The sequence below is a fragment of the Panthera onca genome, chromosome A3 (genome assembly GCF_046562875.1).
Source record: "Panthera onca isolate mPanOnc1 chromosome A3, mPanOnc1 haplotype 2, whole genome shotgun sequence".
Taxonomy (NCBI): domain Eukaryota; kingdom Metazoa; phylum Chordata; class Mammalia; order Carnivora; family Felidae; genus Panthera; species Panthera onca.
The window spans coordinates 53,923,697-54,445,000 of NC_138341.1; the positions used below are offsets into that span (position 1 = coordinate 53,923,697).

At 42.4% G+C, this 521,304-nt stretch overlaps 5 protein-coding genes and 1 long non-coding RNA gene across 17 annotated transcripts; 3 read left to right on the top strand and 3 right to left on the bottom strand.

Annotated features, from left to right (window-relative positions):
* The first annotated feature begins 12,722 nt into the window (after positions 1–12,722).
* LOC144615934 (uncharacterized) lies at positions 12,723–264,797 on the top strand. Of its 3 annotated transcripts, none has more exons than XR_014137416.1 (3): positions 12,723–13,174; positions 25,728–25,806; positions 221,196–221,458. It is a non-coding gene; the product is annotated as an uncharacterized LOC144615934 (long non-coding RNA). The 3 variants fall into 3 exon arrangements; XR_014137415.1 differs by lacking the exons at positions 12,723–13,174; positions 25,728–25,806 and adding exons at positions 100,902–101,957; positions 264,338–264,797 and having other exon boundaries at positions 221,196–221,300; XR_013554671.2 differs by lacking the exons at positions 12,723–13,174; positions 25,728–25,806 and adding an exon at positions 100,902–101,957.
* Positions 55,089–274,029, bottom strand: ANTXR1 (ANTXR cell adhesion molecule 1). 4 transcript variants are annotated; one of them, XM_060659422.3, is made up of 18 exons: positions 273,481–274,028; positions 248,125–248,196; positions 243,373–243,444; positions 220,845–220,926; positions 220,229–220,262; positions 218,932–219,011; positions 215,977–216,045; positions 214,125–214,205; positions 200,290–200,350; positions 189,754–189,852; positions 171,303–171,372; positions 169,741–169,819; positions 141,968–142,063; positions 125,105–125,146; positions 117,231–117,326; positions 116,546–116,713; positions 105,659–105,739; positions 55,089–59,149 (listed from the first exon to the last, which is right to left on the bottom strand). In XM_060659422.3, exons 1-18 carry the CDS (start codon positions 273,630–273,632, stop codon positions 58,889–58,891), a joined length of 1,695 nt encoding a protein of 564 aa, XP_060515405.1. In that variant the 5' UTR covers positions 273,633–274,028; the 3' UTR covers positions 55,089–58,888. The 4 variants fall into 4 exon arrangements, with proteins under 4 accessions (XP_060515405.1, XP_060515420.1, XP_060515419.1 ...); XM_060659437.3 differs by lacking the exon at positions 55,089–59,149 and adding an exon at positions 69,050–69,257; XM_060659436.3 differs by lacking the exon at positions 55,089–59,149 and adding an exon at positions 75,880–76,026 and having other exon boundaries at positions 273,481–274,029.
* GKN2 (gastrokine 2) lies at positions 268,923–333,504 on the top strand. 3 transcript variants are annotated; one of them, XM_060659443.2, is made up of 7 exons: positions 268,923–270,101; positions 285,804–285,911; positions 328,388–328,438; positions 328,868–329,005; positions 331,013–331,123; positions 331,999–332,155; positions 333,285–333,504. In XM_060659443.2, exons 1-7 carry the CDS (start codon positions 269,943–269,945, stop codon positions 333,365–333,367), a joined length of 807 nt encoding a protein of 268 aa, XP_060515426.1. In that variant the 5' UTR covers positions 268,923–269,942; the 3' UTR covers positions 333,368–333,504. The 3 variants fall into 3 exon arrangements, with proteins under 3 accessions (XP_060515426.1, XP_060515434.1, XP_060515464.1); XM_060659451.2 differs by lacking the exon at positions 285,804–285,911; XM_060659481.2 differs by lacking the exons at positions 268,923–270,101; positions 285,804–285,911 and adding an exon at positions 326,408–326,449.
* GKN1 (gastrokine 1) lies at positions 304,212–309,796 on the bottom strand. The gene is made up of 6 exons (XM_060659497.3): positions 309,693–309,796; positions 307,701–307,754; positions 307,234–307,371; positions 306,158–306,268; positions 305,102–305,249; positions 304,212–304,459 (listed from the first exon to the last, which is right to left on the bottom strand). Exons 1-6 carry the CDS (start codon positions 309,702–309,704, stop codon positions 304,368–304,370), a joined length of 555 nt encoding a protein of 184 aa, XP_060515480.2. The 5' UTR covers positions 309,705–309,796; the 3' UTR covers positions 304,212–304,367.
* Positions 333,505–383,879: 50,375 nt separating the features above from the next.
* On the top strand, positions 383,880–392,204 carry BMP10 (bone morphogenetic protein 10). The gene is made up of 2 exons (XM_060659520.3): positions 383,880–384,326; positions 388,904–392,204. The coding sequence occupies exons 1-2, from the start codon at positions 383,993–383,995 to the stop codon at positions 389,842–389,844; spliced, it is 1,275 nt and encodes a 424-aa protein (XP_060515503.1). The 5' UTR covers positions 383,880–383,992; the 3' UTR covers positions 389,845–392,204.
* A 21,894-nt stretch (positions 392,205–414,098) lies between these two features.
* Positions 414,099–512,890, bottom strand: ARHGAP25 (Rho GTPase activating protein 25). 5 transcript variants are annotated; one of them, XM_060659545.3, is made up of 12 exons: positions 512,433–512,889; positions 493,206–493,393; positions 470,997–471,196; positions 461,499–461,586; positions 456,153–456,269; positions 442,956–443,163; positions 438,085–438,217; positions 433,394–433,467; positions 431,279–431,400; positions 430,257–430,453; positions 427,174–427,706; positions 414,099–424,384 (listed from the first exon to the last, which is right to left on the bottom strand). In XM_060659545.3, the coding sequence occupies exons 2-12, from the start codon at positions 493,228–493,230 to the stop codon at positions 424,177–424,179; spliced, it is 1,905 nt and encodes a 634-aa protein (XP_060515528.1). In that variant the 5' UTR covers positions 493,231–493,393; positions 512,433–512,889; the 3' UTR covers positions 414,099–424,176. The 5 variants fall into 5 exon arrangements, with proteins under 5 accessions (XP_060515528.1, XP_060515519.1, XP_060515537.1 ...); XM_060659536.3 differs by lacking the exon at positions 493,206–493,393; XM_060659554.3 differs by lacking the exons at positions 456,153–456,269; positions 493,206–493,393 and having other exon boundaries at positions 512,433–512,890.
* Between the last annotated feature and the right edge of the window lie 8,414 nt (positions 512,891–521,304).

Genomic DNA, 521,304 nt, shown 5'->3' on the forward strand with positions numbered 1-521,304 from the left:
GGGTGATACCCATTAGTTTTGGGTTGTCCTATAACATCCTGGTTGCAAAGGTCTGGATGTATCAGGGTCACTACAGTTTGTTTCTGCCAACAAGCCCTTTCAGGTGACACTCCTGTCTTCATGTTGTCCTCACTGATGCCAGTGTGGCAGCATCAGTCATGGATGTTCTACTATGGCAAGTGCAGTGTGGGATGGACTCATTGGAAAGCTTGGTCTTCAAACAGTGCCCCTAATGAGATGGAAAATACCTGAGCCAAGGCTTTTAGTTCCTGGCCAAGGGAAATAGCAGTGAATTCAAGTTCCTGTTAGCCTTGAATGTAGTTAACCAGTTTGGTTCATGGGGGCTTTTTGCCCCCATACTTTGTATGTAGAATTATTTTGAAATGTTGAGCACATTTGCCTTGAATTCTATCTCTTGCTTCCTAATTTTGTATTTATCCTTTGAATAAAAGGTAAACCCAAAACTGAATTTACTTTTGCTGCTGTGTAGAAACCTAGGAACTGTGGGAAATCCTTATAAGATTTTTATCTTATGTTCTTGGTTCTTAACTTGGACCCATGTATTGTTACTGAAGTTCAAAGTGTTTCTTTGAAAGAAACAAATTAATTTAAAACTTCTTCATATGTACCGTTTTTGCATGTATGTATGTGTGTGTGGGTTTTTGTTTTTCTTTCTTTTTTTTTGATGTTTTCAGTGAAGTGGAAAACTACTCTGGCTTCTTAATGCAGAATTGATTTTACTGATACAACATTAATAACTTAAGTACTTTGAGTTATTTTCTCAGCAGAGACCTATTTGTGTAAATTTGCGTGCGAATGCCTGGTTCCAGGAGTAAAGCACGGAGTCTGGAGTTCCCCAGAACAGACAAAAGCTAGTTGACTTGTAGACATTATTGGTCTCCTCAACTTGGCCTTCCCAAAAGGTGATGTTGCTATGTTATTGGTCCTCACTCAGTTCCTTTGGGCTGAACATTGCTGAAACTAAGGAAGGGCAGCTCGGAGAATGTTGATATCCTATCAGAAGACAAGGCTGATTTTTAAGTTATTTTTATTTTATTTTTTTTTAATTTATTTTTGAGACAGAGAGAGACAGAGCATGAGCAGGGGAGGGACAGAGAGAGAGGGAGACACAGAATCCAAAGCAGGCTCCAGGCTCTGAGCTGTCAGCACAGAGCCCGACACGGGGCTCAAACTCACGGACTGTGAGATCATGACCTGAGCGGAAGTTGGATGCTTAACTGACTGAGCAACCCAGGCTCCCCTAAGTTATTTTTTAAATTAAAGAATCTGTTACGGCTTGACTTAGGCCCAAACAGGATGCTTCAAAACTTGGATCATTATTTAAATGGATAACCCTTCACAAAAACTAACAGCCAGCTCTTGCTTTTCCATTCTTACCTTGAGCTGCCTAGCATCCTGGTGGGTCTCCTAGGCACACACACCATATGAGAAGGTCCTGTGGACACATGGGCTCTGCTTACACGATATTTGTGTTTCTCATTGCCTAAGCACAATGACTTTGCCATAGCAGTTGCTTAATAAACCACTTGCTGACCTTAAGTTACACTCTAAATAGCATTTTAATTTATTTTCTTTCAGTGCTTTTATTTGCTGAGTTAGAGTTTGGTCAAGAAGTCATAAATCACTACTGACTGGCATTTCCAGTGGGAAAGGATTTAATATGGGGAAGTGGGGCTTACACAGCCATGAGGAGGCCTCGGGAAGGGGGAATGAGGCCCCTGTGCAATCTGCCCGTGTAGGAATTGCAAGGAGCCACAACTGTTGGAAGGTCTTGTGGCACCAGGGTGGGTGACTGCCAGAAAGATGCGTGGGAGCTGTTGGCAGATCCCACATTAGCTGTCTGATGCCCATTAACCTGTTTGCCGTTTACCGCTGGAGAATACTTATTTCTACTTTCCTGTTCCAGATTGTGTGCAAGTGGCTCTCATTGGTGAAATCTAATTGGATCTCTGTGGATAGGTATACAGTAGAAAGGAGAACTTAGAAGGGTGGGCTGGCGCAAGATACTCAACAGACATTGTCTAGCGCAGTTCACCCTTGGGATTACCCAGCATCTGTACTCACCCTTGTGTCCATATTTAAATTTCCAAGGAGGATCAAAAAGGATATGATTCTGGTTGATATGTTGCAAGAGTCCCTGTTGAAATAAAGACACATCCTCTTCCCAAGAAGAGGAGATAAATTTCACAAATTTCTCTCTATGTGTTGTCCGTTTCTCTCCCTTAGTCACAATCCCCCTTAGTATAAAAGTCTTATAGTCTTAAGTGGAATACTTAGAAGGGGGAGGGGCCAAGTTGATTAATTATATAAATGTATACATATCAGGGAAAGAACGTGCACTGCTACTTAAACCCTCATTTGTACAACTAGTCAAGAGTCCATAGTTTACTTAAATACATACGTGTACACACACATACCAATACATTTTCTCTTCCATTACCCATTTTGTGTTTCCTTTGGCCTCCACGAGCACCCAGGTAGTGGTGCCTCTCTGCCAGAACTTTTTGCTTCTCTCTCTTGTAGCTAAGGTTGGGACCCTACCTTCTCTATTCTTGTATATAAACTGCAGGTGCATATATGTAGAGAGGTGGCAGCAGGAATTTCTGGCAATATTGAGACTAGATAACAGGAAATTCCTGGGATAGAGAAGTTAATGTTGGATGGGAATGCAGAAGAAAACAATCTCTTATCAAGAAAAAAGTTCTCAGAAGCAAAAAGTAAGAAAGCACTAGGAAGAGAAGTGACAAGTATGGAAGCTGATGGCAATTCTGGGGGGTGGGGGCATCTGTTCCTCTCCTGGAGGCTAGATCTTTTCAATTCCAGTGGGCTGCCCATGGCGGGCAGGAGACAAAGCCACAGTCTAGAGAAAGGTGGGAAGTCAGCAGAATGGAAAACATTCTTGGCAAAAGAGTAACCCAGGAAATATGTCAGAGAGGGTTAGGACAAGGGAAAGGGCAGGCCTCAGCCTCGGTTGTGGTGGATCGGGGACAAATCTCCCACGGGAATTCCTTTCCACAGCTAGAATCATGCAGGTTTTGTGCAGACATTTGCCCTACCTGTTTGTCCTAAAAAAGCCTCAACCTGAGAGGTTATTTTACAGTGATCCTGAGTTGATGGAGCCTCCAGGCACCTGGCAGAAGCCAACCCAAATCTTTTTCTGGAGCAGGGAACTTTCAATATAAGCCTCAAAGCACTTTCCAAAAAAACAAGCTCAGAATCCCAAATCACAGACATGCTATCATAAGTGAGAGAAAAAAAAAAAGGCAAATGACAGAATCAAATTTGTAAAGACGTTTTAAGTGGGAGGAAGAATTGATGCAGAAAATGTGAGGCATTTTGACTGCAGGGGCAGTGACTGTAACAATGCAGCCACCAGCCACTGAAGGGGCGAGAAATGGATGCTCTGGGGTCTCCAGAGGGCATGTGGCCCTACCAACACCTTGAATTCAACTCAGTGATGCTGAGTTTGCACTTCCGGTCTCCAGAACTGTTAAGACAGTAGATCTCTGTTATTTTAAATCTTCACATTTGTGGTAACTTGTTACAGTAGCCACAAGCAAGTGGATTCAGAGAACTTGCATTCTCTTTTGTTGTATTTATTCCGAGTAATTTTTGTTGTCCTTGTAAATGGTATTTAAAAATATTTTTACAAAGACATAAATTTACATTTTCTAACAATTCGTTGCTGGTATAGAGAATACAATGGGGGTGCCTGGGTGGCTCAAAGGGTTGAGCATCTGACTTTGGCTCAGGTCATGATCTCACAGCTTACGAGTTTGAGCCTGGCCTCGGGCTCTGTGCTGACAGCTCAGAGCCTGGAGCCTGCTTCCAATTCTTTTTTTTTTTTTTTAATGTTTATTTTTGAGAGAGAGAGAGAGAGAGAGAGCGAGCGAGCGCATGAGTAGGGGAAGGGCCGAGAGAGAGGGAGACACAGAATCTGAAATAGGCCCCAGGCTCTGAGCTGTCAGCACAGAGCCCTATGCGGGGCTCGAACTCACGGACAGTGAGATCATGACCTGAGCTGAAGTCGGAGGTTCAACTGACTGAGCCACCCAGGTGCCCCCCCCCCCCCACCACCACCTGCTTCCAATTCTGTGTCTCCCTCTTTTTCTGCCCCTCCCCCGCTCATACTCTGTCTCTCTCTCCTTCAAAAATAAACATTAAAAAAAAAAGTAAATACAATGAACTTCTCTATGTTGACTTTTGTTCACTGCAACTTTGCTAAATTGATTTATTAACTCTAGTGGATATTTTCTATGTGCACTATTCTCTTACCCATGAATAATACCAGGTTTGTTTCTTCCCAACTAATCCTTACACATTAAAAAAAAAAAAAAAAAATTGCCTTAACTCTGCTGCCTGGGGCATCCAGTACAATTTGAATAAAAATGGTAATGGAAACTTCCTTCAAAATAACTCTGCCTATCTCCCTAGAAGGGTCCTTGGTGCCTGATTATAGTTAATCCACTGACTTTAAAATTTCAACTATATGCTTAGAAATTCTTTTTGTTATTTCTCAACTTTGGTCACTATTTTCTCTCCCTTGAAGCTATTTTGAACCTTGTCTTTTACTTCTTTAAATATGATATGCAGACTTATCTTTTTAAGTCTATACCTGATATTTCCTGTATCTGGATTGCCCGTTGTTTCTGCTGATGTTCACTCCTGGTGCCTTGTTTCTTTGTGTGCTTTTTCGTTTTAGCCGTGAGTTCCTCGGAGAATTACTTTTGGGAATTCTTTGAGGCCTAGGTTGAAGGTGGCTTCTTTCTTCAGAGAAGGTCTGCATTTATTTCTGTGAGGTGCCTAGGAATTAACCAGTCCAGGATTGCTTTCTACATTCATGGTTTGAGATTTTGTGCCATTAGGTGATGTGAACTTGGGGCTTAAAGCCGTACAACTCTAACTCCTAAAGGACCTGATTGGTATCCTGGTCATCACTGTTTCCCAGGAGAGCACAATTTTGCAAAAAGAGACTATCGCGTCTCCCTTAGACACAATGTCTCCTGTTCGGCCTTGGAAAAGTAGCTCTCAAATTTTAACATGTCCGAAGAGCCCATTAAAAGATGCAGTTTCTTAGGTCAATACCTGAGATTATGATTCAGCGGGTGGAGTTGTGGCCCAGGAATATGCATTTTTAACAATCATCAAAGATGATCTGTGTGTAGGTGGCAAAAGTCCACACACTGTAAGAAACAGTCTTTAGTCTTTAGATCTCGTAGCTTCATTGGGTCCATTGTGGTGAGATGGCAAAAGGCAAGCTGAGGACAAAGCACAAGCTAATACACCACACCACCACTTGGGTGGGATATGTGTGACATTCCTCAGGCACTCCTGACTCCCCAAGAACAAAGGGAAAAACAAATGGTTAACTGATAGAGATCACAGTTTTGCAGGACATGAATCTCCATCAACTTGGAACTATCTTAACGATTTACAAGAAAAAAGCAACCTCCAGCAATCTATAGACTCAATTTCCTGGGACCCTAACGTCACTCTCTCCTCCTCTCCTCCGTAGGTTAGAAGATCATATATAATCAGTCACTCCTCACAATCCCAGTGCAGCTCTTTCTGCCCATGGGTCCTGTCCCCGTGCTGTAATAAAAACACCCTTTTTGCACTGAAGATGTCTCAAGAAATCTCTTGGCCATTGGCTCCTGAGCCCCACTTCAAACCACATCAATTGTACAACCTCGTGGCTCTCTGTCTCCCTGGAGGGGAAAACATTCATTACATCAGTTCAATAGCTTCTTATCTCTTTATATGCATGGACCCACCTACTTAAGTCTATTGTTTGGACCATGGTATAGGAAGGAGCACTAACCATGTGCCCTGCAGATATGACTCTGAGTGAAATAATAAGAGCAAAAATACCTTGCATACTGTGGTGCTGTGATTTATAATAAATACATGTTTGGTTGTCCAGTTTCTTGCACAGAGTTCCTAAAATTCCAGAAATTTCCTAAGTGAGAAATGTCCTAAAGTTTATCTTTTGTTAAATGTCCTTTGTTATGTTATTGAGGTGATGTGGAAAGCCCCTGGGTCACCTAAGGATGGGGGCTTGTTGCCAGGGGAAACAATCATGTGATTAGATGACTGGAACTTTCAGTTCCACCCCTTGATTTACAGAGAGGAGAGAGGGGCTGGAGGCAGAATCAGTCAAAATGGCTAGTGAATTACTCATGCCTATGCAATGAAGCCTCCATAAGACACAAAAGGATGTGGTTTGGAGATCTTCGAGGTTGGCGAACACACAGAGGTACAGCAAGAGCAGTGTGTCCGGACAGGGCAGGGAAGCTGTGTGCCCCTCCCTACATACCTTGCCCTATGTACAGGTATCACATCATCTGGCTATTGATTCATATCCTTTAATATCCTTTCTAATAAACCAGTTATCTAGCGAGTATATGGGTTTCCTGAGTTCTGTGAGCTGCTGTAGCAAATCAATTAAACCCAAGGAAGGGGTCGTGGGAACCTCTGATTTATAGCCAGTCTTGTTGGAATTGTGGATGACAGCCTGGGCATGCAATTGGCACCTGGAGTGAGGTTAGTCCCTGTGGAATCTGATGCTATCTCTGGGTAGACAGCGTCAGAACTGAGTTAGTTGCTTGGTGGTGATGTGGAAATGTTGGGAGTTTGGGGCCGACAGCCGAGAAAGAATTCTTGCTGAGAAGGCCATGCTTGCACGTTGGCTTGCTTTGCTGAGAAGGCTGTGTAAGAATCCACCGTTTTTAACCCATGGAAAACACTGGAAAAGTTTTACAAGGTGAAATTACCCAATTTGTCATTTAAGTAGTCAGTAGAGGACATTGACAGGAAACAGTAAAGATAGAAATCCATCATGGTCTAGGCAATATTCCCACACATGTCGTCTTTACAACCAACTTCCTAGGAAATGGTCCTGGTTGGGAATTGGTCAGCTCTGAGTGGAGGCCCCTGGGACCAGAAGCGGCTAGACCAGAGATGTGGAGGGGATCACATTAGACCAATGAGGAGGAAAACTTTTTTTTTTTTTTTTTAACATTTATTTATTTTTGAGAGAGAGAGAGAGAGACAGAGCACGAGCGGGGAGGGGCAGAGAGAGAGGGAGACACAGAATCCGAAGCAGGCTCCAGGCTCTGAGCTGTCAGCACAGAGCCCGACGCGGGGCTCAAATTCACGAACCACAAGATCATGACCTGAGCTGAAGTCGGACGCTCAACCGACTGAGCCACCCAGGCAACCCTCATACGGGAGTCTTAAGATTGGCAGCCATCCTTGTGACTTTGGTGGCTGTCCTGTGACCGAGACTGACCACTTTTTGTATAAGGACAGAAACAAAGAGAGGCATCAAGTTTCTGGGTCTTATTACCATTCCGGCCAGGGTACTAATTTCCAGCCAAAAAGCAGGCTTTCTCCTCCCCACAGAGTACCCATGGGTTAGAGGACTGCAGCCTGAGCAAACGACGTGAAAGTGTTCCAAAAAGACCATACTCCCTGAAAACCCCCTGAAATGGAAGTAAAGAGAGAGGAGAGGAAATACTCACCAAATTTGCACCAAGGCTCAAAGTCCAGACAAGAAGACTCAAAGCCCCACATAAGACACCGAAATGACGAGGTTTGAAGTGTTGGGATTTGGAACCAATGCCCAAGAAAGACTTGAAACATCTTCGGTACAAAAAGGGTGGTTTTATTGAAGCACAGGGACAGGACCCATGGGCAGAAAGAGCTGCCCTGGGATTGTGAGGAGTGACTGATTACATACTTGGGAACTGGGGGAAGTAAAGATAAGGGGAAGTTCCCGAAAGGATATACTAAAGAAGACTCAGAACCCTGGAGGCCTAGCAATTGTCAAGCTCAGGTTGTTTTTCCCTGTAGCAAAGCATTAACATCAAGACAGTTGGGAGTTCCTGGAAGAAGGTCATATTCTGCCCGCCTCAAGTATCTGTCAATGGGCTGCAAGTTATAAGGAAATTTAATTTTATCTACATTTCCTATTGCCTTTGTTCCCCCCAGCAGTGGTGTGGGAATTGGTATCGATATTTACACTTTGAAGAAAGTAATGATGGAAAAGGCCTGATTGATGCAGAAATTTGTGTACTTTCTCTTCCTGCTCCTTGGTTGGGGCTAGAACTAAGCAGAGGCATCATTTTCTCGGTGTGAAGCTTGGACTGAAACACACCAGGGGAAGCCAATTTGCCCTTCTCTAAAAGTCATTTTTGGCTCCCACCTACCCTGGGTTGAGTTGGAAATGTGTGAATTGAAGCCTGAGTTGAGAATGAACTGGGGCCTTCAAGCTCTTAAACACTTATTACTCGAGAGAATGTGTAAGAAAGGACTTTTAATCCTGTACTATGTGTAACATATGTAATACATGTAGCATATGGAAGGTAAAACTTACCAGAAATGTGAATGGGAAGTAGGTAATCGATAGAGGAGAAACTATGTATTCTCTATCAAATTCAGAACTCTAAAAATTAAGCAAAAACTATAGCAAGCCAAGAAAAAAAAAACCCAGAATTTGACCAAACTTAATAAATGACTTTAACTCGATTTATTGCAACATCACTGTGTCCGTGCAGGTCTGGTTTCCCTGGTATCTTGAGGAGAACATTTTGGGTAAAAGCCATACCCGATGCTCAGCCATAAATCTCATGCTTGAAAATGATAAAGTTCTTGATTCCAGTTAATTTTTTTTCTTTCTCTTATATTATTCATGCTCCTGTCCTTTTGGAAATTGGAATGTAGAATGCAATGTGGCAAATGTGAAGAAGTGGGAGAAGCTGTTGGAAAATGATCTGATGTCAATTTATTGTTCTCTTCGGAGTAGAGCAATCCTTTCCCCAGTGCTTGAGCCTGGATCTTCTGCCTCAGGCGGTGGACGAGAAGGCGGCTGTCACTGCTGCATTCCTAATGGTCTCTCTTGTTAGGTGGATCAGGGATCCCCACTCGGGTATACATGGGTCAGATGTGTTTGGACGTGGAGAATGGGTGGGCTGGGTCCCCCAGAAGCCTATTCATGTGAGGCCCTGTGGATCAGACAGGATGACTTTGAGCTGAGCTGCCGGAGAAGAGCCAGGTGCCCCCACGTGGGCCAGCCCTTGGATGTGTGGCTGGGTTCTTTGGAAGGCAGGGGCATCTTCTGCTAAAAATGTCAACAAGACGATAAGACAGCCTGGTTTGGGGTGCGTTAATTGAGAAGAACACAATGGAAAATAAGGGATTCTCCCCAGATTCACCACACATCACCAAGTGGCCTGATTTTCAGGCAGAGTATAGACGTGTTGGGGGAGCTCTGTGGGTGGACGCCACCACAGAGAGAGGTTGCGCCGCATAGTCTAGCAGTGGCTTTGTTCAAGGGCCTCATGGAAGTACACCTCTTACTCAGGAACAGTACCTTGGAGGCCAAAGCCCTCTGTGAGCAGGTGGGAGAAAAACCCAGAGCAAATGTGGGTTACTGCTGGCCGTATGTTAAGGTTATTTCATTGGCCCAGCAGGCCTGTGGGGCCCAAGGAAACTTGGGTTGCATAAAAAAGGAAAAGCATACTGTAGTTGGCAAACAAAATGTGTCTTTGTGTGTGAGAGTGTGTGTGTGTGAGAAATGAGCTTTCATTTAGAAGCTTTGGCAGTGGTTTCAGCCAGTTCCCCAGCACTTTTAAAATGATATTTTCTGAGCCTGGAAACCAAGCAGGCAGATCATGGAATTTTGGCTGGAGATGTTTTTAAAAAATGTAGGCTAGCAGTGAAAAAGGAGGCGGGATTTTGGTGGGGAGGCCTTTATGGGCTGCAGAGCAAACCAAGCAGGGTTACCATGGTGGTGCTTCTACTGTTTATATAAACAAAGGTTTTTCCTGACAAACATACTTCATGTTTAATAATCCTCAATCCACAGGGGCCTCTGCTCTTTGTGTGTAGCTAGTTCATGCCATTTGGACTTGGGTAGAATTTCATTATTGTGTGTGTGTGTGTGTGTGTGTGTGTGTGTGTGTGTGTGTGTTTTTCCAGGCACCCAATACACTTCAAAATTAAGTGTGGAGTTCCGATATCTGAAGTGCAAGGGTGGGAGGGGTTTAGTGATTGCAAGAGAGACTAACCTGCCAGATGAAAGCGTAAAACAGACCTTTTGTGATCTAAAGTCTATTGGATCAGCCTACACCGACAATTCAGAAGCACAGACTTGTAGTCCAACTACCTAATTTTTCTGTCGCTCTTAAGAGCACTGGGGTCCTCCCAAACAATCACGCTTCATATTGCCATTGCCTGAGATGTCGCCCTCTTGTTGGCCCATATCCAATCATTTGTGAAGTCTCTGCAAGCTCTTATATTGCAAGAGGACTCATTTGGTTATGAGTAAAGAAAAATCCTACTCTCTTGCACTGAAGCACAAAAGTGGATTTACTGGCGCATGTCACTGGAAAGGCAGGATGGATCTAGTGGGCTTCAGGAACTGCTGGATCCAGCTTGCATGCTCCTATCTGGAGAGGGTCCCAGATTCTGGCACATCTGATATTGTTTGCTCCCCACAGTCTCCAGGAAGACAGTCCTAGAAACTTAAGGCCTGAGAAAGGAAACTTATAGAGTGCTTTCAGCCCTCCTTTTTCCAAGGAACATGGAGTGATCAGGAATCTCCACAAGCTTGGGTAAAGCTGTTTGCATTTTTCTCCCTCCTGAATATCTGGACACATCTCTAGACCTGTGTAGAGGCTCAGCAGCCTGTGGGGGGCTCTTCAGTTGTTGCCTCATCACTGCCTTCTGGGGTCTCCAAGACCAGCAGGGAGCACTGAGGGGCCATGTCCAACTATGGGCACCAGACTTCCCTACTGATGCCCTTCCAGCATTTCCCTGATGAATAAACTGGTTCTATTCCAAGGGTGGCAAAGTGCACGATGTATATATGCATGGCACCAGGATTCCAGTGATCAAGATGAAACCTGACTGTGTCCCCTGGGTATCCTCAGGAGCAGCTAATCTGGGGTCCATCCATTAGCTTTATTTCTTCAACTTCAGGGTCCCTTACAACTATAGGACCTCAGTGTCTACCACCCCCCCAAATGACACAGGCATTTCTGAAAGTTCTCTGGAGTTTTACTCATGTGTTTGGGGACAAATCCATCCATGTCTTCCGCCAGGTCTGGGTTGGATGTCTGCCATATTGTGCCCTCTCCTCAGGGCCACGCCTGGCTTCATGAGCACCTCCCTGGTCACCCCACCATTCCAGATCCTCGATGTACTACAGGGCTCAGTGTCTGGGGTGGGTGGGGCTGAAACAACACCATGATGTCCACTCCGTCGTCCTTCGCTCTACCGTCTCCTTTTCAAGTTCCTTCTCCAGGTATCTCCATTTCCCTCTCCCCATATGAACACCACAGGCTCTACTATTCCCGGCTTCTGTCCTCATTACCTGCCATTTTAACAGGTGACCAGCCAGGCACAGAAAGACCTCCAGAATCACAAAGTTGCTTGGTGACCACTAGGGCTGGTATCCAGATGTCCTCATTCTCTGCTTTTCCCCTCTATAACCAATTAGCACTTTCTCAGTAAAAAATAGTATTCGAGAGCACTGTTGGTTTAAAATATTAAAATTCAAAAAAAGGTACCTTTTTAAAACTAAAGGGTTTTAGTTTTGGTATTCTAACTTGAGACCCATGGGAGGCAGTGGAATAATACTGACTGGCTAATTGCATGAGGGTCCTAAGGGAAGTCACTTAAGCTGAGAGGGAAAGGACAACTTTTGAGTAAGGCTGAGTTCAGGGGGCACAGAGCACCAGAGCTTTATCCCTGAGGGCCTCCGCCAGAGGCCATGTTGAAGGTCAGAGCTGAGTATTGGCGATAGAGGGAGACCAATGGACAGAGAAAAGGTCAGCTTATGTCACAAGGTGGCCCAGACTCCCTGGGGTATGTTGAACTAATTGTTGGAAGCTGTCAGGGTCTACAGTATCCACAATTCTGCAGGTGGGGTTGAACCAGAAAAAAGCTATTTTGTGTTGTTATTGTGCCCCTCTTGTACCCCCGCGCCCCAGGAAGGTGTGACTGGCTGGAAGCACAGGCTTGCTCAGGAGGACAAAATAAACCTGGGGGAAACCCGAGTGGTGCCCAGGAAGAAGACAGTCGCCATGACGGCCAGGGGCCACCAGGGGGCACTGCCTCCCCAAGCCTGTCTCAGCGCAAGCGGGCAAAGTACCGCGGAGTCGGGACGAAGGAGACAAACGCGGTCAACAGGCAAGGCCCTTTCTCCGTCTTCTTGTCCTTTTCTTCCCTGCGGGGCGCACCGCGCCGGCCGTAAGGGGGCGCGGAACCTCAGGGCCGCCTTGGGGAGCCGCGCGCGCTGCGGGCCTGGCCGGGGCGCCCTCCGAGACCTCGCGCCCCCTGCCTCCCCCAGCTCCCTGCGCTCACGCACCGCGGCCTCCCTGCGATCCTCCCGGGAAGCTGGGGAGCGACCGCCAGGCGTCAGGCACTTCTTAGGCCCCGCGGGCGCCGGCCGTCCCGGATTTCGGTTCTGGAGGGGAGGGGCAGAGGTCGTCCCGCGACTCCTCCCGCGCTGCCGCCGCCTCCACCTGTGTCTGGAGCCCCGGACGCACCCGGTCGACTGGATGGTGCTTCAGTCAGCCCAGACTTGCCTCTGGGAGGAAGGCTGACCGGGCCTCCCGCCGGGCCACATCTGTCTCCGGCACCCCCGGGTGTGGCCGGGATAACGGGGACTGTGACCCGAGCGACAGAAGCTGCAGGGGCGCGCAGTGACCACAAGGGGGCGTGTGGAGACTCCAAAAGGGCAATGGTCGCTGGTAGCAGAGTGGTTCTTTGAGGCCCCAGTCGGCCACAGTGACCGGGCAAGCACGGTATCGCTTTGGACCAGCTCCTTCCCCGCTGCTCGCTCGGAAAATCCCCAAGAGTGCTCTGAACACAAGAGATAAATATTCCCCTGTAAAATGAGGCCATCCTGTCTCCCGCCCAGGGTCAGGGCAGGGGTAAACGAGCTGGTGTCAGGGCACCGACCCCTAGACTGAAACTTTCTCTCTGCCCTTTTAGATTTCTGTGGTTTCTTGCTGCCCCCTTGACTGGATGCAGCAAATGGCTGTTGCCTGGGACAGCTGGGCCTGGAGTCCTGGCTTCCTGCCAAAAAGGGAGCAGCGGAGAATTGGGCTCTGGCTTCTGGCTGGGCTGGTGGATGACCACTCAGGTGCGTGCCTTAAATTAGGTGCTGCCTTTACACACAAAAGGCCCCCTACGGTTGTGCCAAGCCCCAGGCCCTCTCTCTTTCCTACTTGTTGGTGGCTAAAGCCCATGTCGTACCCACCATTTTAGATCCTCAGGAAGCTGACATCCCCCAACCATAAGTATGAGCGTTTGCCATTGATTGCAAATTGCAGTTTTCTGGTGGTTTATAGCTCAGGTTTTGAAAGCAAGAAAGTGAATCTGCCTGTAAATAGCTTGCTCAAAATTGTTCTCTCCTGCCTGTTTTCTCTTTGGCTCCTACTCCTTTGGCACAAGGAACACAGCAAGGCTGGGCTGATTTTTCAGTCCACAGCTACAGGGGGGACAAGAAAAGAATGTTGGTGTCCCCAAGGTCAGTGTGTTGTCTGTCTCAGGTCCTGGGCTGTGGTGTGACCAGAGCACCTTTGTCTTGTCAACTGAAAGGAAAAAAAAAAAAAAGGCAAAACTGAAAAAGAACAAAAGCCTTTATTTTGGGTCTCAGAATTGCAGTTTGGGGAGCAGAGAGTCTGGAGTAACCAGAAAAGCGCTCATGGGGGGAAAGCAAGGATTTTTTTTTTTTAAGAGAAAGAAGGAAGGAGTAATGACATGATTTCGGTAAAGAAGAGAAGAAAAAACCCCTTCTAATTTGGTGCTGACTGATTAAGCCACTTCTCATTACTGTTATTGATTATTTTATTATCGGTGCTACCAAATGAAACTGTCCCTGGTATTAATTAACATTACCTACCTCACATGATCCAAATGCCAGTTGCTCTGTTGAAAAATTTTTTTAATGTTTATTTATCTTGAGAGAGAGAGAGCGCGCGAGCAGGGGAGGGGCAGAGAGAGAGAGGGAGACAGAGAATCTGAAGGAAGCTCCAGGCCCTGAGTTGTCAGCACAGAGCCCGATGCGGGGCTCAAACTCATGAGTAGTGAGATCATGACCTGAACCGAAATCGAGAGTCGGATGCTTAACTGACACCCAGGCGTCTGACTGTGTTGAAATGTTATGAGCAACTGCTTGTAAAAGCTATTGCCACTTCTGGCCCGGTTCAAGAGTTCATTAGTTGGAAAAGAAAACAGAGCTTCAAAATGGAGTCTCCTATGCCCAGAAATTTTATACAATTCCACAGTCTCTGGCTGTACCTAAAACGAGGGCCCAAAGTGAATCTGCCTTGGTTTAGAAATTGGATCTGGTTATTCAAAACAATTCTGAATTACTAGATGTGGAGGTAGCCTTGGGACCTTAGGTCGTACTTAACGCCTGCTTCTTCCTTGGTGAGCAACGGTCCTGGTGGAGAGAAGGGCAGATGTGCAGCCTCTGAGGCGGCCAGCTCCTACGCTCATCTTTATGGTTGGCTTGGAGGAGTTGGCTTGGCCAAGGTCCGGCTGAGAGGTGATGTGAAAGGGCCTGGGCTAGAAGATGTGGGCAGGGAGTGCCGGCCACACCCAACAGTAGATACAAATGGGTCGACCATGCCTTGGTCTTGACCAAAGTGCCCGACCGGCTTGCCACTGTTTGACCGGTACGTGTGACTCATAGCAGTTTCCCCGCTAGTGTAAAACCACGGTTCAGTCAACTTCACCGCCCACTGTCCATGCAGGGCCCTCGCCTCCATCCCCGCAGCATGGCTGGCCTCTCCTGAGCTTCACTCAGCTTGCTGTCGTGTAAGAGTGGTCCTGGTGGTCCTGGCTCTGCCTCCACACCTTGTTAGTATGAGGCTGCCCTGGCCTGGGAAATGGGACACTGCTCTCTTTCCTGCTATTCCCTGCAGGTGGGAAGCTTTTCTGTTCATGCCCAGCAATGCGGCTGAGATCAGGCTGACATATTGAATAGGGCTGTACTGGAGGCCCGGACAAGTAGAGGGCAGTGAGATGCAGAGTGTCCTGTGTATCCCTCCACGAGAAATGGTGGCTCTTTAGGGCCACCAGACTCTCCTTGGGAGCATGGGCCTCCATGCAGAGTTGTGACAGTCGTCCTCTTTCTTCCAAAGAGAGGGCCCTCTCTGCCTTTGCTGCACCCAGGCCTTGAAGCAGGAGAGAGAGTGGAGACTTGAATTCACCTTTGGGACAGACCTTACTCTATCCCCAGGCCCAGTGAGGAAAGGAAATGCCATTTTACTGCAGCTTGGGACTCAGATCCTCTCATTTCCTGTGCGTGGATCTGCTTTCCCAGGACATCTGACAGAGAGGTTGCTCATCCAGTTCTGGAGAGGGCCGGCAGCCCCCGGGCAGAGTGGCCCTGCAGGATGGGCACCGCAGGGCCATAGCTCACCGAGCCGCGTGGCCGTATCTGTGTATGGAGGACGTCAAGAGCACAGCCCCTCACCATCAGGTGAAGCTCACGTTTGCCCAGAACATCCACATTCAGGTTCCTGGTGGCTGCCCACTTCCCCTTGGGATCACGTATGGGCCTTGGCCGCACACAAGGTGGTTTTTTCAGAAGAAGGCAAATCGGCCTCGGGGGTGGATTTCAGTACCGACTTCTCCTTTGGACACAAACTGCCTGGAGCCTTGGGGTGTAGCTTATCCGGAGCTTAAAGCTTCCAGGCTCAGATCCCGGCTGGAGCACCCCGTGTGGTGCTGTGCTCATGTCTGTCCCCGCTTCTCCACACCAGCTATTTGAAAGCTCTGCATTCCCTTCAACCCTCTACTGTATCACCTGCTCTCTATTCTTGGCCGCTGCCCTAATTTTGGGAGAAAATAGAACCACCCCCCTCAGCTTCCATTCACATAACTACACAGGTTCAGGAGTAGTTGCTCCCAGCCTCTGCCCCCTTTCTCCTGTCATCCTGGAGGAGGTCTGCTGCGCCAACAAACCTGGCTCCCCCATATTCAGACTGATGGCTGTGGAAGGCAGCCTTTAAAAAGTCTCTGGTTCTGTCTTGCCCTCTCTTGGTCCTTCACTTGCTTGCTATCCTAGAAGCTGGCTGCCATGTTGTGAGCTGCCCAATGGAGAGGCTCACAAAGCAAGAACAGATTTCCTCAGTCCAACAGCCTGAGAGGAACTGAGTCCTGCCACGAGCCATGTGAGTCAGCCTGGAAGTGAACCCTCCCTCAGTCAAGCCTTCGGATGAGACTACAGTCCCAGCAGATACCTTGATTGAAATACTCTGAGCCAGAGGGCCCAGTGAAGCCCATCCAGATTCCCAGCTCACAGGAATTATCAAATAATAAGTGTCTATTACTATAAACTGCTAAATTTTGGAGTAATTTATATATAACTATAGATAATGCACAGGCTTGTCAGATTTTCAGACCTGAACATTTTGAAAAAAATCTGGGATGCACATAAGGTTGCCACTTTTTATTTTTCAAAATATGCCTTGAAAAATGACAACAAAGTTTTACTTTTCTTAATATTTTTTATTAAAAAAGGAGCACTTTTTCATTTTAATTATTTTTTTTTATCACAGTGTTATTTACATACAATTCATCCACTTAAAAAATTAACCGACTAAGCCACCAGGCACCCCAGTTTTTTTTAAAATAAATATAATACAGTACTGTAAATGAAGTTTCTCATGATTTTCTTAACATTTTTCTCCAGCTTTATGATAAGAATACAGTATATAATACATACACAAAATATGTGTTACTTGATTGTTTATATTATCAGTAAGGCTTCTGGACATCAGTAGGCTATTAGTAGTTAAGTTTTCACGGAGTAAACATTATATGTAGATTTTTTGTGTGTGCAGGGGGTCGGCACCCCATTCCCCAGTGTTGTTCAAGGGTCAGCTATATATGTACAAAATAATAGTAATACATCTTTTTAAAAAAATATTTATTTTGAGAGAGAGAGTGTGTTCACAAGCAGGGGAGGGGCAGAGAGGGAGGGAGAAAAAGAATCTCAAGTGGGGCTCAATCCCACGAACCACAAGATCATGACCAGAGCCAAAATCAAGAGTCAGATGCTCAACCAACTGAGTCACCCAGGCGCCCCAGAATAAATCTTGAAAAGGAATGAAATTCTGATCATGCTACAACATGAATGAACCTTAAGACGTTATGTTAAGTGAAATTAAGACACAAAGGATAAATATTACATGAGTCCACTTATATGAAGATCCTAGAATAGGCAAACTCGTACAGACAGAAGGTAGAATAGGACTGAGTAGTTATTAAGGGCAAGGGAGAGGGAGGGGTGGTGAGTTATTATTTCATGGGCACAGAGCTTCAGTTTTGCAAGCTGAAAAGAGTTCTGCAGATGGATGTGGTGATGATTGCAAAACAGTGTGGATATGCTTAATGCTATTGAATTGTCCTCTTAAAAATGGTTAAAATGGTAAATTTCATGTTGTGTATATATTACCACAATAAAAAAAGTCCTTTTCTCCAGTTTTGAGCTCCCATGACTTCAAGACCCATTTCTTCAGGTGCTGGGTGTTTTAACTTGGAGATCTCACCTCCAAAATCTGCTCAGAACTGAACTCCTGAGGTCCCATGCTGGGCTCTAAGTTTTAGCCCTGTGGGAACACACTCATAAGTTTAGTCACTAACCTGCAAAACCAGGACAGAAGGGACTGGAGCTCCCTGCCTCCTCTATGACCCTTGGCTCCTTCAGGCCAGCCCAGATGACTTCCCCTCCAACAGACAGACATTCAAACAAGCACACAAACAGCAGCTTCCTCTTTACTTTCTGGTGAGTTCCTCTTTGGTGCCCTTGGTGTCTCTCCCCAATTTGATCTTCAGAGACGACCATCCTGTCCATGTCGCCAGGTTTGGGACAAGCCAGCTGGGCTCTCCTTTGGCGCTCAGCACTCCCTTTTTCCAGAATGCTGCCTGTCACAGAATGTCAGAGAGGGGGAAAGCCTTGTCAAGCCTCCAAGAGTTCTGGCACACCCTGTCCTCAGGACCAGGGGCTTACCTGGGATGTGATGGATCAGCTGGCACCTGTCTTGGTCAGCTCTCATGCCCACACCTGCTGTTAGACGTATTGAATATACCCCACCTGAGTCTGCGGGTACCTGTTCTCTGGAAACAGGTGGTTCTCTGCCTCCTATGAGAAGGAAGATTTTCTCCAAAGGGATGTGGAGCGTCTGCCTAGATGTGAAAGAGTCAGCATACGTCAGCATAATGTAAAGCTCCCAGCTTCCCCCATCCTTTTCTACACACATAAGTTAATTCCCAAGTTGGACAATCTGAAAACTGTGCACTAACTTTACTGGGAGACATGCTAATTAACAGTGAGTTTGGGGGAAAAGATTTAGCTTCAGGGGACATTTCTAGTTGTATGTGGTTGTATCAGCTCAGGCACACATATGATCTCGTTAATAACCACCGAAGACCTGATTGGAGAGTGGATTTGTTATTTGTTGCTGTGTAACAACTGACCCCCAAATTTAGTGGCGAAAAACAAGACCCACAGTTTTTGTGGGTCAAGAATGGCTCGAATGGGTCCTCAGGCTCAGGGCCCCACAAGCTTCAGTCAAGGTCTCAGCTGGGGCCAGAGGCACCTCTGGGCTCAGTTGGGCAGGATCTTCTTCCAAGTGCACTCAGTGTGGTTGGCAGGATGCAGCTCATTGATCAGCCAGAGGCCACCAGAAGGTCCTTGCCATGTGGGTCTCTCTGAGGGGCAGCGCATAATGTAGCAGCTGGCTTCGTCAGGGCGAGCAAGCTAGAGGAGCCAGAGAAAGTGTGAGTAAGACAAAATACAATCTCAGAAGTGACATCTCATCACTTTCCCACTATTTTCTCCTAATTAGAAGTATGAGGGGTGCCTGGATGGCTCAGTTGGTTAAACGTCTGACTTCAACTCAGGTCATGATCTCGTGGTTCATGGGTTCGAGCCCCGCATCGGGCCTGACATTGACAGTGCTGAGCCTGCTTGGGATTCTCTCTCTCTGCCCCTCCCCCACTCGTGCTTTCTCTCTCAAAATAACTAAACACAAACTTTAAAACGAAACAAAACAAACAACAAAAAAGAAGTATGAAAATGTGGTCCAGCCTACGTTTGAGGGGAGGGGCTACAGCAGAGCACCAATTCCAGGTGGTGGGGGTCATGGGGAGCCATTTTAGAAGCTGCCCACCACAGAGCTCAGGGTATTTCATCTTGCAGGGAACTTCGATGGATCAGTGAAGCCAATGAAAGACTAGGCGGATAAATAAGCTGACAAATCTTTGAGTAGCTCTCCCCGGTTCTCTGCAGCTATCTCTCCCACTAGCGTCAATTTCAGTGTTTTTAAGCACAGATGGTGTCGTTGCATACAAGTTGGAAGGACAAGGTTTCCTCTTTGGACTTTTAAGAGGTAGAGCACGCTTGTTCCCAAGCTGACTTTCCTCTCCTTGTCTGACTCGCTCCCCGTGGTTTGGCTATGCTCTGTGGTTTGTTTGCATGGCTGGGCAGGAAGATGGCTCAACCCGCCTAGGCTTCTAGGCAGCATAGAGCCCTGGCAGGGCTGATTTCAAAGTGAATCATCAGTCAAAATAAGCCATAGCCAATGTAATGAGCAGAAACCCATGTCTTTGCTACAGATGCACCATGACAGACCGTTCTCTGTGCCTTTGCATGAGCTGTTCCCCATCTGAAATGTCCTTTCCACCTTGTCCATCCATTCTTCTAGGTGTTCCTTCATGAATCTTCCTGATATTCCCTGTCCACATAGCTTCTCCCATCTCTTCTCAGACTTCTAGAGCAGCTCACGTCCATGCCCCCAGTTTAGCTCCTGGTTACATCCTGCCTTGTGATGTTCTTTATTTTCTGTGTGGGCCTCGTGCCCTGCCTCCAATGAGATGTCAGCTTCCCCAGGGCAAGAACTGCTGTCCGATTCCTTCAGACCCGCACTGGTACCCCACCCAGGGTGGAGCTCAGGGACATTTGAGGGCAGAGGTCCTGTCAGGTCTCATATGCTGAACCTCCCCAAGCTCCTTGCACTGCACCTGTCCGCCGCAGGCGTTCCCTGAACTAATGTAAATTTGATGTGTCTGTGACATCTGCAGGGATGGCACCTGTTACAGAGGAGGGTGAGGGACAGGACTGTTTTCTCCCTCAGGCAGCAGTGCTGTGGACAGAACTCGTTTCCATTCCACACTGCTCCTTTCACACATCCTTGACCACAGGGTCCCTGTGATGCGGGCACTTGTGGGGCATCTCGGTCAGACTTGCTGTCCTGAGGGCCTGGGGGTGCGCTGCCCTCGTGGCGATGCCCAGTCTGGAGAAATCTCTCCGACTGGGAAAGGAAATCTGGATCTTTATTTCTGGGCAAGCAAATCCTGCCTCCCCCAACATTCCTGCCTTTTGGAAAGGGTGGTTGTTTTTCTGCTTTGAAGGAAGCAGAGGGAAATGTGTGTAAGAGCTGCAGGGAGGTGGGGCCTAGGGGTTGGGCCAAGGCAGTCTGGGTGCAGTGGTGCAGACATAAGAGTTGGCCTCTTGCAAGTTTCATTCCGTGGATTCTGTCCCCAGCTCTGCACTGCCAACTCAAGGGATAAGACCTAATGTGTCCTAGTGTCTAGTCCTGTTCCCTAGTCACCGGGACAGGAGGCTGTGTGCTCCTTCTGGTGGAACCCTGGTCTCCTGGGACTGTGATTGGTTGTGGGGGGTGGGCTGGGCTGGGGAGCAGTGTTCCTCAAGTTCTCCCGGGACCAGCACTTAATAACCAGCATTTACTGGGCACCCACTGTGCTCCCTGCTTTGGGATGGTGGACACTGGAAACACGCAGTCAGAGATGGTGGGTCCTTGCTCTGGCGGTGTTATGCCCAGAATTCGTGATCCCCCAAAACCGCCAGGGAGCCGAGTCCGATGTAAAAGCAAAAAAGCCTTTATTCGAGCTAGCTCGAGCTCAATCCCCTACCTGCACCTACGCAGCGGTGAGATGGGGGGTGGGGGAGCGAGTTTCAAAAGGACAAAGGTTTTATTGGGGCCTAGGGGCAGTTGGTGAGGTAATGGCTGTGGCCTCAGCCGATTGGCTGGGGAAGGGTCCGAGTCCTGTTAGGCAGGTGAGTGGGAGGTTACTCAGGGGAGGAGGCGTGGTCAAGGTAAAGGGCACAGAACAAGATGGAGTCGGCCGGCGTAGGCCCGTCCTTTCAGCAGAAGCCTCACAGTCTAAGGATAGAAGGACAGTGTGACATCAAGAGTGTCGCATCTCTTGCTACGGGTGCTCAGGGCCTCGAGGGGCCACTCTGGTGGGAGGCAGCAGGGAAAGCCAGAGGAGGCCATGCTTAAGTTGAGTCTTGACAAGTAGGAGTTAGCTCCCTGGAGCCAAAGATTTTCAATAGAGAAAACGTAATGTGTGTGAAAGCCCAGAGGCCTGACTCCTCACAGCACATTTGGGAATGTAGAGTGGGTTTGGCCTGGCTCTAGTGTAAGGACTTCAAGCAGGAATGAAAATTCAGTCTTGTATTCTGGAATGATCACTGTGTCCGCTGTGGAAGGAGGGCTGGAGGGTTGGGATAGCAGTGGGTAGGCCAGTAGATGCTCTGTAATGGACCCTGTGAGTGAATCTGGAGAGCAGGAGGCTATGGGGGAGACATCAGGGGAAAGGGGCCAGAGTTCCTGTGGCTGTTTTGTGTGTACACACATGTACACGTGCATGTATGAGCGCGAGTACACGTGTGTGAGTGCATGTGCCTGCACACACGTGTGCACATGCATGTGGGTTGTGCATGCCTGAAGTGCATGCTTGTGCATGTATGTGAGCGTGTGTGGGAACTGTGGGAGGGTATGATAGCGGGGCTGGGGAGCCTACCTTTAGTCACCCTCGTATTCTTCCTTTTACATTTGAGTAAACTGAGGCTTTGATATCTTTTCTTTTAAAGATATGTTTAATACTTTTTTTAAGTTTATGTATTTATTTTGAGAGAGACAGAGACAGTGCAAGTGGAGGGGCAGAGAGAGAGGGAGACAGAGAATCCTAAGCAGGCTATGCACCATCAGCTTTGAGCCTGATGTGGGGCTCGAATTCACAAAACCATGAGATCATGACCTGAGCCTTAACTGCTGAGCCACCCAGGCGCCCCAGAGGCTTTGATATGTTAAATAACTTCCTTTCTTCATTCAGTGAATATTTGATCACCTTCCATGTGGAGGGCATATTTTACACGTTCAGCCACTTTTATAAGTGGAAACATTATAAAGGAGCTACTATAATCTCCTCATAGATGAGGAAACTGAGGCTCAGAGATAAAAATCCTGATAAAATTGAGTAGAGTGTCCTGTATTCTACAGGGTGTCCCGTGACAAACGTCAGCCGGGGCCTTTTCAGACAGATGGGCTTCTCATTTTGGAAATCCCAAATCGTCTCTCTCTCTTTTCATTTTCTTTCTTCTTTCTTTCTTCCTTCCTTCCTTTCTTCCTTTCTTTCTTTTCTTTCTTTCTTTCTTTCTTTCTTTCTTTCTTTCTTTCTTTCTTTCTTTCTTTCTTTCACAAAAGGGTAATCTGGGTGCCTTTCAGAGTGCTCCAAGGATATAGGCAGGAAGGACTGAGGGGACAGGGAAGATTTTTAAAAACAATAGGAAGTCTGTCAGCACACCATCCTCCAGCCCAGGGTGGTGCATGGGTAGAGGGGTTCCTGCGAGTTGCAGAATTGTCTGAATGCCATGCCTCTGAGTTGAAATATTCATCCCAGTGTTACGTGGAAGGAGGAATGGCTGCAGCACATGCTGTAAGCTAGCACATCTAAATCATACCGTGAATATCGGCCACCTTGGTCTCTTGAAGTGCATGTTCTGAGTCAGTCAGCTGGCTGGGGCCTGAGATTTCGCGTTTCTAACGAGTTCCCAGAGGACATCTGTTCCACAGCGCGTTTCTAACGAGTTCCCAGAGGACATCTGTTCCACAGGGTTTGGACCACTCGTGGAGTAGCAAAAGTTTGTAAAGGCAAAGAAGTCAAGGTGCCTGTGGTTAATGAAGGGGGAACATGGACAAGAGTCTGAGGGAGAAGAGAATGAATTTTGTTTGGGATGTGTAGTGCTAAGGGCACTCACATTGTTCCTGTGCGAAATTATATGATGACTAGTGGGGTTAGCATTCAATGAGAGGTCAGCGAGAGGTCAGCGAGAAGTCAGTGAGAAGTCAGTGAGAGGTCAGTGAGAGGTCAGCGAGAGGTCAGCAAAAAGTCAACAGTGAAGATGCAGTTCTGGGTCAGCACCACCTTGGAGGTTATGGCGGGTGTCTTGTGGGAAATGAAATTGCTTAGAGGTGGCGGGAGAGAGAGAGAGAGAGAGAGAGCGAGCGCGGGAGAGGGAGCGGGAGAGGGAGAGGGAGTTTATGAAGAGAAGAAAGAACAGCCACAGGATCTGAGACAGGACATTTAAGATGGTGGAAGAAAAGTGATGAGTGAAGACTGGCCAGGAGTGGTTAGAATATTAGGAGAACAGCCAGGTCGGAGGACGGAAACCAAGTGAGAAGTCGAGAAGTTGGGAGGAGTGCCTGCCACACGGCAGCAAGGGAACCTTGGGGAAGGCAGGTAGGAGGCTGGTGGGAAGGAGGAGACTTTGGAGAGTGTATTTGCCGGGCTCTCCCCCTCCATCACAGGCCTCTGCTCCTGCCAGTAACCCCCTCCACAGCTGCTCACTCTGGTAGGTCTCTGTAACTGGTCCCAGTATACTGCACCATTCCTTGTGACTGAAGGGATTACTGGTGGAGGAGTGCACTGGTTTGAGAAAAGCAACCAAGCTTGTGTATCCTCCATGTCCCTTTTGGACCATAACCAATATAGAGGGGAGGGTCCGCAGGGTCAGATGTTGCAAGAGGAAGTGGAGAGCTCTCCTGGTTTCCCCAGAGCCATTTCCCAAATACGACGGGCATAGTGAGTTGAGGGTTGAATGAGACTTGGGGAAACATAGACTAACTACTCCTTCAGAAAGTTCAGCTCTGAGGAGACTGAGGGAAACTGTGCAGTCAGCAGAAGGAATCCTGGAGTTGAGGAAGGGGAGTGTAGAGTTGGAGACCCCGGAGCACGCTTACAGGCAGACAGGAAGGTGCTGTCAGAGAGGGAGAGATGGAAGATGGATGGAGGGTCCCAGGGGTCCAAGACCTCAGGATCAATGCACAGTGTGGAAGATTCAGACTTGTAAAGGAGGAGGCGTGTTTCTTCAGATAAGGAGGAAAGGATGGATGAGTGAGGAAACAGGGACTTTGTGCAGGGGCAAGGAGCATGGATGCACCTCTTCTTGGGTGCTTTGAGTTTTTAATGACAAGGAAGCAGATCTCCACCTTAAAGTGATGCGATAGGGGTGGGGAAGAAGTGTAGTAAAAGCTGTTGGGGGGAAACCAGAAACGTTTGAAGGAAAATGAACCGAGAGGTAGCAGCCAGGGGGACTTTTCTGTGTTCTGTGATCCCTCCCTGATCTCTTCGCCATGTAGGCACCCTTTATGCATTTGCCCATTCTCTCTCCTCTCATGGAGAGAACGCTTCTGCCACAGCGTTCCGCAGTGGATGCACTGTCCTTGTGAGGGCTCTTGCCTTTGTGGGATAATGACTTGTCTTTCAGATTTCTCCTCCTTTCCCCCTCAGTTCCAACATGGTGGAGCACATGAGTCCCCCAGCAGTTTGCTTGCTGGCTGACCTTAGGCTGCAGCTCCCCTTCTCAGATTTGTGGGCATCTGTCTGCATCTTGCATTTGGCTTAGCTCACCATGGCAGAACTCTGGCGGGTCTGGAATTCCAGATCCAGTGGCTGCCTTCATCTTAGTTGTGGGCTTCTCTTTTATTATTATTTTTTTTAATTTTATTTTTTAAAATTTACATCCAAATTAGCATATAGTGAAGCAGTGATTTCAGGAGAAGATTCCTTAGTGGCCCTTACCCATTTAGCCCATTCCCCCTCCCACAACCCCTCCAGTAACCCTCTGTTTGTTCTCCATATTTAAGAGTCTCTTATGTTTTGTCCCCCTCCCTGTTTTTATATTATTTTTGTTTCCCTTCCCTTATGTTCATCTATTTTGTCTCTTAAAGTCCTCATATGAGTGAAGTCATATGATACTTGTCTTTCTCTGACTAATTTTGCTTAGCGTAATACCCTCCAGTTCCATCCATGTAGTTGCAAACAGCAAGACTTCATTCTTTTTGATTGTGTGCGCCTCTCTTTTAGAAGCCACCACTGGGTGGCTCAGTCGGTTAAGCGTCCGACTTCAGCTCAGGTCACGATCTCGCGGTCCGCGAATTCGAGCCCCGCGTCGGGCTCTGGGCTGATGGCTCAGAGCCTGGAGCCTACTTCTGATTCTGTGTCTCCCTCTCTCTCTGCCCCTCCCCCATTCATGCTCTGTCTCTCTCTGTCTCACAAATAAATAAACGTTAAAAAAAATTAAAAAAAAAATAAATAAAAGGAAGAATCTGGTTGGCTCAGCCGAGCCAGTGGGTTGGTTTCTCCTGAGCCAGGTGTCCACTCATGTTTCAGTCAGCTCTGGCCCACCTGTCAAGTGTTATAAACATGGGCCCACAGACTCGCCCTTCAGCAGAAATTGTGGATGGTGTATGAGCAAGTTTATATAAGAGGCTCCTAAGGAGATTAACACCCTCAAAAGAGTTCAGTGCATGAGGCTTTGGATTGCTGTGAATATAATTGTTTCAGGAAATTTCCTTTGGTTATTTTTCTAGGATGCTGAAATCTCCCTCAGCAATTAGCTGATGGCTCCCTGAAGATACTTCACCATGAAGTGGAACTCACTAAGAAAAAGTAAGTGAGTTTTCTCATCATTCCTATTTTCTCTGTGACTCCAGCAGATAGATCTGACTGGTGGAGAAGTTGGTAGAAATTAAGCCTGTGAATGTTCACCACCAATGTCTGCCCAGAGCTGCAGTTCCCTGAGGCAGAGAAAGCTCATGATTACAGGCCTGTCTGAGCCTCATAGTTCAGAGAAGAGATTCCAACCTACTTTTTCTGGCATAGTGGTGAGGTTTGGAAAGAGGTTGGGATTTGGAGTTGGAGTGTCTCATCTGATTCATCATACTACACCATATAATTTCAGGAGAATTTTTATCTCACTGAGATGATAATTTTCAAGAGACAGCATCTCTAGAAGGATAATACATTGGGTTAAATTCCCACTAAGGTGTGGATGACTGATTACTCAAACTTTCCCTTGGAGCCAGCTCTGACTCTAAGGAGGGTATTGAGCTTTGAAGAACAGGACTGGAGGAAATACCATGAGAGGAAGACGTCAGTAAGGCTAAAGGCCAGAAGTTCTATTAAGGAGATTTCTTCACATTTAGTCTCCAGCTGATTACTCTCAAGCCTGGGTGCATAGGTGTGGTGCTCACTGGGCTTTAAAAATTCATGTCCCTTGGAAGCAAGCCATCACTGGGAATGTTGGTAAGGGAGTTGTCTCCATAATGGACTTTAAAAGCTGGACTCTGTTTTTCATGACTCTCCTTTCCTGAGATACTTGCTGACTTTCATCTTGACTTCCACAACAATCCTGTTTGAAAGAGATCATTTTGAACACTGTCAGAGTACTTTGCTGTGACCCGTTAGCCTGTTGACCCATAAACATATGTGTTCCCTCCATGAAGAGCCAAGCTCCCTGGTTTATTGCTATGTTTGTTTACAAGATAAAAACAAAAGGGCACCTGGGTGGCTTAGTCAGTTAAGCATTCCACTCTTGGTTTTGACTCAGGTCATGATTTCACGGTTTGTGGGTTCAAGCCCTGCATTGGGCTCTGTGCTTTCAGTGTAGAGCCTGCTTGGGATTCTCTGTCTCCCTCTCTCTCTGCCCCTCCCCTACTCGCATGCACACACACACTCTCTCTCAAAAATAAATAAACTTAAAAAAAAAAAGAAACAACTTGGGGAGCCTCCTTCCCAAAGCAACAATAATGACAACAACAAAGAGACCCATTGGGTCTGTTTCTCAAGATGACAGTCCTTCCTCAAGTCTCAGATGCTACATGCATTTCTTCTGTAAAGGATTCCTGACTTTATATCTCTCCAAGGACTTTGTAAGGATGATCTCACCCTCTGAAATTGGCAGAGAAGAAGCATTCCGATTTCATTCCAGCACAAGAACAGAAAGGTGGCTGTTAAGCAGAAATTGTCCAGTCAGTAATCAGACAAGCCCTGATCCTTCTTCCCAAAAAGATTCTGGTCAAATTCCGGAGACACTCTTACAGGTAGGATTTACCCGAGACCCCAGAGGCATCTGCTTCTGGTCTAAGAGGTTTTGAGGTCTGGTTGGTTTCTGGGCCTCTGTGAAGGAAAGGGGGACTCAGGAGAGGGCTAACGTGGACTCCTTCCTACTATGTAGAAAAATGGGATAAAACAAAAACCAAATTAGTTCAGCTGCTGGAAGTGAAGAAGGAATAGAAAAACATAGCCGGAAGTGGTGAGTGGTGCTACAGCAAGCCAGGGATGTGAGTGTGTCTGCCTCTGCTCTTATTAGGCTGGGGTAGGGCCCATGCAGAGATGAGAGTTCAGGCCTTGGGCCAGTGCCATTTGGAGGCCTGAACAAGAAAGCAAAAAGGTGGGGCAGTTGCAGGGCTGAACTCTCCATGAAAGGAGGACTAGAAAAAAAAATCTAGCCTATGAATCAGGAAGAAGCCAGGAAAGTTTGCCTCTGGTTGGGTTCTGAGTAGAAAAAAATAAAAGCCTTTTGAGAAAAAAAATGAAATCCTGTGATTGTGCTTTGAGAGGTTCTGGAGACTGAGTGTATACTGTTCATGAGTTGTAGACATCCTAAATCAAGAGATGCACATAAAAATTGGTCCCGGTTATGTTACTGCTAGGTCACATGCAGAAGCAGATAGAAAATCATGCGTCATAGGAAATTTCCATTGAAAAATCAAGCTCAGTTGAAGATGAGCTTTCAGTAAAAAATTACAAAACAGCTGTTGGAAGATCCACTACAAGAACTTGCCGGCACAACGAGCCGGAGGATCAGCAACTCCAAACTTGAAATCATAGAATCTGAAAGGGACCATGGATACAGGGTTGTTTCAGTAGTTATACAGATAAAAGGGAAAAATAGAAGCCACAGTGGAAATATTAACACTAATGGGAAAGATCGGAAGTAACACTGATAATAAAACATATTAACGTTCATGTTCAGATTTGAAAATAAGTAGACTTAAGCTGAGGAAAACAGGTTGCCACTAACCAACAAAACAATAAAACACAAAAGGTTCAGCATCCTCTGAACTGTGTCCCTCTCCCCCCCACAAAAAAACAAAACCAAAAAGTACCAAAAAAGTCCAAAAGCCAGAACTTGGAAAGAGAAAATGGGAGGCATACATTCTTGTCCTGGCATATTTCAACCCACTGGGGCTTAGTATGGTCTATATACTCTTGGAAAATATGCTAGCTAGCGTTAGGATTATCATGAGGATAAGAATGTAGACACTAAGCTTGGTTGCCTAGGACACCAAAATAATCTTTCTATTATAAAGACATGATACTGGAAAGATCTGGAAATGCTGGGCCAATAGGGTTCCTATGAGCAGCCCCAAAAGAGCATAGAGTAGGAGAGAATGAATGGGGAATCTGAGTGGAGTCATGAGATGGAAAAAAAGTTATTTATTGATTGATTGATTGATTTTCATTTATATATATATTTTTAGTGTGTTGTTTTTAAAAATTGTATAATTGTTCAATTCAAGCTTACATGGTAGAGAATGTGGGTACATGCCTGATAATCAGCCACCATCAGTGTAATGAATCAGTGTTAGCTTTACCTCCCCTACCAGCTCATGTTCCACTATAGTATTGCTAGATTTAGAGTCCACTCTTGTTAGTACCCTGAGCTTGGTTGGGATTATTTTGGCTGTAGAACACAGAAGAAAGTGGGAAAGCAGAAAAAACGATTATTATTTGAGATTATATGATGGCCAACATGGAACATCCATGAGAACTTATAGGCAAAATGTTAGAAACAATGAGAGCTGAAAAAGATCACTGGGAACAAGATTGATACAAAATCATTGGTAACAAAATTTAGAAAATTTAATTAAAAATACTATTTATAATAACAGCAGCAACAACAAAAAAAACTATGAGCTCTTAGAAATAAATATAATAAAAGAGTGTAAAACTGTTATGGAAAAATCAAAACTATTTATTGAAAGATTATAAAATAAGACCTAAGGAGTTAGAGACAAAATTCCATATTCATGGACAGAAAGACTTGGTAGCATAAAAGATGTCAATTTTTTTTGTCCAAATTAAATAAGTTAATTTAGTTCCAAACAAATTCCCAGGAGAGTTTGTCACAGAGCTTGACAAAATAGATCCAAAAATTCAAACAAAAGAAGGAAGGCCAAAAATATCCAAAAAATCTTAAGTCGTGATGATGATAAGAGACTTATTCTACCGAATTAAAAAAAATTATATGAAGCTATATGGTGATTTAAACAGTGGGATATTGGCATAAGGATAGAGAAATCTACCAATGGAACAGAATGGAGAGTGTTAGGAACAGACTCATGTATATCAGGGATTTGGCTTATGTGAGGTAACATTACAAAGCAGCAGGTAAAGAATGGACTATTTAATAAATTGTCTTGGACAATAAACTATAAAAAAGATGAAATAGGATTCCTACCTCACCATACATACACTCCTCCTCCTCCTCCTCTTCTTCTTCTTCTTCTTCTTCTTCTTCTTCTTCTTCTTCTTTAAATGTAATTTATTGTCGCACTGGCTAACATAACAGGGTATAAAGTGTGCTCTTGGTTTTTGGGGTAGATTCCCATGGTTCGTCGCTTACAGCACCCAGTGTTCCTCCCAACAAGTGCCCTCCTCAATGCCCATCACCCATTTTCCCCTCCCCCCATCAACCCTGTTTGTTCTCTGTATTTAAGAGTCTCTTTTGGTTTGCTTCCCTCCCTCTCTGTTTGTAACTACTTTTTCCCCTTCCCTTTTCCCATGGTCTTCTGTTAAGCTTCTCAAGATCCACATATGAGTGAAAACATTTGATATTTGTCCTTCTCTGACTGATTATTTCACTCAGCATAATACCTTCCAGTTCCATCCATGTTGCTGCAAATGGCATGATTTCATTCTTTCTCATTACCAAGTAGTATTCTATTTTATATATAAACCACATCTTCTTTATCCATTCATCAGTTGATGGACATTTAGGCTCTTTCCATAATTTGGCTATTGTTGAAAGCGCTGCTATAAACATTGGGGTCCATGTGCCTCTATGCATCAGCACTCCTGTATCCCTTGGGTAAATTCCTAGTAGTGCTACTGCTGGGTTATAGGGTAGTTCTATTTTTAATTTTTTGAGGAACCTCCACATTGTTTTCCAGAGGTGCTGCACCAGTTTGCATTCCCACCAACAGTGCAGGAGGGTTCCCATTTCTCCACATCTTCACCAGCACCTGGTTTCCTGAGTTTTTCATTTTAGCCACTCTGACCGGTGTGAGGCGGTATCTCAGTGTGGTTTAGATTTGTATTTCCCTGATGATGAGTGACGTTGAGCATCTTTTCGGACACATACACACTTCTAGCTGGATTAAAATATAAATGTAGGATGTAAAACTTAAGATTTTAATAAGAAAATATAGAAAAATATCTTTATAACTTCAGGGTATGCAAAATGCAAAATTAAACAAGACAAAATAGGCAAAAAAGTTAAAGAGAAAATTTTGATAAACTTTCATGAAAATGAGAGAAGTTTGCAATATCTACAGCTAATAAATAGTGTGCAGAAATACAAAAAGTCTTGAAAATTAGTAATAAGGAAACAGGCAACAAAATTGGAAATTTATAGAAAGGAAAATTAGATGCTGATGATAAGAGAAGAATCTTACTTTGTCAGTTAATGAGGTGATTGCAAAATAAAATAATTTCACAATATCATCAGATTGACAAAAATGCAAAGTCTGATAACACTAAGTGGTGGTTAGGATGGGGAGAAATAGAAACTCTTTCGTAGTGGCAATATAAATTCATACACCAATTTCTAGGAAAATTTTACAGTATCTATTATAAAGAGATGCAAGCCTTTGACTTAAGCATTTTCATCCCCACTTATGTATTCTAGACAAACATTGGTGTTTATGTGTAAGAGAGTTCACCACAGGACATTTTGGAATAGAGAAAATAGAGAATCAATCTAATCATCCATAAATAGAATAAAGTTTTGAGAAGTGCCTTTTTGGCTCGGTTGGTAGGGCACAGGACTCTCACTCTTGGGTTGTGAGTTCAAGCCCCAGTGTTGGGCATAGAGCTTACTTAGATAAAAATGAATGAACTAGATCTCCTATGTCAAGATAGTTTTAACTCTCAAAGAATATTAGAAGTGAGAAAATAACCTGTAAGATGATATTATAGTTACATCCTATTATTTTTTCAAACTGTTGATTATGACTCATCCATAAATTGTGAAATCAGTTTAGTGGGTCACTGCCAGCATTACAAAATAAAGTTAGAATAGAAAGAAAATATCTGGGGGCGCCTGGGTGGCGCAGTCGGTTAAGCGTCCGACTTCAGCCAGGTCACGATCTCGCGGTCTGTGAGTTCGAGCCCCGCGTCAGGCTCTGGGCTGATGGCTCGGAGCCTGGAGCCTGTTTCCAATTCTGTGTGTCTCCCTCTCTCTCTGCCCCTCCCCCGTTCATGCTCTGTCTCTCTCTGTCCCAAAAAAAAAAAAAAAAAAAAAAAAAACGTTGAAAGAAAATATCTGAATGTGTTAGAAGTAGTTAAACAGTAAGTATTTCAATGACAGTGTTGTTTTATATTACATCCACATGCACACATACAGGTATATATGGATACATATACATGTGTGTACATGTGTGTGTTTACCAAAATGCAAAATGCATTTCTTACAATGAATATGGTAGAGAAGTCCAAAAGCCACCGTTTTTTATACATTAAAAGTGTGAGAAGGCACCTGAGTGGCTCAGTCCATTAAGCATCCTACTCTTGATTTTGGCTCAGGTCATAATCTCATGGTTCATGAGATTGAGCCCCATGTTGGGTTCTGTGCTGACATTGCAGAGCCTGCTTGGGATTCTCTCTCTCTCTCTCTCTGTCTCTGTCTCTCTCTCTCTCCCCATCCCCCTCTCATACATGCATTCTCTCTCTCTCAAAAAAAGTGTGAAACAATATTATAAGTTTACAGATTCCACAATATTCATGGGAGTGATAAATACCAGTGTTGAGATAGTGGTTATCACTGGAGTGAGAGGGAAGAAGAAGCCATGGGGTCTGGGTGTGAAGATTTTGCTCCATCTGTGTTGTTGCAAATGGCAAGATTTCCTTCTTTCTTATTTTTTACTGAATAATATTCCATGGATATATGTACCACATCTTTTTTTTATCCATTTGTTTGTAGATGGGCACTTAGGTTGTTTCCATGTTTTGGCTATTGTGAATAATGCTGCAGTGAACATGGAGTGGAGATATTTCTTTGATATTATGACTTCATTTTTTTTTTAGATATATACCCAGCATTAGGATTGCTGGACCATATGGTAGTCCTATTTTTAATTCTTTGAGGAACCTCCATATTGTTTTCCATTGTGGCTCTACCAATTTATATTGCCACCAATAGTGCACAAGAGTTCTCTTTACTCCACATCCTGGACAACATATGTTGCCTCTGCCTTTTTGATGATAGCCATTCTAACAGGTGTGAGGTGCTATCTCATTGTGGTTTTGGTTTGCATTTCCCTCATGATTAGTGATGTTGAGTATCTTTTCATGTACCTCTTGGTCATTTGGATGTCTTCTTTGAAAACAATGTCTATTCATTTCCTCTGTCCATTTTTGAATTGAATTGTTAGTTTGCTAGGAGTTGTATGAATTCCTTATGTATTTTGGATGTTAGCTCCTTATCAGATATATAATTTTCAATTTGCAGTATAGTTTTCTTCCATTCTGTATGTTGCTTTTTCATTTTGTTGATTGTGTCTTTTGCTGTGCAGGTGTGTTTTATAATGTAGGTCCATTTATTTATTTTTGCTTTTGTTGCTTGTGCTTTTGATGTCATAGCCAAAAGAGTGTTGCTAAGACCAATGTCCAGGAGATTTTCCCTATGTTTTCTTCTAGAAGTTTTATGATTTCAGGTATTATGTTGAAGTCTTTAATCCATTTGAGTTAATTTTTTGTGAGTGGTACAAGATAAGAGTCTAATCTCATTTTTCTGCATATGATTATTCAGTTTTTCCAGCACCATTCATTGAAGAGACTATTCTTTCGCCATTGAGTATTGTTGACTCCCCTGTCAAATATTAGCTGACTGTATATGTTAGGGTTTATTTCTAGGGTTGCAATTCTGTTCCATTGGTCTGTGTGTCTATTTTTAGGCCAAAACCTTACTCTTTTGATTCCTATAGCTTTGCAATATAGTTTTGAAATCAGGCCATGTGATGCCTCCAGCTTTGTTATTCTTTCTCAAGGTTGCTTTTGCTTTTCATGGTCTTTTGTGGCTCCATTTGAATTTTAGGATTGTTTTTTCTCTTTCTGTGAAAGATGCCATTGGAATTTTGATAGGGATTGCATTGAATCTACAGATGGCTTTGGGTAGTATAGACATTTTAACAATATTAATTCTTCTGATCCATGAACATAGAATACCTTTTTATGCATTGGTGTCTTCTTTGATTTCTTTTATTAAAGTTTTAGAGTTTTCATTCTATAGATCTCTCACCTCCTTGGTTATATTTACTCCTCAGCGTTTCATTTTCGTTGGTGCTATTGTGAATGGGATTGTTTTCTTTATTTCTTTTTCAGATATTTCATTGTTAGTGTATAGAAATGCAATTGACTTCTGTATGTTGGTTTTGTATCCCTCAACTTTACTGAATTTGTTGATTCATTCTAACAGTTTTTTTGTGGATTTGTTAGGATTTTCTAAATATAAGATCATATCATTTGCAGAGACAATTTCACTTCCATTCTAATGTGGATGACTTTTATTTCTCACTCTTGCTTAATTATTCTGGCTAGGACTTGCAGTACTATGTTGAATATGAGTGGTGTGAGTGGGCACCCTTGTGTTGTTTCTGATCTTAGAGGAAAAGCTTTCAACCTCTCATTGTTGAGTATGATGTAGGCTGTGTGCTTGTCATGTATGGCCTTTATTATGTTGAGATATGTTCCTTCAGTACCCAATTTGTTGGGAGTTTTTATCATGAAAGTATGCTTTTTTTTGACCAATGTTTTTTTTTGCATGTATTGAGATGATCATATGTTTTTTATCCTTCATTCTTTTATTCTTATTTTTATTAAAGTTTATTTATTTATTGAGAGAGAGAGAGAGAATGAGAGAGAATGAGTGGGGGAGGGGCTGAGGGAGAGGGGGACAGAAGATCTGAAGCAGGCTCTGTGCTGACAGCAGAGAGCCCAGTGCAGGGCTCCAACTCACAAACCATGAGATCAGACCTGAGCTGAAGTCAGATGCTTAACAGACTGAGCTACCCAGGTGCCCCGTATCCTTCATTCTTTTAATATGATGTATCACATTTATTGATTTATGTATGTTGAAACAACCTTGCATCCCAGGGATAAATCCCACTTCTTCATGGTGTTTAATCCTTTTGTTGCATATTCACATTGCATATAAATTTCTTATTTTCAAGAACCATACTTAAGATAAAATGGCTGTCACTAATTAAAATGAAATAAAGGAAAAATAATGTATAAATTAGTACATCATTTTACTTTTCTCTTATTTTCCCTATCACATGTTTATTGTATTGTATCACTCATGCTCCATTTTCCTCCTTGCTATTTGCTCCACTGAGTATTGCCCAAAGCTGGAACCCATATCTCATCAGGGCTGGCCACCTAATAAGGTCTCCTACCCACTGTTTTTCTTTTTTCCCCAGTAAAAACTTATCTGTTCTATGTCCCATTCTTATAACAGGGTTTTCACCCAGGTATCCTGGTTAAAAAAAAATTTATGAGATGAACTTTCCTGGGGCATATAGTGTTATAGCCCTAGTGGGTTCCCAAATGCTGCACTGCTGACAGCCTGGGAACAGGAGTGGTGGGGTTTACACTTAGGAACAAGTGAGAAGCGGTCGTGACTGGGCAGGCTTGGTCACGATTTGGAGGTTATGAGCAGTTTACCACCTCTAACTTCAAGTCTCAAATTCCTTGTCATTTCTGATGCGGCTCATCCTATCTCTCCATCCAGGCTCTGCCTGCAGAGGGGTCCTCACCCGAGAGATTCACTCCTTTAGTCCTATCTGGGAAGCCTTCCCCTTACATGGCAGCATCTTGGGGTCCAGGAAGAGAGATCTTGCTGTAAATTCAGATGCCATCAGGCACTGAGAAATTATGACTGTTTTTTCTTTTTTCCAGTGTGGTTCGTTGGGTAGCTAATTCTCATTGGTTATGCTGAGGTGAGGATTCTTTGGGATTTTGGAAGAAAATATCCTCACATTTTCCATTCCTTTCTTCCCAGAGACAGTTTGCTGGCAAGTAATGGCTACCTCTCTCTGCAGCCAGATGAGAAACAGAACTTAAGGCAGAGGAGAGAACAATGCCCATGTGGCCAGTGACATTCTTTGGTCTTTTTTTTTTTTTTTTTTTTTTTTTAAAGTGTAGGAAAATGCAAAACTTAAAAAGGGCCTAATCTCCAGAGGAGTGAAAACTGCCTCCGGGGAGAGAAGACTGTGGCTGGGATGTCAGATGCTACATTTCTCTTTCCTCCTGGGAGGAGGATCTTCGGTTCCCACATCACAGTCCCTGGCCTGGGTGTCTGATGATGGAGGCTGCACATTTGAGTGCTCTGGGGCTCGGTCCTCTGCCTCATCCTCTCCAAAGACAGACTCACCCAGACTCCGGCCCCAGGGAACTCTGAGAAGCGCACCTTTGTTGTGGTGACTTCTGCTCAAGTCAGCCAGAGGGACAATTCTCACCTCACAAGGCTTCTGAAAGGCCTCACATGCTGCCTCAATTGTAATCGCTTTCCATTGTGCTTAGGGAATTGCTATAACTTTGGAAGAAAATGATAAAATAAAAACAGTACATGTATGCTCTTAAAATAAAAAAGCAGACAATGTTACAGAAAGCCAACAATGGAAAGCTCTTGTCTCTCAGGCCATGGCCACCCACCCTGAGCCCTGCTTCCCAGAGGAAACCGCTCTTAATTGTTGCTTTGTTTCTTTTTTAAATTTAGTTTTTATTTTATTTTATTTTATCAAGGTTTAACGGGTGAACTAGTTCTACAAGGCTTGTTATTAAAATAGCGGTACAAGTTTCTTTTTGAGATGATGAAAATAATCTAAAATTAGAATGTGGCGATGGTTGCATAACTCTGTAAATACCCTAAAACCCATTGAATTGTGCACTTTAAATGGAAGGACTTTACGGCATGTTAATTATATCTCAATAAAGCTGTTAAGAAAAGGGAGGACAATAAATACTTCCAAGAAAAGCAGTCTCCTGACCACCTCCCCCACACCAACCACTTTCCCACTTCATGGAAGCAACCGCTTTCAATTAGTGTGATATTTTCCTCCACGTTTCTAAACTGATTTGCTTGCAATGCTATTTCTTGATTATTCGGTTTTAGTCATTTACTATTTAAACAAATTTTTTTTCATGTTTATTTTTGAGAGAGAGAGAGAGAGATGGAGTGTGAGCAGGGGAGGGGCAGAGAGAGGGAGACACAGAATCCCAAGCAGGCTCCAGGCTCTGAGCTGTCAGCACAGAGCCCGATGCAGGTCTCAAACTCATGAGCCGTGAGATCATGACCTGAGTCAAAGCGAGAGGCTTCACTGGCTGAACCACCCAGGCACCCTTAGTCATTTACTATTGACTTAAAAAAAGATGAGGTTTTAACCTTCTTTCATATTACTTACCCTGGCCCCTACCATTCTACTCGCACACTTCTCATCCTCCATCTTTCTAATACAGTGTTATTAATATTTTGGTTAGCTCAGTTTTCTGTGTTTACATCAGTATTAGGACAAAAACTCCATGGGTAGCAGCTCAGTTGTGTGGCATGAAGGAAGGTTTCTTAGTTGGTCAGCCTCCTATTTTTTTCCCTCTCTCACTCCCACTTCCAGTATCAGGCATGGCTGATTTCTAGATCTTTGAGGCATCAAGAGTAGTGTAATGTGTTTTGAGGCTGTCTCCACTGTGGTCTTGGAATACAGTTTTTTTTTTTTTTTTAAGGTGACCCTTGGGTTATTTCTCACTCATCCATCTGCTAATTTCTGAAAATTTGTCACTATTTTCTCATCATCCATTCTTTTGTTTTAAAATAAAATTTATTAAAATATAATTAATATTCCATACAATTCAACCACTTAAAGTGTACAATTCAGTGGGGGGCGCCTGGGTGGCTCAGCTGGTTAAGCAACTGACTCTTGATTTTGGCTCAAGTCATGATGTCACAGGTGGTCATGAGATCGAGCCCCAAGGTGGGCTCCGTTGTGCATGGAGCCTGCTTAATATCATATCCTTCCCTCTTCCTGTGCCCCTCCCCTGCTTGGTACACACACTCTCTCTCAAAAAAAGTGTACAATTTGGTGGATTTAATATATTCACAGAGGGGCCTCCATCACCTCAATCAATTTTAGAATGTTATGATTGATTTTTCTTGGTGTGTTTGTGCCTTAAAACGTCTTTTACTGCATCTGTAGTGGGATTTTGGAAGCTAGTGGAGGCTAACACATGTATTCTATCTGTCATATATCATCAGAGCATCTACTTCATATCTACATATCACTTTCTGATTTAGTAAATTAGACATTATTTAATGTCTTCTTGCAATAATAGATGAAAATTGAACGCAGTTACATAGTTATAGCACTATTTTTAGTTCATTAATTATCTTTGTAACTTTAAAGATTTTGGTCACCTTTTTATTTCTTTTTCTATCAATTATAGATGGCATCTCTTAACAGTGTGTGTGTGTGTGTGTGTGTGTGTGTGTGTGTGTGTGTGTGTATATATATATATGATTTGCTTCTTTTCTTTTTCATTTACCTCTCTTTCACTTAAGTCTTTCAGCTTGTCGTCTATAATTTTCCCTTTGCATTTTTTCCCTTTGTATTTTTTTTTAGGTTTTTTATGTTTATTTTTGAGAGAGAAAGAGAGATAGGGCATGAGTGGGGGAGGGTCAGAGAGAAGGGGAGACATAGAATCTGAAGCAGGCTCCAGGCTCTGAGCTGTCAGCATAGAGCCTGACGCGGGGCTCGGAGTCACAAACTGTGAGATCATGACCTGAGCAGAAGTCGAATGCTTAACCGACTGAGCCACCCAGGTGCCCCTTTCCCTTTGTGTTTAAAAAAAAAATTTTTTTTTAACGTTTATTTATTAAAAAAATTTTTTTAAATGTTTATTTATTTTTGAGGCAATGCGAGTGACAGAATGCAAGCAGTGGAGGGGCAGACAGCAGGAGACACAGAATCTGAAGTGGGCTCCAGGCTCTGAGCTGTCAGCCCAGAGCCTGATGCAGGGCTCAGACTCACAAACTGAGATCATGACTTGAGCTGAAGTTGAACACTTAACTGACTGAGCCACCCCATAATGTTTATTTATTTTTGAGAGACACAGAGAGACAGAGCATGAATGGGGGGAGGGCAGAGAGAGAGGGAGACACAGAATTGAAGCAGGATCCATGCTGGGAGCTGTCAGCACAGAGCCCCACATGGGGCTCGAACTCAAGAACCGTGACATCATGACCTGAGCCAAAGTCGGATGCTCAACCTACTGAGCCACCCAGGCGCCCCTCCTTTTGTATTTTTAATATATTCATATATTTGTAATATATTCATAACTATAACCATCATTAATTTTTATGCTTTGCCTATATGTTGATCCAAAAGTTAAAAACAATAATAAAAATTGTTTATATTATAAATATGTACATATTTTCATTGCATATTCAACTAGAGCATTCTGATTATATTTTATATATATTTTTGTTCAATTTTAATTTTTTCTGGAATTTTCAATGAACTTTCTTTTCTTCTTGCATTGTCTTTCTGAATTACAAGCTTAAGTTCTTCTAAGTAATCAAGAATAGTATCATATGTATAGAATCCACCCTTTTCCTTGGTTTTCATTCTCTGGGTCCTCTGCTATCTTGCTTGAATCTGGAATTATTTCTTTCTCACTGTGCTAAATAGTTTTTATCTTGGATCCTTAACCTCCTGGGTTGAATCTCTTGTTTCTAGGATCCTGTGTCATCTTCTTTCTCATTTTACTCTTCTTTTTTTTTTTTTTTTTTTTTGCTGGAGCTCATCTTCAAGTATATTAATAGAAAGGTAGTAAAATTTTCTTTCCTTGAAGGTCTCAAAATATCTTTGTCTTAATTTTATATTTTCAATGATAGTTTGACAGGGTATATAATTCTATGTTGAAACTAAATTTTTCTCAGAAATTTTAAGGCTTTGTTCCAGTGTTTTCTAGAAACCCTTATCTCTGATGTAATCTCTGATACCAGTCTGGTTCCTGCTCCCCTGTAGACAATTTTATTTTTCCTTTCTAGAGGCTTTTAGGATTATTCTTTTTATCCTTGGGGGTCTTGAAATTTCACCTCTGTCTATTTTGCTCTCTTTTTCATTTTTGGCACTGCATTTGGTTGACCTTTCAATCTGAAGGCTTGTATCCTTCAAATCTGGGTGAGTGGGGTACTATTTTAAAAATAATTCTACTCCCTTTCTGTTTCCTATACTCCCTCTCTTTTTCACTGGGACTTCTATGGGTCAGATGGATTGATCTTCTATGAATTTTGTTTTTTTTTTAAGTTTATTTATGTATTTTGAAAGAGAGAGCAAGCGGGTTAGGGGCGGAGAGAGAGGAAGAGAGAGAGAATCCCATGCAGGCTCCACACTGTCAGCATGGAGCCCAATGTGGGGCTTGAACTCAAACCGTGAGATCAGACCTGAGCCGAAACCAAGAGTCAAACGCCTAATCGACAGAGCTACCCAGGTGCCCCTTTTTTCTTTTATATAATATTTCCCTTTACTTTTATTTTCTTTGCTAGGGGGTTTTCTTTATTTTCCAATCATTCTGATGATTTTTAAATTTCTTTTTGAATTGTTTCCTTTATTCATAGTATCTTGTTATTATTTTATGTGATGTCACAAATCTTACTGAGGATACTAGTTAGAGACCTTCTTGTCTCTGAGTTACCCATATCTTAATGTTTATGTTGGTCTTTCTCACAGTCTAGGCTTCTCTCAAAAGTCTAGTGAGGTTTTAGTTATATTCAAGGATGAAGCAATAGAAAAAAGTGATTGGGAAGTCTGTGTGTGAGGGAGGAGCTTTTCAACTGGTAGGCTTTGTTTAAAGAAGGAGAGTGGGCAGGAAGTTGGATCTTACCAAGGAGACTCCAAATGCCCTACTCTGGCCACCCTAGCTTTTCCCAGCTTGTCTACTCTTTAAAGGGAAGAACCCTCTGTTATGTTTGTTTGGAGTAAAGAGGGTATGATTAGAGAATACAAGTCTGCTAGTTCTGCACAAGTTGGGGACAACTCTTTTGTATACAGACTTTCCATTAATCTCCTTGTTTTCAGCCCTTCATCTTACTCCCATTCTCTAACACCTGGCATTTGTGAGTTGAGACCCTCTCTGGGGCTATTCAGGGCAGGGGTCTCAATCTTCAGCTCCATCCCCTCCATGGGTCCTGTAGACCATAGCATCCTCCATCTTGTTTCATCCTTTGCCAGCTCCTCATGTATTTGTCTTCTGTCCTTCAGAAATGTATTGCAATCCATTGTCCACTGATGGATACTCCCACTCTCTTTATTGTGATGAACTTTTAAATCTTTTTACTGTCATTTTAATGAGGTCTTTCAAGGGAATGAAAGGTAGTAGTATGCTATCTTGATTGGAAACCCTGTTAGTTTTGATAGATCTTGGGTTTATTGACAGATCTGGGTTGCAGTTACATAGCTCAGTGCATTTTTATGCTACTTCATCCCTTCTCGCTGCAACATTGCTATTATGTGGAAGACTGGAGAAGCACTGAGAAGAGTGAGCTAAACGATTCATTTTTCTGGGGCCCAGGTTCCTCACTTTTAAGTCATTCTTGCAATTAATGAACCTCTGGTACATATGTGGTTTTGCGTTAAGTGCTGGAGAAACAAAGATGAATTAGTCACAGTCCTTTCCTATCAGCTAGTTGGGGTAAGAGTTGAGCAGAGACAAAATAATTAGATTTTATGGTGAGTGCTATGATAGAGATATGTAACAGATAATAGAGGAAGATGAGGAAGATGAAATCATGGAAGGTTTCACAGAGGAGGTAATATGTAAGCTTAAATAAGAGTTCTCTAGATTGACAAGGGAGAGGGAAGGCATTCCAGGAAGAGGGATAAGATGTACCAGGAATCATGACAGAGCTTGGTGCTATCAGGGAACATGTAATAATTCCATGTAACTGGATGGAGCATAGGTGCTAGTGCAGGAGGGATGAGAAGTGAGACTAGAAAGTTAACAATGGCAGCTAACATGTCTTATATGTACAATTATCATACACATTTACAGATGAGGAAACTGACCTTAAGGTCCCTCAATTTGTAAGTGGGGTAGCTGGGGTTAGATCCCTGACAGTCTGGTTCTAGAGCTCATTCTTTTTGTTTAGGGGTTAGATGATCAAGGGTTTTGTTAAGGAGTTTGGGCTTATTTTTACAAACAGGCCCTAGGGTCGGGGTGAGACAAGATCAACGTTGTGTTTTAGAGACATAACTCTGGAGCCCCTATTTGGAAGGCCAAAGTGAGAGAACCAGAGAGCAAAGTAGGGGATGGTTGCTTCATGTATCAGGGAATGGATGATGAATCCTGAATTTAGAAGGGACATGGGGCTGCAGTGGAAGAGGTTATTATTTATTCCTGAAGCAAAATCAACAGAACTTGGTCACTAACTAGATGTGAGAGTTAGGAGGAGATGGGGTCAAAATTAGGTGACTGAGACAATGGTGTTTAAGATAAGCACTCTTTGGAGATGGGAGAGGAAGAGGATGTGCCATTGAGGTGACTGTATCATATTCAGGTAGTCATGTCCAGACGTGTTTGGAAGGATGGATCTGGAATGTTGGGGAGACATCTGCATTGGCGCTACAGATTTAGGATTCACTAACCCATAAGGAAAATTGAAATCATGGGAATGGATATGAAGAGAGTATGTGGTACGAAGAAAGCCAAGGTCAGAGTCCTGTGAAGCATCAGAATTTATGAAGACCATGGCCAAAAAGCTGGTTGATGACATACTTAAGAAGAGGTGTAGGGGTTTGGGTAGTGGGAGAAGTTAGGAAGATTCCAGAACTGCCTCTGGGCAGCTTTGGTGTGTGGGGCCAGGCTGTAAGGGAGGCAGCCTCAGGGGAGAGCCAGGTCTCTGAAGGACAGGGGGAAGGGGCAGGGGTGAAGCATGGATGGAGAGAGGTTTTCCCAGAAATGAGGACTCCAGGGGGAAAAGAAGAAAGGGAGGATAGCGTTCAGAAGTGTTGGGGTGGAAAGAGGTCACTTGACTGAGAGTTCAGTGACCGAGGGCACCATGGAGGGTGGCTGAGGGAGGGTTGGGAACCATTCCAAACTGGCCCCTCTTCTCTCAGCTATTTCCAGCCTCTAGTTACTCAGGTGGCTGCCTGTCGCTGCATTTATAGATCCGTGGCGTTGAATCTGGGTCCCTGAAGTGCTGATGTGTACGTTTACATCCACATATTTGGCTTCCCCGGACCCCAGGACAGATGTGGAAACAGTAAGCGCAGGCAGCCAAAATAAGCAGAGAGGCTTACAAATCCAAACCTCCTTTCTGTTTAAACTGGAACGTCAAGACCCAGCTTCATTCCTCCAATCTGTTCCAGTCCAAAGGAAAATGGGCCATCTCTGGTCTCACATTTTGGAGCAGAGCATGACGACTCCATGCCACATGCCCGGTTGGTTGGTCTGGACCACCACACAGCCTGGTGCCCGGCCACTCCCGAGGCCTCCTGCCAGACTCCACACAGGTGTCTTGATTGGTTTCTGAGTGTCTCCTGAACCCGTCCCAACAGCCCATCTAGTAGATATTATATTGGTCTCATTTGCAGCTAGAAAAAAAGGAAACTCAGGATCACACAAATACTAAGCAGGAGAAGTAGAATTTATTTTATTAAACTTTTCTTTTGTTATGAAATATTTCAAACACAGAGGAACATTCCAAGAATACCATATGATAGCTCTATAAGACTTTAACCTTAAGCTACCCCTGCATCAGATTTTTAAAAGAAAATATTAACAAATCCAGTTAAAGCTCTCCGTATGTCCCTTTCTGATGTTTTTTTCTCCTCCTTCTCTTTAGAAATAACTACTATTTGAAGTTGATGTTTATTATTACTATGCAAGTGTTTATATTTTTGTGCATTGAGCAATCAGCCATTGTTGGGTCATGTTTCACAATTCCCTTCCAGTCCTGTTAAATCCAGATTCTAACTTCTTAGCTTCCTAATTTGGATGTTTAAGTCAATTTCCTTACTTCCTTCGATAATATTACAGGCTTTATTATGGGTAGTTTGTCTTGCTCAAGCCTTTCTTGCCAAACCATTCTGTGTAGTGAATGAACCATGAACAATATTTTCCACAGAGCAGAGGTGGGTGTGGAAGGTGGGTGGAAATGTGGATCAACCAAGAAGTCAGAGGACATAGGAGCACCAGAATCTTCTGGACAATGCTTGCAACAGTCTCAAGGTTCTTCCCACTTCTTCTCGATGAGTTTCTCCCATCTGGCAGAAAGAACTCTCCTAATATTAAATCCTACAGGAAGTGGAATGTTTAAAGGTTTTTGAGGGTTTTTTTTATTGAAGATTTTTTTCTCATGTTTTTCCTGGTATTTTCCATGAGTCAAAGACAATGAAATAAAAAAAAAAAATCACAGCCATCTTCATCAGTGATGAGTTCTTCAGCTTCTAGAACAGTGAGGTACCATGTTTTCTGCAGAATTCCAGGATGTCCAGAATTTTCTGCAATGATGGAAATGTTCTGTAGCTATGCTGCCCAGAACAGTAGCTCTTAGTCAGTAGTCACATGTGACCATTGAGTACTTGAAAAGTGGCTGGTGTGACTGATGAACTGAATTTTAAATTTTCTTTAATTCTTAAAAATAATTTAAGTTAGAATATCCCCATGGGACTAATGATTACTGTATTTAGACCAATATGTGTTGGGAGAGTTTCAACAAGTCTTAATAAATCAAATGAGATCATATTAAATTGCAACTGATTTATTTGCTTTTTTTCCCCCTGAAATCTGAAGGTAATATAAGAAACTGGATAGTTTGGAAACGATTGTACAGACTATTGTTTCTCCGAGAGCTTCTGTTAATCTGCTGTTTGTAGTCAGCATATCCTTGTGATTCTCTTGCTGTTAATAAGTACCAGGTATTGGTGGCACGTCCGCCTGCACCCCTCATTGTCCCTCGCCTCATAGCTCACTCAGTCTCATCATTCTCCAGCTTCACTGATTCTGACTTTGTAAAATTCAGGTTGTCCTTAGTCTTCCTCCACTTTGGCACAGTCTTGCCCTGGGAGATGAGCAAGACTGGAGACCAAGGCCAGACCTGATTCCAATCCTGGTTTTGGACTGTCCAAATCAGCTTTCATGTCTTTAACTTTTATTCTGAAATAATTTTAGATTTACAAAAATGTTCCAAATAGCATAATGGTACAAAGAATCCTGGAGTATGTTCTTCACCAGATTCCCATGTGTTTATGTGGTTAATATTTTACCACCTTTGCTTTAGTCTCTCCTCCCTTTCTGTATACCAATATCTACATCTATATCTGTATTTATATCTATTATCCATCTCTGTGTGTGTATATGTGTGTGTGTGTGTATACACTCTCTGTATGTGTATATATATACACACACATATACATATATACTGGTGTGTGTATACATACATATACACATATACATACATATGTATATGTATGTATACCTTCCCTAAAAACAGGGACATTCTTTTATGTAACTATAGTATAGTTATCAAATTCATAAAATTAACATGAATAAAATACTATTATCCAATATATAGACCTCATTCAATTTTTTTCTAGTTGTTTCAATAATGTCCTTTATAATAATAACAACAAAAAGCTCTGATCTAGTATCCAACCCAGGATCACAGGCTGCATCTCTTTTCTTATCTCAATACTCTCCTTTAATCTACAACAGTTCTACAGTCTTTCTTTGCATTTCCTTGGTCTTGGACATTTCTGAAGAGCACCAGTCAGCTGTTTTCTAGAATTTCCCTCAATTCATGTCTGTCTGATATTTCCTCATGATTGGATTTAGCTTATACATTTTTGGCAAGAGTATCACGGAAGCGATGTTGTGTCCTCAGTGCGTCATATACAGAAGCACATGATACCAACTTTTCATCTGTGATTACTTGCTGAAGGTATCTGTCAAGTTTCTCCATGATAAAGTTACTATGAATTTGTAATTACTAAGAATATCTGGTGATATATTTTGTCACTAAATATCCTGTTTCCCAATCATACTCTTGCTCATTAGTTTAAATATCTATTTATCATTCTTGTTTGAAACAATTGTTACTATTGTGGTTGCCAAAATGCCAACTGTCTAATTATATCATTCTTTCTGTAGTTGGCATTTATTTGTGGACATTCTATTTTAAGGAATATTTTTTTTCTTTTATGGGGGGAAGATCTTTTATCTATCCATCTATCTATCTATCTATCTATCTATCTTCATCATTTACTTATCTGTATTGCACATCTATGTTCCAGGCTCATCTTGCACTTTTTTGTGTACCAACTCTGGAATAAGTCATTTCTTCAAGGACCAGCTTTCATTTTGATGATCGATGTTGGTTGAGTGCATAGGAGACAAGAGCCAACGTAACAGGCTGGAGCCCTATAAGGCAACTTAGTGTATGAATGAACTAGAAATATACTCTGCCTTACTCTACTATTCCTCCTAGTAATAGCAAGGAATAGCTTGCTTGCCAGCGTTGGGTTGAGGGAGAAAATTTTCTCTTGAGAATTCTTAACCACAGGCTGGCATTAACTCAAATTTGTAACCCAAATTTACACTACCTGCATGATTCTAAATACCTTTAGGTTAGAATTTGTTTTTAAACAGTTCTGGATTGGTAATGATTCCAGATATTTGGAAGAAGCAAACATAAATTTTCTTTGGTGAAATGCAGTCACAACACAAACCTCAGAGTTTTCCATGAATAAAGTTCTGAGGAATGTAGGCTCAGAGTCAAAGTCAAAAAGCATTTAAGGAGACAAGGCACTATACGCAAAAGTCAGCAGGAACAACAAACCACAGAATCAGGCCAGCAAAGCTTTTAGATATGGGAATTATTGGATATAAAATGCAAATTAAACATGTTTAATATATTTAAAGAAAGAAAACTGGTAAGGTACAGCGATTATGAAAGATAAACAGGCATACTTGAAAACCAACAAAAAATAACTTTTAATAAAAGACAAATGTAAAAACTGAAATTAAAAAACCTCAAATGAGGATTTAAAGAGAAAATTAGATGTAGGTGAAATGCTGATGAACAGGAACAGAGATCTGAAGAAATTATCTAGAATGCCTAACAGAGAGACAAAGAGGTAGAAAATATGAAATACAGGTTAAGAGATATGGAGGACGGGCTGGGAAGGTGTAACATAGGTCTAAGTCCAGAAGGAAAGGAGAGAGAAAGGAAGAAAGGCAATTTTTGAAGGCATAATGGCTGAAAACTATTCATATTGATGAATACACAGATACATACTTTTAGTTTCAGGAAGCCCAATAAATTTATAGCAATAGGAACAAAAATTGTCCTTAGACAAATAGCAGTGAGACTGGGGAATACAAAATACTATGGACAGCAGCTGATATTCCCAGCAACCAGGGGTGGGTATGCCATTTGTCAGCCTTGAAGAGGGGATCTGGGCAGAGTATCCTACTGTCCACTACACATTTTCATAATGTTAAGAAACACAAGGTTAAAAATGTATTTATAATATTATTTCAATATTTTACTTTTTATTATTTTTTAAAGTAGGCTCCATACCCAGTATAGGATTCAAACTCATGACACTGAGATTGAGAGCCGCCATGCTCTACCGACTGAGCCAGCCAGTTGCCCCTGATTTCAATATTTTAAAATGGGCATATGTATAAAAAAAAAAGGACTGAGAGGGGTTAAAGTAAGATGTTTAAGAGGCTTTGTGTTGGTGTTGAAATAACGGATAACTTTCATTTTCTCCCAGCCTGTATCTTTTAAACACACACACACACACACACACACACACACACACACACACACACATCTTAGGTAGTTTATGGACTACATAAAGCCACACCACTGATTCCTCTCTATGAGCTGTTCAAGTCAGTCAGAAAGTGAATGTCAGTGTCCTTCAGTAGGTGAATGGATAAACATCCAGACAGTGGAATATTACTCAGCAGTGAAAAGATGAGCTATCAAGCATTGAAAAGACATAGAAGAAGCTTAAATGCATATTGCTAAGGGAAAGAAACCAATCTGAAAAGTCTACACACTGTATGATTCCAGCTATATGGTATTCTGGAAAATAGGAACAAAAGACTATGGAAAAGGCAAGACTATGGAGACAGTATAACTATCAGAGGTTTTCAGGGATTCAAAGGGAGAGAGGAGGCAGGATGAAGAGGTGAAGCACAGGGGATTTGTATGGTGATGGAACTATTCAGCATGATACTGTGTGATGCATGGTGGATACATGTGCATTTGTAACACAAAGAGTAACTCAAATGTAAACTATGGACTCTTAATATTGACTTATCAATTATAACAAATGTACCACACTAATGCAAGATGTTAATAATAGGGAGAACTAGGTACAGGGAAGAGGGGATATGTGGGAATTCTCCACATTATCTGGTCAGTTTTCCTGTAAACCTAAAACTCTTCTAAAAAACCAAAATCTTTTGATTAAAAAAAAAGAAAAAAGAAAGTGAGTATCAGTTTCTGTTCTAGAGGCAACAACATTAGCAGTAGTTGGGACTGAATTTAATAGATGGTGTGCTCAGCAAGCCAAGGTGAGGAGATCTCCTTACCATGGGCTCAACAAAGCCCCTTTCAGGTAGTTGTGAAGTATCAGAAGATAAATCTACAAATAAACAGCTGCTTTATTGATGGATGCATTAATGAAGATCACAACATCTTGACTGCTGATTCTGGATCCTTGCTGTTTCCTCAATGAGCCATTGCACAACTGTTGGGTCTTGCTCTATGCATTTGTAGAATGGCAGGGAATCTGGTCCTGAGACAGGACATCTGATAAACAAACGAGGCAAATTGGAGTGGATTGTTTTGGTGACTGCCAGGGCTGGCGCCTTTTTTTTTTTTCCTTCTGGCACCTACCCTAACTTCCTGGCATCTATTCTTATTTTTCCTCCCAGACCAACTGCAAAAAAGGACTTGACCTCAACTGACATAGCATGTGGAAGAATGTGTATGCATTGAAAAGCAATCCAGTAAGCTGACGAAGTTAATGAATTTTTATAGGAATTCATTCAATACCACCCAGTGAGAGTCCATGCTTTGAATATTTGCTCAAAGGCAATGGGGAAATGAGAACTTGCTTATTACCTCTGGTTCTTGAAAGAAAACGTTGTCTCAGATACAGCTTCCATTCCTATTGTTGATTTTCATAAACATTTGGACATGTTGAGATTCTTCATTTATATGTTTGTTCATTTAACTAACATTGGTTAACTACCATGTGACAGGCACCAATTGTGTAGAATTGTTACTGGAGAGGCTACACCAATATATGTTCTAGTGTAGTGCCTGAGTGTGGGGGTGAGAGATCCCTTTTTCTTTTCCTCCTTACTCTCACCTTGACAACTCCTGCCCTTCCATTTTCCTCTCTACCCTTTTTTTTTTTTTTGCTTTTTCCTAGGAGTTGAGACCTGTCTAATTGGTAAGATTAAATGAAGCTTCAAGTCAGAGGATAGTGCTTCTAAGGGCACAGTCACTATTAATTAGAAGTACTTCTCTTGTATTCTCTTTTAAATCTATTTTCCTATGCAGTAGAGATAGAAATTTCATCTTCTCACCCCAGTTAGATAGCTCTTTATTAAAGAATTAGTCCTTGGATATTCTACCATTATCATAAACTAAACTTCCATATATTTACAGGTCTGTTTCTGAAAATTGTTCTGTTGTATTACCATATACTGGCTATATTGTACATTTACTTTTCTAATTAAAACTTAAAATTTTTTTAATGTTTATTTATTTTTGAGAGAGAGACACACACACACATACACACACACACACAGAGCACAAGCCAGGGGAGGAGCAGAGAGAGAGGGAGAGACAAAGTAGGCTCCAAGGCTCTGAGCTGTCAGTACAGTGCCTCATGTGGGGCTCAAACTCACGGACTGTGAGATCATGACCTGAGCCGAAGTCAGATATTTAACCAACTGAGCCACCCAGGCACCCCTCTAATTAAAACTTAGAATCTGCATTTGAAATTACTTCAAAATCTTGCTAGGTGATTTATTGGCCTTCATTTAGATTTGTAGATTATTTGTGGGAGAACTTAATGTCATTTCAGTGTTAAGTTTTCCAATTCAGGAATGCAGTACCACTCTCCATCTAGTAAGGAGAGTTCATAAAATTTTATAGTTGTCTTCCTATAGGTTTTGTACATTTTTTGGTAGGTTTGTTTCTAATTAATTTATATATTTATATAATTTACATATAGAATATAACTATATAATATAATTATATAGAATTTACATATAATTTAATAATATAAACATGTAAGATTGATGTATTTTTTCTATTCTGAATGGATAGTTTTCTAACTGGTCACAGTCAGTGATGGTGCTGATCATTTACCTGGCCAGCTTACTGGCCTCTTTTATTAGTTGTAATAAGTTTTAAGTTGGTTCCCATGGAATTTTCAGGTAGTCAGTTATGTTGTCCAAAAATAATGACAGTTTTTTACTTCCTGATATTTATAATTGCTTTTTAATTTTGTTTTTGTTACTGCATTGGCTAGAACCAAAGGTGAACAATAATGGTGATGGTTAGAATCTTTTCTTGTTTTTTTATTGTGGAGGGAATACTCCTAGCATTCGACAGTAAGTATAATGTTTGGAGGATACCTTTTTATCAGGTTAAGGAAGCTTTTTTTTTCTTCCCCTATTCCTAACTTGCTAAGGAAATTAAAGTCATTTTTAAAAATCAATTACCATTTCCTATTAATTAAAAGCAAGAAAATATATCCGGCACATAGTGCTGGACAGGATCTCTTCTTGTTTTTACTAATGGTTCAAAATTAAATAAAGATAATTATCTTATAGGAACCTCCTAAAAACAAATATTGAAAAGCCTATAAAAACAGAGTTAATGGGAATGTAAGCTGGTGCAGCCACTCTGGAAAACAGTGTGGAGGTTCCTCAAAAAACCAAAAATAGAACTACCCTACGACCTAGCAATTGCACTACTAGGTATTTATCCACAGGATACAGGTGTGCTGTTTTGAAGGGACACATGCACCCCCATGTTTATAGCAGCACTATCAACAATAGCCAAAGTATGGAAAGAGTCCAAATGTCCATCGATGGATGAATGGCTAAAGAAAATGTGGTATACACACACACACACACACACACACACACACACACACACACACACACACACACAATGGAGTATTACTCGGCAATCAAAAAGAATGAAATCTTGCCATTTGCAACTACGTGGATGGAACTGGAGGGAATTATGCCAAGTGAAATTAGTCAGGGAAAGACAAAAATCATATGACTTCACTCATATGAGGGCTTTAAGAGACAAAACAGGGGAACATAAGGGAAGGGAAACAAAAATAATATAAAAACATGGAGGGGACAAAACATAAGAGACTCATAAATATGGAGAACAAACTGAGGGTTACTAGAGGGGTTGTGGGGGGGGGATGGGGTAAATGGGTAAGGGCCATTAAGGAATCTACTCCTGAAATCATTGTTTCACTATATGCTAACTAATTTGGATGTAAATTTAAAAAAATAAAAAAAATTAAAAAAAAAAGTTAAACATCAAAATGCTATAAGAAACAACAGTCTCAGCAAGTAACATAGGGAGTGGGAGGGGCCTATTCAGAGTGAGCATTCACTTTGGTAGCTTTGGGGGCTCTTGGAAATGTCTGACAAGGGTCAGGTTGGAATCAAATTCTCCTGGAGCTCTGCAGGTCATATTCCTTATAGCAGTGATTACATCATTGGAGGAGATACAAATGTAAATGGGTCTGAAAGTCTGTATAGCCTTAATGAAACACAGGAAGCAAAAGCACAGAAATGGAACATGTGTTACACAGACACTGACCATGTGTCCGTGTGAGCACCTAGAGGTGATCACCACACCCAGGTCTGCACAGAGAGGGGAGAAGGCAGTCAACAGAGGCATTAGAAGGGAGTATTTGTAGCAAAAACTTACATGCTTGTTTGAAGCAGGAAAGAAAATTATCTTCCTAAAGAGATGACTTGAACTCACACTACTCCCCTTAAGGTTGGATTTATTCACCTGAGGTTTTATAGGACCATTTGAAAGGAAAGGAATTGAACAGGGTCTGTCTGCACTTTCACTTTGCTCAAGGTCATCAGATGTCAGTATTGTTCTCAGCCGGGGCGTACTCAACAGTATGGCTATTGCTGCCAGAAAAATAGTCCCTTGGTTCTTTGTTTATTTGTTTGTTTGTTTTAAGTTTTACTTGAGAGAGACAGAGGCTGCATGAGGGGGGAGGAGCAGAGAGAGAGAGAGGGAGAGAGAGAATCGCAAGTAGGCTCCATGTTGTCCGCACAGAGCCTGTGGAGGGGCTTGAACTAAAGAAATGTGAGATCATGACCTGAGCCAAAAACCAAGAGTCAGGACACTTAACTGACTGAGCCACCCAGGTGCCCTGGTTTTTTGTTATATGCTAGTGACTATATTACCATGCCTGCTGTTTTTAGCCAGCAGGACATGTAGCTGAGCTAACCTCCCAAGCCCTAGTTTATCTGCACCCTACTTAATTCCAGTTGTTGGATTGCCAGAAATTATGCAGCCTCATTCACTACTTCCTCCTTCTTGCCTCTCTTGCCTGGATTGGCTCCTCTCACCTTCCTAGCTCCTGCTGTCTTTCCTTCCACCCTTTGGAGCCTGACCTTTGAATACCGCTGTGGGCCACCCGCGGCAGAGACAGGTTGCTTCCCTTTTGGAATCCACCCCAGCTGGGGAGAAGCCCTTTCCTCCAAGTTCAGATGAATGTCAGTGCTTCTGCATCACCGTATCTATGAAACACTCTTTCCATTCATGTGGAATATTTATCTGTTTCTATAAGATCTTGGTTGAAAATGAAGATTATCATTAATTTTGAGCCAGTCTCTTAGAGAATCTATAGGTGTCCTGTAATACTTTCAAGAGTAAAACTAAGCAAAAAGACAGGTGGTCTGTATCCTGCAAAGTTAGGGTGTGCCTCAGAGGGAGGGGGAAGTTAAAATGTTTGTATTTTTTTTTTAATTTTTTTTTAACGTTTATTTATTTTTGAGACAGAGAGAGACAGAGCATGAACGGGGGAGGGGCAGAGAGAGAGGGAGACACAGAATCGGAAGCAGGCTCCAGGCTCTGAGCCATCAGCCCAGAGCCCGATGCGGGGCTCGAACTCACGGACCGCGAGATCGTGACCTGAGCTGAAGTTGGATGCTTAACCGACTGAGCCACCCAGGTGCCCCAAAATGTTTGTATTTTTTAAAAAATGTGATAGAGGGCTGTAATTCTTCCATGGCTCTTGAGGGTGCATTTTTGAAAGGGACTAGTGATGGGTGGCTGAGAGATGGCCTGTCTTATGACTTCTCTTTCAGAAGAAAATTAATGTTAATTAATGTTTTCTGGACTCTTAGCACTCATACCCCACATTTCTTGTACTTTAAAAAAGTTTTGTAGGGCACCTAGGTGGCTCAGTCAGTTAAGCATCTGACTCTTGATTTCGGCTCAGGTCATGATCTCACAGTTCATGGGTTCAAGCCCCGCATCCTCCTCTCTGCTGTCAGCACAGAGCCCCCTTCAGATCCTTTGGACCCCCAGCCCCTCCCCCACTGGTTCTCTCTCTCTCTCTCTCTCTCTCTCTCACTCTCACTCTCTCTCTCTCTCTCAAAAATAATAAATAAACTTTAAAATGTTTTGCAAGAATGCAAACCACTTCACTACACAAAGGAAAATGTCTTTTACGAGTTGTATTTATTTTAATGTTTATAAGCAACTAGCAACTAAAGATGCCAGCTAAGGTACACAGAACTTTGTTTTGAGCTCTCAAGTGACTTAGGCAGAGCTTTGTTAGCTGTTGCCTTGTAAGTACATTGTGAGATGATATTTAAAACTAAATAAAGGAGATGTTGCACAGTTTCGAACCCCAACAATTAAAATGATCCCATTTTTAGTAGAGATGGGAGAATCTATATAACTGACTATTTGAATGTTACATAAAAAGGGGAGGAATCAGAGATTACTTCTAATTTGTTTAGGTATAAATTTGATGAGGATGTGGTGGTTCAAGCCAACATAATACAGTTGTAATCAGAATAAAATAAAACAATTGTAATCAGAGTAAACTCATCTGTTTTGCGGATACCAACTCCATAGCTTTATACCCAGTGCTTGGTAATTGTAAGCACTTAGACCTTGTTTGTAATGTATTTAGAGGGACAAAGTGTTGTATTGGTTGTTCTATACCTAAATGAGACTCCAGAGAAACATACATTTATCTGAGGGCAGAACATTGGATTTAGTGATGGAAAATTGTAGATCTGCTCAAGTTCACGGTACCTGATCAATGACCTTATTTCTGTTGTTTATTCAACTTAATGCATTGGAGCATTACTCAGGGTAGTTGAAGCGATTTCATGAGAAGGTTGGTTGGTAATATGCAGGATTTAAGAATTCTTCATATGATCCAGTAAATATTTTTTCCACTTCTAGTACTTTCTTCATTTTATTTGTTACACTTAAATTAAATACAGCTGAAGTTAATTTTGGTGTAAGGAGTGAAGTAGAGCTCCAAGTTTTCTTTTTCCTTCCAAATTGCTAGCCGGTTATCTCAAAACCATTTAATGATTAAGAATGTAATTTAAAAATGTGCATGTGCCCAAAAAGCTATTAAAAAGTAAATACTATTGCAGTCTTGGGAAAAAATGTGGCATGGGTTTCTGTTTGCAGATGGTTTTATTCCAATTAAGATGAATTCAGGGATGAAGGAAGACTTGTAAAAGAAACAAATTCAGGAACTAGTAAGAGACACTCTTACCTACACAAAAATTTCAGTGAAGGAGCTGGATTGAAGATGCTAGGAATCAAGTGGTTTGTATCAGAATTGCAGATATAATAAAAATATTTTGAGATGTATACGGAAGGAAAGGTACTTACTGCAGCACTGGCTGTAATGCTGCCTGGTTTCTTGAGCAGCTGCAAACCTCTGGAGTCCTTGCTGTGAGAATCAAATCAGTCATGGCCCCAAATCTTGTTACAGGCAGCCAGAAACAATCCTGACTGGTCCACTACGTTTTTTTTTTTTCCGTGTGTTTCTCCGTCTCGACTTTTTACTTTATATTTTCATTTAGCTTGGATTCCATTTAAAATTTTAAAACTGTTACTAGAAATAAAGAATATTTTAGGGGTGCCTGGGTGGCTCAGTCAGTTAAATGTCCGACTTCAGGTCATGATCTCACAGTTTGTGAGTTTGAGCCCCATGCTGGGCTCTCTGCTGTCAGGACAGAGCCCTTTTTGGATCCTCTGTTCTCCTCTCTCTCTGCCCCTCCCCTCTCGGCCTCTCTCCCTCTCTCTTAAAAATAAGTAAACATTAAAAAAAAAAAAAGAAATAAAGAATATTTTGAATGTTGGACAGCTAAGGAAAAAAATGACAATAATCAAGAGAGTAAAGAACTTACTGGAAATATAATAATGATTTCAGAAATATAATTTGCATAACAACAGTTGTTTTATTATCATCAAGATGTTAAGTAGTTGAACAGTCTACACTTTATTTTTATAACAAAGAGACAAATAACCGTAAAAGAGATGATTTTAGTATTTTATTGTTATTATTATTTTTTTTTAAAGCAACTTCCAGAGTTTGTCATTGTGCAGGGTTAGCCCAGTCTCTTATAGCATAGTACAGTGATAACTCATTTTTTATAACAATGACTCACTGGAGATCCATAACTGTGTTCTGAATTATCACAGAAAGGAGAAAGAATTAGAGGAAGAGTTTAATGTTAAGTGTATTTAAAAAAATCATATTCTAATTGTTTTAAATTGGTTATCCAAGTATGATAATATAGTAGAGCTCAGATAACTAGAAAAGGCAATTGACTAGAACACCTCATTCCCATCTTGTGTGCATTAACAGGTGTTTCACTGCATATATCTTTATATAGTTTGCAAGCTAATTCAACCCATTTTACACAGCATTAATTGTTTTTATTGAGTTGGCATTGGGCTGAAACTTGCTCACTATCTCATAATAATTATTATTTTTTTCCTAGTTCTTTGATAGGTTTTTTTCTCATCTGACAGTGTCTGGACTCTAGTGTTTATGAGACATTAAAATAATCTCTGCCCATTTTAGTGATATTTACAATGAAGTTACCCATGGCCAGATATCCAAGACTATTAATTAATTTGTCCACCAGCTCTGTTCTTGATCTTGGTAAAACAGAGAACTTTTCCAGTCTCACTGGAATACGTGCAAAGCTCCAGGCCAGAAACTGCTTGTGAGCTGGTCTTCAAAAGAGGGGACCACGAAACTCAAGGTCCTTATTAATGCTGTGCAAACAAGGGTCTCGTCATTTCGGTAACTATTTGTACATTTCAAAAAGCAATACAGTCATGGGAAAAACCAACAAGCACAGCTTGGTAGAATAACCTGCCATGAAATATCATTGGCTTTATAATAATTTACTACAACTGTTCTTTTTTATTCACACTGGATAGGAAATGCTTCCATCTAACACATGGAATACGAATATATACAACAAAAAGTTGGCTTTTATTAAAAAAAAAACTTCACAAGGACAATAACATGGGGGTTGAAACAATAGTTTTGTGCAGTTTCCTGATCACAATCATATGTCTGCTGCCTTTGACAGGGAATGATACAAGTACTGATAGATTTTATAAACCAGTTAAAGAATTTTCTTGTCTGATCACAATCATATGTCTGCTGCCTTTGACAGGGAATGACACAAATACTGATAGATTTTATAAACCAGTTAAAGAATTTTCTTGTCTGTACTAGCCTACTATTGCCTTGTTCATACAGTCTAGAAGTTTCACCTTCTTAACTGTAATTCTAAATGAGTAGGGATGACATGATGAGTCAGTTTGAAGGACAAACCCTGCTAATCCTCTTCAAAATCATCATATATTTGCAGTTCCCTATTCATCAAAAAGTTCACCAAAACATTGTGGAAACTGCACAGGGCTTCTGACTGATGTGCTGTTGAGATCCTGAATGATGCCCGCCATCTTGTTGTATGACGTCAGCATCTTGGCTTGAACTTTCTTATGGCCGCAGTGAGTCATGGGGCTAGTGGTGGGGGGTGGACCGTTTTGTACTGCCAGCAGTCAAAACAGTTGCCATGGGCTCAACGTCTCTACGCTGTGAGCCTGGGGAACCCATTCTCCTATGGAATGGTTTTCTGGAGTCCAGCAATGTCACTGCAAGTGGCTGAGACATTCTGGCCCCTGCTTCATGAGGGACTATACTAAAGAAGAAGCCTAGTGTTCTAAAAATAGATAATATAGGCCAGGTTGAGGGGGTGCCAAAGGGAGGTTGCTTTCATAAGTCCTGGAAACCATATCTGATTTTCGCTCTAGACGATGGCTGGGAGATTCTTCGGAAGTGGCAGGTCAGGAGAAGGGCTGGTCTGAAGTACACTTGGAGAAGTGTCAGTTTGGCATTGGCACTGCAGATTTAGTGCGTATGGCCCCCCAATAAGGCACTCTGCCTAGATCTATTTTCCCCCAACTGTACCTTTGCTGCCCAAGAGTTCCCCATTTCTCCATGCAATTCCTGTTTGTTTCTGATTTCTAAAGCAGGGATGGAAAATAGGGCTCATCTCTCTCTCAATTCTGACTGATGAATGGAGGCTCTTTGTAGTTGTGATCTGAGGACTGTTGAAGAAATTGTTGGGCTTCATGGATAGTGCTGTGATTGATAAGTAATGTCTGCCATATCTACAATGTCTACAAGAACTGGTGTTTATGGAATGCCTACCAGGTCCTTATGTCTCTAAGTACGGTCCAAGAATCAGGCTGGCTTGATGGGTTCTTAAAGGATCTTTGGAGACCATAACCCAAAGTGCTAGGTTCATATTTATTTTATATTCTGCTTTGTTCCAGAAAAGATTTAAGTCTTTGAGCACTTTGGGAGAGGAATTTTAAGACCTGTGGGAAGCTGGAGGGGAAGATAATTTTGAATAGGATTGTATAGGAGGTGCTCAACAATGGCCCTCTGTTTTTACCCTGGTTGATGAAGCCCAATGTTTACAAAGTGATTATAGGATTTACTTATGACAACAGATTCAGAAAGACTTGGAGGAATGGGGTGGATCCCAGGCCTGGTGGGAATTTCAGGCAGAACATCTAGTGTATTCCTCCTGGGTTGATAGCTGATATTTATGAGAATGTTGAAAAGCCAAGGAGAAATATATTTACATCTACACATACATGACTTTTTTGGTGGTTAATTAAAGCATGTGGGGATAGTTTCCATATTATGTTAGGACCCTTGTCTCTCAGCTGGAATAGAAGTCTCTGGTACACAACTTTACCAAAAAAGAAAGAAAAAAAAAAACCCAGCAAAATTGTATGGTAGGCGCTAGTGACACCATTTTGGGAAGATCAACTCATGTTTGTCTCTAAAAAATGGGATCAGTCACTTCTTCGTATCTTAAGTGATTTAAACTGAAGCCAAATCTTGGTTTTTAAGATGAATAATTAACAGGTTGCTCTTCAACAATGCCATGTCTGTTGATTTAGCGGACCATGTCGGGCCAAAGCCAGCCACCTCTAGCTGCTGATGGCCTGTGGGTTTTAGAAACTGTCTGATGCTCTCATCAGTACTCTCCTGTCAATGCACACACCTGATTTCACTTACACAGCAACGTGGCAACATACCTTTTTCCATCTGTAAACACCTGCTCTCTCCCTCACTTGGAAACTGGGAGAATTTGAAAGTAAAATAAGGCATATGTTTTTATTCCTCTGCAAATCCCAGGCGAACATGCTTTTGTTCAGATACCTGTCAGATACCTGTCTGATGTTGAGTTTCTTGCCACAATGGAGAACCCAAGCTTTTCCCAAAGTTGTAGGCAAAGGGTTTTCACTTTCTTGGGCGAGGGTTCCTTGGTTCCTAGGCCAAGGGTCCAGGGTCAAGTGATGGAGGTGGAGTGGAGGAGGGAAGGCAGCATTTAGAAACCCAGCAGTGTTATTTCTCATCCATCCGACTCTGCATTTCACCCTCAGAGAAATGATTTTCTTATTGGTCTCCATGAGACACAATCCCATTTAGAGCATCTCAGCAGTTTCACTGTCTCTGGAACCTTCTAGAGGTGATGGCTGGCTGGCTATAATTGTGACTGTAGTTGCCTCATCATTTGTTTAGAGGCATTTCAAAATTTCTCTTTCTTTCTGCTGATCACAATTGTCGATGTATTGGCATTACAAACCAATTTTTAAGGTGTGTGAAGATCAGTGGGCTTTATCACCACTCATTTCCAAAGCAGAAGCCTCCCCTAACTGGAAAGACTTATTCTAACACCACAGAGGAGCCTCCTCCCCAAAGTTTCTAAGACCCCAGAGCATGAACTTTGGGTTCTAGACAGAAGGCCTGGGAGGAGGTCGGGAGGGGGGTGGCGCCCTGTTGGGAGGTGGAGCTTGAGGAGGAGGGGGAAGGGTAGAAGGTGGGGATGGAATTGGAGGGGTGGGAGCACTGGGGGGTGGGGGAGGGCAGTGGGGAGCAGGGGGTGGGGGCGTGTAAATGGGGGCAGGAGGCGGCGAGGTGGTGTGGTAGGCGTTGTTGAGGGGGTACTTGGCGGGCTGATTGTTCTTGACTCTGGTGAAGTTGATACAGCGCCCCTGTAAGAGAATCAGAGAGAAGGATGTGAGCTGATGCTTGCTGTTTGGAGCAGGGCAGCTGGGAAGCACGGTGGGCAGCTTGAAAGAAATATGTAGAAAGCAGACGCGATGTTTATGGCAGTGCTCTTCTGGCATACCATAGAGCTTGACAACAAATTTCTTCTTTCTGTGTAAAATTGTTTGTCAAAATTCATTTTCTTGGAGTCTCTCTCTCAAAGAGGAAGAAGAGAAGGGGACTGACCTTAACTAGGTTGGATGCATGGGGTCAAGCTATGTACAGAGGTTATCAAATTTAATCTCTTCAATAGCCTTGCCAGCCAGGTACCTTTATCATATGTTCCATTTCATAGATGGGGAAACTGAGGCTCAAAAAGATGAAATCATTTTCCCGAGGCCACACAACCAGGAAGAGGTGGGGTTGGTGACTGGAATCCCTGATAGGCTCCAGAACCTCTCTTCTTCCTGCCACACTTTAATGTCTTCTAAGGAGGGTTCCCTAATTTTTTTTAAATGAAAGGAACTTGTTTCAACTGATTTCAGTTACACTTCTGGAGGCAGTAGAAGGCTAACAACACGAGCTTCTCCTATACTATACTTCAAGGGTGCTGAATCAATCTGTGATCTGCATTGTCACCAATATGGCAAACTGGGGTGATTCTCAGGGGCGCTCATGCATTTGTCTCTCCTCATCAACATCTGCTCCCTTCAACCATTCGTGCTGGGTAGTAAATTAAGGAGGCAGCTCTCCCTACTGATGTGAATAGGACCCCAGTCGATACAGCTTCTCCCTCCATGCCCCTGCCTTCTCCAAAGCTCTGTAATGAACAATTTATCCTCCCCTTGCTCTGGTTGAGGCAGTCCCTCTTCTTCCAGATGCTGCTGCACCTGCTCAGGCACCCTTAGGTTCTGGGGACATTTTATTGCAAAGCACACATCTACCTTGAATTCTACTTTTCTCCCCATCCTTCCTGGGCACCTGACTGGACAATGCAGAGAAGATACCCAGAGCCCCTACAGCAGCCTTTAGAGAGTCCAGAATCTGCAGCCAGTCCTATGTAATTCTCCTCTGTGATGTCACCTCTTGGCGCTTCAAAGTTAGTCCTGCACTCCCTGCACCCCCAACAGATGACGTTCTCCTTCTGGTGCCTGTGCGCCCTTCACTTTTCCCATCAGAACCTCCTGGACTGCCTGGACAGGCTGTGGACCACCCTTTGGGGTCCTAGCCTCCCTTCAAACTTCCTGTGCCTACAGGGCATTTTATTGTCCCCTCAACTGTGTCTCCCGGATGCCTACAGAATCTTGCCACACGGAAGCTGAGGCAGGGGGGCACATGCCTTTGAGGCTGCCCTGTCCCTTTCTCCCTCTCCTGCTCACCCTAACCCCATACAGCTCTACACTGGGGCTGTGGCTGGCGTGTGGGTTTTTCCCCCGGCTTCACCCTCCAGGATGGATGCCCATCCTGTGGCATCTGCCCCATAGGATATGTCCAGAGAGGCTGGAGTTTCCCTTTTCAGGCCTTTAGAAGAAGGTTCGAGGGGGAATGAAGAGGGTGAGTCTGGAATTTAAGGCTCAGTCACCTGTAGGAGACACAAGTGTGTGATTTGAGACCTGGCTCAGACTGAGAGTCACAGCAGGGACGTGATGCATGTTTGTCGGAGGTGTGGGGCTGAGCAAACCTTGCCTTACATGTGCACACCCCACTCATCCAAGTCCTAAGTCAGTCCCTTCCCCCACCGCCCCATCTTTTCTTGATGACTCCAGCCTCCATGTGTCCTTTGCTTCCCTCCCTGCATTCTCTAGTTACAGTCTATGCCACATGCAGAAGCCTACAAACTCTAGTTGTTTGGTTGGTAAATGCCTTACCTTCCTGACTAGATGAGAAACTTCTGGAAGGCAGCATCCTTGTTCTGCACACTGTTGCTCCACTATTGGTTTAGGAATTATAATGCCATATTTAGATGCTGGCACCCATTTTCTGTGAGCTTCCATTTCATGAGCTTAAACCAGGACCTAACCTTGTTAGGTTCTGATTGGGAGCCCACTAACTGCAGAAAATAAGTTCCCATCTTCTCTTGGCATTACCCAGAACTCCCAGATCAATGCCAAGCTTTCACAAGTTAGGTTGACTTTGTAACCCAGGCTGTAAAGTCCTAGTTGTCCAAGCAACCCTCTCTAACAGCTGTTAAAAAAAAAAAAGAGAGAGAGAAACAACAGGCTCCAAATGGAGTCACTTGTGCTAAGCCCCATGTCCACAAACTAAGACTCAATATCTAGGCTAATTGCAGTTTCAAACTTTCCTAGAAATGTAATCTTAAACCAGTCAATCTGGGATTTCCTGGTTAGCATTAATGAGGTAATATGCCTGATAGACCCCTTTGTCCCCCAAAGAAATATGAAGTAACCCACTCTTTCCCTGTCCCTATCCCTGCCTGCTTCTGCCTATAAAAGTCTCCCATTTAGTACAGCTTCTCGGAGCTCCTTTCTGTTTGCTACATGTGATGCAGCCTGATTCATGAATTGTTAAATAAAGCCAATGAGATATTTAAATTTTATTCACTTGAATTTTATTTTTTTTAGCACAGCTTTATAAATCTAAGCCTTGGGAATAGTTTATTTATAATTCTGGATAAAGCTCTTTCCTTCAAGAATGTTAAAGTCCTAATGATTACCATCTGTGATAAATTCCTGTAATGGACAACTCAGAGTTGGGATTTACTGTACTACATATTCTGCCCTTTGTTCCTAGACATGCTAAGTCAGATAAAGAGACTCGAGAGATTCATTTCCTCTAAAGACGAAGGAAACTTCTGGTCCTGAAGATGGTGCTGCTGGTGCCTGGGGTCAAGTCCCCATAAGGCTTCAGTTTTCCCTAAGGGCTGGCCATCCCACAACTCCCTTCCTCCATTTAGGGGTCAGTGATGGGGGAGGGGCTGTGGTAGATCAAGGAAGCATGTTAATTCAGAGGCCTATTTACTTATTTCACACACTGTAATACATTTACCAGAGGCTATTTTGTCCAAAGACAAAATCAGGAGCTCCCTGCCTTCTTCTACCAATACTTCTGTTCATAACCCAGATTAGGATCCCCAGATGTCTTCAAAAAGGTGGGAAAGGATCCACAGAATAAAAGATGGCCCCTCACATCTATCTGTGGGCTGTAGGGGTGAGGGTTGGAGTGAAATGGGAGAAAGACCTCCCTAGGTCAGCCCCATCAGCTGCCGCCATGGCCTCTTGGCCATAGCAACAGCAGGATGGGGTGGGATGAGGAGGGAGAGAGGCAAGAAGCCCCTTTCCTGTGGTCAGTACCAGTCCAGGGGTGCACCCATGGGTCTCCTGCTCCAGAGCACTAGGCTGTGGTTCATTAGAGACCCCAGTCCATTAGGGCTGAGCACAGAAGCCCAGAGGTCTTAGCGAGCAGCTGGAGCAGGGCGGGGGGCAAGCTCACAATCTCTGCCATGCCCCTGCTGTGTGACATTGGGTGGGAATAATAATACTGCTTGCCAGTTAGAGTCATTATGAGGATTAACTTAATCAATGTTGATGAAGGCCTTGGAACAGTGCCTGCCACGTTGAGTTTGTAAATGAAGTTGAGTCTAGATGGAGAAACAGATGCTCAGACACAACAATGACCTTGTCTAGGGTAGGAAGGCCAGGTGGGAGGTAGTATCAGTTTTCTGACTCTTAGTTTAGTGCCTTCTAAGTGAGCTGCAGACTAGAGCCTCAGTACTCCACACCTGGCTTCCATAACAAAACTGGTATACAGGGGAAAAAATGTAGCTTTGGATATATGACCAGAGCAGTCCCCAGAGCCTCCTCTCTTAGGCACTGTCTCTACTTTCCCATTGCACAAAACTCCTGTAACTGATTCTTATAGGACCTCCCACCACGCTTTGCACGCACAGTTGACTGATGATGCATTTACACATACTTATCGTCCTGAAGGAAGGTGCAGACTTGGCATAAACAAATCCTTGGGGTCAGTTACAGTAAGATGCAATTAGGACTTCAGGGAGGGGTGTGGCTACAAATTAAGTTCTTAAAACCTGGAGCCAGAAGAGCCAACACAAACACTGTAACACTTAGACCATATAATTGGTCTAAAGATCAGTTTACACGACATCATTTTTTGCTTGTGAGAAGATAATAGAAAGACCAGATGTTCTCGGTGTCATATATGCCAGCAAATCTGCACCAGTGTTTGCTTCAAAAGGTTGCTAGGACGACCGAAGCTCTCAGTCTGCACACTGGTCTTTGTAACCCTGTTAAATTCTCTGCAGTATTGCTTTTGGGTGGTTTGATTCAGATCCAACATTTGGCTTTGACCTCAGTTTACCTCAGTTTGCTCATTTACAAAGTTATGAGTGCCAATTATTGTCACACGTTAGCAACAAAATACTCTGGTTAAATTCAAAGGAGAAAATGCAGCAATATCTCCTGCTCAGTGGTGGCTTAGCAGGATGCTAGGTGGCTTTTCTCCTAGGCTGGAAAGTTCCATTTTGATACGACTGAATGTAATGGTGTTGAAAGCATTATTAGAATTGTCCAGGCACGTCATTTTTATTCATTATTTTTGCTGTACAGACATGAGACCGAGGGCTCAGGCTTATTTAAATATTGCACCCAAGATGATATGGTGGTAAATGGTTAAAGTGGGATTAAAACCAGCTCTGCTTGCCTTAGGCACTTATCCTCTCTTCACTCCATTATCCTGAATATAGACTAAAAACGCAAATATTTTCTTTCTTTCCTTTTTTTTTTTTGCAAATATTTTCTTGATCACTTGTAGACGGTATCACACAACGTACAGCTCTTGGCCAGAAGCCATCAGCTCTTGACATAGCTGTCATTTTAAGGTGCCAGTTTATATATAGGTCCCAACGTGTGGATGAGTGTCTCTGAGGCAGCCTCTGGGTCTTCTCCTCTTGAAATATTTATAGGTTCAAGTTTAAGTTGGTGCTCAACAACTACTGCTTATATCTCTGAGGGTTTCTGAGGTGGAGCAAGCCTTCTTAAAAAGCTCAGATTTTTCCCTGCAGGTTTAGGTTCTCAAGGAATCAAAGCCCCATGAGCTTGCAATTGTTTATTTAGGTCTCCTTAGTCACCCCCTTGTGGTCTCTTTGGGGATCTTTTAGGCTTTTGGGGAAGGGGTGGCAAGAGTCCTATGTGGTCTCCTTGATTTCCACACTAGAAATGTTAACATGCTTTATAACTCCATCAAAATTTGAGTTGCTTTTGAACCTTTTACCCAGATACTTGAATCTGAATTCTTTTGGGGCAGTTTGCGAGTCTTTTTATACTCCTGAATTTGGCTAACTCTTTGTATTGCATAGTTTTTGGTTCATCATTAGATTTCTAAAATATTTATAAGTTGAAAATTCAAAATTGGGATCTCCATCTTCTGCTCTTTGGTTACTGTGGTAAGGACTCAAGCTTGCCTGTGAGCCCTGAATTTAGTTTGTGGTATGAAAGGGGAGATTGAGAAGAGCTGTGGGCTGATTGTGTGCAAAAGACTTGCCAGTGGTGAGCTCATGTGTGCTGAGTGTTATAAAACATCTGTTTGGGTATCAGGCATGCTCATTGGAGACGGAGCTGGCCTTTGGAGATGGTTAAAAATATGCCATGGCTCCCAGAGATTAAACCAAATAGTTTCCTATGAACAGAGGTCACTTAAGGAAATTGGATTCCACAGGAAGAATACTGAAAGAATCAGATGGAAAAAGTGTAACATGTATGCCAAGTTTCTTCTGACAGATACCTTTTCTCTCCAGCTTAGTTCTTCCATTGATTGTCTTGTATGGAGGTATTTTTTAAGTTACAAATGGATTGGGTTTCCACAGTTTGTTTTAAGTCAGTTGTTTAGAATTAGGAGCATAGTTTCTCACTTAAGTCACTCTTGCAAATGGGGGTTGGTCCTTAGACTAGACCACAAAAGCTCACTGGTGTATTGAAGGCAATTGACGTAATCCTGCTGAAGTTGGTGCTCCAGTGATAAAGGAGACACATGAGTAATGAATGGATGGAGGGCTGGATTGGATGACTTAATAGTGCCTTCTATCCCATCTATGTTTCTCTCCATTTGTTATTTGTACATTCATCCTTTTGACAAATACAAATGGTTTCCGAGTGCCGGTTACATCCCGGGTACCTAATAAGGTGCTGAATTCAGTGATAAGGAACCAAAAATAGTCCCTGCCCTATTGAAGAATGTAGTCCACAGGTGGAGAGAGATATCAGTCTGTTAATCCCACAAACAAATGGACCCTAGCAACCATGTTTGCATTCTGTGACACTGGCCTTGGCCGTAGTCGATTGGACAAGAGGTGGGCACCTAATCTGAGTTAGGCCAATCAGATTCTCTCTTATGAGTTTGGAATTACAACTGAGTTACCAGCTGAGGCAGTCGGTTAGGTTTGATCTGTTGAATAGAGGGGATGAAAGTAGGAACTGGGGTGGCTGTCTTCTGCAAAGTCAGGGAGAAGCAGAGTTCTGATTCTATATTGAAAAGATCCTTCATCTATTCCTGAAACCAATATTATACTATATGTTAACTAACTAGAATTTAAATCAAAATTTTAAATAGAAGGAAAAAAAAAAGATCCTTTATATCCATTCACTTCTCCCAACCTGGGCCAGTCTTCTATAACTTGGGCTACTACATAAACTGGCCTTCCTGTTTTCAGCCTTTCTCTTTTCCAGTTATATTTTGGTTTCCATATAAAATGTATCCACATACACACATAAATAAGAATGTGTATGTACATACATATATACATGTTTGCACATGTATGTAAGATGTACATATGCCTATATATGTAAACATTTATACATACATAGATGCACATTCAAAGTTGCCTTCCTGCATAAACTCTTCAATGCCTCCCCACTTTCTGTAGGAAAATCACCAAGGTCCTCAGCACGCACAGGTCCCTGCTCCCTTTGCATTTTTTTCAGCCATCCTATTTCTTCCTCTTTCTTTGAACCCTACATTCAGCTTTCGTCCATCATTTGAAATGAAGCCACCATACTCTGGCTTTTTGTTTGACAACATTCATTCCCGGGCCCATGACAGGGACAAAATGCCACAGAGACACCTGTCTTGCTTCTTTCCCCTTCCCCAAAGCTGGAGCCGGGGCCAAAGGGAAGGGTGTGTTGTGAGTGGTGATGCCAGAGTCCTTTTTGACTGCTTTCCTCCACCTCAAACTTGCCCTGTCTATAAATCTCATACAGCAGCCTGCCTTTTATGTGCTGTTCATGCAAAAGGATCCAAGGTCAATTCTTTCAGTTGTTTGATTCATTTTGCTGACACACATACTGGCATGCTTTCCACAGTAACCTCTTTGGATGCCAAAACTGAGGGGAAGATGAAAGCAGAAAGGAAATATTTGGTAACAAGAGGAAACTAGAAAAACGAAGGGGCAGAAATAAAATGGCTCATCTTTAGTGGGACGTGCAAACATAGGACTTGTTAAGGATTACTACTGAGATAAGACTTATTTAAGAATAAAATTCCCTGTTTTTCATCTGATTACAAAGTAACACATTTTCTTTGTGGAAAATCTGGAAAATGTACAAAAGAAGGAAGAAGGAAGAGGAGGAGAGAAGAATTTTAAGTTTTAACACTCAGAGAGTTACCATTTGTGCTCTTCCTTTCAGGCCACACACACACACACACACACACACACACACGTGCATGTATTTACAAAAATGGGATCATTCTGAACCAGTTTTAAAATACTATGCTGTGACCATTTCTCCCCTGCCATTTTCAATATGATTTGCAATGGTTGCATAATCTTCTATCATATGAAAGCACAAATGCAGTTATCAAATTCTTTAGTGGGCATTAAGAGTCCACCTAATTTCTAATTTTCCCCTAACACATCTATAATAAATTCTGGTAAGCTCTAGAATCAACAGTTAACCTTTGACGTGGGATTTTTGTATCCAATTTCATATATGAGATTGGCCATTATTCTTTTGTTGTGTGCTATTTTTGTCATCAAGATTATGTTAACTTTACAAAAGAAATGGGGAGGATTTTCATTTTCTAATATATTCTATATTTCTGAAATAGTGTAAGAATTCTTTGTTCATTAAAAGCATGAGAAAATTCTCTCAAAATCGTTCTGGATGTCCTGTTTTTCTTTTTCTTTTTTTAATGTTTATTATTTATTTTTGAGAGAGAGAGAGAGAAAGTGTGAGCAGGGGAGGGAGTAGAGAGAGAGGGAGATACAGAATCAGAAGCAGGCTCCAGGCTCTGAGCTGTCAGCACAGAGCCTGACGCTGGGCTTGAACCCACAAACTGTGAGATCATGACCGGACCAGAGGTTGGACGCTCACCCGACTGAACCACCCAGGTGCTCCTGGACATGCTGTTTTTCTAGAGTGCAGTTCTTTGATGACTTTAAAAGTTTTTGCCACAGGTATTGACCTACTCAGGTTTTGTACCCTTTCTGAGTCCATTTCCATAATTTATCCTTTCTTAGAAAACCATTCATTTTATCAAGGTTGTTTTTTTTTGTTTGTTTTTTTTTTTTTTTTAGATAGAGACAGCGAGCATGCAAATGGGGGAGAGGGGCAGAGAGAAAGAGAGAGAGAGAGACAGAGACAGAGAGACAGAGAGAATATCTTAAGCAGGCTCCACACTCATCTTGGAGCCTGAAGTAGTGCTTGAGACCACAACCCTGGGATTTATACCTGAGTTGAAATCAAGAGTTGGGCACTCAACTGACTGAGCCACCCAGTTGCCCCATTTTATCAAGACTTTTGAAGCATTTGCATAGGTTTGTGCTTTGCACAAAGGAAATTTCTCACAGTTAAATCTATTTGTGGTGTTACCTCTTTTGTAATCACTAATATACATATTTGCATGTTCTTTTTTTTTGGCTTTCAAGAATTTGCCAATGATATTGGCATTTCCAAAAAAATTTTAAGACTTATTTCTCAGTTCTACAGATTTTGCTTTATTTTCATTAATTGTTCTTATATTCATAGATTCCTTATTTCTGCTTTCTGTAGATTTGTTCCATATTATTTTCTAAGTTTTAACTGAATACTTAGCTCATTTATTTTCATTTTTCTTGTTTAATAATGAAATAATTCAAGACTATGATTTTTTCAAATTCCAGAAGTTTTTAATTGTGGTGTTCCAACTGTCATTATTTTCTAGAATCCCAGTAACTATAGTTTTGATTTCCTCTTAGACTTAGTAATTTTTATAAATTTAAGAAATAATGTGAGTTCTTAATTTGATGGCTGCACTATTAAATAAATATTCATTAATCATTGTTTATTAGAGTAAAGCCTTTATATTGTTTGTTTACTTAATCTGCTTGATCTAGTAAAGTCTAAGGGTTTATTAAGTACTCCCTGTTGATATTTTAAACAATTATATTTGCTCAAATTTTACTTTGCTGTTTAGTCACCGGGCCACTCAAGAGCAGCAGGGAGTGGGCCTCCCTCAGAGCAGTTGAGGCAGAGAATTTCTTATGTTCTAAAAATTTCTCTCTTCCTGTTTGGTGGTAGCTTGTCTGAAAAGATGGCTGCCATTAATTCTTTCTCTCCTGCGTGAGAAGGAGTCTATTTCTCCACTCCCTTGACTCTGGGTTGATTTGTAAGAGTTTTGAATAATGGAATGTGATGGAAGTGATATGCTAGCTTTGTGCCTGACCCGGAATTTTCAACAAATGGGGTGACTGGGTGGCTCAGTCAGTTAAGTGTCCGACTTTGGCTCAGGTCATGATCTCATGGTTCATGAATTCAAGCCCTGCATCAGGCTCTTTGCTGTCAGCACAGACTCTGCTTCGGGTCCTCGGTCTCCCTCTCTCTCTGCCCTTCCCCCCACACCCTCAAAAATAAATAAACATTAAAAAAAAAAATGAAAAGAGGCCTGGAATTTTCTGCTTCCTGGATTTGGTGCCCTGAGGCTACTCTATTCTCCTCTTCTCCGTGTGGAGGAGCACTGACGACAGAGAAGTGAGGGAAGCAACTTCTTGAACGTCCAGCCCAATCAACCTTCTGATGACTCCAGCCCTAGCCACTCTCTGACTACAACTTCATCAGAGATGCCAAATGAGATTATACAGCTGATTCTGGTCAACCCACAGAACTGTAAGAGAAAACAGCAAATTGTTGTTTTAAGCCAGTGTGCTTTGCAGTGTTTTGTTACAGAGTAATACAGAAACAAGCAGCAACTCCTGTCTTTGTCTAGGAGGGTCATTCCTGGTTTGTGGAGCTGAAAATAGGAGGTGTTGTAGGTTTCCCCCCTTTTTTTGGACTCTTAACTTGGCACCTTTTCCAAAGTTGCTGGGAAGGAGCCAGATCTGTGCGCTCTCCTTATTGCCTCCTTAGCTAGAAAATCACATCGCTAGAATCCAAGGGCCGCCTGGAGAGAGATAAGATCACTGGATGAGAGAAAGATAGTACCTCAAAGGCAACTATCACACATTTCCCCTTCTGTTTCTTGATATTACCCCGTGCTATTAATTATGAAACATAGGCTGTTATGATGATGAGTAAAGGCTGAACTGGGGGAGGACTGGGAAAGGTGTTGCAATAATGAGAAGACTTTGCCTGTGTCCACACTTGCAAGTGCATTCATATGAGCTGGGCCGGAGACACCCTATCTGCCAGTGGGTAGCTCCAGGTTGGAAAGTCTGCCCTGATTCTGCAGTCAAGTGAAACACGTATGTTCAAATTGCCCTTCAGGGCCGACAGTCTTTAAAGTTCAGTAAACCACTGCAGCTGACAAAGACAGAAACACACATGGTACCATAAGGAATTGTTTTTTTTTTTTTATAAATGAATCTTCACACTCTGATGCTTAAATACTCTCTCTTTCAAGTCTCATCATCCTATAAAACCATGGCACATTCGTCTGCATCTGTCTGGTTCTGACAAATTAAAAAAAGAAGACAAAATAGAATTGGAGACAGGAGATCCAGGAAAAGTGATCAGGTGGCCAAAGTGTCGTTAGTGGGATTGGCTCTAAAATTCAGCCCTTTCAGGAGAGCAAGACAGAGATGTGTGCGGAGATACCATGGAGAGTATGCTTGAGAGGTGGAATTCGTTGAAAACGTTTGTTGGCTCAAGAGGAAGTAGGTCTGAAAGGTCTGAGCCAGTGTAGTATACTCTAAATACTGTTTCTTCATTTTGCTTTTTAAAAACCAGCCATTGCTCTTGACCATCCTCTCTTCCTCGGTCGCATGGAGTCCACCGTATGCCCCATGGGTCCTGCTAAGCAGTGCAGCAGTGACTTCTCCAAAGAGCCTGGTTTTAATTGACATTTTGGATGAGTCTGAGAAATAATGTTGTTTTAATGTACTTTTCTAAGATTTAAAAAAACACTGCGGCATGGTCATGCTGAGTGAGTGGAAGACTGACCCAGGACTAACTAATTTTTTTCAGAGTCTTCTCTCCCAGCTAATAATCCTGAGAATTTGTTTTACTGCCCTGTCCCCCAGTTAAACGGCTCTGACTACTTAGAACTGTCATTAATACAATCATTATTTCATTTGTGTTGATGTATTTGCCTTAAAAAATTGGTGTGAGGGGCGCCTGGGTGGCTCAGCTGGTTAAGCCTCTGACTTCGACTCAGGTCATGATCTCACAGTTTGTGAGTTCAAGCCCCAGGTCAGGATCTGTGCTGACAGCTCAGAGACTGGAGCCTGGAGCCTGCTTTAGATTCTGTACCTCCCTCTCTCTCTCTGCCTCTCCCTGACTCGTGCACTGTCTGTCTGTCTATCTCTCTCTCTCAAAAAATAAATAAATATTAAAAAAATTAAATTAAAAAAAATTGGTGCCAGAAGATGAGCTGACAGAGATGGCTTGGCCAACAGCGTTATTTAGCTTGGCTGTCAAAATGTAAAATTATGAAATTACTTATTCATCTGCTGTATAGCCCCAACCTCATCCTGCTCCATTTATATAAGATCATGGATGAAGGCTGTTTTCTTCTTTTGTATAATGTGAGGCATGAATTCTTCCCTTATGCCTGTTGCTGCCAAAGTGCTTTCCCCAGAGTGGAGGGAATATTAATTTAAAAAGATAACAATTTTACTTCTATGATGACTATATTGTGCCAGTGAGTGGCATCCTAAATGGGTATGTGTTCTTTAGATTTTCGGTACCTCACACACATGCCATTTTCCTATCCACAGCCCTGTCTGCAAAGCTAAGCCCCCTATCTGAGAGACTGGTGCTGGTTATGAAGCAAAAAGTTTCATGCTAACCACATCTACCTTTCGCTGAGTGCTTCTACTGTGCCATGCTGGGCACTAGTTGTTTTATATACATCATCTCATTTTGCCCTCTTAATAGAAAGAGTGGTTAGTACTACTACCCCAATTTAAAAATGTAGAAACAGGCTTGGAACACAAAGGAATTTGCCCAGGGTCTCTCTGCAAGTCAATGATAGAGTAGAGATTTGAATCCAGGTCCGTTTGACTCTCTTTCTTTTGAGCAACATGTGCTTTTAGATTGGAATGCATGTAGGGCAAAATGCATCAAGAAGTACGGCTACTTAAAAGAGTTGGCCACCAGTAATAATATACATTGGAGAGTTTGTTTTGGGTCCCAGTACTTCCCCGCTGCCATCATTCTCTTCCAGCTTTTTCCACGTCTCTGGTTGTTCCTTCTTCAGAATTTCAGTGCCCTTCAGCTGTATTTCCTGGAAAAGGGCCCCAGAGTCTTACTCTTCCTTTCAATCAAAGGTTGCTTGTCCTGTGTGCCTGTCCCTTTCACTCCTTCTCTTTACTTTCTATGTGACATATCTCTAATCTGATCCGTGAGCTGGATCCACTATGAAGGTTTATTCCTCAAAGGTGCTTTCTTTCCATGTAAGAGAGATGGCCAGTTATCTTCCATATCCATTTTCACATTCTTCCTTCAGTAGTAGAACCCTCGAATTTCATTGGGCACATGACCATCTAGCATTGATTACATTTCCCAGCCTCCCTTGCACAGATCAGTTCAAGAGGCAATGAATGATGCTCAAAGGTCTGACCTACTGTGGTGCATGAATTTGCAGATGGGGGTGGCCTCCTCTGCACTGACGTGTGGCTATGTAACCTATGTTCTCATCAGTTGGATATGAGCAGAAGTGATGTGTATAAATTCCAGGTTGTGCCTTAAATCGAAGGGGTATACCTTCCCCTTTTCTTTTTCTTTTCCTTTTTCTTTTTTGGCTGTGTAGATGAGAGTCACACTGTAGGGATGAAGAAACATGAGAAGAAGCCTAGGTGCCCAATAGCATGGAGCCATCATACCGACCCTGGACAGCTTCTCCCCAGAGGGTTATGTGTGTGAGAAAAAAAGTTTTATCCTGTTCAAACCTTATATTATTTTGAGATTTTGCTAGATCAGCCGGACCTCTAACCTAAATAATACTATTCCTAAAAGGAACCTCCTGAACACAGTGTGGTATTCTAAAGGAGTTTCCCCAGTATTGGGCATTTGGAGTGCTGTGGCAGGCTAGCCTGTTGATCTTCTGGGAGCTAGCTGGGCCTTTGCATGCCCCTTCAGTTTTGACCATGTAGTTGGGTACCTAGTCCAAATTTACATAGGCTGATCTCTACCCAGCTGGCCTGGAGAAGCCTTCTCAATTTTCCTGGACTCATCTTCTCTTCAGGTAAGGGCTAGTATGATCCTGCCAGAGTGCCTCTCAAATCTAAACTAAAGGAAGACAGTAGTCAGAACCCTGAAATATCATGGCTGCTGTTTGAGACTTGCCAGACACACAAATGGAAAATTTATAGCACTCAAAATCTGGGTTTCATTTAGGAGTAAAAAGTATTAATTTAAGTTATCCAACCTCAAAATTGGTTTCAGGCCTCCACTGGGACCCAATATTCTCCCTAATTACGAGATCATGTAGAGTTGGATCTGAAGTGAGACCATGACCCAGTATCAAAGTGCCTCCTTTCCATTTTGGAAACATCTCACGAATTCAGGCTGCGCTAATGAAATATTTGTGATAATTCTCCCCAGGCTGACCTGAGCTTATGTTCTGTAGGGTCTGGAAGAAATGGCCTGTTACAGTAATAATTTAGTGACAATGTAGGAAGAATCTTTAAGAGGAAGAAATAGTACACCTTGAATCCTTTGGAAAGAGGCAGACTATCAAATATAGCAAAGCTTTTGGGGATCTCAGCACCTTAACTGTAAATCAAAGATGTTGTCAATAACCAGTTAATCTTATTTGTTCAGAAAAAGTGGACTCAACAGAGGCCTCCACTTGGAGAGACCGTGAGTTGCATCCCCCGCTTCACTTCCGTCTATTTAAATGCTCCCTCCTGGTCAGGATAGCAAAAGTCACCCCAGGGGCCTGTGTGGGCCTAACTTCAGAATTCTTCCCAGTCTCCTCCCAACTAGTTATGTTGCTGCTTCTGACTGGTAACACTTCACACTTCTTGAACACTGCTCTGGCTCCCAGGTTCTGCCCTTCCTGCGTGTCGGTGAGACCCTGGGAACCAGCTTGAGCTTTGCCTCCCCTTGCTTCATGACCTGCTCTGTGTCTTCCCAGTCAACCAGCCTTTCACCAGGCCCTGCTCTATGGGAGGGTGGCTGTGGACTGGGCTAGAGCAGGGGCTTTTTTTTCACCTGCCGGGAATGAGGCTGCTTCGGAGACACACAGACAAACCAGACTTTTGGTTAATGTGCCTTGTGCCCCCTCGGCTCTTACTTCAATTTAAATCTAACTCAGGAAGGCTAGACTGTATAAACGCATCCATCTGCTGGTGTGGCGAGGGCAGTTTGGGAATGTAAGTTGCCACGCGGAAAGAAGCCATCTTCCTGCTCACCTGATTTGGAAGGATTGAGAGCTGGGGATGGGGAGGCTGCATGGACCACAGGAGACAGAGCCTTCACCTCCTGACTCAGTAAGAGGTGTGAACGCGAAGGTCTCCAAGACGCTGTCTTTACCTCTGAAGAGGTAAAGACCAAGTTCTTCACCTCTGAGGAGCATGAGAAAGGCATGTTTTCCAAGGGGCTCTGGTCCACACTGGATGTGAGCATAAGGTAAAGACCCTGTTCCTCCAGCTGGTCCATCTGCCATCATCTCCTGCCTCCTGGCTAGCCTGTCTGAGGCCTTGCTGGTCTCCTGTCCCAGTCCATCCTACTGCTGAGATCCCAAATGCCAACATGGCTGACAAAGTGCTGAATGATCAGCCTTACCCCCTGCCATGCTCCCTCCTTCTCCTCACCTGCCAGCCCTGTGGCTTCCTTTCAAATTCATGGACATGTGTGCTTCATGACCTTTGTGTATACACTTCCTGGAACATGCTACCTCCAAACTTTGCTTGGCTAAATTCTACTCATAACTCATGTCTCAGGTTAGTCACTTCTTCACAGAGGTTTTGCCTGCCCACATCCTATCTCATTCAGGCCCACCTGGTAATCTCTCTCATGGTTTCCTGCCCCTTTCCTCTTCAACCTTTGTCATAATTTATTTGTCTATTTGTCTTGCTCTTTGCCATGATACTGCGAGCCCTTTTTGGACCATTGAATTCCCCTCACCACCCAGGACCTGGCACACCGAGGGCTGCCAAAGCATTTGGAAAATATAGCAATGAAGGAGCAGGTCTTGCTTCCAGGAACGTGGGGCAACATTTGTCAAATACTGCATTAAGCCCTGTGAATGTTACGATCCTATTTGTATCTTGTGAACAAGCTTAAAAACTTATCTTTTTGGGGGCGCCTGAGTGGCTCAGTCAGTCAGTTAGGCGTCTGACTTCGGCTCAGGTCATGATCTCACAGTTGGTGAGTTCGAGTCCCTCATTGGGCTCTGTGCTGTCAGCTCAGAGCCTGGAGCCTGCTTGGGATTCTGTGTCTCCCTCTCTCTCTGCCCCTCCCCCACTCATGCTCTGTCTCTCTCTCTCTCTCTCTCTCTCAAAAATAAATAAAAATGTTTAAAAAAAAGCTTATCTTTTTTTAAGTGTTTATTTATTTATTTTGAGAGAGAGAGAGACAGAACACAAGTGGGGAAGGGGCAGAGAGAGAGGGAGAGAGAATGTCAAGCAGGCTCCGCATGGTCAGTGTGGAGCCTGATGTGGGGCTCAGTCTCACGAACCGTGAGATCATGACCTGAGCCAAAACCAAGAGTTGGACACTCAACCTACTGAGCCACCCAGGTGCCTCTTAAAAGCCTATCTAATGGGCACAGGGTGGTCACTGTTATAACTATAATAGCCATGATTTATCTAATCCCTATCTATGTTATCCTAAAACCTCACCACAACCTTGTAAGGTAGGAATTACTATCCCCATTTCAAAGACAAAGAAATGGAGGCTCTCAAAGGCTAGGACCAGGGCCACACAAATAGTAAATGACAGGGATAGGTTTCAACCTAGGTCGGTCTGACTCTGGGGCTTCTGTGCTTTCCCCTTAATGCTGCTGCTTCTGAACTGTGTCCCTTCGTACTTTCCCAGCCTCCTGGTTACAGACTGTGTGTGTGTGTGTGTGTGTGTGCGCGCGTGCGTGCGCGTGTGTGTTTGTGTATGTGTGTCTACCTGGAGGGGAGCCTCCTAGCTGGGTCCCGGGCCTGTTCACAGTGATCAGCTCCAGAGTGAATTCAGGCAGAGAACCCAAATAAACCCTGTGAATCCAGACAGTCCAGAGAAAAGAAAGGTGACCTCATGCTGAGTAAGAGCCATCTTTGTTCTGTCTCCAAAGACCCTGCAATGTGCAGGGGGTATAGTGGTTTGGCCCACTCCCCCTTCTGCTGCCATGCTCACCACCTCCTCCCAGTTCAGAGAGAAAGAGGATTCTTGAGGCTGAGAGATGTGGCTGGGACTGAGGCAGAAGAATGCAATGCAAACTGAGGCAGTTTGGAGACACGCCACAGTTCTCCACAGCTTATCTGCTTTTCTGGGAGCTTCAGCTGTGAAGTGGTAAAATAAGGAATCAGCACAAAGCCCAGTAGCAATTGCAATAATCCTTATCCCCTTTTTGGCCATCGTGATTTCTACCTGGTCCCTCCATGTTTTCCAGCTTTCTTTCTTTGAGTACAGAGACTTTGTCATATTATTTGGTCTGAAAGAAGCTTCTGGAATAGCATCAGACACTTGCTAGGGGTTCAAGAAATAAGCTGTCTGACAGGGGTTACAGACCACATTGCAAAGAGGCCTGTGTTGTTGGCTTCTCCCAACTCATTGTTCTTTCTCAGCTCAGCTCTCTCCCCCAGCCTCTCCCCTTTGCCTTCCCCATGTAGGATGTGGATGCCTCTGGGAGTCGGCTGAATAGAACTCCAGCTTGTTTGCCTTGAGACATCCTCTTCCTACCCTCCACCCCAGACAAGTCCAGCCTGTCACTGGGTCTGCTGTTTTCAATATTAGGGGTCCTCTGTGGGCATCTCATGGAGATCCCTCTTAAAATGCCAAAATGTTACCTGGGGGGAAAACCCCTTCAATGCTGACACCCAGCACAACGAGCCATCCTTTTGAGGCCAAGGAAAGGTCACTCAGGATCGTTAAATCTGGGGGTGGTGGTGAAAGTGACCCAGTGGATGGGAATGGAGGGGAGGCAAAGGATGAACGTGTGCCACAGAGCACTTAAAGAGGAGTGAGCACATGCGGGAGGTGAGCATTTGAAGGAAGTTAGCACATGAGCTCATCCACCTCGGCTGGGAGAGTCCTAGACAAAGGGGGACAAAGAGATTCCATGCATCTTTCGATCTAGTGCTTACCTTCCCAAATTTGTTCAAAGACCCAAGAGAGACTGGTTTAATCTCCAAGGAGATTTTTGTTCCTATGTTAGTCACACAGTATAATGTGGACTAGTCACAAAGTTGTTAATATTTTAGGAATATTTTCATCAAAGGGATTGGGGTTGAACTCCTCCACCCCTTGTGTCATTTTTCAGAGGAAAATGACGTTTTCAAAGCTGTCACATCTACATGTTTCCAGAAGGGAAGAACAGGACATGAACGAAGAGATGTATGCATCTGAGGATTGCTATGCAGGGTTGTGGCAGGACATCTGACAATCCTTATGTTCTTGTGGAGAGAGTGCCCAAGTTAATGGTGGGGGGTTGTAGGCACTTTCTAGAAGAATGGAATGCAAGCCCATTTTCTGAAACTTTGAAGTAGGGCATTTACTGGTCTACGTAGGCACCTTTTCACTCTTCATCCTCTTCCTCACCATTAAGTGATTTCAGGGTGATTCCCTACTCCCTTCCAGTCTGCTATTATTCTGACTGATATTAGAATAGCCCACTAAATAGCCTCTGGGGGAAAGGAGAATTTTCTTGGGTTGTTTGTTCATTACTAGAGTTCATTGCTACTGTTATAGACAATGACTAACTATCATTTTGCAATGGGGGCAGATGGGGACAATGATGGTTCTGTGACTCTGGAATTCACATCTGGGAAAACATCACTGTCCACTCAAGACCATTGAAAGAATACTGGACACTGGCTTTTTAAGCTCTCAATATTTTTCACTTTTAATGGTTCAGATCTTGGGCCAGCACACCAGAAAATATTACCTCATCATACTCTGTCCCTGGGTAAAGAAAAAAAAAATTATGAACTGAATGAAGATTGAATTTCATCCCACAGCTCTGAGTGGGGCTCTCATGGAGACCACTAGACAAATAGAGTGACAAGAAGACCAGAGGATAAGTTTTAATGACAGTGACCTTGCAATTGAGAGTCCTAGGAGACCTGGGCCATGGGAGCAAAGGTGGTGCTGGAGGCTGGATGTGCTGTAAGCAGAGGGGACCATGGCTGAGAACCACTGTGTCCTGGCATGACCAACCACTCACACCTCCTCCTTCTGATGTAATTAGCCAGAACATTTTTCTACCCACTGGGGAGCCTAGCTCAGACATCATAGGCCCAGTTCTACAATCATGCCTTAAAGCTCACATCTGCTTCTTTCTCCCTCTTTTCTTTTTTTTTTTTTTTTTCAACTTTTTTTTTTTTTTATTTTTTTTTATTTTTTATTTTTTTTTTTTTTTATTTATTTTTGGGACAGAGAGAGACACAGCATGAGCGGGGGAGGGGCAGAGAGAGAGGGAGACACAGAATTGGAAACAGGCTCCAGGCTCCGAGCCATCAGCCCAGAGCCTGACGCGGGGCTCGAACTCACGGACTCACGGACCGCAAGATCGTGACCTGGCTGAAGTCGGACGCTTAACCGACTGCGCCACCCAGGCGCCCCTCTCCCTCTTTTCTTAAATTACCATCACTCTCATTAGATAAAAGCAATTAAGGGCATTAACATTTTTTGGAGAAAAAGAAAAGAAAACCCCAGGCTCACTATTCTAACATGACAACTATTAATATTTGGGGACTATCTGTTTGTTTGTTTATTTCCACATCTCACCATTTTCACATTTCAGTGGATCCACTGATTTTGGGTGATGCAAGGGAAACAAGGATCCACCTCCTCTTCTCCTTCTTTTTTTTTTTTTTTTTTTTATTTCTAGATGGGAAACTGAGTCCAGGCAAAATTTAATTGACTAACTGACAGTGTCTCTTGGATAAGCTGTCCTGGGATTAGGACTGAGACCCCACTGAATGCGTTCTACTTTATATATAGGTCCCCTTTTTTACTCTCATTCACATTAAAAGTTGAATTATGAGGGGTGCCTGGGTGGCTCAGTCGGTTAAGTGTCTGACTCTTGGTTTTGGCTCAGGTCATGATCTCATGGTTTGTGGGTTCAAGCCCTGCATCAGACTCTGTGCTGGCAGTGTGGAGTCTGCTTGGGATGCTCTCTCTCCCTTTCTCTCTGCCCCTCTCCTGCTTGCTCTGTCTCTCTCAAAATAAATACATAAAATTTAAAAAATTTAAAAGTTGAATTATGATATGGGAACAAGATGGGGCTTTATCTAGAGAATTTAAAAGAAATAATCTTTCATTTGGGTACAGCGACTAATAAAACCTCCAGACTCTGATATCTCCTAATGTGAGATTTTAGTGTACTTTAGATGCATGAAATTGTATGGAAACTTTTGGAAGGTTACTTAAGTAGGTCTCAGTGGGTGATGACTGTTTTGTGGGAGAGTGTCCACTGGCTTTTGGTCCTCTGTAATTGAGGGTGGGTTTCTTTATAGCGCTTGGTCAACAAGCAGCTGTTATAAATGTGTGGTGTTATTTAAAAGCCCCACACCGTGTTTTCCCAGGTGTTTCCACTTCTCAGTGTATAAGTGAATAAATATTGTTTAAGTCTCCTGTGGCATTCCATCCATCTCCTATATTGCTTGAATGATGTTTTATTTAATAGATTTAATCAGTCATCATTTTGTTATCATGGTTCATATAAGCTGTATTCCCAGAACATATCAAATGAAATCACCCTTTGTATTTGAGGTAATGATGATCTCTTTAAGAGATTTGATACAGAGGAGAGGAATCATTGGAGCGTAGGGACCTCCAGGGGTCCCCTGCTCCATCTTTCAGTTTTATAGTTAGCTAGGATCGGCCCCTTACAGTCTCTGCTCAGAGAGAACACAGTGGACACTGGCCTCACCTTCCATCAGAGGAGAGTCACATGCTTGCTACATAAATTCATTCTAAGCAGTACATTCAATGGAAGCTAAGGAATGTTGAAAAGTTGTTTTAAAAAAATAAAGAACAATATACACAGACTTGCTTTGAGAGCAATTATTATAATTTATAAATGTTATATAATTCAAAGAGGCCTTTTCTGTTATAGACACAAGCTGTAATTTTCCTAGTGTCTCAGACCTAGAGATTTCAGACCCAATGACTTGTTGCTCCATCAACAACATGTGGGAAAATTCTCCTTCAATTGCCTGATTACCTACTTTGAGGCATTTCTCATCGTTCCAGACACCAGTGGTAACACTTGGTGGATGAAGAAACCCAGTTTCGGGGAACCACACTACAACAGCAACTGTTGAATTTTTGCCCCAGAAATTCAAAGTCCAGCACGGCCTTGCATATGGCTACCTCAGGAGTTCCTCATGAGGAGAAGGTGACAGGAATCATCGCTCCCTTACGTGGCTGGAAAAACTGAGCCACAAAGAGGTAGGTAGGGCACGGGTCCAAGGTTTCTTCGCAGCCATGAGACTGTCTTGGCTCCCTCCGTAGACATTTCTTTGCCTTTTCAATAGGTGGGACCATCAACAACATAAACGTTAACCAAAACAGACTTCAAGTGAGTTGGCCTCTCGTTTCCTTAAATCATGGCACTAATGCTGAGAATTTAATAAGATCAAAAAAGGCAGTATGTACAGTTTGGGATAGTTTGTCTCCATTAAAAATTTCCTTGCAGAGTACTACTTTGGTTTTTAATAGCTAAAAGCCTGTTCAAAAAATACACAGGAAGGATAGCTTTTGGACAGGTTCCTGATGGTGGAGGCGGCTGTGGCCAAGTTCAGCTCCTGCTTCAGATGGACAACAGGGTACATGGGCATTTTCTACCACATGTACTGACGACTCCTGGCGGTGAGAGGAGCCTCATGCAGGGGAGAATGGAGTAAGGATGCTGCAGAGAACTGGACAAGCTGGAGCGAGAGGTTGTGAGACCACTCTTTATTTAGGATTACTAGCCAGGTCTACCACTTAGGTAAAGAAAATCGATACTGTTATGGGCGACTCCCAGCCCAGTCCCAGCCTAGGAGAAGAAGATCTGGGGGCTTCAGGCTGTCTGTTCAACATGAGGCTGTTGTGTGACTGCCCAAGGGAAGCCAATGGATTTTCAGACCACACTGGGAGGTAGGCGCTCCTCCTTCAGCTGACCAGCCTTCTTTATTTTGCTCTGCAGTGATGAGATCACACCTGCTGGGAAACTGGGGGCACCTCAGTCAAGAAGGCAAGGTGGACAAACTGAGAAGCCTCCCAGGAGAGCTACGTGATCATAAGCATCACCTGGCTTCCTTGTTAAAAACGCAGATGCCCAAACCCAAGCCTGGATCTACAGCATCAGGATCACCAAGGGGATCTGTCACTTCGGTATACTCTGAAAGTATTTATAATCAGAAAGTTTTGTGACACATGAAGATCATGAAATTTTTTAAGCAGATAGCATAGTGCTTGGCTCATTGTAAAGGATCCAATTATTAGCTACATAAAAAATGGTGAATGAATAAAAGAACAAGATTTACTCTGCTAGTTGGTTAAGGGAGACTAACTGATACCCTAATTTTCCTCAGTGGGGGGTGTGTGTGTGTGTGTGTGTGTGTGTGTGTGTGTGTGTGTGTGTTTCTCCTGCTGGTGGACACTGGGATGTTAGCTAGGCTCAAGTCCTTAAGTCAAAAAGATGAACCCTTCTTTTGGAGAATTTCTGGTAATTAGTTTGAGGAGATACATATGTACAGAGAAGTTTTCTGATCACAGCAGGGGCCCACAGCCTGTTGGGCTCATGCAGGCTCTGACCACACCTCAAATCTTAAAGTAGGGCTACCACAACCCTGAGAAGGAACAGGAGGACTTCTCAGTAAGAGGCAGGCTCTGGGAAAAGTAGCCCATCCATGGTGGACCAGGAAGCTGTGGTCTTGGGCCTTACTGGTTTAATTCTTTTAAGCATTAATTAAGTCCATGAAATAAAAACATAAACTTTGTACATTTTCAGCCACTAGCAAAACTAAGAATGGGTTTCTGATATCAAAATAGGGCAGCTGTTAAGGCTCCAGGCTTGTTTTCATTGGACCTGGGCCTTTTAGACCAAGCTCTCTAGATTTTGGGACCATTTATATCCCTTCTGCCCTGAGAGCCCCCTTCTCAGTTAGGTGGTGAGTCTAGGTGGGGCAGGGCCCTGCTTTTCTGCTAGCCTTTCACTACAGCTGTAAGTCACTGCAGCCAGCTGCTCCTGGCTGGACCTGGCTGCTCCTGGCTCCCTGTTGGTGCTGGGCTCCTGGCTGTTGTGGTTTTGTTCCCGTTGTGATTTCTGGCTCCTGATAAAGTTGGTCGAAGTCAAGTCTGGAGGTACCACCCCTCCTAGCAGAGCTCCAGGCTCCTCCAGGTGTTCTGGAATAGGAGGAGCTTTATGAAAAAGGGACCTGGCAGGGACTCTTGCCCTTCAGAGGATCTTCCCCGCAGCTGCTGCTCTTACCCTCCGCATGTCACTTTCATGGCGACTGGTGAGGAGTGCTGCTTCTCCTGGGTTTTCTAAGCAGCTTGAATCCGTGACTATGCACACTGAATTGATGGTTTTTTAGACTGACAAACACAACGAAATTTCCCTTATGACTTATCCTCAGTATGAAAATATAAATAGAAACCCAACCCTCTTATTTTTTTTCGGAACTGAAAATGAAATTTAAAATTCCCAGCTGTCATCTATTACTATAGCCTTTAGTTCAAGTACTTTTAAGATAAATGACCTTTAGAAACAGACCCAGACCTTCTAAAATCCACTGTAGCTGAGTACTGCCAACTTAACTGTAATCAATGAAGGCACAGAACATGTCTCTTCTGCAGTTTTCCCATGAAGACTGGGAGCATGGCCTGTGATAGCTTTTGCCTCTTGGGTTGACATTCTTTTGAGAGGCCTCTACCCTGTTCCTCTGTGTCTCCTTAGGAGTGCTCAAAGGCACTGAATCCCTTGTACTGAGCTCTCTGGGTATTTAGGAGCCACCTGAAGAACTTGCCCTTGAAATAACCCATGTGCCCGTCTGAACAGCAGTTCCAGGAACCAGCCTGGGGCAGTCTTTGAGGACTTCAGTCTGACCTGAAGACAGTAAATTCACAACCATGTGACTAAAAGGGGGCAGACATCTTTCATCATTTGTTCTCTATGAGACTCCAGGCTTCATAGGGAAGAGGGTCTTTTCTGTAGATTTACTAACGTGTAGAAAAATACGTAAATTGCATACCTGTGAATATGCCCCTCCCACATACACCCTCCTTCTGGGCCTGTGCCTTGCCTGGTCTCCATCCCTGACCTGTAATAGGTGATTTTCTTATAGTGACAATGACATGTGCCAACTCCTGTGCTAAGCACTTCATGTACAATATTGCATTCAATCCTTCAACCTTCTCATGCGCTCATTTTGTGGAGTCAGAGAGGGAGGGTAATTAGCTAAAACTGCACAATGCGTGACAGAGCTGGATTTCAAAGCTAGTGTGCTTCCTGGTGAAGTCTGTTCTTATGCTGAGCGATCCTGAGCTGATACAGAAATAATCACACTAAACTGAACTCTCCACGCTTCACATTGCAGTCTTGTTACATGAAGAGGGACAAGGGAGCCATTTCTGTGACCTGGACATGGGCCAGTGGAGGGATGGGAGGCCCTGAGGCCCTGAGCATTTCTGGTGGGAACTGCTGACTGGTGAGAGGGACGTCAGAACTTGGCAGGAAACTAGAGCAGATTATTACACAGATGGCTTCTACGTTCCAAAGACAGGAAACGGTGGTCATCCCTGTGAGCAAAGGTTTGCAGAGAGAGAATCGTGCCAAACCTCATTTAGTTTTGCAAGTCCTACTAGATTTGTAGATGGGGGCTGACAGATGGAGTTTATCTGTGTTTCAGCAAATCGTTTTACACGATGTCTCACAGCACATTTAGAGAAAAGATGGATAGATGTGGGTTGGATGTTGCAGTTGCAGTTGAGATGGTTCCGAGAAGGTTCAGAGCGCTGATTAATGTAGCAGTGGGCATTTGTTCTGAGGGCCAAACACAGGGTCAAGGGTGTAGCAAGCATTTAGTAAATATTTGTTGGTCATATTAAACTCCCGGGGAGGTCTTTAGTGGCCCCGTGAAAGGGCTCTTTCTTTGATTTAGCAAACATTACAGAATAGATGAGTTTGGGAGGTGGAGGAATAGCAGGTCTGATTCTTGACAAAGGGAAAGAGAAGTTGGGTCTAGTACTGTCTTTTTTTTTTTTTTTGGCCTCTGGTGCCCAGCCTCGCAGTCATGGTGATGATCCAGGCAGGACGAGCACAGGTCTCGTACCATGTGAGGACACACTGTGTTTCATGAGCACTTAGGCATTCTAAGGGGGAGGCACCAAGACCTACTGTGGGAAGATTGCATGTGTGTGTTTTGGTTTCCTGCCCATTGCCCATCTAGAACCAGATCATCTGTCTTATCTGTTTTTCATACTGGGGTTCTGGTAAGATTTCATTTAAAGAAGGAGTTCTTTTTTTGGCTAAAAATGCCTGAAAACTGCAGACTCTGAGGATATCTAAGATTCCTGTTAGCTCTAAAAATTAAGTGGTTTTATTAAAAAAGTTTTTTTAACGTTTATGTTTTTTGAGAGAGAAACAGGGACAGAGCATGAGTAGGGGAGGGATAGAGAGAGAAGGAGACACAGAATCTGAAGCAGGCTCCAGGCTCCGAGCTATCAGCACAGAGCCTGTCACAGAGCTCGAACCCATGGACCACGAGATCATGACCTGAAGTTGGACGCTTAACCGACTGAGCCACCTAGGCGCCCCCCAAATTAAGTGCTTTTTATTTTTATTTTATTTTTTTTAAATTTTTTAACGTTTATTTTTGAGACAGAGACAGAGCATGAACAGGGGAGGGTCAGAGAGAGAGGGAGACACAGAATCCGAAACAGGCTCCAGGCTCTGAGCTGTCAGCACAGAGCCCGACGCGGGGCTCAAACTCACGGACCGCGAGATCATGACCTGAGCTGAAGTCAGACGCTTAGCTGACTGAGCCACCCAGGTGCTCCTTAAGTGCTTTTTAAAAATTGTACTGGAGGAGGAGAGAATGCTAAAGGCAGTCTCCAAAGAAATATTGGCTTTATTTCTCATTTGCCTTTCACCTCCTGGTCCTCGGCCTCTCTGGCGAATCTCTAAAGGTGTCCCCACCTCTAGGCCGGCATCTCCTCTCTTGGTAGTGCTCCCTCCTAGCAGGTCCCCAGCAGCTAGGTTCCTGGAAGCTCCTTGTAGCAAATGGCCTTCTTAAGTGTCAGCGACTGATGGCTTCCCTTTAGCCGCTATGTTGTTAAAGAAGACTCAGATGGCAGAGAGGATCTCTGACTGATAGAGTTTTAAGCCATGTGGCCATGTGAAGAATTTGAGGAAGGGAGGGAGGGATGCTTTGGGCCAGCCAGTGGAGCCTGCATGAATCTTGCTTAGAGAAATATGGGCTTTCACCAGGTTTGTTAGTTCATTCAAGATTATTTTTTAAATTATCTGCTATTGGCCAGCACGCTACTAAACACTGGGGATAAAAATTGAGTAAAAATAATTGCAGTCGCTATGCTCACAAAGCTTATAGTCTGGGGGAAGGTGGCCAACTTTGCTTAAAACTTAACTTATTAATTCAACAATTATTCATCGAGTGCCTATTCTATAGCAGTGAATCAACCAGATGAAGTTCATGCCCCCATGGGGCTTATATTTAAATGAGCACATAATTAAAAATCTGACATAAGTGTCCAATGAATGTTAAAATGGAAGTTTTGACTAGGCTCCAAGGTGCAGACAATTCTGATGAGGAGCCTAATCACCCAAAGCAGATTCCAAGGCAACGTCTGTAAACTGGCCCCATGAAGCTTGGACCCCTCAGCCAGGTGAAAGATATTAAAAGGGGTCAGGGTGGGGAGGATTGGCAGAGGTACTTCTTGGAGAGAGCTGCTCCTGTGCTGTGAGTCCCCAGTGGCTCTGCCACCAGGTAGAGGGGCTTAGGGAGGGCAGGCTTCCATGGGCTTCCCCTCAAGCCCAGGGAGGTGAATGAGACTGATCCCAGAGTGAACACAGAGGTCTCATGTCTGAGAAAGCAGGAACAGCCTGTGGGAACTGGATAGAGACAGCTGTGACAGGGTTAGCCTGGCCACGTGTGGTGTGTGTGTCTCCTGTGAAGCAGAGGTGGCCGTGTGGAAGGAGGTCAATGTGGGGTCTTCTTGGATCCTGTCCAAAGCCACTGACTAGGATAGAAGGACTTTAGCAGCAAGAAGATAGAGGTGACCACCAGATCCAGAGATTGAGGAAGCAGCCACAAGCAAACATTGGGTATAAAGAGACATCTGTCCATGTCAAAAAGAGACATCTGTCCACTGCAGGAGAGAGGATCCAGAAGGAAGCTCCAAAGAACACCCCACAGGAGAAACAAGTCAACATTAAACCCGTGCTGGGCCCACAGAGCACAAAGCCAGCTTGACGGTCCCAGTTCAAGGAGGAGCTTACTTCCTCCCTACCTCTGCTCACCTGTCCCAGACAAGGAGATGTAAGCAAGTGGCCAAGAAGCTGGGACAGGGGCTGGGAGGAGAAAAGCAAAGTGGAGAAACAGAGAGACACCCATCGGCCTCCTTTACAATGGGAGTCCAGCCCAGCTGGGGGAGGAGGGAAGATTTAATGCTAAGTCAGGTTTGAGGTCTTGATTGATCTCAGATTGGACTTTCTAACTACTGAATTTAGAGTGTGGTTTTGATTGCGGACCTGCCTGAAACCTAAGTGGGCTGAACAGTTATGGTGCCTGCCAAGTTTGTATATGATGGCTGGAGAAAAATCTCTCAGCGAATAAAGCATACAAGCAAATACAAAGGAAAGTTTTATTTTGATCATGTTACAAGTCTTCTTGTTCCATATACCAGGGTAGCAGGGCTCAGAAGGAGAGAACCACAGTTATGTGGTACTGGTAACAAGGAACTAATCTAACCCACAGGGTGGGGGATGGCTTGCTTTCCTTGAACCTGAAGACTCCAGTGTCCTTTTTCCTTCTTCCTCCTCACAGCACAGAAATGCTCTCTGGGACTAGGCTCTCACAGACACTCAGTTCCTCACACACATTCAACTCTTTTTCTCCTCCATGGCTGGCTGTCACTTAGTGTGGAGACTGCTCTCGCTCTGGCCTCAATCCTGCCCTAGTGGAGCCCTGCCTGACTGCGAGTCCTCTGGGGACCGGTGGAGGGACCAGAGGAGCTGGGCCGACCGCTCTCCCACGCCCCGCACTGGCCCACTATGTTTGGGGTTCAGTGCCCCCACCCACGTCCCATGGCTGCTGGCACTTGGGCCATGGTCATCTGCTCACAACTTGTAAAAGTCAGAGGAAATGTTGACTGGAACCCAGGCCTTTTGGCATTCAGGCTCTTTCCACAAACCACATTTGGGAGACTGATTTAGGTGTTGCCTTGACACTCTGAAATGGAATTTTTGCACAAGCATAAAAGAAATACATCTGGGCATTTAACAGAGTGTTGGAGACGGGGTCTAGTAAACCCGCCAAGCTATGCTTCCATAGGATGAGCTTTTCCAGGGTGGAACCCTGGCAAGGCCCCTGGCCTTTGCAGAAGGTAACTAAGTCAATGGAAGTGGATGGACAACTTACAAAGGATGGGCTCTTTTGGAAGATGCGCTTTTAATCTTATTTACAACATACGCCATTGTGTTTGGCATTTTCGAAATGTACAGGGGTAAAGAAGAGAATGTCTGGTTTAGGAAAGCAGGTTTGTTAAACTAGTGGCCACTTTTGTGTGAATTAGAAGCGTGAAGCAGACATGGGTATGTTTCTTGTGTCTCTGTCTCTGGCAGGTGGCCATTTGACCAAGAGAGAGGTCACAGACTCTTCAGCCATGGGAAGCAGAGTTTCAAACAGTCTAGGTAGTGAGTGTGCTGGTCTACAAATTCAAGGATTAAGCCCCAGTTCAAGCTGCTCTGTGAGTTTTAGGCTCTCCTGTGTAAAAGGCAGGCACTGGCTTTAGCAGAAACAATAGCTTCAGGATTATGTAATTTTTACTTTGAAGGTTATTTATTTGGTTGACTAGTACTGAACGTGTATTGTATACTATCTTATGTTGTTTTCAAAAACAAAAAGAGATACATAGACTTTTCTTAATAGTGCATTTATATACAGTGTTATTATTATTACTATTATTATTATTATTAAACACAGGTTAAGGGACCATAGTGGGTGCCATTCTCAGATACAGCACCTCTGGTTAGAGCTGATGCCCTACAAGTGGGGCCTGGGGCCAGATCCATGTCCCTGGGTCACAGAAGAGAACTTTATGGATCTTCTTTTCCAGAAGTAGTCCCTTCCACCTGCACTCACTGGAAGTGCCACGTCCAAGATCCTATGGAATTCTCTTTCACTTTGTCACCTGTGCTCTTCTCTGCTCTTCCTCTACCTCTTTCTTGTCCTCCTCCTCCTCCCTGACCTCTTTCCCTGTGCTTCTCCACTTCCTTTAGCTCCTTCCTGCTTCTACTCTTCTTTAATACCTACCATGTGCAAGGTACTAGAGACAGAAAGGGGTAGAAACCAGCTATGCAATGCTAAATCTATGGGACATGAAGCAATTGATGGGGTTCACAGGCAGGAGGCATCTCCAAGTCCTGGAAGGGGCCAGTGAAGCTTTCTAGAGAAGATAGGACTTGAGTTGAGTTACAAGGAGAGGGGAGGAAGGGCCAGGATAATTTGGGCCAGCACACGGCATTGGTGAAGCTCTTGAGGTGGGGATACATAAGGTATGTTAGCTGAAACAGTGCCTCAGAGGGCAGTTTTCTTTGTCAGGACTTGTGGAGAAGCAGGCAGGGTCTGCCTGACCGTGGAGGGTGATGGACGAAATGCCGATTAGCCCAGTATTTCCCAGAGTGCCTTCTGAAGGGCATTAGTCCCGAGTGATGTACTATAAAAACAGATCGGTCATTCATAAGCTTGGGAAATCCTGCATGATAATACCGTACACTGGCTTATTAAATGCCCGACAGAGGAAAGGAAAAACCCTGTTTAACACTGTTAAGTGTGGCATTTTCCAAATTGATTTGATCCTATGACCAGTTGTGGAATAAGCACTCAGCAAAAACACACCTTGTGTGGGCAAGCGGTGGGAGCCAGTGAAGGTTTCAGAGGGAGCGAAGTTCATTGCTGTGAAGGAATAAAAACTCCCTCTCATCTGAGAGGTGGGTGTGGAGTGTATTCAGATGAGTCAGACACCTGCTACCACAGCGGTCGATCGCCCTCTGTTTTCCTGGGAAGAGACTGCGTTGTGTAGGTGAAGAAGGGCGAGTTTTCCTTCTTTACCACTGAGAGCATCTATTGCCCTGGGGTATTAATGAAAACTCAATGCACAAGCCAAGAAAATGTTTTCACTGGCCCGAGGAGTTGCGTATACATACGCATGCACATGTAAACTTGCTGACTGACAACTTTTTTGGATCTCATATCCTTCCTGCTTTTCCTTGTTTAGCCAAAGCCTGAGCATCCTTTAAGGAAAAGCTGAAGTCATCTCTCTTCTCTGCAGTCTTTGCGGACTGATCCTGGCCTCTGGCTTGCCCTTTCCACCCACAGTCTCGCTCTTCTTCATCTTACTATCAGCAGCCCACGAATAATCACTTTATGATACACCACCTGGTTCTTAAATACAATTTCCCTTCCCCTTCCTCTCTGTTCCCAGTTCAGCAGTGCCTACCCTGTGCTGTGCCCCCAGGGGTCTAGTACCTTTACTGCTGAGGGCAAGTGAATGTGAGAGGGATCCACTCTCCTGCTAGCCCCAAATGAGACAGAAAGAATGGAATCACTTCGCTTTATTTCCATTGAAGTGATTCTGGAATATAGCAAGTCCTCGTTCATCATGGATATGTTTCTGAAGGTCAGTATGAACCATGAAGAGGCTAACAGCTAGGCAGGACAATGAATTAACACAGCAAAAAAAAAAAAAACGGGGTGATAGACAACACGATCTGCTGGAGTTTCATTCTGCTTTCAGGCATTATTGCGAGGCCACTACTGGGGGAACGGGGATTAGATTTCCCAGAGCAGAGCCTGTCAGGAAGAGAGCCGCAGGAGGTTGGGCAGTGCAGGAGCACCGGATGGACCATCAGGTCAAAAGAAAGATAAAGTATCCATCAACCAGTCTTATCAGCTGTATCTCCACAAAACTTCCAGAATCCATCCACTCCTGGTCGCTTCCACTCCATCTCTGCTAGGGCACCATCACTGCCTCTCACCCAGGACAGTTGTAAGACCTCCTCTCCTGGCTTCCATTCTGGTCTCCCTACAACTGATTCTTCCCACAGCATCAAGGGCAGTCTTTGTAGAATATGAATTAGATCATGACCCTCCTGTGCCAATCCTCCACACCTTCATGATACAACCAGAGTAAAATCCAAATGTCTTTCCTGGGTTTACAAGCCCTGCCTGCCATGGCCCCTGCCTTCCTCTTTGGCCTTCCTGCCCATTTGTCTCCCACTACACTTGACTAGTACTAGCCTCTGACTTTCTCCAACGTGCCACGCTCTCTCTAACCTTGCAGGTTTTGCACTAGTTGTTTGTCCTGTGATCTTGACGTGGCCAGTTCCTTCTGGTCATTCTGATCTCACCTTCAACGTCAAACTCTCCAAAGACATGGCTTTTCTCACCATGCAGGCAAGATACCCATTCTCCTTCTCTCCTGTCATCCTCCAGTAGTGCCCCCTTTTCTGTGATTTCGCTTTCCACAGTTTTGGTCCCCTCCCCCCTGCACCCCCTCCACCAATCACTGCTCCAAGAACAGACCTTTTGATGTATTGTCAGAAGGTTGGTAGTAGCTTAACACTTTGTCACAGTGCCTGTGTCATTCACTTCCCTTCAGCTCATCACGTAGGCATTTTATCCTCTTATGTCATCACAAGAAGGGTAAGTACAGTATGATAGGGTATTTTGAGAGAGAGAAAGAGACCAGTCACATAACTTTATTACAATATAGTATTATAATTGTTTTATTTTATTATTGTTATTTATCTTTCACTGTGCTTAATTTAGAAATGAAACTTTATCATAGGTATGTATGTTTGGGAAAAAGCAATAGAGAGTACGTTTCATGGTTTTAGGCATCTATTGGGGGTCTTGGGACATATCCCCTGGGGTTAGGGTGGGGAGACAACTGTAATTTAGTTCTTAATAGAAGACTGGGGTGCTGGGAATCTCAGAGTATAGATGCCATGAAAGGACCATAGCTCCCCTGGTTCACCAGGGCTTAGAATGACAAATAAATCCCATGTGGAATGAATAAATGCTAGTTGTAAAGCCTACGCTCTTGAATCCTCTGTAAGGAGAATTTCCTCATCTGTAAAATGGGAATGAGAACACCTACATCAAAAGGTTATCAGAGAAAATACATTAAAGAATAATTGCAAATTATAAGGCTCTTGGCAAGTCCTAGTTAACATTATTGCTCAAGTCGAGTCAGTTTCATTTTTGGTAAAATGGGGATAATATTTGCTTTCTAGGAATTTTTCAAAGATAGAAAAGATAGTCCCATAGACATACACATACTTAGAAGAGAGTTTTAAATGTTGCAAGCCCTTTCTTCCCTGTGATGATAGTGGAGAAAAGAGGCAGTAGAGAGACCTCCTTAAATGCTTGTTTGCATCAAACAAAACCCTAACATGCCGGTTTGGAGCATACAAGACTTCTGGCTAAGAAAATGAAGTTTGGGACAGGAACTGGCCCAGAAAGGCAAAGTCACAGCTGACCTAGTAGAAAACCAGGAAAGGCAGGCAGATGCCCATAATTTCTGAAAATTTCATTGTGTCCACAAAATACCAGTGGTTGGAGGACTTAAGGCCTGTATGAAGTCATGTCACCCCCACTCTTTATAAGTATTTTCCAGGTCAGTCCTCTAGTCCAGAAGAAACAGTGTGAACCACATGGGTAATTTTCAGGGCTCTCATAGCCACATTTGTGAAGAGTGAAAAGAAACAGGTGAAGTTAATTTTAATAATATAGCTTATTTAACTCAATATGTCTAGAAGGCTATCATTTCAACATGTAATCGATATAAAAATTACTGAAAAGATATTTTGTACTCTTCTGATCTCCAGGGACTTTTAAAGGCATGTGAAACTATATTTGAAATTGCATCTGTCTGTCTATCATCTATGTATGTATCTATCTTCTGGAAGTGACAGTTGGGAAGACTACTCATTTAAAATCAAATTGTGTTTCTCTCCTCTAACTCTGGTGTTTCTGGGGAAGATTTATGAGAAGCTGTGTTTCTTCAGGGAGGGACAGTTTGTTCCATGGTTTACAAAGTTAGAGAATTTCACTAATCAAATTGTTGCTATTAAAAAAGAGTCAACTTGGAAATGGATTAGAACTAAACATGTCATCAACAGAATGGGCTGGAGAGAGCAGGAAAATTATTATAGAATAAAATTATCCAGAGATTATTGTTCACCTTTGACACAAAAGTCTCTTATTAATTGTCTTGGACCGTTTAGATATGGATTGGGTGAGTTTTATAAAGGACAGGCATCACAGCCTGGCCATGGATGATCCTCTGAGGGACCGAAGACTCATTCCAGCGTTAGAGTCTACAGCAAGCTGAAAGCACAGCTGCCCTGCTGGATGAGCCTGGAATTTTCACGTGGGCACGTTAACCTTTTCGGAAGCCTCTATTCACGTTGCTTATGAGTGGCCTGGTGTGGATGGCAGACATGTGGGTTGTTTGCTTGATGCTAATTACCCGGAAGGCCCAGTTTTGCCAAGAGATTCTGCTTTGATCCATTAGCAAACACACCTGCAACACTAGGCCACCAACAGAGGATCTAGTGTAGTGCTGCTGATGGGCTGCAGTGGGGACCATGGCCTCTGGGGAGTTCTCATGGACTTAGTCCTCATTTAGAGGGATGCTTACTGTTTACAAGCATGGAAGGTGGCCTCAGTTCTGCAGGTGCCTTGGCCATCTCTGGAGAACCACATAGCACCCCTCGGTCTATAGGCGTGGTGGGGGCATTGAGGCAATGGCTTCATAGATTCTGGTAAGCTTGCCTCCACTACCAAAGGGCAAGACACTCAGTCTCCTGTCTATTTCTGTCTACTTCCATGTTTAAGAAACTCCACCTTTCTTAATCAGAACTGCTTTCCTTGCTAGAAAGAGAAGGGGTACACTACCTTGTGTAGCAACAGGGATGATCCCACAGTGGAATTTCCAGTGGTCTCACTTTTGTTAATTGTACCACTAAGGCAAATGGATGTCTGTTATGATGTCCAATTTTCCAGACTCTGTGACATTTAAGAGTTTGCCATTACAAATCACCTTTAGTGAGCAGCAGAGAATATGGAAAAGCTTACTCAAGATTCACTCCCATTTAGGGCTTGTATTCAAGTCAGAGTCCTTGAAAAGTGGATATGCCAGTGCCTAGGTGTCAGCCTCTAAGGCCACGCTCTTCAATGAGGCATCCCAGTCCAGATGTTGGGAGGAAACACAAGAAGGCACAGAGGTGCCGAACGCTAGAGGAGTAAGCATCCCTGGACCTAACTCTGCTAGCATCGTGGACTCTGAACATGACTGCTTTCAGTGGTATTAGCCAAAAAGAAAAAATGGAAAAACACTGAAACGTTAAGCAAATATCATAAGAATGAATCTGTAAAGTGAGACTAGTAAAGTCAGAGAGTTGTTTTTCTGCTAAACTTCTTAAGAAGTCAACGTTATTAACAAATGGCAGTGACAAAAAATATGACTAGCAATTGTAATGAAAGTTTAATGTTTTAATAACCCTTATTAAGCTTCGTTTTACTGGAAGATGCCCCCTAGAAAGCTTAACCCTAGAAGACAGTGTGAACCTTCTTTTTCTTTAAAAGGCAGAGGATTTGGCTTATTGAAACATCTTTGCCTACTATGAAAATACAAATGCGGTTGCCTACAAAGGGAACATCAAAAAAGTTGACAATCAGCTGTGACCACCTGGGGGTTGCAGAGAGTCACAATCCCTGGGACAAGAAGGCAAAGTGAGACATCCTCACTGCCATGAGAGAAAGTGGGGAAAACAAGCCCTGGTCTCTTTCCTCTAATCGCAGCGTGTCCAGGAAAGAAAGTCAGTATTGACTTTAAACTAAAATGGCGCTGAACTTTGTAGCAGTAGCTGTGAATGCCGAGAAAGGAGGGGCCAGATGGGGATGAGGGGGGAATCTTTGAGGAAGTGGGGCTGCAGCTGAGTGCTGAGCACCCGAAACATGTGAGGAGACAAAAGGGTGGAGAAGCCAGAGCCAGGAGGTGGGTGGAACTGCTTTCCCCTTCCTCTCTCCAAGGTCAGCCTGGGCCTCCTCTTTCTGTTCCTTTCCTACCTGGGGCTTCACACAGGCTATTCCTCCCAACCAGAAAGTCCTTTTCCTTTCTTCACTGGGAAAGCTCATTCTTCAGGTCACAGTCAAATGATCTCTGCTTTTGTAAGTCTTCCCTGATCCCCTAGTCTGGGTTACCTCTCCTTGCTCTATGCTCCCATGGAATCCCCAACTCTCCCCTTCCACACCACTTATCACATTGAGTATAACTTAGTCCTTTCCTGACTACTCTGTAGTAGTCGGGACTCCACCTCATTCATGCGAAATCCCTGCTGTGGAGCTTGGTGCTTGCTATGTAGTAGGAGTTCAAGATCTAATTGTTGAACGAGTGGGTGCACTCTGTCCTAGTCATGGTGTTGGTGGTTAAGGGGAGACAGGGAGAGGTGGAATCAGGAAGTGCAAAGAACATGAGGTAATTTGTGAGCACAGCACACTGTGCAGGAAAGCAGACCAGTGTGGAAGGAACACCAGTGATTATGTCATCTTAGGCAGGATGCAGATGGAAAGGTGTTGGGAGGTGGGACAGGGAGAAGGACAGAAAAGGAGGTGGTTGGTTAGCTGGCATGGATTCACCCTGCCTTCCAAAATTGGATCTTGTCCTACCTTCTCTTCGAGAGATCAAGACCACTCACGATCCCTACCCTCCTCTCCTGGCCTGGGGTGAGGACACAGGACAGCCAGGCAGCATAGGGCTGGTGGGGTCTAGTCTTGCCACTTCCACTAATTCCCTTTGTGACCCTGAACAGAGCAAGGACCTTATTATCCAAGCCTCATCTTCCCAATATGTAAAAAGGAGATAAGGTAAGGTGGTGGTAGGGAGAAACTAAGAAATGTACTTGGGAGTGCTGGATGTTCCACAGGAGGCTGGCTCCTCTCCACACTGTGAATTCTGGAAGGCTATCTCTTGGGTCAGCTTTTGTCATCTATGATTCAACCCACACTTCTAGCCAGAACAGAACTCCTCATCAGCTGGGGTTAGGATGATTCTCAACCGAAGCCTATTGCAGAGTTGCAGGCTGTCCCTAGAGATGATCTTTCCCAATGCCCTCAGCTGGAGGGACAGGCTCGTGGCAGCCGAGTGGCTAGACATAAACATCGTGTTTGAGGAAAGTAGCAAACTTCCTGAAATGTTACGTACTTGGGTGCAATTCTGACTCTAGAACCAAGCCCTGCTCAATCCTGATTCTGTTTGGAAGGAAACAGTGAGGTCAGATAATTTGAACAGGGATGTCTTTATCACCCAGCCCTGTCTTGTTCAGCTTCTAGTATTTACTTCTCCTCTGTTTGCTATTTGCAACTTGAAACCAAGACATGAGCTGCTGTTGCTGCGGCTGTTTGGGAGATGAGGCAATTCAAACATGAAAGTCCTAAGAGGAGCTATAATATGATGATGATGATGATGATGATGATGATGATGATGATGATGGGTGTGTGTGTGTCTGTGTGTGTGCGCGCGCATGTGGAAAAAGGGAGGTTAAGTTGTGGGGGACTGGAAGAGAGAGGTAGAGGGAGCAGAGGGAGGTGGGAGAGTCTTCAACCACATCAGCTGCCTCCCCATCTATTTATTTGGAAAGACCTCCTACTGTAGGGAAGGAAGTTGGTGCAAAAAAAAAAAAACCCTCAAGATGTATATTTGATGGTGTATTTTGCAGCATCAACTTTGGGTTTGACTTTTCTGAAAAAAGCTAACTGCAGCTTTTGGGTGCAGTTTGGTTTTTGCTGTGGACATAGGGTGTCTTGAACTTTTTCTCTTTTAAATTCAGGAAAGTGAGCCAAGAATTCCAAGTACTCATGTCCCTCTCCAATGAGACAGTGAAGGAAAGATTTCCAAGGGTGAGAACTGGATAAATACTACTGAGAATTCAAATATTCAGGGAAGGTGCTCTGCCAAAATAAATCACACCCTCTAGGAACATTTCCTATAATTTGCTTTTCTTTCCTTTTTCTTAAATGATCTACTCTTACAAAAGTTAAAAAAAATTTTTTTAACGTTTATTTATTCTTGAGGGAGAGAGGGAGAGAGAGAGAGAGAGAGAGAGAGAGAGTGAGAGAGAGAGCATGTGAGCAGGGGAAGGGCAGAGAGAGAGGGAGACACAGAATCCAAAGCAGGCTCCAGGCTCTGAGCTGTCAGCACAGAGCCCGACGCGGGGCTCACACTCACAGACTGTGAGATCATGATCTGAGCCGAAGTCAGATGCTCAACTGACTGAGCTACCCAGGTGACCCCCGATACTAAAATTTTTTTATCTCTTTCTCCATGCAATGTTGCAGCCGGTTTCAGACATTGCCATCTGTCTTTTCATTCCCTGTGTCACCATTTAAATTCAAGCCTCATGATCCATGCTTGGCTCATCACAATAGCCTATTAACTGGTTCCCAACATTATTAGACCCACTGTTCCTGAGTTGTAGAACAATTTTCATCTGGCTGTTCTATAAGACAAGACATCTGTGGCCAAATTTTATATATAAGTTACAAACACTATTAATACCTAGTTAAACTTGTATTAGATAAAATGTCTTAAAATACAATATACTTTGGCACCGTAATATTTATCCCAGATGAAGATTAGCTCGCAATGGTAATAGAATTAGGTCCACACTTTTTAGTCTGACCTTCAAGGTGGTGAAATCTCATTCATGTGCACCCTGCAGCCTTAGGGGGACCATGTACTCCCTCCACTCCAGCCTGAGATGTGTCCTCACTGTCGGCCATGTGCACTTATGGGCTGTATCCTGGTTCTGGAGACCTGTGACCTCAGCCCTTCTATATCCTGTCTGCTTGACTAAGTCCCAACTTGCCTCCAACACCAGGGCAAGTCCTTCCAGTCCCCAGGGAGGCCTCCTGTCCCCTTAGGCTGCCAGTGATTGCCCTTTTTCTGTTGCTCTCCTTTCCTTCAGCTCTCTCTTGGTCTGCCCAGGGAGTGACCTTGACCGCCATCTGTTCTATATCCTGAACCAATCTTTGGTGTCACGACCACATCTCATGCTTGTCTGCGTTTTCCACAGAGCCCTTCCTGGCACCTCAGCAGCCATTTGCTGATAATGATCATACTTAGCCAACTGAGTAAATATTTCCAGCTTTTGGATTTGCCCTGTTCGTTTTTTTTTTTTTTTTTAAGTTTTTATTTATTTATTTTAAGAGAGAGAAAGAGAGTGAGAGAGAGTGAGCAAGCATGAGTGGGGGAGAGGCAGAGAGAGAGAATTCTAAGCAGGCTCTGCACCATCAGCACAGAGCCCAATTGGGGCTCAAACTCATAAACAGTGAGATCATGACCTGAGCTGAAACCAAGAGCTGGATGCTCAACAGACTGAGCCACCCTCCATTTTATTTTCAACAATCAGTGTTGTCAGAATAGAGTTTATTAGAGATGCAATGAAGCAAATTCAGAGGAAAACTAAAGGTAGGAGTTTCAGATGCAAAAGGTTTCTCTGTGAAAGGGAAATGAGACAAGAATTGCAGGTTTGGGGTGCCTGGTTGGCTCAGTCAGAGATTATTTAAAAATAAAATCTTTTTTTTCTTTTTTAAGATTTTTTTAATGTTTATTTATTTTTGAGGGGGGGGGTGCAGAGAGAGAGAGGGAGACACAGAATCCGAAGCAGGCTCCAGGCTCTGAGCTGTCAGCACAGAGCCTGATGCAGGGCTCGAACTCACAAACCGTGAGATCATGACCTGAGCCTTACCCAACTGAGCCACCCAGGTGCCCCTTAAAAATAAAATCTTAAAAAAAAAAAAAAAAAAGAACTGTAGGATCTAGGTGAACTTCTTAGAGTATGTCAACCAACCTTTTTATTCTGGATGCCCACATTATCAATTTTCACCAGCTTGTTTGGGTGTGTGTTAGAAATTTGATGTGCCCGCACATAAGCCAATTGGATCTGTGGTTTCACCAACAAGCAACTCAAACGGGAATGTTTATTTCTTGACCCAGACATGCATCTGCTTTAAAATTGCCAATATTCAGGAAGGGACGTCTTATCAGCACACATAAAAGTTTTAAATTATTTTAATTGCTTAGGAAACAAAGTGATTTAAAAAATTATTTCCCCCTTATGCCTATAGGATAAAATGAAAGAATGTAATACTAACTCATCTGCAGTATGATCACAACTGAAGAAAGAAAAAAGATAAGATAGGGCAAAAACTCTATTAACTAAGCAAACACTTTTTTGGTTAGCACAAGAAATAGTGAAAAAAATGGTGCCGGGGATGATCATATTGGGAGAACCCACTGGACTGAGCAATATCTTCCAATGTTTATCTAAAGCAATGCTTGGGAGGAAATTAATTGCTTTCTGTGTTCAGATGGTGGGGGCCACCGCTAACCCACACAGTACCTTTGAATGAATCAGGAAAAGGCCTTCCTGTCTGAGGCGGAATGTGTGCCCGTACCGGGGAGCTTGTATGTGTAGCCGTGCACAGGCTGGCCCTCCGACATGGGCACAGCCTGCATTACTAGGCACCCGTGTGCCCTGCAAACAACTCCTCGGAAAAATGGAAGTGATCTTAAAAAGGAAAGTGAGCTGAAAAGGTCACCCAGCTGGTACATGGCAAAGCAATGGAGTGATTCCAGAATCGCTGCTTTAAGCTAATCCTGATCAAGAATAGTTATTGATGCCTCTTCTGTGGGACACGGTGCTACGTCACAGTATTTATATACGACAAGGATCCCATTCTTTAAAAATTTTTTTTTTCAACGTTTATTTATTTTTGGGACAGAGAGAGACAGAGCATGAACGGGGGAGGGACAGAGAGAGAGGGAGACACAGAATCGGAAACAGGCTCCAGGCTCTGAGCCATCAGCCCAGAGCCTGACGCGGGGCTCGAACTCACGGACCGTGAGATCGTGACCTGGCTGAAGTCGGACGCTTAACCGACTGCGCCACCCAGGCGCCCCAAGGATCCCATTCTTTAGTAATTTATACCGTAGCTGATTATAAACCGGTATGAAACTAGTTTGTTAGTAGTTGTCAGGTATTACGGTTTTAACTTCTTAGACAGGGGGAGACCTCCGGTGCCAAAACGAAACAAAAAGCCCCAAAGCAGTTAGCACTGCTCTTTAAGTGTTGTGGGTAAACTAGGTCATTATTTCCATTCTGCGTGTGAGAAATAAAACCTACAGCAATATATTCAAGGGACCAGAAAGGGGGTTCGCTTGGGGGTGGAGTTTTGAAGTGAATTGCTTGTAACACTGCATCCGGAATTACTCATGTTTCTTGCATGCGGTGGAGACGTCCACCCTGGAACTAAAGAAGGCGCTGACCCACAAGAGCGACAGGATTCCAAAGGTATGGCTGGTTCTCCTCATCTGACCTTCTCAGGAACTCTGCCCTCACTCACCCCTCTCCTCTAGCATCATCGTGGGAGAGACAGAAGTCATCAAATGGGTGCTGTGGCTTCCTGCCCTCTCACCCACACCTGAGAGCCCACCTGGGCTCTGCTACCTAATTCACATGGAAGAGTGGCACTTCCTGGGCTCCAGGTCCTCTAAGCCCTGCTTTTAAGGGCTCCAGCCCATCAGCGAGCTCTTCTCCTCAACCTCTCCCTCTCTGGGCCTGTCACGAGCACTTAATCAAGCTCTAGTGCCCCATCTTAATAAAACGAAGACACATTTCAACTCCAGCGCTATCCCAGCTACTGCTTTGGCTCTCCCCTCCCATTTTCCACAAAGCTTCCTTCCTGCCCCTTTCATTCCACCGAACCTAAGTCACCTAGGTCACCAAGGTCACCAAGGTCACCATAACCTTGTGTAATTAAAGAACCGGTGCCAGCTTGTGTGTAAATTTTATAGCACTTGACACTGACCTCCTCAGTGATGTATCTTCTCTCCGTTTCCATGATCCCAGACCCTCCTGTTGCACCTTTTCATTCTCTGGCTGGTCTCTTAGTTTTCTTCTTGTTCCCTTTTTCTTTCCCCACCCTGACTTAAAGGACATGGCCCTGGGGTTCACTGGTTAACCGATTTCTCTTCTCTGTCTACGCACACTCCCTACTTCCCCATCTACTCACACTGGTCACAACTGCCATGCTGACGACTCCCAAATTTTTGCCTCCAGCTCTGAACTCTTACTGAGCAGAACTGCCTCCAACACAGGCGGGGACTAGCCTGAGGCCGGTGGGGCGTCTAGGGCACAGACCCGAAGGAGGTGCTCCTTCCCGGGTCTCAGCAGGTGCCGGCCCTGAGAATGAGTGCCTCCTGGCCCCATGCCTGGCCATCTCTGCCTGGAGATGCTCCCACAGTGCCTCAAACCTGCTAAGTTATGAGGCTAATTCTTCGTCTTCAGCCCCAAAGCTCTTGTCTTCCCGCCCTCATCCTGGTGGCATCACTGTTGGCTCAGACACACTCTGGGGGTCCTTCTTGACACTTCCTCCTCTCTCATCCTCCACAGCCAGCCGGTTACCAAATCCAGTCATTCTGGATGGAATCCAGACTCTCCTCGTTGTTCGCCACTGCTTCTGTTCACCATCCCTCACTGCCACCGTCTCCACACTGCAGCCAGTGGGACTTTTCTAAAACACAAATCTGATCACTTCACTGCTTAAAACACTTGTGTAATTCTCCACTGTCCTCAGAGTGGGCCCCCACGACCAGCACCCCACGTGGCCTGCTGTCACTGCCTCACACTCTGTCTTCCAACATACCCCGCTCTTGGTGTCTCCCAGAAGGACCCCTTAGGGTCCTTGTTTAAGCTTCCTTCTCACTAGGATAACTGTCCCTTTTTAACTCTCCCACTCTCAGCTTAAATGTCACTTCTAGAAGTCGGTTTTGATTCCAGTCTGGTGAAATGCCCTTCCTAGGTGTATCCCTCACACCCACATGAGGTGTATCCTTCATACCTCACATGCTCATCTCCATCACACAGCCTTTCACATGGGCGATGTTTGGAGACTTGACTGTTGTCCCTGACCTTCAAGGGTGAGGACACTGCAAGTGAGCAGTCAGCACAACCACAGTGCTAGTCGCATAGAAAGTGCTCAACAAGGATCTGTCGAATGCATAAAGGACTTTAGGAATCCCTAGTCTCTGACAGTCCTGAATTCAAGCCCCTCATCTGCCCCTTACTAGCAGTGTGCCCTCCAGAAAGTTAATAACGTACCCTAAGCCCCAGTTTCTGCTCTGTAAACAGAGATCGACATCCTTCCCCAAGTTGCTCTGAATGGGTTTGTGCTTCTATAAGCATCTGCAGTTGAGACAATGCTTGACCCTTTCTTCTCTTCCAAGTCCTACATTCAACTCCAGGAAGCCAGAATTCAGTCCCGTTCTAATTGGTATCCCTAGTACCGGCCCTATGATGGGTTCCTAGTGGGAACATAATAGCTGTTTGATCAAAGAATGTTTGAGGGAAGGCAGCCAAGTTAAAGAGGGAAGAAGAAAGAGGCAACACAGGGAATGTGAAAAATGGAGAAAAGAGACAGAGAGAAACAGAATGCAGACACTTTTCTCTGACTTGCTTATGTTACGGGAGGCTCATCTGCTTTCGAAGGACTGGGCTGAGCACGAGATAACCTGCCCAGCTCACTCCGGCCTCAGCGACAGCAGGGAGACATGGTGCCCATGTGACTGGCCTAGCTCCCTTACTGGAAGCAGCTGCACAGACAGCAGCCTGAGGCTGGAGCTCCAGGAGAGGATTTCACAACCTCTGGGGCTGAGCTTCAAATAAGTTTCAAACGTTGTTTATGTACATTTATGTGTGTACTTTTCCTGGGTCTCTTCTGATTGCAAGGAGGCCCAGCCTTGCAAAACAAGCTCAGAATGTGCCTGAGTTTTTTGTTCTTGCTGATAGTCATGGAATGTACCGGCCTCCTGATGTCAGATCTGGGAGAAACCGAGGAGCTGAAAACAAAGAAGACATCCAACTCCAGTGGGTCCCTCCCAGAGCACGTGAAGTGGGATGGCTCAAACTGAGGTAAAAACAACTGGAGAGGGTTTAGACTGGTCCATATATTGATTGAATTCCATCCGGGAAAAAAAACCCAAACATGTGAGGCAGAGTTATATTTCCTTTTCCCCATCCTTTTCCCCCTAAGCAGTAACAACAAGATAGTAGCCTGAATCTGTGTTAATCATCTTCCTAGAAGGAAAGGGACTGGTGGAAGCCCATGAAGATGGTAATCATCCATTTCCCTTATGCCTGTCTCTGGAGCAGTGTGGACAGTTGCCTTCAAATTGGTGGAGAAGGAAAGAGAAGATGCAGTCTTGGATGAAAAATAGGGAATTGGACCAGATCACTGATTCTCCATCCCAGTTGCCATTAGAACCACCTGGGGAGCTTCTAAAATCCCAAATGTCCAGACCTCATCCCAGACAAGTGAAATAGAACCTTTGAGGTGGGATCCCAGTATCAGCGTTTGAATGCTCTTCAGGTTATCACAACGTGCAACCAGGTTGAAAACCACTAGATTCCACGAACCCTGATTTCTGAAGCTCCCTTACATCTCTGTTTAAAATTAGGTGAGCCTTTCTAAATCAAGCAATTTCGGGGGGCTTTTTCCTGGTCTTTGCAAGTCTGAAGCCTTGGAATGTCATGTTCACATATGTGTTTTAGAAAGAGCATGGCATAGCTATATACTGGAAGCAGAGGGATGGTTTCAGCAAATGCTTAGCGAACTCTTTACATTGTAGGATCAGATGTGTTGCTGGCCTGCTATTTAAGTGGTTTCTTCTGGCACTTGATGTTGGATGTTGGCTCAGGGATTTCCTGGTAGGTACCAAGGAACAATAGGACTGTGAGCCCACCCCGGAAAGAAGGAAGACAGGGTGATGGCAGACTGAAGGCTCATGTCTCCTGCTGTGGCCCCATTCGTGTTTTCCCTGACTTGGGGCTTGGACGGCTCTGAGGAGGTGGGCGCCAGTCCCAGGGAAGGGTGTGGCTCTGGGCTTAGGCACCCCCAGCCCTCAACTCTGTGGTAGAGGCTGGAGGCACTCAGCCCTTTCGGCAGGCAGCCTCAAAGGCTCTGTTGGTGGGCCCCTGTCTGCATCTGTAGGGCTGGGGTGGGTTAACTGTGGGGAGGATGGGGCACACAGGAACAGAGGAGGAAGCATTGCCAGGTTTCTGTGAGGTCAACATGTGTTTGAAACCATTCAGAATGTAACTGAGAATGTAATTAGGTGATTTTTGTTTTTGTTTTTGTTTTAAAGGAAAAATTCAGAACCTGTGACTCTTGTTCACGAGCACATGCCTAGATGTAGTCATTTTGAGTTTATGGAAAATGTGGTCAGCCCCATAAATCAGTGCTGAGGAATTCTTACAGAGTCATTGCCATGCAAGTAATGGAGATCTGTAGGGAGTCTCCTACAGTTATGCAGGACAAAAAAGAATACACATGTAGACACAGCTATGACATAGTCCTCCCTCACCTGGAACTCTTTCCTGAGTTGCCACAAGGCAGCTTTGAATGCCCATTCCTTCCTAACCTGTGACCTTTGTTGTACAACTCCGTGTACATCAAGATGTCTGTGGCCATCGTTGTGTCGTGACCTACAAAGACACAGTTCTCTGCATCTGTTCCTCCCACGTGTCTTAACATTTTATCAGGATTTCTATAAAGCAAGCCCATTTAAAAGTAGGCTGGACAATCATAACTTGTGACAACGCTGAGCATATGGTTAAAGGTATCCTAATTCATAGACCTTCTGTACTTCAAGTCTATTATTTTGTGTGATTGGAGAATGAAAATTCAAGGTGGTATTGTGTTTCTCAAAAGTGTAGAGAACATCTTCAAGTGTTAATACAAACGTTTGGTCAAAATTAGTAAGCAAGAGATTCAGTTTAGGCGTGATTCATTGGAGGACATTCCATCGGTTTGCATTCCATTGTTGGATTTATCCATTTAGCCTTTTCATGCCAAACAGTGTTGGTTCTGTATCTTATCCGTGATAACATCCCCTACTCCTTCTCAGGTTGACTCAGCTTATGAATTTGTTTCTGCCAATCTGGTCAGTGGAGAATGGAACGTTAACAAATTTTAGTGGAGATGTTTTTCAGGTGCTCTGAAAAAAATGTTCTTGTACGCTTGACCAGCATAATCTGCCACAGAAAAATAGTATGGCTGAACCTGAGTTTAGGGTATCTTATTGTTTTTTTCTTGATCTGTTAGATGAGTCTCATGCATGCTAAAACAATTCCTTAATTTCCCACAGAAACCAGATGTATAACTTATAAGGCCAAATACCACCCTGAGTACAAAGTTTATGGCCTGGGCTCATTTTTGTTAACTGGAGAGTTTGTACTTTAACATTTGCCATTGCAGTGTGTTCTTGTTGACTTTGACAGACAAAATACAAATTCCTTATGCCATGAGGGCCAAGTCAGCCCCGCATTTATATGACCTGGTTTCTTTTTGCCACAACCTGGGGGCAGGAAAGCTAATTGCACAAGCTATGAAACTTTAGACCAAATCCCCTCAGCCACAAACCACCCGTTGTCATCAGTGCAAAGGAAGAGGGGCCTGCCTAACAGGCTGTGCTCTTGTGTTTTACGAGCTGTGCCTCGTTGAACAGTGGGCAGGGTAAGTAAAGCTGTGGGCTTACCTGATACACGTCAGTTGCAATATGCTTTGAATTTTTGTATCAGCCCTTCACAGGCAGTAGAAAAGCGTGATGTAAATAATCATCATAATCACCATTGAGCATTCCTAGGTGTTCAACATTGGGCCAGATTCGTTACAAGTATCTTCTCCAAACAGCCACAGCATCATTTACTTTATAAAGATGGAGCTCAGAGAGGTTAAGTAACTTGCCTGGAATTTTCCCGCCAAGAAGGAAGTTCTCTACCTGATTTGAAAGGAATTTCAAATCGGACACCTTTATTTTGCTTTTGGGTTATGTGCCTGACATCCAGAGAAGTGGATGGAAGATGTGGTTTGCTGGTAGTTGAGGGAGGATTTCGTCCCAAGTTTGTTTTGTAAAATTTAGGGAGAAGACAGAGCAACAGTGTGATTTCAGCAGAACAGGATTTGTTTCCAGCACTGTTACTTTGGGAACAGAACAAGTTATTCAGCTTCTCCTGTCCTTCATTTTCTCATTCACAAAATGGAGATGGACTAGATGGTTCCTAGCGGTCTCTGCTGACTCCTCCTTTTCTGCCTCCTTGTATTTGGAGACACTCTAAGCTTGGCCCTGACAGTTTTGGGGCAAATCCTTACCAGGGTAAAAGGACCTCCTGAGGTCTTAGACCATTTGGGTCTGACACCTGCTGGAAGAGGGTGGATGTTTTCTGTGGCCTCCATTCCCTTGCCCCACCTTGTGGCTCTGGCATCTTGTGCATCTTGTTGGTCACCACCGGCCACCGCTGCTGGGGAGCAGCAGGCCTCTCTCCTGGCACAGCCTAGGGAAGGGCCACTCCTGCCTCTTTCACTCGCTGTACCTATAACATAAGAAGCTCAAGTCCTAGGAAGTTTAACTCAACCTATTTCTGTCAAGATCCTTTCCAGAAAAGCAAGTCAACACTTAAGGTCTTGTAAAGAACCCAGAATTTTGAAAATTAGTATCTGATTTGTCACAACAGGAAATAACAGCTAGATTGATATATCTGGAGTTATTCTAGCTCACCAAATTCAGAGTGAGAGAGAAAAACAAAGTATGTATGACACCATTAATGAATCCTACCGTGTCTCCTGGCTGTGGACGCATCACAGACACACGATCATATCCTTTCCTTAGTAGGACCCACAAGGCATCCAGTTTTCCCTGAAAACACAAAACAAAACAAAACACCAAATGCATCAAGATTACAAGTGAAACCAGAGCAGTGGCCAACATAGACATGTGGAACTTTCCATGCTTCTTCAGCCATGGGAACAACGTACCCCTGGCAATGTGGTCGTAATGGGATAAGTGACTCTCCAGGCCCTAAGTTCAAAATGGGGGCTGCAGGAGAGACATGTAACAAGACCCTGATGTGCATGCAGGATACATGCATGAGACTTCGGTACTGTCCCAAATTTGCTAACGCAGAGAAGTGCATTCAGGCTCTCAGCTTTTGCTGTCATTGTGTTTCTGGGCATATCCTCACACCAAAGTCAATCTTTTCAACTTCCACTGAAGTTTTTTTCTTCCCACTTAATGCCCAGAGTTCACAAATGAAACAATGATGACAAATTCAGGAAAACTACTAAACAGAACTATTGATGGGGCCAGACCAATTGAAGGCCCCTGGGATGCAGATCCCTGGGCTCACTCGGCACCTATGACTTGCTCAGGAATCCCAGGCTCAAGGGACAGATTATGAAAAATCTCAGAATACCCAAAATCACAACCCCTTTGGAGTTGTAGGTAATTGGCTGAATGTGAGAAGGGTGAGTCTGTCAGTGAAGTTTTCACAGCATATGATGAAGGGAGCCTAATGCCTTTGGCCATTCTTGTCCCCTAGACATGCTGAATGGAGGCTCATTTCCCCTGTCTCAAATACTAAAATGCAACAATGACATTTATTGAATTTTGCTCTTAGTATTAACCCTTAATATGTTACCTGCCATGGCAAAAGTCTTTGCAGATGTGATTAAATACAGGATCTTGAGATGGGAAGATTATCCTGGGTTATGCAGGTGGACCCTAAGCATGTGGGTCCTTGATAGAGGGAGGCAGCGGGATCAGAGTCAGAGAAGTTGTGCCGACAGACACAGAGTCAGAGGGATTCCACGTGAGTGAGATTCAACCCACGGTTGTTGGCTTTGGGGAAGGGAGGGGGCCATAAACCAGTGAGTGTGGGCGGCTTCTAGTCTCTGGAAAAGACAAAGAGTCAGATTCTCTCCTAAAGCCTCCAAAAGAGATGCAACCCTGGCCTTGCCTTGATTTGAGCCCAGTGAGACCTATTTTGGGCTTCTGACCTCCCGAACTGTAAAATAATAAAATTGTGTTGTTTGAAGTCACTAAGTTAGTGGTAGTTTTTTACAGCAGCAATAGGAAACAAATACAGGCTTTATTGATCCCTGACGTACTCTATGTTTATTTGCCTATTGTCTGTCTCTGCCACCTGGAATGTCAATTCCATGAAAGCGGAGGTGTCACTGGGTTGTTAGTTGCTGTACCCCCAGCCCTAGTGCTCAGTAAATTTTGGTTGGATGAATGCATGCATTCAGTGCTACTGAATAAGTGCTGGGCTAGGTGCTTTCACATGCGTCTTCTCCCAAACTCCCAAAGGATTATGGAGAGGAAATGGAAGGTCAGACTAACAACTAACTTGCCTAAAGCACACAGCTGGTAAATTGGGAGGTGTGATTGGACCCTATGGCTGTGTAATTCCAGAGCTCATATACTTTCTATTATATTCCTTGTGCAGATCTTCTGGCTGGAGTACTTGGACTTAGATCCTTTAGAATAGGGTTTCTAAATGGTAGGTTGCAACTCTTCAATCCCTCATGAGGCAGTTTTGTGTATTAGGACCAGAATTCTTAAGAAACAAAATAGAATAGGAAAGAGAATATTTGAGTCACTTGCACACGACGAAGATAACTATTATTGTGCGACAAATTTGTATCAGTTAAATGTGTATGGGTGTGTGTATATTGGTGAGTGTTTTAGCGCACGTTCAACGCACACATACTTATGTACTGAGCCAAACTGTATTTCCTACTGGGTCTCAGTGAGGCATGTTTGAAGATACTGATCTGGAAGAGGACCCTGAAGGATGGTGCTGAGAGGCTGGGGAAGTCCAGAGACTTCAAGTTCCTTGATACAAAGCTTTTGTAGAGGAAGCATCAATTTAAGAATGTCATCTTGAAGACTTCATGTTCTGGCATTCTCTTCTGGTGGGTTAGATTCAAATAAAATGTGCTCTTGAACTTCTATCAACTGTTGCTCAAGTTCTGTGGGTTAAACTTTGTCTTGCTAAGTGTTATGTTTTTCATCTCTTTTGGCAAAGTATTTACAAAAGCCTCTAAAAATATTTTGAAATGACTTTAGAAAGCTGGAGGGGACTGCTGCTGGGTTCAGCACGGTTTTCTGCATTAAGCCATTTCAATCATCAGTTAAGTGTTTTCCTTGAAGGTTCCTTGGGGTAAGCATTTATATTTCAGGATGAAACCAGGTGGATTTCCTGGATGAATGCCTCTTTTTCTTTCCCTATTTTGGGGGGACTCCCAGTATTCATCCTTGTAAATCAGCCCACCCACAGCGTTCTGTGTGCTAATCACTCAACTGCTTGACAAATGAGGAGCAGTAAGATGGGGATGGGAAGAATATTTGCAGAAACTTAAATCTGAAGCTATGGGCAGAGCAAAAGAGCAGAGACCACCTGGATGCATAACACCATGAGAATCAGTAGTAGGTTAGGTTTTCTTGTGGCAACAGGTCATAGTGTGACGTTTAAGCCAAAAGTGACAATTCACACTGCCTGAGTTGGTATTTGGGGTCTGGCCCTCCCAGTTCTGCAGCTGTGGATGAGCTGTTTCATCTCCCTAAGCCTCACTTTTCTCATCTTTAAAATGGACACAATGGTACTATCTACCCTATCAGGTAACTACCCAGTTAGATATTGAAGTTAGATACTTAGCTCAAAGAAAGTATTCGTTAAATGTTACCTATGATCATGGCAAAGTCATGAAAATGATCACTTGGGAGCCTCTGAAGAAAGATGGAAAAGAATGCAATATAGAGTGTAAGAAATCAATAAGGTGAACTTGACAAGCGTGTATCCATCCATCCTCCATTCTGTGCTCGGCCAACCCCTGCCCACTTCCTTCAGGCCACACTTCTCACTCCCCTCCAGCATGCTGTGGGCTGGCCTCTCTTGCAGCGTTTGGCCACAGTGCTTCACCAAGCTGCACTTGCTAAGGCCACCAATGGATCCCAACTGCCAAGTGCCTTGGCCACCGTTGGGTCTCATTTTTCTTTTTTAATTTTTTTTTTACATTTATTTATTTTTGAGAAACAGAGTGAGACAAAATGTGAGTGGGGGAGGGGCAGAGAGAGAAGGAGACACAGAATCTGAAGCAGGGTCCAGGCTCTGAGCAAGCGGCAGCACAGAGCCTGGTGCGGGGCTCGAACCCACAAACTATGAGACCATCACCTGAGCCGACGTCGGAGGCTCAACCGACTGAGCCACCCAGGTGCCCCAGCATTTTACTTGATTCTTCGATCTGATGCACTGGGCTTGTCCTTTCTTTACACTTTCCCTTGGCCTCAGTGCCATCAGCCTCTGCCTGCTCCTTCCTTCCTCCCCGGATAGGCCTCTTCAGCTTCTACCTGGTCCTCCCTTCAGCCCTCTTCAAGCCTCTCCCTCAGGCTGAGTGATCCACCTGGAAGGCTCTCACCTAGTCTCTGGGGTTAACTTCCATCTCTCTGCTGATGGCTCACAAATTCTACCTTCAGCTTAGTCCTCTCCTGAGCTCCCAATCCAGTCACCTACCAAATCTTAGTTGTCATGCAGAAGTTATCACAGGTATTAAAAACGGAACTAGCTATCTTTCCCCAACCCGTTCCTTCTTTTGCATACCCTGCTTGGTTCCTGGCACTGCCGACATCCACACGGGCAAGCTGGACACCAGAGACTCACTGTCACCTCCTTGCCCTCTGCCACCTCCTCATATTCAACTCCAACCATGTCTTGTGGACTTTCTCCCTGTCACAGCTCTCCTGTCACTGCTTCCTGTCCATCCTGCCCCACTGTCTCCATGGCTACTGCCTGGCCCAGACCCTCATCATCTGTCACTCATCCTGCCAACGGTTTCCTGATTGGTCCTTTACCTCCGGGCACCCCCCACCCCCACCCCCCCCAGTCCTCTCTCCTGTTTGATTAATGATGGATTTCATCGCTAGCTCTAATGGATGCTTTGCAGTTAATAAAATAAACCAGGAAACATCTTACTAGCAGTATGAATTTAGGCAAGTCACCTAACCTCTCTGTGCCTTAATTTTTCCATTTGTAAATGGGAGTAGTAGTAGTTTCTACTTTTGAGGGTTGTTGTAAAATAAAGGAGCGAGAGTGTGGTGTGTGGGAAGCCTCTGGAATTGTGCCCGGCCTGCAGTATGCATTTCACCCAGGTGAGCTGCCGTCCTTGGGTTCCTCTGGCCAAGGTGAGACCAGTTAGTTAGTTCCAGTTGTATTCTCAGTGTTCTGAGTTCTGGCGGTGCCACCAGTGAGCCCAAAGTCCCACCTCTGTGGCATAGGACACCATCTGGGTAATCCACACACCCAACCTCTCCTTCTGCTCCCTCGTCAGCTTTTTATAGCTTTTTATGCAAGAGCTGAAGGAAGTTTTAGAAAAGTGGGTTTCTAACCAAGAAGAGGATACAAAATTACCCCCTAAGGTCAAAGAGAAGTGCATAACAAAAGCTGCTGGTGCCTTTATTTTTCTGAATGGAGGCAGAAAGCTGTCATTTCAAGACAGCAGCTAATGAGGTTTTTAATAATATCCCTTTGGGGTGTGAAGAGCCTCAGGGGATTTTTCCAACCGGTTCCTGGGATTTACCCGAAGTCTGGGGGTGGAGGGAAGGAGCCTTTGAGTTGACTCCCTATTTATCTCAGATTTGAGTGACCATCATGCACAGGCCTCTACATAGGACCCAATTCAAGACATGGTCCCTCCCCAGGAGAAATGCCCAACTGCTTCTGTGAAGCTGGAAATAAAGATTTCCCTATTAACCTTGGGACCCTCTGTCAGAATATATTAGCTGGAATTTAAATATAGCTTTCTTTCATAGGAAATTGATACATTTTCACTATAAAATGAGAAATTTACCAATTTCAGGCTTCCACACTGTACCTCATGCTCAGACTACCTTCCAATCCACAAAGGCAGGCAAACTGGGAGTTCTAGGTCAACTCTCCATTTTGTTTCTTCCTAAACAATAAGGCAGGGTGGGGAATGTTTACGCAGCCGTCATTCAAAGCATCGTGGTGCCTGGGGTTTGTGGCTGAGCTTCTTTTTCTCTCCTTTTTAAAAAATTTGGCCAAGCAGCAGCTGTGTCTTCTCTTCTGGGTTGTCTGCCTGAGCTGCTTGTAAGTTAGTCAGAGGTGGAGAATTTTGAGGATAGGTCAACGATAGAGCTGTTAGAGACTAACATCTGAATTTTTACACTTTAAAATCTATGGTAAATATTGCAGCCCATGCTTCTCCTCAGATGAAATGAATTAATGCATAACGTTGGAAACACACACACACACACTAGCACACACTCACACAGGGTGATTTTTGTTTTGTTCTTTTTTAGTTTTGGTCTTTGTTTAAAAAAAGTTTGGAGCCATTATAAAAAGTAGCCAGAAAGGGATAAAAAAACGTCTGTTTAACATCAACAGCCCATCTGACAATACTTAAGGCTTTGGTATGTCTTACTGGGCTACATAGGGCTCCATCCAGTATGGTTTCATGACTGAATGCTGCTTGATTATAAGGTCAAGGTGCTGTAGGCCAGGGATGAAGGTTGGCCTGACAGAAAATGAAGAGAACAGAAGACCACCACCACCCCCACCCCCTCCCAGGCCTCACAATGAGTATGACCTAACCCTGCCCCTTCATGGTCTGGCTCTCGTGCAAAGAACAGCCAGTCTTCCTGGCCATCCAGGGTCTGGCTTTTGTCCTTCAGCTGTCACTTCTGCCATTTTCAGTCCTGTGGAGGAGCTACTGGAAAGGGAGAAAATGGTTTCTCTAAAGGCTGCAAGCCTTCCAGCAAACCTGAAAACAGTCCTGGTTTTAATCTATCTGGAGGCCATATATCTGGGCATTACTTCACTTGTCTGAAATGGTCAGTCCCAATTTAATGAGAAGCATGGGGTACTGTAAATCCAGGGGGTGAAAACGGAGCAAAGGAAAATTAAGGCCGAATATCGGAAAATTTCCTGGTCATGAGCCTGGAATGAGGAAAGGGTGAAGTGTGGTTGCTGTGGTCAGTGCCCTAAATCAGACTGGGGAATGGGGGAGAGAAGCCCGATGTGGACTTCGTCTCTTGATGAGTTCCTCCTGGGTTTGCTTAGCAGATGCGCTCACCTGCCTCTCTGCTTCTCATACCGATTTTATAACATGCATGAAAAAAGTGAGTCGAATGCAATACATTTAAAGATGTGTATGATTCTGACCACTTTCCCTGGGGAGCTAAGTCTTTCCAGTGTCTCTTGAAAGTTTTACATTGGGTGGGAGTGTTCTCCCTATTTATAGTGGGGGCAGAGAATGGACTGGTCATTCTGCATGAGCTGCATGCCCCCATCCACTCTCTGCCTTTCTCTGTCCTCCTAGCTCTATGCCCCAGAGGCCTGACCTCTACAGAAAACACCACCTGGTTGCCCTTTGGTTTGGCCGATAGGTGTACCAGAAGGAGATGAGGGCAAGATGAAGGAGAGGTCAGGGCTTTTATTCCTTCTGTTCCCTCCCTGACCCCCTGCCTTCCTCAGTGGCTGCATTCTTTTAGGAGAGGGATCTGTAAACATTTTCTGTAAAGGGCATAGAGTAAATATTTTAAGCTTTGTAGCTTGAGGCAAACTCTAGGGTATTATATAGGAACTTACAAAACCATTTAAAAATAATAAAAACCACTCTTAGTTTGTGGGTCATATAAAAAACAGGCGGTAGGGCAGATTTAGATTGCTGACTCCCTTGCTATGGCCACAGCTCCCACTGGGTGGCCTCTTCTGGTCACTGGCTCAAATGATACCACCTCCCGTCCTTATCCTTCAGGCCTAGGGAGGTAACAGCTCTCACTGGTTGCCAGTCCCTGAATCCCTGGCCATCTCTGTGGGTTCTCTTAACCCTGCCCTCACCAAAAGTTCAACCCTCTTGAGTGTGCTTCTATTTCCTGCCCAGACTGTGACAAATCCAGCGAGAGGGTTCATGAAAAGGAAGCAGAGTTTACAGCACTATGTGAGGCTAAATGTTTCTCCAAGGCCCAGTGACATCCGCAGGCACCATGGCTAAGATGGGGCTCATCATGGAGCATGAAACTTGTTAAACAATATGAATGCTGACGTTCTGGGAGCAAGTCTGCCCTTCTTCTCGAGAGACAGTATACAATTTTACTTTTGAATTCCTTTCTGTGCTTCTATTCTGAAACCTCCTTGTTCTCACCCTTCTCTCAACACATAAGGTGACCTCTTTTTCTCTCCTCCCCTCAAAGGGATGGCAAGAAAAATGTCACCTTCCTTGAACTGATGGTACCAAAGCGATCTGTGCACGTCACAGGAGATAGTCTCACCAGCAGGACACTCTGGGAGTGGTTTTGTAATTAAACTTATGTGTCAGCTCTGTAACAAGAGATGGCAGAGTCCCTGTGCTATGCCAGGTACAGTGCTGTTTCCTGCAGGTTCAAAGATGAGTTAAGCAGAAGTGGTGCCCCCAGGGGGTCAAATCTGGTGGAGAGAAGACTCACACATGAGCAATCACACTAGCAGACTATTGTATAGAGGGAGCCGAGCAGGCCTTGGCTTGAGCTGCTCCACCAGCAGGAAGGCAAAGTGACCGTTCCCATGTCAGAGTATGACAGCACTGCTGAGGGGCTGTGCCCGTCCACCGACATCACACGTCTTTCCCATCTGGCTGTCCGGGGCTTCCTTGACACTCAGATTCTCAACCATTTAACATTAATCCCGCAGTTGCGTCTGTGGTAGAAATAGGCTATGCAATCTAACGTGGGCCTCCTTGCAGAGACTTCTGACAAATTACTGAGGTATGGTCATGATCTTTTGGTCAGGTGCCAAGGTTCCTGCCCTCAGGGAACCTTCTATACGGCAGTGTGGCTGGAACCTTAGGTGACAATTTTTTTTTTTAATTTTTTTTACATTTATTTATTTTTGAGAGACAGAATGAGACAAAGTGAGAGTGGGGGAGAGGGCAGCGAGAGAGGGAGACACAGGATTGGAAGCAGGCTGCAGGCTCTGAGCTGTTAGCACAGAGCCCGATGCGGGGCTCGAACCCACATCTCTCGAACCGTGAGATCATGCCCTGAGCCGAAGTCGGACGCTCAACTGACTGAGCCACCCAGGCGCCCCTTCGGTGACAATTTCTTAAGTGGGCTTGTTCAATCCCAGATGGCTGGGCCCCACCCCTGAAGTTGTTGATTCAGTACATCTGGGTTGGGCCTGAGAATGTGCATTTCCAACAAGTTCCTGGGGGATGTTGATGTTGGTGGTCCAGGGACCACACTGTGAGAACCAGCAGTGGGACACAATGACTAAGGAGGAGGCTCATGAGCAGAGGCTGTGGAGGTAACGATAATTGGGGGCCACAGAGGGGTGTGGCTTAGGGAGTTTTGATGTTAGAAAGGGAGGCACTGGGGGGAAAAGGAGTTTCACCGAGAAAAAGCAAAGCAAGTTGTGACAGACAGCCTGTGTGCCTATGAAAGCCTTTTGTGAGAGTAAGTCATTAGGCCTGGGAATCTGTATTTTTAAAGCTCTCAGGGTGATTCTGATACTCAGCCAGGGTTGAGAACCTCTGTATACTTAGTATCTGGCAGTACCCAGCACATACTAGGTACACAACAAACGCTCGTTGATGCTAACTCCAAGTGGGTGTTGGGAATGTTTTTAGACGTATGCATCTAGTTGTTTATATCCCTATTTACTTCATAAAACTCAGTCCTAAACCACTGGTGATGGAGGAATAACATTCTCTCAAGCAGAAATTGGATTCTTCAAACAGAATTAATGTTCTTTCAAAGTCCAGGATTACAGAAATGAAAACCTGGCGATAACCAAATATGTCATGTTAGTCACAAGGTACAGATGCCTAAAAACGACCTAATAGAAAATTCCCTTTCTTCTTCATCTCTGAGGTTCTATTTGGCTCCTTCCTGTCTGCACATGCATGCACGCCATTGCATGTTCTGCATTAGAAAATAATTAGAAGCAACCAGCTGTTAGTTAAGCAAGCTACGTCTCGCCCACATCTTTCCAGAGTTCAAGCCATTGGCTGGGGTGGGGTGAGGTGGGGTGGGGTGGGAGGGGGCGGGTGCACTTATCTTAAAAAAGAATCTCCTTGCTTTAAACACAGCAAACCAAAACGAAAATACACTGCAATTAGTGTGAGCATGAGCCAGCTTGGCTGAGAAGAGACAATTACCAATGAAATGTCACTCCATTGTTTAAAATGGTTATTTCTTTTGCGGGCGCCTGCGTGGCTCAGGCAGTTAAGCGTCCAACTTTGGCTCAGGTCATGATCTTGCGGTTTGTCAGTTCGACCCTGCGTCGGGCTCTGTGCTGACAGCTCAGAGCCTGGAGCCTGCTTCAGATTCTGTGTCTCCCTCTCTCTCTGCCTCTCCCCTGCTCATACTGTCTCTTTCTCTCTCTCTCAAAAATAAATAAGCAATAAAGAAAATTTAAAAAAATGTATTTCTTTTGATTTCATAGAAGTGCTGCTCTAAAATTAGCAAATAACTGGGGTGCCTGGGTGGCTCAGTCTGTTGAGCATCTGACTTTGCCTCAGGTCATGATCTCACTTCTCGGCTCGTGAGTTCGAGCCCCATGTCGGGCTCTGTGTTGACAGCTCAGAGCCTGAAGTCTGCTTCGGATTCTGTGTCCCTCTCTCTCTCTGCCCCTCCCTCACACATGCTCTGTCTCTCTTCCTCTCAAGAATAAATAAAACATTAAAAATTTTTTTTTTTTAATTAGCAAATAACTCAGTGAATGATGATGAATGGTATTTTTGCTCTTACTGGAAGAAGGGTAAGACTGTGTGGGTGCATGTGTATATGTGCGTGATGCGAGCTGGCTCTTAAACTGGGTCTTTCTGACTTGAGGCCTTGGAATTGGCCCAGTTTCTGTTTGCAGTATAGAAATAGAGGAAGAACAAGAGGAAGAGAAAAGAAGTCTTCAGGAAGCACTAGCTATCTTCTATAGCTGAAATTCCCTAATAAGCCAAAGAGATTTAAGCTCTGGAGATATACAGGGGAAGAGAGATAGTGGAGAAAAGAAAAGGGGGGGGTGGTTTTGCTCACAGACAGGACGAGTGAGTCCTAAATCCATGGCCAACACATGACGCACTGGCGGGAAGCTTGGAGAAAGGGGAATTGGCTTGTGTTATGGCAAGAGGAAGAGAGATAAGGCATCAAGAGGAATGCTGCCATTTTTGTTAGATAGTGGAACTGTCTACCAATGAAGCTGAGAGATGTTACAGGAATTTATGTGATCTTCTGGGGTTACTACTCCGGTCTCTTGACTCATAGTCCACTTGGATTCTGCTAGTTTGCCATGGTGATTTTTAAAAAATGTTTATTTATTTTGAGAGAGAGAGAGAGAGTGAGCATGAGAGTGCTGTCGGTGCAAAGCCTGATACCGGACTCGATCCCACCAACCGTGAGATCGTGACCTGAGCCCAAACTCAGAGTCAGACGCTTAACTGAACCATGAGGCACCCCAGCTGTGGTGATTTTAAAAAGCCTAGTTTCAACTTTGATAATGTGGAAATAGAGAAAATAAGTACGTGTACTTTTAAGTCCATGATTTTAGAAATTTGTTCCTTTGTGATACCTGGGATTTGGTTTGATATTTTATCATGTCAAAAGAATCTGAGTCTTACTATGTGAGCGTTTTATCAGGAGAGATGATGGGTTTCTGAGTAGAAAGGGACACACCTTGATTGGCGAGTACCACTTCCGGGGGGAAGAGGGCCGACGCATGTTGTTGTTGAGATTTCGAGGTTCGGGGAATTCGTACTCCTGCTCTGGCATCTTGACTCTCGCATTCTTTGCTTTTTCCAACTTAGCACCTTCTTCTGTGGAACCCTTTTCTCCCCAGCGAACCTACAATAAATAACATATAATAAAACAAAATGACAAAATACAGTAAAATGCCTCTGGAGATGGGCATCATACATACATGTGTGATGTGCAATGTGAGTGCTACCCACTCCCCAGTTCCTTTGGGTTTTTAGGGCCAGGGAAGAGGAGGGTGTGGAAAAAGGGAAAGAGAGAGGTTTGAAGGGGCAGGGAGAGCAAATCACACAGATGGATGTTTAGGGGAGGAATTGTCCAGGCTGGGGACAGCATGTGCAAAGGCCCTGCAAGCCCAGGAAAGAACTTTGGACTGTATTCCAGTGGGAGAGGAAACCACTGAGGTGTTTGAGCAGATAAATTACTGTAAGTGGTGGGCAAGATATGGGGGTGCACAGTTAAAGGGGTGTACCTGCCATCTCTCCATCTGACACCTTATAATCCAAATTCCCACCAGACCTCAAGTATGAGCTTTCACCAGTTTTATCTGGTTTTCCATCACGGAGTAGTCGGCACAGAGATGTGAGTACTTGAAGCTGTATCTTACCTCCATCCTTTTAATGCCTCCAACGCCTCGCCCACCATAGTAAGAGGCATCTACAGTAGGCCACTTTTTTTTGGGCAGACCATCGTCATCTTCTTCCTGCAGAGAGATTGTCATATATGAAGGAAGCAAAGCACCACTGCTGTATGTACGTGTCCACTTTGGCAAAGTGGATGGGAATCGACTGCCTGGGTTAAACCTCAGAGCTTCCTAGGTCGTCCGTGGGGCAAGTCACTTAAGCTATCTGAGTTTATCTTCCTTATCAGTAAAGCGGGGGTAAAAGCACTCCTGCCTCCTTAGGTTGTAGCACAATCCAGGAACCCATTCTCTGCTGCATCTCTTCTCTTTCATAGGGCGGTTCACCTAATCCCATCTACATGCTGATGACTTGTGTTTCTATCTTTATCCCCGATTCCTCTGAACCCAACTGCTGACTCGACATTGACATCTCCCTTCAGGGGACTAATAGCCATCTCAGTAGTACCACGTCAAAGAGGAGTCTCCCCATCATCTCCTCATCTTAAACTTGCTCGTCCTGCAGTATTCCCCACTGCCTGGAGTCACCCTTGAATCCACCCCCCCCCCCCATCTCAATTTGCCAGCAGATTCTGTTGACCTTACTTCTAAAAGACCCCACAGCTATGACTTCTCCACCTCCACCTCCATCCCCACCCCACCACACTGGTCCCAAGCCCTCTCTGCTTTCTGTAGGATACTGCAGTAGCCACTGACTGGCTTCCCTGCTGTGCTCCTCGCCTACAATCCGTTCTCCACAAAGCAGCAGAGGAAAATCCAAACCCAGCTCTGCCCTGTGAGCTCTGGCCTTGGCTCACCTCTCCAGCCTTCTTCCTTACCACACTCCACCTCCCTGTACTCCAGCCTGCTTGCCCTCCCTCTGTCCCTCAAAGAGCACATTCCTGTCTCGAGGCCTGTGCACAAGCTGTCCCCTGACCCAAGAATGCTCTTGCCCTGCTCTTCTCATGGCCGGATCCTTCCTATCACTCTTTGAGAGGACTTCCCTGGACATCGTCTAAAGCAGCCCCAGTCTCCTCATCCCATCAGTCTGTTTCAGTTTCAGTTACGGACCCTTTCATGCCTTCATATTTATTTACTATTGGCTGGAGTGTAAGTTCCATGGAAGCCTCTGTTTACTCGTCATGTTTACCATTCCATTTTCAGCTTTTAGAATGGCACCTAGAATGTGGGAGGTGCCCAAGAGTTATCTGTTGAATTTACAAACAAATTAAATGAAGTGATTCAAATAAAGCAGTTAACTCAGTGTCTGCCACTTAGTTCAGTGACAGGAAGCTAGCGCTTATTGTATTTTTTAAGATGAAGGGAGAAAACAAGAGGAACTTGTAACTTTATGGATGGAAAAGAGAAGGATAATTAGCAAAACTGCTCCTTATCTTGGCACCGTAATTATTCCTGTTGAGGGGAGAAAAATCTCCACCGTCTACAGTCACAGGTGGGTGACAGAGGAGTAGCATGATTTCCCTCCTGGGTAAAGAAAGGAAGCTGCAAAAAAGGAGTCTGCAAAACAGAAGAATAAGCCAAAGAGGCTGAAAATCCTCAGAACAAGCCTGCTTCCCACAGCCTGTGTTGGTGGTACTGGAGAGTCAAGGACTCAGACTGGAGTCCTAGGTAGGGCCAATTCTATCAGTGGGTGGAAAGGGGATCCCATGCAGGAGGCAAGGAACAAAGCAAGGACAAGTGGTCAGCAATACAGAGACCCAGAGATGACAAAACACAACAGTAACACATGGAGACTCTCTGGGTGACTTACTGTGCTTGGGGCGGGCAGGCTTCTTTTTAGAAAATCAAAAAAATTTATATATCTTAAAAGACACGATCACAGCAGACCAGAGGATTTGCAACATCTTGGCAGCTGATACTGGGCTGGTCTTTCTGTCTCTTTAAAACAGATCTGTCTTTCTTCACCAGGGACTGTGGGTCCTGAACACAGAGTGTATTTTGTTGACCCTTGTATTCTAGGTCTTGTATGGAGCTGGTTCACAGGAGGTGATCAATAACCAGATACCGAATTCATGATAACAAGTTGAATTTAGGAAATCTTTACCATGTATGTGCCAGTCACTCTTCCAAGTGCTTGACATTAACCTTTTAATCTCACAGCAGGCGGCATGGTAGGTGGTGCTATTATGTTCATTTTAGAGAGGAGGAATAGAGAGGTTAAGGGTCTCAGGTCGCCCAGTTTATAGGTGACAGAACTGCTTTCGAGTCCAGGTAGCCTCACTCCCGTTTGTTTCTCAGTGTTGGCAAAGTTCTGGGTTTTGTCCTTTGGTTTTGCTTTTCCAGTCATTTGGTGGTACCAAATAAATGCTACTTTTCTACTTCTTCCCCCTTGTACCTGCTAATCTTGAAGATTTATGACTGTAGCACATGATAAAATAGTAAAATAACACCAAAGGGCCCCAAATAACACGTTCACACTATTTTACTTTATGATAGAATCTCAGAAGGCTTAGGATGTTAAACCAAGACCCTTACGTATCTTACACACACGGTTCAAGTATCCCTGGAGGTGGGTGTATGTGTCTGTGTGTCATATAGGAAATGTGGCTTCACTCCTGGTCTAGTGCAGTTTCTTTCCCAAAGGAGATAAATGAAATGATATCACCCAAAACTGAACATAACAGCACCAAGCATGTAAGAAACTCCAAGAATAAAGCTGACTTATTCAGCAGGGAACTGAAATGGTCTCATGAGTCTCCTAATTTTTTTAAAGAACAGGAGTACAAACATTGGAGACCATTTACTAGGGCCTTTTCGTTGCACAGGAGAGGACAGTCAGATCCAGAGAAATGAAGGGACCAGTGGAGTTGAAGTTCTGGTCCTGTTCCCTGATGCCTGGATCTCCCCCCTATTTGCACCCAGAGCTGCTCTTCCTTACATCCTCCCTCCCACCACGGACTTGCTGCAGCCTCTGGTCTGCACTCTCCTGAGCATGTGCAGCAGGGGCTGGCCTTCCCACAACAGGAAATGCCAGGACTTCAATCTGCTCCACCAAGCCTGCCGTGTAATCCCCTGACCCGAGCTCGCCTGCCAAACTCAAACAACAACAGCAAAGACAACACAAAGGCCCAGGGTTTGACCAACGGGAGAGTCAGAATTTCCCTGCAGTTACCATGGCTCTGTTTACACATTCTAGAGACGGGAGGGTTTTGCAATCTTCAGAAGAGAAGGGAATCTTTGATGTGTCTTTTCATTTGGCCAAAAACTGATGGAGTAAAATCACAGTCCCCAGCAATGCCACAAAGAAAATCGGCAGCACCTGAAGTGAATCTCTACCTTGAATGAAGTATAAAGTCTCTCTTGCAGAGGCCCTCTCACACTGCCCTTCAAGAACATTAGCAGGGTGAGATAGAACTTCTGGTACACAAATCCTCTGTGATTACTGGAGGACAGACAGGCTAAGCCACATTGCTTTGCGTGAGCAAAGTAGTAGGGATGGAGGGTTTGCGGGCAGCCAGCAGAAATGGGCACAAGAGAGTGGAGCTGAGATGCCAGGAAACTGCCAGGATCCACCTGAGAAGAGGGCCCCAAGAGCCTCCTGGTGAACTGTGTTGCAACTCACCCTTGTACTTTTTTTAAAGCCCTTCTGCAGACGGTCTTGTGCCAGGGATGCCTTGGGGGGAGTGTGGGAATCAGGTTTGCAAGATGGTGTTTGGCAAATGAAGAAGATGAGATAAGGCCTAAGCAAGAGGTAGGAGTCAGTGGTGCCGGAAGAAACCGCAGAGATTAGGGAAGGATGCTGGTTTCCCATCAGGGGAAGTTGTGTATAAATCTTAACGGATGTGGTGGCCCCAGACATGTAGTTGGCTGCTGTTTGGGTAAAAGTGGCTGCACCATTACTCAGATGGTAGAGGCCCCTTCTGAACTGCTTGTCCTCAGGCAGCCCTGCTCCCAGAAGAAATAGCTCTAGAACATGGAATCTGACACAGGCATTTGGTTAGCCCGTAATTGGATTTGTCCTGTGCTGCCCTTGGACACTGAATTTTGCCATCTTTCTAGTCATACCAGGCTTAGGTACAAGCACATGCTTCAGCATTCATGGCTCCATATGCTCAGAACATCCTTCCTCTACGTCTACTTATCACTTAGAATATCGCTGGCATGTAACCTATTCTGTGAAGAAGTCTTTGATTCAGTGCTCTATCATGGGCCAAACAGACTCTCAACCCTCAATTCACTGCACTGCACGTACCAGTGGGAATGATCTATGGAAAGGAGAATGGACCTGAAACAGAATTGAGCCCAAGGAAATGGTTTCATTTAACATTTCATTGACCTGTAACACATTTTAAACCCTTATGATAAGCCCTATATGGCCACCGACAACGGCCCCTTATTTGTCTATTCCTTCATTTACTCACTCAAGCAACTGGAGTTGAGCCCCCACTGCTTGCCAGCACAGTGCTATATTTTGAGAAAAATAAAGACAACGGAAGGAATACAACTGTCAACAAGATTGTCCACGTTTATAGAGGAACATGTTTGGTGAGGGTGATGACATGAGCAAAGGACCAAGGCCACTGAAACTCCCAGGCCCACGAGGCTCTGGGGGGGCAGAACCCGAGGTAGAACTAACTATCCTGTCTCATCTGAAGTCTTTGGGGAGAAGCCAGAGAAGTCACCCTCAATGGCAGTCTTGGAGATAAATTCCTAGGAGTGAATTGGCAAGTCAGAAAAATCCAACAACACTTCTCTATGTAAATACAAAAAATCCCAACTGACTTGAGATTTCCCCCTTCTGAGTTGCATTTAACATGTCATGACCCCACATCCTATCTCTTCAAATACACGCAATGATTAAGGACAGCACTGTGATTGTCCTGTATTCTTCAGTGAAGGATAGTGTATTTACTTTTTTAATAATGATGTTCCTTTTTCAAACTATTGACATACAGAATATTGAATTCTGGGACTGTTCTAGGACTTCTGCTTGGGGCGTACGTGTGTGTGTGTGTGTGTGTGTGCGCATGAGAGTGTGTACTTGATGACCACTGGAAAGAAGATGCCTGGCAGTAGCTTGGCCTTCCGCCTTTCAGAGTGGGGGTCTACTCTGGCTGTCTGTGTAGACATAGCTGTGAAGGGGTTCAACTTGTCTGTTCCTAGACAAGTTGTATAATTTTTCCATAGTTCGGTTTTCACATCTAAAACATTCTTGCCACAGAGAAATTGTTAGGATGAGTGAGCATGATAATGAACCTAAAAATAAGTTCATTATTCAAGGCCAGGTGCTTATGGTTAATTGCATGCCCACCGTCAATGCCTTCAATATGCATCCCTCTCCCTCCCCAACAGAAAAACCATTGAAGGTGATTTAGAACTGAATCATCAGATGAAGTACTCCACTATTGGGTTCCCCCTTAAGCTGCCAGTATTTTGGAGTAGCTAGAGGCTTCATGAGGAATCCTCACTCTGCTGCCAATTAGAGAGGATTCTCAACCCAAGAAATACGCATCTTAGTTGTTAAAATTGAGCCTTCTTGCTTTTGTTGAGGTCTCAAAATTTTTCTTTGTCCTCTCTTTATATAGAAGTATCACTGTTGGTTGCGTGGAATCTTGAAGAGTCACGCTTTTTTATATTATGCATTTTGATAATTCCTTATTAAAGAGGACCACTGAGAGCTCGTTATAAAGTTGTGTTCATTCTAAGTTTAGCTATTTAAATAGTACATGTGTCTCCCTTAGGATATGAAGCTTATAGAACTGATAAAAGCTTGGATAAATAATACTGAACTTGTTCACATATATGGCAGAGCGTTTGACTTCAGAGAGCTATTGAGTGTTAGACACTGTGTTAAGCTCTTCGGGGATAAATCCATGATTAATGAGATATAGATCCTGACCTTCAAGTAGCTAATGAACTTAACCTTTGATGCAGAAGAAAAGATCAATAAAATACCCTGGGAATGCAGAGAAGGGGGAAATGAGAAATTAGTCCTGATGGAAGGAATTATAGAGCGTTTTGTGGAGATAATAGCACATGAGCTGTACCTGAAGGATTGACAGGATTTAAATGCAGGGAGCTGGAATGGAGAGGGTTCTAGAAGTCTAGATTCAGACTATGATTTTCAGGGCACTGTGTAAGATACTATGTAGGTATAGATTATGTTATCTGTTCCTGTGGGATTTCTTTCTTTCTTTCTTTCTTTCTGCTGAAACATATTAGGAAGGAGATTAGGGCTGCTTAACTCACAAGGCCAAGGAACTTTCAAGGCCAACACACATGTTGAGTGATCAGCACAGCCTGCAGCCTGCCCCAGCCAGCCCAGAAGCTCCTTGAGGTCTAACACAACCCTTTAGATCTCAAGCATCCTAGGGTTGTCCTTCTGTTTCAGAAGCCAGGTCTGCCTTCTTCAGGTAAAAGTAGGACTTCTATAGAAATATTAGATGAAACTAGGTGGTTTTGGGTAAACCACACCCCACGGTCTTGTACCTAAGTCTCCTGGTGTGTTTCGACCACAGTGGCTGCTTCCAAAGGCAAATGCAGAGTCAGCACCAGAAAAAAGGGCAACAGCTCCTTTAACTGAACATAATAAGGGGAGGGAACATTCTTCACCTCGGGGCAAACAGAGCAACTTCATCAAGCAAAAGCCTCTTGCCCTATTTTCCTTTGGGAATATAAGAGACAGCTGCACATAACAGAAACACAGCCAAATTGGAACCCGTGGAACTAGCCACGGTGCTTTCTCTTGAAGGATTAAGAAAGGCTTTTGTGGATGTAAAGAGGGTTTTATCCTCCCTCTTTGCACAGCAATGTAATTTCCTCCCTTGATTTCTGGGCAAAAAGTTAGCATTCCAACAATATGTGCTTTAATTGAGTGCAGCTATTAAATCCCTTGGCTTACATGCATATGGTTCGGGATATAACAGACTCGTGGAATGTTAAATTCAATCATTATTCTTTCTGTATGCAGGAAACTTGATGAAAGCATTGGTTAGAGGAATGGCCAGGGGGCAGTGCTCAGTTTGCATACAATAGACCTTAGGGATTGAGGACTGTGAACTTGAATCGTCACCCCTATGTCTTTTGATCCCACTGTTTTCAGACCTGTACCCTGGTTTCTAAATTGGTGAGTGATGCATCCAAAGGAGGCCTGTTGCTCTGAGAGTGATCAGAGGATCAGAAAAGCCACCAGCTGGGTACTCCTGCCCAGGGATTCTCCTTCTCACCATTAGCCTTTAATGCCTCTACCATATTCTGCCCTAGGCCACGCTTGCACCAGAACTGCTTACTGGCCCATTTATGGTGGAGTCTAAGATGTTTTTCCCCCCTCAAATGATGAAGATTTGGGAGCAAGGCCAGGATATTAGCATATCTTCTCCCACCACAACCTCCCCCGCCCTCCCTTACATTATTATTACTGGCTGGCTAATCTTTAGGCATCGTGTTAAAGAAAAATGGAATACTTCAGCATCAGGCTGCTCCTAGAATCACTAATTGTTTGGAGAATGTTTCAAATTTGCCCTGATCTACATACATGAAGCATAGTCTCTGCAGGGAAAAGAGAAACCTAAAATGTCCGTTTTAAAGGGAAAAATTGTATTGATAAAAATATTTATATTTGCATCTCAGATTTTATCTTTGCAGGTGGAAAACGCTCCCAAACTATTCTGTCCATGGCTGCAGTTCAGTTCAGTTTCTGTTCAACCTTGGTCAGTTCAGTTTGTTCAACCTTGGTTCGGAAAGGGCCAAAAACTTCCCTCCCTGCTACGTCAGATACAATGGGAGCCTGGGCCTGACTCAGCTCTGTGTTGCAGGGGCCTGAGTCCTGGGCCAGCCCAGCCCACTCTCTGCTCCACTTTACCACTCTGTCCATCCCGCTGCACCCTGCTCTGGTCACTTACCTCACTCTCCTCAGCAGGGGGTGGAGGGACCTCCTTGATAATCTGAAAAGGGGGAAAAAAAAAGAGAACAAGTCAGTGGAAATATTTGGCCACCTGCTCTCCAACAGGCCTGTCCTCAAGAAATGCCTTGGTAGTATGGCCATAATTACCACCACAATGGGCCCAAGCAAGAAAGGCTTAATCAATGCCATGATGTGTCTTTCTGGGCAGAATAGCTCAGTTAGTTAGAGCATGATCCAGACTGAGGGTTCCATTTTCAATTGTGTCTGTTTTATACAGAGAAAAAATATTCCACAAGTAAGTTTCATCTCTTATCCCAGGGTTGCTATCTTGCATATGTATTCACTCACTTATGCATCCAGTCATTCATGCATCAAATCCTCTATCTACCCATCCAAACTGCTACACATTTAACAAAGAGCTACACCCAATATAAGTTAAGATGATGCTGAAGAAATGGGTCAGGTATGGACCACACTCAAACTACTGGCAGTCTTGTTAACTGTCGCCGGCCCCAAATGGTACCTGCCCCAGGAGGGAGAGTGTGATGGTCAGATCTATTCCCGACAGAGGGCAGCAAAGGAGGGATAACCAGGGATTTCTCTCAGGACCCTGACATTTAAGGGGTACAAAGATTTACGTTACAATGCTATAAGATTGTATGCTGCAACTTCCCCATCATCAGGGCTGAAGAGAGATATGTGGACAGTCTGGGCAGGGAAAGCGATCTGGAACCCCTTCTAATCAATGAGAGGATGATCGACACATGGGAGGAGGATGGTTTGTGACAGTGAGCAGCTTCTCCTCTTGCTTGTCCCCAGTTTGCTCACCCCATGCATAAAAGGAAAGCCCCTGTAGTTAATTATATTAGAGTCTTTTACATAGCGACTTGGCCATGTCCCCTGGGGGCTCCCTCCTCTCCCCCCATGCTTATTAGAATTTTGAGTCCCCTACGTGTAGTCTTTTCCTTAGGCAATTCTGGTAAATACAGACTTATTATATATCTCTTGATGTCCTAGTGTCAGGGCTGTTTGTGCCCGGATGCTCAGGCACTGCCCACAGGACGAACCAGATCCTTAATCTTCTAGTTGGAGAGCTCTCCCGGTTGCTGACCTGGCTGCCTATTGGGCATCAAGGTCTTCCTCACCTTTCCCTCACGAGCACATGTCTCCTTTGATTTGATGATTATTTGGGGCCTCATTTGGGCTCTGATCCCCACTGCTCTCACCCACACTACCATTATCTGTAATGTCATCTCTGTATGTTGAGACAGGCTACTGACTTGACGTTGTATTAACACCAGTCAGGGAACAAAGACTCCAGCCATCTAAAAGGATGGTATTCAATTAATTAAGAGGCAGAGATTAAGGGCTCCAGGGGTTTCAAGCTGCCATTTCATCTGCCCCCACTTCCTGGCCACTGTGGGAAGCCTTCTGAAGGTCTTTGGAAAGCACGAAGCCATGATTTTGCTCACCCACTCAACACTGGCTCTGAATTCCTTAAGGGAAATCTATGAGGAGGGCCATTACTGATTTTAAAACAGGAAATGTGATGATTTTAAAACAGGAAATGTCCAGAAATTGGAGGGAGGAGTGAGGAGCTGGGGATGGCAATCTGGAATGCATCTCTTCTCTTAGGGCAGGGTTGGGAGGGGAGTGAGAGGGAGAGCAGGATATTTGGGAAACCCAGACAGATGTTGACAAGAGTGCTGTGGGCAGTGTGCATGGCAAGTATGCTGGGCATACAGAGAGGTTCCATGCAGAACAGCTGGGCTTCTGTCTTCACAGTGCTACCAGCTTCCTCCCTCACTGCATGGAAGTACAGCATCGTTGTCCAATGTGAACCCCAGACCTGCCTTTTTCTGATTGTGAAGATTCGACAAATCCTTGAATCTCCCCGAGCTCTACTCTCCTAATCTGTTAGATGGGAATAATGTGACCTTGTAGGGTCATGATGAACAATAATGTTTGTAAAACATCTGGTATAGAGTGGGTGTTCAGTAAATGGTGTGTGCATTATTATTCTCCTTTTCCTTTCTTTCCTTTCTCCTTTCTCTGTCTCTCCTTTATTACCCCTTTAAGGAAGGTTTCACTTGACTCCCTGCGTATACTAAATGACTATGTGTGGTGGTTTCCAAGCCAGAGCTTCATAAAATGAGTAACACAGGAGGCTGGTGTTCAGAAAGTGGTCAGGGGGCTTGAGAGTGACCAGGGACTTCAGGGTGGTGAGCATCAGTATGTTTCACCACATATGTGTAGGCACATGACATTAGCCAGGAAGTGCAGCACCACGTGGCCTATCACTCAGACCAACCCAACTGCGGTTGCCATTCAGTGTCACTTACTGAGTATTTATTGAATTCTACATCTACATCCACTATTGAATGTCCGAAGGGGGACCTACAAGACAATGCCAAGATACAAAATTTATTAAGTATTAATCTGTAATCCAGATTCCATGCTTACGCACTGTGAATGGGCACCTGAGCTTCTGGAAAAATGCCACCATGTTCAGGTAAACAGGATTAGGCACCTCCAATCTGGCCTTACCGGTTGGGTGTCTGGCTGCATTGAGCAGGAATGAGAAAGAAGTCTTCCTGGTGCTTCAAGCTCCACCACCACCCAGCCTCCTCCCCTGGGACAGGGAGCAGCTTGCCATAGGACAGCAGGAGAGCGTTTCAAAGCTTGGTCCAGACAGGCAAAGTTGAAGTCATGACATGATTATTCCAAGCTGTGAAGCTGGACGGGCTGTCTGTGAATGAGCCAAAGCCCCGTGCCAAGACCGGCACATGGGCCCCCCAAAGGAGTGCTCTGCACAATGGCCCTCTCCACCTCACCCCTGCGGAAGACCAGAGCTCATGCCTAGAAGAGCAGCCGGGCAACATACCGTGTCGCTCTTGAGCCTGCGGTACCACCACAGCCTTGCTGCACAGTGGCCCAGGGCCCACCGGATAAAACTCAAACTGCATCTCCACAAGGCCTGTGTGATGTGGCCCCACCTCTCCACTTCACCCCTCTTCACTCTTCCCTTCACTTTTTGAGCTTCAGTGTCTTGGTCACCTTTCTGCTTCTTCCATGCACCCCATTGCTTCTCACTTGTAGCCTAAATGCTTGCTATCCCTCAAGCTCTCCTCTATGGGATCTCACATAGCCCAGTGTCTTTTGTAGCACTTTTAATTAACAGATTAATTCAACACTTCTTTGCTTCCAACTAGTGTGACTAGAAAGTGTTTATTTCTAACTAGAACGCAAGTTAGAACCAGCGCTAAGCACTGCCAAGAGAAGGCTTGATTTGGCCCACTGCCCTTCTTAGAAGGTTCTGGGAGATTCCTCTTGGTTGTGAGTGGGCTCGTCAGATCCTTCCCCATTAGGGGGACACATAGAAGATGGTAGGTTGAAGAGCTCCTTAATTAAAGTTTCAAAGGAGAACATTCAATAAACATATTTATGGAATAACATGGCAGAACTGAATGGGGGGTAAATCTGGGGACATGCTTTTCCTCCAGAGGCCGGCAGCACTTCTCCACCTACTACCGTCTTTAGCTTGGGTATTTTGAATGGGCAGAAGGTGACCATTTGCTTCCTTGGGAGAACTGCCCTGGAAATCCTTCTGCGTTGATGTAAATTCTGTCTTGAGGTAAAGGGGATAAGAAAAATGAGATGGAATATGGACTTCTGAATTCTATTAGTGTTTCTTTGCTATCTGAGAATTTCTTGAAACTATGTCTGCTGTGACTTGGGAGAAATTCCCCCTCTCCCCTCTTATCACTTTTAGCCATGTTTGCGTAGGTAGACACGAGATAGGGTTGGATTTGACAGAGGCTGTTGTATGGATAAAGGAAAGAAAAGACCAGGTAGAAACTTACTAAACTGAAATCTTACTGACGACTTCTCATTGAGTCAAAACAAATGAAAGTTTTGCGTACACCCCTGAGTCTGGCTACTGGAAATGGTAATGATGAAGGTGTGGAGGTAGAGCTGGCATGATATGAACACAGTAGGAAGATCATATATACCCAGGTCCTGTTTGATACCTAGGAACCTTACTCCGGTCTTATGAGTCAAGTTCAACCGTTTAGGTCTCTGTAATGCTCTCTTTGAAAATTAATTTTATACAATGTTAAGGCGAAATATAGCACCTGGTGAGTTTATTTTGCTTATTTTTTTTTTCCTCTAGCAGTATTCAAGTTTTGCTCCTAATTTGTATATTTTGATCATTGCCACTTTGTTTGCTCTTGCTAACTTTACTGCTACCGTCCTGTGTAGTGGAATGCAGAATGTAATCTACGCAGTTTTTCACACAGGCACCTCTCTTCTACCCGATGAGAACCACACTGGCTCACCAGACATTCCATTTAAAGCCGTGAGTCAGGTCAACATGCTCATGAGAAGCAGGAGGATGCCAGGCCGGGCTATTCCCATGTGGTCCCCTGCTATGTCCCCACCACCATTTCACATTTCTCCCCTTTATCTTTTCTGACTCCTCTCTGTGGCAGCAGTTGGCTGTAGGCTAAGCTGTATGAGCTCATTTTAGACAGATGTTCATCTTATGGCTTGAGAAGTGGGACAAAACAGAGGACTTCTTTTTGGGTTCCCTTTCTCCATAAACTGTATTTAGGGGTTCAGTATCCTTACACAACCTGGATGAGAAGCATCTCCCGCAACCCCCTCTACACTGAAGGTGTGGTTCTCTTGTTGCAAAGGAGACACTTCCTTGATGCACAACCAGTTGTGTTGTCCAGACCAAGTTCAAGAGAACCGCTTAAAAAATACTACTCTGTTAACAAAATTAGGAACATGTCCTCTAATTTGGACTCAATTTTAAACTTCACTGAGTGTCAGAGGTACCTGGAGGGCTTCTTAAAACACAGATTTCTGGGCTGCATTCTGTAGTTTCTCATTAGTTGGTCTGGAGCGAGGTCCTTGTATTTCTAACGAATTCTCAAATGACGCTTATGTTCCTGGTCCATGGACCACACTTTGAGAATTATGAATTAGCTTATTTCTAACAATGCTAGCTTCAGTTAGGTATTCAGGGGTATGTTGTTGCTTCAGGTCAGACATTCCTGTTGAGAGTTGCTTATGGCTGATTAAAAACACTGGTTTCGAAAATGTTTCAGTCTAACAATTATGGTGTCCCTGTTCTATTGTCAGGAACTGTGGGATCTCGATTGCCCGTTTGTCAGCGCATTGGGGAAGACATGGAACTGTTTCTGGAGGAATCTCTCAGCTCTGCCTGCAGGCACTCTCTTGCTTCCTCTAGTGAGCATTTGTGCTCATCTGCCTGCAGAGCTGGCAGGGCCTGGATTCTTGGACCTGGCCCTGGAGCAATCCTAGCCAGATAGTTCCCTGGGAGTTAGGACACAGATCTTAGCTTTCACAGTCTGCACTGTCAGCAGTGAACTCACTGAACTGTTCATGTTTGCATCTTTGCATCTTTCTTCTGCACTGGACTCTCAGCCCCTAGAAGACATGTGTGTTCTTGGCCATCTTTTATCTCCTGGCATGGGGCTCAATGCTTGTTACTCAGTCACTATTTCTGGGAAGAATGGGTTTGCATTCCCACGGAGGAAAAGGTAAATAAAGAAAGCATTCCTTATTATTCTAAACTTCCTTGCCTCTCAGATAAGCACTTGAATGATTCAAGATTCAGGACTGGTCTCTCAACTGTCCATATAAATGCTTCTTTAGCAGTTAATATGCTAACAGTGCCAACTGCTGAGAGTCGGTTGTGACACTTAGATGCATCACGAGGATCTCATTAGGGTCATAGGTTGGATTTATATTAATTATAGTACTTCATTGGATACATCTATACCCCATTCTATTCCCTAGCCCCAGCCTCCAAGTAAGCTCACTTGCCTGTAGTTCAAGAATCCACTTTCCAAGCATAGTGTCCCAAACTAAATTTCTATTAAGGCTTCCTGAAAATTTGAAGGTGACAATTGCAGTCTCTTTTATTACAATACAGGTATGTAATATGTGAATCTGTTCATATGTGGTAGGTAAACTTGGCATAAAATCAGTAAACTATGAGATCAGTGTACCTCAAAATTTGATTTTTCATGAGGCAAAAGAGAATGTTTTATATATATATATATATATATATATATATATATATATATATATTAGTTTTTATAGTTTTATTAGTTTTATAGTTTTATTATATATAATATATATATTAGCTTTTTAAATGTTTATTTATTTTTGAGAGATAGAACACAAGCAGGGGAGGGGAGAGAGAGGGAGATACAGAATCCGAAGCAGGCTCCAGGCTCTGAGCTGTCAGCACAGAGCCTGATGTGGGGCTTGAACCCACAAACCATGAGATAATGACCTGAGTCAAAGTTGGACGCCCAACTGACTGAGCCACCCAGGCCCCCCTATATTAGTTTTTTTGTGTGGTAAAAATCTCATAACATAACATTAAACATATTAAAGTGTGAGGGAATTCTATTTGGTGCCACTGAATAGCATCGGGTGAATGTGAAGGTGCTGTCCAGCTGCCAGCAGTGGCCTGGGAGGGACACACAAACCCCCACACACCGTGGCTGCTTTCTCACTTCCGTTTACCCTTGTTCAATGCAAGTTATATTTGCTCCTGAGCTTATGTGCTTTTCCTCATGAAAGCATTGAATATACATCCTCAAAACCAGTGTGTGTCCTGCTCATAAGAATCCAGGGATTGAATGAAGGAGGAGAGGCTTAAGCATGTGGAGGAGAAGCTTGTAACATGAGAGAAGATGGGGCATCCTGTGACCAACACGAGTAAAAGTGCCCACACTGAGCTTCGTCAGAGGCCACACTGAAGAACCAAAAGAAAGGAGAATGGAACTCAATGGGAGCCATCAGAACCAAAAGAAAGGAGAATGGAACTCAATGGGAGCCATCAGAACCAAAAGAAAGGAGAATGGAACTCAATGGGAGCCATCATTGGCCTTAAAGAGGATTGAGGCACGTGCCATGGATTGAAGAAAAGGTTATCGCACCGTGAGCAGCAGAACAGCACTTTCGTGGCATGAGGTCTGACTGGAAACCACAGAAATTGTCTTTTTTTGTTATGAAAAGAAGAACCTGGCAAAACAACAAAAGCTGGACTCCTATTTTAAGCTGGCGCAGAAGGAATAACAAGACAGTGAGTCACAGCCGTCCACCTCTGGTGTCGTGACACTTCGTCCTAAGAATGTCCTTCCTTCCGTTCTGCCTCCGTAACTCAAAGCCACAGTGCTACATCATACTCACATGCCCCGGGAAACTTCAGGAGTTTATTTTTACAAATCAAGGCAAAGTGGTATATTTACTGTAGCATAATTTAAATTAAGAATCTAAGATGCTTAAAATGGCGGAGTTTTATTGGGTTTATTATTCATTTTTTTGAAGTGTATTGTTTTATTAGACTACACAGGTTTGAATGCTCTCCTCTGAACTCATTTCCCCCATTAGTCCTGTTATTTTCATGCAGCCCAAATTCCATAATGCAGTGGTATTTTTAGGGACACATGTTATAGGAGAGATGATGGTATTTAGAGAACTTTTGATGTACCTGCTACTTAACCATTGTTAACTCTGGAGAGGACAAAGGAACCACTCCCTGGGCCTGACTTCCTTATCTAAAGTCTGGTCCTTGTGCTTTCCATGTGTATTATAAAACCTCAAGGAATCTGAGTAATAATATTCCTTGGGTATTTGGTAATTTGGGATTGTGAGCTCCTGGGTAATTTGCATTTACCTATGGGAATCCTATGAGGATTGCATTGAGGGATCAACATGCCACAGAGGATTCGAATTTCCTTCTGCAGATTCCTAAGTACTTCCAAACTGACAACTTTTCTTGGCTTGCAATTTACAGAACCACAGGTAAGACACATTTGAACTCTAAAACTGAGAGATTATGGTTTTGAGTTCTTAGGGACATACATGTACACATGCACCAAGCCCATGGCCTAGCCTTATATGCAAGTTCCCAGTTTTAGGCAGAAGACTCCATTCCAACTCCCAAACTTTTATGTACACTATTAAACCAAATGTCTAGGTTATTGAGATCAGAAAATCTTCCCCCTCTAGGACTGCCACTGCTATAGGGTCAGCAAACCATCTGATTTCCAGATCCTTCTTTATTTTGGCCCTGGAAATGTCTTCTGTTTTCTGATGAGCCTGGATATATATTTGAAACAACTTTTATTATATTTTTTTGTAGGAATTTTTTTCTTTGTTTTGCTATGTAGTCCTCACTATATCACCACTGAGAGTAATTTATTTTTCACAAATGATTACTTCTTGCATGCTTAGAGGGGTTAGCTCAAATAAATATTGTATGTAGATGGCTAAAGATTTTTGGGTCCTTAGATCTAAAACACTGCTTATCTTGAGACTTCTGGCTTGATCTCTTAGCACTAACTCTTCTGCTGTCTCATGGCCTCATAGGTTCTGTGTGAGGAGAAGCTATCAGAACAGAGCTGTGTAAACAAGAAATGCCAGTCGAGCTCTGAAAGCCATCTAACAAGGGCTTCAATTTCACAGGTAGAAGGGGATGCTTGTTCTCATGCTTTAAATTCTAGACTTCCATTCTGATACCCAAACTTTATAATAACTATTCTTCTAATTAAAACTAAAAAAAACAAGGGAAAATGAGCAACTTGATGTGGAAAACATCGAGGAAGTAGGATATTCCAGCTAATGGCAGAGAAGTCAATCTTTCTACTATACGAACAACCTAAATGTAATAGAAACCTCACAGCTGACTGGAGTGAGTTAGTGCTGTCCAAGTACTGCCTGGACCTAGTAATTTTACCCTGTTGTTTAGCAAAGGCTAATGCCAAGGGTGTTGATCTAGAATGTAGTACAAGAAATTTTCAAAGAAATGAGGTCAACTTTTTTCTTTTTTTGCATTTGGAACTCAAACTTCAAATGTTTTTGGCCTCCCAACTCATCTGTCTTAAAAAATTTTTTTTTCTTAATGTTTATTTATTTTTGAGAGAGAGAGAGAGAGAGAGCAAGCAGGGGAGGGGCAGAGACAGAGAGAAAGGGAGATACAGAATCCGAAGCAGGCTCTGGGCTCTGAGCTGTCAGCACAGAGTCCCATGCGGGGCTTGAACTCACCAGCCATGAGATCATGACCTGAGATGAAGTCAGATGCTTAACCAATTGAGCCACCCAGGCACCCCCAACTCATCTCTCTTAAGACTCATCTGGTCTTATTTGCCTAATTTGCCTTAAAAGGGCAAATGTCTCGATAATTAAAATGAGAGTAGTGAGTGGCAGGCATTTTACATTGTCAATCAGGCCTATGTGGCTTACATGGTAACTTAAAAGAATAACTGTGTATATTCCCCATTAGATAATATGTCCCCATCACCACAAAACTCTATTAAGTGAAACAGTTCAAAGAAATCCATGAATTCAGATTCCCTGAGGCTTGGAGAAGGAGTGTCTGGTCTGCCTGGGTTATGTGCAAGGTGATTCCAGCCATGAGTAGTGCCTATAGGATCTGAGCAGGGCACATAGGGAACAGGAAGGCATAATGATGTTCGTAGCATGTCAAGCTTGTTGGCTTCGATGCAGCCTCTGAGCAGGCCAGGAAGGAGGCAGCCCCTCAGAACTCAGGAAGCTGTTCTTTCCACTGTTTGAGCATTCTCTGGGACTATGTTACCCAAACAGTGTTTGGTAGAATACTAGTGCCCTTCTAGGTGTCTGTATGTTAATAGGTATTTGGAAGGGTGGGGGGATAGGGATAGGCTAAGGAAGGGTTCCAGCATCAAAATAAGTTTGGGGATTCACAGCTCAAATTATCTTATGAAACATTCTGAGAAGTCCTGCAGTGAAGTCAGTTATTCAATTTAGTTTAATAGTGTCTTTCAAACTCATTGTCTAAATACTCCTGTTCTGAAGCATACCTGTTCACATCTTGTAGGTACTATTGTTCCATGGACATTTGGACATGCTGTCCCTGATTACTTACATCATATGATCCTCTGGTCATTTTGATGTGTACCCAGTTTTGAGAACCACAGGCCAGGGAATCTTGAAAGGGAGGAATAGATTTACTTATAGGAGGTAAGAATATAAAGAAGCAACTTTAGAGATGATATGGTTCCAGTTTTTAAATTTTCCAAGTGGGGAAGTTAAGGTGGAAGGATTTGCCCAATCCTGTGAGTGAAGAGGCAGATATCTACTGGAACCCAGTTGTCTTTAATGACAGCTCACCTCTTTTCATTTCACCCAGCAAGCATGAGGATGGCAGTGGCTGGGTTATAAGGCAAGTCACAAGGCCAGCCTGGCAGGGATGAGGGAAGCCACAAAGCAAGGTAGAGATGGGAACAGACTGGGTGTATGCGGTGTGTGGTGTAGAGCTGCAGGGGTGAGGACAGGCCATGGCAGAGTTCTGTATGCTAGTGAGAAATAATCTTGTAAGCTGCAGAGTGAGGAGTGTCCAGATGGAAATGGGTGGAGGCTGGAAAGGGACCTAAAGAGCAGGATGAGTCTAGGCTCAAGATGCTTGGCTAAGGAGCTGTTTGCACCAGTCAGGTTTCTATTAAACAGACTATCAGTAAATCCCTTTGCTGATGTTAAGCTTGGCTGCCTGGCCCTACAAATTAAATATTATACTTTAAGGTGTGGAAAGCATTATTTGAAGACTTTATTTCAATAAGGCATATCAAGTTCTTGATTAATTTTTGTCCCTTGCAAGTTGTCATTGGGGATGTTGAAGGGACTTAATTTGTTAAACTGTTCTTGAAATTTAATAAAGTGAATGAGACATGATCTTTTTTACGGTGCTTTAAAAACTGTTCATAAGATACCTACAAAGCCATTACAAACAAAACAAAACAGAGCAGAATTTTGCTTATATAGGGAAAAACTCTGGATGCATGCACACTATCCTATCTCAACAAACTGAATAAAAATATTTGCCTTTATATGAACAGAAATATAATGATTTGATTTCACCTAAAGAGCATCATTTAAATAGTTGGATTTCAGAAGATCAGAAGAACTGTAACTTTATAGCAGGGTCTCTTTTTTTTTTTCTTTCTAATTGTGATAAAAAACACATAACCTAAAACTTATCATCTTAACCATTTTTTTCTTTTTTTTTTTTAAATTTTTAACGTTTATTTATTTTTGAGACAGAGAGAGACAGAGCATGAACGGGGGAGGGTCAGAGAGAGGGAGACACAGAATCTGAAACAGGCTCCGGGCTCTGAGCTGTCAGCACAGAGCCCGACGCGGGACTTGAACTCACGGACCGCGAGATCATGACCTGAGCCGAAGTCGGCCTCTTAACCGACTGAGCCACCCAGGCGCCCCTTTTAACCATTTTTAAGTGTACAGTCCAGTAGTGTTAAGTATATTCACATTGTTATGCAACCAATCTCCAGAATTTTTTAAAAAGATTTTATTATTTTTTTAAAGTTTATTTATTTTGAGAGAGAGAGAGAACGTGCATAAATGGGGGGAGGGCAGAGAGAGAGAGGGAGAGAATCCCAAGCAGGCCCTGCACTGTCAGTGCGGAGCCTGAAGTGAGGCTTGATCTCACGAACGGCAAGATCATGACCGGAGTCAAAATCAAGAGTTGGATGCTCAACCGACTAGCCACTCAGGCACCCCTAAGATTTTATTTTTTTATTTTATTTTTTTAAAAATGTCTATTATTTATTTTGAGAGAGAGTGTGTGAGAGTGAGCACGAGTGGGGGAGGGCAGAGAGAGAGAGAGAGAGAGAGGGAGAGAGAGAATCCCAAGCAGGCTCCACGCTGTCAGCACAGAGCCTGACAAGGGGCCCGATTCCATGAACTGTGAGATCATGACCTGAGCTGAAATCAAAAGTCAGATGCTCAACCGACTGAGCCACCTAGGTGCCCCTTTAAGATTTTTATTTTTAAGTAATGTCTACACCCAACAGGAGGCTCAGACTAACAACCCTGAGATCAAGAGTCACATCCTCTACCGACTGAATCAGCCAGCTGCCTCACCAGAATTTTTTATCTGGCAAAATACAGCAAGATCTTTTTACTTGGGATTCCTGATATACCATTAACCTCCCAAGAAAGTGGGCACATTTCTACGATTTTATTTAAGAAACTGCCATAAATGTCTTTTGTTATGTAATTTGATACATATAAAACATTACATTGCAACATCCATGTAATTTATGAAATGCAGGACTGCCTGCATTTTCTAGAATAGTAGTGCTCTCATATCACTGATTCATTGTTGACCTTTTTTCTCTACACATTCAAGTCATTCAAAACATTTACTTTTCTAATACATTTCAGCTCTTTTTTTCATGATTCTCTTCTCATTTAGGTTTCTTAATCTTCTTCTTTTTAAAGTTCAACTTAGAGATTTCAGTAATATTGGATCAAACTTATGAGTAGATGGAGTGGCCACCACATGATTTAAAGGGGCATTCTGCAATGCCCCTTGTGGAACTGAGGCAGAGCTTTATTTCTTTCTGGTAAAGTATTGACCCTTGAATTCCCTTTTTGAAAATGCAAATAAGTCCAGGGTGATATAGTCCAATACCTCTTTCCCTTTCAGTGTGGGTGTTTTTGTGCCAGTGAATCAATGTAGAAATCTTAGAAGCCAAAGGTTTACCTGGGGATCCTGAGGGCCGATTCGGGAAACACTAAAAAGTTTTGATTCAGGATCTATCTAGCCAATTACCTGTCTCTTCCCATCAGTTGTGATGGATAGACAATACTATGCTATGTGGGCAGTAAGTCACCCCAGGTTCCATTCAGCTGGAGGGTAAGAGCCCAGAGGGAATGGGGTCCTTTAAGAAAGACAAAATGCAATAGGCAGCACAGGTCACCCTCCGATTTCTTCTGCCAGACAAGGCCAGCAAGAAGCAAGGATGCTGAGGCAGAGGGCAGGACTGATAGTAACCACTGTGTCTGGTCTGCTCATACTGGTCATTACATTTTAAAATGCTCCTTATGATCAGTAAATAGCAATCTGAATGCCTGCCCTTCTACCCCCAGCGACCCTCCAGGATTTTGTGGACTGCCCCCCACCCCTGCCCCATATCCAGCCACTAAAGGGTTGATATTTGGCTCAGTTGGGGTGGAGAGTCTTGCAGGTTGTTAAATGTTTTGCATATCACTCCTGGAGAAAACTTTGCAACAGAGACAAACCTCTTGTACCCCACATTTCGCAAGACCCTTCTGCTCCCTGGCTGTTCCCCATCATCATGATGCTGCTTTAGTACCTGGTCAGGGGGCATTTCCTGCATTTCCTTGGGACAAGGCAGGGAGAATGACAGAGGAAGCTTTCAGGACTGTCATTTACAAGGATGCTCTCTGCTAGTCCCAGAGCTGTGGCTAGAGGTGTTATCCTTCAAGGGAGAGAAACTTCCTGCATCTTCTGAACCAGGATCCTGGAATGGGGTGGGAGGTGATGTTTGCCCTCTTCCTGTGTACTCCCTTTAGAAAACACATGACTTTATCTTGTCGCCTCGTATCTCATCACTCTTCAAGAAAGCCACTGGTCAACAAGTAGTTTCTGGGGGCACACCAAGCATCAGAGCCCTGGCCAGCTTTCAGAAATACGGGTGAGGGCAGTTTTTATACACATCATAAACAGGAAAATTAATCTCCAAGATCTTCCCTTGTAAAGAGATCCTTTGGGACTTACAAAAGCAGATCACATTAAGACATTTTGGCTGCTTTCCAAAGCAACATGGACTTTACCAGATAAATTCATTGAAAAATATTTTGAATATTGCAAAACATCTGGCCTTGGGTGACACTGCTTCCAGTAATAAAAGACATTATTTCAGAGACATTTCCCTGGAAATTAAAGCCACAATGAGATATTACCTCACAACAATTAGAATGGTCAGCTGTCATCAAAAAGACAAAAGATAACAAACACTGGTGAGGATGTGGAGAAAAGGGAACCCTTGTGCACTGCTGGTGAGAATGTAAATTGGATATGGAGGTTCCTTAAAAAATAAAAAATAGAACTACCATATGATCTAGCAATCCCGCTTCTGGGTATATCTCCAAAGGAAATAAAATCATTATCCTGAAGAAGTATCTTCTTCTTGAACCCCCATGTTCACTGCAGCATTATTTGCAATAGCCAAGACATGGAAACAACCCAAGTGTCCATCGATAGATGAATGGGTAAAGAAAATGTAGTACACACATATAATGGAATATTATTCAGCCATAAAAAGGAAGGAACTCCTGCTATTTGCCATAACCTGGACATAACTTGAGGGCATTATGCTAAGTGAAGTAAGTCAAATGAAGAAAGACAAATACTGTGTGATGTCACTTATATGTGGACTCTAAAAAAAACCCCAACTCATAGAAACAGATCAGATTTGTGGTTGCCAGAGGTGGGGTTGGAGGGGTGGGTGGTGGGGGAATTGGGAGAAGGGGGTCAAAAGGTACAAACCTCCACGTTTAAGATAAATAAAATCTGGGGATGTAAGGTACAGTATGGTGACCGTAGTTAACAATACTGTATGGTATATTTGACAGCTGCTAAGAACTGCTAAGGGAGTAAATCTTAAAGTTCTCATCACAAGGAAAAAACTTTGTGACACTGTGAGGTGATGGATGTTGATCAGACTTATTATAGTAAACATTTTGCAATATATGCATGTATCAAATCATTATGTTGGATACCTTAAACTTATGCAATGTTATTTTTTTTTTTTAACGTTTATTTATTTTTGAGACAGAGAGAGACAGAGCATGAACAGGGGAGGGTCAGAGAGAGAGGGAGACTCAGAATCCGAAACAGGCTCCAGGCTCTGAGCTGTCAGCACACAGCCCGACGTGGGGCTCGAACTCACGGACCGTGAGATCATGACCTGAGCCAAAGTCGGACGCTCAACCGACCAAGCCACCCAGGCGCCCCAAACTTATGCAATGTTATATGTCAGAAAGAGACATTTTGCACCAATATGAATGGAATGCCATGACGTACAGTAGTATATTCCTATTATAGTAAATATTTTTTAATAGTGATAATAATACACAGCATTTACTATGTGCAAAGGTACTGTTCTAAGCAGTGTATATATGACTCCTTTAATCTTCACCATCTCCTTATGAGGAGGAGATGCTCTTATCCTCTTCATTATACAATGAGGAAACAAGTTCAGAGAGGTTAGGTAACTTGCCCCAGATCACACAGCTAATACGTGATGGAGGACTGCTAGCTGTTCTGTTGTTCCCAGCTATCCCCACCCAGGACTAACTGTTTTTAAGAATGCAAGGGACTGGGTGAACAGGGTGATGCCTCCAGTAGAAGGTCTGGTGCTCACTGCCGGCCACCATCACTACCACTGACCCTGGCCACCCTCTTCTTTAAGAACCCCACTGAGGGGGGTTTTCCCTCCTTAGAACTTCAGACTTGAAAATTGTTTTTGAATCACCATAGATAGCACCCTGGCTGACTCATGGCGTTTTGTTTTGTTTTGTTTTGTTTTGTTTTGTTTTGTTTTTATCCTCAAAATAAAACAGTTGTGTAGCCTTAAGTATTGAAAACACCATTTCACTTTTGGGGCTGCTGCTGGAAGAATGTGTGCACAGTCGCGGTGAGTCAGTCCAGTCAGTCCGGTCTGGCTTGCACCGGCTGACCAGAGACTTGAGTCTGTCCTGGGTCCCGCCTGCACACACGTTCCGATCTACTGAAAGTCATCTCTTTCCCTCAACACCCAGGGCCTCTGCTGGTGCAAGAGCCTCTTTCTTTCCAGAAGTCCCTGCCACATGTATCCACATCCCGGTCAAGCTTCTCATCTCCTTCTTTCACCACCTCTTTCCAATGTCATTCGAAGCCCTCTCCCTGCCTTTTTGAGCCCAGCGCTCTGTGAGTTTGGGGCCCTTGCTGAGCTCAGTTCCACACGCAGATGTGAGTTTCCTCGCGCTGTGGACTGAATGCTCAGAGAGAAAATGAGGACAAGTTCTTGCCTGGAGAGGCTCACTGCCTCCCCTGAGGGACCCTCTGGGGAAGAACTGAGAGACAGGGAATGGCAGATGGCGGGCAGTCCAGCAGCGCTCACTTCAAACCCGCCTGGGCTTACAGTGCACCCTCTGAGTCTACATAAAGGCCGAGTGTGGGCTGGGAGTAGGCATGTGAAAGCAAACGGTGTTTTCCTTCATTTGGATATGATTTTGTTTGGGCTTCTCCTAGTCTAGGGGCCAGGGAATAAAAATTGATAAACCGGCACATTTCCTCCTTTGGGTGCAGCAGGTGATGGCAGGTTATGCCAGGCCTGAAGCTATTTGGGGAGACACTAGCCAGGGCCATGTGGTGGCTCCTGACGAGCATGATGGGGAGGGGACAGATTTTTATCCATCTCGTAGCCTAAGTGGTTAGACTAGTCTGGGCACGGGGTAGATGTGTCCTATAAATGTTAGCTAGAAGTAATGAAATGAAGGCAGGTGCCACTCATTGTTATTAAAAATAAAGAGGTCAACGACACTCCCGCAGATGGGCAGACTGGCTGCTAAGGCCAGCGTCGTCTTGAAAGAGTATTAGCGGGTGCAACTCAACGTGTGTGTGCATGCGTGCATGCGCGTGTGTGTGAGATTCATGTCAAATAACACTCGCCATTTACAACATTCTGGGGGTCCTTCCTGAGCACTAGAAGCAGAGCGGCCACCTGGGCGGCCCTACCTAAAGGCTGGCAGTCTCACTCCCTACCCGTACTGATTCCCAATGACTTGCGGCTCCGTCAAGCAATGTTAGTTTGTGCCAACTTTGTACAAATTACATAAACAATGCAAAATTTGTCCTTAATCTTTACGTAGTTTTTTGTCACCGTCTCCTACTGATGGTCCTCTTAACCTTGTGTCACCTTCTGCTTGAGGCCTGAGGTGAGGAAGAGGAGCTTGGGGCACTTACCACGGTGCAGCAGAGGGGCCAGAACCACCAGAGGAGAGCCAGGGCCAGGAGCAGGAACAGGATCAGCAGGGCAATTGCCAGGATGGAGCCATCCGACTGTGGGACCAAGAAAGAGGGTGGTCAGCAGCGGGTCGGCCATGTGGGCAGCCAGAGACACCTGTAGCCTCTCCCTCCCCGCATTCCCATCACTGATATGCAGACTTAAGGCCCAGAGAAGAGCACAGTTTGCCAAAAAAAACCCAAAAAACCAAAAACAAAAAACACAGAAGGTTGAAACTCTGCTGAACATTCTGAACAACACACTCCACATAGCCAATTCTCTCGAGAAATGGCCCTTCATTTGTCTTTTCAGAAGGCCCTGCTCATCTCTGAACACACACATATATATATATTATATATATGTTTGTTTATTTTGATATATCTATATCCAGGTGCCCCCTCTAGGAACAGCATTCTGAAGGACCAATCCTGCAAAAGCCAGGGTGGGCGGTTGCCCACATAACCAGGCATTGAGGTGGCCGACGACTGCCTTTGCCTCTGGCCCATCACCCTCTGCCTGGTGACATCCTCCTACTCCCTGGGTCTGCTGTTCCTGCTACCACCTGCCTTGCGCTGTGGACAGTTCTGCTCAGGATTCAGCCTGCTCCCCCCATCCCGTTCCCAGGGATGCCCAGAACTGATCCAGGAGGCAAAGTCTAGAGCCAGCTGATAGGATGAAATAAAGGGCAGATGGATTCCAGGCACGGGGCGTGGCGCGGCTGATAGAGAACCCGGGAGGCAAGGGGAGTGGTGGCTGAGTCAAGGCTGCTGTCAGATCAAGTGGCTGTCAAGTTCCGGCCAGGGGGCAAGGCAGGCACCAAAGACAAATTTTACCCACTTCAAAACGTGCCTAGGCCGGTCCTGCAAATAGACACGGTTGTTACTGCCACGGTTGTTACTGCAAATAGACACGGTTGTGTCTGAGATGGTTGTTACCTTTTAGCAGAGATCCCACTCGGTGTCAGTATTCTAGGGCTGCTGGTTCAAGGAAGCAGATTTAAGCCCCCTCCACCCGCCCTCACCTCCAGCTGGCGGGAGTGAAAAGGGGCACAACTTTTGAGGGTGAGGGTGGGGGAGGGCAATTTGAGGAGCAAATTGTCATAGGTATTAGTTGTCATGGTACCCTTTCTGAGTAAAGCTGGAAATTCCACTTTTAGTTCCCCAAAATAATCAGGTATGTTTGCACAGATGATGACAACTGATCATAAGCATCGCCATGGAAAACCACCTAAATGTTGTTTTGAATTAGGGAATGACTAACAATACATTACAGAACTCCCATGCAACCAATTACTGTATAGACATTGTTTTCTGTTTTCAAATAATAGTTAAATGACATGTGAAACCATTTCTGACATAAGTGGATTTATGTATAAATTAGTGAGAGAGAAAGACTGAGGGATATTATTAATAGTAGTTTTGCAGGCAGTGGGTTTATGATAATTTTCTTTTTTTGTAAATCGTTTTCTTTTTTAAAAAGAATTTTTTTTCATGTTTATTACTTTTGAGGGGGATGGAAGGGCAGAGAGAGAGAGGGAAACACAGAATCTGAAGCCGGTTCCAGGCTCTGAGTCATCAGCAGAGCCTGACTTGGAGCTTGAACTCCCGAACTGTGAGATCATGACCTGAGCTGAAGTCGGATGCTTAACTGACTGAGCCTTCCAGGTGTCCCAATCGTTTTCTTTTTCTTTTTTTTTTTAATTTTTTTTTAACATTTATTTATTTTTGAGACAGAGAGAGACAGAGCATGAATGGGGGGGGAGGGTCAGAGAGAGAGGGAGACACAGAATCCGAAACAGGCTCCAGGCTCTGAGCGGTCAGCACAGAGTCCGACGCGGGGCTTGATCTCACGGACCACGAGATCATGACCTGAGCTGAAGTCGGATGCTTAACCGACTGAGCCACCCAGGCGCCCCTCTTTTTCTTTTTTTTTAAACAACTTGTAGTAAGAAGATAAACTCCTGAAGTTGTTCTTTAAAAATCTGTACTTGAGGCTCCAGGTGGATGCTTTGGTGCCCAAGCTCACTGGCCCAGAGGTTCTTACCCAGGGCCACTGGACCTATGGGGTACACAGAGGGGCTCAAGGGGATGGAAGCTTGTGACCCTCTCGAAATTACACTCATGATCTCCAGGGCCTGTGTTTTCAGGGGGAGACTGCACACAGCATGACCAGATTCTCCAAGCTGCCCCCCACCCCCTAGCCCATTTATGAGGAGTGAGGTTGGGTGGCCTATTCAGGGCAGCACAGCAGGTTAATGGCAGAGTTGGGACTTGACTCACTCCCACTCTGAGCGCTTGGCGGGGGCTACTGGAAGCCGTTTAAAGGTAGCTCTTACTCCCTGGAATGTCTTTGACCAAAAAGCCAGGGAACTAAACACCCTGGCCCCTCCCAGCCAAGGCTTGGGAATGCCGGATGGCCCCTGAGGGAGGTGCACCCTCGCAGGTGCAGGTGCAGGGCTGGGCAGTGGGTGGGGAGAGAGCACAGGGGCCGGAGGAGGGACATGGCCATGGTACGGAGGATGCTGCTGGACCCACAACACTTATGCATGAGCAAGAGGGATGCTCTCGGCGAGACACATGTGTGTTTCCCAAACTTACTGTTAGTCAAGAACACTCTCTTAACCTCTCAGTCTCTATGTTCCACACCCATAAATGGAGATACTAACCCTCAGCTGCCCCACTGCACTGACAGGAAGACAGATGAGCTACCTCAGGGGCCGGTAGACACAGCCGCACAGCTGGCATGAAGGCTATCATGTCAAACACTGCACTGTACCTCGCCCTCCCTCCAGTTCCTCAGAACAGCAAACATCGTGGGCGTTTCAGATCATAAATCTGCTTGCACTTAGAATAATAAATAGTTTTGGTTACTGAAAGTCTCATAAAACAGCAGTCTTTTGGTATTGAGTTATAATTTAGCAAAGACTGCATTTATTCACATTATACTCAATCTCTCCACCCTCCTGATTTTCTTTTCACTTTACATAGAAGAACCGAAGCAGAAAAGCTCAGATACTGTGGGGAAATGTTTATACTTCCTTCTGGAAGAAGGAGAAGGTTTCCTGTGAAGCAGGGAGGGAGAAAGACCCGGCCCACCAGGAAAGAGAGGAGGCTTCCATACTGGGGGAAGACTTCCTGGATTGAGACCAGGAAGCCACCTATGTTTGGCTTCCCTCCAGCCAGGCTTGGTCTGCCCCTTACCAGGCACAGCTCTCCCCAGCTGTGGAGGAGCACAGCTGTGGGGCTCAGGAGGGGGCAAGGTGCAGGGGGGGTAGTGAGCATGCACAGGGCCAGGAGCTCCTGGAGGCACTTTGTCCTGCTCTGGAGACAGGCCCAGAAGCAGCCCCCAAATGCACTGCCTGCTTTTCAAGATCTTCCCGCAACCATTACATATATACCGAGTGCAAAAGGGTCACTGTCAAACTTAGGGTATGAATTTTTGATAAACCTAGACCTGGAGCCAATGTTTTCCTGGGATATAGCATGCACATGTAACCTCAGAGTTCCTTCGCATCCTCATTCAGCAAGCGTTTATTGAGGATCTGTTCTGTGCCCACTGAGCAGACCTCAGAGATGCAGGATTGATTAGACAGAACCAAGGCGCTCATAGTCTGCTGAGGGAGTTGTAGAAACAGTGAACCACATGCCGGGGGCTGGGTGTTATTCAATAGCTGTACACTGAGCACCTTTCATGTGTCAGGCAGTGAACGATATAGACAGTCTCTATTCTTATAGAATTTACATTTTGGGGACACCTGGGTGGCTCAGTTGATTAAGCATCCAACTCTTGATTTTGGCTCAGGTCATGATCTTACGGTTCATCTGCTCTGTGCCCATAGTGTGGAGCCTGCTTGGGATTCTCTTTCTCCCTTTCTATGACCCTCCCTTGCTCTCTCTCTCTCTCCCTCAAAATAAATAAATAACCATTAAAAAAAAAGAATTTACATTCTTGTGGAATGATGATGATGATGATAATTACTATAAGCGCAGGTAATATTAACTGAGGACTTACTATGTGTCAGGGACTAACTGTATGCACTAACAGGCTTTCTGTATGTTACCTCACTTAATTCTCATTAACAACCAAATGAATTTAATAATATTATTTCTCACATCTTATAGATAGAAATACTAAGGCGAGGACAGGTAAAGAAACTTCGCTACGTCACAGGAAGAAAGCGGAATTGAACCTGGGATGTTTGGTTCCACACTTCACAGGTGTAACCAGCAGTCTATTGCTTTCAGCAAGTGCTAAGAACCGAGTGCTTGGGAGGTACTACTTCCGAGGGGAGGTGGCACTGAGCTCTGGGCCTGCAGGGTGGAGGAGAAGCTGGCATTCTTGCAGAGAAAGGCATTGGGTAGGAGTGGAAGGGAAGTGGGGACGTCACTGTGAGAGGCTGTGCAAGCTGAGCAGAGGAGCATGGCTTCTATTCGGAGCCAAGGGGACTCCGGTGCACTGTTATTGGATTTGTTTCTTGGGAAGGAAGTGCTTTCGACATTCTAGAGTATGGCCTCAAGGAGGGAGAGATTGGGGGTCAAAGGCCCAGGTGGAGGCCTGCCGCAATGCTGTCCGGTTCTTTCAGGATGACACTTTACAGGGTCACCCTTCGGAAACGTTTACATTTTCATGGACAAGTTCGGCCCTGATTTTACTAACAATGGCTGACCATTATTGTGTGCTGCCTGTGTTGCTGGTGCTATGTAAAGCGGATGTATGTATTATCTCATTTAATTAAATGCGCCTTGTGAGAGCAGTCTTGTAGGAATTGTTACTCCCTTTTTGCAGGTGAGGAAAATGGAAACTCAGTGAAGACCTTAGCCGGGACCTCCCACATACAAACCACTTACAGACATTTATATGCCCACAATTTTAATGTTGCAAAACTGGAATGGACCACAGCAGGGCCCGCCTTCCCTTTATAGTCTTGACTTGCAGTTTCACTCCGTTACCTTGTTGAGGAGGGACTGACAACATACGTGAGGATGGCCCTACAGAACCTGTTGAATATGTATCAGTATATAGTATACAAACACGTACACATTTGCACTGTTTAGTAAATGGTATTTGCTTCATTCACGAAATTAGCCACTTATTCTAAACCAGTTCTTTTGCATCTTTACCAAGTGCCAAAATGAAGAACCCTCTTGGGTGCTAAGGAGCAGGCTCTGCCATTGGCTGGAAGGCATGTGGAATGTTTCAGAGCCCCCACAATGGAGCCCGGCTCCATTCTTTTGCTCTGGTACCAATTGCCTTGACTCCTTGGGCTCTAGCCACTGGCCTGCCCTCCTGTGTCCCAGCTCACGGTCTGCTGGCATGCCCTGTGGGCCTGCTCCCCAAAGCTTATTGCTGGATGATTCCAGGAGGGTCGTGGGCTGTCTGTTCTCTCATCCTGACTTAGGACAGGTGTGTGGGCTTAGCCTCTGCTCTCCCCCTTCACCAGGGCAAAGATGGTCAAGACTGAAGAGACCCCCTCACCCCCAGGCCCACACGGTCGCACCACAGGACTGAGTGGGGCCATTTAGGTCAGTGGCCCTGTTATGGAATTGTGTCTGTACGGGCCCTGTTGTGGATGGCTAGCTGACAGAAAGCAAAGTGGCTTCTGAGACCTCGTAATTTCAACAGGTACCAGCCTCCAGGGTGACGTAGACACATACTCCAAGCTCTCTGAGAGCCCTCACTGGGGAGGGGAAGGGACCTGATTTTATGACACAAAGAGAGCAGGAGCTGACTTGCTTAGCAAACTCTTAGACTCTGATGCCTGCCCTTGCTGGGCAGCTCTTGTGTGTAATTTTCCGGAAACCTTCAAAAGATTTCAGAGAAAAAAAAAGAAGTAGATAAATAGCAAAGATTGATTCCTACCACTGTGATTTTTCTGACAGCCTAAATCTCAACACAAGTTAAATTCTTGTTTTATTTAAAAAATGAAAAGTTGTAAAACACCAACAGGGCCCTTTAATTAAACAATAATTACAGGTGTGGGGGGGGGGTTCTGGGGTATGTGAATAGAGCTGAAAGGCAGGTGGGAACGCAGGCAGCCTATGGTGGTGCCTCTTCCAGTTCGGGGGGAGAGTAATCATCCATTTCCTTCGGTGAATAATTTCATGCCTTCTTAAATATGAAGGCGCGGTGCTCAGCCCTGCTCCTTCCCTCCAGCCAGGTCCTCATTGTTAGGGTAACCATCCCGGAGGGCTGCCTGGCTTGAAAGTCCAAATCCCTGCATCATAGATTTCTTTAGTTCCTTCTGTTGCCAGCTCACCAAATGAGGGCATCTCTTTTAAGACAAGGAAGCACTGTCTTCAAGGATATAGATTTGGAAACCTGAATAATGGAAGCATCTCTTACTTGGTAGGTTGTAGGTAATTTTGGATTTCTGATGCAGGGCATGAGTGTGAGGGATCTGGCCTGGGCCTGTTTGTGCTGTGATGAGAGAGAAGCAGGCCTCTGGACAACAGAGCACCAAGCATTGCTGCTCCTTTCGGTTTTGTTTTGTGGGTTGCCATGGTAAAGAGAGGAGGATAACATTGAGAAGAATCATTGGGAGACTGGGGGAGACTCAAATTAAAGAAACTTTGTGCTATTCCCCATCTCACAGTTGGGTTTGGACTGGGATCCTGCCTGCTGCCCGGCATGGGTTATTATGTGGCCAGTGAGGTGTCTTAGGTAAGGAGGGAACATTCTTCCTCACTGCTGTGCGTCTTTCCATGTTGAGGGCTCCCTCTGTGTGCAGACCTTCTCTTCCACTTTACTCATTAGGTAAAGAAGGCCAGAGTAAACCAAGCACGATGTGATCTGTTCCCCCTGTCACTCCTAGAACATGCTGCCCCCAGGGAGCAGCCCCCAGGGAGGCTGGCTCCCATTGAACTTGTGAGCTAGCCATCTGAGACAGGGCCTTCTCTCCTCTTCTGCAATATCAAGCTGGTTTTGCCAGGAGGTCTGATGCTTATACAATTTTTTTGAGGGGGGTGCCTCTTTAAGAGAAAGAACATAAAAGTATAATTGCACAATTATGAGGGCCCCTCCCAGAGCTGTAGGAGAACTAGGAGGGACCCGTTCAAATAAGCAACCTTGCAGCTCAAACCTCGGCGGTCCAGTAACTCTGCTGCTGGCTTGAAGTCTTCCCTGGACAGGCCCCCTGCCCATGATGAGGCTGGTAAACCTATTTAATCCTGGGCTTCAGTTTCCAGCCCATTTGCTGCCACACTCAGTCAGTCTTTAGCCTACCATAGTAAAGGCAATACTGAAGTTCACATACCATTTTGGGGGGGGGGGGTGCCTCATTTCTGTTTGTTCACATGCTCTATTGCCCCCACTACAATGTCCCCTCTAATATCTTATTTTAACTTCTCCCAGGATGGGCCCTGGCAATGGTAACTATTATGTTTGACAACAGCTCACATGGATTATTAACCAAGTGGTTATGAGAGCCTCAGTGACGGTGGTGGGTTTGCAGTCGCTCTAAATGATCTATGCCAGGTCTAACAGATCCTGCGTATTAACACTGAATTACTGAAGATATCAGATCCTTCCACGTGGTTAGACTAGGCTATCTTTTAAACATTTAACACGAAAGAATGAATTAGCAGGTTTATTCTGCCACATTGAAGGGCTCTCAGCCAAACCCTGCCAAAAATATGACAAGAAAATAGCTGATGATCCATTCAAGCTTCTTAAAAGCTGGCAATGCTATTTCCCTGGATTCAGTTGGTAACCGATGATGCCACAGGGCAGTCCAGGACGCGGGAGGTGGGTTTGCTACTGCATGAGGCTACCCAGTGGCCCCTCTTCATCTTCTCCCCCCGCCCCCGCCCCAGCCCCCGACCCTCTTTCTCTGGTACTGAGTGAGGGTGAGTTTGAAGCACTGTTGGAAAGCCCTCAGGGGAAAATGACCCTTTCTCCAGGGGCAGTTCTGGTCTATGACCTTGTGATCTCATGGCAACCTGCTTGTTCTAAATACCTAAGAGGCCATCGTGGCGAAAGGGAAATGTGCAGAGTCAAAGAGACTTGTCCTCTCCAGATGAGAGACCCCACGGAGGCTGTGGGGGGTGGGGGGTGGGGTCCTACATTCCCTGTTGCAGCCCCCTTGGCTCCAGGCTCCTTTCCTCCCTCCCAGGGCACAGGCTGGCGCTTGGGAGGTGTCACATTCCAGTGCTCTGAAGTGGAATATAGAACCATTCTCAGCAGCTGCTCTGAGCTCTGTTTCCTGCCCAGACAAAACTGGCGGAGCACGGGCAGGTTTTATTTTGTAAGATGAAATTTAAGTCATTTTATTGCTGCTGAGACCGTCCGGATAGGCAAACCCCAGAGACCAAGATTCTCTCTCTCATAGCTTATATATTCTGACTGTTATTTCTGGAAGCAACCTTAGCGATTATCTAACATCTCCACCCAAACCGCCCTGCATTTTTATTGGAGTCCTATTCCTCTGGCATCTGTGACAGTTACTGGACTGTCCTGAACTTCATTCCTCCTATCTGACTATCCCTTACCCACCTTCCTCACGGGCTCCTCCTTGTACGCAGTCCCTTAAATATTTGCATGCACTATGGATCCATTTTTTGTTTTTAGAAAGGTATATACTTTTTATTTTGCTTGAAGTGTGTCTGCTTTTTAAATTCGCTTTGAAAAATTATGGTAAAAAATATACACGTAAAATTTGCCGTTTTAACCGTTTCCAAGTGTACAATTCAGGAGCGTTCAGTACATCTACAGTGTTGTGCAACCCATGGATGCACTCTTGATCTGTGCTGGTTTTTTTGTGTGTGACACTTTCCACGGGCTGTCTCATTTCCCTTCAGAGTTTAAACTCTCATCTCAATACTGAGGACTTGCATCTTTATCTCTAGCCTAGATCTCTCTTTATGCTTCAGTGTTACAATGGGGGTCATTCAAGTATCTGGCAGGTCTTACTGATGCCTCAGAGTCAACAAACAGAGCTCGTTGTTCTCCCCTTCAAGCCTGCTTGTTCTCCTCTCCTCATTCAATGGCACTACTTATCAACCTAACCTCTTCTTGGATCTGCCTCTGTCTACTCCCCCTCAACACTACGGGTCAGGGTTAGACCCTTATTATTTCTTTCCTGGACAGTGGCAGCTCTCCACTGGTTTCTCTACCACCATCTTGCTATCCCAAATTCCATCCTCTACAGCTGCATCTAGAGTCATCTGTCTAGAATGTTGTTCTGATAGCCCTAACAGCTCCTCATTGTCTGCACAGGTTTGTATCCTTTGAGAATTTGATGAAAGTGATACACCCCTTTGCTCAGAAAAGTACACATTCACGTTTACGCACAAGCTCACAAATTTTGATGACAGTTTCAGGGCGTCCATCAAATCCCCAGAATTCATTATGGGCCCTTACCTGAAGGCCCTACACCACCTGGCCTCTCTTATTCCTCCAACCTCCTCTCCTCTTCACTTCCCTCCTTATACTTTGTGCTTTGACAAAAGTAAACCTAGGCACACCTTACTGTACTGTTCTCTCATGTTCTTCTCCCTGAAACACCCTTTATTCCTTGTATTGTTTGGGTAGCTGTTTCTCATCTTTCGAGTCTTAGCTCAGGCAACACTCCTTTAATTCCTCCCTTGCCTACCTACTAAACATCTACTGTGTGAGGCCCTCTACAGGCACTGGCATAAAAGATGGACATGGTCTTTGCAATCGCAGACCTTGTAGTTGAGTGGGGAACACAGACAAGTAAATACTACCAATGAACTCTGAGTCTGTGCTCTCATTTTATATGTCTACTTTAGCATCTACTGTATATTATAGAAACGATATCATTACGTATTTGTCTCTCTCACTGAGCCCCTAGATGACTCAAGTCTGACTTGACTCATCTTTGTAATTTTGAGACATAGCATAGTGTTTCAAACATTAAAGGGCTAGTCACTCAAGTATTTATTCGATGGAGGAAAATTAGAATTTAGCAGGCTAACACCTTCCATAGCTAGTGGGTGGCAGAAGTGGCACTGGAGCCGATGTCGCCCGAGGCTGCTCACCTCTCCCACCATGGCCCTGTCCCTGGAAACTAACTTCACTGCAAAGAGCTTGGGTTTTGGAATCAGGAAAAGATTATTTATTTATTTATTTATTTGATTGATTTATTTATTTTTTAAAGAGAGAGAGCATAAGTGGGAAAGAGGGGCAGAGGGAAGGAGGGAAGGAGGGAGACAGAGAGAGAGAGAGAGAGAGAGAGAGAGAGAGAGAGAGAATCCCAAGCAGGCTCCACGCTGAGCGTGGAGCTTGACGCAGGGCTTGATCCCATGACCCTGGGATCATGACCTGAGCTGAAATCAGAAGTTACATGCTCAACTGACTGAGCTGCCCAGGTAACCCAGTAAAAGATCATTTAAATCCTCATTCTTCCACTTATTAATATGTAGACTTTAGATAAGTTACTTAACTTCTCTTAAACTTCCTTTTCCCTATGTATATGAAGTTGAGATAATTCCTACTTCCCAGGATTGATTTGATCCTTAATGAGGTAAGAGATGTAAAGCTCCTGACACATGGCCATCCTTCAATAGATCTGATTTCCCTTTCTGTTCACCCCTTGCTTCACCCCTTGCTTCATACAACACCACGTCATGTTCCTGGTGATGTGCCCGGGCTTGGCCTAGGCAAATGAATTTGATTCCTGTAAACAATCTCTTGCTAACTGTGGCTGGAGCTATGGTGTCACTAGGTGGCTGCAGGTTAGGTATTTGGGAAACCACATGCCCTTAGGTATCCATACCAGTGTCAAGGAAAGGGAAGCCCAAGTGGGTTTCCCGATGGTAAATTTAATAGCTCTCATTAAAGGTGATCAAATATTAATGTTGGTAAAACATAAGCAAACATTATGCTTCATTCCTGCCACCTGAGAGGTAATCTACCTGGGCTAGAAATGGCAATCAAATTGATAGGCATCGAAGACATTGGATTCCTTAACCCACCGAGTAAGCAGTATAGAGAAAATATGAGGTGAGAATTACCTAAACCCTAGTGGAACTCTTCTTAAAAAGTATGGCTATAAAGTAATGAGGTTGTTCTTATAGTGCCGTAGCAAACCCCCCACATCCAAGTGAATCTAATTCCCTCTAAACTAGTGGCTTTGGATGCTGGAGACTCTCCAGTGACACAGCCATTGCTCAAAGCCATTCTGAAACACCTCCCTTGGAACTGTTTCTGAAACCAATTTGTAGGCCACGAAAAGAAAATCTTATACCTTCTTAGTCATGCTTTTCTTTTCACCAAGGAGGTTCCCAGCTTGATAAACTACCATTCACTAGACCCAGTTCCCACAACTATTAGAGGTGGTTTTCATATCAGATGATGATGTTTCCCTATTCCCCTATTGAGGATATTCAAAGTTATGTGACTTTGAAGTTATGGTCATTTCAGAGCAGGAGTGCAGAACATAGTTGGCATTGTGACAGCGTTGTTGGACAAAGTATACGGCTTTCCAAGGTAAATATTTTGAAGGAGCAGCAATCATTTGGATGTGCAAATCCTAGTTTGCTATAAATCTTATGGCTTTATGCCTTATATGAATAATACCAGAAGCACTAGATAAGCCATCGTCAGTATGCAATTAAGGGAAAAATTGATGCTATATTCCTTCAAACTCAAGCTCTGAGGTCCTTTGTCATGGAAGGACCCTCCATATCAAGGTTTTCCAGTATCATCTTGGTCTTCTTGTCACCCCGACCTAGTAGAGACACTTCATCTCACTTATGATGGGAAGGGTGATAATAAGTATATCTTGGATTCATTCAGCACTTTCTTTTCTCTCCCTAAAATGCATATAGCTCGTTAATCAAAACCAGTTTTTAGAGAATAATGCAGACAAGATGTGGCTCGTTAGTACTCAAAATGCCTTAGTTCCTGTGAGTGGGCTGTTGAAATAGGATTAGAGAGAAAGTTACTTGGTAATATTCAAATATGATGACACTGGAAAAGAAAGGCTAATTTCTTGTTTTCATTTTTTGTTCCATTACAGGGACTGGTCTACTTGCCTTTAATGTAGCTCTTTATTTAATGTATGTGCTCAACTGGCCTTCTTGGCCATCCCTCCCATATTAGTATCATTATTACCTATTATCAGCAAGTAAGCATACCTACTATATACTGTTAGCCTTAGATTATAAACTTGGAAAGGTAGAAGCCAGGCCTATGATTTGGATGGTGCCTCACAGAGATAGATGCTTACCATTGGTGACCATGATGATTGATTCCTCAAAACTATGTCTCTAAACTGAATTACAGAGTATCTGGAAACCAACTAATCATTTTCTGTTGAGTTTCTAACACATGGTCGGCAGCAGGAGACACAGAAAGATGAACACAGTCAGTCTCCGCTCTTGGAAGATGTCATCAGTGTCCAGTTAGTTATTCAGGACTGATTCACAGGGCTCGCTCAAGGAGCAGTATGGGTTATGTGTGCTTAAACTTGAAATGATGCTACAAACCACAATGCTTGAGCTCAGAGCAGAGAGCGTTCAGGAGGCTTGCCAAGGTCAGTGAGGCATCCTGGGGCAGGTCCAGGCAGTACTTGGCAGGCCTTGAAGCCACAGTGAAATGTGGGTAGGTGGAGAAAAGGAGAGGGCATTCCAGAAGGAAAGTGAAATGTGATCAAAGGCACCGAAGGAGGGACAGACATCACTTTACTTAGAGTGAGGAAGTATGGAATATAAGTTTTTGATCATCCTCAAACATCTTTATTAGGAGTCAGTGCATTGACAAATTTTAAGCCTAGCAGGTAAAGGCCACCTAAGGTTGCCAGATTGGACTCTATCAGCCACATTTGTTATATATTCATTTAGGTTGAGTTTGTACCTTTTATACACAAGCTCAAAACCTTGAGCTTTTAGATATCTTTTTCCAATTCTATGAATTTGGGCAATGAAGGTAAAATAAATTGCCTTAGCAATTTAATAAATTTAGAATAAGTTACCTTTCATACTTCCTTGGCCTGCAAATGAAGTAGTTCTCCTGACACTGGGTTGTGTGTAAAAGAAACCCAGGAATATTTTAGTTGTCACTTATTCAAATACTTTTTAATTTTTTTTTTTTTTAAAGAAACAAAACATTAAGCCCACTGCTTTGGGCACTACACTAACATCTGTTCTAGCAACCACAGTAATGGCAAAGGAATGCTAGTTATGTATTGCCTGTGGCACAGACTGACTCTTGTTTTGGGGAAATATAAATTAAATCACTGACCTTTGAATTTCCTACTGAATAGGTGAGAGCTGGTTGCTTTGCAAAAGGAAAGGTGTTTATATACTCTTGTGAGACTTTATCATTCTGTAGGAAGCAGGAGGAAGAGCTTGCAAACGATGTAAGTCACATCAGTCCCAAACAATGTCCAGATCCGAAGACATGTGAGGACCGTGGCGCAGCTTGTGATTTGGTGCAATGTGACCATAAATTGCCAACCAGGATGATACGGTTTGGGTTTGGCTGCTGTCTCCTCCTGTTCTGTGATAGCCTAGTCCATGGATTTTGCCAATTTTGGACCATTTAAGGAACTGGCAATTACTTCAGTGTTGGCAGAAAGGAGATCCTTTCAGGCTCTCTCTTCTTTTTGGCCCATTTCCCAAACTGGTAATCAGTCCTTCCTTTGCTCCTCCTTTCCACTCCTCCTCCTCCACCTCTTCCTTCCTCCTCCACCTCTTCCTGCCTCCTCCTTCCTCTCCGCCTCCTTTTTCCTCCTCCTCTTCCTCCACTTCCTTCCTTCTCCTTACAACACCTCTATTCTCTTCCTCCTCCTCCACCACCTCCTTCTTCTCTCTCTTTCTCTCTCCCACTCCCTGTCATTCCCCCTCTCCTTCTCCTCCTTTCCACTCATACACACTTTTTGGATCCTCTTTAAATTGTGCACTTCTTCCTACAATTGTGTCTGTCACAACTGGATTCGTTAATCTAGAACACTCAACCCAAAAGACTCAAGCATTCGTAATAGCCTTAATAACCCAGGAGCAGGGCATGAATGGACACACTGATCATACACTAAAGGTTGTATACTTAGGGCATACGCTTTGTCTCAAGTTCTTTCTTAGTCAGAGACTAGGACTTCTCACTTTATATACAAATTATAGAAACTTGTCTGATATCTGATATCTTAAACTGTCAAATTAGAAAGAGGACATCTAGAATAGAAGACACATGTATAATACTGAGAGATGAGAGGCTGGAAAAAGCAGAACCATAAACTTCAAAAACCGTAGTGATTGGAAGGGCAAACAGCCTCAGAAATCGGGGGTTTTGTAGTAACCTGGCAAATTATAGCTCATGATAAGAATGGTGGAGAGTAACATGTAAACACTGTACAGTATTTTATAACATCCATTTTGTGTACAAAGGCTTCCATAGACCCAGACATAGGTGAAAGATAAACTCAATCAGCATGTGTTTTCTTGGTTCCCTTGGTTAATGATCTCCCTCCAGCACTGATCCAACTTGTAACAGCAGTGAGTGTGACCTGTCCTCCATCCAGAACTGACCAGTGTGTTATCAGACACACTGTCTATTTTTCTTTTTTATCTACCTTGCCCCCAACTAATAGTTTCCTATTACATACATATAATAAATAATATTTCCTATTACTTCTCTATGTACTACTCTATGTACTTCTCTATGTATCTTTTAAAAAAAAAAAGATTTTATTTTTAAGCAATCTCTACACCCAGTGTGGGGCTCGAACTCACAACCCTGAAATCAAGAGTCACACGCACCACTGACTGTGTCCAGCCAGGTGCCCCCTTCTCCATTTATCTTGTTTTCTAATCTGTTCTTACTTTCATACTTTTATCTATTTTTTAGAGGGGTTACTCTGTTGTTATCTAATGTCTTGAGTTCAGTGCTTGGCTAATTGACTTACAACTTCCTTCCTTTCTAATATAAACATTTAAGACTATAGATTTTCCTCGAAGAACCACTTTAGCTGCATGCACAAGGTTTGTGATGTGGCATCTTCATAACTGACTAATTTTAAGTATTTCCTAATTTCCATTATGACTTTGGTTTGACTTATAAAAAAGTTAGATGTCTGTTTGGTATTTCAAAAAATGTGAGCTTTTCCTAAGTATGGTAAGCCCTGCAATAGTGCTAACTGGCTATCTCATGAAGTTGGCTGTAATGTGGTAGGTGATCAGCTCCTGCCCTCTGTCTATCTCTCACTCTCCAAAATAGAGTGGCTAGAGTTCTCTTTTCCCATGGTGGATGGGGTGGATGGTGGAGAAGAGGTGACTGATCAGTTTTGTTCAGCGTTTGTTCAAGTTTTCTTTTACTTTTGGCACAGTATAGACCGATGGGAAATATTTCATTGAATTTAAAATGCATCCTTGTGGGATAACCGATTATTAGCCATTAGGGAAAAACACGGCCAATTAAATCATGATACATTATTGATTATCTGAAACATCCTAATTTTAGAGATGTTAAAATGTGCAAAAAGTGGGTCTCAGAATGTATAAAATAAGGTTTTTTTTTCCCATTAATCTTGTAATTGCATAGGCCCTATTTTATGCAACCAAAAAATTTTGGACCCTTCTTAGAACATTTTACTGTAGCCTCATTGTGTGCCTACTAGATCATGTTTAACTGCAATTCAAACATTTATATTTTATTAAATTTCTTTGGATTGCTTAATTTATAAATTACTGAGTTGTGTTTAAATCTCTTGTGGTGGCAGATTTATCAATTTCTCTTTGTAGTTCTGTCAATATTTGTTTTATATATGCTGAGGATATAGCATTAAGCTCAGATCAGAATTATACCCTCTAAGTTAAGTGTTCCTTTTAATATTACGTAATGGTTCTCTTTATACCAATAACTTTTTTTTTTTTACTATAAAGTTTGTTTGTTTTATCTCATATTAACATAGCCACACTAGCTTTCCATTGGTATTTTCCTGATATAAATTTTCTAATATTTTTATTTTCAACCTTTCTGTGCCCTTATATTTTATTGAATGTATTTTTTTATTGTAAACAGTGTACAGTGGCATATTTTTTAAACACAACTTTTCAATCTTTTTTTTTTTTTAATTTTTTTTTAACGTTTTATTTATTTTTGAGACAGGGAGAGACAGAGCATGAACAGGGGAGGGTCAGAGAGAGGGAGACACAGAATCTGAAACAGGCTCCGGGCTCTGAGCAGTCAGCACAGAGCCCAACGCGGGGCTCGAACTCACGGACCGTGAGATCATGACCTGAGCCGAAGTCGGCGGCTTAACCGACTGAGCCACCCAGGAGCCCCTCAATCTGTGTTTTTTAACTGTTGAGTTTGGTCCTTTATATTTATGTTGGTTATGGATTATTTGGATTTAACTCTTATTTCTAAAAATAAATTTTACTATCTTATATGTGCTTATCTCAGAGTTTCTTAAGAGCATAGATTCAGAAAATTTTTTCCCCTCATTTATTCTCAACACAAGGAAATTTCAAACTTAGGGAAAACATATTCTTTAAAATACTTTGAGATAAAAATATTGAAAGTCAATTGCTCAAACATCCAAGAAAAACAAATCGGCTCGGATCCTCCAAAACATATTTGAAAAGATATTTTTTATGCATACAAGGGTTATCAAAATAAAGATGTTGGCAAACTATTTTTATTTCAGTTCATAAACAACATTCGATATCTGAGTTCTGCCTTCTGATACTCCTGTGGTCTTTTGCCCTTTCTAATGACAGTACAAGAAACCACAGGTCATTTTGTTAAAAAAATAATAATCAAAAATACTAGATATTGTGAAAAAGACCTTGAATTAAGTATGGCTTTACTGAGACTAATAAAGAGATGAGAATGATTTATGACTAGGATATCAATGTTTGTAAATTAGAAAGTGTGTTTTGAGGTTATTTGAAAACAAGATGTTCTCAGAAGGAGCTCAGAAGGACCACACTTTGGTCTGAAGTATAATCTCTTTTTGTATTAGGTGGAGGTTGGCCAATTTGAATTGCACTAAGACCCACTGTCTCTAGCATTGCCAACAAAAGGATCTCATATTTATTTTCAGAATACAAAAACCAAACTCAGTTGTTATACTATATAGGACTGATAATGTTCACCTTATTCCTTCACCAGCTGATTTTTAGGTTTAAAATTATAGACTCTCAGTGTTGGAAGGAGTCTGAGAGCTTTTCCTGTCCAATTGCCTGTCTGATACATGAATGGTGTTTACATAATTCTGCCAGCTTGTCAACTCACCTGTGCTTGACTACAGCTGTAACGGGGAGCTCACTCCCCCCTGAAGCAGCTAGTTATAAAGACCGTTTTAAAAACTGAGCCACAAACTGTCTATCAGCCTATTCTAGTCCTTGGATCTATACAATAAAAGCAGACACTCCTGTCTCAGGACAGCCCTGCAAATGCTAAAAATAGCCAAAGTCTTTCCTTGTCTTGAGATCAAAGAGTCCCAATTCCATAGAATATTCTTTATTATTATTATTATTTTTTTTTCCATAGAATATTCTACACAACCTACCATACTTGGTAATACTTTTCACATATTCAGTTTCTCTAGGATCTCCCTTGAAGCGTCTTGGTATTTCATACAATACGCAAATGAGATTTTACCTCTACCAAGTTGAGAGGTTCTGTCACTTTCTTAGTCATGGATGTGATACTTCTGTTAATTCAGAAGCCAGAGCCTCTTTGGAAACCACATCACTGTGTTGATTCTCACAGAGCTTACAACATCAGGGTAAGGAAGCTAACTCTGGGTATCTATTGTGTACCAGGCCAGCTGTTTAAGGGCCAGGATTTCAGCCACCACATTGATCTGATCCCAAGTTTGTTCCCACTTTACTTCTCCAACTAGTCTGTTTCCTACATTTTGTTAAGCCACATCTTTCAAAGGACATATTACCTATAATTACAACAACAATAAAGTAAAGGCCATCCTTTTTCAGGGCTGAGTATGAAACGTTAATGAGTCACCTGTAGCCCTGGGGCTGTGGGTTGGCCATTTTTGGTACAAAGTTCCCTTCAGATAATGTAAAAGTAAACTAGAGCCTATTCCCTTTCCAAATGAACACATTTATAAATCAATTAATCCAAATTAATGCTATTTTGTTAATATACTTGGAACATACAAATTAGGGACTGATCTTCCTAAAATATTGCTTTTTGCTTCTTTTGAATGACTTCCCGTTGTCCAAACTCCACCTTCTGTTTGTCATTCAAACCCTCTTCAAGGTCAGTCTCCTATTTTCCCTCCAATCCAGTCTCCCCTTACCCTTCCAGGCCGTGTGAATAGGCAGCAGCTCAATGAACAAGGAGAGAGGTGGGTGTGGGAGTGAGTTGCACAGGAACCAGAATAATGTTAGGATGAAGAAACCTATAGGGGAAAGTCAGAGTGTGGGCCCTAGTCCTGTCCTCCTTGATTGGGTGTTTGGAAAGGACTTGTCTTCTCCAGGGGCCATTTCCTAGAATTGGGAAACAGTTTGGGGAGGGTCTTACTGGGGAAAGGACACTCATGGGGTAAAGGTTTTGGGCTGAGTAAATCATGAGCTTCTTACTTGTTCTCCCTGAATTTCTGGAATCATTTGTCCAGCTCTCTCTTGCAAGAATGGGGGGAGCACATTCTTGGGTAACTGTGATGTAATGCACTAGGTCCAGTAAGTAGACACTCCTCAAAGTGGTAGTGCGTGTATCAAGTGAGTTTTCCAAAGGCCTGTGAGGAGCCTCCTGAGTCTTTGGAACAGATGGAGGAATTTCTGATTCCTGTGTGATATTTGCCTTTTGTACCCCAAAGTGCAAAATATTTACCTCTTGGAGTGTATATCTTGCCTTGGCACCTATGTTGTAGGGTTCTGGAGGGTATTGACTGGCTATTCTTCTTTGAGTCCTTAACATTTTGCCTATAGTACTGTTTTAATACCCATTGATCCTGATCATTGACCCCATTTGCCACCAGCAACCTCCTTCCTTCCCATCCTTCCTTACTAAAGAGACCTACATAGCTATTGGTATGAAGTATCTATCCCAAAGATAGCTACCTGTTTTGATTGATGGACTGTTTTGCTGACCTTGGAAAAGAAATAGAAGAAAAAAGTCTTCTATGATTTCTACTTTTTTCTGAGGAGTATGCAATAATATTTTATTATGTTGGAAGGCTAGATTGCCACTCAGCACAGGCTGCTGGACTCATTCCCTAACAGGCTGGTGAAATTCAAGAAATTTTGGCAAGGACAGCCATGCCAACTGTTGTTTACCTAGATAGCCATATGACTACAAAACCAGGCTGGATTTGTATTTTCCCAAGTTATTTCAAAGCAATTGGTAACAGAATTGAACTGATTTACAAAGTGAACCTGGGAAGGTGCCTAGGACAGAACTCTTAAGACAGTTCTGGGGAATGGTCCTTACCCCCTCTCTGCAGCCTGTCTTAGGTAAAGCCACTGCAGCCTCTACCTGTGAGCTCCAGCACACCCCCTTCAGGGCCAGCCCCGACCAGGGCAATCTGCACCCCTCAGCTATTGCCGGCAGCATCCAGACTGGGTAAACTGCCATAGCCTAAGTTTCTGGTATTCCATTGTGAGCTTGGGCTATGCCAATGCTCTCCAAGTCACAGCTTTTCTGCAGTTATTTAGATTTTTTTTTTTTCTGAAGATAAGAGGTTTTTATTTCTTGAATTAGGAAAGACTGGAAGTTAACATGAAAACTGCATCACATATAATGTTTAAATTAAATATTAAAGAAACTCCAAACTATGGCAGATAAGGAAGGCCTTTCCAACTGGGCCCAGTTGTTTCATCTCTGACCTGTTCTTCTAATACCCCATCCCAACCAATCACAGCCATGGTGGCCCAAAGCATGCCTTTGCCCATGCCTCCTGACTGAGGAGTTCTCTCCTGACTGAGTTCACTTATTATCTCTTCTGTTTGTGGATTTCCTAGACACTCTACTTCATTGCTAAATTGTCTATTAGAGAACTTATCACATTAAATTGCAATTCCTTCCAGACTTGTCTATTTCCCATGTCTCATATCTTTGTGCTCCTTGGACTTAACAAATGTAGTTACCTATACTGGGACCTCATCAAAATAAAAAGCTTCTGCACAGTGAAGGAAACAATCAGCAAAACTAAAAGGCAATCGACGGAATGGGAGAAGATATTTGCAAATGACATATCAGATAAAGGGTTAGTATCCAAAATCTATAAAGAACTTATCAAACTCAACACCCAAAAAACAAATAATCCAGTGAAGAAATGGGCAAAAGACATGAATAGACACTTCTCCAAGGAAGACATCCAGATGGCCAACCAACACATGAAAAAATGCTCAACTTCACTCATCATCAGGGAAATAAAATCAAAACCACAATGAGATACCACCTTACACCTGTCAGAATGGCTAACATTAACAACTCAGGCAACAACAGATGTTGGCGAGGCTGCAGAGAAAGAGGATCTCTTTTGCATTGTTGGTGGGAATGCAAGCTGGTGCAGCCATTCTGGAAGACAGTATGGATGTTCCTCAAAAAACTAAAAATAGAACTACCCTATGACCCAGCAATTGCACTACTAGGCATTTATCCACAGGATACAGGTGTGCTGTTTCGAAGGGACACATGCACCCCCATGTCTATAGCAGCACTATCAACAATAGCCAAAGTATGGAAAGAGCCCAAATGTCCATCGATGGATGAATGGATAAAGAAGATGTGGTATATATATACAATGGAGTATTACTGGGCAATCAAAAAGGATGAAATCTTGCCATCTGCAACTACATGGATGGAACTGGAGGGTATTATGCTAAGTGAAATCAGTCAGTCAGAGAAAGACAAAAATCATATGACTTCACTCATATGAGGACTTTAAGAGACAAAACAGAGGAACATAAGGGAAGGGAAACAAAAATAATAGAAAAACAAGGAGGTGGACAAACAGAAGAGACTCATAAATATGGAGAACAAACATTTGGTTACTGGAGGGGTTGTGGGAGGGGGGATGGGCTAAATGGGTAAGGGACATTAAGGAATCTAGTTCTGAAATCATTGTTTCACTATATGCTAACTAATTTGGATGTAAATTTTAAAAAATAAAAAATAAAATAATAATTTAAAAAATGTAGCTACCTAGATTCTGTATCAGTCTCTATGTTTCTGCCTTGCTTCCAACCTGGTACTATACACCTTCATGCATTGGAGGCCTGCCTGAATCTTGATCCAGTTGAAAAGGCTACTTCTAGACCCCTTCTCCAGGTCTGTACCCCCTGACAAGAGTCTGCTCCTAGTGGAGCTGGTGCTGTTCTGAGGAGGTCTTTGACTATTGCCCTGTCTGGAATCACTGGTTGTAGTTTCTCAGCTGATAGATTTGTCCCTCTTAAATCATGCTCAAGCTCCCCATGCTCCTTGGATGTGCATCTTGCACCATGCTCCTTGGCTGGCCATCCTCTTTGTTGAACTATGTTTCAACCAACTCAGTGCTCCCTGTTCTAATCCTGCTGTGTTCTGGCTCCCTTTCTCTTCTACCATCAGGTACCATCATGATCTCAGTATGACCCTTGATTGAGTCCATTCATTCATTCAACCATCAACTATCTGCTGAATACTATGTGCAGGCATTCTGCCAGGTGCTGGGTTGCAATGGCGAACAAGACACAATCTTTGCTTTTTTTCCTCAAGAAGCACATGTGCTATGCTGTGCATGGGAGACAATTATTCTTTCCAATGTCTGTGAGTTTTTTGTTTGTTTTGTTTGTTTTACTTCAAGTCTTCACTTGTTTCCAAACTTATAATCTATCTCTGTTTGGCAGTTGGAGGCCCACTTTCTCGTGAGACATTGGGAGCCATTCAGTGTTAAAAACAATACTGAGGCTAACTGGGTTCTCTCTTCCTGAAACAAGAAGCCAAGTCTGTGGCTCCCTAAGCCTTAGTGTGAGAGGTGGAAACAAAGGGAAGACTTGGAACATGGGAAAGGGGCATTTGGAGACAAAGTTTTACAGTCTGTGCCTGGCAACCCAAAAGGGAGAAGATCCTAGAGTGGTCACATTGAGCTAAAATTATCCTTTTCAGCAAATTCCTATTTTTATACCAGAAAATATTGTCCAAAAGAAGCAACATAAAACAGAGGGTCTGATTTTAAAATCTTGGGATTCTTAAATGAATGGGATTGGGAGTGAATCAAGAGAATAAATCATTTTTCTTAAATAGATTTTAATGATTTTTTTTTAAACTTTGGAGGACAATTAGTGTCAGGTAAGTATAATGTAAGAGTCCTGTGTGTTCAAGATTTACCTGGCAAACTTATTAGAATGCAGAATCCTGGAGGCACCTGGGTGGCTCAGTTGCTTAAGTGTTTGACTCTTGATTTTGGCTTAGGTCATGATCTCACAGTTTGTGAGATCAAGCCCTGCGTTGGGCTCTGCGTTAGCAGTGCAGGGCCTGCTTGGAATCCTCTCTCCCTCTCTCTCTGTCCCTCCCCTGCTCATGCTCTCTCTTCCTCCCTCTCTCACAAAATAAATAAATAAACTTAAAAAAAAAAAAAAAAAAGAATGCAGAATCCTGGGCTCCCTCCAAGAAATTCTGATTCTTTAGATTGACATTTTGGACAAGATAATTTTTTGTCATGGGTGGGGGCCCTCCTGTGCATTGTTGATGTCTCTCTCTTTCAAACAAATATAAGTGGAAAAATACTACTAGCTTCAGAAAGAACAGTGTGAATTCATGAAAATATGAAGGATAAAATGGTTCAAAAAATCCTTGGGAAATAAGTTAATATCCTGTTCATCCTCATAGAAACCAAACCATACTCCCAAACCATGGTGAGTTGGGGCTATTTCGGGGAACACTGGAAGATTCAGTCTGTTGTGAAATGCCTCCTGAAGCTGTGTTTCTCTTCTGCATGAAATGTTACCTCCTCTGATAAAATGCCTCCCAACATGCTCGGCGTGATAGAACATTTTAAATGATAATAGTTTTTACTTGGTAATAATGCATAAACCTTAGTAAATAGTTGTTTCAATTCATTCTTTGAAATGGTCTAAATATTCCCCTTATGTTACTATTTACATGATTCATTTACTGAGAAAATCTTTTTTCAAAAATGGTGAAGAGACTGCAACCTAATCCTATTTGACTTACCACCAGATCTAATTTACTGGTGTTTCCCCTAGTTAGCCTGCAGGCAACATCTTCAAAGTTTTCCCTAGCCTCTTCCTAGATTACAGGCTTATCATAGACCCAAAAGGAATCATAACTTTTCATCAGGGAAACATTGCCTGTTTATATTCTGCAGGGCATGAGCAGCAAATCTTTTAATGAGACAGGCCATTAGACTTTTACTTGGCAAGGAAAGACAATCTTAATAAACTAGTAAACGACTGTCATTCTTTGACTTATTACCAGGTACCTTAAGCCCCTTATACACTTTGCCTTTAATCTTTGCAACAACCATGCCAGACAGGCTCAGAGACAAGCTCAGGCAAATGTGCCCAAGATCACCCTACAAGGTGGAGGGGCTGGGATTCGAAATTAGGACTTTGACTCAATATCCTGTATTCTTTATTCCTCCATTGTGCTACAATTACAAAGCAGTTGTTCTGGTTGTGATCTCTCAAGGCTGAGTAGGTGGCATTTTAATTTTCATTCGAAAAGAATTTCTCTGAACAGTGACTTGACATGGGTCCTCTCAAATTTGCTCAACCTTGCTGCCCCTTGAAGCCAGGCTGTTTTCCATATAAGTTAGTGGGGAAAAGGCAGAGTTCTCGGCTGATTTAGTGTTGATTTTAGAACTTTATGTTCTGTCTCTTTCCTTTCTTCAAAGATGGTGATGCTCTAATACACTGGAAACCAACACAAATCAAAGCCTGATCATAGTTAATAGGGAGGAGCATCAGCTGAGCCTCATTGTACATACTGTGTGAACTAGGGCATCCCAGGAAAATGGTTGCCAACCTGAGAAATGGTCCCAAATCAGAAGGCACCAGAAACTGATACAAAATGAGAGAAAAAGAGTTAATGGTCCCTAGGAGGGACCACAAACAAACTGTGCTCATAGACATATCTAGTCCTTGCTCAGATTGGATTCTGTTTAGTGGATGGCCTCTTCCCACCTTCACGAACTGAAATTAGCATTTTCAAGTCCCCACTTGGGTTGTCTCCTCTGTGAAGCCCTTGTGTCTCTTCCTGAATTCACTCCTTGTTCCCTGCACTGAAATTCTATTGCATTTACACCTGGTTCACACAATTTTGTTCTTTATTCACATATTCTTTTACGTGTTTGTTGGGCTCCTTTCTCCAACTGGATTTTAAGCTCCTTAAGGGTAGCAATGTTGTAAAAGTAAATGGAACACTGATGACACAGTAGGAAGTCAAGAAATACTTGTTGAATGATTCTGATTTTTATACACTTTGGTTGGGAAATCATCAAATTTGAAGGCATTTATCTAAATGAGGACAATCTTTCATGAACACTTCTTTAAGGGGCTAACATTTGCTTGCTCTGCTCTAAAAAGGACAAACTTCTTTTAACCATTTCCCCTAAAGCAGCACCATAGTAGTGATCCTCCCCTCCCAACTTTTAGAGGTTGGGGAAGAAAGGGGATGTATTTACATATGCTGGTGAAAGAGGACTTTGGATGTTAAACCATTTTCTAGAGTCCTGGAGCTCAGTAAAGTTTACCATTTGTATAGGAATCTTTTAGCTCTTGGATGGAAAAAACTCTTTCCTGTAAAACTTCATGGAATTTCTGCTCCTGGCAGGGGCGACAGTTATTCATTGTGGATCTTGAAAACTGTGGCATGGTTATCCAAATGGGCACCAAATAAAGCGAGAAAAGAAAAGACTCAACTACATATTTTAGAATTATTTTTGGTTCCAGGTGATGGGCTGGGCAGGCTGTGACTGGCACAGACAGGACTAACCCTTTACTCAGACTCAGGGGATCACTTCTAATCTAAAAACCTTGTCCTCCAAACCAGCTGCTGAAGAAACAAACGTCAAGTCCAAGACCTTACTTCATATTCTGGATGACCACACGTTCCACCTGCATCTCTGTTTTGCCCAGAGGTGGCTTCAGTCTTTTTAATTGGAGCTTCTGTGTAGGGTCCTGCTGGGGATGGGGGTTTTATGTTTGAATATAGGTCCATTTCTTTCTCTGGATGATTTTGACCATCTCGCCTACCTCCTTTCAATCACCTGGACTTGGCTGAGTAACAAACATATACCCCTAGGGATCCATCTTATCTAAGAAGAGTTCCTTTATTATTATGGGACTCTGAAGTGGGAGCCAACTCTCTGGAGAGAATTTCCAAAGAGTTCAATAATTTTAACTCAGCTTCCACTAGAACAGCAGCTAACATTTATTAAGCACTTACTACGAGCCAGGCCTTCTGCCAAGAACTTTTTCATTTCATTTAATATTCATGATGCTGCTAAGAGTGATAAAGTAGTATTATTACAATTTTACAGATTAGGAAATTGATGCACAAAGGGGCTAAATCACTTGGTCAAGGCCACACAACCAACTGACAGTGAAAGTCAACTTAGATACCCAGGACAGTGCCTGGCATGTTATACATGATCAATGAATATTTGTTGAATAAATGAATGAATGGTCCTGGATCTCAAATCTTAGGGTGTTCATAATTTTGTTGTAGACATATAGCATTTTCAGGTGAAAAGGGCAATAGCACATAAGATGTGATGGGGTGGTGTTTATCAAGGGTCAACTGAGCAGAAAACTGAGTGATGAGCACTCAGGTAAGGGAGATATAAGATGTAAATGAAGGCTGGAGTGGGATGGGAAGGTAGAGGGGACTTGGCTCTGAGCTCTTTTCATTTTTCAGCACCTTAGAGGACACCCTTCCTTCTTGGCTTACAGGCCCAGGACTTAAGCCATCAGTCATAGTCCTATATCTGCCATACCACAAGTTTGGTCCTGAGATGTTTCCCTTCCGCCTCCTCATGCCCTTGTGGCCTTAAGGGCATGGCTGTTTCTCTGTGGTATGGTCAGACATAATGAGAAATGCAGGCCCAAACTGCTGGATCACTCCAAAGCAGGGAGGAATCTGGAATGGAGTTGTTAGGTTTGGGGTATTTTAATCATTTCCTGCAGGTTGGCAAGTTCCAGAAGGGTCAATTTTTAAAAGAAGCAGGCGGGTACACTTGAAATTTCACTGCTTCTCCAGAAAGTTTTCATATTTGGTTTCCAGATTTGATGTTCCACTGAGGGGTGTCTGAGACTCAGACATTTCTCAGTGGTGACACTTTTCTGTGACAACCCTAATTTCTTACTTTGGTCCAGTAAAACTTTTCCATTGGGGCACCTGGGTGGCTCAGCTGGTTGAGTGTTTGACTTCAGCTCAGGTCATGGTCTCATAGTTCATGAGTTTAAGCCCCACATCAGGCTTGCTGCTGTCAGCACAGAACCCACTTCAGATCCTCTGCCCCTCTCTCTCTGTCCCTCCCTCACTTGTGTTCTCTCAAAAGTAAATAAAACATTAAAAACAAAAGTAAAACTTCCATTTTCCATACCCATTGCACTGGCTTACCCTGCTTTTAAGAAAACTGGTTTGCTCCTAACACAGGATGGAAATGTGTTGTGTTGTGGGAGGTGGGCAGAGGGGCAAGTTGGGAGGGAAGACTGTCCATCCTGAGGCCGGATCTCCTGCTCATTTATGAGATGACTCATTTTTATTTTGTCTGGCTTCAGTGCATGCCTGCTAGTTCTTGTCCACCTGTGACAGTATGAGGGATACAAGCCCCAATTAGTGGGGGGCTCTAATGACATGTCCTCCAGTGCCCAGGCAGAATGTGACCATAGTGTCTGCCCATGCTGACCATCAGGTCAAACACATTAGCCTTTAGAATGATTCAGTGGAAGAAATGCACTTGGTGACAACAACTGAATATTCAGACAAAGGTTATTTTGGAACTACTCATGCTAGGGGCTGAGGACTGTATAAAAGCTAACTTAGCCCTGACAGTCCTCTGATGGGCTGAGCTCTGACATACTGACAGCGGGAGGGAGCAGCTGCACTGACGCAAGGGTTCCCACCCATGGTCACACGCAAGAACCTTCCCAGGAGGCCTTGCAACCACCAAAGCTAGGGCCCACTCCAGACTTGGCTTCAATTGTTCTGGGACGAGTCTGGGGGCATCATAATTTTTTTTTTAAGTCTTCCAGGTGATTTTATATGTAGCCAGAAAAAAACCACCTGCCATTAAGGATCCAGAGAAGGAGTGTCTGAAGAGTTGGTAGAATACAATCCCACTCCTGCCTCACAATCCCCTTGGCATAGCCCCCACCCTGCTTCATCAGTTTTCCATTTTCTCCAGGATTATTTCCACCATCATATTAACAAGCTGCAATTTCTCCCATTCTAAACAAGACTCTCCTTATACTCCACATTGCCCTTTAGTTACTGCCCTATTGCCCTGCTTCCTTTTAGAGAAAAACTCCCTAAGATGTGCTTTCTGTGTGTGCCATCCAATTTCTTTCTGCACAATTCCTCCTAGACACAGTCTACCCAGATATCTCCCGTCACTACTGCACAGACAATGGCCCTATCTTACCATCCAGACATGCAGGTGTGTTCAGCTCTCACCCTTGCTCAGAGATGAGGAACCTGGAGAAGCCCAGCACAGGCATTCCCGATACCCTCTGGGGTCCAGCCTACAGCTGGCCCTGTGGAGCTGGGATCAAAGCTCAGTGAACAGAATGCAGAACTGGAAACTTCCCAGGGAAATGAGAATGACAATAAAGCCTTCAGGAAAGGGAAAGTGACTTACACAGCGTGTGGTGGTGATGATGACAGAACTGGAGATGAAAGAGAGACCATCGTTCATGCTGACCTGAAGCGCTGCTTTCCTGCAATGACAAAGGAGCCAGAGATGCTCAGCAAGGTGTACAAAGAGCAGGGGCCCATGAGCTGACACTGAGGTCCCCTGTAAGCCCTGCTCCTCACTACCCAGGGGAAAGACTGTGGTCTCTTCCCCTGGGGCCTGTAAAATGTAGAGGAGGTCTCTAGGGCCCATCGACTGTAACCTTCTAGAGACGTCAGGATACCCTTGGCTAGTGTATCAAGGCATTGCATTCGGCCCTTCTTACATTGCAGCAAATTGCATTGAATGGGAAAAGCCTGCTGCCATTTAATTTACCTGTCACATTGTCATAGGAAGAAGTGTTCCCCAAACATGGCTCGAGTCTATGGGGATAAACTTGTCACGCTGTAAACTTAATGTTCTGTTGTTATTATTGGGGCTATCAGTAACTGATTCTGATGAGGGGGTTTGTGACCATCCTGGCAAACTCACGGAGGTACAGCAGTGGGTGAGTTACCTTCCACCCACCTTCCATCTCTGTGAGACTCACTGAAACCTGAGCTTGCATTTTGCTTGTACTTGGCCGTATGGATACAGGGTTAGTTGGTGGAATCAGTGGACTTGGAGACCAGTGTTAGGCAACCAGAGTTGGAGGCTTTACCATTAGAACAAATGATCGAAAGCAGAATTTAGATGAAAATGTTTAGTATTGTTTCCTCAAGACCACCATTCTATCTTCAGCCTGCTGTAGACATGTTTACAGAGAAATGAGTTTGTGTTCTCTGACAAACACAGCTTCTCTGCTTCCCCACATAGTTCTTTTCTTGCTTAGGGTACTAATTGTCTTCCTTCTGTTGAATATTTTCATCACACTTCACCACCACCTATTATAATAGCACTGCCATGGAATTTCCCCCCATAAATTAGTTCACAGAACCTTGTGCAGTCTGGGTGAACACCTGCAGAGGCTCAGAGGAAGGAGCACTGAGCTTGGCCTCAGAAGGTCTGAACCTGGGGTCTTCAACCAGCTCTGGACCCACTTAGCCCCTTTGAGCTTCCTTTCTGAGCTTCCATATCTCTAAGGAGGAGATAATCATCTAGCAGGGAAATTACGATGACGGGGCAAGGTAAAGTTTGTGAGAGGGAAGTGTGAGAGCTTTCTAGAAATGTAGTTGTGTGAGACACACCTTTATTCAAATCTAGACAGTTCCACTACTGCAGTGTGACCTTGGGCAAACTACTTAAATTCTACTTAAATTCTCTCAGCCATAGATTCCACATCTGTAAAACTGGGATGACGTGAGTATCTGGTTCTTTGGGAACTTGGGAGGATAAAGTGAGATCCCCTTTGTGAAACATTTGTCCTGGTGCCCTGCTCACTGTAAACATGGGCACCATCATCATTACCTGGAAAGGTCTAGACAAAGACTGCATTATGACAATAAAGAGAGACGTTTTCTTCTCCCTCTGTCCCCTCTACCTTCTCTCTCCTCCCTGGCTGTGAGGTTCAGTTGCTGGTGGAAACTTACATGCCAACTTCTTTTAAGATAGGTGCTGGACACAGCAAATAAGTATCTTCCACAGTGAAGGGCTTCTCATCTGTAAAAAGGAAGTCACTGGATTAAGAGGAGTGAAGTGACTTTATAATTTCATATTCAGTGACTCCTAGAGACCGACTCCTGGGAGACACTAGAAAAGCAGTAACTATTTGAAATAGAAACTAGCCTTGAGCCATAAAATCCACTAAAGTGAACGCACTTACAGTCTCCTGCCAGAACACTAGTCTCTGACTTCATACATCCAGATGAGTCAATCAGGGAACAAATAGAAACTGAGCTCTTACCATAGACCAAGCATAATGAAGGGGAAACCAGAAGATACAAGACTGGTCCCCAGGGGAGCTTCAGGTCTGAGTCTAGTTTGAGAGAGAAGTCATATTCATGGAGAAGGTTTGCTGATGCAGCATTGTTTACAATAGCCAAGACATGGAAGCAAACAACTTAACTGTCCATCCATGGATGAATGGCTAAAGAAAATGTGGCATATATATTATATATATATTATATATATATATATATATGTATATATATATATATGGTATATATATATAGTGTGTGTGTATATATATATATATAGTGTATATATATATATCGTTGTGTATATATATATATATATACACAATGATATATCGTGTGTGTGTGTGTGCGCGCACACACACACAACATATATCATTCAGTCATAAATAAAGTAAATCTTGCCATTTGTAACAACATGGATGGACCTGGAGGGCATTATGCTAAGTGAAATACATCAGATGAGGAAAGACAAATATCATATGATCTCACTTTTTTTGTTGAATCTAAAAAAGAAAAAAAATGAACTCATAGATTCAGAGAACAGATTGGTTGTTGCCAGGGTGGGGGTGGGGGTGGGGGATGGGCGAAATGGGAGAAGGTGGTCAGAAGGTACAAACTTCTAGTTATCAAATAAATCATGAGGATGTAATATACAGCATGGTGACTATAGTTAACAATACTGTACTGCATATTTGAACGTTGCTAAGATAGCAAATCTTAAAAGTTCTCATCACAAGAAAAAACTTGTAGCTATGTATGGGGATGGATGTTAACTAGATTTATTGTGGTGATCATTTCGCCTTCTACACAAATATTGAATCACTATGTTGTATATCTGAAACTAACATAAACCTATTTATCAATTGTATCTCAATTTTTTAAAAAAGAAAAAATTTGCTGACATATTAGAAGTGGCTAAGCCAAAATATCATTTGACTTCAGGAGACAGAGAGCTCCCTTTAGGTGGGTGATGTGGTGAGGCGACAGGAAACACAAAACCTGAGATGTACTTTGGTGAAGAGAATGGCAAGAGGAATTGCATGAGTAAAGGCAGAGCACAAAGAAGACATATGCCAGGGTAGGAGGGAAATAGGATTTGAAAAGATCAGTATAGGAAGAAGTTTGAGTGAGACTGAGGCATTTGGACATAAGTCTATTAGCCATGAAGAGATCTTTGGAGACTTTGGGAGAAAAACTTGAAGTGATGATTTCGGAAGTTTCAGCAGATGCAGCTGTGAAAGATGGATGAAAGTGGGGGGACACTAGAGGTGGGAAGTTCTTGCTCTTATTCTATGGGTTGACTGGGGAAATCTTAAGCAGGTTTCATCTTGAGCTCCTTAAAAATGTCATTGTGTCCCAGGTTCTGGGGCCAGAAGCAGGGCTGAGAAGTTACTGACTATAGTCAGTATATAGCACTTGTTCCTTCATGATGCAACATTTAAGGGTGCATGCTCTGTGCCAAGAATTGCGGTAGGACCTGTGGGTGAGATGGAGATGAATAAAACGAGTCCCTTTAATCAGCTGTGAATATGAATGCCTGCACTAGAAGACAGAAAGGAATACATGTATAATTGAAGGACAGTATTCTGCTATTGGCATGTTATGAAACTGATGTGTCTAATGACATTGGACTGTGGCAGACACGAAATGCTTGCCTGAGTGGGGATTAGGAAGCCTCGTGCCCTCCATGCCTGGGTTGAAGGAGCAGAGCCACTGGGGGTGGGAGTTAGAGGACACGTCTGAGTGCTAAGCACTGTATCTCCATAGAAGCAGGAAGAAGAGGATGGTCCGTTACAGTCTCCTCTGATGTCTAAGCAAATTCTCAAGTGGTGAAAAGTTAGGTTATTCCAAACCATTCATTAATTTGTTCATTCATTCATTCATTCATTCATTCTTTTGTTCATTCATTCAACAAATATTTATTAAAGACCTACTTTGAGCTAGAGACATAGGCTTCGAGAAGAGAAACATGGTCTCTGATTTAATGGATTTTATAGGAGCTGCGGGGGGGGATAGTTACTGAGTACTTTCATTTTTATTGAAAAATATATTCTTTTGAATGTCTTCCACATGTCAGGGCCTTGCAATGAACAAAACAGATGAAAGCACCTCGCTTAAGGAGCTGACATGCTAGTAACTACACAAGTTACTATTTCATTATAATTGTGGTGAGCGCAAAGAAAGAGAAAGAAGGTCAGGAAATGCTTCCCAGAGGAGAAGCCATATAAGCTAACACCCATTGTCAGGTGAAGAGGACATGGAGTGAGGCAGGAAGCCCTGCAAATGTCCTGGGGCAGGAAGGAGCCTTTTAGCTTTGAATGCTAAAAGGAGGTCAACAAGGCTGCTGAAGTTGAGTGAGACAGTGATTCAAAATGAGGCTAGAAAAGGCAGCAGGGCCAGATGATCAAGGCCTTGTGGGCCATGGTGGGGCGACGGGAAGGTACTGGAGGTCCCTCCTCATATTTAGAACTAGCATTCACAGATTACGGAATGTTGCTGGGGCAGTGGAGGCATGTTGAATGGAATTATGAAGCTTTATGGTGACAGTGGTGGATCATACAATCCTGAACTGAACATTTTTATTTTCAAGGTGTTTCCCAGTCTCTGGTGACAATAATGGCAGTGAGACTCTCCCAGGGCATCCTGTGTGTCGGTGCTCTCCATGCACTTTGAGCGTACTACATAATCGAACTTATAACCTGCTAGCTGTGCTCCCAGGAAAGAATATTCTTCCCTTTATTTATTTATTTATTTTATTGATTTTTTTAATTAAAAAATGTTTATTTTTGAGACAGAGAGAGAGAGAGAGAGAGAGAGAGTAAGTGGGGTAGGACAGAGAGAGAGAGGGAGACACAGGCTCTGAGCTGTCTGAACAGAGCCTCACGCAGGGCTCGAACCCACAACCTGTGAGATCATGACCTCAGCCGAAGTCGGACACTCAACCGACTAAGCCACTCAGGCGCCCCACTTCCCTTCATTTTAAAGGTGAGGAGCAGACGTAGAGAGGTGAAGAAACTTGCCCAACATTACCCAGGGGAGCTTGGATCCACACCTAGGTGGTCTGGCTGCCACCTCTTGATAAGAGCCATGCGTTATCACCTTCTACACGATCTTGTGAACTGAGGCAAGGCAAGGGCATTGGGCGCATTTCCCAGATGCAAAATGGAGGCTCAGAGAGGCAACAGTGACCCATGGTTGCACAGCAAGTCAGAGGCAAAGCCGGGACTAGATGTGAATTCTCCATTATTCTTCCCTTGCCAAGAGCCTCTCTATTCCAGGAAAGGCTTATATTAGACAATAAACCAAACTCAGGACAGGCATGGCTGACTAGAAACTGTATTTATTTTCTCTTGGCCATGGCTTATCCTGCTTCACATGCGCTAGTAATACCTGGGAGTGCAGATCCCTGCCCATGGAGCCACGGGGTAGCCACAGAGTGGCCACAGGAGGCCTCGTGACTCTTGGCTGCATTCTGTGGGAAGAGCTGGTCACACAGAATGGGCATCCAAGTCAGAGACACAAGGGAGGCTCCGGGCCCAGTATGCCTATGTGGCTATTAGTGCCCAAGCCACTTCTAGAGCTTTCTCTGAACAGCTCCTTCTCTGCCCTCCATCCCACTGGAAGGGGGTGAGAGGACAAGACTGGCCTAGGTCAATCAGTTGGTTCTTTTCCCCTCCCTTCATTTTCCTTTCCTGCTTAGGAGACCAAATATTTCTGGAGCGAAGCAGAAGAAAACCTCACTGGGAGGACTGAGGACACTTTGCTGAGGCTGTGGTGCAGCCTTAACACTGCCTTCTGTCAGTTTATCAGCTCTGTGCCTGTGGGCCTGCTCTGGGGAGCTGGCATCTTCTGCTCTGAGAGGGATTGTTTGATTTGGAGCCTGTTTTCACTTTACCACAAAAATGAGTGACTTTTTTTTCTCTCTTTCTCTCTCTCTTTCTAAACAAAGAAGGGCCATTTGGTTTCCATAACGCAGATCATCTGACTTCTTCCTGGAACGTCCTCTTGGGAAGCAGGGCACAAAGCCTTCCCCCTCGGCTGAGCCACGTTTGGCTCAGGGACCCTGCCAACCTTGCCGCCACTTCTTCCAAATCCAGTGGTGTTTATGGGGCCATAAGCCACCCCAAGGACGACTGAGTCCCAGCTCCTCTGTCCAGTGGGCAGCCATTTCACTGTCCGTTAGCATTGAGTGGGCAGGGGAGTGGAGACCAGGACCTAGGAGACCAGCGCTTGGCTTGTTGGCAACAGGGGGAGAGAATTAGGGAGGGGTGGGAGTTTGAAACCAGAAGTTAAGGGAATTTTTAGATGATCTGTAAATATAAATTTCCTTGCCTTTTACCAAAGATATTTCAGAATTCAGTGCATACACTCGACATAGGTTAATCTAAAACACTTGCTTGTAAGAGTCTAATAATAGAACAGAAGCTTGATTTAAACCCAGGTTTGGGGGATCAATGAGTATCATTATACCAAATTGCCAAACACCCAAGGCTTGAGAGCTGGGCATCCCTGAAGATGAGTACAGAGGGCACAGAGGGGGGCAGAGTACACACACACACACACACACACACACACACACATCTATATTCCCACAAATGTGTATATCCACTACATCTAAATCCATATCTATATATTTATTCTGATTCTGTCTGACACGATACTCATGGCCTCATTTGACATTATTATTATTCATTATTTACAATTTGGGAAACTGGCTCAGAGAGGTTAGTTAATTGAATCAGTGTTGCACCACTAGTACATGTGAGGGCTGAAAGTCAAACCCAGGTTTTGTTGAAATGATTTACCCAAGGTCAACCCAGCTAGTTTTTTTACAGATGTAATTTAAACTAGTTAGCCATCTTACATTGTCATAATGTCACAGCTAATTTTGTGATATAGCTAGCCTGAAGTATACTAGGAGCTAAGTCTTTTTATACCTGACCACTTTGGAGGCAAATGGTCAAGATGCTCCATGGGTGAGGCTGGATAATCGTAGGAGGCATGTCTTCTAAGAGAGGGGAACAGGAATTGAAAAGCTCTGTGGTAAGGTTCAGGTACCTTTTGAGAGACAGTGATCTACTGTAATGAACCCATGTTCCAGAATCATACACTCAAATATGTACACTCCCAGGTTTTGACCTTGGATCAATGTAATTCTTTTCAGACGATTGAAGGAATTCCCAGAATTCTTCCCTGCCATTGGTGACTATCTAATAGATTTGAGATAAAACCAGGATTAAAATTCATTAGTTAATTCAAACACCAATCACAGTGAATCCTTTTATAGGCTGATTAAATAATTCAAATGCTTTTCAAGCCTTGGCAATCTTTTCTTGATATAAATATTTATTTCTGGCCAACAGCACAAGAAAAACCTTTAGCCTTATCAGGGAGAGCTTGTTGAAACCCTCCAAAAGCTGATGTAAGTTCCAAAGTAGAGTTTACATTCCTACTGTTACAAAATAATGAAAGTTAGGGGACTAAATGAGCTCACTCTGCTCTTTCTCCCAATCTCCACTGGGTCTAGAGAGCATTTCATGGCATCCTCGAGCCAAGCATAACTGTTCAGCACCAAATTATCAGCTGGTTTGGGAATGTGTCTGAATGGAGAATAGACAGGCTGGAGTTACGCTGGATGTTTCTACCTTCTCACTGAATTCTCAAGTAACCGGCTTTTTAAAAAGTTAAGTTTTTAAAATACTGTGCAAAAACCTGAAATAAACTGATATTCAGCAGGACTCCAAGTTGGTGCAATTCAAAGCATCTGGGTTGAGCTTTCTGGAGCCCCAGCCAGAAAGGAGGTGGTTGATTGCCCTCTTGGGGCTCCTGCGATGATAATTCACAAACACGGGGATCTTACTGCCAAGCTTAATGGAACCCACTGCTTAGAGTGGAAGGAGATTAATATTTTTTGGGCATGTCCTACGTGTCAGGCCCTGGGTGGGGAGGTTTTTATAAACGGGTGAGATAACAAGCCTATGGATTTTTTGATGAAAGACATTAAACAGTAAACTACATCAGGGGCCAGAGCAGAGATTTTGAAAGTGGAAGAGTGGCTTCTACTTGGAGAGGCTGACCAGGGGTTCTGAGGTCAGAGCAATGAGAAACAAGAGTCAAAACAGAATGGGAAGAGATGGTAGTGAAGCGCAGGTGGGTGGGACTAAGTTGGGAATAATCCTCAGAACATAGTGCATCCACTGGCATGTCCTCTCATGCCCGGCTGAAGCCAGAGGAGTACCTTGAATGTTGCAGAACTGAGTTGGCCACCATCTTTTGCCTCAGGCATGACCCACATCTACCCACCCCTTCCCTAGCCTGGAATTGTTGCAAGGTTTCCTTGGAGGCCCTCAGTGGCTACTACTATGAGCTCAGGCAAAGAGCTTGGCCCACAGGTCCCGGATAAGTCCCGTGCACCTACGTGTAACTATTTTACCAGTTCCTGTAGGTTATGGGTATCCAGGATATGTCTTTTAGTTTCCCTCCCTGTTCTCTGGGGCAGGTTGCACTAGGATGGAGAAATAATGAGCACATGAAGAGCCAAGGCTCAGTTCCATCACCGCTTTGCCACCCACTGCCTAGGTCACCCTATCTGCAACCCAGAGTTCTCGCCTATCAGATGGGAATCATACTCATTTCATAAGCTGTTGTAAATTTGAATGAAATGATATGATTAAATGCTCAACACTTAATAAGCATTTGCATGTCAACTATTATTACTAAAGTGAGGTACCACTAGGCTCCTTCTCTGAGGCACCTGTACAACACGAGATGTGAATGCGTGCGCAAACTATGTCTTATAACTTATCTACAAGCTTGTGTCAGGGCTATATGGTAAAGGCGTGACGAGAGGCAAGTCATCTATCCAAATAGGATGTGTGGACATGTATATAATGCAGTGGTTCTCTGATGGCAGCTCAGGAGACAACTGGCAATGTCTGAGACAGTTCTGGTTGCCAAACTGGGGGAGAAGTGATATTGGCATTTAGTGAGTAGAGACCAGAGATGGTGCTAAATATCCTGTACTACACAGGGCATCCTTCTTTCCCTCCACAAAGAATTATCTGGCCCCATAGTACCAAGGTCAGAAATCCTGGTATAATGTCTATCATGGCTTTATATATCTATTTTGCCCATTGTAGAGGGTCCTTTAGGTATTACTGGATGGTTCACAGCCCCCAGGGTACTGTTAGAATGTCCAGACAAGTTCAGAGGTGTCATAAAGTGATGGACAGAGGAGGGAGTAACAGCTTGAGTGCTATTGCAAGACACTTGGTTGGGGTAAGGACGAGTGCCTCCATGCAGGCTTTCATAGGTCCAGATTTTCCTGGTGGTAGGTAGGTGGGATAGCACCTGAGCCACTCTGCTTGGTGGGGCTTTATAATTGAAATGGGGGCACTCCAGAAGCGGGGCTTAGATTGCTGCCCAAGGTTCTAAGCTGCTGTGAGTGGGAAGGCTGTAGAGTCAGAACACCTTATCTATAAATAGTAATATAGGACTCAGAGCTGAGTGCAGTCTTAGAAGAAAATAAAGTGTCATCCTGGTCACTGTGTACATGAGGATCAAGATTACATCACGGCCCCAGAAAGAGAGGAAGTAAATAGCAAGGGACCATGAGTCCATTCCCAGAGGAGTGCAGGGATGGGATCCAGCAGCCTTGCTGGCCTCCAGATTGCCTTTTTTGGGCTTATACATTCCCCAGTCCCACACATGCTTATGACCTCTGTGGTCCTAGGCTCATCAGCTTTTGGAACTGGTCGTTGGCACAATTAGTTTGATTTCTTGGGATGTAAATTATTTCCTGCTCATATTTTTCTGTTTTTTTTATTAATTATAAAAGTAATACATGTTTAGTGATAGAAGACTCAGAAGAAGAGTGAGAGAAGTGAGAAGTGAGAAGTCTGAGATATACAGAGAAGTTTACAAAAAAGAAATGAAAACCTTTGGTAATCCTAACTTCCAGTGACAAACACTGTCAATGCTTTGGGATATACTATTCCAGAATTGTTTTCTATGTGTATCATTTCTTGCATAATTGGGATCATAGTACCCATAATGTGGTATCTGGCACTCATCTTCATCTGAAGTTAAAAGGGGCGGTCTGGGTTATTGCAAGAAAACTAAATGAAGGTAACAGGGCCCAGGACTCTTGCAAAATATTTTGTCCTCTCAATAAATCTACACCAAAAAAATTCTTGACTGGTTGGCGTTTATAAAATTTACAAATTATCTTCTAAGCGAAGCACCAACCTTTAAAAATTGAGGTCAGAGCAAGTGGTGCACTCAGGACAGCTATAATTTACTAAGAGTAAATGTATTTTTGAAAGCTTTGTTTTCCCTTGGTTGGAGACAGTTCAGGCTTCATGCACAAGGTATGTGTCTCCAGACACACAAACTCTTGCAGCTGTGCCCAATTAGGTTCGGGAGGGTTTTACCTTTGGAATTGGTATTGAGGGGCAAGTCTACCAAAATGGCTAGAGCCCTCCATGCAGTCATGACTATTAATTATGGCAAATGTGGACTGCTTTTAAAGAACACAAACCTATATAGAAACTCAAAGAAGAGGTGGGAAGGAGACCCCAGGCACACATATGAGTAATAGTGGGTGCCAGCAAGCTGCTGCAGTGTGCATGCTGGGGCAAGAGCTGAATGGCATGGGGAAGAGGTCCACAGAGAACATTCTTTTTCTTCCTTTCCCTTAGCTGCCCCCAACTTTTCCTCTAGATGGGTGTTGGGCAAATATTTAAAGAATGTCATTTGGAAGGTGGCATGGATTGTTAGCCTGCCTGGGGTTCTCACAAGTCTGGCCCAGCTCTGTGTTTGCCACCTTCTCTTCCCCCGTTGTGTTGAAGTGTCAAAGGAGCAGTGTTCTGTGAGAACAAGCAGCGTTCATGAAAGTCCAGCCATCTGGTGCAGATGTCGAGGGTGCCAACTTTCCCCAGCAGGATAGGCAGGGCTGGGGCAATGACTGTCTCAGGAAGTTCACGAGCAATTCTCTCCTCTAGGCATGCCTCAAAAGAAGTGCACTGCACGCTAAGTCCATGTGTAGCTTACAATTTTCGCTCGGAGGCAACTGCACACGTGGTAGAGCAGGGGCACTGTCAAGGGTGAGTCTATCAGGCGCTGCTGTAGCTAACTTTGGGCTGTGTCAACTCACCCCTGCAAGAAGGTCTTTTGCCCCAGAATGAAAATCTTTACCACCTAGTTACCCTCCGGTAGCAACTCCTCCTTTATTTCTACTCCATCCGAGATTACCGGGGCTTTTGTCTGACCAAGCAAAACTCCAGTAAATTTCCACTTATCTACATTTTTGTTTGGACCTTAAAGATGGGAACACCCACTAATACAGTCTTGGCAGGAGCCACTTCAAAATGACTGGCAAAGCCAGTCATTCTGAAAGTGGGAGCAAGAGGGAAACACTGCCAGATAACACAAAACTCCCGACGTTCAAGAAAGAGAGGCCAGTCAGGGAATCGGAAGACGTGCTTTACCTGTGAACATACAGTCAGCTGCACACACTGACATGCTGAAGCCTGGGGTCTTCCTTCCCCGGTCCAGGGCTTTTTTTCTTGAACCTGGGTTCTAGTCTTGGCTCCCTACTAATGTGCTCTGTGACCTTGGTCAAGTAGCTAAATCTCTCTGAGCTGAGGTTTCTTGTCTACAAAGTGTGGGGGAGTCATGGGAATCAGCACCTCCCAATCAGGTATACATCAGAGTTATGTGGGCATTTGGGATCAGGGGACCCAAGGATCTGTGGGGATCCTCGTTTTGGAAGCAAAGTCAAGAAGTAGCCAAAAGCCTCTGGATCACCCAAGGGTCCAAACTGCTTCTACCTCTGGCCATCTGGTTGACCTTGGGCACTTCTGAGTTTTCATGTCCTACTTAGCAAAAAGCAATACACATAACTCATCCCTCACTGGGGGGCTGTGAGGACAGAATGAGATAGTACAGTGAATGCACAGGGCCCAGCAATCAATTGCTGCTGTCACTTAGATGAAGGTCTCTGGAGAGTCTGATGTGCAGCCTGATTTGGCACCACGAGAGGAGATCCTCCTTTATGTTACACAAAGTGACATTCCACCATCTTCATATGACATCAACCCCCCAGGGACGCATCCACATTGCACTAAGTACCTTTGACCAACAGATGCAATACTCTAACCAGTGAGAAGGGAAACTTTGGGAACTTAATATTCTCTTTCCCTCTGTCTTCCCTCCCCATCTGCCACCGTAGGTGCACATCAATGATCTCCTTAGGGTGCCCACTGCAGCCCCACGGCCCAGATGTTTTCTAAGATGAAGTATAGCTTCTAGATAATTGGACAGATTTTAAAAAACAAACGCACTGGAACTTCTGCATTTGAGTGAGTGTTGTCTCTCGTCCCCTTGGGAAGCTGAGCCCCTCTTTGGAACTCTTAGAACTGCCTCCATGACCAATGTTCAGTTTGAAAAAAATATCTTCAAAGGAGGAAAGTTTTATCCTTTGAGTGTGAACAAAAGGTAAATCAGAGCCATGCGTAGTGAATAAGATTGGAGATCAAGCTGGGAAATAATATTTTGTATCAAAAAGTAAGTGTGCCTACAAAACAAGGAAACTGATTTCTCACATGGCCTAGAAGTTGAATTTTAGTGAGTTTGTTAAAAATCAGTCTCTTTGTTTATAGTCCTACTTCCTACCTCACCACACAGCACCGGGATGGTCTAGGTTGTTTTTCATTATTGCATCAATAAAAACCCCATTTTTAATTTACTGTTTATTAAAGTGGATCATTTCTCAGCTCATATCCCAGTGTCTCCTTTTTAGCATTCTGATCTCTCTGCAAATGTATGTCCAGTTGAAAGTGGATCTTTTCTTGGCACAATATGCTGAATCCTGGAGTAGGAAAAAGTGCAGCCAGAATAAATAAAGTTTGTGTGAAGATTTCCAAGATATTTTCTTGGACAGGAGTGAGTTCAGCCTGGTGATTGGAGAGCTAAAGATGTGTGCTAGGCCTAAATAATTAAGAAGAATTTTAAAATTAAATTTTAAACAACTGTTGCGGATTTTTTTCTTGTTACATAAGAGACACATTGTAGAAAACTTAGAAAACAGAAAAAATTAACAGTGTTCTCATTCAGAGGTAATTACTGTTAACATTTTGATGTGTTTTCAAGTCTCTTTCTGTATATAAATGTATGTGCGTAAAACAGAAATAACATGGAGGTATTGTTTTGTAACTTTTGTAACTATATTATTAACATTTTCCCAGGTCAGCCTTCCTTCCAGTTCTTCCTTTCTCCCTCCCTCCCTTCCTTCCTTCCCTCCCTCCTTTTTTTCTTCTCTCCCTCCTCCTCTTCCTCTTTCTTCTTATCCTTCTCCGCTGCCTCCGCCTTCTTCTCTCTCTCTCTCTTTTTCTCTTTTTCCTTTTGCTATCATAAGTAGTATCAGGACGAACATCTTGTACCCAAGTCCTTGTAAACATTCCCAATCATTTCTTCTTGATGAAGTTGAAAGGGAAATCCTGGGTCAAAAATGTATAAAAGGAGTTGCTTCATTTTAAGAGTTGCCTTCTAAAAGATTTAGTGGTGTCTCACCAATGATGAATGAAAACACCTGTTCCTCTATATTTTTGCTAATACCAGGCATTGTATTTTTGTTAATCTTTGCCAGGTTGATAGATTATTTCAATTTGGTTATTTCTTTTGGTTATGGTAAGCGTTTTCCATATGCTTCCTGACCGCTATGGTTCTTGTAAATTTCCTTTTCATATCTTTTACCCAGAGGTGTGCTTACTTTTTTGTTTTTTGTTTGTTTTTTTATTGATTTTAAGAGCAGTCTATATATTAAGGTTATTGACTCTTTGTGTGTTATATGCCCTACAGAGACTTTGGTAGTTTTCTTTTTTCCTTTAGATTTTGAGGGGGAGGGAACAGAAACATAAAAAAAAGATATATACTCAAACTATTAAAATTTCCCTTTATTCTATCTCCCCTCCAAGGCTTAAAAAGCCTCTCCCTACTAGAAAATCATGTAAATATTTATTTTCGTTTCCTTCTAAAACTTTTATAGTTTCATGTTCACATTAAAATTTTCATCTGGAATTTGTTTAGATGTAAGGTGTGAGATAAAAATCTAACTGAATTGTTTTTCCAAGTGGTTAGCCAGTTGTGTCAACACCATTTTGGGGGAATAATCCATTCCTTTCCTGCCGATTGTAAAGGTCACTTTATTTTATACGAAATTCACATAAGTGTTTGGCTCTGTTTATGGACTTTGTTTCCTGCTCCAATGCTCAGTTTGCCTTTTGTGGCACCAGTTTATACATCATTTCAATTACGGCGGTTCTTTTATACATCTTAAAATCAGCAAGGGCAGGTTTCCACATTTTTCTTGGCCATTCTTGAATGTTTATTCTTCCATATAAACTTTAGAATTATTTTGTTAACTTAAAAAGTCCCATTGGAATTTTCATTGAGATTGTTTTAAAAGTAAATATTAATTTGAAGACAATCGATGTCTTCACAATACTCATTTGCTGCCCTATTTAATAATTAAATAATTTAATAATAAAAGTGATAATCATAATTATTAATTAATACCAGCAGCCAACATTGACTGACTGCTTTCTGTGTGCAAGGCCCTGTTCTAAGCCCTGTTTCCCACATTTAAACCTCAAAGCAATCCATGAGAGAGGTGCGGTTGCTGCTATCCTCATTTTACAGAGAGAGAGACTGAGGCATGGAGATGTTAAATACCTCGCCATGGTCACATTGGCTTAGGCCAGGATTCTTTTCCTGGGTGGTTTGGTTCCAGTGCCTGTGCATGAATCTGTACTGTTTCTCCGTTTATTTACACTTTCTTCCTACCCCTCACCAACTTTTGTGATTTTCTTCCTCTATATCTTCACAAGTTTGGTTATATTAGTTCTTACTAAATTTTTTATGTTGTGGCTCTATTTCTCCTGGGATGCCTTCTAACTGATTATTACTGAACTCTGGAAAAGCTATTGATTACTATAAGGGAGGTATTTATTTTGAAATCATCCAGTTGTTAAACTAGTCTAGTGGTTTATTGATTTTCTTTAGTTTTTCAGAAGAATACAACCATCATTTTAAAGTAAGGATGTTTGGACCTCTTTCCTGTACTGACACCTGTCACTAGTTTTCTTGTGTTCTTGTGATACCTATGGCATTGCCCAGTGACTACTGGTTAGTGATAATAGTGACTAGCCACGTGACTACTGACACAAGTTTAAATTTCACTGAAGTTAAATGAAATTAAAACTTGAGTTCCTCCATCGCATTAGCCACATTTCAAGTCCCCAGTAGCCACATGTGGCTTGTGGCGACCATTTAGCTACCATTTTAGAACATTTCCATCATCACAGAAAGTTCTACTGGACAGCTGCTAGAACTTTCACATCCACATTATATAATAATGGTGAAACGGGTTGTCCTGCTTTTTTCTTCCCAACTATAAATACCTCTACATAGTGATTTACTATGAAATGATGTTGAGTTTTGAATTCAAATATCTAGATATATTTTTTATTATGCTGAAGAAGTTTGACCCTATTCCTAGTTTTGTAAAACCACATATTTTTAAATTTTGGAATGGATAATGAATTTTCATATCTTCTTGGCATGAAAAAGTTTTTCTCTGTGAGAGACAAATTCCCACTCATCCTTCAAAATTGTCTTACCGATTCTGGTTCTTTTTAGATACATCATTGGATTTTGTCAGTATTTTATTAGATGTTTGTCATAATGAGCTTGATCCTCAAATATTCTCTACCTCTAGTGTGTTTGTCCAATTAAAAAATGAAGATTATATAATTATTATAAAATGAATTAAGATGCTTTTTCTCTATTTTTTGTATGTTTTAGATATGGGTCTTCTGTCCCTTAAAGTCTTGTAGAACTTGGGTAAAACAAATCTGGCTTCAGCGCTTTAGCTGGATTTTCTTGTCTCTCTCTTCCAGTTCATGCATTTCATCTTCACCTGTGTCTAATCACACTGCTAAATTCATACATTAAGTTGTATTACAGTGAATACATTTTTTCAGCTCTAGAATTTATACTAGGTTCTTTGTAGTTCTGCCTTTGTTGAACATTCTTCCCCTTTGGTCTAAGCAATCGCTTTACATACTTCAAATGTGTTTATTTATATTCTCTTTCAAATTGTTCTCCAGTCCCTTTTTCTTGCCTGTTCTCTTGTTTCTTCCATCCAACTTCATATGTTTGCATTTGGTGCTGTGAGCCCTACCTCAGAGGGGGTTGTTGGCTGCAGGAGTGCTGGAGGTTGGACTAGCTGTGCATTGCCACAGCCAGGGACACAGGGATCAGAATGATCATGGACACATTTTGGGGTTTGTGCCCTGACTTGGTGTTTCCGTATCATGTGAGTAATATAATATCTTATCTTTATTCCTCTGCTTATTTGAGTCACTGAGAAACTTTTCCAGTCTTAGTTAATGTACAGTACAGCCCCTTAGAGCTGGATTTCTGCAGGGGTGCTCTGCTCTTGCCCACTGCCTTGCACAGGCTGATGTTCTATGTCTGCATCAGCATTGGGATCACAGCCTTCAGACCACTAGGACTGGACCTTCCATGGCTTTGCTTTCTGCTTAGATTTTGCATTCCCTTCTTTTTGTTTCCTATACCTGAGGGTTTCCTTCTTTTGAGCAGGGCCATACATTACGATTTTTAAAATCATATTTCATCCAGAATTTCTGGATCTATTATATTAAAAAATTTTTTATGTTCATTTATTTTTGAGACAGAGAGAAACAGAGCATGAGTGGGGAGGGGCAGAGAGAGAGGGAGACACAGAATCTGAAGCAGGCTCCAGGCTCTGAGCTATCAGCACAGAACCTGACATGGGGCTCGAACCCATGAACCGCGAGATCATAACCTGAGCTGAAGTTGGAAGCTTAACCGACTGAGCCACCCAGGCGCCCCTGGATCTATTATATTGAATGCAAGTCCAGAAATTGTTTTAGATTTCTAAGTGGTTGATTTGTTTATTTTATTTTTAAGCGAAAGCAAGGAAAGTGGGAGAGAAGTAGGTATTAACCTATGATTTTTATTTTCTGGTTATGTTTATCATCAAAGACCATATTTAAATAACTTCTACTTTTTGGCATTACTATGTTGGCATTTTATTTGTGTCAGTGCCATAAATGTTTAAGGATATTCATAGCCATTTAAAAACATATCTATATATCTGCTCTCTATCTTTAATTTTTTATTATTCATTCAAAGACTTGGAAAGTCATGTTAGCATCTCCCACTATAAATATAATTTTTCAGTTTGTTCTTTTCTGTTTAACAGTTTGGCTTCATATAATCTGCTCTTGTGTTATTTGTGGAGGACTCCAGGGCCTAAATCATGTTTGAATTGGCTGGAGTCACAACATCCCTAGCTTCATTACTGAGCCATCAATTAATCTTTTTCTGATCAATAATGGCATTGTGTTCTCTTTCTGTTACAAAAGGTAATGCAGCATTTAGGAAAAAATCTTGAAAGAGGAAATGCATACTGTAAAAATGAAAATGGATAACATTTTAAAACTTGGGATATAGAGATAGGAAAGGAGAATGGGAAAAGTGAAGGGGTCTAAATTTGTTTTATTTCACAGAGGTGACTCAATAGAGACTGTTACGTTCATAAGGTTGAGAGAAGAATGTAGATTTGACTATGTTGTATTTTAAAATTTATTTATCTTTTCTGTCCACCGTAGTTTCTTGTTCATATTCTTTACTGAATGGACATGAGCAGGTGAATTAATATATGAAGGACAATTTTTTTTTTCAAATTCCAACATTTTCCCCTTGGAATGCTTTTTAAAAATTTTTTTATGTTTATTTATTTTTGAGAGAGAGAAAGAGAGACAGAGACAGAACATGAGTGGGGAAGGGGCAGAGAGAGAGGGAGACACAGAATCTGAAACAGGCTCCAGGCTCTGAGCTGTCAGCATAGAGCCTGATGCGGGGCTTCAACCCACAAGCTGTGAGATCATGACCTGAGCGGAAGTCAGACGCTCAACTGACTGAACCATCCAGGCGCCCCCTCCCCCTTGGAATGTTTCTAATAATCATATGTTTGAGTTTGGGAATGTTGCTTGCGGGATGAAATATGGTTGAGTCACTGCCCTCCTCTGCTCCAAACTGGTAGCATTGTGCAGCAAGCACAGTTAGGCTTGTGGCCTCAGCCAAATCCCTACTGCTATGGCCTTTATTTGTTTTGAATATGAATGAGATGGAAAGCCTGTGCAGGTGTTTACAAGGATATATTAGAAAAGGAAGGGAAGAAGGGGAAAGAGAATGAGCTGGGTTTCCCAAGAAAGAAAATGTGTGTGAAACCTTCTTTGAAGGCTTGATGTCTTGGAGGTTAACCCTCAAGAGTTTCTGATCTTAGTTAGATTTGAGATTTGGGCTAAGAAGAGAGGGAATGTGTACTTGAGCAACATCACAGTTGAAAGGGGAGAAAAAGGAAGAACTCGGTAGAGAGCACACATTTAACTTTCACACTATGGCTATTCAGGGACTTTTCAAAATGTTTTCAAATAGCATGTACTTTTTAGATATGTGAGAGCATTTCAAGGCAAGTATCAAGAAAACTAACTGAATGTTTCAAATGTTTGGAACTATTCCAAGGCCAGGAATTCCAGATGTTTGTAAGGAAGCCATTGCCTATCTCTGTTTAAATATTTAAGTGGGTTTTAAGATGTTAAGGAGGAAAAAAAACATACCCCTCAATTCTTCCTTTTTATTTTGATTATTATTATTTTTTATTTTAGAGAGAGAGCATGACCAGGGGAGAAGGGCAAAGTGGGGGAGGAGAGAGAGAGAGAGAGAGAGAGAGAGAGAATCTTTTTTTTTTAACATTTATTTATTTTTGAGACAGAGAGAGACAGAGCATGAATGAGGGAGAGTCAGAGAGAGGGAGATACAGAATCTGAAACAGGCTCCAGGCTCTGAGCTGTCAGCACAGAGCCTGACGTGGGGCTCGAACTCATGGACTGCGAGATCATGACCTGAGCCGAAGTTGGCCGCTTAACCAACTGAGCCACCCAGGCGCCCCGAGAGAGAGAGAATCTTAAGCAGGCTCCAGGCTCACTGTGGAACCTGACGTGGGGCTTGATCTCACCACCCTGGGATCATGACCTGAGCCAAAATCAAGAGGTGGATGCTCAAGGTCAAGCCAAAATCAAGAGGTGGACTGAGCCATCCAGGCACCCCCAATTCTTCCTTTTTAAAAGCAGAATAGCACCTGTGCTATAAGGCTATCAGGTCGACACTAGAGCCACTGCTGAGTCAGTAAACATGTGTCTGTCCATACTCCTTGATCTTTCTACCTCTTAGTGCTATTGTGGCAAAAAGATGTGAAGCATTTAAAAGGACATAGCATTATACAAAATGCAGTGTATTATTACCATTTATCACTGTAGATACTGAATCAATAATTATCTGTGTGATGGATGCCAGATGTGAATAATAACCAGGCTCCTGGCCATCTGTCCCCTCCATAACCAGACTTCCCCACCTCTCCTGGACAGCTACATGAATCACACATGTCTTTAAATTAAGAACTTGCCTGCTACAAATGTCTTGTAACAGTGCCAGTGTTATAATAATTCATTGTTCGCATGAAATGCCCTTAGTTTTACTTCCGTATTCCTGTATTTCATGTCAGGTATTCACCATGATGAGAGTTTCTTGGCTTCTCCAGGCAAGAATCATCCAGATTGGAAAGACTTCCAGAATCTACACATGCAAGCCTAACAGTTTGGCTTTTTGGTTTATTCAGAATTAATGAATTTAGACCATCTATTTTTCACTTTTGACAGTACCTAGTACTTTGTTCAGGAACATCAAGCTTCCCAAGCTCTAACCAAGCAGCACCGGCATGGCCACCAAAGAGGGAGTAGCTTAGCATAGACGTCAGTGGACTGAGAAACAAGTGCCCTGCTGCCTTTCCTGATGGGACACCTTAGGGGCTACCTGTGCCTTTGCGGGACGCCTCTCTGGCGGGGAAGGCCCTTCTCTGTGCGGTCCCCTGTGGGAGGCCATGCTGGCAGATGGAGAGCTGGGAAACCCTTCCCTGAAGCTGGCTGAAGAAACCCACAAGTCTGCAAGAACTTACTGAGCGTGACTGACTCGTTGATCTTGAAGCTGCAGAGGACCCTGTCCACGTTTCGGGCATGCCTGAAGCCGTTTCCTCTCACGACCACTTGGAATGATTCTGAAAGGAGGAAGGACAAGCCATGTCATCTGACTGCAGACCGTTAACCTTAAGTTTGCCATCTGCCCTGATGCAGGGCATTTGTTAACTATTTCACCAGGCTTAAAATATTAGGAAGTTGGTTCAGGTTGGAAACCTAAAGCAGCCACGAGGGTGCCTTTTACCACTTGCTTACCACATCTGTCTCACCAGATGCACATGGGGAAGGTGTATGATTTCTTGCTTTAAATTCCTGCCTTCTTGCCTTTGCCTTCTCCCTCCTACTGGAATGCCCTCCTCCCCGCTTCTCTGTCCCTTCAAATCTTACCTATCTCTCAAGTCCTGGCAGCTTAAGAAACCGTGATCTCTGCAGCTGGGGTGGGGGCACAGAGGAGGGGGCTCTCCACCTCTCCTCCAATCAACTCAGCATTTCTTGTGTCTGTTTTACATACTGGGTTCCCTTGAAAGGCTTTCTTTAGAGCCCAAGGTGCCTCAAATTTTTTGAAAATCACTGCCTTATGGCATTCACGGTCCGTCCTCAACGATGTGGCAGGTGATTATGTAACTGTCAGGTGGTGTCTTTTCTTCCACAACTAGCAAAATGGTACATTAGGTCAGGAATTATTTGATACTGCTTCAGGTCCTCCTGTCTCTACTGGGCACACCTAGGATTATGTAGGAATAGTTGTACTTAGTGACAAATTAGAATCTTGCTTATCTAGTGGTCATTGTCCAGCCTTATCTGCTTGAACTGACTTTGGCCCTTCAATGTAGTGCTTGCTTTTCTCTATATAGAAAGAATATATTTTGCAGGTCTCTGGCCCTGCCTATCAATTTCACATTGGCATAATGCATGTAGAACTCATGTAGGTTGAGAAAATTCTTATGAAGTAAAAATCATGATCCTTTATGATAGTCTTACAAAAAGAAAAAAACAGCTAATTTGTTAACTAAATATTTAGAAATATTTGCATAAGTTTGATAGTAACTAATAGTCCATGCTCTTCTTTCTTTCTTTCTTTCTTTCTTTCTTTCTTTCTTTCTTCCTCCTTCCTTCCTTCCTTCTTTCCTTCCTTCCTTCCTTCCTTCCTTCCTTCCTTTCTTTCTTTCTTTCCTTGTCATTCTTTTGTGTATAAAAATTGGGGCTTAGGGGGTGCCTGGGTGGCTCAGTCAGTTAAGCATACGACTCTTGGTTTCGGCTCAGGTCACGATCTCACAGGTTTGTGGGTTCAAGCCCCACATTGGGCTCTGAGCTGACAGCACAGAGCCTCCTTGGGATTCTCTCTCTGCCCCTCCCCTGCTCACTTCCTGTCTGTCTCTCAAAATAAATAAACTTTAAAAATGTGTGATATATGAAAAAGAAATAGACTAAAAGAGGAAAATGCAATATTTGTGAAAGTGGATCTTGAATGGTAAATTGCTATACGAAATGGACATTTTTGTTGGAGGAAGAAGGGGGTTAGAGAACTAGCATAGGGATCACTCCCAGACTTAATAAATGTCATGAGTGAAAGTCCCCTTCATTCCCAGGAAGCGAATTTAAAGATCGTGTTTGCCAAGATAATAATACTGGATGCTAATTGCACCCTCACTGTGTGCCAAGCCCTGTGATAAGCCTTGTATATGTCCAATGTCATTTCAGCCTCACTACAGTCCAGAGAGGTACAAATGAGAAAACTGATCTTAGTGAGGTTAAGTAGTTGGTCCCGCATCACAGGCTAGCAGCTGTCAGAGGTGAGCCGGAATCCTGGTCTGTCAGGCAGGCATCAAATGCCATCCCCCGCAGCCTCAGCCATTATTAGGCTGAAAAGGATCTTCATTGTTTTGTGACCTGTGATCAGCTTCGAGACTGAAGTTGTGATTTTTAAAAAGTTTCTTTTATTTTCGTTTTAGATGGGTTTGCTGTTTTGCAGAAAAGTGGGGCTGGCCTGGATAGGGAGGCAAGAAATTAAAACCCAAGCAAGAGAACCCAGAGGCACCACATGGCCACAAAGAGTACAAGTTAGAACAGAATGCTTTGTAGAAGTAAAAAGGACCTTAATGATAAGAAAATTGAGATTCTGACATTTTAAATGACTTGCCCAAGGTCATGTGATTTGTAGGCAGCAAAACTGGAACTCTATCCAAGTGTTCACTGCTTTAGTATTGAACTATGGTAATTAAGGTCATGGGCAAATGGTTTTTCAGGACCACAAGTCCTATGAATACTAAGAATTTACATATGCATCTTTATGCAATTGCTAAGTTTAGAAGGATGGACTTGATTTTCTCTAGATGTCTGCCGGGCATGTGACTGATGACGCAGTTACTTCAACAAGCATTCTATTAAGTGTCAAACATTGTGGAAGAATCTTATTGTATCTCCTTTACTCATTTAAGCCTATAGAAACCTATTCCTGTTTTTTATTTTGAACGTTAGACATCCAGAAATCCTCAGTTGGACACTTTTGCTGATGCAAAATGTTTTCGGCCTCACTGCTGTGCTACTTCTCTTGTTTCCTCAAACATCAGTGGGAGACAAGACTCTGGAAATGCAGGCCACGTGCCAAGCTCTCTTCTCTAACACCATGTTCTAGCATTACCAGTTCAGCTGCTGAGTCCTCTATAAAAAAGGCTGCCCACATGTCTGCTTGGCCTGACCTCAGGGTGTTTAGAAAGAAAGGCAGCCGCGATCCATGACGTGGCGATGGTGGAAAGCGAACAACTTAACCCCCTCGGCCCCGGGGAGAAGATGGAGGAAATGACGCTCTGGGAACCACACCAGAGCAGAGGCATGCTCCCACCCTGCCGGGTATGGTTTCTGTGTTCGTGCGCACATTTGGTTTCCAGAAGGGCCCAAACATCTGCCCCTGCAGCCCGACTGGAATGTCAGCTCTTCACACATGCAAGTTATGTAACAAAACTCTGTCTCGCGAATCTGCCAGTAAGTGAGAACCGGGACAGATGATTTAAGTGCATTTATCCAGAGAGCCCCGAACCCACCTTTCACAATATGTACAGCCAAGTGTTTTTAGGCGATTTGCCTGTTGGGTAACTGCTCCTATAAGAAGTGCCTAGGGATTGTAGGGCTTTAGGGAGGAATTTCTACTTGGAAATGATCTTTAATCTCATCTTTTAAGATATATATTCTTTAAGATATATGTTTATTATGATTCTTTCTTCACTTCATTCTCAATTATAATTTAAACTTCCTGAGAGTAGAGGCCATCGTTCCTAGTTCTTTAAAATTTTTGACTGTGCCTAATCCAGGGCTGAGCCAGTCTCAGTATTGAAAGAATAAATAAATGACACATCTTGGTACAGGAAGGGAATAAATAGGAGGGAAAAGATGGTCATTTATTCATGTACAGTCAGGTCTAATCCTGTTTGTTTTCTGAGGCTTAATAAGGTCAATGAATGAAGAGATGCTTGACACTATTAGTCATTAGGGAAATGCAGATCAAGGTCACAATGAGATATCACTCCATACTCACTACAATGGCTGTGATAAGAAGGATGGACAAAAACAAGCATTGGTGAGTGAATTAGAACGCTTCTACCTTGCTGTTGGGAATGCGAAATGGGGCACCTGCTCTGTGAAATAGTGTGGTGGCTCCTCAAAAAGGTAAACATAGAATTCTCTTATGACCTAGAAATTTCGCTCCTAGGTATGTACTCAAGAGAACTGAAAGTGCATGTCTACACAAAAACTTGTACATGTATGTGCATAATGGCATTATTCATAATAGCAAAAAAGCAGAAACAATTCAAATGTTCATCAACTATGCAGATGGTATTCATACAATGGAATATTATTCACCCATAAAAGGAATGAAGTTCTGACACATGCCATGACATGGATGAATCTTGAAAACATTATGCCAAATGAAAGAAGCCAGACGTGAAAGTCCACATAATGCATGATTCCATTCCATTTCATTTCCATACGAAAAGTTCAGCAAATCCATAGAGACAGAAACTCAACTGGCAGATGCCAGGGCTGGAGGGAAGGGAAATGGGGAGTGACTGCTTAATGGGTATAGGGTTTCTTTTTGGGGTGATGAAAATATTCTGGAATTAGATGGTGGTTATGGTTGTACAACTTCGTGTATGTAACAAAAACCACTGGATTGCACTTTTTGAAAGGGTGAATTTTATAGTATGTGAATTATAGCTCAATTAAAAAATAAAAAATAAAGTCCATGAATAGTTGGATAAACTTAATTTATTCTGTTCCCTCCCTTTGTTTTTCTTTTCTTTTCTTTTCTTTTCCTTTCCTTTCCTTTCCTTTCCTTTCCTTTCCTTTCCTTTCCTTTCCTTTCCTTTCTTTTCTTTCTTTTTGAAATGTGGAACACATAGTTTTGCGATGATCTCAGTAAAGATCACTTATTATTCACTGTATTGAAAATGAGACATCTTTACATTCTCCATTTGCTCTGGTTGCCTAAGACTTGTGCAAAATTATTGTTACTGATATTTCACCTTGTGAGTTAGTCTGAATTTTCTTTCCTATTAGATGCTTAATGTGACATGAAACATAAATATAATAGAGACTGGTGTGTATGAAGTACCTTCTGATGTCTTAATTATTCTAGAACTTTCTGATTTTATAGCTATTTAATTATAAAAGCTTTAGTGTGGTATAATTGACATAAGTAACTTGCATATAAAGCATATTACTTGACAAATTTTGACATATGTATATAATCATGGGACGATACAACAATCAAGACACTGAACACATCCATCACTCTCAAAAGTTTTCAAGTGCTTCTTCGTAAGATCTCCCTCCTGCCCCTCCCCATGACCATGCAACCACTGATCCCCTCTCTGTTGTTGTAGATTAGCTTGCAATTTCTAGAATTTTATGTAAATGGCATCATACAGTAAATACATTTTTTGTCTGGCTTCTCTTACCCAGCATAATTATTTAAAAATTCACCCATAATTATTTTGAGATTTATGCATAGTCTATTCCTTTTTATTGCTGAGTATCATTCACTATATGGATAAACCGCAATTTGTTTGTCCATTGCCTGTTGATGAACATTTGAGTTCTTCACAGTTCTTGACTATTAAAAATGAAGCAGTTATTAACATCTGTGTCCAAGTCTCCGTCTGGACACAGACTGCCTTTTCTCTTGGATAAATACCTGGGAGTAGAACAGCCAGGTCGTATGATAGGTGTATGTTTCATTTTTAAAGAAAACGGTCAGAACTACTTTCCAAAGTGATTGTGTCATTTTACATTTCCACTAATAGTGTGTGAGAATCCCTCCTCCAAACAGAAACATCTTTAAATGAGAAGGAAAGGCCAAGCCGAGAATTAAGTAAGCCATTCCCAAGAGGTGCCTAAGGGCCAGGCACGAGCTCTTTGAAAAACAATGAAACGTCAAAGAAATGAAACCACTGTTTGATGTTGCTTAAATGTGTCTCTTTTAAGCATCCAATTCCAAATGATAAACATGAAGCCTAAAACTACCTTCTTTCTGTGGGAACCCATGCAGTTTTACTACCAACGGTGGGAAACAGCACAGTAGGAATGGTGAGGACAATGTGAGGAGTTAAATATGATCTTCTGTTTCTGGAGTACAACAACATCAAATGTAGAACAGTTGGCAGTTTGCACACTTGATTCCAATTAGTTCCTTCCTGGAGAACTTGCTTATATCGAACACTGTGAGCTATTCAAGTTTGAGGCCAACTGAGTGGGACCAGAGGAAAATTGTACTTAGGCAAAAGCATGCATTTCCTGAGGAGGAGCTAAATTAGGCAGGGCCACTCTAACAAGGGGTCAACTCTCCTAATTACAGAGGCTAATCTGTAAAAATATTGATTAGGAACTTTTTAAAAGAGTCTATGTTGGAAGGGAAACAGAATTATTTAAATGCAGGTAATGTCAAAGGTGCTTGAGCAGATGAATTCCTACATGTTTTAGAACACGAACTATAAATACAGTGACATATGCACCATGCTAAATATTAACCATATGCTTGGCCCGTGTCTCGGGGTGACAGTGGGGAATGGTGGGGAGTATGGTGAACTGGAAAGAATACATGCTTCTTTTAAAGGGAAGTTATTCAGTCTCCGATAATCTTTATCTTGCAATAAATACAAGCCCAGTGTTACTAGATATGATTTTTCAAGACATGATAGAAATCTGAATTTTTAGGCAAAATCATATTCTTAAATGTTGGTAATAAAGTTAAGTTATGATTTTTTTTTTTTAAATGTAGTGTGGATCAAAAAGAACCTGTGTGGAGACCAGAGAGGGCTTATAGGCTGCCCATTTATAACCTCTGGGAAGGTTCTCTCTCCAAGTAGTTAAACCCATGACATTGAAGGAAATTCTTTTTTTTCTTTAAGTTTATTTATTTATCTTGAGAAAGAGACAGAGAGAGTGAGTGGGGGAGGGGAAGAGAGAGAGAGGGAAACAGAATCTTAAGCAGGCTCCGTGCTGTCAGTGCAGAGCCCTATTCAGCGCTTGAACTCATGAATGTGAGATCACGACCCGAGCCAAAATTGAGAGTCGGACCCTTAACAAACTGAGCCACCCAGGTGCCCCTGAATGAAATTCTTTCTGATCAGAGCAGATTAATATTCTTCTCACTCCCTTTCCCCATTAGGACTTTGTGTTAAAATGCAAAATAGTTCCAGGTATACTGGATTCTTGGCCATTAAAAAAAATCAGCCATTAGCTGAAATTATGCCTTAGCTGAAATTGAATTAAGACTTTAGAAACTTAAAATTATAAAGGACACCCAAAGGGGGATAGTATCTAGTTACAGATGGCCACTGCTCACATAATTCTAAGGGTGGAAAATTCAGACCATCCATTCCATTGCTAGAAAGCTTTAGTTGTAAATGTTCCCTTGTAAATGTTAAACCCAAATTCGCCTCCCTGATTTCCTCCCCAGCTTCTCCATGGTGGTCTCCAGAAGCTACACATAGTAAGCATAATAATTCCTTTCCACATGGGGATTCTGTAAGTTTCTGAAGATGCTCTTGCAAGGGTCTCAATCCTGTGTGTGAATCTCCATGGTTACTTCAGACCTTCCTCAGTCCACCAGCATCTCATTATTGTTCCACTGCTCTTTGAGCAGATCTCCACGGCAGAGCTTCATGTGTGGTTTTCTACTGTATCTGAACATAAGACTATCTTCCAGAGTAGACTGTGAATTTCGTGGGTGGTTGGGAGCAAGCTCTATGCATTTGTGTGCTCATGTCTTTTCATGTTGTTTGGTACATGGTAGACACTAAGAATCAATGGAAAGAAAGAGGAAAGAAAGCTAGGAAGAAAAGAAGAAGGAAAGGAAAGAAATAAAGGAAAAGAAAAGCAAGCAAGGAAAAGAAAGAGGGAGGGAGGGAGGAAAGAAGGATGAGGAAAAAAGGAAGGGAGGGAGGGAGGAAGGAAGGAAAGAATCTGTGAATGAATTTTTAGTATTGTTTCCAGATCCACCACCACCTTTTCTATGGGCATGCCTTTGTCAATGCCATTTTTAAAATGTGTGACTTGGGCCATGGTCTAAATATGGACAGTGTTATGTTAAGTGAAATAAGTCATACAGAGAAAGACAGATACCATATGTTTTCAGTCTTATGTGGATCCTGAGAAACTTAACAGAAGTCTATGGGGGAGGGGAAAAAAAAAAAGAGGTTAGAGTGGGAGAGAGAGCCAAAGCATAAGAGAGTCTTAAAAACTGAGAACAAACTGAGGGTTGATGGGGGGTGGGAGGGAGGCGAAGGTGGGTGATGGGTATCGAGGAGGGCACCTTTTGGGATGAGCACTGGGTGTTGTATGGAAACCAATTTGACAATAAATTTCATATTAAAAAAAAAAACATGGAATTGTAAGACATGAAATTAGCTCTCTTACCCTGGACACTTACCCAAAGATCTTGTCAGCTTTTTTTTTTTTTTTTTTTTCCCTCAGAGGTATTCTTTTTGGCTATGAAGATAGCTATCTGTCCTTGTTTTTTCTTTTTCCTTGCATGAACTGCTACTAAGTCAGGTTTCCCTAAATTGGCATTTGAACCCAAGTTCCACACTTTGTATCTGCCCCATTAAATTTCACCCTGTTATTTGCAGCCTGACATATAGAGATCTTGCTGGATCTCAGTTTTGTTGTCTGCCCAGTGCATTATCTCTCTGCCTCTCTCAGAGCTCAGTTTGCTGTCAGAACTATGGCTGTTGCTGAGTTGTTGGTGAGAGCCAGCTGAGATCATTGTCTTGGGGGAACAGGACTGTCAGCATAGAGTGCCTTGACCAGGACAGGCCTGGGTGGAGCTCCGAAGCAGGGGCTGCTCTGGGGACCAGGGAAGGGACGCAATTCATAGAGAGGGGAGGGGGCTGAGAAGAAAGATTTCTGGTGAAAGTGAATTTTACTTTTTTTCACAAATTTTTCTAGGGCTCAGTCCCACCATTCTACTTTAGAAATGTGAGCAATCAGTTACTTCTTGTTTCTTTTTACCTCCCACACATATTGGGTTCATCCTTTTGCAGGTACTCTGAGCTTTATTGATGTTCTCCCCAATTTTCTTTCAGTAAAGAAAGAAATAAAGTAAAGAAAAAATACGGGCATGTTTTTCTCATCTAAGTATGTTATCAACATCATGATTCTTGCATTGACCTTCAATCCTCATTACAATGATGTTGATGATAATGTCACCTTGCTCTGTACAACAGTTTATGTTTTTCAAAGCACTTTGATGTAAATCCCTGGGTCTTTGCAGTAGCCTAATGAAAATTACACAGTGGGTCTGCTCAGGTCTACCTGACAGGTGCTCACTGCCGTGGACAATAAAAAGGGTGCCAGTCCTTCAGGAAAGCCCAACCTACTCTAGAGAATGATCAGCAGTAGCCCTTCAGGAAAATCCATGGAAGAACTTTTGGTGTAAGGATATCTTTCTTTCAGAAGTTTCCTCTTCTCCTTAGTAACGTTATTCTCTAATTAGCATGTTTCAATCCTTATGGTTCTCATTTAAGAGAGATGGGAGCTTGCCTTTTTCAACAGCAAGGGCTAGCTTCCATTATTGTGTCTTATCTTTTTTTCTTTATAAAAAATAAAAGAAAACCGAATTGGGTAGTTTACTCTAATACAGGAAATTACTGTTTGTTTATAAAATATGCAGTATTGCAGATATGCCAAAGATTTAAAAAATGTCGAAAGAAAGCTCCCTTGGATTGGATTGACCAGAGATTTGTCTATTTTATGGGTTCTACCAAAGAAATAGCTCTTGCAATGATTTGCAGTTGAATTGGTCTCATCTGTTTAAATTTATTAATGCATTTTAATTTTTTTCCTTGTAGTTCCTTAGTTTAAAAAAAATCTTTTACTTCATTCTTAATTACTTATTTTTCTTTTCCATTTTATAAGAAACATTGAAATATGTGAATTTGCTAGGATCAGACTCTGATATTTCTGTGCCATTTTCATCAAGTTTATATATGTGGTATTTTCATTGTCTCAAATCTCAGTGATATATAAAGGAGAGGTTGGTTGACTACTCTGTGATTCAAGAATTATTATCTGTTGCCCAAGTAGTTGGGATTTTTGTTGTTTGCTTGCTTTGGCCTTGTTCTCTCTTTGACTATTAGTTTCTGATTTTGCTTCATTTTTAATTAGTTCAAAGGTACTAGGTTAATTTCTTGTGGTTAAGTGAAAGGAGTTAGTAAGGGTCAAATAGGCAAAAATCAGTGCATTGTTTGTTGGAGAAATAATGAATCAAGATACTCAGCCAACATTAAGTGACTGACCATCTATTAAGTGCCAGGTACTCTGTTAGGCAGATAAGATTCTTTCTCTGTCTGCAAGAACCCTAAAGAAGGGGAATTGATTATGTTATGAATTAACAGGAATTGTTTTAATTGTCTTTAGACTTTCTGATTCACTAAAAGGTTGCCACACACCTAGTTTGCACATTGCTAAACTCCAAGTCTGGGTTTTCTTCATGAATGTGGTAATTGCGTAATTAAGGAACCTCCCTATTTTCTAATTATTTTAAAATGAAGGACGTATAAAAATTGGGAAGGTGGATTTACCTTGAGCTAATGACCCGACCCCTAATTGAGCTCCTCACTGCACAGACCTCTTAGAAGGCCCTGGCACTGGGTACATGTAGTCATATGCTTTTGTCAAATTTGAGAAGGTAGGATTTTTCAATTCTTTTTCTTAACAGGTTCTTCTGGATCAGTTCCACTTCTAGTCAGAGCAGGATGTTGGTGGTGATGTGTGGGAATGCAGTATTTCTGCGATACTCTCGTAATTAGTTCCCGTGAAAGAAGAGAATTTGGACAGACTTTGTCAAACAACTGTCATGTTGCTTCTTTCTTTTCTTTTTTCCCTAGGAGCAAATTTATTTAGCAATTTCTATTCCTCTTTCCACCCTCCCCTTCTCCCCACCAATGAAATAAACATGTGATTTGAACTCAAAATACCATCATTTGTATGAGACCAATTAACACTTAATTTCAATTTACCTCCAGCACATATGGTGGATGGTTCAGCTGCTAAAATTTCGATGCAGGACTTCTTCAAAATCTAGAAAGAGAGGAAATCAAAAAGTCAAAGCACAGCTTATTTTATTAGAAGCAGAGTTTTGCTTTTAGTTACCATGATAGGAAGGTTCAAGGACATTATGTTGTAGTGGGTGGGTGAGTGGTAACATCTTTACTAATATTAACATCAAACATTTAATGAGCCAACATCAAACATTTAATGAGCCAACATTATGATAGATGCCTCTGGGTGTCCCAAATGCCATGAGAATTATTCATTCATTTGTTCTTTCAGCAGATACTTAGGGAGTCTAAGATATGCCAGTCTTGGTTATGAAAGGTTTAACATCTAGTTGGGGAAATGGGACTTACACTTGAAAAGATAAATAACAATGCCTTGTCATTGTGGTAGGTGCAGGGTGAAAGGGCAGATACTAGGAGCTGTGGAGTTCATGGGGGAAAATCACCAAGGGAGGGCTAGTAACACTAGGAGGGCAAGACACTCCCTCCAAAAGAGTGTCTTGTAGGGTTGAGAGAAGAGTGTCAAGGAACCAACCCCATCACCACACAGGGAGTTAATCAAAGCTGATTCTGGTCAAAGCAGTTTATCTGACTGGTAGGGCATAAGCTTCTCTCCACCATTAATGAATCTTGTGTCTGGTTGAATATTGATTCTCAAATTTCATCCAAGCATTTTAAACAAGTATAGGACACTGAGTTAATTTACCAAGTAAATGAAATCTCCTTATTTGAGCCTTACTTAATTTGGAAATTGAGATGGTTCGGAGGGCTGAAGGAAACTATGTCTCTATTTATGAAAGGGGCATTTGTTGAAGGAATTAATAGTGAAATTATAACATTTAAAGTCTGTAAAAGGAAAAAAGCTTCTTTTGGCTTTAGGAAACACCCATTTGTTTGCATTGATGTATTTATATATGCTTCTTTGTCCCAGCTTAAGTGATACAGACACCATAAGACACAATAAATTACAAAAGGGGAGAAAATGGGTTAAAGAAAAAAAAATAAGGGGAAGATGAAGTAAAGAATGAGAAGAGCATAAAAAATATATACTGTGAAGAACTTATGTCCTTGCTAGGAATGGCTCATGGATTTAGTTCTAAGCTTTCCAGTAGCAAATGAGAAGGACAGGCAATTTTTATGAGATTCTCAATCGCTGGAATAAAAAACAAATCAGTTTCTCAGAAGAGATAATATTTACCCATTCCAGAGAGAAATCTGGGCATCCTCATAGAGAAGCATTGTGAAAGGAAATGAATAAAATGAAGACCATACTTCAGAAAATCTTTATCTCATGTGCAGATGACAACACACTAAAATTTAGTCATTGAAACAGGCTTTCTCACAATCATGTGTTTTAAGTAATTCTATAGACCCAAAAGTCCTAAGAAGTAATATCTCTTTTTTTTTTTTGACAATTCTAGAATTCAGATTTCCAGCTACTTTTATTCCTTCCCGCTCTTGTACAATTTAAAGGCATTGTCGTACATTGATTTCTCTATTTGTTTTCAGCTTCTACAGGATACCACAGTAGGAAGCAATTTGTTCCTTTTTGTCAGCATTTGCCTTGTTTCTCTGGCTTCTGCTTTACCCAGCCATTCCTGCCCACCTCAAACACAGGTAGAGCCTCAGATCCCCACCAGTGCCGGGGACTGTTCTGACAGCAGAACGAAATTCCCACGTCTGTGTCCATCTTGGGTAGGGTGAGTGGTCCTCACATACCTGGCTCTGGGTACCTGGTATCACCACTGAACTCCTGAGTCCCCTTCATTGTCACTTTGACTTGAGATCAGGGTGTATGTGTGGCATCTGTATTTCCCTTCCGGCTTCTCCACCTTTCCCATTCCATGGTTTATCCAGACCTTTAGGTCTCTTACGTAGGTAGCAAAATCCTAGGGCTGGGGCTTGCTAGAATACTGGTGTGCAGGGACTCATATCCCAGAAGACAATTGTCCTACTTGAATCATGATGACTGTCCACTCCCAACCACATTTGCTGCCACTGGGCTCTTCCTGCTTTCAGCTGGTGGATGCCTTGACTGAGGGAGGTAGCCACCCCTTTCCACATGTCCCGAGGCACAAACCTCCAAACAGGCCACATTGGAAGAAACAGAATTAACCCATATGGAGAAACTTAGTAAACAGTGGCATCAGAACAACACAAAGCTATTTTTTTTTTATGTTTTAAATCAAATTCCTCAGGCACATGGCATCTCTTAATAAATCGTTTTATCATCCACAACTAAAGATTTCAAAATAGCCCAAGAATAAAAATTGAGCTATTGGATCTATCCTGTCCCCATTCCCAATCTCCATCAAAACACACAAATGAAATTTTCACCCATGTACGTTCCTGACTTGGAACCAACATTTTTGAACCAACTTCAATACTGAATCAGGGGTCGGTAGAGGAAACACCCGTGAATCTCTGACCACAAAGACACACTAGCAGGTTTTGTCATAATAAACACATGCTGTATTATTCTCTCAAAGCGTCTGCAATTAGTTGATAAATCTAAGGAGTGTATGAAGGGCCAAAAAATGTCAGCCAAGCTCTATGATTCAATCCAGTAAAAACACAGCTTTCCCAATCTTAATTTAAAACATCTGGAAGGGATACACTGCAGCCAATAGAGCAAAATTTATCAGTGAGGGGGATGGGCAGGATTTGTCTGGGACTGCGGCTTATGTTAGTTTGAAATGTCTGGTTTCAAAAGGTAGGAAGTCACAATGGCAGTAGGTGGATTTGGGGGGTTCCCTTGGTTATTAGCAGCCCAGACTATAATCAGTCTGTCGGAGCTGCAGTAGACAATAGATTAGCTTAGGGTCTGGAGACTGGATAGGAGTGGTAGGGGCAGGGGATCTGTCCCCACCTTGAACAGTGGTAGCCATGGAGGATTCGCATAGAACATTGGGAAATTGCTTGAGGGAGTGGAATGGACTCATACAGGGTCAGGGTGATGTTAGAGGCGACAGTATAACTGGCTTCTTATGGAGACTGGGCTAAGACCACTATATGTCTCAAGTATAATCCAACGTGAGGAGTGGGTCTTGGCCCTGATTGTAAGCCCTGAACTATCGTCATACAAATCCTTTCACTTCTCTGAATCCCAATTTGGGAGAGCAGTTTAACATACTGAGGATAGCTTGGAATCTGGAATCAAATGGCTTGGGTTAACTCCCTCATGAGCAGTGTGACCTTGGGCAAGTTCCATAACCTCTCTGAGTCTCTGTTTCCTCATTTATAAACAGTACCTACTGCATAAGGTTGTTGAGTTGGGAAGGTTAAATGAGAATACCAGCAGTGCCCATAGCACAGTACCTGGAATCCCAAAAGTTCTCAACTAATGGTAACTATTACTCTGAAGAACTTGGGCCCTGGAGACAGATGAGATAGATTTGAGCTCTGAAAAGATTTATGTTCAAATCTGAGCTACCACTTACTGGCCGTGTGGACTTAGGCAAGTTATTAAAGCTCAGTTTCCTTTTCCGTAAAAGGGGGATTAAGAAATACACTGACCTCAAAGGGCTGTATGATGGTAAAATGAATGACTGACATAAATGCAGAGACTTTTAGTTTGTAAACTCAACTGGACTTTGGTGGTCAAATTCCTATCAGATTGGAGAGTCAGGAAGGGAGTGAGTTCAAGGAAAACTGGCAAGGGTTTTGGTCTTACAGACAGATCTAGACAGATGTAAAGGGTCAGTAGATAGTCATTTAATGACTCTTGGGCCACCAGCCAACAAGTGTCCTTCATGAAAATAAGGTACCAAGAAATGTGATCAGAACAATCTTAATAGTAAAGCACTTAGGAGAATGTCTGACATATATACCATCAAACAATGGTAGCTGTTATTATTACTTTTGTTAATACTATTATTTCTACTTCTCTTGGGCAAAGACAGTAGCTCATTCTATGCTTCTATTCCATCACCCATCCCTGGCTCCTGCTTAATCATATCTGCTGAAAAAGAAACCCAAAAGATGGCTAATAGTATTTTCCTGCCACCTTTTGGACCGATTTCAAAAAGAAGAGATGGGGAGGCACGTTTGAAATCCACAAAGAACTATATAAATGCAATGTGGTATGGTTACTTTTGCTCACTTCATTAGATTGTTGGGGGAGTAAGAGGAACAACAGATATAAAAGAACTTTGCCAAGTAATAAGAGCTATTTAATATATTTAAAGTGAAATCTATTGTGGACCAGTCCAGGTTGTATATAAAGGTTTATTATTTTTTTTGGTTCCTAAAACTGTAGTGTCCTTTTTTTTATAAAGTTTGCAGTTTCTGCAGGGATTTCTGAAGAATCCTTAAATAATTGTGGATATTCACATAGAGTTATCAGGAACCCCTCCCTTACCATACACACACCTAATTTTTTCCCCCTAATTACTCTGCCTCCTTCCCCAACAAACAACCGGTTTTTATCTACTTGGTAATTTCCTGTTGAAATATTTTTTTGTTGGGGCACCTGGGTGGCTCAGTCAGTTAGGTGTCTGACTTCAGCTCAGGTTTGTCAGTTTGAGCCCTGCGCTGAGCTCTCAACTGTCAGCACAGAGCCTGCTTTGGATCCTCTGTTCCCTTCTCTCTCTGCCTGTCCCCTGCTTATTCTCTCTCTCTCTCTCTCTCTCAAAAATAAATAAACATTTTTTAAAAAAGATTTTTTTGTGTCTGTAATAAAGACCAGCCTCTTTCACCCATTCATAGTATAGGGCCTTTTGCTTCCATGCATCTGTCAGAAAGTCTTTCAGAGCACGTTCCTTGGTGCCTTAATTGTCATGAAAGGCACATTCTGGTTTTAAGGTGTCTGGAGCGTGAAGTAGGCTGGTCTAAGTGTGGTTCAACCACCTCTTGACTGATGACGTCTATGTGGTTCTCCAAGAAAAAACTTAGCAGCTGTCCTTAACCTCACCGTCACCCTTCAAACCGAATATAGATTTTGCCACCCCGCCTATGCCCTGGTGATTTTACCAATAAAATATTTTTGCATCCATCCACATTTTCGTATAGACTGCCATCCTTCAGAGGACTTATTGTAGTTTATAATTATATATTTATTTTTTTTGATTGTTTGGTCATTGTCTATCTTTCTCCTTAGACTATGAACTCTAGAGGTGAGGACTGCATTTGTTTTAGCCATTACTACAATCACAATGCCTACCTGGAACATAGGAGGCACTAAATAAATATTCATTTATTTATTTATTTATTAAAAAAAAATTTTTTTTTAACGTTTATTTATTTTTGAGACAGAGAGAGACAGAGCATGAACAGGGGAGGGGCAGAGAGAGAGGGAGACACAGAATTAGAAGCAGGCTCCAGGCTCTGAGCCATCAGCCCAGAGCCCGACGCGGGGCTCGAACTCACAGACTGCGAGATCGTGACCTGGGCTGAAGTCGGACGTCTAACCGACTGAGCCACCCAGGCGCCCCACTAAATAAATATTTATTGAATAAATGAATAAATGCTGTATCTACATGGCTTCATAAACTGGCATTCTAGCATATTAGGTATTGGTTTTCCTTTTTCTCTATAAATGCAATTTTAGGGTCTTTTAAATAACAGGGCCATATACTATACTTGTAACACCTCCCTCTTCTTTTATTTTTAATCTTTAAAATATGCTTATTTAGAGAGAGAGAGAGAGACAGAGAGAGAGAGAGAGAGAGAGAGAGAGAGAGAGAATGAGCTAGGGAGGGGCAAAGAGAGAAGGAGAGAGAAAATTCCAAGCAGGCTCTGCACTGTCAGTACAGAGCCTGATGCAGGGCTTGATCTCACAAACCGTGAGATCGTGACCTGAGCTTGAAATCAAGAGTTGATTACTTAACTGACTGAGCCACCCAGGCCCCCCACACATCGCTTTTCTTATGAAGCACCACCACTGTTGGGCACTGCTTTCCCAGATGACCTATTTCAATAACTCTATTTTTTTTTAATGGCTTATCTTCTCAAACAGTAATGCTATAGGTCTATCATGTCCCCATGTCTAAGATCTAAACTGGCCCATTTTGTAAAAGGCCTTGACCCCTTTGCTTGAGAAAAATGGAGAGCTCTGGGCTTGGGAGATGAGACTCAGGCTCTCACAGAGGGCCACATACACTATTATAGCTGATGGTGGAATGCACATTGGCTAAGCCTGGGGACCACTGCTTTTAGAAAACGCTTAGGACATACAACTGTGTCATTCATGCCTTCAGGATTTGCAATGTTTCCTCCATGAATTTTCACTTTATTTGATCTCTAACAAAGTGTTTTTTATTTTTATTTATTTTTTAATTTTATTTTTTAACGTTTATTTATTTTTGAGACAGAGAGAGACAGAGCATGAACGGGGGAGGGTCAGAGAGAGAGGGAGACACAGAATCTGAAACAGGCTCCAGGCTCTGAGCAGTCAGCACAGAGCCCAACGCGGGGCTCGAACTCACATACCGCGAGATCGTGACCTGAGCCGAAGTCGGACGCTTAACCGACTGAGCCACCCAGGGCCCCTCTAACAAAGTGTTTTTTAAAAAAGATAGTCACCTTTCCTAATTAAATTCCACTCCACACTTTAAACCAATAATCAGAGCTATTGTTAACTATGGATATTATCCTAGATCCTTGTCTGTTGTATAAAATCTGCATTTAAAATAAAAACCTACTATTATACCCTCATCCTTCTGGGATTCACATATGATTTTACATATACTCAGACATTATGCCGAATAGATACTCTAAGACACAAGAAACACAATTTAAATGGATTACTGGATTTTAGACAGTAAGGCTTATCCTCAAAATATGCACAAGTTTTTGTCTGAGGGGAGAGGACCCAGCCCACTTAAATAAATACGACTCTTCTCTCCATTAGCTTCACATTCAGTGAGGGTCTGGTGTGAAGGAGCATAGCACAAACAAGATTATGAAACTGAGGAAATTCATTTTTCCCCCCCACTAAACTACTTTCCTCTCCTGTTTGCAGGAGGAAAGCTCAGATAGCTGTGAACTCCAAAATGTGGTTTATTTAGGAAGATGAGCTTGCTGACCTCCTGAATATTGGGGAAGTCAGTGGCCCTCCTTGAGAGCTGAACCCTGCAGCATTTCACCGGTTTTTGTTCTGAATTCTGGTGTTGCTTTTACAATGGGTCTTAACAGATTCCTAGATATGAGGAGGAATCGCTGGAGGAGTGGGGGTGACCTGAGGAGTAACCGAACATCCCCTCTGCAACCTTGGGAGCTGCGTCAAGCTATGGGAATTTTTATTACATTTGGACCCTTCAATAAGCCAAATAGAAATAATAGCTTAGTTGAAATGGCCTGAATGTCTGCAATGCCTGAGTCTAATTAGTAACTGCTGAGGCAAATGTTTTTTAGAAAGATTTTCTGCTCACTACAGAAACTACAGTTGATTCTTAATTTATGTTTTGTATCCAGGCCTGCTAATGTGAACGGAGCCCCAAATGCCATCGTTTTATAGATGCAGTCTTGGAAGAGAGGGTGGGGGGAGGACCGAGAGGATTTTGCAAGAAACAGCCACAAAGCTGCCCACTTGTCATGAAGTGTAGGTCACAAATGCCATGCAGCCCTCTGGGCTGCTTTCTAATGAATAAATATGCAAAGCATAGCTTTGGACACCATGAAAAATATAACAAATGGGGCAGTCTCTGTGATTGCACTGTTTAGCATCTGACCAGGATGAACGGCAGATAGCATGAAAAAGGTCCAAGTGCCAAGCCAATGATGCCAACAGTTAGTGCCACTGGGGTTCAAGGCAGGGAGGGTTCAAAGTAGAGGAGAGCCCAGGGCAGGCTCCTTGGAGAAGACAGGACTCAGTAGGGCCTTGAGGTCCAGACAGGCTTTGGGACAGGATTCAGATGGGGCAAAGGAAAAGAAGGGGATTTCCTCTGATCACAAACAAGCCTGACTTAAGAGGACGGCTGCTGTTGCTGAATTGGGCCTCGCCCTCTGCTAGCTCTAGAAAAAGGGTTTGTTCAGTAAAGTCAGGTACTTTCCAGGACTGTGGGAATCCGATGTAGATTTTGATTGGAGGAAAACCCTTAGCAATTCCTGAAAAGGTCTTGGAAGATGGGCTTTGCCTTTTGTCATAGCTTTGTTAGGACCTGGGCCAGACTAGGGGGTACAGGTCTTCTAGTTCCCATGAGTGAAAGGGAGAAATCAGCACAGAATCTGGTTTTCATAAATAAAATTATTTCATATGCATCATGGAATAGATTTATTCTTCAGTTTCACTGATCTTACAGCTTCCTTGATAACTGGAATGTTTGTGCCAAAACTTGTGAGAAATCCTTGCAAATATAGTTGTGTTTGCTCAATACTTGTTTACTGTTGATCAAACATGCAGAATGTTCTATGCACTGATTTACCCTCGCTTAATAGGAAGCCCAAGACAGGCTGAAATATTTATTCCAGGGAAATACTCCTAGATGGGCATGGCTTGGTGCCGGCCATTGGGTTCTCCTTCTCATAGACTGCACACAAAGTGGGCACAGCTTGGGGGAGGAGCTGGCATCATGGTAACCAGGCCAAGTGTTGGGATTCAAAGTTGAAGACCTATTTCAGTGGTGTCTGAACCCAGCTTTCATGCAGGTTCCCGTTTCACTGCCTGCAGCACTTTTGAAAGGCAAACAAAGACCCAGGAGACTTGCTGGACCTTTGCTTCATATTTTTGCTTGAGGGCTGGCGCTACACTTACCAGTTGTGGTCAGTGGAAATTCCCCGAAGAAGCCACAATAAGGGAAGGCAAAGGAATAGTTTCTTCCTTTACAGTTTTACTGGCTTTAAAGGCTACAATCTTTCAACCACCCAAAGTTTGTCTTAAAATTTATCAACCGTATTCTGCAAAAGCAAGTAGAAATTCTGTCCTCAGAGGTAGAGTCCTGAGCATGTGTGGAAGGAAAGACGTTCTTTTCAGCCTGTGTTGAGCTGCCAGCTTCTCATGGTGGTAGAACTTCATCTATTGAGTAGAAATCGATATTTTCCAAAGTGCTCCCCCATCTAATAGTAAAAGGTGAGGAGCTCCCCTGCCCACCCACTATGCACTCTGGTCAGACCACGTGGGGTTTGGCCTTGCCTCTGCTGTGCCTATGTGCACTGCATCACATCATTTCACATTTTTGGTCCTCAGTGTCCCCTTCTCTGAAATGGAGCTACTTCCTGGCCTACCCACACTATTGAGTAGAGCCCTTTGGCCATTCACATTGTGGGCATTAGAGATGGAGGTGAGTGTATTCTGGATCACTGCTCACTGCCATGTGGCCTTGGATAAGCTAGCTAATCTCTGTCCTTATGGCATCTACTTTCGTAGAAGAGATAATGGTATCCACGCTAAATGGTGGTCGTGGGAATCTGATGAGATGCCTATGTAAAATGATCTCCACAGTGTCTAGAACCTCAGAACTCACTGTCATTTTTACTCTCCTAAGGCAATAGAGGCAGGACGAACCCAGACCCCTAACAGCTATGTGTTCTTGGGAAAGTTATCCGAGGTTCAGTTTCTTCATCTGTGGAATAGGAATAAGAACATTTTCTTCACAGTGTTGTTATGATGCTAAAATGGGATCATATGAAATGGGATAAATGAACAACGTCTGGTCCCAAATACGTTATCTGCAGCTGTCGATTTCTCTCTGCCTTTTCCCTATGTCCTAATGAAGAAAGACTAAAACGGGAAACAAGTGAGAACGTGAAAATAACACATTATACAAATCTAATAGGTAAGTACATCTCCCTTAGAGTAGAAAGGACTGGGGAACGGTGAGAGACCAAAACATAGGAACCAGTTTGTGGAAGCAGAGAATCCTGGGATTTGCTGAATCCAGGCCCTGGATAATCAGCTCTTGGTAATCCAGTGGTAATTTTCCACTTCCTGACATTCACGGCTAAGTATTATGGAAAGAGCAGGATCTCTGGAACCAGGCCGGGGTTCAAATTCCCCCTCTCAACCATTATAGGCAGGCAGACTTGGGGCAATTTCTCCGACCTTCCTGCACCTCAGATTCCTCGCCTGTACAACTGGGATAAAACCTTCTTCAGAGAGTGGCTGTGGAAGCGTGTAGCAGAAATGCTGGTGGACAGAAGATGCTCTATAAGGCGTTGTGATTTTCCTTTCTTCACAGGCTAACGTCACTATTGATACTGAGTGTGTGTTTATTCATTATTTAGAGGAGATACGGATAAACTGCCATGATTCTAGATTCCCTGAGAGTCTTCACTTCAGGCATCACTGTTCTATTGTCAGACTTTGTATTGGCTACAGGCTACAGGTTCCCACCGTCCTTAGAGTAAAATAGCATGGCCGTCTAGGCTGTGTGGGATCGAGCCTTTGCCTTCTCACTTCCGGTCCTGCCATTCTCCGCTTCAGCACTGCTCTCCTTTGATTCTGCTATGCTCCGTCATAGGGCTGTGCTCGGCCAGGAATGAACATGCCCATGCTCCTCCGGGGGATGGTGCTACCGCTTTTTTCAGGTCATCTCTTCAAAGGGGCCTGGGCTCTTTGGCAACCCCTTTACTCTCCATCTTGGTAGTTTGTTACTACTTTTATGCCTTTTATCACAATGTTAACTGTACATATTTGTTTAGTTACTTGTTTCTATGCATCCCTCCCACTAGCTGGTACGCTCCACCAGGCCAGGGGCTCCATCTACTTTACTTGTAGCTGAATGGCAAGAGTGTACTCTAGAAGGTTTTCAGTGAGTACTGGATAAAAGAGTAAATATTAGCCTCTGCATCTTGATTTGGGATTTAAACACAAGGTCATTACGGGCTGGAAACCGTATGAACCATCTGAGCTTGCTGAGAGCTGCTCCGTACTCCTGTTTTGGATAATTAAGCCCAGTCCTATTTTATTATGAGAAAATAACCAGCCACAAAACAACATCCATGGGAACAATCTGGAGTGGATGCTTCCGATTGGGGGGTGGGAGAAAACAAGAGCTTTCTTTTTAGTATCCAGAGGAGAAATGAACCCACGTCTTAAAAATAGCCAACTGTAGGCCTTAATTATTTCTGTCTGGCTTGAGAAAGATGAGCCCTGCCATACTTGTCCCCTTTTCTCTGTCCAAGCAAATGAATTAACAACTGCCATAAACATGGGTTTCAAGTGTTGGAAGGAAGGAAACCACAAGCATAACTCCCAGATAAAAGCTCATAAGAATGTTATCATTCAGCTCAAGTTTGGAGACTGGAGTCTCAAATTATTATTTTCCCCCCTGTTTTTGGGAGACCATTTTGTGGAAATTCCTTAAACAACTTTGGAGTTATTTCCTTTTGGGGGTGGGAAGAGCTTTCTAAACATCCGGGCTCACATTGAGCTTGGGTGAGTTGCTTAGCTTGAAATATTCAATTCAAGGACAACATCAATTTGTGCAGATAGAAACAATTCTAATCCTTTGGGTAGGAACTGACTCTTGAATGATGTGGGCACATGGTTCATAGGAACCTTTGAAGAGGTAAGAGTTGTCCCTGTTCAGAATCCGGCCATCTGAAGGCAGGACTGTGCAGTAGCTGCAGGGGGCTCTTACCTCTAGATGTCCCCCCCCCCACCCCCTCCCATTCTTCTTCCTATACACATGGACACCACCATCAGATTCTCTTCTTAAATATCACTTGTTAGATGTTCCAAATGTTTCAGTGATCACACCTACTAAGTTGGAATCAAAACTCCTTCAAAGCTTTTATCAGTCTGGTTCCAAACCAATGTCTAGGCTTATTTCTTATTACTCCTGATCCTTTACCCAAACTCTACCCCCAGACACACAGGTATTATTATTATTATTATTATTATTATTATCCTCAGAGTATACCTTTCCTTTTCCCAGACTTTGGGCTGAGGTCATGTCATCTCTTCCCTGGTGCTACCCATCATTCCTCCTTGGTCTTTTATGGATTCAGGTCTGCCCCACCTTCCCATGATGGCTCAAGCCCACAATAATCCACTTCTAAGCTTCATGATCAGCCCCGAACCTGCTATTAATCATGTTTTGCACCATGTGGGTATTGTTTTATATGTTTATTGCAGTTCTTGTTGCTTACATTACCAAGTATGCCACACTGATCCCAGAAATTATTCGGAGCAAGGTTCCCTCACCTGGGGATCCATTATTGGGACTGATAATTCTCTATCTCTCAATAATTGCCACTTTCTGGTGAAAGTAGTTCGAGTTGATTTCTGTTCCTTATAAATAAACACACCTTGAATAAGATGACTGTCATCTGTACATATTTAAGGTAGGAGTTCCCAACCTGAGATGAGATTATTTTTCACAATTCTGAAAACTTAAGGTCACATGTATCAATGTTCTGAAAGTGCACCTGGGGGATTTATTAACAAAAAACATTAAAAAAATGCAGATTCCTGAGCACCATCTCATACTGTCTGCAATAGAATCTTTTGGGGTAGGGCCTGAAAATTGGTATTGTGAACAAGGTTCCCAGGTGATTTTTATGTATGTTCAAGAAAATCTAGAGGTTTGGGGGAAGTTGACATTAACGTCCATTTTATGATGGGGAAGGGAAGTGGAAGAGGAAATGATTCATATGTCTTGAGTACCTATTATGTGCCTGGAAAAATATTAGGCAATTTTACCAGTGTTATCCCTTTTAATCCTCAAACAGGACTTACCACCAATCCCTTTTTTTAAAATAAGGAAACAAGTGAGATAACCCATCCAAGGATCTACAAATGGTTAAGCCATTGGGCCAGTATTTAAACTCAGATGATCAGCTCCAAAGGTTTTATTTCTCACCCTGCAGGAGTTCTTTGCAAACCTTGGAGGGAGAGAGAGGGGGCCTGATGGTACAGCCACGTCGGAGGTTTCCTAGGTCAGTCTGGGGGAGCTGGACAGATCCTGGTACTGTCTAGTAACCTCTGGATTAAGATCCCCTTGACATCTGAAGGAGATAGTGATCCTCTGAGCTCTGAATTTGCGTTCTGGACCCTGAGTCTAGAGTCTGGTGGGCTTCCACTAGAGAAACTGCTGGCCATCTGCCCAATCACAAAACCTAAAAGTGGAGGAAACAGTGCTTCTAGACTTCATTACAGGTCCAGCACACAAACAGGCCTTCTGGCTGTGGCTTTCAAGACCAGCATCATTCAACAGTCCAGCTGAACCAAGGGCCTGGCTTACATATGGCAGTAGGAAAGAGAGACCATGGAAGCCAGTGTCTAGTTCACTGACAGGAAAGGGGTGCTAAAAAACCACTTTTGTGTGTGAGGGATTGTTCCATCCAACCTAGGTTGGGGTGGAAAGAAGGAATGGTGACTGTGAAACCTGGAGAACAATGAAGCCCTCATACGTGGGGACGATAGGTCTAAAGCTGTGGTTCCAGGAACATCACCTGAGAAGATCTTAAAAATCCTGCTCCAGATGACCTCAGTAGGCAGCCAAGGTAAAGAACCACTGGTCAAAACTACCTCCAGTGATCAAAAGATATAGATTGAGCCTGCAAATGCTCTGAAGGCAGTTTGCATTCAGTCATGGTTGGGAAAGCTGAGGTCAAGTGCACACCATCAACCAATGTTTCTAGTATGAGAACTGGAGGCACCTGAAGTTTGGCTTGCCACAGCACAGTTTCCTTCAATTTTTAATTTACCTTGTAGGGTAGAATTGGCATAGGAAAATGAGAAGAGAGACATGCGTGAAAGGCAGGAGGGAGAAGTGAGACATAACAGGTAACAAAGATGTTCAGAGGAGTGCTGTCTCAAACAGAGAACACCAGGGAGGAGATTGGGGGATTTTCAGTGGATCAAGGGTCAGAATGTGTCCAATGTCCAGTTTTAGAGGAAGTGCTCTACTCACCGAGTGGATGATGCCTTGCAGAGCCTGAAAGCCGTCATTTACAGGAAACACATGGTCCTTACTGTCCGCAATCCGGGCCAGCTGAGAACACAGCAAACGTACAAACACACATGGAGATATGTCAGGCTTGGCCACAGAGAATTTAGTCTAGGGGGCTCCATCTACTTTTAGAACCCAGAGGAACTTGAGGCCTTGGGCCTCACTGAAAAGCCCTTAGTAGTAATGAGATTACCAGCAGCCTCTCTGGAGCAGGACTAGAGGATTGGCTCCAGCTTTTACATTTGTTTTAATACTTTTCTCCTTGGGACAAGAGGTAAGATTGCTCAGCTAGATGAACATTTGGCCTGGGTTGATGTATTTATGGATTTGGGGACAGGCCATTGGCTCATTTTTCTCCCATTCACTCAAATTTCTGTTGGCAACTGTGCTTGAATCAAATAGACTCAAATTTCCTTTCAGAGCAACTTTAAAAATAAATTCAAGCTTTGGTGTTGGGTGAGGTCAATGAATGGAGACCCTTACCTTTTGCCCAAATTGCTCATTGAGGAAAGGACCCTTGCAGTTGGTTTGGCTCTCCTGCTTTATGGAGCAGAGGACAGGAGAAAGGAAAATCTGATCTGTGGACTTTTCTACTCCAAATCTCTATAGTTCTGTCACTGCTAAGTCATAGTCAGTTCCAGGACTTTCACTGATTGCAAAAGTAACACATAATCAATGGGAAGTTTCAGAAAACCCAGGAGTGTTATAAAGGAAAAAAGTTTCTATCTATCTATCTATCTATCTATCTATCTATCTATCTACCTACCTACCTATCTATCTGTCATCTGTCTATCTAACATCCATCCATCATTTTTCTATTACTGTTAATTTGATACACTATGTAGTCTTTCATACTTCCCCTACCCAAAGGTACACATTTATTTTAAAAGTGTACTCATACTGTTCCCACTATTTTGTAACCCTATTTTATTGACCTAATAACTTACTATAAGCATTCTTCCATGTCATTAAAGCAAAAAGAAATGATGAACTACATCGAGGAACATTTATAAGTTGTTAGCAAAATTTCACATTTTGCATATATATACTAGTACATACTTTTTGTCCACTTACCAATTACAACTGACCCTTGAACAATGGGTTTGAACTGAGTGGGTCCACTTAACATGTGATTTTTTAAAAATCGATACAGCACAATACTACAAATGCATTTTCCTTATGGTTTTCTCAACAACATTTTCTTTTGTCTAGCTTCTGTGTTATGAGAATACAGTATATAATGCATATAACATACAGAATATGCACTAATCAACTGTTTATATATTATTTCCAGTCAATAGTAGGCTGTTAGTAGTTCAGTTTTGGGAGAGTCAAAAGCTGTCCATGGATTTTTGACTTGCCAGGGGGTTGGTACCCCAACCCCTGCATTGTTCAAGACCCAACCATATGTTTATTTTCTTGTATTGAAAATGCACTGAATTTCTAATGGGAGAAAAGAGATGTTTGACATTTAAACAAAATTAGATTCATTAAATTAAATGAAAAAAAAACCCCAACCAACAAGTTTTCTAATTGTATTCAGCTCTGTTTTGACACCTTGGCAATTTAATATCTACCAAGAAAGTCAACCAAGGAAGATGCTGCCTGGATAGTCTGTGTGCAAAGGCTCCAAGTGCATTGGCGTGGCTTCATGTTCCTTACACATCCAATAATTCTCACCTACTCAACATTTGTGGAAAAATAACCTATCTAAGGAATGTTTATGCTGCTGATATACCCTCTGCACGAATACATGTTCTCTATCTTCACAAGCTTAGTATACTCCCCAACCTGAGGAAATCCATGCACATACCTGTGTTTCATTGAAATCCTTCACACCGACACAGTAAACAATTGCACCAAGATCTCGGGATCTGTTAGCCTGGGTCAATGAAGAAAAGCCATTAGAAAGAGAAGTGGCAAACATACTCTTTTTGGGTTAACCAGACTAACTTCCATGATCAGGTATTTATTTATTTATTTAAAAAAACTTTTTTTAATGTTTACTTATTTTGGAGACAGAGAGATAGAGCACGAGTGGAGGAGGGACAGAGTACCTGAAGCAGGCTCCAGGCTCCGTGCTGTCAGCACAAAGCCCAATGCGGGGCTTGAACTCATGAACTGTGAGATTGTGACCTGAGCTGAAGTCAGACGCTCAACTGACTGAGCCACCCAGGTGCCCCAATGATCAGCTTTTATTAAGCACTCCCCGTGTGCCAGATACCATCGTGGGGAGGGCAATCCCTGTTCCCAGGGAGCTCATTCTCCAGTAAACATCACAACCTAATGTAATGTGTGATGGACATGAGGGGAGTGATTAGTCTAACAGGAAGCACTAGGAAAGAGCCATAGAAGTAGAGTCTTGATGAAAAGATTTGAAAGACTGGGGGGTGGGGGGGGGGGAGGGGGAGGGTAGGAAAAGGGACTGTAGGCTAAGGTAAGTCTTACAAAATATTCTGGGGAAATTATTATTCTTTTCCTCTGAAGAATTTTTATTGACATATTTTTCTTCCTTTGTAATAGCAGCATGGTATTAATAGAAAGGATGTGATCTTTGGAACCCGATATACCTAGGTTTGGCTTTGCTCTGCAAAGTGTTTGAAGATTCAACAAGATAACATATGCAGAACTCCCTATACAAGTCCTAGAACAACACAGATACTTATAAATGTCAGCACCCTTTGTGAATAAGGCCTTTTTTGTTCTCATAAAATACACTGGCTTAATGGTATGGGAATTACAGTCTATATTTGAATAGGTGAACCCATGACCTTATTTACAATTAAGTATTGTGAGGACAACATAATGAATTAACATCCATATTTTGGCTTGATTTTAATATTTGCTTTAGTAAAGGCTCTGATATCTTATTTCCAGGTTCTTCTATGTTTCAGAATAGAAAATAAAAATTGGAAATCATTGGAATACATAGTAGGTGCTTAATAAATCATTGGTAGTAAACATGTAGTAGGTGCTCAATGTATGCATACTGATTTGAATTGTGCTCCTCTCCCATCCCTCACTTTAGTATTCAGACCTACTTGGTATTCAGATATATATATATATATATATATATATATATATATATATATATATATATCTTTTTTCCTTCATGTTCCAAATATGCCTTGTTGCTTTAAGGATAAAACAAACGTTTAGACACAGTCTAGCTTCAGACTTATCTGTAATAACTTCTGTGACTTTTCCCCTCTAGTTGGATTTTATATAGGATTATCAAAAATGGGATGATTTATTTCTTTATATATCTTGGGCTTTATCTTTCTTTTTCAGAAAGCCTCCTTTTCTTGGCACTGGCACTCCAAATATTTTTCCAAATTTGTATGCGCCATACCTAAAATTCTTTTCTACTAACCCCTATTTTAAGCCTCTGACATCCATCATTTATTTTATATTCAGTTACTTCCTTATTAGGGTTTTTACTTTATTTTGATGATTGTTTAGCACCCAAAATAAGCATTCTGCATTCCCATTGTATAGTTAGTTTCAACTTCAGAATATAGAAATATATTACTTTCCAAATGCTCAGGCAGGGTCTGTCACATTTACTTGTGTGTTTCCCCATTGTGAAAGATCTTTTGTACTAGTTATGGGTAGGGGGGAAGGAACGCGTTTACCTACCGCATTTCCTCATGCCCTTTCCTAGAAGAGGCTTCCAAAAGCCAAACATCATTACATGGTAAGTAATGGGCAGCAACTTCACCTATTTCCCTAGTATCAGGCAAAGTGCCCAACACATGCTGAGCTCTCAGTTAACACTGAATGAATGAATGAACGAACAAACGAATGAATGAATGTATACTTATTTGCCAGGAGAGCTGAATTTAAATCAAACAATGGTCAAGAACTTGAGGTAAGTGTAATGCTCTAATTAACTGCTCCCTCAGAGGCCAGCACGTCCTTCCTCACTGCCTTTTTCCTTATTGTATTTCTTTCTAACTTGGTCCGAATGAACCTTTGTCACCTTGTCGGTAATGGTGAACTAGCTTCTTGGGCCAATTGTACATGTAGTTCAAATCTAAGACTAAAAAGGAAAGGGTTTCCTAAATATAAGCATTACTTTTCAATTCCTGAATAAATACATAAATATAAAAGAGTTTCCTGAAACTCTTTATACAAACCGAAGGCTTCATGTAGAATCTTTCACTTGCTTTAAACAGTACTTTTTTCTTTCACTTGCTTTGAAGAGTACTTTTTGAGAACACAAAGAAAAGGAAGAAGAAACACTGCAGGAGCAATTACAATTTCCTTTGTACCAATTAATGTTCGACTTTGCTTCTCAGAGTGAGAATCTCCATGATTAATATGTTCTAACAAGACTGGCTCTTACATATGTCAAGTACTTCTTTTCCCTCCTCCTGTTTTTAGTAGAAATGGAGAGAAAATGGTACCAATGTTTTTGTTTAAAGGTGATATATAGTATTTCAAAACTGCCGGATAAATATAATGCTTTCAATAAAGTCATGGTAGACAACTTTTATCCCTCCAAACACAGAGTAATAGGCAAATATTTTGAAAGGGGAAAAATATCTATCATGTGTAAGATACAAGGGTTCACTTTTTAAAAATGAATTATTACTACTATTATCATTATTATTATTTTTTTTTTTACAAATGACACACTATTTTTACCCAGGGATTTTACAAAGACACCGATCATGTTGTCTGAGTAGAAAGATTGCAGCCCATTTGAGGAGGAAGAAGCCTTGTTTCCATGTCTGTGTTAGATACAGGCCAGGCCATTGCTTACCTCCCTCTCTGAATAGAAAAAGAGGTCTTCATGGAGTTCCCCATCGGTCAAAGCAATGATGACGCTGGCCGTCCTGTATCCTGCTCAACACAACACAGACCCACTCAGTCCATCCCGCCGCACGCAGGGAAACCCCCTCAGCCCTGGGGTTGATCTCTTATAAGCTCAATCACCTGAGGTCAATATCGTGAGAACCAGCAACTTTTTTTTCAGGACTAGAAGCAAGTTCAGCATGGAGAAGCATGCATCTTCATGTGGGGACGACTCTTGGGGGAGTAGGTTTTGTTTGTGGATCTCTCAGTCTTATCCCAAAAAATGGCCAAACCTGCTGGAATGGTCCCTGGACTGATATCTGGGAGTAGCTTCAGTGAATCAAATTTCTATTATTTTCTATTAACAGCACATGTGACTGAGGTCAAGGCCTGGGAGGAAACTCTACCACCTGGGCTGTTCAGGAGTCTTTCTCACATGCTGTAGTTGACCTTATACATCACCCCTTGAAGAAGTGGGCAAGGAGTTATAGCCATCATGATTTACAAGCTGAATGGAAGTTATCATAGCAGTTGGCAAAACCTACTAGAATTCTTTCAGTGATTTTTAGACTTCTAGTAACATTGCTGATGATTGGTTTATACTAACAAGTGTTTGTGTCGATACCGGGTCTGTTCTATTTGTTGTAGTTGAGAGGGAAATAGGAAGTAGATACCTCTACAGGCTTGGGAGAAAAGTCCCCACTGTAATATTGGATCTCTTTCAAAAGATTTGCCTCAGATAAAGCAATACTATCCATGAAGGACACTGCAGTAATAGTAATAACAGCTAAAATTATAACAAGTATTTTTTCTATATGTTAAATACTCTGTTAAGTACATTGTATGCATTTTTTTTCATGTAAATCACACTGGTATCTTCATCTTAATATCATAGCCAATCACAGTAGTGAAGAGGCTTGGAGCTTGGGAATGGACAAAAAAAATTAAATTTGACATAAGAATCCAAGACTTTACTAACCTTTCCAAGTATTTATTAGTTTAATGAATTCAACATGCAAGCTGTTCATGGGCATTATAGACTGTGGCCCATAATTTTTTCATTATTTTTATATAATTTTTTTGGCATCAACAAGACAGAATTTGACCTGGTGTGCGTCACCTTGCTATACATTTCCTTCTATGTGATGATCTGTGTAGGGTTATGGGCAATGTCACATAAACCTGTTGTAACATGAAATTACTGAGACACTTTATCAGAAGCAAACACAGAAAAAAAAGTTGGATAATTCATATTATTGTCTCACCTTGACTGTTTTCATAATAAATCTGCTCACTGGCCTGAAAAACACACGGAAGAGACGTTAGACACACAGCCTCTGTTTGCCATTCCGAGCGCCATAGTGGGCAGCGGGCTCTGATGCTCGATATATAGGCTGGCTCGGTCTTGATTCTTTATGCGATGCACCCAGGCTTCGCTCCAATATCAATCGACGGCATTCATCTGAAGTTACCCTGACATTTAACCCGTATACCTGTGAACGTGGATCCATGTCTTACTTGTCACAGACTTGGACCTGTCTTCCTTAAGACTGAAGTCATTGACATTCTGTCTCAACCACTGATGCACCATATAGAAAAGTTTACCCCGGGAATGCCGGGGACTTGTGTGTGGCATGATTCGTAAGTGTCAGCCAAGCATTAGCTAACAAGTCCTTTACCAGGATCAGGGAAGAATCAAGGAAACTCACTTCTTTTGGATAGGGTTAACAGTGTACAAGCTTGCGGGAAAAATTTGTTTACCTTCTTGCCATTGCCATTGGGTGTTGTTCTGGTACATGTGTCTTATCTCATCAGCCAACCTTATGTTAATGTTTCCCTGTCACACTTTATATTTAGAGTGGAAAATGGTTTTAAAATTACCCTTTCAAATCCTTCATGCATGTAAGTGTCTCCTCCCGGCAGGACCTTCTGGAGTTCTTCTAGGCCCTGACGGATCTGTTCCCTGAAATCCAAAGACACCCTGTTAGTCTTCTTAGAGCCTCTTATGCTTTCCTGTGGATAGACAGATGCATTAACCTTTATCTTATCTCTGTGGGTACTGCCATATTATCCCAACGGTCCCCCAAAAGCCTATCGGAGAAAAAGTCTTTATAGTACGTTATCCATTCAGGGTCAGCCATAGTGCGGGGTAAGTGAAATCTCAAGGATTGAGAGAAAGGAGCCTTTTGCAGGAATATCCACCTGCTCAGAAGAGTTTTCTGTCCTTAACAGGACAAAGTTTTCATTCTACATTGGAGATGAATCCTAAAATGCAACTGCTCCTGAGGGGACACATGACAACTCAGGCAACTTTATATCAAGATGCAAATGGCTCATGTGAGTTGGAAAGAGGGGAACACCAAGAGCTCAGGGCAAGGCTGCCACAGGGACCGCGGGTGGGAGTGGCAGGCGTCCGGAGCAAACTCTGCCACCCGCACGGATGTGCCAAAGGAAACCATGTAGTCAGCTTTGAAAATAAAAGTCCAGGCAATCTACGCTTTCCAGGACAACCAAGAGTGTTTTCTGTGGGCTGGTGCCTGTGTTTTCTTACTCTGGTTGCTCAAGGTGGTGGGGGAGGGTAGAAAGGGGAAGTGGTTATGGCACTGGGAAAACGTCCAACTGGTAGTGGGAAATGTGGATGGTCTGGGGACCAAAATGAATCTTTGTGGACCATTCTCTCTGGGATTTAAGATTCTATATCCATGTTCCTGTCTTTTAAATAGCTCCATACCATGCTCAAAGGGCAAGAAAGTGTAATTTATTCCTTCCTTCCTTCCTTCCTTCCTTCCTTCCTCCCTCCCTCCCTCCTTCCTTTTTTTTTTTTTTTTTTTTTTTTTTTTTTTGTGGAGAGAGAGAGCATGAGCAGGGGAGAGGGGCAGAGGGAGAGAGAAAACCCAAGTGGGGCAGGCTCCAAGTTGTCAGCAGGGAGCCCAAGGTGGGGCTCCATCTCACCACCATGAGATCATGACCTGAGCTCAAATCAAGAGTCGGATGCTTAACTGGCTGAGCCACCCAGGTGCTCCTGTCTACTTTTCTTATCAGTGCCCAGATATCAGACCACATGCCCAGTTGCCCAAGTCAGAAACCAGAAGCCTTCCTGGATCGTCCACCTTCGCTCTCCTCTCTCCTTCCTCTCCCCTACATAATCTGTCATCAAGTCCATCAGTGCTATTCTAGACTACTTCTCTACTTCCCTATCTCTTCTGCCAATGCCATGGTCTGAGCCATCAGCATCTCTTTCCTAGACCATTAAGACACTTGCTATCTTTTGACTGCCCTCTTGCCCTTCTTCCATTCATTCTCCACATAGCTGTCATAATATTCTTAAAATACAGATCAAAACATGCCATTCACTCTCCTCCTCAAAATCCTTCAATAGCACTTGATTACACTTGGTATAAAATCTGAAATCCTTGCCATGGCTTCCAGGGTCTATATGGGATGACTTCTCTGCATCCCTGTTCAGCCTTATCTGTATGACTTTGCCCCCAGTCTCCTCACTTGAGCCCCGTGCCCCCCACCCAAGTCTTCCCAAGCAACTTTCTTCAACAGGCCCTTGACGCCTGCAATCACTGCTGCCTGTGGACCGAAGATACCATTTGTCTAGCTCTTCACTGGGCTAATTGTTACCCAGACTTCAGTCCCAACCTAAATATCAGTTGCTCAAAGTAGCTTTCTTTATTTGACTTCCCCTATTCAGATTTACTCCCTCAATTAGGCTTTCTCATGGCACCCAACAATTTTCGTTTCATAGCACTTAGGGCATTTTATAACCAATAACATTTGATTATGTCATGATTTGTTTAGCTACCACCCTCCCCTTACCAGTTCTAAACTCGAATTCAACGCTGTTATTTGGTGATAGGAAAGGGCATATATCTGCGCATTAAAAGGGGAGATAAAGATGAAAGCCGTGTCCCTCACTGCTGCCACCATTGGGTGGGAAGAGGGTGGCATTATCAGTCACCCGGCAGGAAGCAGTATTGCCCTGCCAGTCAGCAGTTTCGTGAGGGTAATGACAATGGCAGTGTGGCAAGAGGGTGAGACTGGGATATGAAGGTGAGGTTGGGATAGGAAAATGGGGGTTTGTTCCCGAGCACACAGAGGTGGCACATGTAGCCCCTCAGAATAGTTGGGAGCACTAAGGAGGAGGGGCTAATCTGATAATTAGGTGAGAAAGATTGGGAATTAAAAGTAAATGTGAAAAAGAAAAGCAAATGTGGTCTTATCTTTGTGAAGTTTGGGACATTTTGGCAACACTAAAATTGGAATATTACGTTAAGGCTGAAGCTTAAAAAAAGAGGGTTAAAAAAGGCATCCTGGGGGTGTGGAAAAGGTTCCTTGGCTTCATTGTATTTTTTCTTTGCCAAATAAAGTCTGGGAACCGGGGTGTTTTCTCTAAGCCTATTTCCTTTACTTTACAAGTATTTTCTTGAGCTTTCCATTTTTTTGGTACCAGAACAAGCGAAAGCTGTTTTGGAAAATGTCCTTCTCCTTGACACTTGGTGCCTGGCAAGATAGGAGCTCACGAGGCCCAGGCAGTGATCACAATCTCTCCATAAAATACCCTTCCTCGTTAGAAGATCAAATGACTTACGGCCCCCACCTCCCTACTCCCTTCGTCTTCTCTAAAAGCACCTACAACATCTAAGCAAACAAAACAGACGGTTTCATGGGAATGGTGGGTTGGTTTTAATTGTGGGACAATAGAACTATTAATAAGGGCCTATTTTTTTAAATGCTCTCTTAGAAACGGAAGCAAACTGGGAGAAAGATCTTTGAAAGGGGTTGATAAGAACCTCTCTGAGGATTTGGTTATTACCAAATGAAATGTTATCTTCCTGGGAAATGAGAGAGGCAGGGAATCCTACAGAGAGGCTGCTATTAAAGAGTCTCCTGTTTTCCTTAGCGGTTTCATGTCTGCCAGTGTTCCTACATATAAGTGAAGGGTTTTCAGGCCACATGTCTTGTGTTTCTTGTACAATCCCTGCAACACTTAATGATGGGCACAGAGTAGATGATCTGTTGTCGAATGAATGGTTCCAGCTTAGATGCATCCATGCATCCATTCTTTCATTTCCCCAACTATTTGCTGAGCATGCACCATGCACCCGTCACCACACTGGTTGGTAGGGGTAGGAGGTGGGAGGAACAGTCACAGTGTCTGCTGTACTTTCTGTTGCCTTGGGAACAGTGAATTTTCCCATACTTAATGAAGATTACTTTCCGAGATTCTGGTTGTGATGTGACATTTAGATATTATTTTCCGACGAAAACATTAAAGGATCAACACACTTAAGCACGTCAAGAAGCATTTCATTCAACAAGCTTTTCTCCTAAGTGTCCTGGTGATGTTCCTACTGCAAAATCCTCCTTGGGCTTATGCAATGTCTACCACATTTTCAGTCTATAAAACAATCTCCACTGCCACCCCAAAATAACCCAACATCAGTTCTGCATTGTCGACTTCTTGCCTCTTAGTAAAAGAGCTTCTGTGGAATTGGACTTTTCTCAACTGTCCGGCAGTTATTGGCTTCGGAGCCTCAACTTATATTGTAAGCACACATCGCTATTTATTACCACTAATGCTGCCTTTACAACATTTCCAGATGGACTTATGCCTCCAGTTGCTGAGTGAGCAGAACAGAGTGAACAGAACAAGAGATCATAGATTAATTAAAGACATTTTCTTGCTACTTCTGGAGTCATAATGTTTTACAGTCAACTCTAATCATTTGTTTATAATGTATATAAATCATAGCCTCTTTGGGACTTTTACCTAAGGAGAGGCCAACATGATTAATAATTTCATGATGCATGCTGAACCAAAGATCCCTTTCTGTCTCTGTATATATATTTTTAGTGAGCTATAATTTATATACAGTAATCCATACAGATATTTATTCATTTCCTTTATAATTGCTGGATTTCTTTCTATAAAGTTGTCATAATATTCCTTCAATACCTTTTAACATCTGTAGGATCTGTAGTAACATCTTCTCTGTAGCATGCTCTATGGATTGCAATTTCCATCCTTACTTTATATAACAGGCTACCATAAGTTAATATTATGCCACTTCTCATATAATTAAAGAACCCTCTAATATTCTTCCATATATCACCTCTCACCCCTTATGCTACTATTGTCATATATTCTACTTTTGTATATGAAATAAGCTCAAAAATACAGTCATTATATCTATCTTAAACAATCATCATTTTATGAAACTAAGAAAATGTTTATCATTTCTGTTATTCCTCCTTCCTTTTTTTGTAGATCTAGTTTACATCTGGTATCATTTTCCTTTAGCCTGAAGAATTCCTTTAGTAGTCTTTTTTTTTTTTTTTTTTTTTGGTGCAGGTTTGCTGGTGATGACTTTTTCAGGCTTTTTTTCCTTTTAATGTCTTAATTTTTGTCTGTAATTTTAAGGTTATTTTCACTAGATATAGAATTCTAAGTTGTCTTTATTTCATTTCATCTTTTTAAAGAGATCAATTTGTTGTCTTCTGGGTTGCATGTCTTTTTTTTTTTTCTGATGAAAAGTAAGTGATTTTCATTGTTGCTTCTCTCTTTGTAATATATCTTTTCCCTTCTCCCTATGTTGTAAGATTATCTCTTTGTTCTGGTTTTCAGAAATTCAACTATTTTGACTTAGGTGATGGTATTTATTTATTTGTTTGTTTTTATTTTTTGTACTTGTCCTGCTTGGGGTTCTTTGAGATTTTTGAATCTTTGTGCAGAATACCATGTAAAGTACTCCAATTACACATATATTAGACCACTTGATATTATCCCACAAATCATAGGAGCTGGTTCATCTCCCCACTCTGCCTCTTGATCATTTTTCTGTCTCTTTCAGTTAAAAAATTTTTTTAAGTGTATTTATTTTGAGAGAGAGAGAGAGCACGAGTGGGGGAGAGGGGCAGAGAGAAAGAGAGACAGAATCCCAAATAGGCTTCACAACATCAGCACAGAGCCTGATGTGGGGCTTGAACTCACTGTGAGATCATGACCTGAGCTGAGATCAAGAGTCAGACACTTAACTGACTGCCATCAAGGTGTTCCATGTCTCTTTCAGTTTCGATAATTTCTATTAACCTGTTTTTAAGTTTATCAATCACTTTTCTGCAGATGTTGTATTTTTCAATTCCATAGTTTTCACTTGGTTCTTCAGAATTTTCTTTTTTTTTTTCTTTCTGATATCCTGTGTCTCCATTATATTCACCTTTTCCTGTAAATTCTTTAACATGTTTATAATAGTTGCTTTAAATCCCTGTCTGATAATTCCAACCATTGAATGATCTGTGGTTTGCTTCCATTACTGTGTTTTTTCTTGATTATGGGTCACATTTTCCTGCTCTTTTCCCATGCCTCATAATCTTTTAATTTGTGTTTCAAACATTGTGAATAAAAAAAAAAAAAAAACAAAACAGAACAGTGGAAACTTAGGTACAACATTGATTTGTTTTGTTCACTCACTGCAGACTATTTTATCTTTGTGAGCTAGGGTGGTGGGGGCTGGGAGAGTTGATTATTTAGATTCCTCCTTGAGTTAAGTTGAGCTTGGGTTGGGTCACAGCTTTAATTAGAGTATGTTCCCTGTTATTAGCCTAATTCTCAGACTTCTGCCCTGCCCTGCCTTTGTGGTCTTTTCAGTATTTGAGTTGGGAGTGAGCTGGGTACAGCTTCAGTTATTTTTTTGCTTGGCTTTTGGATTCAACCCTGATAGAACTCCAGAATTCAAGCACTGCAAGGATCCATAGGATCATGCAATTTCTCTTTCCTTTTCAGCAAAAAAGTAAAAAAGCAGTTCCACTGCTACTTTCTTGGAAAAAATGCAGAGGTGCAGGTGAGCTGGAGAATTGTCAGATTTTTTTTTTTTCATTTGGGGCTCCTTCAGATAATCCATCCCTCTGGCACACATTGTTGATTAACAATGTCAGTTCAGCTGACTTTTCCTCATTTCTGAGAAGTCTCTGTCCATGGCTAAACTACTTTTCCAATTGCCTATACCCAGACCTCATCCATCACCAAGTATGGAAGCTTCTGTAGATTTCTGCTCAGCTATAAAGGGCTTGTTCATCAGTGCTTCCTGTGTGTCTGCTAGCCCCATAGAAACATATGAATTTTATTTCATCAGGACTTCTCTGGTTGACCATGGAAATGAAGGTTCTTCACATTACTCTACATCCTAACCAGAAGCAGAAATACTGTGAAGCCTTTTTCTAAATATTTGTGACTACACATTTGTTTCAAGTCAGGAAGAAAAAAACTAGAGGCTGACTACCAGCATATAAATATACTCTAGTATCTCTCATCTTAAAAAAAAAAAATCATCTGTGACCCCACATCTCCTTCTAGCTATTGACCAATTTGTTTGCATTTCTCTTCACAGCACAACTTCCTGAAATAGTACTTGCTTCCCCACTTCCCTGTCTTTCTTGGTGCAGACTTTCTTCAAATGTAGAGTGATCCAGAGATTACTGTTGTTCTGTCTGTTCATAGCACATGAGCAAGACAGGAAAACTTGCTGAAAGCTTTGCGTGCATGGTGGGGCATGCCAACTGGTGGATGGCCAGCTTTTCTCAACAGGCTTCTTGGTTGGGGACCCTCAAACATCAGTGTATGTAAATTCCTCTGCCCCCCAACCCCCCACCCCGAGATGTTTATTTCTACATAAAAGTAGTTTTCAAACTCTTTCCTTACTTGTTAGTCTGGAATTGGCAAGGGGGAGGGCTGGAAGCAATCACATTTGTTATACAGATGTCTTCATAACTTTCCCTGGCCTGGTGTCTGATGGTGAAACCATCCTTGTCTAATTTTGCCAGAGAATAAACCTCTCTTCTCTGGTGCAGCTAGAGAAGAGGTAATTTTCACAGGTAGTGGAGGTGGTGGTTCTGAAGGTTGAACAGCTCCTAAGATAAACTCTGAAACAATAGTCCAGTTTTCACCTTGTTAGCCCTTCCTTGCTTTCTGCAGTATCTGACAGTTCCAGGTTTTGATCTTTCTAGGGTTCTGCTAGGCTTCAGACTTGTTTCTCTTTAGCATCTCATTCTGCAGGATTATATTTGACTTTTCTCCACACTGCTTGCTTCATTTGTCACTCCTCTGTCCTCTTTCTGCCCTCATATGTATAGTGTTCTTATGGCTTACATATTTCTTAGAGTCCTCAAAGATGGGCTTTGTGGTTTTGTTTCACATTCTCCTGAATGTGAAAGGGTAAAAATGTCTTTATCCCCATTCGAAAATGGAAAACCTTCCCTTCTAACCCATTCTTCTCTGACTTTTATCTCCACGTCTCTGCTGGTCTCCAACCATCTCCACGTTGCCAACCCAATAGTCACCTCCCTGGCTTCTTCTTACTCAACCTCTTATAACATCAGACACAGTTATCCTCTCCTTCAAGCTAAAATGCTTTCTTTTCTTGATTTCCATTATGGTGTGCACTCTTTATCTCCCTCATCAGTTGTTCTTTCTCATATTTCACTTGTAGGGTTTCCTTCTCCTCTAGAACTCTGAAGATTGAGTGACCCAGAACTCCCCTCAGACTTCCCCCATTCCCAACACCTACACTGTTTTACAAGGTAGTTAATTTCATTCTTCCCAAGACTTTGGTGCTTATCAAGGGAGCATGGCCTGCGGAAGAAGATAGACTTGAGATTCAAACTTACTTCTGCCACTTCCTAGGGATGTCAACTTTAGATTTCTCAAATGTAAAAATGAAGGTGTGGAACTGTAAGATCTAGTGGCTCCCTTCCAGCTCAGAATACTGTATCTGATTTTATGCAGGGACTAAAGAGCCTGGGCATCTGCTGGGAACCGGAAAGGCTATACTCGGCAGATAGGAGTAGTCCACGGGGTGGCACAGGGTCAAGTGGAAACCCGTAACTGAAGTTCACTAAGAGGAGTCCATCAGGGAATTTCCAAAGGTTTAAGCCTAAGCCGGCATAAAGAATAGGAGTGATGGTTTAATCACAGGGCAACATGATGAATTTGTCCAAACAAACTCCTCTTTACACAACTCTGTTTTGGTTGGTTATTCATTCATGCAGTGGTTTTCACCATGCAGGTCCCTATGGTACCACTTCACTTTCAAAATGAATCTGTAACTTTCCCATCACTAAATCCCTTTTCCCCTATTGAGCCAAATTCTGCAGGTGGGAGTGGTGGAAAGTGGGTTCTGTATTCAGGGTTTCACAAATATATAGCTTTCTCCTGTGAGAACCTTCTGTTCCATGTTCCTCTTAGTTCAATAGAGACTAGGTCTCTTTGGGTGCTGGTAGTAACTAAAATGGTCAGGTTGAGGTACTTGAGCCCAGGACCACTGACCACAACAAGTGTTTGCAGAGGCATAAGATGGAATGGCACTCTGCCAAGTCCTGTGCAACAGAGACTGTGGAGCCCAGAATCATCTTCTTGGATGGAAGCTGAGAGTGCTCCAGGGAAGATGATCGGCAAGCATCTTGTTTTGGTCAGACCACATTTCTTTAAGTATAGGCTGGTGGAAGTTACAGTTTCTTCCAAAGATAGGACTTCCCTGTCACACTTTGGAGCAATGTTGGGCTGGTGGCAGGAGGAGGTAGAAGTTATGTTCACACCAGATAACCCAACCCACAAGTCATAGGTGGGAACAATCTGTTTGAAAAGAAGAGTTGGAGGATGAAATAAATGTCGAGAGGCAAAGAGAACTCTTATAAATCACTAATGAGAATGAAAACTGGTGCAGCCCCTTTGGAGAACAATGAAATCATGCCTAGTGAAGCTATACATTCACATACCACAAGACCTAGCAATTCAATCCCTAGTTGTATATCAGAGAGAAATTCTTGCTTTTGACCCCCAAGGGGACAGGTATAAGAATGTTGATTGCAAGTTTGTTTATGACAACAAAGAGTTAGAAATAAACTAACTGTCCATGAAGAAGAGAACAGATAAGTACCTGATGGTACCTCATAGCCATACAGTATGATGCAAGAGAAAAGTATACATTAGTTAAGATGAACCAAGCACAGCTATGTGTATCTTCACAGAAAAAGTCTTAAAAACATGATGTTACGTGTAAAAGCATGTTCAAGAAAAATACATACAATATGACCATTTATTATAGTTTCATCTGAAAAATATAATGTATTGCTCACAGGTATACAAAAATATTCAGCATCCGTTAGAATGATAAGCCCCAAATTCAGGATGGTGATTATCTCTGGTGAGGAAAAAGAAAGGGGAATGTACACAGAGGTGTCAACCCCTGTAATATTTTGTTTCATAAGCTTGGTGGTGGATAATGGGTCTACTATGCTTTTTTGGTATACTTTTGTTACATTTGACATATTTAATAATTTAAAAAAGTTGTGGAGGGTGAGTAGCAGTGGCTGAGCCCGCAGTTCATGAGGAGGCAGTCAGAGCTGCTCAAGGGCAGCAGGACGTCTTAGGCTTAGCCCTAGAGGCCAAGGGCTATGAGGTGATGGGCAGGCGGTGCTGTGGCGCTAGCCTATGTCGGCCGATAGTGGTTTGCCGTTGCCAGGCCACCGAGAACCAGTTGGTTTTGGCTGTCTTGCTTCATTCAGATCTGAGCACCCTGCCGTTCTCTGGTTCCACTGCCCACTTGGGTCGTCTGTCCTGCTGGCTTCATCCTGACAAGAATGTTTCTGCAAGCTGCTCTGTCAGATTTTATTATTTCTGTGTGCCTGCCACACGCGGGACAGCAGGTGAGGAAGGGAGGTGATATTTCCTGAGCATCTGGGCTGTGCCAGGGTCTCTGCCGGGCACTTTCCATACAGTAATTTACAAAAGCCTCACAGCAACACCACAAGGTGGGCGTCATTATCTTCATCGTACGTTTGAGAAAAGAGATTCAGGGAAGTTCAGTAACATGCTGTGCTGGGGGAGCCCAGACTGGAACCCAAACTGATCTGGGTACAAAGTCTGTATTGTCTCTACTGCATCTGGGGTGTCCATACTTGGACTAGGACAGTTTACTGTACACAAAGACACAGGATACACACACACACACACACACACACACACACACACTATGTATATGTATTTTTTTCAGAGTGTAAGTTGTACTCTATAATTTGGGAAAGACCTCAACATGATTTTTATATAAAATCTAAACATTGGTATATTATTAAATAGGATACAAATGTACATGCATTTTAAAGATGAAAGGGTATTGAAGAAAAAGTTTGCTTTTGATAAGCCAATTCAAACTATATGCTAGGGCCCCAGGGGTATACTTTACTTTCTTCTCCTAATAGGGGTACCCCCAGAGGAAGAGTGTGAGAAGTACAGGACCTCACTACTCTCACAAATCAGTCTGCTCCCAGAACAGCTGAATTGTTTCAAGGTGGGTTCTTTTTACCATCACTGAGATTCAGTATAAGGAGGCCTGAGACAAACTTCCTCTAGAGATATTGCCTGTGAGCTCCTGTCTGGAAGAAGTCTCGCTAGCACCATTACACAAAGGAAAAAAAAAAACCTTTTCTCTAGCCTCATGCTGAAGCAGTATTTTCTACCTATATCCCGCTATATTGGGATAGACTGGCCAAATGTTAGAAACTTCGGAGAAGGATGTGAGCCACGGAGAACTGGGAGCTTGCTCTCTGGATTGCTGTTGGGTTTACTATGATGATTTGAGTAGGGTGTGTCCAGGAGGATTTGGGGTGATTCCTTAGCTGTTTGTCAAAACCCGAACCACAACAGTAACAATACTTATTGTGTGCCTGGCACTGTTAATCCTTCCAACAGTTCTATGCAGTAGAGACTATCATTCTATTCATTTTATAGACGAAGAAACAGGCACAGAGAGGTAAGGAACTTTCCCATGGACCCAGCTCCTGGGATATTCTCTCTCAGTCAACAGGACAAGAGAATAAACACATGCTTCCCTCCATTTCTCTTAATTTTGCCATCCAAACTTCTTGTACCTAAATAAAGAGTACCTAAAAATGGAGCAAATCCAGGTTCTTTCAAGTGCAAAGTATCTGGAGATTCTTTTTCTCTCTTGTTATTTTTAAATTTAGAAAAGGCTTTTAGAACTATGTCTCTTGGTAATGACAGCCTGTAATCATTCTGCTCCAGGAATCAAGCGATGTGTTCAGAGTATGTCATTTTCCCCTGTGACACTAATGGCAAAACCACACTCTCAACCAAACCAAAGGATGACTGAGAGGGATGGAGAAGTGTGGTCTCTTGGTTTCCACTCAGCAGTTTGAGCCAGGAGTTCTTGGCTTTCACTCCAACTCCTTAAGCAATAGGCAAAATGCTTAACCTCTTAACCCCATCTGTGAAATGCTGATGCTACCTCTTTACCTCTTTGTGAGGAGTATTTCCAAGCTCAAGTTGTTACAAAATCCTGAAGATAAAATGTGGGGAGGGCATGTGTTTTCAGAGACGTGTTTTCTGGAAGAGGTCTGAGGGTTTGGGTGGTGAATTGTCTATGCTAGGAATTGTTTTTAACTTAAAACTGTATGTAATTGTAAAACTGTGGGAAACTCTATAGTATAGTGATTAAGAATGTGGACATTGGGGACAGCATGCCTGGATTCAAATCCAACTTCCTACACTTTTACAGCAGAGTGGTCTTGTGCATTCATTGACTTAGTCTCCATCTACATAATACATGTAATAAATGATTCTCATAACAACCTAACAAGGTAGGTATTACCAATTTTCTCTTACTATAGTTGAGAAAAGTATTCTAGGTTATTGGTACATTATAATTCATTAATAAAAGATTGTATATAGACACAAAAGTAAGTTTACTCATGCATTTGCACATATACATAGTGGCTGGTTCTGTTTAACTATTTCACAGACAAGAAACCAAAGATAGCAGCACAGTGAATTGGGTGGATTATATAATAATGTAGTAGAAAAAATCACTAGATTAAAAATTTTTAATTTTGTTGGTTAAAAAAAAATCCTACCACTACTGACGACTTGTATGAATTTGGGCAAATAATTCAATCTCTCTGAGAATAATTTTCCTGAGCAGTGAAATGAGGCCAGTGAGAGAGTTGGATAAGATGTAATAATTCTTTGACTCATGGTTGTTTGCTTATGCTTTGTTTTTTAATCTTGCAAAGTTTAGAAGGAAGGTGAAATTTCCAGGTAAAAACAGTGGCTCTGGGTCTACACATTTAACTTCCCCCCTTTTTCCCTCCAAAAGGCTATAGAAACAGCTAAACTAGTTTAATACAGGGAAATGTTTTTTTTCCGTGGTGGAAAATAGGTAAGAGTGCCACACACATGCCAGGTACCTGGGATAATTCCTACAAGAAGTAGAGTTGCTGAGATCAGGTTGAGGAAGGGCCTAGCAGCCTGGAATTCTAGGACATGAAAAGCCCGCGGTTGGCGATGGGTTCATTTCTTACCACAGTGATCCAAAACCTACACCTGACATTCTTCTTTTGGCTCCAGCTTCCCTCTTACCTTGGACACACTACTGGGTCTCTACTCTTTCCAAGCAAAAATTATACCACATCTAAGTTAGCCCACTGTCTTTCGCCTGGGATCTTCACATTTTCAACAAAGATTTTTTCATGACCCCTGACAGAACTCACCCCAAATGCCAGTGCTGAAAAACCTGGTTGCTCCTGTTTTGAGTCACTATGCTAAGGAAAGTCTCAGGAGTTGGGAAGAAGAGGACCAATTTGAGGAATTTAAGAAAATTTCCCCTTTGAAAGAAACTCATTTGAAAAACAGGGGAGCACACAAAGCAATTCTAATTCATATTCATGATGAAGATATTCCATTTCCAACACAATAGCAGGGTGCCACACACATACACAAAAGGAAAAATTTAGGATCAGAAAAACATTCATAGGGTTGATTCATAGATATTCATAGAGATTATTTGTCAGGTAAAAATGCAATGGCACTGAAAACAGTAAATGAAAGATGAAAGAAATTAAAGCAAGCATAAATAAATAAGTAGACAGCCTGTGTTCATGGTACAGAAGACTTAAAATTGTTAAGGTGATAATACTACCCGAAGTGATATACAGATTCAGTTCAATCCCTATCAAAATTCTAATGACATCTTTCTTCAGAAATAGAAAAACTTATCCTAATATTTATATGGAATCTCAAGGGACCCCAAAAAGCCAAAAAATTGTCTAAGAAGGACAAAAGTTGGAAGACTCACACTTTCTGATTTCAAACTTACTACAAAGCCACAGTAATCAAAATAGTGTGGTACTGGAATAAGGACAGATGTATAGAGGGCCCAAAAAGAAAACTTTGGATATATAGTCAAGTAGCTTTCAAGAAGGGTGCTAACCAGTCAATGGGGATAAGACAATCTTTTCAACAGATGGTCTGGGAAAACTGGATGTCCATTTGCAATAAAATGAAGTTGGACACTATTTAAAGCATATACAAAAATTAATTCCAAGTGGATCAGGGACCTAAATGTAAGAGTTGAAACTAGAAAACCCTTAGAAAAATCATTGGGAAAAAGCTTCATGATGTTGGATTTGGCAGTTTCTTGGGAGATGACACCAAAAGCATGGGCAACAAGTAACGAACTGGCGAAACTAGACTCATCAAAATTAAAACTTTTGTGTGTCAAAGGGCACCATTAACAGAGTGAAAAAGTAACCCACAGAATGGGAGAAAAATATTTTCATACCATATATCTACTAAGGGATTAATATCCAGAATATATAAAGAACTCTTAGAAGTTAACAACAATAAAAAACTCAAATAAAATATGGACAGAGGACTTCAACAGACATTTCTCTAAAGATACACAAATATGCCAATGAGCACATGAAAAGATGCTCAATATCACTAAACATTAGGGAAATATAAATTGAAACCACAATGAAATACCATTTCACATCCATTAGAATGACTGTTATTTAAAAAACAAAAACAAGAAACATAGTAACAAGTGTCAGCAAGGATGTGGAGAAATTGGAATCTTTGTACATTACTGGTAACAATGTAAATCAGTGCAGCCACTGTGGAAAACAGTCTGGTAGGTCCTCAAAAACTTAAATATAGAATTACCCTATAATCTAGCAATTCTACCTCTAGGTACATGCCCAAAAGAATTGAAAGCAGAGACTTCAACAGACATTTACATGCCAATGTCCATAGCAGCATTATGCCCATCAGACAAAAGATGGAAATAAGCCAAATGTCCATTGACAGATGAATGGATAAACAAAATGTGGAACATACACACAATGGAATATTATTCTGCCTCAAAAAGGAATGAGATTCTGAAATATGCTACAACATAGATGGACCTTAAAAACATGCTAAGTGAAATAAGCCAGATTGAAAAGAAAAAATATTATATGAATCCACTTATAAGAGGTAACTAGAGTAAACAAATCCATAGAGACAGAAAGTAGAATGGAGGTTACCAGGAGCTGGGAACAGTTTCAGTTTGGGATAATGAAGAAGTTTTGGAGATGGATAGTAGTGTGATGGTGGCACAACGTAAAGCCACTGAATTGTATTCTTAAAATGGTTAAAATAGTAAGTTTTATGACATGTATATTTTACTATGATAAAAAAATTTCAGTGGAAGCTGCAAACAATAAGTTGAATACAAACAAAGTTAAAAATTGGTGAATTACAGGACAAGAGTGAAAAATTCTCCAAGAACTCAAAGAAAAATGATAAAGATTAAAAAATTATGCCTAGAACACAAAAAAGTTTAGAATACATTTAAAAATCCTAAGGATGAAAGAAAAGTAATAATAAAAAATTGTAGAAAAATATTTCTGAAGTTCAAGATATTTGTTATATCCTGATGAAAAGGTTCAAATCCTATACAAAGTATTATCCAAAATTAATGAAAGAACATACACCTAGATATTTTTTCTTGATTTTTTTTTTAATTCCAAGGTTAAGGAAGTATATTTTTACAAGCATCCACCCAGAAGCAGAAAAAGACTATTCACAAAGGAGAAATGTACTAAATTGGCATTTTTCTGTATGCAATGTAGAATAGGATATACGCAAGTTGGCATAGTGTCATTGTCAGTAAATTTAGGAGAAAAGATAGAGTATAAGAACTTCATATTCAATTAAAATGTTTATATGGAGGTGAATAGCAATAATTCTCAAATAAGTTGGGACTTGGACAGCTTAATATTCACATACCTTTCAGGAAGATTTTACCTGAAAAAAGACTTAGCCAACTAAAAAATTAAAAAATAAATCAGGTAAAAATTTCAAGTACTGTGTGCATGTGTATGTATTTATGAGACATAATGCAAATAGTTCTTAAGAAATTCAGCAAGGAGGGGTGCCTGGGTGGCTCAATTGGTTAATCCTCTGACTATTGGTTTTGGCTCAGGTCATGATCTCATGGTTCTTGGGATTGAGCCCCATGTCGGGTTCCATGCTGACAGCGCTGAGCCTGCTTAGGATTCTCTCTCTCCCTCTCTCTCTGCCCCTTCCCTGCTTGCATGCACGTGCTCTCTGTCTCTCTCTCTCTCTCAAAATAAATAAATAAACTTAAAAAAAAAAGAAATTCAGCGAGGAGAATAAATGAGATTACTTAATTGTTGCCATTGTAAAGACAAGCAAAATTCATTGGGAACTGTTGCTAGAATAAAAATGAAATTATACTTCTTCAAATTCTACTTTTCAAATTTCTGGTGCAAAATTAAAATATCAAAGAAGGGTAAAAGATAAATGAGTGGACACAGATATAGCAGAAAAATGTTTTTAAAAATTTAAGTTTATAAAAATTTTTTTGACAAAGGACTTAAAAAGCATGAAAGGTAACAGAAAGGTATTCTATGTTGATTAGACATATAGTCCATAATGAAAACCCATGTGAACTAAACAATATGGCATAAATTATAAAGCAATATGTTGGAGATTCAAATAAAAGTTATGGTGGAAAGTTTAAAAATACCTCTCTGTCCTCACAGATCAAGTAAACAAAAATATAAGGTATTTGACAAATTTAATCAATACATTTCTTATATAAAATTTTTTATCCATCAGGTATACATATGGTCTAACATCCATGGATGATAAGTAAAATTTAATCACTTACTAATCAACCAACAAAAATTAATAAATTTTAAAAGTAGAAATTACATAAACCAGTATTTTAGAAAAGAAAACAAACAAAAAAGAAACTCATTCACAATGGAAGGAAAACTTAAAAATGCCTTTGGAAAACACTTAATAACACTGTATGAGACGGATTTGAATAAAAAACAATAAAACCTTAGTAAGAGACATAAGTGAAGGGATATATCTTTAAATAAGAAAATATATACAATAAAATTGCAATGCCATTTTGCTAAGGTGATTCTGTACTTTCTATACAATTCAAGTGAAAACCCCAAGAATATTTTGGTACATTAAGCAAATTATGTAAATTCCCATGGTAAAACAAGCAAACAAAAAAACAAACTACAAAAGACCAGGGAGATTTTCACTCATGATTAGAAATGAAGAATGGGGCGCCTGGGTGGCGCAGTCGGTTAGGCGTCCGACTTCAGCCAGGTCACGATCTCGCGGTCCGTGAGTTCGAGCCCCGCGTCGGGCTCTGGGCTGATGGCTCAGAGCCTGGAGCCTGTTTCCGATTCTGTGTCTCCCTCTCTCTCTGTCCCTCCCCCGTTCATGCTCTGTCTCTCTCTGTCCCAAAAATAAATAAACGTTGAAAAAAAAAAAAAAAAAAAAAAAAAAAAGAAATGAAGAAGGACCAGGGGCGCCTGGGTGGCTCAGTCGGTTGAGCGTCCGACTTCGGCTCAGGTCATGATCTCGCGGTCCGTGAGTTTGAGCCCCGCGTCAGGCTCTGGGCTGATGGCTCAGAGCCTGGAGCCTGTTTCCGATTCTGTGTCTCCCTCTCTCTCTACCCCTCCCCCGTTCATGCTCTGTCTCTCTCTGTCTCAAAAATAAATAAACGTTAAAAAAAAAAAAAAAAAGAAATGAAGAAGGACTGGTCTTCCAGATGCTAAAACTAATAAAAATGGTGTGGCCCTAGCTAGGAACAGAAATGCAGTGTATCAGAATAGAAAACACAGCAGTAGATCCATGTCTACCAAAGAGTTTAATTTTTCAAATTGGTAGTAAATGATTATTCAGCAAATGATGTTGGAAAAACTGGCTAAGCACTCAGAGAAAATGGATGGATCTTGGCCTTATACCTTACATCAGATGAATTTCTAGAAGTAATGCTCTACATGTAAAAAAAAAGTATAAAAAATACTGTAAGTAAAAGTAGTCATAAAAGGACAATAGCAGCCCAATCACAATTATGAACACTGATGTTAAATTTCTAAATAAAATGCAGAAGACAGAGTTCGACTCTACATTAAAATAATAATCTATGACAACCAAGTGTAACCAGAAATGCAAGAATGATCCAATATTAAAAAAAATATTTTAAATGCATTTCACTGTGTTAGTAGGTCAAAGAAAAAAAAAAGGATCATCTTAATATATGCCAAAAATGCATTTGATTAAATTGAATATCTATTCCTGATTTCTTTTAAAGGAAGAGTTGGACTTCCTTGACATGATCTCATTCCAAATGATGAGACATCTAAAATATTTAAATCAAGATCAGGAAAAAGACTGTCCAGGGAGTACATAGGGAATCATGTGCAGTAGTTAACATTAAAATAATGTATTCCAATAGTACTTAAATTAACATTAGATCCTTTATGATGCTGTTGAAGAAACCTGAAAAATGTGTTGCAGTTTATCAATCATTTTGCAAACTGATGAAGCTATGAAATCTTGGAAGAGCAACATGATATAATGCAAAACATATGAGTCGGACTGATTCCAGAATCCAGAATCATACTACTAATTCTGCCATTTTTGTTATTTGGCCATAGCAAGTTATCTAACATCAGATTCTCGGTGCCCCTTATCTACAAAATTGAAGCAATAGCAGGCAAGATGGAGTAAACTTGCTACTGGCTATCTCATCTCTCCTGGCAATTATTGCCAAAACCTCTGGACAAAATAAAAATGCAAACAAATAAGGACTATGAAAAGTAAACAAAGCAGATGGATTGGGAAGAGTAGTTAAAACCTGGACAAATAACCCAGACAAGTACGAATTCCACATTCCCCCTGCTCTTTTCTTTCATAGCTTTAACCTGAGGGTGGGTCTCAGTCACATGGTAGTGGCCTGGGAGGTCACCATATATCAGGCCCCTGGGGAAGGGACCCCCTGTGGCTCAAAGAATGTGGAGAGAATCCCAACTTTCATTTCTCTTTGATTACTTCTGCCTTTGCCCCATGGGTGACCTCAGTAGAGAACTACACGAGACAATGTGGAGGCCAAACTCCAAGATAAACCCCACTTTTCTTACTAGAGGACTTGGAAAGGGCGGCCTCAGTGGGAAACAGTGTGTGGGGAATCCTGCAGAAGAGAGAGCTGGAGAAGGGGGTCCCAATAATTCTGTGTATGAAGCTGTATAAGTCCTGGGCTTATCTCTGAGCTGCACATGTGTAGGACAGGCTTGAAGCTGCTTAGCAAAGGCTTTGAAAACTGAACTGAAAAAAAAAACCACCAACCACAGAAGAAGAGAGAGAACATGTTGTCTGAACCTCGTGCAAACAGAGAAAACAAATTAATATTCTCCAGAGGATTTGAAAATGACTCAAGAGTCTGAACAACCTAATATTAAAAGTTTCTAGGATATAATCTAAAATTACTCGACATACAAAGCACCTAGAAAATGCACCAATTCTCAGGAAAGAAACAATTAAGATGCCAATCTTGAGCTTATGAAATTGTCAGACAGAGAATTTAAAGCATATAAGGTTTATATGTTTACTTTATAGTTTTTATATATTATATTTAATTATATTACATATGGTTGATCTCATAAATATTTACCTCATATGTAATCTCATTGTATATCTAAATATATATGATATATTTCATTATATGTTATATCTTATTATATGTTTTTATATATTATATATTTAAGTATTTATATATTTATTTTATAATTATGCTCCCATGAGGTAAAGGTAAATACATGTGAGATAAATGGAAAGATAGATGATCTCAGCAGAGGAATAAAATTTTTAAAAGGAACAAAATAGATATTTTGGGACTGAAAAATCACAATGTCTATGACAAACAATTCAATAGATGAGCTCAGCAGCAGGATGGAGATGACAGAGGAAGGAGTCTGTGAACATGAAGACACATCAGTAGGAATGATCTAATCTGAAAAATAGCAAGAAGAAAGATTGGAAAAGAATTGAACTGACCTTCAGGCACATGTGGAATCATATCAAATGGTCTAACATCTCTGTCGCTGGTGTCCCAGAAGGAGAGGAGAAAGTGGTGCAGAAAAAATAGTTGAAAAATAGGGTCGCAAATTTCTCAAATTTGGTGAAAGACAAATTATACATTCAAGAACCTCAGCAAATCCAAAATAGGAAAAACTCCAAGAAAACCATGCCTAGATAGATCACATCAACCTGCTGAGGAGAGCTAAAGAAAAAAATGCTGAAAGCAGTTAGTGATAAATAGTATATTCCATATAAAATAAGGAGACCCCATTAGAGATTGAATGGTTATATGAGGTTAAGTGAGAAATGATATGTAAAATGTTCAGCAGATAAAAGACACAAATGGTAAGTATTGTTATTCAAATTGTAATTCCTTTACTACCTCTCAACACACCATATTTATTTTCTATTATATTTCTTCAGCCTTCCTGTGGTTTCCTTTATATGGATTTGATCCCAAGAAGTGGATGCAAATATGTCTTTGATATTATTTCTTGTGGTTTACCCACAATCTCTTGCTCTTGTGGAAATGAGAGTCTCTGAATTCACGTCCTGTTTTTGAGCAAGTTTTTTTTAACTTACACGGTTCCTCAGTCATTACATCGGTACAATAATGCATCTATTACTGTCTTATAGGGATATTTTGAAAATCTGATGATATATAGAGAAAAACGTAAACATTCCTGTGGCCAACTAAAACACTGGAAGTCATATCTTTCAGAAACAGTACCAGTTTGGAAGCTCCGAAAGCCTAGTTCTTTTAGCCAATCTCATGAAAAAGTATTCTGGAGAGAGAAGGCTTGTCCACATTTCTCCCTAGGCTGATAATGTTGGGGATGTGTCAGTAATCCATTCATGCTTTGCCAGCTGACCCATAGGTTAGGCCAAGCAGTCACCACATGAAACCAAAACATCCTTTTTAGCAAGGCATTTTTTGGCTGTTTGATGCATATGCAGCCCTTAAATATTAAATGCTGTTTCTAGCAAAGTGGAGATCATAACCTCTGTCTTCTCCGTGGTACAGGAAACTAGGAGTAGTGAAGTTAAGGCATAAAACATTAGATTCAAGTGAAAAACATTGGATTCAGGTGACTAATTTGAGCTAGCATAACCAAAACGAGTCTGAAAGCCTAAGCATTTTAACAACGTTTAAAAATCTGTAACCCCCTCGGCTGCCCTCCCCACTTCCCAGAGGCTGTGAGCAGTAGCACACAAAATACCCACAAGAGGTGTGAGATCTAGGTCTCTGGGCCAAACTCAATAATGGAGTGAGTGGGGTCAATGCGAAGCAGCACCGGGCGGCCTGGGTTGTAGGAGGATGTGAAGAATGGGTGAGAGGGGAGTCTTCTCTGAACAAAGCCATCTCTGCATAATGGATGTCATCATGTAAAGACTGAGAGAAAGTAGGAGTCTTTCATAGGCTAGAGACACTTTCTCAGAGCTTCTTAAAATCCTTGGCCAATAGTGATGGAAAAATCTCTCAAGTTTCTTGGGCTTTAGGATTCTCTGTTTAACAGAAGGCAGCAAGGGAGAGTGGAAGGAATGTGGAGCCTGCATCTAGTGTGCATTCTACTTGGTATCCTTAGGAATACGATATGGCCTCAGTTTCTTCTTCTGTTAATAGGAAATAAGAAACCCCTGTTTTAAAAATGGGGTTTCAAATGGCATGCATGAATAATAGATACTGCTGAAGGACAAATAGGACTTGAGGGGCGCCTGGGTGGCTCAGTTGGTTAGGCGACTGACTTCGGCTCAGGTCATGATCTCATAGTTCGTGAGTTCGAGCCCCACATTGGGCTCTGTGCTGACAGCTCAGAGCCTGGAGCCTACTTCAGATTCTGTGTCTCCCCCTCTCTACCCCTGGAGTGAGTGAGAGTGAGGGGAGTGTCTACCCCTCCCCTGCTTATGCTCTGTATCTCTCTGTCTCTCAATAATAAATGAATGTTAAAAAAAATTTAAAAAAAAGAAATAGGACTTGAAAACTTTTACATGGTACAGAGAATTCTTTTTGTTACACATGGGAAACAAAGACATGGAGAAAAATGAGGACTAACTCAGATTTGCTGTGTTAGTGCAAAATCCAGAAAACCTTACTCCATCCTGTTAGTCCTAGTCTGATTTCTGGAAGAAGAATGTTATAAAGTCTCCCTGTCCTCTGTGCTTGCCCTTCCTCCTTTCCTTTTCCCTACATGTCCATACACAGTCTGTCAGTAGTCCCACATGTGTCTCCCCCACCCCATGATGTTTCTCTCATGTCACTATTGCATTTTTTAAAAAGTGGACAAAAGTGTTATTAACTCAAGAAAACTGTTATCTCCACTTCCAACATACCATCCTAATTATGAACAAATGGTATGTCTCTATTTTTGCTAGTTTTCATGGGTAAGTGGTAAAACCCCAAATAATATCTTTGTTAAGCTACGTCTAAGTAATCCTTGTATGTCAACAACATTTTGCCACACCTGATTCAAAATTTCCTTTTTTCCATGGTACCATAAACCCTCCCTTTCTATTCCCTGCCTTGGCAATTATGTTTAATAATATTTCACGTTCTTACTTCTCTCACAGTATGCTTATTATATCTCTGAAACCTTAACCCACAAAATAAATCTAATTTAAATAAAAGAAACTATAATCCTCCAAGGATTTGGCTTGCTAACATTCTGCTTGAAGTTAGCAGACTGAGTTGCCAATCAAATGTAAGATTTACCTTAATGCGATTTAGTCATTTACAGAATTTCACCAACATCAGGAAATTCTATCAGTCATCACAGAGTAAACTAGCAGATGGGTCAATGTACAAAGTTCAAGGCTTCAGTGGAAAGAAAGAACTATATGATTAAAATGACTGATGAGGCGCCTGGGTGGCTCAATCAGTTAAGCATCTGACTTCGGCTAAGGTCATGATCTCTCAGTTCTTGAGTTCGAGCTATCGGTGCTGATAACTCAGAGCCTGGAGTCTGCTCGGATTCTGTGTCTCCCTCTTTCTCTCTGCCCCTCCCCTGCTTGTGCTCTCTCTCTCTCAAAAAGAAATAAACATTTAAAAAATTTTAAATTTAAAATGACTGACAGTCAAGGCTGGCACTAGGGCACATATACCAGAACTACTCAGGAAAAGGTGGGCTTTTTAGCAACAGGGAAGGGAAGCATCCTTACCTGTCTTCTGTTAGCTTCATTAGGGTTGTTCCTCGAGTAGAGAAGACAATAAAAGACATTCTTAGCTGTGGGCTGGAAAGGAAAAGAAATTCTATTAGGGCAGATAGAATGCCATTTCCTTCCAGTCATCTTCCCTGTTTTTCCTCTCCTATCTGGCTGCCAGAGCTGAGGACCTACAACCCTAAGAGAGACCCCGCAGCTGGTGTCGCAAGTATTTAGCCAGTAGCCGACTTGAAACTGTGGACCAGTGGGAAGACCTGCAGTGTCTTCCGGGGGCGCTGCTTCGAATTTGACACCACCGCTCAGTGACAGCGGGTGACAAATAGGAAAGCTAACATTCATCACTGCCCCATGCTCTGTCTGAAGAAGTGTAACTCTAGAAGACGACTGGTCTGCATGGTGTTTATAAAAAGGGGACCCTGATTGGTGAAATTTGATAGTGTCTCCAGGGCAGTCCAGTGTATCCTCTAACGAGGGGAGTGGCTAAACCTGTTGCAGCTTGGTGCCATCAGCCGCTAAGATCATACTATAAACACCCTTTGCTCTGAAAGCAGGATCACCATCAACTTTTAATTTCTGCTCGATTTCCCAAGCAGGTGATCCCAGAAGGAGAGAAGGTGCTGATGGGCCACAAGAATATCTATTCCACTTGGTAGTTTTATACTTCTCATTATTAATGAACATGGTGGCATGGCTTGTTTATGGCAGTGCTCAGGAGCTTTATCCTGGATAAAATCCACACTCTTAGAGGCAGAACAACTCTCAGTTGAGGACCAAACGTGTTTCTCTGTCTGCAAGATGGACTGTCCAGAAATAACAAAAGCAAAACAGACATTTAAAAAAAAAAGAAAAGAAAAGACGGGGCACTTGGGGAGCTCAGTTGCTTAAGCGTCCGACTTTGGTTCAGGTCATAATCTCATGGTTCATGAGTTCGAGCCCCGCATCGGGCTCACTGCTGTCAGTGTAGAGCCCACTTCAGGTACTCTGTCCCCCTCCCCTGCTTATGCTTTCTCTTTCTCTATCAAAAATAAACATTAAAAAAAAAAGAAAAGAAAAAGAAAAGAAAAGATGGACTATCAGACTGTAGTGGATTCACCAATAGAGTGCTGTCTGTCAGGCACTGTCTCTGGGTGGCCAACTGGTTCATCTGTCACAATGTCAACCTGTTTCTTCACCATGCACTACCCTCCCACCCCTGATTTGGCCCCCATATCTTATAGTTCCCACCTCCTCCAACATTTCCTAAACCCTCCCTCCTTTTCCATTTCTTAGCTTAGGACTTTGCCCTCAACTATGTGACCACTGCAATTATTTCCTGGCCGGTGACCTTGCCTGTCAACAGTCTTTGTTCCAATTCATTCTCCACACTGCTTCCCGAGCTATTTTCCTAAAATATAAGTCAGACCTGTCATCCATCTGCTATAAAAATCTCCAATGGCTCCTACTGCCTCTAGGATAAAGTCTACATTCAATACCATACATCTGATGCATCTTTGGAAACCCTTATCATGGTGTTTAATACTTGGTAGGAGCCTAAGGAGTATGAATTGAATGCCGGTATCTTGAAACAGACCTCGGTTCTCTGTCCATGACACAATTCTTCCTATTACCACCTCACTGCAGCTAATCAGCAAAACACCATAATTATCATAATACTATAATAACAGTCAACCTTATCAAGTGCTCACTATGTATCAGGCACTATCATTAAGTGATGCGCACATATTAGCTCATTAAACCAGTAACAACTTTATGAGATCAGTACTATTATTGTTCCTGTTTTCCAGAAAATGAAATTGAGACTCTAAAGGACAAAGTAATGTTCCCAAGGTCACACAGTGGGAAAGTAGTGGACCCAGGACTTAAAACCAAGCTCCTGGTTCTAGAACTTGGGCTCCTAAACAATTATACAGAGTTCAGCTCTAGAAAAAATTGAATTTGAAATGTGGGTAATGTACAGCTCCAAGAGGCAACTAGTATATTTGATATATGAGTCTTGGCTAGAGACATAATTTGGGAGTTTTCAGCATACTAATGTGAGTGGAATTGTTCGAAGACAGTGTCAGCAGTGAGAAGGGAAGTGACCCAAATCTAGAACCAACACTAACATTTAAAGGCCCAGCTCTAGTCAGTGAGATGAAAGGAGAACCAGAAGATGGAGGAAAGAATTTCGAAGAGAGGGAGCTCTCAATCAAACGAAGCTCCTGTATCCAGCAGAATAAGCACTGCAAGACACTCTCTGTCTTTGTCCTCTTAGGGCATTAGTTAGGGACTTTGGTGAGAGCAAGCAGGTGGAGGGGGGGATGGAAGCCAGATGGCAGTGGGTTAAGGAATGAATAGGAAGTAAGGATATGGTGATACTGAGTCTTTAAAGATATTTGAGTGAGAAACCAGCAAAGAAATAGGTATCTATAGTGTCTACAGAGGAACATAATCTGGAGATTTGTTTTTTTCTGTGTTTTTTTTTCAGATGTGGGGCAGGTGAGATTTGTTTACGTCTATTGATGTAGAAATGGTAGAGAAAAATACAAGAGAAAAACAAAGACCTGGAGAAGATTGGAGACAATGGGACAAAATGGACTAAAATGGAGGGGTCGCCTTCAAAGGGGGAATACTTGAATCTCAGAGATAAGGGGAAGGACATGCATGCATCTTTTAAGAGTAGGACTGGAACTTTAGGAAATCACTTTTCTGTTATTCACAGGGCTCTTGGTGAAACCGGGAGGTGAAGTTCTTTGCTGAGAGTGATGGGTGAGAGGTGTGGGTTAAGGTCTTGAAGGAAACAGAGAAAAGTGAATAAACAAAAATCATTCATTCCTTTTCAAAATCTATCCATTTATTCAAAAATATTGATTGAGCATGTACTATGTGTCAGATACTATTACAGGCACTTGGGCTGCAGCAGTCAAAATACAGTACCTGAATCTTGGAATTTTCATGACAGTGACAGTGATATCTTGGTGCTACACTCTGAGGGGGTCCATAGACAAGAAAGGCCAGAGGAGACAACCAGAGGAAAGTGTCTTGTGGTCTGGATTAAGCCATGTCGACTTTTCTCCTCCTCAGTTTCTTTATCAATAAAATGAAAGGATTGGGTTAAGTGGTTTCTTAGTTCCTCCACCCCTACCTCTCAGTGTCTTTGATTCTAAGACAGTGAGGCATCTGGAATTGCTGAAGGAACAGCGAGAGAGAAGTGCTGAGTGGCCACTCTAAGCCAGGTGCTGGGCTACTTGGTTTGCACATGTTTTCTCTTCTAATTTTCACATGCAAACCAGGGTTCAACCAAGGTAAGTCAATTGCTATGGTTGCACAATGGAGCTTGGATTCAAGTCCACATCTGCCTAACTTCAAATCCTTTTCCAGTAGACTCCTCTGCTTCAGAAAGAACAGAAGACCAGAAGGGCAAATAGAAATAGAGCAGATACTGTCAAGTGTCTAGAGGCAGATTTGTTTTATATCACTTCAAAGGATATAATGGATATAATGGACGGGAGTATAGGAAGAACATGTTGGCTCAACGACAAAAAGACTTTTCTGGAAACTGGAATTGTCCAACTATTGAGCTGTTTTCCTCCAAAGGTAGCAGTTTCTCACCAACGCTATTCAAGTTAAGGGTAGCGAATGTCTCTTAGGATAGTTTGGGAAGTCGTTGTTTTCAATTGTAGGCTTCTACAATTCTCCCAAATACTTTGATTTTAATACCACTCATGTATTTGCTTCTTTCCTCTCCCTCTCTCTCCTCTTGGCATCTGCTTTTTCCAACAATCTGGGTTTAGATGCTGCCTGCTGCAGCTTCTAATTTTTGACATCACAGAGAGGATACCTCCTAACCCTTCCCCTCCAATCAGGCAAGCAGGTAAGAGGTCAACTGAATTTGGAGGGAATGTGTTTGTCATTATATTGGTCTCAGGAGTCTTCTGAGATAAAGAATCTTATTCAAAGAAGAAGTTTATGGTTACTCACATGGGCTGGAAGACTTTACCGATGCCATGACACAGGAGTGGGGCTGCTTTAGAGTTCACGATGATCAGAACAATTTTACCAAAGACCTTGACAACTGGCTTCAAGCACATCCATGAAAACTATCACAGTTGTGTCTTCCCTTGGAGACTGTACCCAAGGAGGGTAAAATGACCTCCTTTTCTCTACCAGTGGACATTGATACTTACTGGAAAGTAGGACCTCCCAGGCTCTGCAACGTTTATAGTGCAGTTCAAAACTGCATTGTCCTCCCTTGGAAAGTGGTATAAAGAATGCTCGGAGAATTCTACCTGTTAGGACACACAGCCAGGCTGACCAACATGGTGGTTTCCTTGGGACTGAAGAGATCTCAAAATGTGAGATTTTCAGCGCTGTCATAGGGAAAGTTCTGGGCACACTGGAATGAATTGGTCACCTTTCACCCTACACCTTTTACACCTGAGTCCAGCTAGAATAAGCCAAATGGCCCAGTGTGGTGCACTGTGGAAGAAAATGTTAATGATCCTTCTGAAAGAATATATTGTTCAATAAGAGAGACAGCGGTAAAATTTTGGTCTTATAACCAAATCAGGGTCCTTCTGAAAACACAAAGCCAAAAGTTATTCTAACACGGCAAAGATTAAAACAAAGTCAAGTCTCTGGTCAAAGATCTGAGGGTCTACCTTTGTCAAAAAGCATGCCCAAAGTAGTTGGTAGTTAGCAGAATAGCAAACGTAGGCTAGTTTTACTCATGGCAGAGCACTATATATATATATACATTGTGTTTCTCACCTGATGAATTTATGAGCCAACTGTTCCACAAAGTAATAGATTTCATTCCAGTGGTGCAGCACACTTCCTGATCTGGGAAAACAAAAGCAGATGGCACTTAATCAAGTGTTCATTCATCCTTACCTTGTATCATTTCTCTTTATGTTCTATTATCTTACATTAATTGGGCTCATTATCAGAAGCTTCTGTAACTTTGGCAATCATTTGGAAAGGTGTTTAGACTCAATGTTAGCGTTCTTGAAAGTTTTGTTAAAGAATCTCCCTTCCCTCCCCCTTCCATCCCTTCCACCCCCACTCCACACACTAATGTACTAAAACAATACCTGGACCTACCCAGATTCACAGGTCGGTTTCAAATCTTTAAGAAACCATTGTTTCTGTGCAATTTAAATTATTCATTGATTAGGGAAGAAAAACAATTCCAGTTTATTTAAAGAAATTAGCACAAACTAGATGCCCAAAGACACAAAGACAAACAAATCCCCCTCCTCAAAGAGTCAGGTTTCATTTGCAAATACAGATGCAAAATCTCTAAATAAGATGATAGCAAAACAAATCCAGCAGGAATCCAAAAGAATAATAATTAATTAACCGGTGGAGTTTATTTCAGGAATGCATGGATGGTTCAACGTTTAAGAACATTTAATGTAACTATTCATACTAATAAAAAACGAAGAAAAACTATACAGCCTTTCATTATATTCAAAAGGAATCTTCTTCCTAAAGCAGAGGGAAACTTTCTCTAGGACATATGGAATTACAGAATTTTAGATTTGGAAGGGGTCTTCTTTACTTCCCAAGATTGACTTCTGTTTTAATGATATCATTTATTAACTGCTTCAGTTCAGCTTGTATTTTCCACAATGCCAATACTCTCAATCTGTTGCAGTGACTTTATAGTAGGTTTTTCTGTTCTAACTCATTCTTTGTGTAGCTACGATGCCACTTCCTTTCACTTGAGGATATGTTTCAGCTGAGCACTGCATTTCTGCCTGTCATTCTAATAATTGTTGAGGTTAAGAGTTTATTCATTCTACCCTGACATTTTGTACAAAGAGTTTCCACTTGTTTCAGATTACTTTATTCACTCATTTACCTTAATTTTAACTTCTAAAGGGTTATTCGTTGCTATTTTTCCTTTGTTTCAGACTATTTTATAAATTTTTTAATGTTTTTATTTTATTTTTTTTTTAGAGAGAGGATGCACACAGGGGAGGTGCAAAGGGAGAGGGAGGGAGGGAGGGAGGGAGAGAGAGAGAGAGAGAGAGAGAGGGAAAGAGTGAGTGAGAGAGAGAGAGAGAGAGAGAGAGAGACTCATGCAACTCCACGCTCAATGCAAAGCCCATTGTGGGGCTCCATTCCACGACTGAGATCATGACCTGAGCTGAAATCAAGAGTCAGACGTTCAACTGACTGAACTACCTAGGCATCCCTAGCCTATGGAAATTTAAGATGGATCTGTGCAATAGATTTTGTGCTTTCATTTTCATGGCACAACAACCCAAGAATTCTCTTCTGATTGAGTATATTCCATCTCTATAAGGAGAATTTATTTGTCTCTGCCCCACATCCAAAAATGATGTGTTTATCTGACCTGAAGAAAGGGGCACAATATGTTATGGTCATACAGTGAAAGACTCCGTATCATAAGGCTATCTCATTTTTCCCAACTTAATCTGTAACTTCAATTCTAGGAAATATTCTGAAAGGATGTTTTGTAAAACTCAAAAACTGACTTTAAAAATGAAATGAAGATTAAATGTCTAAAAATAATTAAAGAAATTGTGAAAAATAATAATAAAGCTGGAAAGCTTGCCCTATCCGATATAATGACTCCATATGCATGACACGTGAAATAACTGTAGAGCCAATGGAGTAGAAGAGAGAACCCAAACCTCAACTTACATGAAGTTTTGCTATATAGTGAAAAAGTGACTCAGACTGAGGACAGAGAACTCACCCCCTAATAAATGATGTTTTGACAGTGGATTTCTGATTGGGGAAAAAACCCAGTTAGATCACTGTCTCATACCAAATGTAACCCTAGATGTATTAAAACCTAATGGGAAAAACAAAACTTTAAACCATTGAGTGAATTATAGAAGGAGACTTTTATGTCCTCAGGGTAGTGAAGGGTTTCTCCAGCCAGGTACAGAAAGTAGGAATTATTTTTTATGAAAAGGATAATTTTGACTACCTGAACCATCTACAATTCTGAATGAAAAATTGGTACCATAAACAGGTTCAAAGAAAAGAAAAGAATGATGTCTGCAGCAAATAAAAAAGACAAAATTTGTGTCCAGGATGTGTAAATAATTGGTACAAGTAAATATTAAAAAGGCAAACAATAGAAAAATAGACAAAGGATCAGAACACACAATCCCCTAAAGGATAGTAAATCAGCATTTGAACAACATTTAACTCTTCTAGGTAATACAGAAATACATATTTAAACAATTGTTTGGGGAAAAACAAGAAATTTCCTCTGGTGGCAGCATAGAGCCCTGCAGAGTTGGGGGTGAGGAGATGGACAGATGGCGAAAGGAATCTGGCAAGGAGAGGGGTGGGGACCCCTCCTCTCAAAAATAAACCTTTTCCATTCTGGCCTCTTAGCCTTTATACATATTCCAGCTGCTTGGGACACTCCAGGTCCACACTGGTAAACTCCTACTGATTCTTTAAGACTCAACTCAGTCTCTGCCTCTTGCCTTTGACTGACATAGATGGGGCTCATCGCCCCTGCTCCATGCTCTCGGGGCACCATGTACATCTCTCAGTCATTACTATCTGCTCTCTCTGTGAGGGATTTAGGGATATTTGCCTCTCCAGCATCAACCTGTTTGTACAGCGGAAGAAAGAAGAGCATGAAAAGAAGAAGCCTTGATTGCTCAAGGAAGCCTCTTGATCTTTTGCCAGCTGGACACCAGCTCTTCAGCCCTCATTTAGATAAACACTCTGAATTTGGTACTCAGACAGCTCCAGCCAATTCCTGTGACCCTGTGTGAACCCGAGAAGCCTTCCCACATGGGCAAGTGACTCTAGAGCACAGCTCCTTGGTCAATGGACCTACCTAATCATCAACAGAAGAACCTACTGGCAGCTGGAAGTCTCCCAAGAGCTCACCAGAACTGCATATCCTAGCCCTGGGCTTTTAAAACTTTGGAAATCCTCTTTCATCAGAATCCAGGACATCATCCTGGACAGGATTCAATTGTATACTTCAAATCTCAAAGACTGGTCCTAGCTGCTTTCCTTCAGCCATGGGGTAAATGGTCTGGTTCTGGGGTTAATGCTATATAAGTGCCTCAGAAGAGGCAACACATGACTGATGATAAGCCATAGTCCGATCTAGAAATCTACAAATCCTTTTCACTGGAACCGGGAGATTTCCTTGAACACTGGTCATCTGTGACCTCTTCTGAAATGTAGTGTTGTATGTTGGTCCAGATGACCAGGACAAGGTCTATCTGAGGGATAGTGGAAGATGCCTAGTGATTAGAGAGGAATCCCCTACTTTCTTCATCCCAAGTTTGATTTTCTCATTAGTAGAGAAGTCCTACAGCATGGGAATTCTATAGGAGGGAGAGGAGGAGGCAAAGTGTTGGTGAAATAGGGACTTGAATCAGAATTGAGGCACTATTCTTGGTTGTTTGCCTAAGGAGGAGAGGTTTGGAGTAAATTCTCAGGTTACCATTTCTTTGTTCTCAAGGATGGTCTTTATTTAACAGCTACAAATCTATTTGCATCCCTTTACTTAAATAGGTCATTCAATAATAACTCACACTTTCACACTGTCTTAAAACATTCCTTTTTCATGATTCTTCTATCTGACTGGCATGTAAAATGTATGCAATTTGGTATTCATGTGATTTGTTGATGCCACAAATAGGGCAAGATCTGAGAAATCACCTCGGGTGTTAAAGAAAAGTCTGTATCTATCTGAAAACCTTCTTGCTAATGGGCAGGGACTGTATTTTCTCAAGAAGAAAATAAAATGAGACCCCTAAGACAAAACTGGAGGCAAGGAGATATTTGATAGGCTTGCTTCTCCTATCCCAACTCTGCTAATAATTGCCCTGAGACTGTTGAAGTTTGTTGTTTCATACTTAAACATCATCATTCTTTATGCAATTATATAAGCCTTGACCAAAATATACCGTTTTGGGGACACACTTGAAATGTACCTAGTCTGTTACCTCAAGTGTGGGTAAATATAACCTTCTCATATTCTGGGAACCAAACTGGTTTTGTCTTCTCTGGGTTACCATGGGACCCCAAGGGGTCTAACCTACTCAAGGAGCAGAGGAATATAGGGTTATCTATATCACTGCCTTGGAATCCATCTAGTCCTTATTACTGAGTCTTCTTAACTGGCAAAATCACACTCTGTCTCACCCCAAGGTTATATTACCCCCTGGGAAGGGAAAGAACCCCATGTCAGTTGCTTGTGGTTTTAGCCATGGAGGTGAGCTTGTTGGGGGTACTGCTTGTATTTCTTTAACCCACATCTGCAGGAGCAAAAGGCTTACCTGCCTGGTGCCATAGTCCTGCTCCCTGCCTCATCACCACCCAGTGGTCATAGCTAGACTTCCTAACCCTGAACTCTAAATACATCATTCATGGGGCCTCTGGAAACCATCCACTGTGACCTCATCCAGACTTCTGTCGTTCTGCCACATGGATAGATATGTTAGGATAGATATAGGTCTTTGACTGAATTTGGACTTTGTGTTAAAAGATGCATGTGTCACTTGTACTTTGCCTTATGAATTGGTTTTCTGGCTTGGAATATGCCCTGGTAGGTACTCCCAGTACCTAGTTGTACCTAGTAGGTACAACCCAGGGTGGTGTGTCCATATTTGGATCATGGGCTTCCTCTCAACCCTGAGGACTTAAGTGGATTCCTCCTGGTCATAGCCAGAAATAGGGTGTTAGATGGGGAAATGGTAGAGAGTGGATTCAATTCCAGCTTCTATCCACCCTACAATGTATAAAACATACCATTAATCATATCAACCTATTTAATAGTTAATGATCTTAAAATCCCAGCTATGGAGTCCTGATGTTCTCTTCAGGCAGTAATGGCTCACCCAGCCATTGTTACCAAAGCTCCAAGGTAGAAATAAAAACTGCTTCTTAGCCCAGATTATGTAGGAACTTGCAAATGTTTCACTGGACTCTGTCATGGGTTTAAAAAAACTGCTTTTAAGACAAAGTCGGTGGCAAACTATAGTCATGGAGAGCTGAAATGTCCATGTTGTAGAAAATCAGCAGATGTGGAATGTCCCTGATATTTGACTTAATTAAATCTTAATTCAAATACAATTCTAGTCCCTGAAGATTTCCATAATTCAGCTGGGTATCAGGACAATGTGGAGGATTCAGGCTCCTTATTGGGATTTTGTGCCTTGGTTCAGTATAAGTCTCAGCAGAATTTGGAATTCAAGGGGCCTCCAGGAATTCTGCTTGAATACAGTCCTACAGAGTTCCGTGCTTGAAGATCCATTCGATATACATGGGTCCACTAAAAATCAGAGTCAATGCCTTTTTCACACCACTTTTTTGACTTGACTTTGAGAAGGGTTTCCCAGATTATGGGATGGCAAAGCCACCAGTTCTTACTGCTAGCTCCACAAGAAGTGCGTGCTGGGGGCAGCTCCAAAGTTTCTTACTTATTTTTGTTTTTCTATGCCCTCTCCAATGTTTGGAACATAGTAAGAAATCAACAAACTTTTGTGTCATTGCATTCATTATGAGTTCCCAGCAAGGGATTTCACATGTAACCTGGCATTACCCTCAGATTACTGCTCAATTACTTCCAAAGGTCTAATATGCAAAGAGTAGGAGCAAAATAAGAACTCTAAATCTCATTCTGATTTGTTTTCTGAAATACATTCTTTTGTGCTTATGTGAGTTTCCAAACCTCCCTGTGGTTAAGCTCCTTAGAAAACACAGGCTCTTTCCATTAGCCACACACACAACCAGAGTCAGAAAGAATCAAGTGGGCCAAACTGAGTTTAAATTGTCTCCCCTTCTTTTGCGCATGGGTTAGAATAAGACGAAAGGGAAAACAGAGCTTATTTTTGAAGCCATCACCCACAAGTCTTTTAATCCTGGAAGAGAGAGTTGCTCTAACGATGGAAATTATAAAACTGTCAGTCCCACTCTTCCTTAGCCCCACCCAACTGAAGTCACTGATGTCCTAAGTGACCCACCCAGGTCCCCAGCTAATCCTGGAAGGGTGCGCAGGCTCAGGCGCCATTAAGTGGGACAAGCAATTAGTTAGTCCGTCAAAGGCCCAGCATTCATTGGCCCCCTCCCTCTGCTCCCCAGCTTCTTCCGTGGCCTCCCTCATTCCTCCTAACCTCACAGTGCACTCAAATTGGCTGGAGCCCGAAACCCAGCCCACGCCTTATCCTCCTATTACTGACAGGGTTCATGGCCAAGCCTTCCTCATGCTTAAAAAGCTTGACCTTGACTCTTGCCTCTATTCCAACTTCTTCAGATACCAGTCCAGACCCAAACCAAACCATTGAGCACTCCACTTTGAGTTTGGGGGCTCCTCTCTATGTTGTGGAGACCCCAGCCCAGGACACCCAGCCCCACCCTGCTGACTTGTGAGGAATTTTTCCTTTAGTCAATCTGACTGATGGCTGTAAAAACAATGACTTTCAAGCTGCAGAATGCAACCTATTAGTGATTTGGGAAATCATTTTGGTAGGATATTGCCAACATTAAAAACAAAATGAAGCAGAATGGAACAGAAATATTAGGATCTATTGCATGCTATAACAGAAAGTAATTCTGTGTGGAACTTTTTGTCAATTATATGTAAGTAATATGATAGATAGATAGATAGATGTAAACTGTTATTTTCTTTTGCAAATCAGAGCAAAAGGATATTATAGCAAAATAAGTACTCCTTTCATCTCTATTAATTTGACTTTTCCAGCACACACACACACACACACACACACACACACACACACACCAGGAAAAACCTAAAATATTATCTGATACCAACCAGTCGTACGTTTGGTGCAAATTTAACACAAAACTATAGTTGTTTGGAAAACAGAAATTGGTTAGTTGTCCAAAAGGTATTTCCCCTCATTAAAATGAACACTAAGATGTGATAGGTGAGACACCCCCCCCTCCCCAGGTTACCAGCCAAAGCCACCAACATGATGTGTGGATGACCACTAGGTGACCATGACCAGACAAGGACAGTAACGTGGCTGCCAGGGAAGTCAGAGGCCCCCTTCACATGCATGCCAGGAGGACACAATAAGCCATGTGAGTGAGAGAAGTGGAGGGCGGGGAGGGACAAAACCTCAAATTTGATATACTGACTGTTTAAATTCTTGCACTGGGCTAAGATTTCCAGTTTGGAAAAAAGTGGTCTCTTCTGCTCACCCCACCTGCACCCAGCAGGAAGGTCTTTCTTGGATTAAAAAAGCAGCTTTAAACTATTTTCTATATATCCAAGTATGGTAAAAATGGGGTTTTTTTCTACCCTGGGATACATATATTTGTAATTACTGCATTTCTTTATACAGGAATTTACTCTTGAGGCTGTTCAGACCAGCAGTTATGAACACTGACTTGGTGAATGCCCATGTGAGTTTAAACTCCTGATGTGAGTTCAGACTCCTTCCTGTTCTTCCACTTACTAGTATGGTATTTGAACAAGATGTTTTCCTTTCTTACACTTCAGCTTCCTCCTTTATACAATGGGGATAATAGTATCTATCTCATAAGGATTGTTTTAAGGATTAAATCTAATGATCCCAAGGTGCCAAGTATCCTGCCTGAAACACAGTGAGCACACAGGACAGTGGCCGCTCTACCTCCCTTCCCACCATCATGATTATTAAAGTCCCAGGGGTAAGATCTGAAGTGCTCATTTCTTATCCATCACTGACACCTGGGATTACCTCTTTCTGAAATATCTCTAAGTTTTATAGATGAAAATGGATCTTCACTGCAATTTTTATTTGGATGGACTTAATTATAAGCCACAGATTTTTTTCATATTTATTGTGCACTTTCTGTTTTAAAAACACTGAGTATCAATAAGCATTCTTTTCTTTTTTTAATGTTTATTTTTGAGAGAGAGAGAGAAACAGAGTGTGAGCGGGGGAGGGGCACAGAGACAGAGAGATACAGAATCCGAAGCAGGCTCCAGGCTCTGAGCTGTCAGCACAGAGCCTGACATGGGGCTTGAACCAACAAGCTGTGAGATCATGACCTCAGCATGACCTCAGCCGAAGTCCGACACTTAACTTAACCGACTGAGCCACCCAGGTGTCCCTTGAATATCAATTAGTACCAACGATATAATTTGCAGAAATCAGTGCAAAATGAAAAGGAAAGCCTCTTGTTCAAAAATTACTAAAAATTTCAAGATGGTGACAGCAGAGCATTAAACCAAGTGCCCGACCTTTGTAAGTGCGGGCTCCTGGGTGACTGCACAGGTCCCATGTGCCCGTGAGGCTGACCCTGCCATCAATATCCTTTGCCCATTTTCTACTGGGGTGCAAATGTTTTCTTAGCCCGGGGGTCAGCAAACTCTCTGTAGAGGGCCAGACAGTAAATACTTCAGGTTTGCAGAGTATGGTCCCCATGGCAACTGCTCAAATCTGCTGTTGTAGCACAAAAGCAACCATTGAAAGCAGCCACTGATAATACATAAATTTAAAAAGTGTGGTGATGCTACAATTGTATTTACAAAAACAGTCTGCAGGCCATAGTTTGCCAACCTCTGTCCTAGACAGTGACTTTCTTTCAGTTTTTCTCATCACAAAAATCTATGTATTTTTCCTGGTAGCTAAAGTTTGAGTGTAGCTAAACTTTAGTGTATTTTTCCTGGTAGCTAAACTTTTGCTACTTATTTCCTGTTATTTATTGCTGAGAATGTGCACTAGAAAAATTGTGCCTTGGGATATATACGGAGGCATTCTTTGCAACTTAATAAATATTTCATGGATATTTGAAAAGAAAGTTTATTCTCTGTGGGGTATATGGTTCAAAATATATGTATTAAAACAGCCTCATTATTCATACCCTCTATGTCCTTTGAACACTTAAGTATTCAGAGAGATGTCTTTTCAGATTCCACTAAGAAAATGATTTGTTTTTCATCTTCGGCAGTCAAGAATAGATGAGAGTTATCTTAATACATTCCCTAAATATTGAAGCACCCTTGCATTTCTAGGATAAACTTTACTTGGTCTTGGTATATTCTTCTTCTACTACACTGTTAGTATTATTTTGATGATATTTGATTTTGGATTTAAAGTTTTTATTCAGTTTGGTCAGAAGGTTTGCATATGAACATGTTATCTTTAGTAGATATTGGTATCAGATATATACAAGCTTCCTAAAATAAACTGGGAGACTCCATCTTTTTCTGTTTTCTGGAAAAGTGTGATACTGAAATTTTCTGTTCCTTGAAGATGAACTTTTCTAGAACTTTCCATGAAACCCCACTGGTCCAAAACCAAAGGACCTACTCACAAAGGCAAACTAGTCCCTCTCAAATGTCCACATTCTACTGGGAGGGGGTGGAGGAGGCAAAGTTGGAAAGATCAAGCATTTTGCCTAACTGAATTTTCTAAAATCTCAACATTGGACTCTTATTATCACTTTGGTTCAAAATTTAGGGATTTCCATAACTCTTACTACTTAGTAGGTGGACCTGGGAGGAAGAAGAGGGTTTGGGGAGCTAAAAGTAAACTACATTTTGGTTTGTTGTTGTTGTTGTTGTTTTGTTTTGTTTGTATATGAATGTAGTGGAAGTAATTTTTTTTATATCCTGAGTAAAAAATTTCTATTTTTCACTTCCTCTTTTGAGAATCTATCCATTAAGTTTTACGTGTCTGTATAACCTCATATTAACTTCTCCGGGGCCAATTACCTCTGTTTCTTTTATGCTACATCTTTTTCTTGCTCTTTATTTCCAATATACTCTACATTTTGATGTCAATATTTTCTAGCAATTTTTCTCAGTAAGGGTATGTGGATGGCATACATTTTGAATTTTGAAAGTCTAGTTATGAAATTTAAATATCACATTTCACTCAGAACTCTATAATTACTGAGGGTTTTTTTTTTTTTTTGAGCATTTAATGTTGTAGGCCAAAAAGAAAAAAATCTAATATCAGTCTGAGTCTTGCTTTTTTTGTGTGTGTGGGGGGGAAATCTAATTTTTTTCTTTTTTGGAGGAATGTAGACATTTCTATTTAATCTTATATTTTAAGAATTTATCTATAAGGTTGTGTATGTTGTGGATCCTTTTAAAAATTAATTAGTTTGAGTATTTGGTAGGTCCTCTAAATGTTCTCTTTTCTCTTCCTAGAATTTTTATAGTAAATATATTGTGTATAGTTTATATAGATATATTTTTTATTGTGTATATATATGTGTGTGTGTGTGTGTGTGTGTGTGTGTGTGTGTGTGTGTGTTTATATATCCTGTTCCTAGCACCTATCTCCTGTCTCATCATTTTCAACTCTATATTCTTTCTGCTTGAGTTCTGGGAATAACTTCTTAAACTGTCTTCTGATGAACTGAATTTACTTTCTGCAATATGGTGGTCATTGTTTCCAATGGATTTGAATAGTCAGAAATAAACTTTCCAAAATCTTCTTATTTTCAGCATGTTCCTTTTTCCTGACAGGCTGCTCTTGTTTGTTGATGTATTATTATCTAAAATTTACTGATGATACTAACTGGACATATATTTGCTTAAATGGCTTCAATGGTCAGTGCCACTTCTTTTATATAATAACTATTATATTTAAAGTTTTCTTTAATCTTGATTCACTTTTTGGTAATTTCCTGAAAATTATCCCTACTCCCTTTTTTTTTTTTAGAAGAATCCATATGTATTTGAAAATGTTTTCCTATTTTCTTCACATGTGACATCTTTGCTGAATATAACATTGTAGGTCATAAATTTATCCATCAAAATTCTCCACCATTTAATGTGTCAGAACCTTTGTAGGTAACCCGTGTCTTTACCACTTGTAAAATTCTTCGTCTTTGAAATTAAAAAGGATCACAAGGACATACCTACGTACTCATCTTTTAATTAACTAACTTTTATTGCTTCTTGATAAGCCTATTCAATCTTCATTTTCAGGTTTTTCTTAAATCAGGAAAGTTCTATTCAATCTTTGAGTGTTTATTCTAGACTATTCTTTAGCAACTGAAATTATCCAGTATGTTGGATAATTGGATATCTATTTTCATCATTCAATATTTCTTACCTTCTCTCTTATCACTTTATCTAACCCATTTTTCTATTCAAATTTGGAGAATTTCTCAAACAAGGCTTCATCAATTCATTTCATTTTCTCCATTGTTGGTTTGGCTCTTTACTGCTTCTAAGGTGAGTTTACATTTTTCCCTATTATTTCATATTTTGTTAACTGCTCTAGGTTCCTTGTCTCCTTGTTTCATATTTTATCTATTTCACAGATTTCTTATTTTATTTAACATCATTTAATTTACAAAACATATGGTGCCAAAACTGTCCTCTTTTGCTTTGAAAATTCTTTGTGTATAAACATGTTCTTCTTTCACCTTGGGAATTTTGTTTAATCCCCTTTTAAAGTTGCTGAAATTTTATAGGCCCTATTGTCATCCTTGAATGTGGGAAGGTGTTGCTGGATCTGGTATTTGCTTCCGACATAGTTTCTTGTGGTGTTTTGTTTTTGTTTTTGTTTTGCCTCATTTCACACTCATAAACTTCTCTAAGAACTTAATCCGGAAGAAGGGAGTTGCTTTTGATGGCTAAAATAAGCTTAGGTTATTGTTCCATCACTTAGAGAAGAATAGGGAATGGAATAGACTCTTATCATTTGCCACAGATGAATTTCATCCTCACAAGGTTTGCATGTTTTTATTTGGACATGGTTACATCCATTCCAGCTTGTCATTGGTAGGGGTTTTTGGCCTGGTATTCACTTCAGGTTCATATTTTGTTGTACCAGACATCTTTCCTGGCCCTTACTGTATCCACAGAATCAAAGACAGAACTCTGCCATTTCCCTGGAGGTCCAGGATCTATGAAGGTCCAGGATCTATGGGGAGGACTCAGTGAAGCTGGACAGAACCAGCGTCATGAAGATGACTGGGGCTCATGGGATCTCTCTTTTGTGGCTTAATTGCCCCTTCCTTATCCAGTGTAGTGGCTTCTGTACAATGCAGAAGGGCTCCAAGGAGATGGTTCTCATCACTCTTATGTCCCACTCTTTACTTCAAACTCACTTCTAGATTTGGGATTGTTTTTGTACCTTCTCCCAAATCTTACTCTCCCTGTTTTCTACAACTTGGCAACAGAGTTGAAAGCAGAGCCTGGCTAACATCCTTCAAACTCAGTCCATCTGTTTTGTTTCTAGTGGAATTTCTTACAAGTGTGCTGCATGTCAATGTCACTATCTTTAGTCTTTGGACCTGATGCAGGCCGCCCCCAGATGCCTCCTTAAGACTTTCTCTATTAGGGGATTGGGGCAGTTGTAGATGATAGTGGGGGAGGTGGTGAAGGAGAAGTTGTGTATGTTCATCTTTCTTTTCAGAAATCCTAAACAAACTTTCTTATCTCCTACTAAGACCATCAGCTCATTAAATTTTAGTTCCAGCATTTATGATACCCTGAAAGTGCACTTCCAAAAGTCGCCAATGCTTTATTTCTGCTAGAATATATGGCCTTTCTCAGTTCTCATCTTGCTGGATGTATTTATAATATGCATAAATACAACACACTCTATTTATTGTTTCAACAAATGGATTTTTGAATGCTACTAGGTCCTTTCGAACCTATAAAGATTAATAATTCCAACGCTTGATATTTATTAAGTACTTACTAAGCAGCAGGTATTGTGGTGAGCACTTTACCCACATTACCACTTAGTAATAGTAGCTAACACTTCATGAGAACTTTCTACATGCTCATAGGGTTCTGTTCTAGGCACAACCACCCCATGTGATAATATTATCTCCCTTTTTACAAATGAGGAAACAGAGTTCACAAAGAGGTTAAGTAGCTTGCTCAAGGACACACAACTAGTTAAATGGTAGAGTTGGAATCTGAACTCAGGTGGTCTGGCTCTAGAGTCCACACTCTTAGTCTAAACACTGTTCAGTCTCCTTTCTGGTGTTTAAACCTGGGCTTTTAACACCTATGCAACACTGCCTCCCCATGGAGGGGTCAGGAAATGCACAATTACAATTTATAATGCTAGTTATTAATAGTGAGAAGTGCTAGAAAATCTCCACAAATTCTTATGGGAATGTGGGAGTGGGTATCCCAGGAAAATTGGGGCTTAAAATTGGGGCACTTGGGGAGAACCAGGAGTGCTGTATTGGTTGACCATTTTAATGGAGTAAAGCATACAAGGAGCTTCACCAGTTTGGCCTTTAATCATCTCCCCTTTTGTTTCTTTGATATTGTCTTTTATGACAATTAACAATCAGGATGGCCATATACGTTAAAATCCAAACAGACATTTTCAAAAGTAAAATAAGAAACCATTAATAATTGTGCTGGGACAAGAAGCATAAGCCAGTAATGTCCTGGGCCGTGATTTATTGATTAGTGGTTAGATTATGGCTGTCCAATGGCATCTTGAATTTCCTTTTATTATTTTGACTGGTGTATAGGTACAGTTAGGATACTTCACTTTTTAAATTTGCTATGTGATTTCCATAAATTTGGTATTTGCATTACCTTGTATGTGAGAAATGATGTCAGAATGACTATGATTCTGATCATAATCCTTTGCCACCAAGATCTTGGGAAAGCTCTATTACAGGTGGTTCCTACAGGTATTTATTAACTGGAGCTGTACATGGTTGAGCATAAGGATTTGAGGCAAAGAAGATAAGGCCACTGAATGAGACCCCAGAGGACGAACACTAAGGGTTATTCCTTTCCATCTCTTGATAATCAACCATCCTGCTGCTTATCATGCAATGTGAGTTGTTATGGAGTTGAGACATTCTGAATAAGGAAGGGATTTTGAATGAAGATGTGATGTAGAGAGGTGATTGTTCTTTTTTTTTTTTTTTTTGTACTACAGGGAGCCCACAACTAGTGATAGGAGGGGGCCAAGTACTAATGATCATCTCATAAGGGTGAGAGGGCATCACCTATGTAAAGATGGGAGTGGTGATAAAGGGCATTAGCTAAAGGCAAGAAAGTGCATGAGTTAGTTCGGGGAACCACATGGTACAGTTTTGTTGGAAATTACAAGGGTGTAGGTTGTGGTAAGAGATGAAACTAGGGAAATAGTGGCCTGAGCAATAAGGCTCTTGAATACCTTGCTAAAGAGTTCACATTTTACTCTAAAAGAGTTCTGGGTAAGTGTTTAAAGGTCAAAGGATGGGTCAGATGATGTCAAGATTAGATGTGTGTTCTAAAAAGATTAATTTGGTGCCACTGTCAAGAATACGTGGGGTGGGGGAAGGGCGAAGAAAGCAGGTAAGGAGACCAATTTAGAGACTATTTCAGCGAACTGGTTGAGAAAAGGGAAAGGCCTGAGCTAAGGCACCGAGGAGGCAGAGAATGGGGTCATGTGGGATGATCACAGGACAGATGTCAGGGCAGGTGTTGTCCAGCCTTGCAGTATGAGAAAGATACTCCCAGATCTTTGGTGTAAGTGGCCGGGGTTTGTGGTGATGTCATTCACCAAGACTAGAAATAGAGGAAAAGATGATATAAAGGGGTAAACAGTGGATTATTCTTCCACTGGAATTCTCTCTCTCCTTGCCTCGGTGGTACAATTCTTCTCTGGTTCTCTTCTGACTGTTCTGGAAACTTCTTCTCAGTTAGTGGAGTTTCTTCTTTGGCACAGATATTCCTGTTGGCAACTCCTCTAAGGTTGGACCCTGGCCATCTCTGTCAATAAACTCCACCTCTTCTTGACATTTTAAAAATCCTGAGATTATCTTGGTATCATCTCGGTATTATTTATTATTCATATCCACATTTTCGACTACTACCCTTGGGCTAACAACACTCAAATCTTTATTCTCAGTCTCAGGGTATAAATCCAACTGCCTGCTCAGCATCTCCACCCAAATGCCCTACGTGTTCAGACTCAACACATCCACACCAAGCCTTCTTTCCTTCTGAAACCTCCTCCTTACTCTCTCAAGACTCTTTCCTCTTCCACATCCCATGTTCATCAGGTCCTGTTGCTACAAAAGAGCTCTCAATTTCATCTATTCTCTTCCTCATTCCTACTACAAGAATAGGTGGGATATAGATAGAAGCTTGCCACTTTTGTCTCTAGAAAACTTTAATCCCATAACCTATTGCTGACATTAAAAAATCCACTCTTCCTAGATTCTTTCCCTGTCACTCTCCCTGTCATGTTTACACCACAAGGGAGGTGGGTCACTTTGCTATCCTGTATGTTACCCCTTTGCGAGCAATGTCTTCTTCTTTACTTGGTTACCTGGCAAAATCCCGCTCAATGTTCAAGTTCCAGCTCCAAAGTTGCCTCCTCTATGAAGCCTCCTAGGCCTCTCACATCTCACCCAAAATTATTTTACCAACTCTGTTTCCCTAGCCCTTTGTCTCTTCTACCAAAATGTGAAATCTTTGAGAACCAGAGACCTCCAGAAGTTTAGCACGGTTTGAAAATTCTGCATTAAATTGGTGTATCCCTTCTCCTAGCCAGGTAGTCCTGCTTGGAATCTAGGGAGGTGTATTTTGTTAGAGACCCACATCCTCTTTTTCCAGGGGGTAATTACCACCAGCAGCAGCATCACCATCACCATTACCATCTGTCATTTGGGTACTCACATACCAAATGCTTCATTACAGGTTTTAATCTAATGTTATTCTATAACACTTCTGTGAGGCAGAAATTTAAGGCCTATTTTATTGATAAGAAGACTGAGGTTCAGAGAGGCTAAGTAATTTTCAACAAGGTCACAAAGCTTGGTGAAAAGGCTGAGCTGGTGTTTAAAGCCAGAGATGTCTGATTCCAAAGTTGGCTTTCTTAACGCTTATGCCTGAGCCTTGGTTCATTCTCCTGAGGCACTGGAGCCACATTTCATGTGTGACATCTCAATAGAAAGGGAACAAAGGACTGTACTGGCAAATACACGGCTTAGATATATATGCACACATGGTAGGGCCTGGTAACACTAAAGGGCAGTGCATAGTCTGATCTCTGCTCTTCCTTCTCCTCATCAGGTTGGACTTTTCTACCACTGCCTAAAATAAGAACTCTGCTTGGTGTCCAGTTCTGAGGTGCCTGCTCCCTCAGCGACATCTCACCATAGAGGAGAAAGGACATCATTATGGGGCAGCTTTCCTTGTCTTCCTGTTCACTCTTACCACTTATTATGGGAGGGAGACCCACATCAGAATCACCTGGGAATTTTTTCCAAAATATACATGCTTGCCTTGGCCTTCTCAGGTTCTGATCTGGCCCTTGGTTAAGAACTACTGGTTGAGGGGCCCCTGGGTGGCTCAGTCGGTTAAGCGTCTGACTTCAGCTCAGGTCATGATCTCACAGTTTGTGAGTTCGAGCCCCGTGTCAGGTTCTGTGCTGACACCTTGCTCAGAGCCTGGAGCCCGCTTCAGACTGTCTCCCTTTCTCTCTGCCCCTCCCCGCTCACACTCTGTCTCTCTCAAAAATAAATAAACATTAGGGGCGCCTGGGTGGCGCAGTCGGTTAAGCGTCCGACTTCAGCCAGGTCACGATCTCGCGGTCCGTGAGTTCGAGCCCCGCGTCAGGCTCTGGGCTGATGGCTCGGAGCCTGGAGCCTGTTTCCGATTCTGTGTCTCCCTCTCTCTCTGCCCCTCCCCCGTTCATGCTCTGTCTCTCTCTGTCCCAAAAATAAATAAAAACATTGGAAAAAAAAATTAAAAAAAAAATAAACATTAAAAAAAAAAAAGAACTACTGGTTGAACACATTCATTTCCAAGGTCTACAATTTCCACTTGTCCTTATCAATGAAACCTTCCCATTTCTTCCAGACAAAATGCTCGTCCTGCTCAGCTGCAGTCCAGGGATGCTAGGAATCAACATCATTGCCATGCCTTGCTCTACCTGACCGTCTTTCAGTCAGGGGTTCTCGACCTGGGCAGTACTATCTCATAAGAAGACATTCAGAAATAAATGTAGGAGCATTTATTTATTGGTTATCACAATGATCAATATGGCTACTGGCATTTACAAAGCAAGGATCAGTAATGTTAAGCATCCTACAGATCCCCACATTGAAAAAATGTCCTACTAACATTGTCAACAGCACCCTCACTGAGAAACACATTTGGTGTTTGATTTAAGCTTTGGATAAGTTTATTCAATACATAGGCATCCTGTGGGCTCAGCTGATGCAGTGTCCGGGGGCTGCTCTCCCTTGCCAGCCTCCCAAGTTCCCTCATATCCTATAAACTATGGAAAAAGAGATTCTTAGTTTTCAGATGTTCATGTAATACAAAGGTGGCAGGAAAGCTTGTCTAATCTCCATTTCTGCTTTCCATTTAATCTAATTTAACTCCTTACCCACTAAGATGTGGGAAATGGGGAAGGGGGGAAAAGAGCAGGAGCCATCACTGCCTCATGGGCAGATTGAACTATCATGTCTGACAGGAATCCCAGGTTGATGAATAAATACAAGATCTAGCTCAAAACCAACCGTTTCCCATCTGTCTTATGTATCTCTGCCCTCTCTCAGTGACTACTCCTTTCTTGCTTACTCAGGCCAAACCCGTGTATAATTATAGGTTTGCAGTAGAGGCTTTTAATGCCCACCCATATCTGGCTTTCCTCTCCTTTTAGACATGGGAAGATGACCTTTTTCACCCTCTTTCCATAGGCTGAGGCCAAGTAGCTAGTTCTGACCAATGTGTTGTGAGTGGAAGGATGTGTATCAGTTTCTGCTGGAGCATTTCATTGCCAGTGAGAGAGGGCTGGGCTGCACTTTCTTCTCTTGTAGCTCCAGCACTTTCTTCTCTTGTAGCTGTGATGGTGGAAGCTGGTGTTAAGATGACGTCTCCACCAGCTTGGCTCCCAGAACAACTACCCTGAGCAGAGAGCCCTTGCTGACTCTCATCCAACATGTGGAGTAGGCAGAGATTATAAACAAAAGTTTATACCTTTGTTGCTTTCAGTCACTGAGATTTTGGGAACTGTTTGTTATTACAGCATAACTTAACCTATCCTGATTGATTCAAGTTCATTTGCATGTTTAGATTTTTTTCAGCTTTGTGCGTAGATCGTGAGTCAGAGTGGCTTGGGTATGAGGCTGAGTTTCACCACTTAGAGTGACCTTGGCTAACCTTTCTAAACCTCAATTTTCTCATGTGTCAAATGGTGATCATGACTGTACTAACCTTACGTGGTTGTAAAAACTAAATGGAGTAATACAAGAAAAGCACTTACCACAGTGTCTGGCAGGTAGCAAGGGCTCAGTAAATGTTACTTACTATTTTTTTTATTGTTGATCTAAAATTGACTTTACTTGCCCCCTGCCCCAAATCCTCAGGAGCCTTTAGCTTTGGCTGCCTAGAATCCTTCTAATATCCTTCTGCCTAAAAAGCAAATAGTCTGGAACTGCTTCCTGCTTCTTTTCCATTCCTTGCAGCTCCCAGAACGGGACATGCTTGCAATAGACACTGTGTTACCTATATCTTTAATTGAGTACACACTTGTGATTGGAACTGAGAAAGTATTTATGCCAAATGAATGAAAGAATCAGCCAAAATGAAGAAACCTGATTACTTTTTTCAGTATGAAACTGGCATGTCTGGGAAACATGTCAGGAGATGTCCAAATACTTATTTTGTCTTTTGTTGCTGAGTGATCGCTGGGAAAGGCAAAATCCAGTCTCTTGGCCACAAATCAAAAATAGACATACATTCCAAATTAGCAGAGAGAAAATCCCATTTGCATTTATGTGACAGCCAAACCTTGCTAAGGGATGCCAGAGTTTGTCTCTGGACCTCTGGGAGTCCTTTAGCACTTGAAGATAATTACAGGTTATCTTAGGACAGGCGCCTTCCTCCAACACTCTTGGATTCTATTCTCAACTTGACACTGGGTTTTACCAGATCTCCATAGCTAAGGAAGCTAGAAGCAATTACTTGGCTAATCCATACAGAAATACAAAACAAAACACCTATGCCTTATTTATTTTTATTTTTGACCCATATGCCAATCTCCAATTTGTAGGCAGTTCTACCAACTATTAACTAGTCTAATACATCCTTTTCAAACCTGGAGCCTAACTGGAGAAACATTTAAAACCAACCATAAAGTCCATTTCAATACAAAAAGGAAAGAAAGAAAGAAAGAAAGAAAGAAAGAAAGAAAGAAAGAAACTAAGAAAGAAAGAGTTGGGAAGGAAGGGAGGGAGGGAGGGAGGGAGGAGGAAGGAGGGAAAAAAGGAGAAAAAGGAAGGGAAGAAAGAGAAGAGAAAGGGAGAGATTGATTGATTCCTGGCCCCTGAGGAAATTTTGTTTTTCTTTAAATGAGGCCTCTCATAACTATTATTGTAGCATTTTCAAGATATCTTATAATGGACTTTTTGTTTTCCTTATTCAGAGCTAATTTTGCATTTTTATTACTCAAAGCCCTCTTTCAAGGTATTCCTGAAAACAAGCTACATCTGAAAACATTCAACACGTCTACAAGAGTTGAATTTCCTTTTTCCATCAGATTCAATCTGAACAAATTAACAATTTATTGGACCGTTAACTGCATCCTAATCAGATATCCTGAATGCACCTTAGAGTCCTATCCATCAGCTCTCATCTCTGTGGGCTGCAGGGGGCTGGAGTCCTTGAAACTTTCAATCAACTATAGCTGATTTAGCAAAGCAGTAGTTCCTCAATTAAGTAATGTTGGTTGCCTTATGTACCATCATTTACTGAAACTCTGATGCAGGGATTTTTCATTCCTGGAACCCACCCAGTTCCTCTAGTTGGACTGCCATGTGCTTCTCATTATAACCCAAGTACACAGGGCAGCGATGAGTGGAGAAAGCGGGGCTCGGAGTCAGGATCAGACATCAGCCCAGCTCTGTCATGAGCTAATCCTAGGTCCTCGGGCAGGTCACTTAATCCAGTGGGTTGAACAAAGGTTTAACGGTTTGCTCATCAGTAAACTAAGGACACTAGTGCTTGCCTTAGCTACCAAGAAAAGTTGTCTTTGGGGCACTTCTGAGAATGTGTAAGTATCAGGAGACTTCAGTTTTGACTCTAAAGATTTCTTTTGTAAGTTGGTAGTTGGGAACCCAGAAGTATTTTCTCAGGAAAACAATACCATACCCGGTGGTGAAGTTCCCAGTCTAATGCTACAAGAATCTATTTAACGGCCAAGTCCCTGGAGTATAACACATGGTAATGGTCCTACAGATCATCACCACTATGGGATCATCCAATTGTGGTGCTGAGGGTAGAACTCTGGGTGAGTGGCAATGGGGTCTCCTTGTATGGGGGAGAAGAGAAAGAGAAAATTCCTTCCTACCAAACAGGAAGGAAATAGCAGAGGGCTCTAGTGGTAAAAGAAGACATGCTGAGCCTGTGGAGAGCCTTTACAAATGTAAGGATATATTATTGGCTGTGGTTTTGGAAAGTCCTATCAATAAAGTTATTTGGTGCTTACTGTCCCCTCCAGCCCCCTGTCTCCTCCACGCCTCCTGCTATTGACATCATCCTATATTTGAAGTCCTTTTTTTTATTTAAAAAAATGTGGTTTTTTTTTTTTTTTTTTGAGAGACAGTGAGAGAGAGAGAGAGAGAGAGAGAGAGAGAGTGCATGTGTGGGGGGAGGGGCAGAGAGAGAGAGACATAGAATCAGAAGCAGGATCCAGGCTCTGAGCTGACAGCACAGAGCCCGACATGGGGGTCAAACTCATGAACTGTGAGATCGTGACCTGAGCTGGTAAGATGTTTAACAGATTGAGCCACCCAGTTGCCCCTATTTGAAGTCTTTAGGGCACTCATGAATATAGCCAGCACTTTCCCAAGACTCATGATGGAAAATCCACTTTTTCCATTTAAGTAACTAACCATTCCCTATAAAACTGACCAATGTATGATACATAAATGTATAGTATCATAGCAGGGGAGCCCTGGGAGAGAGGAGAGGCACATTTATGTCCATGGACCACTCAACAGGATGCATGAATCTTAGAGGACCCCTGGAAAAGTGAAAGGAAGCTAGCTTCTCCTTGTTTTTCTCTGCATAAAGCCTTCCAAATCTGACTCCTCAAATCCCTGATTGAATTCCCAGCAATCTACTTTTCCTGACTGTAACCAGAAAAGCATGTTTAAATGAAGATGAAATTCCATCAGTATAAAGCCTTGTGAAGCCCAGTCCACCAGCCCCATCGCCAAAGCCGCTAATAATGCCCTATTGTGTTACTGTGGTAGTCTAGGTTATCATTATGAAGTCTTGCTCCTGGTTGGGAAAACACGACGTTCCATTAAATGTATAATCTGGGTTCTCTCCAGGCCAGAGATGCATCCTGCTTAAAGGTGGAATGGGCTGAGTTTTAATGTCATGGAAAAAAAGAGGACCATTCACCAGGGAAAAGGGAGTCGAGGGGTGGGGAGAAGAAAGGTGAATTCAGTGCCCTGGGATTCCTTAGTTTCAGCCTGTAGACAGTGTCTAGCCAGCCAAAGTATCTCAGATGCCCAAGGAAAAAGTGAGTCAGCATTCTTTTCCCTTCCGCTCTGCTGTGGTTGGGTGCTGGACAGCACTGTTCTTTCTAGGACAGAAGACCATGTCTTAGAGACCACCAGGGGCCTCTTGCAATCACTGCCTTTGGGCTCATCCCCCACCTATGTTCAACAATCGGATCAATTGGCCTGGGTCAAGAGCACAAGCTGAAGTGTGCACACCATCAAGTGCTAGCAATTTTTTCATTCAGCACAAAAATACCCTCTCTTTTCAAGCCACTGGACAACTAAAAGAAGTCAGAGGAGTCCACCTCAATATAAAGGTAGGTGCCTCCAAAGGGGCCCCCATCATTTCTTTCATAGAGCATTTCTGGGTCCCCAATGCACTGCAGAGCATCCTATGATGCATTTAGAAATTTTCCCCAGGTTTAAATACAAAAGAAGCAGCAGCCTCTATAATTATCATACGCTTGGGGCTCAGCACGCTGGTTAGAGACCTCCTCACACTTGAAATATTTTTTTTAAGTCAAAGTAACTTATTTTTGTTGGATATAGAAGTAACATATGCCCATTGTAGAAAATTTTGAGAGTTCAGAAAAACACAAGAAAAGAATTCAAAAATCTTATCCTCCAGACAGGAATACTCTTACATATTAGGTAAATCAAGAAATACACATGTGTGTGTTTACCTTTTTTTTTTTTTTTACAAAGATAGAATCTTAATGTACATAATATTGGTACATTAATACACCTAAGAGTACATAATAATATAATATTCACCTAAGAGTACATCATGAGCATTAGATACTTCTCCTAAAATATCTTACAAGCATGCACAGTCTGCATATTCAATGCTTTGCTAATATCATGCCTAACTTAATAAATCCACTGTTGTTAGACATTTAGGTAATTTTCAGCTTTATTATTATAAACAGCACTGCCATGAACATACATCTAGTCACTTGCTTGAGAGTATATTTGACTTTTCCTTTAGGACACAGAATTGTTAGATGGAAAAGTAGAACCCCATTTTTTTAAAAAGCATTTGATACATGTTGCCATATTACCTCTTTGCCTGCACTATCCAATACAGTGGCCACATGCTATTTAAACTTAAATTGATTAAAAATAAATAAAATAAGAAGTTCACTTCCTTGTTCACACTAGCCACATTTCAAGGGCTCAACAGCTACTTATGGCTAGTAGACACCATACTGGCCAGAGCAGGTATAGAACACTTCCATCATCACAGAGAGTTCTATTGGACATCACCAGCCTAGAAAGACCATGCAAATTTGTATTTTCCTTAGTAAGATATGACAGTGCTTTCCTCCCACAAGTTGGCTGATATTGAATATTGTAATTTAAAAAAAATCTCCACTAACAATAAAAATTACATCTTGTTTGCTTTTTTCACTTCTTTGATTACTAGTGACGTTGAAATTTTTTGTTTATTTACTGATTTTCATATGTTTTTTGGTGAATTATTTATGTACGAAGCCTATTTTCTCCTGGAATCATCTTTTTAAAACTGCTTTTTATATTTTAAGGTCAATCTTTAAGCAATAATTTATGCTGTCAAAGTTTTTGTAGCTTCTTATTATCTTTTATTTCTGACATATTTTCGCTTATAGAAAGGGAAAATTTGAACATATTTAAATATTTTCATAGTTTTCTTTGTTGTTTCTGTCTTCCTGTTTTAAAAGCTCTAAACCTAAGGTTACAGTAATATTTGTTTAAATTTTCTTCCGGTTGTTTCATCCTTTCATTGCAAACATTTAAATTTTCAGTCCTTCTGGAATTTACTTTGGTTTGTGGTGTAAAACAAAAATGTCACCTCCCCCCCCCCCCCATATTACCAACCATTTGTCCAAGAATCATTTTTTAAAGTAACAAATTAATTCCCCACTGACTTGAACTTCCACTAAATGCTCACATGTTCTTGGATTTCCTTCTAGATTTTCTATTCTGTCTACCTATTCTTTGGCCTTTACCGTCCTGTTTGTAATCATTTGCCTTGTAATACATTTTAATATTTGGAGGTATAAGTACTTCTTCATTATCTTTCTCTAAAAATGTTTTACTCTTTTTCACCAGTTTTTTTGTTCTCTAAGATAAACTCGGAGTCATTTTATTAAATTCCTCTCACCACCAAAATAAATTCCTACAGAACTTTGATTTAAATGTTTAATTCACTTCAAATTAATTTGGGGGAGAACTGATTATCTGTCCCGTGTGGAGTCAATCCATTCAGGGGCATGGTGGTTCTGTCCATTTTTTCAAGTCTTCCTGTTTGTCCTTCTGAACTGCCTTTTTGGGGTGGGGGGGAAGAACCATGATGGGCACCTCTGACTGCTTTCAGACAGTCTCTGAATTTGTGAGCTTCTGCCCCCAGCCACTAGAAGTAACAAAAGAAATTCCATTTCTTAGTATTAGAGTATATTCTCAGTATCCACCTTCTCATAAATCTCTAAGAAAGAGATTTCATTTTTCATCCAAAGAATCTGGAGTTCAAAACAGCCCTTACGGAAAAATCAAACTCCAGGGGCAACTGCAAAGCACATTTGGTGTCTAGCTGGCCAGCTTATTTTGCGGGACTCTTTTTCCAACTCCCAAATACTTTCCAGTCTGTGAAATTCATCTCCCCACCACTGTTAACAGCAAGCGCCTCTCCTGGCACCGGAGAGCTCACATAGTTTTAATGAGCATGGATCTTCTCTGAGGGGCTTTTTATTGTTGAAGCTGGATTTTAGTAGATAGCATAAAGCTTCCTGGAGTGACTGTGGGCTTGGCAAATCTAAGGGGATTTGGGAAATGTTTAATTGGTGAGAGTTCAGCTCTCCCTTGAGCAGACCTGAAGTCTAACTCTCATCCTTTTTGTTAAGGAAACCAGGGCTCCTGCACCTCCCAGGTAGCCCACCAGTGGAATTACCAAGAACTTGACTCAGTCTGTATCCGAGGTCCCAAGCCAAGGCAGGGCAGGTGGGAATTTACCCACAGGGGACTTTTGGCAATGTTTGGCAACAATTTTGGTTGTTACCAATGCGGGACAGGGGGAAAGGGGGCAGAAGAGAGGGAGCATGGAGCGGGGAAGTACTGGGTTACTGGGAGAGGCCAAGGGTGCCCAACAAAGAATTCCCCAGCCTAAAACCCAATAGTGTCTAAGTTGAGAAATCCGCCTTATATTTTCACTAATTGCCCAGTCAGCGTGCACTGTATTATTAGGAACAAAGGCAATGCATTATGCAGGACAGAATGTGGGTTTTTTTTTGTTGTCGTTTGTTTGTTTTCAAAGACAGGACTGACTTTCAAAAGCCCACTCCAGCCTTGCCTGGAAGTTCTGCCTCTCCAAAGCACGCCCTTCTCACCAGGTTTCTAAAGCAAAGGGAAAGGATTCACAGAAACGTATTAGGTCAACACATCCTCACACTCCTTTGCAGGCTCCTCATTCACAGAAAGCTAGGCGGAAAGTAGGTTTTCCCCTCGAACCAGCAGCGACGCCCCTGCGGGCTCCCGCTGCAGCGAAGAAGGATGGGGAGGCGCGCTCCCCGACAGAGGCGCAGCGCGGGGCCTCGGCCACCCCCGCGGTCCCTCTGGGTCCCTGGAGACGCGTGCCTGTCTCAAAGCCTCGCTGCCAACAAGCCCAGCCCGGCAGCGAGCATCATCAGCCGAGCCCAGGGTGCAACAACTCATGGCACTTACTTGTCCAAAATGAAGTACAGGTCAAATCCCCCGTAGCAGGCTGGACCCCCTTCCTCCCTGCGTCCCCCTTGCCCGGCGCAGATGAGCACAAAAGTGGCCAAGGAGAGACACTTGAAGCCAATGCCGAGGGCTTTCTGCTCCACGGTGGCCATGACCTGCAGCCCAGGGAGAGGGTAGGGACCTCTGCTTCCCACGCGCCTCGAATTCGTCTGGACCCTCAGGGACGCGCCATCCGAGGGGCCCTGCTCGCGGGCCCTTTATTCCCCCTCGCGCTCCTGGAACTCCCCGGAAGCAATTGTCTGGAGGAGTTCAAGGCTTTCCTTCTGGTTTCCGCTTCGATTCTGTTTCTAGGTTTCAGTTTTCAAAAATCCCAATACTGTACTCCGCTTTTTTAAAGGGGCTGCTCCAGACTCTGGCGGCGGACCGCTCGGGAGGCTGCGCTGACGTTTTGCAATGGAAGCAGCTTCGTCCTGACGCTTCTTTGTCCCAGCTTTTAAATATTATGGGGTGGGTTTTCAGATTGTTCTTGGTTGGGAGACTGCCTTGCCTTTTCTCCCTCCTCTTGCCCCCCTCTCTCCTCCCTTTCTCCTTTTTTGGGGGGCGGAAAGAAAGTTCAAAGGGTGCCACCTTGTGGCCGAAGATGGCGAAAGCGCCCTTTGGCATTCGCGTGAGTGTGGTTGTGCGTGTTTTCTCATTCTTTCCTTCTTCTCATGCACCTTCCCTTTCATTCTCCGTTATTTCTTCCCCACTCCTACTTCTTGCTCACTCTCTAGCCTTTTTATCCCTGTCCTCTGCTTTCCTATGCTGCGTCTGTTGATAACGTCACTGTAAACATTTGATGAGAAATTACTTCCTCCAAGCACCTTGGCTCCGACCCTGGGGCTGGGACCTTTGCAAAGGAGCCATTGTGCAAATGAAGTAGAGATGAACGGTGCCTTTGTGATCTGATTCATTCCAGTGACCTTACTGCACTATTAGTGCAGATCATAAAAGAGACTGTTGGGGTCCAGTGACGTGGCTGGGAATAGCATAAACAGTCCCAAAGAAAAGGCTGCTCCCGGCGTGGAACAGCCAGGCATTCTAGATTGTCTCCATCTCCAGATTTTAGAGAGTCTGTGAGAAGTTCTTCTTTTCAGCCTGTGAACTTTGACTTTTTCACCCTATTAGGGCAGAGAGAGTAAACAGCTCACAAGAGTATAGACCTTCCGAATCGTTTGGGACTGGCAGGGAAGAGACGATCAAGGCAGGAACTCAGTTTTAGCTTCATAGATGCCCCCTGGAGAGTCCTCAGTGCACACTTACACTCCATTTTCCAGCATGATTTCTCCCCTCCATTTGTGATCCTCTAAGACACTTACCATCCATGGTGGTTTCCCCCCACCAGTGTACCATGGAATCCTAGTGTCTCGGAATGCTTCATTAAACAATAATTTTGTTGTCAGATAAGTTTCGGGGATTCATAAAGCATTGCACTACCCTGCCTCCGAAATGATCCTCAATGTCCTTCCTTCCCTGGTATTCAAACACACCCTCCCCTCCTCGCACTGAATAAGACTGACTTGTGTGTAGTTGATAAGGTATTGCAGAAATGACGTGTGACTTCTGAGGCTACGTCATAGAAGATATTGTGGTTTCCTTCTAGCTCTCTTGGATAACTTGCTCTGAGGAGCCCGTGGCCATGTCAAAAGGTCACTCAAGCAGCTGTATGGAGGCATCCATGTGGCAAGAAGCTGAGATGCCCTGCTGATAGCCAGCAACAATTTGCCAACCATGTGAGTGACTCATCTTGAAAGTGGACCCTCCAGCCCTAGTCAGGCTGAGAGATGACCGCAGCCCTGGTCAGCATCTTGACTGCAGTCTTATGACAGACCCCAAGTCACAACCACCCAACTAAGCCAATCTCAGAGCCCTGACCCACAGAAATTTTGAGATAATTATGGTTTATTGGTGTTTTAAGCCTCTAATTTGGGGGTTAATTTGTTATGCAATAATAGATAGCTAGTAAATACCTATACATTAAAGCTTTGATAGTTTTTTTTTTTTTAACTTTAACTGTATTTCCTAGACTTGCTCAATCCTGAAACTGTTCTTTTCAAATAACACCTATTGACACCTACACTTTGGGAATCACTGCTCTCAGGAAAAAATAATTGGCAGAAGATTAAAATACTCTAAACTGCACAACTCTTGCTCCTCCATATCTTTAAAGTAGAATACAGATATCCAGAGTCAATAACAGGGGTGAATGAAGCTCCTGGTATACTAGCAATATGATGGCTCAACAAGTCTGCAGGGGGAGACATCAGCTTCTTTGAACTGGCAACATTTTCCTTTGGTTGTTGGGGTATAGCAAGCAGCCTTATAATTAAAGCATGTCGAGAAATGGGGTGGAAGAGGACGTAGGAAGGAGAATCTTCTTTGGCTTCCTGCTAGCATTTCCCAGATTAGTGTCACAGCTAAGAGACATCCAAGTATCAAATGCCCTAATGCAAATGTTATCATTTGCTTGAGGGGACTCTCAATGCTATGATTGGACTGAGGGGGTCTGTGTTACTAATCTCTTGCAAAGATCCCAGTGTTCTGGGAGGAGTGTTCTGAGGAGATTGACTGACTTTCCCAAGGTCCACAGAGATAGATAGATAAGGTTTAAATTTTTTTTAACGTTTATTTATTATTGAGAGACAGACACAGAGCATGAGCAGGGGAGGGGCAGAGAGAGGGGGAGACACAGAATCTGAAGTAGGCTCCAGGCTCTGAGCTGTCAGCACAGACCCTGATGTGGGGCTCGAACTCACAAACTGTGAGATCGTGACCTGAGCTGAAGTTGGTTGCTCAACCAACTGAGCCACCTAGGTGCCCCCCCACTTTTTAAATTTTTTTTAACGTTTATTTATTATTGAGAGACAGAGAAACACAGAGCATGAGCAGGGGAGGGGTAGAGAGAGGGGGAGACATGGAATCTGAAGTAGTAAATAAGGTTTAGAAGTAACTCCTCTGCCCCTCAAAGTCAAGTCAGTGGAAGAATGATATAGACTGTGATGTTGAGGCTATGGAGAAAAGTTTCTGGAGTTGGAGAAGTGCAAGGGCAAACTAATCATGTACATGAAAACATTTGAATGGTAACCTGGAAACTAAGGCAAGGGAAAGTTTCCTGGAGGAAGAAGCAGTCAAGAGTGTCTCATGTTGTGTAAGTCAAGGGCATAAGCCCCAAGAAAAACCCAATGATGTGAAACGTGTCATTGTGTCACCAAGGAGATTCCAATGATGTAGTGCTCTTGGATGTTGGACTGCACTGGGTTATTAGGAAGGGGAACTTCTCTTTCAAGTATAGAGTGGGATAAGGTGGTAACTTGTGAATGTTTGAATGTTTAAATGCTATAAGGAAGGATCCCAGGATACTTAAGGATACCAGGAATTTCAAGTTCCCTGCCTTCCAAAAGATTGGAGAGTTTTTGCCTTACAAGACTGATCATCTTAAGGGTTTGGTCGTGCACTACTGTTGTAATTGACTATTCCAGGTTCCCTTCTTTGAGGTAGAAATTAAGAATGACCTGCCTGTTTACAGGCCTCCAGCAACTTGCTGTCCCATACTTGCCCCCCACCTCCAATATGTGACTGAGCCCCTTTTGCCAAGCTGTCAAAAAGCAAATTTTGTTGTTTTGATAACATTGCCGTTTAACCTTCAAGAGTCTCGGGGCGCCTGGGTGGCTCAGTCGGTTGGGTGTCCGACTTCAGCTCAGGTTATGATCTCATAGCTCGTGGGTTCGAGCCCTGCGTCAGGCTCTGTGCTGACAGCCTGGAGCCTGCTTCGGATTCTGTGTCTCCTCTCTCTCTGCCCCTCCCCTGCTCATGCTCTGTGTGTGTGTGTCTCTCTCTCTAAAAAATAAATAAACATTAAAAAAAAATTAAAAAAAAACCTTCAAGAGTCTCAGGGACACTAAATCGTTTGTCTGTGTTCTTGACACAAGTTCTGGAAAATGCTCCAGATAACACACACTACCCAAGAAAAGTTGGGAATTTTTTCCTTAGAAATATTTGTCCACAATAAGAACAGAATATGTACATATGTGACACCCTGTACCATATTTTGGGTCAACCAAGTAGGTCCAATGTTTGCCAAGTTCTTGCAGGTCCCACTGGTCTTTGGGTTTTGGTGGCACCCCAAAACTTCCTAAGGCAAAACATCAGTTAGTAAAAATAGTCTTTCATTGTCATGATATTTCCTTCATGCTTGTCCTCCATAGGACTTCTGTTTGCAAAAAGCCAAGGCAGCCTTCCTAGAAGGGATTTATCATTCAGAACAACAAAGTTTCTAAAGAATCTAAATTAGCTAAATAATTCCTTTTGGTCAAAGGAAAAGCAAAGGTGCTAGTAATGACTCTAAGCCCAAGGGCAAAATCGTAACCTAGAGCAAATACCTTGATGGCATCGCATAGGCCAGGTTATTCACAACCTCAGCTCAGAAACAAAGCCTCATTGAATCCAGTATTCCATTAATAACCCTACCCAAAGCCCAGCCCAGTCTAACTTGAAAATCAATTTAATCCAGTACCTCCCATGATTCAATTTAGTGCAGTTCCATACACATCCTGAAATCCTGTTAACAGCCACCCAAATGCATAAGTAGAACTTATTAAACACAGCCTCAACCCAACTCTGATCAATTCAGAGTAAAAAAAAAAATGAGCTAATTTCATATATTATTCAATGTCAGCCCAGAGACAGATCCTGTTTAATCTGGTTTACAACACAGCTCACTTAAACCTATAGACCATCACAATCCATCCTAAGTCACATCTAAGCCCAGCATGAAGTTTAATCACCAACTCACTCTTAGCCCAATCTAGCTAGAGTCTGGCCAAAGTTCAAAGCTTAACACAGCAAACACAGCTTGCTTGTAGGAAGGTACATTCCTACAAGGTCTCAACCAAGAGAATAATCCATAACTCATGCCAACATATCCTAAAAATCCATTGCAGATCCTCATAAGGACTCAAAACCTCGCTGAATAAAATGTTCATTTCATCTAGATCAGAGACAAGGCCAATCCAACCTAGAACCCAGAGGAGGGATAAAATGGACCAGTATAGTCTAGGGTCTTGACAAGCCCAGAGTTTACAAATGAGCAATGAAAGACTATATCAGACAACTCAAGGCTAGCAAAAACCTAAACACAAGACCAATATAAGCCTTTTTTTTTTTTTTGGCCTAGTTCTGCTCAACCCTGGCATATTTAAGCATATTTAAGACCAAAGTCTTATTCAGAGACTTCAGACCACTTTACTGTGGAAGATATCAGAAGAAATCTACCTCAGCCTGTCAAGCCCATAACTCCTTTGACACTTTTGCTAATGTGTCCAAGGCCCAAGCCAGAGAATCCAGTGGTTCTCACCATGTGTGAATATGTGTATGGATAAGAATATTTGGAAGGGGTACGGGGAAGATGGAGACAAAGAAGTTTACTCACTCTGTAATAACCAATGGAAGCTTTTTCAAGATTCATGTATCTGTACAATATCAGAAATAGATATGGGGGTTTCAGGGACACACACAATCTTAAAGTGACCAATTTCTTTTCCCTCTTGCCTCACACACACAGCTCTGATTAGATTTATTGTAGAATTAATGGTAATTCCCATAAATTGTGTACTGGTCAGGAAAGCATACTAATTAACATCGTAATTGCACACCAGCCTATTTGGGGCAAATTACTAACAGGGTGACATTACTAACAAGTTACATGACTTGTCCATAACATAGCTTCCCATCTGCAAAATGAGGTTAAAAATACTACCTACCTTATTGGGTTGTTACGTGGTTTCAGTGAGATCATGCATGTCATGTGTGGCCCTCAGGAAACACACAATAAATGTTGGCTTTTATTGTTATTGTGAGATTCTGGGAAATAGCATGTGAATTTCTTCTAGAGTTGGGAAGAATAATTTAGAAGAAACACTTTCAGGGTGTTTGAGTTTCCTACCACCCATGAAACAAAGCTGTTTCTGTACCATGGACATTCATATTATCAACTCTGAGAAATGCAAAGGTGAAGATTTGGGCTCATCTAGGAACTATTGGGAATTGAAGATTTCCTAGGATACATGCAGAAAACAAACAGAAAAAATACTTTGGAACTATCAAAAATCTATTGGCAGCAATGCTGTTTCTGCTAGCCAAGAATGCTACATAGCTAAACTCTAAAGAAATGTCTGAGAAAATGGTTATAATCAGTGGTGCTTTTTTTTTGATGCTGGTTTTTGAGATCTAATGTTATAATAATTGACACTTTTTCTGATGCTGGTTTTTTTTTTGAGATCTAACAATCCATAGAAAAGAATCTTTATTCCATCTCTTTATTAACTCATTCATTCATTAAAAAAATTGTTTTTGGATACCTATTCTAGGGCAGGCCCTATGCCTACATGAAGATACAACGATAAATAAAACTTGGACTTTGCATAATTTACTTGGGATATACAAATGCATAAGAAGGTATTGGTACAACAGTGTGTTTAATCTCTCTTCTAGAGGAAACTCAACATGTCCCTTCTGCCCTACCATGCCAATTCCAAGGATAACTAGGTCTGACATAATGGAATCTTCAGAGATGCACTGTTGAACCATAACTCTTTGGATTGTCTCAGGATGTGAATGAGTTAAGACATGACAAATGTTTTTTCCTACTGGTAATGAGATACTCCTTCCTTAAGTAGATCCAAAAGTGATCAGGAAGAGCCCATGGCAAAGAGAGCAAGGCCTGGGCTACTTAAGGAATCCCCAGGATACTTGTCCCTATTCATAATCCATCACAGCTCACCAGGGTACAGAAGGGCTTGGGGGTACAGCTGTAACTAGTAACAAGGTATGCATTCACCTCATGAGTTTGCCTCTGAGCATTGACTCCTTAGGGAACTGCTTGGCAGGTAGTCAGACCTAGGTTAGTTTTCTGGCATAGGTTTTCAGGCTCGATTAAATGTGTGTCCAAGGTAGATGTCTAAGAAGCAGGCTCATCCTGGAACCTCAAATATGAAAGCATTTGCCCTTACTGTGGCCAAAGTAACAGTGGGGAAGTCCTGTGTCGTTCATTGTGAGAGGGCCTCTACACCTGCTAGGATAGGACTGATCCCCGAAGCTAGAAACGTCTCCTTTCAAAATAGGTAGAGCTCAAGACATGGATGGTGCTACTACCCAGGTTTGTTTTCTTTTCAATCATATTTGTCATCAAGGTTTGAGGACTGATCTACTGTGAAGTCTTAATCATGGTCATAAATTTAGGCACTTAAAGTGTGAGTTTAAGCTAAAGAACATAGCAAAGTCAGTCAATAAACACATAAAATGACTAAAAGCCCCTAAAGCACAGAAGAATTATCTTGAGTTGAAATGGAGGAAAAATCCAATGTCATTGTTACAAATCTAAGAGCTAACAAGGAAGAAATAAAACCCATTCCCAGAATACTGTCCTCTACAAATCAGATTTGCCCAGAGGCAGGCGGAAATCAAGTGGTAGAAAAGAAAAGTTTATGATTTGGTGTCTCAAAAACAGAAACTATAAACTTGAAGTATGGAGGGAGTTCATCACAAATTTAGTAATAAGATCAGCTTAAAATGCTGTTCTTAATCACGTGGTCAATTCCAAGACTGTGGGAAAGAGGGGGAAAAAAAGAGGAAGAAAAACATCCAAATCTGGCAAACTCTATGCATATATAGTAGCGTTTTTGGAATACTTTTTCCACATTTTGATAGTTTCCCCTAAACCAGGTTCTCCTAACATAAAATGCAAGCAGCAATAGCTATATTTTTTAGTCTTCATCACTGCGATAGTTCAGTTATATACTGATGGTCCTACTATGTATCTTTAGTTGGGTTACTTCCTTCCTCTCTGAGAAAGTTTTCTCAAACTCTCAAAGTTTTCAATATTCCCTCCTTCACTCTTAATTGATAGTCATTCATATTTAATTGGAAAATTAGAATCCGAAAGACACTTATATATGTGATTCTTACACACAGGGACGATGCTTAGGCTGAAGCCATGAGTGTATAAGTAAGTGGAAGCTTGCATATTACCCTGGGCTAGTGAAGACAATGATAAGAAATGAGAGTCAAGGATAGAGCCCAGGGGAATATACTAGCAGTCTTACAGAGCTCCACAGAGAGGAAACAAGAAGGGAAATAAGACATTTCTAGAAGGGAATAGTCATGAGTCTCAGTTGGGGTAGAGAGTATGAGAATATAAAAACTGAAAACTATTCATTAGATTTAACAGCCAGGAGGGGCACCTGGTGGCTCAGTTGGTTAAGCATCCAACTTGGGATTTCAGGTCATGATCTCACAGTTCGTGGGATCGAGCCCCACATCAGGCTCTGCGTTGACAGCACAGAGCATGCTTGGGATTCTCTCTCTCCCTCTGTCTCTTCCTGTCTCCCACTTGTGCTTTCTCTTTCTCAAAAATAAATAAACTTTAAAAAATATTTAACAACGAGGAGTTCTTTGGTGACCTTCATGAAAAGAGCTAGGTAGAAATGATGCCAGGAAAAAAGGAGCATTCAGAGAGAGAGAGAGAGAGAGAGAGAGAGAGAGAGAGAGAAAACTCTTACTAATTAAAGCACAATTGTAAAATCGAAGAAAAAAATCAACAGAAAAAATGGAAAATAGTCTTGAAGACAGAGCAAAACAAACAAATACAATAAAAAAATAAAAACAAATAAAACCCCCAAAACTGTAAACCAAAAAACAATGAACAAACAAACAAAAAGCAACGAGATGACGATGACAAGAGAACATAAGCTAAGTAAGTAACAGACAAGGGCAGGAGTTCCAGCATCTGAATAACAGAATTATAAAATGCGAGAAAAGAAGAAATCATCACAAAGAAAATTTCTTGGATGAAGGACATGAGTTTGGAGTTTGGAAAGGACCCTCTGAGTCTCTGGAACGAGGGCTAAAAATAGATCTACTTCAAGCTCATTATTAAATTTATGGAAATTTAGGACAGATACAAAGTTTCATAGGACTCTCAAGGGAAAAATGAGGTCACACACAGAGGAATAGGAATCAGAACAGCCTTGGACTCCTCAACAGTAACATCTGAATCCATTAGTTAATCGAGCCTTTGAACTTCTGAAGAAAATGATTTACAGCCCAGAATTCTACATACAGCCAACTATCAATAAAATATCAGTATAGAATAAGACATGTTCAAACACAGAAGATATCAAGAAATTTTCCTGCCACATATTTATATACTTTCTCAAGATGGTACTGGAGGAGCTCCAACAACGTAAAGGAGTAAACCAAAGAGGGAAGATGTAATACCAAGGAAACACAGAGCCCAACTGTGACGGATAATTCTATCTGTCAACTTGGCCAAGCTATGGTGCCCAGTTGTTTGGTCAAACATCAATCTAGATGTTGCTGTGAAGGTATTTTTTAGTTGTAATTAACATTTAAACCAATAGACTTTGAATAAAGCAGATTACATTTCATATTGTGGATAGGTCTTATCCAATCATTTAAAGATCTTGAGAGACAAGATTGAAGTTCCCTGAAAAAGAAGAAATTCTGCCTCTACACTATCCTGGGACTCCAGCCTGCTGGCCTACTCTGCGTATTTCAGATTTTCTAGCCCCCACAATTGCATGAGACAATTCCTTAAAAGAAATCTCACCAAAATAGATTCTCTCTCTATATATATTTTGTTGGTTTTACTTCTCTGGAGAACACTGACTAATGTACCAACTCAAGACAAAGGCAAAGATCGCTTCTCGGCCTTTTGGCTAAGATCAAGTGAAGACAAAGGCAAAGAATTCTTAGAATGACAGCAAAGGGACATCCCAGGATGCTGATGGTGCCAATCCATATAGGAGAACAAAGATCTAAAAGTACACTGCCACAGAGGAAAAAGAAACCCATAGTTACCTTGATGTGATTGACACAGGTGAGCTAAATCTTACCTCTAAAATAGAAAGTCAGTGGAGAATGTTTGAGATTTATGAATCAAAATAGATCAGTGTGTACATATCATTTGGAAACATGGCAATGTGTAAATGCCAGAATTAGCTAAATTGTGGAAAGGGGATGGGGCCTGGGAGCCATGGAGTTCATGGGACAAAAAACAGCAACACTGTTATAGTACTTTTAGACAGTTTGGTTTTTAAACTATGTGCTTTTATTATTTTGAGTAAAAACTTAAAATATTTTTTAAAATGGGATATTTCAGATTTTGCTAAAGATTCTGCTAAGTTTGCTTCATTCTATATAGTTATTAGCACAATGGAATGCCATGTTGTCTTTAAAAGTAACAATCCTATGGATCAGATATCAATACACAGAGATATTTATAAAATATGGTTTAAAAAATGGAAAAGTTGAAAAATGGAGCACAGAGTAATTTATAAACATTAAAGCAATAAAAACCATATCTATACACATACACACATATATATCATATGTATATGTTAAAGGAAACATACAACCTTAAAAAGCAACATAAAAACAATCTATCTATATATATATCATAGGTATACATAGTATATATGACTCTATACATGATTTTTAGTGTTGCCTTTAATATTTATAAGTTACTGTTTTTATGTATGTAAATATATGTAAATAAATAAGTAAACACACACAAAACCACACCCAATTATAATTAAAATATAAAGTAATTCCTAACATTAGGAGAATGATTTCAAAAGTTAAAAAGTTTTGGATCATGGGGCACCTGGGTGGCTCAGTTGGTTGGGCATCCAATTCTTGATTTTGGCTCAGGTCATGATCCCAGGGTAGTGGGATTGAACCCTATGTTTGGCTTCTCACTGATCGTGGAGCCTGCTTGAGATTCTCTCTCCCTCTCTCAAATAAAAAAAAATAATATGATAAAAATAAATAAAAAGTTTTGGATCATTAACAAAATGGTATATTACTCAGCTATTAAAAATAAAACACATGAAGACTAAAACATGAGGAAGTGTTCATGGTGCATTATTACATGAAACATTTAGAATATATGTAGGTTATGATGGCAAGTAGGAAAAATATTCATGTAGATAAGAGCACAAAAGTAAGTTTTACAAATCAAATAGTTTGGGAAACAAAAAGAGTAAATTGAAGGAGAGACCGTGGATGTAGTTAGTCACAGATTAACTGTAGCTGTAAAGGGGTAACGGCTGGGGTAACGGAGGTGGAGGGGGAAAGAAACGCTCCTGCAAGGTTGAAGGAGATTTTGTGTTTGCTCATTTATGTGATTTTTTGTTAAGTTGGAGATTGCTTTAGTTGCTATTCAGGACTGGAGAAGGAAGGAAGGGAATGTATAAGCTGAGGGTTAGAGGGAGAGAGAGAGGGAGAGGGAGGGAGAGAGAAAGAGGGAGAGAGAGGGAAGGGGAGGAAAGAAGGGAAAAAGAGGGAGGGAGAGGGTAGGAGGGAGAAAAATGAAGGGAAGGAGAGAGGGAGGCGGGAGAATGAGGAAGAGAGGAAGAGAGGGAAGGAGGGAAAGGGAGGGTGGGGGAGAGAGGGAGAGGAAGAGAGAGGAAAAGAGGGAAGGGAGGAGAGAGAGGAAAAGAGGAAGAGAGGAAAGGAGAGAGAAAGAGGGAGAGAGAGGGAGGGGGAGGGAAAGAGGAAGGGAGAGGGAGAGAGGAAGGGAGAGAGAGAGGTAGAAGAAGGAGGAGAAAAAAGAGTACCAGGGAGAGAGATGGGGAGAGAGGCAGTGCTGGCATGAAGAGGAAGGTGACCTTCAGAGCACAGAAGGAGAGGTTAGCATGGGCCAAGGAAATGAACTGGTATATGTCAGGAATTCTACTAGGAGGTCACTGATGTTGTATTTCATGTCACACTCATAACAACTATGACTTCGACATTACGATCCTCATTTCATGAGTGAAAACCTGACGCTCAGAGAGGTCAAATAACTTTCTCTAAACATCTATGCAGCCCATAGGCAATAGAGCTGGGATGCAGGCCTGTGCTTTTTCATCTATGCTCTTTCCACCGTGTGACCCTTTGAGATGGTATGCAGGATGCAGACAAATCTGTAAGAGGGAAGATGAGGAACAGAAGACGTTTTGAAAGATTAAGTTTAAACCTGATAATCTTTTTTGTGCAATTTTCATCCACTACTTGAGTTCCTGGGAACTTGCTTTCTGGATTCCATTTATAGCACAGTGCTTTGGCATAACAGAGTGTTTACTTTAACATTTCTTTATTCTACTGCCAGGACATTGGTTTTGTCTCGTCATTGTACAGTCTACCTAAATGTTTTCAATCATTTAAATGACTGTATTGCATTTAGGTAAGTGGATGAAGAAGCTTCTTCTTTTGGCTTATCTCAGGGCCAAACATCCTTGAATTCAAACATGGGGTTGCTGCTTTCTTTACTGCAAAATCATCTCTGCAGAGCAGATCTACAGAGCAAGCAAACAGGGAAGAACCCCTTGAAGGTAAGCGTTCTAATTGCATCAGGTTCCAAGAATGTCAATGGGTTCCTGTGGACACCCCCGCCCCTGCCCCCGGTCTGACGGGTGAGGCCTCATGGAGTCTGAGAGGCAGCCAGATCCACCAGGGCCTTGTTGGTGCTGTCACACACTCCGTGGAGCCCAGTATGGCTGCGCATAAGTCAGCCTGTGTTTCTCAGAGCTCATATCAAACAGGAAAGGTCAATGTAGAATTCTGGAGAATCAGCTTCTCAGAGTGCCTCTTGAATATGGCAGTAAGTATGTTTGGGGTCAAAGGCAAAGACTGTCTACGAGTCAAAAGCCTTAAGGGTCAGTTCAGTCCATCTGAGGCTGAGTCTTCCTGTAGGAGGAGTGACGGGGAAATGTACATGCTTACAGAACTCTCAACAGCCATCCCCTTTCAGCTCCTGGGAGGACTGAACCTGTGTGTGTCCACTTGTCCCTGAGTTCTGCCAAACAAATCGTGTTTACTTCGCATGTTGTGGACACTGTCACTATCTTTGAAGTAAAATGGCTGGGGAAGGAGCTGAGCTAGTGCTAAAACGTTGGCAGTCCTGTAAAAAGGAGGCAGGACCAGAACGAGGAGTGAACTGTGGTGCGTCAGAGATGAAAGGGAAGATTATCAAGTGTCAGGTTCTCTGTCCACCATGGTCTTACCTGACTTCAGTGGCCAGTGGAGATATTAGCATTGGCCAGCGTTCTGGTCACCTACTGCTACAAAATGTAATGACTTTAATGGAAATTGATTATCATTGCTCACAGCAATGTGGGTTGACTTGGGCTCAGCTGGGCACCTCTAATTTGGGGTCTCCTATGTGGTCACAGCAAGGTATCAGCTGGGCTGCAGCCATTGAAAGGATCAACTGGGCTGGATGTCCAAATGGCCCCTTCATAAGACTAGCAAATGATGACGGCTGCCGGCTGGGAGCTCAGGTGTACATGTGTCCTCCACAGGTGGCATGGGCTTCTTGGTGACTGGGTTCTCTGAGAAAGTGGCTCAAGAGTGAGCATTCCAAGGGACTCAGGCAAAGGTGGGAAGTCTTCTTATATGTGACCTTCAGAATTCTCAGAGCATTACTTCTGATTCTCTCTGTTGGTTAAGGGAAGTCATTAAGGTCACCTTAGATCTGAAAAGTGAGAATTAAGCTCTACTTTTTGAGGCAAGGAAAAACATGCCCAAATAGTGACGTCAGGAACTGATGGAGGCCAGATTTCAGGCATCTACTGCAGCCTGAATAAACTTCAGTCAGAGAGTAACAGCATATGTATGGAATGGAATGAAACAAATGGTCATTAAATGCTCAGGATGCAACAACATCTTTGCATACATTATTACACTTGACATTTTCAACAGCCCTAAAAAATAGTGTGGCAGATTGATTTTTTTCAGCTCCAATTCTTCACTGGGCCCTGGATCCAAGCTCTTTGCAATGTAACCTTTCAGTGCTTCTCACATGAGAAATGCACAAGGGGATTATCTCCCTGTACAAAAGCACAGGGCTTGTACGTCCCTGTACTTCCTTGACTTTTGGCTTGGTCATATGGCTTACTTTGGCCCATGGAAAGATAGGAGATGTCATGCAAACAGGGGTTTGAAATATGCTTGCATTGTTTCTGAGAGTATGGTTGGCTATGCTCTCTGGTGCTTTTGTCCTTACCATGAGAATTCCTCCCAGGGAGGTGGTGCCTCTTCCAGCTGGAGCAGACAGGTGGAACAGACTGGAGAGCCAGCTGGACTCATAACTCGAAGCAGAGATGTTCAGCCCAGCCCAGCCCAGGTCAGCCAATTCCCAGCTAGCTGACCATAGATGGGTGAAAATAAATGCTTATTATTGAATGCTACCCAGATTCTGTGGTTGTTTGTCATTGTTGAGTAATAGAGTAGGCATTATTAGCTCCTTTTTTTCCCCCTGAGGCCCCGATCAGTTTTTAAATCCAGCTAGGCTTAATCTAGCAGCCCATACTGTCTGCTACACTGATACTCCGGGAAATGGGCTAAGGTAGTGTGACCAAGCTCCTACCCAGCCCTGGAGGGCATGTAGCGGGAAGCTGGAGGAGATCTGAGTGGGAAGGCTCCTCTCTGTATTGCTTCCCTAGAAAGTTCTTAAAGATTGCTGAGCACTTTTATCTTGGGGTGTGTGTGGTTTTGGGGGGATGCTGCACTGAGTTTTGTTGTTTCCTGAGGAATTTCCACTGAAGAGATGAACAGCTGAGGAGGGAGGGCCCGTCTACAGAGCTCAAGCATGAAAGACAGCATTGTTGATTTGACTGCCTTGTGTGGTTAACTAAAAGACTCAGAACGCCCTGGGAAGGCGTTGGTCTCATAAAGAATAACTCTGTGTGTGTGTGATTGGGAATTTATAGCTCTAACATTGATACTCTACACAATGAGAATAAACAGAGGAGCTGGCTTTCATCTAAGATGTGGCTTTTAACATGTATGCAGATTAAAGTTCTCTTTTCCACATCTCATGCTTGCTTTCTCAGTGAATGATGTTATGTGATGAAGTGTGTGAGAGAAATCCCTTTACCTGGTTCTGAATGGATCCTTTAACCTCATGGGGGCTCAGTTTCCACTCAAGCATCATGATGCTTGCCTTAACTACCCAACACCACGAAGGGCAAACGACACCGTGGATGGAGAAATAAAACCTTCATCAAACTGCCAGTGGGTGAGTGAATCTGTATATTTCTGGAAAAAAAGTATTAATGGATATCAAGAACCCAGAAGGATGATTTTTAATTATCTTATTTTACATTAAAACATTTTTTTAAATGCATTTGGGGCTTACCTCTATTGTTATCTGGCCTCAGTCTGTTCAGGCCAATGCTAATATGGTCACTGTCCACTGAAGCCAGGTAAGACCTGTAGACAGAGACATCAGCAGCTCCAACAATTGTCCCTCCCATCTCTCAGCTCCAGAGTCACCACAGGTTGTCCTAGGTTCTGGGCCCATTGGCCATTTGCCATCCTCAAAGCCCCTTGGCAAGGCCTTGGTGGGATCTGACATTGGCTCAGGTTCCTCTTCAGCTCTTGGTCCAAGGTGGCATTTAAAGCCTATATATTGGCTCCTGTCTCTTCCAGATTCCCTTTGAACTGACCAAATAATCCAAAAAATTGAGTTTCAGAGACAGAGGAGTTACTTCTAAACCTTATCTATCTATCTCTATGGACATTGGGAAAGCCAATCAATCTCCTCCAGACCACTGGGGTCCTTGGAAGGGATTAGGAACCCAGACCCCCTCAATCTAATCATAGCATTGAGAGTCCCCTCAAGAAAATGATAACATTTACATTAGAGGATTTGATACTTGAATGTCTCCTTAGCTGTGACATTAATCCGAGAAATGCTTGCAGGAACCCCATGAAGGCTCTCCTTCCCAAGTCCTCCTCCAAACTCTAGTGTTGGTTTTAGCAGTAGAAAAGACGGAAGGATGTTGTTACCTGTAGTATGATAAAGGATCAGACTGAGAGAAGTACCCACCAATTCATGATTCCAGCAAAGAAAAGAAAACATTGCCTAAACAGTGCACTTATGGGACATAAAGAAATATCCAAATCCAGGAGGCTGGAAGTGACGGTGTAATGAGGAGCATATTTCGATGTAGTCAAATCTCTAATATAAAAATGATTCAGGAATGGGTCCATGCTGGCCCAAGAACATCTGACTACAGTAACAAACCTAGTTTCCATTTCACTCAGATGGCTTGCAAGACATTTCAACCACAGAGTTGTAATGAAAACTGCCATTCCAGGCAGGGAAGAGCCCAGTGCCCAAGCTAACTTCAGCACTACCACTAAAGCCTAGTAAAGAAAACATCTGGTGGAGTGTGGACATTTCTAGAACCAAGGCTGCCTCTGGCCAGATCTCTATCCCAATGCAAAAGCTGCCATTTTCAGAATGGCGGAGGATGGAGCTGAGAGCAGGTGCTTTGGGGCAAAGCATGGTTCTGCCAGCTATTTCAGAGTTCTCAAGAGTAAAAGACATACAGAGTGCGATGGAGTTTGACACTCAGGTCAACCAGGTAAAGTATGATAAGAAAACAAGTATGTCGATTGCTTCAATGATCCCCTAACTAGAGAATCCTATTAATTAGAAGACCCAGTTAACTTCAAGCAGTAAGACATAAAAAGAAAACCTTGTGCCCAACTGAAATATCCCAACCATGCTAAGGCTGTGTTTTGGAGCTTCCTCCTTACTACTCACAGGTAACACATATGAAGAAAGTTAAGGGGAAAAAAAAAAAGAAGAAAAGAAAATTGTAGGGGAATTTTATTTGTCAAAATTAAATTGGGGGAAACTCATACTAAAGTCATTTGGAGGGATGCTCTGCGAACTCTGTTTAGTTCATTTTTTTCTTTTTTTAAAATTTTCATTAAAAACATTTTTTTTAATGTTTGTTTTTGAGAGAGAGAGACAGAGCACAAGAAAGGGACGGGGAGAGAGAGAGGGAGACACAGAATCTGAAGCAGGCTCCAGGCTCTGAGCTTGTCAGCACAGAGCCCAATGCAGGGCTGAAACTCACAAACTGAGAGATCATGACCTGAGCCAAAGTCAGACACTTAACCAACTGAGTCACTCAGGCGCCCCCATTCAGTTGTTCTTAATAGCACATGCCGAGAAGACTTGTCCAATGTGATTGTTTATGGTTTTCTGAGTCTGGATACTTACTTGTTTTAAACATAAAGATACTTTGTAATCACTTAGTTGGCACTGTAACTTGCAGGAAGGGGTGTAAATTGAAGGAAGACAGTACTTTCTTAGTTTAGAATTCTATCAGGAAATGTTTGCCACTTGAGGATAATCATGTCACCAATGCTCATATTATTCCCACTATTGGTTGCAGATATTTATATGAGTCTGCATTTCATGGTGATTCCATGTCCAGGTGAAAACACCTAAATATTAAAGTTTTTCGTATTTTCTTTTTGGGTATTTGATCTGTCAAAAATGATAGGTATGATAAGGTCTCCCCTCTTTTGTAGTTTTGCTGACTTCTATTAGCATTTCCAACAGGGTTTTTTGTTTGTTTTATATACTTTGAATCTACATAATTTGGTGTATAATAAATGTTACGATTGGTAGGTCTTCAATGTGAATTGCATATTTTAGCATCATAAATGACTTCCTGTTATTTTATTTACTGATTTTGCCCTAAATTGTACTTTTTTGACAATAATATTAACCCCCTAACTTTATTATTTAAAATGTACTTTTATATTGTTGCCATTTTTTTTCATGTATCAGTATTTCTTTTAGTTTCTTCTTGTCTAATACCTGGATTTTTTTTTTTACGTTTTTATTTATTTTTGAGACAGAGAGAGACAGAGCATGAATGGGGGAGGGTCAGAGAGAGAGGGAGACACAGAATCTGAAACAGGCTCCAGGCTCTGAGCTGTCAGCCCAGAGCCTGACGCGGGGCTCGGACTCACAGACCGCGAGATTGTGACCTGAGCTGAAGTCGGATGCTTAACCTACTGAGCCACCCAGGCGCCCCACTACCTGGATTTTTAAACAAAATCTGAGTCTTTATCTTTTAATAAAATAGTCTAATATTATCACTTAAAAATTTTTATTTCCAAATACTTTTAGATTTTTAGAGGAGTGTGATGATAGTACAGAGAGTTCCTATATACCCTTCACTTAGCTTCCTCTGATATAAATGAACATCTTTCAGAGATCATGATGATCTTTCAGAGCATCTTTCTGAACATCTTTCAGAGAACATGATGATCAGAAGCATGAAATTGATGTTTAGGCAATATTAAAAAGATGACATTAAATAATTTAAGAAACTAACATTGCCATAATATTATTAATTAACCAGCAGAGTTTATTTAGCTTTCACCAGTTTTTCCATTAATGTCCCTTTTCTGTCCCCAGATCCAATCCAGGATCCCACATTGCGTTGACTCATCTATCTCCTTAGTCTCCTGCAATCTGTCACAGTTTCTCCTACTCCTTGGAGTAGAGTGAATTGGGTCTTCCAAAAAGATATGGCCACTCTCTAACCCTTGATGCCTGTGAATATGATCTTATTTGGAAAAAGAGTCTTTACAGATGTAATTAAAGATCTTAGGATAAGATCATTTGGGATTTAGGGTGGACCTGAAGTCCAATGACTGCTGTCCCGATAAGAGAAAGGAAAGGAAGATTTGAGACATAGGAACAGAAGGAAGAAAGCCACCTGAAGACAGAGGCTGGGATTGGAGTGATGCAGACACAAGCCAAGCAATACCAGGAGCACCAGATGCTGGAAGAAGCCAGGAGGGATTCTTCCTACGGCCTTTGGAAGGAGGTGACCCTGCTGACACTTTGATTTCAGACTTTGGGCTTCCAAAATTATAAAAGATTGAATACGTGCTATTTTAAGCCACGTTTGTTGTGGCAGCTCTGAAAAACGAATACAAAGACCTTGACAACTTTGAAGAGTGCGACCAGATGCTTTGCAAAACGTCCATTAGTTTGGGTTTGTCTGATGTTTTCTTATGATTGTCCTGGGGTTATGGATTTGGGGGAGGAATACCAGACTGGTGAAAGACACATCATATCAGAGGGTGCATGATATCAACATGACTGGTGATGTCGACCACGATCACTTAGTTAATTAAGGTGGTGTCTGTAAAGTTACTCTTTTTCTTTTTCCATGCTCTGTTTATTAAAAGCAAGTCACTGAGTCAAACCATGTTCAAGGGATCCACCTTGTATAACTCTGCATTCTACTCTGAATCTTGGAGCTGACACACATTCTTTTTCAAGGGGGTGCCTGAGCCTGGGTGGCTCAGTCAGTTGAGCGTCTGACTCTTGATTGTGGCTCAGGTTATGATCTCAGTGTTATGGGTTTGAGCCCCATGTCAGGCTCCCTGCTGAGTGTGGAGCCTGCTTAAGATTCTCTCTCTCCCTCTCCCTCTGCCCCTGTACCCCACTTGCACATGTGCCTGCACATGTACTTTCTGTCTCTAAAATAAAATAAAAAACAAAGAAAAAAAGAAACATTCCTGGAAAGTTTTCAAAAGTTGTTAATAGCCTAGGCTTAAAAAAAAAACTCTTTTAATTCCAGTTAGTAGAAATTTCACAGGGTACATTCATTTACCACAATGAAATAAAACTATAAATTAATAATTAAAGAACAAATAACATATAAAAAACTGAGAATTCAAGATACTGTCTTTTTGTCAATGAGGAAATAAAAATGCAATTATTGGTTATTTAAATAAATAACTATAATGTCAAGAATATATATCAAACATTAAGGAAGGAGGTCAAATTACAGATAGGAAGAAATTAATAATGGTAAATTTTTGTATTCTTTAACCAAGAAAAGAAGGCAAAAATAAATTCAGTAGCCAACTCAACAATTTAGGAAAGCAACAAAATAAACTTAAGGGGAGTAAGAATTACCAAATAATATTTTGAAAAGCACAATTTGATAAATTATAAAACTGAAGCGAAGAACTAATAAAGAAACCCTAGAGCTAATTCTTTGGTTTGGAGCAGAGCCCAATGTTTAGATGACACATACTTGGTTGTAGAAGTCATCTGGATGAACTATATTGCAGCTTCAGCAGGAATCTACACCAGGAGCCAAACCTTGGCAGAGCTGGAGGTTCAGCCTTAGCCTCACATTGGACAGTTACAAGTTTCAGAAGAATCAGCTTTGAGCACTGACTCCATTGTGGGTGGCAAGTGAGAGCAGACAAAGACACCTCTTTTGAGTATCCAGATTTTCACATCAAACCAGACCTCCTGTTTGGGCACAGTGGTGGTTGTAATTCAGTAAGTTCTAGTAGCCATAGAAGAGTCTTCTAGGCTCAGTGGGGCATGTCTGGGGCTCTGGTTCCATGCAGAAGTAAGAGTAACCAATAAAACTCTTTAATGTGAGTACACCCCCAGCACAGTCAAGACACAGAAGGGGAAAGACCCCATAGAGATAAAAAGATTGGAATTTTGCTAATGTTGGAAGAGGGGTTTAAGTATGGTACTTTGAGATATGATCAGGGAGCCATTATTTGCCCCATAACAGGCCAGTCAAATTACGTAAGAACAATTCATTAGAAGCTGTGACCCATTTCTGATTAAGTTACATGTTTTATCTTGCTTTGTGAAATAGACTTTTTAACGATGCTGAAATCATAAAAACATTTTCCTATTTGACCAAGGTTTTATTCTCCTATATCACTTAAGATAGTTCATTCCAAATATAAACTTTTTAGAGTTATCTTATTAATTTCTTTTTTTCCAAGTTAAGGCAATCTAACAATTATTACATAAATGAGACAAAACAATGCATCTTTGACAAACTGATTGTTAGCATGCTGTTTAATGGTGAAAAAAATGGAGGTATAAGTTGAGTATATCTGCTATTAGTTTTGTATTTTATATTTCTCCTAATGTTCTAGCCAATACAATTGGCAGGGGAGGGGGAAGAGATGGAATATAAATGATATAATAAAGAAAGCAACATGGTTAAATTTGTACATTTTATTATCTCTATAAGAATGACTTCACTTTGGATATAAGTTCTGAGTTCCAGAGTCTCTGGGTCATTTTTCACTTCTGACCAGCTGGCTACAGATTTAGCAGTTCCCACTGCCCCTACAGATTCAATAATTCACTAGAACAACTGAACTCAGCAAAGCATTATTACTATAACAGTTTTATTATAACAATGGGATGCAAAGCAGAAATAGCCAAAGGGAGATGCATAAGGCAAGTTTTGGGAAGCTTTCTTTGTCCTTTCTCAGTAGAGTTAATACCTTTGCTTTTCTCAATAGTCAAAATTGTCACCCTCGTGACATTGACGTGGACTATTGCCAACCAGAGGAGATTACCTGAGTTTTGGTGTCCCTGGTTTTTATTGGGGTTTCATTATATAGGGATGATTAATTAAATCACTGGTCATGTGACTCAGTCTCTAGCCTCCTGGCTCTTAACATGTGACTTATAGACCCAACTGTCTAATCACATAGTTAATCTTTCTGGCATAACTTGCTCTGGTCCTGAGTCACATCATTAAGATAAATTATCAGGTGTGGCCTGAGAGGACCACTACCAATAACAAAGATGCTCAATCACTTAAAAAACACCTCCCAGGAAACTGGGACAGGGGCCAGCCAAATTCTTTATTATACACCTGCCTGTCTAGTACAAAACAGCAACCTTCCCCCATCTCAACTTTCTATTGATGGTTCTTCTTCCCTCATATTATTCTGTTCCCTTCTTAAGAGTTTTCATCATTATTCGTATTGTGTACTTATGTATTTATCGTTTCTCTTCACCACTGGATGTAAACTTTGTGAAGTCAGGCACTTTAATTGCTTTCTCCCCATAGTTTATCTCTATGCCTAGAAAAGTCTATCACATAGGAGGTGCTCAATAATACTTGTTAGATAGATAGATAGATAGATAGATAGATAAATGGCATAGAGTTGAAATGGGGTGTGCTATTGATAATGCTCTTAGTTAAGGGGGCCGAGCCATGATTTTTATTGTCTGATTTGAATCTTGTGGACCAAAGCAACACCAGGAAAGAGGATGATGAAAGCCTAATTTGAACATCTGGGTAGCAGTGATTTAACTGTAAGGTTTGGCATACGTTCGCTCTAATTTGGTTGTACTTCCTGATATTCTTGATTGGTTATTTTGGATATCTGGTGAGTGTAAAAATAAGTTAATGGATGTATGTGTCTCTTGATATGAAAGTTCCTTGGAAAATTTGACTTTAGGTTAAAATTTATTCGTTGATGTTCTAGAAGGATCAGTCGCCGGAGGTTTGGTTTAAACTGTTCAGTTACATCAGAAGTGCAGTTGGGAGGAAGTCCAGAAAGATATTCTAATAATGGGCAAGGGCTTGTAACAGGATATTGTCTGCTCCTCTCTGGTGCCTCTTGGGGTCATGAAGTCACTAAAACTTCTGAAGACCCTGCAAGCCAGCCCTGCATGCTCCCTACATCTCTTCCTGACCCCAGTGGGCCGAGGCGCATAGGGCGAGCCAAAGTTCGGTATGAGTCACTTGGGTTATCCACAAGGCAGACAAAACTGCAAATGGGAACCTGTGTGACAAGCTTCCAAGCAGCGATTTCGAGCCTTGCAGAGGGCAGGCTTGGCACTAGCACAGCACAGGGACGGTGGCCTCTCTCCGCGGACCTCTTGGCATCCTGGTGCTGAGTGAACACATTTTCGCTTACTTGACTCTTCCAGGGACGTGACTCAAAGGCTGCGTGTTCGGAACCACAAGCCTCAGAGCTGAGCAAGAGGCGAGAGGTCTCTGCTTTATGTTGGAAAGAAAGGGCAGTTCTTTTCCCAAAGGTGTACCCCTTGTTTGTCTTCGTAACATTATCTTACTTCTTGTGCTTTTAACTTTTAAAACTTGTCCTTAAGTCTTGAGTTAGTGCATAAGACTATTTAGGAATGTAGGCCGAGTATAAAGAATAATGACACAGCACATACCCACGAACACCCCTCCCCTCGATCTAATTTGAGGGAGAGGGACGGCATTACCGTTACCTTGGAAGCCTTCCATTTGCCCCTCCATGGACACTTCCATCCCCCTCAGGGGTGCACAATTATAGCGAGCTCTGTGTTATCATTCCCTTGCTTTGAGTCATAGTTTTACCGCATATTAAGGTATTTCTAAAATAGAATATATGTGTTGTTTAGTTTCGCATGTTTTTGAACTTTATGTAAATAGGATTTGCTTGGCAGGCTCAACATTGTTTTCCAGAGAGTCATGCATGTTGTTGTGTATGGCTGTGATTAATTTGGTTTTCTTTTTGTGATGTTTAGTATTCTGCTAAGTAAACATATCACAATTTATTTATCTATGCTTCTATTGGCAAAGATTCAGATTGTTTCTAGTTTTTTTGCTGTTGCAAACACTGCTGCTATGAGCATTCTTGTACATGTTTCTGGATGCCCATAGGCAAGAATTTCTTTGGGGTCTATACCTAAAAGTGGTAGTGTTGGATCGCAGGAAATTCATATCTTCAGGTTATTGGACAATGCTGAATTGTTATGCCAATTCATGCCTGCCCTGGCCATGTACTGTTACTCTGTACCCCGCTCCGACACCCGATACTAGACTTTTTCAACTGCCAATAGGTTGCATATAACATGATCTATCGCTATGATTTAAATATGCATTTTTCTTATTAATAATGAAGTTAATATCTCTTCCTGTCTAGATTCGCCATCCAGGGTTCCTCTTCTAGAAACATACCTGTATCTACTTTTCTACTTCTTATTCATCTTTTTCTTGTTGATATGTAGGAATTCTTTATGAAATTTTTTAAATGAACTTTTATCCACTTTATGTGTTGCATCTATCTCTACTAGTTTGTGGCTTATCTTTCTGCTGTATTTTTGGTGTCTATGGATAAAAGGACACTCTTATCTTTAATGTAGAGAAATTTATTAATATTTTGCTTTATGGCTAGAGCTTTTTCTGTAAAGTTTAGCAAATCCTTCCCTCTGTCAATAGTCCTGAAGTTATTGTTCTATATTATCTTCTAAGGCTTTTTATTTTGCCTTCTTTATTTAGGTTTTTAACATACATGAAATTGTTTTTTAAATATATGGTATAAGGCAGGGTGTGTGGTGGTATTTTCCCATTTCTTTGTATTCCATATGGCTACCTAATTATTTTAACATCACTTATGGAAGAAGCCCATCTTTCCCCCACAGACTTGGAAGGCAGTCTATATCCTATTTCAGTCACCTATAGATGTGTGGATCTATCTGCGGGCTTTCTATTTTATTCCACTGATATATTTGTATATCCCAGTACTCACATTGCATTGTCTTAACTACTATGTCTTTATGATAATTATGGTAGGTCAAGTTCACCCATTTTGTTGTTCTACAGCAGTAATTTGGCTATTCTTGACCCTTTCAAGAAGGGTCTGAGATTTTACCCTACTTGAAAGCCGTAAAGTTGCCTGCTGCAGTTTCGTGGTTGACGACAGAAGACATGAGCCCCCTGGCTAAGACACAAAGGACTTTGTTAGCCACAGCACAGCAAGTAGTTTGCACCGGAGCATGTCTGTGTCAGGGTTCCTTGTCCATGAGCTTCACAGGGCAGTGCATGTCCATGAGCTTCCCAGAGGGAAGCTTGCACACACGGTGGGGTGTATTACATAGTAGGGTGTAAGCTTATAGAACTCAAATATTTTATAATAGGCAGTAAACATGCCTACTTTTTGCTCTCCAAAGAGACACTATCACTATTTTCCAAGACTGCTTATCATACAAACATCCTTGCAAAAAAAAGTTGAGAACAAAGAGGAGTCAGTGCTTCTACTCATAAGATGTATAGAACCATCAAGGAGGCATGGAGAATTGTCTTCCAACTGGCCCCTTGATCTTGAATGCATATTATAAATTTAGCTTGTTATGTCCACACATACACATGCACACACTTGGCCTGCTGGGAATTCGTTTTGAATCTCTTTGAATCTATAGATTGAGGGAGAGCTCACATTCTTTTAGTAACACGTCCTCTAATTCATAGCCATGGTTTCTCTGCATTTACTTAGTCTACATTAATGTCTCTCAATAAAGTTTCCAAAGCAGTATAGCACATATTTTGCTTAATATATTACTTGGTAAGATCATATCCTATCTTGGCTCAAATTCCTGCAGTGTCTTCCTCTTTTACCCAGGATAATACCTGAAGTTCTAACACTGGCCTACAGGACTCCTCACAATCTGGTCCCCGATTGCCTCTTTGCTCTCATCTCCTTCTGCTCTCTGTTTCACTTATTTTCCTCAGCCACACTGACTTCCATGCTGTACTTTTATTTTATTTATTTATTTATTTATTTATTTTTAATTTTTTTATTTTTGAAAGAGACAGAGTGTGAGCAGAGGAGCGGCAGAGAGAAAGGGAGACACAGAATCTGAAGCAGGCTCCAGGCTCTGAGCTGTTAGCACAGAGCCTGACATGGGACTCAAACTCATGAACTGGGAGATCATGAAGTGAGCCAAAGTCAGATGCTTAACTGATTGAACCACCCAGGTGCCCTCCACGCTGTACTTTTAATTTGTCCAGATACACTTCTGTCTTAGCATGTAGCACTATTTCCTTTGCCCATAATGCTTTTTTTTCCCAGAAATATTGGCATGGCTAACTGCTTAATCTCTTTCAGTCTTTGTTCAAATGTCACCTTTCAATGACGCCTATCCTACATACCTGTTAATAATTGCAAACTGCCTCTTCCCTCCTGTCACTCTTGATTTCCCTTACCCTGCTCTGCATTTTCCCCTTAGTATTTGTCATTTTCTATTTGGTAGGATAGTATTACATGCCTATAGTAGGACAGTATACTATCCTACCAAATTTCCCACCGTTCATTTATGTATTTGTTCATTTATATTTTAATTGTATTGATTGTTTATCTCTGCCTCCTTTAACTAAAATATTAGCTACACGAGGCAAGGATCTTTGCATTTCTATTTGCTGATGGATTTCAAGTGTGTGCAATAGTGCTATGCATGTAGAAACTGCTTAAGAAACATTACTTAAATTAAGTAATTTTTTTCCAAATTTTGTCGTATATTTTCCTGGTATATAAACACTATTTCAAAATAAAGTTTCTGGGGGTGCCTGGTGGCTCATTAGGTTGGTCATCTGACTCTTGATTTTGGCTCAGGTCATGACCTCACAATTTGTGGTATCGAGTTCCATGTAGGACTCCCTGCTGATAGCACAGAACCTGCTTGGGATTCTCTCTCTCCCTCTTTTTCTTCCCTCCCCTCTTGTGTATGTGCGTGTGTGCTCTCTCTCTCTCAAAATAAATTAGTAAGCATTTAAAAAAGAAACCCAAACAAAATAAAGTTTCTATATGTTTGTTGATATATAGAAATGCAGCTCATATTTGATAGCCAATTTTATATGCAGGGACCTTTCTAAATGCTCTGATTCCCATAAATAATCTACAGATTTGTTTGTATTTTTACACAGAAAACTATGTCATTTGGGCATAAGGATAGTTTTTTTTTTCTTTCCCTCCTTCCTTTCGAATCTTTATATTTAATTTTTTTTTCTTTACTAACTTTCAGTACAATGTTTCTAGAAGTTTTGATGACGGGCATTTGTCTTATTTCTTGTCTTAAGAGGAATGTTTTCATTGTTTTACATGATACAGTAGTTTTTATTTTCAGATAATCTTAGACTAGTTTCTTTTAATTCTAAGTCTTCTGAGAATACTTGTTTATTATGATGAATATTTAACTTTATTATGTTTATTTATTACTATTTTTGCTACTATTGAGGTATAAGATTGTTGTCTGTTGATTTTTCAATGTGGCAAATTACGTTATTAATTTCCTAGTATCAGACCATTTGCATTACTAGGAAAAATCCAACATAGTCGTGCTGTATTCAATCTTTTCAACACTTTGCTCAGTTCATTTGCTATCAGTTTGTTAAGGCATTTTGCATCTGTAATCTGTATTCATAACAGAGATTGCCTTGTATTTTTCTTTTCCCATACAATCCTTGTCAGGTTTTGGAATTGAGTTACTCATATTCTCCTGAAATGCATTGGAGAGTACTCCGCTCTTCCCTCCTCCCCAACCTATACATTTGAATAGTTATGTAAGATTAGAATAATCTGTATTTTCGATGTTTGTTAAATCTCAGTATAAAAACCACCTCGGTCTGGAATTTTCTTGTGTAAAGTTTTTAAACTTCTGAACCATTTCCGTTACTGGTTGTAGAATTATTCAGGCTCTATATTTCTTCTTGGGTGATCTTTGGTAGGTTATTTCTTAGGAAATTTGGGAGCACCTGGGTGGCTCAGTCAGTTGGGAGCCTGACTTCGGCTCGGGTCATGATCTTGTGGTCTGTGAATTCGAGCCCCACGTCGGGCTCTGTGCTGACAGCTCAGAGCCTGGAGCCCGCTTCAGATTCTGTTTCTGTCTCTCTGCCCCTCCCTTGCTCGCTCTCTGTCTCTCTTCCAAATATAAACAGTAAAACAAAAAGAAATTAAAAAAAAAAAGAAATTCAACTTAAGCTTTCAAATTCATTGATATAAAGGTGTTCACAATATCATTTTATGAACATCTTTAAATCTATGGCATCTGTAGCTCGGCATCCTTTTTTTCTTTTTAGCATTGCTTGCGAATTATCTCCTTTTTTTTAGTGTTTCTTTTTTTTAATTAATTAATTTAAAAAATTGGAGTGTACTTGACACAAAATGTTACATTAGTTTCAGACGCGTAACTCAGCAGCTTGACAAGTTTGTACATTATGCTTTGTTCACCGCAAGTGCAGCTACCCTCTGTCCTGTTATGTTGCTGTTACAGTATCATTGACTGTCTTCCTGACGCGGTGCCTTTTATTCCTGTGACTTATTCATCCTGGAACTGGAAGCCTGGGCCACCCCCTCCCCTTCTGTGTTGTCCAGTTCCCTACCCCGACCCCTATGGCAGCCTTCGGTTTGTTCTCTGTAGTTCTAGATCTAATTCTGCTTTTTGTTTGTTTATCCATTTGTTTTTGGTTTTGTTTTTTAAGCTTTTTTTTTTTTTTTTTACTTTTTTCAAATGTTTATTTATTTATTTATTTACTTACTTACTTATTTATAAGAGAGAGAAAGAGAGGGAGGGGCAGAGAGAGACAGTGAGAGAATCCTAAGTGCTGTCAGCACAGAGCCGGATGCAGGGCCCGATCTCACGAGCCCTGAGATCTTGACCTGAGCCGAAATCAAGAGTTGGACACTTAACTAAGTCACCGAGGAGCTCCTGTTTTTGTTTTTGTTTAGATTCCACTTATTTATTTTTATTTATAGTCAATTCTATCTAAAGTTTGTCAATTTTATGCCTTTCCAAAGAACCAAGTTTTGACTTTGTTTGTTGAGTCTTACTATTGCACATTTTTTTCCTATTTTATTAACTTCTGATATTGTCAATAATACTTCTTTCTTCCTACTTATTTTGGATATTTTATGCTTTTCCTCATTTTTAAAGTTGAATTTTTGACTCAATTTTTAGCTTTTCTTCTTTGATGAATAGAACATTTCAGACAATAATATTTCTTTTATCCTTTGCTGTAGCCACTACTCAGGTTTTGCTACATACTGCTTTCCTTATTGCACAGTTTCAAATGCATTCCACTTTCATCATGAATTCTTCTTTGGTTCATTTGTTATTTAAAAATATGCTGCCTAATTTCAAAACAAATGCAGCTATCTTGTTTTATTTGGAAGGGAATATTTGTTCTCTTAATGAAATTGAAGTTAGAAAAATGTGTGTTTCATAATGCCAATCATTTGAAATTTTTTGAGATCTGACTTCTGTCTTAGCATATGATCAGTATTTGCAAATGTCCCATAAGTACTTTAGAATAATATGTATTCTGAAGTGTTATACATATGTTCACTAAAATAAGCTTGTTGGGGCGCCTGGGTGGCTCAGTCGGTTAAGCGTCCAACTTCAGCTTAGGTTATGATCTCACAGTTCGTGAGTTCGAGCCCCGCGTCGGGCTCTGTGCTGACAGCTCAGGGCCTGGAGCCTGCTTCACATTCTGTGTCTCCCTCTCTCTCTGCCCCTTCCCTGCTCATGCTCTGTCTCTCTCTGTCTCAAAAATAAATAAACATTTAAAAAAATTTTTTTAAATAAAAAAAATAAAATAAGCTGGTTAATTTTGTTGAATGTTTTTATATCCTTAGCTGCTTTATCTGTAAGTCATTGAAAAATATGTGTTAAAATCTTTAACTAGAACAGTAAGGTTATTAAATTCTCCTGTAATTTGTATAACTTTTCTGTAATATATTCTGAGAGGTGTATATGATCTAGAATTGTTGTATCTTCCTAGTGAATTTAATTTCCTATCCTGAAATAGTGACTAGACAATTCTAGGAAACATGGGATTCATCAGCTCCCAAAAGTCAGTTACATGGCACTGTATCCAGTTTGTGACTCACAGGTTTCTTTGTCTCTCGATCACAGGGATAGGGCAGTATCTAAGCCTTGATCTTTGATGGGTGTCCTCATTTCATGGCTTCAGGGTACTTTGAAATTTCTACTGCTCTGGTAGTACACATCATGTGAACATCAATAAAATTGCCTCAAAATAAAGAAAATTATTGTAATTGCTTTCCAATAAGGCCTGGTAAATATTGCATTTTTACAAATGGTGAGAATCAGTGTCCTCATTTTGTTGTTGTTGTTGTTATGGCTATTTAGGGGTATCCCATCTGAAAACATTAGAATGGATTAGTTATCCTCTTGTGGCATCAGGATTTAAAAAGTACGCGTAGGAGTTTTTGGGTTTTTTTTTGTTTGTTTGTTTGTTTGTTTTTTACTGAATTGTAGTTTCATACCGTCACATACAATATTTGGAGACTATTTTTCTCTGAGATCTTTTTCCTTCACTGGAGACTGCATTGCTGTATCTGTACTGGCCAGTGAGTGGAGGCTGTGGGCCCTTGAACTTAACAGGGTCAAGGAAAATTGGAATTGAGAGTCAAAAGAATAAGACATTACCTCTTGAGCTGGAAAGGTAGAAATATGGGAGATGAGGCTAACATTTTGGCTCAGCCATCTTCTGGCATGAGTAAGGAAAGAGCCATCTGCGAGATTGAAAGAGGATAGAAGCAGAATTTAAATTTTTATTTATTTATTTATTTATTTTGAGAGAGTGAGAGAGAGAGAGAGAGCAGGGGAGGGGCTGAGAGAGAAAGAATCCCAAGCAGGCTCTGTGCTGTAGAGCAGAGCCTGTCTTGGGTTCTTGATCTCATGAACTGTGAGATCATGACCTGAGCTAAAATCAAGAGTCAAATGCTTAACAGACGGAGCCACCCAGACGCCCCTAAAGAATATTAAAAAAAAAAATGTTTATTGAAGAGAGAGAAGCAGAATTTAAAGAGGAGCAGAGAAGAACTAATACGTGGCTTCCAGGAGAGAGGAGACTTGGGTCTTGATCTCAATATGGTTCCTGGTTCCAGTGTCTTTGATTTTCTTGCCTTAAGATTATTTTAGATACTCCAATATCCTTGCAGTAAACCTCCCTTTCTGGCGTAAGCTTGTGTGAGTGGATTTCTGCCCTTGCTGATCTGAAATGTTACTGTGCACATCAACTGTAGAACAGTTTTTAGAGCAGTCAGATTGCCTTGGATTCATTCCCAGAACCGTGGTTAGTCGTATCCAAAGCATCTGAAGGGGTTCTTTATAAGGGACAGGCCCTGAATATAGGCTAACAGTTGGGTCTAATACACTTGGACGGCCTACCCACCACCACATGGCACTTTTGATCCTATGCATTCCAAACAGAAATCATAAGGAATTTAGTGCTGAGTAGATTTATTGAAACTTAAAGAAGCCAAACATAACTGGAAGAATACATTTCAGAATGACATGATAAAAACCTTTAGAACCCAATGTGGTTTTTTTTGCATAAAATATTCTGATCATTAAATTCAAAGTGACTTTTTTTTTCTTTTTACACCTCCAATTCTCCACATAAGGAAATTCTCAGAATCCAGAGTATATCAGCACGGAGGCATGCTTTTGAGTAAAAGAACAGGCTTGCCCCTGATTTAAAAAAAAAAAAAAAGAAAAGAAAAGAAACTGATATCAATGTCTTTTCAAGGACTTTTTTTTTTGGGGGGGCGGGCGGGGGTTACAGTTTCCAAACTAGCTACGCACAGATTTCAAGATCTATCTATCATCTACCTATTTAGATTAAATCAATCACTTCAGAGATCTGGAAAGTTGCCATTAGGTTAAGTAGGTGGATACTTTGTTTTTGTGCAAGTTATTCTTTGAAGGCCCAGAAATTAAGTGAATGAGCTATAACAAGTCAATAGATTCTATTAGCATTCTTTTTTCACTGAGAAATTCATGCAACACTTTAAATATATTTTGTGGTAACTCCAGATCCACTCTTGAAAGGTCGTATTTCCAAATGGTGAAGAGCACAGAATCCAGCGCCAAAATGCGTGGGACTGACCCAGACAAAGGATTTGTGACCTATCCCTGTGCCTCAGTTTCCTCATCCAGAAAGTGGGAATAACAATACCTATCACATAAGACTGCTGGCAGGAGTTAGTAATTTCACACACTTAAAGCACAGAGCAAGTGCTAAGTAACCGGTGTCTTCTGTAGACATGCCCGAGAATAGTCTGACCATATCAGCAGCAATAACTCACAATGCACCATAGAAAGCCTACTTACCTTCAATCTCATCAGCTGTGTATGTTGGAATCCCTCTGCACATGCCAGCGATGGGTTTTCCTAACTTTTCCAGATCACTGACTCTCTCAGGGTTGATTGAGTATATCAGACTCGTGGGAGGTGGTCCCCCTGGTCCTTTACCCTGAAGCTGAGTGTGGAAAGGAAAAGAGGGAATGAATGCCCAGCTCAGTAGTTTGTTGATGAGGGACGGGTACAAGGCCAATACGAGGTATTGCTTGGCTACCGTTTTCTCATAATCAAAATGACTGTTGGAGTTGAAGAGCCAACTCCAACCCCGTGTATCTCAGAATTTCTGTGTCCCAAAAGATTTAGCTGGTGTGAAACCTCAGTTTCTCATAAAAGCAGAAATCTGAGGCTAAATTTATTCTGAAGCTTGGACCTCATTTGGTCATTTGGCATTTTTTGGATTGAGCTATATAATAATCAGATTCTGAGAATGGAGTTTATCTTCTCTACTGTGTTGGTGAAAGGTACCTATCTGTCAGTTACAGAAATATGAACTCAAGCAAACATTTTAAAGAGCAATGCATCTTCTGTCCCCACCCAACTAGGGTTGCCAGGTAAAACAAAGGACACTCAGTTATATTTAAACTTTAGATAAACAAATCATTTTTTCAGTGTAAGTATGTCCTAAATATTGCATAGGATATACTTATGCTAAAAAAAACCAAAAACAAAAACTTATCCATTGTTTATCTGGAACTCAAACTTAACTGGGTATCCTCTATTTTTATTTCTAAATCTAATAACCCCAACCCAACTTTTGTGTAACTTTGTGTAACTCCAAGTGGAGAAGTGCAGGCAGCTCCCGTTGGCTTGAGCAGAGCTTTGCTCCTTGAACAGTAAAGGCAGGTGTGAGCCACAGCACTGAGTGTGGTGGCAGCTGCCTCTCCTCAGGAAAGTACTAGTTCCTCTTCCCTTTTTGTGCTGCACGTTACAACGTACTGTGGTCAAGAGGAAATGACTGTGACCTCATTATTTACTGGCAACCAAAAGACCTCCCTTGAACAAAATCAAAAAGACTTTTATTTATACCTTCTTTTCCTTGACCATTGCATCAAGAGTATGAAGAGAGGGCATGACATCCTTGTTCATTCTGTGCACAATGCATACCTTCTTTTTAAAGAGTCTGATCGCGGCAAAGTTCTGTTAAAGAAAAAGGTAGGAGGAAGTAGGTTCTCCAAGGAGGGTTTTTTTGTTTTTTTTGTTTTTTTTTTTGTTTTTTTTTTTTTTTTATCAGACATCAGTTTTACCAGCAGAGGGAAATAGAACTCAAGGATGAACCTAGATAAGAACATCAGATCTGGCCCTGTTTTGCAATCATGTCTATAGCTAACGTTTGTAAGAACCTAGTGTCTAACTCGTTGCTCTCTCTTCAAGTTCTAACATGGAGTCATTCTACATATGTCCGTTTTGCTGAAATAAACTTCAAATTGCTATCACATTTGAGTCTCATTTGATCTTCACAACATTTCTAGGAGACAGGTAAGACAGGGATTAGTTTTCTAATTGACCACATGGATAAAACTGAAACAATAAAGAATGGGCTTATTAAAAGTACAAAATTTGTTACATACAAAGCTGGTGATTGCAGAGGTGGGTCTCCTAACCAGAGTCAAGTGTTGTTTTTGTTTGGTTTTTGTTTTATGTTTCTCTTACCAGTTAATATTGTCACCTACATTTCCTTTGTTTGTTTTTTTCTTTCGAGTTACAGGTGAAATGTCCATCTCTGGCTTTTTGGAAGGAAATTGAAGATACACTGAAATAGGGAGCAGTAATATTGTGCAGGTTTTTCCTCATTACTGAGGGTATCTCGAGAGAAGGCAGAAGGTTGTTCGTATTTGTCTAACAGCCCCACAATTCTGTGGGCATAGTGGATCCTAATTCATTGCTTTGAATTTTAACTGATTGTGGGAAACATTAATAGTGTTATATCTAGTAGTGAAACTGGGTGACCAAAGTAGGCACTTTGACTTACAACTCTATGCTTATGTGCAGTTAGAAATTATTTTATTTTAAATTCTTTTATGGTTAGCAGACATTTTTGTTGTTGTTATAAAAAAAGAAACATCATATTTGTAAAGAACGGAAATTGCATGTTGGCTACCTACAGTATTGTAATCCCAGAGGGCGTTCCAGGAGTCCCATCCATTGTTATTGTCAATATTGGCCACATTATGTTCATTGTTGACACTCACTGACTGCTGCCCACTTGTACCACTGTTGCTGGCACCGCCAATGTTGATATCCTGAAATTTACAAGAAATTGACGGTGATTTAAGACCACATTTCTTTGCAAATGCATTTTAATAATACGCTTTAAAAAGTGTAATACTGGGGCGCCTGGGTGGCACAGTCGGTTAAGCGTCTGACTTCAGCCAGGTCACGATCTCGCGGTCCGTGAGTTCGAGCCCCGCGTCAGGCTCTGGGCTGATGGCTCGGAGCCTGGAGCCTGTTTCCGATTCTGTGTCTCCCTCTCTCTCTGCCTCTCCCCCGTTCATGCTCTGTCTCTCTCTGTCCCAAAAATAAATAAAAAACGTTGGGAAAAAATTTTAAAAATAAGAAGTGTAATACTTACAGTGAAAGCAAGGGCTGGGGTCAGGAAGACTCCAAGAAGTCCGGCAAAGACAATCTAAAAATCATAAATAACATTGGTTTACTATCGCATGGCAAAACAATGTCCTCTTCTTTCTCTACCCAAGCTTATAAAAAATACCGATTTTACCACTCTGTCAAATGATCTGTCTTTCTTCTTTGACCTTGTATTTTTTTTCAACCATAGAAAGTTTTAATGATAATGTAAGATTATAGCTTAATTACTGTAGTAATCGTGTTATTGTGGTATATAGTTTTAGAATTGTTAATGTAGGAGCACCTGGGTGGCTCAGTCAGTTAAGCATCTGACTCTTGGTTTCGGCTCAGCTCATGATTTCACGGTTTGTGTGTTCAAGCCGCATGTCGGGCTCGTGCTGACAGTGCGGAGCCTGCTTGGGATCCTTTCCATCTCTCTCTGCCCCTCCCCTGCTCACACCCACTCTCTCTCTCTTTCCAAATAAATAAACATTTTTTTAAAAAAAGAAAAATAATAATTGTCAATGTAGGTCTTATAAAAAACTGATGTAGTATCAGTACATTGAAAAGTACATTTGAAAATGAATAGCATATACAATATGAAGATGGATATACGTTCTGAGAATTAAGTCTGAAAACAATTTAATTTTCCTCTTTGATCTGGGATACTTTCCTTCCTTCATTGACCTCCTAATAAAAAAAGACTCTTTTTATCTAAAACAATTTTTTTAAAGCAATGGATTGGTAAGCAGGCTAGCTGCTGCTATTGAGAGACCGAGGATGGAGAGGTCCGGCTGTCAAGTGTGATTAGCAGAAAGGCAGTCAGTAACTGTCAGGGGATACCTAGGTTAGTCATTTGTCATCGGGTACATGACATTAGTTGTCAGAACACGGAGCTTTATGCAGGTGCCCAATTCTGAGTACCTGTTCTCATTTCCTTTACCTGGGACAAAATGGTTTGAGATCTGCTCTAGTGATTTAAGGTAATTCTTTTATTTGCTTATTTTTTCTCCTGATAGCTTAAGAAGGAGGTAAAAATTAGTCTCCTAAACAGTGAGAGATGGGGGAAATTTTAGAGATCCTCTAGTACATAACAATCCATTCACATATGAGGAAACTGAGCTTCAGATGTTCAGTAACGTGGCCAAGGTTGTATCGGCTAAGATTGTACCCCTTGTTCACGGCAGAACCAGGAGAGAAACCAGATCTGACCCGGGTTGGGAACTTTTTTTTTTTCTTAATTTTTTGACCTTGCTGTTATTAGAACTAAATTCTAGATAATTATGTTACATTTGCAACTCCACTACGAAGCAGACACTGCTGTAACATAGTGTTTAGTATGTTGAAACATGAAAATATTCATCGGGTTTCTAGCCCCTCTGCATCTTGTTATAAGTGACACACAGCACCACCAGTTCCTTTGGTGGAATTTCACGGTGTACCTACTCCACTCTTAGCTTTTTATCTGGAGCCATAGGTGAGAAACTGTACTAGCTTCACACTTCAGGTATTTTTCATGGGTAAATGACTATGGACAGGGTTCAAGCAAATCTTTCTCACTTGGACCTCTGTTTCACAGCAGAGAATGTGACAATAAGTCTCTCACCCATCTAATTTGATAATGAGCTTTTATCTTGCCTGAACATGTTCAGGAGTTTGGTCAAAAGAGGTATTCAGCAATGTGGGGAAAGATTAGATATTTTCTAGGACTTAGGGACTGCTTGCTTTATGACCAGACCTGAACAAGGAGCACTGAAAGGTAATTTTATTAAGATAGCATGGTATACGATGCTCACAGAGCTGTCTGCTCCCAGTATAACTATGGCTGCCCTCAGAGATGTTTTTACTTGCCACAATTCAATGAAAAGAAAGGAGGTTTTTTTTTCAAAATAAATTTTCCATTATGGTGAGATTGTCATAAGAAGCAGACCCACTTAGCTCAGAATATTAACAGTCTCTAGCCATCAGATAATGAATTCAAAAGGAAAAATCTACTCACTGTGAGCTTCATCTTGGCTTCACCAAAGCAATGGAGTGGAGAAGAAGGCAGGTATGAACTCAGATGAGAGCCCTTCTCATATTTGTACTTAACCAGCTTTACTCAAACTAGGTGTGACTAGGTGGGGTCAAAGATTTATCTTTCTCCAGCTTCCATATCTGTGCCATGATCCAGCATACCAGGAAGCCTTTGGGAATATCTCCTTGGTCAGCAAGGCATTTTGACATGGAGCTGAGCTGACTCATCATTGGTTGAAGTTGAAGATATCACCGCAAACTCAATATGATTAATGATAGCCTCTGGGTCAACTGAAGCTGTGGGTGTGGACATTTTATGTATTGGGATCACTCAGATTCAGGAGAAGAATAATCCCTAAAATCAAACAAGACTGCAGATGAGAAATTGTGGGCACGCTGGGCCTTGCAGATAGCTCCTATAAGGATGTGGGAATGGTTTCCTCTTTGTACCTTTATGCGAACCCATCTGATGGTTTTGCTTAAGCAAACTATGTTCTACTAGCTACTCCCAGCAAACTTACACCCTTTTCTGCAATCTTGAGCTCTCTCAGTGGTTCCATGTACCACACATAGTACACAGAGAGTACCGTACTTCCAGCCAGTAAACCTGGGGGCTGTCTTCAGCAATTTCTTCTGACCACCACATCCAGTCAGGTGCTAAACCATGTCATTTGGTCCCAGATTTGCCTCTCAACTCTGGTCTTGCCTACAGCTTCCTTCACCAGAACTTCTATAATAGTTGTGTGATGAATCACTCTGGTCACCAGTCTCTCATACTCCAGCACATTCGTCTCCATTTTCCCTAAAGTTATCTCTCTAAAGTACATATATAAATAAACATGACTCTACGAAGCTTAGAAATGTTCACTGGCAGCCTGCGAGATGGACATGATACTCATTGGAACGGCATAGAATGTCCCTAATAATGTTTCCAAAGCCCCTCCCCCAGCTGTATCGCTCCATGCGATACAGCTCCTATATTCCAGCTACACCAGAGTTCCCACTATTGCTGGAATATTCAGGATGTTTCATGCTTCTATGCTTTTGCACATGCTGTTCTCCCACCTTGGAGAGCTACCCCCTTGGCTTTCTTTAGTTAGTAAACTTCCTTTCACTCATCAAAGCCCAGCTTAAATACCACTGCTCCCAACACACCTTCCCCATATCTCAGGGGGACCTTCCTTTTTTTTCCTGGAGCTATGAAAGCAATCTCTGTTCTTTTATTCACTTATAGAAAACTTGCTTTTCAGAAATTATGTTAAAATGATTAAAAAATGTTTTCATCAGAAGCATAGAGTAGAAACTGTCACTTGGGCTAGCAAGGAAATGCTCAAAACAGTCTCGGGGTTGAATTAAAGTTTTTATTTTTTTCTACCTTCTCTGATACACTGAACCTAGTAAAGCAACTTGCTAAAGAGGAAAACTGTATTTCAGTCATCACTGATTAATAAGTTTCCTCTTTGAAAGCCTTCTTGAGTTCATGATTGTCCTCTTCTGTGTGGACTGGAACCTTAGGATGGGGTTACATAGTTAAAAATCTTGATTCACTAGCAACACCTGTTTGAAAAGGTAAGTGGATTAGTACTGCTGTGGTTAGATTTTGTTTTTTAATGTGTCCACTAATTTCTTTCAAACTTATTCTTTAGCTGCAAAAGATCAGTAAGCATATGTGAAGACATATGTGAAGAGATTTTCATCTGCCTCAGGAACTGCCACATCACTGCAAAGTCAAAGAGGGGACAGCATGGTGGCTTCAAGCCCAGCTCACTTTGGTATATGGGTACACTCTAGTACAATTTTTGCATGGCATACCTTACCAAAGATTCAAGGTTGACATTTTTTTCCAGTAGGTCTGTGAAATGCTGATGTGGAGGATACTCCATGAAATAGACAGATAGTAACATAGATACATAGATAGGTAGATGATAGATAGATAGGTAGTGTTCAAAGTCCAATAATGCCCCTCCTAAGAGATTGACAATTTACATTGATACATCAAATGTGCTGTGAAATCTTTAGGGGAGAAATCTATGTCATGTTGTTTCATTCAGATTCCCCTAAACTTAATGGACCATAGAACCTGGTTGTTTTTCTTTTTTATTGATTTATTTTTCCTAACACCTGTTAGTATCCCTGGGGGGTACCTTCGTTAGGGAAACAACAAGTTGTGCTGCCTCTGAGGATGTATCCTGGATGTGAAAATCCATTTGGGGAGCTACTGGTTGGAACTAAGGGCCAGGAGACCTAGAGTCTGTTCTGCTTCCTTTCTAGGAGTCTCCTTTACCCTCGAGGCCTTAGTTTCCCTATGGGTAAAAGAGAAGAAGTTCCTCCTATATACAATATTATTTCAATGGCTCCAGAAACCAGAACTTCTTCCTCTATACTTGGTGTGGTATTTATGAATGTGGCAGAGTTGGGCGGTGGATGGAGGGTTAGGGGATCAACCCCAACCGTCAAGACCCTTGTCTCATCTAAGGCCAAAAGTCCTAAGGAAGTGTGAGCAAGTCTCTTGCTCCCTCCCACCTATGTTTGTATGTTTCTTGTCCTTCCATGGGAGAAAGACAGAACATGTGAATTTTTTTTGTCACCTCCATAGAACCTAGAATATACTGGCACATGCATGGTGCTCCCAATAACAATTTTAAAAAAACAGAATTGCTTAAAGGGGGCGCTCAGGCTAGAAGAATTAAAAGAGCATTATGTTTACTTATTCTGATTTTTGGAGTCAGCTGAAGAGGTGCTGTCCTACATTGGTTGTGGTTACCTACCCAGGGAGTCCCAGAAGATGGTGTGGCCCAGTGCCCCAGGATTAGTGTGGGGCAAACCAGCCCATGGGTAAATAGGGCCTGCCCTGCCCACAGAGCTGGCTGCTGAGCCACATCACGGAGCAAGCCTCTATCATCATTTTATCTCAGGGCTCACACACCCAAGGTCTCATTTTACCCCACACCCTATCGTGTCAAGCTGGGTGGGAACTCCCTACATGTGGAACAAACAGTGAATGCAGTCTGCATGTGATATGCTCATCCCATAGATCTGGAGAGCCTTTCAGAACTTCCCCCCAGAAATCAACCTTTTATTTTCCTTCTTTTTCTCTGAGTAGAAGAGAATGTTTACTTACAGGGCCCTTTCCATCATTAAGTCTCCTCATTCAAGATTCCTCTCCTGTGTAGACGTGTTAATGGGCGGACCTTGCAGTGATTAGCATCCATGACGTCCTTAGTAATCTTGCTTTTCCCTTTAACCCTTCCTCCATTTTCTAAAATTTAGGGTTCAGTTAGCTTTTGGCCTAGTTGACCTCCTCTATAATGTGTTGGCTTGAGTGTGGAAGCCCCTTCCTGCAAAGATTCTTTTTCAGTTTCTTTGCCTTTATTGTTGTTTTCTGAGCACCCTTCACACCCGTTTGACATTCCTGTGACGGTCCCAAGTCAGGTGGTGACTGTGAGGTCTGAACACACTTGGCCCCCCCCCGGGGGAGTAGGAAACTCCTGCCTGCTCCCAAAGCCTCGCTGTACTGGCCTGCAGCTCAGACCCTCCTTATGGTTCCAAGGCTGCAGCTTCTAGGGCTCTGGCCAGTGCTCTATGGTGTCAAATATTCCATACGTACTTGTGGCCACAGGAACGTCATGTCTAAAAAAATAGCAATAAGGACGTGTAAAATAGCATATTACTAATCATTGCTAGAAAGCTTCTAATTCCAGAAAAGCCATGCTTATTACATAGTTGTTTTTGTATAGGAAAGAAATTCTTTTCAAATTACAGCAAAGTGGAGGAAGCTCTCCCCTGTGGCATCTTGGAGCCCTTCTTTTTTTGTTGTTTCCAAGAGACCACTGCTTTCCAAAATATATGTAACTCTGCCTTTCTGTCGTTGCTTGCGTGTCTGTCCAGTTGCATTTGCCAGAGCTTTGGGATCCTCTTCGAGGCAGCCCATGATATATTATGCCTCAGATCGGTCGTTAACCTTGAGCGTTAGAGTATTTTGAACATGGTTTGGAAAATTCTCGCCAAAAGGTCTCCTGAGTGATGACATCACCTGTATAAAATATATGAAAATAGAGATAATGATAAAATTGATAAATAACTTCATTTTCATCATCAGGAAGGGTAATCGAACCTGGTTAAGTACTTCTATCCTAAAAAGGAGTCAGAGAAAATATGACCATATGAGGAACAGAATCGCAAAGTGATAAGTAACATGTTTGCTTTTATAATTCTTTCATAGATAATTCAGAAGTAAGAACAAGTATTCCTGTTCAGTGTTCACGCTGAAGTAATTCAGAGAGAGTGGTGTAAAAACACTCACGCAGAAGGTGTGTTCCTTCAACCACAGCAGTGGGAAGGGAAGTGTGGGAAGAGCCCAACTCAACACGGGAAGATGCAAACCTGATCCCAAATGGGGAGGACCACCGTGCAGCAGCTGTGAGGGCCACGCCTGGGGCCCAGGTCTTGTGAGGACCCAGCACCCCCACAATGAACTGCCTCCATGGCTTTCCTGGCAGAAGAAGGCCAAAGCAAAGGACTTGCCTTAGGGCCACTGAGCAGCAAAGCATGATTTTGTGAATCATTGTTTCGTGCAGGGTGACTTACCTGAAATGGTTTTCCTTTCTACATCCCAGGTCGAAAATATACACACGTGTATGTTTTCACTTCTGGAGGAACACATGCTCAGATGAACATATTGGATATTCAGAGGTATCTCAGGGAATTCTGAGCTCCCATGTTTATTCAATTATGTACTCTTCCTATCCACACCCCAGCCTCCAATTCCTGGAAATGCTTAACGAAACGTATCCACTGGGGCTTATTCTGGAGTGTACTTTTTCTTCTGAGATCCCACAGGGTTTAAATAAAGAGCCAACTCCCCTCATCCAGGCCAGGAAAAAATTTTTTCATTTGCTGCTCAGCAGTGGGTCACCAAGCCTATAATCCTTTTATTCATTTCCTCATACTGAAAAATAATTAATTAAATACAATTCGCCATGCTCCAGCTAATGCAATGCCACAGAAGATTCAAAGTTGCCAAACAACCAGTGCTCATGCCCCAAGATCCTACAATCCATATGAGAGACAGGGCTGGCTTCCTGGACATGTGACCAGTGCAGTCACACGGCACTCACGCTCAGAGCCCTATACGTTGAGTTTAATGCTTTGCAGTCACCATCTGGAAATTTTTCTTTTTGTTTTGTTTTTTTTTTTTTTTTTTTTTTTTTTTTTTGGTTTGTGTTTTATAACTAAATCCAATGGGACAACGGAGGAGGCACCAGAAAGTGGTTCCACTTTCTGTCTCTTCCACCGCTGATTCCCACCTTTCTCCATCAGGAAATGTCTTTTTTTCCTCAAATTTCAATATCTGCCTGTTGGTTTGCTACTTCTTTTTGGTTTGTATGGAAAATCTCCCTGATACTAAAAAAATGAACCAAAGCCAAACATAAAAACCTCCCCTTAACCCTGCCTTCTTCATATAGGAAGCTTATTTCTCCACTTCCCTTTACATCTCTTAAAAGAATCATGTAGATTTTCTGATTCCATTTCCTCACCTCCCAGGCACAGCTGGTGATGTTGGGACTCAGAGCGAGCAGGGCAGGGAGCCTGACCCTGAAACCTCGGATGTGTTGCAATTTGTTCAGTACTCATGTGACTAGACCTCTTTCTCCTTTTCGCTCTGATCATCTCTTCTTTTTTGAAATTCTCTTCTCTCTTAACATCTGTGACACGCCTTTCTCCTATTTGCTCTCCACTTGCTCCTTCCACCACCCGAACAATTGCTTGCTTCTCTTCTTCCATCTGTCCCTTTAATGTTGGTGTTGGACCTACCCTTGATCCTCCTCCCTCTTATTTTCCCTGGAAGCTCCTCCATTCTGAACACATGAGCCACCTCTATGTGATTGAAGAACAGATCAGACCCTACCAAGCTTCAGATATGAGTTTACAAATGTGCATATTAGATGACTCCAAACCAAAACATTTTCATTAGTTCCCCAACATGCTGTGTTTCTATAACTTATATTTACTTTTATAGCATTTTTAACTACTAGCGCATCAAGACAAGCACCTCAGCTGTCCTCAACTCTGCTTCCTCACCACCTCTCTCCCTTACACAATTGGTCCCCAGAGCCTGTAAATGCTACCTTTTCAGTGTTTCTTTTTAAAAATAATCAAAACCTTCCCCCCCGATCATAAAAGTAACTCATAGGAAATTGTGGAGAATATGGAAAATTATCAAAGCAAATAATAGACATATCATTTTACAATGGAGAAATAATCTTCATTAACTTCTAACCATATTTCCTTTTAACTTCTTTTGAGCCTCTTTTGATCCATGTGTTATGTAGACGTATATCATTTTGGCTTCAAATATTTGGGGATTTTCCAGTTACCTTTCTGTTATTGATCACTAATTTAATTCCACTGTGGTCTGAGAATATGCCTTGTATGATTCTACTCTTTAAAATTGGTAAGGTGTGTTTTATGGCCCAGAATATGGTCTTTCTTGGTGAATGTTTCCTAAGAGCTTAGAAGAATGTGTATACTGATGTTACGGAATGCAATACTTTACATGTCAATTAGATGCAATTGATTGATGGTGCTGTTCAGTTCATCTATTTCCTTATTGATTTTCTGCCTGTTTGATCTATCAATACTGAAAAAGAGGTAGTAGAGTCTAGAAGAGCGGGTTTCTTTATTTCTCATTGCATTTCTCTTAAGTTTTTAACCTCTTGTATTTTGATACTCTTTTGTTAGGTACATGTGTATCAAAGATCATATCTCTCTGAAGAATTCACCCTTTTTATCCCTGATCATGTTTTTTTGTTGCTGTTGTTATTGTTCTGACATCAGCTTTGTCTAAAATTAATATAAAAAAAGCACCTCTGCTTTTTAAAAAAATTAACATTAGATGGTATATCTTTCTTCACCTCTTTACTTTTAACCTATCTGTGTCTTTATATTAAAAGGGCTTTTTCTTTTGTATATAGCATATAGTTCGGTCTTCTTTTTATTTTTATTTGTTAAATTTTAAATTCCAGTATAGTTAACATACACGGTTACAATAGTTTCAGGTGTACAATTTAGTGACTCCACAATTCCATACATCACCCAGTGCTTATCACAACAAGTGCCCTCCTTAATCTCCATCACCTATTTCATCCATGCCGCCCCCCTCCCCCACCTCTCCTCCGGCAACCATCAGTTTGTTCTCTATAGTTAAAAGTCTGTTTCTTGGCTTGTCTCTCTCTTTCTCTTTTTTCCCCTTCGTTCATTTGTTTTGTTTCTTAAATTCCGCATGTGAGTGAAATCATATGGTATTTGTCTTTCTCTGACTGACTTATTTTGCTTAGTATGATACTCTCTAGGTCCATCCATGCAAATCCATCCTTGCAAATGGCAAGATTTCACTCCTTTTTAAGGCTGAATAATATTCTATTATATATTATTTTATATATATATAATATATATCATATGTATATATACATACACACACACACACACACACACATATATATATATATATATATATACACACATATATGTATCAGTTGTTCTTTATCCATTCATCAATCAATGGACACTTTGGCTGCTTTCATATCTTGGTTATTGTGAATAATGCTGCTATAAACATAGGTGTGCAGTTATCCCTTTGAATTAGTGTTTTAGTATTCTTTGGATAAATATCCAATAGTGTGACTTTTTGAGGAAATTCCATGCTGTCTTCCACAGTGGCTGCACCAGTTTGCATTCAGTTGGGCCCTATTTTTTGATCCATTCAAACAGTCTTTGTTTTCTACTTGGTGTATTTAGATCATTCACATTTAAGGGATTATAGGTATAGCTGGACTATTATCTACCATTTTTAACTGCTAGACAATCAAGATAGATGTGTTTTGCACTTGTTGCCCTTGGTTTTTGTTTCTTCTTTTTCACCTTCTGTTTTTAAAAACAGTTTTATTTAATAGCCTTTTTTTTAAAAACAGAAGTTTTAGGTTAACAGCAAAATTGAGCAGAAGGTACAGAGATTTCCTGTATACCCCCTGCTCCCACACATCCACAGCCTCTCCCATTATCAACATCAACATGAGTGGTGCATTTGTTACAACTGATGAACCTACACCAACAACTCATTATCACCCAAAGTCCAGACTTCAGTTAGTGAGTTCAAGCCCTGCATCAGGTTCGCTGCTGTCAGCACAGAGCCTGCTTTGAATCCCCTGTCCCTTTCTCTGTCTGCCCCTCCCCTGCTTGCACTCTCTCAAAAATAAACATTAAAAAAAAAGAAAATGTCCCACAGTTCTTGGATATTCTCCACCATCTTTTCTTTTAGTTCTTTTCTTCTCTTCATGTTTCATTGTTTGTTGAAAGCAGGACATAAGGTATCAGGATTTGAGGTAAATAAGCCTTTTGCATGAGGCTTTATGTCAATGTGGCTGGAGATGGGCCCTGTTAACTGTTTGCTGTTGCTAAGATTTGCTCCTCAGGGGCTTTAAATTTCTTTAGTCCCATAGTTTTTGTCCCCACCCCCCCTCACCTTTGTGTTTCTCTAAAATCTTCTTCTTAAATAGAGTCTGTGCCTTGCAGTTTTTTAAAGCTGTAATTCACTGTTGTGAAACTTGAACCCTGTTAGCGAAGTAGTAAGAAGTTGCAAAAGAGAAGGGTTCTATAATTTGAATCTCAGTCTTTTAGTGGGCCTGAGTCTTTGGGCTGTGACCTTCACAAGTGTTTCTTAGCCTTTTTTTTTTTTTTTAAGTTTACTTATTTATTTATTGACAGAGAGAGAGAGAGAGGATCAGAGAGAGAGAGGGAGAGAGAGAATCCCAGGCTGGCAGCACAGAGCCCAATGTGGGGCTCAAACTCAGAAACTGTGAAATCATGACCTGAGCCGAAGTCAAGAGTCGGACACTTAACCGACTGAGCCACCCAGGCACCCCAGGTTTTTCTTTTCTTATTTTCCTTAGATGAGATGAAACAAGAAAGCGAGAGGGCACTGGAGTTGGGTATTTGCCCTTTTCTATCTAGATGAGATAAGGCTCTGGAGAAATTTTTTTCACTGGAGATCAGGTCTTGCTGTAGAGAATGTTCTTGGCATATTTCAAAATGGTTACTTTTCCTCTCTCCCTGACAGAGAACCGAGGTGGTTTTCTTGTCTTTTCACCATGAGAACCTGGTATGGTTCCCAGAGTGAAAACCCACAAATGGTTTTGGTGTTCAGGAATTTGTCACTCTCACCCTGGTCCACACTCAGACTTCAAAAGCTTGTGAAAATTACCACTTAGATGTTCCCATCAGTTTGGCTCTGGTGGCTTCAGCTTCAGGTACTCTTATCTCAGCTGTGATTCTTTGTGTTCACCTGTCTCTTCTGATTTTGCCATGGCAGTGTGCCCAGTGACTTCAATTCTCTGATGGGTTCAAGGAAAGTTGGTTGATCTTCATTTGGCTTATTTCTTGCAAGGAGAGGAGTGGTCACATCTAAGCACTATTATATGTTGGAATGAAAACCTGAAGTTGCATGTTTTTTTAAATCTGATTTTTAGTATGTGCACGCATATGTTGAGTGTGTGGTATTTTTTTATAGAATTAAAACCAGTGGTATCTTATTAAATTATTGAATTTCAGCTTCTTAATAATTAATGGTATTGAATGTTTTTTATTTATAAAAAATATTTATTTATAATAAATAGTGACCAATAAATTGACAACATTTACTGTGAACCCACCATGTCAGCTGCTATTCCAAGTCTTTAGATGCATGACCTCCTTTAATCTTTACAGCAACCTTGTGAGGAGCCATTTTATTGCTTTTTACCTACAGATGAGGATATTGAGGTACACAGAGACCAAATAACTTGCCAAAGATCACACAGGGAGTACCTAAAAAATTGAAATTCAGGCAGAATGTCAGAAGCCTCAACTCTTAACCATCTCCTCTTACTTTGCTCCCTCAAAGCAGGTCATTGCCCATTAAAAAAAAAAAATTACCTGTGTTCATTTTTTTCTCCTGTGGATTTAGAAAACATTTAGTAAGTTGAGAATAGTACCATTTGTTTCTGTTATATGTTGAATATTTCAGTTTTCAATTTGTTTTTATTTTTTATTTTTATTTTTTTTAAACATTTATTTATTTTTCAGACAGAGAGAGACAGAGCATGAACGGGGGAGGGTCAGAGAGGGAGGGAGACACAGAATCTGAAACAGGCTCCAGGCTCTGAGCTGTCAGCACAGAGCCCCACGCGGGGCTCGAACTCACGGACCGCGAGATCGTGACCTGAGCTGAAGTCGGCCGCTTAACCGACTGAGCCACCCAGGCGCCCCTCAATTTGTTTTTAATGTTGCTTATATTTTTATACTTAATGAATAGTATTTTCCTAATCAGGTTTATTGAAATAGAATTTATAAACAGTAAAGTTTATCCTTACGACTCTATGGTTCTGTGTTCTAGCAAATGCACACAGTGATGAACCACCAGGAAAACAAGTGCAGAACATGAGCCACCCCCAAAGCTTCCCTGTGCCCTTTAGAGCCAATCTTACCCCTCATCCTTAGCCCCTGTCAACCACTCATCTGTTTCCTGCCCTTTTACTCTTACCTTTCCAAATTGTCATATAAATGGGATTAAACAGTAGGGAGCCTTTTTTGTTATTGCTATTTTCACTCAGTATAATGCATTTAAGATTCAACTATGTCATGTATCATTGGGTTGGTCCTTTATTATTGTTTCATTATACAAACATATCACAGTTTAACTCTCCAATCACCTGTTGAAAGGCATTTGGGTTGTTTCCTAAACTCGGTGATTACAAATCAAGCTATTACAAATATTCACCCAGAGGTTCCAATGTGCACGTATAGTTTTGCTTCCCTTGGTTAAACACCTAGAAGTGAGTTTTCTGGGTCTTATGATAATTACATCAACTTTATGAGCAATTGCCAAAGGGTTTTTCAAAGTGGTCATAATATCTTGAATTTTATTCGCTCCAAATCTTTGACAACACTTGGAATGTTCACTCTTGTTTGCTTGTTTGTGGTTTTTAGCCATTCAAAATAGGTGTATGGTGGTTTTAATTTGCATTTCCCTGATTACCAATGAGGTTAAGCATCTTTTTATATACCTATTTGCCATCTGTATACCTTCTTGGTAAACCACCATATAAATCTTTTGCCTATTTTATTTTTAAGTTTATTTATTTATTTTGAAAGAGAGAGAGAACCTGTGGGGGAGGGGCAGAGAGAGAAGGGGACAGGGGATCCGAAGCGGGCTCTGTGCTGACAGCAGTGAACCTGATGCAGGGTGGAACTCACTATGAGATCATGATTTGAGCTAAAGTCGGATGCTCAACTGACTGAGCCACCCAGGCATGCTTGCATGTGTGAGCAGGGGAGGGGCTGAGAGAGAAGGAGGGAGAGAATCCCAAGCAGGCTCCACGCTCAGTGTGAAGCCCCACATGGGGCTCGATCTCACAACCCTGAAATCATCACGACTTGAGCCGAAATCAAGAGTCGGACACTTAACCAACTGAGCCACCCAGGGACCCTTTGTGGGAAAGTTTTTTTTTTTTAAGTTTATTTATTTATTTTTTTGAAAATAAACCACATAAGTGGGGGAGGGGCAGAGAGAAGGAGAGACAGAATCCCAAGCAGACTCTGTGACATCAGCGCAGAGCCCAATACAAGGTTGCATCTCAGGAGCTGTGAGATCATGACCTGAGCCAAGATCAAGAGTAACTGACCGAGCCACCCAGGCACCCTGGAAAGTTTTTAACTACAAATTTAATTTCTTTGATTGATATAGGCTCACTCAAGGTATTTATTTCTTCTTGAGTAAATTTTGATAGTTTGTGGTTTTTAAGAATTTTGTCTATTTCATTTAGATTGTTGACTTCATGTGATTGTTGATTTTGGACATAAAGTTGTTTGGAATATTCTCTTATTATTCTTTTAATGGGTATAAAATCAGCACTGATGTATTTATGCTCCCTTTTTATTGCTGGTATTAATAATTCATGCCTTTTTTCTCTTGAACAGTCTGGCTAGAGATTTATCGATTGATCACTTAAACCATTGGCATTTTTCATTGATTTTTTTCCTGATTTTTCTATAATCAATTTCATTTATTTCTGTCCTTATCTTTATTATTTCTTGTTTTGTGCTTGCTTTAGGTTTAATTTGATATTTGTTTTCATGTTTCTTAAGGTGAATACTTTGATCATTTATTTTAGGCCTTTTTTTTTCCGATATGAGTATTCAGTGCTACGATTTTCTCTGTATCCACAAATTCTGATATGTTGCATATTCACTTCCTTAACTTCAAAATATTTTCTAATTTCCTTGTGACTACCTCTTTAACCCATGATTTATTTGGAAGTGGTTTTTTAAAAAGTGTTCAGATAATTAGGGATTTTCCAGATATCTTAGTTCCATTTATATTTAATTTAGTAAAGCTTCTTGAATTTGCAATTATTTAATAATTTACAAGTTTGAACATGTTTTACTTATGAAAATAGTTTAATAATATTGGGTAAATTTTATTGCAAGCTCACTCTGCACCAGTGACTACTATAAGTATGTTGTGTATATGAGCTCATCCACGTTCCCAAGGATGCTCTGAAGAGGCACTTTGTTCTTCTTCTGTCCTCACGAAGATTTTGAAGCACATGGTGAGAAATTAGAGAACTCGAAATTCAAATCTGGGCAGAGTGTTTTCCGAGCTTCACTCTGTATCATCTCCTATTAATGCCCCTTCCTGTAATCAGGTTCTTTGCCCATTAAAAAACATTGCATGCATTCACTATTTTCTTTTGAATTCGTAAAAGCCGTTTATAACTTGAAACTATTACTTTTTGGAGATTTTTAATAAACATTTGGCTGTTTATTTAATAATAAAAATAAGAAAGGTTATTCAATCTTAAAAAAATAAAGAAAATATTACTTTTTGTCTCTCATATGTGTTAAAAGTATTTTTCCTGAGTTTTAAGTGTGCCTTTAATTTTCTTTAATGTTTATTTACTTTTGAGAGAGAGAGAGACACAGAGCAGAAGTGGGGGAGGGGCAGAGAGAGAGGGAGACACAGAATCCGAAGCAGGCTCCAGGCTCTGAGCTGTCAGCACAAAGCCTGAAGTGGGGCTTGAACTCATGAACTGTGAGATCATGAGCTGAGCCGAAGTCGGATGCTTAACTGACTAAGCCACCCAGGTGTCCCAAATGTGCCTTTAATTTTTTTTAAATAACTAATGATCATTTATTATTAGTGAGACTTATACATTTTTTTCTTGTGATATATTCCAATACTTTTAGGCTTAGGAAATCTTTCGCATTGTGAAAATCAGATCAAAGTTCACCTGTATTTTCCTCTAGTTTGTTCCTTTTTCCTTTTGTTTTTGACTTCTTTTATTATATGTACAATGCTTATATGTATTTAAAAAATTAACTTGGAATTAATTTTTTTCTTATGGTAGGATCTACATTAGCTTGCCTAAATAACTACACCCTCATCCCAGGGCCATTTAGAATTGAAACTCTTTTCCCCCCTAACAGCAGGTTTTCAGCCCTTTCTTAGATATGGCAAAAATGAACTGGTAATGAATTCATTGGCTGCACCATGATAAAGAATGGCCAGAGTCATAATAAAGAAAAGATTATAAAAAACAAGGTAAGAGTTAAAGTGGATTTCAACTTACATAAAGGTAACTAACCCAGTAAATAGGTGGAAATAAATGGATTTACTATTTGGTTTGAACAACAAAATAGTAAGAAAAAGACATTAACTAAGGATGTGTTTAAGATACTTTCAGATATAAATGAAGGCATTAAATTTGTAAAAAAGAACAATAAATTATGAGAATAAAATTGGCAGAAATAGAACAGCATATTACTGTGGAAAAGAACAAACTAAGAACATTGCAACCATGCTGATATCGTGTTTCACATCAGCAACAGTGGATGCCAGAAAGCAATGGAGTAACATCTTTAAAGTGCTAGAAGGAAAATACCTGTCAACCTATAACTACAATTCTAAAGTGAGAAGAAAATAAAGACATTTTCTACTGATTCAAAAGGGCACATGAACCCCAATGTTTATAGCAGCACTATCAACAATAGCCAAATTATGGAAACAGCTCAAATGTCCATTGACTGATGAATGGATAAAGAAATGGTATATATATATATATATATATATATATACACACACACACAGTGGAATATACAGTGGAATATTACTCTGCCATCAAAAAGAATGAAATCTTGCCATTTGCAATGACACGGATGAAGCTAGAATGCATTATGCTAAGTAAAATAAGTCAGTCAGAGAAAGACAAATACCATATGATTTTACTCATGTGTAGAATTTAAGAAACAAAACGGATGAACATAGGAGAAGGGAAGGAAAAATAAAACAAGATTAAAAAAGAGAGAGAGGCAAACCATAGGAAATTCGTAACCATAGATAGCAAACTGAGGGTTGCTGGAGGGGAGATGGGTGGGAAAATGGGCTAGATGGATGATGGGCATTAAGGAGGGTACTTGTGATGAGCACTGGGTGTTGTATGTAAGTGATGAATCACTAGATTCTACTCCTGAAACCAACAATATGCTAACTTGAATTTAAATAAAATCTTGTTGGGGGTGGGGCGCCTGGGTGGCTTAGTCGGTTAAGCGTCCAACTTCTGCTCAGGTCATGATCTTGTGGTTTATGATTTCAAGTGCCACATTGGGCTCCACACAGATAGTGCAGAGCCTGCTTGGAATTCTCTCTCTCTCCCTCTGTCTCTGCCCCTCCCCTGCCTGTGCTCTCTCTTTCAAAATAAACAAACTTTAAAAAAAATTTTTTTAAATAAATACAATATTGGATGATAAAAACATAAAGGTATTTTTAAACATAAAAAGACAAAAAAAAATTAGTATCTATTGGATCTCAATAAAAGAACTATAAAAGATATACTTAAGCCAAGAGGAAACAAACCTTGGGGGATATAAAAAATGAGAATTAGCACAAAAATTTGATTAATTTAATTATCTATTGATGGGAAACAAGTATTTTTGTGCTATTTTTTAAAGGTGAAAGTAAGGGGCGCCTGGGTGGCTCTGTCGGTTAAGCATCTGACTTCGGCTCAGGTCATGATTTCGCAGTTGGTCGCAGTTGGTGAGTTCAAACCCTGCATCTGGCTCTGTGCTGACAGCTGGGAGCCTGGAGCCTGCTTCAGACTCCATGTCTCCCTCTCTCTGCCCCTCCTCCACTCACACTCTGTCTCTCTTTCAAAAATAAACATTAAAAAAAATAAAAATAAATTAATAAAGGTGAAGGTAAAATGCTGCACAAATATACCAATATGGGGATGGAAAAATGCTCAGTAATTAGTCAAAGGTTACTGAGTTCTTGTCTTTGTTGAGAAGACGAAAATGCAGGATACCTTTTGGATTGTAAGGAATGTGATAAATTAAGTATGCATGCTAGAATATCAAAGTTAGAACTAAATAATAAAAAAGTTGAAAACTTCCAGAAATAAAAGGGGAAAAAAGAATGTGAAGTCTTTATCAATACAAAGAAGGCAGACAAAGATAGGAAGAAATGCAAGTATGTAATACCTCTGTCTGCCTCAGGTGTGGGAGCTGGCTTGATTTTGGGGGGCTTGGGAACCAGATATGGGAGAAAATTTGCAATTGTACTACAACACTATAATCCTTCTTGCTGCCAGTATCTCAAAAAGATTTAATAAAGCAGCACGTTTTACATGCACGCCAGCTAACCAGCCAGGGTAGGGGAACTCCAGTAAAGTCGGTAACCCCCAAAATGCCCAATGTCTGCTTTTGAAAAACCTCTTATTTTAAGCAGCTAGTTAGGAAGTGATTCCAGCTGTAGAACAGGAACATCATTTACGTTATTTCTCTGCTGACCATAGTGATTCTCAATATTTAACAGTTTTGTCATTTACAGGTACTGTTTGTTTTTGTATTTCCCCGCCTTCTGAATTAATAATTCTACCGTAACACTAGCCAAATTTTTTTTTATCGTGGCATTATAAAAATTACACAAATCCAACTTTATTCTATTTTTTTTGAATTTGAGGAATTTTCAGTGCATTTCAGGATAACTAGAGATATTTAACACAGTTTTTATGGAGTTTTGGGCAATGCTACATGTAAAAATTTGGCTAATCCTGGTAATTGGGCAGAGTGCTATCTGAATCTTGTTTCTCATGAATCTCTGGAAATTAGGACCAACTTCAAAAGGGAGAAGAAATAAGGTCATAGGGACCCCCTCCCCCAGCCAGTGTTCAACTCTTGTCTTATGTCCAGTCTTTGGGCAGAAGAATTCAAAATGCAGGACAGACCCGAAAAGACATTGAAGATTCTTAAGGGAGGACTTTAACATTAGGGGCAGATAGTAGGACTGTGTCCTTGTATGTCTATAAGATGTTGGTGTAGAACAAGCATCCTGTAATATTTTTAAAGGGTGGAAATTGAAATCTTAACTGCAACATAATGCAGATAAGCAAGGAATATTTACTGAGTGACCAAGTGGTAAATTTTTACTACTGACTAATGAACTTTATTGATATCAGGTTATGTGACTGGGTCTCAATCCTGATAAAGGTGTTTGCTGGGGTGTGTCAGATATATGGACATGGCCTTTTCCAAATTAATTGTTCTGGAAAGAGATTTCCACACCTTAAAGCTAATATAAAGTGTGGAAGTTGCACCGGTAGCCTCACTTGCTTGGGCACCTTCTTCCCATCAGGCAAAATGAAAATCCTCGTGAGTATTTGTTTATGCTTCTTTATACTCTTGTGGTGGCTCTTGCAGAGAATGTTCAAATCCAATGTGCCTTTGATTTCAGAAGACTTAGATGAACACTGTGCATGCTTCTAAGCTTCTATGATTGAATTAAATAGTGTCTTTGGCAGTGATAGTGTTGAATATTAAGTCAGATATTTACTTGTCCATCGTCTATTTTCTGAGATGTTTATTTAGAAATGCAAGGAAAGAGTTTGGAAATACCTAGAGAATTTTAATTTGGAGAATTTTAAATAATTATTAGCTTGGGAAGATTGTAGGCATTTTAGGACAGCAACATTTACTATTTAAAAAAGAAGTGGTAATTAAAAAAAAGATAATAGCTGTCATTTTTCTAAGTGCATACTAGGTCCTATGCTACACACTTCACATAAATACTTTGATCTATTCACTCCACAACTCTGTGAGCTGAGTAGTATTACCCCATTCCACAGATGAGGAGACTGAGGCACAGAGGAATGTGATTTTCCCATGCCAGTAAATGTGAGGTTTAGACTTGAAATGTACCCCTCGCAGACCCCACTGGCAGGAACATTCCTGCTATGACCACCTCTCCTCCTGCCAATCCCAGCCCTGGTCTCAGTCTCCCATGGTTCCACACTGCTGTGCTCCATGAACAGAGGACTGTGTTTTGATCCAGAATAGAACTCCTTTCCCCAGCCATGTATCCCCTATTTTCATTTAGTTGTTGAGGGAAAAAGCAAAATGATAAGTTCCTCCCCATCAAGTGTTCAAGATGGTTGACTTAAAAAGTTCCCTCTCCCCAGGTGTCTCTTGATTTTCCAAGAGGAGATCGATCACCGAAACAAAGCTGTAACCGTGGTGTATTAATCATGATGTTGGGTGGGTGGTTATTTGGGGGCAGGGGACACTTTTTGAGCTTTCTCTAATTATATCACTATGGTGGTCAGTCCTCCACCCATCTGTTGAAACCTCTGTAGACCCATTTTATAGTATCCAGAGGAGCATCAAAGGTTACTAGAGCTGGCCTGGAGTCAGAGAAGGTATGTGGCTATGCAGGTAGGCAGGTTGGATATCTCCACACAGGTTTTCGTCAGACACTTCACCCCCAGTCATCAGAAGAGAAATGTTATTGGTGATTGTTAGGGGAGTAGAAAAGTCCTACTGATGGTTCTTAAAAATATCTGCTTCCCTGCAGATTCCCTTCATAAACGGTTTGCAATGAAAGTGCCATACACTGTGATGTTCAGAAAAGAGAGCACAAAACTAGGATCAACATGTTGGATAACTCTTAACTACAGCAAAATTTCAGAACTGCCTCAGTGTCAGTCTCAGCCGGTTAACCTAACATTTATTTGTCTGATGGCATCACTAAGAAGAATATAGAACTTTCCTTAATGTCAGCCTCAAAAATTAACCATGCCTCCAAGCACCCTATTGTCATGTTTTCCTTGGGAATCCATTGTATTTCTGTCACCCATGAATCCATTTTAAATCTATTTTCCCCTCTCCACCCCAAGGAATTAAGTAATTCTTTTTTTGACCAGAAAACACAACTTGACTCCTATAATCCAAATCTAGTGTGGCTCACACCAGGGTATTCCCATAGTAAAATAAATCCTTCCTCACTATTCACCTGCTCCAAGTTGTTCTTGGCGTAAGAACATATGCTACCTAGAAGATTATAATGTTGGGAAGCGTTGGGAATTGGGTATTAAAGGTAGAATCTTATGTTTGACAAATAGCATGAACTCTATAAATGTCTGTCAAATGAGTGAATGCGTTTTCACATTTTGGAAATGTACTGTTGACCATTCATGACCACCCACTTGTGTCTCTAGGTGTGAGATACTTTGTGAGATACTTGTATTTGTCCTGTCCAGTGTCTCCTTATGTCTTTGCCCTCAGTGGAATGGATGCAACTGGTCTGTTTTTCAGGTGGTATGCCTGGTGCTGGCCATCTTTGGGACACAATCTCATGGATACGAGGTAAGTTGGTTCATTATGGACTTTATATCTTGGAGATATTGGGAGAAGAAAAGAAGATACAAGATAATCTGAAGGACAGGAGAGAGCCCTGTTTGGGATGGAATCCTAGAAATACCCAATAGTGCAATCAATAAGGTTGGTTATTTCTAACTGGAATGCCTTCAAAAATGCAACCCATTGCTGTAAAATGTGGTCAATTTCATTTCTCCTGTGATGTCATTACTTCTCCCATATATAACATAGTAAATGATGAAGAAGAGCCTCACATTCTTATTTAAGCATGGGCTTTTGGTATAGGATGCCAGGGAAGAGGTTTCAGGCTTCGATCTCCCATTCACAGCAAGCGGATGACTTTATTTTACCTGGTGGGTTGCCTTTCCAATGCATATGATTTATGGAGAAACCATTATGTCTTTGTTGTTAATCTAGGTTTATAACATCATCAGCCCAAACAATAATGGCGGCAATCTTCAGGAGACAGTGACAGTTGACAATGAAAAAAATTTCGCCATCATTAACATCCATGCAGGATCATGCTCCTCTACCACGGTTTTTGACTATAAACATGTAAGCAGCAAGGGAATTTTTGCATTCCCCAATACTGGGTTTCTCAAGGATGATGGGGTAGCCATTTCCTATGCATCTGAATTCCAAGAACTATCCTGGCAATGCTTTCAGAATTTTCTGACTTCTCCTTTTCCCTTTAGATAACCAAGCGATTGATGGAAAAACAAACAAAACCATTTATAAAAAAAAAGTGTGACGGGAAACATACACACTTGTTTGATCTTTTCAGGTGGAAATTGGAAGCATAACGATATTGTCTCACTACAGGCTCAGAAAGTGCCTAGAAGGGTGACCAAGCCCGAAGCAAGCCCTGGCACACTCGGAAATATTCATTGAATGGATAAATGAATGACTTAGGGCTTCTAATACAGACACTTATGCAGAAAAAGAATGATTATAGAATAAACCATCACAGAACACCAGAAATCCAGAATAACTGTACACATTTAACTCTGTAAGTAGGATATGCAATAAATCATACTTCTTCGGGAAGAAGGAAAGCATGTTAACCAACAACTCCAAACTATTTTCAAGTTTCAGTTGCTGGTATTAACAACAAGTCTCAAACGTGCTCAGAAAGGTTATTCGGTCCTTTATCTATTTATTTGTTTGTTTGTTTTCCATTTGGACCACCTGACTAGGGACCTGCAGGAGAGAGCTATGTGCTGTGGTTGTAGTCCCTCTGACCGACCATTTGAACACGCTTTCCTTCTCCTTTTCTTGTAGAAACCTCCTTACTTCCTCCCCCTCATCGGCGTTGGGAGTTCTAGGACACATTTGAAAGTATAGAATCTTTGGAAGATACAGTTTTAAAGGAAGCTGTACTGAAGTTGTTTTTAAAAACAGATTTCAAGGAAATCCCCAAAAGGTCTTTAAAAAAAAAAGAGTGGTAAAGACTTGGTTTAAGCCTTTTCAACTGTCATCAGGCTTTGCCTCAGTCTATTTTTGAATTTTAGGAACTGTCAATTTGTGAGAATTGAAAAATAGGAACTAGAAGAATTTGTTTTTTTAATTACTTACAGCCTCACAGACTGTATAATTATTTGGAACTCCATAGAGAGAATTCCATTCAGGATGAAGCTTAGATGGCTTCTGGTTCCTTCTGGCTCCACGGGCCCCACGCACCATTGCTGTTTTCAACCTACCTTCCTCCAGCTCATACCTGTCTGGCCAGCTTGGGTCTGAGGTGGAGAAAGGATGGAGAGAAGACAGTGAAGGAGGGGAGAATAGAAGCATGTGTGTGTGTGTTAGCAGTAAGTTATGTCAAGGACAGCAGCGCTGTCCAGTAGAAATTTCTACGATGGTGGAAATGTCCTGTATCTACATTTTCCAGTAGAGAAGCTACTGGGTGCTTGTGGTTACTGAGCACGTGAGATATGTGACAGAGGAAATATGTTTTAAATTTTCTTTAACTTGAATTTAAATTTAAATAGCACATGTGGCTAGTAATTAACATATTGGAAAGCACAGTTCTAAAGAATACTGAATTTACTCCAAATTGAGGAAAAGGCAGAACAACATCAACAGAAAGAGACAGAGAGTTGCTTCTTCTTTTTAAAAAAAAAAAATTTATTTATTTTTGAGAGAGAGAGAGCACAAGCAGGGGAGGGACGGGGTCAGAGGATCTGAAGGGGGCTCTGCGCTGACAACAGGGAGCCCATTGTGGGGCTCGAACTCACAAAGTGTGAGATCATGACCTGAGCTGAAGTCAGACGCACAACCGACTGAGCCACCCAGGCTTCCGGAGAGCTGATGCTTCTTAATTGTTAAACCCAAACTACAGGCCCTCGTTGCAAAGCATGACAAGTGGGGTGCACAATTTTAGAGATAGAAAGGGCAAGGGAAAAAACAAAACTACCGTGTAAAAGAAGTCATGGCTGGAATGGATTGCAGATTGAAAAGCAGTCACTGGCACTCATTGTTCAAGCTCAAGGCTCAAATGCCATCCCCACCAGTTCAGAACCCAGGGAACCAGGAAGGCCAGTAACTGTGCTCTTTCTGTCTCAGGGCTACATCGCATCCAGGGTGCTCTCCCGAAGAGCCTGCTACATCCTGGACATGAAACATAAAGCCATCCCTGCTCTGGACCAACTAAAACGATACATCTATGAGAGGAAGGTAACTCTGTGGTACCCTTGCATATTTCCTGTTCTTGAGCAGGGGAAAACTGGTACCTGTACGGGAACAAAGAGAGTAAGGGGGAAGATCATGATATATATCTTACCATGGTTATGTACTTTCCACCTGTTAAAGTGTTTTCACATTTATTGTTTTTGGGAGCAGGAGTGCATCTCTTAGCTTGATTTCTTTTTTTTTTTTTAAAGGTTATTTATTTATTCTGAGAGAGAGAGAGAGCAAGGGAAGGGCAGAGAATAAGGGGGAGAGAGAGAATCACAAGCAGGCTCCATGCTGTCAGCACTGAGCCCGATGCTGGACTGGAGCTCACAAACCATGAGATCATGACCTGAGCTGAAATCAAGAGTTGGAAGTTTAATCCACTGAGCCCCCCAGGCACCCCTCTTAGCTTGACTTCTACCATACAGCCCCCGATACAAGAGCCTATAATAAATTCCAGTGTTTTTGTAGAAAGGACTGAACAGCAGGACTCTCAGAAATAGTGATTGGCAGAAAAATGAGTGAAGTTATAATATCCAACAACATGAAGGTGCGAAGAAACAATACAGGATAGTGAGAATAAGCAAACCCTACACAAGGCTAGGAACCTGGTGTTTAATTCTCCCTCTCTAATTTCCCATCTGTGCTACCTTTGCCGTGGGATTTACCCTCTCTGGGTTTTATTGTCGCCAGCAGTAAAATAACATTGGTAATAATGAGGTCCCTCTGCAGACTAAGTGCTCAGAAAGTGATGGTATCTTGAGATTCCCGACCGCCTTCTGCTTAATTAAACGAAAAAGAAAAAGTCAGTTTAGCATAAGGCACACATGTTGATGTCAGCTTACTTTATCCTATCCCCTCCTACCATACTACTGTAGGCTCTGACAAACATGTACTCGGACAAATACATCTGGGTCAAGTACAGCCCACTGCAGTCTCTGATCACTCATGTAGACTGGTTCCTGTTCGGCTCCCCCATCAAGCAGCTCTGCAGTCATGTCCCCCTGTATAAGGGAGACGTGGTGGAGAAGACACGTGAGTACCAATAAATTAATCCTTCATCACGTATTTTCTGAAAGCTCCAATGTGCGAGGCGCTCTGCTAGGTGTTGTGTGAAATGCAAATCAACGTGGAACATGACCCAATTCGGTTTACTTTGGGAATTTCATACCCCTGCCATGTGTGGAAATTGTGCTAAATGTTAGGGAGATGCAGAAACGAATACAACTCTGCCCCTAAGGAACACATAGTCTGGTGGAGAAGTTGATGGGTTAACATAGAGGACGAAATTTAAAAATGTCCTGGGTGCCAAGGAAAAACTATTGTATTCTCTAATATGAGGCATGGTGACCAGAGTCAATAAAACAGTACTGTATACTTGAAAGTTGCTGAGAGTAGATCTTAAGCATTCTTACCACACACACATACAAACAAGTTACTTACGTTAACTCTGTGAGGTGATGGATGTGTTATCTTGATCTTGGTGATCATTCTATAATATGCATGTATATCAAATCATCACCTTGTACACTTTAAATGCATGCAAATACATTTGTCAATTATTCTTCAAAAAAGTTTTAAAAAACATTTAGGAATCTAGGATAGTCTTAGAAAGCGCAAGCAGAGTGCACTGACCAACAGGTAGAAAGCCCTGATTCATCCAGGTAACGTGTATCACTACAGTCATTACTAGCATTTTATGCAAAGTTTCCAAACACAGGAGAGTGGCCAGAGGGAAAGAGAGGCCAGGCCACAGATGGAGAACGCGAAAAGGTAAACTCCCCAGAACAGTAGAAGGTAGAGAAAAAAGACAATAATTAGCATTTATGACATTTTTACCCTCCAGGAAAAAAAATTTAAGACATTTTTCTTTTGATAGGGGTCATTAGTACTCATAAGTAAAAGCACACAGGCAGGTCCCCAATGCAGAATGTCACAGCATCAATCAAAGAGAGCCAGAAAGCACTTCTAGGAATTGTCAGTCTTCTTTAAGTTGAGCTATTACTATCCTTTGCAATACAAGGATAGCTAAAAACTTGGGGATCATGAAAATACATGTACAGCCCCACCCCCGGTCAAAACATGAACAAAAAGACATTGGTTTGCTGCGCTCTAATAATATATTTCTTAGTGCTCTTTCTTTAAAAATGTCTCCCTTTTTCAGATGACATCCGTGCTGAAGCCTGCGCAAAGACCGGACTCCTGGGTATCCTTGGAATCTCCATCTGCGCGGGCACTGACGCTTAGGCACCGAGCCCACTGGCGTCATCTTTTCAAAGACACAGCCCCTTGGTTTCCACTCAGCAGCCAAATTAAGCTCTTTCCCAACACCCTAACTAATGTTGAGACTCAGTAGTAAAACATAAATCCTATATTTCCAGATATATGGGTGTTTGCTTTTTTTTGTAAACAGCAACGGGAAGCCAAACAATGTTGATGTCAACCTACAGAAGGAAAGAATTTGCCAGAACTTCAAGTGAAGAACAAAAGGTGCGAAAGCTCCCAGATAATAACGCTGAGTCATTGCAGGCTGGTCTGCTGGGTGCAAGTGTACGTCTTGTCTCTGCCCACCAGACCAGCCACCCATCTGTCCACCAAAATGAAGGGAGTTAAGGGTACACTTATACTGATGAGTACTGAGGAATGTATAGAATTGTTGAATCAATACATTGTACACGTGAAGCTGGTATAACACTGTATGTTAATTGTCCTTGAATAAAAAAATAAGAAAACAAAATATTCATTAAAAATAACAAAAAACAACCACTTGCACAGGCCGCAGGAGGCAGCAGCCTCCACCCTGGGAGGGGGGTGGGTTTGCCATACTGTTATCAAACGGCTTGACCGCTCAGGTGAAGGAAACTATCCTCTATGACAAGGCACCCAGCTCGGAGGGCCATTCACATGCCTTTCAGAAAATGCCTTTTAGCTCATCAAAACGCTAGACTCAACCTTAATAAATACTATTATAATATATTTGGTCTTAGAGTGAGGGGAGAGGTCGTGGGGAACACCTATCACCCAGTGAAAGATGAACCTTACTGAAAATTTTGACAGGAGTGAGAAACTAACTGGGAATGCCAAGTCACGATATGGAAGGAGAGCAATTCCCAATCTTCCAAATAAATTGTGTCATGTGGGCACCTTCCCAGATCACATGGCTTGTTCTCCTGTGGACTGGCCACCTGGGCGCAGGTTCAGAACACAGAGGAATTACTTGAACGAGAATTCCTGTTGTCGACTGCTCCTATTCCTAACGCTGTGCATCTGCTTCATAGTAACCTTTAATAAATATATGTCAAGCACTTACCCGTGTGGTGCTCAGCACTGGGATAGGTATGAGGGCCAAACTACCATTGTCAAGGCAATTATTTTCTTGTTGGGGAAGTGAGACATTTACATGAAAGCATTTGCTAGCAACAGAAAAGAGTGTATAATAACATGCCAAATGAGTGGCACAGTGTACTAGCTGGGAGCTTGGTGTTAGCAAGTGATGGAACCCAAGTCAAATTAACTAAGGCAAGGAGGGTGGAATTTATTGTCTTGTCTTATCTTGCTGTAGTCAGATAGGGATATTCTGGTCTTGGGTGGCTAGACCTAGGTGCCTGAAGGTGGCCAGACTCTTCTCCCACTCTGGACTCTCCTCCTCTCTGCATGTCAACCTTGGTATCTTACATTAACTTTCTCTAGGACGATAGAAACACCACCACCGGGAGCCCCAACATCCCTACTTTCCTAGTGTCATCATCAGAAAGGAAGGGGTTTTTCTTCATTCTAAGTTCAATTAGTTTTAATTTTAAAAATCTTTGGAAAGGAGCCTGACTGAACCACCTGGGGCACATTCTTACTCCTGTGGCCAGGACTGGTGGGAGGTGGAGGATGGTGGGCAGAGGGAGTGTTATGATTGGCAACCTACTCTGGAATTTACTGCTTAGAACTATGTTATCCTCATTCATTTTTACAACATTAGTCCCATTTTTACAAAGTTAGTCCCATTGTTAAAGCAGAACTTTTAAGTTCTGCTTTCTCCTGACTCTGCTTTCATCAGGTCAGTCAACCCTGCTCAGTGCTGGTATTATGCTGCATACCTGTTAGGGGGAGCAGGTGGAGTGGGCCAGCACATGCCTAAAAGGAATGCGTCCAAACAGAAGTTACAAGGAAGGTGGGGCTCCATTAAACCTTCTTCAAAAGGAGTGCTTTCTAGGGGCACCTGGGTGGCTCAGTCAGTTAAATGTCCAACTCTTGACTTCAGCTCAGATCACGATCTCATGGTTCATGAGTTCCAGCCCTGCATCGGGCTCTGTGCTGACAGTGTGGAGCCTTCTTGAGATTCTCTCTCTTCCTCTGTATCTGCCCCTCCCCTCCTATGTGAACTCTTTCTCCCTCACTCAAAAAATAAATACACTTGAAAACAAATTTTTTAAAAGGAGTTCCTTCTTAAGGGCTGGGGAGGGAAGATATCAACTATTTTCATTTCTGTGTGTCTTGAGATATTTTCTAATTTCCCTTTGACTTCTTTCTGATCTGGTTGTTATTCAAGAGTGTGCTGTTTAATTTCTATGTATTTTCCTGTTTTCCTTTTGTTAGTGATTTCTAGTTTCACTCCATTGTGGTTGAAAAAGATACTTGAAATGATTCTTTAATTGGTTAAGACTTGTTTGGTAGCCAAATATATGATCTCTTCTGGAGAATATTCTATGTGAGCTTGAGAAGAATCTTATTCTGTTGTTGTTGATGGAATGATCTGTACATGTCTCTTAGGTCCCTTTGGTCTATTCAACTCTGCTGTCATCTTATTGATTTTCTGTCTGGATGATCTTTCCATTATTGAAAGTGATATATCAAAGTGTCCTGCTATCATTGTATCGCTATCCATTTCTCTCTTCAGATCTACCCAGGTTTACATTTTATATTTAGGTACTCCAATGTTGAGTGCACTTATATTTATAATTATTATATCTTCTTGGTGAGTTGACCCTTTTATCATTACGTAATGGTCTTCTTTTCTCTTGTGACAGTTTTTGACTAAAAGTCTATTTTGTCTGATATAAGTATAGCCACCCCTACTCTATTTTAAGTACCATTTTTTATGGAATATCTTTTTCCATCCCTTCACCTTTAGCTTATGTGTGTGCTTAAATCTAAAGTGAGTGTCATGTAGATAACATATAGTTGGATTTTTTGGTGTGTGTCCACTTATCTACCCTGTATTTTTTTTATTGGGCTATCAGCTCTGTTAAGTTACTGTTAAGTTACTCTGCTAAGTCACTATACACCCAAGGTCTGTGCACAGACCTTCTCCAGGCCACTGGGGAGGAGAAGCAAGTCTGGACCCAACACAACACACACCAAGGCTACTGGAAGAGTTGATCTGGCTACCAGAGTTGGCCTGAGAGAGCAGGCACGGTCATGGCACGAGTGCCAACGGAGGATTTTAGGAATCCTGGTAAGGCTTGCAGGTGGAGATCTTATTTCCTATGACATGTTTCTCCTCACAGTAAATGATACGTCCTGTGTACTCATTTGGTCTCCTTGAGGTAGAACTAAATGTAATTTGTTCATTCAGAGCTCCCAGGAGTAGAACATGTGAGCCCAAACAAATACTTTATTATGCAAAGTCATTGTTTAGACAACTGATTGAATGAGTTTAAGCATTAGTTAACCCGAACGTAATAAATATAAACTGATGAACTCACAAAAATATGGAGGCTTCTAGCTTGTGATAATGATGAATTAACTCATAATAGGCTAACCCTACTGACATAACAATTACAAACCTGGATAAGACATTAAAAATATAGGTGTTTGGGGGCACAGGAGAGTGACGCAAAGCAGCAGAAACTAAAGAGGATAAGACCTTTGAAAGAAACGTTCACCATCTGTTGTTGTTGTTGTTGTTGTTGTTTAAAGTTTATTTATTTATTTTGAGAGAGAAAGAGCACGTGAGCAGGGGAAGGGCAGAAAGAGAGGGAGAGAGGAAATCCCAAGCAGACTTCACACTGTCAGCACAGAGCCTGACAGGGCTCAAACTCGTGAACCATGAGATCATGACCTGAGCCCAAACCAAGAGTCAGATGCTTAACCAACTGAGCCACCCAGGCACTCTATCATCTATTGTTGATCAGAGTTTTCCAGTATTACACAGCACAAAAATCCACTGAGTACTCATTCCCCCTTTTAGTCTCTATTCCTGCCCCCCTTTCCTGCTAACAGAACCTCCATTTGTTCAAATGGCAGCTGCATAACTGTTAGGGGTGCCGAGGCAGCACGGGCCTGGGCTACATCTATCTTGTTTCCCTTAAGAAGATAAGGTAGGATAGGTGTCCTCAGTCTGTGGCTGGTCTGTGGGTGACCTTGTTCTGGTCAAGGAGGTCTAAGTGGAAGTTTGCAGAAGGAGACTTCCAGGGAAGGTCTTTCTTTCCTGATAAAAACAGGTGGACTCAGCCAACATGCAGATCTGCCCTTTCTTCTCTCCCATCATCCTTCCTTTAACGTGGACAGGACGCTGATTCCACGAGATGCATCTGCTATTTCGGGACCACCAGGCAACAATCCTGGAGAGGAAAGGTTCAGGGAAGAGAGAGCCAGGGTGCCTTATTACATCATTCTAGAGCAGCTCCAGCTGGGACTATCTTTTCCCTGGATTCATATGACAGAACAAAGTCTCGATGCTTGAGTCACTGTGACTGCAGCTAAAAGCCTTTCTTACAGAAACACACGAAAGAGGTGGAGTTAGTCCACTCGGCACACATATCTCAGGATCTGGGCCCAACCCAGCACCAGTGCCCCCATTCTATTCACCCCACGACTCCTTTGGAAGTTCCAGGTTTACCACATGCTTGCCCTCACACTGCAGAAACCAGATGCTATGCACCTCTCGTGGAACAACCGAGAAACGGATTGTACTCGGGGGCTCTGCCTGCTTGCTGTTCCCTCTGTTGGTCCAGACACCGTCCCCGGCTACTCCCTCAGCTCCAAGACAGTGTGTGAGGCTGCAGCAAGGCTCTTGCAAAGGACTCAGGACACATACAGGAACTGAATCAAATACTTCTTGGAGTTCTGGGGTCTAGGTCTACCCTGTAAGGTGGTAGCCCACTTCCTCAGTGTGCTTTTAACTGCAAGGGAGGACCCTCTGGCTGGAGCAGGGGTCCCTCCTGCTCATGCTGTCACATGTGACCTGTGAAGCGATCCCCTGAGAAGTCACCCCCTCATGCTTTAAATGATGCAGACCACCTCTCGGCCTTCCTCTGAAAAGTTCCCTTTGCCGCATGCGTAAGGGCATGGTCTTAGGTACACAGTACAATGGCCAACCATCCTGTTCTCTTATTAACGAACTTCGGCAGCCTCACTTTTCTCCCATTTGACCCGATTCAATTGTTATAAGGGGGAGATCCTGGGGTAGTTGCCGGCCTGGAACAGTCTGAAGTTGGCCCCCATGCCAAGGATCCTGCCAGGGTGTGTTTGCATTTTGCCAGGAGATCTTCACAATATTCTATTACTGGCCTTCTCCACTCCCTTGAGACCAGGGTGTGGGTGGGCATTGCCCGGGAGCAGCAGGAAGGAACTTTCTAGGGTGGTGGGAACATTCCACATCTTCACCTAGGTGACAGCTATACAAGGGTCTCTTCGTGTCCAAATTCACTGAGCTGCGTGCTTAAAATCTATGCACTTTATATCTCACCTCACCAAATATATATGTATACATATATATATGTATGTGAGTATATATACACATATGCATATATATTATTTTAGAGGAACGCAGAGAGAGCATGAGCAGGGGAGGGGCAGAGAGAGAGGGAGAATCTCAAGCAGGCTCAGCTTTGTCAGCACAGGGCCAAACATGGGGCCTAAACCCATGAACCATGAGATTATGGCCTGAGCTGAAACCAAGAGTTGGATGTTCAACTGACTGAGCCATCCAAGCCCCCCCATATATATGTATATATACATCTTTTTTTTTTTTTTTTTTTTTAATTAAAGTGCAATTGAATACAGAGAAGGCCTACCCAGTCTGCTGCAGTCTCAGGAGACACCACAAGGTGGCCACTGCTGTAGATGGGCCACAGCAGCGCTGCAAGGCTCATGCTCACGCCTGGAGTCAGGCCAGAGGGCTGAGTGCAGTGAGGGGATTGTGGGCCCAGGGCAGCAGCAGCTCTGCCCAAGGAGGATGGCTGGGGGACAGCCTGCATGGAAAGCACCACCAAACGTGGTGCAGGCCGATGAAAAGGCTCCATAGGAATAGCTGCCGGGAGAGCCGGGGGAAACGGTGGAGCTAGTCTCTCTGCCCCGAGCAGGCCGCCACGGGACGAGGAGATGAGGCACGTTCCAGGCAGGATAAGGGGCTCCATACCAACCCCTTGGGAACCCGAGGCATGGAGCAGGCAGGGAAGCAGAGAATCAACATGCAATAGCTACTACCCCTGGCTGGCGAGGCGGCCCCCATACCCTCAGGCCCAAGGCTCCCTCCAGGCCAGCTGGTTCTTCCCTCAGCTGCAGAGAGGAAGGATGGTGGAAAGAGTTAGGAGCACCACTGCCCAGGGTGCAAGGGCAACAGAGGGATAAGACTGTTCCCCTGAAGGGAAGTCTGCAAGTGGAGTGTTACTCTCCAAACAAGGAGGCCAGGGCACTTGACCCCTGTCTTGGATCTCCGCTCTCTGAGAAGTGCCTTGTGGGCAAGGGTGGAAGTTTTGCAAGAATCTCAGCGACTTCTTGGAGGGAGCATTTTGTGTGGTTCCAGCTGGGATTTAGTCCTGACAGAAGACTTCTGGTGATCCCTCCCCATGCCTGTTTGCAGGAGGCCAGCCACATCATGAGGTCTCATGCTCAGATTTGTCCCCAGTGGTCCCCCGTGGGATCATGCTAGGGGCCTCAGGGTGGTGAGCGGGGCTTGAAGTAGAAACCACAGAAGTGACAGAATAGAAAGCCTTTTTCACTACAGTTTCTCCAAGAAACTAGGCACATGGTGCAGCAGGTGCAGCAGCGTGAACCATGCACACCAATGGTGTCAACGCCCTCTCCCGATTTCTGCTCCTCTGACCCCTAGCGGCTCCCCAGTCAGGGGAAGGCATGGTGGTCCACACAGCAGGCAGGGAGGCAACTCAGCTGAGGGCACTGGGGGCTGCGGGTTCCCAGTCCCCTTCTCCCCGTTCTCAGAGATCAGTGACAACAAGCGCCCTAAGGGGGGCGGGGGGGAAAGGAAAGAAAATAGATTTTCCCACTTGGAAGATCAATGGGACAAGTCTTAGTCACTTCTTAGGCACTGCCGGGGAGGCTCTGAGGTTAGTACAATGGACTTGGAAGAAGATAGTGTCCTTCCATCACAAGTGGAGGACACCGTCTGTTACTAATGACAGTGTGATCGTATTGAAGACAGAAGGCTGGTGGCCTTCATAAACATGGAATATATTTGGGTCAGGGGTGCTGGCTTGAGATTCCGATATGGTAAATTTCATTGAGTGCTAGACTGGATGGCCTCAAGGACCAACACTGACAGTGGTCATCAGCATGATGGGGGCTGTAGACTGAATGTTTGTCTGTAGAAAGAGAGTTCTCCTGGCACCCAATCTGCTGGTGCCTTGATGTTGGACTTCCCCACCTTCAGATTTGTGAGGAATAAACGTTTGTCATTTGTAAGCCCCAATGCATGGAATTTTTGAATTTTGCACCTCTCCACCCCAGTGCCAAATCCTAAAGGACTTAATCTTGGTGCATGCATGGACGATTCTTCATAAGATAAAAATTGAGCTTGTAACCCAAAGGACCAAAAGCCACCTTGACAAGCCTTGTCAGGTCTGGAGGACTGTGCTTGCTGTTTCTCAGGACAGAGCTGTGAGAGCCCAGGCCCTGCTTTGAGATCCAGTTAGGGCCTGTCGTTGACCAAGCCTTGGCCTGTCACATGTGATGGTTTTGCCCTGTGTTTATGCACATACCCCCACCTTCCTTACCCTTGACAAGCTGTGTGTGACTGAATCCACAGGTTCAGAGCCTCTAGCCTGCTCCTCCAGACCCTGTGTAAGCCCAATTAGAGGTGTATCTCTGGCCTTGCCAGTTCATGACTGTAGGTGGCCACACCACATCACGACTCTGAGACCTGGTGCTCAGCTCTGTCACCTGCAAATTGATGCTGGGACCACCTAGACTCTTCTCTCCATGCACACATATCCCCACCCCACCCCTCCCAGCCCCACCCTACGTAAAGTCCTCCAAACTCCAACACGACCTTCCATGGACATCTGTCTGTATCCCCAATACTCCTTCCTCACTTATTCTTGCTTCTGAGGTGAAAGGAGCCGGGGGTGTTCTGTGTGGTGGGTGGGGCTGTCTCTGTCCCTCCAGCTGTAGGAATGGGCAGTTAAAGAACCAGTGCTAAGAGATCAGGTCCCTTTTTCATTGGTAACAGAGAGAAATACCAGGGGGCTGCCACTAAGGGTTTAGGCCAGTTCCAAAGAGGAGGTCTGGGAGGCCTCATTTCACTTGGATCTCTCTCAGGGGCTTTCATGGTTGCAGCTGGGCCACCACAGTGAATAGGCTTATGCAGAATCTTGGCACCAGAGACAGAGATGTGGTCCCAGACCTAATGGCTTAAGTCTGTGTTGCGCTCTGTCTTTCTGAATTCTTGAGGGACTCCTCAAGGGACATCCTGGAGAGAGGCCCTTAGAAAGGAGGCGTTCTCAGAGCAGCACCTCCTTCTTCACACTGCGTTGGCAGGCACTGCTGTGGACTGCATGCGTTTGAGAAGGCTGGTAAGTCCAGAGAGAGGAGTGCAGGTCGGGGGCTCTCATACACTGGATGGCCCAATGAGGCAAGAAACTTTATTGTTCTAACCTGGAGGGAGAAAGCATACCCAATATTCCCGATTACAAAGCTGGATCCGGGGTCGAAAGGAAAAGGTGGAGGACTGAAGAGAGCAGTTTCCAATCAGCAGAGGTGGGACTGGGGTCCTGAGCACTGGTTCCAGGCCGGTCGCCCCGTCCACGGAGGTCATCCTCTCTACAGCCCTCCTGGAGGTTCAGAGCCCAAGTACCTCACCACAGATGGAGAGTCCCATAAAGGACAGAAGTGGGATTACAAAACAGGAACCAAGGTCAGTTTCCAGTGCAGTACCTTTAAAGAGAAAGAGAAGCATGTTATAAAAAAGATCATTTAATTGCTTTAAGACCCCAAAGTAGAATGGATATGTTTTGAGTTGCACCTAAATCCGATAAGGTGATCAGAACAGCTCTACTATCAGGAGACTGTGGGCCTAACCTGGAAGAACTGCCCTTGTGTTGCAGTAAATGGCCTCACACCATTCTTTGTATTTGTATTTGTATTTGTATTTGTATTTGTATTTGTGTTTCTGTTTCTATTTCTATTTCTATTTCTTTTACTGACATGTAATCACCCTCCTTGACCCCTTCCCCCACCTCAGCCCCGCCAGTTCTCCCTGTTCTCCTGCTGGACCCTTCTGTTATGAAGAAGCTTTGTTCATTAGGTTAATTTATACTAAGATGTAAGTGTTTGGCAGCAGCCTAATGGAATACTGACTGTATCTGGAATGGCAGGCAGATTTTGAAGTCCTATCCCATAGCTTTCCAAGCCAGTCACCACTGATCTCCCACCGTCTTCCCAGCAGGGATGCTGGCCACTGAGATGTTCCTTTCCCAGTGAAATCTACTATTAGGGTCCTGCCTTCCAACCTCTGGGCAGCATGAGAAAGTGGAGGACCCCAAACCCCAAGGCAATGGGCCTCTAATGGTGGGATGGTGATGAAGCTTTGGGTCAGGGGAGGGTATCCACTAACTGTCAAATCCCACAAATGAGAGGGCTGTCCTTGACCTTCTGGGAAAGCTAAGATAACCCTGCCTCTTGTTCTCAATGAGCTCTGGTATCAGGAAGTTATCTCTGCCACCAGAGAGAAATTTATCCCAAGCCACATTATTTTTATACCAAGTAGCAAAGAAATGAAATAGACCAGAAAATGCTCATTAGAATTTGCCAGTGACCTAAAATTTGCATTTTTTTGGTCTCGCCCATGGTCTTGGGTTTCTAGTCAAATTATTAACACACCTTCTTTCTGCTGTTGGATAAAATAGGTGGTGACCACTTGGCCCATGTCCTTGAAAGGCATTCCATACTGGGCTAAGTTCTTGACTTGGCTGAGCAGTGAATACAGTGTAGGTCAGGCCACAGGTGCATGGCTAATGCTTTAAAGCCTGGAATAGGTAGCATTCCAAAACGGTAAGACCGTATGTAGAAGTGGTACAGCAAGGAGGAAGAGAGAACACATTCCAGTGCATCCGGAGGATTGAATCTATAAAAGTTGGCAGGAACTCAAACTTGCCCTTGTTCTGTCTGTAGCAGCCATATCCTATATGGCCACAAGGTGGCGACCTTACTCTAGGAAAAAAAAATGAGCGTGAGCCTGCATATCCTCGTGACTCCTATATATTCCTTTTACCCTTAATTTCTCAACTTTTCCAGCCTCCAATGCTTTTCTCATCTCTAATGACAACATAGAATGCTTTTAAATTGTTTTCGCATCTATATTATGTTTTTACTTGCTATAAATCAGGTGAGTGGAATAGTTTCTCTCTTTAAAAATTCGATAATTATTTTTTTAGGTAAACTTAAATACTTCAAAACCACCTTTTTAGAAATGACAAAACAATTCTGCTCTATATTTGCATATATATATATATATATATATATATATATATATTTTAATATTTTTTTATGTGCCCTGAAGTGCATCTTTTTTTCTCAAGAATCAGTGACCCTCCTGCCATGGACATTAGTGTTGTCCAAATATGCTGGCCAGGTTACTTAAGCAAATGATGGCAGGTTTCAATGACTTGCCAAGGACTTTCTGTTGATGTTTAATTTGTTTGACTACCCTTGTCATGTAAGAGACTGGGAGGAAGAGAGCTTCAGCAGTCCTGGGCTTACTTTCAACCAAAGATAATATGTGTGTATGTATTTATAAACTGAGATCTCCTTATGTGTCCAGCATCATCCTAGCAGGTCTGGAGGCAGAGTTGAAAGTACCAAACAAGGAGGGGGCCACAGTGAGCTGGTCTCCCTTACCTGGTGGTCCAGAGCCTTGTCAGCCAAAGTTGGGAAGGAAGCTTGGTCCATCTCGACCAGGACACAGGCGATCTTGCTAAACAGCTTAGCCACCCAGAGGTCCTTAAAGCAACATAGCAGATCCATGTGATTCACTCTGTCACAATATTAGTGGACTCCCACTCACCATTAGTGCTGGCACATAGCTGTTCTTTAGACTGTGACATAGGGCACCGGACAGAGTGTGGTCCTGTGCTCCCCAGCGAAGGGCGAGCCTCAGGACTGGTAATGCACACAGAGCCCTGCTGCCCCTGGGGCCCGTGGTCCTGTCCAGTGCTGCAGGACTGGTGAGCCTGGAAGATGGTGGTCGGGGGCAGGGGCACCGGTGGTCATCACCTGTCTGCCATGGAGCAGCCTTCAATGTCCTCAGCTGCCTCCATGAGCCTCAGTTTCCCATCTGTAAAGCAAGAATTTGGGACCCTCTCCCACGGGCCTGTTATGAGGAGGAGAGCATCCCTTCATACATCCTGGAATCCAGAATCTGCCTTTCCAGGACACTGACTGCCAAGGCCCCCCTCTGCTCCTGTTATTTCTTCCTTGTCTGCCTCAGTTTCCCTGGATGTTGCCTCTGCCCTTTCTTTTGTTCTCCCTGGACCCCCGACTCAAATATTTTCTCCAAAGCAGGCAACTTTGAGCCTCTATTTCTTGAGCAGATACAACCTTCTAGCAAACATTATCTTGCTACATCTTATATCTACCCTGAGCTACTTACCTCTCCCCACATCCACCCAACTTGCAATTGCTTGATTGCTCCCACTTCTTCCTGAAATTCACTTCAGGTAAATTGGCAGCCGGGATCACCAGTGCACCCTATCTTGACAGGCAGCTGATAGCATCTTCTACAAAGTTAATTTTTATTTTAATTTTATTTTTATTGAAAATTCTTTTTAATTTTTTTTTTTTTGAGAGAGAGAGAGAGACAGAATGTGAGTTGGGGCAAGGTGAATAAGGTGAAGTCTTTGCCCCCAAAAAGCTTGCTGTCAACCGGGGAAATGAGGTGTTTAACTTCACATGAATTTTGAATCTATCCTGACTACAAGCAGTTTTGAAGGATATGTGAGGAAGTGTTGGCGGACTTAACCTCACATTAAGGAGACCAGTTAAAAAACCTGGGTGGAAGCCTGGAGCCAAGATTCTAGAAATTCATGAAGCAACATTGCCAAATTCACAAATTTGTCCAGGACTAGACCTTCCCAGGCTGAATGAATGGGCACGTGCTTGGGGCACCCCACCTCAGTTCTCCCCTACCTCTTGGCGCGTTCAACTCACCTGGGCTGGACTTGGCTCTCTCTGTGCTGGAAGACAGCTCGGTTGACAATACTCCTGCTTGGCTGGAGTTGGTCTAGAGTCGGGACAGTCAGTGGGAGAAAGAATTGGCTTTTTTGCACCAACTCCAAATTCCAAAACCCTGAGCCTGGGCTTTAGATCACACTTCATTTCATCCTTGCCACTAACACAGTTTTGCACAAAAGTGACCCCTGCCTATTCTGGTGCTGCCATATTTCTGTTCATTCCTTTAGTTTAAACGGATTGGGAATTGTAAGGTGTGCTTACCCTGAACTTGAATTTGGCACTTGACTTGCTTATGCTGATTACTACCAGGCCTCCATTTGTCCCTTCCTCCCCGGCTGGAGTCCTATATGTATGGGTCCCTATATGTATGGGTCCTATACAGCTTGCCCATATATTTTATGACATAATCTGGTTCTGCTTGCCGAGTTTCATTTTCTTGCCTTTCAAAATGGTTCATTTCATTTTAACAGATGCATTTGAATACCTACAATGTGCTAGGCGCTATGACCATATTGAGGACACAGAAATGAACAAGCCAGACATGGTCTGTGATTTCACAGAGTTGACACTCTAGAAGGGGCCATAGGATTGGACACATTCATCCATTTACCCCCTTGGCTATTTATCCAAAGGATATTTATTCTTACTGGGGGGTAGGCAACATTCTAGGTGTTAGGAATACAGCGGTGAGCTAAATAGGATGGTCTTTAATGACAAGAAACTCGGTTATGGAAGAGATAGGAACTTAGTGCATAAGCATGTCCACTGTCTGACTCTCCCTGTGTCTTCACGTCCTCCCTTACTCAGCTTAAATTCTCCAGCCAGGTATTCTAATCACTACCTTAAATACACCCTCAATTCCCTTGCTCTACTCTTGTTGCAGTGAACCTCTTGATTAAACCACATCTTTGCCTACTCCACTGAGTAGGACACAGAGCTGGAGGAGGATACACTAAGTGTTCTAGTTTTAAAAGCTTGCTCACTGACCTCTAGTGTGCCCTTAAAACTGGCAAGCAATTGTATTGTATTCCTTAGGCCCAGCCATGCCTTCTCTCTGCTAGCAACTACCGCATGCCCTTGTCTCTCTCCTTAAACGTCCAATATCTCTCCCTCATCCTCACTCTCAGATGATGATCTTGTGTGGTTGGTAGTACTTAACTCCATTTGTGGTCTTCCAAGATCTTTCCTGGATTGCAGTAGGCAGGAAGTTTCAAAACTACGTCTCCCAGACCTTCTCTAGCTGCTTTGCTGTTAGCCTCCGCCAAGAGGAGGCATTGACCCTAGGTTGCAAGGCAGGAGGAGGGGAGAGGTCATCCCAGTTTGGGCTCCTGCAATAGCAGCTGCTCACAGGTGCAGGCCCCAGGCAATCAGCATTGCTGGAGCCGATGGAGAGGGTGGCTTCTGCTCAACCTTGGCAGTGACTTCACCAGCAAACCAACAGTCCCCTTACAGGGACCACTTCTTCAGCTCTTCCAGTTTTTTGCATTAAACTTCTCTCTGCTTGAGAATGTTTCCTGTTTTCCATATTGGACACTGGCTAACAAACCTTGCTCCTTATTCATTAAGAATATGGAAGCGATCTGAAAAGAATTTCCATATGCTCCCACCGCCGGGTCCGCTCATCCACCACCTTGTGTGTGTGTGTGTGGCCGGGACACTCGAGCTTCTTTCCTAGTCCTAAGGACTGACTCTGCACGTTCCCACGTAAGGCCCACCTCCGCTTCTGATTTAGGTCTCCTTTCTTCCCTCCCATTTACGCATGTCTCTATCTCATCAATTTCTCTTCCGGCGTCATCCATATTTGCTTCTGTTCTGTATTCTTCCCATAAGCAGAAACACACGCTGCTGTGTCTCCCACATTCGAACGAAATAAATGACAGAAATAAAACAGAAAAGAAATTCCTCTCCTGACAGCATTTTCTCCTCCAAATACTGCTTCTTTTCTCTCTTTCCATTTAGAGCAAAATTCCTTGAAAAAAAGATCCATACTATCTCTTCCCTACTCCCCTTGAGCCCACTCCCATCAAGCTTAACCCCAAACACTCCACTGAAACTGCCTTGAACAAGTCTAATAACTGTGGGTTAATTCTTAGCTCTTCTCTTATTGGACAAAGCAGCAGCATTTGACTCCATGGAGTCCCCTCCCTTCCCTCAGGGGGTCTCCAGGACAACATTTTTCCCACCACAGTGGCCATTCCTTCTCCCTTTCATTTCTCCAACCTCAAAATGTGGATGCATCCTGGACCTTAGTCTTTGGACATTTCTTTTTTCTGTCTACATTTAGCTCATTTAATGACTCCATCTACTGTGTTATGGCCTTGAATATAATCTATATTTTGACAACTCCATCTTTCTCTTGACCTGTAGCCTCATTTATCTAATTCTCTCCCTGATATTGAATTATCTAAAGATCAACATGCTCCAGTTGTTCTCAACCAGTCTACAGCCCACAGCCCTTCCCACTCATTTCAGTAAATGGAAGCACCATCTGCTCACCAAAGTCAATGCCATTGGAGTCTTCTGGACTCTTCTTTCTTTCCCACCCATATCCAATCTATCAGGAAACCTTTTCACCTCTACCTTCACAATACAGGGTTAGACAAATTCAACTCTCCTATTACTACTCTTGTTTAATTCACCCCCATCTGTCACCAGAATAGTTTGAAAGCCTCCTATCAGGTGTCTGCCAGAGTGCCCCTATGAAATCCTAAGGCAGATCATGTTCTTCCCCTCACCGAAACCTAGCTATAGCTTCCTGTCTCCCTCAGTGTAAAAACCACACGAGCTATAGGGACCTACCAGGCCCTACAGGGTCAGACCTCCATTATCTCCCCGACTGTACCTCCTGCTTCTCCTCTCACCACTCTGCTCCAGTCACTCTGGCTTCTTTGTTGTTCATTGCTCAGGGCTTTGCATGTTCTGTTCCATCTGCTTGGAATATTTCCCCCAAGGATCATTGCTTTGCCCCCCTCATCTTTTAGGCTCAAGATGTCACCTCAGTCAGCCTCTCCTGGGCACCCTGTTTAAAACTGCAGACTCCACTCCTCACACCCTCTGTCCCTTTCTCTGCTTTACTTTTCTCTGTCATACTGATCACACCCTAACATACCATGTCATCTTACCTATGTAATTAGACCCGGTTCTTCTACTCGGATGTAAGTAAGGTCCATGAAGTGAGGGACTTTCTGCATATTTGCTACTTTATCCCCAGCCCTGAACACAGTGCATAGCACCTAGGAGACCTTCAATAAATGACTGTGAATGATTAGCATAAGTGCCCTCAGGCAAAAGAAAAGAGTGTCTGGAGAGAGAATCACAATGAGGACCCAATTTAGATGCAGGGATTGTGGTAGGGAGGGATCTGGCCTCTCTGAGAAGTGGCATTAGGTCTAAGACCTGCTGAAGCATGAGCATGGCTGGTTAGGAGTGTGGGTTAGTGTGGGGAGAGGGGGGAAGCAGCCTGATTAACCATTTTGGTTTGCAAGAGACTGAGAGGTTTCCTCAGTGGTAAAAGGAAAGTGCCAGGCAAACCAGGGCGTCCTGGTCACTCTGGAGGAGAGGGAAGATTGTCCCAGCAGAGGCAGGGACAAGTGGAAATGCCTGCCGGGGAGGCCCCAGGGGCCAGGCCGGTCAGCCATTGGAGGCTGGGCCAGGGGTGGTTTCTGTTATCTGTGCAATGGGAAGCCACCAGAAGATCTTTAAAAAATCCTTTTCAGCTCTCCTGGGAGAATGAGCTGGAAGGCTGGTAAGAGTGCCGTGTGGAGGCTTGTTATCTCCTGGTAGCAAGGGTTATGAAAGGGTCTGCGTTTTATGAACTTCAGGTCAGAGTCATTCCAGGCCCTGGTAGGGGGTGGGGAGGTGGCAGGTGTATGTTATTACTACCTTGTCCTTGGGTTGGACAGAGTGGGCAGATTGGGACCTACCTAATTTCGGTTAATATAGACACTGTGAATTGCTAAGTGGGTGAGATCGGAGTGGTTTCTTGATAAAGAGAGAGACTGTCAAGGGGGATTTCTGAGCCATTTTCTACATCAAATCAGTAGAGGTGTTAATCCTCAATCTAGATAACAGAATAATTCAATTGCAGACTTTGGCTTTAAACCGCACTGCAGATTAACCAACTGTCAAGGACCTCAGCCGCCAGCAGACAGGCCTGGATGATGAATGCCAGACTCATGCAGCAAGACCGTGGATGTTCCAGGCCCGGCTCCCCATCATGGGCCCAGGGGCAGGGCCCTGAACTCCTGGATGGGCCTGGGCACCTACTGTCCTGCTGCCATCATTTTACCGTAGGGGGCAGGGAGAAACCCATTATGCTTTGGACTGTAGGGACAGATATCCTGGTGTGGACTCTCTCAGGCATAAGCTGTGATCTAGGAAGAAAAGCAACATCCACACAATTTTGTCCTTTTAAAAATAAATTTTTAAGCAGGATGACAACATTACTAAGCTTCTTGAAAATAAAATGGACACGGGGCGCCTGGGTGGCTTAATCAGTTAAGCGTCTGACTTTGGCCTAGGTCATGATCTCACCCTTCTGAGCTCGAGCCCTGCCTCAGGCTCTTTGCTGACAGCTCAGAACCTGGAACCTGTTTCAGATTCTGTGTCTCCCTCTCTCTCTGCCCCTCCCCTGCTCGTGCTCTGTCTCTCTCTCTCTCAAAAATAAATCAACATTAACAATACTTTTTTAAATAAAAGAAAAGAAAATGGACCCTAACACTCTCATAAAGTTTGATTATTCTCGTGTAATCCCTCCTGGTATTTTCTTATGGGCATTCAACTATTAACATCATTTCTATTAAAAAAAAAAAAACCCAACTTTTGTAAAAAAAAAATGTGTGTCCTGAATTTTTATAGTTATATATTTCAATTAATCATTCAAAGCAGTTAACAAAGAAGGGGGAAATACACAAATCCAGGACAAAGAGGACTTTTTTCCCCTAATTACATGCATGATACTACAAAGAACATCTTTGTGTGAAAACGTTTTTATTTCTTTGTATAACTTCCATAAGATAAACTCCCAGAAGTAGATCGAAATCTATTATTTGAAACACATTATGATTTAAATTTTTTTTTCTTTTTTTTTAGCAACAGCGTGAGTGGGGAAAGGTCAGAGGAAGAGGGAGAGAGGGAATCTTAAGCAAGCTCCATGCACCATGAGATCATGACCTGAATGTAAATCAAGAGTCGGATGCCCAACTAGCTGAGCCACCCCGGCACCCCAAAACACATTATGATTCTTGATGCACATTGCCAAATTGTTTCCCAAAGTATTGTGTTGATTTGCATTTCCACCTATGTTTGTGTATACAAATCTCATAGTAATAAATATTATCATTTTTTTTTAGTTTTATGGGTTAATAAGTGTGACAACAAAAACTTTGTTTTGCTTTTATTTCCTTGATGATTGATGAGATGATTGAATATTTTTCCATATGATTTTTTTCCTATTTCTTTTTTTCCTGGTTGCTTGCTCTCTCTGATTCCTGAAATGAGCTTCAGCTTGCTCTCCTGTAAAATGGGGATACTGGCAGCATTACCTTGGAGGGTTTTGTGAGGGTTGACTAATCAAGCAGGGTTAGGTGATGGTTACAAGCTTAGTTTGGATGTCATTGATCCTGGTGTTGGATGCTGGCTCTACATTTGGAAGCTGATGGGGGGAGGCAAGGTCACACTGCCAAGAGAGAGGGGAAATGGAGCCATGGATGTATCCATCCATGTAGATGGAAACATACCATCTGTCACAGTAATCATTTTTATCTTACACTAAGTCTCTAATTGCACAAACAACGCAGCCTGTTAAAACATGTAAGTTAAGCCTAAAGTCTCTTTTGACCAGCACCTCAGTTCCAATCTCCTTTCCGAAGGTGACCGCCGTAGTTTGCTTGGTGGACATTGTTTGTATGTGCATACATACATGGAAAATCTGTAGTGTGTTTCTACGTTTCACATAAATAGTATCGTGCTGTATGTATTTCATTTCAATGTGTTTTTCACTCAGTATGTCTAGACATTGTATTATGTCACACACTGAGATCTATTTTATCCTTTGCATCTGAGCATCATATAGATAGAACATAATTTACTGAATAATTCCCTGAGTCACCAGCAGAGAATGAGAATGCCAGTTTCCAGCTTCCCTCTGACAGTTACAGACAATATTTTCAGTTTTTGCCAGTCACATTGGTAAAAATGACACAATTGTTTTACTTCGCATTTCTCTGATTATCAGTGAATATTCACATCTTTTCATAAGTTTATGGGCCATTTACTTTCCTTCTGTGAATAGCTTACACTTTAAAAATATATATTTAGCTCTCTTCAATTGGGTCTTTTAAAAATTATATGGGCCATTTACTTTTCTTCTGTAAATTGCTTACACTTTAAAAAAAATATCCTTAGCTCTCTTCAATTGGGTCTTTTAAAAATTAATTTATAAGAGTTTCTTGATATGCTATTCCTTTGTTGCAAAATTCTTCTATTGAATTTCACTTATCTTTTTAACTTTGTTTATGGTCTTTTGTTGCACAGAATTCTTTTATTCTGATGTAATCAACTTTATCAATTGTTTAGTATAAGGCTTAGTTTTGCATTTGAAAAATTTGTTTTCTTTAAAAGCCTTTCCTTCCCCTAAAATATTTTTCTTTAATACTAGCACTTTTGTGAGTTTTGATCTATAATTCATTTAGGATTTAGTTTTATGAATGTGTGACTTAGGTTTTAATGGACAGTCAGTTGTTCCAATTCCGTATATTAAATTCTCTCCCCACCAATTTGAAATTGTATCTCTCCTGCATGCCAAATTCCTATATATGCAGATATGCTTCCAGACTCTTCACTGTGCTACATTGATCTATTTGCTTGCTCTTGTGACCGTACCGCAGGTTTTAGAACCACGTCTTTCTAATTTATTTTTCCCCTTCGCTTTATAGCTATTTTTCAGATTTGTCTTGGCTGTTCTTTCCTATTCAGTCTTCCACATGAATCTGGAATCAAGTTATCAAGACCTTTGGATTAGCAATGCATTGATTGATTAACTAATTTGGAGAGAATGATATACTTTCCTGCTATAAATTTTGTCATTTTCTTCTTTCTTCCTCCTTCTCATCCCTTAAATGGAGAATGCCATTTACAAAGCAGCCACAAGGTGGGTGTAGGAACAAAGAAGGTGTAGCTCAGTCCCATCTTCAGATGCCTGGTAAGAGACTCAGAGAGGAAAATGAGTGCCCTGGATGGAATGAGGTTAGAATTATCTGCACAGGATACTTTATACTCTGTTTACCTTACAAACATTTCACTTCTGTTATTTCCCTTGGAATAGGCAACAGCTGTGACATTTCCCCATTTTAGAGACGAAAAATGAAGCCGAGAGAAGTGAACAAAACGGCTTCTCTAGGCTATGCAGCCAGTACGGTATCATGCAGAACCCACATCCACCACATCAAGCCTATCGCTCTTTCCACTGCATCCAACTGCAAATTTCAGGTTTCCCTTCTCCACAGTGTCTGAAAGGAATACAAAATAAATGGAAACTCAAATCCAAAGCAACAGCAGGAGAATGGGTGCAGGACCATCAGCCCTGTGTTCAAAATCTTGGCATCATTTAGCAAGTACCCTAGGTAAGTGGAATAAAACAAAGAGATTGAAAAAGCCTTTTCCCCTCTTTCTTTTGGGATCCAGTTTTCTCTGTGGCCTGGCAGTGGCAGGTCCTAGATGATTTGTTGAGTTAATCGGGGAATCGTCTGGCTCCTGGAGAAGGACAAAGAGGTTTGGAACTATTAGGGCTGGAAACCCAAACCCAAGTGTTTCTCCTGGGTCAGGTCATTTCCCTGCATAGACAGTGCTGTCCATTCAAACCACTGGGTGTGGCCTATGGAGACTTTTGGCAGCTGTGGCCAGTGCAGCTCCACCTGTGTCCCTGCTCAAGGTCAAGGACCACCTCAGGCATCCCAGACAATGGCTGCATGCCTTGCCTGTATCCATGGTCCAGAGATATCTGTACTTCATATCTTAGATCCAAGGTATCCACCCAACATTCAATACTCTCCCATAACTGTTCCTATAAAGAAAGTCCATCTTATCTCCTTGCCTAGCCACACATTGCAACTCCTTGTTAGTGTGATATTCCTCCACCCCTTTCTTTTATCCCCAGGATTTCCACATTACTCAATATCCAACCTTTGTCCCTAGTTTGCGTCCTGGTTTAGAAAGTGCTGCTCACGGTCCTTCACAATTATCAGTCCATTGTCTGTGACCTTCAGACTAATTGTCAAGGGAAGCAATCCACAGGTTAACAGATATACTTCCAGGGTAGAACATCTGTCCCCATAGGACTGTTCCAGCCTCTTCATCACAGAAGAATTTATCGATGTCATCTTGCGCTCACCCAGCCAGATCTCCCCTTATCTCAGTGTAAGGATAGTATAGGAGTATTATTATTGTTCCAAATTTTGACTGCCCTTCCGGGGAATGGAGGGAAGCATTTTCTCTCCCTGCCCCATTGACGTCAGACTTGCCCAAATGACTCGTTTTGGCCCCTGCATGCAAGTGGGAATCCCACGTGGAAGTTTCAAGAGCCAGATTCGTTCCACCACATTCCCTTTCCTTCCGCCACAAGCAATAGTGAATTTCAAACAGAGGCTTCTCTGTCTCTCTGAATCCCAGAGTGAAGATGACAAGTAGATAGGCAGGTGACATATGACGGACATACATTATGAACAAGAAACACACTTTTGTTTTCAGCTTTTTGGGGTTGTTTATTCCTGCAGCATGGTGGCAGGAGGATGCACTGACTCAACTCCTCAGGTTTGCACAGAGGGGCAGCCATTTCTTCCATTCTTCAGCAGGGAAGCAATATAGTAGAGACACTCCCAGCTTTTCCCCATCCTCCAGCTTCTTCCCTAGAGATGTATCTTATCTGATTGTTACGAGGGAGATGGGCTGGCATAGGCAGCTCACTCTTTCCAGGCTCCTGTCAGGATCTGTCTGTCTACAGGGAACTGGCATCTCCTGTACTCAGCTGTGTGGGTAAGTCCCAGGAATAGGCCCTGTGGAGCTGGCCTGTGGTGACCGGTGGTGACGGCAAGTTGGTTGGTAAAATACTAAGAAGTCTTGTGGGAAAACATCTAAACCAACCCAGCTTTTAATATGAAAAGATGATATTTTAATCTCTATATATCCGGTCCTGTGTCTAACTCTCATATCTGAACTAGGAAACAGTGGTGTTATATATTTTCCCCCTAAGACTCCAATATACAACATTTATGTGATCCAACTCTATTCCCCCATCTTCTCATATAGCTTCAGTGACATCCCTAAAGGTGTTCCTAGGGGATCTGTGGGCCATCCGTAAACACTAGAGGGCACACGCTGGACAGCTGTTACTGTCCTGACCGCAGGAGAAAAGAACCTGCCCATGTAGGGGATCATAGGGCTGTTGTTTGTGATGGATAAAAACTCAGAAGGCATCGTGTTTCTGACTTGCCATGACATCCCTCAGTAAACTGCTTCAATGACCCAAAATAAGGACTCAAATATATGGTTGAAGAGGTCCTGGACTGCACCTCTGGTTCACACCTCTTGGCCCAGGTCCATTCAGTTAGAAGATCAATATGTGTCATCTGCCTCACTTAGCAATCACGTTTCCCTCCCTCTGAGGAACTAACCCAGGAAGACTGAGTGGTGGTGGAAATAGACCACTGCGTGGCACCCTCCACCCCAAGCTACTAAAGCTATTGGTTTAGGCTGTTCCATTGGGATAGGACAATAGCTTTCAATAACATTAAATACATGTTCATGTTGAAAATGAGAGCTAGAGAGGTCATGTGACTTATTGAAGGCCACATGGCTGTTATTTCTATGCTTCCTTTCAAGCCAAATAATAATAACTGTGACAATTTATTGAATGTTTCCTTATGGATGCAATCCCACGTTAACCTCTTGCCATATATTATCTCGTTTAATTCTTACACCAGCTATGTGAAGTGAGTCTTATTATTATTAATTTGAAGATGGGGAAACTGAGACTCTGAAAATTTTTATAGCTTGCTTGAAATCTGATTCCATAACTGATTCTATCACCCACTCTATACAGTTGTATTATAAAATTTAGTATCACAAAATTACAATACCGGGGCGCCTGGGTGGCTCAGTCGGTTAGACGTCTGACTCTGGCTCAGGTCGTGATCTTGCGGTTCGTGAATTTGAGCCCCGCGTCAGGCTCTGCATTGACAGCTCGGAGCCTGGAGCCTGCTTCGGATACTGTGTCTACCTCTCTCTCTGCCCGTCCCCGCTCACACTCTGTCTCTCTTTCATAAATAAACACTTGGAAAATTTTTAAATTATAATACCATGTTATAAAACTCAGAAATCGAGTCTGAGAGCTACCCTGTACCATGTACATGTGAATTCAGATCCTGTACAACCAAAAAGAGATTTGAGAATTTTAGAATGTCAGAGCTGGAAGACATTGAGTGCCTGCCACTACAGGGCCTCCCCACCACCCCTATTTTCCTCTACAATGACCCTAAGTGCGCACACACGCAAACACACACACACGGAGCACAGATTTTTCAATGTCATCTGCCATAGAGAAAAACATTCTCAGGGAGCCAACAGAGCTCCACTCTGTTCCCATGTTGATCATTATATCCCGACCAAGAGGTCTACTCAGATTTATTCACCTGTGTTGAGACAAAAATGAGAACCACAGCTAGTTATCTTTGGTTGAGAGGTCTAATTTTAAAAAGTGAATACTGGCTGCTCAAATGTTCTTCCCTCTCATACGTTTGTTAAAAAGGTAAATGCTATAACCCTTACCACTTAGGGGTTTTCATTGTCCAAAGTAATACCACAAGACTGATCAAATGAATTAACATCCCATTTTGATGGTCTCACTTGTTGGGAACAATGGTGTTCAAATGCCAATGCAAATACAGGACAATAGGCAGAGCATTGCCTACATTTGCCCACAGGTGAGTACCAGTTCCATGTTATTTATTTATAACTTATTTCTATTTTCACATAATAGAAGAGCTATACTAAAGTTGCAAGCAGAGAAAATAGCACTTTATTTTCCTGACCAATTTGAGTGTAAATTACCACTCTGATGCCCATTACCCGCAAAACCTTATTTGTATTTCCTACACATAAATGCAATATAACCATCAAAATCGGGAAATGAACATTGGCACATTATTATCCTAACCCTAAGCCCTCAAACACTTTTTGCCAACTGTCAAATTTAGGTTCTTTATAGAAAAAGGACCCAGTTCAGGATCACAAATTGCGTTTAGTTGTCATGTCTCTTTAAGTTTTCTGTAGTTTGGAACAATTCGTATTTCCTTCACTTTAATGACCTTGACATGTTTGAAGGTTATAGGCCAATTATTTTGTAGAGCATCCCTCCATTCGCAGTTATTTGATGTCTCCTTATGGTTACTTTCATAGTATACCTCACTGGTAGGAACATCACTGAAGTGATGCTGTTTTCTTCCTGCTGCACCCATCAGTGACCATGCTCACTGTGATCTCCGATTAAGGTGGCCTCTGTCAAGCTTTTCCACCATGGTTACTCTTTTTCCTCTTTATACTTAATGAGGATTCCTTTGAGAGATTCTTGGGAACTATGTAAATATTCCATTTCTCATCGAATATTCTCTCCCTCTCTCCTTCCCTCCCTCTCTCCTTTCCTTCCTCCTTCCCTCCCTCCCTCCCTTCCTTCTTCCTTCCTTCCTTCCTTCCTTCTTCCCTCCCTACTTCTTTCTTTCTTTCTTTCTTTTTCTTTCTTTCTTTCTTTCTTTCTTTCTTTCTCTTTCTTCTTTCTTTCTTTCTTTCTTTCTTTCTTTCTTTCTTTCTTTCTACTGTATGGACTCTGCTTTCCTATTTTATTCAATGGGTTGAAATCCATCACAATCGTTACTTATTTGATGCTCAAACTCTCCCCAGTTTGGCCAGAGGGAGTGCCTCACACTGGCTTCTATTTCCTCTTAGGTGTCCCATCATTCCTTGAGCACCAATTTTTGTCTTTTGAGATGGCTCATCTTGTCATTTCTCTGGTCTAGTCCTGGAGCCATTTCTTCAAGGGATACTGGTTCCTTTTATTGGAGGAGGTGTTCAGAAGCCCCGATCTGAGGTCTAGATGTGCTCATTGTTATTTCAGTGCTTCTGCTCTCAGGTCTTCTCAGTGGTCAGAGCTGGGGAGTATATGTATGTGTACACATAGTTAGAAATATCCATACATAGTTAGAATTAGATGGAGACATAGAGATGTAAATGTGTCACATTTTATTTCTATAGATGCTGATAATTTATATATCGTCCATATCAATCGTATATTATTCATATCTGTATCAACATCTGTGGAAAACTGTAGTTTATAACAATACCTCCAGTTTAAATTTAACACCACAGATTTCATTTTAGTTTCTTACTTTCCATATTTGTAACTCCCTTCTCTGACCGTGAGGGACCTGGCTTTGGTTATTTTTAATATATTTGCTTATTTGATTGTTTCCCCATAGCCACCACTCCTTCCCCAGTGGGATGACCCCCTCACCCCACTCAGACCCAGGATCCCTGCTCTGGGCTACCAAGCTTCCCTCCTCTCTCCATGCTCGCTGGCATGGAGGCCTACTTTGCTGGGCCCCACCTAATGGATTTAGGAAGAAATTGTTCAGGAAGGGAAGGAAAGACACTAGAAAGAACACACTTATTTATTTTTTGCAACATAAAGGAGAGGAGAGTTCTTCTTCTTTAACACTGTATTATTTGAATGTTTGTAATGGTGACTGCTTGAATTGGCTTGGAGTTGAAGGGAATAAATCTGCGAATGACACCCTGACAATTTTACACCAAAAAGTGTTACCAAGAAGATAAGCTTTGTTCAAAAGACAGCCTCCACAAGCTGTGATGACCTGAACCAGAAATGATAAAAAGCAATTTGTGAATAAAGACCCTGTGAGAATCTCTCTCTGTGATTTGTCCTTCAGACTTGGCCTCCACTGCTGTTTGCGGCGAAGGTAGGAAGTGTGCTTAGCCGGATTGGGCTCTGGGCTCTAATCTTGACTGCACAACCCATTCAAGTAGGCCAGGAGACAGAGTCTTAACCGCTGAGTGCCCATCTTCTTGTGAGAAAAACCTGATAATCTCCAGATCCCCTTACAGTCAGGGGGTCTAGGATCCCCAGGGCACTCTACATTTATCACACTGTTCACCCACCTTCCTGCAGGGCAAGAACCAGGCCTCAATGTCATCTCCACTGTGCCCATTGGGCTCTGGCAAACACAAGCATTCAGTTGGCTTTTGTGGGTGAGTGCAGAACCGATGGCCCCAGGCTGGCCAGGTCTCCCTCTCTGGAAGCATCCACTGTTAGCACAGCTGAGGGCTCCCTCCCAGACCCCACTGCCGAGAAGTCACGCTTATTAGGACTGCTGGTGCACTGCAAGGGCTTCCATCCAGCCCATCTCTCATAAAAAGCCCCGATTCCCCGATAAGGAGAGGAAGTGACTGCCGCAGGAATTTGATCTGTGATAACCCGTTCCGCCACTCGTGGTGGACTGTGCTGTGCATCTAAAATGCGCGGCCGTTTGTCGCACGGGGCAGCAGCCGGCAGCCTCTCAAGGAATGTGTGTCCAATATTTGGTGCTGAAAGGCTGGAAGGAGAAGCAGAGCCCAGGACGTGTCAGGGCGGATGATTCCCCGTGATGGAAAGGGCGTGATCCTCATGCGGGCAGTAAGTGGCAGCCGGGGTCGTGGGGAAGAATGCAGGGAGGCTCAGGGACTCTTGCTTCCCTGGGCATAATTTTTTTTTTTAAAGAAATACAAAATCTATCTCTTTTTAACATTTCATATTCATTTTCCTTGACTCTTTCAACCTGGCCTCCACTAAAACTGAGTTTTATTTATTTATTTATTTATTTATTTATTTATTTTAATGTTTATTTATTTTTGAGACAGAGAGAGCATGAACAGGGGAGGGTCAGAGAGAGAGGGAGACACAGAATCCGAAACAGGCTCCAGGCTCTGAGCTGTCAGCACAGAGCCCGATGCGGGGCTCGAACTCACAGACCGTGAGATCATGACCTGAGCCGAAGTTGGACGCTTAACTGACTGAGCCACCCAGGCGCCCCTAAAACTGAGTTTTAAATAAGCATAAGGTTAGCAATGCCTGGTACACTCATTGGCGAACTTTATAAAGACCACACTAGTCCTGCTGAGATAGAGAAATGGTCTGTCATCTAATTCTGCAAGACAGCAGTCCACAGGTCCCAGATTTTTCAGGTTAGCAGTGGGGGGAAAACACTTTTCTGAAGTAAAGAGCCAGGTGGTTGATTCCTATTCTTGTTGGAGGAAGGGAAAGTGTAGACCACCCAAAAATGCCCTGATAGGCATCCCACGCATCCATTAGGATATTTTGTTAGTGGAAAGAGCTTTGGGTCAAGTGAGGGAAGATCTGGTGTCTGTTCCAGTTTTGCCACCTGCTATTTCTGTCCAGAAAAAGGAAGACTTGCCCCTGAGCCTCAGATTAGTCCATCTGTACAATAAATATCCTACTATGATTCAGTTTAATAGGAAAGTGCTTTGTAAGTGGCCCATGGCTACAAATATGCAAGAAGTATTAATTATCATTGGTGACTTCTCCTAAAATTCGCATGTTTCCTGGAGGTTTAAACCTATTATCATTCACATCTTAGTGTTAACTGCATTAGCAGACAGCACTCTCTCAATTCATAACTATAATTAGCAGTGGAAAAAAGAGAATTTTGTTTCAGATCCAGCTTCTACTCTCACACCACCAGTTGATGGTGAGAGGGGTTCCAGAGGCAGGCAGTGGCAGGAGAGGTAACCCAGAGCAGGAATTAGCTGTGGGAAGCCAATGTGATGTGGTAGAAATGCCCCGGACTCACAGAGTTAGGTTCAAATCTCAGCTCTGTTAGAGACTTAGTCATCTGGGAAAAGCTTTCCGCCTGAAGGCTCACATCTACAATATAATGATGGGTTCAAAGATGATCTGTGGTCACTAACATTCTTGGATTCTATGGTGTAGACTGTGATAGCAAAATATGCCTTAGAAAATGAGCTACTATCTGGTTTATGATGTACTATTATCCTGAATTGTTACCTAAAATGAATTAGAATTATTGCCTGTGGGGGAGCCTGGGTGGCTCAGTTGATTAAGTGTCCAACTTTGGCTCAGGTCACGATCTCACAGTTCATGAGTTCGAGCCCTCCATCGGGCTCTGTGCTGACACCTTGGAGCCTGGAGCCTGCTTCAGATTCTATGTCTCCCTCTCCCTCTGCCCCTCCCCTGCTCGAGCTCTGTCTCTCTCTCTCTTTCTCTCAAAAGCAAATAAACATTAAAAAAAAATTGTCTATGAAGTGGTAATTTAGGCTTGAACTAAGGACAGACAATTACTGTGATTTGTAGAATTCTCTGCACCATGCCTAGAACACAGTTAAATGTTTAGTATTATAGAGACATGTGCATATGTGCGAGCTGCATTGAAAGGAAGAGAACGTCAACTTTTCTGCTTGTGCCACTGACAATGTTATGGGTTCGTCAGTCTGTTTATCAGAGATTCTCCTTGTTAATCTTTTTTAGGTCCAAAGAACTAAGTTAATAGTAAAGAAAAGAAGAGGAAACAATCTAAATATTTAATCATAAGATATTGGCTAGGCAAGTATAGGTATACATAAATAAGTGGAGTCTTATGCAGCCTTTTAATGATAATGGAAATGTACACTGGCATAAAAACATTCAAATTATATTGTTAAGTTTAAAAAGACAGGTTACTAAGCAGTGCTCATAGCATGAGAAAAAATTCCAAAAGGCTTACACACCAAAATGCTTACCAAGGTTGTATATCTTCATGGTAGGGGTAAGGGTTTGTAAAATAAATTTCTTTCTCACTTTTTTCTTTGCTTGTTAAAAAAGTTTCATTGAGATACAATTCACAAACCATATAACTCACCCATTTAAAGTGTATAATCCAGAGGCACCTGGGTGGCTCAGTTGGTTGAGCATCCGACTTCGGCTCAGGTCATGATCTCATGGTTCGTGAGTTCGAGCCCCACATCAGGCTCTGTGCTGACAGCTCAGACCCTGGAGCTGCTTCGGATTCTCTGTCTCCCTCTCTGTCTGCCCCTCCCCCACTCATGCTCTATCTCTCTCTCAAAAATAAATAAACATTAAAAAAAAATTTTTTTTAAGTGTATAATCTGGGGCTTTTGAGGATAGTCACAGAGCTGTGCAACCTCAGAGGTTTCCAACACCACAAAAAAGAAACCTCACATCCTTTGGCTGTCCTTACCTCCACCCATCCCCTTGCAACCATTAATCTATTTTTTGTCTCTATAGATTTGCCAACACCCTCTTGATTTATATCCTAAATTCACATTTATATATTAAATTTGCTTTTCATTGGAACTCACCTGAATGCATCTAATGATCACGTATCAAAGCAACCATCACTTAACTGTTTCCTCTGGGCCAAAACCAGGGACCAAAGTTGCATTTCTTATTATGAGTGGTTTTAGACCTTTCAGTAATGCTGCTTGACATGTAGGTTGAGGAGTATAGAAACTAAGCCCACTTTGATTTCCCATGGTACTCTCATTCCTGGCTGGAGACAGAGCTTTGTAAACTGGTTTCTTCTATTCCTGATCTGGGGTCTCTTTTTCTTTTTCTTTTTCTTTTTCTTTTCCTTTTCCTTTTCCTTTTCCTTTCTTTTTCTTTTTCTTTTCTTTTCTTTTCTTTCTTTCTTTCTTTCTTCTTTTTTTTTTGGAGAGGAGCAGAGATATGACTGCAACCTTCACCCTTAACCTGACACTCATTTCCATGCTGTGGGTTGCGCGGCCTTATCTTTTATCAGGAATCACTGTATTGGACTGAAATGGTTTGTATATGATAGATCTAGTGCCCAAACTCGCCAGGTCAACTCAAATCAGAAATATGCCCTATATTCATGTTTTTGAAATGATTGTGTCAACTTGATCTTAGGTATCAGAAATAGAATTTTATAACCAAGGAAATAGGGTCATTTTTTAAAAAGTAGTTCCCTGTTTCCTCAAGTGCAGATTTTTCATATATATGAATTCATTGCCCTAATATTTATTACTCATCCCCTATGTAAAGAACGCCGAGTAAGTACTCAGTTGTACAAAGAAGAATAATCCTGAATGAAACAGACTTACAATTTGAAACAAACTTACAAAAGACCTCTAGTTGACTGGAATGACAACCCACATAAGTCTTTCTAGGAAACACAACATACATGAAGTTGAACCATATGAAGTCACCAATATTCTGTCATTTTTGACATATGAAAATGGCAATTTCAAATGGCTCAATCTAATAGAAAAATGAAAACTTTGCACTACATAGTGAAAACCAATGTTTACCATTTACCCACATTGGGCTTAAACTATTTTATAGGCATCATCTCATTTAGTCTTACAACAACGCCATGAGGTAGGGACTATTTTGATCTCCATTTTATTCATTTATCTATCTATTTTTTTTTTAATTTTATTTTTTTAAAGTAATCTCTACATCCAACATGGGGCTCAAACTCACAACCCTGAGATCAAGAGTCACATGGTCCACCAGCTGAGCTAGCCAGGTGCTTCTTGATCTCCATTTTACAGATGACTAAACAGAGTCTCAGAAAGATTCAGTAATCAGTTCAAGTTCATAGGGCCAATAAGCAGTCTTATTGCATGATACACAAAAAACTCTATGTGACACAAAAAGACTATGCTCTTAAGTACCGTACTAAAGAAAACGTTCAAGGAGTTGGATAGAAGCGAAGGCTAAGTAATAGAGTAGTTCTTATCCAAGTGTCTGGTGTGTAATGTGTGTTTAATACAATTAGAAGCCAGAGTAAGGCATGACTAATGCTAATAAAAAATGCCCAAATATGAAAACTCTTCCTTAACTTTCTTTCTTTTATATTCCAAAAGGTACTGAACATTGTCCCCTCACACTGTAATATCTCCCACTGGGCACCACCTCCATTTGATTTTTTTCCCAAAGTTTGTGAAAAATGGAGGCTTCACTCAATTCCCCTTTAGTGAGCAATCTCTGATCACTACCAAGAATCTTCAACCTGTTGGGCAAGAGTTTCCACAGGAAGCTTTTCTCTTTCCAATGGGCCTCAGACAGTCCTGGGATCCAACCATAAACTAGTTAAGAGATGAGATATATGCTCATGAAAATTGAGGAGCAGTTTGAAACATCAGAAGAGATATGTGACTGTGAAGGGGTCCCACTAATACATCCTGGCTGGAATTCTACTGCATCTATGATTCAGGCAGTCTTTGGGCAGAGGCGATCTGCTTGGTAGGATACCTCAGCGTTTATTAACAACAGTCAACAACTGATAAAACACCAATGTGTGAGCCACTTGACTCCACCTTGTGATGAACCCACTTTCCCAAAGTTCTGGCATTCTAATCCACCACTCTATAAGCTTTGCTCGCGAGATGCGTGCTGGCAACTGCTTCTGCAGCTATTTCAGAATCCTGACATCTATCAATGCTTTTTGGGCAATGGAATGATACAAGTCGTTCTCATAAGTCATTAGTACCAAAGGGCAACGCTAAGTTCTTTCAAAGCATTCTGGGAAGAGCATCGCGAAGATGTCCATAAATGCTATCAGGCACTGCCTGCTACATGAGCGAACCATTCAGGGAGAGGAGAGATACAGAGGAGTGTGACAGGGGGTTGAGCATGTGCAGGATAACTAAAATTAGTTTCCAATCTGAGATCCTTATTTCTGTTTCTCTGGGATGACTGTCATTATCCACATTTTTCCCCATACATGGTCCATTCTGAAATAATCCCTATTCAGAGACCTAGGTGTCAACTTCTCTGAAGAAGCAACTGAAATCCTGAGGTCTTACAAGGTCTACACTTAGTGCCTCAGTTACTTTTTTGTGACTAATAAAGTACTGCTCAGACAGTGTAACAACCTCAGGCGGATATGTACTGAGGTCTATCTGTTTATATTAATTAAAAAAAAAAAAGAGGCAAAGAAATTTAACCCAAATTGTGTAATTATTCCTGGAAGTATGCTTCCCAATTGCAACCATTGAATGTTACAAGAGCGGGGGGGGAGAAGACTTTTAAAGATCAGCTTAAAAAACAATAAAATAAGTAGTTACCTTAGGTAAGTCATAAACATATACCCACAGGACAGCTGAAAAATCTAACAGCAAGTGTTAACCAAATTCATGTTTGGGATCAGTTTTCTAGTGGAAGGCTGATGTTGCAGATGTCTCAAATGACACGGGGAAGTCTAGAGGCTATGCTAAATGCCCCCAAAAATGGCTCAAGTCATGATACTGATGTTGAAGATTCACATGCAGAGTTTGAACGCATTTTTAAAATGGAAACAATTCTAAGCTCACGTTTTATTTTATGTAGCATTTTTTAAACATTTTTTTTAATGTTTATTTTTGAAAGAGACAGAGTGTGAACGAGGTAGGGGTAGAGAGAGAGGAAGACACAGAATCAGAAGCGGGCTCCAGGCTCGGAGCTGTCAGCACAGAGCCAAACGCGGGGCTCGAACCTAAAAACTGCGAGATCATGACTTAAGCCGAAGTGGGAGGCTTAACTGACTGAGCCAACCAGGTGCCCCATAACATTTTAAATGTATGTGCATTGGGGCGCCTGGGTGGCTCAGTTGGTTGAGCATCCGACTTCAGCTCAGTTCACGATCTCACGGTTCGTGAGTTCGAGCCCCGCGTCAGGCTCTGGGCTGATGGCTCAGAGCCTGGAGCCTGCTTCTGATTCTGTGTTTCCCTCTCTCTCTGCCCCTCCCCCATTCATGCTCTGTCTCTCTCTCTGTCTCAAAAATAAATAAACATTAAAAAAAAACTTTAAAAAATGTATGTGCATTAAAATTATTAAATGAAATTACAAGTAAGCATTTGACCCTTTCATCTATATTCTTTTTTTTTTAATGTTCACTTATTTTTGAGAACGAGAGAGTGAGCGCACATGAGAGGGGGAGAGGCAGAGAGAGAAACACACAGAATCTGAAGCAGGGTCCACACTCAGAGCTCTCAGAGCTGTCAGCACAGAGCCCGATCCGGGGCTCAAACTCACGGTCCGTGAGATCATGACCTGAGCTGAAGTCAGACGCTCAACCTACTGAACCACCCAGACATACCAATGTTTCATCTATATTCTTTTTTGTTGGGTTTTTTTGTGTTTTTTTTTTAATTTTTTAAAATATAATTTATTGTCAAATTGGCTAACATACAGTGTGTAAAGTGTGCTCTTGGTTCTTGGGGTAGATTCTCGTGGTTCATCGCTTGCATACAACACCCAGTACTCATCCCAACAAGTGCCCTCCTCAGTGTCCATCACCCATTTTTCCCTCTCCCCCACCTCCGCATCCACCCTCAGTTTGGTCTCTGTATTTAAGAGTCTCTTATGGTTTGCCTCCCTCCCTCTCTGTAACTATTTGTTTCCCCTTACTTTCCCCCATGGTCTTCTGTTAAGTTTCTCAAGATCCACATACGAGTGAAAACATATGATATTTGCCCTTCTCTGACTGACTTATTTCACTCAGCATAATACCTTCCAGTTCCATCCACGTTGCGGCAAATGGCATGATTTCATTTTTTCTCATGACCAAGTAGTATTCCATTGTGTATATAAACCACATCTTCTTTATCTATTCATCAGTTGATGGACATTTAGGCTCTTTCCATAATTTGGCTATTGTTGAAAGTGCTGCTATAAACCTGGGGGTCCATGTGCCCCTACGAATCAGCACTCCTGTTTCTTTGAATAAATTCTTAGTAGTGCAATTTCTGGGTTGTGGGGTAGTTCTATTTTTAATTTTTTGAGAAACGTCCACACTGTTTTCCAGAGTGACTGCACCAGTTTGCATTCCCACCAACAGTGCAAGAGGGTTCTTGTTTCTCCACATCCTTGCCAGCATCTGTAGTTTCCTGAGTTGCTCATTTTAGCCACTCTGACTGGTGTGAGGTGATATCTCATTGTGGTTTTGATTTGTATTTCCCTGATGATGAGTGATGTTGGGCATCTTTTCACGTGTCTGTCAGCCATCTGGATGTCTTCTTTGGAAAAGAGTCTATTCACGTCTTCTGCCCATTTCTTCACTGGATTATTTGTTTTTCAGGTGTTGAGTTTGGTAAGTTCTTTATAGAGTTTGAATACTAATCCTTTTTCCAATATGTCATTTGCAAATATCTTTTCCTATTCCATTGGTTGCCTTTTAGTTTTGTTGATTGTTTCCTTTGCAGTGCAAAAGCTTTTTATCTTCATGAGGTCCCAATAGTTCATTTTTGCTTTTAATTCTCTTGCCTTTGGAGATGTGTTGAGCAAGAAATTGCTGCAGCTGAGGTCAAAGAGGTTGTTGCCTGCTTTCTCCTCTAGGGTTTTGATGGTTTCCTGTCTCAAATTTGGGTCTTTCATCCATTTTGAGTTTATTTTTTGTGTATGGTGTAAGAAAGTGGTCTAGTTTCATCCTTCTGTATGTTGCTGTCCAGTTCTCCCAGCACCATTTGTTAGACACTGTCTTTTTTCCACTGGATATTCTTTCCTGCTTTGTCAAAGATTAGTTGGCCATACTGTTGTGGGCCCAATTCTGGAGTCTCTATTCTATTCCATTGGTCTATGTGTCTGTTTTTGTGCCAATACCATGCTGTCTTGATGATTACAGCTTTGTAGTAGAGGCTGAAGTCTGGGATTGTGATGCTTCCGCTTTGGTTTTCTTCTTCAATATTACTTGGGCTATTTGGAGTCTTTTGTGGTTCCATACAAATTTTAGGATTTCTTGTTCTAGCTTCGAGAACAATTCCAGTGCCATTTTGATTGGGATTGCATTGAATGTGTAGATTGCTTTAGGTAGTATTGACATTTTAACAATATTCTCCCAATCCATGAGCATGGAGTGTTTTTCCATTTCTTTGTATCTTCTTCAATTTCCTTCATAAGTTTTCTATAGTTTTCAGCATACAGATCTTTTACATCTTTGGTTAGGTTTATTCCTAGGTATTTTATGGTTCTTGTTACAGTCATCTATATTCTTAAAAGATATGTATTCAAGATGCCTCCCCCCAGTGTATTTCTGTTTTTAACCTTTCATTGAAAAAACAGGGGGAATTACCTTATATTTGGGCTTATATGAAACATAGTATGTGAGATATATCTGTAGAATAATATGAGAAAAGTCAGGTGTCATATATATGAGGGAGATGGGATGTCATTGTGCCTAGTTTTGCCCGAATTATTGATTTAAAGTGTTAAAATACAGTCAGCAAACATTCTGGAGAATATTGAAACCTATATCAAGTATCTGAAATTATTAAAACCATTAACCAGCCTACTAAATTTATTATTCTTATGCTGTCCAGCACATTTTATTTTTGCTTAAAAAAAAAATCCCTGCCTAACTCCTCATTCACTTAGCTTAGATCTAGTTTAACTGTTAACCCTCAGTCCTGACTTTTATGATCACTATAAGAGGTCTTTGACAAGGGGTTTATTGGGAAAGAGTCATTTCATCTTTTTCCATCTTGGTTTCCCTATTTACATAAAGAGGATCATTTTGTCTGGCCTGCTTATTCCATAGGATTACTGTAAGGGTCCAATGACATGGAAGTGAACAGAGAGTACTGTACTAGGCAAGCTTTCCTTCCTTAATGTATACATTAAAAAAATTAACAACCTGAAACACTCAGAGCATATATTTAGGAATGGAGGGAGGGAAGATAGAAGGAAAGAGGTAAGAGAAGGAAAAAGGAAGGAGAAAAGGCAGGAAAGAGGGAAGGAGAGGAGGGAGAGAGGATATAACAAATAAATTACTCCTAGGCCGATATGGTAAAGGTTGTGGATTTCTTATACCCTCACTCCTTCACTTCCCCTCTGTTGGCTCTGATCATATCATTCTCACCCACACAGCTAGGAAGGACAGTGTGGTAGATGCTTTATACTTCTCCTGGGTTTGCAGACTGAGCTTTTCATTAACTTTTTTCCTTTTGCAGACACAAAATGGAGACTTGGTTGGAGTTCAGGGTTTTACCTTCTCTTGTATGGAATATCCTAATGGCTACATTAGCCAACATGAGTGAAGTAGGCTGTTCCAATGAATGAAACCATCTCATTAAATGAGAGTCGGCTGTGTATTCATTTAATGATTTAAAAATTTTTTTCTAAGGACTTTTAAAAAGGGTTTGATTCATAACTTAGGACATGATAGAAGATAGAGAAGATCGTAAATTTTAAAATAAGATTATACCTAAAAGGGAGAATAAGTAGTTTCAAAGCATGGAGCTGAATAGATCTCTAATTTCATAATGACAATGATTAATTAGGACCAAGCCTTATCATTTCCAGCACTATTTCCCCTTATTTGCTGATGATGAAAGTAAGGTTTTGAGGGGTTAAGAAAGTTGCTCAATCAGAATGAGGATCAAGGTTTCCTGGCCGCAGGGTTACACTCCAAAGGGCAGGAAGTCCTGAGCTAAATTGTGTCAGACCCTGGGCAATACATTTCAAGCTGGGGTTTCAAGCCACGAAGGTGAAAATAAAATCTTTACAGTTTCAGAAGAATTTCCTAGGAATCAAAAAAGTAGAAATTTATCTACAGATTCAGTTAACAGCTGGCGTGGGAGTGCCACCACATGCTGGCCTCACCAAGACTGAGGTGTGGCAAAGAACACCGGGATGCCGTGTGCTTGTTGAGAACCCCACAGAAGGAGTGAGGCCCTGAAGAAGTTTCCTTCTGCGGAGCTCAGAAAGCGGTGTGCCACACGTGTGCAGGCCCGAGGGGTCTGTGGCCTTGTCTGGGAGCAATGGGAGATTGGTGGAGGGTGGCCGGGAGGAGCACGTGGAAACAGGCTGAGAAATGGCAACGATACGGACAAAAAGAAACAAAAAATGAAGATCGTGTTAAAGCATTTTGCCAGTTCTTACCTGAGATGTTCATTAGTTTAATAAAACACCTGAGCGAGTGGCACTGGAACCTGGCGTTTTCATCCACAATAATCCAACACTGAAGACGAACTTTTTATTGGGAAGTTAACCTCTCGTTGGCTCCATACCAAGTAACGAACAGCAAGTAGTAAAGGAAATAAAGCAGGAGCCCGTCTTTATCTGCTCTTTATCTGAGGGAAGGAGAAGACCTTCCCTCCAGGCCTCTGGCCCCTGCCCTCCTCCTGCCCAGCTGCCCTCCCGCCTCCTCTCCTCACTGTTGATCTCTGGCTGCTTCCACTGAGGGCTGCCTCCTGCGGCCAGCTGACTGCTTCTGGTGCTACAGCCCATTAGTCAACATTCTTCAGCCGTCTGCTCAGCTCAGGTACTCTCTCAGAGGAGCCCACAATATTTGCTATCATCCCTGTGGTTCCACAGGCCCAGTTTACTCCTGAAGTTTATGGTATTACCGAAATTCAAAGCAGGGCTGGCTTTGGTAAATATAGAATTGACTCCGGTCCTACTTGTACGGACTGGTTAAGATTCTATAGGGGTGGCTTAAAATTTATGTTACATTTTACTGTATTTTATGGATGGAAATAGGTTTTAGTGGTGTTCATGAAGGTTGGGATTTATGTATGTGTTGAATTGTATTGCTCACTAAGCTGAGATCTTGGAACCTACAATGTATCCTACGTATACGACGTGGCATCACTGTGCAAACTCTACATCTCGTTTCTGTCTTGAACTTCAGTTTCAGCTACCTCCTTGACATGCCGGCCTTGCTGTGCCGTTTTCAGTTCAAGTGTGCTAAGCTAAAAATTGACCTCCACTCAACCTCTCAGACCATTATTTTTCTAATTTTTATTTATTTATTTATTTATATTTATTTTTTTAGAGAGAGAGAGAGAGAGAGACAGAGAGCAAACAAGCTGGGGACAGGGGCAAAGGGAGAGAGAGAATCTTAAGCAAGCTCCACAGTGTGGAGCCCAACGCGGGGCTATGAGATCATGACCTGAGCTGAAATCAAGAGTTGAATGCTCATGGGACACCTGGGTGGCTCAGCGATTAGGCATCTGACTTGGGCTCAGATCACGATCTCCTGGTTTGTGAGTTTGAGCATCGTGTTGGGCTCCGTGCTGCTTCGGATTCTGTGTGTGTGTGTGTGTCTCTCTCTCTGTTCCTCCCCAGCTCACACTCTGCCTCTCTCTCTCTCTCAAAAATAAATAAAGATTTAAAAAAAAATTTAAAAACAGAGTTGGACACTCAACTGACTGATTCACCCAGGTGCTCCCCAATTTTTATCTTCTAAGCGAAAAGCAAGTTAGGAGTCATCTTTCCACAGGTCCCCAAAAGGCTTCTCACTTGCCCGTCAGTGGCTTGGGCTCTGGAGGCAAACTATCAACTGGGTTAAAGTCCCAGTTCCACCACTTGGTACATGTTCCACAGTAGGTATATTATTTCGCCTCTTTGAGCCTCAGTTTCCTCCAGTGGCGAATGAAAGAGAATCACTCCTGTAAAGAAATGAGACATTACCAGACACACAGGGGACTCAACATTTGTTGCTATTATGGTTATTATTACTATCACCATCATCATCCCTGCTCCATCCTTACACTCGTTTTACTCACCCGATGGTGTTGCCTCTTACTTCCCAGAGGAAATGGAGGGTATTAGGTATGAAATTCCCTAACTTCCACACTTTCAATGTGACTCTGGCTCCACCCATCTTTTCCTCTTTCCCTCCATCACAGCCAACGTTCCCCTTTCTATGATGTCTCCTCCTCCTCCTGGCTGTGCTATCTTTGCTACCTGCCTCCTTCCATCAAGTTGCCCCCTCCTGGGGGATGCGGTGTTGAAGGGAATGACTGGGCTTTGCAATTGAAGAGAGCGGGTGTCAATCTTAGATCTGCCTCTCCCTGGCCCTCCGACCAGACTCTTCATCTGCAAAATGGAGACGATGGGTGGGGAGCACCTTGATCCTAAAAGCGTGGGACTCAATGCGAGGCACAAAGAAGGACCTATATAAATAGCAGCTGTTTTTGTTACTGTTATGTCTGTTAGGGTTGCCAGCCTCGTGCCACTGTGCATTACACAGTGTAGGTGCTTAACAAACATTTGTTCTAGTGGTGGTGGTGAATGATGAATTATTAGCCATGATAACTTGCCTCTGGCTGGGACTCAAGATTCCTGACTCCTCAGAGAGCTGCCTGATGTCACCACTGCAAGCTCCAGAGAGCAGCATTTATTTTTTTTTTTTTTTTTTTTTGGAATGAAACTTAATTTTATTTATTTATTTATTTTTTATTTTTTATTTTTTAATATATGAAATTTACTGTCAAATTGGTTTCCATACAACACCCAGTGCTCATCCCAAAAGGTGCCCTCCTCAATACCCATCACCCACCCTGCCCTCCCTCCCACCCCCCATCAACCCTCAGTTTGTTCTCAGTTTTTAACAGTCTCTTATGCTTTGGCAGAGAGCAGCATTTATGCAGCAGGGGGATGCTCCAACCAAAATCATTTTATTTCTATGAGGATTTTTCCCCAAACCTAATGCAGTCTCCTGGTGAGCTGGACTAGACCAAGCAGAAGAATACCTTTTCTCTGGCTGTATACAGGTTCAAAGTTCAAGGGGCAGCAACAGTCTCCTTGTCTCCCCGTGGGTCACAGTTCAATCCATTTGAGAAGAAAAATAACCACGTAGAAAACACATTAAGAACAAGAAGGGGTCCAGGAGTGCCTGGGTGGCTCAGTCAGTTAAGTGTCTAACTCTTGTTTTTGGCTCAGGTGGTGATCTGAAGGTTCATGAGTTAGAACCCCGCATAGGGTTCTACACTGACAATCCCAAGAGGAGCCTGCTTGGGAGTCTCTCAACCTCTCTCTCTCTACCCTTACCCCGCGCATGCTCTCTCTCTCTCTCTCTCAAATAAACAAATTAATTAATTTTAACAAAAGAACAAAAAGGGGTCCAGAGACCTTAATCTTTAAGACTTAGGAAAAGGAGTGGTAGGTTGGGAAGGATGTGTCCTCCTAATTGGAAGATGCCCAGACCCTTCTTGTCTCATCAGTCATGTGAGGACCAGAATTCTCATGAATCCCTGCCAGGATAACTAACATAATCAATTTTTAAAAATGGTCAAAAAGAGAACCTCAATATTTTCAAAGGAGACCCCTCAAAGGAAGGAGAGTAGGTAGGTATGGCCTGGGACAGAAAGTGGGTGGATGGATGGCAAGAGTTAAGAGATGTAAGTGCTTTTAGAGGTTAGAATGCATCCATAGAGTTGAGGAAGATTGAGACATTTAGCGATGCTAGTATCCTTAATTTAAATATAGATTCTTCTGAACAACCTTCAGCTTAATTTTCTGTACTATATAAAACCCAAGCAGACAAATATGGGATGGTGTCGCATCAAAAATGTCCTCCTTTGTTTATTGATTTCATTGAGCAGATACTATGTGCCAAGCTTCATACTAGTTTCCAAGGATAAATGAATGGAATACAGCTTCTGCCCTTAAGTTGTCCACGGTATTCGAAGACAGGCATTCTAACCTTATCTCAGGGAAGCTGATACAACTCACAAGTATGTTAACCATGCAACAGAGAATGACCATTCTTGTGCCTAGAATAACAGCTTGGGTCTGCATATTTTGGAACCTGCTTTATCACAGATTTGGTCACTTGGCTTTATTGCTCTGGTGTTTCATGTTAGCTAAGCCAATGATTGCTATATGGTGAGAGTGGCAGAATCAGGTGACCACAGAAATCTCCTTTAAGAAAATCCTACAATTGTCTATTGTTCATCTATCCAAACTCCATTTAGCTGTCTGGTTGACTATTTAAAGAATTCTGTTGTTATTCTTTACTAGAATTCCTTTTAGATGCTGTTACCAATCCCAACTGCACAAAATCCCCAGGGACAATTAACCAACAAGTCCTAAACATAAAACCTTGATAATAATAATATTATTATTATTACTAATAATAATTATTATCACTAATAATAATTCTAGAGAGCGTGTGAAGGTCCATATAAATGGCTTTGGTCTCCTGGACTTCCACACAAAGTAAATTGCATCAGAACAGGCTTCACTGAAGGGACTTATCTAAAATTCACTTTATCATTTTTCCAGTCATATATTCACATCGCTTTGTAAAGATTGCTTACACAGAATTGCTGTCTTATGACATCATATAATTAGGTTGGAACTTGACTCTGTGACCTGACCTTTTTCCATTGAAGGGAAGTAACAAAAAGAGATATACTTGGGAGTGACTGAGCCTTTTAAGGCAGAAGTGACCATCTCCTTTTGTTTAGAAAACAGAAGTTGGATTCTGCAAATAGATTTGCTGTTCCGACATTACCTATAAATCCAAAGGTTATTCATTGCTTCAAGTTTCTTTTTTCTTTGTTGTATGCATGACATTTAATGAAGATGGGTCACATGTAGACTGTGAGTTCACAAGGAAATGTATGATGCCCAGCAACGGTTCTGTCACAACACACTTAGGCTATCACGCTGATACGGAAGACCTTCTCCAAGAAGCCCTTCTGGCATGCAACCTTCTGAACTTGTCAAGTGAAAGTATTCAGAAGAGTGGCTGCTCACTGATAAGGGGGTCTCAGTTATTTCTCTCTCCTTCCTTCTCTCTTCCTGCAGAGTGTCTGAGTCCAGCTGGGCTGACCTCTGATGTTCCTTCCCACTTTGAGAGGCAACGATTCTCAGTTACGGGATTTGCCTCAGTGGCTCGGGAGACTGGGGAACAAGGGGTTACTTTGTAACATTCTATATGGTTATACATTCTCAGACTATGACACCGATATTCACACGCTGATCTGGCTGAAACAAATCTTTTTAAATAAAACCATGTGTTGTTATTTTTTTTTTTTCTTCCAGGTATCCATCATCTTATACTAGTCACTTTCCAAGTTCAATATCATGAGTGTGTTTGCCCAGACCTTGCAGCTCTCTAGGGACGGTCCTGGTGGTAATCTCAAAGAAGGAGTGTGTGTCACTTATTCTGAATATATGCACACCGAATTCTGTAGACGTGACCCTATCTTCTTAATGAAAAAAGAAAGGGGAACTCATTTTTTGCCTGTCTCTCTGGGAAACAGGAGAGAACATTTGAAACTGAAACATTCCTAGGAAATCTAAAAATATTTAAGTGCGCATTCCGCCTTCAGGGCGTACACATTAACAGCTAGTACAGAGAAGCCCACAGCCCTACACCTGGTTTACGCATATAGCCATGCAGTCAAGGTTTTAGGTCATGCCCTATCCACCTTCTCAAAGCCCAACTATATGGACTATCAGCCTCTTTGGACAAATCAGAGGGAGAAGTTAGTTTAAATCCAAGTTTCTCCTAACTCTGTGATGTCAGGGGGATTCACTCAATTGTTTCGAACCTGAGTTTCATCTGTAAAATGGGGAAACAAATGCCACCTTCACAAAATGAGGCTTAGGTCACGGGGGCAGATGGCTGACACCCTGCGGGACTTAGTGTAGAACTCTGGGGTTATTCCTCTCCCCTGTTCCACATTAACATGTTTGGAAAGCCCAGGAAACATGCTCTTCATGGTTCCTCATGGAACTGGAGTCCAAACAACTAGAAATCCACTAATTTCCTTACCTCGTGTCTCTTAGTTTTTCTTCTAAGCTGCTTGCCAGGTCTGAGTGTCTTGTGAGGCGTGAATGGCAGCTTATCTTGCTGAGAGTGTGGAATAAACCCTTAGCAGCCTCTGGTGTTAAAGGGCTTGACTTATCTCAGTGTGATGGCAGAGAGCCCTGGCTGGGTGTGCGTCTTTGTCTTTGCACCCTGCATGGCTGCTTACCACAGCTGTCAAACACCTCGAGTGATCCCAAGAGCACACTGATGGACAGCTTATTCCGCTCGTAGGATCTCCTAGGCCAGTGGGCATTTTCATTTCTAGTATTTACTCCTTAAGAAGCACATGCCCAAAAAGATTTTGTTAGGCTCAAAGAACTGTGAAAATGTCACTTAAGGCACAGATAATACAATCTTCTGTAACATGTAAAAGCTCGCCTCATTCAATGAATAAATGTGAAAGGTGAGAAACTCGATTTAAAATGCAACTGGGAAACTCACTATTCTATTTGTTTTTTTAATTTTTAAATGTTTATTTACTACTTTTGAGAAGGAGAGAGAGAACACAAGTGAGACAGGGGCAGAGAGAGAGGGAGACACAGAATCAAAATAAGCTACAGGCTCCGAGCTGTCAGCAGAGCCCCCCGTGGGGCCCAAACCCACGAACTGCAAGATCGTGACCTGAGCTGAAATTGGACATTCAATCAGTTGAGCCACCCAGGGGCCCCCTCACTATTCTAAGACATTCTTTGTGAAGCTTTTTTTGAGCTAATCATCAGCATAATATTTTATCTTTTTGGATCAATTTATATACTTTTTCTGAATGTGGGCTGTCTTTTCTTCCTTTGTGAGCAAAGGAGGATAAGATAATCATTTATCTTCTTGTTATTTTCAAGAGTTGGAGATAGCAGATGGGGTACTAGTTCTTAGGAAAAGAGGCACCCTTCTCTCAGAACTTTTCCCAAGGGCTTCTAGAGCACCAAGAGAAAGGTTCAAACTTGCTCTTTCATAGTAAGGGCTTAATCCATTTGGATTTGATTTTTGCATAAAGAGTGAAGTAGGCAATCAGTGTTTCCAATAAATGATCCCAGCACCATTTATCAAATCATCGCTCTTTTTCCCACTTACCTGCAAAATGCAAGCCATTATGTATCATTTTTTCATATTTGGAAGTCTTTTTCTGGGCTTTTTTCTGTTTTGACCTCTTCCTACAAAAACACAGCATCGTCTTGATAATTGCTGATTTTTAATGGGTTTTAATAGTTGGTAAGAAAACTCTGCCATCGAATTCTCCCAAGATTGCCTTAGCTATTCTTAACCCTTGGTTTCTACACTTAAATTTTAGGCTCGTCTTTCCAAGTTTTATTAAAAGTCCTGTTAGGATTGCCACTGAAATTTTATTGAATCTATGTAGGGATTTAGGGAATATTGACATCTTTATTATATTGCCTTATTCGTGAACTTGGAATGTTGCTCCGTTCATGTAAGTCTCCTTTCCTGTCCTTCAATGACATTATTTTTTGCTCCTGGGTATCGCGATTTACATGGGTTGAATCATTCATTATAGAGTTGTGGGAGCCAACACAATACTTTAAAACAGTGCTTGCTTCCCAACTCAAATTATGCCTTTTGTCCAGAAGACGATCTCATGCTCTGTTGCAGATACCAGGAATGAATGGGGAGAGCAAGAGAAGAGAGAGCCCCCAAGGCTCAACCAGAGTCCTTGAAGTCAACCAACACAAATGTTGGCAAGGATGTGGAAAAATAAGAACTCCCACGAGAAACAGAACTGGGAAAATCATTTGGCAAACACTTTGGCAATAAGATTATTCGTAACAGCACTGTATGGAATAGGGAGAAAAGATACAACCCAGTGTCTTATCAACAGAGTGATGAACAAATAAATCTTATATATTTATAAAACCAATAACCATCCTGTTGAGTGCAAAAAATCAAGTCACATAAGAGACTTTACAGCGTGATTATTTATATATAAGTTAAAATAGGCAAAACTAAACTTCATATTTTTAGGAATTTGTTCATATGTAGTAAAATCATAAAAATGTAATAGATTGATTAGCAGAAAATTCAGTCTAGTAGTTACATCTACTGAGGAGAAGGAGACAAATTGGGAAGGGTTTCACTGTAGGTTTTTTTTTTTTTTTTTAATTTTTAACGTTTATTTATTTTTGAGACAGAGAGAGAGCATGAACGGGGGAGGGTCAGAGAGAGGGAGACACAGCATCTGAAACAGGCTCCAGGCTCTGAGCGGTCAGCACAGAGCCCGACGTGGGGCTCGAACTCACGGACCGCGAGATCATGACCTGAGCCGAAGTCGGCTGCTTTACCGACTGAGCCACCCAGGCACCCCTCACTGTAGGTTTTAAAGGTAACTGGGCTTTTGCACTTTTTTAAAATGTTGTATTTATTTTTGAGAAAGAGACAGAGTGCAAGAAGGGGAGAGGCAGAGGGAGAGGGAGACACAGAATCTGAAGCAGGCTCCAGGCTCTGAGCTGTCAGCACAGAACTGAACACGGGGCTCGAACACATGGACTGTCAGATCATGGCCTAGGCCGAAGTCAGACGCTTAACTGACCGAGCCACCCAAGTGCCCCAGGCCTTTTCCACTTGTAAACTGGGTGTTGGTTCCATGGTTATTTCAGTTTTATTATTTTCATCAAAATTTTTAGGGGCGCCTGGGTGGCTTGGTCGGTTAAGCGTCCGACTTCGGCTCAGGTCATGATCTCACGGACCGTGAGTTCGAGCCCCGCATCGGGCTCTGTGCTGACTGCTCAGAGCCTGGAGCCTGTTTCAGATGCTGTGTCTCCCTCTCTCTCTGACCCTCCCCCATTCATGCTCTGTCTCTCTCTGTCTCAAAAATAAATAAACGTTAAAAAAATTTTTTTTTAATTTTTATGTACTTCATATAAACACTTTGTGTACATGGTAATAAGATTTTAGAATGACAAATTAATTATTTGCAGTTTTAGATGAGTAGTATAGACGGCATAAAAACCGATCCAGATATGTAGAGGGGGGTCTCAAGGAAATGCATGCCTACTTTAATAATGGATACTTCTTTTAAATGGAATTTGTACTGTTATGAAATTACTGTAAGTAATCTTAAGGAAGAAAATATTTGGATGTTTGCTATGATTTATTCCTTCAATGACTATTAATTAACTACTATGTGCCAGGTAAAGCTCTAGGCACTTAACTGACATTGCGGAACATGTATTCCTGCCGGGGAATAAAGAACGGGTGGCAGAGAGAGATAGACAGAAAAACGTGTGCATATTAATTAAATTTTATTAATTTATCTTATGTTGGGAGGTGATTATATTAATAAATTGTATCTTATGTTGGGAGGTGATTAGGAGGGCTAGAGCAGGTAAGTACGTTTAAGATTGCTTGGCAGACTGCCATTGTGAATAGAGTGTTCAGAGCAGGCTTCATGGAGGAGGTTACTTCTGAGCAAAGACTAGAAGGGGGTGAGAGTGACTATGTGGATTTGGAGGAGGGGGGAAGGTTGTTTCAGGCAGAGGAGCAATTGAAGCAAGGATTGTAAAGCGGGAACACGCATGGGGTGTTTAAAGAATACCACGGTGGCCACTGGGGCTGGCGTGGAGTAAGAGGCAATGACATCAGAGATGTAATAGAGGGCCATGTGGGCTTTTGTAAGACTTTGTCTTTTTCTCTGAGTGAGGAAAGGAGTGATGATATGATGTCATGTCAGGATCTAGGTGCCATGTTGAGAATGAACTGCTAGGAGGTGAGGACAGAAGCAGTTAGTAGCCTATTACCACAATCCAGGCAAGAGGTGATGTGGCACAGACTATTAGTTTCCAAGTATTTCTGAGACTGGCGGTATTGTATGGAGAATAAATGTTATCTGACCACTCCATAATTTCTCTTTTACAGACCTGAATTTCAAGTAAACAAATATATGAATACATTACTGGTTGTGAAGACCATGTGGGAATGTGAAAAACCCTTGAGATGAAATGGTGAGTGACAAAAAAGGAAAAGGCAAAGTTATGTATCTGTGTAGCATGGCTATTTAAAAAGAATCCATGGGGCACCTGGGTGGCTCAGTCGGTTGGGCGTCCGACTTCGGCTCAGGTCACGATCTCATGGTCCGTGAGTTCGAGCCCCGGGTCAGGCTCTGTGCTGTCAGCTCAGAGCCTGGAGCCTGCTTTGGATTCTGTGTCTCCCTCTCTCTCTGCCCCTCCCCCACTCACGCTCTGTCTCTCTCTCTCTCTCTCTCTCTCTCTGTCAAAAATAAATAAACATTAAAAAAATTTTTTTGTTAAGAATCCAGGACCTCCTAAGTGGTCCAGCCCCTGCTTCCTCTTAGACTTCATCGTCTGTAACTCTCCCCCTCACTTGATTTTAATAACCATCCTGCCCTTCTCGCTGATGCTTGCACCTCCCAAACATGCTGTCACTTTACAGTCTTTGCATGGGCAGTTCCCTCTGCCTGCAATGCTCTTCCTTCCGTGGACCTGCATGGCTGGCTCCCTCACCTCCACTTGGGAGGCCTTCCCTAGACTTGACAATTAAATAGCAACCCCTTCCCCTTGGCATTCCTTGTCCTCTTACTTTTTCCCCCCACTGTATTTATCACCACCAAACAGACACTTCATTTTAGTTGTATATTTGTTTATTGTTTCTCTTCTCCCAGCTCGAAAGTAAACTCCATAAGGTCAGGGGTTTGGTCTGTTTTCTTTAGGTTTTGTTTTTGATCTGTACATAGTAGGTATGTACAAGAAATCTTGAGGGGAAAACTGTGACAAAGAACTGAATTTTTTTATTACTAGCCTAATTACTAGTTAAAACAATTTTTTTAAATGCTTATTTGTTTTTGAGAGAGAGACAGCATGAGTGGGGGTGGGGAGGGGCAGAAAGAGAGGGAGACACAGAATCCGAAGCAGGCTCCAGGCTCCGAGATGTCAGCACAGAGCCCTACGTGGGGCTAGAACTCAGGAACTGTGAGATCATGACCTGAGCTGAAGTCAGACGCTTAACCGACTGAGCCACCCAGGCGCCCCTATTACTAGCCTAATTATTGATGAAAATTCACATGAGAAACCTAATTGGTGAATGAAGGGCTCATGTGGAAGGTTATAGAAAGAAGGAGGTAAGTGACTACTTAAACCACAGACGTTGGAGGAGCTGAGTTGAGGAGATGGCCCCTGTGCGTTGCTGTGTGAGAACCACTTGGTAGACTGACAAGCCTCAGGTAAGCAGCAACCTAAATGCTGAGGGCTCAGAAGAAGCAAGGAAACACTTCCTTGACTGAAAATGTGGACTCTGAAACATGAATTGATGAGAAATGCCACTGTCAAGGCAGCTTCCAATCCTAGAGGAGATTTTGGGGGAGATGACATCAGAGGAGAAGAGCAGGAGCTCTCTGACCCAGCCGAGGGACAAAGGCAGCCCAAATGGTTTCCTAAGTCTCGGTACCATGGGCAAGATCTGGACTGGAGAGCGAGACGGCAGCCAGAAAGCAGATTCTAGTAGCAGGAAGGGAATAATCAGTGCAGGCTATCTATCCTCGTGTTGAGTTAGCAAATTCTAACGGCATGTAGCTTGCAGAGCTCTGGCTTAGTAGTTTTAGGCAATACTTAACATGCACCTGTTATACATAGTACAACGGTAATATGTAGTGCTAAAATATCAAAATATTTCCATACAGGTTGGTAAATAGCTGTTGCCTAAGCCCCTCCACCAGTATCCCACCCCAAACTCCCCAAGATCTAGAGCTCATTAAGGGAAGCTTGAGGCCTCTGCAATCCTGCTCTGGCACTCTGGCTTGTATCTGTTTTGATTGGCTTGGACCCGTTATATGGCTTGCTGAATGTTTTTATTATCATACTTGGTTTGAGAAGGTATACCTCAAAGTCCTGAAAATTCCTAAGTAGCAAGAGTAGTGTCAGGCTTCTGAAGTAGGGTCCAAGGTGGAAGGTGGGGTCATGTCCAAAGATCTCCTGACTTCACTGACCATTTGTCAGTCAAGACAATTTTGTTGATCGCATTTATTCAGGACGTGTTCAGTCCTAACAGGGGACACCAGCATTCACATGGGTGTTGCCCAATGGATCTTACCTTCCCCGGATCACAGATCCCTTTGAAAACTCCAATGGAGTTCAGTCAGATCCTTCGAGTATGTACAGTAACTAGAACTAGTCTTAAAAGTTGGCCCATGCTTTGTAAAGTGGAGACTCTGGAGCATTTTACAGTGGGTTTGATAAGCATGATGCTAGTTAATATTTTGCTCTCCACCCATGGAGCTTCTCTTAAAACATCTAGACGTGCCTTTCATCTTTGACTCAGAAAATAGTCATCTTCCATCTACTCTAAACGGGTTATAACACGTTCCAAATGAAAGGGATCCAAAATAATGAGACAGTGCAAAGTAATAGAATAGACTGTGTCCGGGAAATCAAGATAGGGGAAGGAATGTGGAGATATTTGGACCTTTTAAAGTCAGGTGAGAGCCATCAGGAGAAGCTTCTAGGTAAAATCATGTGGATAAAGACACTCTGCAGCTAAAATGCAATGTATCCCAGGCCTAGAAGAGGGTGAGGCTTCTGCCTCTCTCCTCCATGCATGGAGTCCAATCTCCTTCCTTGTCCACCCCCAGCGCAGATGTGGGGCTTAGGGACATTGCATTTCAAGAAGTCATAGGCATTGAGATGTGGTTATAGACATTTTGTTATTTTACATTTAAGTCAGCCAAAAATATAAACATTCTTGATGCAGCAACTGGTCCAGATGTTCAACCCCAACAGTTACTCCAACACCGAATACAGAGGATTCATGGAAATCTCCGCTGCATGTGTTTCCCCTAAGAATGCAAAACGCTGGAGTTCTGTGATGCGGGATGTCCGTCCCTCCTCCTGACCTTTGAAGCCAGTGCGCCCGGGCTGTAAGTACCGTCACTTACTCTGCTGTCCTGAGGCAGTTACACGCACATGCCTGCCATTCAGAGTTTTGGAGTGTGCGTTGACATCTCTGTGTGTGTGAAGAGAAACGGGTGCTTGTTTTGATGCAGGACATGATACAAGGGCCCCGCTGGTATGCTGTCAGAAACCTCATGTTAAAGCCCATCCCCGGGGCGGGTTGGACTCTCTTGCTTATGGACCTGTTAGGGTATAATCTATTTCTACTCTACAATTGTCTTTTTAATGTGGGAGCCGGAGCCTTAACCAAGATAGAACACCGAATCAAAATCAACAACTACTCAACAAAGGCACAATGTTGAGGAGAGACTTTTCCTCAAAATACAAGTCTTTCTATGGTAGTTCAAGAAAACTGCTGTAAAGTTGCATTTTAGGGGAGGAAAGAATCAGAAGATGGTTGCGCAGGGAGCTTACAAGAAAAAGGAGAGTGGAGATATTGTAGCTAACCTATTGGGGTAAACATAGGAAAGTTTAACTCAGAAACGAGGAGAGTATTCCAGTGTATCAAAGACCTGGATCCAGTCTTCTGGACACAACGCCAGCTGCCTGTAATTGCACAGGGAGTGCACTGAACAAGTCAGGAGACACCAGTCCCGCCACCTCAGGGGAGAGAGCACTCCCTGGAATTTTCCACCCAGCCTGACCGCACCACACCAATACTGCCACTAACTAGGGCTGGAAAGTGATATGAACTTGATTTGTCCTTCCTAAACCAGGCACACAATCAGTTTCACCAGGTTCTCAGACAAAGGCATTTGGCATTTTTCATCTGCCTAATAATGTTGTTTGCCACAACTTTATTTGGAACCACCTGATCAGTTTGGTTTAGCCATAAAGATGGATTTGGCAGAGATTTTGGCCATCCTGATACTTCATTGCCAGGGTGAAGGACCTGGGCTTCACGTCCAGCTGCAAATCGCTGCCTGCCTCCTGACTGTGGACTCTCTAGAAGGCTCGGCTGGGGCTTACTTAGCCCTTGCCCCAACCTCAGGGAACACCGGTTGAAAAGTCTGTTTTCTTCTTTGTATAAGAGTCAGAATGCCTAGGTTCAAATCCTGACTCTATCACCTTGTAGCTCTGTGACCTCTAGCAAGTTATTGAATTTTAGTGACCCATACCTGTGATGGGAATAATAATAGGGTTATTAGAGGGAGCACATTTGGTGATATACACAAAGCACTTAGCACAATGCCTGTTTATAGGAAAGCACCTAAGAAATTTTAGTTGCTATTATAATGAAACACTCACCCTATGTTTCAAAAGCCATTTAACCAGATTAAATCTGTATGAAAAGGCCCTTGACCACAAAGTTTATACTTCCCTGTTTCTAAAAATGTAAGCTTCTAAAAATTTATATAAATTCATTTATATCTATTAGCTTAACTTAGAGATGCTGGATATTTGATCTGACTTCAGAAATGTTGATGTGAGGACGGAAGCCCTATCACTTGAATTAATACGTGTTGCCACTGATGTGTATTGTGTTGATTCTTAGTATCTATTCTAGGCATGTGTGAAAGTGAACCGCATAAAAGCAGAACTTAGACATTCCTGCCAAAAGGAAGTGGATTGAAAGGAAGAGAAGCAGAGCTTCTGTGAAGAGAAAATTGTCCTATCTCTTCGCCAGTGTCAGAATGTGGAAATGTTTACAAAATGCTCATTAAAAGAAAAAAGGATCGCGAGATAGAAACAAAATCTGGTGCACAAGTTTACACTAGGGAGATAAGAAAGGCTAGGCCCCTATAGGGGATTTTGTTATCCAATTACTGCAACCTGACTTTTGAGGGGAGAGGAAGAGTGGTAGGGGGAGGGAGAGAGAGGGGAAGAGTTTCCAAACTTGTCTCCAGTGACACGAGACATTAACGCGCTACAAGATAAAACTGCCACTTAGAGCCCAGGAGAGCTAAACCTTCCCGGGTTGGCCTGGGGGCTTGAGCAGAGTCATGGGTTCTCTGGCCCTGCAACTGTGCACTCTCGTCTGCCTGGTGGTTCACTCAGTTTCTGGCAGCCCCATCATGAGTCTGGAGCAGTCGCCTCTGGAAGAAGATATGCCCCTCTTCGATGATGTCTTCTCAGAGCAAGATGGTGTCGACTTTAACACATTGCTGCAGAGCATGAAGAATGAATTCCTCAAGACACTGAACCTCTCCGACATCCCTTCGCAGGATTCAGCCAAGGTTGACCCACCAGAGTACATGCTGGAGCTCTACAACAAGTTTGCAACAGATCGGACCTCCATGCCATCTGCCAACATCATTAGGAGCTTCAAAAATGAAGGTAAGTTTACATATTATTGATAGATTCTGCTTGGATTTTTTTTTCAAGAGGCGGATAAGTAAATTTACAATGTGTGGGAATAATATAGATAAGGGTGAATGCCTCTGTATAAGGGTGTATGTACATAGATACTCAAAAACAATTCACATTTTGGGTCTATACCATTTTCATGGTCATTTCCCAAATGTTATTAAAAGGTACTAAAGAATATCTTTTAATCCAAAGCCATTTTGACTTCATGATTGGGTTGTTAAAATTTTTTTAAGTTTGAACAGTAAGTGATAAAAAAATTATGTTGGTCGACCACTATACTTGTGCGTGTCATTTTCCAGCTACGTCTCAATTTCCGTTTGTCTTTTGATTGACTCAAAAATGCATGAACTTCTGCTTGGAATGTAAATGATGAAAACAGACAACACCCAAAAGTTGTGATTTGTGCTTCTTTCGAACTTTGAATGAGTTTCTATTTTCTGACCTTATTGAAGAAATATTCAGACAGGCTGAAAATGTATGTTTTAGAGGTTCTTCCTAAAGTTTTGGTGTGTTTGTGTGACATGTTTATCCTTGAATCACTGTTTATAATGCCCAGGAATAATGTATGACCCAGTTAATGATCCAGCTTATTTCAATGTCTTTATGAATAGTAATGTGCAAGTTTTAAATATCAGTAGGAAACCTATGGTATCTCCCCCAGCTTTATTCAGTGACTAAATCTAATGACCTAGCAAGTTAATCTTTTAGTTAATATGGTACTAGTAGGCATATGTATGGTAAAAGCTGTAGATCCAAAGAAATGAATTCTTTAATATTTACCATAATCATTGACCAGGTAGAAAAGAGGGTTTTGATTGATATTGACCAGACGTTCTTAAAAGCAGAAAGGCAATAGCAAAGCAATAGCTTAGGATTTGGAATTTTGAGATACGCTTGACTTAGTAGCTAGAGATAATTAGTTTAATTTCTCTGGGCCTCAATTTACTCATCTGTAAATTGGGTATAATATACCTATGTAACATAATTGAGCTATTTCAAAGAGGTTCTGAGTAAGAAAGCACTGCATTTACTATGAATTGCTGAATAAACGTCAGATATTACGAATGAATTCCTTAAATTCTAGGCACTGGAGCAAACGGGGAGTGGGTGTTCCTCAGTGCTAAAGATATCGTTTGCCTTTAAAATTTAGGTAACTGCCCAAATTTCAGATATTTAGTAACACATTGGAAATGTTACTTAGTAACATTTAGTAACATAATGGAAATGGCAAACTGAAGTTACAGATTCCTTTTGGGGGTGAGTCTGGATTGAAAATAAATAGCTTCCTTCCATGGGAAACCTTCCTAGTGTTTCCGAGCACTGAGCCCTGGGTGCCTGGCTGAGAGTGCAGGTGGGAAAGTGTTCACATCCCCTGGGAAAACAGGAGTGCTTCAGTTCTCGCTTCTTCCGTGGAGGATTTGCGTGAGGCAGGTCAGGAAGTGGAGTTTACAGAGCATCTGATCACTGGACACCAGCGAAAGCCGGAGTGGATCTCGGCTGTGGCGTCCTCTGCCAGTCTGCAGGTGGAGTGTGCACTGGGCTAGCCCTAGTGGCTGTTAACTGTCCCTCCTTTGACTCTTTGGGTCTGCACAGTGCAGCTGCCTAGGAGACAAAGACCAACCCCTCCATCCCCACAAAACAAAACAAAAAAACCTCCTCCAAATCTAACTAATCAGGGGAAAACAAGCACACCTCTAAGGTAGAAAAAAACCATGACTTTAATTCCTACCACTGCTGACCTCACTTCATCGTTTTGGGGAAGTCAGTCCTCTGCATTGAGGCTTGATTTGTTCTGGTGTAAAATGAGCACAATAGCAATAAAGAGTCATTGTAAGTACTAAATAAAACAATGCTTTCAAAACACCTGGCACGTTACAATATGCTCAACTAACGTCAGTTCCCTTGCCTAGAATGCAACACCTCCATCCACTACTTAGTATATTTGTACATGCTCTGCGAACTTATTTTTTTAATGGCTTTATTGAAGTATAATAGATATACAATAAACTGCACATATTTGAAGTATATAATTTGACAGGTTTTGACATATATAAACATCCGCTGAAACCATGACCACAATCAAGATCATGAACATATTCATCACCACCCAAAGTTTCCTTGTGCTCCTTTGGAATTTCTTCCACCCACCACCATAAGCTTTTATCCTGCACTTTTGTCATGGATGGAGCAACCTGTCTACCTTCCTATTTTTGATCTTCTCATGTTCCCTGTCCAAGGAGAGTCAAGTCTCTCTATTCTTATAAGAGGGACAACTCCCAAGTTACTTGATGTATTAAGAACATATGCCATGCCCATAAATCAGTTTGATCTGATGTTCACAATCATCAACTAATCAATATTTTGAAAGTGTTGCCTCTGTTTAAGGCATCATGGTAGCATAGAGGCACAGAAGGAGTTTAAGGCACAGTACCTGCCAGCTTGGTCATGATCTAGTTGGGAAGACCCATTCATAAAAAGAAACCTGAAATGGAAGGATATAAATGGCAAAGCTCAAAGGAGAGACAGAGAGTAAATATTCAAGGGACCCAGAAGGGAGTGAACTTCTAGATAGGGATGAGAAGAGGGGCCCACGAGGAAGGGCCACACACCCAAAAGGGGAGAAGACTTTCCAAGAGTCAGAGGAACATCTCCAAAGGTGCAATACACAACAAGGCAAAGGAATGTTTTGGCAAATGGTGAAGATATCAGCCTACTTTATTTTTTTTAAGTTTTTATTTATTCATATATTTTGAGAGAGAGAGAGAGAAAGCGAGAAAGAGAGAGAGAGAGCAAGCACAGTGGGAGAGGAACAGAGAGAGAGGGAGAGAATGCCAAGCAGGATCCTCACTGTCAGTGCAGAGCCCGATGTGGGACTTGAACTCACAAACCATGAGATCATGACCTGAGCTGAAATCAAGAGTTGGGCGTTTAACTGACTGAGCCACCCAGGCACCCCTCAGTCTCCTTTCGATAGGAATTTTTATGATTTAAACTTTCAACAAATATCAGTTGGCCAATTACAATGTTCCATGTACTGTAGGGGATGAATGGCAGCTATACGTCGATCAGGAGGTTAAGGCCTGGTTATAGCTGCTTTTAAGAGTCATGTTAGAGAATTCAAATTCATTCCTTTGACCAGTATTTCCCACTGTTGGTGTTTGAGATGATTTTAGTGGTACCCAGAGAAAGCTGTAAATTATGAGACCTTATTATATATTTTCATTAACGTGGATCAGAAAAAAGTCCACATGGCTATCACCTCAATGCCCTCATTTCATGAATGTTGTTGCTTAGGACAGAACTAAAAGAGATATTAAGTACTAAAAAAAATATTACAAAGTGAAATAAGAATATTAAAGGGTACAATCTGGAACAAGGACCACACTAAAATCAGGAATTGGTTACAGAGTTGGGAAAACTGCCAGAGGTGATAGAGAACCCCTCCATTGGTGGGTCCTTAGTACCCTGGTTTCACGGAACCCTTTGCTGGTTGACAAATGCCTTCAGGGACATTTTGTAATCATGTATTTCCTGGGGGCAAGTGTACAGAGGCTTTGGGCTCCCGTAAAATTCTCAGATAGGAAGTCAACATGCTAACATTTGGAGGCATGCTTCTGAGACTAAAGGACTTTTAAAAATTTGTTTCATAAACATTCCGAGTGATTCTTATGTACCAAACTCCGTGATGTTTGCTAAGGGTAGAAGACTACCCTTGGGATAGAAGACTTCTATCCCAAGTTTCCTTTCCTCCCATTCCTCCTTGTTGACAACCACACACCCAAAATTCATCCACTGTGACCCCCTTGGTATTTGGCTGTCTGGTTACCTTGTCAGATTTTGGCGTCTAGAGCAGAAGTCAACAAAATATTTCTGTAAAGGGCCAGACAGATAGTAAATATTTTAGGTTTTGGGGGCCATGTTGTTGTCACAATTCTGCCATTGTAGTACAATAGTAGCCACTGACCACACAGAAATAAACGGGTCAGGCTATGTACCCATGAAGCTTTATTTCCAGAGGTAGAGCCCAATATGGCCCATGGGCTATAGTTTGCCAACCCCCAATATAGCTGGAGGTCTTTTAATGCTCAGCCAACCATGTGGGCAATCTCCACCCATTACAAATGCACATGTGAAAAGCCATGAAGTCCTCATCTCTGAAAAACTTCCAAGAAAGAACAACCACCCCATGTCCAATTTGACGGCTCCTCACTGGTTGGAATAACTGGGGGCTTGCCTGCACAGTCTCCAGGCTTCCTCCCAGCTCTGTCATTCTGTGGCTGATAAGCTACGCAAGCAAGGCCAGGAGAGCGGTGTCCCATTCATCAGGCAGCCATTTTCCATCTTAGCCTTGGCCGCGAAAGTCAGCTTAGTATTCTACCACTGACCTTTCAGTGTTTTCTGTCAGAGAATGTTAACATTGTGTTTGTTCTCATTGATTTCTCAGTGTCAAGCTTCTCGTGCAGACAGGCCCTTTTATCACATAAATAAGCATCTGTTTTTCTCAGTGACATACAGCAATTCTGATTTTTGTCTTTTTTTTTCAGATCTGTTTTCCCAGCCAGCCAGTTTTAATGGGCTCCGAAAATACCCTCTCCTCTTCAATGTGTCCATTCCTCACCATGAAGAGGTTATCATGGCTGAACTGAGGTTGTACACGCTGGTGCAAAGAGATCGCATGATCTATGATGGAGTAGACCGAAAAATTACCATTTTTGAGGTACTAGAGAGCAGAGGGGACAGTGAGGGTGAAAGAAGCATGCTGGTCTTGGTGTCAGGGGAGATCTATGGAACCAACAGTGAGTGGGAGACTTTCGATGTCACTGAGGCCATTAGACGTTGGCAAAAGTCAGGTTCATCCACCCACCAGCTGGAGGTCCACATTGAGAGTAGACACGACGGAGTTGACGATGCTGGCAGGGGACAACTGGAAATAGACACCAGTGCCAGGAATAAGCATGTCCCTTTGCTTGTCGTGTTTTCTGATGACCAAAGCAGCGAGAAGGAGCGGACAGAAGAACTGAATGAAATGATCGCCCATGAGCAACTTCTGGAGTTTGACAACTTGGGCATGGACAGTTATTCCAGCGGACCCGGAGAAGAAGCTTTGCTGCAAATGAGGTCAAACATCATCTATGACTCCACTGCCCGCATCAGAAGGAATGCTAAAGGAAACTACTGCAAGAGGACCCCGCTCTACATCGATTTCAAGGAGATTGGCTGGGACTCTTGGATCATCGCCCCACCTGGATATGAAGCCTATGAATGCCGTGGGGTTTGCAACTACCCCCTTGCAGAGCATCTCACACCCACAAAGCATGCGATTATCCAGGCCCTGGTCCACCTCAAGAATTCCCAAAAGGCTTCCAAAGCCTGCTGTGTGCCCACCAAGCTAGAGCCCATCTCCATCCTCTACTTAGACAAAGGCGTGGTCACCTACAAGTTCAAATATGAAGGCATGGCAGTCTCTGAATGTGGCTGTAGATAGAAGAGGAGTCCTGTGCTAATTTAATAACTGTAAATGTGTATATTTTGTGTTCCTATTTAATGAGATTATTTAATAAGAGTGTACAGATGATAGAGGCTTGCTGCCTTAGGGAAATGGGCAGGTCAGTTTGTTGTAGGAAATGCATGTTTTGCTAATACAATATCATCCCTTCCAATATGTTTTTCTTTGGACTTGCCATTTCTTGTCAATGCCATTTCCAATAGCAAGTGGCAAGCCACACTAATTGTCCTCTATGTCAATTTGAAAACAACAGGCCCTAAGCAGAAATAGAGTGTCAGTGATAGATACTCGTGTATGTATATGTGTACAGAGATAAACTTACAAAATTCTCCTGGTTCTATAGAGGTAGATTATACTCACACATATGCATGACTCAATCAAATGTGTATATATTAAAAACTGATGGTATATTCTCAGTCAACTCTTCTCTGAGTAGGATTTATGTCAAGATAATTTGCACCAGGAATTTGACCATCCTATGAAGTATGACATTTCCTAAATACTATTGGAAATGTAGGTGTAGCTTTTTTTTTTTAACTTTTTTAAAGTTTATTTATTTATTTTGAGAGAGATAGAGACAGTGTGAGTAAGGGAGGGGCAGAGAGAGATAGAGGGAGAGAGAGAGAGAAAGAGAATCCCAAGTAGGCTCTGCATGATCAGCACACAGCCCGATGTGGGGCTAGAACTCACAAAACTGTGAGATTATGACCTAAGCTGAAACCAAGAGTCGGAGGCTTAACTGACTGAACCACCCAGGCGCCCGGAAATGTAGATTAGCTTTTATCAGTTGAGTTTGTGCCATTGCTCAGGGCAACAGGACCAGGTAAAGGGTGCTGCCTGTTTAAGGAGAGGGGTTATCTGATACAGAAATCAAAGGGCTTCAAGAGGCAGTGGCCTTAAGCTACATTACCAAAGAATGAGTCCCTGGAACACCACTGCGCTCTAGAGGGCAGCGCCTGGTCAAGAAAAAAAAAAAAGAAAGAAAAAACAAAGAGGGAACTTCAGGATGTTCCTGAGATAACAGGACAGCAAGGCCATGTGTGTTGGCCTTTACTGCTGCAGAGGGTAGAGGAGGTGGGACGGTGCTCGCAGGAGAAGAGAGAAAAGGGTATAGATGCTAACCTAGGATGTGTTTGTAAAATTATAAGCAGTTTTAACTGGAGATTTAAATCTTTTGGACAAAATAAAATTACCCAAGACCAAGAGGAGGAAAATCAGAAGGGATCCGTTTGTTGGACTCTTCTTAATATTTTTCTTTAATTCTTACTATTTCTCCCTTGCCTCTGCACCCCTGCTTTTGCTTCTTTCCACCCCTCTCCTTCCTTCTTTCTTTTCTTGTCCCAGCGTCTCATATCCTTCTGTCATTCTTGTTTCTCCTGTCTTCATTGGCCTTTATTGCCCTTGCTGTGGGGTTGGGAGGGAACACCCGAAAGCATTTGCTGTCAGGGTGAGTGGGGTTAGTGCTCTAATTTCTAGATTTCCTCCCAAGATTTAACTTGATTTTACTCTAATAAGTATTCTTTATGAAAGGTTTTTTCATGAAGAATACTTAAGTATAAGAAAAAAGAAAACCAGGGTCCAAACAGATACACCTAAATAAATGGATTCATAAAGAGACACACAAGCTAATGACTCAAGAGCTAAGTCTCAATTCTGAAATCAGGTTTGCCCCCTGGTAGGCTTCCCAACTCTCCCATCCTGCAGTCTCCCAGTTTGGAACTGGCCAGGGCTAAGGTAATGGGGAAGTGTTCCTGATACAGATGGTCCAATGGGCTCGCCAGCAGTTGGCTACATGGAGGGACACTGAGGCTCTGATCTTAGCTCCTCCCAGCACCACCATCCATGTGATATCATGGGCTTTGTGCAGGAAGAACGAGAGCAGTATAGGTCTCAAATTGTTTTGACTCCTCCAGGAAGCCGACACTGAAGGTTCACACTTCTAGGAATATGGTTTCCAGTACGTTGTCCCCCACTCACCCCATTGAATGCTTCCTTAAGAAGTCTTGCATTTTTTTTTTTACCATGGGAAACCAGCAGCCTCCCTTTCACAAACCTCTTGGGGTGATAAATTCAAATTGCACTAGAAAATAGAGGTAAGGGAAGCTAGAAGGACATTTTGTCCGATTTGGACCTCTGCTCTGTATATCCATTGTCCACTGATGTCCAGAGGGCAGATTCTGGGAAATCACTGCCCCAGAAAAGTGGAATTTTGACCTTCAGTGAGTATACAGTGATTGACAATTTGAGTTGGCCACGCAACTCAGATCATTCGTTTATGAAAGAGCTTCCATATAAAGTGGCGTGCATGTGTGCGTGTGTGTGTGTGTGTGTGTGTGCGCGCGCGCGCGCGCGCGTGTGAGTGCGCGCGCGCACATGGGTAACTGGCTTTGGATAGTGACACTTAGAGCCCTCAGAGGGACACAGTGCATCCTTTATATCCACGGTACACACTCTATCCTCACTTACTCTATGGTACTGCTTCTCTTTTCTAAAGGACACTGTCTATGATAGACATACAGTAAAATCTCAGCTGAACAAGATATTTCTGGTTAGATAAAAATCCAGCAACATTTTCTTTATGTCTAAAATATATAAGACAGTGACGTGCTGGTGAATGCTTTGCAACCAGCAATCCTGATTTGTAGGTTTCAAAGGTGTAACTCACTGTAGCCTATTTCAAGCTACCAGTGTGATGTCAAACGGCTTGCAAAATTCCTGAAAACTCAGCAGGCTGCTCTCAGGAGCCACGTGAACAGGCCCTACACCCCGCTGCTATTAGAGTGCTGATGGTAGAACACTAAGATGTGCCAGGGCCTGTTTCCTTCACGCCCTCTGCTGACTCAGCCAGGTTTGGGGGGAAATCTTGTGGCAAGCACACTCTTCTGTTAAAGAGATGTGAACGTCTAGGTTGTCAGTGATTAGGCTGTGTATCCCAGATGTTTGTCCTTTTACTACAGGCCAGACGTAATCATGCATTTCTATGATTTGCTTCTTCACTATGGAAAAAGAGTAGAGCAAGTCACATGTTGGTTATTCAAACGTTGCTAGTTGCATTTTTTTTTTCTCATCGAGAAATGCAAAGGCACAAACCTTAAATAGGGACCCCCATCAGGCCTCTTGCAATGTGTCTCACCTCTCCTATATCCCTACGCTAATACGAAGCCATGAAATTGTCAGATCCTCGGGAGGTAGAGGTCACTAACGTCCTTGCTGGTCACAGACCTTGGCTGCATCCTGCGCCAGTCTTTTTTATTATGGAAGAATTATCATCACTGAAGTTGACACCTAAATGATTCTTGAGGAGGATTGTAGCAGAGGGATTTTGACAGCCCACAACCAAAATATTCCTGTAAAAGTTTCTAGGCTTCTTACTATTTATTGATGGATATATTTATTTTTGTAATATAGTGTAGAATACCAAATATTTTATTTTTAATGTTTGTGATTCCCTCTTGGATAAAATAGTCTTCTGTGCTTTTCAAATAATACCTTCCTCGGAGTATGGCTCCTTTACAATTTACGGCCTGTATTTTCATCCGTCTTTTTTGCATCAACATTTCCTGTTACTTTAAGAGGACTTGTAATAAGCTTGCCATAACTGTGTATATTTGCGTCTGGTAGGCATGCTGTGAGCCCCTTGGCATATTTACTCATTTGCAAATAGTACAGTTCTAACTGAATAGTGTAGGTGTTCCAGAAAACATTTAACCAATACATTGTCATGTCATTTCCTGGGCTGACATTGTCATTTTTCCACAACAGGCAAATATTGTCAGGCTGTGAGGGACTGTGACTGCCTGCCAGTGAGCGGAGGCAGTGTTTAATGGGGGTTTTTCATTCCCCAAACTAGGTGCTTCCTCCTGACCATATTCTTTGCTTTCACTGACCAGCAATGTAGAGACCCAGTTGGACAAATCCATTTGTAATTAGTCCAATTACTCTATAAGCAGAAACAATGTTAAGTTAGCGATTCCCCCAAGAATCAGCCTCGAAATGCTTCATTCTTTCCCTGTGTGTAATTTTTGACCCAAGGAATTCATGGTAAATACTTTTCCCAGCACTGTGAGTAAATGTTTTGCTATTCTTTGAAATCTATATTCTTCAAGGAAAACAGATTTTCACAGAATGGAATTTTACATATTACTTCTTACTGGACCCATCAACAGCCTATAAAGCCCAGAAGTGTTGTGGCAAAACCATTTACAGTTTGTCTGTAATGCATAGTGGATATTGCCCTTCCTAAGGACTGTAGATCTTTTCATAGAGTCACCATGGGTCATACTTGGCCCTGTGCAGTTCCGGTGAAAAAAGGAATGCTGTTGTGCATTTTCTCTGCATTTTCTCATTCCCGACAAACGCATTTGACTTCACACATTAGGTGGAAGGAAAACATATAACACTGTACACCAGCAGCAGAAAAAAGTGTTTCTGGGTGTGGAAATGTACCCGTAAGTTAATAACCTCATCTAGGAATGACCGTTTGCTGTGATCAACACGCTTCTCTCGCACATGAACGCTTGTTTTGTGTGTGTCTGGCTTGATTGCACTTGGGAAGTGGGGGTGATCGTGCCCACCCGACGAACTTCCACAGATACGGGAAACCAGCTAACGCCACAGTCACACAGAACCAGCTGAAGCACACGCATTTCTTTTCTTGTGTAAAATGTGTTCATCATTTATTTCCAAATGTATGTAATAATTACTAGACTGAAAGGAAGATGGAGATACTTTACACTGTGTTCATAAGCCAAAAGTGTACATTCAGAGTCATCTTGTGAAATAAATGGAACCATTATTTTGACGATTATTATTTGCAACTTATTTTTCTTTCGGATGAAATGTCTTTTGTGCTCCCCCCGCCCACCACCCTTGGCCTTTTTTTTTTTTTTTTTTACATTTCTCTTTCACAGTAAATCCAGGTGGACTAAAACTTCATGCTATATTAGTAGAACATGGCCTGAGAAAACAATGTGTTGGCTCTAGATTCTAAGTGGTTTCACCAGAGAGTGAGTGTTATGTGATTATCCCATTTCACACAACTTTCTATAAATCCCATGAATGCCAGAGACGTACCTAGAAAATGAAATGAGCTCCTCTTTGTCAATAACTGGGAAATATTTCTTCTTTGAATTTAGAATGACACAGATTAAAGAGTGATTACTTTGGGAAGAACATTCAGGCTAAGTTTCACTGAAATATGATTATCGAACTTCATTGAATCTCAGGCTACAAGGGACTTGTAAACATTATTTAGTGTGCTCCACTGCCCCCAGCAGCCGACCAAAGCACTTTTAATCTTTACTGCAAATATCAGTAAAGAGAAGAGAGTGCCCTACCTCCTTAAAGGCACCTGTTACATTTTTAGAGGCACCGCCTCAATTGTACTGTATTTAACCAATGGTGTAGGTCAGTATGCACACAGGTCACTGAAGGAGAAACAAAGATAAGCAGAAAGTTGTGGGGAGCTCTTTTTCATATGAAACTGATGTGTCTCCTGTTGTCCCTCATAACTTCCCAGTTCACAACTCTTGGGGTGGCACGTATGCATCGAATCCATCTTTATGACAGCCCTTGGCATGCAAATAGTTCTACTGTTCTTCTGGATCCCCTGCTCCCCATTTCCTGCAATGGTGTGCGTCTGAACACAGTCACACGTAGTGAACTCCCTCAGCCAGATGGAAATAGATGGAATGTCTGTACCTGGACTAGACCTGCCCCCTGAGTGGGTAGCAGGTCTGGTGACCAGAAAGATCCCGCTGCCTGCTCTGGAAGGAAGTTCATTTCTGTGGCAAAATGTGGGATTTGAAGGGCATGGAGACATAGCCACGTGAACTAAAATTCCTTCCATCAGACCATCATCCTGTACCGCTTTTGGGGTGAATCCTCTATATTCCCACTGGCAGGGTTTGTCTGGCAAGTGCCTCAACAGAGAGCACACAGTTCTTGTCCCTCAGTATCAGGGGAAATGACAAGGGCAAGATAAGAGTTCTAGTCATGGAGGAAAGGGAGCTAAGAACCAAAGATGAGTCATGGGCCAGCCTTGACTAAAAAGGCCTGGAAACCCATCATTATTACTTGATTTTGAATTCTGTAGCAACCTATTCATTCTGTTCTGTAAATAATTCCGTTTACAGTGGCCTCTCACAGCATGGTGCCTGGACCCATTCTCCATTTGTGGTCGACCTGACCATGGCAGCATAAGACCAGCCACCATTGCTCTAAGAGTTTCTTATCTACAGAGAGAGCACGGGACCGATTTGGGAAGACACGGCTGCAAGTTATTTTGGGGGGTGGTGTGTTTACAAAGTAAGAGAAAAAATTGTTTTCAAAGCTCAGATTATTAGTGTCTAACTTCGTGGTGTTGGGGGAAAATAATGCCATGAGACGGGCTGCATGTGACTCCAGTCACACGGATGAGAGCCCACTTTTGCGCAGAAGTGACTATTTGTAAATAAGGGGCCTATTTGGAGAAGGTGAGAGCTTGTTAACTTGGGTGGTTATAAATGGATTATGCGATTATCTCCAACTCACTCTCCCGAACTGTCAGTTTACAAGAACCAGTTCCTGCCCTCTCTTAACCTTCCTCATACCGTTAGCACAGATCCAAAATTCTCATCTTACCAAGAAGGAAGCCCCAAAACACATGGACATCTCAATCCATTTTTCATTCTTAAATGTGATTCTGAAAATCTTACACAAGATTTAGGCTCTTCAGTTCAAGTTGAGATTTTTGGTGGGAAGCATGAAGCACCACGGTCAAATCAGGATTTGGCAGAAAATTTTCACTCACAGGACACAGGGCCAAATTTCTGGTGCAGCATGGGAATAGTGTTAGAAAATCCAGTTCTAACACCTTATGAGTATTTCTGCCTAAAATGCTTCACCTAACCTTATCAAGAATGCAGAAACATCACATGAGCCCATTTGAAGAACATTCTACTGTAGTCTTCAAAAAACATCCATGAAAGGCAAAGACAGATTGAGAAACTGTTATAGACTAAAAGAGATGAAAAAGATGTGACAACTAACTGGAACGTGTGATCCTGGATTTGATCCCAGATCGTTAAAAAATAGGCAAAAAGGAAATTATCTCTTTGTTAGGCTCACTGCAGCTCAGTTGGGAGACTGTTCAGCTTTATCATCTGTAGACTCTCAAGTGACATTCACCTGCAAAAATCTCCTGCATGGTTATTGCTCTTTTTTGGAAACTGTAAGAGGTTTGTGTGGGAGGAGTAAGCAGGCTTTTGACCAATTTGATGTTGAAGAAGCAAGCAGGCTGCACTAAAAAATGAAACCTTTGCCCAGTAGGCGAACTCAATGGGAAGAACAGAGCCGGGGTGGGGGGGGGGGGGCACTTAATCAGCGTGGCAAACCTGACGTCAGTACATGAACTGCAACAAAACATTTTCCTGAAAGAACCAAGCTCAACCCTCCATTCCCCGAAAAGAATGCTTTTCAGGCAATCAACCATCTGTTTCAACTGTTTAGAAAACAGATCTCCAATCCCTGGTAATTTAAACTTCCTTATACCCCAGTTCAATGCTTGATAAGGAAAGAGTGCGAACAAGAGGGGAACTGAGTTACTATATTAAGAAACCCATACAGAACGAAAACCAGCCCCCTCCGGTTGTTTTGTTTATGCAGTGGACCCATCTGTTTTAATTAACATACTATTTACATGAGGCCAGCTCCTGGTACATCTTTTGCTGCAACTGTCACATGTTTCATTCTCTGTTTTTTTATAAAGTTCCTGCAAAAGCAGAACTGCGACCTTGCCCAAATAAGGGATATATAGTGGAATCACATCACAGCATCCTAGCTCCCAAGGGCCATGCCCACTTGCTTCATGCAGTATGGAGCCAAGTGTCAGGTTGCCAGACGAAATATAGGAGTCCAGTGAATTTTGAGTCTAAGATAAGCAATGAATAACTTGTTTGGTATAAGTGTGTCTCAAATATTGCATGGGACGTATTTATACTGAAAACAGGATCATTGTTTTTCTGAAATTCAAATTTCAGCCTTAGCCAGATGTTGCTCAGCAGGTTACAGGAGTGGAAAGAGTCAGAGGAAAATAAAGTAACTGTCCTTCTGTTCCCACATGGACCACAAATCATGCCTGGCAGAGTTCATTGTTAAAGAACAGCTTTGAGGTTGGAAGTTGAAATCTACTTGAGCATGATACATGCTATACCAAAAACAGTAGCATTACCTAACACGCCCTCCTCCCCCATTTCCCCCCAGATCTTACCTTTAAAGGTTCTCTTTTTCATGGTGACTTTGCCTGTTTCAGATTTTGTTATATTCATTAAAATGAAATTGCTGGAGAAAAGACATGCACGTTTAAAATATATCATCCTGAGAGATACTAGCAAGTTCATCTACAAAATGTTACACAAATTATACCCCACCAGCTGTATACAAGAGTACTGTTTCTATACAGTTTCCAACATTCAACACTACCCCTTTTCTTTTTTTTTTTAATTTTTAAAAAAGTTTTTATTTATTTATTTTTGAGAGAGAAACAGAGAGGGAGAGCAGGGGAGGGGCAGAGAGGGAGAGACAGAGATAGAATCCCAAGCAGACTCTGCACTGTCAGTGCAGAGCCCAATGCGGGGTTTGAACTCACGAACCATGAGATCATGACCTGGGTCGAAACCAAGAGCTGGACGCTTAACTGACTGAGCCACCCAGGTGCCCCAACACTACCCCTTTTCTTAATGGATGCTGCTATGGTTGAATTGTGTCCCCCAAGTTCATACATTGAAGCCCTAGCCCTTAGTACCTCAGAATGTGAACTTATTTGGAAATAGGGTCTTCAAAGAAGTAGTCGGTTAAAATGTGGTCTTCAGGGCAGACCCTGACCCAATATGCCTGGGGTCCTTATGAAATAAGGCAGATTTGGACACAGAGACAGACATGAACACAGGGTGAACGCCATGTGAAGATAAAGGCAGAGGTCAGCATGGTGTATCTCCAAGCCAAGGAGTTCTGGTGATTGTCAGCAGGCCACCAGAAATTAGGAGAGAGGCATGGACGAGATCTTATATCGCAGCTCTCAGAAGGAACGAACCTTCCCAACACCTCGATCTCAGACTTCTAGCTTCCACAACTGTGATACAATAAATTTCTGTTTTCCAAGCCACCCAGTTTGTGGTGCTAGGTTACAGCAGCCCTAGAAGACTAATGCAGATGCTAAGTACAATAAATATGAATAAATTTAAATGTATTTCTGTAATGATTGGTGAGTCTAAATATATTTGTGTATATTTCATGACTAATTCTCTTCATTCTATCAGTAGACTTCCTGACTTTCACCCATTGTTCATATTCTTCTCACTGATTCATTGGCACATGTTATGCCATATATATTGTGTGCAATCAATTCATTATATGCTGTCTATTGTTTTCCCATTTGTTGCTCATCTATTGACTTTTCAAATATATTGTGTTTTGCTACTCAAAAGTTTTACAGTTTTATGTGGTCTTTTCCTTTGTGGCTTCTTGGTTTTATGCATCTTGCTCAGAAATGGTTTTTCCATCTCAAAATTATGGACATGTTTTTTCAGCAAGGGAACGTTTGGCCTAGCTTAGTGAAACAGCCAAAGGAAGAAGAGGTGGAGGGAATAGGAAAGTTTTTTCCTGACTCAGACCATCATAAACCAATTTCATGCTGGGCCTGGAAGAAGTTTAAAGTCTCACTTTCTTTTCTAAGTTCTTTGAAAATCTCCAATTTTGCAATTGCCTCTCAGTCTGCAGTCCCTATGACCTGGGAGCTGGTTGCTTACTCCTCCTACAATGCCCAGGGAACCAGGAATTGACCCCGGGTTCTCCTGTGCTAATGTTCCATCATGTCTTTAGGTGGTCTTACTGAAGGATGTTCCCATTATCTGTCCCTGGGTAACAAACCAGACCCAACAGTGCTCAGACCAGTAACAGTAAGTGGAAGCGTTCCTCACTCACAGGGGTGGCACTTGGCCAGTGGCTCTTTGAGTCTCTCTCACTTCTCTGTCTCTTTACATAGCTACCTCTGGGTAACTGGACTTCTTGTATGGTCGCAGAAGGTTTCCAGAGTGCCTGTCCCAAGAGTGATAGTGAGGCAGAAGTTGTTTTGTCTTTTATTATCTAGCTTTGAAAAACATGTAGCTATCACTTCTGCCACATTCTATTTGGTAGGAGTGAGTCACTAAGGCCAGCTCATGATTAGTGGGATGGGAATTAGACCCATCTTCTGAATAGAGGTATGCTGCTGATTTTTTCAGACATCCTAGAAAACCCCCATCAATAGTATCTAAGAAATCTCTAAACTGATTCTCTCTCTTCTGTGCACTATCCTTCCTGGGTCCATGGGATACTCCTGAATTCCTTGCCCTGTTAGCCCTGAGAGAGCCAGCCCATTGGTGCTCAACAGTAACTTCTATTCTCCTCCACCAGAGGGAGTCACCATCATGGCTCCTGAACTTGGATTTCCTGGGTGGGGCTCAGACTTGAGTCCTTGATCTCCCTCCTCATAACCTAGGAATAGCCTATCAAGTTCTCTGCCAGGCACAGTTTGAAGCAACTCTTCCTCAACTTCAAGTCTAGGGCAGGCGCGCTTCCCTCCCCTTAATTCCAAAATGCAGAGACAGTCCAAATGAATTCACAGTCACAAATCATGTTTTGCATACATGTAGGCATGGAAAATATTTCCTTCATAGGAAAATATTTTCTGAAATCAAGTCAAATTGTGATAGGTTTTAAAACCTTGGTGTCTCTACATGGTAAGCATGATGTTGAATCTAGAGCTGTAGGCCTCTTTTGGTTCTTTTTGCTTACTAGATGTAAAAAAAATTCTAATTTGGAATTCTTGCTGTTTGGACAAAGGAATAACAGAAAAATCAAGTTAACTAAAATCAACTAGTTAGTCAATGGAAGAATTAATCATTAAGACCTAGACACTGTAACTTCTTACATCAGGATTCAACCTCACGCGAACAAGATGTTTTTAGCAAACTTTTAATCCTAAGATTTGCCTCAATACTTGGTTGTTGTTGTTTTTAACAAGCAGAAAACAAACAAAAAATTCCAGATCCTAATAGACTATCTTCTGTATTTTCCAAGCTTTTATGAATGTATTTGAACAAAAGCCAGATTTTAACAAATAAATATTGCCAAGCATTATTATTTAGAGTACGGATCTCCATAATGTGGTCGAATGCCATTGGCTTGAGGGGTTGCAAAGTGAGAAGCAAAGTGCTTCTGAAACAACCCAGGAGCATGGTGTTGAAAAGCTACATGTGGAGTTAAGTAAAGGTTGGAGGCAGTGTGGGTTCACAGGGCAAGTACAGTAACCAAGTCCCGTGATGCATCACCTTTAGGTTTGTTGTGTTTTGCCATGACAACAGCTTATCTTTGGTAGATGTGTTTGGATCCACAGCTGACACTTGAGGAGGTGGCTTTTCTGAACTGGATTGACAAAGGCCGAAGATGAAAATGAAGCAACAGAGCAAGAGATTTCTAGAAAGAGGATATTAAGGGGTATATTATAACTGCTCTTTTCATGTCAAAAAGACACTAAATAGAGAATACTGGTTTTTCTGAGCTCTTATATTCACAAATAAGATGCAATTAATCCATACAGCTAATCTGAGCCCTTTAGAGCTATTACTAGTGCTATAACTACCACAGTAACTTAAAATCAATTATTATTGATTATTATTATTTATTAAGGGACACCTGGGTGGCTCAGTTGGTTAAGCACCCAACTCTGGACTTCTGCTCAGGTCATGATCTCACAGTTGTGAGACCAAGCCCTGCTTTGGGCTCCCTGCTGGGCACGGAGCCTGCTTAAGATTCTCTCTCTCCCTCTCTGACCTTCCCCACCTCATGCTCTCTTTCTCTAAAAAAAAAAAAAAAAAAATCAATAATAGAAAGGTCAAACTGTTGGCCTCTAACCCTTACACCACACATATTAGATCAACCTCAAGTTCTAGTGCCAGATTTTAGACTGTGCTGTGCCACCCTGAGTTTGTGTGGCCATCTTGTCATTCTGGACAAGTACGGCATAGGGACTGGTACAGCCCTAGTCCTTGTCTTCTTAGACCACCAAAGGATCCCATCATTCTCTTTGAGCTTTCTGGAGGAGGGCTGGCAACCCGAGGGGCCAAGCAAGTGACATAAGCAGTGAGGTGACCTGGAGGCTGTGGAGGGCTTAGGTTCTACCTGTTGGCAACAGTACCAGTACAGTTCCAGGCAACTGTTGCCATGGTAGGGTTTAGGCCCATGTATACCAGATCTCCCGATTTTTAAGGCAAACTAGGAATCTGGAATTTAAAAATTTTTGAATGCTTCCATCTGACTCCAGAAAGTGTCTACATTCTTGGAAGTACAAATGATGCATATCTGTGAGCCAAATTTGGCCCACAATCTACCCCTCTGGCCTTGAGGTTGGAAACATGGGAGAGTTGCAATCCCCCTGATTCCTACCAAGCCCATACTCTGGCAATTGTGTCCAGAGCTGGAACTGTTCCTCTTGAGGTTCATTTTGACTGTCAGCTGCTTCTCTTGGTTAAGAAGAATCAGGAGTTGGGTTGGGTACTTCCTTGCTCCCCAGTGCTGGGGAGTACCTCTGCTCCTTGGTGATGCAAAGTCAGCAGAATCTTTAGAGTCCCAGTAACCTGTTAAAGCCTGATCTTGATCCTGGCATTGTTCCTACAGCTCAACATTAGGATGGGACTTTCTCCAACAAAGAGGCATTCTATTCCAATTGTTCTCAGGCTACATCAGAATCATCTGAGCAATATTTTTTTAAGAAAGAGTCTCTGATCTTACCCAGGAGAATCAGATTTAGTCAAAGGAGTATGATCTTGGGCAGCTGTTCTCAAATGTTTTATCCTCAAGACCCCTTTGCATCTTTGAAAATTACAAAGAACTTTATGTGGGTTATATCTATTTATATTTACTATATTAAAATTTTAACTGAAAAAATTTAAACATATATTCATTGATCCATTTCAAAATTAATAAACTCACTGTATGTTAATTTAAAAGAATGTATTTTGTGAATAATAGATATATTTTCCCAAACAAAATTGACATCATGGGAAGATTGGCATTGCTTCACAATTTTACAAATGTCTTCAATGTCTGGTTTAATAAAAGACAACTGGGTTGTCCTATCTGCTTCTGCATTCAGTCCATTACCATATGTTGTTCTGGTTGAAGGGATGAAGAAAATCTGACCTCCTAACAAATTTTCAGTTAAAAAAATGGAGACATTTTAATAGCCTGTTCAGATCATTGTGGATCTTCTTCTTTGATACTATACTAAAACTCAGTGAATGGTAGTTTCCTAAATGTTAATGGCAAAGTGAAATCTTAAATCATATTAATGAACTCTGAACTTAGTTACATTAAAATCCACTGGCCTTTTTGCACTCTTTCTCTTTCTTTCTTTCTCTTTTGGTCTCACAGTAGTTTGGGACGCCAGAAGTCCAAAATAAAGGTGTCAGCAGTGTTGGTTTCTTCTACTCTAAAAAATGTTTTGACTATAGTTGATACACAATGTTATATTAGTGTCAGATGTACAACATAGTGATTGAACACCTCTATATGTTGTGCTGTGCTCACCACAGTGTAGCTACCATCTATCACCACAAAACACTATTACAGTATCATTGACCATACTCCCCATGCTGTACCTTTTATTTCTGTGCCTTATTCATTCCATGACTGGAGGTCTTCTTGCACTTTTAATGCATATTTACCCAAGAATGATTCTATAACATCACACATTGCCGCTTGGAAAATATTTGTTCACAGATCTTTTACATGTTGACACATTTCCTTATACATAGACATCATCACACATCACGTAGCCTCTGGAAAAGTGCATTGCACATTCCATGAGAGAATGAAAACAATAAAAGAGAATATCTTGGATTGTTGCAAACATGGTTTTGACCTCTACAGACCCTCTGGTGTATCAGAAAGAGCCCTTTTCTAGAACTATATAAGTCTACTGTATATAGTGCTACAAGCTAGCTAAGTGACCTTAAGACAGTTTCCTCACCTTTCTATGGCAGTTTCTCAACTTTAAAATGGAAGTTTGGAACTGGAGTTGGTGTTTATCAGTGGGGCACCATTGGCATTCAAGGCAGAAAAATGTGTTGTTGTGAGGAACTGTGTCTCGTGTTGTGGGATAGTTCACATCTCTGTCTCCCTCATGAAACACAAGTTGTACCACAGCCCGTATTTAATCCTTGTAACACACCCAGAACCCTGGCGAGAACCCTCTAGAGGGCGATATTGCCTCCAGTTGAGATCTAGTGGACTAAATGAACTTCAAGTTTCCTTTTCATTCTGAAACCAGTTCTATTAAAAAGTGAGAAAATGACCTAAAATAATTTAACATATTTTGAATTTCTCTTTTGCTTTTTGTGTGTATGTGTGCATGACTCTGTGTATGTGTGTGTGTGTGTACACTTCTTTTTTAAATATACCTGACTTGAACAAATGTTCATGACCGTTTTGGTCTAGTGACATAGAAGGTAACATAATTAGAGGAGTGAGAGTGGGGGTAGGAAGGGGAAAGAGGGGTAGGAAAGATATTCACATTCTCCTGCTGCATTTTTACAAACTAAGAATTCTTAAAATCTTTAATAGTTGATAGTGTGTTGTACAATCACTTGTGCAGCTGACCAGAGGGGCAGGAAGAGAGAGCTAAGATTCCCTAGACTACCAAACTTTGGGGAACCTGTAGACAGCCACATAAACATCCCTCAGCCAGCACTGCCTTCTTTCTGCTCCTGAAAGGGCAGTGCGTGAAGTGACTAAAAGCTTGAGTGCCAGAGCCAGCCTGCCTGCCTGTTAAACTCTCTATGCCTGTGTTCCCTCATTTGCCAAGCGAGAAAAAATAAAGCACCTACCTTATAGACCTACTGTGAGAATTAAGTGTGCTAACGTATACGAAGTATTTGGAACAGCGTGTGCCAGTGGGTAAGGAAGCAATACATGCCAACTGATAGTGTTAATAAGTAAAGGCAGGAAGCCCACTGCCCTCTGCTGAAAATCCCCCTCTGAACAAAAACTTTTGTTTACCTTTCCTTGTTACATTTTTCCATTCTTTTCTCATAAGGCTGACTATAAAGCTGACTTTATCATACTTTCATGTGAATACATGCACAGTTAAAGGGGGAAACTCCATGTTTATAACCCTGGATGGTTTCAGTGAAGAGATCTCAGGCTGCTTTCCTGATGTCCACGCTAAGTAAAGGCAGAGACATTTCCCAAAGCCCAGTAGAGCTGGTGCACCAGAATTTGGGGGGATTGGAGCACACATGTTTAAATGGGGCTGATCTGAAATTGTCTCTGCTGGCAATGAAAATCCCACAGAAACAGACCAAAATGGAACTCCCAAGATGTTTGGCTTCGCAAATGACCAGTGAGAAGAAAATTCCAGATTCAACAGGGAGACCACCTTGCCAGGACTTTTCCACAGTAAGCACTGGAAAAGGTTTGGAGGGGAATCCTGGAGGTCGACTGTCTTCCTCTTCCTCCTCCAGAAAGACGGAAATTGATTTACGTTTGCGCACTCTGCTCTTTGCAGAACCTCCCCCTGGGCTCCAGAGAATTTACACTTTCACATCACCAGAGAAATGAGGGTGGTGAAGAGATAAGAAAGCAAAGGCACCTACCTCTTGGGTTGACTGTGGACCTATCTGCAATCTGACTTCCGGCTGGCTCACGGAGTCCTGAGAGAAGAATTCTGACAGATGTGTATATTCCATCCGCGTTGCAGAGATAAGAGGAAGGTGATCTCACAGCAAAGCTTCTGTATGTTTGTGTATGTGTGTCTCTGAATAAACACTCTTGAGTAGAGCTTCTCGGTCTGTATTTCTCATGTCTGTTTTGAGTGGCCCAGACACTTAGCTACTCTTTCCTCAAGATACTACTAATGACCAATTTAAGTACTTAATGGGCAAGATACATTTAGGGTGTCTTCAAGTTGAGGGTCTCTTCCAGCTCTGTACATGTATACATTTATATATTTGCAGGACTGGAGATGGTCTCAGAATTCATCTAGTTGAACTCTATTATTTTTTTTGACATGAAAATGTCCTGGATCAGAAATCACTTTCATAGCAAGACTGAGCCAAGAACATCCAAACCATAACACTTTTTACTACTTGCTCCAGGGTTCTTGAAATTGGGGTCCATGTGCTCCCCTTGAGCCATGCAGCTGTGTGCACAGTTGATCAAAAAATGTAGCTTACAAAGGCCTTAGAGATATGTCAGTGGAAATATTTGAGAAGACCATAGTGATGCTAAAACCAGGTGCCTCAAAGAAGCAGCTAGACTGTGGCCATGTGCCCCATGTTTCTATATGTTACCAAAATCCATTGTATTTTGAAATGGGATGAATGAGAACATTGTCTCTCTTGTCTCTGTTGGACAAAATTCCTCCCCTTTCCACCTAACTACATAATCTTTTACCTTTTCTTACTTTGTCCCCAAGAAAGGCTTCCCTGAACTTCCAGACTGAGAGAAATCCTCCAGTTTTATGCTTTATTGAAACTTGTGCTCCTAACTTGTAGCCTTCAACACACTTGGTTCATGTCTGCCTTCCCAGCTATGCTGTCAGTTTTCTCTGTGAGGCGTGGTTCATGTTGGTCTCAATACCTGATATCTCTGATGCCTTGACCAGAACCTAGAACATGGTAGGTAATAAATAGTGTTTAATTAAAACAGAATTCAATTTCCTAAGCCAAGCAAAGTAGTAATTGAAGATGCCTGGCTTACTCTGCTCCAATCCAGAAACAATGGTGCTTGGCCCGCCAGAATATCAGCAACTCACTTCATACCAGATACAGGCCAGTGTCTCCTGCTGCCTACTTCCAGAAGCTAAAACAGATGCAGGTCACTGACTCTTCAGACCCAGTGGCCCCTCACTGTGACTCAGGCTATTTGGCCATGTCTTACCACCAAGGTCACTGATGCCCAGGATTGTCTTATTTCCTAGTTGAGAATTATTTGAGGTAAGGAGTCCAGCAAGGAAGTCGATTTTAAAAAAAGGGGGAGGGGATGCCTGATGTGAGTCAGCAAAAGTGCTTGAGAAGAGTAAAGGATGAATTCCAGAAATATTTTGAGGAAGAGAGTCACCTAAGCTTGGTGAGGGAATGGATGTGATGGGAATAGAGATCAGGGTGTGGAGAACCCCAAACAGTTCAGTGTTTTGTAGCTTGGATGACTGCCTGAATGGGGATACTGTTAACTAAGAATGATGAAAGAGAGGAGGATATATGAAGGGGAAAAACAAGAGCTCCAGTCTTAAAATATTGAGTGTGAGATCCCCACTGCTGTGATGTGTGTGTCCAACAGTTAGAAATACGAATGCAGAGATTGGAGACAGGTCAGGGCTGGAGACCTATATGGGGAAACTGCCAATTACCCCTGGAAGGATGTTCTGTTCATAGTCAACTACCTGGCTCTTTACCCAAGATCCTGGGGTAGGGACCCTAGATCCTCTCTCTTGATAAATGACCACAGTGCCTGTGGCCTTTGGGTCAAGTAAGGTAGTGGTTATGGCAGTCTCAGTGGGAAAGACAGGTCAAGCCACCGGACTTGGCCCAGCCTCAGTTAAAGATTCATCCCTGACCATGATCCCAGAGGAGGCAGGGGTTCCAGCATTATCAGGCTTGGCTCTGCTGGTGAGGTGACAGGAGGTGGAACATATCCGTGAAAATGTGATAGAAATAAGTGGGAGGGGTGTCTGGGTGGCTCAGTCCATTAAGTGTCTGACTCTTGATTTTGGCTCAGGTCATGATCTCACGGTTTGTGGGTTCTGGCCCTGTGTCAGGCTCTGTGCTGACAGTGCAAAGCCTGCTTGGGATTCTCTCTCTCTCTCTCTCTCTCTCTCTGTCCCTTCCTCTCCCCCGCTCATGCTCTCTCTCTCTCAAAATAGATAAATAAACGTTAAAAAAATATGTGGGCACTTGTCAATCTTGATAGAAAAATGGACACTTGTGAACAATTTTTTAGAAACAGAAGATGTCAAGCCAAGTAGATGTGTGATGTGTGACATGGGCAGATAGAAATAGATGTATAGTAAAACCTTGGTTTGTGAGCATTATTTGTTATGAAATCATGCTTGTAATCCAAAGCACTTGTATATTAAAGTGAATTTTAAGAATCATTGGCTCAGTTGTGATCATGTGACATTAGGCTACTCACATAACTACTCATATTGGAAGACATGGCTCATTAATCCAGTTAAAATTTATTAAAATGTTTGTTTGTCTTGCAGAACAAGCTACTTGCAGTCCAAGGTTTTACTGTATTTAGTTCTTATTTTGTAAGGGATTCTGCCTGGTCTGCCCTTCTAGCCACTTGGCTGAGTTGTCCACTCTTTTAGTGCTCTCTCTGCCTCACTTTCACTGACTGTACTTGCTCTTGGACTTACTTAAGGTAATTACTTATTCCCCAGAATTCCTTATCTGACCGTGTGACTTTTCCAGCTGCATCACCACAGGCAGAGTGAAGAGAGATGACAATGGAGTCAAAGAAAGAAAAAGTCTGGCTGGCACCAGGCAATTAGCAAAAAGGGAAAATAAAGCTTTGAAATTCCAGACTTGCACCAGTTTACTCAGTGGCCAATTTTTAAAAGTCTGGGCTGGGAAGTAAGGGCATAGAACTGTGAATGGTCTCTTCAGAGATGTGAATTTTGAATAATTGGCATGAAATCCTGCCACCTTTATTTCAATCCAATCTTCCTTACTCCTTCTGGGACCTAGAACCATCCAGCCAGATTGATGGCTGGTTTCTGAATTAATTGATTGCTCTGCTTTGCATGTGTCATCGTCTCCACCTCGAACCACCCTTAACCTACCCACCAAAAGCCTACCATTCAAGTGCCATCATCCCTGGGTGGCTCCCCTACATTTGGTGTTGGGTTCTTCTTTTTTGTGTGGCCTATCTGCAACCTGTACATGTTTCCATGACAGTACTTGTCCTGTTGATCTGGAAAAGCCTTCTCACAAGGACGGTTTTTTTAATCATTTCATCCCATACCTACCAGGAAACTTGTCTCTGCTGTCTCCTTTGACAGAATGCCCTTCTTAGGGCTCACTCTGAAAATCCATTTATTCCCTTGCAGAGTACCCTATTTACTTCTTTTATAGCATTAATCATCATCTGCAGTTCTTTTGTTAGCTTTCTAGCATCCATCTCTCTCTCCCCTTGGAAGGACCCTTGGGTGAGGGCAAGAACCTTGCTTTCTCATCTCCATCATAGGGCCTGGATTTCACGAAGTGCTCCAAAAATATTAGCTAGAATAAATAATAACATGGCCTGCACATGCATAATAGTAAAAAATGCCTAGAATTCAATCCAGAGCTGCTTTACTGCATATCTTTCCAAAAGCTAATTATCTGTATTTTTTTGTTGTGGAAAACTCTTATTTCATGCCAACCAATATCATTAATATGATACACAGACACACAGACACACACACACACACAGACACACACACACACACACACACAAATGTTTAGGTGGAAACCTTGCAAAAGGCTTTTTCGGTGTGATGGCATCTGCAAATGGCAAGAGCGGCACGCTTCTTGGAGAGTACTGGCTCTTCAGAGCTTTGAGACAAAACATGTTGTCTTTAAAATCCCTTCCTTCTAAAACTATTGGAAACACCCTTGGGCATTCCATTCTAGGTTTTAGAGCAAGGGCCGGGCCCAAGGAGCCTATCCTGTAACCAGTGTTGGTGTAATTGTGAGGCTCACTCCAGCCCCACGCTCCATACCCTATCGATCTACGATCTCACCTCCACTTACCTATTTAGGTGCAGATGACGAACTCAGGAAATGATTGTTTCCTCAATATTTCCTCCAGCAAAGAGAAATATTGTTTGTCACCATGGAGTAGACATGATTTTTTTCTATGTACTTTTTTCTTAGTATAGCTGTCATTTAAGGTACTGCCCAGGAGATTGTAGAAGAAGATGGGATGAGGAGAGGCCCCAAGGATGCCCAGCTCATTAGTCTTACCTGGTCACTTAACACAAATCACTCTCCCAGAACAAAGAAGTCTGTACGTAGATTAAGTGCCCTGGTGCTGAGATTAAGTGCCATGTGCTCCCAGATGCCTCTACAACTCTGAAAGAGCCACTGAACTCTTAAGAAGAGAACTTTGACTTCCCTTGCCTTCATATTTCTTGAGACTTCCAGCTCATTTGGGACTGCAGCACACAGACCTACCTAAAAATACTAGAATTTAATGAATCTTACTTCTCTATTCCCCACTCTTGACTGGTAACCAAATTTGTGCTGGAAGTTCCTCGTATTTTGCTTTGTTAGCACAGAGCACACTCAGTCTGAATTTAAAAGCTGGTTGCACCTGCAACAGGGTGTGATGCTGGGCTAAGCATGTGGCCTCGCCAAACCTCCTTCGTTTCTTGTTTGCTCGTGTATTATTGCTTAGTGAAATAGGAGTCATTGTCCTAATAATACCTACTTCTTAAGATTTTATTATTAAATGGAATACTCCACATAAACTCGTTCTACCACGTCTAATGTACCGCCAAAGCTTACATTTTAGCACTAGTAATAAAAAAATACAATTAGTCAAAATGATAGCTAATCATGCATGATAAGTTATCAAGATTTACCACCATCATCCTTGTTATGATAATCATTAAGAGAATGAGTTTTGGTATAAAACAAACCAGCTTCTGAGTCTGTGTCTACCACTTACCACCTCTGTGCCCTTTTCCTCCTATGCAAATAGGAGCAACAATCACCCTCAGAAGACTGCGAGAGGATAAAGGGAGGTCAAGTTAAAAACAAATAAGTAAAAGCTTAGGGCCTGGCTAATAGTTAAGTGTTCAATAAACAGGGAGTTGCTCAAAGAGAGAGCTCAGCGACAGAAGTCTCTTCTCCTCTGGGAGGAAAGAGTTCAGAGACCCTTTTTCTCTGACAGTGTCTTTTTGTTCATTTTGAGTTGTTTTGTAGACACAGGACTGCAATCCTGAGGCCATCAGTTAATCAACCAATCCTGACCAAGCCAGAGGTTCCCAGACCTTCTCAGTTCGCGGTGCTATTAGTTTCTCAGTAAGTGGTTCTCCATGTCCCTGGGCCAAAAGAACTACCTAATGGCACCATTTATTGAGTAGTTAAGTACAAACAAACTAGTAAGCATTTATTTATTATCTAATAATGCAGTAGCTGTTTGGGGAAAAAAATGCTCGTACATTGGAACAAAAACAATACTATTTTTAATTTCACTTTTAAATCACCACAATTACTAGCGGGCTGTGCTCTTGTTGGGCACTGTCTGCTTTCCCAAACCTTGGCATGAGCTCGGACCCACCACCCCCGTTTGCTGTTCCACATTGATTTTGTGCAACTCTCGCATTTTGTCACAGCAACAGCCAAAAGCCAAGGTTCAAAAATGATGTCATTGATGTCATCAAAAGGAATGCAGGTGATATGACATTGAAACTGTGCACTACCTCCAGCTGGTGGTCTGCTCTGGGTCCCACAGATGTTGAGGATCACTGTGTTTCCCTCAGACAGGTAAAATATTGTGGTGCCCTGTGGATTTCTTGCAGCTGCAAGGGCAGGGTGCCTCAGCACACAGTTTGGGAACCACCAGTTGGGTCAGTTGCCACGTGCCAGGTACTCTGCCAGCACTGGATCTAATGCATGAACCAGATGGATACAGTCTGTGCCCCATGATTCTTACACGTTACTGGATGAGACCAACATTAATCAAAGAATCTTACAAAAAAGTCCATTATTACAAACCAAGTGCAGTGAAGTGAAACCAGCCTGTTCCTGGCTGGGCCTTGTGTTCAGACCTGAGAGGAGACTCTGTCCGCATTTGATTCCAGCAGGTATTTCCTTTGGCAGCTACAAACCTACAGTTGTACTCAGCACCATCCGTCCTAAACAATGACTTGGACAGAGAAGAAAACTGGTGTGCCTAGAACTAGGAAATTAAAAATAGCAATGTCAGCTTTAGTGAGATGCATCTGGTGGGGTCAAGGATACTCTACCTACCTCAGCATTATCTCATTACCCCTGGTTCTCAGGGAAGACATTCAGAGGGGAATAATCACTATTTCAACAAGGCTTTCGCAACAAGTCTACAGGTCTGGCCAGGGTGCATGTCTGGGCTTCTTAGGATGGATGCCTTTTGTCCAGGTCCTGGACAGGCTAAAGCTTACATCCTGGAAGCAGGCTGTCTGGCATCTCGAGCCCTTGTACACTAGGCTCTTGCCCTCTTCTCTAGGTCTGTAGTTTTTAAACTCACAATGTATAAGGAGCTGAAGAGGTGAGGGAAGGCCCCAGGTCTCTCTTACCAAACTACTTGTGTGCAGTAATGACTCGCAGAAGACAATGCTGCAGAGGAGAGTTTTGACATGAGCTTCTCAGCCCCTCTTTCTAGGCCCACCAAAATTATTTTCACCCTGAGCTCCAACTCTCCTCGGGTTGATGGAGAGACATGAGCCTAGAGCTCCCACTAGTGGCAAGAGGAGGCCACCACCCTTGCCTGACTGGCCATTTGTTTCTTCCCTCGTTCTTATTCAGTTTACCAGCTAGGCTGATGGTCTATCAGAAATATTCAAAAATGCCGCCTCCACTTTTCTGTGGACATTTACCCAAATGTTGGCAGTTTTCTATAGACCTTCAGGGAACAATGGATGGCTCCAGGCTTTTATGAATGTCACTTCCATTGTTGACCCCCAAAGCCAAAGCTACTAGGAGTAAAGTATAAAGTCACCGTATCCCTATCACCTCCCCTCTCTTCCCTTCTTTTTATGGGGACTGTTCAGAATCAAGACATGTAGAGTTTGCACACACACACACACATACACACACACTGCCTTCCACCAGCAGGGAGATAGGTAGGGCTGCTGGGGGGGTCTGCAATGAGTGGCTTAGGAAAGCTCCACTCAGGGATTAAGAAAAGTACTTCCCCCACCCCCTCCTTTTCTTGTTGATGCTTCTTCATAGGTCTGCTTTTTCTCAGTGTCAGGGTGGTGAGATTGGCAGAGGTGGGGAGCAGGGAGCAGGAAGGGGCCAAGGAGGCCGCCCAGCCTTCTCAGAGTACAGGCTGCAAACCCACCTCTAGCCCAGGGACCAGGGGCCTGGTGCTGCCATGATGTCCAGCCCAGGACACAGGGGGATTAAACCGTAGTTTGGGCCAAAACTTTGGTAGAAATAAAGAATGTGCTCTTGTCTGGCACATCCCCACAAACCTACCACAGTAAGAACTGGGTAAGTATAAGTTCAGCATTCAGGGTTCCTGGGCCAAGTTAGATACCGCCTCATTACAGCTAACCAATAAAAGTATTAATAATAATAGTTTAATAAATAATCTAATAAAAATGCTGTTTATCATCATTTAAAGCCAGGTTTCCTGACCCCCATTCAGTGCCCTTTTCACAGCACACATGGGTCAGCAAGATTTTAGAGTTCTACTCCTACTGATCTTCTGTGTAGAAAATTTTAAACAAAATGCAACAATAACAGTTTCTAGTTATGAACATATTGAAATTTTTACTGATTTGCAGAAATTGTGAGAGATAAGGATCTCTCTTCATTGGAGATCTAAGTGATGATACTTTTTAAATGTTACCAAGTATTGTGGGCTGAATTGCGCCTTCCTCCCCATTCATGTTGGTATCTTAACCTCCAGTACTTTAAAATGTGACTGCATTCGAAGACAAGGCTTTAAGAGGTGATTAAGGTAAAATGAGGTCATACAGGTCATTCGACATTAATCCAATATGACTGGTGTCCTTACAAGTAGAAAATGTCAGAACACAGACAGACACAGAGGAAAGGCCATGTGAGGACCCAGGGAGAGGGTGGCCTCTGGGGGCCAAGGAGAGAGACCTCAGAGAAAAGCAGCTCTGCTGACACCTCAGTCTCAGACTTCCCACCTCCAGGACTGTGAGGAAGTAAATAACCCATCGGGTCCATGGTACTTTGTTATGGCAGCCCCAGAAAACTAATGCACCAAGGTTGGGAGTTTTTCATCACCAATGATGATGTCAAGTCAAAAATAATACCATTGAATAGAGTAAAACTGGGATTCAAATTCAGGTAATTCTCTTTCTGGAGGCTTTCCATATATGGCAAATGTTATTAATTGTTTACCACCTAGGGCTGCTTTGAAACAATGACTTTCAAAATAATGGTTTTTAAAAGGCTATTTTTTTTTTTTAATTTGAGAGAGAGAGAGAGAGAGAGAGAGAGAGAGAGAGAACACGAGCTGGGGAGGAGCAGAGAGAGAGAGAGAGAGAGATTCCCAAGCAAGTTCTGCATTGTCAGTGCAGAGCCCAGTGTGGGGGCTCAATCTCATGAACTGTGAGATCATGACCTGAACAGAAATCAAGAGTTGGATGCTTAACCGACTGAGCCACCCAGGCGCCTCTAAAGAGTTATCTTAAGATGGACTTCTTAGAAAATCTCTTGAGATCTAAGAATCCTCTTATCCCCTCTGTCTCTGAGTTTGTACCTAGTTACTTACAACAAGGGTGGCGGGCCTGAACTTCCTTGTTCTCAACGTACTATGCTGCCATTTCTGCTCCACTGAGGCTGACTGTTGGAGAGTCTGCTGGAAGCTCCTTGGTGTGAGCTGAAAACTTCCCGCTGTGGGCTGGCTCAGCCCTGAGGCGCTGGGCTTAGTGAGCTGGCTGTACCTCTGTGTGGAGGAAAGTTCCCCCTGGGTGAGTAGTCTGGCCCATGGCTTCAGGGGCAGAGTGTGGGCAGAGTGGGAGCTGCCCTCATGCCCTCAGCTGTACAGCTGCACAGGGCTGCAGCGCTCACCCCCAGTTCCACATGGCAAGCTCCTTCCGCCTTCTGGGGGGGGGGGGGGTTCCTAACCATTGCCCCGCCCAACCCCACCCCTGGCCAGACCTTCAGTTCAGTGGTCCTGGAAGAGGTCTCAGCCTTGCCTTGTACACTGTGTGTGTCTCTCCGTCAGGTGTAAACTTACTTATGTTGTTGCCTCCCTCTTCACTTCACTCTGGTTTCTAGTAAATCTCTGTTTCCGGTTGGCCGGCTTGGCTATTAATATGTGAAAGCAGACTACTTTGTCAAAAGCCAATTTGTCAGATGAGCATTTCACCCAATTACTGGAGATTTTTTGAAGCATTAACATTGCCCTAAACCTGCCCCAGCTCTGTCTCTAACCCTAGAAACTGTCAGAAAAATGTTTTCCTCCAAATGGGAGACAATTAGCAGAGCCACAGTCAAAGGCAGGAGCAAAAGCAGAAGCAATTTACTTTGTTGTGAAAAGGGAATATGACTATCTAGCTCAGGGAGATTTGTTAGGATTAACTCAGTTAAAACAAATAAAGCACTTAGAATAGTCTGGCAGGCAATATTCAGCACCCAATGTTAGCAATTATTACTAACAATTTTTACTTTTAATTTTTCATGTGCATTTAAATTATAGGAATTAAACTATATGCTAGATGAAAAATAAAGATAACAATTTAGGGGCACCTGGCTGGCTCAGTCAGTAGAGCGTCCAACTCCTAGATCCCAAGATCATGAGTTCAAGCCCCCATGTTGGGCATGGAGCCTACTTAAAAACAAAACAAAGCAAAACAAATTTAAATGGGAATGTTGGGAAAGAAGATGGATAGAAATCACTAGGGCCAGTTCAGTGGTCCATACCTTTGGTTTCATCATTTACCTGGGATGGGAAAAGTGGCTGGAGACTGAGTTTAATCACCAATGGCCAATCACTTAATCAGCCATGTCTATGTAATGAAACCTCCGTAAAACCACCAAAGAACAGGGTTCAGAAAGCTTTGAAGTCGGTGAACACGTGGGGACGTTAAAGCTCCGTGCCACTCTCCCCATTTTTTGCCCTAGAGTTATATCATTTTATAATAAAACAGTAGTCTAATAAGTAAAACGTTTCGGAATTTTGTGAGCCACTCTAGCAAATTAATCAAACTGGAGGAGGAATTCGAGGGAACTTCTGATCTATGGCCAGTTGGTCAGAAGCACAGGTGACAAGCTGGACTCCCAACTGGCATCTGAAACATCTGGGGCAAGGGGGACTCTTGCAGGACTGAGCTCTTAACCTGTGGGGTCTGATGCTGTTTCCAGGTAGATAGTGTCAGACTTGAGGTAATTGCTTGACTATGTTGGGGAAAACACGCATTGGACATACTAATTTCAAAAGTGTTCAAATGAAAAAAAAATGTGTCTCAGAAATAAGACATTACCTATGAGTCTGAGCAAATTACTTAACCTCTCAAAGTCTCAGTTTCCTTATCTATAAAATGGAGATAAAACTAGCAACCACCTCATAGTTTCCTGTGAGAATTAATTGACACATTGCAGGTAAAATAGAGTATATCATGCTTCAGGAATAGAAAGCACTCAATAAGTGTATTTTTTAAATGTCCCTAGTTAAATGTAGTTCTTCTAAAACACTTACCTGCAGGAGGAAGAACTGGTGTTGTAACATTTTGCTGCATCATGAGTGCAGTTTGCTTGTGGTAAGTAAAGATATGATTGGCAACATAGCTCTCCAGATTCTAGAGATCAGCTTTCTCAAGACTGGTGTGGCAGCTACCAGATGCTGTGTGATTTTCATGTGTTTTATTTCTCCAGCAACCCTCAAATTCTTTGGGAGATAGATCCCAATACTCTCAGAAGAGTAAGAAAGACACACAAGAGTGACTGTCAGCGACTAAATAAGTAGCATGAATAGCAAGCCAGACAATTGATGTGCACCTGACTGACTCCAACCGAGTCTATGAAACCCTATGTAGGAAATCTTAATGAAGGCTGTAGCTTGAATTCTGAGGGTATTAGTTTTGCATTTTAACAGTTCAGTAAACTCAGTATTGCAGAGCATGGTGTTGGCCTTTTCTGATTGGGGTTGGTTTTCCATTGAAGGTAATATCCAGCCCTAAAATAGACACAGTACGTAATCCAAACCACCTGCTTCCTGGTAATCAAGTTCAAATTCCCACAGAATGTGTCTGATGTCTACCCAGCCAGCTGAGCTGGGCCACGTGCTCATCTAGCTCTTTCCCTAAAAGGACACCGACCGGCAAACCACTGCCTTCTTTCACAGTCAGGAAAGAGTGACTTCTAAGGAAAATAAAGGCTTTCGTACCTTAGCTGAAAATAAGTAATGATAAAATGCAAGAAGCAGAGGGCCAGTCCAAGTAAATGCATCATTAGATGGGCCTTGTCTCCCAAGGAGTCATGTATTGACACTTGCTCTGCTCGCTGATCTACTGGCAGTGTTTTGAAAACAATGAGACCACATGAAACAAGCTGAAGACATTCCGGTGCTTTTTTGCTCAGAAGCTGCAAGCCTCCAGGCAGAATGGGCTCTTTGAGGCTGTAAACATCCACAGGGCAGAGCCTATATTTAACTTAAGACACATCTTAAGATACGGAAAGGATGGGGAATTGTGTCTTTATTTCCTCCCACCAATACCACCTCTTTCACGTAGAAGCCCTAAAGTTTCTATGTGGAATAGGAAGAGGTTTTTCTCTCTCTTAAAGGACTCAGTGGCAGTACATCCTTCAAGCTTATCCAATAAGCCCACTTGAGGGCCCTTCTAAGCTCATGGAAAGAGAAAAATTCTCTCTAAATGGAAAGGAGAGAGGAGAATATGTGAGGCACTCACTCCTTAGCACTGTGGAGCGGAGACTCTTGAGAGACCTTGATCCCAGAGTTACTCCCAAGAGACTTTTCTTTTCTTTTTTTAATGTTTATTTATTTTCAGAGAGAGAGAGATTGTGTATGAGCAGGGGAGGGTCAGAGATGAGGAGGGGTTGGACAGAGCATCTGAAGCAGGCTTCACGCTGACAGCAGAGAGCCCAATGCGGGGATTGAACTCATGAACCATGAGATTGACTTAAGCTGAAATCAGACACTCAACTGACTGAACCACTCAGTCGCCCCCAAGAGATTTTTCAAGTGTGGAGCTAATAACATAGGACACTGAACCTACTCTGGGCAAGGGCCTGGTGTGGCGCGTGGCCTCCAGCCACTCTCAGGGCAAGCAGGCAGGCTGTGTCTTGGGACTGTGGCAAAGGTATCTGCCTGCAGATATTTCTCCCCTTTGATGCTGAATCAGAGCAAAATTAGTGGTTCTTTCTTGGATCTGCACCAGTATTCTTTAAAAAAAAAAAAGTCCCCAGGATGCCTGGGTGACTCAGTCGTTAAGCATCTGACTTCGACTCAGCTCATGATCTCACGGTTTTGTGAGTTCGAGCCCCATGTCAGGCTCTGTGCTGACAGCTCAGAGCCTGGAGCCTGCTCTGGATTCTGTGTCTCATTCTCTCGCTGCCCCTCCCCCAACATGTACTCCCTCTCTCTCTCTCTCTCTCAAAAATAAATAAAACATTTAAAAAAAATTTTTTAAGTTAAAAAATTAAAAAAAATAAGTCCATGGGGCACCTGGGTGGCTCAGTTAGTTAAGCGTTGACTTCGGCTCAGGTCATGATCTCACGGTTCTTAAGTACGAGCCCCCCGTCAGGCTCTGTGCCGATAGCTCAGAGCCTGGAGCCTGCTCTGGATTCTGTGTCTCTCTCTCTGTCCCTTCACCAGTCACAGTCCTTCTTTCTCTCAAAAATAAACAAACATTAAATAAATAAATAAATAAATAAATAAAATTAAAAAATAAAATATAACCAAAGTAATTTAAAAAATTAAAAAGACCTTAGAAATTTTATTTTGGTCCATCATCACTTAGAGATAGCTGTGCTGCATTCCCTCCCCACATGAGGGCGAGGCCAACATAGCATTGAACAAATTGGACCGACTTAGCTCTTAGCTCTGCTGCATTGAAACCTCCATTTCCACATCTGTAAAATAGGTAGAGTAGTACTTAATCCAAAGAGTCTTCTTAAGATTTAAAGGATACGACACTCACAGAATGCTTGGCACAGTACCTGACAGAGAACAAATGGTATTTGTTGCTTATGAATGGTAGTTCCTCTTATGATATTGGTAATGGTGCTAATCAAGAACAGAGGGCAGAGGAAGAAGTCCAAGTGCCAACTCGGACCAGTTGTCAGATTTTCTGCAGGGCAAGTCAGCTTTCCACCCTGCTACCTAAATCCCCCTTACCCCTTTTAAAGCCCTGCCCCCTCGCCTCACCTCAGATCATATGCCCTGTGCTCTCAGGTGGCCAGTGCCCCTACACGACACTATTCCTTGGTGACATCTCACACTCTCCATCTATCCCTCCACCCACAAGCATCTTATCCTCCTGTCATCATTTCATTACACAGCTCTCTGCTCTGAATCAGTATACTAATATTAAGATTGTATTAATGATTAATGGAAGCTTCATGGTTATTTCCCAGATATATCACATTCATGGTTAATTCCCCTAAGGCTCCTGATAGAAATTTCTCAACCTGCTATGAATTTGAAAGGAAGATGGTTTTAATCAGAGCTTTTCTTGAGACTCTATAAATCAAGTCCTCCAGTACTGACCTTCTTTGCCTATGTATAGGATCAAGACTTAAAGCAAGTTGAGAGAATTCCTGTACATTAAGGAAATCTCAAGATCCTTAAATTTGTTCATGACTAAGCTATTATTATACTCAGATTTTTTAGGTAACGTCTTTGGGTTCATTTTTTTCCCCATTTGAAAAATGGATAAATATCATAGATCCATTTTCCATTGCTTAAGCATCTCTTATCCTAAATGGGTGGACACATGATAAACTAGCAAATAGGAGGGACAGAGCATGTAGTTGTGTTGCCTGGGGATAGAAAAAAGGAGTAGGTAGATTTAATATTATCATTAGTCATGACCTGAGCCAAACTTATCAGTTTTAGAAACATGTTTAGCAATTCTGTCTGCATATTAGAATTAACTGGAAAGTTTTTTAAAGAAAAAAGTTCTGGGATGCCTGGTGGCTCATTCGGTTAAGCGTCCAACTTCAGCTCAGGTCATGATTTCATAGTTTGTGGGTTCAAGCCCCACATCAGGCTCTGTGCTGACAGCTCTGAGCCTGGAGCCTGCTTCAGATTCTGTGTCTCCTTCTCTCTCTGCCCCTCCCCTGCTCGTGCTCTGTCTCTTCCAGTCTCTCAAAAATAAATAAACGTTAAAAAAAATGTTTTTTAAAAGTTCTTAGGCTCCACCCTTCAAAATTCTGATTCAATTAACATAGGATGGGGTTTTAGCATCAGATTTTTTGAAAATCTCCTTAAGGTAATTCTACAGTGCAGCCAAGACTGAGAACCACTGTCTTAAAACAGCATCAGTAATATAAAGGAGGTAGAAACTAGCATCATATTAGATGAACGTTGGTTGCGACCAAGATATGAGACTGGCTCTCTATTCTGGAAGTACTCAGCAAGTGACGTTCAATGGGTTTCACATGGTGGTCATGGCCTGGGGGAAAGAACTCCTGGATAGAAGCCAAGAATCAGTAGGTAGTGTGCTAGAGGAGGCTCAAAAACCACCTAACTAATCCTTTTCCTTATCGTTATGTGAGCACTTGGCAATTCAGCTTGTCTTCAGGCCTCAGTTTCCCTATCCATTAAATGAGCAGATTTGATTAGATTACCTGAACTCCTGGGTGTTTTCCAATGTTGTAATTCTCTGATTCTAAGATAATTTTTGAGCGTCACAGGAAAGATGCACCTACGCATTGGTATTCTCTGCTCATTCCTCCTCTGAGGTCACCCACCCTGGGAAGCCTACTGAACCACAAACCCTACAGCTCCAGCTCTTCTGCTGCTGGCCAAATGCCACCCTGTCCTCCTCCAGCAGTAGCAAGACTTCCATCCATGAGGCCTTCTCTAGTAGGATGAAGGCTTGTGTGCAATTCTTATAAAGACAACTCATTTGAATTGCAGGGGCAGCCTCTAAGTGATCTCTCTGCTCCACAGCAAGCACACGCCTGACCACTGATGCTATCTGCAGAGGAAGTGCTGGAATGCGGAAGTTTACACAATATCAGTGTGCGCACATCCTCCTGTCTTTAGCCCAGGGAGCCCAGCCAACAGCAACTGTACCACGGTGCTCCCTGTCTGCCCCATCTCAGCAGCCTTGAGCTGCCTTGGAGTCTCCTGCTTTGCGCTTTTTTTCAATGGATGGGCTGTGAAAAAGGGCTTAAGGAATTGATCAAAACAAAAACACGTTTGGTGCTTACAGCCTCTGCACAGGCTCTGTACTAGGAATGTCATGCTCCATGTCTCCAGACCTCAGACTCTGACCAGAATTCACTGGAAGGGAATTGCTGTGGTCTGGGTGTTTGTGCCCCTACCCCTAATTCATATGTAGAAATCCTAACCCTCAGAGATGATGGCATTAGAAGGTGTATGAATGTTTAGGGTGGAGTCCTCATGCATGGGATTAATGATTTATAAATGAAGAGAGATTCCTAATCCCTCCACCATGTGAAGACACAATAAGAAGTCTGCAACCCCAAAGAGGTCCACACTTGACTCTGACCTCAAACTTCCAGCATCTGGAACTGTGAGAAATAAATTTCTGTTGTTTATGAGGCACCAAGTCTGTGGTATTTTGTTATAGCAGCCTGCATGCATGAAGACAGGGATCATCTCAGCCAATCCCTTAATGCAAAATGTCCTATCCAGTGCACAGACTTACTGGGAGACCCATCAGCTCTGCCTCAAACTCGAGACAAAAGTGACCTGATACGCACCATGCTTGGGGCTGTGTGGTAAATGAAAAATTTTGGTAGGGAAGATGGCCAGGGGTTTCAAAGTACATATTGCAGATCCTTTTTAGTTTCTCAACATCTGCACAGGTAGAAGAGAGGTAAAGGGAAGAGGAGGTGGGTGGCTGGAAAAAGGCAGACTGAGTAGATCTTGTCCATGGAGGAGCTGAAGGTGGGGGCTCCAGGGTCAGCAGAACACCAATGACAGAGGTCTGTCTCTGGGTGCTGCTTCCCAGATCCTGGCTCCTTGGTCCAGGTGAAATCTGGAGCTATCCTGTTGTCTACCTCACATGTAGTCTTTTGGGCATTGAAGCCAGTGACATCAGACTCCAGATCTTCTTCCCTGGCCCTTCCTTGTACTCACAGGGTATAGAGTGCTGGAAAAACTCTGTTTCTTATGTTCTCTTTATATGGACAGTGTTAGCTTAGGCAAGCCAGGTTCCCCTCTTGCTCATGAAGAGGAATAGACACTCCAGCTTCCCAGGCTGAGCGGAGAGGCCACTCTGGTATCTCATAGTACTGGTGGAAGAAATAGAACAAGAGGCATCACCTGGCCAGGAGGAGCTTGGAATTCAAATGCAGCCCTTTTGCTCAGTCTGAGCTCATGCTCCCATGCCCAGCAAGTTCCTGTAATATGGACCTGCAAACAAACAGTCTTCAGGTCCTCCTCTTTGCACCTTCACAAATGTTCCCTTTAGAATTATGAAGCCGACTACTTCCATGCTCAGCTGTGTTTCAACACCTAAAGAGTCCGGGTGAGGAATCCATGGGAGAAAACGGGCACTATGTCTGGCAGAATTGTAGACTCTCATCGGTGTAAATGAGGTGTTCAATAAGTGTCTCCCTCCCTGCTTGCCACTCTAATTAAAAAACAAGTAAACCCCAGGAAATCAAACATTTTATTGCTTTACTTAATGATGTTCCAAATCAACCCCCTCCCACACCCCGATCTTTCATTAGCAGGTTTCTAAAACAAACATGCCAGGTCTTGTCCCTGCCCTCCATCAGTCTGGTGACTGGTGGCAGGAGAAACAGGACCTGAGTAGCAGGACTGAGCAACACTGACATCACTGTTTGTACCACTAGGTCTGTAGCTAATGTGTCATGGCCACAGGCAGGGGTGGGGCAGGGGGAAACAACCAGAGCGAAGAGAACAAAGAGAAGAGGAGGAAAGGTGAGAAAACAAAAGGAGAAAAAGAAATAATTGAGGAGACACACGCTGGGAAGACTAAACTCTCACCGCAGTAACAATGGATTTCAGACCTCTGATGAAGTCATGTGGTTTCAAGAGTCAAGTCAATGTATGACAGCAATGGGGATGACGTATGTGAAACGAGAACAGGTAACACCTGCTGGGAAATCTGGCCAGTGGCCCCCAAAACTGAAAGCACATTTGTTCTTACCCTTATTCAATGTCTGTCCTGTATATGTTTTATGATTTACATGATATAGCAATGTAGCAGTACATGATATAATTTATAAGTAAAGAAATATATGGGGGGGGTGTCTGCTCAAATATTTTCTACTCATGGAGTACATAGTCAAAAGAGCTTGGAGACCACTTAATCAGGATAATGACAAAAATTTTTAAAGCCTCCACTATCCTTCCTAGCGAGGCTTGGGGCCTCACCCAGGCCCTCTGCCAGGCTGACTTCACTCTAGGAGGAAAAGTCTGCCAGGAAGGCTCCTCTCCTAGCTACTTTCTAGTGCCTCTTATCCCTAACAAGAGTGAAATCACTGGCATTTTGGTGAAACAGAAAAAATATTATTGGGACTACTACTATCTAAAACCCCCAGCCAGCCTCTGAGGAAGTCACATCGTGGTGAGAAGGCCTCTTTCACAGGCCGACCATACACAACTGTGGCCATGGAAAGGCAATGTAATCCAGCCCATGTCCTGCTCACCAAGCCTTGTGCCTGGAGAGGGGTGTGTCTGCTTCAAGGGAGGGGCACCTTTCACTAAGGCTCACAAAGGTGTTTGGAAGGATTACCAATAGCCCTGCTCTCATAAATACACATTTATTGCTTGTTTTGTCTTAGTCTAATAATAATTTTGAGTTTCCAATCCCTGGAAAGTGTGCATCATGGAGGGGGTGGCAGAATGGGGCTCCAGTCAACAGGTGCAGCTCCCCAAAATACAGCTCACCACAGGTGAATACAAGAAAGCTAAATATCATTTTCTGCCCCTATGTCTCAGGGACACCATGAAGCCATCTGACTGGATGAATTGTTCCACAAAGAAGAAAAGAAAAAGAACTAACGCCTCAGTCCACCTTTGGTTGGGGCCAACATGTTGCCTAGGTCCTTGGCACATGGCCTCAAATGTCTCCACTGGACATAGTCGCCCAACCATGGAAGGTTCCATCTCACTCAGCCTGAGACCATGGTGGAATAATGCAATCCTTTTGAATACAGCCACAGGGGTCCATATATGTCCCCACATGTCCCTGCTCACCCTCATCTTCCTGCAAATTCCATTGATTTATTTTACTGGGAAATGTGGTGTTTCCCCCCAAAATGTCTTCTTCTCCCTCATAGGGAGTAATTTTGCTTCTCAGTCATCAGGTAGCGCTGAGAAAGGGAGCGTGTCAGGTGGGCCTCTGTGGTCTGTCTCCATGTTTTCCTGGGACCCTCAAGCATCGGCCTTGGGCTCTTTCATTGATTTGACAAATTCCTTGACTTCTTCTTCCAGGGCCTTGTTCCTCCTCTCAACATCCTCCCGGGAGCGCTCCACATTGCGGAGGCTGATTTCCAAGGCTGCAAATTTCTTCTTCTCCTTCTCCAGTTCTTCATTGAGCCTCACCACCTTGGCCCAGACATCGTAATTTTCCTTCTCAAGGCTGCAAGGAAGAAAATAGCAGAATGAAAGAACAGGGTAGGACCTCTAGACTGTCCCTTCACCCTTGCTCACAACACCCTCTGTCCATTTTCCTTTCTACATCACAAGACCTATAACCAACCTGAACCTCTTATTAATGTTCCACCCACCCCCACACACGCAGACTTCTCAGTAAGCCTGAATTCCCAGGGCATGTCTGAACCTCTCTTTTGTCATTTTAATACCATCTTGTGACATCTCTTGTGTTGTTCCTTCTCATGTCATTCTATGTTTTGTATCCTCCAGCAGATAATAAAGTCTTTGAAAGAAGGAACCACCTCTAACATATGTATATTTTCACCTCCACAGCACCTTGCACATGTCCTGCTCAACAGAAATGTTAATTGACTGCTGAGGCCCCGTATTCCAGATTCCCAACACCTTTGCACACATGAGGACCTGCTCATCCTGCTTCCACGGAGAGTACCAGCGCCATCTCTTATCAAGACCCCCTAGGGGTGGAGGTTTGGAGAAGTGTGGGGAACTGCCGTTTGGAAGCAGAGGTCCTGACAGCCCCACCCCTACTTCTGAATCTGCTCCAGGTGAAAAATCTGTTGGGTTCCCGAATTCCCAGAATTTTCACTGTTACTGGTCCAAATCTTAGTCTAGTCCCAGGTGCTCCCTGCTCTGCAGGCTATGCTGAGTTAACTCCTAGGAATGAGAGTACAATGCCATTTTTAAGCCCAAAGAGGAAATTTCAGGACTGTGGGGAGATTGTGTGACTGGAAGTTTGCTTCAGAATTCCATTCTATGAGATGCTGCCTCCCTGCCCACCCCGCCTCCAAATGGCATATTTTATATAGAAAATTGAGCTCTCATTTGAGCCCAGCCTGGCTTCTATCTTCAGGGGCTTTGGCCCATTCTGCATCTAACAGCCCATCTTTGGAGCCTTGCCTACCCCTGCCTATCTCTTCCTACAGATAATCTAGTCTCATTCCTTCTGGCCCTCTCATTACAAATCTAGTTTTCTTCTCAGAGTTTACTCTTGCTTCCATCTTGCTTTGGGAGAAATCTCAGTTGAGAGAATACTGCCAGATATTGACCACTGATTCCAGTGGAGAGGTAGAATCTGAGTGGGCTCAGGAGCCTGACTAATTCAGGTTCAAATACCTGATTACATCAAATACTGATGATTAGTTGTGTGACCCTGAGGAATCTTTTAATACTTCCTGAGCCCCTATTTCTTCTATAAAATGGGGCTATTACCTATTTTGCAGGATTTCTGTGGGGATTACATGAAAATGTGTATCTGGGGCACAAAGTTCAGAGCAGGCACTATGGACTGTTAACTCTTCCTCTGTTGAAAATGGAGGACCCTTCTGATGGGTGAATTCAGAGAACTTGGTTCCATTCAGAAGGAGCAGCCCTTCCATGGCAGCTGGGTCTTTCCCTACCTTGTCAGTGACATTCACGTCAGAGTGCAGTGGGAAACTTCTCTGGGGCTGCTTCCCTCAGAGTCAAGATGGCACATGAGTGTTGTAGGCCTACAGATGATTGACTTCAGGATCTTAGACAAAGGATCTCCATTTTGCTTTTAGACGGGCACCCCTCTATGTAGGGAACAAAGAATGAGGGCTCACAAAAGTCTTCCTGTCATGTACCTGAGTCTCAATGGACTGAAAAGTGGTCATGATTGGGAAAACCCTACTAGTTCATATTTCATTGTCATGATTAGTGTTAATATGGATTAAGCCGGATTGAGCTTTCCTCTCATGAAAAGTCAGTGGTGTGAAAAAGATTTCAAGAAAGTAGTTTAGCTACCCAGAGGGCAAATTGTGTCCAGGCATCTTAGGGATGTGCATGAAAATTGTGGCATGAGCTGCCTCACTGGCCTTCCATTCACCCCTGCAGCCTGTACTCCGTAGGAAGCCAGTGATTCAGTGAAGCTTTAGTCAGGTAGATCTTCCTAGAAACTCTGCTCCACACAGGCTTTAAGGGGGCTGGAAAGGCCTCCTGCACTTGTCTGCCCTCTCTCCTCTCAGTCACCCTCTGCTTCTCCAGCTTACCACGGCTCTTCCTGTGCATTAACATGCCAGACCTGCTCCCTTCCATGGACTCTGCACCTTTGCTTCTCCCTGCCTGGCCTGATCTTCCCCAGTATGTGGACCTGACTCATTCCCTCTTCTCTTTAGCCCTTTGCTCTCATGCCACCTTCTCAGTGAAGCCTTCCTGACCACATTATTTAACATAGGAACCCCCTTCTTGAACCCTTCCCCAACTCCTGCCCTGCTTTATTTTTCTCCATTGCATGTTCCATCCTCTGACATAGCATATATTTTAATTATGCTATGCCTTCCTATAGAAGGAAAATTCTATAAGCACAGACAAAACTTTTGTTTGTTTTGTTCAGTGCTGTTTCCCAACAGCCAAGATAGTGTCTGGCACACTATAGGTGCTCAATAAATATTTTCAGAATGGATGTATTACATTAAGATGAACAAAATTTAAAGTTCCTCTTCATTCATTACAGCATGCCGATCCTTAAGGAACAACTATTTGGAAATGGTTGCTTAAGCCTTGTAAGCTACATACTTAACTTCTCATGAATTTAACCTAAATAGAGTTTTCACTAATTTGGTCATCTCATTACTCCCTTTACCCCTTCCCGTAATTAAGCCCAATTGCTGTAGATTAGTGTGTTCTCTAAACTCAAGCTTTCTAGTATCATTTCTTAGCAGATGAGAACAGTCCCTGTTACTGCTGAAGATGGAGGCCGGGTGGCTGCTCAGGACCCCTCTGCATGTGACTTACTTTTTGATCTGTTCCTCATACATTTGCTTCTGTGTTTCTATTTCCTTTTGCAGTTCCTGGACCACCCTCTGCAAGGATTCAAGTTCCTCTTCTCCAGAGTTCTTTTTTCCAGGTCCGGTTTCAGAGTTTGGGCTGGCAAGAGTTTCTCTCTTGGAGTCACAAGCATGGGAAGAGACCGCAGCTGCCCCATCCCCAGGGGCCCCAGGCAGGGAAGGGATGTTATCATAGGTGGAAGTCCGCTGGGAGTCAGAAAAGTGGGGCATACCTTGAGACATTGTTCTCCGGTGCCCTTCCCCTGCCTCTACCCCTGAAGAGGGCGACCAGAACTCATTCTTAAAGATCTCTACTTTGTTGCTGTTGGCACCTTGAAACGTCGATGTCAAGAAGCATTTCCGATTAGGGAGCGTCTGAGTCCTTTTTCTCGACTGCAGCTTCCAATCTCCTAGCTTTTCCTTGGGGGCTTTACTGCTCTCTTCCAAATACCCATCACTCGGCTGTTGTCCAGTGGGGCTTCCTACGTCTGAGTCGCTGGTCTAGAAAAAAATGGCCACGGATGTCATGTGGGTTTTTCCCATATGTATCATGTTCCCAAGATAAGGAGTAGTGACTTGGCTGCACACCCGTGAAACTCTTAATTAGAAGACCATCTCTTAATTCATCACGTTAGTTAGATGTGCACGATCTGTGTGGTGTTTCTTTAAGAAGATATTGCACTTAAGAGGAATTCATGCTCTCAAATCAATGGTTTATTAGTGGTTAAGAGAGTCTCAAACTAGGATTCTTTCATAGCTTTAGGATGAGGAGATCTTACTAGCTAGAACTCAAAATCCAAAAGGCATAAAATGCAAGTCTGATAAATTCAACCCACATGGGTTTCCATGACCCCCTAAATTAAAAAAATAAACAAATAAATTGCATATAAAATCAAAAAAGAAATGACAAACTAGCAAAAATATTTGCAATACATATCACAGACAACAAGCTACTCTCTCTAATATATAAAGTTCCTAAAACTCGAAAAGAAAAAGACCAGCAACCAACAAAAATCTAGACAAAGGACAAGATCAGACAGTTCACAGAGAAAAAGAAAAATGCAACAAGCCTTTACACATAAGAAAATATGTTCAGTTTCTGCCATTATCAAAGAAACCCAAATCAAAATTAAAACTACTGAATATCAGTTTACACCTCTCAGATAGGACACATCCCCAAATTTGAAAACACATTCTGCTAGTGAAACTGTAGGGAAACAGGTTCTTTCGTGCATTGCTAGTGGAAGTACAAAATGGCACAACCTCTATTTAACAATTTTAATAAAAATTACACAATAATCTACTTACCCTCTGATTCAGCAATCCCAATTCTGGGAATTTATCCTAGAAATACATCTCCTGAGCATAAAATGAAGTATGGTCAATATTATTCATTGCAGCCTTGTTTGTTGTACAAAGGAATGAAAACAAGTTGGTCAAATGAGAAACCTGTCCATGTATTGACATAAAAGGGTCTCCAGGATATACTCTAAAGTAGAAAAATGCAAGACATGAGCAGCGTGTGTGTATGTGTGTGTGCATGTGTGTGGAGAGAGAGAGCAAGAGATGTTACATTTGTATAAAAAAAAAGTAAATAATTTACATTCATATCTGCTTGTATTTGCATAAAGGAACACTGGAAAGGTAAGTACGAAACTAATGAAGGTGGGAAAGGATGGGGTAGATGGAGATAGCAGAGGGAGCAAGCTTTCTCAATCTGTATCTTTTTCTCTTTTTTATTTTTTTTAACCATGTGTATATATATTTTGAAATTAACTTTAAAACAAAAAAAAAGGTAAGGAAAAAGAAAAAGAATGAGCCCTAAAATCAGAAAATCAAGACTCAAGCTCTCCTTCTAATCCCTCTAGCTAATCACCAGCTTTTGCAACCCCACCTGGAGTCAGAATCACCTGCGCCTCAAGGTGAGAACCAGAGCTAAATCCCATTCTTCAACATCCTAGTGCTGCTACCTTGGGCCAGCTGGTCAACCTCCTTGAGACTCAGCTCCTGAATGATAAAATGTGGATGATAAATCCTGCCCTACAAAGTTATGGTGAGAACCCCAGAGGTGACCTATTTATGTTTGTCATCACAGTGGCTGCTCATAGCTACCCACAATATTATAATAAATAGCAGAAACCTGTCATATGAGCCTGACAATGACTACTCTCAAGGACTGCTAGTAGGACTTCATTATAGGAATTATGAGCATTTCTAAATATTAATTTCATTTGAGAGTGTTAGTAAAATGCACTGTGTATAGACATCACCTAAGAAAAATCAGTACCACTATCTACCTTTTTTCCCAATACTTTCTTAATTATCCTTAGGATTAATAGTACTGCAAGCAACTGACATTACCAAGTCAGTCAGAAATTTTAAATTCATTTCTTGGCCACACATAAAGAACCAAGCTGCTACATCAAGTTCATGGTTTTTTTAAAAGTATTCGTCTCCATCAATATATAAAAATATTTGAGCTTTGTAACTAGTCTACATTTCAGAGGCTGAAGAGTTTTTTGACATTGGGAACGTGAGCCCCAACACTTCAGTACAAATGAGGGGGTTGACATTGCTGAGACAGCTTATCAGGGAATGAGAAATATTACACGAACACATCACATACTCTGAGAAAGAAATCACGTTTCATGGGTTAGCAGGAAACCAGTTCTCTCTGGACTTTCACCCGGAGTTTTCAACAACTCTTGCTAAAACACTTACAATGTGATATATAATATCCCCTATTGAAATTCCCTGGACTGTGCTTGGAATGGCTTCCCTTTCTGAGTGGACTTTACTGAGGACTCCCATTGCTCAGCCATTAGGAGATTGGCACACATGCCACTAATCCCACCTCCAGGATGCCAACAGAGACTAGATTTGAAAGAGGCCAGGCTTTCAAGACGTATTCAAATGGGGATCTACCATCTGTGCCCATTGTCACAGCATCATCAAAAACTCCCCCACATTGCCACACTAGACAAGCTCTTACATAGAACGACTTGGACTAAAGGAAGAGTCAGGTGCAAAAAGAAGGCTCTCCGCACTTACCGTGTTACTAAAGCTGTCTGTCCTAGACATCGTGGGGTCTTCAGTGGCATCCCAGCCCACAGAACTTCGAGCCACTGGAGCTTTCTTGGGGTCATTTTTTTGAGCAGGGGGTGACAGGGGTGTATCCTTGGACTTGGGAAACAGAACTTCATGGTCTCTGATCATCATGGTCATCACTCTTTGGATTTGAGGAGTCCCTGAAAGAGAGAAGAAAGAGATCTGTAGAGTTGTACCATGGCAGGAGGCAGACATTCCTAAGGGTCTCCATCATGGGATGTCTCTAAACTTGGCTCTAAAACCACAGAGTCCGAAAAAAACGTCATTTTGCTCCTCATGGGACACTTCTGAATTGCTTGAGGTAGAAGATTGTGGTGGAAGAGAAGAGATAGAAGAAGGATACGGGAGTGGGTAAAAGAGGGTTATTTTCAGCCTGTATGGTCCTTTAGTCAGTCTTTGATCAGAAAATAGGCAGTATAATAGTAGAGAAAATGAAGACATCTTTCTCCCCTCATGTGGTCCTCAACATGACATCTGATTTCTTATTGCACACATAATAAATATGTGCTAGGAATACTGCCTTCCCAAATCCATGGTAGACAGCAATACTCTATGCCAGGACTTTTGCTCACTGAACCAAGACACAGCCACAAGTGTGGCCTTTTTGTGAATTCTTACAAGTGGCCTTTTTGTGAATTGTCTTATAAAATCAAACTTGCTTTCTCCACTTTCTTGCAAATTCGCTTTCTCTGGCTAAGGCTATTTAAAAGTAATTAAAGACTAAGAAACACTAGCTGTTTTTGTGCTAGCCTATTGTACTGTGTGACCATTGGGTAAATTTTGAATCTCTCTGCTCTGCTGTGATCTGGAAAATGGACATAATTCCTGCCCTGCTCCTTTCACAGGGCTATTTCACAATTTGGGCAAGTCAACAGAAAATGTTTGGCAATTTGCAGAGCACTTCGGTAGCTGTGTAACTGTCATTACTTCCTCTGCACTCGACTTCCCCACAGGACCAGTCTTACCTCTCATGATCACAGCAGGGTCTTCAACCTTTGACCTGATGAGATTCACACCAATCACAGTAGCCAGGTTATCCACGCTCATTTTATTAACACCACAGTTCAACTGGATTTCATGTAGGAACCTGTGGGCAACCAGGAAATCCCATAGTAGGAAACAGGAAGTTGCCAGAAGGAAGCACTTCCAGCTATCAATGAGATCTCAGAGATGGATCTCATCTCCTTCCTTCTAGTCTCAGGAAGGGGACCAGTCTGGTCTGCTCTGCCCACATGAGTTTAGCTTCACCTTGAAAGACTCAAGATCAAGGTAGAAGAGAAGCCAAGAGGGGCCTGTCCAGCTTCTGGTGGTGGCATTGGGGCTGGGGATGGGGTGTTGGCAGGAGGCAGGGTCCAATGCAGGGAGCTAAAAGGAAACTAGAAGGACTCAAATGGGTATCTGACTATCCCTAGTCCCAATTTCCTAGGCTTATCTCCCAGGTTCTCAGTATCCATCCCACCCAAGTTTCCAGAGAAGAAAACTTTCTCATGAGGAGATGTCACAGAGGGGAATGAAGAAGTGACTCTTGCTTCATCCTCTGATTATAGCACCAAGCATCTCAAATTCTGAGTGGCTGCTCAATAACTAGCAATGAATTTTTACTATAATTCTACCCATTGGAGACATGAAGCTCTCCTCAGATTCACTATATTAAAAAAAAAAAAAAACAACTGAAAACATCAGCAAAGGAATTTCTACTCTCTCTAAAAACCATTTTTAGGGGCGCCTGGGTGGTGCAGTCCGTTAAGCGTCCGACTTCAGCCGGGTCACGATCTCGCGGTCCGTGAGTTCGAGCCCCACGTCAGGCTCTGGGCTGATGGCTCGGAGCCTGGAGCCTGTTTCCGATTCTGTGTCTCCCTCTCTCTCTGTCCCTCCCCCGTTCATGCTCTGTCTCTCTCTGTCCCAAAAATAAATAAAAAACGTTGAAAAAATAAAAAAAATAAAAACCATTTTTAAATGAATAGGCTGAAGCAACATAAAATTCCAAATACATAGAAATTATCAAATAAATGGTGGTGTTTTCAAATGAGGAAACATTATGAAATATTACAGACTCATTTATAATCCTACTTTAGGACAGGCAGAAATGTTCACAATATAATATTAAGCCCAAAACAGCAAGACACAAATATGTACAAGAAATCGTTCCCCTATATTTATATTGATGTATGTAAAGATCTATCATAGAAAGAAAAACGTCCAAAAGGAAACATGCCCAAATAATAATAGTGATCTTTGCTGAGTGAGGAAAAGGCATTATTTTTATTTCTTATTTACGGTATGTTGTATTTTCCTTTTGCAAAGCATGCATCACTTTTATAATCTAGAAACTACAACAAAAATTTTTTTAAATAAAAGCAAATTTCAGCTCTGTCTGGCAAGAAGATCCAGATTCCCAGCTCAGACAGACCTGGGTCCATCTACGCACTACATGTTGCCGCAGAGAAGGCACGCAGGTCCTCAGAAAGGGAAATAAGAAGGGTGGCCAGGAATGAATCTAGGGCACTAGGTTATGGTCCAGCGTCAGGAAGATGGAAGATCATTCTAGAAACATTCATAAGGATTCTGGGTTTTATTTATTTTTTTTTTTTTAATTTTTTTTTTTCAACGTTTATTTATTTTTGGGACAGAGAGAGACAGAGCATGAACGGGGGAGGGACAGAGAGAGAGGGAGACACAGAATCGGAAACAGGCTCCAGGCTCCGAGCCATCAGTCCAGAGCCTGACGCGGGGCTCGAACTCACGTACCGCGAGATCGTGACCTGGCTGAAGTCGGACGCTTAACCGACTGCGCCACCCAGGCGCCCCAGGATTCTGGGTTTTAATACATGTCCCAGGACTCCAGGTAGCACTTGGGCAGGCCTGGAAGAGGAACATGTTCACTTCATGTGCCAATCAGATTTTCAGCAGATCTTTTAAATTATCTTGTGGACATAGGGAACAAACTCAGTGCTATGTGAATACAGTTGACCTTCCCAAAGTCTGGACCAGAAGCTCTGAGTTCACAGGGACACTCTTTCCTCCTCTAACCAGGTGCTTCTTTCTGATATGGCTGGAAACTGATACCAGGGGACTCTTACCTGCATATGTAGCTCAGGAGGTTATAGTTGTCTCGAGGAAGGATGGACAGCTGCTTCACCAGCTCCTGCTGAGCCTGGGAAGAGATTTTGAACACCCTAAATGAGCCTGCTCACTTGCCAGCAATGAGACTCTGGAACATAGGGAACATAACTGATGTATCTGTGCAGAAAGCAACACTTTGGTACTCACTCCTGTTCCCATAGTTTTGTGTGTTTTTTAAAAGCTTTTTATGTCCAAATAATTATAAATTCACAGGAAGTTGTGAAAATAGTATGGAGAAGCTCACAGGTTTTTATACAGTACATTTCTTTATTTGTCTCTCATCATGCCCTCTTCCCCAACTCAGAACTACTCTAAGGCAAGGACGATTTGACATCTCATACTCACAGTAATTGTTTGCTTAGTGAATGCTTAAGATATAACACTCCAGTGAAGCACTGGATCACATCCAAATACCCCAAGTCACTTTAAAAGTAGTGAGAGAAGAAGGAAGCTTCAGAGAAGGATTTTAAGCATTATGGCCTTGCTGAGATCTGCGGGGACACAGGACAAGCTGACCAATCGTGGGAAAGGCAGGTAATGTTGGAATGTTCTACCTCCATGATGACCATGAATGTTAGAGAAGAAATTCATGTGCCAGGGAGAGGAAGGACAAAGAGCTTTCTTAGTTCTTTTCACCAGCAGCTGCCTGTAGGGTCTGTAGTCACTGTCAGTAACATTGCGATTGTAAAAGTGTGCCAGTTAACATGAGACACGCAGGCTCCCTCAAACCTGAGCAGCTCCTCCTGGAGAAAACGCACCCTATGGCCTGTCAGCCTGCATGTAGTGACTTGGTGCAGACCCTCTGTATCTAGAATACCTGCTTCATATTAGGATTCCCTCTTCCAGCTTAATGAGTGAATTCTTTGTAAAGGTTGCTATAGATTCATTGCTCTCAACTACCACTCCTGCCACATTTTCACCAATGAGGGAGGCTGTGGTCTCTCTGCCCTGCCCAGATGTGCGTTACCACAGATCAGAAACTCAAGCATGTTGAGGGGTGCCTGGGTGGCTCAGTCGGTTAAGCATCTTACTTCAGCTCAGGTCATGATCTCAGTTTGTGGGTTCAAGACCCAACAGCTCAGAGCCTGGAGCCTTCTTCGGATTCTGTATCTCTGTCTCTCTCTGCTTCTCCCCTGCTCACGCTCTGTTTCTCTCTCCCTCTCTCCCTCTCTCCCTCTCTCTCAAAAATAAATAAACATAAAAAAATTTTAAAAAAAGAAACCCAAATATTTTGAGATGGAGAAAAGTTGGGAGAAGCAGGTCTAAAGCGAATAAGTTCAGGGGTGGGAGTCTTATTGTCAGATCTGCATCCGCATACCTCTTTGCTTTTCCTGGAGCTATGGGGTGAGAGATTGCCTGAAACAATGATGCTTTTTAGCCAACTTTTAAACCTCATTCTATAAAATGTTATTAATTTCACAAGGGTGAGCTGATATACCTATATTAATTAAGACTTCTCATGTCCTCATCTCACTCTCTCCCCCAAAAATTTATAAATCATGCACAAAATCATTCAGTTACTTATTTTATTTTATTTATTTTTTTAATGTTTATTTTTGAGAGAAAGAGAGACCGAGTGCAAGTGGGAGAAGGGGAGAGAGAGAGGGAGACACAGAATCGCAAGCAGGATCCAGGCTCTGAGCTGTCAGCAAAGAGCCCAACGAGAGGTTTGAACTCACAAACCGTGAGATCATAACTTGAGTCAAAGTTGGACGCTTAACCAACTGAGCCACCCAGGTGCCCCTGGTTATTAATTTTAAAGTGGCTTGAGGTGTTTGATTATAGTCCCATTCTTTTTTTTTTTTTTAAGTTGATTTATTTATTTTGAGAGAGAGAGAAAGCACACAAGCAGGGGAGGGGCAGAGAGAGAGAAGGAGAAAATCCAAAGCAGGCTCCACACTGTCTGCATGGAGCCTGATGCAGGCCTCAAACTCGCGAACCGTGACATCATGACTTGAGCCAAAACCAAGAGTCGGACGCTTAACCAGCTGAGCCACCCAGGTGCCCCATTATAGTCCCTTTCTTTTTATTTTATTTTATTTTATTTTATTTTATTTTATTTTATTTTATTTTATTTTATTTTTTAACTTTGTAATTTAACTTTATTTTTTATTTTTTTAATTTACATCCAAATTAGTATATAGTGAAGCAATGATTTCAGTAGATTCCTTAATGCCCCTTACCCTTTTAGCCCACCCCCCCCACAACCCTTCCAGCAACCCTCAGTTTCTTCTTCATATTTATCAGTCTCTTTTGTTTTGTTCCCCTCCCTGTTTTTATATTATTTTTGTTTCCCTTCCCTTATGTTCATCTGTTTTGTCTCTTAAAGTCCTCATATGAGTGAAGTCATATGATTTTTGTCTTTCTCTGACTAATTTCACTTAGCATAATACCCTCCAGTTCCATCCACATAGTTGCAAATGGCAAGATTTCATTCTTTTTGATTGCTGAGTAATACTCCATTGTATATATATACCACATTTTCTTTATCCATTTATCCATCGATGGACATTGGGCTCTTTCCATACTTTGGCTATTGTTGATAGTGCTGCTGTAAACATTGGGGTGCATGTGTCCCTTCGAAACAGCACACCTGTATCCCATGGATAAATACCTAGTAGTGCAATTGCTGTGTTGTAGGGTAGTTCTATTTTTAGTTTTTTGAGAAACCTCCATACTGTTTTCCAGAGTGGCTGCACCACGAACAATGCAAAAGAGATCCTCTTTCTCCGCATCCTCGCCAACATCTGTTGTTGCCTGAGTTGTTAATGTTAGCCATTCTGACAGGTGTCAGGTGGTATCTCATTGTGGTTTTGATTTGTATTTCCCATCATAGTCCCTTTCTTTGTTAGATCGTTACATCCCAGGAAGGCTGTCACCCTGATTGGCTTCATTTGCCTTTTGTTGCTGAGGAAGACCTGTATGAGATCATGCAAACTCATTTTTGTGCAGGCAAATAGCTACAATAGCTACAGCATAATTAGCTGCATCATTATTCTTCCCTTCCTTTCCTAACATTGAAATATAAAACCGCCGTTTTTCTTGTGCTGAGATCTACTTAAATCATGAGGCCCCTCACTCTTAGGAGAGAAGTTCTCATAGCTATGTTTTCTACCAGGTCTAGGGCACTCCATTGCTTAAAATAATAATAGTAATAGTAATAATAATAATTATTATTATATATATATTTCTGGGAGTATATTATATAATAAATGTTAAAATAGAGAATAAGCCTTTCCTTAAACTGATACTTTAAAAATATCACTCACCTATCTCCTATCCCTTGTCCTCAAAACAATGCTAAGTACTGCAGATGCTATTATGAAATTTGTCTAAGCTTGTGCTATCCAACACAACAGCTACTTGACACATGTGACTATTTAAATAATAAAATAAAATAAAATTAGGAATTGTTTCTTTAGTTGAACTAGCCGCATTTCAAGTGCCCAATAGCCATGTGTGGCTAGTGGTTACCATATTGATCACTGTAGCTATGTACCAGTTCCACCATTATAGAACGTTCTGTTGGTCCAAGGAAATAAACAGAGTCTCACAGAAAGTGCTTAATTTGCCTAATGGCAAAATCAAACTTAAATCCATGTCTTCACTGTAGGCTTTTCTGTGCAACACTTTGGCAGAGAGAGCTTTAAACATGGTGGCGCTAGGGGTGCCTGAGTGGCTCAGTCAGGTAAGCGTCCGACTTCAGCTCAGGTCATGATCTCGTGATTCATGGGTTTGAGCGCCACGTTGGGCTCTGTGCAGACAGCTCAGAGCCTGGAGCCTATTTTGAATTCTGTCTCCCTCTCTCTGCCCCTCCCCTGTTTGCACTCTGTCTCTCTCTGTCTCGAAAATAAGTAAACATTGAAAAAAAATTTAAAACATAGGAGTGCTAAAAGCGAACCTCCCAGAAGTGGGGAGTTAGACCCCAATTATCAGCAGTATAACACAAACATATTCGTGGGGCATTTGGTTTTGCAAATCCTGGTTAAAAACCAGGAAGGTTTTATTGTTGTTAGATGGGTTTTCCTGGTGGCTTTTGTTGGTCGGTTAATTTGTTTAACATGACTCTAGTGTGGTGATTGTTGACTTTAAGACCTTTCAGGAAACAAATTACATGGGAACACAAATCCTGCAGGCAAACTTGTGAACTCTAACAAGCATGATGCTGCAGACAATGACCACACCCCCTTAAGCAGCTGCAGCTGAAAAGAACAAAGAAAAGTTCCTTGTCCTTCCTTTCTCTGGTGTCTGCATTCCTTGTATGCCCATGGCTGACACTCATGATCATGGTGGAACTAGAACATTCTCCCCTCTCACCAGCCTTCCAGGTTGGTCAGCCTGTCCTTGTGTCCACTGGGTCTCAGCAAGGCCATATTGCTTGAAAGCCTTCTCAGAAGCTTTCTCTTTCTCATTAAAGTGGCTTGGGTATATTTGATTATAGTCAATTCTTTTTTGGATTGTTACATCCCAGCAAGGCTGTCACGATGACTGGCTTCAGTTGCCTTCTGTTGTTGACAAAGTTCCAGTTTGACAAAGTATCTCACTAAAAGGTATGAGTCCCTTGACCCACTGTTGCTTGCCTACCAGAAGAGTGTTCAGTAACTATCACCTTCCAAAGCAGGACAACTAACTCTAATGAGATACAAACCTTTGCCTCATCTGCATTCATGAGCTGCCCGCACAGCAGGAACCCCTCATACTGGCTCCAGGGAACCACTGGCTCTGGGAGGTCTCGGAGGTAAAGCTTTAACAGGGAGGCCACGGTGTGTACATCTGTATCTCTGCAAGAAAATAAGCGATGTTGTTTGAAAATAAAGCTCCAGAACATTCCTTGCCTTCCCCTTTGTGGTCCACTAAATAGAATCCCAGGTTCCAAAGGGGAGTTTTGCAGAGGAGCAGAGTCTGATAAAGATGTATCCAAACAAAACATCTTTGCTAATCTTCTGGAATCATGACCCTCAACACTTTTTTCTTTATCTCTTCCACCCAACTGCCTCAAAAGTAAGTTCAAGGTCTACTTTTTCATTAATCCTATTAAATTATTTTAGTCTTCATCTCTTTCTATTTTCTCCAAGTCACTTAGTACCTCACAATTTTGCATTTTCTGCTTAGTCTCTAATTTTTCATGTGATAACTCATTTATATTGATGGCCCATGATCTCTTTAAACCCTCAGAGAGCTCAAAACAGTTCTGGGATTCATTCATATATTTGTGCAATTGTTCAATAAATAAGCATTGAGAGAACCTACTAGGTGAAAGATACTACCTCAAGCACTGGGATTTCAGCAGTGAACCTGAGGGATATACAGGACACCTGGCCTCATTGAGCCACAGAGCTGTGCAGACTCAAATGTTACCAAGTCACTACAAAATTGTGAGGCTAGTGCCATGACTAACCTGGGACTGTATGGAGGTGTGTAAAAGGGACACCCAGTGCAGAGCTGAGGATCCATAGGGGACAAGATCTGAAGAATGACAAGGAGTTACAGTATGAGGAAGGGAGCCTAGAGGGTGGGGAGCAGAGGCCCAGCTGCAGAAACACAGACAACATTCAGATGACTTCCTGTTAACTGAAGGAAGCTTGGACTTTTCAGTTCAGCTTGTCCAGTTTATAACAGGAGTGGGCAAAGTATGGCCCAGGAGCCAAATCTGGCCCATTGGCTGTACAGTCTATGAGCTAAGAATGGATTTTACATTTTTAAATAGCTGGGAACAAAACTCAAAAGAAGCAGATATCATAGCATGTGAAAATTATCTGAAATTTGAATTTCAGCATCCATCAAGTGATATGGCCATGCTTATTCATTTTTGGATTGTCTTTGGCTGATTTTGAGCTATAACTCTGCTAAAAGCAGAACTGAATAGTTGCAGTAGAAACACTCTGGCCTGCAAAGCCTAAATATGTCATATATGGCCTTTTATCAAAGTCTGCTGACCCCTGTTTTATAGAGCTATTGCATTTATTATGCAACTCTATAAGAGAAAATAAGTCTGAATCTACCATATGCTTAAAGCTCATTAGTGAAGAAATTATTTACTTCATATTTATTTACTTCACATCAAAAAAACCTCCAAAAAACTGGTATTCTTAAGTGACTGTCCTGGTAGTACTTTGAAAAGCGAGGATGTGCTGAGAGGTTCAGACAATCTGAATGGCTCCTCAGTTTCATTGATGGGGAATATAGAATTCACTGGGTAGGAGTGACTCCTGGAGAAGGGACAGGATGGGCTGGTTTGGGCAGAAGGAAAAGAAGGGAGGCATTGGAGGAAGCAGAAATAAGAGCATCAGGACTTGACTGTAAAGCTCTGCCTTGGTATCCTGAGTAAGTTTTTTTGTTTGTTTTTGACAGCCAGTGTTTGGAGATGTCTTCTGAAAAGGCCCCAGCTTTGCAGCCTGTCAGCTCTCTACCTCAAAATGAGAACATGAACTGGCACGGAGCCCTGTCTGTGCTCCACTGCTGCCTCAGGAAACGGGGGTGGGAACCATTCACTTAAGGTGGGGATTCTAGAAAAACCTTCCCTGCTGAGTCACTACCTAAAAATATCCCTGGACAAAGTCCTCTTGTCAAAATACGTGAGACATTCCCAAGAAAATGGCAGAACGACAACCAACTAACACTTTGCAGGAGGAGCATTCACCCAAAGTTGCAAAAGGAGCCATGAGGCTTCTCCTCATGCCCCTGCATCACCATCCATTCCATGGTCTTGGTCAGAATCCGGGGCCTCTCCCTCACCCCACACCCAATTAGGCTCCCAAATCCCCTCAAGTCTATCCAAATGTCACGTGAATCGCTCTAAGTCCTGCCCCCCTCCACTGCCCTATTTCAAAAGCCAATGGCCTTTTGCCAGGATTCTGTCCCAGCTTCCTAGCTGGCCTTCTGCCTCCACAGTTCCATTTTCTGATGCACTGTCCACTGCCTGGCAAAATACAACATGCAAAATATGCCCAAGGAACGAGTGTTGCAAACAACAAATTAAAATGAGAAAGACAGTAGAGACGATGAATCAAAAAACAGAATCTTTTAAAGAAAAATGACAACAACAAAAACCACAAACTACTAGATAGTTCAATCAGAAGAAACTATGACAGCAAAAATATCCAACATTAGAAAAAAAGGTTATAACCACTGATATAGTGTAGATGCTTCAGTGTTATAACCAGAGAACATAATTATCTATGTAAATCATCTTGGAACATTTAAAACCAGAGAAACCTTCCCGATTCATTTTATCAGGGGGAGATAATGCTGCTTGTCCTGGCTAACTCTTTATGCTTGTCTAAGGCATCTCAGTGTAAATGTCATTGCTTCTTGGGGGTCTCCCTAAATCTACCAGATGGTGGCAAAAGGCCCCTGTTCTAAGTCCTCATAGTACCATCTAGTTTTCCATTGTAGCACTTAACACAATGGAAATTATACAATTATTTTTGTAAATTTTTAGTATAATGTCTGTGCCCTAATTTTGTCAGAGCTGACTCACTTGTCACTGTTACAGTTTACATTTCCAGCATGATTTTACCTGAGTTTGCTATTCCTTCGGCCCAATGAAACATGTTTAAGTCAAGTTAAACATGATTTTTTTTAAGTCAAGGACTAAGAGAAAGTCAGGAGCCAGGTTGAACTTCTGAGCTCAACACCTGATCCACTAGAGGTTAGCCCAGGCCCCACCGATGGCTCTGCCAACACTTCCCTGGTGGCACCGACCTTAAAACATGGCACATCTGTATGTTTCTCATGGAAGTATAGGTATCAGAAGTGTATTGGCTTTATGACTGGATAGTATCCAGTCCAACAGAAACTCAACAAAGAGATTTTAAATTTTATTCATATATGTTTAATGAGAATCAGATACAGCTGCACTAGCACCTACCAAGTAAAAGGTCCTTTGTTTCTTTTCATTCCAGTGAGACAATTTGGGAGATCTCATGGTGAAACCACACATATGACCAACATAGGGCATCTAGATGACTACCCACAAGGATTATGTAGACCCAAGCATCGGCCCTGGGAAGACTCTGAAGAACCCCAGGTGACCGTTCCTATTTCTGGGTATGTAAACGCTACTCCTTAATTCTGGGGGTGGAGAGGTCATGACAAGCTGTGGTAACTTTCCTCCTTCCTGCCCCAAATATTTCATAGGTATCCAAGACTGTGACTCCACCACCCAGGCTGACTTTATAGGAACATAAAATGAAGCCTAGGGCAAGTATCTGACAAACTCTTGCAATCACCTCTATTCCTCCTGGCTGACTCTTCACATGGCTTTAGCAACAACCCACCTGTATGTTTTGATCAACTCAAAGCTAATTAAAAACATAAGAAGGAAACTGAATATAAAAAGGTGGTGAGCTTAATTGATCAGGTGCCTGACAATGAAATGCAATTTATAGTGCTGCTGAGAGGTCTGTAAATTTGATGCCCGTAACCTGCTGTAGTTCCAGTAACAACTCCACCCGTTGCTTTCCTGTAAAAATAAAGCACCCTTGGTGAGTTAACCTACTGCGTGCCGAAGGCAGCAAAGACAGACACGCGGTGGCCCAAACTCAGACAGTGGCGGTAAGATTGGAGTGAACAGAAGGTATCAGAGATGCTTCACAGGGAGAATGGGCATTGCTGGTGACTGGGGTGGATGTGGGGAGAGGGGACTAATGGCACTTAGCTGTTCATGATTTTCCCAGGATCACCCCTATTCCTAGGTCCTAAATAACCCCTTGGGGAATTTCAACCTTTGGAAACTGGACAGAGTTTGGGCCTGCCTTACCAAATCTTGATTTATGGGCTGCTGATTTGGAAAGAACAATGGCTCTTTCTTGCCAGCGGGACAAGCGCGCACAGGCAACCGAGGCAAATATTGCACAATAGGCAGAGAGTGCGTACAATGTCGACGTGGGTGCTGTACTAGCTGACTGTGGCAGAGCCAGAAACCTCACCTGGGTGGCTGGAGGCGGTGGGGCAGGTAGGCGATGGTGAGAAGAAATGTCACCACAACTGATATTCCCCAACCAAACCTGGGCAACCTCCATGGGGGAGACCTAAGAAGACGCCAGGCTGCCACGATATCAGTATGTACTCTCTCCAAAAAGGCTCAGAACTAAGTTCAGAGCCGCACATTACTTATGGTCTCCCAACCTGACAAGAAGTGCTGCTTCTGGCCATTTCTGGAAAGCTGAGAGCATCGGAGCCCTCGGGTATAGGTGTGCTACGTTCTCTACCACACTGAGTCTATTTGTACAGTCTGCTCACTCTTCAACGTTCCTCACCTGCCCAGTGGTGTAGGCCTTAAGCTAGGTCCCATCATCCTCCCGGCCTCCCCTACATCCTAAACATCTCTTGACTGCTCAGCAAGGCCCTGCTTCTAGTTCACTTCATTCCTCACGTAAGTCGCCAGCAAAATAAAAAGCTCTCTTTGTTGCAAGCCAGGGCCTTGGAAACTTCTGTGTGAGTCCGGTAGCTCAGCCGGTAGAGAGAGGTCCTCCTACCCACATATGGCAGGGGGAAGACATGGTGAGGACAGGGTACCTGTCAAAGGAGGGCCGCTCCCCGGCATCAAAAGCGTCTCTGAGCTGCTTCACCAGGTTGTCCTGCCCAGGCAGTCGGAAGATGCCCTCTTCATTCAGGCCGTGCTGGAGGATGAACTCCGCACACTTCTCCACCAGGATGGGCACCAGGTGGGGGCCAAATTTCTGCTCATAGGCCACGGTCTCATCCAAACGCTGGCCAAACACAGCTAGAAAGAGAAAAACAGGATGTTCCCATCATTCTGACTTCCATTGGATGAAATGATAGGTCAAAGTGCTTTCTTTGCCTATTTCTAGATTTGCCAGTGTTGTGTATAACCTCAAAAGTTTTAGCGCAATGATACTAAACGAAATATAGGAGACAAGCCATCCATAATATTTCCTGGAGCTACAAATTTGGGAGAGTCTCTGGAAGTCTTTTTCTCTTGACCCACAGTTTTACATATTCAAAATAACAACTCGCTTTTACTGAATACCTGTTGTCTGCTAGAAATTGTGCTAAGCACTTTGCACACCTGTTCTCATTTCATCTTAACAGCAACCCCACGAGGTAGTAGAATTGTTATACTCACCTTGCCATTAAAGACACTGAGCCTTAGAGGCACTGGTGAACTTGCCAAGGTCAGGTGCCAGGGCACGGTAGTCAGAATTCAAGCCCAGGCAGTAAACTCAAGAGAATGTACTCTTAACTATGGCAGCAAGCAGGCAGTTTTGAATTCTGCTTGTGTCATACAGCATTAAAAAATAAGTCTATCACACGGATGTCTCATACCCTATTAAACCATTGTGGCATTCTTAATAATATAGATTGTTTATTATGTTTTACTATTTTCAAAACAGCTACAGTGAACATGCTTATCCACCGAGCAGAGTTCCTGGAATGTATTCAGCACAATGTATAATTTCTAATTAATTGCTTAATTAATTAATTAACATTTGGATAGGTGATCACAGGCTTTTCATTCTTTTGAACTATTTCCTTAGGGCAAATTCTCACAAGTTGAATTACTAGGTCAAGTGTTTTGAACATTTTTATGACTCAGTGGTATGCAAATTGTTGTCCAAAAATATTTTTCCAAATTACACTGCCTCCAGCAAAGCATGTGTGGACCAGCTCCACCCCAGCCCTGTCAGTACAGGCTCTATAATTTCCCCACCCCAGCGGTATAACAAGGTTAGTTTTTAAATCAGGACAATCGTTGGCTACCCATTCTCCCACCAGGCCCCTATTCCCTTTGGTTCCTGGAGGCTCAGAAGACAGGTCATGGCTTCAGCTCTGTCCTGCCTGATTTTCCCTCTGTCATAATTAGGACCTGGTTACACTGACCACTTCAATTCCCAGGACACTGCTTCCCAGAGTCCTTTGGTGTTCCCCATGGTTCGCTCTCTGGTTGGTCCCCTGTATCCAGTCTCTAACGTGGATTTCACCTGTACAGAGCTATACTGAGCTCGTGAATCTGCCGTGTCCTCTGCACTCCCACCCATTGCCCTAAGCCAGGCTGGACTATTCTCTCACCTATGACAGCTGTGGTGTTCTCTTCTGACATGTTCAAAGCCCTCCTGCTGCCTACCTTTCTAAACCGTCTCCAATTTCCCTAAGCACACTCCCCGTCCCCAACCCTGTTTTTGTCACCCACTTCTTCCCCAATTGCCACAGTAGCATTTTCTAAATTACTCCTCAAAGTCCTAGGGGCTTCTTCTGCAGACCCTCAGATGCTGGGAGGTGAGAGCAGTGGATCTGGGAGGAGCTGAGCATGGGAGCGGTCCCTGTATTTCCTACTCCCAACCACATCTGCTGGGCTGTTGTCTGTTTTACTTATTGCGTTTCAGTGACACTGTTTGATTAAATATTTCTGTGGCTGCAGTTTGAAAGTTGGGGCTGGCATTCCTTAGTTTCGCATTTGGTCTAGCCCCCGCCTACCTTTCCAGCCTGACTTCCTGTCGTGCCCCCACAGGCACCTCACCCTGATGTTCCCAAAACCCTTGGATGGTCTTCTCATTGCCCAGTCTGTGCATGTCTCCTTCCTTGTCTGCTGGAATTCCATTTGTCTTCCTTGGCCTGGCTCAAATACCATCATGTCTGCCAAGCTCTCCTTGACCCCAGCCTGAGAGATTCTGTCCCTACTTTGTGCACCTGTATTCTTTCTCAAATACCCCAATCCCTTTCGACACCATACTGTAATTATCTATATGTACCCACACCCTCTGCAAGACTAGGCTCCCCAGAGCTGGAAATATGGGGGTGCTCTCTATTCAACCCCAGTGTTCAGCACAGGGCCTGGCACAAGGTAGGTAGCACATTTTGCTGAATTACTTAAAGAATTATTTCATCTTTAAGCAAGTGCTTTCCATGATTAATGATAAGTTTGGCATTTCTTTAGAGTAAGCTCTGGTAGAGACCTCCTCAGTGGAAGAATTCAGCTTCACACTAACATTTCTTGAGTGCCAGCAGCAGCTCATGTGGAATAGGTAATACAGACAAGAGAACATAGGATATGGTTCTTGCTTTCAATTAAGTTACACTCGAGCTATGAAAATGAAATGACCACATGCAAAATAATGAGAAACAATTAGACAATGGCAGTAAGAATGTAGAATTTGGTTCCTATATGTCTGTGAAAGGAGCTGGATAGACACTTGGAAGGAAAAGTTTGAAACAATCTGACTTAAAACATAGGCCACATGGCATTTGTAAAATTCCCTTGAGGAGCATCTCAAGGGGGGAGGCAGATGTGTTTCTGAGCAGTTGAAGACTTGGGCTCAAGGGGCCCCTTGTACCCTGACAGGGAGAGATATTCCAATACAATGTGGGGATTTGCATGGAGATGTCAGAGCAGTCAGATGGGAGCCCCATTCCTGAGGTCCCAAGGCAAATGCTCAATTTTGCAGGTGACCTGGAATCCTCTCGGTAGCAAGTCCTGTAACTTTTCTCCCCATCCCAGCCTCTCAGCCTTGTCCTGTGCTCCTCCTTCATCCCTCCCAGGCCCCACAGTCAGTCATTGTAATACCACTCTCACCAGTAAACCCACTTCCCAATCCCCCCTTTCTCCTCCATCATCTCTGCTCTGTAGACTCCTAGTACCCCCTCCACACCTTCACCAGGTCACCAAGAGCCCCAAGGGAACACAGCATTCCATATCACGGAGGCTTTTATTCCCAATCAGAAGACCTTGGTTCCAAATCTCCCCCACTCCTCTTGCTCTCACCACCCACTCCTTTTCCCTCTGTGTCTCAGCAGGTGACCTGGTCTCCTCTTTTCCTTCTCTCCTCAAGTGGAGGAAATCATCAATGAACTCTCTTATCCCCAATCCCTGCCCTTCCTGTCCCTCCTCCTCTGCCTGTCTTCTCTCAAAGGAAGAAAAGGACCCTGTGCTTTCATCTAAAATGATGCTTTTTTGACCTGTAGGTTCCATCCCTTTGCAGGTCTTCTAGGACTTCACTCCCTCTCTTCTGTATCTTAAATATTTCTCTTTTTAGTTGAAAGAGCCCAGGTGAGTCTAAGTCTGCCAATTTATCAAACAATAACCTCCTACCCTAGCTCTCAAACAACCACTATTTGCCTTCCTTCTCTTCATCAGGACACTCATAAGAACATGTCTACTTCCATGCTCACAGGCTCTACTTCTTTGCTTATCAAACTCTCCACCTCTCAACCCATCCAGTCTAGTTTCACCAGTTTGCATCTTTCCACCCAATCCACTCGATAAAATTTCCAACGCCTTTCTAATCGCCAGACATGGCCTATGCTCATTCCACACCCCACTGGTCTTCCCTGAAGACTCATGATGGTGTTGATTCTCCTTTCTCCTCATGAATTTCTCCCGACATGATGACAAAATCATCGTTCTCATTCTATTCCCATTTGCCTCCTGGTTCCTCTGCAATCTCCTTTCCTGTGCTCCCTCCTCCACCTGCTCCTTTCCTGTGTCACTTCCCGACACTCCAGCTTAGCTGTCCCCTCCCTCTAGACATTCTTTTTGAGGAAGGTCATATGATTCCATACATTTGGATATCACCTACAAATTGGTAACTTGTAAATCCACATGTCTGGGCCAGACCTACCTATCTTCTATCTACCTATCTATCTATCTATCTATCATCTATCTATTTATCTATCCTTCCTCATTCAACATCTAATGGCAGTTCTCCCAGTGTCTTCTCCAGTCTCACTCTTGTCCCACCCCCAACACTCCCAAATTACTGCTTCTCCTGGAGCCTTCTTCCCAGGCAATAGCATTCAGTCAGTCAAGCACTCAAGCATCAGGCACTTTCCTAGTCATGGATAATACAAAACCATTAACACAAGGTACCTGCACTTGACAAACCCCATCTGCAAAAGTGTGAGTGTCGGGATTATCTGCAATATCCTCTTTTTCCCTCCAAACAGATTAGCATTTTCTTTTCTTTTTTTATGTTTTATTTATTTTTGAGAAAGAGCATGAGCAGGGGAGGGGTAAAGAGAGAGGGGGACAGAGGATCCAAAGCGGGCTCTGGACTGACAGCAGTGAGCCCTTTGCAGGGCTCGAACTCACGAACTGTGAGATCATGACCTGAGCCAAAGTCTCAAAAGACTGAGACACCCAGGTGCCCCAGATCAGCACTTTCTAAATTAAACCATCTCTTCTCTGTCCTCGCTGCTACTGTCAAAATTATTGTGATGGTTGCTTTTGCAAGTCTGTTTCTTGCAAATTCCTTCCACTGGAATTCACAAAATCATTCGGCAAATACAGACTGAGTACCTGCCTCTTGGGTAGCTGGAGATTATTATAGAAGGAATGAAGAAAGGTCTTTGCTTTTGCAAACTCTGGAGCTAATACCCTTCCTTCTCCTCACCTTGAAACCTGATCTTCCTGCAGCAGAATTTCCAACTGTCTTCTCCTCAGAGGGAACCGATCCCTCTCTCTTCTGTGCACATAGAGCTACTTCTCATGTAGCTTAGTTTTAAACATGTCTCTCTTCCACTGGACTATGAGCTCCTCAAAGGCAGACAGCCTGTCTGGTTCACCATCTATTTTTATGTCCTGGCACAGAGCCTGGCACATGATGGGCCAGTCCTCGAAGAGCTGTCATCGGCTGTCTGCCATTCCTCTTGTCCTCCGCCCCTTCTCTCCTGAAAGTACTCTGATCAGCACTTCTCCAAACTTGCTCTGGTCAAGGAGATCAGTGGCCTTTATGTTTTTAAAATCTAGGACTCAAATTCTCAGTCTTCCTCAGAACTGCTCTATCAGCACCATGTGACACAGAAAATCACCCCTTCTTGAGACACTTTTCACATGGCTTTTGGCACTCCCACTTGGTTCTCAATTTGTCTCATGGGCCATGCTTCCTCAGTCTCCTCATATGATTCTTCCTTTTCTCCCTGACCTCTAAACATTGGAGTGTCCCGGAACTTCCTTCCCCCATTCTCACGTGCTCTTTAGCACACCCACTGCTTTCATGTTACCCATACAATGAAGACACCAAACTGCATACCTCCAGCCTGGAAATTAGTCAGAGCTATTCCCTCCAACAAGAAATGGGCGCTATGGGCTGCAGAGACAGCAGGACCAACAGGAGAGAAAGAGCATCCTGATTTTCTTTAGTTTGTCTCAATCAGGCTTTGTCAATCTCCATCTCAGATCACATATGAGGAGTTTGGAGTACCTCCCTGGAACTCCAAAGACCCAATCCTGAGTTGCACGTACCTCTGACTTCTCAGTCCTGATCACCCCTTCTGATCCTGGGTGGACATGAAAAGGCTTAGACCCCAAGGGAACTAGGGAAGGAGGAAGACAGCAGACAGTGGTGTGGGAGGTCTTTGGAGACCATTCTCCACCCCAGGCTCCCCCATCATCGGCGCCATGCCTCCCAGGCTGCACCCACTCCTTCAGGGAACTGGTGCCCCTGCTCTTCCTGCCCTTGGCCAGCAAGTCATTTACTCAGAACACCTCCTCACTCTGGACCAGTCACTATTAATAGAGGCATTGCCACCTTCATAGGTACAAATCTTAATTGATTAATTATAATATATAATGTAATAATTATTAATACATTTGATTAATTACACTAATTTTATGTGCCCTAAAAGTTTTCATGTGTGCTCTTGTTTAGTCCTCAGAAGAGCCCCACAAAATAGATATTATTGTTCCATTTTGCAGACTGATAAATTGAGACTTAGGTTAGGAATTTGTCCACTGTCATATTTGCCTTGTGATTCTAAATTCAACACTTTAATTTCTCTTGTTTAAAGCCAGTGGAATACAACTGTTTAGGTGAAACTTCAGACATCACTACGTCTCAAGGGGAAGAAGAAAGGCATAGGGGGCTGCCTAATCTCTGCTCATGGGCATCCTCCACCCTTTACTTCTAAGCCCCCTCCTCAGATTTGCTAGGCAGCCCCAGGACACTGAACTGCTTTAGGGAAGCGAAAGTGGAAGGATTAGCTGTCACCTCCTTTCTAACCTCATCCTCCCTTTCTGATCACACAGATGCTCCTAGTTTCAGGACAAGAGCTCCTCCCCCTACCCTGCCTCTGGTCCAGCCCAGGTGCCCAGAAGGGCCCGCCCCACCCCTGCCCCCCTTTCCCACTGGCCCAGAACTGATACCTGCCTCCCAGGGGCTCAGTTCCAGGACCATCCCCATCTCTGCAGGAGAGGGAAGGGGAGCTGGGCAAGTTTCTTTTGGTGGAAAAATTGAATCACAAAATAGGGACGAAATACCTTTCTTTCGGTGCTTGGGTGTTTTCTTCCTGAAATTCCAGCAAAAGAGCAGGGCCAGGGCAGAAAAGCCACAGCCCGAGTCCCACCGCGGCATCCTAAGAATATGAGGCATGGTGGGGGCCAAGGAATCACAGTCTCTGCAGAGCCAGCCTCACGCCTTCCCTCCTCTCCAACCTGGAAGAACCATCTTCTCTCGCTTCCAGATCAGCACATGCTTGTAAATACTGCTCAGGTTCTGACTCCAGGAAATCATGGGATCTGTCGGCACCTGCCCCTGGCCCTCCCTTCCTCCTTCCCACACCACTTCCCCTCCCCACTCACCTTTATACACATGAGTCTTGGCTTTTAAAGAGTGAACATAAAGCTGTCAGGGCCCGCAATAAAAATAAGTGCCTCCTTTTACTTAGCAGCTAATTGTCAACTGCCATTCAAGGGACACCGTGTAGGTGGGTTAAAAAAAAAAAAAAATCCCCCACACAAGCCCTTACCAGCATTGCTCCATATATCAAAGTGTCTGGCAGGAACACAGGATTTCACTTAGTGTTGATGAAGCCAGCCCACTCTTCTCTGAGTGCATGTGCTTTCAGAGTTGCATGTGCTTAGTCAAGCCTTCAGAAAGAATGATCTTGGAGGTGGGTTGTTGGGCAAACTGAGATGATTGTCCCCCTCTCGTTGAGGAGATTTTAGCAAATAGTGCAGCAACCCTGCCAGACATACCCAGGAGACTTGAAATGGACTCTTAGCATCATGAAGGGACAGGCGGGGGCAGGGAAGGGTTGCCAGGAGGAGTAATGCCAGGATGCTGCCAGCCAAATGTTCATCCCTCCATTCACCCATAGGCTGGGAACAAAGGACTTGACTGACACCACATTCACCTTCCATGTCAAATTCACTCCCATGTCATGGCAATGTCACCTCTGAAACATTGTACAAACCTGCTCACTTCTCTCCATCTTCACCACCACCACCCTCATCTAAGCCACCTTAGGATGAAGACCAACATCGTTAGCAAGCTATATTCACTGTTTTCACCTTCCTCTTACTCTAGAGTCTGTTCTCCTTTCTGTCACAGGACCTTGGTATATGCAATTCCTCTGACTGAGGAATATATTGTTCCTCTTTCCCCTCCTCTGTCTACTTAGCCTCCACTGACCCTTCAGATTTAAGCTTAATCATCACTAGTTCAGGGAAGCTTCCCTGAACTTCTTGACAAAGACATTTTCCCCCCACTGTGCATTATATGTTCTTCCTTCATGGTACTTTTCACAGTTGTAACATTATGGTTTGGGGGTTGATTCATTTCTGTGTCTTCTATTAGACTGTGAGCTCCTCGAGAGAGGGGACTTAGTCTTTTTCTCACTGTTGTACCCCCAGGGCTAGCACAGTGCTTGGCACAAGACACATGCTCAATAAATATTTGTTGAATAAATGGATAAATAAATAACTGGCTTGTGTCTTGTGTTAGGATCTGGGGAGAGGGGGATTACCAAAAATAAGTAAAAATCATCCTTGGTAACTACCAGTTTAGCTCTAGCTAAAAGAAAAAGAATCAGAATACCTGGAAAAACAATGAATCACAGAGATACCACACTCCCACAGGCTAAACCCTGCTGTAGATTGTGAAATCATGCTCTGAAGGATGCAGACAACTTAAGAAATGAGAAGAAGGAAAGGAACCCACGGCATGTAAAAGCACAATGTTTATATACTCTATGCTTAGTGTTGGCAAACACACAAAGATGCTTAAAACATGGGACTTGCCCCAGGTCTTACAACCGGGTTGGTCAGAGAATAGCTAGGCACAATTCAGTGCAGTGCTTATATACCTAGCAGTAGCCTGAGAAAAAGACGGAGAGGCCAGCCTCCAGAGCAAGAGAGCAAAGCAGGTTCCCACTAAACAGCAGTTTGCAATATGGCCTGCCTGCTCCCTGGGAGTGGGACAGACACCTGGTTTCAGTGTGGGGATCCTGGAAGGACAGAGCCCTCCTACTCAGGGAGGAGGTGGTTTATAGAAAAGGGGGAAGCTGTGAGCCAGGGGACAAGTCACTAGAAGTCCAGATGTGATCACCTCTCTTCCCTTTCTTCTACTTAAATCAGGAAAACTTGGAATTACATCCAGAACTTATGGGAAAAAATTAATCTAACTTTTCCAGTCAGGTCCTTTGGAAAGAATAGTGGGGGGAAAAAGAGATAAACTGGCTGGCTACAAAGGAAAAGGCTGGAAAAGCAAGGTACACCAAGGTGGTGCTTTCCATGGTGATTTATAATAAGAAATGTATTTTTGGTCTTTCACCCATTTCCTGGCACAGAACTCCTAACTAAAACTCTTGGAATTTCCTGTGATGAGAGAGATAAAGGTATCTTTTATTACATTAATGAGGTGAGTTTTGAAAAGCACCTAAGATAAGGGACTAATTGACTAGTGGAACCAACTTAGTGATTCCTAGGTTAGAACATTCAGTCCCACCCCCTGATCTCCAGGGAGGGGTGAGGTGCTGGAGATTGAGTTCAATCACTAATGGCCCATGATTTAATCAATCATACAGATGCAGTAAAGCCTCCATAAAAACCCAAAAGGATGGGGTTTGGAGAATTTCTGGGTTGATGCTATGTGGAGATTTGGAGAAGAGTGGTACTCCTGCAGACAGCCTTCACTGCACATCTCCATGTGGCTGTTCTGAGTTATATCCTTTTATCATAAACTGATGACCTAATAAGTAAACTGGTTTCCTCAATTCTGTGAGCCCCTCTAGCAAATTAATTGACCCCAAAGAGGGGATCATTGGAACCTCCAATCTACAGCTTTGGGTCAGAAGTACAAGTGACCATCTGGACTTGAATTTGGCACCTGAAATGCGTGGAAGGGGACACGTCCTGCAGGACTGAGCCCTTAGGATGTGGAATCTGATGTTATCTCTAGGTAGATAGCGTCAGAGTTTAGTTAAATTGTAGGACATCCAGCTGGTGTCCAAGAATTTCTGGGACGTGTGGAGAAATACACTAGAATTGGTCACAGAATGGGACAAAGTGAGAGGAATGTTCAGAGCCAGCTATGAGACAGGAGGAGCCAAGGGGGAAAAGTTGGATGTGCCGTGGGAACTATGTGGGCCATTTCTCTTGTCAAGGGAGAAAGGGAGCCAGAAAGAGACTGGGGCAAAAAGGGTCTTAGCTCTGCAAAATTGTTACTAGAGTGACTTCTAGAACAGTTTGGACCCATTATCCAGGTCATACAAATGGACTACAGGCATCTGCAGTCAAATGCAGTTGAACACAAAATTATTCTGTCTGAACATTTTTCCAGGGAGAGTTTCCATAACTTTTATCAGATTCTCTAAGGGGTCTACAAACCATGAAGAGTTTCACCAAAGCTCACCATTACCACACTCGGAGGAGATCATTCTAGAGGCAGCAACCCATTGACCAAATAATTTCCCACATGGTCATTTAGCAAAGAAGAGAGCCAATGGGAGTAGAACATAGTACCAGCATGGGAAGAGAAGGCCGTTCCTTCACATCTACTGTGCCAGGCACTGTTTAGATTCTGGGATACCGCACTGAATGAAACAGAGAAAAAAATTCCTACAAAGTAGATTGAAGATTTCCTCCTAGCCAGGGGAGGCCAACTATGAACAAATGAGTGAAATATTTAGCATATTATAAGAGGGTAGTACTAAGGAGAAAAATTAAGCAGGAAAGAGAGATAGTAAGGGCTGGGGGTAGGGCAAGGAAGGGGTTCGATGTCAAATGGGATGATTGGGGGAAGGTTCACTGAGGTAATGTTTGAGCAAAGACTTGTAAAAAGCAAGGTACCAAACCACACAGCTACTTAGGGAAAGAGGATTCTAGACAGAGCAAACCGCAATGTGCCTGAAGCAGGAACATGCCTAGGGTATTTGGGGAAGAGCAAAAGAAGTTGGAGGACCATTGCTGTTATTCAGACGAGACAGAATGGTACGTCAACCAGGATGGTGGTAGTGGAGATGGTAAGAAGGGAGCAGGTTCTGGGTGGGGAAAGCCATAGAAAGCTTCAGGAAGGGCTGGAAAGAGGCAGCAGCAACACATCTCAGTGACTTCCCAATATTTCAGGGGGCATGCCCTGCAGACCTAGTGGACCGCAGATCAGAGGCACTTTACAAGTGGGACCAGCCTGTGATAAGAGCTGCCTACAGAGGTAGGAGACTCAGCCCCGCTCCTCGGCAGCTGGGCTCCTTGGACTAATCATCTATTTTCTCAGGACACTAGTTTCCTGACTTACAAACAGGAAGAGCAAATGTCTGGCTTGCCTCGTGGCCTCAGTCTTAAAATGCCTTCTCATCCTGAGATCTAGCATTCAGATTCCATGAGAGGCTTCAGAAACATCCGAATTGCCACGTCAGAGACAAATCCTGTTCTCTGAATAAGTAAATACGCTGTGCTCTTATTTCTCGTCCCTTGGACTTTCCCCTGACTGCAGGATTTATGCTTGACTTGCTTCTCAAGTGGTGGCCTTTTGAGGTGGGGTAAGGAAGAAATCCCCATGTAGATTAGGACTCAGTACAGAAGCTCATCATGGTAAGGCTGAGCCCAGCACCATATAAGGCACAGAGACTGCTATAGTACAGAGACAGCATTTTGACTCAGAATAAGTGCATAATTAGGCAATGTCCACTACCCTTGTCAATGCAGGCTGCCTAAAGCACTGGACTGAAGAAAGCAGGAAACGTCGATGGGGCTCACAGTCTTACAATCTGGGGCAATAAGGAGGGTCACAGCTAAGATTATCCAGGCTGAATGGTATACAAGAGAGCTTTCATAAATGAAAACCTCATCTTGGACTGATTAGCACAGTAAAAAAACACCGTATTTGGGAACTGGGAAATGGTTACTGAAAGGAGGCTATTCTTTTTGTAATACGATGTGGTTGCTCACGATGGCTATGGCAAGCACTCTTGAGTTTGGGTGTCCTATCAGTAACTTCTCTCCCAGGCCCAGCAGGGCAGATCACCAGCTACAGGACCACCTCCCTGCCCCAGCTCCTGAGTCTTAAAGTGCTCTCCTGCCCCCAGCTATCCAGATGGATCCTCCTTCTCAGGAGTATGGAATGGGGTGGTGGAGGCTGAGCTCGGCCTCTGCTGTGCTCAAGAGAGAGATACAGGAAAGCTGGGGCTGGCACAGCTGGATTGGGCCAGGAGTAAGTTCCAGAACGCTGCTAAGGACGCAAAAACAGGCAGGCAGAGAAAAGCAGAATGCGAAGCTGATTGGCCCCAGAGAAACTGACAGGGTAAGTTCTGGGCTGATGGTTCAGTTCTTGGGCCCTAATCTCTTGAGCCCTCTTACCACTTCTCCCTTGGTTTCTTTGAGTAGCTACTGTACCTACCCAGTAAATCCTTCTTTGTTGCCTAACATCATTGGATGAAATTTCTATTTTTTGTAACCAAATAATCCCTGGAATGAGTTAATTAAGAGTATCTAACAACATGGGAAAACCCCTTTAGCTATAAAATAAAAGGTATTAAATTGTATATATTCCATGCTTGTCATTCTGAGGGAAAAACAGAAATGTATATATGAATACCAACTGGATAGAAAACGTAAAAATTCCTCTGCTGGCTGTAGGGGTGACTGTTTTCCCATATTTTTTCAGATTTCCACAAAATTGTTACGGTGCTCATAATTTTTTTAAAGAAACCATTGGGCAATCCAATAAATATTTAATATTTGAGCTGTAAGAGCCCCTCCCCCCGCCACTGCCATGATTTCCAGAATAACAGTCAGCACAGTCGATAAACAATTATATACAGTTATCCTGGAGCTGACACAAATAAGTGCATTCCTAAAAAGTTGAAGGAAAGTGGTCAGTGGAGATCACCCGTATCAGTTCTTCATATTTTTATAAAAGGAAAAAACACATAGTGGATTCACTTGTTTGTTAATTGCAGATTTTTTTTTTCACAGCGGTTTTTCCTCTAGTGCAGACCCAACACCAGGTTTCCCAGAAAACTCAAACACCTGAGTTATGGAACCCAGAAAAGTGCTCACCCTGAATTCACCGAGAACCTGAGAGTCCGGACGCATCTCCTGAACCTCTCCCAGTCTGAGCGCCCTTACTCTGGCCAGCCACTCAACTGTCCCGTGTTGATCATCTCCTCTTAGCTTTCAGCATAGCTCTTGCCATCCATCCTCTGTGGCCCCACAAGGCCATAACCAGGCAGAATCATGGTGCCGCGGAATGTTGGTGCTGCTGGGGACTGGGGTCAACTGGTCCAACCCATCCATTTTACAAATGACAACACTGCAGCCCAGAGAGGAGAAAAGGCTGCTTCAGGGCATCACACACATTTGCCGATGAGGTACAAAGGGCTGCAGTCTGTCCAGCTAATCTAGAGTTGGCTCTCTGAGGTCACAGAGGGTGGGAAGCTAGATGCTTGGCAATGAGTGTGGCCTCAGAGTTGTCCTCTGGTGGTCTCCCCATCTTTGAGATGTCACAGACACCTGCCCAGGCAAGCCTGCAGGGTCCTTACCTCCAGAGGGCGTGCCAGCGACTCTCTTAAGGAATTTAACCCACTCCTCCATCTCCGCCTGAGAGCTGGCCATGAGGACATAGGAGTCCTGTCCAGTGCGACTCTGGTCCCATGAGGCTGGAGGAAGAAGTAACACTAATGAAGGTCTTCAAGTGGTAAGAGGCCAGGACAAGGAAAGTGAAGGGAAGCCAAACTTCAGCTGCTTCCTTGGTTCAATTAAACAACCAGTCAAACAACACAAAGCATTGTCTACTTATCCTCAAGGGAACTGAAGAGCTATGCACCTGAAACTCTAATTCTATAGATAAACTATTGAGCACCAGTGGTTTGCAACTGGGATGCCTTGGGCTGAGATCTGCTCCTATGGATGACAGAAGCGATTTCCTCCCAGAAAGGAAGAGGAAGTTCAAAGGGCAATGTCAGTTAGAGGAGACAGGCTCAGCCTGTATGAGATGGACTTTAGTCCTTCACACCATCACAGACATTTTCCTAAGCTACTCATAAGCTCAGCTGTTGTGATGGGGAGGGTAACAGCAACTCAGAAAGGAGAGACAATGAGCACATGTGTGTCTTCCTCACAAAATCAGTGCTTCCTATCCAGAATTTCTACTCTCCTGCCTACACAAGGCGTTGCACATGGTAGATTCTCCATAGATAGTTGATGGACAAATGAATTTTATTAAGACTTTCCTTACAATTTTCAATTTAAACCCATGATTATTCACAGACATATGTAATGTTTCCTGGGTTCTTGTTACCAAATGCATAAAAGGGTGGTGGAATTGACAAGGGGGTGGAGCAAGGAGAGACTACCAAGAGAAAGAAAGGGAAAGTGACAAAAAGAAAAATTGGGACAGAGAGGGAGAAGTGAGGGGGCAGAAAAGCCTCAAACATAGGTCTTGGGAAGGATAAGAACATAACAGCAGCCTCTTTCAATTACAGGATACTATTAAATTTCAAAGTGTCTGTGTAAACATCAACCCATTCTTCTCACAATGTCAGGGCATTTCTCTCAAAAAAAAAAAAAAAAAAAAAAAGCCTGTCCTGGCACCCCAGTTGTGCCCAAACCTGTATATTCTTGCAGGGCAACAAAAGACTTTCAAGTTCCCTTTGGTTTCCTTACAAAGCCTGTCTTAATATCACTGAGCTCCACCTTCTTTTATGCTTTGGGACAACCTGATTCTGAATCCATCTTATCATTGGGTCATCAGCTCTTTTGACCAGAACAGTCAGTCCATGAGGCCCCGACTATTCCTGTGAGCTAGGTGTTTCCAGAAGTAAAATGAGAAGTAAAAAGTGTTCAGAGCAAAAGTAAAGAATCCAGTAAGAATCACAATATCCCTTTGAAATAGAATGGGCTCTAGTATCATTTCAACTCTACAGCTAATGGAACTCAAGTCCAGAGATGCAAAGAGACCTGCCCATTGGAACCCAGTAAGTTACCACCAAACTCAAGTCAAGGCCCCTGGGCTTTCTCCCAATAATTGCCACTAGCTCTTACTGCTTTCAATTTGACCTTGGCCAAAATTTATCTGGTACTCTTCTCCACCATAATACCTATTCTCCCCTCTATTGTGTTATCAAAAACATGCCTTTTCAGTTTACCTTGATTCCTGAGAGATCTTTTAGTTTTGTCATTAGTTTTGTCTCTACTTCATTGAGATACATCCAGCTCTCAGGATGCTCCTGAATGGCCAGGGCTTATATGGACTGACCTTTCTGGTCAAAAAAGCCGATGACCTGATAACAGGATGGATTCTGATCCCAAAGGGTGAAAAAAGGTGAAGCTCCATGATATTAGATAGGCTCAAGAGATCAAAACCAAAGAGAATTCAAAAATCTCGTGTTGCCCTACAGAACAATTAATGTTGGGCACATTGGAGTACCTGCTCTGTTCAAAATGATAAGTGAACCACAACCATCCCCACCTCAATCAGAATTTTTTCTTTTTCTTTCCTTTAATTTTTTCCATTGTGCTATTCCATCATAAAAACTATTCCATTTACTCATTTATTTGGTTTGTTGTCAGTCTTCCCCATCAGACTGTAATCTGCATGTAGGCTGTTTTCTTCTCTTCTGGATTCTCCAATTCCTACAATAGTGCCCGTTTCATAGCAGGTACTCAATACACTTGTTGTAACAACCCACAAGGCAGTATAAGAATTAAATGCAACAGAAGGAATAACTCTCTCTATCCCTGATGACTTCCTTTGGGTGGAAGGAGAACAGTTTATTCTGCTAGAGGTAAGTAGGGAGAGGGAAGCTTGTCCTAAGTTTTTGCCTTCCCCAAACAAAAAAACCATAGCATGAATACAGTGAAAGTCTTCTCCATGGCCTTTGTGCAACTAACACTGGTGATCACAGAGAGAGGGCCCTGAGTAGGAAGGCCATTTCCTATGCCAGCACTGGCCCCTGAAATCATCCTGCATAAGAGCAGGACAAAAAGAAGAACTAAACATTCTCTTCATCATAATACAAAAGGTGCCTCACTTTAAGTTGGGTGAAGACTTGAGAATCATGGCTCCTTCCGGAAAATGGTTCCCTACCTTATTATTGCCTTAGAATTGTTTGTTCTGATGAGATGTGTGTACGTGCAGATGCATGTATATCAGGAGACCACAGCAAGTGTAATTGATAATGAAAAGCTAGATCTTCCCACCCTAGCACAGCAATCTTCAAGGGTTTTGGGCTTTTGGTGCAAAGCCCACCACGAATTTGCAGCCAGAGCTCTTGGTAGGGCTACCCTTGACAGAAAATTCAGGCTCTGGGACACATGTTACCATGGATGGTTGCATCCCACGCATTGTTCTGGGAAAGGGGCCCTAGGACTAGAAGAAACCTGTGGGAAAAGAAGCGGGGTTTCTCAGAGAGGAGAGATTGAAAAAAAAAATAAACTCTTCCTTTGAGGAGGAAGAGAGATGGGAAGACCTTCAGATAAAAAAAAGCAAAAGAGAAGGGTGCCTGGGTGGCTCAGTCAGTTAGGCATCCGACTTCAGCTCAGGTCATGATCTCACAGTTTGTGGGTTCGAGCCCTGTGTCAGTCTCTGTGCTGACAGCTCAGAGCCTGGAGCCTGCTTCGGGTTCTGTGTCTTCCTCTCTCTCTGCCCCTCCCCCACTCTCACTTTGTCTCACTCTGTCTCTCAAAAACAAATAAATGTAATAAAAATTTTTTTTAAAAAGCAAAAGAAAAGTGGTTTATATATACAATGGAATACTACTTGGCAATGAGAAAGAATGAAATCCTGCCATTTGCAGCAATGTGGATGGAACTGGAGGGTCTTATGCTAAGTGAAATAAGTCAATCAGAGGAAGACAGTTATCATATGTTTTCACTCATATGTTTTAGAACTTGAGAAACTTACACAGGACCATGGGGGAAGGGAAGGGGAAAAAATAGTTTCAAACAGTGAGGCAGGCAAACCATAAGAGACTCTTGAATGAGAAGAACAAACTGAAGGTTGATGGGATGGGGGGGCAGTGGAGGGGGAAATGAGTGATGGGCGTTGAGGAGACCACTTGTTGGGATGAGCACTGGGTGTTGTACGTAAGCGATGAATTACAGGAATCTACTCCCAAAACCAAGAGCACACTGTATACTCTGTATGTTAGCTAACTTGACAATAAATAAATAAATACATACATACAATACAATACAATACAATACAATACAATACAATGCAATAAAAAAGCAAAGGAGTGCCCATTGGGAAGGAGGCCAACTAGGAAGAGCTGAACTTAAAAAAAATTGTTTTTCTTTGTTTTCTATAGTAATAGCCAATTTTAGGATTGATTTCTACCTTATAATTTCCTTTAGTTATCTCTCAAATAACAAACATTTATAAGGCACTATTAGTCACTATACTCAGCGTGCCAAATATACTTTTCATCAGCCCTCACTGTCATCATCATTGTCCCCATTTCACAGATACAGAAACAGAGGCAGGAAGAAATTAAATAACTTGATCACAGTTACACAAATAGAAAGTGGCAGGGCCAGGATTTGGAGCTGGGTGGCATGGCTACAGACCAGGCACTCTCAACTCATTGCTATGTTGGCTTCCTTGTCATTTCTTATGCACACGGCTGCCTTGTGTGAGTGGTAAGGAGGCAGTTAAGGGAAGGAGAGCCCACTCAGGGGACTCGTAGCCTCCCCTGCTGTGTCAGCCTGGCTGCATAGCCAGACCAGCAGTTCTGGAGTTCCCGGTGGGGCTGGGGCCGGCAAAGGAGCAAGAGACAGGGGGAAGCAGAAATATATTTGGTACACTTGGTATAGTGACTGATACAGAGTTAGTGCCATGTAAATGTTTGGTATTTGGGGGATAACTAGAGGAAATTATAATGTAGAAATCAATCCTAAAACTGGCTATTACTATAGAAAACAAAGAAAAACAAGTTGTTTTTTTAAGTTCAGCTCTTCCCAGGTGGTCTCCTTTCCAAACTGCACTCCTTTGTTTTTTTATCTGACGGTTTATCCATCTCTCCTCCTCCTCAGAGGAAGAGTTGCATGCTAGGCTCACACAAACATGGATTCCCCTTGAGACAAAGACAGCCTCCCCTTGCCCCAGAGGTATTTGAGGAAGGTAACTCTAGCCTGGGAAAAAGCACCCTCTAGTGCGCTGCTAACACGCACAATAGGTGAATTTCAGCACCTGACATGTATTAAGTGCTCAGTAATTTGGGGCTGTCATTTCTTATTAGGTCATGTTGAACCATATGTGACTACTGACTGTAGACCATTTTTGACCTACCAAAATGACAGTTTCACATCACTCAATTTATATTTTAACTATTTTTTTAAATCTCTGATTCTTTTTTTTTCCTAACGTTTATTTCTGAGACAGAAACAGAGACAGCGCGAGGAGGGGAGGGGGAGAGAGAGAGGGAGACACAGAATCCGAAGCAGGCTCCAGGTTCTGAGCTGACATCACAGAGACCGAGGCAGGGCTCGAACCCACAGACCATGAGATCATGACCTGAGCCAAACGGGCGCTTACCGACTGAGCCACCCAGGGGCCCCATATTTTAACTATTAATTTTAGTGTCTCACTCAGCTTCAAAACCGAGCTCCTTTCAGTGAGCGGGAATGATGTACTTTTCCGAGCAGTGTCCCAGGGCCTAGGGAACACCTGGCTGCAAGCGTGCACTGACGAAAGGCTTACAAGTATGTGCCCACTTAGTTTGCCTGCAGGCTAATGAACTAGTATAGGTTCATTAACTATATACAGAATAACTATGCATTCTTACTAGGTTGGTTGGTTAGCTAGTTGACAGACTCAGCCTTGACTTCTAGGATCCAGAAGTAAGATGGGAATATAATGTACCTGTATCCCCACTTTGGTTGCCTACCTGGAATGACTTCAAAGACAAACTTCCCCGCTTCTTCTGGGTTTGTGGCGATCTCCTTGATCGTACTTCCTGGTAAATACATGCAACCCTGAAAGAGCAAAAGTTAGCTCCTTAAGATAAGCAGCAATTTGGTCACCTATAAACTAAAATTAAGCTGAAGGACAGATAGGATAACGACGGGATAGGTGAGGGAGATAGGTGGAAAGGAACATGAAAAGCTAGCATCCCAGTTTTGAATGGGGCCCTTCTGCTATTCAGGTCTCTGTCAAGTTAAGTGACAGCTATCTGAGAGTAAGCTAGGTGCCTAGAGAGAAAAGAACAAATCTCGACAGAAGAATGAGGGGAAAGGGTGTCATCACTGACACCTGTCTCCTCGTACTTTTCCAACCACCTGACTTCCTGGCCAAACCAGACATCTGATCTTTGTAAGCAGGGCAGAGACTAGTAGGCCTTGCAGAGATAGTATACAGAGGTAGTGTGGCATACCATTCTACCTGCCCGGCTGCCAGAGAGTCCACTGGGGGCTGAACCACAGGTAACCATTCAAGAAGATGGGGGTACTTAGTAGCAGCAAGAGCTGCTGAGCAGCACATCCCAAGTGTCTGCCCCTTTGTTAAGCACCTTGAATGTATTATTCATTTAGTCTTTGCAACAATCCTCCCAGCAAGGTATCGTTACGCACGTTTACAGGTGAGGAAACTGGGAATCAGAAAGGTTCTATGACATTTGCCCAGTGTCACAGAGCTAGTAAGTGACAAAATGGTAATTCATCTCAGAAGTGAGTTAAAGCTGAGGTGGTCGGGACCCATCAGCTCAACGGCCCCTGGAAGGGGGGAGGAGGATCATGGATCCATGGCAGAGATTGAGGGCGCGAAGGACATGTGGCCTCTTCTATGCGCATATGTTGTCAGAAACACAAGTCACTTCCAGCATGTGTTTGCTCTGTGCTCTACCACTTACAGGGCACGGTCACATGCGCTATCTCATTAGATTCCCACAACAGCTCCGTATCAGAAGCATGGCAAGACTTGTCACTTCTCTTTTGTAGATGAGGAAACCAATGCTTTGGAAGTCTAAGTGACTACACAAAGGGACACAGCTTATTTGTAGGGTTAGCTTGTCAGAATTTCTCACTGGCCATGATAGCAGCGTGTCTGATGCTAGCTGGGTAAACATACGTGTCTTTGGAACAGAGTGTAAAGGGACAGGATTGGCATCAAAGAATCTATTAAAATCAAAAACAAACAGAGATCAGCCTTGAAAATTCCATGAGCAAATAAAACCCATTTAGTCATACAAACAAGGTTCCATTTCACTGACTTTGCAAGACAAACTTGACCTGGATCATTTCTTGCTTATGCCTCTGGAAATCATAAGCAAAACTTGAGCTGTAATCACTGACCAATTCTCTATCATTTAAGGAAATTCTAACATTGTAAGTAATCACTGTGAAGAATAAACAGTCACTGCTTTCTCACTTAAAAAGTTGCTTTACAACAATATATCCCTGAGCTTCATTCCACGTTTTGGTTTCAGTACTTTCAGTTTGCAAACTGTCTTTCTGGTGTGTACACAGTAAACTTGTACTAATTACTACTTTGGTGATTTATTGGTTTTACTTCTGTTATTTCCGAACTTTTGACAGTCTTAACAAACTCTCATCAGCTCAGGAGCCTGAAAGACTAAATGTTTCTTGAGAGTCTAGAAATAAAAATGTCTAAGACTGAGTGAGAAAAAGAGTAGAAGAAAAAGAAGAAGAAAAAGAGGAGGAGGAGGAATAAGACAGAAGAGGAAGAGTAGAAGTGGAGGATGGGGTGGAGGAAGAGGGAGAAGGAGGAAAAGAAAAAGAAAAAAATATCTATAAAAGGGAATTCTGCATTTTTCTACACTTCTCTAATTTTATTACTTAAAAATAACTCCCACCTACATGATCATCATCATCTTTAAATAATATCAATGGCCTCAGAAAAAAAAATGACCCTGAGATTGTGCAGCTGGCCTACTTTGCATGAGTGATGGCATTAGAATAAAAAGTTGTATTATTTTTTTAAATTTTTTTTAATGTTTATTTATTTTTGAGAGAAAGAGAGAGAGAGACAGAGCATAAGCAGGGGAGGGGCAGAGAGAGAGGGAGACAGAATCTGAAGCAGGCTCCAGACTCCAAGCTGTCAGCCCAGAGCCCAGTGCGGGGCTCGAACACACAGACCACAACATCATGACCTGAGCTGAGGTCAGACACTTAACCAACTGAGCCACCCAGGCACCCCAAAAGCTGTATTATTTTTAAACAAGAAAGAGCACTGCCTGGCAGAAGAAAAGGAAAGTATAATTTCAGAGGTGTCTGCCTCTTCTAAATACCTCTCTACACTATTATTTGATATGCCCAAATCACCTTCATCCCAAAACAGTAAAAATAAAATACAAAATATATTAGTACCATTTATTGAGCAGTTATGAGGTGCCAGGCTCTGTGCTAAATGCCCTAAATACACTATCATGTTAAATCTTCATAAAAACTCTGTGAAGGGCAGACTGTTGTTTTCCCCAATGGAGAGATGAAGTAAGGGTCAGAGAGGTTACTGAGCTGATCCAAGATCACAAAGCGAGTTAATAGGAAAGTTGTGATTCAAATCCCAGTCAGTGGAACTTCAGAATGACAAGTAAGGCTTTACTTACAAGTCCCACTTACTTGCTAGAAGAAATAACCATCAGTTAAACTTATTCCCACCAAGACATAAATGAAAAACTGCAAGCCCTTCCTCATCTTTAAAAAAAATTTTTTTTAGGGGCGCCTGGGTGGCTTGGTAGGTTAAGCGTCCGATGTCTGCTCAGGTCATGATCTCACGGTCCGCGAGTTCAAGCCCCACGTCGGGCTCTGTGCTGACAGCTCGGAGCCTGGAGCCTGTTTCAGATTCTGTGTCTCCCTCTCTCTCTTCCCCTCCCCTGTTCATGCTCTGTCTCTCTCTGTCTCAAAAATAAATAAATGTTAAAAAAATTTTTTTTAAATAAAAAAAATTTTAATGTTTATTATTTATTTTTGAGAGAGAGAGAGAGAGAGAGAGAGAGACAGAGTGCAAGCAGGGGAGGGTTAGAGAGAGAGACACACACACACAATCAAAGCAGACTCCAGGCTCTGAGCTGTCAGCATAGAGCCCGACACGGGGCTTGAACCCACAAACCATGAGATCATGACCTGAGCTGAAAGTTGGACTCTCAACTGACTGAGCCATCCAGGTGCCCCTAGCCCTTTCTCAGCTTGAGCACAAGAGCCCTGAACATCATAAATGAAGAGAGGAGAGTGGGAAGCGGTAACAGAGACAGTAGTGGTGGTGGGGACACTGATGGGGAGGAGGGAAATGGCCCCAGGCAGGGAAGGGACCAAACTGTCCCTTTCACCTGCACAGCCAGTCGACTGGGGTGGACTCTGTACAAAGATGGAAGGAGGTGGGCACGTATGCTGGAGGCCACAAGTCCTAGGGCAATGAAGCAGAGTGGACAGCCTGGCAGTGGTGTGCTCACAGCAGCTCACAAGAACAAACTGTTACATTCTCAAGAACAATGTGAGCCAGCTGTTAACCACAGCTGGTATCAAAAGTTAAATTCTGTAAGCTTACAATGAACTATTTTATTTAAAAAAAAAAAAGGTAATACTCAGAATTCATAGTTTCCTAATTATTTACTAGATTTTACTATTATTTCTGTATGTGTGGTTATTTACATCTATCTGTGCAGTAAAAGTACTGTGAAACATTGTGCTTCGCATGTCTCTTCTCAACTCTGTGTTCAGTGATGTCATGTTGGCAGCTTGAATCAGCCATGATGGGGCATTTACACCACGGATATTGGCTAATGCTGCATCATTATCAGCTCACCACCAGAAAGCCTTTTGTGAAACACTTTCCCACCACTGACAGACAGCCACCTGCGGGAACGTCCCAGAAAGCCGGGAGATGACCCAAGGGGACAACTAATCGAGGATTGTCTAGAACCATCATTGTAGTAGGGACTTGAGGGCAGTTTGCTGAGGTTCTGTTTTAAACAGTTTCCCCAACAACGAACCTTTGGGAATGAGTTCTATAAAGGTAAGTTATAGACTTACAGAGCATTGTGCTGTTAAAGCTGGACAGACCTTGCTGAGACCTCAGGGGAATAAAATGCACTTAGACTGCCTTCTGTTGAGCCCCAAGCTTCCCGGGGAGTATGCACAAGAGTCTGTCATATAGGTTCCATAATTTATTTAGTCATTCTCCTTTGTTGGACATTAAGTTCAAAGTTTCTCATTATAAACAGCACTGCATGTATCTTATTTCTTTTGGAACACTTCCTAAAACCAAACTGACTTGGTGTAAGCATATGATATTTTTTGTCGCTCTTAGAAATCTGGCCAAAAGCGTTTTCTAGAAAGTTTTGCCAACTTTTTTGCATATCATCAATGTACATGAGAGCCTTTTTCATCTGAATGCTCCAAGATCACTGGGGTTTCTGTTTGAGATTTTTTAAAGGGGTAGAATGTGTGCGTGTTCTTTTTGAATTTACAACCAATTTAGGGGCACCTGGGTGACTCGGTCGGTTAAGTCTCCAACCTCAACTTCAGCTCAGGTCATGATCTTGCAATTCATGAATTTGAGCCCCATGTTGGGCTCTGTGCTGACAGGTCAGAGCCTGGGGCCTGGTTCAGCTCAGCATCCAACTTCAGCTCAGGTCAGGATCTTGCAGTTTGTGGGTTCGGGCCCCATAATAGGCTCTGTGCTGACAAGTCAGAGCCTGGAGCCTGCTCAGGATTCTGTGCCTCCCTTTCTCTCTCTGCCCCTCCCCCACTCATGCTCTGTGTGTCTCTCTCTCAAAAATAAATAAACATCAAAAAAAATTTTAATAAAAATAAATAAATTTATAACAAATTTATACCTTTGTTATAGAAAAATTAGAAAATGGACAAAAAAGAGGAAAATTAAAAATTGTGTGAAATTCCAGTTCTCAAAGATAACCATTAACGGGTCTGTGTATTTCTTTCCCAGCCTTTTTCCATAAATACAGATTCATTATTTTTTCCCTCAATAATGGGATTAGTACATACATCATCCCCTGATGTAAACTGGCTTTTTCTGGTTTTGTTTTCAAAGCAATATTATGGATATCTTTCTATTTTAAAAAATATAAATTTAGGACACAAACAGCAGAATTGTATTCTATTGTATAAATATATAAAAATTCCTTGATATAACTTAGCCCCTACTACTGGGCATTGTTTTCAATATCACTATTAAAAACAATACAGTGGTAAAAATCTGTACAGGGATTTTTAATTATCTACATCAGTCTTAAGCAAACACTTTGGTTAAATTCCTGGAATCAGATTCTAAGATTTTGCAAAAATTTTTAAGTCTATTTATTTATTTATTTATTTATTAGAATTCCAAGCAGGCTCCATGCTATCAACACAGAGCCCTACGCAGGGCTTGAACCCACTAATCATGAAATCATGACCTGTGACAAAACCAAGAATTGGATGCTTAACTGACTGAGCCACCCAGGTGCACTGAAGAGTTTGCATTTTTAAAAAGGCATGTATTACGCTCCAGAAAGGTTGTACAGATTTTCATTTTCATCAGCTGTGCATTATAACTCCTGTTCCCTGTCCTTACCAACACTGAAATTTCTGGAAAATCTTTGTTAATTTGTTAAGGGGATAGTGATGCCTTGTTAGATTACATTGCATGTCTTTAATTATTACTGAGACTGAATTTTTTATATACACGTATTGGCTCTTATATTTCTTTGGTAAATTGTCTATTTGTGTCATTTGCTCATTTTTCTATTGAACTATTTGGACTTTTAAAAATAGATTTGAAAGAATATTTTAAATATTAGGAATATTTGTTTATGATATTCATATATATAATATTTTCTTCCTTATTATTTGCCTTTTCACTTTATGATGTTGGTTTTTAAGATACAGACATCTTTAGTTATGCAATTAAATTAGTCTTTCCCATGTGCTGTCTTTGTTGCTTATGCTATGCTTAAAAAACACCTGCCTTCCAAAGATTATGCAGATAACTGCATTTTCTTCTAGAATTTTTATGAACTTTTTTTTCTTTACATTTAAGTCTTTAGTCTATCCAGAATCATGAATGGTATGAAACATAGCATAGAAATATACCTTTACTTTTTTCCAAGAATTTAGCTAATGTCTGTAACTTTTATGCCATTTCTAGATGTTTGCAATGTCTATGAATCTCAAAACAACATTAAATGATAGCATTAACAAGTACTTTATTACTTGGGAGGCGCCTGGGTGGCTCAGTTGGTTAAGCGTCCAACTTCAGCTCAGGTCAGGATCTTGCAGTTTGTGGGTTCGGGTCCCACGATAGGCTCTGTGCTGACAAGTCAGAGCCTGGAGCCTGTTTTGGATTCTGTGTCTCCCTCTCTCTCTGCCTCTCCCCTGCTCATGCTCTGTCTCTCTCTGTCTCAAAAATAAATAATAAAAACATTTTTTTGAAAAAGTACTCTATTTTTAAAGTTTGTTTTTTAGTTTATTTTGAGAGAGAGAGAGAGAGTGTGTGTGTGTGAGCAGGGGAGGGGCTGAGACAGAGAGGGAGAGAGAAAGAATCCCAAGAAGGCTCCACACTGTCAGCACAGAGCCCAGCACGGGGCCCGAACCCACGAACTGTGAGATCATAACCTGAGCTAAAACCAAGAGCTGGCCGCTTAACCGACTGAACCACCCAGGCACCCCCAAAGTACCTTATTTTTAATAGATTTTCCTTTACCTTAATGAAATAATTATGGATATACAAAAAGCAGACAAGGATGCCCAGTTAACTCTTATTTGTAATAATAATATAAAAACCACAGCCCAAATAAATTATAGAATGTCCATACAATAGACTGTTCAGCCACCATTAAGAATTATATTGTAAAAGAATATTTAATAATAACTTATGACTTATCATTAATTTTTAAATTAAAGAATATTATTATACTAATTTGTATTTAGAATAAGTGAGTTTCTAATTACATATGTATAGAAAGAACTAGAAGAAGTGAGGATTTAGGTGGTTATTTCTTGTTAATGGGATAATTTTCATTTTCTGCTTTGTGCTCTCTGCATCTCCCAAATTTTCTGCCATGCACACAGATAGCTTTTGTGATTAAAAAAAAAACACATCTATATAAAATAAAATCTTCTTTCTAATACATTATCATCTTACTCCTAAAAGCTTTTAAAAACTTTTTATATCTGAAATGAGTAATTGCTTTTATCAAATGCTTCTTGTAGCCACAATTTAGAGGTTGTGTAGTTTTTCCTTATTTGACTTATTGATCTCACCCTATTGATCTCAACCTAGTGATCATATTATATTAACAGATTTCCTTTAGGAAAAAAAAAAAAAAAAACATAGTTGGCATCCTAGAAGAAGCTTTACCTAATTATCCTAGGCTATTTTAATCCTGAGAGGATTTTGAGTTGCCTCCTTCAGAAGTAAAGGAGAGAAGCTAGGACCTCCAATAATTTATTTAACCCTTGACATCAGTTTATGTTTTCACAAAACAGTTTTTTACACATGCTTCATATTATTTTGAGCCTGTGATAAGTGCAGGCCAGGTATGATTGTATCATTTTACAAAAGAAGAAAGGAGGACCCAGAACAATGAAATAATCACACGGCCAGACAGTAGAAGAGCCAGGAAAAGAACACAAGCTTGGACATATGACACCTCTTACCGTCTATACCCCGTGGAAATAAACCCCACTGAGCCATCCTTTCTGCTGATCTGGGAAGGCTAATGTATTAGTGCCGCCTCCCTCAATCTGCACAGGGGAAGACTTCATACATCGGCTACTCACCATCACCTTAGCCTATAATTGCTTGGTTCTGATAGGGCCTGGGTTGTTCGTAATGTAAAAGAAAGTCTGGCTACCAGGCACAGGACACTGAGCAAGAACCCAGTCTGTGGTGGGGTCTCTGGCCCTTCTCCAACCTTTGCAGTGACCGACACCCACAGCCCTCAAGTGGAGGGCCTGCTTAACCAGGTGCTGCTGATGTGTCACAGATCCCGAAGCTTATTCTTAAAGAGAACTGCACTCTCCCAAAATGACTGTCTAGTTTCTTTACCTACCCTGCCATCCACCCTCAATATCCTTACCCTTCTTGGGGCTTTTTTTCTGAATCCAGAAGGTTCTGGAATCTGTCTTCCCGAATAAGCTCCTTCTGGCCAACCCCGCTCTTCCACCTCCACAAACATGAGCTCTAGATGGGGTGGCCAGTCATCCTGGTTGCTCCAAGACATGCAGTTTAAACCTGGGGTCCCAGGATAATTGTTAATGGCACCCCCTTTCACTTTCATGCACTACTTTGGCCATGAGGAATCACTAGTCCCAAGATTTAGGACCAAAGTCCTCTCTGACCCCATCCATTCCATCTGGAAATTCTGTTTGCTGTACTTTCAAAGTATACCCAGAACCTGATCATCTTCCTCTAGCCCACAGTTCCCACCGACATTCTAAATGACACAACCTCTCACCTAGATTACCACCATGCCTCCTGCCTCTGGCCCTGAATCTATTTTGAACACCATAGCCACAGCCATCTTTTTACAACATAAGCCAAAGAATATCCCCTTTCTTCCCCATAGCCCAGTGCTTCCCCATAGCCCTCAGTGTAGTGGTCTTCTTTGCTATCTGCACTGTGACCCTCAAGTCTGCCCTCCCCTCTCTGACCCCATCTCATTCCCTAGTTCCGTTGCCTCCATGTTGACTCCTTGCTATTCCCAATGCACAGCAGACATGTTCCACCTTCGGGCCTTTGCACTGCTTTTCCTCTCTGCCTGAAGCCCTCTTTCCCCAGAGACCCACCTGACTAATTGCCTCTCTTCCTCAGCCATACTGACCACCCTTTGTAAAATTGTACCACATCCCCCAAATGGTTGATCTCTCCTTAACTCTTTTTTTTTTTTTTTCTTGGAACTAGTTGTTTCTTAACAAACCACATACTCTCCTTATTTATTACTTTCTGTCTTTCCCCTTATCTTCTAATTTCTACATGCAGGGACTTTTATCTGTTTTACTCACTGGTTGATTTCAAGTATCCAGAACAACCTGTCCAGAACATCCTGGACATATGTACCTATGTCCAGTACATAAATGATGTTCAATAAATATTGGTCAATCAAACAAACCAATTCTCCTGAACACAAATCCACTCTCTGAGCCCTCATACACCGCGACCCCTCCAAGACCATGTCGCCAGCCTTGACTTAAGGGCTGCGGTTGGGAAGCTCCTCAGTGTGCACCCCCGATCTTGGCCGTGGAGGATCACCTGTCATCTCTGCGACTCAGTTTACCTGCCTAAAAACTGGTGGAAAGGAGAAAGGGAACACTTCTCGGATGGATGCGGGTCCAGCCCCAGGGAGAAGGCCTGCGGGTGCCTCCCCCACCTGCGTGCGCACACAGGGGAGCCCTGCCAACAGGGACCAACAGCCTAGCCGGTCTGGTACCTGCGGCTTCACGTCCTCTTCGTCCTTGTAGTAGTAGAGCTGCTGTGCCCTCAGCACAAAGTATCTCTGCTGCCAGTTCTTCACGATGGACCTCTGCTTCTTCAGCCAGCCCATCTTGATGGGCCTCTCCAGCGGGTTGGGGGCGGACGGCTGGTGGAGGGCGGCCATCTGCTCGCCGGTCATCACGCTCCTGGACCGAGCTGTGGAGAGGAACAGACAGGCAGGCTGGCTGAGGGACATGAAGCGGCGTGCAGAGAGGGTGGGCGCCGAGGCCACAGAGGGAGCCCCAGGGGGCCGCGTCCCAGTCAGGCCGGGCTCACGGGGCCGGGCTTGCAGGAGGGACGAAGCCCCGAACCCCCAAGGGGCAGCCGAGGGGCCTGCTCAGGACGCGGGCTGGCCGGGGACAGGGAAGCCGGAGGCAGCCGGAGGCCCGATGCGTAAGAAGTCCGGAGCCCGAGGCCGGCCCCGTCATTCTGCAAAGAGAAAGGCTGGCTGGAGCCTTCTGAAGAGGAAGTGGCCGCAGCATCTGACAAAAGGTGCTTCCTTTTTCCTGCGTGGGAGTCGGTATCTGACAAGAGAGAAAACAGTGCCCGCTCGGAGGGTTCGGGGACTCCCACGCAGCTGCAGAGGCAGCCGGAAGCTGGCCGGGCACTGTCCCCAGGGCAGGAGCTGGCGCGCCCGCTGGGACCTCGCGTCGTCCGGCAGCGTGCCTCCCCAGCAGGCCCCGAACCCCCTGCCCAGTCCACGCCCCCAACGTGCAGGAAGCTGGCACCTCCTTGAATGCTCCTGCCCAGTGTCCCTGAGTGCCGCTCTGTCCCCTGCCCTCTGAGAGTGTTTACAGCCCTTTATGCTCCACCAGGGGCCTCACTGTAGCTGCCTTCCTACCACAGGGTCAGCCAGATGGGCCCTTCCATGCGCTGACGACACACAAGCTCTGGAAAGGAAAATGAAATCTGCCAGCAGAAAACAGCAGGGGAATCTGAATTCAGACCCTCAACCCTTGTTATCTCGCAGTTGGTTTTTGTTTTCACACCAGAGCTCTGCTGTCACTGGATCAGATCCAAGTGTCCACAGCTTGTCTCCAAGGTAACTCCGGGGTGGGATAACTGTCTCCTTTCTTTCCCTCCCCAGCAATCCATCAGCAGGCCTGTGGTCCTGCTGAACATATCCTCTGAGCCCCACCTCCCTTCTTTCCTGCCAGTTCTACAGTGCCCTTCTACAGAGTTCCACCACATCAGAGTGCCATCCTGGCTACATGCTGCCAGCCCCCAGTGCCTGCACTCCTATCCTTGATGGAAGAAGTCTCTGTCTTACAGCCCCTTTCTTCAGCTTTTGCAGGTCCGTGCAAAAAGCAGCTGAATGCAGCCAACTTCACTCTTACCCATTTCACCCAGCCTGGTTGGAGACCAGCTCTTCCTTTTCTGGCTCTTGGATGCTTGAGTACATTACAAAACTTCTCTGAGCCTCAGTTTCCTTGCTTGTTAAGAGGATAATAATTCTATGGAATTATTGTGGAGATTAAACAAGCTAACATATATAAATATATATAACTTGGACAGTACCTGGTCCAAAGTAAGCTAAAGTCACTTGTTAGTTTTATTAACAGGTGACATTACTTCCTGCGACAAGGTTGGAGATCATCTCTGACAGCTTCCTAAACTTCCTTCTGCATTTGAGAATGTTGCTCTGTAATCAACTTCTTCTCTTCCTTCATTCCTATCTTTAATGCATTGAATCGACAACTTTTCCTATTGCTTTTGACTCCTTTCTTTCTATCTGCTTCTAGGCCTGTGGTTTTCAAACTTTATTTATGCTCATGGCATACTTCCGGATACCAGAATTTTATATGACATCACAGACTAATTGTATTCAGAGTTATCCCCCTATTTACATGTCTTACCCTTCAGTCCTGTATTGCTGTCTCCAGAGGACTCTGTTCCCTTGATCCTCACAAGGAGCCTCTGTTCCTGTCACATACATTGTAACTTGCAGTGACCCCTCACCTCCCACTAGAAATTGGAGAGATCATACCATGTGGTACACCAGGGGACAAAGCATACTTGATTCTTCCTCCTTTTAGACAGATATCATCTTAACAGTGCAGAAACTCAGTTGCAGAAAAAAGTCATTTGACATTTTGATGCCAATTTGGCAGCATGCTTGCAAAGGGTTTGCTTTGTATCAGTGCGTCCTAGCACCCCAGTTAAGAATTTTATCTTAGGAGCATCCGAGTGGCTCAGTCAGTTAAGCAGCCAACTCTTAATTTCGGCTCAGGTTATGATCTCACGGTTAGTGAGATTGAGCCCCACGTTGGGCTCTGTGCTGAGAGGGCGGAGCCTGCTTAGGATTCTCTCTTTCCCTCTCTCTGCCCCTCACCCGCTCATGCTCTTTCTCTCTCTCAAAATAAACATTAAAAAAAAAAGAATTTTATCTTAGATCTTGCTCCTCAGTTAACTACTGTCTTCATGATCTTCCAATCTTCCACCTGTCACTCAAAGAACAGCCACTCTGAGGCTAGTCACGTACTGTAAGTCTGCGTAAATGATCTAAAAGAATGATAGGAGGGTCTTGGCAAGAATACAATGGGAGGAAGGAATTTGAAGAACTGTATACAGCTCTGTCTCTCTAGGTCAGAGACCATTACTTGCAAAGACTCCTATCTGTCCTAGAAAGAGGATAGATTGTAGGCAGAAATGAAAAGAATGGTTCACACAGAATTTGTTTAAAAATGGAAGAATGAGGCATTCCAGCAAATTTGGGGGAGTTCTTCTTCAGCTTAATAGCCTCAGCATAGCCTAGCCCAATGTGACCATTCACCTGAAGCAGCATCAGACTTGGGAGGGACGGCCACCTTCCTAACAGGGGCATAATGAGGAGCCTTTAGTTGGCTTCTGAGGTGATGTCACCACATGAAGCCAGCCCAGGAAGGAAGAGAAACAAGCAGATGTCACATGAATGTTTTGAGGACTCAGGCATCCTGAGCCACCCCCAGAGACCCAAAGAAATTGTTAGAACCACAATGGGAGAAACCACAGGTCTCAAACAGCATTGAAGGAGTGGGATGGAGGAAACAGAAGCCAAAAAGACACTATAATTGAAAAGAATTAACTCAGCACAGCACTTAGTTGCTGGGATATTCATCTGCGGTTAGTTCTGTGAAATGTTTATGCTCTGTTGTGGCAAAGACAATGACAAATATGTGAAAACAAAACATCCTTTAGAAATATCTGTGCATCATAGGATGGCCTGGCAAAAGCAAGAAGAGGTATGGAGAGCTTATGTTCTCAGACCTGGCCAACAGGGACTCTGATGCCCATGTGCCTTATAGGCAACCACCTTGTCTGCCTGCATTATGGTCAAGGCCTTGACTGACCATCTTTTATATTCCAGAAGTGATACCATTCACCCACACCTCCACCCAATGCTTCTTGAGTACCTGTTCTCATCCTCATTGTGAGTGGTATGGCTACACACCACAGTTTGAGTGTGGATAGCTCTGTACAAGCCTCCACAAGGCTAGAATTAGTCCCAAACACTGCAGAAGTGACAGCTAGGGCTCCAATGAGCCAGTGGCTAAGGCTAAGGGAGCTTTCTGTCCCATGTCAGAGCTATCTCCCACCTTGGCCTTCAGCATTGCTTACCAGCCAGACCTATCATGAAATGATTCAAATATCAAGGAAGGAATCCTGATGGGCTTTAAGTTTGACTTGTTTGGGGCTAAATTTCCTTGTTAGCTCCTTTGAACAGTCTCTTTTCTTTGTGGGTGTGACTTGTTCCCAGATAAAGTAAACAAAGAAATCTGTTACTATTAATGGAGCTGTTTCTCATAATGAAAATAAAAACTGTGATAAGCTTTGCTTGTGAGCCAGTCATTGCACACAGAGTGCACGCTCCCAGCCCTGGGGGAAGGAGATCTGAGCCAGGCTGTGGGCTGGAGAAGGGGCTGTGGACAAACGAGGCAAGGTGGGAAGTCAGAAGGCAGTTGCTAAGTGTTTACAGAAAGCTCTGGGGAAGTGGGAAGTGAGGGCTTCCATAAAATCAGAAACCCACCCTTACTTTAGTAGAGAGAGAAAGAAGGACCCCTAATACTGTGCTGTCCAACACAGTATCCACTTGCTGTGAGTGGCTATGTATATGCAAATGAATTAAAATATATTAAATTTAGTTCCTCAGTCACACCAGCTACCTTTCAAGTGCTCAGTAGCCCCATGTGGCTCACGGCTACAGTATTGGACAACACAGATAGAGAATATTTCCATCATCACAGAAAGTTCTACTGGTTAGCACTTCCTGGAATCTGAGTGTTATCATTACTAAGCATGAAACAAAAAAGGATTATAAATGATGGGGCAGCATTTCATCAAATAGAAAACCAAGCTAGAGGTCCCTGAGAAGAAGTATCTTCAGGTGGCTGAGTGAGGAACTCAGCCTTGATCTGAGAGGTACTATGGAGGCACTCCATGTACCTTGGCAAGGGAGGCCCATGAGAAAATATGGATGAGTTACATAATAGTACATACAGTGTATGCTGAATTTTACTCTGCATTATGGGAGGGCACCAAAAAGAAAAGAGAAATGGAAGAAATGCCACATGCCCAGAAGTGCCAGATGATGCTTCTGCAGTAGAAGTTACCTACTCTCTGCCCCAAGTTGGAGCAAGAGAAAATTCAAGACAGAAGTATAAACAGAGAAGTCATCTTGGGAAGCATGATCACTTCCTTTCTTCATCTTCCCATCTTCTGACCCCTAACCCCAAAAATAATCAATCACAAAATCTTCTAGGGCCAACTTTTGAGATATTTCTTCTATCTGCTCTCAACTCCACTTCAGTTTTTCTTCTATTTTAGATGGCTTCAAATCTATGGGTGAGATGCTAATAGTTCATTCAAAGCTGGGTATTTTCTCAATGTGATGATATGAGCGGTGCATTAGTCTGAGAACCATGTTTAAATGGCTTTGAAAAAAGAGTAGAATTTACACGCTTCACCCCCCAGAAACCCTCTCTTGAGCTGCAGTCTCAACCATCTAACTGCCTGCAAGTACCTCGGTAGAAATCTCAAGGTCACCACATTGCTAGTGAATATATCACCTTCCCCTCCTTACCTCCACCATTCCCTTTGCCTTGCACCCACAAACACACCCAAACCTGCTTTACCTCCCCTGATCTCCATGATGTGCTGTGAGTGATGTCTTCCCAGCCAACCAACTAAACCAAAAAGCTGCCCCATTCCACAGAGTCACCACAACCAACAACGCTCTCTCTCTGATCTAACCTTCCTTTCTATTCACCCCCTCCCTGATTTTGTGGACCCTTCTATTCTCTTTCTGGATTTCCACAATAGTTCCTGATGTGTCTCTTCTCCTACCAGTCTCACCTCCAGTCCATTGGTGACATTATCTATGACATGGTCCTTCTAAAACACAAATCTGCTCATGTTACTCTCTTGCCTAAAGCCTCAGATGACCCTCCAACCCCTTCATCCTAAAAGATGTGGGCTAAACTCCCTACCAGGAGTTCTGAGCCCATATTTTTCCTCCTGCATTTCCTGCTCCTTTTTCACACACATACTGCACTTCTCCCTGCCCATCCCCAACCACCCCCAATTTGACCTTTTGGAAAGCTCTTGTTCATCCTTTAAGACTTACTTCAGGCCACATCTCCCATGAGAAGCCTTCCTAGCCTTGTCAGACTCAGTCACTCCGTGGGCTCTGTTATCTCTTAACTGGGAACACATGTCCATCAAAACACTTCTCATCCTGCCTGGTCCTTTTTTCTTACTCTGTCTTCCCTTCCCATGTATGCTGTAAGGACATAGGGGCTCTTCCTTTGGACTTGCTCATCTTTGAATCCCCATGTGTTTAGCTAACACAGTGCCTGACAAAGAGAAGGCAGAGGGCACAGGCTTCCACATATGTAGCCTTGGGTGAGTCATATTCAATCTGTGAGGACCCATTTCCTCCTCTGTGAAATTGTGATAATGATATATACCATGCTGGTGGCTAGTCTATAAGAATGAATAATGATGGGTGGACAGACCCAAACCACTGTCTGCTTCTTAGAACATGGGCATTAAATGCAGGTTATTATTATTAAAATGGACTAGATTTTATGTTAAATGGGAGGAAAGACAAAGATGAGAGAAGGGATGAAAGGAAGGAGAGAGGGAGAAAAGGAAAAAGGGAAGACTGGTTGGACATTGTACAATATTCCAGGTGCAAATCCAGAGGCCTAATTTGGACGGTGGTAATGGAGAAAGATAGAATAGGAGAGGCAGTTGTGAGGTGAACCACCACACCTCAGCACCTGGCCAAACAAGGAGGAGTGGGAGGCGAAGACTTGTGTGAGCGTTGGGGTCACCTCGAGTAAGGTAGCCTTCTCCATCTGTTCGTGTGACATACATTGGCTGAGTACGTGGTGTGCACCAGGAACCATGTCCAGTTCTGGGATAGAAGATCAACCAGATACAACCCTGTCCCCAAATAGCTCAAGGATCTGGAATACCTAGTCATAGAGGCAGGGAAGGAGGTCAGAAGACAAAGTGGGTTTGAACAGACAGGGGAATCCAGTTCCTGGCATGGAAGGATACAAGGCTGGACCAAGAGCTGTAGACTTTTCCAGAGCTCTGGTGTTGACTGGTAAAGCCTGGGAATTAAGAAAGAGATTAGGGGGAGAGGTGCAAGTGAATGCCAGGAGATTGGAGTGCTGTGAAAATTTCAGATCTGAAAAGTAGCACAACAGATGTTCAGAAACCAAAGAAAAGCCTGGGCACACAGGGCACTGGCACAGAGGGAAGCGCTTTTAAATCGAGGCTATGGAGATAAACTTAGGTAAGGGATAGAAAAGGTTACTGTTTTCCTTGGGACTTTAAAAAGACCTTACAGAAAGTCTAAATATGGGAAAAAGGAAGTGTAGCAAGAAAATCCATGATCACCAAGAGTTTGGGGACAGAGCAGGGGCTACCACTTGGAAGGGCAAAATGAGAGGAAAGAGGCTGTGATTCTGTGCCAAGCAAAATCCAGGGCCAGTTCAGGCCCATTTCACATCTCTGGGCCAGGAGCAGTGTTTGGAGCAGATGGTGCCTTTGAGTGGAGAAATAGGTTCCTCTGTCTCTGGATGGATGGATGCAGCCCCACACCAGAGTAATAGCTTGATGAGAGGAGCAGCAGTGGGTTTCAGCCCTATTCATCCTTTCCGTCAAGGGCCTTAGTACAGTGCACGCTTACACAACCTCACATGTTCGGCAAGAGCTCATTTAAGGATACAAAGCACCATTCAAAAGCAAGAGGTTCTTTTTGAAGAAGTATTTGAGTTTCTGATCTCAGTTTTTTTCTCTCAGAAAGGTATATTTGGCTACAAAGGTAAACTGGAGGCCCCATGGCCTCAGGGATAAACATCTTTGTGTTTTTATCACAAGTCTGCAGGTGATAAGTTGCTGGAACTATAAAGAGATTCTTGAGAGCAAGAACCGTGTCTTATTCATTTCAGTATCCCGAGGAGCTTCAGTGTCTGGCGCAGAAAAGTTAACTGGGAGGAATGAAGAAATTAGGGAGGTGTATGTGTGCATGTGTGCGTGAGAGGTGTGTGTGTGTGTGTGTGTGTGAGAGAGAGAGAGAGAGAGAGACAGAGAGAGAGACAGAGAGACAGAGAGAAGGAGAGAGAGAGAGTTATGGAGAGAAAATAATGTTGAGTAATGTTCAAATAAAAGATTCATAGCATGGATTTTTAACAACAACAAAAACCCTTTCTCTCTTATCTCTTTAATTAACCAATCAGAAAATTTTATTGGGCATTTCTTATAAGCAGGGCAGAGGGCTAGGTAATGGTCCGGGTTTAAAAACTAGAGGAAACCTTCTAAATTAAGATTGAGACTTGTAGGGTTTCAAATATTTACTGTGCACCCTGGCACACAAAAATTCATTCCACCACCCCCTGTTGCCAATGACTGCCCCAGTCCCAGCCCTAATTCTTGATGACATCAGCCATGTCACACTCTCCTTGTATAAAATAGGGGGATTCGTAATCAGTCATGAATCAAGAAGTGTTAAGGAGAGATTAGCATCTAGTTGAGGCTTTCCTTCTGGTAAAATTAGAATGGGAAAAGAGTTGCACTGATGAAGACAATGGAATCAAAGCTCAACCATCAACAAGTAAGTTCCCAAGGGCCCGGTGGTTTTACCAATTTCTTCACCAATCTAAACATACCTTCTAGAAGAGTATCTGGTTAAATGAAGTTTCCCAATATATATTTGTTAAGTGAAATAAACATTTTAGAATGAAAAGCAAGCCACTATCAGGTATTGTGTATATGCAACAAATATTGGCCAGTTTACCTGTTCACGGGATTTCTAGATGCATTCACATGCGCCCACTCCAGCAGAGTGACCAATAGAAGATAGAAAGCCTGATCTAATAATGATGTGTATCTATAGTGATATATTTATTGAGTGTTTACCACATGCCAGCCACAGTGCAAACATTTTATAAATCTAGTTTCATTTAATGCTCATGCTAACTCTTTACGGGAAGCACAATAGCTGTGTTACAGACAAGGTCATCTCTGTCTTACAGACAAGGATCTGAAGCTCACAGAGGTGAAATGAATGGCCCCAGTTATACTGCTAGAAATTGGATTTCAAAGCCCAATGCCCATATGTAGACTACACTGTCCACAGGGAAGCATGTATTCTAGTGGTAAAGAGAGGCACCTAAATTGGGAACCAATGTGTAACAGTTCACAGGGGCAGACGTAAATGGGAAGTGAAGAAGAGACAGTGCTACCCTTGCCCTGGGCAAGGGAACAAAGGCACTATTCCCAGCCCTTCATGTGGGACACCTGCTTCAGCCTGTATCCATTTTGCCAAAATATTATGCATAAATAATTTTGTGCTATTTTTCCTGTCCATTGTAGGCTCTGTAAGCCTCAATAGGTCTTGAGAAAACAGTGACAAAAGACAGTGCTGAAAGCCCAAGCCCATCACGGAGACTGTCCTGACAGTCTTACAGGAAGATGGATGTATTAGGTGGTCCTGCCATGTCTTACCAGCTCTCTGCCCAAGCTCATTTGAAGAGACCTAAGGACTCCGACCAAAGCCCATGGTGACTGACCTATGAGAGGGAGGAGTTAACCCAGGCTAGCCCTCTACTCAGGCCCACACCTCAGCTCACAGCTAGTGGACCACCCAGGCTGAGAAAGGGGCTATGGGGAGCCACACAAATCATGTGAAAGGCACATGTGCGTGCACGCCCACGCACACACACACACACACACATGCATGTACACGCACACCTGCCTATCCGGTTACCAGACTGTGGGAAGATGGCCCTCCTAGAAGAAAGTTAGGCCTTTAACCTCAGAACCTTCAGACTCACTTTCTTTATTCTTTTTCTCTTTTCTCTCTCCAAGGCAAACTGCCCTCCATTTTAAAGCCCATACCATTCGGGACATGGGAAACTTTTAAAATCTTTTCAGTTTCAAGACCTGGCATTTAAATTTTAGGAAAAGTGTATCCTGTGGTTACTCTCCTAGATTTTTCTTTTAATTCTAAGCTTCGTTTTTAATTTTAGTATGAAAATCTTTTCCACCTGCCAAAAGCCACAAGCCATAAGATGAGGATAGCCAAGGGGATTTCTCTGTGCACCTGAAATGAGACAAACTGACATAACCCAAATCAAAGAAATCTCTAAAAGTTATTTTCTGAACACCTGCCTCCGTACTCAGGAACTGAGCAGGTTTAATTTTCCCATGTTCTATAGCTTGTAGAAATGTCCTTCATTTAAAAAAAAATTTTTTTAAAGTTTATTTATTTTGAGTGGGGGGAGAGAGAGAGAATCCCAAGCAGGCTCCATGCCTTCAGCTCAGAGCCTGATATGGGGCTCAAACCCACAAACTGTGAGATCATGACCTGAGCCAAAATCAAGAGCTCAACCAACTGAGCCACCGAGGTGCCCCTGCCCTTCATCTTTTGGCAAGTAAGCACTTCAACCTAAAAAGGCAAATTTTGTTTTGGAAAGACACTTAGGCCAGATCACTGTCTTTTGCAGGAAGAGGTTAAAAAATGTGGTCTCAGTAGCAATATGAAGGAGAGAGAGTGAGTGAGAGAAGAAAGGGGGGTGGTGTCAGAGAAGGAGAGAGAGAGGGAAGAGGGGGAGGAGACAGGGGGAAGGGAGGGAGAGAAGTGGCTTCCTGTGTCTCGGGCTTGCAAAGTCTCCTGCACTCACAAATGGTCTCAACCTAGGGTACCTCTCCAGGGCCACCCCTCTGGTGTCCACATTTTGGAGCTTGTATGTTTCTTGGGAATTCAGAGTACAGTTGCCTCTTGTGGGCGCGTGTCTCCATCCATTGCAATAGTTTAAGGGCCCCCCTCTTTCTACCTTTGCATAACAGGAAGCCAACTGTAATAACAAGAAGCTTACAGAATTGTGAATGCTTCCTACTTAGCACTGCCAGGGCTGCCTCTTCCTCAGCACAAGGTGAAGTGGAGATTTGGCAATCGGGTGGTAAATGTTTCTTGGGTTGAGAATGTGGCTGTTTGTGTATAGAAGCCAACTGCCTTCCCAGACATCAGCGTGAGGAAGGACTTTGCATCATGTAGGACTGTGGGACAATTAGCACAGCAAATTCCGCTGGGTGTTCATGTGGTGTGCTCAAGCAAGAAAGGGACTTAGGAGAACTATTGATCCTTCGATTGTCACTGCTCATCATTTTTTTTGTAGTTAACAGGTTTTGCTTAGTCACTAACATTCATAAATAAATAGCACATTCAAAGGTTTGACGTATTTGTACTTTATAAGCCCAAATGAATTCTGGGGCTCCAGTGTTTCACAGCAGTGATCCAGCCAGGGCAACGCTGAAGCCTGGCACCCATGACCAAGCACAGGGTCACCCATCCTATAGATGTCACTCCATTCTATAATGTGTGTTTGTGGAAACACAAACAATAATGTGTGTGTTTCTAGGGCCTTCACCTGGTCTTCAGTGATTTCTAACCTTGCGGTCCTACTAAGGATGTGGACAATGAAAAATTCGTACGGTGGGATGGGCCTGGCATACAAGTCATGATATGTTTCTCTTATTCTACAACCTGATGAAAAGATTCTATTAAAAACTGAGGCATTTAGATTATGGATAGAGTATAGATGATACCAAAAAATTATTAATGAGTTTTGCTAGATGTGATCAGTCAATGTGGTTAGGGAAAAAAATGTCCATAAATTTTCATTGTATTTACTTATTTTGAGAGAGAGAGAGAGAGAGAGAGAGAGAGAGAAAGAGAGAGAAAGCACAAGCAGGGGAGGGGCAGAGAGGACAGACAGAATCCCAAGCCAGCTCCGTGCCATCAGCACAGAGCCTGGTATGGGGCACGAACTCACGAACTGTAAGATCATGACCTGAGCTGAAATCAAGAGTCAGAGGCTTAAACGACTGAGCCACCCAGGCACCCCAAAAATGTCCACATTTTTAAAAATGTATGTTTAAGGATGAGGAATAAAATTACATAGCATCAGGGAATTGCTCTAAAATGTCCCAGCAAAGAAAAAAAAGACCTAGTAAAAGCAAATGTGATAAAATCTCAATAACTGTTTAATTTCAGTAATGGACATTCAGAGGAGTTTATTGAACTTACTCTATATTGGTGTTTGAAATGTGTATATAATAAGCAATCTTTTTCAAGATTCTATTAAGTTTTCAAACATACATTCTATTAGTCTTATTTTTTTTCCACACATCAGCTATTGCCCTGAACTTCAACTTGCTCATTTTCCCAGGCCTGCATTCCCAGACCTGTTAGTTATTCCTCTGAGCACAGCAGAATGATCCTACACAGATGTTATACCACACATGGACACATTCTTCCCGGACAGACCCTGCCCCTCCATTCCACTGCACTGTCACTTATCACTTAATGAAGGGGGAGAACGAGGGATTCCTGATACTTCCAGTTATGGATAGTATTTCCCATAAAGTCAACTTTTACTGGAACTGTTAGCTGTGGTGATGGTGTGTGCATGTGCATGTGTACACGTGTATATGTGCACATGTGTATACATACACACACACACACACACACACACACACACACACACACACTTCCCCAGCATAGGGGGAGAAGGAATGGACAGCCCCACTGTGAAAAACAGCTGTGGCAAGGAAGGCAGAGAGTCTCCATCTTGTATGACAATTCCTTCTGATTAGGGGGGATGTCTGGGATGTCTGAGGCTTAGTACAGGCTCAATGGGAAAAATGCAGTGACTGCTTATCAGTATTTGCAATGACGGAAGTTGGAGAAAGTGATAGTCCATAGGCCACCACTGCAGCATGGTAAATAGCCCACTTGATCTTTGTTCCCCTACCCCTGAGGCTGAGAGGCAGGCAACGTAGAGTAGTGGAAGGTGTATCTGATTGGGCATCACGAGACCTGGGTTCAAGTTCTAGCTCAGACACAAACCAGCTGTATAATTCTCTTGGCCTTCCTGAGCCTTCGTTTCCTCATTTATAAAATCAAAGGATGAAAATAAACCATCTTGAATACATTTCCAACTCTAAATGTTTTCTTTTTTTTTTTAATTAAAAAAAAAATTTTTTTAACGTTTATTTATTTTTGAGACAGAGAGAGACAGAGCATGAACGGGGGAGGGGCAGAGAGAGAGGGAGACACAGAATGGGAAGCAGGCTCCAGGCTCTGAGCCATCAGCCCAGAGCCCGACGTGGGGCTCGAACTCGCAGACCACAAGATCGTGACCTGAGCTGAAGTCGGACGCTTAACCGACTGAGCCACCCAGGCGCCCCTAAATGTTTTCTGATTACCTACAAAACATCCATCAGGCACCTGATTAGTGTTGTAATCATATTTTAGGTGAGACAGGTCTAACTTAATTTGTCAACTCAGGCAGGACTCTGGATCCGATATCAAGAACACAGGCCTCTAGCAATGCATTTATTTAACTGATCAAGAAAAATGGAATTGGCAAAAGACATAATCTGGGCGATTTTAATCAAACACAGGTGGCATGGCATGCCCCTGGGTAGAATGTTTGTGAGTTTCATTATTAAGCTAAAGATGATCCCCTGAGAAGTCCCGGTGATAATACAGAGCAGGAAACACAAAGACAAAAGCCACTGTAACTGTTACTCAAGGACTGACAGTTCAACAGACTGTGTGATCAATTTCTTCTGGAGTAATATCTTAGCTCCCAAATATTATGGACCCATCATCTTCTGGATATATCTCTCTGACTCTAAACCAGACCTTACATATTAAAAACTGCAAACACATCCACACTCTTTCAACCAAAGAAACCTAAAAATTTAGTTAAGGAGATAATAATGTATGTGTATTAGGTTTATTTATAAGGATATTCACTACAGCACTATTGTGTAAAAACCATAAACCACTAAATGTCCAACAACACGGAATCAGTCAAATGAAGTATGGTATGCCCATAAAGTAAAATACTATGTAGACTTAAAAATGATGCTTTATTGGGTTATAAGGACGTGGGAAAATGTTGAATGTATACTATTGCGTTAAAAATCACTTATTCCAAAATAGTACATAAAAAGTGACTCCATTTTGTTAAAAAAAATATACACATGCACACCCATATACGCACACAGTGTAGCATAGGAAAATTGCAAGCACAAATGTGGTATAGCACAGAAAATCATAATAGCAAGATTCACACCAGAAAGGTGTAGAGTTAAAGGTTATTTTCCTGAGAGGTGGGAGTATGGGGAGTGTATATGTCTTCCCTTTGCTGTCATTTTTTTAATAAAGAAAACAAAAATCACTTGTAATAACTCTGTGTTAGCTTTCTCTTCAATGACCTTCAGGCTGAGTCTCTCAAAATGAAAATTTTAAGACTAAATGAGTCAAGAGAGAGAAATCACTAAGGAGAATCTGTCCCAGTGTTAGGAAGAATTTACATAAGATAAACCAGAGTGAATTCCAAAAGTTTTGAAATAGAACATTTCAGGAGCGAGCTATGTCATCCTGGGCACATGACCCCGTCCTGCCTCATGGGATTACTTGCCAGCAGGATACAATATATAAGTGATCCTTTCTTAAATGTAAAATAGGTTTTGCTTTATTACTATTATCATTAACGAGAAGAACTTACTTCTGAAGAGCTTCATTGCTACATATATAATACGAGGTGGTTTAACAAGATGCTTGCTAAGGTCCTCCTCGACCCCCAAATTCTTCTATTCTCTGTTTACCGGCAGTTTCTACTTAATACCACAATGCATGCAGAGTTTACAGTTAGAGACAAGGGCAGCAGAAATGAGGGATTCATTATCTGGGAAAGAATAAAAAAGAAAGCATTCAGGGAAGGAAAGGGATCAGTATGGCTTGAAAGCTGTCAACCAAGACGTCACAGGAACCATAAAATCTGAACACATTCTTTGTGGATAAGCAGGGGCAGTCCTTGGGGAGAGAAAAAAAGGCAGTGTGAAGGCCAAAGGGAGCACAGGGGATGCGCTGAGGGAGCCCAGAAGGAAGAACCACCTAGAATTTCAGGCGGCTTTACCTCATGGCATAACAGACCCATTTCCAAATTTTCATTGAAATGACCAAAAAATTACTTCAGTTAACAATATGGGGAAATGTGAAATGAAAGCAAAAGCAAAGAAGAATGCTATCTACCTGCTATTTGGGGGAGGAGGATTTCTGTAAGACGTAGGAAGGCAGGGCTGACCAACATGCAATGCAATAGAAGTAGAGGAACAGCTGCCTGCCCAGAGGGGAAGGTCCCAGGAAGCATTTGCACTGACTCCTGCCGGCGCTGGAGACAAGGAGCAATGAACACCCCAAGAATCACTTTGGGAAGTGCTTAGCGATCAGAAGTCTGGCTGGGGTGTGTCATTTCCAGCTTACCGCAGGTGCGGAAAGTCTGGCCAGAGAAAAAGTGATGGCGCCATCCTGCTGGCGCCTAAACTGGGTCACTGTACCAGTGAGAGTAGGGGACACTTTTCCAACTTCTCTGGGGCCACCACCAGGCGAAAAAAAAGAAACTCCCCACCAGGGGAGCCACTGTCCCTACACTTGATGCTTTTTAAAAAGTTAACACGTAAGCTTATCACAGGGCCCAGCAATTCCACTTCTAGGAATCAACTCCCGAAGACGTGAAAGCACATTTCTTGGATGCAAATGCTCCCAGCAGCTTTATTCTTAATGGTCAAACTGGAAACAATCCAGAGTCCATCCCGTGGTGGATGGACTAACACAGTGTACACGGAGTGGTCCAGCCATTTAATGCAGCACCATTCTAAAACAAAAAGGAATAAAGTACCAACACGTGCTACAGCATGGTGAACCTCAAAACCACTGTGCTCAGTAAAAGAGCCGAATGCACAAGCCAGCATATTCCAATTCCATATACGAGAAATACCCAGAAATGGCAAGGCTATCGAGACAGAGAGCATGCTGTCTGGGGCCAAGGGTGAGGGCAGGGACGGACTGCAAATGGGCAGGAGGAAAGTTTCTGGGGTGACAAAAGTGTTCTAAAATGAGTTTGTGGTGATTGCTACACAGCACTATAAATTTACTAAAAATCATCGAATTGTATAGTGACAGTAGAAGAATTTTACGGCATTGTACCATAAAAACTTGTACTTCAGTAAACTATAAAAGGAAAGATCAAGAACTATGTATATTTAGTTGCCACACACGTGCGCATACACACTCACACATACATACATGCGCATGCACATACACGTACACACATATGCATGCACACATGAATGCACATGCACACACACACACGAAACCCACCTGGAAGGACTAAAAATCAAAACAGTCTCTGCATAGAAAAATAGAGTAATTCCACTCATTTTATAAAAATCATTTTAAATAAAGCATAAACTCCACAAAGTTAGAGAGCTGCCTGTTTTGTCATTCATGTACCGCAAGTGTCTAGAAAACTCCAGGAATGTAAAAGTACTTCAATATTAGAAAAATTATTCTAAGCGTTTTGTAATGGTTTATTATATCAATAAGACAAAGAACTAAAAATCCGTATGTTTTCAAAAGATTGTGAAGCTACCCTTGATAAAGTTCAATTCTGATTTATATTAGAAAGTCAGTTATCAAGAATGGAAGAATATTTCTTCGGTGGTAAAGAATGCATATCTCAAACCCATAGGAGGGGATTGAGAGAATACTCTGTTCCTAAAAAGTCAACTCCTGAAGATTGGAAGCGCCCGACATTCTTGGGAATTAGATCAAGTGTTTGCTGTTTGGGCTGTGTAAGGAAAAACGAAGAAGTACAGGTGAGGTATGTCAAAGAAACAGAAAATGACACAGCAGAAAATTTCTGCACTTCTGTGCAGCACTTCTGGGCTGTCGAGTGGATGAAAGTTTCCACTGCCCTGGCATGTTGCAATGCTGGTAAAAAACATCTTAGGGTCTGACAGAAGAAATCATTCTAAAATTCATGAAACACAGTCAAACAGAAAAATATCCATGTCCATGTCTTGGCTACAGCTGCTGACTTGTAAGAAATTACTGAGGTTTTAGTTTTTTATAAAATGATGTCCTTTACCAGCGTCTCTATCCATTTCAAGCTATGCTTCACGGTACTCGAGTGAGGCTTTGCAGAGTGCAGCATTTCCCCTGTGATTCTGCTACCGACATCCTGCAGTCATTTCCTCTTCAAAGCTGTCAAATTTTATCAGCTGTCTGAAAAGAAAATGCTTTGGAGGGGGAGTTCTCTTTTATCACCCAAGGACCTCACAAAAATGTTAGGATTTATTTTGTATGCATCTGTGAGCAACCATAGTGTGTCTGTGTGACCCAAGCTTTGTTGGTGGTCAGACACAGACCTTTGCCCTGATACGTCTCTTTGTGTTTGGCCACATTGGATGGCTCTCACAGTCTCTGTACCGAGTCTCTTGTCCACAGAAGAACGAGAAGAATATCATTCTTTCTTTTTTCTTTATCCATTTGTTTGCTTTTAGCCACTGATCCCTGAAGGACAAACTAAGCTTTGAAGTTCTGGGTGCAGACGCTGAAGAAGCAGGAAGCACAAATGGACAAACAGGAAGTGGAAGAAGGGGAACCATGAATGGGTGACTCGGTGACTGACACCGTGACATGAGGGATTCACTTGCATTCTGAGTCCCTCTGGCCTGGAACACCTTATAGTGTAAGGGACCTTTTCAAGATGAAAAATAACTTGTAATAGTTGGGTTGGGTTTAAGACAATAATTTCACCGAACTGAAGGGAGGCACTAAATGGAGATGTATCAAACATAAAATAACTGACATGTCTTATAATAAACTGGCATGGGGCACATTTAGAATAGAAATGCTAAAGATTGTATTAACGTGGGGAGCCTGGGTGGCTCAGTTGGTTAAGCGGCTGACTTCGGCTCAGGTCATGATCTCGCGGTCCGTGAGTTCAAGCCCCACGTCAGGCTCTGTGCTGACAGCCCAGAGCCTGGAGCCTGTTTCAGATTCTGTGTCTCCCTCTCTCTGACCCTCCCCCATTCATGCTCTGTCTCTCTCTGTCTCAAAAATAAAATAAATGTTAAAAAAAAATTAAAAAAAAAAAGATTGTATTAATGTGAATACAAAAATGGAAGAAAGGACTGACTTCTTGTGTTCAAGGATGAATCATATTTTTCCTCTTCTACACTGTAACTCTACCCTTTCTCCTCTCCTTTTCTTTCCCAGCATTCCTTTATTGTATCAACTGCGAAATGGCTGACTTCTCAACGACTTAAGTGGGAGGGCACTGTATCCAGACGTAAGAGCAGCCTCTGAAAACATCTGTTCTTTTGAATATATGGGAAATGTTTCAAAAAACAAATAGATAAACATAGCTAACTAATTGACTGAACATTAAAGTCCATTAATCTATAGCATGACTTCGTTACAGCAGGGATGGGTGTATTTTGTAGGGGGGGAAGGGGATGAGTTTCCAGAATATAATTTCTACTTGCATAATTTTGAGAAAAAGGATCCAGAAAGACATTCTGGAGTGTTCGACTATAAACATAGCACTGACCACTCCAAACTTCCAACACTTGCCCCTGCATGATTAAAAGACATACTTTGGAAAATGTGACTTTTGTGATCTTTGGGAGGAAGCCTGGAAAGGGTGGTTTGAGGGTTCTGAGTGACACAGGAAATCTGTGTTTGTAAGGGTTAAGTGTGTGGGTGTGTTCATGTGGGCAGTGCTGGAGAAGAAAAATGAAAGAAAGTGTTTGCAGACCATTGCAGCCAGGAGCTGAATGAGAAACTCAAAGAATTCATAACACTTACAAAACATATTTGATATCCACAGATTATCCTGGATTGAGATTCTCAAAAACAACTCGAATTAAAAACACAATCTATAGAAGAAAAATCTGACATTCGACTTCATTGAAATTAAAAGCTTTTTCTCTATGAAAGGTACTAAGAGAATAAAAAGCAAGCCACATATTGGGAGAAAACATTTGCAAATCACATATTTGACAAAGGAGCTGTATCCATAATAATGTAAAGAACTCTCAAAACTCAACAATAAAAAAACAAACAAATCAATTTCTAAAATGGACAAAACATTTGGGCAGACACTTCACCAAGTGAAAAGATGCTAAACATCATTAGTCATTACATAAAGTAAAACTACAATGAAATGCCACTATAAACATATTAGCATAACTAAAATAAAATTTAAAAAAAATTTTAACATTTATTTTTTGAGAGACAGAGAAAGACAGAGTGTGAGCGAGGGATGGGCAGAGAGAGGGAGACACAGAATCTGAAGCAGGCTCCAGGCTCTGAGCTGTCAGCACAGAGCCCAACATGGGACTTGAACTCAAGAACTGCACGATCTTGACCTGAGCCAAAGTCGGACATTTAACCAACTGAGCCACCCACGTGCCTAGAATAACTAAAATAAAATTTTAAAACAAAATAACAATATCAAGGACTGATAAGGAAGGAAAACAACTAGAATCTTCATTCATGACTGATGGGAACACAAAATAGCACAGCTACTTTGGAAAACATTTTGGCAGTTTCTTACAGAGTTAAATTAAACATACATTTATCATATACCCCAGGAGTACCACTACTCAAAGTTTGCCCAAGAGATTTGAGACATTATGTTCACACCAAAACCTGTAGGCACATATTTAAAATAGCTTGTTCATAATCTCCAGAAATTAGAAATAACCCTAATGTCTTTCAACTGACAAACGGCCACATCCATACAGTGGAATACTATTCAGCAGTAAAAACAAAGCTATTGAGAGAAGAAGTGACATGAATGAATCTGCATTCTGTTGAGTAAAAAAAAAATCAGGCTCCAAAAGCTATATACTCTATGATTCTATTTATAAGATATTTTGGAAAAAGCAAAACTATGGGGACAGAGCACAGATGAGTGGTTGCCTAGGCCTAGGGTTGGTGAAGAAGAGCTGACTTAGAAAAGACAATAGGAGGAAGTTCTTTTTGGTGATGGAACTCCTTTGTATCTTGATTTTGTGGTTGTCACAGGACTCCTGGCATTTGCCAAAAGTCATATAACTGCAGACCAAAATGAATAGATTTTACTAGATGCCAATTTCAAAATAATTCTTTTCATCTGCTCAAATTTGTTGCAAGCTTGTTACGTAGAACTATTTGGCATTTTCACCTCCTTTTGACCTTCAAAAATTTCCATGGCTAATAGGAGTCCTGAATGTAAAAAACAGTTATTTCTACCATCCCACAGTGACTTGGGTGAGGTGAGTAGCCTCAGAAAACATGGAAATGTGGGGAAAATTAACATGCCAAGCTAAATCTCTCCAGCTGGTAAGGGAACAGGATCCCAGTGGGGCTGGGAATGCCTTTCGTTTAGCATGTCCCTGTCATGGGGGCTAGGGAAGGTATGACATGCCATTCCCAGCAATAAGCTCACACTCCTGTGAAAAAGTTCGACCATGATCCTCATCCAGATTATTCATTTTGGTGTTCCAAACAAAGAAGGGGATACAGCCAGGGATGTCTCCTTCCATAAACGTATTCTCCTAATTTCAGTAGTACTGGGTTTTTAGTGTAGGGAATGGCACAACGGTAAGTAAGCAAGTTGATAGGGTTCTCTTGTGGAAAAGCAGTAGGTAATCCACTGGGTAGTGTTCGTTCGGGAGACCTAATATCGATCAAGTCCCAGTTGTGCTGCTAATTTGCTGTATTCAGATTTGGGCAGTTCACAGAATTTCTGCCATGTTTTTTCATTGCCTTGGTCAACAATTTTTTGGCTATAAGAAACAGATTCTGAATCAAACTGGTTTCAGATAGATAAATAGATAAACAGGTCAGTCCATCAGTTGGCTGTAGAGTAGGGACAGTTACCCTCCCTTCCCAGACAATATTTGGCAGTGTCTAGAGACATTTGTGGTTGTCACAGCTGGGAGGGCTACTACTAACATCAAGTGGATGTTGGCCAGGGATGCTGGTAACTACCCTATGATGTACAGGACGGCCCCCACAACAAAGAATTGTTTAGCCCAAAACGGCAATAGTGATGAGGCTCGCTCACACACACACACACACACACACACACACCCCTATGATTTTTTAAGGATAATATAGTATTTCAAAACAAAATCAAAGGAAATTTCAGGGGAAAAAAACCCCATGGATTAGGATGTGTAGAAATCAAGGCAGATTTTGTGAGTTTTGAGCTCCAAATAGAGCTCAAGGGCTTTCCTCTTAGTACCCTGTGAGTTGCAGGGCTCATTCCGTGAGCCCATTCTCTGCGAGCCTGAGGCTGAGAGAAAACCAGAGACGCAGCTCGACTCTGTTCTTCCTCCTCCAGTCAGTCCTGTCCTAGGGGGCGGGGTTACAAAGGCCAAGCCTGTGGCCGCCCACGGAGACCGTGTTGGAAGCCTTCCGAGGGGTGGGGGTGGGGGTGGGGGTGGGGCTGGGAAACAGCCCCAAGGAGGCCTATTATATTTATCGGTAAAGTGATAACAATACCACTGAACCTCTACAAGCCTAACGTTAAACAAATGACTGGGGACCTCGGGTCACTTGGAGGAAGCGGAAATGGCAGGTCTCTCCTTGAAATGGAATTCATTTTTCTTTTTGTTTTTTCCCTCTTCTGTCTTGAAGAATAGTTTGCAATTTTTATACTGCTACAGAACAGATGTTTCACAGTTTGTACAGCTGATCGCATGAACTGTACTAAGTTCTGCATATGTATGGCTGTCCCAAGTGACACCTTAGAGCTGTGGAGGATAATTTTGCTATCTACCCTTTATGATATAGAAGGACCAAGTGAGATCTCAGAAAGTACAGTAAATCCCAGCTCCAACACAAGAAGTGGGGACTGAAATTCAATCATCTACTACACAAGGTCATGTTGTTTTGAAGCTTATGAAATGGCCGCCGGGCACCCGCTCAGTTTACCAACAGCAGCCCCGGGGCGGGGGCGGGGGCGGGGGGGGGGGCGGTCTGGCGGCGCCTGCGGATCCATCCCGGCCCTGGCTGGGCGTGCTGCCCTCTGGTGGCCACAGTCAGCTTCAGTTTACCGGTCAAGGGACAGGATGCGGGCCTGTGGCTGGCCAGGACTTGCAGTTCAGCCACAAGAAGCAATTCTGGGAATTTCCCAACTGTTGTCGCCCTCCTGTTGGCCCACGCCGGGAAGACTGGGTCAGGAGAAGACTGTGAACAGGGGAACCTGTGTGATGTTTTCCCGGTCAACCTTACCTTTTCCTCCACATCACTCTTCACACAACACCCAGAAAACACCTTTGGGCTGGAGGGGCAGGGCAGAGGGTGGGAGTCATTTGCCCATCACATTATACCTAATTATCACAGAGTTCCTTGCTGAGATGCGTTTCCGTGCTTGGAAACATAGAAGCTTTAGCCTGTATAAGATTACAGATCTCTGTGAGAATCTGCATGTACATATATAATTTTTCTTACAATCTGGGGAAGGTTGTGAGCTTACTGAAGCCAATCCAGGACACAAAGGCAAGGACCCCAAATACAGGCCTGATAAGGATGTTAGTTGGGTATTAAATGTATAATCATAAGCCACTCTGAAGTCATTTGGAACAGAAGTGGAAAATGTCAGGGGCTAAATCTATGCTAATTTAAGGATCTAAAGCCCCTCACTGTCTTCTAGAATGTGCCAAACGCCCATAGGACTCTTCAGCCATATTTACTCACACTATGTATCCTCCACCTTTCCTTTTCGCCCTTCACATTGGGTCCCCGTTGACATACCTGAGTTTTTCCTGGCTGTTCCCATTCCCTCTGGTTTCTGTCCAGAGTCCCTGGCAGAGCAACAGCAAGGCTGCTGGGAGTGGGAAGAGTGGCTGGGGCTAGGCCAGCACCCCAAGTCACCCAGGTGGGCATGAGTCAGTCAGCCCCCCACCTCTGTGCTCTGACTGAGGATGAGCATTCCTTATTCCCTGTGGGATAGAAGAGACACTGTGTACAGGTGAAAATCATGGAAAGAGAAGTGGCCTACAATTTTTGGAGTCTGTAATACTATTGCAAAAGCAACTCCTTCTAGAACCCTCCCCAGGCAATGTGTGCTTAGAGCAGGTGAAGTGTCAGCCGGCCCTGCACTTTGGAAGCACTCATGGCAGTAGATCCCAAACTTTGCTATGTAGCTAGTCACTTAGGAGCTTATAATAAATAGTCCAAATACATAGACCACACTCTGTCACTTAAATTAGTATCTCTGGAAGGGAACTAGGCAGCAGAATTTTTAAAGACCCCCCCCCCCCCAGGCAATTCCAGCAAGCAGCCAAGTTTGAGGAGCAGTGATTTACAGGAGGTGTAGGGAGCTTCCACTCCAGAGCCAGATGTCACCTGTGCATGGTTCCCTTGAGCCCTGGGGAGCTTTGCTGTGATCAGTGACACTATTGGCACAAGAGGCGCTGGGGAGCTCACAGAGAACGAGTTCAAGACTGTGAAAACCAGAGGCTGAACAATGGCTAGGAGGCCTGCAGTAGGCAGATTTGCAGTACAGTCAGGAGGTAGAATGAATAGACTGATGGACACTACTCGGGGGAGGAAGATGTCCTAAGGTCAGAAGTGGGCTCACAGAGGACCCACTTCCCAGATTAAACAGTGGAATAATGTCAACTGTATAATTTGCAGGGCCCAGTGCAAAATGAAAATGTGAAGCCCCTTGTTCAAAAATTACTGACTTTCGAGACAGCAACAACAGAGCATTAAAGCACATTCGGGACTCTTCTGAGCATGGGGCCATGTGCAACTGCACAAGTCAAGTGTCTGCACAGCCAGCCTTGAGGAGGGCATCTCGGCCAATTGTAGAGCAGGGGGTGCATGGAGAGAGATGACTAGAATGAAGGCCACTGGACTGATGATTCTGTCATTTGAAGGACCCACAGAAGTGCTCCTTGGGGTTATTATAGAAGACTAGAACCTCTCTCCGACTCTCTTCCTTCCTTTCCTCATTTCCCTTGCTCATCCTCACCCCTTAGCTCAACCTGTACTAACTGACTGTATGACAACACCAATGCATAGCTTTAATATTTGCATTTCCTGAGTACAGCTGCCTTGTGCATGAGTTAGGAGCTCCCTGGATGCTAAAGAGGAGAACTGGCGTCCAGTTAAAGAGAAGAGGGAAGGAAGCAGACTACTGAACATGGCTCCCCGGCCCCCTGAGTCAGAGGTAAAGGAATCTGTTGGCCACTCTATAGAACCAGTCATCAAGAAGATTGATCATAGGGGCAAGAAGTAGCCCTTGTGACCCTATTCAGCAGTCTGAGCCCTGTGATCTCTCTCAAGAATAGATGAATGCTCAGTCACCCACATGCTTTCCAAGTTAGATTTAGACACCAGAAGTCCTACTTCTTTCTCCACAAGAAAATCAAAATTGTCTTTCTGGATCAAATTGCTGCTCAACAATAATAAGAGCAGAAAAAAAACACGCATTAGTCGTATTTTAACTTTCTTCATTTCACTGGATGGAAGAAAGCTGGCCACAGGCCAGTCCCCAGGTATTCCACAAACATCCCTTGATCACCTGTTGTATGTCAGGTGCTGTTCTTGGCAGTGGTAATGTAAAAGGGAACAAAACAAATGAAGCTCTGCCTACAAAAAGCTTACAGTCTAGTGGAGGCTGGAGGCCACAGATCACAAACAAGTAAATATCATTTCAGGTATAAAAAGTGTTATGAAGAAAATGAAGTAAGATAATGGGATAAAGACAGACTGGAGTAGGAGGGCCATATTAGATACTGTGGTCAGGAAAGACCACTTCAGAGAGACAATATTTGAACTGACACTGAATGGGGTAGAGGAAAGACCATGGTAAGATCTGGGGGAGCATGCTTCAGAGAGAGCAGCAGACAGGCCATGCAGTAGCTTTGAGCACCCGTGTTGAAGGAACTAGAAGGTGGGTGTGGCTGAAGGGCAGTGTGAGAAAAGCCAACGAGTGGTAGATGGGTGGGGAGGCAGAGGCAGGGTTCAGATCCCATAGTCAGGGATCCTTAGATTGAAGTCCATTCCATGCATACTGAAGGTTTCAAAGAAAACATGACATAACCTGATTTCTACTTTCAAGATATTGAGTCTGGCCATGGTGCAGAGAATATAAGATACAGGACAAGAGTAGGAGCAGGAAGACTAGTTAGCAAAAGATTGCAGTAGATTCGGCAAGAAATGATATATTTATAGTATCCGAGGGATGGAAATAATCAGATCGGAGGCATTACTTAGTAATGAATCCAAAAGTTTTTCTGATGGATTAGGTGCAAGATAGGAGAGAAGAAGTCAGACGGAAGAGGACTGTAGGTTTTCAGCCTGTGCAACCTGGTGAATGGTGGAGACTTTATTCAGGTAGGTGCACTTCGTGGGGTAGAGTGGGAAGAGAGTTTCCTGAATTCTGTGTTGGACATGAGTTGTGTTGGACCTCCAGGTGGAGACCTCCAGGTAAAGGTAGCAAGGAGTCTAGAACCCAGCCGAGAGGTAGGGCTAACATGGAAGAGTGCAGATGGAATTTAAAGCCATGGAAGGGATGAGGTCACCCAGTGAGTGAGGAGAGAGACCGGACAAAGGAATTGAAACCTGGGACCAGGGCTGGGTTTGTAGACATGCAGCCTGTACAGTCTGGGCCCCACACTTAGACCGTCCCTGTGCTTAGTTTAATGCTCTGCTGTCACACGCTTGAAAGTCTTAATAATTTGGCACAAGGGGTTCCACATTTGCATTATGCTCCAGGCCCCTCAGTAGCTGGTTCTGCCTGGGACACTTCGGAGTTAAGAGGTCTGGTGGAGAAGGAGACTCCATCACCAAGAGTCAGAAAGTGTGGCTAATGAGGTAAAGGGAAGCCAGGGAGTGTGCTATCAAGGAAGACTTGACGTCATCTCCAGGAAGAAATGGCTATGTGAAATGCTGGTTCACCCTTGGCTTGCCAAAGTACAGATATTAGCTATTTTGATGAGGACCTTCTTGGTGGAGTGATGTGCATTGATGCTTAATTAGGTTACCGCAGAATAAGACATGCCCAGATCCACCCCTGACATTTGAGAATACAAATGGAGGCCCTGTCCTGCAGCCCGTGCCCTTTCTCTCCTCCCACCCCCAGCTCTGTTTCTCACAGGGAGGGCCTCACACACATGCCCAGGGATACATCAGCGCAGACACGCAAGCTCTGCTCTGGGCCTCCCTGCAATCAACCACTTGTGGGGGGGGTGGGGAGGGGCGGGCAGGCAGGAAAACATTCGTGCGAATTCTAGAAGCAGCTCTGGCCAACTGTGTAGGGATTTTCACGGCCCCATATGGTCTAGAAGCAAGTAGGGCATGTCCCGTTGGCCAGGCACCTCACCCCATGAAGGAGGACACAGATGGAGCCAGACGAGAGCAGGACTCTCCAAGATCCGGGCCTCCAGATGGGGGCCCTCTTGTTCAGGTCTAAGGGTTAGTGCTGGAGGTGAAGGTGTGGGGAGACTGAAGCATCCGGTGGTAGAAAAGGAAGGGGGTTCTCACACAGCTGCCCATGTTTTTCTCTATGAAATATAAAAGTGAGGGTAAAAGCAGGACGAGGCAGTAAGGCCTTGAAGAGAGTAAGAAAGGTTTTGGGGGGACGCCTGGGTGGCTCAGTTGGTGAAGTGTCCCACTTTGGCTCAGGCCAAGATCTCACAGTTCGGTTCATGAGTTCAAGCCCCACGCTGGGATCTGTGCTGACAGCTCAGAGCCTGGAGCCTGCATCAGATTCTGTGCCTCCCTCTCTCTGCCTCTCTCTCTCTCTCTCTCTCAAAAATAAATAAACATTAAAAAAAAAAAAAAAAAAGATGGGGCACCTGGGTGGCTCAGTTGGGTAAGCGTCCGACTCTTGATTTCAGCTCAGGTCATGATCTCATGGTTCATGAATTTGAGCCCTGCATCAGACTTTGTGTCAACAGGGTGGAGTTTGCTTGGGATTCTCTCTCTCTCCCTCTTTCTCTGTCCCTACCCTACCTGCTCTCTCTCTCTCTCTCAAAATAAACAAATAAACCTTTAAAAAAAAGAAAGAAGGAAAGGTTTTGGGAAAAAGAAAGTAAATTCACTAGGTAGGCGTGGTAGGCTTGTCTGGAACTATTGAATATCCACCTGATATGATTGGTTACAGATTTAAGTAAATCCAGGGGCGCCTGGGTAGCTCAATCGGTTAAGCGTTGACTTCAGCTCAGGTCATAATCCCACGATTTGTGGGTTTAAGCCCCACATCGGGCTCTGCGCTGACAGCTCAGAGCCTGGGGCCTGCTTCGGATTCTGTGTCTCCCTCTCTCTTTGCTCTTTCCCCACTCGTGCTCTGTCTGTCTCTTTCTCTCAAAAAATGAATAAACATTTTTAAAAATTTTTAAGTAAATCCAGGCAGCTCAATGGTCTGATTCTCCCCAGTGATGTTCAGCTGCCCACGCACAGGCATCCAGAAAGTGGGTTGTCGGGTTTAAATAGGGTTAGGGGATTTTCCCCATGGTTACAGCAGTGGGAGAGAGGCAGAAGGCTCAAGGGCATCTATTCAGCAGTGCCACATTGCCAGAATGAAGAAACTATAGTAAAGAGGCCATGATGGGTGATTAATAGTGAAAAAGTAGTAGGACCAATGGAATGGGGGCTCACTGAGATAAGAGAATTGCTGGAGTGGGCAAATTGGGCACCACAGCATGGGAAGCCTGAAAGTGAGCTTTCAGTGATGGTACAGTTATAGGAGATGATACAGTTTACTTGTGACTAGGAGCAGCTGAGCTAGGTGGAGAAAGTATTGGAGATAAGGCCATCAAACGAGAGATACTACCAATAATAAAAGCAACAGTTTATTGCCAGGCACCCTGCTAAGTGACTTGTACATACGTTATTTGATTCTTATAACAAATCTGTAAAGTGGGCAGGACTATTGCCCCCATTTTTCGGGTGAGAAAACCGAGGCACAGTGAGATTATAGCTACTTGCCCAAACTCAAAAAGGAGATCAAAGGCTGAGCTGGATATCAAATGCAGGCTTATCTGACTTCAAGGGCTGTGTTCTTAAAGAACTTCCCCTCCTTACACTCAGGTCTAGCTTCTTAGTTGAGTTGGTTTGTGGGGTTTTTTTCTCCTTTAAGAAACACTTTTTATCTGGAACCTCACCTTTTGTCTGTAAAGACACAAACGTGACTAAATTATTAATTGCTTTCATCATAATGTTGAGCATTTCAGGCCATAGAAGGATAAGATATGAAGACAGCATTGTGCTGCCCAGAGACTGGTTTAAACCCTAGGCTTTCTGGACAGAAACCATAGAAACCACTAAGTTTACCTATAGAAGTGCAACTACACTGTCTGCTGGCTCCCTCTACTGGCAGTTAATCAGAATGGCAGCCTGGAATCAGAAACTTGATTTGTCTTTTTTTTTTTTTTTGGAAGGAGAGAATAGACTTGAATTACCAAGTAAAAATTTGTCCCTTTAGATATTTAGGGGCTGTGGTTCAAGTGGGGCAAGGAAGCTGTAGTTACAGAAAGAGACTTGTGTCAGCTTTTTAAAATCGCACAATTGCAGTTGCTTTGCTTAGGAACTTCTGATTCTCTTTAGTGGGAGAACTCTGCTTCCCTCTGAGTGTCTCCCTATGGAGACTGTCAGCTACCTGAGGTCAAGATCTTAATTTTTTTTATCTTCTCTTCTAAGCCTAGTAAAGTGCCCAGCACATAATACATGCCCAATAAATACAGCGGTACAATTTCACAGAATGGGAGGGACTAATCCTACTTGGGCAATTCAGGAAGGCTTCCAAGAGGAGATGGGTGTGGCCATGGTGATGGGGGGAAGGAGTAGAATCAAAAAGAAAATCCAGAAAGTAGAATGGCCATCCCAGGGGGCAGATATAGAGATCCCACAGGGCAGGGATTTTCTGTGTGATTCTGGAAGGAAGTACTCAGCCATCTGGCTAACAGGTGTGGCTTCCAATCCTTCCAGAGAAGGTATGAGCCAGAATAAAAAATTTCATAAAAACAGATAGAGGAAGCTAGTATAGAAGATGCAGATAAGCTGAAGAAAGAATTTGGAAGGAGTTCTTCTGACCACGGGTATTAAAAAAAAAAAAAGAAGAAGAAAGAAAGAACAATTCAAGGTTTAAAGAAGTTTTCCCATAATTTCATTTTTACCCTAAATTGTGTGACCTCACCGAAACTCAATTCAATAGATATACAGAGCACCTATCACAACGATGGCAGTATTTTCTCAAAATACCTTTTATTTTCTCAGACAAAGCACTAGGACCAGGGTTTCTTTCCTGGTTTTCATACTGAGACTCTCATATCTCAGGAAACCCTAAGTTCCAGGCAAATCGGGACTCAGATTGGCTCACAAAGAGGTCAGTACCAAATGAAGAGAAGGAGGTTAGTGTCAGAACACGGCACAAAGGGCCTTGGCTGAGAAGGGTGTAGAGGTGACAACTATACTCTGTACCTGTTATCATCATAACTCTGCTGCGTGCGTGGTGAGACATTTTTCACCCACCAGCAAAACAGGTTTCTGAGTCTAAATGACCAAACACACAGAAAACAATGCAGAATGATAGTCAAAGGGGAAAAACACACTCACACAAAAACCCTTGGATTGCAACAACAGAAATGAGGCTAAGGGAAGATGGGAGTCTCGTGTCAAAGGTCCTGCTGGTTCCTCAAAATTATATCTAAAAATAATTGTCTAAAAATGAATAGTAAGCCACAATAGTAGGATTCTTATAGCACACCGGAAAAACTAGCCTGCTGGTGCTGTAACCCACATGTAAGTGATCACAAACATTAAACACTGACTCCACTGAGGCCCAAACAAACAACTTTCAACCTCACTTTAGTGGCCAGAGGTACATGTGACAGCACAGAGGTTAGCAGCTCTGGAGGAAGTGGTTCCTCAGTGATGGGGGAGGGTCTCTCAGGCAATGCACAGCCCAGAGTCACTCTTTTCCTCCCCAAAGTAAGGGAAGTTTGAGGAACTTCTCCAATCACAACAGTGCAGTGACAGTGACATTTCTGTAGCAGGCATTCTGCAGGAAACTTACCAGAAACTCCCCATTAATGCTTCCTGGGAAGTTATAACTCAGGTACTTTCCTGATTTAGGAAAGAGATGGTGAAAGAAAGAAAGAAAGAAAGAAAGAAAGAAAGAAAGAAAGAAAAAGAAAGAAAGAAAGAAAGGGAGGGAGGAAGGGAGGGAGGAAGAAAGAGAAAGAAGAAAGAAAATGGAAAGAAGAAGCTATGTAAACATAATTTATAAAACTTGTATGCATGAAGGAAGGACTCCTCATTTAAAGGCTGGAGAGAGAAGGAGTAAGAAATAAGAAATGACTAGTCAACAACAGCCTAGCTCAGTTGTTGTGGGACAGGGACAGTCACTGGGCAGGAAAGTGGATCAGCAGATGTTTCAAAGACCATTTGTTTAAAGAAAATACAGAACTTAACTGGACCAAGACAAACAAAACCCTAGCACTGCTGGCTGTGGCTTTCAGCACTGACATGTTAAAAGGAGTTGATGTCATATCTATACTGTAGTAATGCCCATGTGGTAATGATTACAACTGATATTTATAAAGCACATACCAATGCCTGCTATTCTGTTAAGGATTTTACAAAGATCATGTCCTCATGATCCTCACAATAACCGTATTGCTTAGCACTACGATTGTGCCCATTTTACAGATGAAGAAACTGAGGATCAAAGTCACATAGGTAGCAATTAGTGATGGTGGGATTCACATTTAGGCAGTCTAACTCCAAACCTAGAGTTCTAACTACCGTAATATATATATATATATATATATATATATATATATATATATATATACACACACACACACACACACACACACACACAGCTGGCTCCTTTTATTATAGCTAGTTCTGACTTTGTCAGAAAATTCTTTTTAGAATCTTTATAGAGTTGTTTTAAAAATATGAAAATGCGAGGGTGGGTGAGGGGTATTGAGGAGGGCACCTCTTGGGATGAGCACTGGGTGTTGTATGGAAACCAATTTGACAATAAATGTCATATTAAAAAAAATAAAAAATAAAAATATGAAAATGACTCTACAGAGACTTAAAATCTTCATACTGTAACACTTCCTCTTTCACTTTGAAATTCCCAAACCAACAAGGAAGCACACAAATGGTTTGGAAGCCGTAGGCCAGGGCTCGAGCAGTAGAGTATCACCAGCCCCATCTGGAACTAAGATCTGTGTGTGTACATTTTGGGAGTGAGTGGGTAGCATAAGGAGGAAGCAAGGAAGTGAAGCAGCTGTCACCTGAGTCAGTCACAGTCCTGGTGACTGACACCTCACAGCTTATGGAGAAAATGTGGTGGCACCAAAGTCGAAAACACTTTTTTTTTAGAAAGATGGAGGTGTGGGTGAGAGTATGTTATCAGTGTGAGAAGTATAACATCCAGAACGCCCCCTGAAAAGGACCTATCATATAGACGTCAGCAAATAAAGGTTTTATGAATAAATGAATGAATAAATGAATGAATGAGAGAAATGATTGATCCCAATGCACTGAAAATGCCATCATTTTATACAATACCAGGGAAAGAATATAAATGGTCATAGAATTGCATTTTCATTTATAGAATAAAAAACTAATTCTCAGCACTGCCAATCTTTGAACACTCTTTAAAAAATTGTAATGCCCATGTACCCCAATGTTTATAGCAGCACTCTCAACATAGCCAAATTATGGAAAGAGCCTAAATGTCTATCAACTGATGAATGGATAAAGAAATTGTGGTTTATATACACAATGGAGTACTACGTGGCAATGAGAAAGAATGAAATATGGCCCTTTGTAACAACGTGGATGGAACTGGAGAGTGTTATGCTAGGTGAAATAAGCCATACAGAGAGAGACAGATACCATATGTTTTCACTCTTATGTGGATCCTGAGAAACTTAACAGAAACCCATGGGGGAGGGGAAGGAAAAAAAAAAAGAGGTTAGAGTGGGAGAGAGCCAAAGCATAAGAGACTCTTAAAAACTGAGAACAAACTGAGGGTTGATGGGGGGTGGGAGAGAGGGGAGGGTGGGTGATGGGTATTGAGGAGGGCACCTTTTGGGATGAGCACTGGGTGTTGTATGGAAACCAATTTGACAGTAAATTTCATAAAAAAAAAAAATTGTAATGCCCAGTTACTACTAAGTATGAAACATAGACAGCCTATCTGAGGAGTTGTGTACTAATATATTGCTTATACTAACCCTTCTTCAAAGACTTAATTGGCTCTTCATTTTCAAGTAGAAAACTCATTTGCAATGAACACATAGATTTATAACAAAGACAAAGGAAAATATAAGTGTGTTAACTGAATAAGTAAAAGTTGTGATTGAGCTTCAATTTAGCTCTGAGCTTCCTGGCAGCCAAGACAAAAAGAGAAACACAATAACTTGCACAAATGTGCAGAAAGGAGAAAGCACATCAGTCCCTCAAAGGAGACAAAGTATTACCAAGCACTGAATTTTCAAAGAATTTTTTCACAGAGTTTCATTAGGAGTCAATGGCATTGTCCATTCCTTGTTCTCATTTTTACAACACAATCAGGCACAAATTTCATGAAATCATTCCTTGCAGTAAAGATAAAAACTGAGAGTGTAATATTAAAGCATAACTCAGGGAGTCCATTCTGTGAAGGTGCCAAGGTAATGTAGTCCAAGGACAGCCTCTAATTTGATCTGGAGTTGGAAAGAGATTATCTATAAAGAAAGGAAACTTGTGTTTGCTGAACATCTAACATGTTATGTACGCAAAATACTTTTTTCCTCTCAATACATGTATTATTATCCTATTTAATAAGTAAGCTACTTGCCCTGGGATTCACTGCAAATTAGCAGAAGGGTTTTAAGCCCAAGCACCCTTTTTTAAAAATGTTTATTTACTTGTTTTTGAGAGAGAGAGAGCACAGCAGTAGAGGGGCAGAGAGAGAGAGAGGGAGACTCAGATCCTGGACCCTGCTTCAGAGCCCAATGTGGGGCTCAAACCCACGAACTGTGAGATCATGACCTGAGCTGAAGTCAGACGCTCAACTGACTGAGCCACCCAGGCACCCCTCAGGCATTTTTTTCTCTACCACACACCCTCCTACCCGCCTACACTCCTATTGAGAAAAGTCAATGAACAATTTATCCTTTAGACAATCTTCTGTCAATGCCACTTTTTACAGGCAATTCAAATTTATTTTCTCTAGGGAGGGCCTAGAACATTGGTGTTGCATTTTTCAGATTAGGACAAATTTCTTTGTTCAAAAACCAAGCCATATGTTGGTGGAGTTGACTCATATATGCAAGTTGAGGAAAATTCATTGAACTCATCTAGAAGGAAGTCCACAGTGTCTAAACTATAAGCCTCTCTGTTTAAACAGCTTGAGAAGGGATTATTTTACTCCCCTTCCAGAGATTTGCAGACTTAGAGACTCCTAGAGGGCAAAATGTCTATGCTGTGACCAAAGCATGGGTAGGAACTGGGTGATAGAAAGGGAATCCTGAGTAGAGAGGGCTTCACGCAGATGCGACAGAGCAGGGAACTGAGAAAGCTAAGACAGGGCTGAGGTCTAGAGTAGGAGTGTGAGCGTGCCTGGGGAAGCACAGATAGCCGGGGACAAGTGCGGAGGTGAGCAGGTCCAGATCCTAAAAAACTTGAGTTTAATTCCTTCACCAGGAGGACCCATACAAAATTACAAAGATTTTTTTCTTCTCCAAAGAAACAGAAACTATGTATAGGAAAACCAGCCAGAAAAGAGGGCAAGTGTGGGACTCACTGAAGAAAGCACAGGTCTGTACCTTAAAGAAAAGAATGGCAGTGATGGGGAGAGGTGGCGGGACCAAAATTCCTACTCACAGCCACACTCCTCTGGCCCCTCAGCTGTTCTCATCACAGGACTTGTCTTGGTGTCTTATAATTGTCTCCTTGTCTGTGTCCCATTAGCCTGTAAGCCATGCAGGAGCAGAGAGCAGGACTGTCTTTCTATTTGGCTACCACACCTATGGGTATTATATATATTGGTAAAGTGATTTTTGTTTTTTTAGAAAACTTTCAAGGGAAAAAAATGTGCAAGGAGAAAAAATGGCGACAAGTAAAGCATAAAACAAGAAATGTAAATTATTTTTCTCTTTTTGTAACTTCCATATCTCAGTTCCTGCCTGGGAACTCTGCAAAATTTACATACCATCCCCTGGATGGAATCCCTCGATTCAGGATTGTCTCCAAGGACCATGGGTGTCCCCTGATGTTGCCCCTGCTTCTTCACCATTGCCTGTTGGCCTTAATCACTGTGGCCACGGCCAGAGCTGCATTTCAGCTGTTCACACGCTCCCTTCTCTTGCATCCAGTTAGCCAACCATGGTGCTGCTTCATGAGAGATTATACTTCTTTCCTTTCAAATGATGTTGAGTGTGAAGGGTCCATTACCATCAACTTATTCTTCTTGATTATTCCTCCGATCTTTCCAAAACCCCCATTATGCACATTCCTTATTCACAGGACCACACTCCAGCTCTGAAGAGACAGGAGGAGTCACCACATGGTTGCCCCACTAGACACTCTGTGTAGATGCTTTATAAACTGTGAGCCCAACACAGCAGTAGTACCTTGACTGGAAGATACTTTGGGCTGTGTATACCATGCAAGCACCATGGAGTATCTCGTTTTGGATCCATTTTCAAAGAACACGCACCAAGTCACTGAGCTCACCCCTGCCAAACCAAGTATATTTCGGTTCCCAAGCAAAAACAAAGTACAGAATCTAAATCAACCTTGCCTGGCATCTGCAGGGAGGACTTTGTCAATGAGTGTGCGGAAAACAAGATTTTGGCTTCCTGTCACCACTCAAGTCAGTCCTCACTCTGCTGCTGTTTAGAATGACATCAGTCTCTCTTCCCCAAATGGCCAGGAGGCTCTCACTGGGCAACAGGAGGCATGCACTTTGCAGAAAGAATTTAATTTATGCCTAAAGGTAAGTAGATGACAACATAGGACAAATATTTTTACTTGAACAAAGAATAAACGAAGTATGAGGCCTGAGAAGAACACCACCTCATGTCAGTATTCACTGTCTGATGAAGGCATGGCGTTCCCCTTGACCCTGCCTGCACATGTGGGGATCTTTATCCATCAGGGACCAGCATCGTTATCCATCAGGGACCAGGAGCTACCCAGGGAGTACAGAGGCTTCAGCCACAGCAAAATAGACTACATTTGGTCCCAAACCCAGATACAGATTAGGTACAGATACAGATTAGGTACTGATACAGATTAGGACATGGTAAGTTTGGCAATGAATTTTAAAGAGAGTGTTCACCAAAGCTGAATGCCAACTAATACAGACAGGCTCACCATGGGCTTCCAACCTGGGAACCAGCATTTCTGTGTTCATAGAAAGCAAGAAATATGCTCAAGCGGGCTTCCCCAGTCACTTTGGGACCATGTAGCTCTTCCAGGAAAACCCTCTATCCTGAGTCTAGAAGTGCAGGAAGTCTACGGACGGCCAAACAGCACATGTCACCTGTAAGACCTTATGCCAACATGCTTGACCAAGCACTATGGAATTTGTTTCATCTTTAAGTATTTTTAATAGCATAGTTAATACTTACTCATTATAGGAAGCTTGGAAAATATTTATAAGATAATAAATCAATTCCTATCAAAATACCAACAGTATCTTTCACAGACCTAGAACAAAGAATCCCAAAATTTGTTCAGAACCACAAAAGACCCTGAATAGCCAAAGCAATCCTGAAAAAAAAAAAAAAAAAAAAAAGCGAAGTTGGAGGCGTCACAATTCCAGACTTCAAGTTATACTACAAGTTATACTTCAAGTATACTTCAAGTTATACTACAAAGCTATAGTGATCAAAACAGTATGATACTGGCACAACAATGGACACATAGGTCTTATTTAGAATAATATAATAGAATTATATTATCATAATTCTATAATTATTATAGAATAATATAATATAGAATTATTATTATAGAATAACAGAATAAAAAACTCAAAAGTAAGCTCATAATTATATGGTAAATTAATCTTCAACAAAGCAGAAAAGAATATCCAATGGGAAAAAGACGGACTCTTCAACAAATAGTGTTGGGAAAACTGGACAGCAGCATGCAAAAGAAAGCAACTGGACCACTTTCTCATATCATACACAAAAATAAATTCAAAATGGATTAAATACCTAAATATGAGACCTTAAACCATAAAAATCCTGGAAGAGAACATAGGCAGTAACCTCTTTGACATCATCTGTAGAAACCTCTTTCTAGATATGTCTCCTGAGGCAAGGGAAACAAAAGTAGAAATAAACTATTGAGACTACATCAAAATAAAAATCTGCACAGTGAAGGAAACAATCAACAAAACCAAAGGCAACCTACGGAATGGGAGATATATACAAATGACATATCTCATAAAGGATTAGTATCCAAAATATATAAATAACAGATACAACTCAAAACACAAAAAACAAATAATCCAATTTTAAAATGGGCAGAAGACATGAACAGACAATTTTCCAAAAAAGACATACAGATGGCAAACAGACACATGAAAAGATGCTCAACATCAATCATCATCAGGGAAATACACATCAAAACTACAATGAGGTATCATCTCACATCTGTCAGAATGGCTAAAATCAATAACACAGGAAACAACAGGTGTTGGTGAGGATGTGAAGAAAAAGTAAACCTGGCTCTCTGTTGGTGGAAATGCTAACTGGTACAACCACTGTGGAAGTATGGAGTTTCCTCAAAAAGTTAAAAATAGAACTCCCTTATGATCCAGCAATTGCACTACTGAGTATTTACCCAAAGAATACAAGAACACTAATTCACGGGGATACATGCACTCCGATGTTTATAGCAGCATTATTTACAATAGCCAAGATATGGAAGCAACCCAAATGTCCATCAATTGATGAATGGATAAAGAAGAAAAGAAGTGGCATGCATATATATATATATAATTCAGCTATAAAACAGAGTGAAATCTTGCCATTTGCAACAAGATAGATGGAGCTAGAGAGTATAATGCTGAGCAAAATAAGTCAGTCAGAGAAAGACAAATACCATATGATTTCACTCATATGTGGAATGTAAGAAACCAAACAAACAAGCAACGGGAAAAAATAAGACAGAGAGATACAAATTAAGAAACAGACTTTTAACTATAAAGAACAAACTGATGGTTACCATAGAAGACAGGGGTGGGGGGTATGGGTGAAAGAAGTGATGGGGATTAAGGAGTGCACAAAAAAAGTAATAATAATATATATGTGTGGTCAGTATATCTTACCCATACATCCTTCACCCATAGTTAACTACTACTAATAAATTGTGTACATCCTTCTGGATATTTGAGGGCTTATATACATGTTCATTTCTTTGTTCATTTTCTATACAATAATAAAATTAACTCTTATGTATCTACCACCGTTGTTAGGTACCTTTGAAGCTCCCCAAATGGATTTCCCTTATTTTCCCTCTGGAAGTAACCATCACTCTGACTTTATTAGTCAACTCCTTCGCTTTTCCTTACAGTGTTGCCAGACACAGATATTATTCTTTAACCTTAATATAAATAACTCCCATTCTGCTCTTCTGTGACTTTTCTTTTCCACCAAATATTAAGTTTTTGCTATTCAATCTCATTTAACTATATAATAAAAATACTACAGTTTATTTTTCCATATATTATTGATGGGCATTTGGGTTGCGTCCTGTCCCCTATTATTACAGGCAATATACTAGGGAATGTACGTACATCTATTCTTATTTATAGGCACAATAGTTTCTCTGATTTCCATGCACAATAGCTTTTCCAGGGGATCATCTCGGTGGTGGTGAAATGGCTGCTTCCAAGGGTTTACACATCATCAATTTCACTAAGACACGCCGAATTGTTTTTCAAAAAGGCTTGTACCTTCAGTGTAGGAGAGTTACTATTGTTCCATGTGTTCAAGAAGACTTGATATTGTCAGACTTTCCTTTTAGCCAATGTGGTGGGTGAGAACTAGTTTGTTGAGCTTCTAACTTACATTTCCTGATTATTGTGATTAAGCATATTTCCATATGTTCACTGGTGGCATTATCCCTATTCTGTAAAATTCCTATTCCTGTTGTTTATTTTCTTTTATCATTTTTATTAGTTCATAGGACCGTTTTATATATTAATTCTATCTCTGTGTATCTGTGGCTGTATCAGTGCCTCTATCTAAAACTATACTTTCAACTCTGACTTCTTTTAACAAGAAAAATAACCTCCACTGCATAAAGCCTTAGGTCTTATGAATTGGTCTAGTTACAGAGGTCTTTTTTTTTACACTTATTTATTTTGGGGAGACAAAGCACAAGTGTGGGAGGGGCAGAAAGAGAAAGAGACACAGAATCTGAAGCAGACTCCAGGCTCTGAGCTGTCACCACAGAATCCGAACTCATAAACCATGAGATCATAACCTGAGCCGAAGTCAGAGGCTTAACCAACTGAGCTACCCAGGCACCCCCACTTGTGGAGGTCTTAAGGACTAAATGTTTTCATTCCCTTTACTCTGATTTTCTAAAGGGCCAAACGAGACAAACCATATCAGACAAATAATGATTTACCAAATAGAAAAAAAATCAAGTGGGGAAAAGGAACCCCACTATTGTCATTATTCATTTTACTACTTGGGAGACTAGAATAATGACATTTTGTTTCTGAATAGTTTTTTTCCAACATTAAATTCAGGGGGAGAAAAACTTTAAAACAACCGCCAGTCCACAATTCCTATCATTATGTGTCTCAGCTCCAAAAGCTCTCTAGGTTCTGTTTCCTGTTTGGACTTGGAGGACCTGAAAACAAGATAAGATGTATCTGAGCCAGATGCAATATGGGCTGTCCTGAAATTCACAGGTGATCTTCCAACTAAACGCTCCCAACCCACAGGGCAGAAGGGGGTTTTCCCTGGATGGTCAATACCCTTTTACATGCTGGGCATGCTGGATGTGCCAGACCCTCAGACAGTGTGCGAGAGAAGATGCTAAGCCCTGCAACCCACCCTCTGAAGCTTACGATTCAATGAGAAAGACAAATATGTGGAAAGTAGAATATTTAAGTAACAGTGCATGAGTGCAGTGGAAGGTTCTCATGAGTTTCATTGTTGAACTAAATGGAAGATGATAAAGGATCAAAGAAATGTATGCTCTGGGCTCCACCTCAAGTCAGATATGTTTGCTTTTCATTCCCCTTTCCTCCAGGGGTGGTCCACCAAGATCACCAGGTGAGATGCGGCTTGGCCCGGGTCACATTCTCCCAGCCCTGTCAGGCCCCTGGTGGTGATCCTTGGACCAGCTCTGCCAGCCAGTGCCCCTCTCCACCTCAGCTCTCTGAGTTGAAAATGCAGTGGAGAGCCCCTCCCCCACTCTCAGAGACTTTCACTTTCACTCTGGCCCTGGCTCAGCACTCACAAGAATTACAGGAAACTGGAAACACAGCTGGCCAAAAAGAAATAGCTGGGACCACCTCCTGGGCCACATTCGTGTGTCAGAGCCTTGCTATTTCCCTAAGCAAGTGCGGGTCCTCATATCCTCCTTATGCTAATGCTTATCCCCCTGAAGTTATATCTTAGGAAAATTCTCTTTAAAATTGACCTAGGCAGTGAATCATGAGGTAATACTTGGGTCCCACCCTTTGATGATCATCCGCTCCAGTGGTTCTCAACTAGGGCAGATATCTCTCCCCATACATCTGGCAATGTCTGGGGACATTTTTGGTTGTCATAACTGGTGGTAGTAGAAGAATACTGCCATCTTCTAATGGGTAGAGGCCAAGGCTGCTGGCTAACATCCTACAATGCACAGGAGAGCCCCCATCAGTAAGAATGATCCAGTCCAAAATATCAATCTTATCCAAGTTGAGAAACCCTGATCTCCTCCTCACTACCCAGATCGGTCACTGACTTCACTGACACTGCTGCATGTTCCACACGTCTTCTTAATAGCTATGGGATTCTTTGATATACTGTTAAGATAATTCTTACAGTTGCTCCTGGACACAGGATGCTGGTGAGCGGACCAATGGTCCTGTGGCTGAGTCAGTGACTCTCTCTCCTGGGAGAACTCAGCTTATGATCTGAATCCTTATCAATGTGACACTCATGAAAGCTATTCTCACTGCGGTCCAATCTCTTAGGGTGACAAACTTGTAAATGGCATGGATAATGAGAAGGGCTTCTTAATATTTATGTAATTATGTGATTATTTTTTTCATTAAATAATTATTATTTTTTCATTAAATAACACTAAATAATGTCATCTGCTTACAGTCAGTCATTCACTCAGTCAACAAGTGCTTCTTGTGTGCCCACTAGGACCAGACACTGTGCTCTATGTTGGATGAATCGTAGCTCTTCCAGTCTACTAACTTAGACCACAGCCCCTGGAGCAGGACTTCTTCATCGGGTGTGATGGAGTGGTGGGTTCTTGTTAAGTTGCAAGTGTATGAGCCTCCCTCCAGATATTCTGATTTCACGAGTTAGGATAATGCCCAGGACCCTGCATTTTTAGCAAGCACTTGAGGTGACCGTGATTGAATAAACACAGGTAGAAACCATGAAATCTACCCAATCTAATCCCAGGTCTGAGAATATGCAGATGTATACTCTAATGTGGTAATTTCCTATGTCCCTGAAGAAAAAAATATTTGACCATTTAATCAATTAGTCATTTAGTTATTAACTAATCTCGTGTTTCCTACTTTTAAACAGAGGGAGAATAAGACCTGTTCAAACACAGAAGGTGAGATGGTAGAATGACCCCTTGTTAATAGAAGCAGGACACTTACAAGGGAACAAAATCATAGAAGTTTTACTTCTAAAAACTAATTTTTATGCCATACGATAACATGAACATTTGCCCACAGTTATCAACAGTAATTAGGATAAAAATTTCTTGCTTATTTATGTATTCTCAGAATCAACCTCAGCATGCAATAGCTCCTGGCTTCATTAGGGACCACTAATTCCTTCCTAGACACCAACATTAATGGCTTCTCTGATAACCCTCAGTTTTCTTTCAAATCTCTTCTCAGACCTATATCTTTAACCCTTCATTATGTAACTTTGCATTGGACCGCTTATTTTAGTAACATATCAACCACCACTAGAAGACCAAATCTAAACCTTGCTCCAAGCAAAACTTTTCCAACCCACAAGAAACACCTCCCCACATATTTAATGTCAAGGAAGTTAGCTCACTGTGCAGGTGTGAGTATGGAAGACAGGGAAATCGCTTTCAGCCCACTGCTCTGCCCTAAATTACTGTGATCGATTAAGAATAATTAATAATAAAAGAAACCCATATAAAGAAACTCATGGTGACAATTATATAGCAGTGTAAAATCAATGTGTCACCCTCACCATTAATAAGAAGACGTATAGATTAAAGGCCAGAATATCTCAGAAAACATGCCAGCATCCTTTAAGATAATTAATCTATAATACATCTCCCTTTTTTCTCAACTTCACTAAGAATTCTGTTCCATTCTGTCCCTTTAACCAAAAGTGTCTTTATTCCACCTTCGGATGTCTCTGTGTTCCAGCCCGGTCTCCACTGTTTGCTTTTTGCTCATTTTGCCTCACAAAGCAGAACACCCTGAGTTTGTTCACAGCTCAAGCAGTGAAGTTTTATGTGCGATCTGTAGCCTTAGCCCATCTCAAGTACACCATCTGTAGCCTCAGCCCTCGGGGACGGGGGGGGGGGGGGGGGGGGGGCGGGGGGGGGGGCTCCATTCCAACACCACCTCCAAACAGAAAAGAACCCCCTCCTGGTGCTTGGGAACTTTGAGCCAACACATCCGTTTGAATGCAAATTTTCCCCAAACTCAGATTTGCTGAGAGATCCATTTCTAAGTAGATTAAGCTCCCTGCCCACCAACATGCAAATGGCGAGTGCTCACATATAAGAACCACGAGGGCAACAAAAAGATAGTGACCATACCTATTTTCCCGGCCTCCACTTTCAGGTTGAAATCCCAGTTTCTTGGCAACTTCAGGGACATTTTGTGCCCAGTTCTGGTGAGTAGCTGCTTGAAGGGACAAGTCTGTCTCGATTCCCGCCCTTCTTGCCTTTTCGATCTTTCCTTCTAGCTTTTGTGGGCGTGTTCCCCGTTATGATGTCTTCACAAGCAAGCTTGGGTTTGAAGTTGATTTGCCAACGTGTGTCCTCCTTTCTTTCAGAGGAAAGGTCCATCCATCTGTCACTTGGGAAGGGCCCCCAAATCCCCCCAAGGCTCCCCAAGGCCCCAATAGTCCCACAGGGGCTGGTACTTCCTGAAGTGTGCACTTGGCTTTATCTGCTTTTCAGCTTTACCAGAAATATCCCAGCTGATACTTCACTCTGCCTCATGGGAAGCAGAGCTCCTGTTCAAAAGAATCTCAGGCCTCACTGAGGCGAAGTAGTGGTAAACAACTGCTGCCTCTCGGCTTTTTTTTTTTTTTTTAACTGTCTGCTTCCTTGCATTTGAGGAAGTGGGTGGCCGTTCAGTGTAGATGGTGCATTATGAGCACACTTTCTTGAGAAAATGGTTTTTGGAAATGCTTATATGAGCAGAATGAGTGTTCTTGTGATATAAATAAGGCTATTTGGTAAAAAGAAAAATGCAAAATTCCAAGACTCCCACCATATACCTCTAAGCCCTCCTCCTAACTGAGCAGATCAGGTGTCTAAAAATGGTCCATGAGACAGCTTGCATTCGCCCCTCCCCCCCCCCCCCCCACCGTGCCCCAAGTCTCCTTCTTTTAAATTCTCCCTGCTCTAAGGACTAAATAGTAAGTTCTCCACCTGCTCGGGGTAAAGACTCATGCAGAAAATGTTCTGATGTACTTAGCTAATAAGTTAGCTTTAGCTGGTAGACCCACTCACATGTTATAATGGTTCTTTGCCATTGTGTATAGAGTATGGGTTTAAGAATCAGACTAACATGGGTTCAAAATGCAGATTTTCCACTTCCTAGCTCTGTAGCTTTTAACAAACAACTGACTCTCTGGGCCTCGTCCTCAAGCAGTGAAATGAGGTTGATAACAACCATGACTGCAGAGAGTTGTGAAGGCATCTAACACAGAGCTTGACACACGGTGGTTGTACCACAAATGTTAATTCAACCTTTATTTCATTTACTTCAGTTCTGTGAAAGGCTTTCTTATGTTTAACTGGGTCAGTTTAATCTAGTGATTAAGTATTTGAGTCCAGAGCCAAACTGCCTGTGCTCAAATCCTGTGTGACTTTCCTGATGTGTGACTTTGGACAAGTTTCTTGATCACTCTGTGTTTCAATTTCCTCATCTGTAAATGAGGCAAATAATAGGCCTTACATCACATGTCAGTTGTAGGGCTTTGTCAGATAGTAGGTAAAAGTGCTCACAAGGGTCACTGCTAGCCAGCACACAAGCTATACATCCTTGGTCCATTCATTCCTCAACCCTCCTGGATAACTCTGTCATATTTTCTTCTTTGCCTCCCATATGCTCATTCTCTGTTGATGACCTGACTTCCTGTTTTATTGAGAAAGTCGATACAACTGGAAGAGAATGTCTGCAAGCTCACTCTACTATATCTAAGTCCTACATGTAAGCCCACACACTCAACCTTCTCCTAGTTACAATGGATGAACCATGTTATCACTCCTTCATCTTTACTGAATCAATTCCTTCTCTCTCGGATCATTCCCAGCAGCATTCAAGCTTGTTTTAAAAAAATATTTCCTGACCCCACTTCTTCCTTTGGCTACAACTCCATTTCTTTCTTTCATTTTTTTAAGCAAAGCTTTGGTAAGAATTGTCTATACTTGCAAATGCCTGTCCTATTATTCTCTCCTGAATCCCTCCTGTTGATGTTTTCGCCCTCAGGATTCCACAGAATATAGTCTTATCAAGGACGTTGACAACCTCTCTGTCACTAAATGCACTGTCAATTCTGCATGTCAGCTCAGTGCCCTACCAGCAGCTTTGGACACATTGATCACTGTCTCCAACTCTGAGACCTCTCTCCAGTTGGCTCCCAGAACTCCTCATTGGCCTGGTTGTCTTCCTGCCTTTCCAGCTACTCCATCTCTGTTTCCTTGCTAGTTCCTTCTCATCTCTCTGACCACTAAATATTAGAGGAAACCAAGACTCATCCAGTGGACTTCTTTTCTATCCATATTCACACTTTGGTGAGTTCACTTGTCCCAAGATTTTAAATGCCATGTATATGTTGATCATGCCAGTGTAGATTTTCAGCCCAGACCACCCCCAAACTCCAAATCATACATATCTCCGCTCAGATATCTAACAACATCTCATACTGGACATACATGTCCAAAACTTATATTCAGGGGGACCAAGCTGAAGGAGCAGTGGTGACCTCAGGCATATTCTCATTGTGAATGAAAGGAGCCTTCAGAGGGAAGAACCACATAAACATAGTTTAAGGCTCTGCTTGCATCACATCTGCTCACATTCCAGTGGCCAACACACATCACGTGGCCAAGTCCAAAGGCAGTGTGGCAGGAAGTACACACAGCCCTGAGGTGGTGGGGGAGGGAAGAGGGAGTGAATATTTGCTGAGTGAGACTCCAATCCATCACACTAACCCAGTTTACCCAACTACCCTCCAACTTCCCCAGGGGTCCTGGGTTCCTTTGAACTTGACTCAGCCAACTGGAGACTTTAGAGACCTAACTGTGCATTATTGCCTAACACCACTGCTCATTTTCTTTCTTAACTTGGAGAGGAGGGGCAATGGATAATCATCCTGAGCCCCCACCCAGCAGCATCTTCACAGGGAGGCTGACACCATCCAAAGTCCCAGTCCTGGGACCTTTAGCTCAGGAACCCTGAAAATATTTTGAAGGTAGCACTTAGAAACATACAGAGAACTTCCTTTGCTCTTCAGGGTAGGTTCCTGTAAGTCTTGGAAAAACTCATGACTGTTGGGGAAGTTGGTTGTGAATACTTGGAAAGGCAATCAGATGAAAAGCACCTCTGGAAAAGCCCAACACAGCGGCCTTCCCTGTGAGGAGCCTGCTCTGGGTCAGCCAGCTGCCTGGGCAGGGTTAGAGAGCAGCTGTCTGCTGCAGGGCTGCTCCCCTTCTTCCTGACCTTCAGAGAATGAAGACATGGGTGTCCTGTCTGGTCCCAAAGTGTAAATCGGCATCTGCAGTAGCAAAAACAAAGGCAAAAAAAAAAAATCCATTCATCATTTGCTTACTGAATATTAACCATTTCTTGAGTAAGGACTTAATTTTTGCTGGACATTGAAGGAATGTCCATGAACAAGCAGACTTTGTTTCTGCCTTCATTCAACTAACAGTTTGTTGAGAAAGAAGAACAGTGAGATATAGCATGAGAAGGGTTATGTTGGGAGAAGCGAGGGAAGCTATAGGAATTTATATCTGAGGTGCCTAATAGGGACTTGGGGAGTGAAGGAAGGCTTCCTGGAGGAAACAACTTTTACATTAAGGTTTGATGAATGACTTAGGGAAGCAAGAGGGTTGGGAGAGGCGTCCAGATAAAACAAACAGCATGCAAGAGGCTCAGAGGAAGGAAAGAACTCATCAGGTTGCTCCTGAAAAGGATGAAAGGAGTAGAAGGGAAGAGAGATGGAGAGATGGCTGGATTGCAGCTGGATCCCTGGTAAGCCTTGGTAAAGAGTTTTGACTTTACCCTGGAGGAAAGAGAAGCCATTTAGAAGTTATTATTGGGGTTGGGAAGAGGGGTGTGGCAGATAGCCAGCTAAGGGAAAGAGAAACAGAGAGAGAGAGAGACTGAGAGACAGAGAGAAGTCAGCAGCAGTGTGCAGGGAAAGAGGCAAAAGAGGCAAGAGCCATTCTGGTGGTGGGATTGACTGCATGGGGAAATTTCTGTGGGAAGAAAAGAGACTCTCAATGAGAATCAAAAGGAAAAGAGATTCAAATGCCCTGGCTCCAGTCCCTGGAGGGGGATGGAGCTCCCATCACAAAGACAAAGAGTGCACAAAAAGAGTGAGGGTTGCTAATGACAAATGGGGAGTCAGTTACCCCAAGGAGAAGCTGGGTGGGCTCAGTTTGGGGGATGTTGCATTTAGAGACCTACAGTACCCTCGGATGCAACTGTCCTGAGCCCAGAGCTCAGTAGACACATTCATTCATTCATTCATTCATTTATTCACTCACTCTATAAACATTTATCCAGGGCTGGGCTGGATGCTGAGTAAACAAGGATGATTAAGATCCTGGCCTAATCCTCAAATGAGTCAATGAAAGAGAGAAGTGTAAACATAATGGCAGTGCTGTTCGCGGTATAAAAATAGTGCATGCACAGGATAGGATGATAGCAGGAAATAGTGGGCTCAGTTTGGGTGGCCAGGGACAGCTTCCCAGGAGAGATGACCCAGAAGAGAGTAGCCAGGCACAAAACAAGGTTGGGGAGCAGGAGGAGGATGTCCGGGCAGATGAAACAATAGATAGCTGCCAAAACACAGAACCCTTTTAGGGAAGTACCAGAAATGATGTACCAGGGTAAGGCCAGAGGGGGACAGGGACAGAGATTGCCAGGGCTGCTAGGCCCAGGCATGATGCACTGGCTGAGGGAGTAGACTCCACTCCGAGGTGACAGTCTTTGGAAAGCTTTTTGAAACGTCTCTTTTAGGGGCGCCTGGGTGGCGCAGTCGGTTAAGCGTCCAACTTCAGCCAGGTCACGATCTCGCGGTCCGTGAGTTCGAGCCCCGCGTCAGGCTCTGGGCTGATGGCTCGGAGCCTGGAGCCTGTTTCCGATTCTGTGTCTCCCTCTCTCTCTGCCCCTCTCCCGTTCATGCTCTGTCTCTCTCTGTCCCAAAAATAAAATAAAAAACGTTGAAAAAAAAAATTAAAAAAAAAAAAAAAAAAAAAGAAACGTCTCTTTTATTGTTATGTTACCATTACAGTAGTCAGTCCATGCACGATCTTCAAAGTTCTAGGTAAGCATAAAGAACACAAAAATCACTGTTACCATTTAATGTGCAAGAAGAATTTTCCCATCTCAATCTCCCATCTCTCCTACACTTTCTATTTATGTATATATATATATAACGTATGATTATGTATTTTAAGTTTAAAAATTAGTGTATATGCTGTTTAATAAGCTGTTATCTTCCCTTGACCAAAAAAAAAGCATAAATAGTTATCTTATTAAGTTATTTTCCCAAAACATCATTAATCGCCTCATAGTCCATAATTATACAGTGAAAGCAAAATTCATTCAACAAATATCTGTATCATTGAACATGTGAGGTGTATACAAATTTTCATCATATTCTTGTAACTAAATACAGTAAAACCTTGGTTTGTGATCATAATTCATCCTGGAAACATGCTTGTGATCCAAAGCACTTGTATATCAAAGCAAATTTCCCCATAAGAAATAATAGAAACTCAGATGACTTGTTCCACAACCCAAAATATTCATATAAAAATGATTATAATACTGTAATACAATATAAAATAATAAAGAAAAAACAAAATATAAGGAAAATTAACAAATTAACCTGCACTTACCTTGAAAACCTTTGTGGCTGGTGTGAGGGAGACAAGAGAGGAGGGTTATTGCGTAGGACGACTTTCACTAACGTTAATGGAATCACTGCTGTCTATTAACTCTATGGAATCTTTTTCTTTTCATGCAACTTTAACAAAGAACCTATCCAATCACACTTGCTTTTTCCTCATTTTGAGGATTTCACAGAAATATGACATTGCATTGTCATTAAACAGATTCATTGCTCGCACTGCTACAGCCATATTTGGGTGGTGCTTTTCCACAAACTTTTCCCCGCATTTTACACATCTCTTTACTCTCATTTGAAATGAGAGATTCCTCGGCCTTTTTCTCCTCCTTCTCTACAGACAAGATGCAGACATAGGCTTCTTATAAAATCTTGTGATTTCGGCCACTTGCATACCTCATTTGTGCTTCTCGATGATTTCCTTCTTAACTTCTACCATAATCATCTCCTTCTTCTTACCACCTTTCTTTTCAACCTTTTTCTGCATGGGGGCCATTGTGTATGCTCGCACAGATGCTGACTACAGTATAGTATTAATAAACTCTTGTCATATACTGTATTTAATGTAACTGGCAATAAGGCAGCAGAGGAAAGGGTCTATATCTGCAGGGAGCCTGACCTAGAATGAAGCGAAGCATTCCTAAGCTTACTTTTGTATGGAAAAGCAAAGGACTGTCCTTAGGTGCTTTGAAGTGGCAAAAAATACACTAGTGCCAGTTGTGGGCACCTCCCAACATTCTGAAAAATCACTGATTTCTGCCAAATACCATTTCTGCTGGCCTGAGACCAAGCATCCAAGCATGGGAGACAATCACTCACAATCCCACAGAGAGAAAGAGAGAGACAGAGAGAGAGAGAGACAGAGAGAGAGAGGAAAAATTGGCTCAGTTGTGAGCCAACTGATGTGAGTTGTGAGTCATGTGATGTTTGACATCACATACTACTTGTATTGCAAGACATCACTCATTTATCAAGTTAAAATTTTTTAGAAATGTTTGCTTGTCTTGTGGAACACTCACGGAACAAGTTATTCACAATCCAAGAATAAACAGTGCAACTCAAGTTATTTTTGAATGTGCTTATTGGCCATTTGTAGGGGCAGATACATCTAGGTGTCTGTGTGTCTGAGCGATTTTGCAAGGAATCAGCAAAACGGGTTGGGGAGAGATGACTTAAATCTTCACTGGTGACTTTCATGCTCCTGGCTCCAGGATCTCCTTCAGAAACTCCAGTTATCTGCATGCTAGCCCTCCACTTTGTTGCCTCCTTGTCTTTCATTTTGTCACCTGTATTACTATCATCTGAATTTTGAGACAATTTCTCATGTTTATCCTTCATCTCACTGGTTTTGGGTTTTTTTTCACAGCTTTACTGAAATATAATTTACATAACATACAGTTCACACATCTGCAGTGTACAATTCAGTGATTTTTAGTGTGTCCACAGCATCGTGCAGCCATGACCATAGTCAATTTTAGAACATTTTTATCACCCCCCAGAGAAACCCCATGCCCATTAGCAGCCGCTTCCCATTCCCCTCAACCCAGCTCTGGGCAAACACTGGTCTAGCTTCATTCTCTATATATTTGCCTATTTCAGACATTTCATACAAATAGAACCATATAATACATGATGCTTAGTATCACTGAGCATAATGTGGCTTCTGGCTTCTTTCACTTAGCATAATGTTGTCAAGGCTCATCCATGTTGTAGCATGTGTCTGAACTTTATTTCTTTTTATGACCAAATAATATTCCATTGTGTAACTGTAGCACACTTTATCTGTTCTTTAGTTGATGGGCTGTTTTCAGTTTTCGGCTATTATGAATAATGCTATTTATAAACATCCAGGTACAAGTTTTTATGTGAACATAATGCTTTTGTTTCTCTTGGATATGTACCTAGAAGGGGAATTGCTAGGTCATATGGTGACTCATGTTTAAACTTTTGAGAAACTGCCAGAACATTTTCCAAAGTGGTTGCACCATTTTACATTCCCACCAGCAATGTAGGAGGTGTCGTTTCTTCCACATCCATCCTCCCAACATTTGTTATCATCTGTATTTCTTATTTTAGCCCTTCGAGTGGGTATTACGTGGCACCTTATTGTGGGTTTTATTTGCATTTCTCTGATGGTTAATAATGTTGAGCATCTTTCCATATGCTTATCTGGTTTGGTTTTCCAAGACATAAATTCTGCTTCTTGAAATATCCAAAGATGTAGCCACAGGGAACCTGCATTTCCATGAGACTGCATTATGTTAAAACTTAAGCCTCCAATTTTGACTTACATTCTATTCTGTTTGGTTTCCTTTCAACCCTTCCTTAGGGAAAGATGTGTTACATACATCCCAGATTTCCAGCAGTCTTTTCCTACGTACTTCTGCTCCACTGAAGTGCCATCTTCCCCAACCCCCTATATGGCTCTCTAGAATTTTTTTTTTCAACGTTTTTTATTTATTTTTGGGACAGAGAGAGACAGAGCATGAACGGGGGAGGGGCAGAGAGAGAGGGAGACACAGAATCGGAAACAGGCTCCAGGCTCCGAGCCATCAGCCCAGAGCCTGACGCGGGGCTCGAACTCACGGACTGCGAGATCGTGACCTGGCTGAAGTCGGACGCTTAACCGACTGCGCCACCCAGGCGCCCCTCTCTAGAATTTTTAAGAGATGCTTTGCATAAAAAAAGCAGTCACACCTTATCAGCAACAATTAGATTTGCTGGAGACACCCACCTGCCACCAGGTCTGTCCCTCTTTTTCCCCATTGCCTGCTCCAGGTGTGGTTGTCACCATCATTCCATTAGCATTACTACTGTAGCTGTTGTTTTCTGCAAGGATTTGTAACAATACCTGGAAGGGATGGAAGAGCTATACACTAGCTGCCTCACTGATCAGCATCAGAGAAATGGACAGCAGGGAAAGGGAGTTCAGTTTTCAGGATTCTCCACAGTGTGAGCTTCTGAGTAGACTCCAGGGGAGTCACAACGTGAGTGCTCACCTTTGTCAGGAGGTCTCTGCTCATGAGACAACTTCAAGGAGGTTTCTCAGGACCAGGGTCCTTGTGTAGTTGGATGATTCCCTATGATCAGTAAGTTTCTCCTTATCAAGAACAAAGAGGAATTTTGTTGCTAGTGCTCCCCAAATGACATTGTTGATGCTGTTTATAACGGAATTAATTGCATATTGGGGGAAGGACATGAACAAAGATGAATCTTGAGCCTCTTGGGGCTGGAGTTTAAACAAAAGGGACTTTCCATTTTACTACTTAACCAGAAAAACTCTTGGAATACAAAGAGGTGGCTAAGGATGAGCT

Excerpts from the sequence above, each read along its gene's own strand:
- GKN2 (XM_060659443.2), top strand. The coding sequence starts at position 269,943 with ATGTTCAACAATCGGATCAATTGGCCTGGGTCAAGAGCACAAGCTGAA. Across the intron at positions 270,102-285,803 it reads GAGTCCACCTCAATATAAAG|GGCCAAACATCCTTGAATTC; the intron begins GTAGGTGCCTCC and ends GGCTTATCTCAG. Across the intron at positions 331,124-331,998 it reads GATACATCTATGAGAGGAAG|GCTCTGACAAACATGTACTC; the intron begins GTAACTCTGTGG and ends ATACTACTGTAG.
- ANTXR1 (XM_060659422.3), bottom strand. The coding sequence starts at position 273,632 with ATGGCCACCGTGGAGCAGAAAGCCCTCGGCATTGGCTTCAAGTGTCTC. Across the intron at positions 219,012-220,228 it reads TTATTATGAAAACAGTCAAG|GATACAGGACGGCCAGCGTC; the intron begins GTGAGACAATAA and ends TGTGTTGAGCAG. Across the intron at positions 117,327-125,104 it reads CCCCTGCTGAGGAGAGTGAG|GAAGAAGATGACGATGGTCT; the intron begins GTAAGTGACCAG and ends ATCTCTCTGCAG.
- GKN1 (XM_060659497.3), bottom strand. Across the intron at positions 306,269-307,233 it reads CCCTCTGGGATTACAATACT|AACTTTGCCGCGATCAGACT; the intron begins GTAGGTAGCCAA and ends TTTCTTTAACAG. Across the intron at positions 304,460-305,101 it reads CACAGCTGATGAGATTGAAG|GGGCAAGCCTGTTCTTTTAC; the intron begins GTAAGTAGGCTT and ends TTTTTAAATCAG.
- BMP10 (XM_060659520.3), top strand. The coding sequence starts at position 383,993 with ATGGGTTCTCTGGCCCTGCAACTGTGCACTCTCGTCTGCCTGGTGGTT. Across the intron at positions 384,327-388,903 it reads TAGGAGCTTCAAAAATGAAG|ATCTGTTTTCCCAGCCAGCC; the intron begins GTAAGTTTACAT and ends TTTTTTTTTCAG.
- ARHGAP25 (XM_060659536.3), bottom strand. The coding sequence starts at position 512,493 with ATGTCCCTGAAGTTGCCAAGAAACTGGGATTTCAACCTGAAAGTGGAG. Across the intron at positions 461,587-470,996 it reads AAGAGGACGTGAAGCCGCAG|GGTTGCATGTATTTACCAGG; the intron begins GTACCAGACCGG and ends TTGCTCTTTCAG. Across the intron at positions 427,707-430,256 it reads CAGACAGCTTTAGTAACACG|ACCAGCGACTCAGACGTAGG; the intron begins GTAAGTGCGGAG and ends ATTTTTTTCTAG.